Genomic DNA, 576,716 nt, shown 5'->3' with positions numbered 1-576,716 from the left:
CTGCTGCTTGCTAATACCCACCAATGTTTGGGGGATGGAGGTCAATGACTTGGGAACAGAAATGACATGATTATTCAGTATTCACACCACACAACTCATACTCCCCTTCTGAATTTGTTTACTGAAAATTATCAAGTTCTAATTTCTGGATATCTTTTCCTCTAGAACATGTAAATATAGTTCCTAAATATATGAGTAGCACAAGTTTTCGTTAAGGTTTTAGAAGAAGTGAAATTAAAATAAAATTTTGTTGAAGTGAAAAAGAAGCCATTAAAATAAACTTCAATTATTGTATTTTTTCAAATTTTAAGACACAAAAGAAAAATATTTATAAGTACACATTTGCTAAGAAACGATATTCCTCAATAACATGATTACTATTCTCTTTTATACTTAGTTCTTTAAACACAGAAACAATTTTTTCATTTGAAAGTACTGCCATCCATTCCAATTAATAAGATATGATACTTGATATTGCTGTCTCATAGATGTTCTTCAAATTAGTAAGCTATAACTTAAAAGTCCTTCAAACATAAATTTAATGTTCATGTTTTATGTAAAATTTAAATTTCATTTCACATATCTATTATGTATGTAACATATTACATATATCTAATGTATATACTTACACACCCACATGCATACATATGTACATACAAACAGATTCAGACAAAAAGCGAAATTATTTAAAGTGAATACTACCACTTAACGTAAAGCCACTTAACACTAAAATATTAAAATCAACAGGATTTAAGGTAAAACAGCCTTTGATAAAAAAGAAATAAATATGAGGGGATGTACCTTCATTTGAATTGAATAAGCGTAGTGAACAATGTTAACAAGTTACTCATCAACTCCTCCTCAAATGCAGGGAGAGAGATTAACACAGGACTTTAAAAATCTCTCAAGTAAGCTAAGGCAGAAAGCAAGCTATTCTTCAAGGATTAATTGAATGATGAATGTGCAGATTTCTATTTTTGCAACCACATTCCAAATGCTGATGTGTGTCAACAAACAAGTAAAACAGATGTTATCCACGTCCCCTAAAGAGACAAGAACAGATGGGCTGGATGTGTTGCATTAGAGCAAAAATGCACCTGGGCTATGTCTCACTGAGTAGATCCCATTGACCAAACCTCTTTTGCAGTAGTACAAAAATTATTTTTAAAAAAGGAAGTTTGGAGCTGATGAGGCTGTATAGCTGTGGTCAACAATAAAGAACTGACACGTTTCATAAAATCTATAGTGATAGAAAAATAAAAGCACACACATGGGAGTTCAGGTGTGGTGGGTCACACCTGTAATCCCAGCATTTTGGGAGGCCGAGGTGGGTGGATCACTTGAGGTCAGGAGTTTGAGACCAGCCTGGTCAACATGGTGAAACTCCATCTCTACTAAAAATACAAAAATTAGTCGAGTGTGGTGGCACACGCCTGTAATCCCAGCTACTTGGGAGGCTGAGTCAGGAGAGTCGCTTGAACCTGGGAGGCGGAGGTTGCAGTGAGCCAGGATCGTGCCACAGCACTCCAAGTCTGGGTGACAGAGTGAGACTCCGTCTCAAAAAAACAAAGCAAACAAACAAAAAAGCATACAAATGGGACTATATATGAAATCAATATTAAGTATATGTAAAAGGTTGAATCAATGATTATCTGTTGTTCATTATTAAATAATTCATTTTCACAATCTAGTAAAAAATGAATTGTAATATCTGAACTCCCATTTTATATGTCTCAACCTATGTGATGCCCTCAAGCTAACTTATGCTTTATAAAAAACTTTGAAATGTTGTACCTTTTCAAAAATTATGCACATACACACCTATATTGAGATATTTTTTCTTCAGAAACAAACCTAGCAGCATACAATTTGAAAACATAGTATCATTTATTTTCAGCATTTTCACAGAGCAAAATACAAATAAATTGGGAATCAAAGGAAGAATATAGTGTTTTTGTTTTTGTCTATATTATTTATCTTTGACATAATCAATTGCTCTTTACCAGAGATGTCCATATCACCACTGTTCCATGGGGTCACAGTCGTATATTCTATGGTCATCTCCATGCTGTTGTTAGGGTTCAGGACACACCATGCCAAAATATGACCATAGTAGGCCAGAATGTGACACCCCAAAGTATATTTCTTTGGCATATTTTGAGTTGGTTATTCTCAGAAACTGCAGAAACAGGAGTAGCTCTGTAAAGGTGTCATTTTGTAAAGGAAACGTACATCTCTAAAGGCAATCTACATTAGTAGAATATCTGTAATCAGTAAGAGGGCTGCTTTGTGATCATTTCTATAACCTGAGATAAATTTATCAGCGTAGCAGGAGAGCCTTTGTTCAGATTGCATTTACTCCTTTTACCCTCCCGTGGTTTATTGCCACCTCCCATTAATCTGCTGTAGGCCCCAGTCGCCTATTCCTTTCTGTAGCCCAAGCTAATAGATAAGCTTCTAGATCTCACTGGCTTATGGGGAATATTCACTTTTTTTTCCTGTGCTACCAAATACACATAATAAATGTGTATTCCTTTTCTCTTGTTAACCTGCCTACTGTCAGTTTATTTCACAGACTCAATTATTGAACCCCCAAAGGCCAGAGAGAGTCTTTTCTCTGTTGTATACTGTTTTCTGCTTCCAGTGAGGCAAGCTCTGTCTCAGGGTAGAATAACTCAAGAAGCTCTCTATGAGTGTTTGCCAGAATATCTTTGAACATTGAGACTTCTTTTTTATTGAGAACTGCAAGATTGAAGAGTTGATCTCCAGCTAAACAATCTGGGCATCATCTACTTTCCTTCTATGAAACTTTTAAAAACAACAATTCCATCCGTGTTTCAACCCCACCCGTCACTCCCACCCACCCCAGGCATCAAGCTTTCCAGGTTATTCTCTCCCATCCTTATTTCTATAATGCCCTAAAAATATACTGAAAATATCTCACATCATTTCTTATTGTCACAGTCTCAAATAAGTGTCCTCTGGAGATTAAAATTTGTCACTAATATACTCCCTGTATCTTAATTCTGACTTCTCAGTGACATAGTTACTTTCTTGCTCTAGTGGAAACGTGTGGGTCTGCTTCTAGTATATACAAGTAAGCTCCCACTCAACCCCAAATCCCTCTTCTCACAGATGGGAAAAATACAACAAAATCATTCAACTTAAATCAGTGGAGACAAGAAAAAACGTGGACAAAATTCTAGGAGACAGAGTGGAAACGAGTGAAAAAGAACAGCACTACGTGAGTTACTCATTTTTTAAAGGCTTTCGCCCAAAGGTAGAATGAAATCCTACTGATAAGGCTGATTAAAAATAAATAAATAAACTGATAGAAAACCCAAAGTATCGCCCCAGATGAACAAGGAGAGTAACATAGAAACAACCACAGACCCTGGAATGTGAGAAAAGAATCCCAAAGAGAAAAACTATAAGGGTGTGAGGCCCGGAGTCTATGTACAAACTCCACCCATTTCCCTGGCTGACCCCAGAACCATGCACTCAAATGGCACAAGGAAATTTGATGAACTAAACTCAGAAAATGTAGGGAAGATGTATTGCTGGTGGATGGAGTCCAGGTTTTTGGTGCCTTGAACAAAGAATTGGACAAAATGCACAAACAAAGCAAGGAAGGAATGAAGGGGTTTATTGAAAATGAAAGTAGATGCTACAGTGCGGGAGCAGGCTGAGCATAGGGGCTCAAGGGTCCCGTTACAGAATTTTTGGGAGTTTAAATGCCTTCTAGAGGATTCCATTGGTTGCTCTGTGTATGCCCTATGTAAATAGAGAGGATGAAGTAAAGTTACAAAGTCATTTACTCAGCATACCCCCTACGGAGAGGATATTTCCTGTCATAGCCAAAATGTGAATCAGCCTCATGTTCCCTGTCTTCAGATCCTATATTCTTGCCTCAGAAGGAGAAAATATATTCAAGTACAAATAATGGTTGGGATTGAGAATTGTATGTAAATTACACAAATCTAACTTTTTTCAAATATATTGTCAATGAACAAGCAATATGGAATGGGCACATACTTATTTTCTATTCATATTTGCATGTAGTGCCTCTCATTAATAAGCTTTGAAGTATTTATATGTGATTAATAAATTTATGTAGTGCATTTGCCAGTTGAGTTTTAAACTTTAGTCCATAAATCATAAACTATGTTCAGAATATGTCTATGTACTTTGAAATAATAAAAAAATAACTCCCACAAGATGGATACCTCTCATTGGGCAATTAAGACACACATTTATGGAGAAAACTAACAATTAACAGCTGAATAAACAGGCAAAAATGATATAAATAGAAAGAGAGATTTAAAACAACATTGTACACGGTTATGAAAAAAATTTGAAAGCATCCCAAATTTGGGGGCATATGAGAGAAATACGAGATTGATACAGCTGATTTGATATTAAGGACTTGTATCATCTTCTGAAACGATCTTTAAAAATATGTTACATGAGCTAACAATGTGGTCATTCAATGCTTTATAGGTACATCTGGAATTGCATAACAAGGAAGATACACGATACACATACAGGCTATGCACGAACATAAACTTTGCATATACACACACCCAACATTTTGCAAATTTCTGACTTCACAAAAACCTGCTAAATAGTTAAAACAAGTGTTACTGTATACATCTTATTTCTAATTAGTCCATATTGCAAGTTTTGTACATTCAATTTTTTTAGGATAAGGGTTTGTAATCCCTCCAAGAATTGGTGTTACTCTATAAATCCACTCAGAGGACCTTCACTTACTTTTTTCTTTTTTCTTTTTTGAGATGAAGTATTTCTCTGTCACCCAGGCTGGAGTGCAATGGCGCAATCTCAGCTCACTGCAACTCTACCTTCCAGGTTCAAGCAATTCTCAGCCTCTCGAGCAGCTGGGACTACAGGAGCGTGCCAACATGTCCTGCTAATTTTTGTATTTTTAGTAGAGATGGGGTTTCACCATGTTGGTCAGGCTGGTCTTGAACTCCCGACCTCAGGTGATGATGTCTATATAACAGTTTGATTTTATCTGTTACACATTACACAAACTTTTGTCTGTTAGGAAAGGAAGAAATGAATGAAGAAAGACAAAAGGAACGAGAGAGGAAAGAAGAAGGAAAAGAAGGTAGATTGGGAGGAGAGAAGAAAGCAGAGAGGAAAAGGAAGGTAGAAAGTGAAGAATGAATATCGGTATTTGTATGTATTATGAACATTATATTTGTTAAATGTGTATTTAAATAGAATTTCTTTCTTTGCTCATTTACTTCCTAATAATAGTTTTTATTCATTAAAAAATCATGTTGCCTTTCCTGTGTATTTTAAGAGAGAATGTATTGTAGATACAGAGTAAAGCTAGAACAAAAATCACACAGCAAGCCAGTTCATCACCATTTGTTTCTTTTGATTTCACAATTAGTTTGAATGGCTGAGAAAGCAGGCAATTGTTTCCGTCAGCCAGATTTGAGCTGGAGAGATTATAGAGTCTCCTTACCCTCCGAAACAGCATCAGGTTTGGTTCCCTAAGGTTTTCAATGAGCTGAATGTAAGTTAAGCCAAAGTTGAATACAATTTAAATGACAGTTGAAAGTACAAGTTACAAGCAGCATGTTGCCTAAATAAATCAGTAACCTTATAATCAGGCACTACTTGCACTTTTCAAAGGCCAGACATCATCACTTCACAATTGGTATGATTTTCATCTCAAGTAAAATTTACGATTTCCTTCAAGTGCATACTTGTAAGAGCACTTAAAAAGACAATGTTCAAGGCTATTTTTCAATATATAATCTTCCTGATTGTGAGTTACCTTTGGCTCTTTCAAGCTGTTCATCTTAAGGGATTTAGTCATTAGAAAAGTGTTAAAAGCTTTTAAAATGTAATTTGTCAAGAACACATACTGATGGCTTTTTATCATACAATGCCCTCATGATTTTTAAAATGGGACAGAAAATTCTACCTTTAATATAGGCAATGAGTATCATGACCTTGTTAGCCTATTGGTTTCAGCCATTCCATCTCCAGCTGTAAAAGAAAGTTAGATGGGAGGTAAAGAAAACACCAACTTCTGACAGTCATTTTTATATATTTTATTTAATTCCCTTAAAGTTTCTCCAAGGTATTTGTTCTACCCATTTCATCCCTTATTATCCTATTAGTGTAGATTGGGATTGAAACTAATATCTGTCCAATTTCCAAGTCCAAATGATTTGCATCATGCCAAGCTTTGTGCAAATGAAGGAATGGCACTGTTAGAATTTCTTTTGTTTTCTTGTTTTTTATTGGAGTAAACTCAGTTTATATATATTGAGAACACTACGTATCAATAAATAAATTATATCAATTTAATGCTCCTGAAATAAAGCATGCCAAAATATATAGAGAAAATATGACAGGATAGTGATCAACTCTACGTCATTACAAAAAATTTACTGTAGAATTACAAAAGCAAAACTTTTGCAACTAAAAATGAAACAAGCCATTTAGATTAGTAGCACCTGACACCCTAAAATATTTACTTATATTTCTTTTTTATTATATAAAGTGGCATATTCCAACTAAACTGTGTTTACAAATTTAGAATACTTGATTGTTCTAGGGTGAAGTGCTAAATAAGCACAAGAAAATAATTATTAAAAGTATAATTCAAAGTTCATCATTCACTTTTCTTAAGAAAAGTATTTTGCTAGATTAAAATGGATATTGTTTATTAAACAAATACACTAGAAATTCAATTTATTACAGACTATGAATGTTTACAAATCATCATTTATTCCAAAAAAGTTATAGCAATGGAACATGATTCTAAATTTATTTTTCAGCTGTACTTGAACTTCCAATTGAAGATTAATATATTCATTTTTACTTGTATTCATTCAAACAATCCAAGCCTGATACTGAGCCAGAAACAGCTGCAAGCATTAGAGATGCAAGAGGAAAGTAATCTACTCTCAAGGAGAGTGCAACTGATGGAAAGCAATACAATTTTTTAAAAATATAGCACCCCAAAGTGAAGGTTTCTATGAGGAAAAAAAAAAAGAATTATAAATGTATCTCAGTAGAAACCTGAGAATTTTTAACTTCTGTGTTAAACTCACAATTATTTCAAAATTTCTCATATATATATTGTTTGGTAATGTGTTATCTTACTCCAGATGTCCAGAGGTTGCCAGAGGACCTGCTAAATTTTGAGGCTGAGCATTAAATAACACAAAACCACAGATAATTTAGATATGTATCTGTTTAATAAAAGGATACTTGAATATTTTTGTTGAGAGTATATGAACCAATGCTGTCAACATAAATGCTGAACATATTTGGAGTCAATTAAGAAAAAATATATTCTATTTTATTTCAAGATCCAAGTCATTAAATATTTAGCAACAATAATTGTTTCCATTACTGAGTACCTGGCACAGGTCTATGTGTCAGGCATTCTGCTAGGATTCGTATTACAAGCACACACATACACACACATAAATACGTGAAATCACATAAACACAGATATATGAGGAAATACTAATTACAGCAAAAATAAAAATTAGACATTATTATCCCTATTTCTGTGTTGAAGATTTGACATTTGGAAAGACTGAGTTATCTGCCTAAGGTAACACAGCTCTTAAGAGGATAAGCTGGTATTTGAGGGAAATGAAAATTAAAACTGCAATGAGCTATCACCTCACCCCTGTTAGAATGACTGTTACCAAAGGACAAGAGTTAACAAGTGTTGGCAATGATATGGAGAAAAGGGAACTCTTGTGCCGGGGAATGTAAGTAAGCACAGCCATTATGGAAAACCATTCTGTCTCAGCTATTAAAAGAAGAAAGTTAGATGGAAGCTGAAAAAAATGACAACTTCTGACAATCATCTTGCTCACTAGATGCTCCTCCAAAATTAAAAATAGAATTACCTTAGAATCTATCAATCTCACTTCCCGGGAAAATATCCAAAGGAAAATAATGAGTGTACATATTCGCTAGAATACTATTCAGCCTTAAAAAAAGAAAGAAATTCTGTCATTTGTTACCACATGAATGAACCTGGAGGACATTATATTAAGTGAAATAAGCCATGTGGAGAAAGATAAATATTGCATTACCTCACTAATACATAGAATCTAAAAGTGCAGCAAATAGAATCATAGAGTAGAATGGTGGTGTTCAGGGTCTGAAGTTGGGGGAAGGGAGTGAGTGATAGAGTGTGATTTCAGGAGAATAGAAAATACCAGGCAGCAATTTCACATGACTAGCAAAAGGAAACTATTGAAATAGTTGCAGAGGCTATGCGCTGATAAGACCCTGAAAAACAAGATGTGGACCAAGTTGTAACTGCCCAGTGGGTTCACCCTGCCCACTGCCTAGACTGTGCCGATTTTTCAAGACAGGGCAATCGCAATAGAGAAAGAGTCATGCACACAGATCTGACTGTGCATGCAGGGGACAGGAGTTTCTATTATTATTTAAATCAGTCTCCCCATGCATTCAGGGATCAGAGTGTTTAAGGATAATTTGGTGGGGTTGGCGGGGGCAGTGAGTTGAGAATACTGATGAGTTGGTTCAGAGATGAAATCATAGGGAGTTGAAGCTGTCCTCTTGTACTGAGTCACTTTCGGGTTGGGGGCCACAAGATCAGATGAGCCAGTTTATGGATCTGGGTGTTGCCAGCTGGTTCATCAAGTGCAGGGTCTACAGAATATCTCAAGCAGTGACCTTAGGTTTTACAAAAGTGATGTTATCCCCAGGAGCAATATGGGGAGGATCAGAATCTTGTAGCCTCCAGCTGTATGACTCCTAAACCATAATTTCTCATCTTTTGGCTAATTTGTTAGTCCTACAAAGGAAGTCTAGTCCTCAGGCAAGAAGGGGGCTTGTTTTGGGAAAGCTCTGTTATTGTCTTTGTTTCAACTATAAACTATTCACATAAACTAAGTTCCTCCCGAAGTTAGTTTGACTTACACCTGGGAATAGACAAGGACAGCATGGAAGTGTTACTAGCAAGATGGAGTCAGTTAGGTCAGATGTCTTTCACTGTAATAATTTTCTCAGTTACGATTTTTGCAAAGGCAGTTTCAAAGCCTGCTTAGACAACTTTGGTGCTGGATTTGACCTACGTTTTGCCTAGGACCTTATTATATGCTCATTAGCATATTAAATCACACACCTAGCAGCACCATGACAGTTCCAGGAACAATCATATTTGTTGTAAAAATGGGTGGTACCACAGTTCTGAGAAACCACCTTTTTCCAGAAATTTTCATGAATATTTCACTCCTTGGTTAAAGAAACCCAATAAGGCCCCAAAATCCCTTGGCCATGACTCTGTTTTTAGTAGGCTTGCACTGCCTTTCTTGAGTGTGTGGTTTTCACTGCAATAAGTCTCCATAATTTCGCTATTTTCTGACTCATCCTGACTTCCTTCTCATGATGGTGTCAAGAGTCTGGACACCAGTTGGGGTTGAGGTCCCACTGGTATTTGGAGACCTCCCCCAGCCCACTGGTATCAGAAGTTGCTGGCCAAAGGGTACAAAGTTTCAATTAGAAAGGAGAAAAATTTCTGGAGATCTACTGCACAGCATGGGGACAGACTATTAATAATAATAACATAGTATATAATTAAAGATTCTTAAGAGGGTAGATCTTAAATTTTCTCACCACACACACAAATTGATAGTGATATTAAATCCCCGGAAGGTATACTAATGAGTTTCAATAAAATTAAATGTTCTGGATTGGGGAAACATGTATAAAATAATTGTAATATTGAGAAAAATAAAAAGGTAAATTTTTCCTCCATTAATCTGGGTGGTAAAAGAAGGGTGCTAAGAATTTTAAAGAGAAGAAATTCCCTCTAGGTTTAGTGTAGTTGAGTGTTACTGATTGAATTATGTTTACCCATAGTTTATATATTGAAGCCTTAAGCTGCAATGTAATTGTCTTTGGACATAAGGCCTATAAGGAGGTAATAAAGAGTACGCGAGGTCATAAGGGTGAAGCCTTAGTTTCATAGGACTGCTGGCCTCATGACAATGGGAAGAGACAAAAGAGACCTCTGTTTCTCTTCATGCATGCATTGAAGAAAGAAGAAAGAGAGAAGGCAGCTATATGCAAGCCAAAATAGAGCCCTGAAGAACTGAATCTGGCCGGGTGTGGTGGTTCACGCCTGGAATCCCAGCACTTTGGGAGGCCAAGGCGGGCGGATCACGAGGTCAGGAGATTGAGACCATCCTGGCTAACACAGTGAAACCCCGTCTCTACTAAAAATACAAAAAATTAGCCGGCCGCGGTGGCCGGCGGCTGTAGTCTAGCTGCTCAGGAGGCTGAGGCAGGAGAATGGCATGAACTCAGGAGGCGGAGCTTGCAGTGAGCCAAGACTGCGCCACGGTACTCCAACCCGGGTGACAGAGCAAGACTCCATCTCAAAAAATAATAATAAAAAAAAAACAAATAAATAAAAAAGAACTGAATCTACTGGCAAATGGATCTGGTATTGATAGCCTACAGAATTGTGAGAAATAATGTGTGTTGTTTAAACCATCCAGCTTGTGGTGTAATATTTTGTTATGGCATCTTGAGCTGACTAGCACAACAGGGTAACAGTGATAAAGCCAATGATGTCAATGACTTTTATTTCCTTTTTTTTTTTTTTTTTTTTTTTTTTTTTTGAGACGGAGTCTCACTGTGGCCCAGGCTGGAGTGGGACGGTGTGATCTCGGCTCATTGCAAGCTCCGCCTCCCGGGTTCAAGCAATTCTCTGCCTCAGCTACTCACACCCGCTACCATGCCTGGCTAGTATTTTTGTATTTTTAGTAGAGACAGGGTTCCACCATGTTAGCCAGGATGGTCTCGATCTGACCTTGTGATCCGCATGCCTCGGCCTCCCAAAGTGCTGGGATTACATGTGTGAGCCACCGTGCCTGGCCCATCAATGACTTTTCTTATTAGAGAGTGTCATTGTATAATAATGAGAGTATTTAATTAGCGAGTATTATAAAATTGGTGAAGAAAAAACTCATGGACCCTCACCTGTTATTCCTAAATCACAGGGGTGAGAGAGCATTCTCAAATAATCAAACATTTCAAAGAAAATGTCAGGGTAGCTAGACATATTTTCTAAAGATAGACAAAGCAAGGCAAGAGTAATTGTAAAATATTCTCAAAAATAAGATGCAGAAAAAGAAAAATTCATCTAATCCATGAAAATATGCTGGAGGACAAGAAATGCTTCTGAAAAACAAATATTGCAAGAATGTGGAAAAATTTGTTCAATATCTAGCATGGGTTTTTAACAATAGCTGAGGGGATATTGTATCTATAGATCTAGAGAAAGAAAAATTAAAGGGAAATTATTTGACTTTACTTATTTAAGATGAATCTGACAATTGTCTATAACAAATTAGAATGGAACAGGATACTGAAAACTTCAGGTACGCTCCAAGAATTAATGTGAGAAAGGTACAAGATAAAGCAAATAAAAACATTAACAACAACAAAAAAACCTTACAAACAGATACAGAAGATCTCATTTTGTATAGAATTAGATTCAATAAAGCAATCCTACGATTAATGAAAAGACAAAATAGTACAGACTTCACATGCCAAAAAAAAAATCAACTTTTTAGTAGCAGGAAACAATTGATAAAAATATTTTGATACCTATGTATAGTACAGCGTTTTTATTTAAAAAATTATAAATTAAAATTTCCCAAATCTCCAGGCAAGAAAAATATACACAACAGAAAATGAATAAAATATCACTCTGACAGTACAATTGTTACAACATAGTATGCCACAATTAAAATAAGACTAATACGATCTTACAATAATGTAACTATTCAGGTAGCTATAAAAATCTAACAGCCACTGCCAAGTCATTTTTAGAGTATTGGAAACCAAACAAACAAACAAACAAAACAACAACAACAAAAACAAACAAACAAAAAAACTCTTTCTGAATGAAAGTTAAAAAAATTTCAATCCTGTGGCCTAGATATAAAGCAAAGCAAAACAAAAACAAAAACAAAACACATAAAAAGTATCATAGAAGATTTCCTTAAATCAAGTTTAGCCTAAAGCTTCCTCCTTATGTATTTGAAGTTCAGCCTAAAGATTTTTCCCCACGTTGTGAACTATAGCAAGTGAAAGTGTAAACAGACCAGACATTAGCCTACACTTGCGCCAATCACAGAGTTTTGGCCAATCAAATGTAGCCAACTATTCCAACCATGTTCAAATAAGGCAAAGGTGGAGCTGTAGGCAATCCAGCTGTTTCTGTACCTCATTTCCATTTTCTACCCCTCACTTTCCTTTTCCTTTCTATAAATCTTCCACCATGAGGCTGTGCTGGAATCTCCAAACTTTCTCTGGCTGGGAATGCTGCCTGACTCGCGAATTGTTCATTGCTCAATTATGTGCCTTTAAATTTAATTTGGCTGAAGTTTTTCTTTCATCAATTTTTATCATGAAATATTTTGAAAAGTGATGTATAATGTAGCCAGTTTAAACGTGGTTAACCGTCATCATTATCATCATCACCATCAGACTCACCATCACCACCAACAACCCCTTAATTGTATCAATAAAATGCCAAGTAAGGTGAAGAAGCAAAAATGTGCGAAACTTTTAACTCATAAGGTCTGATTGAATATATTTTACTTTTACCTTGACAATAACTAGGAAAATAATATAAAAATAGTTATTAAATTAAAGACAATTACTAGTAGAATAAGACATGCCTTCAAATCACTGAAAGGAAAAAAAAAGGAAATTCTAGATTATAGAGAAGAAGAAATGTGGTTTAAAAAAAACTTAGGTGGGCCGGGCGTGGTGGCTCACGCTTGTAATCCCAGCACTTTGGGAGGCCAAGGCGGGCAGATCATGAGGTCAGGAGATCAAGACCACGGTGAAACCCCATCTCTACTAAAAAATACAAAGAATTAGCTGGGTGTGGTGGCGGGCACCTGTAGTCCCAGCTACTCGGAGAGGCTGAGGCAGGAGAATGGCGTGAACCCAGGAGGCGGAGCTTGCAGTGAGCCGAGATTGCGCCACTGCACTCCAGCCTGGGAGACAGAGCGAGACTCCGTCTCAAAAAAAAAAAAAAAAAAAACACTTAGGTGACATAATTAAGACCTATGTAACATAATACCAATGAATCCACAGCACACTCATTAAATGCAATTATTAAAGTGCTTATTACTTCATTCATATAAAATAGTCACTTATGTTTGTAGGTGACTAAAGGAAAAAATATTTACATGCAATATAATTTAACATTTTTTAAAAAAATCAGTCACTTTTATAACAATGACAAGGATAATAGTAGTCCTGATTTACGGAGTTATATAATTAATTTTCAAGACATTGTTATGAGAAAATATCTGTGGCAATGACTTAAAAAATAAACACAAGAGAGTTTCTAAAATTTTACAATTTTTGCATTAAAAGACAGCTTTAGGGCACAATTCTAAATTATGACTATTTGTATCCAAAGCCTGAGTTTGTATTACGATATTGGTATTAGCAAATAACAAGTAACTACAATGTTGACAATGTTTACTCTAAAGGAGACTCTATTGGAGATTAACTTTTAACTTTCTCAGTCAATATTTACACTATTATAAGAAATGTATCTGGGAAATATATATGGCATAAACTCTCAAATATCTATTAAAACTATATACACACACACACACACACACACACACACACATATTTAACCTGGGTAGCTAATGTTGTATAACATTCCATATAATAATAATGCTGTTTTAATAATATCTTGTCTGTTAACATTTTTTAGTCTTCAGAGAATGCTTAAGACTACATTAGTGATGAGAAAGTTGTTGGAAGTGTTAAGCTACATTCATTCAAGAGCAATTGGAGTAGGGAGTGGGAACAACTCAGAAGCATTTCAGAAAACAAAGGGGGACAGTTTCAATGACACTAGGGGCTTACTCAAAACCTCTGCCAGCTATAGGCTGAGCAATAAGCTACTGTGAACCAGGGGTAAGTCCTAGGAAGACAGTCATAAAATATAATTTCACACATTCCTGGCAATCTGAAAGACTATGTCCAAGTCTAAGGATTTATACTCTCAGGAGGAATCAGAGAGAAGAAAAACAATCTAAGCTACTGGTCCTTGGGTGACAGTAAGAAAAAATAACTCTTTAAACTCTAATAGCAACCTCCAACAGCTAAAATGGAAAGAGTAAAATCTTACCAGTAGGCTTCAACATAACGTTTGACAAATATAACTTATGCTGGTCTAAAATAGCAAAGACATTGATTAAAAAACAATCTGAGAAGAAACAGCAGAGGATGTATACTGCATAAAAATGAAATGCATGGCTGGGCAAGGTAGCTCACGCCTGTAATCCCAGCACTTTGGGAGGCTGAGGTGGGAGGATCACGAGGTCAGGAGATCAAGACCATCCTGGCTAACATGGTGAAACCCTGTCCCTACTAAAATACAAAAAATTAGCCAGGTGTGGTGGTGCACAACTGTAGTCCCAGCTACTCGGGAGGCTGAAGCAGGGGAATCCCTTGAACCCAAGAGGCAGAGATTGCAGTGAGCCAATATCGTACCACTGCACTCCAGCCTGGCAACAGAGCAAGACTCTGTCACAAGAAAAAAAAAAAAAAAAGAAAATGAACTACATATTATCAGTTCAGTCAAGTCATTAAACAAGTAAATAAATGACTAAGAAAAAAAACAAAAACAAAACATAATTTCCAAGTTTGAGTTGTTAAGAGGTTGAACATCCAGAGTATCTATCTATCTACATATATGTAGATCTAAAATGTCCAGTTTTCAACAAAAAATATATCCAAATATATAGGAAAAAAAAGTAAGATAATAAATCTGTTCTTAAAGGAGACCTGATATTACAGTTGGCTAACAAAGAGTTCCGAGTAGCTCTTTTAAATATGTTAAAACAAACAAATAAACAAAAAAACTAGGGAACATGTCATCTAAAGGATGTAAAGAAGATACAATGAAAATGTCTCATAAAACAGAGTATACCAGTTAAGAGATTGAAATTATAAAGCAAACCAAATGACAATTCTGGAGTTGAAAAGCATAATAATGAAATGAAAAATTCACATGAGAATTTCAAAGTAGACTTGAGCTATAAGAAAATTCAGCAAACTTGATGACAGATGATTATGTAAGCTAAGAATAAACAGAGAAAAAAGAGGACAAAGAAAAATTAAGAGACTCAGAGAAATATTGGATAACTTCAAATAAGATAGTTACAAAGATTTTTAAAAAGCTGCATAGCCCCCTCACAATTTGCCCACAAGGAATTCCTTATGGGCATCAAGATCTTTACCCTAAAACTGTTGAATTTCACCCTGGCAATATAAATTGATAGCTTATCTTCACAGGTGCAGGACAGGAAGTCACCCCTCTGCTCACCTGAGAAAAATGCCTATCTCCTTGCTTCCTCTGCCCTATTGTTTATATAAAAATGCAGATTCACTAAGCCAGACTAAGGCATAAATCACTATTCCTGTATCCTGCTGTCACACATAAATTGTGTATTCAGTGAAAGGCTGATCAAAGACTCAAAAGAATGCAACCATTTGTCCCTTATCTATCTGTGACCTAGAAGCCACCTGCCCCCTGCTTCCAGTTGTCCTCTCTTCCTGAACTGAACCAAACCATGTACATCTTACACATACTAGTTGTTGTCTCATGCCTCCCTAAAATGTATGAAAGCAAGCTGTACCCCAACCCCCTTGGGCACATATCAGGACCTCCTCAGGCTGTGCATGTGCAAGTCCTTAACCTTGGAAAAATAAACTTTCCAAACTGGTTGAGACCTGTCTCAGATAATTTGAGTTCACAGTATTCACCCAAGAAGCTCAAAACTTCCAAATAGGATAAATACTCTCAGATACATCAGAGTCAAAACGTTGACGGCCAAAAACAACAACAACAATAACAAAACATTACATATGAGGGAACTGCAATAAAATTAAGTATTGTGGACTTTTCATAAGGAAAATTAGGGGCTAGAAGGCACTGGAAATACACATTCAAAGTGCCAAAAGTAAAAATACATAAGTAATAATTATTACTATTATTGAGTTTATAAATATATAAAGAATAGCACAAAGAAGAGGGATAAAAAACTGTAAAAGACTAGGTTTCTTTATTTCTAGAATTGTTTGCTTATATCTAAATGTATTTGATGAGTTAAGGTATTAAAATAAGCTCTGAAGCAACCTGTGATAAAATAATTCTAAGAATATTATTAAAAGAAATAAAAGAATTAATAAGTTACACTAGCAAATACCCATTTAATAAAAAGAAATACTTATAAACAGGCAGATCAAGGAATAAAACAGACATGAGACAAGTAGCAAAATACAACATGGCAGGAATCTAGGTACCAATTCTACCACTTCAATAACGACAATACAGGTGAATGTATTATACAATCCAAACAAAATGTAGATACTAGTCTTATTATTTTCTAAAAACACAATTAAATGTTGACTCTAGGAGACACAATTTAGATTCAAAGAAGTGAAAGTTTGAAAGTAAAATGATGGAAGATATATTTACCATGAAAATATCAAATTTAAGACAATTGGAGTGGCTATATAAAAATAAGCCAAACTAGACCCCTAATAAAACATATTACCAGAGATAGAGAGACATTTTATGATAACAAAGGCCATAAAGCAACCCTTAGTAAATATGAAGGGATTGAGATCATAAAAAGTATGTTGTTTGATGATTTTGGAATGAAATTAAAAATTAATTCAATTTCCTTCAATGGAATGAAATTAAAAATTAGAAGGAAATTTAGAAATTTTACAAATATATGAAAATTAACATATTTCTGAATTACCAATGGATCAATTCAGAAGTCACAAAGAAAATTAAAAAATCAGAAAAAAAATTACTTGTAAAACATATGGTATGCAGCCAACAGTTATGAGAGTGAAATGTACAGTTTTTATGCCTATAATAACAAACAAGATCTCAAATCAATAACATAACATCTGCCTTAAAAGATTTAAAAATGTACAGCAAATTAATTCCTAAATATTTAGAAGAAAGAAATGATAATAAAGTAGAAATAAGAAGTTTATTATAATATATATTACTTTTAATACATAAAGCCAACAAAAGCAAAAGTTGACTCTGAACAGCAACAAAACTGACAAACCTTTAGCTATATAAGTCAATAAAATAATGAATTCTTACTAAAATCAGAAACGAACAAGGAGATATTACTTACAGATAAAGACAATAATTAAAAGAGAATATTTTGAACAACCGTATGCTAAAAGAGTGGATAATATTTAAAAACGAAAAAGTTTCTAGTAAAATGTAAACTATCAAAATAATTAAAGAAGAAATAAAATTTTGAATAGAACTCTAGCAAGTAAAACTATTCAACTAGTTAATCTTAAAATTCCCACAAAGCAAAGCATAGGACTGGACTGACTTGACTGGAGAATGAAACCATTTAAAGAAGAATTAATATAAATCCTCAAAAACTCTTCCAAAAATAGAAAATGGAATACTTCTCATATTTTCTGGCATCAGTATTGTTCTAATGCTAAAACTAGGAAAATACACCACAAGAAAAGAAACTATAGATCAATATCTCTTCTAAATATTGATTCAAATCTCCTCAACAATAGATTATTAAATTTAAAAATACTGCAACACATAATAGGAATCATATGCCATGATCCAGTGAGTTTCATCCAAGGAATACAAGATTGGTTTAGCATGAAAATCAATGAATGTAACATACCATTTCCATAGAATAAAGGGCAATAGCCACAGAATTATATCATTAAAATAAAATAACATTTGACAAAATCCAACACCCTTTTTCGATAAAAGCACTGGACTAACTGGCAATAGAAGAGAATTCCTAAAACTGATAAAGAACATTCATGAAAAAGGTACAGCTAACATCATGCTTAATGATGAAAACCGAATGCTTTCTTACTAAAATCAGAAGGACAGTAAGAATGCCCTTTCTTTCATTCTTACTGCTTCCACTCAACATTGTATTGAAAATTCTATCTGGGGAAATTAAGCAAGAAAAATAAACCAAAGATATTCAGATTGAAAAGGGGGATATAAACATTTCCGTATTTGCAGATAACTTAATATTATATATTCTAAAATTTCCATAGAGAGAGGGAAGATATTAGGACTAATAAACAAGTTTAACAAGATTACACAATATAAAATCAACATACAAAACCATTTTAATTTTCATACACTATCAATGAACAATCCTAAAACAAAATTAAGGAAACAATCTACTTATAGGATCAACCAAATAATAAAACACTAGAATAAATGTAGCAAAGGAGTATAAGACATCCATACTATAAACTACAAATCATTTTTGAAAGAAGTTAAAGAAGACTTAAGCAATTGGAAAAACATTTCATGTTAGTGGGCCAGAAGACTGACTCTTCATTGTTGAGATGGCTATATTCCTCAAATTTACACGTTCAGTGCAATCGCTGGCAACATCACAGGTTCCCTTTTTGCAGAAATTGACATGCTGATGCTAAGATTCAAATGGAAATGGGAGAGATGCAGAACACTCAAAATAATATTGGAAAAAAAGAATGATGTTGGGTGACACATACTTCCCAATTTCAAAATGTACTGCCAAATGAGAGCAACATGACTGTGTGGTACTGGCACAAGAATAGGCATTTAGAGAAATGGAATAGAATTGTGAGTCCAGGAAAAAAAAATACGACAACAAAAAACTAACACTTACAGTCAATTGATTTTTGGCAGGGTTGCCAGTAAGAGTGAAGAAATAATAGACTCTTCAAAAAATGGTACTGGGAAAAATATACATTTATATGCAAAGGAATGAGTTGGGTCCTTATTTACACCATAGGGGGATATGAACTCTGGACCATAGATGTCAATGTAAAAGCTAAAACTACAGAAACTTCAAAAGGATACATACAATAAATTTTTGTGATCTTGGTTTAGGCAATTGTATTTTAGATATGACACCAAAAGCACATATGTTGAAAGGAAAATCATTATGTTGGAATATCTCAAAATTAAAAATGTTGTACTGCAAATAATACCATTAAGAAAGTGAAAGACAATCATAGATATATTTGCAAATCTAATCATCATATATTTGCTGACAAATAAATATTAAAAATATCTGAGAATATTTACAACTCAATAATAAAAAAGACAGGTAACCCAATTAATAATGACACTGGAGCTTCATTTCAAGTCAGCAACAGGTATTAAAAATAAAAATGATAAAATAATGGCACAGTATTTATATGGAGGTTTTCTCAAAGATAATACACAAATGATAATTTTCCACATTGTTTGTCACTAGAAAAATGCAAATTAACATGACGGTAAGATACCACTTTGGACTCAGTAGGATGACTATCTTCAGAAACACAGATAGCAACTGTTGCCAAGAATGTAGAACAATTGTAACCCTTATATTCCTGATGGGGATGTAAAATAGTGCTGGCTTTTGGAAAACTCTCTGTTCCTCAGAAGGTTAAATGCTGAGTTACCTTATAACCCAGGAAATCTGCTCCTACGTTTCTATTCTAGAGAAACAAAAACATATCCACACAAAACTTGTTCATAATGTTCATAACATCATTATTCATAATAGTCAAAAAGTGGAAACAACACAAATGTCCATCAACTAAAAAATGGATAATAAGTCATGGCATATTCACACAATGGAATATTAGTCCACATTAATACATAATGAAATACCGGTACATTCAACAACATGTATGAAACTTGAAATCATTATGATATAAAGAACCAGTCACAAAAGATCACCTAGTATATGATGTCATTATTATGAAAATTAAACAAACACAGTTGTGTAGGGATGAAATAAAGATTAGCATTTGTATAAGTAAGGGAGGGAAGTAAAGGGTGGTTGCTAATCGGAAGATTTTTTTTTCCTGGAATGATGATGAAAATATTTTAAATTTATACTGTGGTGATTGTTTTACAAGTGTTTTAGGATATGCTAAAAACATTGAATTGTACACTTTAAATGCTTGCATTTTATGGCATTTTATGGTACATGGATTACATCTTAATGTAGATGCTGAAAATTATATGTAATTATACTAGTTATTAAAATGTAACTTTCACATTAAATAAACTAATATGCTCTAAGTAATATATGTAACACAACTTGTTAAGTAGTATTTTTATGAAGTGAAACTAATGGAAATGACTTCATAAATATTTCATCTCTCTCCTCTCTCATTCTCTATCATTTTAATTCTGATAGCATTCAACGTAGTGATAAAATTAATTTCAAAAATAGCTTAGTTCTTAGTCATGCCCTTTTTTGTTAGAAATTTGGAAATTACAATAATACATTTCATTTTTATATTTAAAAAAATTAAGTTAAATTTATTATTTGAGAATGTATGTGATATTATTCAATACTATATTAGTCCATCTTCACGCTGCTGATAAAGGCATACCTGAGACTGGGCAATTTACAAAAGAAAGGGGTTTAATGGACTTACAGGTTCCACATGGCTGGTGAGGCCTCACAATCGTGGTGCAAGGCAAGGAGGAGCAAGTCACATCTTAGGTGGGTGGCAGCAGGCAAAGAGAGAGCTTGTGCAGAGAAACTCCTGTTTTTAAACCGTCCTATCTTGTGAGACCCATTCACTATCATGAGAACAGCACGGGAAAGACTAGCCCCCATGGGTCCCTTCCACAACACGTGGGAATTCTGGGAGCTAAACTGGATCCCTCTCACAACACATGGGAATTATGGGAGATACAAGATGAGATTTGGGTGGGGACACAGAGCCAAACGATATCAAATACTAATGTAATTTTAAAAGTAATGTAGATCTAAATAATATAAAATTTACCTAATAAATATATCAGAGATTATCAACTCACTAATTGAATTTAACTTAACCCTAAACTATCATATCTTTTAAAGGAAGTAAATTATATGCCTTAGATATTTCTCATTTGTTTTCCAAAAGCTCTAATATGTAGAATAAGAAAATAATACTTCAATTAACATTTCTTTTATATTCACTCTACTGCTCTATTCAAAAATATGAAATGAGAGTGAAAACAGTGTTGGGAGAGGGAACTAAGATGCTCTCCCACACATTTCGCTTTTCATGCCGAGACTGGTTCATTTATCTGTTGTCTGAGAGCCTTAATCATCTCTAATGAATTCTGGTGGTATTTTGGGTTAATAGACTTTCTTCGTTTCATTAAGCTTTTATGAATTTTATGGGTTTTCAAAATAACTGGTTTAAATTTATTCACACATATGCTCAACTAATGATTTATTTTACTTTGCTCATGTATGACAGTAAGAGGAAAGCGATTTTAAATTACTCTATTTTCTGACCTTTTTACAGTACTCCACACATTAGTATTTCCCAGTTGCTCAATGAAACACGACCAGGTTCATCACATTTTGACTCGAAACCAAAGACCATACTAAATAGGAAACTAGTCTGATCTTTCTGAGTGCAACTTCCCACCTTGAAAAAATGACAGAGAAGAAAAAGAGAAGATGAAAGACAAGGGGGAGGAAACAGAGCAGGAGAGACAAAAAAAAACAGAGAAAGAAAGGGACACACAGATTTAGACAGAGATGCAGAGAGCCAAAAAGAAACAAAGACAGATACACAAAGACAGTGATCATAATTCCAAAAGGATTTAAATATTAATTTCAATAGATATACTGTGGCTATTACTGATTTTATAAGGAGGGGGAAGATTATTCTACTTTAATCAACTAGGAGCTTATTTTATTAAAACTATGCTTCAACGGAAATTTAAAGCCATTAAGACAATTACAAAAATTAGATTTTTAAGATAAAACTTACCCAGAGGTATTTGTGTAAAATTGTTTCTTTAAGCCTGTAATGGTTGGTCATTAAGGGTAAACACCAAGAAAGCATTTTCACACATAGCACATCTTCACTGACCTTCTTTCTAACTTAGTTTACCTTCCTCGGAGAAAGTAATTATATTACCGTACTTCAATATGTTCTTTTAATTTTGATTTTTTTTTTATCTTCACAGAACTATATATCTCCACCACTTTTTACAGTAGCTGATTATTTAATTTTATAAATAAGAAAGAGATGGAATAAACAAAACCAACTGTGCATGTTTGCCACAAAATTAAATAGTATGGAATTATGAGTGACATCTTCATTGAGCTATGAATGAGAAGGAGGAACATCTGCAGTAAGCCACATTCACAGTTCAGAACTGAACATCAATGTGCTTATAAGTAATTTTAGTGAAGATACTTATAACTAAGTCAAGTAAGATTATAAAAAAAGTTTGATTTGTGTCACATAACTGTGAATAGTTATTAAATAATTTTGGTCATAGTTTATCATTTCTGAAGCAATTTACTTTAAATTTTACTCAAAGAGAGTGCATATTTATACTAACTTGCACACACACAAAAATGATGATGGGAAAACGTTTCTTGTATTACGTTTTTATTTTAAGAGCTATGTGTATTATTAGCTTGAAAACAAATATCAAAGTCATACGGAACAAGAAGATCCATTAAACCATACAGAAATTTTGAATAAACTTGCAGCTTCAAAAGACTAATCAAGAAATAAAATAGCCACTGCTAAAATTTTCTCTACGTAATATTGAAACTATAAAAACACTTGCTTGATAAAGGGACATGAACACAGGAAGAAATATCCTGAAATTCCTTGTCAAAAGCTACAGTAACTGAACGAGTGTCAGGGACAATTCACTCAATGGACATTCACTCAATTACTGTAAAAGGTAGTCTAATTGTCTGTGCCTTTTCCTCCTTCCACAGATTAATATCTTTGATGACTCCCCACATTAGTTCTAGGATTACCATTTGATTTCCATAGCCAAGTGGACACAAGCTTCTGTTCAGCTTTATTTTCTCCATAAAATAATCAGGTGATATGTGACTAGCCTGACCTTGTTTAATGACCATCACCTATATCAAAACTATTCTGGTTCTCAAGTACCATTGATTTAATGCCTCAAAGTTTTATGCTGGAGTTAGCAACTTGAATTTTGTTCTTGAAGGAGGCACAGAAACAAAATGTAGAAAGAGACACAATGAATTAAGCATATGGATAAATTAAAATTAACGGCTGGGGAAAACAAGCAAGCAACAATAATAATTTTTATATAGTGATTGAACTTAAATGATAAAAGAGCTACAAAACAACTTAGAAAATGTAATAGCCTTTAATAAATACAAGAAAACAATTATTATTTTCGGAAAAGGAAAATGAGACTTGGAACATTTGATTGAGTTATCCATCGTTACAAAGTGATAGTGTGATAAGAAAAGGATCTAGCTCTAGATCATTTGACATCACTTTGTTAGTTTCCAAAATATATTTTGAGAGCAAAAAAAAACTATTCCTTCTTAGGAAGGTAAGTTTTCATAATACTTTATGTTCTCTTTGGCATATCATAATTTTGTCTTCTTTTCTGAGAACATTCTGTTTCTCTTCCATTTATGTTTCTTATTTCAATTAATTCTTGTTTCATTTCTTCTATTCTGTAAAAATCCATTATCAGTTTTAAAATTTATCTTTCATATTTTGTTTGTTGAGAAGTGTGCTCACAAACAGGTATTTCCTTTTAGAGTGTGCTACTTTGTAGCTGCTTCAGTTTTGTGAGGTTTCTTTAAGAAAAATATTATCATCTGGCATATTAATTTTCATTTTTTGTTTTGTTATAGTTGCTTTGCATGCTTTGCATAAATGATTAAATCTTTTGCCTACTTATGAATGAGATTCATGTTCATCTTCTTTTGTTAGTCTGGCAAAGAAGTTTTGCAGTTTTATCTATGGTTTCTTTTCTTTCATTCTTTTCTTTCTTTCCGTGTTCATTTTTTTTTTAATTTTTGGTAAGTGTTTCCTACATCCTTTGATAGTTAGCCTCTTTTGTCTTAAAGGTTCTTCAATATTCCTCTCATTATTATTATTTTATTCATGATTTAGTCTCCAAAATGTCTTACTCCCTTTTCTTCCCCAGTAGTAACGGGTTTCAAAGATTGCCTAAAGCTCCCATACTTTAAAATAATTTTTCTATATCTCTTTGCTCTACCAAGACTTCTTTCTTGTATTTTCACAGTAATGAGCATTTTTGCTTCTTGAGAGCTATTTTAGCTGAACTTATACTCTTTGTTTCCCATTTCAAGCTTTCAAGTAATTTTAAGTAATATTTCATGTGCTTCATTCTGTATTGTTGTAAACCAATAATTCAGAAATTCATAATTATTTGCTTCATCATTTTCTCTATGATACTTCTTTTTGTGAAATACATTATTGCTGTTGTTACTGTTTGTTATTTTAGACAGCATATTTTGTATTCGTGATTTAGACTAGCATTTCTATAGAGTTAAGGTATAAAACCTATACCTTGTATTATAGAAAGACCGTCATATAACTGAGTAATACATGCTGGTCTTCTGTTTTATTCTAGAAAAATGTTAAACTTTTGGGAAATCAAATATGAATGCTATAGCATTAGTCAACAAATCATACAGCCCCAGTGCAGCAATATCAATTTCATTTGAAGAGTAAAAAGAAGTTCAGATATTCCATTTGCTACTGACTTGCAATATACACAGGTAAGAAATTTTTATTCTAATTTACAAATGACAGAATAGGAATCCACCTTTATGTAGAAAGATAACTGACATGAATATCAGTGAAAAACACATTTTTTATAACTTGCTCTGAAATTTTATGCTTTGATATCTTACAAAAATAAGTGATTAAAGATAGACTAAAAATGCAGGAGATGGAAAATAAATTTATGTATCAGTGAAAAACCTTTAATCTTATGCAAAATAAAACTTATCATCAGCACACTGAAGAATTTTCAACACAAGGAAAATGTGGCATTACTGAAGACTCAACATAACCAGAGGTTACAATTTTAGTATTTATTTATTTATGATTGCTTTGTTTAAATGAAACACATAGATTATCTTTTTCTAAACTCATTTTAAATCCTGCAATTGCCTCTAGCTAATAATCATTAAAAAAAAAGGCCATGCCATTAAAATGTAGCAAGGTAAACTATCATCATTATAAAAGTTCATTATCTTTAGCATTGTCCTAATGCTGAGGACTTGACCAATTTTAAGAAATATAATGTATTTTTCTTCTTTGGACGCCATTTTCCTTTACTGAATTTGAAAAATTCAGGCTGGGCATGGTGGCTCCCAGAACTTTGGGAGGCCGAGGCAGGCAGATTGCTTGGGACCAACATGGGCAACATGGCGAAACCCTGTCTCTAGAAAAAATACAAAATTCCCACCTACTCAGGAGGCTGACATGGGAGGATAGATTGGCCTGGGAGGTTTAGCCTGGAGTGAGCCATGATCCTTCAGCCACTGCAGACAGAGTGAGACTGTGTCAGAAAAAAATAAAAAGAAAAATTCTTACTTATTCATAGACAAAAATTGTAAACATTGAATTTTCAATTGATACTAGAATGAAATTACCATTTCTAGTTTGATCAGGCCATAAATACACAGTCTCAATGCTCCCTGCAATTTGCTTTGACTATTGTGTACGGTAATTTATCAGTTTGCAGAGTTACTGTACTGAGGTCTCATGACATGACTGTGCCTATGAAGAGTGCCACCTGGCATGGAACTGCTGGCAACCTCTATGAGCTGAATGTAACCCCTATAACAGTAAGAAAGAAAGCAGAATCACAAGCAAATGAATTATGTGGTGTAACTGTGAATTCTGTGTCACTCTTCTCAAAGCCTGGGATCATAGCCTCTTCTCCTTAACAAAAATGAGAGGATTTGACCAGGCACAGTGGCTCACGCCTGTAGTTCCAGCACTTTGGGAGATCAAGGCGGGTGGATCACGAGGTCAAGAGATCAAGATCATCCTGGCCAACAGGGTGAAACCCCGTCTCTACTAAAATACAAAAATTAACTGGGCGTGATGGTGGTGTCCTGTAGTCCCAGCTACTCAGGAGGCTGAGGCAGGAGAATTGCTTGAACCTGGGAGGTGGCGATTGCAGTTTGCAGTGAGCTGAGATCATGCCTCTGCACTCCAGCCTGGCAACAGAGCGAGACTCCATCTCAAAAAAAAAAAAAAGAGAGAGAGAGAGAAAGAAGGTTTGTAGCTGTGTTGCTCAATTCCCTTTAAGCAAGAAAATGAAAAAGTTTCAAAGATGGTGATATGGACAGGAGGCAGGGAAATACTGGGTAGAAGTGGTTCCCTGGCAAATGCACCACCCTCAAGCCTGAAAACCCACAGCCCTAAATGGAAACAGGCATTCCTGTTTTCATGACCAAATGTTGCCTTTTGACATGCCACATCCACCGACCCTGCACCCCATCTAAACTCCAAACCCCAGACTCCACAAGCAGAAGAGCAGCAGAGCAGCAGAGTGCCGCAGCAGAGGAGAGAAAAGAAGGATCATCTGAACATCGAGAGGACTTCAGCTGGGGAGGGTCAGTGAGGAGATCAGCCATGGGGCAAATGAACTCCAGGGGAAGATCATCTTCCTACTCCATCCCCTTTCTAGCTCTCCATCCAAACAGCTGAGAACCACCTTCACCACTCAGTAAAATCCCTACATTCACAATCGTTCAAGTCCATGTGATCTTATTCTTCCTGGATGCTGGACAAGGACCCAGGTACCAAGACGACAGAGCGTAAAAGGCTGTCACTGTCAATTTCCCCTGAGCTGGTCTAATACTTGGTCATCCACAGATAGCAACTGCTGTAACAGTATTAATTGTAACACACCCCTAGATGTTACCATGGGGCCAGAGCCCAAAAGCACTCACTCCAGCTCCTGCACCTGCCAGTCTGCATGCTCACCCTCCTGTAAGGGTTTTGAGTGTGCAGCAACAGAGCAAACAAGCCATACTCCTGCCACAAATCTTGCAAGGGGGTCAGGGAACTCTCCCATTTCATTGGTAATGTTTACTTTTAAGCCAAGTGTGTGTATATGACTGTTCATTGATATTATTTTTGTTGAATTTGTACACTCATATATTCTGTTAGATAAGTCACAATAAAATTATTCTTTGTTAAGAATAAATAAAATTTGTTAAGAATATAAATGCCTAAAATTTAGATTTACTTATAAGTACTACCAAATTGTACTACAGGGTAAGTTTACTAAGAACCAAAATTTTTGTTCACTGCCTGATCCCCAGTGCCCACAAAAGTGCCTTGCCTGCAGTAGGTGCTTAGTGCATATTGATGACTGAATAGAGTTAATATATAATAATCTAAACAAAATCAAAGAGAAAAAGTATTTTGGAATTTCACTGTATTATTATCACACCTACATTTTCTAAATATACAGAGTTGAATTCACAGAATTACTTGTTGGTCCAGCTATCTTCTTTGACCCTTTTTTCCATAATTTTCCTTGAACTGTCAATTCTTTGCTAATATAGCTTAGAGGTGCCTCCTCTTTTTGTATCCAGCCAACATTACCTTTTGCAATACTTCCAATCTTGCACTTAAATTCCTGATTTTTTCTCAGGTACGAATTATTGTATTCAAAAGATACTCTTCAGCTATCTGCAAAAAGTTAGCAAAACAAACTCCCTACAAAAGAAAGGTGACAGATAACCTACACATAAAGGAATGAGAGGGAAATTAATTACATAAATCTTTTTTTAATCACAAGGACATTTCTAAAAGGGACAAAACTAATTTTAAAATTGTTGTTTGTAATATATATTATCTCAATATGGAAAATATAAATTCCATGACAAACAAGTAATACAAATATATAAGTACTTAATATTCATTTTGTGTCAAATATTGAGCAAGTTACTCGTGATACAAAAATTAAGAAATAATACATGGTCCCTACCTTCAAATAGCTTGCAGTCTAGTTAAAGAAATAGATAACTGTAGTATATTTTTAAGTGCTACAAATAAGTATTCACAAGTTTATGTGGAATCCAAGTGAACAATGTATCCTAAATAAGCAAGTCAAGAAATGTAATTCCAAGTAGTTATTGAAACCTACAAGTTTTCCAGGTGAAGAATAAAAAAAGAAGGGAGGGGAGATAGATTAAGCACTCCAGGAAGATGATACAGAGCTGTCGAAGCATATGAAAAATCCGAGGAATACAACCCAATGAAGCTGAATCATGGGTGTAATTGAGGCAGTGTTGAGAATCCACTGATTAAAAAAATTCAAATTTAAATTCAGAACGAAATTTAAAGTGCCCTGCATGCATATTAAACCATGTGATAAAGGACATAACTCTTATTTTGTTTCTTTGAGATTTGTCTCTTGGTGATTGATAGAATAAAAAGATAGATGTTTTACAGTTATTCTGTAGACCTTCTTCCAGGAAGGAACACCTTGTGTATATATCAAATATGAAATTTGGATTTGCTATAAAGTCACAAAATCAGTATTGAAGAAGGGAAATACATCTTAACTGTCTACTTTGTGTGTCTTTAAGAAAATAGTTATTTTAAGCTTGACTATTCAGAGACATTCTTGAGTTCCATAATACCCCAAAAGAATATATTTTATTAATTTCATCTTCTAGAGATTTTCCCTGTCCGTAGTTTCCAATAGGCCCATTTGTGAAAGGTGAACACTCGAAATATTGTTTTCATTTTTTTTAGTACTACAGAAAACTAGATTTTCTGCTACATTAAAATAAGCAGAAAGCTTCATGGCATTGGTTTTGGCAATGCTTTCTTGGATATGATACCAAAACCACAGGAAACAGAAGCAGAAATAGGCAAGTGGTACTCTGTCAAACTGAAAAGCTTTTGCACTGCAAAAACAAACAAAAAACAAAAAACAAAACAAAAAAAACAGTCAACAGAGTGAAAAGGCAACCTACAGAATGGGAGAAAAATGTGTGCAAACCATATGTATGAGAAGGAGTTAATATCCAAAGAATCTCTTACAAATCAATTGCAAAACAAAGCAAAACAAAACAAATGTCCCCATTTTAAAATATTGGCAAAGGACTTGAACAGACTTTTTTTCAAAGAATAAATACAAATGTCTAACAAGTATATTAAAGATGTTCAACATCACTATGAGGGTAGTACAAATTAAAACCACAATGAGACATAACCTCATACCTGTTAGTATGACCATTATTAAACAAAGGAAACCATAATAAGTGTTGGCAAGGATGTGGAGAAAAGAGAATTCTTATATACTGTTGGCGGAAATGTGAAAAGATGCATAATGTAAAAAGCAATATGGGGATTCCTCAAAAAATTAAAAATAGAACTACCATAGGCTCCTGCAATCAAACTTCTCAGTATTTATCCAAAAGAACTGAAATTATAATCTCAAAGAGGTGTTTTTACTACTGTGTTTACTGTAGCATTATTCACAAAAGACAACATGTAGGGGCAACCTAAATGTCCACAGATGAAAGAATTAACTTAAAAAATGTGTGATATATACATACCATGGAATATTTTGCTGCTAAAAAGATTAGGAAGATCCTGCGATATGTGACAACATAGATGAAACTTGATTACATTATGCTAAATGAAAAAAGCCACAGAAGGACAAATACCGTGTAATTATACTTATGTGCAGTATCTAAATAGTCAAAATCTTAGAAGAGGAAACTGGAATGTTGGTTTTGGGGGCTGGAGGGTAGGGAAGACAGGGAGTTGCTCTTTAACCTGTATAAAGTTTCAGTTTTGGGAGCTAGTCACTTCTAGAATTCTGTTGTGCTCATAGTTCTGCTCATAGTTCACAGTACTGTACACTTTCAAATTGTTTAAGAAGGTAGATTTCATGTGTTCTTACCAAAACAAAACCCTTTTCAAAATACCTGCTATAGGACCTTCTAGACATTGCTCTGCATTTTCTGGCTATCTTCTGCATATATATTTTCCCATCTCCTTATCTGTTCTGAGTTCTAGAACTCAGTTTTTTGATGTACACTTCTATTGTCTCCTTTCTTACGCATGTGTGTGTGTAAATGAAACTCCCATACCCACATACCAATTTCCCCATGAGCACATTTTCTAGTTGGTACCTTGACAAGCAAATCAACTTGGATAGCTATATGTTCATTGTTTCAAAGGGAAACCTAACTTTGCTCCCAATTCAGAATGGTTTATTCTTATATCACTTTTGGGGTCTCCTGGTTTTCTGTTCTATTGTCATCCAGTTTGATCAATTGTTCCACCAACCAATCTTTATGAAATATTGAGCTATTGCTTTGTTTTAGACACTAGAGTCAAGTAGGAAAAAAGTTCCCTATGTCAAAACTCAAAACTTCCTTTTACTTCCCCACCTTCATTTTTTAATATCTCTGCTGCCTTTCGCTGCCATATTTTAAGATTTGAAAGAATAAGAATGCAGATACTTACTTGACTGACTACTATATTCTTTGATAGATTAAGGTTATTTGTGGCTTGGAAATAACCCCCATCCAATGTTCCTAATTCTCAAAAATGTAGGACAACTGGCAAAAGTTTGCATTATCTAGGTCAAAAGAATATCTTGATCATTCTCACTGCTGGAGCATCAGGATCTGCCGACATCTATACTTAATCAGATTCTGATTTGTACACTAATACAGACTTGATTCTAGTCATTAGACATGTTCTTACTACTCAGTTCTCTCTTAAGACCTTGTTTGTAGTTCATCCTATGGTTCCAAACTTACAGTAAATATTTTCGCTTTCCAGACATAACATTATATAAGCCTTCCTGGCATTTCATTCCTATTAACTTCACCCTCCTGAAATATACTACTTTCTTCAATACTTACTGATTTTTATTTAAGTTACCATCTCTAAAACCAGCAGAGGACTTGTCTCTGACAGTTTCCAGAGGCAGTGATACTAGTTTCTCACAACTAGAAGAGTAGTAGGAACTCAATTAAACTGGAGGGAAAAGGTCAGAATATTACTGAACATAGAACTGACAATTCTAAATTGCTGAGTTTTAAACTAGAAACTCCTGCATTCTCTTAGTTCTGAGATAGGATTAGTGTTACATTAGTATTAGAAAAGGGAAGCAAATGTCTCTTAGCCATAGGAGTTAGAATAATGTAGAAGCAGGAGCTTAGCAGAATCTTAAACAAAAATATATTTTCCATAGGTTTGATTTACATCCCATCCTGCTGGTGCATACCCGACAAGAGTGTGAGGACACCTCTGTTCCTGTGAAAAAAGCAGGCAGAGGCGTGATTGTCTCCATTTGACTCACGAGGAGGCAGAGAACAAAGTTGTCTGCCTTGAGTCAATGCTGATGCTTTTAAGAGCAGCTATTTATATCCCTTACATCATAGACAGATATACAAATACTTTTATTACAGTCAGTCACTGAAGAATTGAATTATCTTATAAACTTGCAAACTTTCTAAATATTAGTAAAAGATTTGTTACCAGTGTTCATTTGAAGTCGTCTAAAAAGACAATTCAGCTTTTTCCCCAAAACATCTAAGATCAGTAAATCAGATACCCTGTAATGTCTTCGGTGGATATGATTGATTTGTCAATTTTTAAATATTCTAATATTTTTTAAAAACTTCATTAGTTCTCTAAACCCAAGTTTTTACTTAAATTAGCTTATTGCCTTTTATCGAAGCTATACAAATTGGTTTTTACTATTGGGTATCCTCTTTACATAAAACAGTAGAGGAGAAGGAGAGGGGAAGGAAGAGAAGAAAATTGAGCATTTAGTGTAAGTTATAATAATAACTGATCATCTGCTATTATAAAAATGTCTTTTGCTCCAGACTTCGTGTCTTATTTGATGATATCTTGAGTCTTGACATATTTTCATGTTGGTGGAAAATTATTTCTAACTACTTTAATTTAACACTAGAGTATTTTGGAATGGCATTTCCAAGTACATATGGTACTAAAACTTTACTTTTATTGGTTTTTAAAATTTATTATTCTAGTTTTGTTAGTATGGGAATATTTATTATTGTAATATTTATATAAGTTGATATATCTATATATAGTCTGTCTTGAGATTTAAATCTTAGCTTTTTTTTTTCTTTTTTTTTTATTATACTTTAGGTTTTAGGGTACATGTGCACAATGTGCAGGTTTGTTACATATGTATCCATGTGCCATGTTGATTTCCTGCACCCATTAACTTGGTATATATAAAATCCCAAGTAAGAATAAATATTATCATAATATAAAAAGCTAAGATTTACCCATTTAGTTAATGGGTAAATCTTAGCTTTTTATATTATGATAATATTTATTCTTACTTGGGATTTTATATATACCAATCAATAAATTTTAATTGTGAGAAGTAACTATGTGCTGAGTTTTTTTGTTAAAGTATATTTCCTTTCTATACTTAGGAAATCATGTAACTAAACTCATGGATATAAGAAATGTTCATATTAGTTCCAGTTTTTAATGTTAGTGCTCAAATAGTTCAGTGACTACGTCCTAGTCTTGGGATTTGGTACATGGAAAAGTTTTGAAACTAGTCTAAATCCTAGTGCTGTTTAGACACATAAACATTTAGATGTCTAGCATTCTTAGGCCTTTGGTCTTCTTATTTTTCTTAAGATAATATCATTTCAAAAGAGTTAACAAAGATAGAAGCAAGTGTGTTATTTGATTGATTGACTTCATACAAAAACATAATGGTTATGTTTTATTATAGAAAAACATGGATAAATTTGATTTTTTCCTTTTTTTCTAATATTCGAACTGTTTTACTTCATAAAAACAAAGTTCTGTCTGCAAAGATCAAAGAAGTTAATTTTGATTCCAAGGAAATAGCTTTAATTTGCATTGATTTTCTGTGAGGTTGGTTAGCCTAATGCTTGAGACCCCCACTTGCTGATACCTTGTACAAAATATATGAATATTTTAGAATAGCAATGCAAGAACATGGCAGAGTAAAAGTGATGCTATTAAGTCTTAATGACTAACATTCTCTTACTAAGTTCTAATCTGGTCTAAGTGTCCTGTTCAGAATGAAAAAACAGCCCTAAATGTTAACTCAGAACAATATAACTCTAAGTAGTAATTTAGGAAAATTCAAACACTTTCATAATGTTTTAGGTTTAACATGATAAAGACACACATTTCATTTATATTGAATTTCATTTATGCATAGTGATGTGGTTTGAATTTTTTGTCTTCAGAAATGTGTGCTTTATTATGATAAAAGCAGTATGATCAACTGATTACAGGTATCATTCCCTGCAATGGCCCTTAGTGACATAAAATAATAATTTCTTAAGTGAAGCTTTTTACTTTGATTCACATATTTGATACCTGTTGGACAGTTATTCATAGCATGAGTAACTTAAATACTGTTAAGTAAACAAAAAATGCATGTGAAAAGAATTATAAACAAAACTATATTTTAAAAAGTATATAAAAAAATAAACTCATATAAAAAAGCATAAACTGTCATAACTGTAATATAAGAGCATAGTTCTCAATGCAAAAGTTCCATAGCTAAAAGTTATTCCTATTTCAATTAATTTATTAATACAGTAATTTTGATTCTAAATTATACCTTTTCTACCAATATCTTAAAATATATCTGTCACTACATTGAAGTCTGGCATGAAAAATTGAACAGTCAATTAACTTGATCCACCCAGAAATCTTCAAAAACTCATTATAATGTTCTTTACTTCAAACGAAGTAAACCCGGCATCACACAATGAAATGAAATATAGACAGACTAGATCCAGATATTCGGTCATCAAGATGCAAGATGGTTGATCTGCAGGAAAGATACGTGATTTATGTGCTTTGACTGAGAAAGCTTTAGAATGGTTAGAATTGGATCAAGTGAGCCAGGAGAATTGTCAATATGAACAATACACTGAGTTACTTTTTCCCAGTCAATACCCGCAGCATTCTGTGGGTAGTACAGCAATCAAATGAACCAATGGAACTGTCATTAGTGGCTTTGCACTCATGCCCTACTAATGGAAATTGGCAAAAAGACAGATAGTATGCAAAGAGGGCATAAAGGTTTGAAATCTAAATTGGACAAATTAGTAGAGAAAGTTAATAATCTGGAAACACCAATCTATAGCCCAAAGGAACAAACTGCAAGCATTGACTGAGTCATTACTTGGAACTCAAAGGAAGCGATACACTCTAAAAATTTTGCAGCAGTAGGAGAGAAAGGAAGGTAAAGTTTTGTGATTTTAACTAGAAAGCACTGATAACTATACATGCTCCATAAACATTAAATTTACCTCAGGGGATATAGGAAAACCAACCAGGTAGTCTACTGGAAAAACGATGACTCCAAAGTCTAAATTGAACACAGGATGCAGTTAGCTAATTCCCCAGGAAAGAAAGCAGCAGAAAATATCTATAGTCTGTTTTTTCGTGTTTGTTTGTTTGTTTTGCCTGGTTTTCAGGCAAAGTCCATATATTTTTAAGTTGACAGTTGTACAACAAACTGAAGTAGTTCCAATTTACTTTGCAGAAATATTAGTCCAAAGCATTTCCTCTCTTGTATGATTTTCATGATAAAATAAAACTTCAAGAGAACTAGTACAATGAGAAAAGGACAAATTAAAATGAAGACACCTTTGCAAATAAACTATTATTTTTTAAACCTGCCTATTCCAGATATATTATTCATTATCATTTAAATTAATTCCTGATTCTAGACTTAAATAATGCCCCCAAAGTCCCCACATTTCACAGGCACCGTGCAAAGATGTTTGAATTAATTAAGATTTATTTAGAAGTTAACATTGGGAAATGGGCTTTGCCAAAATACTTTTTATTTTTTGCACTATATTTTAAAGTCACGCAAAAAATCTTCTATTTATTTGGTCCTTCCTCAGAACATTCTTTGCTCTACACAGTTCTTCCTCAATTTGGCAACACTGTTCAATACCTTCAGTTGCCTAGTACTAACCCATCTGTGTCCTATAATATGTGATAGGATTTGGGTTCTTGGAACAGAGGTCTGACACAACCCGCCACATGTCAGAATCCACTGACAGCTTGGAAATTCTAATATACTAAGAAAAATACTAAGGATGTATCAGAAGAGTCCAGCAAAATCTAGTAATCCATAAGTTAGATACATCTAAAACTTTTTGTTCTACATTCATTTTACATCTGAAGGGCCATATTGAATCAATATTTTAACAGAGGAGCAACATGAAAGGCCAGGACATTACTCTAACTTGTAAGATCAGAGTACACAAGATGAGGTATTAAATGGTACCTGGGCAGACTGACCCTAATGGACTGTTCTGGGGCTCACTAAAGAAAAAAAGGAATTACAGTAAAAATGTGGAATCATGAGAATATTCACTAACAAATATTGAGGTGATTTTCACACATATTCTTTGATTTTATCAATCAATGTTTTAGCTTTGAACAATGATCTCTCTGACATTGCCTAAGTCACTGCCTCCAGATAATGGATTTAGTTTGTTAGAAGCTTTTGGCTTTGGCAATAGAAAAGCTAAGGAATTTGGAGTTGTTCTATCTCTTATTCAATACATTAAAGTTTATATTTATATATAAAAATATATAGAGAAATACATAGACAGCAAAAAATAAATTGATGTGTGTATATATATATATATATTTCTTCCTCTCATAAACTCTTATTTTTCTGTTTTAATAAAGCAGATCAAAATATTTGTCCAAAATTCACTAAATAGAAACCCGCTATAACTAATCCTGTGCATTCACTAGTGAAAATGTTTACATAGTTACAACTTCATAGGAGGGAAAATGACTTGCATTACACTTGCAGTCCATCCATTCTCCTAATAAGATATTGTCTCATGCATCCATTGTTTCAACAGATATTTTTGTATCATTTGCCTTCCCACCTTTACAAGCACTCTCAATTCAAACCACTGCCTAACAGCAAGTTACTATAGCTTTCTACTTCCTCTCTTGAACACCAAAACTTATTCATTTTCTCACTTCTCAAATTGATCACAGAAGCCATTTTTAATCTCCTTTTTGTTTTATGTATGTGAATGTTATTTTATTTTGTAACTGTATCATTCCATTTCTAATTATTATTTGAGCATATTTGTGAAGTTGGATAAAACAATTATTAATATCGTATTGATAAAGTGATACATGCACACATAAACACACATGCTAATTAAGAGTTAATTAAACAACTCATTCTAGGAATGCTATATAATTTGAGGAAATCCTTAGTGGTAAGTTATACAGAAATTTAAAATGGTTTTAATGCTTTGGGGAGAAATTGATTTAAGCTTTTAAACGAACTAGAGATTTGTTATTATTTTACAACTTAATATAATGGAATACAAGTTTCTATTCTCTGAAAATTTACTATTACTATCTAATATGTTTCAAGAACTGATTAGATTCAAATGATGAATGCGAAGTCATAGTATATATGTTATTTTATATTATAAACAATATTATACTCCATGTTGCCCTATAGAATTTTCCCTTGTCCACATTGATTTAGAGAATAGAAATACTACCTATATTTTAAAATACATATTCTTTTAAAATTTTCTATTAAAATTACAAATACAGAACATTTAAAACCTTTGTTCAGCATTTTAGGTATGTTTAGCTTCATTACTGGAAGGCTGTAAAAAGCAATGCTAGCAGCGTAGCACCTCAATAATTTGCAACCTAAAACATCCTATAACATTTTGAATGCTGAAATTCCTCCCGAACAGTGATGACAAATAGATAGTATAGATAAAGCAACATGAATAAAAAATATCACTTTTTTATTTGCACTGCCTAATGTCATGTCAGCGGGAGAGAGGCAAGTGTCTGCATTATCCAAGAAGCTTCAGAGCTCACAATCTTGTTCAATGAATTTGATATGCAATACAATGCTATTCACTTAAAATTCCACCTTGTCCATTGCAGAAACATATTTTAAATATTTTATCATATTTCATTAAAGAGAAACATATTAAATTATGTCAATCTACTACTAATTTTTGTAGTAAAATGAGGTGAGGTGACTTCTCATTCTCACAGGAGAGGATGTCATGGGATTGTTTGAAAAATTCTGCTAGCCATCAAGGAAGTGAAGCCCACAATTCAAAGATAAGTAGGTATTGTGTCTGATCACTATGATGAAGAGGATTTTTAGCTAGGGAACCTTATCTGCAAGAGCAAAATGTGAAGAGAAACTTGCATTTAAGAAGCTCCTAGTTTTCTCCAGATGAAAGGTACATGTACTAACTGACATGTACTAATTGATTTCAGGCCTCGTACCACATTACACCAATAATCAAAGAACTCTTTGCTTTAAATATAAAAGTTTATTATCAGTTGTATTAAGCAATGAACACAGAATTACTAATGTTTAATGTGTCTGAAAATAATAGACTTTTGATTGTAACCAATTTTTTTTGTAGAATTTACTTAGGTTTTTCCACTGCTGTTTTTTCTTTTTCAAAGTTTATTTTTAAACTTGCATTTAAATTTAAATGAAAAAAATGTAATTACTATACAAATATTTTAATTAAATCACAGTAATTTAATTTAATTTAATTATATTTAGTATATAAATTATATTTAGTATATATATTAATAATTTTTATCCCACTTCACAAATATGCTCAAATAATAATTAGCAATGGAATGATACATTACAGTTACAAAATAAAATAGCATTTACATACATAAAGTATGTATATTTAGTATATATATATTTACTATATATAGTAAATACTATATGTAGTAACTATATATATTTACTCTATATAGTATATATAGTAACTTTTAATTACTATACAATTATTTTTGATAATTTTAAATTATTTTAATTACTTTAATTAAATCATATGTACTGTTAACACTTAATTCTATTTTTTAACTTAAATAATTATCTTTTCTCTGATTTTTTTTTTTTTAATGAAGACACATAAGATATCTACTATTTTTGCAGCTGTCTATTTAAGGGCATGATACATAAGTCCTTAGAAAAGTGATGTTTTATTTGAATCATAGTAATTGTTACACATATGTTAAATATTATACTACTGAATGTGTCATAAAATCTTTTGAGAAATGTTTCTTTAAGTAATAAATTAAGAAAACACTTAATTTATTAAATCACTTTTATTTTACCAAAAATTTTTATAAAATATCTACCTGCCCAAAAGAGAGTATATCTTTTATATTTCTTTCTTATTTTAAAAAAACTATGCAATAATGATATGTTCATTTATTTTTAGCTTTTTTTAAACTCATTTATAATTTTATTTTTATATTTACATCTCAAATCAATCTGACAGTTATTTTGGAGGAATATATAGGATTGTGCTTCAATAATTTTTTTCCAAATTTTGAGGGCAACAATTCTTAGTTTGTTTTTTCTAAATGTTGGAAGTAAATGCTCAGTGAAGCCAAGTGAAAATAACACTCGGGCAAAAGTTTTCTCAGCAAGGGAATTTACTTCTATAGAAGGATGCACCTTGTGCATGGAAAAATGGCGAGAGCACACCGGGCAAGGGAGGGAAAGGGAGTCTTTTTTATTTTTTTTTTTATTTTTATTTTATTTTTTGAGACAGAGTCTCGCTCTGTACCCAGGCTGAAGTGCAGTGGTGCGATCTCAGCTCACTGCAAGCTCCACCTCCTGGGTTCACGCCATTCTCCTGCCTCAGCCTCCCGCGTAGCTGGGACTACAGGCATGGGAAGGGTGTCTTATTCCTAAGGCAGCTAGTCCCTACTGCTGTGTCTTTCCCCTATTGGCCAGGGTTGGACCACACAGTAGAAGCTAATTCTAATTGGCTATTTTAAAGAGAGCAAGGGTATGAGCTGGAGTGGCGGGGTGAGTAATTTTGGCAGGAAGGACGGTTTACAGATAGGTAACTAAGGATGACTAAGGCCCGAAAAAGTGATTAAGGATGACTAAGGACAGAATAGGTGATAGAGGCTTGGAGGGGGTTGTTTACTGAAACTGGGTGCAAAGAGACATAGAGAACGAGGAAGTTAAACTTTAAAATGGAGAACAAAGAACAGAGAAATTGAGGATACTGACATATTGGTTCTTTGAAGAGGAACTCAGAACTCATTATACTTAACAATTTTTCTCCCTCTTGAATTTTAACGGAAGTTAACAGGCTAAACTTTGAAGAGGAATTTACTGTATCCTACACAAATATATTAGAAATACTATTTTCATCTATTAGTTAAAATGGGTGCATACAATGGTGTAAAAACTTCCTAAAAATTTTTAATGAATAGTCAACAAAGTGAGTAAGGTTCCTAGACTTTTTAAATTTTAATTCTATTGGAGGAAGAAAAAAGTGCACTAATAAAATAATTCAAGATAATGTTAGGTTATATGAAAATATAAAACAGAAAATAGAAATGTTTTCATAGAGAGAGGATGAGTTAAATAACAAAGTCCAATTAAGACTCTCCCTTTCGAGACTTAACCCCATGTATTTCCTAGATATGTTTTTTATATAACAGTGCAAATCTGCTCCCTCATTTTACATCCTGAATATATACAATTGAAAACATGATTAGAGATTATTTGCAGGAAATCTAAAGATGACTGAATTTGGTTATTTATTGGAAGTTGACTTCAGATCTCTGGTAGGTGACCCTTCTGCTGTACTTCTTTTTTAAACAATGGATTGAAATCAAAATAAGGTAAAGAAAAATATCTATTTAATTTCAATTGCCTTTGCTAATGAGTAAAAATATAATTACCAAATTTCTTAAACATATTTAATCTGCAGCCCATGTAAAATTCAGTTGTGTGTGTGTGTTTGTGTGTATACATTTGTATTCACTTTTTAGTTTTGACCAGAAAAAAACAAAATACTAAACAATTGAAATTTCACTAGCAAAATATCATTTCATTTACCAACTCTAAAGCTTTTCTAATCAAGCTCCGTATGAGATTAGACTTTAAACACTAAAGCTGTGCCAAAAATAATAACTGTGCAAATATCCCCATTACATCCATTTTCTTAGAAATGTTCCATCTGAAGAAGATTCAATGAACAGTTGTATCAATCAGGGTCTCTAAGAACAAGTCGCTCACTCAATCTGCATAACTGGAAGTAATTTTTAAACATTAATTGTTTATAAAGGAATTTTGAAACAGTGGCAAGAAATGGTGTCATTAAAATCTAGACTGAAGGGCAAAAGGAGGGAAGCATCAAGATAACTCAGCAAGTGCAGAGGGTCACCTGATAGGGGTTGTGGCTTTTGCTAGAGAAACACACCAACCTGCGATATTTGAACAAAGAGTATGCTGAAGGAATAAACACACTAATATCTTATTTCTCCTGTCTTTTAATTTTGGTTGGCCAAAATGCAACTCAATGAGGAAAAGATAACTTGTTAGCACAGTCTTAGTGGTCAATCCCTGGGGCAGTAAACTGCAGAATGACAAATAGTGGATTTGGAAGCTAAATGAAAAATATCCAGCACAATTAGCTACAGATGCAGAGAAGCAAAACTTGTTTTGGTAAGCTGACAATATAGGAGTGAATTTTAAATCATAGTGCACATAAATTTGTCCACTTGTAAACTGTATTCCACAAAATGGTCAGGGCAGCAACCAATCAAATCACATTACCTTTTTATCATTTAGGGAAGAAAAATTGGAAAAAAAGTGATCAGAATTAAAGAAACTATTAAAGAGACAAGAGAATATGAGTGCATAAGATTTGTGTCATTAATAATGTAATACATTTTCATAAATAATACCGGGGCTGCTGGGAAGTAGAGATAAGAGGGATTTCCCCCAGTTCAGTGAACCTGGTATGCCAAAGGGCAGCCAGACGCTTCTTTAAGCAGGTCCCTGTCCCCATGCCTCCTGCCTGGGTGGGACCTCCCAACAGAAGTCGCCAGACACCTCATACAGGAGAGTTCTGGCCAGTATCAGGTCAGTGCCCCTCTGGGACAGAGCTGCCAGAGGAAGGAGCAGGCAGTCATCCATGCTGTTATGCAACCTCCTCTGGTGATACCTCCAGGTGTGGGTAGTTGGGGGACAGGTAAACAGGGTCTAGAGTGGACTCCTGGCAAACTGCAGCAACTTGCAGAAAAGGGGCCTGTTAAAAGAAAAAGAAACAAATAGAAAACAACAACAACAACATCAACAAAAAAAGACCCCACAAAAAACCCATCCAAAGGTCAGCAGCCTCAAAGATTGAAGATAGATAAACCAAAAAGATGAGAAAAAATCAATGCAAAAAGGGAGAAAATTCAAAAATCTAGAGTGCCTCTTCTCCTCCAAATAATCGCAACACCTCTCCAGCAAAGGCACAGAACTGGGCAGAGGCTGAGACAGACGAATTGACAGAAGTAGGTTTTAGAAGATGAGTAATAATGAACTTTGCTGAGCTAAAGGAGTATGTTCTAACCCAATGCAAAGAGGCCAAGAACCATGATAAAATATTATAGGAGCTGTTAACCAGAATAACCAGTTTAGAAAGGAACATAAATGATCTGATGGAGCTGAAAAACACAACACAAGAACTTTACAGTGCAACCATAAATATCAATAGCCAAATAGATGAAGCAGAAGAGACAACCCCAGAGCCGGAATACTGTCTTGCGGAAATAAGACAGGCAGACAAGATTAGAAAAAAAGAAGAATGAAAACAAGCAAACAAACCTCTGCGAACTATGGGATTATGTAAGAAGACCAAACCTATGACTAATTGGGGTACCTGAAAGAGTCAGGAAGAATGGAACCACCCTGGAAAACATATTTCAGGATATCATCGAGGAGAACTTCCCACACCTTACAAGACAGGCCAACATTCAAGTTGAGGAAATCCAGACAACCCCAGTAAAACATTCCATGAGAAGATCAACTCCAAGACACATAATCGTCATGTTTTCCAAGGTTGAAGTGAAGAAAAAAATGTTAAGGGAAGCCAAAGGGAAAGTCCAGGTCACCTACAAAATGAAGCCCATCAAACTAACAGAGGCCCTCTCAGCAGAAAGCCCCTATAAGCCAGAAGAGATTGGAGGCCAATATTCAACATTAAAAAAAAAAATTTCCAATCCAGAATTTTATATCTGGCCACACTAAGCTTCATAAGCTAAAGAGAAATCAGATCCTTTCCAGACAAGCAAATGCTGAGGGAATTCATCACTACCAGGCCTGCCTTGCAAGGGCTCCTGAAGGAATCACTAAATATGGAAAGGAAAAAGCATTACCAGCCACTACAAAAACACACTGAAAGACAAAGATAAATGACATAGGAAGCAACTACGTTAACAAGTTTGCAAAATCACTAGCCAGCATCATGATGACAGGATCAAATTCACACATAACAATATTAACCTTAAATGTAAATGGGCTAAATGCCCCAATTAAAAAACACAAAATGGTAAGCTGAAGAAAACATAAAGACCTATCGGTATACTGTATTTGAGAGCCCCATCTCACATGCAAAGACACACATAGGCTCAAAATAAAGGAATGGAGGAAGATTTACAAAGCAAATGGAAAGCAGAAAAAAAGCAGGGGTTGCAATCCTAGTTTTGAACAAAACAGACTTTAAATCAACAAAGATTAAAAAAAAAGAAAGACATTACATAATGGTAAAAGTTATATTCAATAAAAAGACATAACTATCCTGGATATAAATGTACCCAATACAAGAGTAGCCAGATTCATAAAACAAGTTCTTAGAGACTTAGAAAGAGGCTTAGACTCCCACACTATAATAGTGGGAGAATTTTAATACCCCACTGTCAATATTAGATGGATCACTGAAACAGAAAATTAACAAAGAGATTCAGGACTTGAACTTAGCTCTGGATCAAGCGGGCCCAATAGATACCTGCAGAACTCTTCACCAAAAAACAACAGCATATACTTTTGTCAGAGTGCCACATGGCAGTTACTCTAAAATTGATCACATAATTGGAAGTAAAACACTCCTCATCAATTGCAAAGAAACTGAAATAATAACAATGGTCTATCAGACCACAGTGCAATTAAATTAGAGCTAAAGATTAAGAAACTCACTCAAATCCACACAACTACATAGACATTGAACAACCTGCTCCTGAATGACTCCTGAGTAAATAATGAAGTTAAGGCAGAAAACAAAAAGTTCTTTGAAACTAATGAGAACAAAGAGACAATGTGTCAGAATCTCTGGGATACAGCTAAAACAGTGTTAAGAGGGAAATTTATAGCACAAAATGCCCTCATCAAAAAGCTAGAAAGATCTAAAATTGACGTCACATCTAAAAGAACTAGAGAACCAAGACCAAATAAACCCAAAAGCCAGTAGAAGACAAGAAATAATCAAGATGAGAGTGTAACTGAAGGAGATAGAGACACAAAAACTCTCCAAATAATCAACAAATCCAGGAGCTGGATTTTTGAAAAAATTAATAAAATTGATAGACCACTAGCTAGATTAATAAAGAATAAGAGAGAGAAGAATCTAATAGACACAATAAAAAGTGATAAAGGGGATATTACCACTGATCCCACAGAAATACAAACAACCATCAGAGAATACTATAAACACCTCTATGCAAATAAACTAGAAAATCTAGAAGAAATGGATACATTTCTGGACTAATACACCCTCCCAAGACTGAACCAGGAAGAAGTTGAATCCCTGAATAGACCAATAAGGAGTTCTAAAATTGAGGCAACAATAAATAACCTACCCACCAGAAAAAGCCCGGGACCAGACGAATTTACAGTTGAATTCTACCAGAGATACAAAGAGGAGTTGGTATCATTTCTTCTGAAACTATTCCAAACAATTGAAAAGTAGTAACTCCTTCCTAACTCATTTTATGAGGCCAGTATCACCCTGAAACAAAAACCTGACAGAGATACAACTAAAAAGAAAACTTCAGGCCAATATCCCTGAAGAACATCATTGTGAAAATTCTCAATAAAGTACTGGTAAACTGAATCCAGCAGGATATCAAAAAGCTTATCCACCATGATCAAGTTGGCTTCATCCCCAGGATACAAAGCTGTTTCAACATACGCAAATCAATAAATGTAATCCATCACATAAACAAAACCAATGACAGAAACCACATAATTATCTCAATGGATGCAGAAAAGGCCTTTGATAAAATTCAACATCCCTTCACATTAAAAACGCCAAATAAACTAAGTATTGAAAAAACATAACTCAAAATAATAAGAGCCATTTGTGACAAACACACAGACAATATCATACGGAATGGGTAAAAGCTAGAAGCATTCCCCTTGAAAACTGGCAAAAGACAAGGATGCCCTCTTTCACCACTCTTATTCAATATAGTATTGGGAGTTCTGGACAGGGCAGTCAGACAAAAGAAAGAAATAAAGGGTATTTAAATAGGAAGTGAGGAAGTCAAATTGTCTTTGCTTGCAGATGGCATGATTCTATATCTAGAAAACCTCATCGTCTCAATCCAAAAGCTTATTAAGCTGATAAGCAACTTCAGCAAAGTCTCAGGATGCAAAGTCAATGTGCAAAACCAGAAGCATTCCTATACATCAACAACAGACAAGCAAAGAGCCACAACGAATGAACTGTCATTCACAATTGCTACGATGAGAACAAAATACCTTGGAATACAACTAACAAGGGAAATGAAGGGCTTCTTCAAGAAGAACTACAAACCACTGCTCAAGGAAATTAGAGAGGACACAAACAAATGGGAAAACATTCCATGCTCATGATTAGTAAGAATCAATATTGTGAAAGTGGCCATGCTGCCCAAAGTAATTTATACATTTAATGCTATTTCCATCAAACTACCATTTACATTCTTAACAGAATTAGAAAAAAAAAAACTATTTAAACATGTATATGAAACAAAAAAGAGCCCTTATAGACAAGACAATCCTAAGCAAAAAGAACAAAGTTGGAGTCAACACACTTCATGACTTTGAACTATACTGAAAGGCAATAGTAACCAAAACAGCATGGTACTCACTGGTCCAAAAACAGTCACATAGGCCAATGGATCAGACTAGAGAACCCAGAAATAAGATAGTAATCTACAAACATCTGATCTTTGACAAACCAAACAAAAACAAGCAATGGGGAAAGAATTTCCTATTTAATAAATGGCACTGAGAAAACTGGCTAGCCATATGCAGAAAACTGAAACTGGACCTCTTCTTTACGCCTCATACAAAATTTAACTCAAGATGGATTAAAGACTTAAATGTAAAACCCCAAACTATAAAAACCCTAGAAGAAAATCTAGGTAATACCATTCAAGACATAGGCATGGGCAAACATTTCTTGACAAAAATGTCAAAAGCAATTGCAAAAACAAAAGCAAAAAGTGACAAATGGGATCTAATTAAACCAAAAAGATTCTGCCCAGCAAAAGAAACTATCATTAGAGTGAACAGACAACCTTCAGAACGGAAGAAAATTTTTGCACCCTACCCATCTGACAAGTCTAATATCCAGAGACTACAAGGAACTTAAACACATTTACAAGAAAAAAGCAAACAACCCCATGAAAAAGTGGGCAAAGGACATGAACAGACACTTCTCAAAAGGAGACATTTATGGGGGCAAATGAACATATAAAAAAAGCTCAACATCACTAATCATTAGAGAAATGCAAATCAAAATCACAATGAGATACCATCTCACGCCAGTCAGAATGGTGATTATTAAAAAGACAGCAGATATTGGCGAGGCTGTGGAGAGATAGGAATGCTTGTATACTGTTGGTGGGAATGTAAATTAGTTCAACCATTGTGGAAAACAGTGTGGCAATACCTCAAACACCTAAAACCAGAAGTGCTATTTGACCCAGCAATGCCATTACTGGGTATATACCCAAAGGAATATACATTATTCTATTATAAAGACACATGAACTTGTATGTTCATTGCAGCACTATAGCAAAGCCATGGAATCTCAAATAACCATCAGTGGTAGACTGGATAAAGAAAATGTGGTACATACTTAGCATGGTATTATATGTAGCCATAAAAAAGAACATAGTCATGTATTTTGCAAGGACATGGATGAAGCTGGAAGCCATTATCATCAGCAAACTAACCCAGGAACATAAACCAAACGACACATGTTGTCAATCCTAAGTGGGAGCTGAACAATGAGAACACATGGACACAGGAAGGGCAAGGGAAACTACACACACTGGGGCCTGTCAGAGGCGGCGAGGGGAGGGAGAGTAACAGAAAAAATAGCTAATGCATGCTGGGCATAATACTTAGGTGAAGGGTTCATAGGTGCATCAGAGCACCATGGCACACGTTTACTTATGTAACAAATCTGCACATCCTGCACATGTACCACAGAACTTAAAGAAAAATAAATAAATAAATACATAAATAAATAAATAAAAGAAAAAATTATACCAGGGCTGTATCTACAATGTACAGTATATATGGGATTTTAGAAAGCAAAATTGCATTAATTTATTAATATCTGAACCATTACCTAAGTATTTGCTTTTAATTAATGATAATTCAGAATTCATATCTAAATACGAGAAGTCAAAGGTTTAGGAGGTAAAGAGAATAATGAAGTGTGGTACAGTTTAATAAGGTCAGTCAGAGCGATGCTTTCAAGTCCTCATTTCACAATAGTTTGAGAAGAGCAGCATATGTTTAAATGCTGGGTTACTGATATAATTATAATTACTGTTTTATTATGCTGACTTAAAATGAGCATGACAGGTTCATTTATTTTCAATTAGTTATAAAAAATTGTACAAGATATTGGTATCCTTATGAAAGAGACCAGATACATATAGTCTAAAGAAATGACCTTTCTATAAACATATGAAACACAACTCCTCTGGGAATATATGCTCATCCATTTAGGCAAGGAGAAGCATGGCTTAAACTGACAGTGATTTGTTTCATAGATTACACTAATAAATTACAAATTATTTATAATTACCAATTACTAATAAATTACTAGTAATTAGAAATTAAATGTATAAACATAATTATTGGGCAAGAAAATTCACAATGTAAAATCAGCCCCCAAAAATGTGTCATAACTCTATTTAGAAACAAATTTTTACACTAGGAAAAAGTGACTAAGGAAATTACAGTGATTAATTGATCATTTATATTTGGTAACACTTTGTCAAATTTTTACTTTTATAACAGATTCTTAAAAGTAAACAAATATTTAAACTCTTTTGCTATCAGTGATTTATTTCATCATGATTATGCCACTTATATTAATATTAATTATTCTTAGATGTCTTTGGAAGTAAAAATACACTTCACAGTGCGCATGGCTTGAAACAAAGGGAATGATGTGAACCTACAGCCAAACCAGATGCGAAAACGCTCAACTACTGTTCTGCTTCATCTTTTCCACCAAAAGAAGCAATTTTTACTTGAAAATAGGAAGGCAAAGGGGTTAAACCTTTAGATCGTTAAGATATTTAGAGATTAAATCTACAATTAACAAACCATGATTCATTTTAATGTGGGGTACAAAGTGAAATTTTAGATGACATGGCTGAACCATCTTGAGTATTTAAAATAAAAGCTATGTTTCTGTCCGAGTAGATAATATAAATAACTGCCATCTGGATAAATTGACAAATTCAGTTTTATATTAAGTCAGTTTTCATTTTCATAATTATTAGTTAACCAAAGCTGATTGTGAAAACTGTATTTAATTAATTGAAGATGGTTATTTTATTCATTGTCACAAAAAACACATACATTTTAGATTCAAAGAGGGCAGCATGTTACTAAAATCACATGGAAGTTTTCTAAACCTTTCTATACCTTACAACAGCACAATATTGCCATAAGGGTCAGACAATTAGTACAGGAATGATACATAATTTCTTTCTAACAATTACAATATCTTTAGTTGATCATAGCACTACAAATTGGCTTCTCATTTAAAGAAATAGTTTTACTTTAGCATGTAATGTGCTTTTTTAATACTCAGTGTAATTTCAAAAACTGAGAAAATTATACCCAGAGGGTAAGCTTGTAAAGCACTTAGAAACAAATAACTTTGTAGAACTACATTATTAATGTTATCTCTTCTTACCTGCCCGTAGCCCCTAGTTTGCTTTTCTGTAAAATAAAAGGAAATTTTTTTATGCATATTAACAAAGGAAAATCTCCAAAAGGAAACATAATTGATGAGCTATTTCCCTATGAAATGGTGTATGAGAAAAATGCCATATGGTTTACTGATGGGATCTGAGTTAGAAGGCTTCAAATTCTTTTGAAAGAAAACACATTTCCTGGAGTAAGTGCATACAACAATAATTGTTTAGTTTGACTTGCAAATACATTAAGAGCTTCGATTTTTACTGCTTGTAAAGTAGAAACATTTGACATGTTAAATCAAACATAAACAGACTTTATATTTTCTTTGTCCTCCTAAGTATTTTTAACACAAACATCAAGAAATGAATATTAAACTATATATTTTTTTCATTTTTTGATGCATTACAAGCTGCTGGCATTATTGTCAAATTTTATTTTTTAACACATAAAAATTTGCTTTGCAGAAATCTGTTCTGTGCATGTATGTATAAATAAGGAATTTTTTCAAGAGAGAAAAGAAAGAGAAATAATGTGTGGTCTTGTTTTTCCAACTGCCTGATATTCGAAATTGTTTTACCAAGTTATATTAAAAAAAATCATTGAAAATTAGGTCAACCTATCATTTAAATCTACCTCTTAATAGTTGAACAGGGTCAACAATGTTACTGTCCCTCTTAATAAATATAATGAATACTAAACTTAAGAAAAAAATTTTTGCTAGAGATGTGTGTGTGTGTGTGTGTGTGTGTGTTTGTGACAGAGAGAGTATGTGTATGTGTGTGTGAGAGAGAGAGAGAAACACATTAGAAATCAATAAAACAAACATTTGTAAAATTGTCTCCAGGTAGAAGGTAAACCTGCCTATTGATTTAGAAGTGTAAACCTCATTTTAGAAGAAGATTCAGGTATAAAGTGTTCTGACAACTTGGAAGATATGATTGAAGTTTACAATATAAATACATGGAATCAAGATGCCAAGAAATTTGGTAATTTAAAAGGTCATGATATTCTGAGTGAATCTCTCATTTTTAAGGCACAATCCAGAAAAAAAGCCTAGATATGTGTAGAACTGCAGTCCTGAGTCTCAGAAAAATAATTTTCCACAAGGGATGAATGCTGATTGAAATATTATAGGGATACGTAGTTTAAAATTTAAGATCTCTGAACACAGATTGAGGCAGATACAAGTGATATAATGCCACCTGTCCTCCTCTGGATTTTTTAAGCCAGGATACAGGGAACCCATGTAGCTCAAAAACTGCTCTCAGAAGAACCCTTTACAGTATATCCTCCAGATATATCCTCAAAAAAATACTAATCCTGTGTGAACCCAGAAAATCTGAGACACGCCTCAGTTAATCTAGAAAGTTTATTTTGCCAAGGCCATGACACAGCCTGAGGAGGTCCTGATGACATGTGCCCAAGGTGGTCGGGGCACAGCTTGGTTTTATACATTTTAGGAAGACATGAGACAACAATCAATATATGTAAGAAGTACATTAGTTCCGTTTAGAAAGGCAGAGAAAAGTAAAAGCAAACCACTCATCACCCCCCAACCAGGGGCTTCCAGGTCACAGGGAGGTGAGAGACAGATGGTTGCATTCTTTTGAATTTCCGATAAGTCTTTCCAAAGGAGGAAGTCAGAATATGCATCTGTCTCTGTGAGCAGAAGGATGACTTTGAATAGAATGGGAAGCAGATTTGCCCTGAGGGGTTTTCAGCTTCAAGGGGCCCAAGATATTTTCTTTTTACATTTCCTCCCTTTTCTTTTTAAAAATCTTTTGGAGAAACCACCTTACAAGAAAATGAGTGTCTGGTCTCAGGTTTCATATGATCTCTCATGGCTAGGACAGTTTATTTCTAGAGGGGTATGTCCTGAAAGCTCATTTTTTAACAAGTTGTGAAGCCTCATGTCCAGGGAAGGGAAAATAAGGGGGAAGAAGGGAGGAAAACAATAACAAACAAAAGAGCAATCCTGAAAAAAATCAATATAGGCCACATTACTCTACAGTCCACACATTACTCTGAAGTCCATACCAGCAGGTATGAAAGTGGCTTATGTATGTAAATAGGTTACTGTTACTTTCTTCTGAAGTTTAAATTGTCTAGCTTCAGTTTGCAGGGCTTTAAGAAAATACAGCTTAGTTTTCAGTGACTGCCAAGTAGGAAAAAATGGAAAACAAAAGAAGAAAAAGAAAAAATAATTAAAAACATTGTTTTGAAGACTTGTAGCCAAGAAAAAAATATAATTTAGCCCTAACTGTGAAGAATAATAAAATTGGAAAAAAAATTAGGCAATACTAGAATCTAACAATGTGTGTACTATCATTTTGAAGCATATTTTTTTCTCTCTCCAGTTTCCCTTTTCACTAAAGACAAATCATGAGGCCAGGTTTTCCAAAGGCTTTATTGGCTTCGTAAGTCAATTTTGATTCCTTAAAGGAAGGCACACTATTCCAGTCAAAGCCTTGGTAAAATAATCAATTTCTCCAACTGTGTCCAGTTACAAATGAAAACAGATTCTTTTTGCACATATGCAAATAACTGTACTGCCATAAGTTAAGAATACTCACAAATAGCTTCCAAATTCTGGAGCAATCAGGCAGAGAGAAACAAATATGCTCCAAATTTTATTCATAGGAGTATACTAAATTTTGAAAACCTGTCAATAGCCTAAAAGAAAAGTTTTATGAGTGAAAAACAAAACAAAGGATCAGCAAATATTTTAAGTAAAAAGTTAAAAAGGCTGGTTCAGTCCACGGAGTTAATTTCTGTTCTACTTGATACTCATGAATATTTTTACCTCTCCATGAGTCCTGAAAGTTTTCCCTCTGTTGTGGTATCACAATCTCCAAAGTTATTGGAAATCTGAATTTAAGAGCACCTGTTGGAGTTTTATAGCTGATTATAAACCACCTTCTAAAGAGGACCAAAACAAGACAATTGTCCATTGATGAAAAAACAGTTTTAAGGCAGCCATAGTCAAAAGACAATTGACAAGGAAATTTGTTATCTCTGTGGCACCCAATAATTTTAACTTAACAATTTTGATTGGAAAGTTTGTCAAATTCTAATATAACCTAGAATTACTGGAGTTTCCCATAATTTTGGAACATATACCAATAACATATTTATATAAATAGATCCCAAAGCAAACCAAACACCATTTCATATTTGACAATGCTTCCTGTGTAATTTTTATATCAAATAAGCCTAATTATGTCATTTTTGGACTTTAGGGGAACCTAATATATTAAAGTATTAATTAGGTTAGGAAAAGACATAACTTATAATTTGATTTTGGAAAGTTTGTCAAATATAAAAGGTTTAAAACACTTAACATTACAAAATAGGATTACAGGTCATTATAAAGTCATTTATTTAACCAAAGTGATAATTCAAGGACTTCAAAAAAAAGCAAAAACCTTCATCCTTTGAGAGAGGAGACTTAATTTTCTAAACAAGAAGCCATAAAAAAAAGAAGCCAATTATATTTGTTTTTCAAAATTTTCAACCTATAAAATTTAAATTAATTATAAAATATAACTTCCATAAGCCTTTTATAACCTTTATTAAAGAGTTAGCTAATGCTTCAAGAAAACCTTGTTATTCTGACACAGGGGTCCATATACTGGTTTTGCATTAGTGTGCCATTGGCATTAATGATTAATTTATAGAGAAACTGAACTTAGTCTAATAGTGTTTCAAAATCAGCCCTTTGAATTTGACGCACCCAACTCTTCGGTGATAGTCCCTGGGCCTTGAGGAGTTGAATAGCTTTAATTTCTTGCCCTGTGTCTCAGGAATGAAGTTTGTTTTGACTGGTGTCTTCTATGGGGGCCTGAAGATGATGCTTTAATTGCTGTCAGGGTTCAAGATTTAGCAGGACTTGGTGTCCCTTTTAGATCCAGGAGTTAAAGCCCTCTAACTCAATGTTACAAGGACTTTAAACGCACATACAGGAAAAGGCTTGGATGTAATACCCTTAGTTAAAAAAAATTTTCTCAGTTTTTTTCTAAGTAAACCAAAATTTAATAATAATATGATTTTCTGGTTTGTTCTGAACATCCCTTCTTTTTAAAGAAAGAGTTATTTTATTTTAGGACTAAATTTACTGTAAAAGATTCTTTCTTATATAAAATTATTTTTCTTTAAGCTTTTTTAACTCAAAAAATCCTTCTTATTTTTATACCTTTATTTACATCTTGTTTTAGTCCTGCTTCCTTTTACCTTATTTTATATGTAACCTTTAAATAAGCTTTGAATTAGACAAAACTTCTTCACCTTTTAAAGAAAAAAAAAAAGAAAGAACACACTTTTTTGGTAGCAAGAATGTTTTTCTACAATATACATTTGTTGAAAAATATCCAAATAATAAAATATCATTTAATTCATATAACTTTATATTTTAAATTATGACCAGTTTGTCTAGAAGTATTTATCCCATTACATTTGCCTAATTACACAATTTTAATTGTTTACCTAGATTATTTATTACTATTATTATTTATTATTATTATTATCACAGAAAACTGTGATAGTCATGATTTGAAGTTATGAAACCACCATTGCAGAATTATAACTGAGACAGTAAAAAACGATTTGACCTCACTGACGCCATCTTGCTGTTAAACTCCAAGCTGTCCTTGATAATTCCTGGGCTTAGGCTGAACTAACTTTGGGAGGAACTTAGTTTACAGTTGAGTTCTGAATCAAAAACAGTAACTGTCCTTTCCCAAAAAATCTCCTTATTATTTGTGGACCAGACTGCCTAAAGCCACAGGATTAGAAGTTATGGTAATCTTACTTAATTCAAGATGCAGCTATTTTTATTAAACCTACAGCAGTGTCTTATTTATTAAAAATTACAAAAGCAAATATCATCCTGTTTTGGGCTGGGTTATAGTTTTCTAGCCCTATGTCAAATTTTGACACCTTATAATATTTGTCAGGGATAAGTATGAAATTTGCTTGATTAATAATTGCAAACAAAGATGTATGCTGCCAATTTTTAAGACATTTCTAATATTACTTTACCAAAAATTTAAAAATCAGTTTATTTACTCAAGATTTTACTTAAGTTACATAAAATTGAAAAAGCATTTGACTAGTCTTTTTTTTTAAGTATCTGACTTAAGCACTTTTTTAAAGCCAATTAATTAGAGCTTTAGAGCTTTTTTATATATTTTTAGTAGTGACATATTTTGTACAGAACACATAAACACATACAAAGACATGTTAGGCATGCCAATGGAACTACATTTCAGAGATCAGTAAAGACCCCCCGGCCAGGCACGGTGGTTCACGCCTGTAATCCCAGCACTTTGGGAGGCCAAGGGGGGTAGATCACCTGAGGTTAGGAGTTCAAGACCAGCCTGGCCAACATGGTGAAAACCCATCTCTACTAAAAATAGAAAAAATTAGCCAGGCATGGTGGCGGGTGCCTATAATCACAGCTACTCGGGAGGCTAAGGCAGGAGAATCGCTCGAAACCAGGAGGTGGAGGTCGCGTTAAGCTGAAATCACGTCATTGCACTCCAGCGTGGGCAACAAGAGCAAAACTTCATCTCAAAATAAAATAAAACAAAATATAAATATAAATAAAGACTCCCCCTTTTTTGTTGTTTTTTCCTATCTTAGACTTTCAGATTCTTGATAACCTGTTTCACAACCCTAAGCAGTTGTCAGCTAAATATTCTTAAATTTGCACATTAAAGGAAACAACTTAGGTGAAAATCAAATAGCAAAATTTACCTCATAAGATACAGAGAGAAAATGTCTGGTGGTGTTAGAGAGAGACACTTTTACAGTCCATTTAAAATTTTTTTAAACAAAGACATTTCTGAGTGTCTAAACTACATTCTTCTTTAAAAACCAAAAGTAGACTTTGTTGCAAAAATTATTTTAGTCAGAAGATTGGGTGAAAACAGAACTCAGTCAACTGAGAAAAAGAAATTTGCTCAAAAAAAAGACAAGGTCTTAGGACAGAAAAACAAGCAACCCCCCCCCCCAAAAAAAAAAAACATAAAGGCTTTTTTAATACAAACATACACATATACACACACCTCGGATGTTAACCTTTTGATTAAGCTGACTTTTAACCATTGAGCTCTTTAAAAAAAAAAATCTTTAAATCTCATTACCATATTTCAGCTAGGAGAAAATGCTGCTATTTCAGAAGTTCAGCCATTGCTCTTTCAGTTTGGTGTGGCTGGCAAAAGGTGGCCTTATTATGTAAATAAAGCCCTTTTAGTAGTTACAATTAAATTTTTTTTTTCCTCTTGCTGGCCATTTTCCTTTCACTTCAGAGACCTTGTTCCCCATGAGTTAGGGTTTCCCTTAGGATTTGACCAAGACAGAAACAAACAATAAAACAGTTAAGCAAAATGAACTATGATCACACAGATTATATGATATCTGAGTGCTCTAAGTGTGAGCAGAAATTAACAGCAGCTGGTTGTTAAATGCTAACTTTAGTCACTTAAAAAGAATTTGCAAGACAGAATCCCAAACCAATTTCTTACCTAGTGTTGGGTCTCAGGTTGTAGACTGTTTTCTACCATTGTAGAAGGAGGAAAAAGGAAAAAAAAATTCATCTTCCCTGTTGGAAGCAAGCTCAAACTCCATAAAGGAGTTACCTGCCTTCCATCATCACGGAAGCAGGAAAACTTGCCTTCCTGTTGAAAGCAAGTAAAACTCCAAAAAAAAAAAAAAGGAAGAGTTGCACAGCAAAATAAACTTTAGATCTCGACCAAATTTTGGGAGATCAGGGACTCTCTGGAGGGAATGCTCTCAGGCCTCAGCAAATTGTCCCATTGGTTTGAGCCATAAAGTTAGCTCATGCTGGTACAAGCACCTAAAGGAGATTTGTCAAAGGTCAAGGGCATCTCCACTCAGAATCCTTTGGTGGTTACCAAAAAGTGAACCCGTAAAATCTGAGACAGGTCTCAGTTTATTTAGAAAGTTTATTTTGCCGAAGTTGAGGACTGTGACACAGCTTGAGGAAGTCCTGATGATGCATGCCCAAGGTGGCCTGGGCACAGCTTAGTTTTATACATTTTAGGGAGACATGAGACATCAATCAATATAGGTAAGAGGCACATCAGTTCTGTCCAGAAAAGTGGAGACAACTCAAAGCAAGGGGGCTTCCAGGTCACAGGTAGGTGAGAAACAGATAGTTGCATCCTTTTGAGTTTCTGATAGGTTTTTACAAAGAAGGCAATCAGAATATGTATCTATTCCTGTGAGCAGAGAGATGACTTTGAATAGAATGGGAGGCACATTTGCCCTGAGTTGTTCCCAAGTTGAAGGGACCCAAGATACTTTCCTTTCACACCTATCATAGCCTTCTGGCCTGGAACAAGAGCTGAATCATCAGAACTGCACAATTCATGACATTTCAATCTGTTAGTTTTACACTCTGAATAAATGGATTTTGTTTTGTTTTGTTTTGTTTTTAAGAGGCCAGTAGAAGAGTGTTCTTAATTCAATTTTTCTCTACAAGTGACTAAAACAGTTTTTTTGTTTGTTTGTTTGTTTGACACAGAGTCTCGCTCTGTTGCCAGGCTGGAGTGCAGAGGCATGATCTTGGCTCACTGCAAACTGCAATCTCCACCTCCTGAGTTCAAGCAATTCTCCTGCCTCAGCCTCCTGAATAGCTGGGATTACAGGCGCATGCCACCACACACAGCTGATTTTTGTATTTTTAGTAGAGATGGGTTTCATCATGTTGGCCAGGATGGTTTGGATCTCTTGACTTTGTGATCCACCCCCCTCAGACTCCCAAAGTGCTCCTGGCCTTCTCCTCGCCATGATTGAATTTTAGACAGGTCTTTCCCTGTCTTGGCTCCTGACCTTCCTTTTTCTTAGAGCATTCACTTTAGAAAACGTACAGTTGTACATTATTTCCACGTACTTTTTAAAAACTCTCTTGCCAGTTTTACAGCCCAATAATGTCTGTCTCGAGGACCTTGAAGCCATTCATTTGAATAAATGTAACCATCATGAAGATAGGGCCTCTATCTCCCAGCCCATGTGAGAGGTTAGGAGCCTAATTTAATGAGCACCAATTAGCAAACACAGACGGCCTAATCACAGAGAAAAACATTGGCAAGTTCAGAAATAATTCAACATTCTGGAACACATTCCAGTGGCCAACTTCAGAAGTAGGCAAGGAGAGCTCTCAGGCAGGAAGGCTAGTGTGAGACCTGTAAAAGGATAAAAAAGTAGAAACAAATGATTATATAGAGAAAATAACATATTTCCGCACTCTTTTGAGAAAGAGGCCTACTAAGACACAGAAACTTAGAAAGGTTACAGAGCATACCCTTCCAATACATTACTACTATACCAATACAATATTGATATCAATATAATGACATCATAATTACAAAAGATTTCAACTGAAAGAGTTTCAAGTAACAGACTCTTTTTGAGAAGAAGCACATAAGGAAGCCACAAAGTTAAGAGAGGAGACAAAAAATAGGGATATTAGAGGAACTTGAAGCCTCTGGTATATTTAACTATAACAAACATTAAACCCAGTCCAAACACTAGACAGATTAATATAAAACCTCATTTTGAAAGGCCTATTCAATATAATTCCTATACTGGTTAAAACATATCTAGCATAAAACAAAAAATAAATGATGAACTATAGAAAAAGCTTTTAAAAAAATCACATAAAACATTAAATTAAAACAAAATAATGCAGAAACAGAGGATGAAAAGAAACAAAAAGTGCCAAAATCAGAAAGTAGTGACAAACATGTTAGGCATTAACCTAATTGTAGCAACAACTCTAAATGTGAATGGTCTAAACACATCAAAACAACATACCAATTAAAACACAGAGAGGGTTAGTGTTGAAACAACAACAACAAAAAAGACCCAATTGTATGTTTTATTTAAAAAACCCAATTTAAAAGATTCAGAAAGGTTAAAAATAAAGGGATGAAGAGAGATAGTGCAATAACACTAAAACAAAACAAATGAAAACTAAAGTAACTATGTCAAGGATACTACCTAAAGACAAAGCACTCCTAAAAGTGTAAGACTGTAACAGTTCAATGTCAACATACCTGAGGCAAAAACTGAGAATTGAAAGGAGGAATAAATCCACCAGTATGGTCAATAATAAATTAAGGAGGCAGTGATTAAAGAAAGGTACAGATGACCTAAACAGTACCATCAATCAATTGACTTAATTGACATTTGTAGAATACCCATCAACAGCAGTAGAATACACATTCAACTCAATTTTGCATACAGCATTCACCAAGATGGAACACATTCTGTGGCATAAAAGACACCGTTCATATTTAAAGGAATAGAAGCCTCAGAATGCAGTAAAATTAAACTACAAGTCAGTAACACAAGGAAAACTAAAAAATTCCAAAATATTTTGAAATTATTCCAAATAACATACCAAATAACCTGTGAGACAAAAAAAAAAATAAGTCATGAAAGCCAAAATGTGATTCTTTAAAAAGACTAAGAAAATTAATAAACTAAAAAGCAGAATAAGAAAATAAAAGAGGAAGAATAAGCCATCAATATAAAAAATGAATGAGTCATTCCTAATAATATCATAGACATTTTAAAAAGTTAATACTATAAGTAACTCTATGCTTAAAAAATTAATAGCAAAGATAAAATTGATCAGTTCCTTGGAACACACAAACTATTAAAATTTACATTAAGAGAAATAGCTAATCTCTTTGTAATATAATTTTAATATAATATAAACTTCTCCAAAGACAAAAAACAACACAAAACCTTACCAGGATCAAAGGTTTTACATGTGCAGTCTACTAAACATTTGGAGAAAAAATAATTGCAGTTCTCCCTCATCTCTTCAAAAAAAAAAAAAAAAAAGAAAAAGTAACACTTTTTACTCATTTTATGGGGCCAACATTATAATACTATCACCATAAAATACATCATAACAAGAAAACAACAGCCCATTCTTTCTCATGAACATAGATGTGAAAATATTCAATAAAATATTAACAAATATTAGCAATATATAAAAAGAATAATATCTCAAAACCAAATTGAGTTTATTCCACAAATGCAACACTGGGTCAATATTTGTGAGCAATCATTGTGAGCATCATATTATCAGACTGAATAAGAAAAAGTACGTACTATCCATAGATGCACAAAAATTATTTGACAAGTTAAAACACATTTTTATGAAATAACTCCAAAACTAGGACTAACAGGAAAGTTTCTCAACCTAATAAAGGGAATATACAAAAAAACAAAACAAAATCCAAGCTTACTTTATAGTAAATGGTGAGAAATAAACACTTCTCTTTTAAAAATGGGGAACAAAGCCAGGATGTCTTCTTTCCACACAGCTTTTAAGCAAAATATAAAAAGTCTTGGCTAATACAGTAAGACAAAAGTCAGTCTTTGATAAATAAGACAATAGTCAGAGCTATTCATTGATGACAAGATTTCTTAAGTAGAAACCCGAAATAATCTAAAAAAGAAATAACAGACAAAAAAGAGCTAACTAATGAATTTACAAGATCACCAGATATAAAGTCAATATACAGGAGCCTGTGACTTGCTCTAAAAATGTTGGAGGCTGAACTGCATCGTATTCGGTGAACTTAATGTCAATAATTTAAATGTAAATTTGCATCACCCATTAATGTAGATTTAGAGCCTTTCAACAAAGAAATACATTTAGTGACAAAAGTTTTAAAGTATTGTGCAAGAGTCTATACTAAACAATAACTCCTGGAATTTTAATGAACCATTTAACCAAATGTCCTAAAAATGATGAGTACTTTCTAAAGTAAAAAGTACATAAAATTTAACATTATTATTAAGAAATATTTTAACTTTATGTAAACCTATATTGAAACTGCAAGTTTGTTGATTGCTAAAGCCAATATACAAAAACTCATTTTTTTTATAGCAAACAATAAAAAATAGATTTGAAAATTTTTAAAAGTACCATTTACAATGTCACTAAAAAAAGAGAGAGAGATACTTAGGTAAGATTAACAAAATATCACAGATTGTTTTTTTGTAAAAAAAAAAATAAAAAGCACTGAAGAAACAAATAAAAGATTTAAAGAAATGAAGCATTATTCATTGTCCATGGTTTGGAAGAAGCATTATTTCTTTCCCAGGGATTGGAAAATCCAATATTGTTGAGATATCATTTCTCAACCTGATCTATATAATCTATGCAACCCCAAACAATATCCATTGAGCTACTTTGTAGATACTCAAAAGCTGATTTTAAGATTAATATCAAAACATAAAACACTTAGAATAGTTAACACAATATTGAAGAAGAACAAAATTTGAGAACTCACAGTACCTGATTTCAATACTTATTATGATACTTAATGTACTACTACAACAATAAGAACAACATAATGTTGGTGAAAGTATATACGAAATTTGGATATAGATCATTGGGACAGAATGGAGAGTCCAGAAACAGACCCACACAAATATGGCCAACTGATATTTGACAACAGAGCAAAAGCAATGCAATGAAGAGCAGACAGTCTTTCAAAAACAGTGTCAGTACAGTTGGACATTTCTAAGAAAAAAAACAAGAATATAGAAACAGACCTTAGACCTTATACATTAAATAAAAGTTATTTCACATAGATTGAAGACACCATGTTAAAGGCAAAGATACAGAATATCTAGAGTAAAAACTAGGATAAATTCTACATGACCCTGGCCTTAATGATATTTTAAGATAAAACACCAAGAGTATAATCCACAAAAAAGAAAAAAAAGATATATTGTGTTGGAATTATTAATATTAAAAACTTTTGCTCTACAAAATACAGTTAAAAATATGGACAAGTCATAAGATAGGAGAAAATTTTTGCAATTTATATATCTGAGATATTACTTGAATCCAAAATATACAGACTTCTTAAATATCAACAATAAAGGAATAATAAATCCAATTTAATTGACAAAAGATCTCAACATACACCATACCAGAAAAAAAAAAAGAAATGTAGGTGGCAACCAAGCATATAAAAATACGTTCATTATTATTTTTCCTTATGAAAATGTGTATTGAAATAATAAGACACCACTTTTGAAAATACACATAGCTGAAAATTCCAATTATTGAAAGAACATGAAACACACAAACTTTCAATTATTGCTTGTATGAATACAAATTAGTACAGTAATTTTGAAAAGCAGTTTTTCAGTATCTTAAGCAATAATTGAAGTCTTACCATAAGAGCCAACAATCATATTCTTAAGTTCTTTGATTTAAAATTTATGTTGTCACAAAAATCTGCATGTGAAAGCTATAACCCTTTATTCACAATAGCCAAAAACTGGAAACAACTATGATGTCTTTCAGTAGGTGGGCTGATACATTGCACTACATACATAAAATGAAATAATATTCAGCAATATAAAGGAATGACCTATTAAGTTACACAAAACAATAAATTTTAATACATATTGTTAGGTGAAGGCCAGTCTGAAAGTCTACTGCATAATACTATGTAATTCCTTTTACATGGCATTCTAGAATAACAAAGTTATAGAGATGGTAAAAGATCAGTGATTGTCAGGGATTGGGAGGAGGAAGGTTGAAGATGTCAAGCACATGGGATTTTTTAAACTGATGAAATTATTTTAATCATGTTGTGGTGGAGATATAACACTATGCATTTGTCAAAACCCATAGAACTTTACAACACAAAGTATGAACTTATTGCATGCAAATTAAAAATAAATCACTTTAGGAACCAGAAGGATCCAAGAATAGAATACAGAATATGACAAGTCAATCTGATGCTATTACAAACATATGAAACAACTATGCTAAAGGGAGCTGGATAAATGGTGCTTTGCATATTAGTGGAATCTGTAAGTCTAAAGGCAACATTTGTCCTGTCTTCAAGTGGAAAATGTTGTTTCCCACAAAGAAAAGGATTATCAATTTTGAAACCACTATATGTAATTAAATTAATAATATAGTAATTGGATATTTAGTAAATAGTTTGCTAATGTTGGGAAGCAGATTTATTACTGTTGGAGTCTGAGGTTACATACACCCAGGGAAAGAATGTAAGAATGATAGATATGGTACTAAATTGGAGGTGGAGACATCAAAATAACTCATATTTAGACTAATTTAGACACAAATAAATATATAGTGTAATACTTACAGATATCTATATATTTAGATGGATTAGCATACACATTTTTTTCACATCTGTCAGCTGAATTGGCCTAGCAGCAAAGACACTTCACTATTGATAGCACATAGAGCCCTTAGATCTTGGTTTTCAACACCATTCTTCAATCAAAGAAATGAAGGCATCTTAGAGAAATGGCTGATTTTAGCACTGATCTTGGGAATATACAAATGAGCCTGAAGCATCTCACAGTATCAGAAGGTAAGAAAATACTGAACAAATATGCATGCACATGCACATGCACATACACACACACACACACACACACACAAAATGAAAGAGATAGGTCCAAGTGACACAAGAGCTAAAGAACTTCCAACATCTAAAGCTGAAGTGATTTGAGCAACAAAATAAATAACTTAGTATTGCATTAAAACTCAAAGAATACCACAAATACCCACAAGTTAACACTTATAAATAATTGTTAATAATTGCAAAATAGGAGAAAATAGAAAAAAAAACTGCCAGTGATGAATTTCAAATTATTTTTGTAGACACTTGGCCCTTATGATGAAACCTAACTCCCCATTCCTTAACTGCGGGCAATGCATAGTAACACCCTCCAAAGATTACAGAATAAAGTGATGACAGACGAAAACTCCACAGTGAAGAAACCTCACAAAGACTGCTTCAGCTAGGCAATATAGCTAAAATTAACAGTAATTATGATGTTAATATATGTGATTTTTATATGGTATAATGAAAATGTCAGTTTACTCCTTTGGTCTTTCTCTCCAAACCCACAACCTTAGTCTAATCAGAGAAAAACATCAGAAAAATTCTAGATAAGGGCCATTTTACAAAATACTTGACTAGTACACATGAAATTTATTGGCGCAGTGATTCTCTATTATGATGATCATCAAAAACATTCACTGTGATCCCTTATTCTGATAAAGATAATCAAAACATTGAATGTAACAACATGTTAGGGAAATAAACTTGATTAAACTGTACAAGAGGTAGCAAATGACAGTCTCAGGGGTGGGTCCAAGATGGCCAACTAGAAGCAGTGGTGGTCAGAGGCTCCCATTGGAAAAAACCGTAATAGTATGCAAATCCTGCCCTGCCAACCGAGGTATCTAGGTGGCCACAAGGCTCTCATAAGAACTGACTAGATGGCTGGTGTGACCCAAGAAGAGGAAGGAAGGCCAGTGTGGTGTGGTGGCCCACCTGAGAGCCACAGGGGGCAGGCGAGACCCACCACGCAGCCAAGGAAGGCAATGAGTGAGCATGCTTCCTAGCCTGGGAAAATGTGCTTTTTCCACACAACTGTGCAATCCATGGTTCGGAAGATCCCACTTGGGAGCCCATGCCACCGAGGCCTAGGGTCTCAACTACAGAGCTGTGCAGATTCTCAACAGTCATTAAGCTAGAATCCGCTTAAGCCTGTGGAGCTCCCGGGGGCAGGGGTAACCAGCACCACAGCTGCCACTGCCTGCTGTCTAAGCTGTTTGAGTTCCTTGCAGAAGGGACCACAGCCAACACTGGGACTGATAGCTGCCTAAAGTACTAAGCTCCCAGGGCAAGAGAAAGGCAGCATCCATCTTTATAGCTCCAGGCTGTGCTTTTCCCCTGCTGGATCCAGGCAAGCTGGACTGCTTGGTCCTAAGAGGTATCCCCCTCACAGCCCAACACACTGGCTGTGACAGACTACAGACACAGCGCCTCTTCAGGCCTGACCCTGACCCATCCCTTCTCACTGGGTGGCGCCTCCCTGCAGGAACTCCAAGAACTCCAGCCAGGGGCTCAGAGACAGAACTCTGATCTCCTTGAGCCTGAGCCCCTAGGGTCAGGCGTGGTCACGGGCTCCACAGACCAGCAGACTTAGTCATTCCTCCTGCTAGTTCTGAGGAATCCAGGCAGCACAAATGAGTGAGTTTTTCCCCCCACCAAAGCATACCCCCGCCACCAAGGGACAGTCAAAATACATCATTAAATGTGTCCTACTCCCCGTGCCACCCAACTGGGTGAGACCCTCCAACAAGTTGTCAGACAGCCTATACAGGAGCAATTTTAGTGGCATCAGGTGGGTGCTTCTTGAGGTCAGAGATCCCAGAGGAAGGAGCAGGCACCCGTCTTTTCTGTTCTGCATCCTCCTCATGTGACATCTCCAGGCACAGGAGTGAATCAGATGAATAGGGCCTGGATCGAACCCCAGAAAACCACAGCACCCCTACAGGAGAGGGACCTGACCATTGCAAGAAAAACAAATAAACAGAAACAACAACATCAACAACAAAAATAATTCCCCAGAAAAACCCCATCAAAGGGTCAGCACCTCAAGGTTATCGATCCTTGACAAGGGACAAGAGACAAACTCATGAAGATGAGAAAGAATCAATGAAAAACCCTGGAAACTTAAAAGGCCAGAGTGCCTCTTCTCCTGCAAATGATCACAATACTTCTTCAGCAAGTGCACAGAACTGGACATAAGATGAGATGGATGATTTGACAGAAGTAGGCTTCAGAAGGTGGGTAATAACCAACTCTGCTGAGCTAAAGGAGCATGTTCTAACCCAATGCAAAACAGCTAAGAACCTTGATGAAAGGTTACAGGAGCTGCTAAATAGAATAAACAGTTTGGAGGGGAACATAAACGACCTGATGTAGATGAAAAACACAGCACAAAAACTTTGTGAACCATACACAAGTATCAATAGCCAAATCGACCAAGCAGAGGAAAGGATATCAGAGATTGAAGACCATATTGCTGAATTAAGGCATGCAGACAAGATTAGAGAAAAAAGAATGAAAAGGAACAAACAAAGCCTACGAGAAACACGGGACTATATAAAAAGACGGAACCTACTCTTGGTTAGAATACCTGAAAAAGTAGCCGGGCGTGGTGACAGACTCCTGTAGTCCCAGCTACTTGGAGAGGCTCAGGCAGGAGAATGGAGTGAACCCAGGAGGCGGAGCTTGCAGTGAGCCCAGATCGCGCCACTGCACTCCAGCCTGGGTGACAGAGTGAGACTCTGTCTCAAAAAAAAAAAAAAAAAAAAGAATACCTGAAAAAGATGGAGAGAATGGAATCAAGTAGAAAAACACACTTCAGGATATTATCCAGGAGAACTTCCCCAACCTAGCAAGACAGCCCAACATACAAATTAAGTAAATACAGAGAACATCACTAAGATACTGCATGAGAAGATCAACTCCCAAACACAGAATCATCAGATTCTCCATAGTTGACATGAAAAAAAAAAAAAAGTGTTAAGGGCAGCCAGAGAGAAAGGCCAGGTCACCTATGAAGGGAAGCCCATCAGACTTACAGCAGACCTCTCAGCAGAAACCCTGCAAGCCAGAGGAGAGTTGGGGGCCAATATTCAACATTCTTGAAGGAAAGAATTTTCAACCCAGAATTTCATATCCAGCCAAACTCAGCTTCATGAGCAAAGGAGAAAATAAAATCCTTTCCAGACAAGCAAATGCTGAGGGATTTCATCACTACCAGGCCTGTCTTACAAGGGCTCCTGAAGGAAGCACTAAATATGGAAAGAAAAAGCTGGTACCAGCCACTGCAAAAACACACCAAAACATAAAGACCAATGACACTATGAAGAAACTGCACCAACTAGTGTGTAAAATAACCAGGTAACATCATGATGACAGGATCAAATTCACACACAAAAATATTAATCTTAAATGTAAATGGGCTAAACAGCCCTATTTAAAGACACAGATGGGAAAACTGGATGAAGAGTCAAGACCCATTAGTGTGCTGTATCTGATGGGTCTCACATGCAAAGATACACATAGGCTCAAAATAAAAGGATGGAGGAATATTTACCAAGCAAATGAAAAGAAAAAAAAAAAGGAGAAGTTGCAATCCTAGTCTCTGACAAAACAGACTTCAACAAACCAAACAAAAACAAGCAATGGGGAAAGGATTCCCTATTTAATAAATGGTGCTGGGAAAACTGTCTAGACATATGCAGAAAACTGAAACTGGACCCCTTCCTTACAAAAATTAACTCAAGTTGGATTAAAGACTTAAATGTAAAATCCAAAACCATAAAAACCTTAGAAGAAAACCTAGGCAGTACCATTCAGGACATAGGCATGGGCAAACACTTGTAACAAAAACGCAAAAAGCAATTTCAACAAAAGCCAGAATTGACAAATGACATCTAATAAACTAATGAGCTTCTGCACAGCAAAAGGAACTATCATCAGAGTCAACAGGCAACCTATAGAATGGGGGAAAATTTTTGCAATCTACCCATTTGACGAAGGTCTATTATCCAGAATCTACAAGAAATTTAAATGAATTTAAGAAAAAAAAACTATCAAAAAGTGGGCGAAGGATACGAACAGACACTTCTCAAAAGAAGACATTTATGTCGCCAACAAACATGAAAAAAAAACCCTCATCGTCACTGATCATCAGAGAAATGCAAATCAAAACCACAATGATATATCATCTCACACCAGTTAGTATGGTGATTATTAAAAAGTCAAGAAACAATAGATGCTGGTGAGGCTGTGGAGAAATAGGACTGCTTTTACATTGTTGGTGGAAATGTAAATTAGTTCAGCCATTGTGGAAAACAGTGTGGTGATTCCTCAAGGATCTAGAACTGGAAATACCATTTGACCCAGCAATCTTGTTACTGGGTTTATACCCAAAGGAATATAAATCATTCTACTATAAAGACACATGCACACGTATGTTTATTGCAGCACAATAAACACGTATGTTCATTGCAGCACAATAGCAAAGGCACGGAACCAACCCAAATGTCCATTGATGATAAACTGGATAAAGAAAATGTGGTACATATACACCATGGAGTACTATGCAGCCATAAAATGGAATGAGTTCTTGTTATTTACAGTGACATGGATGAAGCTGGAAGCCATCATCCTTAGCAAACTAACACAGGAACAGAAAACTAAACACCACATATTCTCATTCATAAGTGGGAGCGAAACAGTGAGAACACATGGCCACGGGGAGGGGAACAACACACACCAGGGCAAGTCAGGTCGTGGAGAGCGAGAGGAGGAAGAGCATCAGGACAAATAGCTAATGCATATGGGGCTTAAAACCTAGGTGACGGATTGATAAGTGCAGCAAACTACCACGGCACACGTATACCTAAGTAACCAACCTACACATTCAGTACTTGTGTCCTGGAACTTGAAGTAATATAAATAAACTAAAAAAAAAAAAGAATCTTGCAAAGTGGCCACTTCTCATAAAAAAATCTAACCTGGTCCTTGCAGATTCCAGAAGAAACTGATGACTTTTTTTATTCATCTTTGGCCTTTTGCTTTTGGAAGGGAATATTTATTCTGTTGAAAATAGAAGTCTTGATTTAAAAAATGCCACTATCAAATATTTTATTTACATTTAGAAAAGAGAACCCATGTTTATTTAATTATGCATTATTGAATTATTAAATTATTATTATTATTGGGAGCTCTTTAGATATTTTTTAGTTTTTTTATTTTAAATATTATTATTTTTATTTTAGATATTATTTAGATATTAAAATCTGAAAGATATACATTAAACATGAAAATTTAATTAGAGGATAATTTAAATGCCATTTATAGAATACTAGATGTGAATTGTATCAAAAACCACATATTTTTACTTTATATTCAAATTGTTTGCAATTCATAATAATAGGGGATCAAGTATCCACATTAGAAATGTGATTTTTCTAAGAATTTCTAAAGATTTATTAAATTTTGTTTGAATTAGACAAAATATTTTGCTAAATAATTTAACCTATACAATTGGATTTTAAAAATTGGGGTATGCCAACTTTTAAAAGAAAGAAAACGAGGTAATACTTGCAAATAAACAGAAGACATAGCTCAAGGTCCAGTCACTGGAGAGGTGGAAAAGTGCCATTTGATGAAGTCAATATTATAAATGAGACAGAAGGACTGTCTACTGAATTTAGAGAAGAAAACCCTCCAGTGATACGTAGAAAAATCAAGTTGGATAACTGCCACATACCATATATACATTTTAGGTAGATTATAAAATAAAATACGAATATTAAAGCTAATATAAGAAAATGTAGGAGTGTCATGGCCATGGTCTCATGACCATAACGTAGATAAAATTTGTTAAACAAAGCTCAAACACTTCAAACTGTAGGGAAAAATATCAATACATTTTAATACATAAAATTAAGAATTTCATTTGAAAACCACAGAAAACTATGACAGATGAAAAACTGGGAGATGATATCTTCCACATTTAAAACGGACATAGGAGTAATCTCTGGAATGTCAAGATATTACTACAAACTAGTAATAACATAAAAACTTGAGTTTCAATATTAAAACTTGTGACAAGAATATGAAAAGTAAGTTTATGCAAAGAAAAATGTAATTGGCCAACAAACACAAAGAAAAAAATGCTGAAATTCACTAGTGAAAGAGAAATGCAGATTAAAATTACAGTACAACATGCTTACAAATTTAATATTAATAAATGTTTAATAGACAATTTCAAGCATTGGTTATGAGAGACAATAGTAAATATTTTTTAAGTCCATTGGTTTCTCAGTGTAAATAATATTTTCCTGTAAGTATCAAGATGATTCAGGTTTGAAGAAGAATTTTAGATCTAATTTATCTGTAAATATAAAATTGAACCGAATTGAAAATAGGAATAAAATACAAACTGTCAGGAAATTAAAAACATAAATACATAGGACAGTCATACAATAATCAGCACACATTTTTCACTATGTGCTCTGATCCTATTTGGTTGTTGTATTCTAGGTGGCTCTTTATAACTAAAAGGGTCAGATGCATTTTTCCCAAGGTAACTACTTCATTTACTACATTTATTACTATTTACTTTCTGTTCTTGACTCCATACAGAGGTGACATTGAATACAAATAGAAACTGCTTAACACAATTTGAGAGTATTTTAAAATAAGAAATCAGCCACATGAATGGAATATAACCTTCAATTTGGTCACTTTTTAGGCAAGTAGAATTTAAAATGTTTTAAAGAAAAAAATGAAACAGCATAAGCACCTTTGACTCTCATCAGCTATAATTGATTACTTCATTGCAAATTCTGTTGGAATAGCTTAGTGTTTTTCTATATATTTTTAGTATACAATCATTTATTGTCCATTCTGTACACGACCCCATGCAAGATGCTGCAGCTGAAATAACTGAAAGGTGAGTTGTATTTTACTTATGTGGTTGGAGAAACAAAACTCAGTCATATATTCGCCAAAAAATATGACAAAGCAAGAATATCTGGCATTGAGAACAGAAGTGTAAAACTTAGTGGGCAAGATTTGATGTACCCATATATGTAATTTTATATCAATTTATTGGATATAAAATGAATCCAAGAAATGAATGAAAGTGTGGGTGAAAAATACAAGCAATAACAAATGAGGAAATTCTTCTAAAGTGTTTAAGAAAGGTAGAATTATTACTGAAAATAAATACACCTGGAAAGGTGAACCAGAATGCAAGAGAAAAATGAGTTAAGCTAGAGAGAAACAAAATAAAAGTATTGTCCTGAATCTCAATTTTGTGTCGATATATATGATTTTGGGGGGGAAAACAATTATAAGCATTAAGATATCATTTGTAGTAATATAGATATGGATTTACAAGAGTGTTGAACAACAGGACGGTGGCAATGGAGGGGAAGAAAAACATCTGGAGGAAAAAGTTTGAGAATGTAGAATGTGTGAATAGGAAGAAGAAATAGAGAAGAAAAGGTTGATAAAATGTAGATGTTGACTCTGAGTGAATACTAAAATATTAACACTGGAGAAAAATACTGGAAAGGAGACTAATCTGAGGAAAAAATTACACAAAGTTTTTTTTCCAGGTACATTTGGAGTTGGTTATTGAAAATACAGGATGGTGGCACAAAGTATCAGAGCCTTCACAGACAGAACACCTGTTTACAGGGAGAGGGAGAGGTGTAAAGTCATAAGCGGTGGCCCTAAAACCTTAGAGCATGTTGGAGCCCGAGAGGGATGGAGTAGGCATCCATACTGGCGTATGGAAGTAGCACTAAACTGCTGAAAGACGTCACAGCCTGAGCCAGTGAAAGAGGCATTTGTTAGGGAAGTGGGTGGATATATTCAATCTAAAATGAAGGGCTAGGCATCAAGGAATGTGAGACGTATGTCCACAGTGGGGAAAAGCTAGAGAAGAGGGTGTCATGAGCAACAAGAAATTGGTTACATACACACAATCTGTCAAGCAAGTGTATTTAGTGAGCATAATGAGAGGGTGTGTGTGTGTGTGTGTATGTATGTTTTTGTGTCTCTGTGTCTGTGTATTTGTTTTTAACTATTAGAGGAAGATAGTACAATCAGGGATAAAGACTAGAATGAATCCTATGATACTGGGTTAGAATGAGAGATACAAATGTACATGCGTGGTTTTCGACATTGTTATTACGAATGTGAAACCCCAAAATTAATGTTGGAACCTAATTCCCATTATGGTGGTATTAAGTGATAGGATTGCTTAGGAAATAATTACATCATGAGAGTTGTGTCTTTATTAATGGGATTTAGTGCCATTGCAAAACAGGTTGAAGTGAGCTCCCTTGCCCTTCTGCGGTCTGAGGAAAACAGCAACAAGGCACCATCTTTGAAGCAGAGAGTGCTCACCAGACACTGAATCTACTGGTGCCTTAATCTTGAACTTTCCAGGCTCCAGAAAGTTGAGAAAAACATTTCTGTTGTTTATAAATTGCCCAATCTAAGATGTTATGTTGTAGCAGCCCAAACAAAGTCAAGTTTATATAGATAGATATATATGTATAATAAATACATAGATGCATAGTTAACACGTATAACATAAATATATATTATATCTTATCTCTGATCACTGAGAGCCTGGGGAAAATGACACTCAAAAGCAACAATGAGCAAACATAGTTCCCAGATCTTTGTTTCTAAATACCAATGTCCTCCAAGAGGAACCAAGAAAAATTTCCAGGACTTCAGCAGAAAAATACAAGATGAGTCTCAGGTATCTTATTATTCATAAATAAGTGTTCAAAGAATGATTTTCTGGGTGTAAAGAATATGGAAGCCAGTTTGAAAGGGCTCCCATTGGACAAATAGCAGCAAATATAAGCATGATAAATAATGACAGTAACAAATTATAACTCATGAAATAAAAGATGAATCCATGAGTCTATACTGATAAAGACACAAGAATAGACGAAGAAATGGACAGAAGTAAAAGCTTTTTCTTTACAGCAGAATGCTAAGAACTATGTAAGGTATTGGATTAGAAAATCATCACTCAGTAAGCATCATAGTATGAATGAATTCACGCATTAATTACCAGCAAGTCCTTAAAACTGTGAGGGAAAGTTTTATGAACAATAGGATATTTACAAGTCTTAAAGTACTTTCCCACAAAAGACTACATCTTGTATGAGTCCATTTATATAAAATGTCTAGAAAGGCAAAACTTTAGGAGAAAAAATGATGCCTGGTTACCTCAGGCTGGGAGTGAAAATAGAAATTGACTCTGAATAACAATATAGATCTGTTAAAGGAGTGAAGGAAATACTTTCAAAGTGGACTGTGGTGATGGTTTTAAAATCCTGTAAATTTCTTTAAAATCACTGAATTATACATTTAAAATAGGTAAATTTTATAGTATGTATGTAAATTATACCTCAATCAAAATATTAAAAGTTATTTTCTGACAAAGAGCAGAAAATAAGCTGTTTAATAAAGTTATCAAGCAGTATCTGAATTAAGGTGAGTAAATTTAGCATCATCAATAATGAACCAAATGAAAATCATGTATCACCTGACCAGAAGCAATGAGAAGAATGCAGCAGTGCTTCTGACATATTTCTGGTAAATATGCATAAACTGAATCTAATAAAAATATTAAATGAACCAAAATCAAGGCACATTCTATAAAATAATAGGCCTTCAATCTTCAAAAGCATTGCAGTCATAAACATCAAAAAGAACGACTGGGTTACTGTAACAGATTGAAGGAAAAGAAGGATGTATACAACAAAATAGAATGTATGATCCTGAGTTACATCCTATAGATGTTAAAAAATATTTTCAAAAGTTGAAGAAATTTGTGTAGGTTCTGAAGATCACATGGTAGCGTGTATTACTGTTAATTTTCTTATTTTAATGGTTGCCTTATAGATACAGATAAGAATATATTCCTGTGTAGGAAAATCATATGAAAGTATTCATGGGAGATGAAACATCATATCAGAAGCAGTCCCAAATGGTTGAAGAAAAAATAGTGCTATATTTTCAGCTTTAACGAAAGTTTAAAATTATTTCAGAGTAAAAAAATTACAACTTTTGAGTTTCAGTAGAAATATTCTCAGGAATCAACACATTGTTTTATCATATTTAAAATGCCAATGCCAATGGTGAGACTAATATTGTCTTTCAGGGATCTTATTTGTAGGAAGAACAGCAAGGATTAAGTTAACAAACATTCATTAAGCACTTAGTATACGCATTCCATCAGAATAATTTCCAGAAATTCTAAAATACATACCTAAAGAAAGGCATTGCTTCTTCTTTAAATGAACTGCTTATATTAAATGTTGCCTATTGATCTCTTCCCTAGGACATTTTGAAATTTTATCATGTCATATTCTTTATGGTGTATACTAGTATATATTTGTATCTTCTCCATAAGTGACTCTCTCCTGTTTGTCTAGATAACTTCAGCAAATGCAACAGTAACAGATACATACTAAACACTGAGAAAGTTTCATGAAATGAATCTAATTTGGGATATTAAAAAGTCAGCCATTCAAAGAAAGTAATCAACAAATAATTCCAAGGTTCTTAGAAAAATAAGACAATGTACAGGTCTAGGATCATTTACAAACAACGTGGAACTCAATGACTAAACTAGCTTCATGTCACTTTTCTCATAGCTTTTGTCACCCTTATTAGTCCAACAGTTAGATTTCCTGATACATGCTGTACTTCACATTTCATACGTTGTTGAAGCAGGTCCTCTGGAATGAAAGCAGTTTTGAATTACCATTAAATTTACTATTGGCAAGGAATTTCAAATGGCATATTCTGCATTTTAAATCTAGCTCTACATAAGTCACTCAGACTCCTCAACTTTTAAAATGATAACCAAATCAAAATAGCTTGTTAAAATAGCAAAAACATTATTTAATGATGAAATAAAAATCAGACATTTGATGGTGATGCTGGATTCTGACATTTTTATGTTATGACATAAGGGAATCTGTATTCTAATAATTGTTGACTCGCATAAGAAAATGTTATAACAGTCTAGGTTTTCCTCATTATGAAATAAATTCCTATTCAATGTTTATCATGGATGGATATATACAACTAAGGACTTTAAACACATATTGCAATTATAAGAGATAGTTGTCTGATTCTTCCATTAACTCATATAGGAACCTGAGTAAAGCATGGGTCACTGGGAAAGTAGAATAAAAGAGTGACTCATTTATTTCAGGTTGAGTTATTAAGTCATCCTTGTCTTACTTTTCACTGTTTATTATAGGCACAAAATACATATTTAATTGTCCAATGTACCACCACTGCATGCAGTGTGTGCCAAGGTTTCATTAACCCAAATTGTATTTTTCTTTATGATTTATGATGTTACATAAGCAATTAATTTGGTCAAATCTCCTCAGATGTTCACTTTCACTGAAAGCCATTGTTATTAAATTTTAAAAAATTTTAAAAATAATTATTTTACATTTAAGATCATTTGTGAAGCATACAATGGTACAGAGAAATAACTCAAAACATATTCATTAACATATTTAGTGCAATCCTTAATCTTCTACTTTAATGACATTTATTAAAATATTTTTCAAAAGTACTAATTTGTCTATTATGTTTTACTTAATATGAATATTGAAATTCTTAATATTTACAGTAATATGAAATAATATTTTGATGTTAAACAGTAGAAGACAAAACTGGTAATGCTTCAGATAAATTTAGAAATGACAGTGAAGGCTGGAAGGTACAGCGTGGTATTACACAAAAAGCACGAAAGATGAACTTGGGAAAATAGATGTTAATCCCAGGACTATTTGCTGTGTGTGTGACTTTAGGCAAGTCATATCACCTCATTTGGTGTTAATCACCACCTCCCTTGAGTAAGAGTTTTGGTGTGACCTCTAAAATCCCCTCCTGTTTTAATTATCTTATACATATACTCCATGTGATAATTTCTAAAATTAAAGTTCTGTATTAATTATGCCTCATTTTGAATACAACTCTCAGGAAAAATAAATATTTGACTTTTGGTGTGTAAGTTAGTTTTATAACATGTAAAACTTCTTAAATAAAACCTAGTAGTAGCACTCCTGTGATATAGTATTATAATATGTCATCAAGGTATCTTCAAGAGAATTATGGCAAATATTATATAGATCATCATATAGAAACATGGAAGAATAAAGATGCTGTAGGTGACTCTTTCAAATTATATAATCAGTTATTTTTACAAAGTTTTTCTTTCCTCCAGTATGTAGAGCAAGTTACTACCTGAACATGAAGTTCCTATGAAAGATAAACTCACATTACATGTATGAAATAATGATTATATAATTCAGACAGAGTTCATTCATTGCATCTGTAGGAAATATGTCTGCTAGTTGCTAATTGCTAGAGACTAAACGCTGTGTTTCGGATGAAGAGGGAGTCATTTAATATTTCAATAATAAAAGCATTATGTGAATAAAGTTGATGGTGTCTAATGTGCCTTGAAATGTGCCCTGAAGTAGATTTCTATCAGTCCAGCTATGGACTTGAAGGAAAACCGATCTTAGTTTTAAGTAAATTAGAAATCCCATACCACTTCAATTCATTAGCAAGATAATAATAATAATAATAATAATGTGGCTTCTAAGATGAAGAGGACAAAGATTTCCAATGTGAAGCAAAATGCATTTTAATGGCCTCAGATTGGTGTCAACTATGTTAATTGTGGTACTAGTGACTCTTGACAAACAAGACCCATGACAAGTGAAAACAAAAACATACTCAAACTTTCAATTAGGTGAATATTTAAAAGTCAAACTGATATTGTTAACTCCTTAAAATGTTGAAACAAAAATTATGAAAAAATTATTCTAATTTTAGAGGATTGAAAAATTACAAAATAAAGCTGTGGTAAAAGTGGCCATTCTAGCTCACAGGATAATAACAAATTATGTATTTTAATTTGGGGCACCAAAGGTAACTCACTAGTCATGATGGAAATTTAGCTTTCCAAGATATTGACCTTTAAGTGATTGGTTAGTAGTGATAAACTTGTTTGCAGTTACCACCACCAAATCCTTTATGGCTATAGTTCTTGAGATATATTCAGAATCCAAGGACGTCTCATTGTGTTCATTTGTCCCTACCCTCTTGCAAGCTGCTGTCTTTTCTTGTGCAATGAATGTAATATATCCTAAAGGCTTCTCTTATTCAAACTTTGTCTATATGCCTCCTACACATTGACCCCACATTCAACATAGAAGCTAGAGTTATTCTTTTAAAATATGTTAGATATTGTCACTCTTCTGAACCCTGCAGGTTCTCTCCATTCCATTCAATATGAAAAAGTCAGAATCCTTCTATAGCCTCCAGAAGATGACCTTATCTGACCCCATTACCTCTCTGATCTTATCTCCTACTACCCTGCTTCACAGCTCACTCTGCTCCTGTCACAGCAGCTTACCTGTTCCTTATATGCATGGCTAACTACCTCACAAGTTTTATTGTTTTTGTTTGATGATGCCTAACCTATTTAGTGCTGCAAACTGCTCTCCTATCACACTCACAAACTCACCACCATTCTCTCTTTTTTGTTTGCCATAACTCTTACTGCCTTCTAACATACAATATGATATACTTGCTTATTCTTCATATTGTTTGTTGCATCTTTCTGTGCTAGAAAAGGGATATTTGAAATGGTGGGCTGGCAAATTGGCTAAAAAAGGAAGCCACGCTTTGTATTGTTTGCACAATTTCCATGTTGTAGAATATTCCCATCGTGGCTGATTTTAAGCTAACAATGGCGATGTTTCAAAAACCAAATCAAAACATGCTAAATATTTAACAATCTCTTCTAGTAAACTGTGGTTTCCCAACTCTAGCCTACCACTGAATATCTACGTGATTTATTCACTAATACATCCCAAGTGACTATAAAAATGCCTGGCAGACATAGGTGCTCAATAAATTGAATGAATTCATGGCTAAATTAACGAAGTTGTTTCCTCAAAGTATTTCTTTTAATTTATATCTCCCTAATTAGAAAGACTATTAATTTTGATATGCAATATATTTCTCTTCAATTATTATTGTATTCAAGTTTAAATGATTACTATCTTCCAGAATCACAAGTGGCAGATTTACACATAAGTTTATAAATCTGCTTAGCACATATATCTCTTTTTGTCTGTATCTTAAAACTAAGTGTAACATAAACCAGGAATTCTATCCACTTATATCAGAATTACTGCATTCATTTGTAATTAGATTTTTATGAGAGTAGTAAAATAATGAAAATTATCTTTAGTCCTTAAATTGTTAAATACTTTTGTATATTTCTTAACTTTATAAATAATCAGCATTCTATATATTGTATTTTTACATGGGATGTGTCTACAGTTATGTTTTACAGTCTAATACACTTCTTTGCAAACTTCAGTACACATCTAAGCCTTATTTTCAAAGTATTTGTTATTAAAATCACTTCAAATTTTTGTCTTTTATAAATTTAGTAATAAACAATTAACATCATACCTATCTTTCATAATTTTCAAAGCAATGATTAAATCTCATTTCAGATTCTGGGTCCACATAATGAAAATTCCTTTTTAATTGTTTTTTAACCTACATTATACTCTGAAATTTGTTTTTGGTTTCTTGACATAATTTAATCCTTTTTACATAGTCAAATTTGAAGGCCAAAAGTTGGCATTGTGTATATGCATATATAAGAAATTAAGTTAAATGGGATGTCTAATTATTATCACTACTTAAAATAATTAATGGTTTTTGTCTGAAGAAAATACCACATAAATAAGCAACAAGCCAAAAAAGAAACCTGACATTTTAGAGAAAATAATATATTTTATATTTTAAAATTAAATAACTGAAAAGCCACAATAACATCAGTTTTATATACAAAAATTAAAAATTTTATAAATGGAACGTAAGTTAAAAATGCAACTTTCTAAGGTGCTATACTTTTAATGTGATAAGTAGTTCCAAATAAAAAGGCTTTAATTTGGAAGACTTTCAGATATACAAAGCAGAAAAATGACTAACAGTTGTTGGAAGCATGAAAGAAATGAATTTCCAGAAATGAAAGCACGAGTTTCCAGATGTTGTGTTAGAGAATTGCCTCACAACAAGTCTAACTTCAATCTCAAGTGGTACTGAACAGCCCTGGGTCTAAGTGGTTCTTTCTTGTTTATTTATTTAAATAACTTGCTATCACCTTGAAAATTACTTTATATTCTACTTTCATAACAGATAAGAAATCTCTTTAATGTATTTATGACCTGGAAATTATCTAAAAATTAACTAAACTTTTTCATATACCATCAGAAATGTAAGACAGGACAGCCTTTATGTCAAAACCAATATTGTGATTTTTGCAGAATACACTAAATTATTCCATCAAGCAGATCAACATATGGAGAAGATTGGCAAAACATATAGCCACTGCCTTTTCCTGGAAGGTCCATCAGTTTGTAAAAAATCTGATATGCCTTTAGAATAATCAAGAGTTTCTGATATATGAGTTAACAATCAGATAAAATTATACTTGGTTATGAACAGAAAACCTGGTTCTCTCTCTATATATATATATGTTTTCTTGTTGTATCATCATTTTAACCTCCTTTTATATTCCATAAAACCATACATTGAACTATTACAATTTTATAATGTACTTAATATCTGATAGATGCATATCCCCTTCACTTTTTTTTTTCTTTTTGAGACGGAGCCTCTTTCTGTCTCCCAGGCTGGAGTGCAGTGGTGCTATCTCGGCTCACTGCCATCTCTGCCTCCCGGGTTTAAGTGATTCTCCTGCCTCAGCCTCCTGAGTAACTGGGATTACAGGCATGCACCACCACGCCTGGCTAATTTTTGTATTTTTAATAGAGATGGGATTTTATTATTTACAAGTGACCGTGTTAATGTCCAGTATTGTTAAATAAATAGCTCTTCATTGCTAAATTAATAAATTACTAGTGCTCTCTAACCTGTGGCATGCTCATATTTGAAGCCATTACTTTGTTTTCCGATTTCATTTTAATGTCTGATGTATGTTTCCCAATGAAGTGTGATATAGACCTCTCACTATAGATTATTTTCTGCTTTTCTGATAGATGATTTTCTGTCTCTTTGAAGTTTACCCAAAGGTCCCTAAAGTGATTTTATAACCCACATAGTCTAAGTCATTAATCATATTATCCGAATCCCATAGCCCATATTTTATGGATTTACGCTCTGGTATTTGGATAGTCTATAAAACGATTGACTATTTTTTAGTGTTCCTTATGAGAACAGCCTACATAGATATACATAATAACAGACAAACCAAGTGACAAAAACATGGAGACATGTATTGTGCAATGTACAAAGGCTCAGGAGTTAGATAATTTCAAATATCTGACTTTGAGTGTTTTCTTAACAATGGGAAGATTTCGCTAAGCTTCAACATCTAGCTCAGTAACTGTGTGAATGCTAACACATGTAACAAACCTGCACATTGTGCACATGTACCCTAGAACTTAAAGTATAATAAAAATAATAAATAAATTTCTTTATTTATCAAGTAAAACTTTTTAAATAGGTAGAGAATATATTTCTTTTTTTTTTCCAATGTAACACAGTAGGTTGGTTCAATGATGACTAAATGAAATATACCAAGTATGTGGGAGTAGAGAGAGAATGCTTATTAAAATGACAAGATCTAAAATGAAATACTCAAGTTAAAATGAAAGAAAGAAATTTTAAATGAAAAGCAATTTTATTTAAGCTACCAAATACTTAAACTAATCTAAATCAGCATAGTATCTTATGTGTTTTACTGTACATATTATTCAGAGAAGCATGCTAAGTTCTTATATATGCTGCCCTATTTATACTTATCTACAAATATATACGTATATATTTACATATAAACTAAAGAAATACATAAAGTCTATTAAAGAAATGCATTGTATTCAAACTTTGTTGAAGAAATATATATTATTGAACATATTTTCACATTTCTGTAAAATAAGTTGGGAGTATGTGTAAAAATTTCTTATATGCAAAACTTTAAAAATTAATTTAAGGTTTTATAATTATGATTATAAATAGATTAAATAAAAAGGAAAATGTTAAAACAAATACAACAAAGAAGTGTATCAAAAATGCCAATAAATTATGACAATTTACAGAAAAATAACAATTTTCTTGACAAACATAGATACAAAAATCTGACAAAAAATAGAAAACCTGAATTTTTCTATACCTTACAACCTACTAAAAAATGACCTCATTCATCAATTCTTCCAAATTTTAAATAAAACATAATATACAATTTACATAAACCCTTTCAGAATATAAAAAGCAAACATTTTCCAACACATTTATGGCCCTAGGACTTTAAGAACCAAATCTAAAAAAAACCTTCAAATAAAGAAAATTACAGACCAATATTTGTAAGGAAAATCCGTGCAAAAATCCTGAATAATATTAACAAATAAAATAGAGCTATAAATAAAAATGTTATTTATGAAGATATTTGAATATTTAACAATGAAGGTTTCCACATTATCTGAATAAGTTAAAAAAAGATCATCTTAACAAATGATAAACCACAATTGATAACATTTAAAAACCAATCATCATAAATAAACACAAATAATTAAGAGTAGAAAGAAATTTCCTCAGGTTGAGGTGCTTAGAAAACTATTTTAAGCTAATATGCTACTGAATGATAGGGTATTGAACACTTTGTATCCTAAGTTGAAAAATATGAACAATCAAATATTAGCAGTATTCTCAACATTTGTTATAGCTTGTAGCAAGCGCAGAAACCTAAAACATTGACAAATTTTTACAGGGAAGAGATAAATTGTCGTTTGTGTATAGATGACTGTTTATATAAGAAAATTAAAGAAATCTACAGATACTTATTAAAAATTGTTGAATTTTGTAACATCAAAGGTCAACATACAACATCAACTGTACTTATATATGTTATTGAAAATTTGACTATATGAATTTAAAAAAATTATAACAGCATTAAAGTCAAGTATTAAAGAATACATTTTTGGAAAAATATGCAAGACCTCTAGGATCAAGACTACCAAACATTGATTTCTCCTTATATTTAATTGTATTTTTCTGTTTCTTTGTATGCTGGTAATTTTTTTCTTCAATGTTAGACATTGTGATTTTAGTTTATTGGTTGCTGGACAGCATTTTTATGCTTTAAAAAATATTCCTAAGATTTTTTTTCTGTGAAATAGTTGAGTTTCTTGGGAAAAGTTTGATGCTTTTGAGGCTTCTTTTTATGCTTTATTAGGTAAGAAAATAGAAGCCTTTAAGTGTAAGACTACTTTTCACCCACTACTCAGACAATGCCCTTCTGAGTACTGTAACTCATGTCTTATATATTATCATGCTGTTTCACTGGTAGGAGCAAATCTATTACCAGTCCTGGTGAATTCTTAAGGATTTTTCCACCCATTCCTGTCTAGTGGCTCTTTCCCTACCTCTGGTAGTATTCTTATGTAAATTCACTTATAAGTACTTAGCTAAAGTCTCAAGAGTAATCTTTGTGAGGTGCTTTCCCTATGTGTGCAACTTTCTCTTCTCTGTGCTAATATCTCATTTTCAGTATTTTGTCCCATAAATTATAGCTTCTATTGAAAGAAGCAAGAAATATTATAGTACAAACGTTTCTGAAGGAAGGACATTTTTGGCATTATATATTGAGTCTTTAAACATGTTTAGAGCCTTCTTAATAAGCATATTTTGAGAAATGTAACTTTAGGAAATAAAACTGTGCATGAAGACTTATGAATAAGAAAGTACATTAAAATTCTATTTATAAAAATAAAAATTAAAGGTATCTGATGTGTTCCAAAATAAAAAACTATAAAGCAGAGTACCTCCTTTTGTCCAAATAGTAGTCTACAATTAAAGCCATGTTTTGAATGCTGTTTAGTTCTATTGGAAAATGTGCTGGTATAGTATTAAATAATGAAAAAATACAGTTTCCTGGGAATATGAAGGTTTAGATAGTCTGATAGCCTTTTTAAAAAAAAATTTACTGAATACTTAAATATAAAATGTGCTTTCAAAAATCCATTGAGTCTCAAAAAGATTTCTGTGGTTAAGAATAGGGGATAAAAAAGAACAAAAAGTATATCAAGTGTTAAATCTATTAATAATATAGAAAATATAGAATAGTATAAACTTAGCCCTGGAGTCTGCTACACACATGGAGTTATTTCAAAAACAAATCTATGAAGAAACAGACAACAAAAACATTATCTTGAAACTAGGTAGTTGCTTTAAGAATGCACCTGGTACTCAGTCTGATGGTACACCTGTAATCTCTGCTACTGCAGAGGCTGAGGCAGGAGGGTTACCTTAGGGCAGGAGTTCAACGCTGCATTGCTCTATGCTGTATGATCATGACAGTTAATAGCCACTGCATGCCAGCCTGGACAACATTGCAAGACCCCATCTCCAAAAAAAAAATTAATAAAATATAATACACCCAGAAACCTGGAGAATTCATGAACACTGAACGAAGGTTTCTGAGTCTACCATTACTGTGCTTCACTATAAATGAAGCAATATATTAAAAATGGACCTTGAGCTATTATGTTCTAGATTCCTGGTAGAAGTAATTGCTGCCTCCTCCACAGCTGCTCCACATTCAATAAGCCTGTCTGCACAGCAAAATATGGAGTGCAGCTGTTGCCAACACCTCATTGTTTGGAACCCACTTACCCAATTGCATTGCCACCAAAATTTGTCATTTGCCCTTCTACTGTGTTTTACAACTTCATTTGAATTGCAGATCAAAAATCCGACCTAGAAACTGAGCTTCAAGAGAAACTGGAAACACGTTTTGTAAAAAATATTTTTTATTTTTCCAATCTCTCAAAATGGCACAAAGATTAAATGGTGGTTGAAAGATCCAATACAAGGGTTGTGTATTTTTTACATCTTCTTATGTAATCTCTGTATTCTCATTAGCCTAAAATTATTTATATTGTTCACGTTATCTTTTAAAATGTTTGCTATACGTGAAACAGATACAAAATATTTAAGTATGTGTAATTACCAACAATTAGAATTAAATATTCATGTTCTCACCACGCAGTTTAATGACCGAATTTTGCAGTCTCTTTAATATCCCTTGTTCCCTCGGCAGCTGCAGCACTTTCTGTCCTTGTTGGACTTCCTGTCTCCCACAAAACTACAAACTTGATATTGTGTTTGTCATTTTATTGGTTTTTCATTAGTTTTACAACAAATTTATTTGGTTAAAATACAGATTTTTATGTGTTGAATATTGAATCTTTTAATAAATGGCAACTTTGTATTCCATTCAATTTTTAGAATCTTGGAATACATTCATGTGAGTGCATGCAGTTGCAATTCACCAATTTTTTTATTGTTATATACGTTTTTGTTATAAGAATAAAAAACACCATTTCATATGTATTAACCTATTATTGGACAATAGCTGCTCCCAGCACACAGGATTATGCTATCAGAACATTGCTGTTATGAGTTTTCACAGATGCAATAATCTCTAAAATATTTTTTAAGATTTATGTTGTGATCAATTTATGGATTATTAAGTCAGTTTAATGGTCATAAGAATCATTTAAAAGAATAACATAGAAGAGTGGAAATGAAGAACAATAAGAAAATACGAGGATTCCCGGGCAAGATGGCTGAATAGGAACAGCTCCAGTCTGCAGCTCCCAGCGGGACCAAAGCAGAAGGTGGGTGATTTCTGCATTTCCAACTGAGGTTACCTGGCTCATCTCATTGAGACTGGTTAGACAGTGGGTGCAGCCCACCAGAGGGTGAGCCAAAGCAGAGTGGGGCGTTACCTCACCAGGGAAGCACAAAGGATAGGGGGACTCCCTCCTAGGAGGGGGACTTCCTCCAAGGAAAGGCGTGAGGGACCTGCCATGAGGGACAGTGCTATCCAGCCCAGATACTATGGTTTTCCCATGGTCTTCTCATCCACAGACCAGGAGGTTCCCTAGAGTGCCTACACCACCAGGGCCCTGTGTTTCACGCAGTAAACTGGGCGGCCCTTTGGGCAGACATCCAGCTACCTGAAGGACTTTTTTGTACCCCAGTAGTGCCTGGAATGCCAGGGTGACAGAACCGTTCACTCCCCTGGAAAGGGGGCTGAAGCCAGGGAGCTAAGTGGTCTTGCTCAGTGGATCCCACCCCCACAGAGTCCAGCAAGCTAAGATCCACTGGCTTGAAATTCTTGCTGCCAGCACAGCAGTCTGAAGTCGACCTGGGATTCTGGAGCTTGGTGGGTGGAGGGGCATTCACCATTACTGAGGCTTGAGTAGGTGGTTTTCCCCTCACAGTGTAAACAAGGCCACTGGGAAGTTCGAACTGGTTGGAGCCCACCGCAGCTCTGCAAAGCTGCTGTAGCCAGACTCCTCTCTAAATTCCTCCTCTCTGGGCATGGCATCTCTGAAAGAAAGGCAGCAGCCCCAGTCAGGAGCTTATAGATAAAACCCCCACCTTTCTGGGACAGAGCACCTGGGGGAAAGAGTGGCTGTGAGTGCAGCTCCAGCAGACTTAAACATTCTTGCCTGCTGACTCTGAAGAGAGCAGCGGATCTCCTAGCACTGTGCTTGAGCTCTGCTAAGGGACAGACTGCCTCCTCAAGTGGGTCCCTGACCACCATGCCTTCTGACGGGAAGATACTGCCCAGCAGGGGTCGACAGACACCTCATACAGCAGAGCTTCTGCTGGCATCTGGCGGGTGGGCCTCTGGGACAAAGCTTCCAAAGGAAGGATCAGGCAGCAATCTTTGCTGTTTTGCAGCCTCCGCTGGTGATACTCAGGCAAACAGGGTCTGAAATGGACCCCAGCAAACTCCAGAAGACGTGCAGAAGAGGGGCCTGACTGTTAGAAGGAAAACTAACAAACAGAAAGCAATAGCATTAACATCAACAAAAAAGACGACAACGCAAAAACTTCATCCTGAAGTCACCAACAGCAAAGATCAAAAAGAGATAAATCCATGAAGATGAGGAACAACCAGCACAAAAAGACTGAAAATTCCCAAAACCAGAATGCCTCTTTTCCAAACGATCACAACTCCTCTCCAGCAAGGGAACAAAACTGGATGGAGAATGAGTTTGACCAACTGACAGAAGTAGGCTTCAGAATGTGGGTAATAACAAACTCCTCCGAGCTAAAGTAGCATGTTCTAACTCAAAGCAAGGAAGTTAAGAATGTTGATAAAAGGTTAGAGCAATTGCTAACTGGAATAACCAGTTTAGAGAAGAACATAAATGATTTGATGGAACTGAAAAACAAAGCATGAGAACTTAATGAAGCATACACAAGTATCAATAGCCGAATCAATCATGCAGAAGAAAGGATATTAGAGATTGAAGATCAACTTAATGAAATAAAGTGTGAAGACAAGATTAGAGAAGAAAGAATGAAAAGGAACGAACAAAGCCTCCAGGAAATATGGGATTATGTGAAAAGACCAAACCTACATTTGATTGGTGTACGTGAAAGTGACGGAGAGAATGAAACTAAGTTGGAAAACACATTTCAGGATATTATCCAGAACTTCACCAACTTAGCAAGCAGGCTAACATTCAAATTCAGGAAATACAGAGAACACCACAAAGATACTCCTCGAGAAGAGCAACCCCTAGACACATAATCGTCAGATTCACCAAGGTTGAAATGAAGGAAAAAATGTTAATGTCAGCCAGAGAGAAAGGCCATGTCACCTACAAAGGGAAGCCCGTCAGAATAACAGTGGATTTCTCTGCAGAAACCCTACAAACCAGAAGAGAGTGAGGGCCAATATTCAACCTTCTTAAAGAAAAGAATTTTCAACCCAGAATTTCATATCCAGCCAAACTAAGCTTCATAAGCAAAGGAGAAATAAATTTTTTTACAGAAAAGCAAATGCTGAGAGATTTTGTCACCACCAGGCCTGACTTACAAGAGTTCATGAAGGAAGCACTAAATATGGAAAGGAAAAACCCATACCAGCCGCTGCAAAAACAAACCCAAATGTAAAGACCATCGATGCTATGAAAAAACTACAACAACTACTGGGCAAAAAACCAGCTAGCATCATAATGATAGGATCAAATTCACGCATAACAATATTAACCTTATATATAAATGGGCTAAATGCTCCAATTATAAGGCTCAGAGTGGCAAATTGGATAAAAAGTCAGGACCCTTTGGCATGCTGTATTCAGGAGACCCATCTCACATGCAAAGACACACATAGGCTCAAAATAAATGGATGGAAGAAGATTTACCAAGCAAATGGAAAGAAAAAAAAAAAAAGCAGGGGTTGCAATTCTAGTCTCTGGGCCTGACCACATGAAACCCCGTCTCTACTAAAAATACAAAAATTAGCTGGGCATGGTGGAGCATTCCTGTAATCCCAGCTACTTGGGAGGCTGAGGCAGGAGAATTGCTTGAACTAGGACGCTGGAGGTGGAGGTTGCAGTGAGCCCAGATCACTCCGCTGCACTCCAGCCTGGGATACTGAGCGATACTCTGTCTACAAACAAACAAACAAACAGACTTTAAGCCAACAAAGATTAAAAAGACAAAGATGGGCATTACATAATGGCAAAGGGATTAATGCAACAAGAAGAGCTAACTATCCTAAATATATATGCACCCAGTACAGGAGCACCCAGATTCACAAAGCAAGTTCTCAGAGACCTACAAAGAGACTTAAACTCCCACAAAATAATAGTGGGAAACTGTAACACTCCACTGTCAATATTAGACAGATCAATGAGCAGAAAATTAACAAGAATATTCAGGACTTTAACTTGGCTCTGGGCAAAGTGGACATAGTAGACATCTACAAAACACTCCAGCCCAAATCAACAGAATATACATTCTTCTCAGTGGCACATAGCACTTATTCTAAAATCGACCACATAATTGGAAGTAAAACACCATCAGCAAATGCAAAAGAATGGTAATCATAACAACCAGTCTCTCAGACAAAATAAACAGACCGCTAGCCAGACTAACAAAAAAGAAAAGAGAGAAGAATCAAATAGACACAATAAACTATGATAAAGGAGAGATCACCACTGACCCCAAAGAAATACAAACTACTATCAGAGGATATTATAAACACCTCTACACAAATAAACTAGAAAATCTAGAAGAAATGGATAACTTCCTGGACACAGACACCTTCTCAAGATTAAGCCAGGAAAAAGTCGAATCCCTGAATAGATCAATAACAAGTTCTGAAATTGAGGCAGTAATGAATAGCCTAACAATAAAAAAAAAAGCCCAAGACCAGACGGATTCACAGCCGAGTTCTTCCAAAGGTACAAAGAGGAGCTGGTACCATTCCTTCTGAAACTATTCCAAATAGAAAAAGAGGGACTCCTCTCTAACTCATTTGATGAGGCCAACATCATCCTGATACCAAAACCTTGCAGAGACACAACAAAAACAAAAATTTCAGGCCAATATCCCCGATGAACATCATGTGAAAATTTTCAGTAAAATACTGGCAAACCAAATCCAGCAGCACATCAAAAAGCTTATCCACCATGATCGAGTCGGCTTCATTCCTGGGATGCAAGACTGGTTTAACACACACACATCAATAAATGTAATCCATCACATAAACAGAACCAATGACAAAAACCACATGATGATCTCAATAAATTCAGAAAAGGCCTTCAATACAATTCAATACCTCTTCATGCTAAAAACACTCAAAAAACTAGGTATTGATGAAATATACCTCAAAATAATAAGAGCTATTTATGACAAACCCACAGCCAATATCATACTGAATGGGCAAAAACTGGAAGCATTCCTTTTGAAAACCAGCACAAGGCAAAGATGCCCTCTCTCACCACTGCTATTCAACATAGTATTGGAAGTTCTGGCCAGATCAATCAGGCAAGAGAAAGAAATAAAGAGTATTCAAATAGGAAGAGGGAAGTCAAATTTTCTCTGTTTGCAGATAACATGATTGTATATTTAGAATAACCCATCATCTCAGCCCCAAATCTCCTTAAGCTGATAAGCAACTTCAGCAAAGTTTCAGGATACAAAATCAATGTGTAAAAAATCACAAGCATTCCTATACACCAATAATAAACAAACAGAGAGCCAAATCATGAGTGAACTCTCATTCACAATGGCTACTAAGAGAATAAAATACCTACAAATACGATTTGCAAGGAAAGTGAAGGACATCTTTAATGAGAACTACAAAACACTGCTCAAGGAAATAAGAGAGGACACAAACAAATGGAAAAACAGTCTATGCTCATGGATATGAAGAACCAATAACATGAAAATGCCCATACTGCCCAAAGTAACTTATAGATTCAATGCTATCCCCATCAAGCTACCAATGACTTTCTTCACAGAATTAGAAAAATCTACTTTAAATTTCATATAGAACAAAAAAGAGCCTGTATATCCAAGACAATCCTAAGCAAAAAGAACAAAGCTGGAGGCATCATGCCACCTGACCACAAACTATACTACAAGGCTACAGTAACCAAAACATCATGGTACTGGTACCAAAACAGATATATAGATCAATGGAACAGAGCAGAGGCCTCAGAAATAACATCTCACATCTACAACCCTATGATCTTTGACAAACCTGACAAAAACAAGCAATTGGGAAAGGATTCCCTACTTAATAAATGATGTTGGGAAAACAGGCTAGCCATATGCAGAAAACTGAAACTGGACCCCTTCCTTATGCCTTATACAAAAATTAATTCAAGATAGATTAAAGACTTAAATGTAAAACCCCAAACCATAAAAACCCTAGAAGAAAACTTAGGCAATACCATTCAGGACACAGGCATGGGCAAAGACTTCTTGACAAAAGCTCCAAAAGCAATGGCAACAAAAGCTTGACAAATGGGATCTAATTAAACTGAAGAACTTCTGCCCAGCAAAGAAAACTATCATCAGAGGGAACAGGCAACCTACAGAATGGGACAAAAATTTTGCACTGTATCCGTCTGACAAAGGGCTAATATCCAGAATCTACAAGGAACTTAAACAAATTTACAAGAAAAAAAAAAAACCATCAAAAAGTGATTGAAGGATATGAATAGACACTTCTCAAAAGAAGACATTTATGTGGCCAAAAAACATATGAAAAAAAAACCCTCGCATCACTGATCATTAGAGAAATGCAAATCAAAACCACAATGCTATACCATCTCATGCCAGTTAGAATGGCAATCATTAAAATGTCAGGAAACTACAGATGCTGGAGAGGGTGTGGAGAAATAGGAAAGCTTTTACACTGTTGGTGGGAGTGTAAATTAGTTCAACCATTGTGGAAGACAATGTAGCGATTCCTCAAAGATCTAGAACTAGAAATACCATTTGACCCAGCAATCCCATTACTGGGTATATACCCAGAGGATGATAAATCATTCTATTATAAAGACACATGAACACATATGTTTACTGCAGCACTATTCACAATAGCAAAGACTTGGAACCAACCCAAATGTGCATCAATGGTAGACTGGATAAAGAAAATGTGGCACATGGAATACGATGCAGTGTTAAAAAAAATGAGTTTATGTCCTTTGCAGGGACATGGATGAAGCTGGAAACCATCATTCTCATCAAACTAACACACAGGAACAGAAAACCAAACACCACTGTGTTCTCACTCACAAGTGGGAGTTTAACAATGAGAACATATGGGCACAGGGAGGGTAACATCACACATTGGGGCCTGTCGGGGTGTGGGGTGGCTGGGTGAGGGATAATATCAGGAGAAATACCTAATGTAGATGTTGGGTTGATGGGTGCAGCAAACCACCAGGGCACATGTATACCTATGTAACAAACCTGCACGTTCTGGACATGTATCTCAGAACTTAAAATATAATAAAAAAATAAAGAAAATATGAGAATGTAACTTCAGTTGTAATGTTTACTCTCTTTTAATTAAACTCTATTTTAATCGTGTGTATGGATGCATGTATGTGTTGTGTGTGTGTATATGTGTGTGTGTTATCTGAGATAGATATTTATTTCTCTTTCTTTGAGTCAATAGTCCAACAATTTAATTATCACTGATAAGGTCTAAGAGTAGCTTGGCTGGATTGTAAGTTTGGAGCATCTTCAACTGTACTATATTTTGTAATATGTGTACAAATTTGCTATCTCATTAAAAAATAAGAATTATGATTACTCATTTTTTCCCAATCACTTACTATTGAGGAGTTTTTATTGCTACCTTGATAAGTCTAAGTATTACTTCATTGTGGTTTCAATTTGTGTCACATTATTAAGGAGGCAGAGCCTATATTTATGTTTATTTGCCACTTATATTTTCTTTCTTGTAAAATGCACTTTATGTATTTAGACATATATATTAGATTGCTTTACGTTTTCTCTTTGTTTTTCACTTTTAGGAGTTCTTTAAGTACTTACGACTCTATTAACAGCTTCTAATCAATTATATATTTTGTAAATAAATTTCCCAATATCTTATTTCTCTTTCACTTTCTTCATAATGTCATAAGATGAACATATACAACTAGTTAAATATATTAAATATAGTTGAATTCAACAGAAATTCCCTATGGTCAGTGAAATTTTCATATTTTTAAAGAAATACTCTAATGATAAAATATTTTTTAAAATATATTTTTCCTGTCTTTCTACATGCTTAATCTTTTTCCGCTTACATTTAATTTTCAATTCATCCTGGATTTATTTTTATATATGGTACAATTTAAGCCTAATATTTTCCCGCTTTTTTAAAATTTTATTATTATTATACTTTAAGGTTTAGGGTACATGTGCACAACGTGCAGGTTTGTTACATATGTATACATGTGCCATGTTGGTGTGTTGCACCCATTAACTCGTCATTTAGCATTAGGTATATCTCCTAATATACCCACTTTTTCCAATTACTCCGTGGTAGTTAAAAAAAAATTTCTCTTTATTCAGGTTGTAATTCATGCTCTGCAGTAATGATTTTTCTTATATGGATCTGTTTAGTAGTTTAATATATACTTCTTGCATTTGTCTATTTACCTATTTCTTTGTCACTCTCTTAATTACTTTAGCTATATTTAAAGTTCTAATATCTAAGTACTTAACCTGATGGAAATTTTAGTTCACTTTAGTTTTATATTTTTCTTCTTATTTATTTTCTTTTAAATTATTTTGTACTTAAAGTGCACGGCTTCTATGATATCTATTTATATAAAGTATTTGATTTTGCTTTATGGCAAAGTGTGTGAAATATTTTACAATATATTTTTACCATTTTATTTTATGTGTCACAACAGAAGGATAGGTATCCTAAAATAGTTTGTTTTATAATTCTTATAAGTTTTGGTTAAATGATAAAGAAACTTCCTTTAAATGCTAACTTGCTATATTCTGGCACTTAAAGGAAATAATTTTTGGGTTTTTTTTGTTTATTTGTTTTTCATGTCTTCATACAAAACTTCAATGAATAAAGGTTATAATCTCATTAGGTTCCTTTATTATTTAAGTTAGCTTATGCTCGTCTGATGCCCAGTCTCCTATATTAGCAGAATTGGTCATATTTTGATTAACAACAATCTCACAGTCTGCATTCTGTTTCACCCAGCACCAAGTTCTCTTAGCTTTGGGAGTTATTCTGTACTGACTACATGGTCACTACATATGATGCTGAGTTGTGAAACATCTTCAGAAGCAGTCAGCTCTGGGGTTGACTTCAACTGTCACCTCAGGTGTATGCATCTAGCCAAGCATGCAACCCCTTTGCAGTACGATACTAGATCTCATTTTCCAGTGCTTCTCAGTAATACCAGTTCATCATCCCCGAATCTCCAGGAGACATAGGTGTTTGGTCTAATATACAAATCTTGGCCAGATTATTAATGATGTTGGATTTAGTATAAATAAATTTTTAATAATTTCTTGAGTTACTGTTTCAAAGAGGGTCTATATCTTAGATATCATCTTTGTGGTTGCAGGACAACTGGACCATCTGTTAACCATTTTCTCCCCACATTGAATTTTTAACCAGTGTTTGTTAAAACCCACAAGTGAGAAGACCTAAATCTAAATTTCCTGTATTAAATCAAGAACGCAGAAGACAACTCAGTTGATTAGGATAACTTGGTTCCTATTTATGTTTCAAACCTATTTGGAGTAAAGATTTTGCAGTTTAGAACGTTGGAATGCTCACAAATAAGATTCAACACAATAAACAGAAAAACAAGCCACTCTCAGTGAAAGTCAGAAAAAAATACAGAGAATATTTAGATTAAGGATTTTATATATTTGAGGTTCGAATTAATAATATGAAATAAGTATGTTTAATACGTTAAAAGAAGAAATGTAACTAAAGGAGTATAATAGATCATTAAAAATAAGAATGATTTGAATACCAACATAATATATTTAGAAATGAATAATATAGACAAGAAAAGTAAAATTGTAATTGGTGGGTTTAACATAAGAGTACACCAGCTGATGAGAGAATCACACATTATATATAATGCACCATAGAGAGATAAAGAGGTAGAATACACTAAAGAGAGGTCAAAAGGCAGGGAGGGGAGAAGAGAAGGCCCAGAATACATCAAACAAATGTGAAAATCAGAATCTAAAGCTTTTATAAAAATAAGGGTATCTTTATGACCACAGAGTTAGAGAAGTTTTTCTTAAGACACAAAAAGCTAACTGTAAAAAATACTCTTCTTCAAAGGACATCAAAAAGAAAATGAAAAGACAAACCACATAATGAGAAAAATTCTTTGAAATAGATGTATTTCTATGGTATTATATCTTGAGAATTTAATAAACTGAAAAAAGTAATGAATTGAAAACATAACTGGAAAATTTGACCGTCATTTTAACAAGTATTTCACAAAATACAAACTAAGTAAGAAATTAAAACAAATTATTTAATCTTATTGTCAGGATGATACACACCAAAACTATAGTAAGATACCCATTTAAGTCTGTTAAATTGGCGCATCAGTAAATCTACACAATGCCACAACTAGGCAAATATATGATAAATGAGTATTTTTAATACACCTGCAATTCGAATTAGTATAATCAATTCTAAAAACAATTTAGCTCCATTGCCTAAAGTAGAAAATGCAGATGCTCCTAAGTAATTGCATTTTTAATGAATGAACTATTAAAGAAAAAATTATTCAATGGTATTTATTAAAGCATTTCATTCAAAGCTATTGCAATAAACATAGGGACCACTGCAATGCAGTCTTGCAGTGGGGAATAGAGATTGGGCTGAACTTCAAATATAGCATGAGCAAGTGGAAATTTATACCCAAGGAGTAGGATGGAAGTCACTGGATGCCAAGGTAAGGGGCATTCTAGATGAACAGACTTAGTAGATTCTTTCTGAATATATGCCAGTGTGAGCCAATATCACCTATGAAGTAGTGGCGGATGAAGAATTGGATCAGATATTGAAGGTCATCAGATATGGAGCGTTGTAGATTTGTGCTAAACTGACTGAGCTGGGTTCTTTGCTAAAACTGGATTTATGAGAAGGTGTGCAGAGAGGCCTAAGAGAAGGTTCAGGAACTCGACTAAAGTCCTGCCAAGTAAAAGTACTTTGTCAATAAGGTAGGAAAATGCTTGTAAATGTACATTAAAAAGACTTTCTAAAGAATGCACCTGGCCATCTTGCTTATAGCAGCAAAATACCAAAGAGAAAACAAAACAAAACAAAACAACAGCAAAAAAGGAAAATAAAAATAACAGCAAACCTAATGTTTATCAGCACAATTAATTAATAGGGAATCAAAGGTTTGCAGAATCCCTTGAAAGATGGGTAAGCCAAGGGCAGAGAATATTATTTTAAAAATTATGCTGTAGTCATAAAATGGGATATTTTGCAACACTAAATAAAAATGTCCACATATATGTAAAATACCATAGATAAATAATAGGCATATAGTGTTGGTGAAAAAGCAAGTCACATAGGACAATTTTGAGTTTAATATCCTTTTCTGAAGCTCAAAAAAAAAACAACACAAATGTATTTGGGAATTCATACATGCATTGTCCTTGAGGTTCAGACAAGAACACAGATATTTTCCTATGTACAGGAGGCAGAAACAGTAATTGACAGGGAATTCAAGGCTTACAGAATCCCTTGAAGAATGGGGAAGCCAAAGGTGGAGAACATTGTACTGACTTCTAAATATCAGGATGCTGCAGAAATATCAGAAAATAACCTCATGATCTCATTGGCTAGTAGTAGCATCAAATAGATGACGTGCATGAAGATGCCTACATGCTGATCAAAATCATTCTATTCTCTTTGGAGGCTGATGGTATTTCCTTCTCTTCTGCCTTCCAAATATTACATGCTTCTTAATATGGAAATCTAACCCGAAATGCTGTTGGCAGTTGTGTCGAAGAAATATAGCTCTAGGCTTCACTCCTATGAGACAGGCAAAATATAAGAGAGGGTGAAGCTGATGCTGAGTTGAAAAGAGATAATCGGGCACAATAGTAAATATATTCTTTTAAAATTAAGGCAGTGATAAATACAAAATTCAAGATATTTGTTACCCTTATATAACAAAGGGAGGATTGGGAAACCACACATGTAATAGTCATGGGCATTGGTAATGTTCTGCTATTCAAGTTGGTTCATGGGAGTTTATTTTTATTCTTCAGAACTTTCACAATACATCTTATATCCATTTTAATGTGTGAAATGCTACATTATAAAATTTGAAAGATTGAAAGTATTTGATTTAAATATTCAAAATCTACACTGTACCGCTCTGCTGTTAGTGCATAAATTTAACTTACTCCAGGGAAAAATTTTATACATAGCATCAGCACACATTTTAACAACACAAATGGTTCTGATGTATTATATGAGTAAATTGTGTGTTGTTTACAAAAATAGCCCATTTGAATGCAAAGATGCAGAAACAAGTCACATCATTTTTCTACTTTCTTAAAACATTAAGAATTATGTTTTCTTTATCTGCACTTTTTTTCTGAACAACATTGATTGTTCTAGGAATAAAGAAAAATTGCTACTGGAGAAATTCCAGAAGAAAATAGTCATCAAATTCAATGCACAGGTTCAGGCACTAATTAACTTTTTTCATGATAATGTTATTTGTTAACAGTACAAATATTAGGTTTTCTTTTAGCCTAAGTAAGATGCCAACATATGGCCTTCAAACCACTAGTTTATTTTTTCCATGTTTTTATTTAAAAATGCTGCGTATTAAAAACACATTATATTCCCCTAAACTAGATAATATATCTGTTTTATAAAATGATAATTATAGAATACACATATATAAGAAAATCCAAAGAGATAAAACAAGGCTTATTTAAGCTCCTTGAAAACCAATTGAAACAAAAAAATATAGTAAGGAATTATCTTAATAATTAAACATCTAGTTATATTAATAAAGATTATTATTTTAATAAACACAAAGGGGAAAAAAGCAAACATAACCATTTTGGGACAATAACACACTAACAGACAAATTGACATTGTTTTTAATGGAAAGAAACTTTATTTCACACTCAAAACATCAGCCCTGATTCTCTCTACTTACATAAACTGTTAGGATTTTTTTGTGTGTTTGTGTATATGTGCAAGTATGATATACAATAAAGTATATCAATGTAATTTTAAAGAAATCCATATCAGGTCTTTATGCTAGAAAACGATGTTACCTAACAAAGGCTTCATTCTCTTTGAAAATACATGTAAAAGTATTTTTCCCATGCATTTATTTATTTATTTTTAATTTTTAAAATAACAAATTAAATTTTACATATTTATTGTATAAAACATGTTATTTTGAACCGTGTATACATTTGTAGAATGGCTTAACGGGGCAAATTAACATTGACAATGGCATTTAAAAAATGACTTTTGCTAGCCAAGAAAACCTCAAACAATGCTTTCTGTTTCAGATCTCTAAATTCAGTTCATACGTTTTAAAGGATGCTTACTGAATACATATAGTTTATTTCCCTGGAAAAGGTAACACGCCATTTTCTCTGTCAAAAAAAAAGGGGGACAAATGTTACAGTGGAAAAGAAACAAGAGAATAAATGAATTGGTAGAACCACAGCGACCGCACAGCTATTTTTCTCTTGATTTCTCATACGGAGTCCTTTTTATTTGCTGAACAAATAGCCAATTGTTGGTGAAGTGAGTAGAGCTGTTCAACTGTGCCAGCTACTACCACCTGCTGCAACTAATTAAGTGTGATTATAGTGAAGAGGTGGCAACATTATCATAACCACCTGAAATTCTTGGTTTGAAAGAATGCCCAGAATCTCAGGGCACTGAACCAACAAAGACAAATCATTCAACTCACACAGAAGATCTCTGAAGTTATTTAGCCCAGTGTTTCTTTGGCTACTTATAGCATCAGGTCAACAAGTGAATTAAATATATTTAATCTGCCATCAGATAATACAAATCAGCATGGAAGTCAAACCAACTGCTACAATACAGCTTACTTGATTTATTTTTTTTATGAAAAGGTTTCACTTTCCCTAAAAGATAAAACATATTACATTTGAAGTAGCAATTTTCCTACCAGAGTGATTTATTAACAGACAAAGCCTACAGACTTATTTCTTCTTGAATACACCCACGATATGACTATAGCAGCCAGTAGTTTCACTGTGCTGGCATTAGACATGAGGGCCCAAGAAGTGGCTCAGCCCTCTACAGGCTGGAATCTTCTTTAGTTGCTGCAGGTCTTCATGCAGCTCATTGTCCAAACCAGTGGTCAGGATTTGGGTATATTTTCCATCCTTTCCATCCTCTATCTGTTCACAAACGAGTCTGGGATCTTGTGCTAGTGTAGATACTGCATAATGGTGATAACACGTTCCACCTCTTCCTCAGTGAATTCTCCTGTGCTCTCGGTGAGGTCAATGTCTGCTTTCCTCAACACCACATGAGCGTACCTTTGACCTACATCCTTAAAAATAGCGATGGCAAAGGCTGTTTTCCACCACCATTGATGTTGGTATTGAGTACTCACAAAATATGCTGGAACTTCTCAGAGATGACTAGAGACATGATGGCAGCACTGGTGGTAGGCATGTAGGCCTCCTGTGGAAAAGCCCAAAGGAATTTACATTATAAAACTTTATCAAAAATTTTAATGCCTTACAAAAAACTTGTAATGAGCAGAGATACCAGCAAATCTCAACCATTAAGAAGAAAATTGTTGATTCTCTGAATGTAAAGCCAAGTTCTTTGAAACCAACAACATCAATTACTTTGTCAACATTATTCCCTGTAAATTATTGAAACTAGGAATAGTGTCCCCAAAGCAAAAACGGAGATACTACAGAAATGGCAATCACATTTGAAGTCTTTCAGGCCCTTTCCTTCTCTTTATGGAACTACAGTTTATAATTCTACCGGCTCAGTTTGGGATTGCCAATACAACCTAAAGAATATAAATTGATAAACATATAAGAGAATTAGGGGAATTATCTGATGAATTCAGGGAAAACAAGAAAAACACTTCTAATTAAAACATTTTAAAAAGTTGGAAGAAGGGGGAGGTGGAAGTTGCAGTGAGCTGAAAGCCCACTGCACTGTAGCCTGGGTGAGAGAACAAGACTCCATCTTAAAAAAAATAAATAAATAACTGAGAAGAAGGAGTTCTTTTAAACCTAGATCTCCCAAGTAATTGTCCTGCTTCTTTGTGGGCAATGACATATATTGAGAAGGTGTGCATGTTAAAGGAGAAATAGTTATGCTACGGGAGATACAAATGATTAGCACAGATATATGGAGATGATTTCAGGTAATTACCCCATTACATAGCCATTTAAGAAAGATTAAATTTATGAACATATTACGTAGTTAATCCTTGTGACTCTCAAAATAAGTTCTTGAAAGTAGTTTCAAAATGCAGCAGACAAAAGAAGATATCAGACAAAAATACCTAGGCTATATATTTAATGGGATATAGGATTCATTTGCAAGGAAGGAAAGAAGGAAGGCAGTAAATCAGAAAAGAAGACAGGAAAGGAGAGTGGATGGGAGGGATGAAGAGGGAGAAAAGAAAGGGTGGAAGGTAGGGTTAAGATGTCTTTATTTGAATATTCGATCTATAATAAAAACTAGGATGCCTGCTACATTTCTGATGAAATGACTATAAGAATGAGGCCTACCTCCTAAAAGTATTGTTCATAAGGAATATATATATATATATTTCTAAATATATATATATATTTAGAAAACTACTGATGTATGCGGATTTCATGTACATTATTTTTCTATGTGATTTTATGAGACATAATACTAAGGGTTTAGGGAGAGTAATTTAATAAGATATCTAATACAATTGAAGCTACACTTTTCAGATTCCCAGAAATGCGTATGAGTAGACAGGAAAATGGAATTTAAAAGACATGAAAAGATGGAATAAAACTTTGCTTTTTACTCAGACATCCCAAAAATTGAGTATACAAAAGCAGTTCTGCAGACAAATTTGCCTTTCAAAGCTTTGGTTATTTTTCATTAAGTAAATGTATTGGTTTTCCTATTAGAGTAATAAAGTAAAACAGTTATATGCATTTGAAAAGTGAAAAGAAATAAAAAGCAGCAAATGAGAAGAAACTATACACATGACACCTCAATCAATCAACCTCTCAACCCTCCAATCTCCTTCTCCTTGCCTCTCTTTTCCCCACACACATACACATATTCATTTGTGGAACGGGAATTATGTATAAAATTTCAATGAGATTTTTATTCTACATGTGCAAATTGACTTTGCAGTATGGTTTCCTAGGCTATTTTTTTTTCCAAAATAAAACTTCATTTTGGTATTTTCCTAACCCTTTAGTATTCCATATTTGGTTGTGCCTCTGTTTACATGTAGTTGGACACATATTTTTATGTTTGAACTAAAAATAGTACCTTCACCAAGGACTAGATTAACTGCTTGTTGGAACCCAGTAAGGGAGTAACAGTAGAGAGCATTTGCTGAAGGTTATACCTGGTAACTCTTTGGGAGATGTTTCTCCAGAACCCTCAATGCTGGCAGTCCTTCAATATCTCATGGTACCCAGGAAGCAGAGCAACTGCAAGTCTGGCAGGAAGCCTTCCTTTCCCAGTGGGGAAAGCAAACCCTAGATATTTATTGGAAGGTCAGGTCCATTACCATAATTAAAGAATACATTTTTATAGTGTTGGTTACAATGTCATTACTTATACACATGAGCACATGAGTAACAAAATCATAGCAGAAACACTTGCTTACAAAAGCGTACTTTTACCACCCACTTCAAATATATATATATATATGAATGATATATATATATATATGAATATATATATATGCACGTGTATGCATATATTTTCTGACTTGATATGTTTTCTTTTTCTGTTGTTTGAGACAAAAACCTTTTTTGGTTGTCCTCCTTAAGAGTAAAGAAATCCTTCAAAATTCTTTACAACTTTTCTCAGCACTTCAGGTTTTGAATTTCAACAGGAACTGAGATAAAAGGTTTTCTCCTGAATAATAGAAGGCTCTCATCTTTAATATCCCATAATCCAATCAGAAGAAAGGCAGCAGCTGCCAAGGGTATTTCTCCCTTTCTCAGAAATATCCCTTCAGATGGTTGGATTTCCAAAGTCTTTGGAAAACTCTTCATGGTACAGAAGGCTTATCCAGCCCATTGATGCCCGATGTGTGTACTTTAGAAAAAAGTATTAGAACTAAACCCTTTTAATCTGTATGCCCTTTAGTATGTATATTGTGCTTCAGCAAAAAGTCGTATTTAATAAAAATGGTCACCGAAGGTGCTGATTGACCCCACTCTGAATATAAACTGAAAGCCTGGTGAAAGTTTGGCATTGCTGCCCCTTGGGTTGTCCTTCCTGGCACTCAAACCCAGATGAAGAAATACTGTGTTACCAGCACTCAGAAACTCAGAAGGCACCCATGTGGCCTGATGAAACTTTTTTTGGTGAGGGGATGGAGTTTCGCTCTTTGTTGCCCAGGTTGGAGTGCAATGGGGTGATCTCGGCTCACCAAAATCTCTGCCTACCAGGTTCAAGCGATTCTCCTGCCTCAGCCTCCCGAGTAGCTGGGATTATAGGCGTGCACCACCACGCCCGGCTAATTTTGTATTTTTAGTAGAGATTGAGTTTCTCCATGTTGGTCAGGGTGTTCTCGAACTCCCGACCTCAGGTCATCCGCCTGTCCTGGCCTTCCAAAGTGCTGGGATTATAGGCATGAGCCACCACGCCTGGCCCGGCCTGGCCTAATGAAACTTATCTAAGTAGCTTTAGTTCTTTCTAAAGTATCCTCTAACCTGACTTCAAGAGTATAGATTAATTTGCCTGTTCTCGAATTGTATAAATAGAGTTATATAGTGGTAGGTGTTGTGTCTGGCTTCCTTCAGTCAACATTATATCTGTGATATTTAACCTGCTGTTACATGTGGCAACCATTTGATCTTTCTTTTCTGTTGTACTGTCTTCCACAGCATGTATTTTCCAATTATATTTGTCTATTCAACAAAGGATGAAAGTCTGGGTTTAGGGATATTATTTATGATTTGTGTTAGTTTTCTAGGGCAGCCATAACAAAATACCAGATTAGGTGGCTTAAACAGCAGAAATTTATTTCTCACATTCTCGGGGCTGGAAGTCCAATATCAAGGTGCTTGCAAGTTTGGTTTCTCCTTTTTGAGGAAGAGTCCTCCCTTCTTGGCTTGTAGACAGCCCCGTCTCTCGATGTCCTGATATGACCTGTTCCCTGTGTGCATACATACCTGGTGTCATGCTCTCTTTCTATAAGGATGCTAGTCATACTGAATTAGGACTTCATCTTTACAACTTCATTTAACCTTAATTACCTCTGTGAAGATACTGTTTCCCAGTACATACAAATTACAGTTTAGGGCTTTGACTTATGTATTTTGATGGGACACAATTCAGTTCATAACATCATCTCTCACAGTAGATTAATTTTTACTATCTAGAATTTTATATAAATGCCATCATAATATTTATTTTTCATCTAGCTCCTTTTACATTGCATATTTGTTTCGAAATTTGTTCATGTTGTACCATATATCAATAATGTATTTATGTTTACTGATAAGAGGTATTCTATTGTATGGATATGTCACAGTTTATTTATACACCTGTTACTGGACATTTGGGTCATTTCTAGTTTCAGCTCTTATAAATAAAGCTCCTATGAATTTTAATACACATTTTTTAAAGAATATATGTTTTTAATTCTCTTGTGATAATATGTAAGAGTGAAAATGGCTGAGTTGAATAGTAAACGTATTTTAATATTTTAAGAAATCACCAAGATGTTTTCCTAAGTGATTCTATCATTTTGCATTCCTACCAGCAATATATGATTATTTCAGATTCCCCACATTCTTGCAAACAGTTGATATAGTCAGAATACTTAAATTTAGCCATTCCAGTAAGTACATGGTACTTATCATGGTGTCAATTTGAATTGTCTTAATGACTATTATGGTGAGCATTGATTTATATAAATATTTGCTATTAATATATGTTGTTTGGTAAATTATCTGCACAAAGCTGTTGTCCTTCTTAAAAATAATTGTTTGACAATCCTTACAAATTCCAGGTACAAGTCCTATATTAGATATATGCCTTGCAAATTGTTTTCATGCTCTGTGATTTTTTTTTTTTTAAGTTCTCTTTTCGGTTCTGATCTTGGTCAACTCTAAATTGTTCTTTCATACTCGCAACACCACATCTTGTGAGTCATACCTCAGAAATATTCGTCAAGCCAAAGGTCACAAATTACTTATAGAAGTTTTATAGTTTTAAATGTTATATTAGGTCTGTGATGTATTTTGAGTTAATTTTTGTGTATATGGTAGCTATATATCAAAGTTCCTTTTTTACCAACTGATAGCCGATCTTTCCAGCTCCATTTGTTGAAAAGTTTATACTTTCTCTACTTAGCTTTTTTTGCATGTTTGTCACAATTAGTTTTCATGTATCTATGTGTATATTCCTGGACTCTGTTCTGCTCCATTTTCTATATGTCTGTTTTTGTGCCAGTTCTCCACCTTCATGGCTACTGTAGTTCTAGAATAAGTCTTTAAATTAGGTAGTGTTAAGTCTTCCAATTTTATCCTTTATCGAAGAAGTTTTAGCTAATTTAGATGCTTTGGATTTACACATACAAAAAAAAAACCCTACAATTGGTGTCAATTTTTATAAAACCCTGCATAGATTGGAATTGGAATTTTGTTGAATCTATACATCGATTTGAGGAGAATATAGACTATATAGAATCTGCTGACCCATGAATGCTTTAAAGCACTCCATTAATTTAGATTTTAATTTCTCATTGCAACATTTTATTGTTTACAGTGTACAGGGCTTGCATATTTTTTGTGTAATTTATCACTAAGTCTTATTTTAAGGGTTATTGCAATGAAAAATTGCATAAAAGTAATTATTTATGAATTTTAATTTCTAATTGTTCATTACAATATATAAATCGATGTTTTATTGAGTAAATTTCTTAAACTTGCTGATTAGATTTTTGTCATAGTCATTAGATTTTCTACATAATGGATCATGTTTTCTTTGAATAAAAACATGTTTACTTCTTTCTTTCCATACTGAATGATTTTTTTAATCTTATTGCATTACAAAGAGCCTTCAGTATAATGTAGCTTCAACTTCCTCTTTTAACCTTGATTTTAGACAGAAAGTAATCTAGCTTTCACAGTTCAGTGTGATATTAGCTACAGCTTTTTATACATGGGGAAATTCTATTATATTATTAATTTGCTGAGAGTTTTCACCAGGAATTATTGTTGAATTCTATAAAATGTTTATTCTGCATCTATTGAGATGACTGTGTATATTTTGTCCTTTTTAAGTTTATTAATATGGTAAATTACATTATTGATTATAAATTTTAAACTCACCTTTAATTTTAGCTAAAGCAATGTTGAGAATTGTTGCATGTTTAGAAATAAGGGATATTAATCTGCAGAAAAATTTTCTTCTCATTTTTATGTCTAGTTTTTGTATTAGGATAATATTGCTTCATAGAATTACAAAATTATTATTCTGTTTACAATTTTCTAGGACAGTTTTGAATAGAATTTGCTTTTGAATTATTTGCAAAATTTACCAAAGAATCCATCTGAACCTTGATGGTTTTATTTTTTCATGAAGGTTTTTAAACTACATTTTCAAGATTTCTAAAAGATATAGAGGTAGGCATGTTTTCAATAACTTTGAGTGAGCTTTGGTAATTTGTGTCTTTTAAAGAATATGTTTTTCCTCTCTGTTTCTAATATATTGACTTTAGAATTTTGCAATATATACCCTTATTATTATCTTACATCTAGAAAATATATGATGAGACTATTTCTCATCATCTGTCATTCCTGAAACTGGCAAATTTTACCTTCTCTTTTATCTGAATGAGTCAGACAAGAGTGTTATCAATTATACTGATATTTTCAAAGGCCCAGCTTTATTTTATGTGTTATTTTTATGTTTCCTGTTATATTAATTTCCACTCTTTTCTTTATTATTTTCTTTATTGTAATTACTTGCTGTTTAATTTGAAATTATTAGGTTTTTAAAACAGAAGCTGTTTATTTATTTTTGATTGTTCTTCTTTTATAAGAATTTACTGCTATAAATTTCCCCATAAGTACTACTTTATCCATATCTTTATATACATTTCACAAATTTTCGTTCTGTTTTTATTTTGATTCAATTCAAAATATGTTCTAATTTCTTTATTTTAATAACAGTTTTATTGATGTATAACTCACATACTATACAATTTACCTATGTAAATTATGCAATTCAATTATTTTAAATAGGTTCACAGAGCTATGCAGTCATCACCATAATCAAGTTTCCAACATTTTTGTCACCTTATGATCCCCTCTTACAATAACCCCTTATTTATTAGTAGTCATTCTCCCTTCCGATCCAGCCTTGGGCAACCATGATGCTAAGTTATGTTTTTTGTAGATTTTTCTATTCTGGACATTACATACAGATTGAATTATACAATATGTGATATTAAGTGGTTGGCTTCTTTTTCTTAGCATAATGTTTTCAAGGTTCATCTAGGTTGAGTCATTTATTGCTGAATAATATTTTATTGTATGGTGTGGTAAGCAGAATAATTACCACTTAAGGATTCCATATCCTAATCCCAGAATTTGTTACTAGATGAATTTATATGGCAAAAATAACTGTGCAGATGTGATTAAGAATTTTGAGATGTGATTGAGTTAAGGATCTAGGGGACATTATCCTACAGTATCCAGGTGGGCCAAATGCAATAATAAGGGATCCTAAAAGATGGAATATGAAGGTGAGTTAGAGTCAGGAACAAGATGTGATGAAGGAAGCAGAGGTCAGAGTGATGCAAATACTTTTCTGAAGATACAGGATAAGCCCTCGAGTCAAGGAATAAAAGCAGCTTCTAGAAGCTGGAAAGGATAAAGGTACATCCATTCCCCTAAAGCCTCCAGAGGAAACACAGCTCCGATAGTACAGTTATTATAGTTCTTTGACACCCATTTCAGATGTCTAATCCACTAAATTGTAGTATTTTTACAGCATCTATAGAAAACTAATATTTATAACACATTTCAGTTGCTCTTTTTTCAGTTTTGGATTTTTGGATTTGTTCTACTTTTGACTATTGTAAATAAAGCTTTCCTTATCATTTGTTTATAGATTTTTATGTAAACACGTATTTTTGATTCCTTAAGGTGTACATCTAGGAGTGGAGATTTTGGGTCATATGGTAACTCTAGGTTTAACTTTTTGGAGAATCGCCAGACTGTTTTTCAAAAAGCTCCACCATTTTATGTTCCTACCAGTAGCATAAAAGGGTGCAAATTTCCCCATACACTCACCAAAAATTGTTCTTTATCTTTATAATTTCAGCCATTCTTGGGGCTGCAAATGGTATGTCATTGTGGTTTTGACTAGCAGTACCTGATGGTTAATCAAGTTGAGCATCTTATAATATGCTTAGAAGCCAATTTTACATCTTTTTGAAGAAACACCTATTAAGATTGTTGACCTGTTTTTAATTTGGATGTTTCTCTTTTTATTATTAAATTGTAAGTGGATACTCACAATTTGTATGTATTTTTAGATAAATGTACTTTATCAAATACATGATTTGCAAAAATGTTCTTTCACTCTGTGAATGTCCGGACTTTATCAATAAGAAGCTTGCAAAAATGAGAGGAATAGCATATGTTCAAATGAAACAATTAAGAATAACATAAATCTGTATGTATTTATGCTAAGGTGTTTAAAGAAATTGTTGCAAAACTGGTGTAGAGTAAGAACAGCTCAATTACAAAATAAAGAGTGCATCCTGTCCAGCAATTCTAGGTACAATGGAGAGAATACCATTGTTGGGTTAATTCTTTGTTCTTTTCTGTATCAGTTCTTATGGCTCTAAGCTATCCTGGCTACTCAAGTCTTCTAATTATGTTCACAGGAGGAAAGAAGCTAAAATGCTAATTTATGACGGTGTGAAACTTTTTCAAAAGTCTAACAGTAATAGTGTATGGAAAATGAAAATGAAGTTTCCTTTGCTTAATGTTGAAATTCTTGTTCGTATGATCTGACATTAAAGAATGAAAGTAAAACCTTTTGGCAGAAGGAATTAATTACATACTTCTTTCTACGTATTTCCTGTCAGATATCTTCCTATCATGTATATTATTAGAATTCTTAGGCATTTTATGAAAAATCTGCTATCATTTCATTATTCTGATGAGATGATTTCGGGCTAATATGTTTAATTCATAAACACTCTAGACTTCCATGCTTGGCACTTCCAGGACAACTTAGAGCCCTGAATCCATTGGAGCTGAATAAAATAGGGAAATATTTTTGAAGGCATCTGTATTAGTTCGTTCTCACACTGCTATAAATAATTGCCTGATATTGGGTAATTCATAAAAAGAAGAGGTTTAATTGACTCACAGTTCTGTATGGCTGGGGAGGCCTCAGAAAACTTAAAATCATGGCAGAAGGGGCAGCAAAAATATCCTTCTTCACATGGTAGCAGGAGAGAGAAGAGTCAAGCAAAAGCGGAAAAGCCCCCAATAAAACCATCAGATCGTGTGAGAACTTACTATCCCAAGAACAGCATGCATGTAACAGCCCCCATGATTCAATTACCTCCCAACAGGTCCCTCCCATGACACATGGGGATTGTGGGAACTGCAATTCAAGATGAGATTTGGGTGGGGACACAGACAAACCATATCATTCTGCCCCTGGCCTCTCCAAAATCTTATGTCCTCACATTTTAAAACACAATCATGCCTTTCCAACAGTCCCTCCAATGTCTTAACTAATTCCAGCATTAACTAAAAAGTCCAAGTCCAAAGTCTCGTCTGAGACAAGGCAAGAAGCAAAGAAGCTGGGCTTGGATGCAGCCAAGACTTAAAGCATCAAGATTCTAGAAAATTGAAGGTACAGAGATTTAAGGCCAATTCTGTGCACTAGTTTTCTTTACAAGAATTTTTTTTTTTTTTTTTTTTGAGACGGAGTCTCGCTCTGTCACCCGGGCTGGAGTGCAGTGGCGCGATCTCGGCTCACTGCAAGCTCCGCCTCCCGGGTTCACGCCATTCTCCTGCCTCAGCCTCTCCGAGTAGCTGGGACTACAGGCGCCCGCCACCACGCCCAGCTAATTTTTTTTGTCTTTTTTTTTTTTTCTTTTTTTAGTAGAGACAGGGTTTCACTGTGGTCTCGATCTCCTGACCTCGTGATCCGCCCGCCTCGGCCTCCCAAAGTGCTGGGATTACAAGCGTGAGCCACCGCACCCGGCCCTTTACAAGAATTTTTTATTACTAAGCTGTTAATGATGAGAGAACAACAGAAAGTAACAGAAAATCTGAGAGGAGAATTTGCCATTCTTGTAGTGTGGTAGAAAAAAATGGTCAAGCAGAGAATGGACCCTTGTAAAATTCACAGTTGCTCAACTGGGACCCCTCAAGATACATACTCTAAAATCAGGCTGAAAGCAAAGGTTTCCTTATGAAGTCTGACACTCAATCAGAATAAGCTTTATGAAGTCTGGCACTTAGTCTCAAGTCATCTCCATTCCTGAATGTATTGAGAGGATTCCTTACTATGGCAGCTGCCTGACAGTAGTGGGTAGGGTAAGAAAACACAGACACACACACACACACAGAGAGACACACATATAAAATACATATACATAGATACTTCTTTGTCTATACACATATACTTTACTTATTTATTTAAGTTTTCTTTTAATTATTTTTGAGCTCTTTTGTTAATTATATTATTTTTGAGCTCTTTTGTTAATAATTATTTTGTTGTCTAGGTTTCATTGCTGTGGCACCATCTTGGCTCACTGCAACCTCTGCCTCCTGGCTTCAAGCAGTTCTCCTGCCTCAGCCTCCCAAGTAGCTGGGATAACAAGTGCCTGCCACCATGCCCTGCTAATTTTTCTGTTTTTGGTAGAGACAGGGTTTCACCATGTTGGCCAGGCTGGTCTCAAACTCCTGAACTCAAGTGATCCGTCTGCCTCAGCCTCCCAAAATGTTTGGATTACAGGAATGTGCCAGCACATTCAGCCTACATTTACTTCATATATATATATAGATAGATATGTGTGTGTGTGTGTTCTGTGATCTCGCATACAAAATGTTTAGCATTCAATTAAAACTTACCAGGGACACTAAGGAAAAGAAGCATACAGTTATAAAACAAGAGGACTAGAACCATGGAAAGATAAAAATATTGGAAATATTAACATTGGCTTTAACATTTCTAAATGGCAGTGGCATATGTTGGTTACTTTTAGATCATACATAAGATTAAATGAAAGTAAACACACTGTATACCAAAAACCAAGAAACTGGACCTCTACATTTGGTACGTGAAGGCCAAAAGGTAAAAGCATAATTGGCAATAATGGGTAATCTCATTTTTACATTCTTTTCCCCAAAAAAATCTCATAATCAGCTTACTTCACTTTACAACAAGTAAAACTGCATATAAATGGGAAGTGATGATAATGAGTCCTCTGAAAATAAGACATGTCTTCAAAGGGCTTGCATTTTTGATGCCTTGGCTTGTTGTAATCAGGGTTTTAGCTGGAACTCAGAGAATTCGCCTGGCATATTGTTCAATGCAACACTTGCAGCATATTGTAATCGGTACTCATGATTGTTGCTCTCACCCAGTTTCTTTGTACCAGAACTTGTATAGCTTCTACAGGTTTCCATGGTTTTCACATTAGCAATTAGAGTTTTTCTGGTATCACCTTATTTATTTTGAAAACTCCTTTAGGGATTATAATTATTATTGTTTCTGGTGTTCTCTCTTATCCATTGAGGCAACTAAAATATATCACAGTGTATGTTTTATTTATTTATTTTATCTGTCCCACCCTCTATTGGAATAAGCAGATATTTTTGACAATGTAGTTACTGCTTTATTCCCAATATGGGGAACACACAATGGAAGGGACAGAGTATTTGTTAAATATACACTGCAAGGCCAGATGTGGTAGCTCTCACCTATAATACCAGCACTTTGAGAGGCCAAGGGGTGGATCACTTGAACCCAGAAGTTCGAGACCAGCCTGAGCAACCTGGCTAAACCCTGTCTTTACAAAAATACAAAAAAATAGCTGGATATGGTGGGTTACACCTGTATTCCCAGCTACTTAGAGGCTAATGTGGGAGGATGGCTTAAACCTGCAAGGTTGAGGCTACAGTGAGCCATATCAAGCCACTGCACTCCAGCATAGGTAACAGATCAAGACCCTGTCTCAAAAAAAACAAGAAATATATATGTATATATTTATATTACACAATCAATACATCAATTAATCATTCAATCTTTTCTTTAGTCTATACATCATACTAATGAATACGAACTTATCTTTGTTACTGGATACCATTTTTTAGAAAACTAAAACTACTTAACATATGAAGACTTACATGTCAATATAAATATTTTTTTCCCATGCCCATGTCCTGAATGGTATTGTCTAGGTTTTCTTCTGGGCTTTTTATGGTTTTAGTTCTTACATTTAAAAGCAATGGCAACAAAAGCCAAAATTGAAAAATGGGATCTAATTAAACTAAAGAGTTTCTGCACAGCAAAAGAAACTATCATCAGAGTGAACAGGCATCCTACAGAATGGGGGAAAATTTTGCAATCTACCCATCTGACAAAGGGCTAATATCCAGAATCTACAAGGAAGTTAAACAGATTTACAAACAACCCCATCAAAAAGTGGGCAAAGGATATGAACAGACACTTCTCAAAAGATGACATTTATGTGGCCAAGAAACATATGTAAAAAAGCTCATCATCACCGATTATTACAGAAATGCAAATCAAAACCACAATGAGATACCATCTCATGCCAGTTAGAATGGCAATTATTAAAAAGTCAAGAAACAACAGATGCTGGAGAGGATGTGGAGAAATAGGAACGCTTTTGCACTGATGGTGAGAGTGCAAATTAGTTTAACCATTGTGGAAGACAGTGTGGCGATTCCTCAAGTATGTAGAAATAGAAATATCATTTGACCCAGCAATCCCATTACTGGGTATATACCCAAAGGACTATACATCATTCGACTATAAAGACATATGCACATATATGTTTATTGCAGCACTATTCACAATAGCAAAGACTTGAAACAAACCCAAACGCCCATCAATGATAGACTGGATAAAGAAAATGTGGCACATATACACCATGGAATACTATGCAGCCATAAAAAAGGATGAGATCACATCCTTTGCAGGGACATGGATGAAGATGGAAACCATCATTCTCAGCAAACTAACACAGGAACAGAAAACCAAACACCACATGTTCTCCCTCATAAGTGGGAGTTGAACAGTGATAACACATGGACACAGGAGGGGAATATCACACACTCAGACCTGTCAGGGGGTGGGGGGATAGGGGAGGATAGCATTAGGAGAAATACCTAATGTAGATGACATGTTGAGGGGTGCAGCAAACCATCATGGCAAGTGTGTACCTATGTAACAAACCTGCACATTCTGCTCATGTATCCCGGAACTTAAACTATAATTTAAAAAAAAAAAGAAAGAAAGAAAAAATTATGAGTTGGGTGCAGTAGCTCATGCCTGTAATCCCAGCACTTTGGGAGGCCAGGCAGGCTTGAGTCTAGGGGTTTGGGACCAGCTTGGGCAACATGGCAAAACCCCGTCTCTACAAAAAAATACAAAAATTAGCTAGGTGTGGTGGCCCAGGCCTGTAGTCCCAGCTACTTGGGAGGCTGAGGTTGGAGGATCATCTGAGTCTCAGAGGTGCAGGTTGCAGTGAGGCATGATCTTGCCTCTGCACTCCAGTATGGGCAAGAGACCATGACCCTGTCTCAAAGAAAAAAAAGTTCCCAATTTATTAATAAAATAACATAATTTTTTTAAAAAAAGAGAGAAAGTGCCATACTGTTTCCAAAGTGCCATACTGTTTTCCACTTACCAGCATTACATGAAAGTTCCAGTTACTTTGCATCCTCATCAGCACTTAGTATTGTCAGTTTCTTAAAAAAATAAGTCACTCTAGTAGGTGTGTAGGGGTGTCTCATTTGCATTTTCCTAATGATTAATGATTGAGCATCTTTTCATGTGCTTGTCACCAGTATCTCATATTTGGTGAAATCTATTCAAATTATTTGCTCATTTAAAAAACTGGAATATTTGGCATCTTGTTACTGAGTTTTAAGGGTTCTTTATATATTCTGGATACAAGTCCTCTGTGAGTGTATGAATTAAAAGTGTATCCCCCCCAAAAAATATTTTTTCTTCAATTTGAATGGTAGAGAAACATGAATACATTGGACAAAAATGTTATAATACTCAAGTAGATTGTTTTACCTATCTTAAATATAAAAACTGGCCTAATAATCATCTACAAAAAATAAATATGCCATTATGCTCTAAGATTCCTAACTTACGGACTAATTTTCAAACCTAGAATTAGGTATCTTTAATTATTATATCATAAAGAGATTTGAGAAAATAACAAAATTAAGTTTTGTGTTTTTTTAACCAATCAAACCCAAAGTACTTTTCTGGTTTTTTTTTTTTTTTTTTTTTTTTGAGACGGAGTCTCGCTCTGTTGCCCAGGCTGGAGTGCAGTGGCGCAATCTCGGCTCACTGCAAGCTCCGCCTCCCGGGTTCATGCCATTCTCCTGCCTCAGCCTCTCCGAGGAGCTGGGACTACAGGCGCCCACCACCACGCCTGGCTAATTTTTTGTATTTTTAGTAGAGACGGGGTTTCACCATGGTCTCGATCTCCTGACCTCGTGATCCGCCCGCCTCGGCCTCCCAAAGTGCTGGGATTACAAGCGTGAGCCACCGCGCCCGGCCCCAAAGTACTTTTCTTTAGACAGATGATACAGTTTGGCTTTGTGTCCCCAACCAAATTTCATGTGAATTTTTATCCTTAATGTTTGAGGAGGGACCTTGTGCGAGGTGATTGGGTCATAAGGTTGTATTTCTCCCTTGCTATTCTCATGATACTGAGTTCTCACAGGATCTAGTTGTTTGAAAGCATGTAACACTGTCCCTTTTACTCTCTCTCTCTCTCTCTCTCGCTCCACTATGTGAAGATTCTGCCTGCTTCCCTTTTGTCTTTCATCATGATTTTAAGTTTCCTGAGGACTCATCAGCCATGCCTCTTGTACAGTCTGCAGAACTGTGAGTCAATTACACTTTTTTCTCCATAAATTACCCAGTCTCAGGTATGTTTTAATAGCAGTGTGAGAATGGACTAATACAGAAAATTGGTATCAGAGAAGTGGGCCATTGCTATAAAGATACTTGAAAATGTGGAAGCAACTTTGGAACTGGGTAATGGGCAGAGGTTGGAACAGTTTGTAAAGGTAAGAAGATGACAGAAAGATGAGAGAAAGTTTGGAACTTCCTAGAGATGTGTTGAATGGTTTTGACCAAAATACTGATAGTGATATGGAAAGTGAAGTCCAAGCTGAGGAGGTCTCAGATGCAGATAGGAACTTACTGGGAACTGAAACAAAGGTGACTCTTGCCATACTTAAGCAAAGAATCTGGCAGCATTGTGCCCCTGCATTAGAGATCTGTGGAACTTTGAACTGGAGAGAGATGATTTAGGGTATCTGTCGGAAGAAATTAGTAAGCATCAAAGCATTCAGAAGTGACCTGGAGGCTTCTAAAAGTGTACGCTCATATGCATTCACAAAGAGATGGACTGAAGTTGAAACATATTTAAAAGGGAAGGAGAGCATAAAAGTTTGGAAAATTTGCAGCCTGATTAGGTGATAGAAAATAAAATCCTATTTTCTGTGAAGGAATTCAAGGGGGCTGCAGACATTTGCATAAGTAAAGAGGAGCCAAATATTAATAGCGAAGACAATGGGGAAAATCCCTTCAAGTCATTTTAGAGAACTTTGTGGCAGTGACTTCCATCACAGATCTGGAGGCCTAGGAGGGAAAAAAGACTTCAAGGGCTGGGCCCAGGGCCCTGCTGTTCTGTGTAGCCTTGAGACATGGTGCCCTGCATTAAGGCCACTCCAGCCATGGCTAAAAGGGGCCACAGTATATCTCAGATCATTGATTCAGAGGGACTTCAGAAGCCTTGGTGTCTTCCACATGGTGTTGGGCCTGCAAGTGCACAGAGGGCGAGAGTTGAGGCTTGACAGCCTCCATCTAGATTTCAGAGGATGTATGAAAACACCTGGATATCCAGGTGGATGTCTGCTTCAAAGGTAGAGCCCTCATGGAGCACCTCTTCTAGGGCAGTGCCAAGGGAAAATGTGGGGTTGGAATCCCCACACAGAGTCCCTACTGGAGCACTGCCTAGCAGAGCTGCGAGGAGGTGGCCACCATCCTCCAGACTCTAGAAAGATAGATCCACTGACAGTTTATACCTTGCACCTGGAAAATCCACAGGCAGTCAAAACTAGCCTGTGAAAGCAGCTGAAGGGGCTGTAACCTGCAGAGCTGCCCAAGGCCTTGCGATCTCACCTCTTGCATCAGTGTGGCCTGGGTGTGAGACATGGAGTTAAAGGAGATTATTTCGGAGCTTTAAGATTTAATGACTTCTCTGTTGTGTTTCAGACTTGCATGGGGCCTGTAGTGCCTTTGTTTTGTTCAATTTCTCCCTTTTTGAACAGGAGCATTTTCCTAATGCCTGTACTCCCCTTGTGTGTTGGAAGTAGCTAACTTGCTTTTAGTTTTACAGGCTCATAGGCAGAGGGACTTGTCTTGTTTCAGATTAGATTTTAAAATTGGACTTTTGGGTTAATGCTGGAATGAGTTAAGATTTGGGGAACTGTTAGGAAGGCATGATCGTGTTTTAAAATGTGTGAAGGATATGCAATTTGAGAGGGGCCACAGGTAGGATTATATGGTTTGGCTCTGTGTCCCCAGCCAAATCTCATGTTGAATTCTAATACCCAATGTTAGGAAAGGACTTGGTGGGAAGTGATTAGAGCATAGGGGGGAATTTCTCCCTTTCTCTTCTCATGACAGTGAGTTCTCACAAGATTTGGTTGTTTCAAAGTGTGTAGCAGTTCCCCACTTTGTTCTCCCTCTCTCCTGCTCTGCCACGTGAAGACCGTGCCTGCTTCCTTTTCACCTTCCACCATGATTTTAAGTTTCCTGAGGACTCCCCAGGCATGCCTCTTGTACAGCCCGCAGAACTGTGAGTCAATTAAACCTATTTTCTTCATAAATCACCTAGTCTCATGTATGTCTTTATAGCAATGTGAGAACAGAATAATACAGGGAATTTCACATTTTTCCTGTGTGCAGGAGTTAAATTATTGTTACATTGAATATTTTACATAATCTTCAAAATGTTTTAAGTTGCCAGTAGATTTGCTTAGCACCATTTTATAAATAAATAAAGTAATTAAACAAAGAAACATAAGTGCTATTTCTAATGTCAGATGGATAGTAAAGTTTAGATTTGTAAACCATGTAGTTACTTCATAGTTACATGTTAAAAGGAAAACTTTGGATGAATTAAATTTAGCAGGGTTTATTTGCTCAAGAAATGATTCATGAATTGGGCAACACTCCAAACCAGGACAGGTTTTTAAAGTTCCACCCAACAATGTGGACAGGCAGTATTTATAGACAGAAAAAAGAAGTGATGTACAGAAGCAGCATGATTGTTGACAGGTTGGCATTTGCCTTATTTAGGCATGGTATGATGAGGCATTTCCTTTATATGGACATGGCCTGAACAGTTGGTAGCCTGTGATTGACTGAAACTCAGCTATTTCTTACAGGAATATACTCTTAAGTTAGGTTGCAGTGCACAGTATATGCACTTGATATGGAGGCAGCTTTAGGGCAAATTAAATTTAATTTAACTTAACACAATGAGCTACATGTAATGCACTATTTTATCGTTTCAGTTTTTCAACAAAAGAGAGTAGTTGTCTGGTGTTTTGAGAAACACAGTATATGTCTAGTACTCTAATACTTTGTTCCGTGGCAATGGATTTCTTGAAATTTCTTGGTGTATATGTGTGTTTGTGTGTGTGTGTGTGTGTGTCTTCACGTGTTTTTTGTTTACTCTTTGTGACTCGCACGGATTCAAATTTATAATTTTTTAAAAAATTTAGTGCTTTTTGTTCTTTCTAAAAATTGTTTGCCAATCTCAAGGTCATAATGGATTACTCATACGTTTTCCTCTAATTTGTTTCATAGCTTTGGTTTTCCTGTTTAGGTCTAACATCCCTTTCAGTTATTTTTATGTGTACGATCTTTAAATTTTGCTTGCCTTCTATTTTCTAGAGTGTTGTCTTTATGTGCCCTAGCTTCACTACAAAGTAGTTGTTTAAGTTTGAACTGATAAGCCTGCTTGCTTTTTCTAACATTAAATTTACTAGTAGCAGAAATAAACTCCAGTGCCATTCTGATGACCCCAGGTCCATGTATATCACAAATTGTCAGCATCATCTGTAAATGCATATCACAGATAGATAATGCCAAAAATGAAGACCAAGTGAGAAACACAATACTTTTTTTTTTGCAAATAAAAAGTATTACAAATAAGGCTATATCTCTTTCCCACAATTCTATCCCTTCAGTGTTTTCACAGTTGCAGATGAATCTACTTGCTATAAGGTTAGAACCAGGGGAAATGAAAACAAGAATCACATAATGTACAAATTTAAAAGTTACAATTTCTCAGTTTCCTTTGCAACTGTGAAGCAGTACTTAGATAGTATCCCCTTGGGGTACATTAAACTCTATTAGAAAATCCTGAATGCAATTATAACACATTAGTAGAGATTTTTAAAAGTAAATTTAAACTGACCTTTTCAGAATGCTGACTACAGGTGGTATTAACCGTATGGATCCACAGACTTTAATTAGACAATTAAAAATATAAAGGTTAATGAAATGTTTTACAATATGATATTTATTTAGTAAGGAAAAATCTGTGTTGTAGAACATTGAATAAAGAGAATAAAAGCTTTGGTTTAGGTGAGTGAGGTGTATTTTTGAAATCAGAATGGAATCATCTGCAAAATAGCTTTTCTATGTATATTCCAGCCTAAAAATTTATTATTCTGAAAATATTACTGTTAAAATTCTCGGGGCATGGACCACATTGGAAGTCCTCTGAGATCAATGCTAAGAATACTACTGCTCACTTTAAAACCATAATACTGATAATTTTTCCTTGCTCACCATATTTATATCTTTCAAGTATCTGATTTACTTGTACTAATCACCAACATGTTATAAAATCGTAACCACAAGTATTATGGACATTTTGCCAAATTCCTTCAAAGTAACTAACATAAAATGTATACTGTGAAAAAATAATAATCTTTATTATGTTATCTGGCATTATACATAGAAAAAGAAAATTTAAAAATGTTAATTAGGTATTTGATTTGATATCCATCAAATGATGGGATTATTTAAATTAAACATGTAATTGCACACTTTTCCTGAACATATTAACCATATTAATCAATTATATAACTACCCTTTTGCTTTATTAAAGGCAAAACTAAGAGTTTTATTTTCTGAATCTAAAGGTCTAACATCGTCTTTTATGAGTTTAGCCTTCTGGAAGATTAAAGTTATTTCCTGTAGAGCTTCCAGTTAAGGAAACACAAGTCTGGATAATTTACATTTTGCAGTAATTTATTTTATTCTGCTCATATACATACTTCAGCCTTATTTCTTGCTCACATAATTTATTGTCCTAATTTGCATAAGAAATAAGATTTAGTGCATTTTTCTGCTTTGTCTACTTATTACTAAATCAAATTTTCGTGTTTTGCTAATATTTAAATTTGATACTCCAAAATACTCCCTAGCATATACAATAGAAAAGTTATTAAAATAACCATTAATCATCAGAATTACATATAAAATTTGTAAAACTAATATTACTATAAAACTTAATAATACTTTCCATTTATTTAAATACCCATAGCATGCCTAGAATTTTGTTAATTGCTTTACATATTATATCTCATTTAATATTTACAAAAGCTCTTTAAGATAGGTATTTTCCTCATTTTAGAAAGAAGTTTCAAATATCTTCAAAAAGTTAAATAAATTTTTCAAGGTTATACAGATATTTAGTTTATAATTCAGACCTCTTTTTAATAAAGAAAAATCCCTTTTTATTGAATACTTTTACTTTATTTTATATTAATTCTACAACTACAGAAAACTATATTTGTGATTTACTTAAGTACAGAAATACAAACATAAATATTACTTCCTTCAAGTTAATAAGGATAAAATCAGTCATCTTTATTATCTTCGTGTTGGAATTGGAAATTTTTAACAGAATGAGAAAAATTAGAATTTTACCTAAAAAAGGTGTTAAACTACAATTGTAAATAATAGTACATATTTAATATGAAAATACAAAAGGTATATTCTCTGACAACTGTGAAATTCTGTTCCCAGTATTTAAGAGGAATAATCAGGTTTGACTACAAAGGAAAAATTTTATGCTGCATATTTTATAGGCTCTTGACAATCGTTTGCATAGTCGACCAGCTCAATTATTCCAGAGGTTTCTAAACAAAAACACAGAAGAACAATATTTATCCCATCATGAGTTATAAGAGAAAGAAACACATTTGTACCAATCTGTTCACAAGATAACATTAGATTTCAAGCTGTAGTATCCTTTATATGAGGTTTGTTATACAACACATTTCAAAATACTCTTGTAAGAAAGTGGCTAATCTCTTAACACAGAGCAGCCGTGCTGGGATGTAAATGCTGAGAGAAACTTACGTAGGGCACATCAGTCTTAGGAAGAACTATCAGCATGCATCAAATACTTCTCATGTAACTGACATCATTGTTTATAGCACTTAGCAAGCCTAAAAGATATGGAACACATCTGCAATGAGACTTACAGTATTTGGCCAGTAGCCTCTTTCAACAGTGACCAAAACAAAGAACATTTTTATTTCCACAGATTCAAAGCAAACACACAAAGACAAAGAGTGAACAGAAGAGAAAAAAATCACAGCATTATAAAATTGTTTGACAAAGTTAAAATTGCAATATTTACTCTTCTGAGAAGAAATAAGTGATAACAGCACAACATTAAAGAAAATATCTTTATGAAAGTATTGTAAGTATTTGGTGTCTACACTTACGTATAGTCACACAATTTTCACATTTTATATTGCTTTAAATTTAATTTATGGACATTATTACAAGATGTTGTAGAAGGCTGTGTAAGCAAGTAGATTTCCAAATGACTGGTTACCACAAGATCTTTTGAGATACTAGTTCAATTTATGTGACAATCAAATCCTTGGAGAATAATTCAATTTTAAAAATCCAGAAGAAAATAAATGTTTTTAGTATAATACATTCAATTAATTAAAAATGTATGTTATTTGTCTTATTCAGAGGTAGTCCCAAAAAGCTTGCTATTAACATATTTTGCCTGGATTTCAACTGAAATTTAAGTTCAGATTAATTGTCTCTCTAATCTATTTCTTATTTTAAATACATTTATTCTTGAAGATGCATAATCTTTATCTAGGCTACATTTCATTTTCCCAGAGCTTAAATTCCTCCTCTCCCATTATGTTATCTCTGTGTTTTTCTAGAATCAGATCATTAAATTCCTATCCAACTCAGGGATATCATCTGTATTTCAGCTCATGTCTTCAAAAGCATAGGTATCATATCACTTGTATCTTAATCCTTTCCTCCCCAAGTTTATAACAAAGTATCACTCACAAAGTATCACTATTATATTATCAATTTCAACTCTAAAATATGATAAGAACTTTATATAAATTATAATAGATGCTTAAGCTTTTACTTTTTTGTAATTAGTACCCATCAAGTGCTGAAAGCAATATCATATTTTTAAAAACATACTCTCAGATTAGAGATGCAAGTGTGGACATATGTTTTTATATTCATACTCTTGAAGCTGCACTAAATTATCATAAAGAGATAAAGGATTTTAAACTACAAAAGAAGTAAGAATACATTTAAAATAAAAATATCAACTACATTTTGGAAGTGGAAAGCTGATAAAAACATATAAAGTTTTGAGGAATGATCCAAAGTGAAATTCCAGCCATTCAAGAAAGCATAGAAGCAGATTGATTGTATCTCAGAGCCTCAGAAAAGCATAGCCATTAGCCTCTTCATTGAAAGGTAATTGTGGGGCTGGCTAGAAAAGTGGGATCTGAGTACTCTGTATCTTCTTCCACTACATGGTAATTACCAGCTCTGGCTCGTGCAGAATATTTCACATTTCATTTATTGCAACGGTGAAACAGAGACAGTGAACTCAGGACTCAAGCTTGCTGTGAGTTGGAGGAATGTCCTAAAAATAGTGAGATTAAATGAAAGGCTGTATACTGAACACTGAAATTCCCAGAAGTTTTACCCTTTAAATTCTGCCAAAAGGACCACTAGCCATATATCAGTCAGAATTCAGAGAGGTTGTTCATTCAATTATATCTAGCAATTCAATTTCCCCTCCAAATCCATTGCCCATCTTTTGGCACCTGTCTCTCCCAGTGGCTCACTTGTAATGGGTTCATCAGTGAGTTCCATATTTTTCATTCTAGGTTAGGTTGGACCAATAAGCATCCCAGGTAGGAGATCCAGAAGAAAATAAACATTTTTTGTTTGTTTTGTTTTGGTTTTATAGAAGGAAGAGAGTGAGGCTGAGCTTCACATTTCCTCAGCTCCCTCCAGGTAGAAACTATTGGATAGCTGTGGATAGCTTACCCACACAAATCTTTCTGAAATGATTTTTCTTTGCTACTACTCTCTCCTGTTCTAAGTTTGGGCCAAGGATGGTGCCACAGCTTGCCAGTTTGTAAGGCTGAGGTTAGTGCAGCATCCTTTGTGTGGTACAGCTACACACAACAACAATAAACCCTCATCAAAGTAATAAATATCAACTGTGTGATCTGTTTTCTAATCTGTTTCACTGATAAACTGTTGCTTTTCCTCCGCTCCTTAACAAGTTTATTAAGCTGAACATAGTTAATTTATTCTTATGATTTGTGTTTCTTAATAACAAAATTATTTAAAGCTCTGATTTTATCTCTGAAAATATCCCTTTGCATTTATCATAGGTTTTGATGTTTAGTACTTGAAGATTTTTCTAAATAGTCAGAAATTTTGTTTGATTTATTACTCTTCACAAGTCCTTTATGACTATTTTGTACAAGCAAACAATTTTTTAAAGCCTCAAAAGTATAAAAGTTACTTTTAGTATTGTTTTCTTGCATTGTAGTCAGATAAGGCAACATATGAAATCTCAGTCACTTTTTTGAGGGCTTCATTTTGGCTTTATATGAACAGTTTATGTGAATAATCCATGGATATTTAAATACTAGAGGTATGTTACCTTTAAAGCATAACATTTAGCAATTTACAGGAAAAGAAAACAGAGATAAGGCATAAATAGACAATAAAAGAAAGAGAGAATAAGGCAGAGAGAGGGAGAGAATAGAGAGTTGATGAGGGGGCTGAGACAGAGACAAGGAGTAAACCTGTGTACAGACATAAAGGTGATGGGGTTGAGAGAGGAGAGTAATGAGGTGTCAAGTAGCCCAGAATCAAATTTCAAATTCTGACTCTGATACTTATTAGCTATGTTAGCCAGTTAACTGTGTTATGTTTTAGTTTGGAAATCTGAAAAACGGGGATATTAACTGTTGCATCTCACAGAATTACTATAAAATAATCCATGCAAAATGCCTGGAAGAGAATCTAGCACTGAGTACAAACCAAATAAATGTTTTTTAACAGTATATTTTAGTAGAAGATTTTATGGTCATTTTAATATATATTTATCCATGAGATACTAAATGTAGTATTTTGAATTTTGCACTAAATTTTATTTTTAATAATTCTATTAATTTTTAGGGCTGCCATAACAATTTACTACAAACTGAGTGGCTTAAACCCACAGAAATGTATTCTCTTACCAGTCTAAAGGACAGAAGTCTGAAATTAAGGTGTTGGCAGAGCCTCCTATGAGGTCTGTAGGAGTGGATTCTCCTTCGCCTCTCTCAGCTCCGATGGCCCCAGGTATTCCTTGGTTTGTGGCAGCGTAACTTTAATCTCTTACTGCATCTTCACAAGGCAGTCTTTTCTCTGTGTGTCTATGTGTCGGTGATGGTTAATTTTAAGTTTCAACTTGACTGAATTAAGGAATACTTAGAGAATTGGTAAAGCATTATTTCTGGGTGTGTCTGTGAGGAGGTTTCCAGAAAAGAATGGCATATGAGTCAGTGGATTGAGTAGGGAAGATTTCCCCTCAATGTGGGCTAGCACCATTCAAACTCTGAGTTCCTGGATAGAAAGAAGTCAAAGAAAAGGCGAATTCTTTCTCTCTCTCTATCCTGGAGCTGGGGCATCTTATTTCTCCTTCCCTTGGACATCAGAACTCCAGGACCTCTGGCCTTTGGACTTGCACCAGTGTCCCCTAACCCCCAAGATTCTCCATACTTTGTCCTCAGACTGAGAGTTTTTACATCAGCTTCCCAGATTCTAAGGCTTTCAGACTTGGGCTGAAACACACTACCAGCAGCCCTGGGTCTCCAGCTTGCAGACAGCGCATCCTCGGACTTCTCATCCTTCAGAATCACATGAGTCACTTTCCTTCATAAATCCCCTCTTAGACATCTATATCTTTATCTCTCTCTCTATGTGTAACTGTTTCTTCTGTTTCTCTGAAGAACCCTTACTAATACAATAACTGTGCTTCTTCCTCTTGTGAGGACACCAGCTATTATTAGAGGCCATCCTAATTCAGTGTGACTTCACTTTAACTTGATTACATCTGCAAAGATTCCCAAATAAGGTCACATTCACATGTATGAGGTTTAAGACTATCTTTCTGCTAGAGACAATTTAACCCATTACAGGGTTGTTATTATGTTATGTAGGTCATTTTCCATTTTTAACACATTTCATCCTATATATATTTTGATGCTCTCTTAATTAAGGTACATTATGTTTCTCAAGGATCTTATCTATATATACCGTAATTAATTTTGAACTAATTCTCGTATTTCATACTGAGGTTAACTACCTGATAGAACACGTATGTGCATGTCCAACATACACAAGATAATCTGAATCATCTTATGGAATCAGAAAGTAGAAAAGTGCTAAAAACAAATAAGCTAAACAAAAACACAGGAATAATGAGAATTTGTCAAAGGGACACAGAGACCAACTGAAAGGGCTCCCGATGGCCAAAGCTTAAACAATTTACATAAAAATAATAAAAAAGTAGTATTGAATTAAAACACAAAATATAAAATACATAAAGTGAATTCATACAAATATACATAAATGATTCAATAAATTGATAAGGCAGAAAAGACTAAACTTCTCTGGAGAAAAATGGAAGAAATCCGAATAAAGTATAAACTTTAACAAATTGTCCTATATCAACATCAGTTCATTAATGTGGGGTATATGAAAATTCTCTAGATGATTGTGACGGTCAACATTCTATAAATCTAAAACTATTCTAAAATAAGTAGTTAATTATAAATACCTAACATTATACCACACTAACGATATCTGAATATTATCAAAAACCAAAATGTCAACCTGTAGAATAAACATTATTTCTACTTAGAAGACATGCACATGTAACAGTGACTAAAGAGAGGAGAGGATATTTGAAATGGCTTCCATAGATTTTCAGAACACGTTTTGCCTACTCAAAAATTTGGCCTCATCACTGTTTTTGTAAAGATGCCACGAAATAGTTCTAAGGAAGAATATGTTCAAAATTAATTGTTACATATAATATCAGCTAGTTTTAATATATTTCACTCTCATTTTGCTTCTTGATCTTTAATACTGCATCCATTAGTTAATAAATACTAGAAAGAAATTACCCTTCTTGTGAAACATTTCTTGTGAAATGTTGAAATATTCCCATGGTCAGAGATATGCTTACATTTCACTTTTATTTCCATTCCCAAAAGAAATCAGAAAATACCTGAGTCTTGCTATATCTCTCTTTCCTCTCATTTTTTTTTTTCTGTTTTTCTCTTTCTCTGTTGCAGGGGGAGAAAGTCTGGGATCACTCTTAATGAGAATGCAAACAAATTTATATCCTAAGAAGTTTTAACTTAAGCACTATAAATTGTGGCACTTATTTTGATTTACTTCTTTGTTGAAGTCACAATTTTGAGGCACTTGTCTGTGAATAAAATAGCTCATCAATACAATGCTCTCCATTAACAAGAAAAATAAACTAGAGGCAAGTGAAATGGCAAAGAAGCAAAAACACTCACCATGAAAATGTTTTTTAAAAGTGAAAACCAAGAAAAATTGGGTGTATCAGGTGTCTGTTCAGCTTTTTCAGTTATAAATTTAGGTAACGACAGGAAGAAGAACATGAATATCTCTTTTTCTTTTAAGTAAAACACATGCAAAATTTACACTCACCCTACAGTACAACAGCTATGAGGGACAGCACTTTCTCTCAACCTTTACAACTAATGAATTCATCAAGGTTCTTTCTGTGCATTTGAAATTCCTTTTTAATTCTAAGGCAACATGCCTTTTCCTCTTGAGTGTCTATGATCATTCGTTTATAAAAATTATATTTTAGGGCACTTCAAGGAGAGCTTATATGATTTTCTAGAGGCTAAGGGCTTGATATGAACCTCAGTATAAAAGGATTGCACAGTCTAATTTGGAAAGGATGAATGCTTTAGTCATTTGGAACATTTGTTCAATAATTTGCCAGGACACATTTCAACTTGCTTTCAAACAGTGATCAACACATAGCTAATTGACTAGTGCTGTGAAGCTGAAAATTCCAGTGAGCATTCCATTGGCTTTTTTTGAGGTTGTAATTTTTAATCAACCATGTTAGATGAAAAGGAGCACTGAGATTACTGTGAAATAAACTAAGACACTACCTGTGTTGCCCAGAGGATTTTTTCATCATTGTGTTTTCTAAACTGATATTATTGATTCAATCACAGGAATATTCATGTAAAATGATGCATTATTTCACATATTATATCAAGACATTATTGTATATTAAGGAATAATTTAATATCTTTAGTAAGTTTTATATTTAATATGTACAATATTTCTCATATATTGTCACAATTTTGGTATAATGTCTATAAAAAGAAAAGAATAATTCATTATTTAAATGTACATTTTTTTGGCTTAGACAATTATAATCTGTGAGTGGCTTTAAATTAGTTATCTTTAATGTAAAAGTAAGGACCCTATGATTTTTGACTTTTACAAAAAAATTGTGTACAATTTTATTTTACATGAAAAGCCCTAGCATCAATCAATATTGCCATAGACTGATTATTGTGGTGGAATCAAAACTTATGAGTGACTTGTATCCACAAATATTATGTCCACAAGAATGCCCTTTAGTACAGCTGCCAATAATTTTGAATAATTAAGAGCTTTTGCAGGAATTTGGTTTAAAATTAGTCCTCAAAATGAGATAAACCTAATTTAGTTACCATGGTGTGCTGTTACAGAAACTCTTTAAAAAAATCTATTGTGTAGCCTAAGATTATGAATCCTGCAGTATTTTACATGGAGAAAGTTAACAGGAAGCTTGTTCCATTTTATTCCTAGGATTAATTTGTGCAGTAGGATCCCAGAAAAGTGAGGGAAGCTGGTTGATAGAGCTTTAAGGGCTTTGGTATCTATTGTTTATGTAAGAATTTGGAATTAATATTTTAAACACCTGATGATGACAGTTTTATATTTAAAAAAAGCACAAAATAAGCCCCTTACCCTCTGGCACTCAATGGGATGAGTTCAACTGTACAATGATTGACTTGGATTCTGCGTACCCTGAAGAAGCTTGAGGAAATCTTCTGTGGTGTACTCTCACCTCTACTTTCACTACTGCTCCAACCAGTCATCTAGATGAAATGTGTCAGCAACGCTCTTGCAATTCAGCAGGTTTAGGTATGAATGTTGTCTATGCACTTACTGTTCGCAGTAATGCAATTAATTCCCTTAACATTACTGACTTCCGTTTTTCTTTCTTTTTTTCTTGGCTATGCTTCTTTATTTGTAAATAATGATTTATAACCTTTAACTCTTATGGTTGTCATGAAGACTAAATATAGTCATACAAGCACTTCCCATTGTGCATGCCAATAGTTTAAAAGTGCTCATTAGAAATATTAGAGAAAAATTTAATCTTAACGTTAATGCATTAAGTTTACTCCAATTATGCATAATTTCAAATAATTGAATTAGTCCAAATTTTTTATGCCATTTTATCATCTCAAAATAAGTTGTGTGCTAGGATTTATAAAATAGATCTCTTCAAAAGACACTTTTACTTTTTTGTACACCCGTCCCTAATGAATAGCTATAGTGGAGGGATATTGTTGTCTGCATGCCCCTTTCCATCAACAAGTGGGGTGTAAAAAGTATCAATTGCTTTCTGATCTTACAGATGAAGTTTGAATTTTTGTCCAGATGGTAAATTACAGTGATATAACTTTAGACCACATCAACTTATAACCTGATTTAACTAAACAAAATATTTCAGGCTGTTACTTTATGTAAAGGGCACTTTGTGAGAACCAATGACTTTTTGTTATTAAATTATCATTAATGCAGGCAAAACAAAATATTTCATGTAGCTGTCCATATATTTTTGTGACTATATTAATTGTTTAATTCAGTACTTTTAGTTCAACATAAATCAAGTATGCCTTAAAATAGCCATTTAAATACAAATTAAAAAATAAAACCCTTCTACGTGGCTCCAAAGTTGTCATCATTGCACTAATAGACAAAATATGTATACTTATATATAAATACAAACTTTTTATGTCAGTATAAGTTAATCTCATAAAAAATGGGTGAAGTTACAGATGAAGTGGTATGATACCTTTCTTTCATCCAGCACTCTTAATAAAGTGTGTAGAAAAAACAGCTTGTAAGACTTAAGTGATATGACAATCATCTCCAAACATGACAACCCATGGTAATTTACCACAGTTGTTTTTAGTAGTTATCCTTCTGTAAAATTTACTTGCAATCAGGTTCTCAAATATAAGTGAAACTAAAAAAATCCTCTACATGATTTTTCCCTCCCTCAGCATATGTTAGAATTGAGTGGCAAAGGCATTTTTCCAAGTGATAAATTAAAACACTTTTTTTTCCTAAATATGTGGGTACTCCTCACCTATCACATATTTGTGGATAAAATATGCTGTTTACTAAGTTATTATTTATAATTTTATTTTTCCTATTTGTCTGACATATAAAGTGCTTATTATTTAGACTTATTCCAATACCTCACTGGTATTTTATTGTTTTTTGAAATGTTTCTTTCTCTATATATGTTTTTTTAACCTAATTGGATTAGTTATAAACTCTATGTCCATAAAACTCTGTAAAATATAATACCTACTTCATTTTATAAAGCTGAAGTACGCTATTTACTAAGACAAACTCAGAAGTTATCAATCAATAGAAATTCCAAACTGAAGATGGCTTCCTTCTTGGGATTTAATCATTTTCACTGACATACTGTGTGACATAATAGGAAGTGATTATCATTTAGAAAGTTTTAAGTTATTCAGAGCAAAGAAAAATATATACAACAGCATTTAAATGTTTTCAGGAAAAATGATTCAGTAGTGTAAGTATACAGGGAATGGAATTAACTTATATTGGAGGTTAAAGAAAAACTATTAGGTAATAAACTTCTATTATTTATTTTAATTCTTACACCACCACTAAAATAGTTAAATGTTTATTTTACACATGAGATAAAAATGGCAGATAATTTAGGTGAGTTACTCAAGATAACACAAAACATGTTGGCATTTTAAAAACTCTGATTCTAGAGACCAACTTGCTACATCTACATTTTTCTTTTTCTACTCTGACCTACTGCCTTTCTACTACTGAAAAATAATAAGAAATAGCATGTTATCTAAATAAATTAAATAAATTAGTTTCATTTTTGAGCAAACAAAACAAAATGCATACTCATACATTTACGTGTATACTGTATCTGTATGTATATTCACACACGTTTGCATATACACATACATACATTTACAGGATATATATATATATATATATATATATATATATATATATGACACAAAGTCTGAACATAAAGCAGCAGTTTCCATCCACACAGACAATAGAACGATGTCTCACTCTCCTGTGGTAAGCAGCATTGTGTGAAATGAATAGGACCCACAGATGATGAAAGAAACTATCTTCCATGGTTCTTTTGTGTTTGTTTGTCTTTAATGTGCATTAACAGAATGCTGATACCTGAAAACTGTGCTATTCTACTGTTATCTCACAGAAAGTTAAGAACAGAGTTTTTTTTTTTTCTTTCAATCACATATTGTGAACTATCTCCAGATAAACCATTGGAAACTGCGTGAAATATTGTTTTGTGAAGAAACCACTGAAGTCCTTACTCCGCTACTACAAACGTTGTATATTTGTAGCACTTAAAGAGATTCCAACATTAATATAAATCTAGGCATTTGCTTATTTGAGTCTTGTTTATTTTGTAGTCATTCTTTAGATTATACATAATAGTTCGGTGTGGAGGCTCTGGAGCCAGACTGCCTGGGTTTGAACACAGCCTTAATCACTTACTAGAGGTGTTAATACCAGGAAGTTGACTTAGCCTCACTGAACTGCAGCTTCTGCACTGGTAGCATGGGCATAACAGAGGGAACTACTTCATTCAATTTTTATACAGATGTAAGGAGTTATATAAAAACATTTAGAACAGAACATGGAAAATAAATCCAAGAATATTAGGCTATCTGTAGAATATCTGTAGAATGTAATGACAAATTATAAAAGAAACACACCTGTGTCTACCACACAGGTTAATAAATTAATTGTAAACTATGTCTTGGCAAACTTGCATGCTCTTGCCCCAAATCTCAATCACTTTCTTTATTTGAAAAGCTAATAACTATTCTGAATATTGTGTATATCATTTGATTGTTTTTCCCTATACTTTTACCACACATATGTATCCATCATGTGGAATACATAGACAATATATAGTATAATTGAACATACTTTTGAAATTTTATACATGGACTCATACAGTATGTGCAGGGTAAATCTACCTGTTTTTGGAAAGCTCAGTTATCTATCTATCTATCTATCTATCTATCTATCTATCTATATATATACATGAGAGAGAGAAAGAGAGATAGAGATTATTTTTTAAAATTGGCTCATGCAATTATATATGCTAAGAAGTACCAAGATATGCAGTTGACAAGCTGAAAACTCAGGAGAGCCAATAGTATAAGTTCTAGTTCAAGTATGAATCAGGGTCCAAAAGTAGGGGAAGAATGATGGTCCACACTCAAAGACAGTCAGGCAGAGAAAGATAATTTTCTCTTTGCCTTTTCATTCTATTTTGGCCTTAAACAGTTTGGATGAGGTCCACTATAATGGGGAGGGCAATCTGCTTTACTTATTTTACTGAATCAAATGTTAATCTCATCTAGAAAAACCTCCCAAGCACTCCCAGAATAATGTTATCCAAATATCCGCGCACCTCTTGCCCGAGTCATGTTGACACGTAAAACTAACAATCACAATAGCTTTCACACTGGCTTCTTTCATTTTAGCCATATGAATTTATAGTTTCTCCATGTTCTTTCATAGCTTGATAAGTCCATTTCTATAGTTGAATAATATTTGATTGAATGGATATGTCACACTTGTTGATCTATTCATCTATTGAAAGACACCTTGTTTGCTTTCTTTTTTGTGAATTATGAATCAAGCTGCTGAAACTTGTGTGTGCAGGTTTTTGGGTCGATATAAATTTTCAACTCCTTTGAGTAAATATCAAAGAGCATAACTGCTGTGTCATATTATAAGCCTATGTTTAGCTTTGTAAGAAACTGCTGAACTTTCTTCTAAAGTAACTGTACCACTTTGTGTTTCTTCCAGCAATAAGTGAAAGCTCAAGTTGTTCCACATCTTCATCAGCATTTGATGTTTTTAAAGCTTTGGATTTTAGCCATTTTAATAGCTGTGTAGTAGTATCTGTTTTAATTTACAATGTTCTAATGACATAACATTAAGCATATTTTTATATACTTATTTTCCATCGGCATATTTTCTCTGGCAGCCTGTCAACTTTCCTTCATTTAAAAAATGTATTCAATCATTTGCTATATTACTATGCACTTATGAATATTTATTGTGTACTTTGAGTTATAATCCAATACTAATTGACCTATTTTGTTGCTCAAATTATTGTATCTTTGACCACTGATAACTCTTTCATAATCTTGAAAAGTAGCTACCAATAAACATAAGTGAATTTAGCAAAGTTTTAAGAATACAGTAACAATATAAAAAATCCAAACCATTCCTTTCTGCTAACAATAAATAATCCAAAAAGGTAATTTGAAAAAAATAAAAAACAATAATGTCAAAAAATTTAAAAACAATTTGTGATGAATCTAAAAATGTTTTTTTCAAAACTTACTCACTGAGAAAAACATTGCTGACAAATTAAAGAAAGCTGAAATATATAGAGATATCATGTTCAAAGACCGGAGAAGAAAAATTGTTATCATGGCACTTTCATTTAAATTCATTTGCAGATCCGGTGTAATTCCAACAAAAATCTTAGCAGGTTTTTTTTTTTTTTTGGGTGTGGATTTTGAAAAGGTAGTTGTAAAATGTATATGAACTTGAAAAAGCTGAAATATCCAAGACAATTTTAGAAATAGCGTAAAAGGAGCATTAACTTTATCTAATTTAAGGGTTATCAAAAATTTATAGAAACCAAGACATTATTTTAATTGCATGAAGATAGACATTGGTACAGCAATAGAACAGAATTGAGACTCTAGAGAAAAACCCACACTTAATGGTAAAGACTTTTTAACAAAGTAATACCATTGCTAAAGGATATTTTTCCCCAGAAATCGTGGTGACATTAAAGAATATTTATATAAAAAAACATGTACATTGACTTTTCTTCAACAATCCACAACATTTACATCTAGATAAGAAATCTATAGGTAATATAAAACGTTGCAGAACTTTTAGAAGAAATCATAGGAAGGCTGGGCACAGAGGCTCAAGTCTTTAATCTCAACACTTCGGGAGGCCAAGGCAGGAGGATCACCTGGGGTCAGGAGTTTGAGACCAGCCTGGCCAACATGGCAAAACCCCATCTCTACTAAAAATACAAAAAGTAGCTGGACATGGTTGTGCATGCCTGTAATCCCAGATACTTGGGAGGCTGAGGCAGGAGAATCACTTGAAGCAGGGAGACAGAGGTTGCCCCGAGCTGAGATCACACCACTGCACTCTAGCAGCCTGGGTGACAGAGTGAGACTTCATCTCAAAAAAAACAAGAAATAAAAAAAACTTAAAAAAAGAAAACATAGGAACCTTTTGGTACTTTTGGATATATAAGAATTTATTAGAACAAGAATTCAAAAATTATAAAAGTAAATATTGGTAAAATGGGGTTCGTCACTATTATAATCTTCCTTAATCAAGAGATACCATAAATAAAACAAAAGAGAAAGCCATATGTTAGAAGATATATTTGCAAATTATTTATCATTGATAAAGGCATTTTATGCAGAACTAAAGAGTCCCTTAACAGATTTCTAACAAGAAAATCAGTAATCCAATAAAAAGAGCACAAGTATTTGAAAGTAATTTCACAGAAGAAGTGACTAATAAGCACATAAAAATATGTAACTGTCATTTGTTACTAGAAAACTGCAAGTTAAATCTACCTTGGCGTATCAGTACACACTCAACAGAACAGCTATATTTGAAAAGACAAACAAGGATAAGGTTTACAATGTAGACTCTTATGCATTGCCAACAGCAAAGTAAAACAGTGCTGTCAAATTGAAAAGAGTTTGAGAGTTTTTCCTAAAGTTAAATATATCCTTAACATATGACCTAAGTTACATTTCTAGGCTTCTACTCTAAAGTAAAAATGTATCTACAAACCCTCTGGTATTTAGATGCTCATAGTAGTATATAATAGCCATATACTATTTGTGTTTGCACTTGAATGATTATATGTATTTGAATGTTTACAGTAGCATAAAGTAGTATACAATAGCCAAAAACAAAAAAGAACTCAAAAGCTAATCCTCCTCACTCTCAACCCTGATCCCAGTTAAACATAGATCTGCTTTTTTTTCCTATAATTTCATGCCTTCAGGATATTTTCTATAAATGCAATCATGCAATCTTTTAAATCTGATTTCTACCAGTTACTTACCACGATGATTTTTGAGATTGATGGACATCTGTGTGTATCAGCAATTTGTTCTTTCTTTGTATGTGAGAGGATGCTGGGTGGTATTCCACTCTATAGGTATAGGGAATATTGTTTATTCACCTAATGAGTGCTGAGAGGAAAAGGCAAAACACTTAAGGCTAATATTGCAAAATAAAAAAGTTTTCAAATTAATATTCAAATTTTCTACCATAAGAACAAAAAAGAACTAATTAAACTTCAAAATAAACAAAAAGATGAAAGTAATAAATATTAGCAATCAATACAATATTTAAAAATAAAGCATAAATCAATAAACTCATGTTCCAGCTTTTTAAATATACATATATATTTATTATACTTTAAGTTCTAAGGTACATGTGCACAACGTACTAGTTTGTTACGTATGTATACATGTGCCATGTTGGTGTGCTGCGCCCATTAACTCTTCATTTACATTAGGTGTATCTCCTAATGCTACCCCTCCCCCCTCTCCCCACCCCACAACAGGCCCCAGCGTGTGATGTTCCCCTTCCTGTGTCCAAGTGTTCTTATTGTTCAATTCCCACCTATGAGTGAGAACATGCGGTGTTTGGTTTTTTGTCCTTGCCATAGTTTGCTGAGAATGATGGTTTCCAGCTTCATCCATGTCCCTACAAAGGACATGAACAAATCATTTTTTATGGCTGCATAGTATTCCATGGTGTATATGTGCCACATTTTCTTAATCCATTCTTTAAAGAATAATGAAATTGATGATCTGCTATCCATATTAATTAGAAAAAATATATAAATTACTCATATCAGAAATAAGGAAGATTTATCACTTTAAAACCCACAGATATTAAAATGATAATAAGAGAATATTATAAATTATTTTATTCAAGTTTTTCCAAAAGCTTCAACTAAATGCACAATTTAAAATACCCATAGCTAATAATATCCCCACAAAGTAAATTCCTGGCCCAGAAGCCTTTAATTCTAAATTCCACTAAACATTTTAGGAAGATATAAAATAATTCTACATAAACTCTTTAGGAAATTAGAAGAGATGGGAACACTTCTTAAAGAGCTGAATTACCTCAATATTTTAAACAGGCAAACATATGAAAAATACTATGAAGTATGTTCTTCAAGAATATGTGTGAACATTTTTTTTAAACATTAAAAAATCAAATCCATCAACATATATATATAAAAAGAAGATACAATACAACATGACCCAGTGGTGTTTTTCTCAAGAATGCAACGTTAATTTAGCAATTAAAAAAGTAATTTATTTGAACGTATTAGTAAAAAGAAAAAACATGATCATGAAAAAGCAACTCAATCTATAGGGACAGAGGAAGATCAAGGATTGCCTTGGGAGGGGAAGCACATTAATGACGTGATGAAGAAATTGGAGAGGGGATGAATATGTTCATTTTCTTGATTATGATGATGATTTCATAGGTATATTCATATGTCAATTTAAATTATGCAGTTTATTATGCTAATTATAATTCAAGAATATCGAAAAAAAAAACAACTAAAAAGACAAGAAATCACAAGCCAGAGACTGGGAAGAATATTGTTAAAACATTGACTTAAAAAGTAATCTGTATATATAGACTATGAAAGACACTTATCACTCATCAATAAGAAGATAATCCAACATAATTGAACAAGGGTGTTGAACACACATTTTGTCAAAGACCTTAAGGACGCCTTGCAGTTTTGCTTTTGAAGACAGGGGCAGTCAGTTGCCATGTAAATAGGTGACTACCCAGAAACACTGTTCTGCCTGTACAAGCTCAAACTCACCACAGGGAGAGGCTCCTTGAAGGAGAACTGAGGCTCTTGTTTCAGCCTCAGATGACAGCACTAATTTGCTAGACTTCTGAGTAAGGCTCTTTTGAAGTGGATCCTTCAGTTCCAAATTAACAATCCTAGGTGATTCAACGTGGAACAAAGATGAATTTCTCCCACTAGTCTTTATCTAAATTTTAGAATTGTGAGCCAACTACTAAGGCTGTTGTTTTAAGCCACTAATGTGAAGTTGTTTTTAACCTAGCCATTGAAATTAGAAACCAAGCCAAAAACGGAAAAATCCCAAGCCACATGGAAAGGCCAAGTGGAGAAAAAAATAAGCCTCTCTGGCTAATATTGCTCCCTGACCTCCCAGGTGATAACCAGCACTAACTGCCCGTCAGAAATGGCATGCCAGTCCATTTTGGACCATTCGGACACTGCTACTCCCAAGTCAATAATATATGAAGTAGAGAAACCAAGTTAATCCTCAGAATTGTGAAAAATAATGAGTGTCTTTGTCCAAGCTACTAAGTTTGTTATGCTTTATGATTCAGGAGTAGGTAGCTAAAACACGATTCTGTAGCTTTCACATCTTGTTTGTCACAATGTCTTTAGAGAAGAATCATTTTCAGTTTTTGTGATTCTAAACCTCTATCTTGTCTCCTAATATTAACTCTTTAGAATTGATGTTTTCCGTAATCCACACTCTTACCATGTTCAAACAAGAATAGAATGCAGTGAAACATTTAAAGCATTGAAAGGAAAAATGTCAACATTGAGAGCTTTATACAGGAAAATTATCCTTCAAAATGGAGAAATAACAGTAAAAATGTGTTGGATTTGGATTATAGTATATGGACAAGTAAAATGAATTATAACAATGTAGTAAGGAATAGGAGGGAATATTTGGGAATGCTCTTGTCAATTGAGGAATCACAACGTTTATAGAATTGGAAAGGAGAGCTTTATTTCTCTCAAAGAATTGTACCCTGCAAGCTAGACATTCTGCAAACTGGGAAGTATAGCCTCTAGTAGAAGTCCAGAGCAAGCACTTCCAGGGCAGAAAAGAGAAAACAGGATTTTATGCTGAGTGGGACAGCCAAATATACGTATTTAATAAGCTCTGAGAGGAGTCATGAATATTTATGAAAGAAGGGACATGCACATGCACAATTGAGTTTCATGCCTCTTCATGGGTCACATGGTCAACAAACTGCAGCTACAGCATGATCCTAGGGTGCAGCTTCAGCCCTCCTATATCAAAGGTGAAGCATAGGACACACAAACCCTCACTGCAAATCTTCCTCTTTGAGTTGGCCAAAACTAGTCTCAAGGTGATGCTCAGTTTTTATTAATAGCAAGGAATGCACTGTGAAACTAATGAGCCATCACATTGGAACTGCAGAGAGGGAGTCTAGTCGCAACCTCAGAAGATTGGCTAAAGGTAATAAAGAAATGAGGCCTTCATTTTTTTTTGTTTTTGTTTTCCAGAGCTGGTTTCTGCTTACTCTTTAGGAAAGAATTCTGGTTAAAGGTTAGTAAGTAATGAACATAATGAAGCATGTCCAACTTTTATCCTGTCATTGCCAGGAACTCAGTCTTTAAGATTTCTCTGGGGCCCCGCCGGCCAAGAGAGGTTCTGTTCAGTCAGTTGTGGGGCTTGACAGGCTTAGGATTTTATTTTTATTTCTCACTGTAAGGTATTTGCACTATACATGAATGGTACAGTGTTATTTATGGGTTGCCTAAGATTATTTAAAAATAAATATTGTAAACTATAGTCAACTGCTAAAAGATATAGATAGATAGATAGGTAGATGATAGATGAAATCACATAAAATGCTCAAATAAGAAAAGGCAGAAAAAGTGAGCTTAAAAAGAAACAAAGAACAAATCCAACAAATAGGAGACAATTGCAGGTATAGCAGGTATAAATTCAGTTATATAAATAATCATTATACATGCAGATAGTCTAAGCACACCACTTAAAATACAGAGATTGTTAAACTGAATTTAAAAAAAGAGCCTAACTGTATGTTTTCTATCAGAAACTAATTTTAAATACAAAGACTCAAATAGGTTCAGAGGAAAGGATGGAGTATGTCAACACTACTTAACAGAAAGCTCGAGTAGCTATATTAATTTCAAAATGTATTTAAGAAGAAGAAAAATTATCAGGTAAAAAGAGAAGTATTACATAACCCAGTTTGTGAAATGATGTAATCCTTAAGCATATGCACCTAACAGAGCATCACATTTTGAAGATGTTGAAACTAACTTTTTCCAGAACTATCAGTTTTGACATAGATTAAATTTGGCTCAAATATGATGAATGGAATGGAATCTAATAAATGAGATTACTTACATTCTCTCTAGAATGTAATGATTTAAAAACACAAATCAAAAATAAAATATTCATATGTAGAAACCTAGATACATTCTTCCTCTAGTTAAGTCACATGCAACCAAACCATTCACTGCTGTTTGTCAAAAACAACATAGTTTTTCATAATCTCCTGTCTAGATTCCACATTTATCATCTAGGCAAAGTTGAAGTTAGATACATTATTTATAGAGGTATCCTTATTGTTATACTTGGAAAGAAGACATCAGAGATAATGACATCATCTTTTATTTTTTTTAACTTGTTTCTCAATTCAGGATAATTATATTGAACATCGCAATCAAAAGAGACAAAGAATAATTTCTATCTCCCTAAAGCAATGACAATCAACTAGTGAGTGAACAGTTTGCCTAATGAGACAGTTATGACACTCGATGATTCTCTAAAATCAAGGTTAGTTGAGCTTCTGAAAAGTACTTCACAGTCTCTTCATGCAATAGGGGGGTGGGGCCATAAAGCATTACAAAAATTTAATATAATCTCATTATTTTCTTTAAAATATTTTAAAACACATATTAGTAATGATTGTTTGGGTTTTCATAAGCAACAAATACTTTCCTAACTTAAAAATTTGTTTTAAATGAAGAAAGCTCTTCCAGTTTAGGAACAAGTATCTTTGGTTTAATTTTTATATTTGAATGGTACTTCGATTTGTGCTGGAGGTAAGCATGAAACAACTGTTCCATCAAATAGTTACGTTTATTTAGAGTTCTCCTACTCACAATAATCATCATATTATATGCATAATTAATAATAATCATAGAGAAGTGGGTCTGTTAGCACTATCTGGGAGAGAGGCCTATTAAAAGCACACCAACTTAGACATTTTGTTAGGTAAGTCCGTGGTGGGAGCTTATTCTTTTGTACTCTGGAAAACATCACATAAAATTTCTATTGCTACCCAACTATAAATAAAACACATAAAAGAATTTGGGAGATTGTATAAGTAGCAAGATTATATAAATTATGTAAAAAAGCAGATGGCTGATGGATAGCAGTTACTAAATAGGTGTAACCAAATATTATACTCATAGGAGTTCAGAAGATGACAGAAATAATAAACAGATCTTAAACATAAAGTTATGTAGAAATGAGAGAAGTGATCCACACAGTAGAGACAGCTAGACAAGGAAATTGACTAAAAGGCCTCAGTGGCCTCAATATTTCAGGGTAAGATCAAGTAGAGAAGTTATTCCTGCTTTCAACTTTCTTTAAAATTCTAGATTGAAATTTAAAAAGCTAGTCTAAATATGCAAATCAACTTGTCTAAAGCAAAAGTCATTATTTCTGGCCAAATGTGCTTTTCCTACTTACCATTCTTTTCCTGATAATGGTAGTTTAGACATTAGTTTCAGAATCTCACAATAACCTTTGTCTTCTCAGTTTTATTTGCCCAACATTTACTAAAGTAATCATCCAGTCTTAGCAAAAAGCCTTTTTTGTGGGTTTAGCTAATCATCTATTTGGGAGAAAAAAAAATGCTTTGCCCTTTGGTTCTAATCCTAATGTCTTGGGACCTAAGAGGTGGTCAAAAATACTAGTTTATGACTTTAAAAAAATGAGGTTCCTTTGGTATCATATGCTTGAATCTTACCCACCATTTCTTTTACACCATCACTACATGCTCTTTGTTACCTGGAATCTGTGGTATTACTATAGCCTTCCAATCAACCCGCTTCATCTCTCATCAAAACCTCTAACTGCTAACAGATTAAGCTTTACAAGTACACCATACTCTTTTTCTCTTCCTTCTCCTATTTCTTCCTCCCTTTTTCCTCCTCCTCCTCCTTCTCCTTCTACTTCCTACCATAAGTTACCCTCCACAGCCTAATAAATAACATTTGCATTTCTCTGTCAATCAAGTTGTCTATTTTATTATAAAATACTTTTTAAAAATAATTCTAACTTTTATTTTAGATTTGAGGGTACATGTGCAGGTTTGTTAACTGAGTATATTGCATGACAGTGAGGTTTGGGGTGCTATCGATCCTGTCACCCAGTTAGTGAGCATAGTATCCAATAGTGAGTTTTTCAAACCTTGCTCCACTCTCTTCTCCCTCTAGTAGTCCCAGTGTCAATTGTTGCCATCTTTATGTCCATGAGTACCAATATTTGGTTCCCATTTATAAGTGAGAACATGCTGTATTTGGGTTTCTGTTGCTGCATTAATTTGCTTAGGACGATGGCCTCCAACTGCATCCATGTTACCACAAAGGCCATAAAGAACATGTTTTTGTTTCTTTTTTATGGCTGAGTAGTATTCCATTCCATATATATATATATATATATAAAATTTGCTTTATTCAATCCACCATTGGTGAGCACCTAGGTTGATTCCATGTCTTTACTACTGTGAATAGTGCCACAATGAACATATGAGTGCATGTGTATTTTTAGTAGAACATTTTGTTTTATATATACCTGGTAATGGGATTGCTGGGTTGAGTAGTAATTTCATCTTAAATTCTTTGAGTAATGTTCATAATGCTTTCCACAGTGGCTGAACTAATTTACATTCATGTCAACAGTGTGGGAATGTAAGCATTCCTTTTTCTCTGCAGCTTCTGCATCATCTGTTGCTTTTGACTTTTTAATAATAGCCATTCTAACTGGTGTGAGATGGTATTTTATTGTGGTTGAAATTTGCATTGTTCTGGTGGTTAGTGATGGAGAGCATTTTTTCACGTTTGTTGGTCACTTGTATGTCCTCTTTTGAGAAGTGTCTTTTGCCCAATTCTAGTGGGGTTTTTATTTTTTGCTTGTCCAATTGTTTAAGTCCCTTATAGACTCTGGATGTTAGATCTTTGCTGAAAGTGTAGTTTATAAACATTTTATCCCATTTTGTAAGTTATCTGATTATTCTGTTGATAGTTTCTTTTGCTGTGCAGAAACTCCTTAGTTTAATTACACAATGCTTGTCCATTTTTGGGTTTGCTGCAATTGCTTTTGAGGACTAAGTCATAAATTCTTTCTCAAGGCTGATGTCTAGAATGACATTCATAGATTTATGTCTAGGATTCTTTGAGGTTTCACATTTAAATATTTAATCTATATCAAGGTAATTTTTGTATATAGTGAAAGGTAGGGGTCATTTCATTTTTCTGCTTATGGCTGACCAGCTATCCAAGCACTTTTTATTGAATAGGCAGTCCTTTCCCCATTGCTTAGTTTTGTTGACTTTGTCGAAGACTAGATGTCTGTGGGTGTGCAGCTTTATTACTAGGCTCTCTATTCTGCTCCATTGGTGTATGTGCCTGTTATCATATCAGCACTGTGCCGTTTCAGTTACTGTAGCATTATAGTATAGTTTGATGTTGGGTAATGTGATGCCTAGGGTTTTATTCTTTTTGCTTAGGGTTTTGGCTCCTTTTGATTCTATATGAAATTTTATTCTTTTTGCTTAGGCTTGTTTTGGCTATTTTGGCTCCTTTTGATTCCACATGAAATTTGGAATAGTTTTTTCTAGTTATAAAAAATGGCATTGGTAGTTTGATTGCAATAGCGTTGAACCTGTAGATCACTTTTGGCAGTATGGCCATTTTAATGATATTGATTCTTCTAATCCCTGAGCATGGAATGTTTTTCCATGTGGTTGTGTCTGTGATTTCTTTCAGCATTGTTTTGTAGTTCTTCTTGCAGAGATGTTTCACTTCCTTGGTTAGATGTATTCCTTGGTATTTTAATTTTTTGTGTGGCTATTGTAGGTAGGATTGAATTCTTGATTTGACTCTCAGCTTGAAAGGATAGAAATGCTACCGTTTTTGAAAATTGATTTTTTTTTTTTTTTAGATGGAGTCTCACTCTTGTTGCCCAGACTGGAGTGCAGTGGTGCAATCTCGGCTCATTGCAACTTCTGCCTCCCGGGTTCAAGTAATTCTCCTGCCTCAGCCTCCTGAGTAGCTGGGACTACCGGTGCTTGCCACTACGCCCAGCTCATTTTTTTATTTTTAGTAAAGACAGGGTTTTAACATGTTGGCTATGCTGGTCTTGAACTCCAGACCTCAGGTAATCCGCCAGCCTCGGCCTCCCAAAGTGCCAGTATTACAGGTGTGAGCCAGTGCACCTGGCCTGAACATTAATTTTTGTATCCTGAAACTTATAAAATATGTTTCATTCATATCAATAATCACACTAATGTGTGATTAATTTTGTATAATCAAAATGAATTATTGTTTTTTCATACCTGGTACATATTCACTTGTGCTTTTGCTCAAAATGTCTTTGCTACTCCCTATGCCATCTTTTTAACCTATCAAAAACCTATCCCTAGTCATAGACACAAGGGAAATCCCAACTACTTTCCTAATCTATCCGTCAGGATTCCCCCCACAACACCACAACTAGCAAAAACATGACGACCTCCTCTTTGAAATAAGAAATATATGTGTAACTTATATTCCACATGATAGTGCTGCTATTCATAAACTTATATTTGCCCCAACCCATTTGTGTTTCTTTGTATTTCCTATGGCTTTGGGCATTATTTCCAAAAGTAGGTACTGATTAACTTTTTATATGTGTAATTAAATTTTAAGTCAAACTTTCTTTCAAAACAGGATGTTGGCAAGATTAGTTTATTAACTTGTAAATAATAAATTAATTAAACAAAAGAAAAAATAAACAACAAAATGCTTTGCTGACCAATAATATCAATTTATCAGAAAAATTCCATACATGAGCATCTACCAGACAGCTCTTGTGAAGGTTGTATTTAAGCTGAATTTCCCTCCTGATCAAATAAGCCTGTTATTTAGTTGTTGAAATGATCCAAGTATGTTTATAATCTGTGTAATACAAAAAAAAATTTATACAATGCACATTTCAACAATAAAACTTATCAACTTTTTAGTTGAAACTTCTATTTAATTGATTCCATTTAACACTTAGCTGAACACCAAGTAAACACAGAGGCTGACACACAGTATGAAAGTAAGATAGCAACTGATGGAAATTAGTTGTAAGCCTTATTTTCCATAAGGAACAAAAACACAATTTCTGAGACTGCAACCCATTCCAATTAATAATTACATTATTGAAATCATTAAAAATAAAAAGACTACCTAAATAAATGTAAAACCCTGTTCTGATTGCACTGAAGTTTAAAAACTTTATTGTAGTTGTTAGGGAAATTAAAAAATATGTCCAGAACAAAATGCTTGAGATATATACAATGATTATATATTACTCACAATATGCAATTGTAGCAAAAGTATAATCTGAAACTGATTATTTAAAAATAAAGGCAATTATGTTCACTTATAAGTGAACCTGAACAATGAGAACACATGGACACAGGGAGGGGAACAACACACACTGGGGCCTGTTGGGGGAGGGCAGGGGCCAGAGAGCATTAGGAAAAAGAGCTAATGCATGCTGGGCTTCATACCTATGTGATGGGTTGATAGGTGCAGCAAACCACCATGGCATGCATTTACCTATGTAACAAACCTGCACATCCTGCACATGCACCCAGAACTTGAAAAAAATATAAAAAAGAAACTGCCTCACAGCTCTTGGATGTTTTATTTTGTGGGGTTTTTTTTGTGTTTGGTATTATTATTCTTTTTTTTCTTTTTATATTTCAGTTTTGGAAGTTTCCATTGACCTATTTTTAATCTCATTGACTCTTCCTTGGTCATGTCCAGTTGCCCGATGCCCACTTTGAAGGCTTTCTTCATTGCTGTAACAAGATTTTTTATTTCTATCATTTCCTTTTGATTTTTTTCTTAGAGTTCTATTTCTCTGCTTACATTATTTGTCTGTTCCTGACACATTACCATGTTATTCATGGCTATAGTAGATTATTTGATAATTCCAACATTAGTGTCATGTCTGAGTGTGGTCCTGATATTCGCCTCTGCCTCTTGCATTTTCCTTGCCTTTTAGCATGTCTTATATATTTTTTGTTGTTGAAATCAAGACATGATTTATTAGGTAATAGGAGTTAATTTCAAGATACTGTTTTTAACTATTTTTTAAAATCTATCTATTTGGAACTTTAACATACTATGTCAGCTTATATTCAAGTTTTTTTTTTTTAATTTCTTAGGAATGTTTATTTCTGTACTTGTTTTCTGTCTCTATCTTCGACACTTATAAAAGAGCTTTTCATTATATCTACTTGTTTCTTAAATGTTATCATTTATTTAATGTTTCTCATAACTTTACCAGTTGTTGGCTCCTTCTGGTAAAATTTTGTATTTGTTGGCTATTCTATTTATCCAATCTCTTGAATTCTTTAATTTTCATGTAGTTTAATCACATTATTCCCATTTGATTCAGAAGAACTCCTATTATCTTTTGTTTCTTTGAGAGGAAAGACAGCCCTTAGTTTTATCCTTCTTGGTTACACTAGAAAGAAAGAGGAGTTGGCTGGGTGCAGTGGCTCACGTGCCTGTAATCCCAGCTACTGGGGAGGTCGAGGTTGGAGAATCACCTGAACTCGGGAGGCAGAGGTTGCAGTGAGCCGAAATAGCACCACTGCACTCCAGCCTGGGCGACAGAGTGAGACTCCATCTCAAATAAAAAAGAAAGAAAGAAATAGGAGTTGAATGAACTACAAGGTAGAGTATTTCTGTATCAGTTCCAATGAGATCAATTGCCTCTTTGAAACCACCAGCCAAATTCATTTGGCCGTTATTATTTATCCTCTGAATAATTATGGAGAACTCAGTGGAAGCCACATTTCTTCCATATGTGGACAACTCTATGAAGTCCTCCTCTAAAACATTCTCAATTATAGATCACACCTTTTCCACACTGGCTGTAATTTCCCCCCTATAGGGATAGAATTCTCCTCTCTTTCAGCAGTTCCTTATCTCAATTAAGTATCACCTTTTCAGACTCATATACCTCTATCTTACTTCTGTTCGTAGCCATTTTTGTGTAGCCTGACCTAATTTTTCATCTTTCTGGGTAACCAGATAATTTAACCACTGATTCCTTATAAATCTACTTGCATAATTTTTACATTCAAATTGAAAGCAATTCACAAAGCAGATGATAAAATCTTATAATAATATTTAAAATATTCAAATACAAAAATGAGTCCTTCAACTTGAAGGGAAAAAAGTTTAGTACACAATATATTTTTAACTGATAGAAAAATCTCGGCTATAAGATTAAAAACATATTCATATATTCTAAGTAAAACACCAAATATTAAGCAGAAATTTTAAAAAATCAAATTTGGAATGTCCCTATTGCTTAAGACATTGCTATTTAAAATTTCTGAAAAATCTTCCTAGCTATTATATTATCAACACAATCAATTTTAAATGAAATAAAAAATAGTAGCATAGTTGGAAGAGGATTAGATGTGTTTAAAAGCAATGATGTTCTTTTTATGATTTTATTTCAGGTAATTTTATCTTCTCAGATTGTGACTGTATTAAAGCATAATATGTCAGTTTCACACAAATTTTGTCAGTGAGCCACAGTAAAACATGACTGTGACGCACAACAGATGGTAATATAATGGCTTGTTTAATTATTTCCATTGAGTACAACTTTTTAAAATGTAAAATAGTCACAGAGAAGAATAAAAATCAAACAAAACTATTTCAGAAAGAAAACTGATATTATTAGGTAAGTCAATTTAGCTTTTAAATATGGGCAAAATTATTAATTATTAATTGCTTCAATCTGAGGAAAATAAGTAATCAAAAAGAGTAATGTAAAATCCACTTTAGTGCAGATATTACCTTCCATCGGAAGTTGGGGAAAATACAGTTAGAAAATCATTGAATACACAAAGTTACATAAATAATTCTCAAATAATTTGAATATGTAATTTTTTAACAAATCTCCATTAGCAGATTATTTTGATAGGCATATTAAAGACTGAATTTATAATTGAGAGTAACACAAACGTTTAATTGGTATAGCTTCTGGTGAATATAGAACACAGAAATCTAGAATTATTTTAAATTGATTATTGTAGTAAGTTTCTGCAAAATACAATAAAAAATAAAAATTTTGCCCTCTATTTAAATATATACAAATATTTTCCAATATTATTTAATTACATTGACATAGCTCTATTTTTTTACATTCTCATATATTCTTTAATTTTTTAACTTTTAATGTTTTAATTGCAAATTGAAAAATTATAGTTTTATATATTTAGATGGTACAAAGTGATGTTTTTATTTATGAATATAAATTGGAATAATTAAATCTAGATAATTGACATATCCATCAGTTACAATTATTTTTATTCATGATTTTCTGTCCATGTGTTATAAGTTTTAGAAAACATATACTATTTCAGAGAATGAAAACATAGATGGGCACCATATTTTGGTCTCTTGCATGAACATTAAAGGCATTAAAGAAGGGCAGAAAATTGCACATTTGAATGAGGACGCAGTTTAACCTAAGTATGACAGGCATATTACTAAGCACTTTTCATACGCAAACTCATTTAATCTTCATTACCTGATTTAGAAATATATCTTATTTTCTTCTTACAGAGACAGCACTAAGACTCAGATGGACTGAATATTTCACTTTATGCAAATGGCAGAAAAATTTGATAATCAGAATTTATGATAAATGATTCAGTCAACAGGTTTTTACAAGAAGACATTCTAGAGAAATGAGTGAGTCTGTTGAAGCTGGGGAAATATTCAAATAGAAAAAAAGCGTTTGATTTAGAGATTGTTTTGTGAAGTCAAATTTCTGTAAATTTTTTTTATAAGATCCCTGCTTCTCTGAATCCACACTTTGAAAACAATATACGTGAAATCATGAATCTTTATTATTGACTTCTTACAAATCTCCCCTTTAAAAATAAACAATAAAGGATTTCTTATTCTTCATCTTTCTGCTGGAAAATATATAAAATTTAAATATTGAACAAATATATGTTAAAAAATGGTAATTCAAATATCTTCCAAAGCAAGTGCTTTAGCACTTGGTTATCCACATAGGGGAGTACATGTAGGACACTAATTTCCCACCTCATAAATAATCAAAATAAGAGGGCATTAATCGTGATCCCAGCTCCCCTTGAATTTTAATAAATTCTATAATATTTTTATAAGATAAATTTGCTTAATAGAGCAATAGGCTAAATTATCAGAAGGCCTTTTTTTTAAGGTGACAGTAATAAAAATGTAACTTGAAATCTTGACCTTTGAATTTTAGTTGATTTGTCACAATGTTAGTCACAGATGCTGACTGAAGAACCAATTTGGAATGTAAACTTCATGAACCTAGAAGTTTTACCTTTTGAAAAAGGATTATAAGGAATAAAAGGTGCAAAATTATCATAGTGAAGCATACAAAAATATATTGTCTATTTAGTGTAACATAATGAGTAGTCAATACATTTTTATTCTTTTTATATTTTTATTATTGTAATATAGGTGGTATACTATACAAACAATCTCACAAAACTGAAGCTTGGGTTACCATGATGTGGGTAAACCATTTACTTTTTCTAAATCGAATTGAATATTAACAGTGAGGTCAACCTAGAACTCAATGCACTGAATATCTATAATGAAGCAATAAGTAAACCAAAAGGCAGAGAGTACTAGGTTTAGGAGAATTGATTGGCTTTTGCTACTTACAATCAGAGTAGACTCAGTCTAGTGATATAATTTTTCTCAAATTTAATATGAATGGAAATAACTTTTTAACAGTGTTGTTGAAAAGATTACGTATCATGTGCTTGCTAAAATCTATGGCACACAGTATGTAGTCAGTAAAAAGTAACTGCAATGGTGCACTGTGTAATGACGCTTTGGTCAATAATAGACCACATACGAACACATAGCTTAAAAGGTAAGAGAAAAGGAAACTGCACGAAAAGAAAAAGAAGAACCCCCAAGAAAATTCACAGTGAAGAGTTTAGCAGAAGCTTTTGCAGACCTCAATAAGCACCTTAAAAATTGAATATATGGGCCCAACACTGAAAAATGTTCATTAATAGAGAGGAGCATTCAGGGCACATTATCTGCTTACAAGCTAATCTATGATAAAAAAAAAAAAAAAAAGAATTAAACCAAGAAAAACAGTAGGAACATATTTCTGAAGAGTACATCTTTTATCTTTTAACTTTCATTTTTGGAATGGGATACATGAGAAGGTTTGTAAACTTGTGTCTCAGGCATTTGTTGTACATATTATTACACCACTCAGGCATTAAGCCCAGTACTCAATATTTATCTTTTCTGCTCCTTTCCCTCTTCCTGTCCTCCACTCTCAAGCAGACCCCATTGTTTGCTGTTCTCATCTTTGTGTTCATGAGTTCTCATCATTTAGCTCCAACTTATAAGTGAAAACATGTGCTATTTGGTTTTCTGTTCCTGTATTAGTTTGCTAAGGATAACAGCCTCTAGCTCCATCCTTGTTTCCACAAAATACATGACCTTGTTCTTTTTATGACTGCATAGTGCTCCATGGTGTACATGTACCACATTTTCTTTATCCAGTCTGTCACTGATGGACATTTAGGTTGATGCCATGTCTTTGCTATTGTGAATAGTGTTGCAATGAACATTCACATTGATCATTCCACCATAAAGCCACACCTTCTTAAGAAGAGTTTTAGGTAGGTCTTTCAGGAGGTTTTTCAAAAGGAAGCATTGCTATGAGCAGAAATGACTGCTCCATGCATGTTACTGCCTCTGAAGACCTTCCTGTGGAACAAGATGTGGAGGCGGAAGACAGCGATATTGATGATTTTGACCCTGTGTATGTCTAGGCTGATTTGTGTGCCTGTGTCTTAGTTTTTAACAAAATACTTAAAAAATTAAAAAAAAGAAAAATAGGAAAAAAATTATAAATTAAGCATATAAAAATGAAACTATAATTGTAAAACTATACAGTGTTTGCATTTTAATCAAATTTTTTAACTATTTAAAAATTTTTTAACTATTTAAAAATTTATAAAGTATAAAAGCGACAGTGGACTAAAGTTAATTTATTATTGAAATAAAAATTTTAAATAAATTTAGAGTGTCCTAAGTGTGCAGTGTTTATAAAATATACAGGAGTATACAGGAATGTCCTTGGCCTTCACATTTACTCACTGACACATCCAGAGCAACTTACAACAAATAGACCCCTGCAAGACCCATTTATGGTAAGTGTTCTACACAGGTGTACCATTTATTATGTTTTATGCTAATTTTGAGAAAATGTCTCGCTCTGTTGCCCAGGCTGGAGTGGCATGATCATAGCTCACTATAACCTTGAACTCCTGTGCTCAAAACAGTCTTCCCACCTCAGCCTCCCAAGTAGCTGAGATTATAGGTGCATGCCATTATGCCCAGCTATTTATTTTGTAGAGACAAAATCTTGCTATGTTGTCAAGGCTGGTCTTGAACTCCAGGCCTCAAGCAATCCTTTCACCTTGGCTTCCCAAAGTGCTGGGATTGCAGGCATGAGTTACTGCACCTGGCTTTCTACTCTATTCTTACTGTACCTTTTCTATGTGGAGATATGTTTAGATAGACAACAATTACCATTAGTCCATTTTCATGCTGATGATAAAGACATACCCGAGACTGGGTAATTTACAATGAAAAAGAGGTTTAATGGACTTACAGTTCCACTTGGCTGGGGCGGTCTCACAATCATGGAGGAAGAGCAAGGGACATCTTACATGGCAGCAGGCAAAAGAGAATGAGAGCCACGTGAAAGGGGAAACCCCTAATAAAACCAACAGATCTCATGAGACTTATTCACTACAGTAACAGAATGGGGAAAACTGCCCCCATGATTCAGTTAACTCCCACCGGGTCCATCCCACAACACGTGGGAATTATGGAAGCTACAATTCAAGATAAGATTTGAGTGTGGACACAGCCAAACCATATCAAGGCTATACCACATTACCTACATATGTATTAGTCTATACCATCTAAATTTGTATAAGTCCACTCTATGATGTTAGCACAACAACAAAATCACATAATGACACATTTCTCAGAACACATCCCCATGGTTAAGTGACATATGACTGTATCATAATTACACACACAGGTTAAAAATGCATGTGAGCATATAATTCTGTTAGGAATATAACTAGGAGTGTGATTACTGGGCTACCAAATATAAGTAATTTCAGATATTAAGTGAATAAATCTTTTTATAAGTATTTGGATAAATTTTTTTTCAAGATATTGTACCAATTTATAGTCCAATTTGCAGGGTATGGGAGTGCCTGTTGTGCTAATCCTTGCCAATACTAAGTATCAAGTGTTGATTTTAGCTTTTCTGAAGAAAAAGAAAAGAAAGAAAATTAATATCACCATTAAAAGATATGCAGAGATACCTTTTTGACATTTTAAAATTTATATTTCCAAATTTACTAATAAATTTGGATATTATTTTACATGCTAATTGGTTAAGTTGTACTTGATCATAAATCAAGTGATCATATATGCATTGATCTACTTGTCTATCTTTGTCCAATAGCACACTATCTTTATTTCCGAAAGTGGATAAAAGGGCTTGATACGCAAAAGAACAAGTTCTTCCATCTTTATTTTTGTAAAAAGTATCATGCCAGGCCAGGTGCGGTGGCTCACGCCTGTAATCCCAGCACTTTGGGAGGCTGAGGCAGGTGGATCACCTGAGATCAGGAGTTCGAGACCAGACTGGCCAACATGGTAAAACCTGGCCTCTACTAAAAATACAAAAATTAGCCAGGCATGGTGACAGTGCCTGTAAATCCCAACTACTTGGGAAGCTGAGGTAGGAGAATTGCTTGAACATAAAAGGCAGAGGCTGCAGCGAGCCGTATCACACTATTGCACTCCAGCCTGGGCAACAGAGCAAGACTCCATCTCAAAAAAAAAAAAAAAGTGTCACACTTACAGTTGGCCTTTGCATTTCTTTACAAACTAGAATCACTTTGTCAATTTCTACAAAAGAAAACAATATATACAGTTATTAAAAATGAAAATAAATATTGGGATTGTCAATGAAATTGCATTGAAACAAATCATAAATAAATTTTCAACGAATTGTCATTTTTACAATGACAACTTTTCCAAAAAGTGTTTATGCTATATATGAATATTTATTTAGATCTTTCTAAAATTTTCTCATTTTGTTGTTTCATTGCTTTCCACATAGAGATATTAAGACAGTTTTTCTTTGAATTATTCCTAAGTATTTGATGTGTTATGTTATATTAAATCGTGTTTTAGCTATTATTTTCTAACGGTTTTATCTCTAGTTATCTTCCTACCTATGTCACATATTTTGTCTATATATCTATATAGAAAAGCAGAATTACATATTAATTTTTAAAATCCATGAGATATTTAAAAAATGTATATACAATCATATAATTTTGCAAAATGTAATATTTGCTTTTTTTAATTTCCCACTGAATTATTATTACTTTTTTCCAAATGCCATTGATAGGATCTATGAGACAGTGTTAAACTGAATTGTTAATAGTGGGGCTATTATTGGTTTTTAAAACCTCATTTAAAAAGGAACCCTTTCAGCATTTCACTATTAAATCATGTTTTGTATAGGTTTTTGTAGACACTCTTTACTCAGCTATGACTTTTCTTCAAATAATTTCCAGTTTTCTAAAAGCTTTTACCTTTAAATGGTATTTTAATTCTATTTTATCATTTTGTCAATTTTTCTGCATCTGTTGTGTCATATTTTATTTCTAGTTAAATCTAATAATGTGCTAAACAGTTTCGTAGAATAAAATCAGTTTGACTTGTATTTTCATCATTATATATGGCAGATTTGGTCTGTTACTCTTTTGTGTGTATACAATTTAATGTGTAGATTTGGAATTAAGTTTATCCTGACATGGGAAAAAAGATGTAATATACACTTTCATTTTATATTCTATAAAAAATGTATCTTTGGCCGGGTGTGGTGACTCACGCCTGTAATTCCAGCACTTTGGAAAGCCGAGGTGGGTGGATCACCTGAGGTCAGGAGTTCGAGACTAGCCTGTCCAACATGGTGAAATCCCGTGTCTACTACAAACACAAAAATTAGCCGGGAATGGTGACATGCACCTGTCATCCCAGTTACTCGGGAGGCTGAGGCAGGAGAATCTCTTGAACCCGGGAGGCAGAGGTTGCAGTGAGCAGAGATCATGCCATTGCATTCCAGTCTGGGCAAAAAGAGTGAAACTCGGTCTCAAAAAAAAAAAAAAAAAAGCATCTCTAAGAGTAGAATTATTTAGATTTTGAATAGTTAGTAAACTCTTCTGGTTCAGTCATGGGCCTGGAAATTTATTTCTGAAAAAAGATTTACTTTAAAAAGAACAAGTCCTTCCATTTTTATTTTTTTCATTCTTCTTATAATATTCTTATATTTTATTTTTCATTCTTCTTGTAAGATTTTACATGTGATATTAAAAAGGACAAGCAAACAGATGCATCTTTAATCTGCTATTTTAAACCCAAAAGTCCAAAGTACAATTTTGATAGTACTGAAAATTTAAGAGCCTTATCTTTCACTTCCTCAATAATTTTTTTAGAAAAGATGTACTCCTATGCAAATATAAAATGGGCATATATCAAATGCTTTATGTAATTCTTAAAAAGTGAATTCAAAGAGAATTATTTGAATGAACACAAATAGGTAGTCATGAAAGGTGAAACAAATTTTCAATAGATACAAAATATTCTCTATCCACAGACCAATAATCAGTTGCATTTAACTGGACAAAATTCACTTACATTTTTATTAAGAAGAATAACTTGCATTATTATCAATTTTCTATAATTACAATCTTGTAAAATAGTTCAAAGACAATGAACAGTGGAGAGAAAGCAGAACAGCACTAGGCAGAACAACCAAGAATCTCCTTTGTCTATTTCAGTATTTTTCAATTTTTCCTAAAACATCTGGGTGTGGAAATGAGTTAAGCTTTTTGATTGCCATTCCAGAATTTCAATTTTAACACTTGGGCTGTTCACAGCATGTAAATTTGTTATGTTCCTCAACCTCTACATGTTCAAAGTTGTTTCTGGCACTCTGCCAAGACTCCAATCACTTGATAGTTACCACTTACGACTTTCCCCCAAGGGATGGGTCCCAAATATGTCTCAATAATTTTCACTGAATAGTTCCTCCTAAGAGAAAATCTGAATACTCTTTTAGTCTTCTCATTTAAACAGAATACGTATTCAATTTCTAGTGTTATTTTATGTCATTATAACTGTCTTTTGGGACATTAATTCTTCACTGTGCACAGTGAGGCCATTTCTAGGTACTAAGTGACAGAGGCTCTCTATGAGACTTAACTTTGAACATGTTACCACTGCTGGATTCACTCCACATGAAATAAATACCCTTAAATATATTAACCTCAATATATGGTAATTCATAAAGAATAGTTTTATTATTTTACACAAATATTAAGTGAACAGCTGGACAAGTTTTTACAGGTGTATACATTTGTGTAACTATAATCCAGGTCAAATGAGAAACATTTACTGCATCTTAGAAAGTTCCCATACGGCCTTTTCCAGTCACCTGATCAAGCAGTATTAATTGAAAAGAGACATCAGAGTATAAATCTAAAGGAATTAAATCAGAATGTCAAAGAGATATCTGTATTCCTATGTTCATTGCAGTATTATTCACAATAGCCAAGATATGGAAGCAACCTAAGTGTCCAATAATGGATGAATGGACAAAAAAATGTGGTACATACACATGGAATACAAAACAGCTCTAATAAAAGAGGAAAATACTGCCCTTTGCAACAACATGGATGAACCTGGAGGATAATATTGTAGATGAAATTAGCCAGGAACATAAAGACAAGAAGCGCATGATCTTACGTGTATGTAAGAAAAAAAGTTCAATGTGAACGAGCTGAAAGCATATTGGTGGTTACCAATGGATCGGGAAAGGCGGTTGGGACACGCCAAGTGGAGACCACTTGGCTCGAAGGATACAAAGTTCCAGTTACACAGGAGAAATACATTCTAGTGTTCTATTGCACAGCAAGGTGACCATAGTTAATAATAATGTATTGTGTATTTCATAATAGCTAAAAGAGTAGATTTTAAATGTTCTCTCACCACAAAAACAAAAAGACAAGCAAGTGAGCTGATAGAAATGTCAATTAAATCAATTTAATATTTTTACAATGTACATATATATCAAAATATCACATTCTATCCTATAAATATATAAATATTATTTATTGATTAAAAACTTTAAAAAAGAAAAGATGAAGATGATCCTTCTTCCCATTACACTGTCTAAATCAGATGACAATAAATATATAGCCAGTTTCTATATTACTGTTTCACTGCTCTATTTGTTTATACTTGTACCATGCAATTTTAATTAATATAGATTTTTCTAAGATTTATGTTTATAGTATAATCCTCCAGATCTGTTCATTTTAGTATGAGATTGTCTTTTCTATTTTTGGCTATTTGGGGAATTTTTATTGGGCTTGCCTTGTGTCTTTGGGGAAATTGATATTTTTACAGCATTATTCCTTCTAATCAATAAACATGGAGTTTCTCTCCACTTATTTAGGACACAATAAAAATTTTCTCAATCATGTTTTCTAGTTTTCCATGTAGAAGTCTTACATATCTTTTATTAAATATGTCTCCAATAATTTACAATAACAGCTAATATCATTTAATACTATTTCTATATGTTTTCTATACATCCAGTATTTGGTACATATAAATTGGGGATTGTTACACATTCCTGTGGATGCATTCTACTATGTGATGTTAACATCGTCAGTTTTCTGTGTTTGGTGTGTTTATATGGTATATCTTTTTCATTCCTTTGTCTTTAAACTTTTTTATCTTTAAGAATATTTAAGTATATTTTAAACAAACACCGTAAGTTTGGATTTCGGACTGTTTTGTTTGTCTTTTTATCTGATTATTTTTCCAGTGTGAGAATCTTCATCTGATGGTGGACTATGTGATATCCTGGGGTTTATAAACCAACTTGCTCTGTGTTATTTATGGAACCAGTTTAATTTTTTCTTTTATTTATTTCTTTCTCTTGCATCAACCAGGTATTTATATATCATTTTATATCTCTCCTCTATTATGTTGTGGGTTCACAATCGCTAGTTATTCCTTTAATTGTTACTCTAGAGATTACAACATTTGTTATCAATTTTTGAGCAATAAAATATCTTGTAACAATTTAACTTCTTTGACTCTTCCCACTTTTTGTACTACTATTATTATCTAGAAGAGAATTACAGCAGGCCTGAGGCTGAGATCTTTGCAAGGATCTACTTACAAAATTGGCCCTTAGCTAGTGTCTGGAATGTTAGCTCCTGAAATATTTCCTAACTGATAAATTGTTTCTTTATGTCTATAATATGATTTATGGTGAACAACTCCTTCTCTTCTTAGAGTCTGGGCTATTGGAAGTTCCTTAGAATATGTCCACATGACCAGCTCCCAATAAAAAACCCTACACTCTCAGTCACAAATAGGATTACCTAGGCAGAAACACTGCATATGTGGTGTATTTTTCCTGCTGTAAAGACAGTACACTCTGTGTGATCCCTCATGGGAAGAATAGAGTATAGGAAATCTGCATATATATTACTTGAGACTCATATTGTGTCTTTTTCCCTAACTGAACAAACTGAGTATCCATCCCATGTTACCTGTAAAAATTTGAAATATGGAAGAAACTATATGCTGAGCTTGTGAGTCCTGGTAAATTACTGAAGATGCCGGTGGTCTGGTGGACTCCTGAAACAGCTGTCATGTATTTTATTTCAACACATAATTTAAACTCAGTGCTGAGACATTATCTTCATTAGCTTGGTAAGTTATTCTACTTCATTCTTTATTTGCCCTTCTTTCATTTATGTATTTTTATGGCTGCATCTGGGATATTTTTCTTCTGTCAAAAGAATTCATTTTAAAAATAGTCTCAACATATATTTATTATCTTAATTTTTGATAATCATGAATTTTTTCTGAAAATTATTTCATATTTATATTTAAAAAGCATATTGCTAAGTATAGAATTACAGGCTAGCTGATTATTTTCCAACCCTATTAAAACTAATGATTATTGTTCTTTAACAGCTTTTAAGCTTTTCTTTTTTAATTTATCAGCAGTTTGACTATGTTGGGCCTATGTGTGGTTTCCTTTAATTTTGTCCTGTTTGGGGTTCAAGTAATTTATTGAATATGTGGTTTGCTGTATTTCATTAGCATTTGAAATTCCTCACTTAGTATTTTTATGAATATTTATTTTGTCTCATTGTTTCTCTGTTTTCTTTCTGAGACTCCAATTTCACATACATGAGAACTTTTTCCCATACCTCACACGTCATATTAGTTGTTAGACGGACAAGGCTATCTATGGACCCATTTGAGTTTCTTGTTTTCATCTCCCATGTTTTTCCTTCCCTGCCAAAATGTGACTCTTTATTTTAACTGTATTTTTTTAGGTCTTATTGTTTTATTCTCATATACTTTATTTTAAAATAAATCTCCCCCTGTAGAGATAATTTCCCCTAATTTTCCTTAATAGATTATAATTAATTGTGCAGAAATATAAACTTGGCTTTTGGAATGCCTATGAATAATTCTTTATAAACATTTCTAAATATTTTATACTTTCATCTTCTTTAGGTTGGAAAATATTAATTGTGTATTAAAAATACATAAGTAATTGTTTTCAACTTGCTGTAATGCTAAAAAAGTATCACATATTTATTTTAATTATCAGAGTTTTACAGAATCAAATGGATTTATACAACCATCTGCAATGCTGTCTTCTGAATTAGAAAATTAATGTTGCACATTAGTTAACTGAGATAAGAGTTGGCAATACTCGTCAGAAATACCCACATAGTCCAAAAAATTATTTGAGATAATACACATTGGTTACTAAACATTAGCCTTTTAAAACAGTTATATAGTTTCTGTTCTTTATCTGTACAGAAAGAAGTAATTTTATAGATAGCATTCTAGAAATATGATGACTTTGGTCACCTGATTATTCCTAGTTCACAATATTCAGGACTATCTAAATTTAAATTATAAAAATTTAAAATATCTTAAAAATTAAAACCCATAATTATGATTTATTTCCTACATATGTTAACATTTTATTTATCTTATGTTATTTATCTTAACATTTTATTGAGTTGAAAAATATTCAAGGCATTACACGTTTTCAATCATATGAAACTTGTATCACAGAAATATATGATGTACACTTTTTAAAATAAAATGCAAAATCTTTCCTTACAAATGAGTTAATCAAAAACAGTTAGATTATAAAGCACATAAAAATATACAATCTACTTTGTAAATATGGTAAGTACCTAATTTTTGATTTACCAAAATCTCTATCCCAAAGCAAGTTGAATCTAAAGAAACAAAAGTTAAAAAACTATCAAATTTAAAAACAAGGAGACTCAAATCTACTCAGATTGGATGTGATTTGAACCTTATTATAAAATAAACAACAACGTTAACATCCCATGTAAGCTATTGCTCTGCGGACACACCTTCCTTACTTCACTTGAACTCTTATATCTCATTCCAGGGGTTAAGTTTCTGCACTTCGCTCTCTCTCTGACTCCTTGCAGCAGTGCACCCCCTATCATGTGGATGCCATCCTCAGCCAAGTCTGCCTCTGAAACTTGCAATGGCCTATCTCTCACCCCTATCTTTTTTGTGTGGGCATTACCTGCCCTGTTTAACCTCACCATGCTAAGCTGGGCCATCCTGTCATGCAAAAGACTTTTGCTTTTCTGGTTTCAATTTAATTTTTAGATTCAAGAGGTACATAGGCATGTTTATTACATGGGTATACTGTATACTGCTGGGGACATGGCTTTTAGTGCCCCCATTACCCAGATAGTGAACATTGTACCTGATAGGTTCTTTTTCAACCCTTACCTGCCTCATTCCCTCGCCAATTTTGCAGTCCCCAGGGTCTATTATTTTCATCTTTGTGTGCATGTATACCCATTGTGTAGCTCCCACTTATAAGTGACAACACATGATATTTGAGTATCTGATTTTCTGTTTCCGAATTAGTTCACTTAGGATAATGCCCTGCAGCTTTATCCATGTTGCTACAAAGGATATGAGCTTATTCTTTTTTATGGCTTACTCCGCATAATCATTGACTTCATATGCCAAGCTGCCTCTTCCATTGGGCACAAACTTATTCACTCTGCTTGGGGTTTTCTGTCCTTTATCAGGCACTGTTACCACTTGTACATCTCTTTCTCAGCCTTCTCAGGTTTTGCCACTGCAATGAGACACCACATCTCCCTCAAACTCAGCATAATTAGTAACCTTGTGTGGCCTTATCTAATGTCTTTAGGACTGAATTATTGAGTGGATGATGTATCAATACGAATATCCTGATCTTGATGGTTGTGTCATAAATACAACCAAAATTGTCTTCATTTATAGGAAATAAATACTGAAGTGTTTGAGGATGGTGGACACTATCTTTACAGTGAAACCAAGTGGTCCAAGGAAATTAAGAGAAAATAAGAGAGGAATTTGCTGTAAGAGTCAATAAACAAAAAGGTTATTGTCATAATTAAAATGATAATTTTGCAGAACAAAAAAATGCATATTTCTTAATTTTCAGAGGATTTTCTGCCTGCCATTTAACTCTGTTTAACTTAAATATTTAGATCAGTAAATGTGTTGAAAGAAAAATCTAACTATTTAGGCCTCACAAACCACTGATTTTATTTCTCCATCCCCATGTAACCATGACAAATTCTACTATTCTATCCTTCCCAATGGCAACAATCGAACTGGACAAAATTTGAGTTTCTAGACTCTGGTAGTGTGTATTCAAATTTGGACAATGACTTTCTTGCCGTTTTTAATGTAATTGAGGCAAATTAGGGACCCCACTTAGGAGCCTACTGGGTTCCCCTACCCTGCCCTGGCATGGATAAAAAAGGAAAAAAAAAAAAAAACACTTTGAGGCCCTTCAAAGGAAATTGCAGGCAGCTAGCTAGTCTTGTGACCAGCAATTAGGGAAGTAAATTAATAACCTGCTAAGCAAGAAGATAATTTTAGCTTAAATAATAGTCACCCAAGTAAATCAGCCATAAGATGCTCAGTGCTCTATAGAAACTAAAGATAACATCTTGACATATGGCCCTGAGTAGTTTTTCAGAAACTAGGACCCCCACCTGATAGAAAGTGCCAACTGCTGTCATACAGACTTCTGCCAGCCTGTAACCAGAAAATGGATGAAGTTCCAGAAATTTCCCAGCCCTTAACTCACTTTGAAGATCCCCTCACCTCTGTCTTGAAAAACCCTTGCTTGTAAGCCATCATTAAGTTTGAGTCTTAAATATAAGCTCTTCATTCTTCTTGTTTGGAACCCTGCAATAAATGCCTTACTTTCTCTTGCTGTAAATCCTGGTGTCAGTATGTGGCTTTTCTGTGTGACAGGCAAGCAGATCCAGGTTCAGTTCAGTAACAAACCCAGGGATAAACCAGCTGCAAAACTTCAGCTCATGCCTCCATATTTCTCCCTGCTCCAGAATTGCCTGTCTGTTTCTCATAGCTTTAGTAGTTTTCTGATGTCTTTAAGCAAATGCATTTTGTGAATAAATGGTGGCTTCTTAAGCTGTTTTTAGGGGGAATGGTGTTTTTCTTCCGTTTCTTCATACAACCTAAACGTTAGTCTCATTTTCTAGATGTTTTAACTCATTTTTATTTCACATAAACTTGACTTCTTGGGCCTCCAACACAACATGGCTTTATGCATCATGATATAAATCAAGTGTCTCCAATATCCTGCCTTTCAGATTGATAAGAAATTTTATTAGTAAAAAGTAGCCAGATTCAATATTTTTTTTATGATAAGATACTAAAGCATCTTTTCTTTTTTTTTTTTTTTTTTGCCAGAGGGGCGTATTTGGCATTGCTTGCATGAAATATATATGTTCAGAATAATATAGAAAAAAGTTGGTATGCGCATAAACATCTTATTTACATTGTATTAAAATCAGTGTTTTCTTGTTTGCTTTTCATAATCTTTATTGGTGTGCATAGATATTTTATCTCATCTGTCAGATTTGGTAAACAATAAATACATAGATAGATGCATAATGGACACGCAGTCAATTTTGGATTTCAGATTGGAAAAATAATTTTTTTCAGTTCAAAATACAGTTTTTAAAATATAATTGTCCCAATTACTGCCTAGAACATACAAATATAAATATACACCTATAGAGATATATTTTAAAAATGTATTGCATTGAAATTCAAATCCAACTAAGTGTCCTATATTTTATCCAGCAATCCATTTTCTCCTTAAAGTCAAGACTCTATGTAGGTCAGGGAAACATAAGCAGAAAAAGTCAGAAAATACTGATGCTTTATTAACCAAATGATATTGATGAAAAGGACAGTAGAATTGCTATTGTGCAGAAGATAGTGAGACTTACAAAATATCAAGGTCCAATGACTTTTCAAGAAAACCTTAAGAATAAAAGCTTAGTGTATATAATGAAACACATAAGCATTGCATTGATTTCTTCACTTTAGTGTTGCTTAAGTATACTTTAGTAAAAACGGAAACAAGTTCCAAAGCATAATCTAATTTGACACTCATAGACAAATAAATAAGAACATAACTGAAATGATGATGAATGGGTAGAAGTGAAAGCAATTTCTGTAAGGTTGCAGGATGTTAATTACCTGAAATACTGGCATGAAATACAGTCAAATAAGTTGATGGGCATTTTAAGTGATTTGTTTTTCATTATCCATGCTAAGTTAAAAGTTGTGATTTCCTTTAGTCTGTTATATACAGGCATTTTGTAACAAATAACTTTGTACTGGGGACAAATTTAGGTTAATCCATCATTAGTTTCTATTTATAATACCACATTTGCAGGAGGAGACTTTAAAATCAACATGCATATAATATCCCGATTTTGAACTCTAATTTTAGGCTTTTTGGCAAGGATTTTTTTTCTATATTTTCAGTGATAGCCAAATTCTTAAACACTTTACCTGCTTCCTAGTTTCTTTGTAATTCATTTATTTTAACTTCTTTTTGAAATTTACTTTTGAACTTGAACATATAAAGTTTGTATTTTTCAATTTGCTACTATCTCATTAGTACCTTGAAAAGTGCTCAGCATAAAATTGCTCAGTAAAGATTTGTTAAATGAATGAATGCTTTCAATCAGAGGGGAGATTAGAAGGCATTAAGAAAAAAATTCAAACGAATGAAAACAAAATTATGATCCATTTAAAATTATAAAAAATGAATCACAATTAGTTAAGCTTGAATACCGCTTTAAATTATAAGAGTGGCCAAGGTTTAATCATGCCCTATTTACCCCATTAATAGGAGAGAGTTTCCTGCCCTTGGATTATGGGGATGGCCAAACACACAACGCTTGATGCAAGAAAAATGAGATTGGCAGTGGTTTATTGGTTACGTATGCTCATAGCCTGTGAGAGAAGGGCGCCCCATACCACACAAACCCACACAGAGGTTGCACTGGGGATTACAGTGAACTGCCAGAGGCAGGGGGATGCAGGCTTTGTATTATCCAAAAGGTGAAGTGCTCCCTGGTTCCCAAGGAAGAATACCATCGCCTTATTTAAATAACTCAATGGGCTGTCAGGGAACTGAAACCCACTCCTCAGGAGTAAGCAGAAACTCTGACAATTCTTTGATAAAAAGGGCTGTTTGGCTGGTGAACATTAACTGCAGAAGCAGTGTGGAAGATAATTTGCTATTAGGTAATTCCAGTCTCTCAATTTTACCAGATATCAAGGCAGTATATAGCATTGAACCTTAACTTTAGGCCTCAAACCACAAGCCAACACAGTAAACATTTATGTTTTTGCATATATTATGTGCTTTACCTTCAGAGGAAGGGAAGTTCAAGGGTAAGATGAAAGATAAGACTTAGTGTTCTCTTCTGGGATGTCATCAACAATGGATTCTTCATGACCAGCAACCCACACTGGACTTGTCACAATTACCTGCTATTAACCTAGACCTGAGGGTGAGAAAGGAAGGAGGGAAGAAATAAAGAAACTTGGCATGTAAAGATTTTTTTTAGTCTATAACTTTTCTCATAAAGAAAAAATAAATGTATGTTAGGTTGGTGCAAAAGTAATCGCTAGTTTTGCCATTAAAATTAAAGTTGTTTTGCCATTAAAAGTAATGGCAAAACCCATGATTACTTTTGCACCAACATAATATTTTTATCTCGACCAAAAAAAATTAAATTGTCCTCAGAGACCTTTCAGTGTCCTCTTCAACAATAATGCTAGAAAGAGATGAAGAGACAACGTTTGAAATTTTAGAGTTGAAAAATTGTCTCACCAACACATATTAAAAATCAAAAGATTTATTTATTTGTTTATTTCTGATGAAGACATTACACATATATTACACAGTTTTAGAAAATATATCACTTTGTCTTTCTAAAGCAACCACTTGAAAATAGAATTCTGCTGAAATATTGATCAAAATAACCAGCTCAACAATATTTGCAAGCTCTGCATCTGACAGGGAATTAATATCCAGAATTTAGAAGAAATTCAAGCAACTAACACCACCACCACCACCATCAAAAACAAATCTTCCATTAAAAAGTAGGCTAAGGGCTTGATTAGACATTTTTCAAAAGAAGACATACAAATGGCCCATGAGCATATGAAAAAATATTCAACATCACAAATCATCAGAGAAATGAAAATTGAAACAGCAATGAGATATCATCTTGCACCAGTCAGAATAGCTATTATTAAAAAGACAAAAAATAACACATATGGGCACAGATGCAGAAAAACAGGGAACACTTATAAACTTATAAAAAAGGAAACAACTTATAAATGGTTGGTGAGAATATACATGAATACAATCTTAATGGAAAACAGTATAGATATTTCTCAAAGAACTAAAAATAGAACTACCATTTGATTCAGCATACTGAGTATCTATCCAGAGGAAAAGAAATCATTATATCAAAAGGACACTTTTACTTGTATATTTATCACAGCACTACTCACAATAGCAAAGATATGAAATCAGCCTAAGTGTCCATCAATGGATGATTGAATAAAGAAAATGAAATACTATCCAGTCACACAAGAGAATAAAATCATGTCTTTTGCAGCAACATAGATGGAACTGGAAACCATTATCTTAAGTGAAACAGCTCAGACACAGAAAGCAAAGTATTGCGTGTTTTTACTTATGAGGGGGAGCTAAAGAATGTCTACGCAGAGAAATAGAGTATGGAATAATAGAAAACGGAAACTTGAAATGGAGGTGAAGTGGGAGGAAGGTGGATGATGAGAAATTACTTAATGGGTATAATGTGTGTTATTCAGGTGATGGATGCTCTAAAAGCTCTTACTTTACCACTACTCAATCTATGAATGTAGCAAAATTGCACTTGAACCCCATAAATTTATACAAATAAAAATTTTAAAAAGGGATGGGAGGAAATGTGTTATTAAATGACAGGTACTGGATAATGAAATGAGTTAGAATAGTAACTATAATTACAATACAATGGAAATATTTTATAAAAGATGTTAGTATTTCTCATTAGATGACTTGAAGAAGAAAAGAACACTGAATTTACTAAATAAAGCATTTTACCTGGGATACAGTCAATATAGATATGTAAAAGCAAATTTAAGTGTATATATAATGTACACACTTAGGGACATATTCAGTTATCAATGATTACATATGGTCATTTATATGTATACAAAATATGAGCTTATAGAGATAATACATTCATGAAATAAATACTTCTCAATATTTAGACAATATCACCTGATACAGGATTATGGGTCATTTAATTTTCATCCTTTTAGTACTCTGCTCTTTTGTATTGCCACAAGAAATATTTTAATTTTATAGGCAGAAAAATCACTTTATTTAAGTTTTTTAAAAAAACTTGCAAATGTTTTTTAAAGCAAATTTCATCTTTCTTCATGTGCTCCTTCAAGTTTTTTTCCAGTCCCTCTGCATGAGTTCTTAAATCTTTCAGAGAGAGCTTATTTATTACATTTCTGATGGAAATGTTCTTGGTATAAGGTCAATTCTCTTCTCTTCATCATTCTGTGGCTCTTTGTATTGCTGTATCCCAAAGAACATTCACTCTAGATCTCCACCCCACAATCCCCCCCACTCCCGCCCCCACACAATATACACACACACACACACACACACACACACACACACATTTAAAAATCTGTTTTCAAAGTTACAGGACTTATTGTTGTTACTTAATAGCAGCCGAGGGAACTTTAGGATAACAAAAGATTAAGAGTAGGGAATATTTGTAGCTGACACTGAATCACCAGGGAATACTGTTTTTTGAAAGATTTCTCTTTCTCCCTCTTATGTTTGCTTGTGTGACTTAGTGCTTAGCTCACAGATGCCTATTTTAATGAAATGTGTTATTTTCACAGTTTGTACATTGTGAGAAGTGCTTCTCACCATAAGAACTTCACTGCAATGATGTGCTTGGATTTTTTTTTAATTTTAAGAAAAATATGACTCAAATATTCTTGCTCTTTTTTATTTTTACATTTAATTAAAAACACTGTGATCATCATAGGGTTGGCATATCTATAAAACAGCATAAAATCAATATACTGTTTTAGCCAATAATTAATTTACTTGCAATCCTATGATCCTCTTTATACAAAGTATAAACGAACGTTCTTTGGCATTATTTACTTCATAATTTATTTGCTGTCAACCTAATAATAAATGAAAGAAGCCAGTATATCTCCATTCAATTTCAGGTTAGACAGTTGAATTGCCCATGTAATAGGGCCGAAAAGCAGCCAGACACAAAGTAAGAAAAGAGAGGTGGAGTTGCTGATGTAGAAATTAGTATTTTTTTGCCGGGCGCGGTGGCTCACGCCTGTAATCCCAGCACTTTGGGAGGCCGAGGCGGGCGGATCACGAGGTCAGGAGATCGAGACCATCCTGGCTAACACGGTGAAACCCCGTCTCTACCAAAAATACAAAAAAAAAAAAAATTGGCCGGGCGAGGTGGCAGGCGCCTGTAGTCCCAGCTACAAGGGAGGCTGAGGCAGGAGAATGGCGTGAACCCCGGGGGGCGGAGCCTGCAGTGAGCCGAGATCGCGCCACTGCACTCCAGCCTGGGTCAAAGAGCAAGACTCCGTCTCAAAAAAAAAAAAAAAAAAAAAAAAGAAATTAGTATTTTTTTGAGAAACGATTTATTCTATTTCTAGTATTTATCAACATCATTTGTTAGGTTGACATATGACAATTCTAAAGATGACCTCTGAGTCATCTAGATTCTCTGATTCTCCCAGGAACTTTCTAAAGTTTCTAACTCAAATTTGACCAAAAACCTGATATTCTTTATACAATTCAATAAAATAAAAGTCAGAATTATTAGCAGGGAGAGGGTAAAAAGACATCTCACACAAAACCACTGTTTACCATATTAAGGTATTTATCTCCATTTGAAAGGAAAAACGCAATTATATCCATAACCCATAGTGTTTAGGCCAATATCCTCTTGCCTAAGGACATACATAAATACACATGTAAAATGAAATTTACCATCTTTCACATCCTCTTTTTAATCTTTGTCAATGTGAGAATGAAAAATCTCTGTTTACCCATTAGATTCTAAACTCTCATTTCCTTCTGTCCAATTTACGATCTTAGCTGATTAAAGTCTTCTCCCCTCCCTAACTCCTTTTCCCATTTTGTTCTCTGGAATGCCTAGTCATCAGGTTCCATATATTCTAAAACTATTTTCTGAATTTCCCCTTTACATCTGTTTTTTGGATGAAATATTTTTTTTCTCTTAATATACCATTTTCTTCAGTCTTTAAGGTGGAAAGGCTTTATTTTCTTTTCATGTGCCACATATCTTAAATTTGAGAGCAGTGTTTGTATCCTTCTTACTTTCCAAATATACACTTAGTCTCAGTTTTTGGAATTCTCAACAATTAACTGTATACCTTCTCTATAATTTTTCTTAGTGGTCCTCAATCAAAGTTTCAGGCATTATTCTTTTAGACACAGACATTACTAGCTATCCCATATTCCTTAATCTTCCATTCTATTCCTCTCTTTGATATTTAAATTCTCTTTGTATATCTCGTCTTACTCTTCAAGCTCCTTATATATTAAGCTCCAGAAATGTTCTTTTCCTTTATCCTATCATGTTGACACTGTGTATGTTTTCATTATCAAAAGTGAACCATCTCTTAAATAGCTCATTAAAACTTCCTATTATAAGATTTTTTTTAACATCAGTAAGAAGTCAAATATACTGATCTTGCATGTCTTGCTATATGGCCTTAAGCAAGTTATTTAAATTCTTTGTGTCTTTGTTTCATCTGTTAGATGAACACAATGTACTAGTTTTTTAATAGAATTAATGTAAGGAATAAATGAATTAATACATATAAAATGCTTAACACAATCCTTGGAACACAGCAAATATGTATTAAATAGTAGCAATCACTATTATTGTTATTTGACTTTATAATTTTACTATCACCTTATTATTCTTTCTTTTCTTATTTTACCTTGTGATCACTATCCTCAAATAGATACTCTCTTCACCATCCATATTTTTGATTGACAACTATAACCTTCCAATGACACAAAGTTAATTTCACTCTATGACATACAGCAATATATGTAAATAATTATGAATGATGATCAAGTGAGATTTATCTAAAGAATGCAAGGTTGGTTTCACATTCAAAAATCAACTAAAGTAATACATTGTATTCCTAGAATAAAAATGGAAAAAAATTACAAGAGCATCTCAATATATACACCGAAAGCATTTGACAAAATCTGATACCCTTTCATGATGTTTCTTTCAACAAACTAGTCATAGAAGAGAAATTCTCCAACTTAACGTATGTGAAAAGCTCATAGGTAACATTATACTTAATGCCAAAAGACAGGATGCTTTCCTCTAATATCAGGTGGAAGAAAAGAATATCCACTTTCACCACTTCTATTCAACATTGTAATTGAGGTTCTAAACAGGGCAATTAGTAAGAGAAAGAAATACAAGGTAACAGGATTAGAAAGGAGGAAGTCAAACTATCTCTTTTTGAAATGACATGATCTTTTATATGAAAATTTTAAGTAACCCCTTAAAAAACTACCAGATGAATTCAGCAAGTCTACAGAATGCAAGATCAGTATAAAAAAGTAAGTAGTATATTTCCATATTTGCAATACAAATATAAAAGTCAATTTATTTTGGGGGATTGTGGGGTGGAGGTGTGGAGTGAATCTTCTTTGGGAGAAATTTAAAATCCATTTTAAAAATTTCATTTATATTGGAATCCCAAAGAATAAAACAGGAATGTATTTGCAAAGGAAGTGAAAACTTACACTTTATAAACTATAAAATACTGTGGAAAGAAATTAAAGAAGATCAAAAGAAGTATAAAACATCAGATGTTCATTTATTAGAACACAACAATAAAATATACTCTTAAAGCTGATCTGAAGATGCATTGCAATTCATATCCGAGTATCAGCTAACTGTTTTGTAGAAATTGACAAATTTATGCTAAACTTTACTGCTGGGTATGATGACTCAATCCTATAATATATATAATACATAAACTTTACTGCTGTGTATGATGACCTCCACAAGATGAGATGGCAGGATCCATTGAGTCCAGGAGTTCAAGGCTGCAGTGAGCTATGATGACACCGATGTACTGCAGCCTCGGCAACATAGTAAGACCTCACCTCAAAAAATAAATAAATAAATAAATAAAAGTGAAAACACCAACTCACAAAATGGGAAAAATACTTGAAAATTATATATCTCATAAAGGGCTTCTATTTTTCCAGACTACATAAAAAATTTTCATAAATCAAAATAAAAAAAGTTTTTTTTTTAAATGGGCAAGGGATTTAATAGATATTTCTCCAAGGAAAACATACAAATAGATAATAAGCACATGAAAAGATACTTCATTAGTTATCAGGGAAATGCAATTCAAAGCAACAAATCATTTCACATTCACTAGATGGCTAGACTAAAAAAGTGAGATAATAAAAAGTATCATCAGGAACGTGGAGAAATCAAACACTGCTGGTGAGAGTGTAAAATGGTGCACTCTTTTAAAAGCAGTCAGCTAGTCTCTCGGATGAGTAAACACAGAGTTACTGTATGACCTAGATTTCGCTCTGAAGTATGTACCTAAGAGAAATAAAAAACTGATGTCTCCACAAAACTTTTTGCATGAATGTTATAACAAAATTACCCAAATAGCCAAAAGGAGAAAACAACCCAAATGCCTATCAATGAATTAATAGATATATAAAATGTGGTTTATATGTACTATAAAATATTATTCTGACACCAACAGGAAAGAAGAATTGATACATAATGTAACATGGTTGAATCTTGAAAACATTATGCTAAATGAAATAAACCAGTCGCAAAAAAACCACATATGATTCCATTCATGTGAAATGTTGAGAATATTTATAGAGACATGGTGTAAATTTATAGAGACATGGTGTAGAGTAGTTCTTGCCTAAGGCTGAGTGGGTAGTAAGTTGGAGAGATAAGGTTCGGTAATTAATGTATATGAAGTTCCTTTTGGGGTGGTAATTTAATTGAGTTTTCCATTTTATATTCTCTTTTCTGTCTTGAAAATTAACCAAGTTTTTGAGCATATTTTTACATTTGAAAATACTTTGCAATGTCTACTCCATTAATTAATATTTAGAAGGAGTTAAAATATTTGGACTTAGAATTTATCTATTTAGAATTTATTCACACATCCTCCAAAAAGTAGGGGCCAGGGAGAGAGGAGGAAGGAAAACAGAAAGGAAGGGAATAATAAGAAGGAGCAGGAGGAAGAGAAAAAAAAAAAGAGTTTAACAAAATACTAATTTATAAATGTACATACAGGAGATAAGATAAATGGAGGTTTATTGTACTATACTTTCAATTCCATAGTGAATTTGAACTATTTCAAACTAAAAGCTGGAAGAAATGAATTTCTACTCCCATAACCTCCAAGGCTTTAAGCTTCCATGGAACAGGACAATGTCTAGTTTACATAAAGCTATCAGAATAATGTCTGGCTTTGAATAGGTCTTAAAAGTACTTGCTGAATAAATGAATGCACATTGTTCAATTCTATTATTTAGAGATAGATATAAGTCAATTTTCACAAAATTTAGAACCAGGAGGTTTTTGTCCCTCTTGAATTAATGGTATGTTTCCTTCAGTCAGGCATTATAAACCAAATTTGGCATCTTGACTTCTTTTTGTCTTATCAATTAGGAGGTTTAAAATTAAATCCAATTGTTAGAATCTGTATTAAATCAAATTCACAATCAAATAATCTGCTCATTATTTACTTTAATTGGATTTATATATATATATAATCATTATTATTTTGATGTGGAACAGAGTTTGATTTTTATGCTCATGTAAACAGATATGACTCCAAAAAATGTTGTTCCAATTATTCTTGCTGAAAAACAAATTATCTCAAAACTCAATGCCTTAAAACAACCACATTTTTAGGTCAAAATTTTAGAGACCAGAATTTGGTAAAAGTTGGGCAGCAAAGTTCATACTTGAGTTCCCTCATCAGCCTGTAGTCAGATTCTACTAGGTCTGCCGTCTGAAGGTTTGGTGTGGTTGAATATTCAAGATGATTTACTCCAAACTGGTTGCTTCATAGGGGTGTTGATCAATATGCCTTTATGTGGCCTCTCCTGCCTGACAATTTGGGGTTTTCTATCTTCTTATATACTAGCTTACTTCTTTTAGATGCAGCTTCCCAAGAGGCTCCTAACGTTCACTGGCATTTTACAACTGGATTCAAGGGGAAAAGTAACTTAAGACAGTATTCCTCCAACTTCAGTCCTAATATTAAACTTTCTCCTTCCTTCTTTATATTCAAATGGAAGAGGACATGTGGAGGTCAGACATGTGGAGATCAATCCTTTGAGCTTTAGCAGTATACCTTAGGCTTTTTGTCAGAAACTGTTCGGCTGAGAGTTATGCATCAACTTCCTTTGCACGTTCCAAGGCCGCCTTCTTAGCCTCCCATTGAAGGTGTCTTACAAGAGGCAACCACAAGACTCCAGTCTCCCACCAGCATCCCCAGTAATCTTTTTCACATCGTCTTGAATACTTGTCATGCACCTAACCTCAACAATACATTGAAAAGCATATTTTGTTTGGCAAAATATGGGGAAAGATTTTGTGGCAGGGGACATTAAGGAAGTTTTCAAAGTCAGAGTTTCTCTCATTGCTGTCAGTGGAACACCAGGGGTTCCCAAATCCAAACATGTTTCCTTGTGTTTGGCAAAGAAAAGTAACTGGGAAGAGGATAAAGGTGAGGAGGTCTTTCAAATACTGCCTCACTTAATCATTTTACTGAGGGTGTTTCATAGGAATTGTTTCAAGAAATTTTCTGCTACTGATTTTTTAAAATAACTAACATATATTCCAATAAATCAATTCATTTTTAAAGACAACGTGAATGTTACTTGTCCAGATGTAAACAACACTGAGGAAGGAGTTCACATTTTGTCATTATTATTTTCAACATGTTTAGATATTTTTATGTTAGCTGTGCATCTGGTGATGCATTAGTTTAGTGATTAAATGAAAGGGAAATGTCGCTGAGTTACACTGTTTAGTGAAGTCATTTAACCCAACATTTCAGGTTGGCATTTTGCACAGTAACTTTAAAGCTGGCATTTCACAAAAATAATTAAAAAATAAATGTCCTCTACATTATATACTTTTTGTAAAGGTTAAGTGCACAGTGTTTCACTTTTGAGGTGATTCTCAAATTGACAACAAAGTTACTCCCTTTTTTCAAGATGTCAGCCCTAATACATGGTTCATTAAAAAATGACCCATGGTCTTTCTTACTCTTAATGCCTTTCTTTCAGTATTTTAAATAAAAAGCTATACTTGACTCCCTCACCTGGAAAATTTATTTCCATTAACTTTTCTGTGTAGCAATCAAGCATTGTAATTCACCTCTGTACTCTATCTAAAATGATTTATTTTTCTTTAAAAAATTACGGCAAAAAATTAAGTCAATGGTTGAGGTTTAGATATGTATGCTTCTAAATGTCCCCCTTGACTAAGCACAAAAAAATGAGTCACTGAAGAGTATATAGTGCTATTCACTTTACCGTAATATAAAAATATGAATGCTAGCTAATTGCTTATAGTTTAGATGACATTAGAATTTACTATAAGTGATGGTTTTATTTATTTTGTATAGTACAACCAAATGGAATGCCATGTGAATAGTATAAAGATTTACTATGAAGAATCAGCAAGCAAAAGTATCTCAAATGACACAGAAAATTCAGACAGACAGACACACACACACATACATACACACATCAGGTTAAATAAATGACTGAGAACTTTGGAGCTCAATCTTAATATGCAAATAATATATTGAGCACAGAGTTTCTCAATAATTCTGGCTTTGTGACAAATTTTGTCTCCTTTTAAGTTGTGGAAATGAATGCTACAATGCATTTTCTAAAGCAAAAAACACATCTCTTTTTTGGATGTGACATTGATGTGAATTGTATGTGTATGTGTCTGTGTGAGAGAGATCTCTTTTTGATCACTGATTGACTCAACTGTTTTAATTTGGATTTGTGCCACTGTGAAACAAGGGTAGATAACAGGACTGATGATTTACACACTGTTTTTGTCATTACTTAAGACATTAGTGTAAATTTTGCTTAGTGTAAGACTTCTAACATATAGTTTTTTATCAATAAAAATATCAGTGCAAATTACATATTGTTATGTGTGAGCATAAGAAAGTAAGCAGGCTTCCATCAATAGTTCTCTTGCCAATTGTTTATCCTTCCCAACGCCTGCCTTCTCTCCTCCAATCAAAATAGTTCATACTGCAAGCGTTCTCCCATTTTCCCATGTCTGAATTTTCTGAGTAATATAATTTCTTCTCTAAAATATTTTATATTTTAAGGTGTTGATTGAAAATAAGTATGTATCATTTTTGGGGTTCTGAACAAAAAGTCTGGTTAAAATCAGCATTTGGCACAGTGTAGACAGTTATTCTATTACCTTTAAGCTTTTCTTATACCCAGCCACGTCCTCCCTGCTCAAAACTATAAGATTCTCGCCAAACTCCAAGTGCAGGTTTAAGGCTAACTGATTGTATACTTTGTATTCTTTTACATAAAACATATGCCTAGTAACATGCAATTCTGAAAAAGTAAGACTAGAAAGGACACTATGTTTAATTTTTAATAATGTTGGTAGTCTTTGTTTTATCATCATATAAAAGAACGGGAAAGAGACTACTACTGTGGTTTTCACATATACTTTTAAACAAATTTTATGTTGTTTTTTTATTGAGGTAAAAGATACACATAAAATTTGCCATTTTACTATTTTTAAGTATACAGTTCAATGGTAATAAACATATTTTTATTCTTTTTTCCCTTCATCTGCCACTCCCTGCTACTCTTCCAGGCTTCTGGAAAGCACCATTCTATTCTCTGTCTTCGTGGGTTCCACTTTTTGATCTCCCACATATCAGTGAGAACGTGTAATATTTGTCTTCTAAGCTTGGCTTATTTCACTTAACATAATGGCCTCCAATTCCATCTGTGTTTCTGCACATGATAGGGTTTCATTCTTTTAGGGCTGAATAATACTCCATTATGTATATACACCACATTTTCTTTACCCATTCATCCACTGATGGGCTCTTAGATTGATTCCATATTTTGGCTATTGTGAATAGTGTGGAAATAAATAGGAGAGTACACATATCCTTTCACTATATTAATTCCCTCTTTTGGATATATATCCAGTAGTGGAATTACTGGATCTTGTGGAGTTTTTTGAGGAACCTCCATACTGCTCTTTATGGTGGGTATACTAATTTACATTCCTAGCAACCGTGTATATGAGTTCCCCTTTCTCCACATCCTTGCCAGAATCTGTTACTGTCTGTCTTTTTGATATAAACCATTGTAACTAGAGTGAGACAATATCTCATGTGGTTTTGATTTGCACTTTTCTGATTAGTGGTTTTGAGCATTTTTAGCCTCTAGCCAGCCTTCCCACAGTGCCATAATAATACCTTTTGGAACTCTTCCATGTATGCTCTTCAAATGGACAATATACATTGGAAATAACCTCTTAATTACATCAGCCAAAGCAAGCTCCATGAAGAACTCTGGCTCTTTGTTTGACTGATTTTGAAGCAGTTCTGACAAACCTTTTTAACCAAACAGCTAGAATTTTATGCTTTTTCCCTTTTCTGAAGTGACTGTCACAACATATCTTATCTCATTCTAGTGATCAAACTGAGATTTTATGTTTTATTTTTCCATTAAGAAAACTTAAAAATCTTCACATTGTAAACTTGACTTGAAATGTGAAATTTGCTCATTTAGTTTACTCATTTTATCCATTTTGTAAACTTGATAACAATAAGCAATAAAATTAGATAAATATTTTATAAGGAATAAACACCAGTGTGACTACTAAATAACATTAATCGGCCAATAATGTTTCTAAGAAAAATATGTGCATATTTGAAATAAATGCACTTATGGAAAAAAATGAGAATTTAAAAAGTATTTAGAGAAATACGTGAACTTCCTCAGAAAACCTGCTTCAGATCACATCAGTCTTTGTAATTTCTCTGTCCAAGTGTTGCAGCTCTTTGAATATAATGAACCTCAGAAAAGAAGATCTGGGGCAAGACAAATTTTAGACTAATTTACAGATATCAGAAAAACAACATAGTATTGAAAAGTTAAGGAAATCACCAGATATTCACCAGATATTTTGAATTATTAGTTGCTGGTTAAACATCTGCGTATGTAACCAAACTTTTGGTATCTACGTGGAGGTTCAATAAAATAACAATGCTAAACTAAGAGATAGAAAAGTCAGATTCCACCACCAATTGATTTAAACATGGCAATGCTGGGCTCACTTTCTTCTTATTATTATAAACCTTCAATATCTCAGCTTCTGTTAAATTCTTTATTTATATATTATTTACATAAATATAGCCAGAGGAATGAACAAATGTTAAAAGTACATTTGATTTGGTGATGAGTTATTACTTTTTGTGTATAAATACTTATTAACATAGAATCATTTCTTATCACTTAGTATTCTTTGTATACAAAAGTGAACAAGAACCAGTACACCAATCAAGGACTCTGAAAAAATTACACTAGTTTTGATTTCTAATTTTAGTTTTTTGTAGAACTGAAAATGGTGATATCAAGTGCATTAGTTAAATATTAAACCATAGTTAACAGACAAGTTTTCTAGATTATTTCTGTTATATTTCTTCATAAAGTGGATTTTTCCCAAATTTTTGGAGTAAAAAATCATGTAAAGTACATAATACTTGTCTCAGTGTTTGTTATAATAAAGAAAATATTTAGTTTTCCTATTAGAGAATGATTTTAAAAATTACGGTGTTTTCATGTCATGGAATAATTTGTAGGGATTACTATAATGTTTCTGAATATTTAATAATGTGGGAAATGTTGACAATATACTATTAAGGAGATAAGGAATACATACTTCTTAGGGAGCATGATACAAGTTATCTATGAGTGTGTATACATGTGAATACAATGGACTTTGTGACATCACTGCGATTTCCTTACAGTATTCCTAAACTCTATCAATAGTGCTTAAGCTCAGAATATGCTGGACATTAGGGAATTAGGTTGGTGCAAAATGCAGAGTTATGGTTTGATAGATGGTGTCCCCTCCAAAGTTCATATTGAAACTTAATCCCCAATACAACATGATTAAGAGATGTGGCCCTAGGGAGGTGATGAAGTCACGAGGGCTGTACCCTCATTAATGGGTTTAGCACCCTTGTAAAAAGGGCTAGAAGTTCAAGGGAGCATTCTCTGGCCCTTCTATCCCTTTTGTCATGTGAGAACATAGTGTTCCCCCGCTCCTGAGGATGCAATGACAAAGTGTCATCTTGGAAGCAGAGAGCAGCCCTTACCAGAAGGTGCCAGACCAGACACTAATTCTAGTAGCACCTTGATCTTGGACTTAGCCTTCAGAACTCAGAGAAATAAATTTATATTATTTATGAATGACCCAGTATCAGATATTTTGTTATAGCAGCACAAACAGACTAAGACATACACAAAACAACTTAGTTACAAAAAGGAAAGAGGTGAAGTGAGAAATATGGAGCATTGGTTCTTAGAAAAATATAACAAGGAGGAAACTATGTCAGATTTCTATCACTTGTGAACAATTTATTAAGGAAATAAATGATGCTAAAGAAGAGTGAAATAAAAACGGAAAATTCTGCAGTTAGTCAATTTGGAGGCTTGGATAGTGTTTGTTACATGTTATTCAAAGGGTGAGCCCTGAAAGCTGGAGAACCTGGACTCATGTGCATTGTGTAAAAAATATAGGCTAACATTCTTTGGCTGCAGGCTACCCCAAAAGCAAATTTCTTGAAACATAACATTGTATCTTATTCATTGCCTCATTATAGTAATCTAATTTTGAACGATAGAATGTTACGTTATTTCAATTCATGGTCTTCATTTATTTTCTACTGACCATATGACAAAACTTTTTGTCCCTAAATCATGATCAATAACTATATAAACTCGGTTTTTCCCAGATTTTACTAGTTGTTTCTATGTTTTAAAAAGTGGCAGAAATCAAATAAGCAGACATGATCTAATCCTGGTCTATAGTTTTTCTATTTGTCTGAATAAATTTATGAGACAAAAGTGTAATTTTGTTACATGAACATATGGTGTAGTGGTGAAGTCAGGGCTTTTAGTGTATCCATCACCCGAATAACACACAATGTACCCATTAAGTAACTTCTCATCATCCCCCTGGCCTACATTTAATATATTTAAAGCAAAGCTGATATGAGAAATGCATTACAATATTTGTGATGACTAGCTTTAAAGGTTGCCAGATTCAGTGAGGTCACCATAGACAAGAATATACATATCACCAAAGTCAAGAACCTTACTAATTCTTCCATTTAGTGGTGCCAGATTATAGAGAATGTGTTCATGCTACCAAAAGTTAGATAACATTGAATTATGTTTAATGGCAAATGTATATAAAGACCCAGGTCAAGAGTTATTCAGGAGCTAATAGCATTCTATTGAGTTAGCTGTATTCAGAAAATCCATTCACATTATAAGATGACAGCTTCAAATATAGTGAAATTGAGTAAACACACTTGCAGGCTGTCAAAACAAACCAAAACAAAAACACTGTAATAGTCATATATCATTAGGAAAACTTAGTCCTTGGATTTTGCTGCATAAAGAATAAACCATTCGTATTCTACTTCTTATAAAATCAGTGAGCTTCCTACCTTCAGAATTAAAATTTGCAACACATTATTTCTTCGATTCCTAATTTCTACATTCCTGAGTATATTATCTGTCATAATTGCTTTAGTTTACGTTGTATGAAAACAGATGTTAGAGATAAGCATCTACTGAAAGAACCACCTGCACCACATATGACAATAATATATTCTCTTTTATTAAGAATAAAGGTTCTGAAATAATAGTATATACAGTTGCTATGAATTCATATGGTCTTTTAATAATATTAAGGTGTTAATATTCATTGACTGATACTTGTTTTCACTTTTCTTATTGATTCCCTTTTTTGCTTGTGCTAAGCCATCTGTTATAAACCTAGATTTATTTATAAAAATACCTTCCGCTTAGTTAGAGACAACCAGAATTTAGGCTGTAATGACATTTCATACCTTTTTTTGATCCCTGTGGAGAAGGAAGTCTCAAGTTGACCTTCATGTACCTATTTAAGGAAAGCTATTATTGAACTGCTGTACTTGATAAGGAGATCTAATTCCACAGGAATAGTAAAACTCAAGAAGAGTATAATCATATTTGAAAAAGGGTAGGCTTATTCATTCAACAGAAAATAGAGAAGAGCAAAGCAATATTAGGGATGATGTTCTCATTTAGTACAAGGTGAAAGGAGGCTTAAAAAGGGACACTGGTTCAAAATCCTCCAAGAACAAATTTTAAAATATTAATTCACACGTGTAAACAAAGACAAAGTTTTACCATTTCTACACTACATTCTTTGTGGTAAACAACTTGTCATTATTGAGCTAGTGACTTGTTTATACTATTTAAAGATTTCTATTAGAATACACAGGCATCTATTGTTCATTTATTGTATTTAAACTATAAGTATAAAATATACATCAATTGGGGTTAGATTGAGTTAAAATGACAAATGATAATGTTGATTTAAGAAACAAAAGGGAAATTAAGTAACTGTATTTCATTCCCTAAGCATCGCTTAATTACATGCCTTTGATTTCCAGAATGCTAAGACCAGAAGAAAAGAAACACTAGGTAAAACAAAGCAAACTAGGGAAGCTTCACAGGTTTTAAAAAAACCCAAAAGCTAGTTAGTTCAATGTAGGGTGTTCCAATCTTCTCAAGAAACTGTTTTCTTCATAGACATGACCAAAAATCACTCATTGAAATATTTTTCCTTTCACTTGTCTCTTTAATTACTCCTATTCATTTAAGGACCGCCTGGTAGGTAAAAATGTTCTGGTGGATTCTGTGAATAAAAATGGGTAATTCATATTTCCTTACTTTCAGGAAATATCCTACGAAACAATTACAAAGCAGTAAAAGGCAAGTACTCTTACGTCCTCATGAAGGTAAGTACAATATATTATAGGAGCAAAGTAGGTAAATCAGTTAAGAATAGATTTTTATTTAGTTTTGATGAAGTTTTGCAATTAATTAATTGATGGCAACTTTCCCAGAGAAATATTACTGAATTGAACCTAAACTTCGATTGTGGTATCACAATAAGTGGATGAAAATTGAGATAATTAAGACATTAAATGAAAGTTGAGGCAACAGCTCTTGAATGGAATGATGAATTAATTGGTAGAAATCTAAAAATATTAAAGGGGTAAAGATTCCTCACTACAATTCTAAGACAAGTAGTATAGAATATCACTTTTCTACACATTTTCATTCAATTCAAGAGTTAAATTGAAAGTCTTTATTGTTGTTACTAATATATATTTATTAAATGCACAAATAAACTAATTTCAGAAGTTTTTATTTAAATGTAATTTGTATTTAGCTATCGCAAGTAGATTATAACATAGTGAATTATGTTGTTGATTATTACAAGTTCTGAATATTCCTAGACTTCTTTCAGCTTACAGTAAATCTGCAGTCCCTTTAATCGTCAGAACCATAATAATACACAGGCCTATAAAAAAGTAAGTGGGCAAGCTCTTAGTCATCACTTTATCCTACCTTCAAAGTATCCACTAATAAGACATATTCAAAACTTAGAAATAAAGGAGAAAAGGGATTGCATGTTATTTCAATGTCATATTAGAACATTGCCTAATAAAATCTCCTTAGGGTTAATGAACTAGCAGAATCCAGTTTTTTTGACTTGCTATTTACTATTGTTTAGAAAGCAAACTCTATATTAGTGGTTAATTTGTAGAAAATTGATAATGTGAAAATGATTCTTCGTCTGGTAGAGAAAGTATCTCTGAAGGTTATGGTTTAATTACCTTCTAGGAGACTAGCCAGTTTTGCATTTTATTGACCATCGTCTCATTCTAGCATTGTTTGTTCTTTGTTTATATCCTCGTTTAAATTAGTTGTTTCGTTTTTGTTTTTTGTCCTGCTGATTCCAGTATTAACAAATTAAGTTAAATTCAGCCATATATAACTAAATATATGAGTCATATTTTTAATATTTTGAGAATTAAGTCTTGCCATACCTCGAGGAGATCCAAGGGGATACTCCACATGTGATATTACTTTCAGATAGGTCATATGGTCACAGCTTATTACTATTGTAGTTTAATCACCATTTTCATTAGTTTCCTGTTGCTATACAAAATTTATCACTATCTTGGTAGCTTAAAACGATACAAATTTTTTAATCTTATAGATTCCATGAGTCAGGAGTCTGGCATTTCATGACTGGATTCTGTGCTCAGGGTCTTACATAGTTGAAATTGTGGTGTCATCTAGGGCTATGTTTTCACCTGAAGCTCAGGATTCTCTTCCAAGCTCATAGAGTTGGTTTGTAAAATTCAGTTTCCTACAGCTGGGACTGATATCCCCATTTTATTGCTGGTATGAACCAGGGACTCTTTTTGCCTCTTAGTGGATGTACACCATTTCTGCCGCACGGCCCTCTCCATGATGTGGTATTTGTGCCTTCAAAGCCAGCAGGGGAATGCTTTGTTATTTCTAATCTTTGACTTCTCCATCTCTGATCTGCTGACCAATATTTAAGGGCTCATATGATTAGTTCAAACTCCACCTAATTATCCCCTTTTTGATTAACCTAAAGTCAACTGATAAATAACCTTAGCCACATCTGCAAAAAATTCATTTAAATATAAAAAGAGTTTCATAGGAATGATGTCTCACAGTCCTGTTCACATTCAGGGAGCAATTTTGCAAGGGCCAGAGTTGTCAGGAATTATTCTACCTACCTGAGTTCTCCTTCCATCTTAATGAATTCTGTCTTCTAAATCCTGGAAGTATCCCTTTGCAATTAAAAGTCAGTTGAATCTTTCCATCACTTTCTCTAAACATGCTAACATATACCTATAGATTGGGGTGGAGACTGTTCAGACTCTTTCAATATGCACTTGGCCATCATGGAAAGTAGAAAAACAGGATTTGGAGTGGTGGCAGGGAAATGGTAAACAATAGTTCTGACCAAAAAAGAACACTGTTATAACGTCCCTCCAGTAAAACTCTTGCAGAAATTCATGTACTGATTAAAATGAAGTGGATTTGCAGATCTCTCAAGCTGTGAGTGACAACCTTGCTTGTCACTTCAATAATAGAATCTAAGCAATGGGGAATCACATAAGCTTCCCTTTAGAAAATAACTGCCCTCTCTGGATGTTGACTCCGACATAGGTTCCATTAGGGAGGAATGCAGCTGTGAAAGACAGCATCTTTGCAGATTTAAAACATTAGCAGAGCACAGTGGGTAGAGTACAAGTTCTGGACTCAGGAAATATGTGTGTGTCTGTGTTTGTGTGTGTGCATGTGTGTGTGTGTGTGTGTGTGTACAATTTGTGACAGATGCAACACCTGTGTAACTGTCACTGCAATAAAGATAATGAATATAATCTTCATACCCTATTTCCCCATACCCTTTCATAATCCTTCCCTGCTATCCCCTCAGTTACCCTCACCACACTCTGACAATGATTGATTTGCTTTCTGGAGTTATACAGTATGTATTTCTTCACTTAACATAATTATTTTGAGACCCATGTTGTAGCATGTATCAATAATTCTTGCATTTTTTCATTGCTAAATGTTTCTGAATCCCAAAATTCATGTGTTAAAATCCTGACCCCCCAAGGCGATGGTTTTAGGAGGTACAGCCTTTGAAGTAATGATTAAGTCATGAGAGTGTGGCCCTCATGAATTGATTTTGTGCCCTCAGAAAAGAGAACCCAGAGAGCTAGCTGGTCTAATCCATGTAAGGACACTGCAAGAAGGTGCCACTCCATGAATCAGAGAGTGGAGCCTTACCAGACACCAGATCTGCTGACACCTGAATCTTGAACTTCCCAGACTCCAGAACTGTGAGAAATAAATTTCTGTTGTTTATAAGTCACCCAATTTATGGCATTTTGTTATAATAGTCCAAGTGTGCAGAGGCACTGATTAATATTCTGTGGAATAGATAAAGCACACTATAATTATTTATTTTGATAAACATTTATTTGTATCCAGATTTTAGCTATTACAAATAAAACTCTAATGCACCTTCATATATAAGCATATATAGACATTTTCTTTTATTTCTCCTGAGTAAATACCTAATACTGGAATAACTAGAACATATGTTACATATATATTGAAATTTTTAAAAAACAGCCAGGCTTTGTCCAAAGTGATTGTACCATTTTATATCCCCACTAGCAGTATATGAAGATTCTACATCTTTCACATCTTTGCCAACACCTAGTGTGATTTGTCTCTTTAATGACTCTGGTAAGAGTGTGTAGTATCTCTTTGTGGCGTTATGCTACATTTCCTTAAGAAGTGACAGTAGTGAACACTATTGTGTTTATTTTCCCTGTGCATATTTTATTTGATCAAGTGTCTCTTTCAAATATTTGCCTTATTTTTAAATTAAAGTTTGAAACTTACTGCTATATTCTGTCCTTTTGTGGGACATACAATTTGTAAATACTTTCACCTAATGAATAGTTTGTCTTTTCATATTTGTGTGTTTTATAGAGCAAACTATTTTAATTTTGGCAAAACACTATTATTTTTGTGCATTACTAAGGAAATATTTGCCTAGCTGGGGTCATGGTTTTCTTATATGTTTTATTTTATAACTTTTATAGTTTTCAATTTTATGATTCATTATCTATTTTTAATAAAATATCTATGTATGATGCAAAGTAATGATTGAAGTATACCTGTTTTATATAAACAACAGTTGGTCTAGTGCCTTTTGTAAAAAGACAACCCTTCATCCACTGAGTTTCTTTTTAACCTTTGTCAAAAATTGGTTGTATATTTATATGTGGGTTGTAGGTGCCAAGGGAAACCTTCCCTTTCATCCTTGGAAGGTTTACTGAAAAAAATCAACTGACAAAAGGCAGATTAATAGGATGTGTTAAACAAATTTATTATTGTGCATGAGGGAGAATCAAATAGTGACTGCCTCGCCACACAATGGGGTATAAATGGTTTTAAGTCCTACATTTTAGGGGAAAACATGATAGGTAAGTGTGGATAATTTTAAGGGGTTAATAAATAATTTTTAGGGAAATTCAGTGGGCTTGAATAACATACAGTGGCCTGGGACAAAATCTGTTGGGCCCACAGAGCACAGAATGGTTTGTGACAAAAGTCTGTCCATGTGCATTGACAGATTTCATCTTTCTTCCCGCTCTATGAGTTCATTCAGTTAATGAAAACTCAGGGAAGAGACCAGAGGTCATTGTTTTGTTCTTTGATGGGTCTAGATGTTATGTACCTAAGGAACTTTAGAGAATAACTTCATCCTGTGCTTACAGAATGATAGAGGATTGAAAGACAGGGGTAGGGGAGAGTTCTTGGAGGCCTTGAGACTTCAGTTCAGCATGTGAAAGTGTCATATTTTAGAGTATCGGTTTCTGGGCCCTAACAGTGTATATTTCTGGACTCTGTTCTATTCCAGTGACCACTTTGTCTATCTTTAAACTACATTGTCTTGGTAACTTTTGCTATAAGTTTTGAAACAAGGTAATCTGAGTTCTATAACTTTGTTAGGTATACCACATATATTTTTGGCTCCTGAAGTGGTCTCATGGGTTCATCAATGCTTGCTTGCTTTCTTTTCTTTTCTTTTTTTTTTTTTTTTTGTTGCTTTTCTGTTTGTGTTTCTTTTGTGTCATTTCTATTATGATGGATGCTTGTTCACCAACCTCTGCTTTTCCATTTTTGCTTTTCTTTGATTTGCTATTTTTGGTCCTTTGCTTTTTCATATTAAATTTATAATAGGTTTAGTTTTTACAAATAAAAAAGCCGTTGAGATTTTGATTGGGATAGCATCAAATCTGTAGATTAACTTGGAAGAATTTACATCTCAACAAGATTTATTCTTTTAACTCATAAATATTATGTCTCTCCATTTATATGTATTTAGGCTTATTTAATATCTCCCATCAATATTTTACAATTTTCAGCACACAGGATTTTCACATTGTTGTCAGATGTTTGTATGTTGGTGATTATTTCACATGTTCTGCTTCAGAAAAAAAATTTATTTATCTTTGAAAGGTATTTCTATTAAACTAGAATTCTTGGATGACAGGTTTTTATTTTTTTCTTTTACTGTTTCCTTCAACACATAATTTCTTTTTTTTTTTTTTTTTTTTTTTTTTTTTTTGAGATGGAGTCTCACTCTGTCACCCAGGCTGGAGTGCAGTGGCACGATCTCGGCTCACTGCAAGCTCTGCCTCCTGGGTTCACGCCATTCTCCTGTCTCAGCCTCCCAAGTAGCTGGGACTACAGGAACCGGCTACCATGCCCGGCTAATTTTTGTATGTTTAGTGGAGACGGGGTTTTACCGTGTTAGCCAGGATGGTCTCGATCTCCTGACCTCGTGATCCGCCCGACTCTACCTCCCAAAGTGCTGGGATTACAGGAGTGAGCCACCACACCCGGCCCTTGAACACACAGTTTCTAACCAGGAATCTATTGCATTCTTACTTTTACTTCTCTATGAAACATGTATTTTCTTCTTTAGTTACTTTTAAGATTTTTTTTATGGATCACTGGCTTGTTTAATCAGTTTTGTTAGGATGTGTGTTGGTGTAGATTCCTTCTACTACCTTGTGCTTGAAGTTCATTGAGCTTCTTGGGCTTGTGGGCTTATAGATTTCTTCAAATTAAAAAAAAATGATCAACCATCATTTTTTCATGTTTTCTGTTCTGCCTTTTCTTATCTCTCCTCCAGAGAATACAAGTACATTAATTTTGTGACTCTTGATGTACTATAACTCACTAACGCTTTCTTTCTTTCTTTTTCGTGTTTTTGTTTTCTTTTCTCCTTGTATTTCACCTGGTTAATTTCTATTATATGTCTTCAAGTTCACCTACCTATGCGAGGTTTAATTTTTTCATAAGTTTTGTGTTTCTACTTTACTTTTTAATATATGAAATATAGATTTAATATTCAACCGTCTTTGTCTGCTAATTCTAATATGTGTGTCAGTTTTCAGCTGATTTTTTTTTTTATCACATAAAGATTGTATATTGCTGTTTCTTGTCTGGCTTAATAACCCACTTAACTGAATACTAGACATTCTCAGTTTTACCTGTTGATTGCAGGATACTTTTATATTCTTATATTTTTTAGCTTTGTTTTGATATGTAGTTAACTTACTTGCAAACAGAGTGATGCTTTTGGGTCTTGCTTTTAGAATTTGTTTGACCTCATCCAAGCAGTGCTCATTCTAGAACTAATTATTTCATATCACTAAGACATGACTCTTCCATGAATCATCCCATATTTCCTGTGATTTTTGTTTGTTTTCCAATCTTACTTGAGCAAACAGGCATGATTCCTGGCTCTTTGTGCATGCCAGGTACCCTTAACTCTTATCATTTCACATGGTTCTATGCTGGGTCTCTAGCATTTTCCTCACATGCATGAGCAGATCAATACTTAGTTGAATACACTTAGAATGTCAACTGAAGATTTTTCTACTTCTCTATCTATGCAGCTCTTGCTTTTCTTGTACTCTGTCCTGCAAACTCTTGCTTTGTCTCTCTGGACCATCATCTCCTTAGCTCAGGGAGTCTACCGTGCTCCATGTGAGTTTCTTCTTCCTGCAGTGCAGCCTGGAAACTCTCTCAAGTCAGCATGCTGGGACAGTCATGGGACTTATGTCATTTGTTTCTTTCAGGGGTATCTGACTTTCATTTCCTGATGCCTACCGTCTTGTCAGCTGTTGTTCCATATATTTGTCTATTTGTTGGTTGCTTTAATTGGGAAGATAAATCCTGTCTCTGTTACTCCATTTTTCTGCTTCAGATTCCTGAATCTCTCTACTTTCCTATTTCTTGCTGTTTCCACATTACTTTCACTACCATGTCTGACAGCAGCCTCTGCCATGGTTTTGAATTCTGGTATGCCCATTGACCTCTAGGTGTTTCCGTTTCAAATCTATAAAATAGGAATAATAACAGTATCTAACAGGTTTAAGGGTGACAAAAATTGAGATAGTAAGCTTAAAGTTCTTATTGTTCCTATCTTGGATTCTTCCTCCATTTATCTAAGATTCTATCGACCTAAGAAGATTAAATATTTCACAGTTATGTGAGCTGCTTCAATCCCAGGGATATGAAGTGTACTACTTTAGGTCAGACATAGTTACTAAATGGATAAACACATTTTAAAGTTTTCTAATTATTTTTATCACAATGTTTAGAGAAAAAATTAACATAGAGACAAAAGGAAATCAGAAATTTAAATCTGATAGCCTGTGATGGTATATCTGCAAGATAATCGTATTTTACAGTATAAATTCAGATAAGCAACTTAGATATTTAAAAATATTCCTATTAAAACATTTTGGATAGAAAACCTATAGGACTTTGTGTATGTTAGAAAACAGCAAGATAGAAAGAAATGAAAATTATCAACTCATAAGAAGAAGCACCATTATAAAATGGGGAGGAAGAATAAAGATTGAGATGAATTGGGAAGATACACATCAAGTGATGAAATTTTAAGTTTAGTTAGAAATTCAAGTGTATATGTCGAGTAATCAAAATGTATGAGTCTGCATCAAAGCATATAGATATGAGCTGGAAAAGACAGCATTATTTAGTATATAGATAATATTTAAATTCATGATGTGATAGAAGGTGAATTATTAAATAGTCATACAAATCATTGTGCTTAAACAACAGAAAACATACATAATAATCCAAACGGTACAGATCAATATACTGTATTTTTGAAATAACTTGAATCTTTCATAAATGATTTCAGGAAAAAAATTATTCTCACTTTACTATTTATTTGGGATTTGGATTAATTGGACAAAATTCTGAACAATGAATACAGAAGCATTCTCAAAAGAAGCCATTTGCTTTTGGGACTTCTCTGTTTTCATCTTATTACCTGGGACATTGGACAGCAACATGAATGCCATACTACCCTGTGGCGTCTTGTCATAGTTTAGGCTATCCATAGTGTTCCCCAAAATGAACCAAGTTAACCTTAGTCACTAGCCTTACTTACTAACTACAGATCTTTGACAATACCAGAGTCCATGCTGTCTTTCCTGAGTCATGGTACAAGCCCTCTATCAGAACTACTAATAGGTTTTTTTGTTTTTGTTTTTGATTTTGACAGAGTCTCACTCTGTCGCCAGGCTGCAGTGCAGTGGCGCAATCTTGGCTCACTACAACCTCCACCTCCCGGGTTCAAGTGATTCTGTTGCCTCAAACTTCCAAGCAGCTGGGACTACAGGTGCGTGCCACCATGCCGAGCTAATTTTTGTATTTTTAGTAGAGATGGGGTTTCACCATGTTGGTCAGGATGGTCTCAATCCCTTGACCTCGTTATCTGCCCACCTCGGCCTCCCAAAGTGCTGGGATTACAGGCATGAGCCACCACACCCAGCTAGGTTTGGTTTTTCATCAGTTTGGTGGCAAGCCTAGCCAACACACAGGTTATATTTTATCTTTCCTATCTGACTGATAGCTGATGCGATTCTCCTGGAATAGTGCATCTATTAGATCCCTAAAAACATGATTAAAATAGACAACTAAAATTCTAACATCACAGCTAGTTTGACATGTTCAGTTCTAATCAAGTCACTACATAAGTTCTTGTCACAGGATATTTGTAGCATAAAACAGGATGGGTACAACATAGCATGCAGATAAAATATGTAGCCCTCTAAACTGTCCATTGGGCTGTCTTGTCCTAAACACAGCTTGGTATGAGTGGTCATGAATAGCATGTCTGCATCTCAAAAGGAGAGTTATTTGTGATATTTGGCCACAGTATCAATCCAAAGTCCCCATCACTTGAGGCTGCTCAGCTACCATACCAGTTTTTTGAAAGGCATTTAATCTTCATTCACTTTTAGTATATTCAAAGGAGCAAGTCAAGCGCTGACCTTCCAGGAAGGTGGCATAAATTGGCTTCTGATCATCCCTTGGCAGCAGTCTTAATTTGTCAGGTTGTTTCAAATCCACACCTTGGACAGAAGCTAAGCAACATGATCCACATGCAATATTTATCTCAAGATACATTTCGATAAAAACAAAATAGTAAAGAGTCTACAAATCATGAATCCAATGTTAGCTCCAATTGATGGAATCAGAGGACAGTGCAACACATTTTTTCTCTATATTCTGCAGATTGAGTATTTAGGCAGAACCTATAAATCAGCAAGTCAATTTCCATTCTTTGTGCAAGTGGCTATTTTTACAGATCAAGTGGCTTTTCCCATACATGCCATTAGTTAACACCAGATCTTAATCATAGTTAAGACTATTTTTCTCTTGCTCTGAGATACTGTTATGCGATTAAAGTTGCTGCATTCATCCCTGGGATTACAACTGGCATACAGTTCCTTTCCCATTTGCCATGAACTCTTCTTTCTTTATTACTTAACTGACATTCTTCCTTTTTTGAAGGGGTGCTCTGGCTTGGACATAATGCTTTACTCATAGACAGAAACATCAGTGATAATTGCCTCACATATCCTGTTGTTATCTCATTTCTAGGAAGAAGTTTTGGGACTTGATAGGTAAAAACTTGTAAGACTGTTTCTGCCACTTAGTAATCAGGACACAGTCATAGTTATACCTAAATTAGCTAGAAGGGCTAAAATTTTGTCTGACCCTAAAGTTTATTTAGGACTATTCCCTGACAAAGCAAGCTAATAGATATTACATCTTATGCATCAAATTTTTCTCTGCCCTGGCACATGTAAATGCAGCCCTTGCCATAGGGCAACAAAATCAGGCAAATCCAAAGAACACATTTTTAAAACTGGACAGATACAAAGTTGTATTATTGCATTATTGCTCAAGACCTCATTCTCATCTCCTCATTGTAGTAATTGTTCTGATGAAGTTCTTCCTTTATGTCTATCATATTCTGTCAGGACATGTTCATTTAATTGATTCGGCCAGCCTCTCAAATTTTTGTACCACCCATTTTATTATAAGTGTACGTTATTCAAAATTGAAGATTCAGTGAAACTACTCTGAGGATATTAAAATGTAATATATATCTTTAAAAGTATATTTTCTTGCTTGCTTGCTGTACATTTGTAAGAGTAATGTGTGTAGGTTAGTTAGAATAAATATATTTTGGTGAGCCAAATTAACAACCTGTTTGCTATTCCAAACCTTAATTGTATTTTTCACAGTTGCTTCTGAAGCTGAATAAAAGAAGCAGAGAGTAAAAATGCTAGAAATTCTAAAGAACACCCATCAGTAGCCCCCACTTGGGCTACTGGCAGTAGTTCAAGTACTCCAGCAAGGTGCTGGCCCCTGAGCATTAAGAATTCCACCTAGAGCCATCTTAAGGAGATTGGTTTCCTATTGGCACAAGCAGAGTTTCTTACCACATTAGTGGTTTCAACTGATTTGAGGACCAACTGTGTGTGCACAGTCTGAGCATATTATGCCTACTCATTTCATGAACTTGGGAAGCTAACTATAAGTACCTGACTCAGGTAGTCTCTGTAGCATTCCAGTTCCTTAGCTGCCCGCTTGACCTTTTTGGAGGACATCTACATGAATGACCTGATTGTTTCTGTAAATTCCCACAAAGACTTCCATAACTGAGTAACTCGAACTGAAGTCGTGTTTGTCACACAGTCAGCTAGGATCTCCCTGTCTCAATATACTGTAAGGACAATGGCTACAGCACAAGGGTTACTTCATGTCCAAACACTATTCTCAGAGTGGGAGCCTCACTCCTTATGTGCCTGTTATTTAAACTGCTCTCAGCTTTCCCTAGTGTAAAAATGTGGATTTTCCTCTTCCCCTCGGGTTTTACACTATCCACCAAGTATATTGAAATCAATTTCCAAAACAGCCATTCAGCTCTCAGTTCTAGACATTAATTGTGGCCCAACCAGCATGATTTGCTTTGCTGAAAAGAAAACATAGGGCTTAGAACATACTGGGTAGGGGTCAGGGAGATCCCTCAAGAGCTCTATCCTCAGTTGTGCAGGCAAGGGAGAAATCTGGTCCAGTATGTGGGAATGCATAATGAAAGTTCTCTGATATATGGTTTTGAATATCATCTCCACTTTCTCAGTGAGAATTATTATGCTGCTCTCTCTCTTTGGGACTCTTTCTCCAATATTACCGAAGACATTGTAGATATTACTAGTCTCAAAATTATCTGATATCCTTAAGTAGCAGGAAAAGTCTCTTTCAATGCCCAATTGCAAATTAGAAATTGTCTTCCAATAGGCTCTACAAGTGGCTGCATCCAGCAGTTTTAGAGCGCAAAGCACAAGAGATTTTGGATGAAAATAGTGGTATTTACTGTCTGCCAGAGGGTTCAGTCTGCATAAGTTCTAGTTGGAAGCACATTTAAAATCTTATGATCCATAAAGTTATAATATACCAGTGAGAGTACCTGAACAACTGCCTTTAGTTAATATTTTAATATTTCTGCCCCAAACCAATTTCCAATTTTGATTTAATTTTGGTGACTTTATGGATAGAAGCCAGCAAAATTCCTACATGGGAATTTGGGTTCATAAGAACCCAATTAGTACCATCAGTCTTTTGGAATACTTTTAAGTGGCGGAATTAGAAAATTATAATTGATTCTCATAGTTTCAGGAGTATCTCTGATTTTATTAGAATACATGATTTCTCTAAATCTCACACATTGGGCTAGACCTCGACATTTAGCTGGATTCAAGCAGCCTTTTATATCTCACATGGGTCACTGCAGTTTTTAACTCCTTATTTACATAAGGAGTCCACAAACTGGCATCACCAATACAGCGCACTCTCATACTTAATGGTTTTCAGATCCAGGTACTTACAATACCATATTAAGACCATTCTGGTGAATTCAAATATCTTGGGTCAGGACCATAAAGGTAATGAATGCGGGTCATGCATATACTTTTAGTGATGATGTCTTTCTCTGGCTCTAGCCTCAACTGCAGACTTTCTTAATCCTTTCATGAGCATTTCATTCAGATATTACTAAGCAAAAAAATGATGTTAAGACACAAAGTTAAGAGATTGGTATCTATTTCAACTATTTAAAAAAAGGGGTGAAAAGTAATTGTCATTTAGTTAATTTGGTCAAGAATTAAACTAAATAAATGTAACAATTGAGACAGTCTGTGGTAAAGAAAAAAATATAGTTTTTGGAGTTGGACACAGATGGGTTTCTATCTGACCTATATCACTTAGAAACTATGTAATATCAAGAAACCAAACTGAACTATATTTATCTGCAAACTATATTCATCACTGTTTTTTTATTAAAAATTGAGGGTGATAATGTATCATACCTTGTAAGGATGTTCAAAGAATTAGAGAGAATTTCTGAAAAAAAAGTGTGCTTTAATAGAGCAGATGATCCAAAAAAGTTGGTGTTATTAATTTCAATCAACTGAGATAATACACAGGATAAAATAGTATAGAATATTTAGAAGGAATTAAGGAATTACTTGGTAGATTAAGTTAAATAATCAGTCAATTCTACTGATACAAAGATACTAAAAAAGACGGGACAGAGTTAAATACTGCAATCTTGTTGCTTATATTTTAGGCCAAGTAGATGAATTTTCTCCAATGACTTAAACTTTCTTTGGTATCTAAATTGGTTATAAAATTGTGGCATTTTTATATTTCATTATGACCTCATATATTAGAAAATTTTGAAAATTATGACAAAAATTAAAAATTGTATTTCTACAGATTCATCATTTCTGGTTTTATTCCTAAAGTTCAGAAAATTGAAGAATTTTGGAATGAGGCCATATAACAGCTGTATAACTCTCCTGATATTATTTTTAATAATTAATTAATGTGTAAAAGAATCATAATGATTCCACAAAAGAGAATCTTTTCAAGAACAATAATTCCACGAATTTCTACCTGTTTTTAAGTTACATACAAAATTTCATTTACATAATTAGTTCCAAGAGAAGGGGCTCACTATGGCAAGTCTGTTTCTTGATCTCCTTCCTCCCACATAAACATGTTTCCTTACATCTACCCGGACAGGCATCAGAGATAACAGTGGTATACCCAAGAATGCTCATACAAGGAATTTTATCTAGTTATATGTGAAATATTGTACAACATAGACATTTTCTGATTAACAATAGGGATTAAGAATAATATTTTGTCGATACCCCATTTCCTCTGGGAACTGGCATTCTTTGCTGACACTCCAGTAAACTTTTGACTTGCTAGTTGCAAACTTTGACCTTCTTGTTTCTGCAGATTACTTTGAACCCAAGAGTCAATGATGTAAAATATTTTACTTTCCTTTTGTACCAGGGTTATTGTTTCTCTTGATTCTTCTGAGCATCTTCTGCCGGCCTAAGTTAACTCATTATGGTAGGGAATCTGTTCTTCACTCCTGATTTAGTATGTTTTGATGAAAGCATGCTAGTAGCAGATGTTTCTGAGAATTCCTTAATGATAGAAATAAGGTTTATTTTCAAGACTGTTTTAAAATTATTTTATGAGTAGTAGCAGGAAAATTTTTACTCAAATTTGCGTTACAATTTTCAACTGTTAATGGATTTATTTTGCTCTACTTGTAAAGCATAGCAATGCATTATGTATACATAATGAAATATCTAATGTCACTAAAAGTTATCTTTTTTTTTTTTTTTTTTGAGACGGAGTCTCACTCTGTCGCCCAGGCTGGAGTGCGGTGGCGCGATCTCGGCTCACTAAAAGTTATCTTAAAACGAAAATAAAATAACAGGATTATCTCTAAACATAGTAGTATTTTTTAAAAGAGAAATTGGTGTTTGTATCACATTATGACTAAGTTTTTAAAAATCGAGAATTAAATATGATTATTTGAAAAGAGAAATTAATGCACTTAACACTTTAATTTTTCTTTTTCACAAAACTAGTAATTATATAGGATTGAAAAATAAAGAAAAACAAAGGGGAAAATAAAGAAAAAAGATTTGAGAGACACATGATGAATCATTTAAATCAAATTAAAAAAAACTACTGGGTAACAGAAACAAAAGAGAAAATATGAATTTATATCACGGAGACTCAGGCCATTATAGCAACTTATTACAGAATAATCCTACTCTGAGGAAGGAGAAAACACCAGGTAATACCACAAACTGCAACATCCGCACTAACCAGAGGTCCATGTGACAATTTCACTACTAGCATAATCAGCGTTCAAGAAAGCCAGCACACTAAACATCTACAACCAAAGATTCTCACAGAGTCTCTTCTCTCCCCTGCTACCCCCACCAGAGCAGGTTCTGGTATCCATGGCTGGGACACCTGAAGACAGATCACATTACTAGATTCTTTGCAGACATTCCCCAGAACCAGCCCAGAGCTGGTAGCCCTGCTGGGTGACTATTCTGAGAAAAGCAATAATAATCACTACAGCACAGCTGTCAAGAAGCCCATCCCTAGGGTAAGAGGAAGAGCACCACATCAAAGGATCACCCTGTACAACAAAAGAATCTGAACAGCAGGCCTTGAGTACCAGATCTTTCCATTAGTGCGTGGTTTATTATAGCAGAGACACAACTGCAGCGCTGGGTGCATTAGGCGAAGTCTGCAAATATACCCCAACAGGCAGGCAGCCTCTGTGAACATTAAGGGCTTTGGAGAAGGGGTCCTTGTTCCCCTCTGGTACTACACTGCAGACACAGGTGGGGCTTCCCCCAGAGCAGTGCAGCATGAAGGCACAATCCAGGGTGAGAGCAGTTCCAGCCTTTCTGGAAAAAATCCAGAGTGAACGCAGTTCCACAGGAGGAGCACACCCCAGATTCAGGCCTGCATGAGAGGCAGAGTCATAATTCCTCCCTACCTGGGGCATCAACACTCCTATAGATGAAAAGAAATGCCTATCTGATCTGAATAGCTAAAATGCTACAACGAGAGTGAGGCTGCAAGGTGAATAGATTTCCTGCTGACCCGGCAGGGGAGCTGAGATAGTTCCCATTCATAACACTGATAAAACCTCAGCACATCTAACTGAGATCTCCCCCAGCCATCCTCATCAAGGCTGGGACCTCAGCCCACTGTTGGTTATTACATCAATCTGCCTGCCTTAGCCACAACCAGTGTTTACCCAAGGTTACCTCCCCAATTGTCCTGAACCCTGAATCATCAACTGAGTAAATAAAACACTGGAAAAAATTAAATAAATAAATAAAATGTATACCACAAGAGAACGAAATAAGATTCAAGAGATTCCTGCTATTCCAACACAATAGGAGACAGTGAAGTAGCTTGCATACCAAGAATATAAACCCTACAACCAGCTTCAGGGAAAGCCAGCACACAAAGACATTCTATGACTAAGGAATTCATACAGAATCTTCACCCCTACAAATACAAAAAACCAAATTAAGCTAAGATAAACATTAGTCTGTTCCTTAAGAGGGAGGATAAACAGTCCAATTAAAAATATATTAAAGTACAATTTGAAGAAATAGTCTACTCAAGTGGGAAGGAACTAGAAAAGTAATTCTGGTATTATGACAAAACAAGGTTCTATAACACCCCGAAAACATCACACTATCTTCCTAGCAATAGATCCAAACTAAAAAGAAATCTCTGAATTCTCAGATAAAGAATTCACAAGGTAGACTATTAAACTACTCAAAGAGATACCGGAGAAAGGTGAAAAACAACTTAAGAAATTTTAAAAAATAGAGGATATGGATGAAAAATTCTCCAGAGAAATCGATATTATAAAGAAAAAACAATCACAAATTCTGCAAATGAAAGACACATGTAGAGAAATGCAAAATGCATGGAAAGTTTAAACAATAGACTAGAACAAATAGACACTGAGATTACTGAGAAAGAATATTAATCTAAAAGTTTGTAAAACATATTTAAGGAAATAATCAAGGAAAGCTTCCCCAGCCTTGCTAGAGATCTAGACATCCAAATAAAAGAAGTTCAAAGAATACCTGGGAAATTAATCACAAAAAGATCATCACCTAGGCAAATAGTTATCAGGCTAATCTAAAGTCAAGATGAAGGAAAGAATCTTAAGAGCTGTGAAGCAAAAGCATCATGTAACATACACAGGAAAACCTATTTGATTACAGCAGATTTCTCAGCAGAATCCCTACAAACTAGAACGGATTGGGGTCCTATTTTTAGCCTCCTTCAAGAAAACAAAATTGAGTCAGTATTTTTGTATCCAGCAAAACTAAGTTTCATAAATGAAGTAAAGATACGGTCTTTTCCAGAGAAACAAATACTGAGAGAATTTTTCCCTACCAAGCCAGCCCTGTAAGAATTACTAATAGGAGTTCTAAATGCACCAACATAGAACCTCCTTAAAGCATATATCTCACAGGATCTATAAAGGATAACACAATGAAAAAAAAAGCCTCAAAAAGTATTCAGGCAACAACTAGCATGATCAATAGAATTGTACTTCACATCTCACTGCTAACATTGAATGTGAATGGCATAAATGCTTCACTTAAAAGACACAGAATGGGAGAATGTATAAGCATTCACTAACCAAGTATCTGCTGTCTTCAAGAGACTCACCTAACACTTAAAAACTCACATAAACTTAAGGTAAAGAGGTGGAAAAATATATTCCATACAAATGGACAATGAAAACAAGCAGGAGTAGGTATTCTTATGTCAGATGAAACAGACTTTAAAGCAACAACCATTAAAAAAGACAAAGCGGTACATTATATAATGATTAAAGGACTAGTCCAACAGGAAAATATCACAATCCTAAATATATAAGCATCTAATACTGGAGCCCCCAAATTTATAAAACAATTACTACTAGACCTAAGAAATGAGATAGATGGCAGCACAATAACAGTGGGGGACTTCAGTACTCCACCAACCACACTAGATAGGTCATCAAGACAGAAAGACAACAAAAAACAACTGATTTAAACCCTAGAAAAAATGGACTTAGCAGATATTTACAGAACATTCTATCCAACAACTGCAGAATATACATTTTTTTCATCAGCACATGGAACTTTCTCCAAGGTAAACCATATTACAGGCCACAAAGCAAGTCTCAATAAATTTCAGAAAATCAAAATCATATTAAGTATCTTCTCAGATGACAATGCAGTGAAACTAGAAATTAACTCCAGAAGGAGCCCTTAAAACTATACAAATTCAGGAAAATAAAATACTCTGCTCTTGATTGATCTTTGATTCAACAATGAAATCAAGATGGAAATTAAAAAGTTCTTTGCACTTAACAATAATAGTGACACAACTTATCAAAACTTATAAAATTCAGTAAAAGCAGTGCTAAGAGGAAAGTTTATACCATTAATTGCCTACATCAAAAAGCCTGAAAGAGCATGAATAGACCATCTACAGTCACACCTCGAGGAACTAGAGAAACAAGAACAAACCAAATCCAAATCCAGCAGAAGAAAAGAAATATCAAAAATCAGAGCAGAACTAAATGAAATCGAAACAAACAAAAATACAAAATATAAATTAAACAAAAATCTATTTATTTGAAAAGATAAGCAAAATTGTTAGACCACATGTGAGAATAACCAAGAAAAGAAGAGAGAGGATCCAAATAAGCTCAGTTAGAAATGAGATGGGAGATACTACAACCAATACCACAGAAATATGAAAGATCATTCAGGGTTACTATGAACACATTTACACATACAAATTAGAAAATCTAGACGAGCTAGATAAATTCCTAGAAATATACAGCCCTTCTAGAATAAATCAGAAATAATTGTAAACTCTGAACAGACTAATAACAAGTACTAAAATTGAAACCATAATTTAAAAAAATTGCCAACAAAAAGAAGTCCAGGACCAGATAAATTCAGAGCTGAATTCTAACAGACATTCAAAGAAGAATTGGTACCAATCCTGCTGCAACTATTCCAAAAGATACAGAAGGAGAGAATCCTCCCTAAATAATTCTATGAAGCCATTATCACCCTAATACCAAAACCAGGGAAAGGACATAACAACAACAAAAAGCTACAGACCAATATCCCCGATGAACATAGATACAAAAATCCTCAAAAATACTAGCTAATGGAATACAACAACATGTCAGAAAGATAATACATCATAATCCAGTGGGTTCCATACCAGGGATGCAGGGATGGTTTAACATACACAAGTCAGTAAATGTGATACATCATATAAACAGAATTAAAAACAAAAATCATATGATCATTTGGATATGCGTAAGCAGAAAAAACTTTTGATAGAATCCACATCCCTGTATAATAAAAACCCTCAGCAAAATGGTCATGAAAGAGACATACCTCAAAGTAATAAAAGTCATACATGACAAATCCACTGCCAACATTATACTGAAAAGTGAAAAGTTGAAAGCATTCCCCCGATAACCAGAACAAGACAAGGATGCCAACTTTCACCATTTCTATGCAACATATTACTAGAAGTCCTAGCCAGAGCAATCAGACGAGAGAAAGAAATATAGGGCATCTGAATCGATAAAAAGGAAGTCAAGCTGTGGCTGTTCAATGATGATATGATAGTGTACCTAGAAAACCATAGAGTCAACCAAAAAGCTTGTAGAACTGATAAATGAATTCAGCAAAGATTCAAATCAATGTATACAAATCAGTGGCACTTTTCTACACCACCACTAACCACATTGAGAATCAAATTGACAACTTAATCCCTTTACAACAGCTGCAAATAGAATAAAATGAAAATAAAATAAAATACTTAGGAATATACCTAACCAAGGAGATGAAATATCTCTATAAGGAAAACTAAAATCTTGCTGAAAGAAATCATAGATGACACAGACAAATGGGAATACATACAATGCTTATGAATGGGTAGAATCAACATAGTGAAAATTACCATACTGCCAAAAGCAAGAGACAAATTCTCATCAAAATACCATCATCTTTCTTCACAGAAATAGTAAAAAACAATCCTAAAATTCACATGGATCTCAAAAAGAGCCCCTATAGCTAAAGCAAGACTAAGCAAAAAGTACAAACCTGACTTCAAACCGTATTAGAAGGCTACAGTTACCAAAACAGCACGGCACTGATATAAAAATAGGCACACAGATGAATGCAACAGAATAGAGAACCCAGAAATAAAGCCAAATACTTACAGCCAACTGATCTTTGACAAAGCAAAAATAAATAAATAAATAAATATAAAAATAAAGGGGAGAAAGGACACCCTATTCAACAAATGGTGCTGGGATAACTGGCAAGCCACATGGAGAAGAATAAAGCTAGAGCCTCATCTCTCCCCTTATACAAAAATCAACTAAAGATGGATCAAATACTTAAATCTAAGACCTAAAGCTATAAAAAATTCAAGAAGTTAACATTGGAAAAACTCTTCTATACATTTCTTAGGCAAATACTTCATAACCACGAACCCAAAAGCAAATGCAACAAAAACAAAAATAAACAGGTAGGACCTAATGAAAATAAAATGCTTCTGCACAGCAAAATAAATGATCAGCAGAGTAAACACAACCTGCAGAGTGGGAGAAAATATTCACAAACTATGTATCTGGCAAAGAACTAATATCCAGAATCTACATGGAACTCAAACAAATCAGCAAGGAAAAAACAAATAATTTCATCAAAAAATAGCCAAAGGACATAATTACACAATTTTGAGAAGAAGATATACAAATGGCCAGCAAACAAATAAAAATATATTAATTACATTAGTAAATATATTAAAATATGTATGTATTTTAAAAATGCCCAACGTCACCAATTATCAGGGAAATGCAAATTAAAACCACAATGAGATACCACTTTACTCCTGCAAGAATGGCCACAATTAAAAAATAAAATAATAGATGTTGATGTGGATGTGGTGAAAAGAGAACACTTTTACACTGCTGGTGGGAATGTAAACTAGTTCAACTACAATGGGAAACAGTATGGAGATTTCTTAAAGAACTAAAAGTAAATCTATCATTTGATCCACCAATCCTACTCCCGGGTATCTATCTACCCAAAGAAAAATAAGTCATTATATGAAAAAGACACTTGCATGTGTATGTTTATAGCAGCACAATTTGCAGTTGCAAAAATATGGAACCAGCCTAAATGCCCATCAACCAACAAGTGGACAAAGAAAATGTGAGATATATATATACATATCACATTTCCATATATATATTCTATATATATAGATATATCTATATCTATCTATCTGTATAGATATATCTATCTATCTATCTATCTATATAGAACCAGCCTAAATGCCCATCAACCAAGTGGACAAAGAAAATGTGAGAGAGATATATATATCACATTTCTATATATATTCTACATATATATATACATTCTATATATATATACATTCTATATATATTCTATATATTATCTATGTATCTATATATCATATATTTATATAGATATAGAATTATATAGAGTGTATTATATATCTCTATATATCTGTATATGTATATATATTCTCTCTATATATCTATATGTATATATATTCTCTCTATATTCTACATATATATACACATATGCACACACACACACCATGGAATACTACTCAGTCATGAAAAGGAACAAATAACGTTATTTGCAGCAACCTGGATAGAGTTAGACACTATTTTTCTACGTGAAGTAACTCAGGAATGGAAAATCAAACATCATATGTTCTCACTTATAAATGGGAGCTAAGCTATGATAAGGCAAAGGCATAAGAATATAATAGACTTTGTGGACTATAGGAGAAGTGTGGGAGTGGGGTAAGGGATAAAAGACTACATATTGGGTACAGTGTACACTACTTTGGTGACAAGTTCACCAAAATCTCAGAAATCACCACTAAAGAACTTACCCATGTAACAAAAAACCACCTGTTCCCCCAAAACTATTGAATAAAATAAAATATAATAAAATTTAAAAAAATAAATGAATAAAATAACATTGGAAGAAAATAGATTTTATGAAAAGTATAATCCAATAACTAGTTTGTTCTGTTTATTTTTATTAAGGTTTTATTAGGTGAAATTGCCCCCTAATTAAGATTAAAAGCCTTTGGTTTCAATCTTAACCAACTTTTTTTTTAAAAAAAGAGTATATTCTACTGATTTCATTTCTCTCTGTTTCTACTATTTTCAACTATTAAATCTAATAAAATATATGTTCTGTTAATGTAATTAGTCTAATGTAGTATACAGCTTGAATGATTGCAACACATATACTTATCCTTAAAATTTGTAACCATCCTTCGTTAGAGAAGTAATTGTTACTGGTCAACATAAAAATGTTTTTTTATTTGGATATCACCATTTAATTCAGGAAAATGATTGCACAGATGCCTAGTTAAGTAAACTTTCCAGTAAAATCCGACACAAAATGTGTGTAGCTGATACCAAAAGGTTGTTTTTTCTCATTTTTCTATGTAGAACAAAAAAGAATCTCATTCAAAAGTCTTACCATCAATAAAATGCAACAATTGAAATAGATTCAGATTCACTTTATAGAGATTTAAAAATAAAATGTAGTTTGGCATATATCTGCAGAACAAATCTATTTAAACTCCACAGGGCACTTATCTCTTTTTTTTCCCTGAGGCAATCCTGTCTGATGCTGAATAGAGTAGCATATAGTAATTACCATCATATTAAAATGACAAAATTTAGCTTCTAAAAGGGTTAGAGGACTAGGATGAAACAAAAAAGGATTAAAAAACACAAAGACACACAAAGCAAAGCCATTAAGCATTCATTCCAGAACACAGGAGAATTTAAAGATGCATTAAAGAATTTGGGTGTAGGTTTTACCATCATTTATGGCAGGTATTTAGGGAAATGATGAGATTCTGATTTCAATTTAACCTTGACATGAGTAATAAGATTTTCAAATAAAAAATATATTTATGAAATGTAACCATTTACTAAAGGCTTAAAACATTGTTGATATATTTTATTTTTAAACAGTTTCAGACTTACAGAATGCCATGGTCTGGATATTTGTGTCCCTCCAAAATTCATGTTGACACCCTAAGCTCCAAGGTGATGTTATAGGGAAGTTAAGCCAATTTTTGTTGTCTCTATAGTTTTGCCTTTTCCAGAATGTCATATAATTGGAAAGATGCAGTAGGTAGACTTTCAGACTGGCTTTTAAAACTTAGAAATAGGAACTTTGAATCACCTATGTATCTTAATGGCTTAATAATTCATATTTTTATTGCTGAATATTATTCTCTTGCATTGGACGTACCATATTTTATTTCTTCATTCTCCTATCAAAGAGAATCCTGATGACTTTTAATATTTGGCGATTTCAAATAAAGCTTCTACAAACATTCTTGTATACATTCTGTGTAGACATAGTTTTCAAATGATTTAAGTAAATGCCTAGGAACACGATTGCAGGACTATATGGTAAAACTTGGTTTACATTTGAAAAAACTACCAAACTGTCTTCCACAGTGGTTGGGCCATTTTGTATTCCCACAGTAAATGAGAGTTTTCAATGCTCCATATGCTCCCCAGGAATTGATGTTGTCAGAATTATTGTCCTTCAGCCTATGTCCAATAAGGCTCTTACAGTGTTTACATTAGAGGGCAAGCCTTTGTTATGGACAACATATGGGTTTATTTCATTGTGGTTACTGTTTTCATTCCTCTGCTTCTGATTTTACGTGGTTTAAGAACTTCATGGGTTTCCTGAAAGTGAACTCATGAAAGTAAATGTATTCAAAGACTGTGGTCCCCAGAAATTTCTTACTCTCATACTAGTTTATAGTCCTCAGAATTCATGAAAAGAATCATACAAGTGTTCCAGATAGTGTAGGACTCCAGTGGCTTCTGGTCCAAATAAGCCGATTTTGACTGTGATTTTATGTATTCTCTTGTCTCTATAGATCCAAGGGTGGTGGTTTGCCCAGAGTCCTCAATTCTCCAGTGAGTAAGAAAATGTCTTTGATTTTTTTGTTTGCTCAGCTTTTGTCTTGCTGTTAAGGATGCAATTGATGTTTTCAATCTTGTTACATGTAGAAACTGAAACTTAAAAGTCAGCTTCAATTAATATTTTCATTGTTAATTTAGAATATATTTACTGGTATTGTGTAGTCACTGTAGTCCACTGAATCTTTTCTTATCTCTCAAAATATTTCTCTTATCTACTACCAATTGTTCACCTTTTCAACCCATATAGTCATGAATCTTCTCATGCATCCAAATTCATCTTCAGTGTAAAATGCATTGAGTTATGCACTGTGATTCACTTAATATCCTTGTGTCTCAGTTTCTAAGTATCTCAAATGAAAGTTAGAATGTGGAATACTATTCAGGATTATCTGTAAGTTATTTTTTTCATGGCTAATATTCTATATACAGTTGCATGTAAAGCAACATTTTAAAAAAAGAATCACAGTTTGAATGTTTTAAAGCAGTGGTATTCAAAATGCAGTTATTGAACTAGCAGCTTCAACCTTATCTAGGAACTTTTTAGAAATGCAAGTTTTTGAGCCCTACACCTGAAATAAAGATACAGAAACTCTGAAGGTGGGATGCAGAATCTGGTTTTAACAGACCCTGCAGGTGACTCAGAGTCAAGCTGTAATTGAGAACCACTGATTTAGAACAGTGCATTCATTGTTTTATATAATCTTTCTCTAAATTGTTATTAAATTACATAATCATAATTTAGTGTACATTTATTATTCCTTTCTATTTGGACTTTCATAGATTGGTTTTTAAAACATGCTTATATATTTACTTATAAATATGGTCATTTGTATGAGTATCTTAATAGTGTAACTTAGTTCTGTAGGTATGTGGGACTGTAAGCAGGTGGATCATTCAGTATGCCTATAGATTCAGTTGAAAGCAAGTGTCAATACAAATGGAAAGGAGTCTATAATGATATGAGGCTTCATGAGCATGGATTTTTTAATGAATTTGTAGTACATGTTTAGAATTTGAACTTCCACATTGATACATGTAAACAAAACTAGGATCAAATTACCAGGTATGATTATTTTAATTTATAGATGTGAACATAATTGGAACTTTTTTTTCTAATAGGCTTAACAGCCTTTTCCTGTTATTGAGTAAACATTTGTGTGATATTGTGCTTTACCACAGACAAATAATCCCATATTTTCTCTGTATCTATACCTACTTGTTTTCAATATGCCTAATATCTGGCATAGATCAACATTTATGTCAAAGAACACATTATTTTCTCAGGTGACAAAACTTTAAAAAGATAACCTTAGAGGTTTTCCACAGATAATCACTGCAGGTGAGGTTCAGGATAAGATAACTGATTGGTAATTTGTGAGCAAACAATTTTTTGACAAGGTTAGAAAAGTTTGTTATAAATTGAGGTGGATGTTGAGAAAGATGAAGTCAAGATTTTCTATAACATATACTATTGTGATTCCTTTATAAAGCAACTATTTATATATCTCACATCAAATCCATCTCCTCCATTGTGTCTGCACCAATCATTTTCTATGTAAAATTGGTTAGCACGTAAAGCATTAAATATTATATAACAAGTTATTAATATTTTAAAATACTGATTCACCTCTTTAGAGATATAATATAGTAGGGAACATTTCTATTAAAACAATTTAAAATAATAATAAATATAATCACCTCACTTTAGACTATCAGATGAGAATGAACCTAATTTGAAAAGCAGTAACTTATCAAAAGAAATTATAGCTTTTCAATCCTTTCTATTATTTTCCTTGTGTCCTGAGAAAAAAATAAGACTTACTGGTTTCATGATATTTTAATATTCTGCATTAATGATGGGTTTCATGTGGTGACAGTAGCTTAGACTGAGAGGCATTGTTCACTTTTAGAACCACATTGATTTTTTTTCACATCTGTTTTATGAATCACAAAAGCTAAAGCAATAATGTGTTAGCAATAGGGTCCTGGTATAATTTACCGTAAAACAATGTTGACCTGAAAAGAAAAAGCTGGTGGTATTTATATCAATATGTAGAGTAATTCTTGAACTATATTAGCAGTTCAATAAATAGTATTGAATAAAAAATAATACAATTAAATGTGTAACCAGTTGCTTAACAGAATAGGTACATGGGATAGATTAGGAATGTAAATAATAATAAGACCTAAAATTAATTAAGAAACATATTATTTACAATAATTTCTAAACAAAATCAGAAAAAATATTAAAATATTAAAATATTTCATGTTTTTAAATCTATACCTTGACAAAGTAACAGCTCATCTGGGCCTGGTGTGGTGGCTCACACCTGTAATACCAGCACTTTTGGAGACCGAGGTGGGCAGGTCACCTGAGGTCAGGAGTTTGAGACCAGCCTGACCAACATGGTGAAACCCTGTCTCTATTAAAAATACAAAAAAAAAAAAAAAATAGCCAAGCATGGTGGCACCCATTTGTAGTCCCTGCTACTCGGGAGGCTGAGAAGGAGAGTCTCTTGAACAGAGGAGGTGGAGGTTGCAGTGAGCCAAGATCACTCCACTGCACTATAGCCTGGGCAACAGAAAGAGATTCCATCTCAAAAAAAAAAAAAAAAAAAAAAAAAAAAAGTCATAGCTCATCTGATTTTACTCAGAGAATAAAAAAATACAAATAAATCTTAAGGGGTCCCATGACCTTCTGACCTTGTTTTCTCTTGGGAGGATGGTCATATTTTCCATTGGCCATTGATTTAATAACTAATTTTAGGAAGTTACTCTCCTGAAAAGGTGCTACCATGGGCTGTAGTCCTCTTAGTGCCCACTCTTTCTCTTTGGATAAGAAGTTAATAAGTTTGGAAGAATATATTAAGCATGGAACCCCTTGCTCTGTATTAATAAAATCCTATGCCCACAGAGAGGGAAATTTGTTTCTTTCTTCTCCAGGGACAGGTCTGTCTGTGACAGAGACGTACCCACATTCAGGGAATATAAATATGTATGTTAAATTCTGGGCTTTCTATTAGAAAGTACAGTTTTCCATAAATAGCAGCAATACAATCTAACCTACAGATAATCAATAATTACACCTCACTCCCTTTTATGAAATACTTTTTGTACTTGGCTTCCAAGGGACTACTTTTGACTCTCTCTTTTTCTGTCATGAAAATTTTATGCGAAATGTGATATGTACAAATGTGAAAAATATATACAAAATTGCATAAACATATAAATGTAGCTTTATAGTGCAAAAACTCGATGTATCTACAATCATGTCAAAAAATAAAACATCACTACATACCAGAAACTTCTATTTGTCCTTTATTAATGAGAACTCTCTCTTTGCCCACATAGGTAACTGTAATATTATTTTCATGGTATTCATTTCCTTACTACTCTGTTTCTTTTCACATATAGGTAACTGTAATATTATTTTTGTGGTATTCACTTCCTTACTACTCTGTTTCTTTCACACATCCATCAACATATATACCTATAAAATATTACCTTGAGTTTTTGATTTTGAATATATAGAGCTATATATATATCTATATGTACACATATATAGAATATGTATGTAGATATATATATGTATTATCTATATATACACATGCATATATAGATATAAATGATATCTATATATAGATATATAGTATATATACACGCATATATATAGAGATAGATATACATGAATATCTATCTATCTATCTATCTATCTAGGCATAACGTGGAGATAAGTTTGGTTCCAAGTCACACAAATATTTTGTTTTCCCAGTGCATATAAAAGTTACGTTTACACTATAGTCTATTGCTATGTAAGTGTGCAACAGCATTAGGTTTAATAAAAAAATAGAAATCTAAATTAAAAACACTTTATTGCTAAAAAATACTAACAATTATCTGAGTCTTCAACAAGTCATAATCTTTTTGCTAGCGGAGAGTCTTGCCTCAGTGTTCATTGTTGTTGAGTGATCAGGGTGGTGGTTACTTAAGGCTGGGGTGGCTGTGACTATTTCCTAAAATGAGAAAATAAAGTTTACTGCATGAACTGACTTTTCCTTTCAAGAAATATTTCTATGTGGCATGCAATGTCGTTTGATAGCATTTTACCCACAGGAGAACTCCCTTCAAAACCAGAGTCAATCCTCTCAAATTTTACCACTGCTACATCAATGACATTGATGTAATATTCTAAGTCCTTCATTGTCATTTTAACAAGGTTCACAGTATCTTCACCAGAAGTAGATTCCATCTCAAGAAACCACTTTCTTTGCTTATCCATAAGAAGCGACTACTCATCCAATTCAAGTTGTATTCATAGGATTGCAGCAACTCAGTCACCTCTTTGGGCTCTACTTCTAATTCTAGTTATCTCTATATTTCTTTGCAGTTACTTCTCTACTGAAACCTTTATCCCCTCAAAATCTCAAAATCATCTATTGGGTTCAGGATTAATTTCTCCCAAATTCCTGTTAATGTTAATACTTCGATCTACTCCCATAAAACGTGGATGTTCTTAATGGCCTCTAGAATCATAAATCCTTCCCGGAAGGTTTTCAATTGAATTTTCCCAGATCCATCAAAGGAAGAACTATCTATGACAGCTATAGTCTTATAAAATGTATTTCCTAACTAACAAGACTTCAAAGTTGAAATTATTCTTGATTCATGGGCTGCAGAATTAATGTTGTGTTAGCAGGCATAAAAATAAATGCACTGGACACCAGAGCACCCAGATTCACCAAACAAATACTACTAGGCCTAAGAAACACATGGATCACAATGCAAGAATAGTGGGGACTAGACATACTAGATCTGATATTATTATATAGGTCATCGAGGCAGAAAATTAACCAAGAAACTCTGGACTTAAGCTGGACTATAGACCGAATGGACCTAACAGACATTTACAGAACAGTCTACTCACCAACCATAGAAATAACTTCCTTATCTTCTGCACAAGGAACATTCTCCAAAATCAACCATGTGCTTGGCAAAAAGCATATGGTTTCAATGAAATAAGAATCCAAATCATTATCATGTATCTTCCTGGACCACAGTGGAACAAAATTAAAAATCAATACCAAGAATAATGCTCAAAACTACACAAGAATATGGAAAGTAAGTAACTTGCTCCTGAATTACTATTGGATAAGTAATAAAATTAAGACAGAAATCAGCCGAGTGCAGTGGCTCATGCCTGTAATCCCAGCACTTTGGGAGGCTGAGGTGGGCGGATCGCTAGGTCAGGAGAACGAGACCATCCTGGCTAACACGGTGAAACTCCGTCTCTACTAAAAATACAAAAAAATTAGCCGGGCGTACTGGTGGGCACCTGTAGTCTCAGCTACTCAGGGGGCTGAGGCAGGAGAATGGCGTGAACTCAGGAAGTGGAGTTTGCAGTGAGCTGGGAACGCGCCACTGCACTCCAGCCTGAGTAACGGAGCAAGACTCCGTCTCAAAAAAAAAAAAAAAAAAAAATTAAGGCAGAAATCAAAACAATTTTTCAAAACCAAAAAAATACAGACACAATGTACTCAAATCTCTGAGATACAGCAAAAGTAGTGCTAAGAAGAAAGTTTATAGTGCTAAATGCCTACATCAAAAAATATAGGAAGATCTCAAATTAACAACTTCATGTTGCAACTGTAGGAACTAGAAAAACAAGAACAAACAACACCCAAATCTAACAGGAAAAAAGAAATAACAAAGAACAGAGCAGAACTAAGTACAAGTGAGACCAACAAAAATGATACAAAGGATCAACAAAGTGAAAAGTTGGTTATTTGAAAGGATAAACAAAATTGACTGACCACTAGCTAGATTAACCAAGATAAAAAGATTAAGTACAACAGAAATGATAAAAGAGACATTACAACTGATACCACAGATACACGAAAGACCATCAGAAACTACCATAAACACCTTTATGCACACAATCTCGGAAACCTAGAGGAAAAGGGTAAATTCCTGGAAACATACAACATCCCAAGAATTGAACCAGGAAATAATAGAAATCCTAAACAAGCCCATAATGAGTAACTAAACTGAATTCCTAATGAATAATCTTTGAACAAAAAAATCTCAGGATGAGACAGATTCACAGCTGAATTCTACCAGACATACAAAGAAGAGATTGTACCAATATTACTGAAACTATTCCAAAAAATCAGTTAAGAGGGATTCCTCTCTAACTCATTCTACAAATACAATATCATCCTGAAGTCCAAATCAGGCAAAGACACAACACAAAAAGAAAACTGCGGGTCAATATTCCTGATAAACATAAATGCAAAGATCCTCAAAAAAATACTAGCAAACCAAATTCAACAGTGCATCAAAAAGATAATTCATCACAATCAAGTGGGTTTTATTCCAGGAATGCAAGAGTACTTCAAAATAGGCAAATCAATAAATGTGACTCACCATATAAACAGAAGTAAAAACAAACCACATGGTCATCTCAAAAGACGCAGAAGAAAGCACTGAATAAAATCTAACATTCCTTTTGATAAAAACCTTCAACAAACTAGGCGTTGAACTTCAAAATAATAAGAGCCATCTATGAAAAACATATAGCCAACATCATACTGAATGGGGAAAAGTTAGAAGCATTTCCCCTAAGACCTGGAACAAGCAAGGATGTTCACTCTCACCATATCTACTCAACATAGTACTGAAAGTCCTAACTAGAGCAATCAGATAAGAGAAAAAAATAAAAGGCATCCAAGTTGGAAAAGAGGAAGTCAAATTATTTCTTTGCTGATGACATAATTTTATACCTAGAAAACCCTAAAGATTCCTATAAAAGATACTTGGACCTGATAAATACCTTCAGTAAAGTTTCAGGATACAAAAACAAAGTAAAAATATCAGTAGTAACATTGGATATCAAATTTTGTAACCAATTTTTTTGTATATTCTTAAGATATATATATATACATAATATATATGTCTTTTAAAAAGGAAAGTAAATACAATGGAATAATTGAACAGATACTACCTCTATTTAACAAAAAATAACAATAAGTTTATTTTTGACTCATGATATAGTAAGACATTTTACTCTTTGTTTTTCTTTTCCAAAAACACTCCTCTGAACTGTATCAAGCCTTTAGGACATCCATCTTTTTCTTGATGTATTGGGAAAACTGAATAGGGTCAAAAGTAAAATTCAATCTGACTTGCAGCTTTGCCCTTATGAATCCTACATTACACTGACTTCTATTGTCAGTGTAATATGAAGACATTAGTTGAATCTCTGAACAAAAGTGTTTGAACATGGACTACCTAGACTTTTAATTACTGGCAAATGCAGGTTTTTAGACTGGTATGAATTCATTTCTAGCTCTCCAAAAATGTCCATCCATTTAAACATAAAGGCTTTTTTTGCAGTACAGCTGTTTCTGAATAAGGTTGTTTGCATCTATGAATTCATCAAATAGGCTATCTATGTCTAAAATATCCTCATTTTAAAATATTCTGAAGCACATTGGATGTCATCACAATTAAAACATCTATTCTCAGAGAAAATAGTTTTAAATCATAGAGATAATTTGAATTTGTGAAATCAAAGTTGGATTCCAAATTAGCAACAGTTTTAGCAAAAAAATAAGTGAGAAATTCCTTTAACATTGTGGGTAATTTTTTTGAATTCTGAAGTTGTAATGCTTCAAGAAATGAGTCATTTTATTCACACATGGGTTTTTGTGAAAACATACCAAGAACGCAGAAAACATAGCTGTAGTCAGTTCAAATTTTCTAGGCTCCCTGTGGCCTTTTCAAAGATCATCGAACAATTTTAGATCACAGGTCTTACAAAAACAAGTGGTGGATCCTATTTGACCCAACCCTTATTCTAGGCGATGAATATAAATAAAGATATGGTATTCAAAATCTCATCTTAGTGGAACTAAAAGAATTCCAGGTTTTGAGTAACAGAAGGATATATCATAGAAGACTAAGAAGTGTTATGTAAGATGAGAAAAGATTAGAAGTGGATATTTTAGACATGGATAGCCTATTTGATGAATTCATAGATGCAAACAACCTGATTCAGAAACAGCTGTACTGCAAAAAAGCCTTTATGTTTAAATGGATGGACATTTTTGGACAGCTAGAAATGAATTCATACCAGTCTAAAAACCTGCAGTTGCCAGTAATTAAAAGTCTAGGTAGTCCACGTTCAAACACTTTTGTTCAGAGATTTAACTAATGTCTTCATATTACGCTGACAATAGAAGTCAGTGTAATGTAGGATTCATAAGGGCAAAGCTGCAAGTCAGATTGAATTTTACTTTTAACCATATTCAGTTTTCCCGATACATAAAGAAAAAGATGGATGTCCTAAAGGCTTGATACAGTTCAGAGGAGTGTTTTTGGAAAAGAAAAACAAAGAGTAAAATGTCTTACTATTTCATGAGGCAAAAATAAACTTATTGTTATTTTTCATTAAGTAGAGATAATATCTGTTTAATTATTTCATTGTATTTACATTCCTTTTGAAAAGACACATACACATATACATATGTATCTTAAGAATATACGAAAATATGGGTTACAAAATTTGATATTCAATATTGCTACTAATATTTTTACTTTGATGTTGTATCCTGAAACTTTACTGAAGCTATTTATCAAGTCCAAGTATCTTTTATAGGAATCTTTAGGGTTTTCTAGTTATAAAATTATGTCATCAGCAAAGAGATAATTTGACTTCCTCTAGCTTGTTTAGAAACGGGGACAAAGTACACATGTGATCACATAGTATAATTCCAAACATTCAAAATACAAAAATCAAAATAACAGTTACATAAAAGGTGACATATCCACCTATTATGAAAAATATGAATCCATATTGACAAAATTAAAAGAAAAACGAGTAAAGCTATGATTTATCTATTGGTAAGCGAAATATAAAAGCAGCATTAATTATTATACTACATGTCTGTGATGATTTGTTCATGTTATTGAATAAGCAAATAAATAAATATACTGCATTTAACAAGGCATTATGCATTCCAAAAAATGTTTTTCTCTTCATTTTAACAAAATCAATAATTATGTAGTAGTAATTTTTCACATTTAGATTAATTTGATAATAATATAAATATCTATACATAAAACTTACTTGTATTTGACTACATAAATTTTCAGTAAATTTTAACTAAAAATAATTATCAACTATTTGTATTAACTGTTTTTATACAAATACTTCTCAACTTACAATGAAATTATATTCTGATAAATCCATAAGTTGAAAATATTGTAAGTCAAAAATGCATTTAATAAACCTAACTTATCAAACATCACAGCTTACCCTAGCCTATCTTAAACATTCTCAGAACACTTACATATTGGGGAAAACTAACACTAACTCTATTTTATAACAAAGTTTTGAATATCTCATGTAATTTAATGATTACTATACTAAAAGAAGTGAAAAAGAGAATGGCTTGTGGCCACTGCCGAGCAGTGTGAAATAGTATCATATTGCATTATCAGTAGCCTAGTAAAAGATCCAAATTCAAAGTGTGGTTTCTACTGGATAGGTATTCTGCAGTTGTATGATACAATTTTTGATGTATTGCATTAAAGCATATTATTTCCAGAACTAGTACCATTGATTGAAACATAGAAGAAGCAATAAATAAATAAATAAGTAAATAAATAAATAAATAAGTGACCTCACACTATTGAAAAATAATGCTAAGTTATAGAGGGCTTTCAGGTACATGAGAGAAAGACTTTGATAAATTCATAAATTTGTAATTCTGTAATTTTTTTTATTACTCTTTAAGTTTTAGGGTACACGTGCACAACGTGCAGGTTTGTTACATATGTATACATGTGCCATGTTGGGGTGCTGCACCCATTAACTCTTCATTTAACATTAGGTATATCTCCTAATGCTATCCCTCCCCCCTCCCCCCACCACACAACAGGCCCCAGTGTGTCATGTTCCACTTCCTGTGTCCATGTGTTCTCATTGTTCAATTCCTACCTATGAGTGAGAGCATGCGGTGTTTGGTTTTTTGTCCTTGCGATAGTTCACTGAGAATGATGGTTTCCAGCTTCATCCATGTCCCTACAAAGGACATGAACTCATCATTTTTTATGGCTGCATAGTATTCCATGGTGTATATGTGCTACATTTTCTTAATCCAGTCTATCATTGTTGGACATTTGGGTTGGTTCCAAGTCTTTGCTATTGTGAACAGTGCCGCAATAAACATACGTGTGCATGTGTCTTTATAGCAGCATGTTTTATAATCCATTGGGTATATACCCAGCAATGGGATGGCTGGGTCAAATGGTATTTCTAGTTCTAGATCCCTGAGGAATCGCCACACTGACTTCCACAATGGTTGAACTAGTTTACAGTCCCACCAACAGTGTAAAACTGTTCCTATTTCTCCACATCCTCTCCAGCACCTGTTGTTTCCTGACTTTTTAATGATTGCCATTCTAACTGGTGTGAGATGGTATCTCATTGTGGTTTTGATTTGCATTTCTCTGATGGCCGGTGATGATGAGCATTTTTTCATGTGTCTGTTGGCTGCATAAATGTCTTCTTTTGAGAAATGTCTGCTCATATCCTTTGCCCATTTGTTGATGGGGTTGTTTGTTTTTTTCTTGTAAATTTGTTTGAGTTCCTTGTAGATTCTGGATATTAGCCCTTTGTCAGATGAGTAGATTGCAAAAATGTTCTCCCATTCTGTAGGTTGCCTGTTCACTCTGATGGTAGTTTCTTTTGCTGTGCAGAAGCTCTTTAGTTTAATTAGATCCCATTTATCAATTTTGGCTTTTGTTGCCATTCCTTTTGGTGTTTTAGACATGAAGTCCTTGCCCATACCTACGTCCTGAATGGTATTGCCTAGGTTTTCTTCTAGGGTTTTTATGGTTTTAGGTCTAACATTTAAGTCTTTAATCCATCTTGAACTAATTTTCGTACAAGGTGTAAGGAAGGGATCCAGTTTCAGCTTTCTACATACAAGCAAATGCTGAGAGATTTTGTCACCACCAGGGCTGCCCTAAAAGAGCTTCTGAAGGAAGCACTAAACATGGAAAGGAACAACCAGTACCAGCTACTGCAAAAACATGCCAAAATATAAAAACATGCCATATAAAAAAACATGCCAAAATGGTTATAAAAATTGTAACCATCGAGGCTAGGAAGAAACTGCATCAACTATCGAGCAAAATAACCAGCTAACATCATAATGACAGGGTCAAATTCACACATAACAATATTAACCTTAAATGTAAATGGGCTAAAAGCTCCAATTAAAAGACACAAACTGGCAAATTGGATAAAGAGTCAAGACCCATCAGTGTGCTGTATTCATGAAATCCATCTCATGTGCAGAGACACACATAGGCTCAAAACAAAGGGATGGAGGAAGATCTACCAAGCAAATGGAAAACAAAAAACAGCAGGGGTTGCAATCCTAGTCTCTGATAAAACAGACTTTAAACCAACAAAGATCAAAAGAGACAAAGAAGGACATTACATAATGGTAAAGGGATCAATTCAACAAGAAGAGCTAACTATCCTAAATATATATGCACCCAATACAGGAGCACCCAGATTCATAAAGCAAGTCCTTAGAGACCTACAAAGAGACTTAGACTTCCACACAATAATAATGGGAGATTTTAACACCTCACTGTCAACGTTAGACAGATCAACGAGACAGAAAGTTAACAAGGGTATCCAGGAACTGAACTCAGCTCTGCACCAAGCGGACCTAACCGACATCTACAGAACTCTCCACCCCAAATCAACAGAATATACATTTTTTTCAGCACCACACCACACCTACTCCAAAATTGACCACATAGTTGGAAGTAAAGCACTCCTCAGCAAATGTAAAATAACAGAAATTATAACAAACTGTCTCTCAGACCACAGTGCAACCAAACTAGAACTCAGGATTAAGAAACTCACTCAAAACCACTCAACTACATGGAAACTGAACAACCTGCTCCTGAATGACTACTGGGTACATAACGAAATGAAGGCAGAAATAAAGATGTTCTTTGAAACCAACGAGAACAAAGACACAACATACCAGAATCTCTGGGACACCTTCAAAGCAGTGTGTAGAGGGAAATTTATAGCACTAAATGCCCACAAGAGGAATCAGGAAAGATCTAAAATTGACACCATAACATCACAATTAAAAGAACTAGAGAAGCAAGAGCAAACAAATTCAAAAGCTAGCAGAAGGCAAGAAATAACTAAGATCAGAGCAGAACTGAAGGAGATAGAGACACAAAAAACCCTTAAAAAAATCAATGAATCCAGGAGCTGGTTTTTTGAAAAGATGAACAAAATTGATAGACCGCTAGCAAGACTAATAAAGAAGAAAAGAGAGAAGAATCAAATAGATGCAATAAAAAATGACAAAGGGGATATCACCACCGATCCCACAGAAATACAAACTACCATCAGAGAATACTATAAACACCTCTATGCAAATAAACTAGAATATCTAGAAGAAATGGATAATTTTTCCTCAATACATACACCCTCCCAAGACCAAACCAGGAAGAAGTTGAATCTCTTAATAGACCACTAACAGGCTCTGAAATTGAGGCAATAATTAATAGCTTACCAACCAAAAAAAGTCCAGGATCAGATGGATTCACAGCCGAATTCTACCAGAGGTACAAGGAGGAACTGGTACCATTCTTTCTGAAACTATTCCAATCAACAGAAAAAGAGAGAATTCTCCCTAATTCATTTTATGAGGCCAGCATCATCCTGATACCAAAGCCTGGCAGAGACAAAACCAAAAAAGAGAATTTCAGACCAATATCCCTGATGAACATTGATGCAAAAATCTTCAATATAATACTGGCAAACTGAATCCAGCAGCACATTAAAAAGCTTTTATCCACCATGATCAAGTGGGCTTCATCCTTGGGTGAAGGATTTGCTGGTTCAACATACGCAAATCAATAAACATAATCCAGCATATAAACAGAACCAACGACAAAAACCACATGATTATCTCAATAGATGCAGAAAAGGCCTTTGACAAAATTCAGCAGCCCTTCATGCTAAAAACTCTCAATAAATTTGGTATTGATGGGACGTATCTCAAAATAATAAGAGCTATCTATGACAAACCCACAGCCAATATACTGAATGGGCAAAAACTGGAAGCATTCTCTTTGAAAATTGACAAGACAGGGATGCCCTCTCTCACCACTCCTATTCAACATAGTGTTGGAAGTTCTGGCCAGGGCAATTAGGCAGGAGAAGGAAATAAAGGGTATTCAATTAGGAAAAGAGGAAGTCAAATTGTCTCTGTTTGCAGATGACATGATTGTATATCTAGAAAACCCCATCGTCTCAGCCCAAAATCTCCTTAAGCTGATAAACAACTTCAGCAAATTCTCAGGATACAAAATCAATGTGCAAAAATCACAAGCATTCTTATACACCAATAACAGACAAACAGAGAGCCAAATCATGCGTGAACTCCCATTCACAATCGCTTCAAAAAGAATAAAATACCTAGGAATCCAACTTACAAGGGATGTGAAGGACCTCTTCAAGGAGAACTACAAACCACTGCTCAATGAAATAAAAGGATACAAACAAATGGAAGAACATTCCATGCTAATGGATAGAAAGAATCAATAACATGAAAATGGCCATACTGCCCAAGGTGATTTATAGATTCAATACCATCCCCATCAAGCTACCAATGACTTTCTTCACAGAATTGGAAACAACTACTTCAAAGTTCATATGGAACCAAAAAACAGCCCGTATTGCCAAGTCAATCCTAAGCCAAAAGAATAAAGCTGGACGCATCACGCTATCTGACTTCAAACTATACTACAAGGCTACAGTCACCAAAACAGCATGGTACTGGTACCAAAACAGAGATATAGACCAATGGAACAGAACAGAGCCCTCAGAAATAATGCTGCATATCTGCAACTATCTGATCTTTGACAAACCTGACAAAAACAAGAAATGGGGAAAGGATTCCCTATTTCATAAATGGTGTTCTAATTCTGTAATTTAAAAGATTCTGCTGTTCAAATCCTCCTTGTAACTTGAAGTATTGTTTGTCTCTACTACTAGTGGCAGCATTACCCACATTTCAAGATATTTGCATGTAATTAACTTTCTTTTCAAATATAAAGCAAGTGATGTGGAGAAGATTTTTCCTGGAGCCCTAAGTGCTGTTTGTCACCAGAAAGCATATTAAGATAAAACTCTTCATTAGATTTAGCATTACTATGATGCTTAAATAGATTTTTATATATTTATATATTTTAACAAATTTAACATGAAATTTGGTTTATCATTAATGTTTCTTCTTTGATTTGGTGAAAAGGAATACGTTGTATTTTTTAGGGTTGTTGACAAATAATCTCCCTTACTTCAACATACATCCTTGAGTTAGTCAAGACCATGTAACTCGCTTTGGACAATGGAATAACTGCAGAATTTCTATGTAATTTGCAAGTACAAATATTTCAGCATCCATGGAGAACTCATCAGATCCTTTTCCCTTGCCAAGGTGACTGTTATTCCAAATGGTAGAAGTCACATCCCATTGCATTTAGATAGAATTAAAACAGAGGCCCCAGACAATTCATAATGAACACACAATATAAATAATAAATAAATCTTGTTTTTTTAAGGAACTTCGGCATAACATAGCCTATTCTGATTGAAACAGGAAATTTTATAATAATCAAATTACTTGAACTCCATGTCAATGAAAAATTTCTATGAATATGTGAAATGTAATTATTTATTTATTGTCATTATTGATTGATGATCCTGACAAGTAAAACAAATTGTTTCATATTTGTAAATATTTCTGTCAATAGTTTTCAAGATAGAGTTTTATTAAAGCTGTGTAAAGATGCCCCATGTGTCCTTTTCTTATAAGTCCAGGTTATTCTTAGTTTTTTCACGTGTTTGTGTGCATATGTTGTGTTTCTGTAAACATAAATATATGTATTTACATGAGAAACATTAAGCCATGATCATTTTCTCATATGTCAAAATACTTTTTTAAGAAATTTTAATTATTTAAATTATGACCTCTCAACATACTAATGATAGCCAGGATAAGGAGTGAAAAAACATGGAAAGAACTGTATGCCAGAGTCTAAATTGATTATTTCAGGTTACTATATCTACTCCAAAACATAGAATGAGAATCCCCATGGGTTCCTATGCCTAGAGAAATTTATGCATGGATTTTTAATAATATCAACCAAGGATGTTTTTCTTCTAGATCTTATTTATTAATTTTACTATGAGATATTCCACAAATTGACTATTTCTTATCTGCCTCTGTTTTTAGAATATTCTGTTTACATAGTTGGGGAAAGCAATACAGTGTAGTGACAAAGAGAATTTTGTGCTACACAGGTAAGGATTTAAACCCATGCTCCTCCACCATACTTACTGTGCAGACTGGAACACATAAGGTAACTTCTTTGTGCCTCAGTTTTTAATCGGAAAATTGAAATTGAAATGTAATATTTATATACTCTAATGGTTTATACACTTAAAATGAATATCAAAGAGATAACACCCATAAGATGCTTAGTATCTTCACTGAATAAGTATATTCATTATGTTTTATTATTTTCTATATTTTATGATGTTTTGACATCTCTTGGGGGCCTTCCAGACTCGGGGAATGACTAGCTCTCCTAGCTAATTCTTGGGGGTTGTAGACAACTTGCCTGGAGCATGCCTTTTATGATCAAACTAGCTAATCCAAGGCCAGGCCCCTACCTGGCTCTTTATCCCCTCAACTCCTTATCTATCACACAACAAACCACTATCTTCTCTGCAGTAAATCAATTCAGTACCAGGTACCAAACCACTCTTACATAGAAAATCACTCTCATAGAGACCACTCTCATAGCCCAAAGCCTACCAGAATTATTCGAAGTGGCCAATCCTAAACTGTGTATTCCTGCAGAAACCCCACTAAAGGCTCTGGCTTAAGCCTTTCCCCTGACTCCTGCTTCTGTTTCCTGACCAAAATCTGATGCTTCCCTTGTGATCTTGCATGGTGTGTTGCACCTCGAGATTCTGGGGGGAATGTGAGTAACGTTAAACTTTCATGGCATAGATCTCTCCCAGTTGACATTCAGTCACCTTCATAAATTAAAACCTAGGCACAGAATAGGAAGCAATATATATTTGCTAATATTAGTTCTAGTAATTGTAGTACATACAAAGTAGTACTTGTTGATGGTGATGCAACCACAAATATGAGAAACAATTTTTTGTTATTTGAAGAAATAAATAAAAATAATATATAATTGTTCAAAAAACACTTAAATGACTTATAGGAAAGAGAGTATGTCTCCAATCATTTATCTGAGATGTTTTCTGTATTCATGGACATTTAGAAAATCATTTAGCTCCAAAGTGTTTAAAAATGACGTGGTAAATAACGAAGTTATGAAACTGCTAACAAAACAGTCTTAGAAGTTATTACAAAAATTTTATATTCTCCGTGATCAGAAATAAATAAATATATTTCACTTCTAGATGTTGGTTTCTTTTCTTTCAATTGGCCAAATAAAAAACAAAACAAAGCAAAAAGTTATAGAGTCAGTTTTCCAATGTCCAAGTTGGTAGTGAGACAAATATTTAAATCTATATGGTGACATTTTTTCATGGCAGTACCGTTTCATAAATTTAAGTTTCCTGTTTGCAAGGAATGTGATTACATTTATAATCAAATATTTAAGGAGAACTTACTCTTTTCCTAGAGTTTTTCAATGTATTATCTTTTAGCAATCAAATTAAAATTTTCATTTTTATTTTTCTTCTTCAGCTTAAAGAAGAAATAATCATCAATGTCCAAGAGACTAGATGCAACATGGGCTTGAACTGACACATCTTTGTAGTGAACTATTCTTAATGTCAAAATAAGTACTTTTCCCAAATAAATCACCTTGCATTAAAAAATTAATTCTTTTATATCAAAAAAATTACGTGGAATATTATTTCATACATCTGGAACTCTTCTGGGGTTGATATTTTGAGAAAAAATAAATGCTTCCAAAGCATTGACAAAGATTCCACAAATTCAAAAGTAAATGAATATTAGCTGGCTCCTTAAAATTTTGTTTTTCAGAACTTCCATTTGGACCTTGCTTATATACTTACATAATGTTTGCATGTGTGTTTGTGCATGGCTGTGTGCACACACACGTGTGTGTGTAGGAGAACAAAATACTTTAATAAACACTTGTAATCTAAAAAATAACCTAAGTTAACTGTAATATTTTTAATGAATGCCTCAGTTCCACAAAATTTGGGGTTAGCATCTCAACCTAATTGACAATATCTAAAAACGTATTTTTGTAAAATCTATTATTAACATATAATTTGTTTTCTGGGATAATATAAAATGCTTAAAACACAAAAAAGTTTATAGTAAACAAATATATTTTAATGACAATTATTTTGAAATTAAATTAAATTGTATTAGCAATTACTAAAATGAATTTTTATACTTTGTATATTCTCAAAAGTTACTTTATTCAATAATTCATGAGCTATTTAGGTTGCTCTCATCTAATTGATATAAACTGAAATTATTTTCTGAAGTTTATGATCCTACAAGTAGTTGTATTCTATTCCCTGATAACTAAATAATCCATTTAAGAAATATTTTCTTTCATAGTTCCTACATAACTTATTAAAGTCACATTGTGTAGTGAAAAGCATAATGATATTCTAAAGTGCAAGATCACCTTTGCTGGGTGCTGAGTGCAGCATCACACAGTACAAAGGTCAAACATACTTACCAGGTAATTGGCATTCACCTTACGGGTATGTGCTTTTCTCGTTGCCTCCTATGACCTCCTGATCTCTGGACCCTTGCGTATACACTTACGCTGAATGTTTCCTGATTTTTCTGCATGACTGAAAAACTTCTTTGGAATTGACTTTCTACTTTTATAGATGTAAATTGATATACTGAAAATTTAACTTCCCTATGATACTTGAGGTTAGGTAATTTCATAAGTTTGTCAAAAATCTAAATCTTAGATCTTTTTATACTACCATTCCCCATTCTGTAAATTGTACATGACCCAGCGGACTTTTTCGACTACAAAAACTAGTGAAAGTCCTTGTTAGAATTCTAGTGCTGCCCACCCAGTGCTCCAGTGTAATACGATCCCATGGAAAAGAAAAGGCACATCTAAGTCCTTTGGATATATTAGGACACAAAAAAGTAAGCACCTCCAGCACGACTAAAATTAATTCCACTTCTGTGTAATCCCTTATGTTAGTTGATAGCTTCATTATAACCCCAAGCTAAAAACTTAAGAATTATACTTGGCAATGTATCCGCTTTGCACCCACATAGAATCAGTTAACAACCTCAGCAGTTTCCTAGAATTGCCCTGCTCCTTTTCAACCCCATTGCCATTTCCTTGCTCAGACCTTACCTATCTCTTATCTATAGTGTTTATCTATTCTCTCTGTCCTCCTTACCATCAAGGAAATCAGCATTTTCACCCATATTTTCCTTCGATACCAGAATTATTTTTGCAAAGGGAAAATACAATTTATCAACTTTTTGCAATATATTTTAAAATGTTATTTTGCAGATAACAAACTGAGTCATAGTTTGCTATCTATGAAACAAAATAAAAAATTTAACATTGATGAAAAGTACTATCTACTAGTGAAATGCACACTTACATTCAGTTTTATCTTCTTTTCTGTCTATATGTCCCTATACTCTATTCCCTTTAATCTTGCTGCTCCTAAAACATCTTCTAAAGCTGTTGGGCATTTCCTTGGGAATAACTTCTTTAATTTGGTTAAATCCTGGTGATCCTTCAAAAGCTAGTTTGAATATTAATCTCCAAACTCTGCCTTCTCCTTTGTAAATTCACAATATTCTACCGTTATCTCATCATATTTTAGTACTTTGTTTTCACCACTGTATCTTCCACTAGATCATGATCACATCAAGGAAAGAGATCATGTTGTATTAGTCCATATCCTTGGCTCATAAGTAATTGTAAAAGAAAGGATATATTGTTTGCTTAGTTATGGTTCCATGTAATAGAAAATTCTGATTATAAATAATATGCCCTGATCTTCCAGTGATATACATTTATGTATTTATTTTTATAAACAGGGTCTTACTATGTTGCCCAGGCCAGAGGGCAATGGCTATTCACAGGTGTGATCATTGTGCATTACAATCCAGGACTCCTGGGCTCAATTGATCCTCCTGCTTCACCCTTCTTGAGTAGCTGGGACAATAGGTGTGCATTACCATGCCCAGTTCTATGACATACATTTACTATAAATTCATATAATCTAGTTTGGGTCCAAAAATGAAGTCAACATAATCATATTAATTTTAGAGCTAACATTTAAATGTTGAGATTTATGATTCAGGGGTAAGTGTAAGCTCATGAGGTCTGATAGAGTTCCACGCCTATTCTCACACGTTTTCCCATCACAACTAATTTAAATGCAATAAAAATGCCTACTTAGTTGTTTACAAGCAAGGAAGGGCTTAAATTCCTTCATCCAGGACCACCAGAGACTCTGGATGAAGTACTAGAATAAACAATTTAATGAATAAATAATTAACACACAATTAAAAAGTTATTAAAACAGTCTGGCATTAGCCATCTGTGTATTGAAAGTCTCATAGGTCTTCTGTAAATTAGCATTTAATACTTTTATCTCTATTATTAATCTTGGTTAATGGCAATTTTACTCTTAAGTAAGAGAATTTTTGTATTATTATTTCTCCTAAGATTAAAAGGTATATAATGCCATATAACTGAATGCTTAATTTTAGTGTAGATTTTAGAGCAATATAGCTGAATTATTATTGTGTTTTACTTTAAAAAATGTTTCTAAATAAAATGCTACCAATTATTCCAGTCATGACAAGTACAGTCTTCTCATTAAAAATAAATCCTTCAGTTGGCCTTTCAGCTGTAATGAGCTTATTGTCCCAGAAACTCTGGAAAATAGTGAGCAAATCAGGTTATTCCCAATGCCAAACACTTTAATTTCTTGAGTAACTCCTATTAAAATAGTTTCTAGGGGCTTCTTTTCTGTATTACTTCTATGCTACAGGGACAAACTTAGGGATAATTCAAGTTCTTTTCCAAATTCTAACGTTTGTTTCTTTGATAATTAAAACACTTTCCTTATAATAAGTTTTAGACCTCTCAAGGCCCTAATAGAAGTTACTTGGACATAATTATTTGAATTATCTGTGCCTTCAATCACTTAAAATCTTACCATGATTCAAGAAATAATTCTGAAATGCTGTATCAATTATTGCATGTCCCCCCAAAAATGTTATAGTTATTCTTATGTAACTAATCCAGTTTTAACTCCTTGGGGTCAAATTGCTTGGGGATTTTACTATTTTATTTTCTAAATCAAATGTTTGTATTTTTTATTAAAAAAGGAGTATAACACCTGTAAATGCACATATGCACACTCATGCATGCACACATGAAGTAAAATGCTGTAACACGACTGGGAAAGGCTTGCAATTGTGAAACACACCAACTGCTTTATTGTGTCATGCTCACTAAGTATAAAGTAACAGCATGTAGACTATCAAAGCTGCTCTGGCACTTTGACATCATTTCTTCAATTTTTATATTATTTTAGGCTATAGCATAAAGGTAAGTGTGAATGTAAATCACTCATAGGTTTTAAGAAAATCCTTTAGAATATTGATAAATAATTGTATTACCAATTTGTTGGGATTCACACAGGTCAAATATCCCTTATCTGACATGCTTGGAACCAGAAGTTTGGATTTCTGATTTTTCCAGTGTTTGGAATATTTGTATATACATAATGAAATATCTGGGGGATGGAACTCAAGACTAAACATAAAATTCATTATTGTTTTATATACACTTTATACCCACAGATCAAAGGTAATTTTACATAAAGTTTGTCATGATTTTGTGCATAAAAGAAAGTTTGTGTTAAGTACTTATGTGTTGCAAAATTTGGAGCATTTTGGATTTTAGATTTTGAGGTTAGGGATGCTCAGTCTGCAGCAGTAAATCCAAATCATTTCTTTTTTTTTTACACTTAATTATATTTCAGGAATTGACTAAGTCCCCTTATAAAATATTAATAATCTATGATGTCAACTATATTATATTCTATGAGTATTAAAAAGAGTTATTTAGGCTTAATTTTCACTGATATTACTGTTTCATTGCTATCAACTATTTTTATTGTATTAGTACCTGTCTACCTAGTAGAGTGAAGAAAAAAATATATATGAGGTGCAAAATTTCAGATATATTTTAATTGTTATGTAGCACTGCTTTGGAAGCATTAGAGTTCATATTTACTTTTTGTTGTTGATTTTAACTTATATTGACAGTTAAATTTGAACTTTTATATTAAAAATATACATATAATAACACAAAGAAGTACATATTCTCTTAGCAGTTTGTATGACATATTTTTACTTGAATTATTAAGATAACTTGCTTTTGTTAGGCCTCTTAGGACACGTACCTAACTTTATAGGGAACAAAGGTAATTACTAAATGATATGGTTTGGCTCTGTGTACCCACCCAAATCTCACTTTGAATTATAATAATCCCCATGTATCATGGAGGGACCTGGAGGGAGGTAATTGAATCATGGGAGCAAATTTTTCCCAAGTTGTTCTGGTGATAGTGAATAAGTCTCATGAGATCTGATGGTTCTATAAAGAGCAGTTTCCCTGCATATGCTCTCTCTTCCCTGCCACCATGTAAGATGTGCCTTCCTCCTCCATTGCCTTCTGCCATGATTGTGAGACCTCCCCAGCCATGTGGAGCTGTGAGTCCGTTAAATCTCTTTTCTTTATAAATTACTCAATCTCCAGTAAGTCTTTATTAGCAGCGTGAAAATGAATTAATCCACTAAAAGAAGAAAAACGTTGGAAAACTGTAGTAGATATTGAACATAGGCTAAAAGTTGCAGGAATGGGAGAGGCAGGAGAAGAGAGCAAGAAAGAAGATGGGGCCATGAGAGAATAGAAGAGAGGGGAGAGAAAAAATGGAGGCATTGTGAAAAAACAGAAAAACACAGATATTTTCAGAAACAAATATCACAATTGGTGTTTTGTTTTGTTTTGCTGGTATGTGTGGACACTAGACACTGTCTTCCTTCCTTTGTTTCCATTCTAGTAAATTAGGTATCTATGCATCAGTCATACACATATGTGACTTGGAGTTCAGAGGGAAGGAGAAAAGCAGAAAAGCATTTTCTGTTATATCCTGCCCACTGCACTTGTAAGAATTTTGGATGTATAATTACAATATGTAGTGTGCTATTAGGAGATGGTAAGACGTAGTGATCAAAAAGTATTATGCTTAGGGAAAGAAAATAGTTTCTGGAGTAAAATAATTAGGTTGAAATTCCAGCACTGTTAGATCTTGGGAAATCAATAAACTTGTTCTATCTTAAATTTAGTTGTGTAGAAAGGAGAAATAATAGAATATAACTCAAAGGGCTTTGATGAAGATTAAATGAAATCTTACAAGGTCACCAGAATAATGCCTGATGTATAGTTTTTGATCTGTAGACATATATTCGTTTCTTATTTCACAAAGTGGAGAAAAAAGTCAATTTTTGTTAATTTTTTGAAAATATTTCCAGATGTTCAGATAACATTTTTATACAATTCTATAAAAATTATCTACTAGTTCAAATTGGTTCATTAAACTGTGAAAAAGGTGGTCCTTACAACTGCTTGGTGCAAATTCACAGCTACTCTCTTCGTTGTATAAATTTTTATCACTAGAAAGACCTATATAATTTGTATTGCTTCTGTTATAAAATTTTGTTTTTGCAAAAGTTGATTTTTTAAAAAAAGTCATTCTACACTAAGTTATGCTAGTTTGGAGAGAACTAGGTAGTTATACAGTATAAAAGGAACAAATGTGCCCATTCATATCCCAGTAGGTTAGCTCTGTAGATATGCAAAGCATTAACGCTGATGTAAACAAGTAGGAAATTTTACAGATGCTTCTGGCTTACAGTGGGATTGGTCTGGATAAACTCATCATGAGTTGAAAATATTATAAGTCAAAAGTGTATTTAATACACCTGACCTATCGAACATCATAGCTTAACCTAGTCTACCTTAAATGTGCTCAGAACACTTACATTAGCCTGCAATCTGGCAAAATCATTTAAGACAAAGCCTATTTTATAATAAGGTGTTGAATATTTCACGGTTTATTAAATACTGTACTGAAAGTGAAAAATGGAATGGTTGTATGGGCACTGAATGAGTTTAGCTTTTGTATGATCACAGTCAAAAAAGCATATGGCAGGCTGGGTGCAGTGGCTCACGCCTGTAATCCCAGCACTTTGGGAGGCTGAGGCAGGCAGATCACGAGGTCAGGGGTTCAAGATCAGCCTGACCAACATGGTGAAACCCCATCTCCACTAAAAATACAAAAATTAGCTAGATGTGGTGGTGCATGCCTGTAATCCCAGCTACTCGGGAGGCTGAGGCAGGAGAATTGCTCGAGCCTGGGAGGCGGAGGTTGCAGTCAGCCATGATCATGCCACCGCACTCTAGCCTGGGTGACAGAGCAAGACTCCATAAAAAGTTTAAAAAAAAGTATGTCAGACCACTGTAAGTCGGGGACTATCTATATTCAGTTCCACTGGCTTACCTAAATAGAGAAAGTAAAAACACCAACCTCTTTTTTACCTTACTATTTCTACCCTTACTGTTTTTATTTGATTAAAGATATTGCCTCGGCTCGATTAGGAAAACCAGCCAAGTGAGTCCTTTGATGAAACCAGCTTTCTGCCTTAAAACATTTACTAGAGACTTGTGTAGGGATGCCTGACCACAGTGACTTTGCTGAGATTAGAAGACAGGAATCAAAATTCAGAGAGTCAAAGGCAGCTGGAATTGCAGAGCAGAATACCAAAGACTAGGATGTTATACAGAGACAGACATCTAGAAATCTGTTTTGGTGTGCTATCAATTTGGGTTTTATAAGATATATGTCAAAGTAAGACTCAGTTAGACCAAGGAAGAAACAAATACTGTAGAACTCTTAGCTGAAAACCTCCTGAACTTGTATAAGCTTAGGAGATGGTTATATTAGAAAGAATCAGAAACAATAGATTACACAGGGCACCCAACATTTAATGAAGATCCCCTGTCATGCTTTAGGACTGTAACTAAACTGGCCCTGAAATCTAGTCTAGTCTCACATTCTAAGATGAAAAAATCAAGCTGAGACAAAATTTATTACTAACTAGAACAAAACTAAACATTCTAGAAGCAAACGAAAAGATACAGAAATTCAACTATGAAATTTACATCATCTAGCATCTAATAAAAATGTTTGAGACAGGAAAATATCACCCATGACCAGGAAAAAAAATTAGTACACATATCAGAAAATTAATATAATGTAAGTATCAAAAAGGTCTTAAAAACAACTATAGTAAATATGTATAGAGATTTACAGAAAACCACAAAAATTGAATTTACACATTAGAAAACGCTATTCTGAAATTGAAAAAAAATACTACAAAGGCAAAATTGCAGATTAGGTTATATAAACAAAAAATATCAAGAACTTGAAGACACGTTAATAGAAACTATTCAAAATGAAACAGCTGGTACAAAATCTAAAAATAAATAGAACTTCATTAATCTGAAGCAACATTAGCAATTTTACAAGTGTATAATTGGGTCTCAGGGCAAGGTGAGGAGAAAAATATTTGAAGAAATAATGAGCAAATATTTTCCATTTTTAGATAAATCTACAGATCAATGAAACTCAGCAAAATTAGAGTAGAATACAACTAAGGATAATCACTTCAAAATGTCATATTAAAATTCAAATGTCACATTAATAATTCAAAGAAAATCTTAACAGCAGCAAAGAAAAAAGGTGTATACAGGGAAGCAAATATAAAAATAAAAGCTTACTTCTCATTAAAGACAGTCCAAGCCACTATAGCTATTATGGAAATCAGTATGCAATTCCTCAAAAAATTAATAAAGAACTACCATGTGATCTGGCAAACCCAATACTAAGGACATATCCAAAGGAAATAAAATCATTAAGCCAAAGAGATATCTGCACTCCCATGTTTACTACAGCACTAATCACAAATGCCACCATATAAAATCAACACAAGTGTTCATCAGAGGATGAATGGATAAAGAAAATAATACATATATACAATTATACATATATACATGTATGTGTATATATATAACCTTTGGTTATTCAAACCAAAGGTGAAATAAGACATTCTCAGACAAAAGTTGAAAAAATTCACAACGTAAGATATTGGGTATACCCAATGAAATATCATAAGATAAGATATCACAACATAAGCTATTGGGTATAACCAATGAAATATCATTCAGCCATAAAAAAGAATAAATCCTGCCATTAGCGACACATGGGTGAACCTGGAGGACATTATGTTAAATGAAATTAGCTAGGCCAAGAAAGACAAATACCACATGATTTCATCAATATGTGGAAGCTAAAACAGTTGATCTCTTAGAAGTAGAGGGTACAACGGTGATTACCAGAGGCTGGGTAGGTTAGGCAGAAGGAAGGTAGAAATAGGGAGATGTTGGTCAAAGGGTACATAATTACAGTTAGGAAGAATGAACTTTAAAATCTCTATTGTTTAGTAAAACTACGACTATTAATAATAATACATTGTGTTGTTGAAAAATGTAAAGAGAGTAGATGTTATATGCTGCTGCCACAAAAACAATAACCATAACTATGTGAGGAATTACATTTGTTAATTAGCTAGAGTTAACCATTCCACAATGTGTATGTATGCATATATGTATGTATACTTCAAAGCATCATGTTCTACATGTTAGAAACATACAATGTTATCTGTCAGTTTTTAAACAATTGAAAAATCAGATGAATTCGTATACAAAATATGATATATATACACAATGGAATATTATTCAGTCTTTTAAAAAGAATGAAATTCTGATAAATGCTATAATATGAATGAACCTTGAAGACATGCTGTGTGAAATAGGCCAGACACAAAAAACAAAATCTATGATTCAATTCATATGAGGTACCTAGAATTGTCAAATTCATAAAGATAGAAAGTAGATAGCAAATGCTGGAGCTGGGACAAAAGTAAAATGGGGAGCTATAGTGTAATGGGTAGAGTTTCTGTTGGGATGATGAAAAAGTTGTGGAAGGAAATGGTAGTGATGGTTATATAATAATAGGAATGTACTTAATGCCACTGAATTGTACATTTAAAAAAGAGTTACTGTCATAAATTTTATACTATATATATTTTACCATAATAAAAAACGTTCCTTTGCAACAACAACAACAACAAAAAAGCGTAAGTCAAAAGACAGTAGAAGAAATTATCTACAGATCTGAAGAAAAATTTTTAAAACCCCCAACTTGGAAGTTTTATATTTAAAAAATAATTTATTCAAATCAAAGGTGAAATAAGACATTTTCAGACAAAAGCTGAAAAAAGTCACAACATAAGAAATATTAAGGAATATTATATATTCTAAAAAAATTATAGATAGAAACTAAAATTTTTACAAAGAAATAGTGTTGCTAATGATAGGAATGTAAATAACATGAAAGATATTTACACTTTAAAAATAAAACTTCCTTCCAAACATATTTGACCCTTTAGCGCAGAAACTATACAAACATACTATGAGATTTATAACATAAGTAAAAATAAACCACATGACCACAATAGGATAAAGGACAGGAAAAGACACATAAAAATATATTTTATGATTTTTTTTACATTTTAGGTAAAGTAGTATAGTGTTATTTGAAGGTGCAGTGTGATAAATTAAAGTTACATATTATAAATCCTGGATGAAACCTAAAAATAGAAAATACTAAATAGAAATATATCCAAACAAGTGAATAGAGGATGAAAATGGAATACTAAAACACAATTCAACAGAATACAAAACAATAAAATGAAAACTTTCATTCTAAATTAAAATCCCGGCAAGGTTATTTTAATATCATTATTGTGATTATAATTTTAGAAATTAGCAAAATTATTCAAAAATTTTTGGGAAATAAAAAGATCAAGAAAATACACACACGTATACACACACACACACACACACATGACAAAAGAAATTGAAAGAGCAAAATTGGAAGAAAGTTTACTACCTATTTTAAGATGTACCATAAAGCTATGCTGGTCGTAGAATGCAAAATAATAGTCTCTCAAAGATGTCCATATCCTAATCCTTGGAACCTGGGAATATGTTAGGTTATGTGAAAAGATAAACCTGTTTAAACTAATCTGTTATCTCTGATAGAGATCAGATCAGTATTGCCTGGAGTGGGAGCTTGAGGTGGTTTGACTTGACCAGTGATTGAAGGAACTTTTTAGAGTTATAGAAATTTTCTGGAGTTGGATTGGGATAGTAGTTTCATAAGTACATATATTTATCAAAACTTTTTGAACTGTAACCTGGAAATAGCTATTTAATTGTATGAAAATAATGTAAATATAGTTTATATACAAAAAGACATCATCAAGCTTCTGTTAGCCATTTGTTATGTCACCAATATCACATAATGTGTGATAAACATAAGATATAAAGTCTCTGGGTTGTGCCTTATAACAGAAATATTGAATAATTACTGTATGTAATTATTATTTTTTATAATTATTGTAATACATATTATATATCACAGATAAGCTTCATCTGTAAAACTTTTCTGCTGTGAAGACATCATGTTGTAATGCAAAGTTCATGATCTGTACTTAAACAGATCTGGGTCCAAACATTGCCTTTCTGACTGCTTGAATAAATAAACACTAACATTGCATAAGCCTCAGTTTTGTCATCTATACATTTAAGCAAGACTGCTTACTTTGTAGGGTTGTTTTGACTAAGGAGGTTACCTCTTACTCTTATCTGTTGCACCTCAAATTTCTGACATTGGTAAGTTCTTGGCTGCACCAAGTCACATTGCATGACATCAAAAACACCAAATTTGGTCCCATTTGAAAACACAATGAAACAAAATTCTACCCATTCCGTTTTAATAACCTTCCAATAATGTCAATCATTTTCCAAAAAAGTAGGATGGAATAAAGATTAAATGTTTATATATCTAAGATTCATAAAGAGTTCAAGTCTCATTTCTGCCTTTGAAGAGAACAGAAAAGTGATGCTCAGAGCTCCTGTATTTATTTCTGTTTTTCCAATATTAAAAATTAAAAATAAAAGACAAGTAATGTGTTGGTACCTTCCACTTTGGAAGGCAAGGGCAGCCAGGATGAGACTCAAGAAAATGGGCAATCATTGGAACTTGCCTCTTAGACTTGGCTGGAATTTAGGCTTTCAGGCAGATGAGCAAAAAAGAAAGAAAGAATGCATAGTTCTTTTGTTTGCCAGTATAAAAAGCAAATATGAAATGTGGAAAAAAGACCAGCCAGAAATCAAGACTGCACGTTTCACCGGGAGATCTAATCAGGAATCTGAGTGCTTTGGTAGAGAGATGTGAAGAGTCATTACATCAGAAAAGAAATGATTAATAACATGTGAAGACCTACACAGTGCCTAATTATCCATATAGTAGACATTTTTTCCTTCTCTCCCCATTCTACTTGTGCTTAATCATCACTCTGCAACTACCAAGAACCTATAACAGAGTGAGGGCCACCTAGGATAGGAGGAAAAATCATTACTGCTTCTCATGTGTGTGAGCTAGGAGGAACCCAACATCACGTGCTGGGTAATATAGTGTTTTAGCTGCTCATTTGTGCTTTGGAGCAGTGTTGTCAGACTAGGAAGTCGGTAACTGAAGCCCGTAGTTTGCAAACATGGGAAAAATAAAAACACTGCTATATATCAAGACTTGAAAAACAGAGCTCAGAGAGGAACCTTTTCTTTCATGGCAGATCTCCAAAAGGTCTCAGTTAATAATAAATCACTGACACAGCTCAGGAAGCCTTGCTGAAATCTCAAACTCCTAAATTATTCCAGTTCAATTCAGTTTTTGGTAGAAATGATCTAGAGGTCACACATCTTCAAAATGGTTGAAAACATGTTGATCAAATAGTCTGCACTTTGAACCATGGGAAATTTTTGTTTTTTTCTTTACTATGTTTATCTGTTACTAAAACGCAAACAAATAAAGATTCAAGCATGTCATGTAAACTTTTCTCCTTTTTTAAGAACCTGGATATTGTGACTATCAGGAAAAAAAGAATTCTACATTTTCATTGCTAAATCAATAACTTTAAAAAGATTGTGGTGTCACTTTCAAAACTACAGTGCAACATAAATAATATCCTGCTGGTTGCACCTCATTTGTGTAATGCAGCATACAGAGCGCATTGGACAAATGATGTAATAGTTCCATAAATATGTTGACATTACCTAAAGTACACAGCTGTTCTGTTCCAAGGAAAAAATGTTTACCCATTATCCAAAATTTCATTTAAAACTAATTATTCTAGGGTGCGTGTAGAAAATTATTTTGCTTTTGAAACTTTATAGTTAAGTACAGGTACCAAAAAGTGACTTAAACAATAGTCTTTATAAAAATTGTCTTTAAATATAGTTCGTATGTTAAGGATTGCTTATTACAGGGAAGCGATTATGTTATTTTACCGTAGCGAATATTTTTTCCCTATGCTTTCTGATGGCCTTATACTTTGTTAACAAGCCCTAGTTAGAGATGCTAATTAGTAAAAATGGCATTAAAGTGTTGTTATGAATATAAATAAAGGTGATGCCATTAAATTTGATTATTTCTTAACCCAATTTCATTATAGCTATATTATTTACTTAATTAATATATAAATTATCCTGGATTACTAATCCATTTGACTATAAATAATTTATATAATACTAAATAATATTTTTATTTTGTCTATATGATTTGTTAAATTGAATGATTTTATGTGGAAACATTAATTTTAAGTACATCATTCAGAAGAAAAGAAACGAATGTCTTAAAGTATAGTGTATACATGAAATATTACAGATAGTATTAAATATTCTGGATGAGCTGAGAATTTAAATTTTTATATTTAATACATTATTAGAATTTACAGTCTCCTTAGCCATAGTAGTACCTACATGAGCAAAATGAAGTATCTGAATTTTTTCAATAAGATTCAATTTTTCAGATGCTGCCTTGTTAATTGACAAAATGAAAAAGAAATTTGAGCAAGGTCCTTACTATATGGGGGTTAGCTATCTTAAGAACGAAATTAGATTTCAGCTACATTAAAGGGCATACCTCAGAGACATTTCCCAAATATAAATATCTGCAACAAGTTTTAGTGGAATGAAATTCAAATAAGATAGATAATATTAGACGACAATTTAAAAAAATTATTTGCAAGACATTAGTGCTTAGAAACACAGTGTAGGCAGAGTGTGATGTACAGAACTAAGGCCTGGAATAAAGTTATTTCCATAGCTTTTGCTAACTTTTTTTTGCCATCTGACAGTGTAAATAATTACTTATCAATAACTAAATCAACTACACTGCCTTGAATCAATGGTAAGAGTTGCTTAGCAGAATAGACCACTGCCTGGCAGGCAAAGTTGAGAAAAGTTTGGGAGAGAAGATGAACAAGAAGCAGGGGAATGAGTAGTATAAAAAGGAAAGAGGGATGGTGGAGAAAGGAACATTGGAGGATTACATTTTAAGGAAAGTGCACTTAGGCTATAGCACGTTAGATATATATGTTCAGAATGTTTAATGAATGATTAATATGTAGCCAATAGTTATGTTTTCACAGCATTCTTGTTAATATATTCACCTTTTCTCTTCTATTTTTAAGATCTAGATAGAAAAAGCAAAATAATGGAAACTACTAAAAATTCAGATTCATTTTCTTTTTTAGGTTTTACGAATGGTTTATTAAAATTTAGCTGACATAAGATGAGCTATATATTTTTAAAGGATACAATTGGATAAGTTTTGACATCCATATGCATCTTTGAAACCATCACCACATTCAAGGTGATGAAGCATGCCCCAAAGTTTCCTCATGCCCCCTGTAGTACTGAATTCTCATCTCTCTCTCCCCTCAGACCCGACCCCAGGCAACGACTGATCTGCTTTCTGTATCTACATGTTAGTTCTCACTTTCTAGAATTTTATAAAAAAGCAATCATATAGTATGTACTCTTTTTTTGACTGTTTTTCTTTACTCAGCATAATTACATTGAGATTCGTTCATGATGTAGTGGGTATCACTTACTACTGAATGTAGTAGGTTTATTTATCTTCATTAAAGAGAATTCCACTGTGCAGATATACTAGTTTGTATATTTATTCACCTGTTCATGGTCAGCCAGGTTGTTTTCAGCCTTTGGCTATCATACATTAATTTGCTAAGGACACTCATTTACAAGCATTTATGTAGACATGTGCTTTATTTTCTCTTAGTAAAATACCTAGGAATGGATCATATGGTAGGTGTTTCTTTAACTCTTTAAGAAACTATCATCAAATTGCTTTTCAGAGTGACTATACCATTTTACATTCCTACCAGCAATATATAATTCTTTGTAAATTCTTCATAAGTTTTAAAGTCTACAAGTCCCTTATGGAATTCACAATTTGTGATTTTTCCCCTAATATGTGGCTTGTTTCATTCCCTTAAGTGTTTTTTGAAGAGCTAAAGTGTGTAACTTTAAGAAAGTCCACTTAATTCTTTTATGGCTTGTGTTTTTGATGTGATATCTAAAAACTCTTTACCTAATCTAAGATCATAAAAGTTTTCTCCTGCATTTACTTCTAAAAGTTTTATGAATCCATTCTGAATTATTTTTTGTATATTTGTATGTGGTGTGAAGTATATGAAAGTTATTTTCTCTGTGTGGGGTGTGTGTGTGTGTGTGTGTGTGTGTGTGTGTGTGTGTGAATGAACATCCAATATTCCCAGCATCATTTGTCGAAAAGACCATCCTTTCTCCACTGACTTGTTTTAGCATCTTTGTGAAAAATCTGTTGCTTTTATATGAGTGAGTCTTCCTGTGTTTTTCATTCTGTTCCACTGATGTATTTGCCTTTATATCAGTACCACTGTTTTGATTATTGTAGTTTTATAATAAGTTTTGAAATCAGGTCATGTTAATTCTCCAATTTTGTTCTTTTAGGAAGTTGTTTTAGCTCCTCTGGGTCCTTTGTGTTTCCATATGAATTTTAGGATTAATTTTTCAGTTTCTACATTGCTTGGATTTTATTGGGATCATATTTGATCTATAAACAATTTGGGAGGAATAACATTTAGTCTTTCGACACATAAATTCAATATAGATTTTGTTTATTTAGGTCTTCCTTAATTTCTCTCAGTAATGTTTAAAGTTTTTAGTGTAGAGTTGTTTTATATTTTTGGAAGATCCATCACTGATTATTTAATATACTTTATGATATATAAGTAAAACAGAGGCCTCAGAAATAACACCACACATCTACAACCATCTGATCTTTGAAAAACCGGATAAAAACAAGCAATGGGGAAAGGATTCCCTATTTAATAAATGCTGTTGGGAAAACTGGCTAGCCATATGCAGAAAACTGAAACTGGACCCCTTCCTTACACCTTATACAAAAATTACCTCAAGATACATTAAATTTTTAAATGTAAGACCTAAAGCCATAAAAATCCTAGAAGAAAACCTAGGCAATACCATTCAGGACATAGGCATGGACAAAGACTTCATGACTAAAACACCAAAAGCAATGACAACAAAAGCCAAAATTGACAAATGGGATCTAATTAAACCAAAAGGCTTATGCACGGCAAAAGAAACTATCATCAGAGTGAACAGGCAACCTACAGAATGGGAGAACATTTTTGCCATCTACACCTCTGACTAAGGGTTAATATCCAGAATCTACAAGGAACTTAAACAAATTTACAAGAAAAAAACAAACAACCCCATCAAAAAGTGGGCAATGGATATGAACAGGCACTTCTTAAAAGAAAACATTTATGTGGCCAAGAAACATATGAAAAGAAGTTCAACATTACTGACCCTCAGAGAACTGCAAATCAAAAGAACGATGAGATACCATCTCACATCAGTTAGAATAGCAATCATTAAAAAGTCAGGAGACAACAGATGCTGGAGAGGATGTGGAGAAACAGGAACGCTTTTACATTGTTGGTGGGAGTGTAAATAGTTCAACCACTGTGGAAGACAGTGTGGCGATTCCTCAAGGATCTAGAACTAGAAATACCATTTGACCTAGCAATCCCATTACTTAATATATACCCAAAGGATCATAAATAATTCTACTATAAAGACACATGCACATGTATGTTTATTGCAGCACTACTCTCAATAGCAAAGACTAGGAACAAACCCAAATGCCCATCAATGTTAGACTGGATAAAGAAAATGTGGCATACATACACCATGGAATACTATGAAGCCATAAAAAATAATGAGTTCATGTCCTTTGTAGGGACATGGATAAAGCTGGAAACCATCATTCTCAGCAAACTAACACAAGAACATAAAACCAAATACCGCATGTTCTCACTTATAAGTGGGAGTTGAACAATAAGAACATATGGGCACAGAGAGGGTAACATCAACCACCTGTTTGAGGGGTGGGGGGCAAGGGGAGGGATAGCATTAGGAGAAATACCTAATGTAGACAAAGGGTTGATGGGTCCAGCAAACCACCATGGCACACATATACCTATGTAACAAACCTGCACTTTCTGCATGTGTACCCCAGAACTTAAAGTATAATTTAAAAAAAAGAAAAAAAGAAAATAAAAATACTTTTTATTTCTGTATCTGATTTTTCACTGCTAGCATGTAGAAAAGCAATGGAGTTTTGCTTGTTGACACTTTGCAAAATTCACTTACTAATTCTAATAATTTTTAATAGGTTCCACCAGATTTTTTACAAGGATTATCATCTCTGTTTTTCATTTTTATTTTTATTTTTATTTTTATTTTATTCTGGGGATATATGCGCAGGATTGTTACATGAGTATATTGAGCAATACTGACATTTGGGATAGGGAGGGTGCATTCACCCAGGTGGTGAGCATAGTACCCAATAGATAGTTGTTCAATCCATAATTGTCTCCCTTCTTTCACCTTCTAGTAGTCCCCAGTGTCTGTTGTTCCCATCTTTATGTCATTTTGTACTTCAAGTTTAGGCTTTGAGATTAAAATTCTTCATAAACAATGCCATTCATATAGAAATGAATTTTTTTCCATAAATTTCTACATACACTACTGATACCATGGGGTCCAAAAGAGAATCAGGATATCACTATATACTTTCGAACAGCCCTTTGAGTTCTACACTTTTATTATTATAGTTTGATTTTTAGTTAGAATTTCCATATAGAATCTAAAAAGACCCACTGCTTCCTAAAACAGGGATGAGAATAAATTTATTCTATATTATTTTTATGGAACACTGTATATACTTAAAATAATGTGTGCTTCACAAAAAAGCCTGCAGTAGTGAATATTTAAGAGTTAACAAAAGAATATAAAGTTAAACTTATTGTTCTAGAGAGTAGATCTAGGATCAAGATGTGGAAAATAGAGTTAATAAATTTCTACTCAACATAAGGGAGAACTTTTAGCAATGAAAGCTAGCCAAGCATAGAAAAGGCTGCATCTCAAGTAGTCAGTTCCCTGTCATTGGAATTATTCAAGCAGAAGCCAGATATATGACTATCATTTGGGGATGGCGTGCATGAAGTGGGAAGTAAGATTATATGACCTTTAAGGTCCCTTCAAACTATGATATGATTATAAGTAGATGTCTGATTAAAAATAGTTTACCACGCACATGGTGATGCTAAAATACCAAGCATAGTCAAATTCAACCACAGCAAGAATAAATTAAATATAACGTGTTTGAGAGAAAACAAGTATATTTTCTAAAATGTAGTAGCAATAAGTTGCAGTGCAAGACACTGCAATGAATCAGTGCTTGGCATGAAGGAGACACAATGATTTAGTGCTTCAGCCTCAGTCCATATGGAGTTACTTATCAAACGGCAGCAATTGCTGTAAAGCATACTAGAATGAATCTGCTGCCCACTATGCAAACACCATGTAATGTCACTGTCAATTGTAGAGTGCTTGCTTCTACATGTAACAAAAAACCAATGACACAGTGATTCCCTACCCTCATTACAATCTTGATTATAGGATCCACCTACACTTCCACTTTCAGTTATAAAACAAAAGAAAGCTTGACACTAGGATAAAAACATATTAAAAATAAAATTTTAAATAGAAGTATTCTTTAACTTTTATCAAAAAGTATAAACAATGTTGTAGGATTGATATGAAATTAAGCTGGCTGGACTTTCAGCTCTACAGTACATCCTTGTCCACCCAGGTTTGTGCTCTGAGACTGCTCTGTGTGGATACATCAATGGGCTTTCTTGCTTCTGGCTTCTGGTTATAATCTGACAATGAAGAGACTGGCAGGAGTGTGGAGGGGGGAAGTTTAAGCCGTATTAATTACTCTAGCTTCCCCTCTTTGAGGGTGGTTTCATTTGATTGAATACATGACCCACTCTTCCAGCATATATAAAGTGATCCCCTCTCCTTAGCCTCTTTGTCTCTGGGTTCCAAGGAACTGCTTCCTCTCCTCTCCATATAGGTCAAGGAAAGGAAAGATCTTGGCTACTGGGTACTGGATACCTTAAAGCTCCACTACACCTTGTGCTCATCTTTTAAAATAATTCATTTATTAAACCCTCTGCAAATAACTCACATGGAGCTTCTTCTCTGTTTCCTTCCAGGTTCCCAACTGATGCTCTTGGTGATCTGTTTCCTGTATCACAAGTCCTATTTCACCACTCAGGCTTTCATAAATGTTTTAGGTAAATTCTTGCTTCTCATTCTCCATGAGAATGGAATGAAGACTGTTAAGAATATGTACTGTATCACATTATTTGTAACTAATATATTTTAGCTACATGTTTTAATTTTTAACAAGTGTTAAAAAGATAAGTATTGGAAATGTTCAAATTACAAATGATACAGTTTGGGATACAGCCCCACAACCCCAGAACACTAAGTTGATTGATAACTCTATAATAATGATATAGTCACATAAATGGGTATATGTGTATATTAATTAGAGTTTGGGCCAATAGTGACCAATTCGGTTATTTTGCTTTAGACTAACAGTATAATTTTCTCCCATAGCATTTAATAAACTGTCTAAACACTTTATCCATGCCATTAAAAAAGTATAAAATAAATATTTAAATAATTTAATAAATTCAAATCCTTCCTGAAAACTCAGAATGCAACTTTATTTGAAAATAAGATCTTAAGAAATGGAATTAATTAGGTTAGGAGAAGGACATACTAAAGTAGAGCAAGTCCTAAATCCAGTCTGACCGGCGTCCTATAACAACAGGGAGAGAGATCAAAGACACAAAGAAGGGAAGTCAATCTGAAGTCAGAGACAAAGATCAGAGTGATATATTGACCAGCCTATGAATGCTAAGCATGACCAGAAACTATGGAGCTGGAAAGGGGCAGGAAAATAGCCTCCCCTAGATTCTTCAGAGAAAAAATTATTCAACTCTGTCGACACCTCAATTTCAAATCTCCAGCTTCCAAAACTGTGAAAGAATAAATTTCTGTTCTTTTATGCCACTCAGTTTGTTGTACTTACTTATGGCAGTCCTAGAAAACTAATGCATGTACCTGTCTAATATAAAATGTTATCCTACTTTCTTCTTAAAAAAACTCTTATTTAAAATAAATCTGTAATTTTGAACTTAACTCAAGGTTAAATTTTATTTTTGACCTGATGTATTTAATGTAAAATGTTTGGTTAGCATGCAAAAAGAAGACACAATTATTTTACATAAATTACTAATTTTATTATTCGGATTACTAATCATGTTTCACTTTCAGTCTGGTCAAATACGTCATATTTATATGTCTTCAGACAATCTCACATTTAGAAATATATGCATTTATTTCTAAAAATAGCACATTCTTATCATATACACACAAAAAAAGCCTGAAAATAAGTTATTATGAAGAAAAATAGGTTATATTATACTTTGTATAGAAAACCATGTCATTATTCTATCTATTTCAAAATGAAGGATGATACTTAAATAAAATTTAAATCGTGAAAATAAAATGCAAGATTTTTAAAGTTTAGTCAAATTTTATTTACTTCAACATCTTAAATTTATTCCATCATTTCAGTGAACAATAACAGACTATTGAAAACCCATCAATTTGCATTGTTTAAGTAAAAGGGCTTCAATTCAATTGAAAAAAAATTCTTAAAAATAATTAAGATGCTCATTCATTTCCATTATTAATTCCTACTGAAGCAATAGGCATCCGACATTATTGTTATGATAACAATATTATTGTGTGGCTAATTTCCCTTCCCTATAAGTAGTATAGAAATGACTAACAACAGGCCAGTCGCGGTGGCTCACGCCTGGAATCCTAGCACTTTGGCAGGCCAAGGCAGGCAGATTGCCCGAGCTCAGGAGTTCGAGACCAGCCTGGGCGACACGGTGAAATTTTGTCTCTACTAAAATGCAAATAATTAGCCAGGTGTGGCTACGTGTGCCTGTAGTCCCATCTACTCGGGAGGCTGAGGCAGAAGAAGTGCTTGAACCCGGGAGGTGGAGATTGCAGTGAGCCAAGATAGCGTCACTGCATTCCAGCCTGGGTGACAGAATGAGATTCCGTCTCCAAAAAAATAAAAATAAATAAATAAATAAACAAATAAATAAACGACTAACAACAATAATAGAAAAATTTTATTTGAGGGCATAACATAGCAGAGAGTAACCACAGCTTCTTAATTAAGTCTGTGTGAGGTATAAAAAGGGAAGCAAATAGACATGTAGTAATACCAAAATATGTTTACTGATTTCGGAATATAACTACCAATTTTATAATTTATCTGGCCAGTAATCTCATTTGGTGAGTATGTGATCCTAATAAAATCAAAGTATTTCTGTCAGTTAATCTCTCCCTTACCATTTGTCTTCCAGTACATGCATTTGGTTTTAAAAGGACAAGCAAATAAAGCCTTTTTTTTTTTTTAAGTACAAGAAAGGAAACTCATTACAACTCCTGGAAAACTCTGTACAGTGTTATTCATTAAATTTATCAATTCATATAATAATTATTTATTGTATATCACACTTATTCCAGGTAGCATTTAAAATACACAGTGTGGCAGGCAAGGTGTGTGCACACATCCCCTTTCTTGCACCTACACAGGGGATATCGCTGCTCATTCAAATTTGCTACAGCATTCACTCCAAAGTCACCGGAGACTTCCAGAAAATTGCATTGAGATCTGAACCTATTCTTTCCTAATTCTGCTTACTTTTTCCACTTTCCTTTCACAAGTGTCAGACCTGTGTCATGGTCTAAAGGCACTGTCATATTCTCTTGCCTTCACCTGCTTTATTCTTCATAGGTATTCCTCCCCAGTAAATCTCTTGTATGTCTAATCCTATTTGGGGGCTCTGCTTCCTAGAGGACCAAAAATAACCCCCAAGGACAGTGAAAAATTGTTAAACCGTGAGAAGTAAAAGACATGCAAATAGGTGAATATAAAGCAAGTATTTAAGTACCATAAAAATTATATGGCCAGATTGCTCAAGCAACAAAGAGATGTCATCCTGGGGAGCCAAGGAACAATTACCATTTGAACTTGCTCTTCGTAAGTGCCTAAGGATGGATCAAATTAAATGCTGAACATGGCGGGCTCAATTTGCTCTGTACCATCTTCAGATTCCTTGTCTAACTCACATATCAGGTATGACTGGTTAATGCCAGTGAAGGAGATGTCAGACAGAGAACTGGATAGAGCCTAAAGTAGGAAATCCAATGAAAGCACTCCAGATACAAGAAACAGCATCTTCAAAAGTGAGGAAGTAAGAAAGAGCGAGTGTTGTGGAGTACAGTGAGATGTTCAGAGTGCAAGAAATGTTGACTTTATTCTGTTGTATTTTTTACCTACTTGGTGGTTCATTTACAACTCTGAGACTTGTCTTCATGATCAGCCTGGCACCTGTGACTGTAATGACCAGGTATATGGTGAGGATTTGCAAATCTACACTGTCAGTTCAAATCTCTCCCTGAGCTCCAGATACCTCTGTACTGCCCTGCTATTGTACAATATATAAGAATAACCTTAAATTATGCCATAAACAATTGTCTACCCCAAACTCTTTCTCCCCTCATCTCACCAACATATTTAAACATTTCCCTTCATTATCTAAATGAGCTTCTCTGCCCAGATGCACAGGCCAGAGGCTGTGCCATCATTCTTCACGTTGTCCCTTTTCCTGACGTTCTGCTCCCCCTCCTGTATATTAATTTCCCAAGTGTTATTAATTCTCTACTTAAATTCCTTCAAATCCTTCTTTTCTTCTTACCTTCATTGCTACAACATCAGTACAGAGTCAAGATATCTCACGATTGTTACACGAATAGCATATTTGGTCTTTCTGCCATTTCTTTCCTCCTTCCATATTTATACAACTAAACACTCTAAAACAGACATTTGATTGCATATACCCTGTTAAAAATTTCTTAGTAGGTTTCATATAAAATATAAACAATTTTTCCTTATTGAAGATATTTCTTTTTTGCGTGTTTGTTAATTTTTACATCTTTATTATTTTTACAACTCTCAAACTCATTTCCAAAATATAAACAGGAACACACACCCACAAACACACACACACTTGCTCACACATGCAACTCCAATCATGCATGACTCTATTTATTCCCAGATCAGTTTTTCCTTTGTTCTCTCTCTGTAATTTAAATCATAGTTCCCACTGCCTGCACTGTTCTTTACATTCTTTTTTCAAGCAGATTCTTTAACTGTCTTTGGCAGAGCCTGGCATTCTTATCTGAAGGTGGAAGCATCCTTCAGAATGTAAAATCATCTCCCAGAACTCAGAATCCTTCAGTTTAACAGAAAATTGTCATCTAATAGATATTTGTGAATATGTGTGTGATCCTCTGGCTGTGACCAGAAATGCCTACACAAATAACCAGTCCCCTAGAGACCATTCTCATTCCCCTAAGGCTTCCTGGAGCATCAGGAAGTAGTCATCATAAAATGTCATTCCAATAAGCTGGGTGGTAACTGGTATAAATAAATAAACGTAATGAACAAGTCAACCCTGATTTGTATTTCTATCCACAGCAAGAATCCTATGCATAGATGTGTTTTTAAATATGTGCCACCATCAAAAATCTAGACCCTTTTTAGACTTATATTTATGATAAAAAACTAAAGCCTTTAGATATCAATAAATAGTTAAATGGGTGGTCAAAAATATACTGGGCTATTTTGTAGTTCAGACACCAGCTGTAAAAATAACAATTTGAGTCACTGTTGAGGCGGCAAATATAATGTAACAGCAGAGACAAGATGACAGTTTGATGTGAAAATATCCATCAACCCACATGGTTTGTGTGACACTGATTCTATAGAGTGGCTCTAACCTATCCATCCAGCGGATGTTTTATGAACTCAGACAACCAGTGCTTTCAACTTTATGGATAGAATGGTAGAAAAGAAAAAAAGTCATTTAGATTTGTTCAATGATACATCAATTTTCTCAACTTCTATGATTTATTAATGTAATGAGAAAGTACAATCAAATTTCATATAATGTTGATGCTATTCTGAGGTGAAAAATAAGCTTCAGTGGATGTTCAAATCAACAGAGGAGCTAGAATATGAGAAACATGCAACTGTCATCTACTTTTCCTGAGACACATCTGCTGTGAAAGGTTAGACAGCCCTCTATAGTTCAAATGGCTAAAATGTATTTCCATTTGATTTCTCACTCATTTATTCAAAAACAATGTGAGGACTGTACTATTTGCAAGACATTGTGCTCCATATTAAAAACGTAAAATGAAAAAGAATTCTAATCTGAGGAACCAATTGCTTATTGTGAGTACCAACAACTGAAGTGCAATGCATGACTGAAAGACAACTAGCACAGACCCTAAAAACACGACTTGTGAAGACAGAATGTTTGTTTAATGCAGACACACCCACCTAATAACTATGTTGCTTTATACAATTACTCAAACTCTATATGCTTTTCACAATTATAAAATGAAGAATAATAATAGTATCAATCTCATAGGGTGTTATGAGGATTAAATAAGTTGATACTAATAAATTGCTGAAAACAGGGCTTAGCATACAAGAATAAGGTGGTTAACAATTATTAGCTACAATTAACATTTGTGTAAAAAGAGTTACAACAGCAATTCAGAGAGGGAACACAAATGCAAGGTTGCCTGATGCTCTTTAGTGAAAAATAATTTGAAAATGATTTCCAGGGAAATTGCTTCTCCTAGAGCTTTAAAAAAATGAGTAGCAATTTCCCAGAATGATAGGTGGGCAGGCATTTCAGCAGAGAGGGCAACATGTGAAAAGGTAAATAGATGAGAGTTTGGAACATTATGATAATTATAGCAGACATTTATAGGAAAATCCATCCAATCCATTTATTCACATTAACTGATAACCTTCTCACTGTAAAAAAGATGCTGAGGAGTACTCACAGCATGTTAAATGCTCACGACTAGCTAAATCACGCTTTTCTCCCATCAGGTCCATTTGTATATATACTTTCTTTTTCATTTTAAGTTGTATCATCAAAAGCAGTTGGTCTTCTTTCTAATCCTATTTATGCCACTTACAATTACTACGATAATTATGTAGTTAATTTGAATATTACATACATCAACTAAATGAGTTCCAAATAGTTTTTATGATAAATAAATTACTTGTAATTACTTGACAAAGGTGAGCCATTTAAAATTTTATAGTCAAATTATGTGTGAAAAGAGAATAGTCTTACATTCGAAAGTTAGTCATCGGTATCTAGAATAAATCTGGAAAAACTGTCTTCAGAATGTTTGTTTTTCTTTAGAGAAACCACAACTGGAAAATCTAGCTTATGATGAAAATTTAGAAGTAATACAGTATTAAACTGCATCAGCAATACCATACACAAAGAAAAATGACCCTACAACAAAAGTTTGACAAATGAATATCTATGTATGTGGTTCATGTTAATGCAATGTTTATAATACCTAAGTATAATTTTCAATTTACTGCTTTACCAAGTATTTTTAATTAAATACTACTACAGATTGGTTAAGATACGATAGTTTCAGTTGCAACCTGGTTTGGTCAAAATGAAATGTGCCTATTGAAAATTGGTGGGAAATTAACCTGGACAGTTAAGCTAGGTCAGATTATAAAGTATCAGTAACAACCAGAACTTTATAAATACTAAGATTCATTTGTTGATCATAAGAGATTTTTGTGGAATTGGAAATACTTTCATTTATATGGCAAAATAGCCCTTTAATTTATATAACTTTGAAGGACAAATGTACTTATTCACAGTTTCTAAAGGTTGAAATAAAGTTTAGAGAATGTCTGAAGTAAAATAGGTTTTGTTTATGGTATCTTTTCATAAGTACTTGCTCGCTTCTCGCAATCCTACACATTTTAAAAATTCTGCTTAATCATCATTCACTGTGTGACATCTTCCATGATGTCTCCTGAGTTAGTTGGTTATATTTCCATTTCCCCGTAATATTGTTAAAATGTCTCTGTTAAGTCACATTGTTAGATAATTCTCAGCTTTGTTTAAACATGCAACATATTCCTAGATCATGAGCTATTCAAAGACACTTCAGTATCTTGCACAATATTTCAAGACGATATCCCCAGTAAATGTTTGGCTTGGCTGGCCAGAAAGCTAGATAAAACACTTCTAAAACACAAGTTTTATTACATTACTCTTCTGCTCAAACATGTCATAACTTTGTCATTGTCTAAAGAGGATAAAAACTAATTCTATTTTCTTGAATTCTAATTTAATATAAAATCTCCTCACTTGGTTCATTAGGCACGTTTCTTGCTGTAACCCCAACTGAAAGCTTTCATTTGAACAGGTTCATATCCTCACTAAATTCTTAATGTCTCTTAGGATCCCTGAGCCTCAGTTGATGCCTTTTGTTCTTGACCTATGTATACGTATAATTTATATGCTACTCTCCTCCCCGCTTCCTGCATTTTCCCTGACTTCTAGGCTACACAGGTATTTTTCATGTGTACTCTTCTCTGTGTCAGAAGCTCAGCTAAACTCGAAAGAGAACCTAGCTTCTGGATGTCAGAGTAGCTGCTTAAGACAAACAGGCAAAATGGAAGTAGCATTTAAGCCTTTCAGTACTTACTATTGATGGGATAAAGTGGAGAAAGTGCTACTTGCCCCACGTTCCGGTTTTCTCCATGGAATAGCACCAGTTCAAGATAGGTGGATCAGCATAGACAGAAAAGACATAAGGGTAATCCCACTGCAGAGGGAGCCTAAAACAAAAGGATCCCGTAGTTTTATGGGCCTGGATGGTGTGGGGGACACGGAGAAGGGCACAGGGAAAGCAACAAAGGGCTAACAGTGGAAAAAAACTGAGTAAGAGTAGAGTAAAAATGTCAAGTTTCCCTGCCTTTTCTTTTACCCATAAGCTCTCAATAGAGGCGACCGAGGAAGTCCTCAATAAAGACACCACCAAATGAAGGCACTTGGGCTAAAAATGCAGCTATGACTAAGGACATAGCCAGGCAGAGAGAGCTGAGTCCTGGACTGCAACTCCTTCGGAGACTGAAATGTGCTGGCTGTGTACCAGCACATTTCACCGTAAGGGGAAGATTTCCCTGCTAAGATCTGCGAAGTAAAGCTTTTGTAACTGCCTATGTTTGGGCCGGAAATATTGCGCATGGCATTTCGATCTGAAGTTGGACTCCCCACCCTGTAGCACTTAATCTAACATTGCCTAGTTTTATTATTTGCTTCTTGAGGGCAGGAGATCTATTTTTATGTTTTCCACTTCTCACACTAATATTTTTGATTGACTATAGAAAGCTCACAGATACTATTCCTTATAATTCAATTGTGGAGTTGGAAGGAAAACTCCTTTCCTGGAACATACGTATACATGGGATGGTGGTGAGTGCTCTATGAACACAATTTGTAAATACCTTGAATACAGTAAGTGTTTGATAACTTAGTAGTCATGACAGTTTCCTAGAAAATACATGTTTTAAATATTAGAGAGTAAGATAATTTAGTAGACTAAGGAAGATAATAGAAGAGGAATAAAAATCACAGAAATCTATTTTACTTAAGTAGCAAGAGCACTGGTGCCTATTGAAATTTTCATGTTCAATATCTTGAGACAAAAATGATTAGAATTAGTTTTCACTGAATAACTGTTAAGTGTAAAAACATGCCTAATATCAAACACCATTACATCAAAATTTCTGAAAAAGGTAATATTTTTCCGATGCACGTAGGAAGACAGTGCAAGAAAACAAGAGTATCCTACTTTGGCAAACTGAAATATGTTCAGTACTCTCAAGTAAACTGTCATAGATGAAATGTCTGCCCCAAAACAGTGGAAGTTACCAAACAGAACCTATACTGGCTTACAATGACCAAATGTTAATTTCCAAAATGCTCCCCAGGTATTTTGCTGTAACCAGTAAAAATAATGACACTGTCTTATATTTGGTCTTGACATTGTTTTACTATATTTACATAAGTATTTTATCAACCTGTATGTCTCATGTCTGCTTATCTCCAATCGGGTAAATTGTAAAGAGGCATTAAGGCAACAGAAAAAGGTACTTTGCTTGCATGTATGAGACACCACATTAATCAGATGAAAAATTAAAAAGTGACTATGACTAAATATATTATTTTGTTATTTGGGGATTACCAGGCAGATACCACAAAAAATAACCAGAAAGGTTCCTTAAATCACTGAACTGTATTTTCTTTTTACTAAGTTGACCAAGCTGACATTATTTGGGGCATTAATAACATAATATATTTGATTTATTTAATTTTTAATGAATATTTTTGTTGTATATGTGGATAATTTTTCTTTTGTTTTATTCTTTATTCAGTAGTGTCAGAAATATCTAAATGAAGAACTTCGGATTAGTTCTTTTTTGGTCACACTCTTAGATTTAGGTATCATTGCAGCACCCCAAAATGCCTTAAAAAAAAAAGTGAAGCTTTTTAGACTTACAGATGTGTTTTAAAAATTGGTTTACTAGTTCTTGATTTAATTTTGTTTTTAATGAAATCCAAACAAAACTTCAGAAATCATTTTTCATATGAAATATGCTTCACAGTCATTTATTGCAAGCAAAATCTTATCTGTGTAAACTTGATTGGGAGAATTTTGTGAGCATTCATTCTTTTGTTATAATCTCAACAGCATCTATCACAATAATTTGAATATGGCAGCTATTTCATAACTTCTGGTTTGTTTATTTAATAGAATGTATATTTCTCGTCTGCCTAAAAACATCCCCTTATGATACCCTGCTTTTCTGAAGCAACAATATCAAAAATTTAGATTTATAATTGGTATCAGCTAGAATTATAAGAATGCAAGATCTAGTTTTATCTACTGGAAATTAAAGCATTATTCATTCCCAAAGAAATTGAATTTATAATTAAGCATTTATTTCTTCAAATAGCCTGAGCATTTCAGAGAAAAACTTAAAAATCCCTTTAATTCTTAAAAAAACAAAACTGGAAAAATAGTCTTGTCAACTTACCAAGATTCTTTTAGAAGATCCTTTTAAGAGCTGAACTACTGCAAGCTGATTTTATGATGGATATAACAGTCATATCAAATGAAGTAAATCCCTTTTTCCCCTTTGACAGAAATTTCTTTTAAGTTTTTATGTGGTGAACAGAAGCTCACTAAACACAAAGTAGATCTACCAATTCCGTTTTCTGAAAAACTAAACCTAAGGTACTTAGAAACATAATTCTAAAGATCAGAGATATGTAAGACCAGATTCCAAGAGAACCTCTGTTTGGTTTGGCAATGAAAGACAATTGAGTTACTGGTAATATCACTTCTTTAAATAGCTGAAAGGGATTTGAATTTCCCACTCTCATCTGTGACAAAAGAGAAAGCTAGTCCTAATGTACAGCAAGTATTAATCAATAGAAGCTGCCCAGGCCTGTAAAGGTGCTTTGGTTTGGTAAGTGTTCATGCTGAACTGGTTTTTAAAAAATACATTTGATTAATGGAAAAATACATTTGATGAATGGAAGAACATTCCACACTCATGGATAGGAAGAATCAACATTGTGAAAATGGCCATACTGCCCAAGAATCAACATTGTGAAAATGGCCATACTGCCCATTGAATTTATAGATTCAATGCCATCCCCATCAAGCTACCAATGACTTTCTTCACAGAATTGGAAAAAACTACTTTAAAGTTCATATGGAACCAAAAAAGAGCCTGCATTGCTAAGACCATCCTAAGTCAAAAGAACAAAGCTGGAGGCATCACACTACCTGACTTCAAACTATAGTAGAAGGCTACAGTAACCAAAACAGTAAGGTACTGGTACCAAAACAGAGATATAGACCAATGGAACAGAACAGAGCCCTCAGAAATAATGCCACACGTCTACAACCATCTGATATTTGACAAACCTGACAAAACCAAGAAATGGGGAAAGGATTTCCTATTGAATAAATGGTGCTGGGAAAACTGGCTAGCCATATGTAGAAAGCTGAAACTGGATGGCTTCCTTATACCTTATACAAAAATTAATTCACGATGGATTAAAGACTTAAATGTTAGACCTAAAACCATAAAAACCATAGAAGAAAACCTAGGCAGTACCATTCAGGACATAGGCATGGGCAAGGACTTCATGACTAAAACACCAAAAGGAATGGCAACAAAAGCCAAAATTGACAAATGGGATCTAATTAAACTCAAGAGCTTCTGCACAGCAAAAGAAACTACCATCAGAGTGAACAGGCAACCTACAGAATCGGAGAAAATTTTTACAATCTACCCATCTGACAAAGGGCTAATATCCAGTATCTACAAATAAACAAATTTACAAGAAAAAAATCAAACAACCCCATCAAAAAGTGGGCAATGGATATGAACAGACACTTCTCAAAAGAAGACATTTAGGCAGCCAACAGACACATGAAAAAATGCTCATCACTGGCCATCAGAGAAATGCAAATCAAAACCACAATGAGATACCATCTCACACCAGTTAGAATGACGATCATTAAAAAGTCAGGAAACAACAAGTGCTGGAGAGGATGTGGAGAAATAGGAACGCTTTTACACTGTTGGTGGGACTGTAAACTAGTTCAACCATTGTGGAAGACAGTGTGGCGATTCCTCAACGATCTAGAACTAGAAATACCATTTGACCCAGCCATCCCATTACTGGGTATATACCGAAAGGATTATAAATCATGCTGCTATAAAGACACATGCACACGTATGTTTACTGCAGCACTACTCACAATAGCAATGACTTGGAACCAACCCAAATGTCCATCAATAATAGAATAGATTAAGAAAATGTGGCACATATACACCATGGAATACTATGCAGCCATAAAAAAGGATGAGTTCATGTCCTTTTTAGGGACATGGATGAAGCTAGATACCACCATTATGAGCAAACTATCGCCAAGGACAGAAAAGCAAACACCACATGTTCTCACTCATAGGTGGGAATTGAACAATGAGAACACTTGGACACAGGGTGGGGAACATCACACTGTTGTGGAGTGGGGGAAAGGGGAAGGGATAGCATTTGGAGACATACCTAATGTAAATGACGAGTTAATGGGTGCAGCACACCAGCATGGCACATGTATACATGTGTAACAAACCTGCACGTTGTGTATATGTACCCTAGAACTTAAGGTATAATAACAAAAAATAAATTAAAAAATATATATACATTTGATGTTACCCTACTCTAGTGAAAACTCCAATTAAAGCATATTTACTAGATTTTTCTGCACTTGTTTAGGGAATATTCTCTTGTTATTATAATGAGTTATTATATAAGAGTTTTAATCTCTTTGATATTAAAACTTCTAGTGTCAAGATTTCCAAATTGTTTTGTTAACTTACTTCTTTGGAAAAGCAATTTTCCAAAACCACAGTTAGTCATCAAAAATATTGAGAATTCTTTTCTAAACTGCAATGAGACAATGAAGGTAAAGTCATACTCAAATTAGTTATAATTATGTCTTTTCTACCTACCCAAGAACCATATGGCAACTTAAGTATTCTCAGAGCCATATTTGAAAGTGTAGAGAATTTGTGTGGATCAATCTTTAGGTCATGTTGCATTCTTTGCTAATCTATATAAAGCCCTGGTGTTACCTTCAGTTCATAACTTGAGCTTCTTCTCTAAGATACTTAGAAAAGCCAACACGATACTGAAGAAGAAGAGTTGGAAGGTCCATACTGTCCAAATCTGAAGACTTACTATAAAGCTACAATAATCATGGCAGCATAATATTTATGAAAGAATCTACACATAAATCAAAAGAACAGAATATACAGCCCAAAATAGATTTACACAAAAATAGTCAACTTGTCTTTGGCAATGGCTGAAAGGCAACTCAAGAGAGAAAGGATAATCTTTTCATCAAGTGATGCTAAAACAATTGAACATCAGTACCCCCCATCCCTCAAAAAATAACTTAAATACATATTATATATATTTTTCACAAAATTAATTCAAATGACTTATAGGCCTTAATATAAAGCACAAAATTAAAATTTTTAGAAGGAAGCAACAGAATATTTAGGTGGCCTGACTTTTAGTGATTAGTTTTTAGATACAAATCCAAAAGCACAATTCATTAAAAAATTTAATATATTAGGCATTATTAAAATAAAAATTTTCTGCTGTGAGAAATACACTGTTACAAAATGAAATAACAACTGATAGTATAAGAGAAAGTATTTGCAAAACAAATTTCTTATAAAGTACTTATATTCAAAATATAGAAAGAATGCTTAAAGGTCAGCAGTTTAAAATATCAACAACAAGAAAACAATTCAATTTAAAAATCTGAACAGATATTTTACCAAATAAGATATGAAAATGCAAATAAACATAAGAAAATGATTAATTAGTTATTATTAAGCAATTCCAAATAAAACAATGAGATGCCATTACATATCTATTAGAATGGTTAAAGTATAAAAATAGAAATAGAAAGTAAGGATATCAGTGGATGGTGATTGCACAGTGCAGGAAGAAGTACCCTTCATTGACAGTGGAAATTCAAAGTGGTAAACCACTTTTGAAAACAGTTTGGAAGTTATTACAAAGGTAAACACGGTCTTACCATACAATCCAACTAAGTATTTATGCAATTGAATTGAAAACCTATGTCCACACAAAAACCTGTCCACAAATGTTTATAGTATCATTACTTTTAATCACCATAAACTACAAGTAACCAGGATGTCCTTCCATAGATGAATGGATAAACAAACTGTGGCACCTACAATGAAAATAATATTATTCAAGGATAAACAGAAATCAGTTATCAAGGCATGAAAATATATGGTTGAATGTTTAATGCCTACAGCTAAGTGAAAAAAAGCCTAAAAAAGATGCATAATGTATTATTCCAATTATATTATATTTTTGTAAAGGTAAAACTATAGATATAATTTAAAAAATCAGTGGTTATCAAGGGTTTGGTTGTAGGAGAGTAAATACTGAAAAGGTAGAGAACGGGAATTTTTAGGATTGAAAATTGTGCTCTATGACACTGTAATGTTGGATATATGACATTATGTGTTTGTCAAAAGCCATTAACATTATACAAATTGTAAACTGTATTGTATGAAAATTTTAATAAAAATAATTTGAGAGTCTGGGGAATCCATCGATGGAATGCAGAATGTAACAATGCAATCTAACTATATTAAAAATGCCTGAAACAACCTCACTAATGGTGATGTGTTGGGAGAGAGGTGTTGACCTAAGTAACTTCAGAAATATGAATTTCTAAAACATCCATAAAACTAAAAGAAACTACACCTAAGTACTATGCTGTAGTTAAAGTGAATGTCTTGTGGGTATGAATTAACAATTCTGAAACTGACATACATGAATAGTAAAATTAAACAATTCAGCAAGTGGATGACAGACGTTAAAAGCCAAGTTCTCATTGTCAGACTGGGAGTTTACAGATAAGTAAGGAGAGGAGGCTAGAATGAACCATATGGTAACAGATTATTGTTAGAGACGTCTGTATGAACTCATGTTTAGCTTAATACAGATGCAGACGTTTATATATAGGAATAGTTATTGATATGTGTACACAAAGTTTAATATATGTGCTTGTATTTCTTAACCATGTCAGCTTGAGAGGGTCTAGAAAAAATGGTACACCAGTAACAAACCTACTTCACAGAGCTTGGTTTCTGTTACCATTCTCGATACTTCAAATACATGTCAAAAATACGTATTATTTGACTTAAGATTTCAGATATTCCAGTTATCTAATTAGTGTTTAATTGCTTTTAAAAATGTATTTTTAAAAATTAGCAATAATGGTGTGGCAGCTAATTTTTTAAAAAACTAAAATCGTTATAAACATATGCTCTAAAATATTATAGATCAAATGATATGACAATAATTGTTGAAAAGTTGATGTTAAGTACATGTGGACCCATTCTACTATTGTTTGTATTTTACAAATGTGTGCAATATTTCAAAATTATAATTTAAAAAAAATTAATGAACAAAGTGCAAGTCCTTGGGAAACTTTTTAACATTTTATAAATAAATTATTTACTACTAACTACCACAGTGTAACTGATCCTGACTATAATAGAAAAAGACCTGTGTGAATTAATTAGTAAAAATAGTTTAATGTATTTATAAACATATTTTACACACACAGACACAAAAGCATATACACAAAAGGGGTTTAAAGAAGAAAATGTATGCTATTTTTCTTGATTTTCTTTGACAAATCAACAAAGACCCTAGAAAAATCACACAAAAACCTTACAATTCACTGATACTTCTCTAAATATTTGCTTGTGTTCTTTTTATTATTCTCCTCCCTTGGTGTCAACTTATCAAGCTGTTACCTAGAATAAAATATGAATGATCTTTTCTTAACATTTTTTCCCTTCTACCAGTCTATTTCACGCCTTTTCAGATTTCATTCCCAAATCTATATCAGCAGAACAAGTGTTGTTCCTGATCTCTAGATGCCCCTAAACAGCATCACTACGTAAGATGCCCCTAAACAGCATCACTACGTAAGATGCCCCTGGAAGCTACCAAACTTTTTTTGTTACCTTATCACTCAATTTATGGAAAACCCCAAAAGGAATAGGTTCTTCTATACCAAATAAATACTATATTTACTTGTAGCCATGCAGTAAAACTTATCATCTAAAATAAAGATTTTCCTAAATGTTCTGGGTAGATGCATAATTAATAACATCCATTAAATTGTACACTGGTGAAATAATTTTGGTATTACATAGTAAATTGCCTCTCTATTCTTTACAGTAATCGGCAACATAGGAAAATCTCAGAGATCTTGTAATACAGTTAATAGTTTAGTTTTGTTTAACTCAGCCTTTTCCAATTTCAGTGACATAATATTTTCCAATGATGTAATACATATTCAAGTCTAAATCTGTAAATAAGATTTTATGGTACATACTCTAGGAAATGCTTGAATTAAAGTCTTCTTTGGAAAGACCTCCAAAGAGAAGCTGATTTACCTGTACCATTTCTGTCGTCTTTTAATTGTCAGTGAAAGACACAAATAAAATATTTGATGTTTCAACTGGAAAATGGCTGGGGCCCAGTTGGAAAGCAATGAGGTTCTTCTTTTGTTTAACTGAAGACAAACGGATTCTACTTCTACGAATTCTTATGATAAAATACTTTCCTGTTTCATGAAACAAAATAAGATAATAAGATAAAAATGTAACTGTACTTTTAAATGTCAAGAAATGAAAAAAGCTGCAAGTGAAATGTGGAAAAATAAATGATCTACCTGTTTTAACTCACTGTAAATATTTTTAAATTTCTCTAAGGTACTGAATTAAATTAGGTCTTTTTTAGATTTGCTTTTGTTTTATTTTATTTGTTGCTTTTTCATGGGAACTTAAACTTATCAAATATGAATGTATATGTCTTCCTCCTACAGATGACAGCTGCTTTTTCTCTGAATTTTAAGTGAAGAAGTAAAAAATGAAAGCAATAATTATGTTTTTAAAAGATGACTCATGTCATGGATATAGTGTAATCTTATTTTGTTTTGATTTCTAGTAACATTTTACTTTTTAGATATGGATATTTGCACATTAGATAAGGAATGTTAGAAGAGAATAAGTTTTTTTTCCTAAAACAATTTACTTCTTCCCATTACTGCTATATCAACACTACATTGTCCCAAGGAAAATTCATTCTAAGGTTTTCCTCAATTGTTTGCTCTGCATTTAACTAAAATTTTTCAAATTCTTAACAGAGAATTGAATGAAAGCAAATTATCAAAATTACTGAGATCAACATGGCTAATTATATATATACACATACACACATATACATGGGCACATGTACATATATATAGGAGTACCTTGAAACTATATTTTTACTGTGAGGTTTAATTCTAGGAGAGTTTTTACTCTATGTATATAACACATATGTATGTATATATGTGTATATACATATATATGTATATTTATACATACATTGTATTAGTCCATTTTCACATTGCTATAAAGAACTACCTGAGACTGAGTAATTTATGAAGAAAAGAGGTTTAATTTACTCACAGTTCTGCAGGCTGTACAGGAAACATGGCTGGGGAGGCCTCAGAAAACTTACATTCATGGTAGAAGGTGCAGGGGAAGCAAGCACCTTCTTCACATGGTGGAGCAGGAGGAAGAGGGAATGAAGGCAGAAGTGCTACATACTTTTATACAAATAGATCTTGTGAGAACTCACTCACTATCAAAAGAACAGCAAGGGGGAAATCTGCCCCCATGATCCAATCACCTCCAATCAGGTCCCTCCTCCAACACTGAGGATGATAATTCAACATAAGATTGGGGTGGGGACACAGAGCCAAACCATATCATACATATATGTATGTATCACAAATGAGATATAAGTTAAAACATAGAAATAGTTCTATGCAAATAGTTTCATACAGAAGCTAGACCAAATGACACGCAGTTGCATGCATAAGCAAAACCCAATTTCAAATCTTATATTAAAAAATGTTGTAATGTTCCTGTTAAAGGGGGAGATATCCATATCTGTGATGAGGTAAAACTCTCCCAGAATTAAACCTCACAGTAAAAATATTGTTTCAAGGTGATCCTAGGAAATTTTTCACGACTCTTTTCCCCTTTAGATTTCCCACAGAAACTTGAAGGTAATGTGATGAAAAGGAACAAAATAGAGTAAAACTAGAAAGACGACATTTATAATATATGGTATATGCTTTAGGCAGATATGGTAGCAGCATCTAAATATTCTTTGATGACACTGTGTCTTAGTCCAATTTTTTAGTGTGTATTTATTATTCTTTCTCTTACCTTTTATTTTTAGCTGAGCGGTGCATGTCCAGGATGTGCTGGTTAGTTACAGCTAAATGTGTGTCATGGGAGTTTGTTGTACAGACTATTGCATCCCCCAGGCATTAAGCCTAGTATCCATCAGTTATTTTTCATGATCCCCTTCTTCCTTTTACTCTTCACCCTCTGATAGGCCTCAGTGTGTGTTGTTCCTCTCTATGTGTTCATGTGTTCTGATCATTTAACTCCCACTTACAAGTGAGAATATGTGGTATTTGGTTTTCTATTCATGTGTTAGTTTGCTTAGTCCACTTGATGTTGCTATGACATAATACCTGAGACTGGGTGAAAAGGTTTATTTAGCTCTTGTTTCTGCAGACTGAGAGGTTCAAGGGCATGGCTCTGGCTTCCAACTAGGACATTAGTGCTGCATTGCAACTTAGCAAAGAAGGTGAAAGGGGAAGCAGACACATGCAAAGAGAGAGAAACCTGTGGGGTGTCCTGGGTTAAATATGTCCCTCTCAAGAGAACTAACCCAGTCTGAGGAGAAGTAAACTAGTCTTGTGAGAGCAAGAACTCACTACTGCAGGAACAGCACCAAACCCTTCATGAAGGATCCACCCCATAGATCAAACACTTCCCACCAGGCCCAGGCAGTACCTCCCCAAACCACATTATTGGGAAGCAAAATTCAACGTGAGTTTTGGTGGGGACAAAAAAACCATACCAAAACCATAGCACACCTTAAGACTGAGAATACTCATAGCCTCCAGATGGATCTTATTTAGCAAGTAATACCTTATGGTTTCTAATTTGAATAACTTTTAAAATGTAAAACAAGACAGGTGGTTAAATAGAAACAGCAATAAAATTGAATTTTCTGTCACCGAATAGGGCATATTTCCAGAGTAACAATATTTGTTTAACTTTATGTAAAATAATTATAACTTGTTAATAACAAATGACTGTTTATTTGCATTATTCAGGTTTGGGCCATACTGTATTATACATAATTAGAAAATAAGTGAAATAAATATCATACCAATCATTTTTTTTATTTCAAAGCTCCTTTTTCCCTACCAGACTTCTCATCATCTAGCATTTAAATCTCATCACTTATCACCTTCAAGATCCAACTTCTGTGCCAAAGTGGAACAGCAACAACTCCTGTCTATATTTATTTCCACACAAACCTTGTCATGAAGATCATAAACCTTATGCTGAACAGAGAAGACCGCTGTTTAAATTCAGTGATGTCAGAGAAAGAGTCTTGACCATCAGAACACTTAAGTTTACCTGTTTTTTATTAAATACTGGCAAATTATAGTTGTATACATTTGTATGGTACGAAGTGATGCTATATTTATTATTTTTATGGAATCAGTAAATCAAGCTGAATAACCTATCCATGCCCTCAAATGTTTAATTTTTTCCTGATGAGAATGTTCTAAGATTTCCTCTCTTAGCAGTATTGAAATGTACAATATTCAATTATTAGCTATAAGGCCAGACATGGTGGCTCATGCCTGTAATCCCAACACTTTGGGAGGCTGAGGCGAATGGATCACTTGAGGTTGGGAGTTCGAGACCAGCCTGACCAACATGGTGAAACTCCCTCTCTACTAAAAAAAAAACAAAAAACAAAATTAGCCGGGTGTGATGGTGAGCACCAGTAATCCCAGCTACTTGGGAGGGTGAAGCAGGAGAATTGCTTGAACCTGGGAGGCGAAGGTTGCAGTGAGCCGAGATCATGCCATTGCACTCCAGCCTAGGCAACAAGAGTGAAACTCAGTCTCAAAAAAAAAATTATTATTATCAGCCATATTCACCACAGTGTGAGATAGACTGCGAAAAAACCCTCAAACTTATTCCTTCTAATAACTGAGACTTTGTACCCTTTGATTACCATCTCCCCATTCCCCCAACCCAGCCTCTGGTAACCACCATTTAACTCTTCGCTTCTGTGAGTTCAACTGTTTTATATTCCACATGTAAGTAAGAATATGCATCTATTTTTCAGTGTTTGGTTTATTTCACATAGCATAATGCTCTCCAATTCCATTCATATTGTTGTAAATGAGTTTCTTCCTTTTTAAGGCTGAACAGTATTATATTATGTATATATACCACTTTTTAACTGGTATTTGATTCATCGATGCACTGAGGTTGATTTCATAACTTGGCTACTGTAAATAGTGCTGCAATCAACATGGGCATGCAAGTACGTCTTCAGCAAATGAATTTCAAGTCTTTTGCGTGTCTACAAGTGAGATTGCTACAAGTTAATATTGCTAATGGTCTGTCCATTTTATTTATCTTCTCAAAGAACCAGCTTTTTGTGTCATTTATCTTTTGTATTTATTTTTTGGTTCAATTTCATTTCATTTAGCTCTGCTCTGATCTTGGTTATTTCCTTTCTTCTGCTGGGTGGGTTTGGGTTTGGTTTGTTCTTATTTCTCTATATCCTTGAGATATGACCTTAGAATGTCAGTTTGTGCTCTTTCAGACTTTTTGATTCAGCATTTGGGGCTATGAACTTTCCTCGTAGAAAGATGCCTTTGCTGTATCCCAGAGGTTTTAATAGGTTAATAGGTTGATAGGTTGTGTCATTACTGTCATTCAGTTTGAAGGATTTTTTAATTTCCATCTTGATTTTGTTTTTGACCCAATGCTCATTCAGGAGCAGATTATTTAATTTCCATGTATTTGCATGGTTTTGAAGTTTCCTTTTGGAGTTGATTTCCAGTTTTATTCCACTGTTGTCTGAGAGAGTGTTTGATATAATTTCAATTTTCTTAAATTTATTGAGGATCATTTTATGGCCTATCATGTGGTCTGTCTTAGAGAAAGTTCCATGCACTGTTGAATACAATGTGTATTCTGCGGTTGTTGGATGAAATGTTCTGTATATATCTGTTAAGTCCATTTGTTGCAAAGTATAGTTTAAATCCATTGTTTTCTGTGATGACTTTCTGTTTTGATTGGCTGTTAGTGCTACCAGTGGAGTATTGAAGTCCCCCACTATTATTGTGTTGCTGTTTATCTAATTTTGTAGATCTATCAGTAATTGTTTTATAAATTTGGGAGTTCCAGTGTTAGGTGCATATATGTTTAGGATTGTGATAGTTTCCTGTTGGACAATGCCTTTTACCATTATATAATGTCCCTTTTTGTCTTTTTTAACTGCTGTTGCTTTAAAGTCTGTTTTGTCTGATATAAGAATAGCTACCCCTGCTTGCTTTTGACATCCATTTGCATGAAATCCATCCCTTTACTTTAAGTTTATGTGAGTCCTTATGTGTTAGGTCAGTCTCCTGAAGGCAATGGATAGTTGGTTGGTGAATTCGTAGCCATTCTGCAGTTAAGTGGAGTATTTAGGCCATTTACATTCAATGTTAGTATTGAGCTGTGAGGTACAGTTTAACTCATTGTGTTATTTGTTGCCTGTGTGCTTTGTTTCTGTTTTTTGTTTTTGCTTAACTTGTATTTTCTTTATACAGGTTCTGTGTGATTTACACATTAAAGAGATTCTGTTTTGATGTGTTTCCGGGATTTGTTTCAAGATTTAGAGCTCCTTTTAGTAGTTCCCATAGTCTTGGCTAGGTAATGGCAAATTCTCTCAGCATTTGTTTGTCTGAATAAGACTATCTTTCCCCAATATATGATGCTTAGTTTGCTGGATACAAAATTCTTGGCTGATAATTGTTTTGGTTGAGGAGGCTGAAGATAGGGATCCAATCCTTTCTAGCTTATAGGGTTTCTGCTGAGAAATCTGCTGTTAATCTGATAGGTTTTCCTTTATAGGTTACCTGGTGCTTTTGCCTCACAGCTCTTAAGATTCTTTCCTTCATCTTAACTTCGGATAACCTGATTACAGTGTGCCTAGGCAATGATCTTTTTGTGATGATTTTCTCGGGTGTTTTTTGTGCTTCTTATATTTGGATTTCTAAGTCTTCGACAAGGCCAGGGAAGTTTTCCTGGATTATTCCCCCAAATATGTTTTCCAAGCTTTTAGAATTCTCTTCTTCCTCAGGAACACCAATTATTCTTACGTTTGGTCATTTAACATAATCTTAGACTTCTTGGAGTCTTTGTTTATATTTTCTTATTCTTTTTTTCTTTGTCTTTGTTGGATTGGGTTAGTTCAAAGATCTTGTCTTTGAGCTCTGAATTTCTTTCTTCTACTTACTCAATTCTATTACTGAGAACTTTCCATAGCATTTTGCATTTCTATAAGTGTGTCCAATGTTTCCTGAATTTTTTATTGTTTTTTTTTTCTTTAAGCTATCTATTTCCTTGAATATTTCTCCCTTTGCTTCTTGTGTTATTTTTTGGATTTCCTGGCGTTGGGCTTTGCCTTTCTCTGGTGCCTCCCTGATTAGCTTCACAACTAACCTCCTGAATTGTTTTCAGATAAATCAGAGATCTCTTCTTGGTTTGGATACATTGCTGGTGAGCTAGTGTGATTTTGGGGGTGTTAATGAGCCTTGTTTTGTCATATTACCAGAGTTGGTTTTCTGGTTCCTTCTCATTTAGGTAGGCTCTGTCAGAGAGAAGGTTTAGGGCTGAAGGCTGTTGTTTAGATTCTTTTGTCCCACAGGGTCTTTCCTTGATGTACCCCCTTTTCCTATGGATGTAGCTTCCTGTGAGCAAAGCTGCAGTGATTGTTATCTCTCTTCTGTGTCTAGCCACCAAGCAAGTCTACTTGCCTCCACGCTGGTACTGGGGGTTGTCTGCAGAGTCCTGTGATGTGAGCCCTCTATGGGTCTCTCAGCTGTGGATACCAGCACCTGTTCACGTGGAAGTGATGGGGGGGGGGGGGTTAATAGACTCCATGAGAGTTCTTAGCTTTGGTGGTTTAATGCTCTATTTTTGTGCTGGTTGGCATTCTGCTGGGAGGTGGCACTTTCCAGAAAGCATCAGCTGTGGTAGTATGGAGAGGAACCAGTGTTGGGTGGGGCCCTAGAACTCTCAAGATTATATGCCCTTTGTCTTCCACTACCAGGATGGGTAGGGAAGGACCATCAGGAGGGAACAGGGCTCAGTGTGTCTGACCTCAGACTCTCCTTGGGCAGGTATTGCTGCGACTTCTTCAGTTTCTCCAGTGGGTGTGTGTGTTCGGGAGAGGAGGCTCCCCCTTACCCACTTCCACCGTTGGGGCACTCACAGTATTTGTGGTGTCTCCCGAGTCCTGCAGGAGCAGTTCCCCTCCTTCAGAGGGTCTGTGGGTCCTCTTAGGATTGATGATTTTCATAAATTGACATTTTAGAATACTGCCTCCACAGACAAAGGGTGATCTGGGTGGCTCCGCCCCCTGTCACACCTGCCACCACCAGATGAAAGTATCTTTACATGCAACTGAAAAACCGTAAGTGATTGAATATTTGATATTTTAGGCAGAAAAGAAATGAATTGTGATGGCAAAGTTTAGAGTAAAAAATAGAACCTTAGACAACCAGTTGAGATAAATAAAAAAAGAAACATATTGAGAAAGAAAGAAGAATAAAAATTCAATTAATTTTACAACAATAAACACCAAGCTAGGCATTCTGTTGAGGGTATCAACACATCATATATGGGTTACTAGTCCTCCAGATCTTAGATATATTAGGGAAGTTGTTCGATAAACAAATCTTGTTCATGCATTGTAAGCTCAAATGAAGATGTCTGAGCAGGAAGATAAGAAAACCTAAAAATACATACACACAGTTATGCCTATTAGTTTAGAGAAAGTTCTGAGAGCAGAGATCCTCTCAGTTATGCCTTGACATAGATGCTTGGAATGCTTAATGAAATTTGCCTTCTTTAGGTTTTTCTAGTACTTATCAAATACACTCTCTAATATTTTATTTTATTTCATTATTTTCTTTTAACCTACTTTTCTAGTAAGCTTTATGGGGCCATGGCTCCTTGGAGTAAAGAAGCATCACTTTGTTCAGGAACACCAGGTATTCTCTGCTTTTTCACTCCTGGACAAGGAATTACCCTTGCAGCATTCCTGTACATGAAAGTATCTAGATTTTTAGAGCAGATTATTTCCAATGGTTAATACAAACTTCTCTGTAAAAGGGCTGTGGCTTAGTGAAATTTTGGCTTCTTTCTTGATTTTATTAGGGATATGTGCATCACTATCGACAGCATAACACTCCAAACCATTTGACAGTTCTTTCCTCCATAGGCACTTGACTTCACTTAAGTTCCATATATTTAATTAAACATGTTTTCAGTTATCTGTGTGTGCTATAGTTTGGATGTTTGTCCCTCCAAATTTCATGCTGAAATTTAATCTTAAATGTTAGCGGTACGGCCTAGAGGGAAGTGTTTGGATTACAAGGTGGAGACCTCATGAATGTGTTGGTGCTGTTCTCACAGTAATGAATGAGTTCTCACTCTACTATCTCCCAAGAGAGCTCGTTGTTCAAAAGAGCCTGGCACTTCCTCTCTCTCTCTTACTTCCTCTCTCACCATGTGATCTCTGCATGCATGGATTCCCCTTCCCATTTCATCATGAGTGGAAACAGCTTGAGGCACTCACCCAATGTACACACCAGCACCATGCTTCTTGTACAGCCTGCAGAACTGTGAGCTGAATACATCTCTTTTCTTTGTAAATTACCAAGCCTTAAATATTTATTTACAACAACACAATGGAGTAATATAATGTGTATATGGAGAAGGGAAGTCCCTTCCCCGAATTTTTAAGCTTAATCTACAATCCAAAATTTCATGAATTTTAAACCTTTATCCACTAATCCACATCCATTTATATAGCAAAGGTTGAGTGGAGGATTACAATGCTCCTAAAATTATCTTGGGTGATAAGGAATCAGCAAAGCACACTCAATGTATGCTACCCGGGCTGAGTGAACAAATACTATACCACAGGAAGAAGATGAGCAAATATTAAAGAGTATGATATTTATAACACTGGAAGTGCAGTGTTATTGTAGTACTTAGAATGGCTTCTAAAGTAAGGAATGGATTCATAAATGAAGTGATATCTAGACTAGTATCTGAAATAAAATTAAAAAATTATGAGTTAAACAAAAAATATTGTGGGGGAATAGAAAATTATCTTCTAGATTAAGAAAATGACTGTGCCAAGGCCAGGAGTGAAAGAACATAAGATATTAGAATAACTACAAGATGTCTGGTGAAAATGGAGATAGAATTCAAGTGGTGGATATTAAAAAGAGGAGTGGAAAATAAGTTAAATAGTATAAAATATCCTCAAAGCCTTGGAAGCCACATTCATAAACTGGAATCCATATTTCAGTAATGTGAAATCACTCAAATGTTAAATGTTGTAATTATTAAAGGTATGCTATAATCATTTTTAAATTTTATAACCACAACTCTTACCATAGTGGAGATAATTATTTTCTGGGAAGAACAATTTGGCTAGGGATCCAAGTGACATTTGCTGATGACCTAACTATGGGAACGTTATTGCAATGGAATGAAAAATATTTATTTATAGTTATCATTTACTTCATGTCATTTATTGTTATCTGAATTTACATATTTGAGGAGAATACCTATTATGTTCCAGATATAGTAAACATTCTTAACAGCCTTAAATAACAGAAAATTTGTTCATGTTCTTTTTCTTACCTATAAATACGATTACTACTTCCAACAATAATGTAAATAGTACTTATTTTGCTGTTAAAACATCCTCTATAGTATCCTCATATTTAAATATTTTCTTAAAGAATATTAGAACATAGACAAGAATAAGTCCTTTTTTTGGTAGAAGAAAACATGTCAGCTAAAAACAATATGCAAGCATTGGCTATAAAATGGCCACTACAATCTAGGAATTATAAATAAAATTATTGGGACACAGATTAGAAAGATAAATTTAGGTCAGTTTGTAGATAAATCTCTGTATCAGTCAGAAAATTTTCACTTAATTTTGTGGAATATTAGTAACCAGTGGATTTTTTTTAGAAGAGCCTATGGTGTGCTTAGTGTAGAAGAAATGAAATTTTAGCATAAGTTATTTTAAATATTAGAAGTAGACTGGTTCTATCTAAAATATTTAGTGTTGTTTCAATCTAAGGATAGTTGAAGAGAAATAGATGAAATATTCATAAGTGGGGAAGAAGTCAATGTATATCAAACATACTTTAAAATGATCAATTCTTCTGTTGATGTAAACAAAGGAAAGACAGAGACCGGGATGGAGACTTGAATTTTGTGCTAAAGATTTTTTAGAAGTTCAGCAACTATCCTGGACAGTAGTAGATGAGAGTGCTCAGGGTGTGTTTAAATAAATGATGTGTAAACTTTGAAAGAAGACAGGTTGTTGAGACATGGTGATTTAACAATGGTTTATGAAACACATGTAGAAGTAATAATTTTGCTGAATTTTCCTTGTTATTCCATAAGAAAGAGAAACTGGAATAATAATTATGATCTTTGGAACAACTAAAGTCATATATATTGTTATTCACCAGGAAATTTCTATGGGTCTGTGTCAAAGCCTAAGTACACCAGATGGAAAATACTTAAAAAAAAAAAATTCTGAGCGCCATCAATGTTATGTGGGATGTCAGATACAAAAAAAAAATGCAATAGATTAAGACAAGTTCTAAGTATGCCTAAAAATTGTGATAAACTAAATAATTCCACTCCTAACTTATTTCAAATGAAGATGAAGGAAATATACAAGTTATAATCAGTGGAGCGAAGTCTAGAAATTAAGTGTAAGTTGGATCCTTTGGGAGTTTCATAAATGTGCATACTGTATAGAATATTTTTAATTTGACGGTGATCAGGGAGTTATTTCAATGACTGAAATCAATAAAACTATTTCAATATGATAAATTTGATTTAACTTGAATAAAACATGAAATGAAATCATTGTTAACTAATCTTGTTTTTAGCTAACTCAATATGTCTGATACCCCATGAGTCAATCATTCCACTAATATGTTCAGTTTTTCCCATCATGAAATGGTCTTTATTCCTGATGCACTAAAGCAGCAACATAAATAACACTATACTTATTTTATAAATCTAGGATTGAACAGAAAACACTGGATTATATGATTGAGCAGAAAACACTGCATCCTCAGATTACAGATACTATTTTACACTTTTAAATGTATTCCATTCTTCAGTATAATTTTTCTAATTATAAAAACTAATTTTTAACAGTACAAAGTATGAGGCTTAATGAGTGGAAATTCTGTGATTATGTGTCACGTGAGAAAAACTTGATATATAAAATTTTTTAAAACAAGAAAAAGCTGTGTACCTGCAAAAAAGAAAAGAATCACAACAATTCAGCAGACATGTTTGATTTGAGTATTTTTTAAAGATTTTGCTGAATACGTGATATTTGAGTTTTCATGTAAAATAGGTTAGATGCTTGTTCTCTAAAAACAGTGTTCTTTTAAAAACAACAGCAACAAAACCTATCAAAATATTGTGAGGTCAGCTTGACCAACTTTATCTCTCCGTTGGATATTAATAAAAGCACAAATACGGTATTGCTGTTTTTGTTGTCTCCAGTAAGAGTGAAAATAGCCAAAGGGGAGAGAAAAATTTACAAGCACCAAAGTTAAAACATAAACCAGTCCCAAATTTGTGATGGCTTGGTAGTGAAACCGTTACCGGGATCCCAGAAGAGATGCCCATGCAATCACTTACAAATCCAAGTACCTCCATATGCAGCTCATTCAGTAAATGGGAGATAAAAAGGAAGGGGGAGTTGTTTTCTCAGGGTTCATTTGGCACTGTTTCTTAAATGTTTTGTGCATAGTATTACCTGAAAAACTTGTTAAATGTTCCATGCCCCTATACATTATATTAGACTTGGAATTGATGTTGCCCAAGATATTCATTTTTAACAAGATCCCTAGATGATTCTGATGTGATACTAGATCAGAGTTGAGACACTACTAAAAACTATACAAATAATCAGAACTGCAACCTTCTTGGAATCCAGATGCTGTTTCCCAATCTTTTCTCCAGAGAAACTGGGTCTTCTCTCAGACTTATCTTAATGTTTACAGGGACAAAATAATAACAGCTGGAATGTATTAAATTGTCTGCATCCTGACACTGTGCCAGGAACTTTATGTGCATTTTCTCTTTTAATTCCTATAGCCATTTTAGTATGCAGGTCGTATTATTACCATATCCACTTACTAGATAAGTGGCAAGTAAGGTAGCTGAAATAGGTCATTAGGGCTCACACACTAGTAAGTGGCAGAGCAAGAATTCTGGTGCAACTGATCTGGAACATAAGCTTTAGTCATGATGCTGTTTTGAGAGAAGCAAGTAAAGTCGGAAAGGAGAGAAGATGAATTGGCTGGTAATTTTCTTTTTCTATCTTATGTCAGTTCTCTGCCTCTGCATTTTCTAGATTCCCCTCCCCTTTGTCTTCCTGTAAGCTTTTGCTCAGGAATATTACAGAGGAGGAGAAGAGAAAATGCAGAGAGCATCCCTACCCATTTAGACAGCTTCTCCAAAATAATTGTGTCATCGCTATGGTCCAGCTCCAATCTGGCATCCCTACGATGGATCAAGCCTATAATAGGTGGCACCATCTTCTGGTCTCTGGTAATAACACCTCGTAATTTTATTCTTCCTGTCTTAGGTTGCAGCTTCCTACAGTTACTAATACTGTTTCCTCAATTTCCCCAGTTTGAACTTTCAGTTTTTCTACCTGTAATTCGTTCGTTGTATTTCTTTATGAAACTATCTGATGTAAACTTTGTTTTCCTAATTGGAAACAGATGGACTCTAGAAGGAAATATGGTATAACAGAAGTAAAGGTAAAATAAATCTTTAGAAAATGCTGATCCAGAAGCAAACATTCTTCTGTTTTTTATTGTATTTACTCACGACCCTTGTCTATCTTGTCTTAGAAACCAGCAGTCAAGCCTGTATGAACTACCTCAACAGGCAGTCTTGATATCTGGATTGACCAACGGGTGGGTGGGGAGGGGGGACCTGTTGGAGGCTAGAAGCTAGAAGGAAAGGGAGATAAGTATATTTTTGTCCTAGCTTAATCCCATTGCTTGGCTTAGGATGATAGCATCCTTTTACTAAACACTCAGCTACTATAAAGTAAACATCTCCACATTCTTAGTACAAGTAATACTTTCTTTTTCTTAACTGGCAGGCCTAGACCTTCTTTTATGGTGGAAACAGCAATGCTTCACTCAGATTGCCCTTCAACAAAGAATGCATTACCCACCTCCACCTCCTCTGGGGCAGCATAACTCAAGCAACTCTGAGTTTAGCTACTGAGCTACTACCACATGGTTAGCTGTGGTTGCCTTGAGCTCACATTGTGCTGGAATTTTATCTCTATCCAATGCTGCTTTTTTCCTTTTTTTTTTTTTTTTTTTCACAGCTGTTGGTCCTGGATCTGAGAGCACTCCTTAGTAAACATCCTGCATGCTAAACTCAGTCTCAGAATCTACTTCTCTAAAAAAATTCCACCTACAAAACCCAGAAGACTGTACTTTCTTTTTTCCTTTTTCTTTCTTTATTTTATTTATTTATTTATTTTGTGACAGCGTCTTGCTCTGTCACCCAGGCTGGAGTGCAGTGGTGCGATCTTGGCTCACTGCAACGTCAGCCTCCCAGGTTCAAGCAATTCTCTGCCTCGGCCTCCCCAGTAGCTGGGATTACAGGTGCCTGCCACCACACCCGGGTAGTTTTTTTGTATTTTTAGTAGAGATGGGGTTTCACCATCCTGGCCAGGCTGGTATTAAACTCCTGACCTCGTGATCCACCCACCTCAGCCTCCCAAAGTGCTGGGATTACAGGTGTGAGCCACTGCGACTGGCCAAGACCACTTTCTGCTGTATTGGTCTCCATAAACACTAACCAGACCTCTGTAAATAGATTTAATTATCCAGTTTGAATAGGCCATCTGTTGCCACTAGGAAATGAACTGATACAGCCTTGTTAGACATTTTATTTCCTCTGAGTGTGATGAAAGCTACTAAAGATTTTTGGACAGAGGCGTGATATGATGAGATTTAAATCAGATAGACTGCTGTATGAAGAATACAGTATAGGAAGACAAGGGCAGAAGGAGTGAGATAGGTGAGAAAGTTATTGCAGTAATACAGATATGAATGATGGCAGCTTAGGCCAGGGTTGTAGTGGCAGTGAAAATCACTCTGATTTGGAATACATTTTAAAGTGGGCCTACAATATTTACTAAGAGGTGATGTGAAAGAAAGAGACCAGCCCACTGTAATTCCACATTTTTTATTTCTATCAATTAGAATATTTGAGTTACATTTTCTGAGATGGATATGGTGGCAAAAATTGCAATATAAGACATGAAAATAAAAAGTTAACTTTTGAATGCTGGTTCTTGGGTGCTTTTGTATACCTGACTGAAAATGTCAACTTGACAATTTATATACCAGTCCGTACATGAGGGATAACATCAGGGCTGGATAAGTATAGTAGAAAGTCTTAAAACTTTAGGACAACACTTAAAGCAATGTAAATAAGAAACAGTGAGTGACACTAGAAAAGAGAAGGAGTTCATAGGTTGAAACTTGGGTACTGTAAAGTAAACAAGTTAGAAGAGAACAGCAAAGAAGACAGAAAAACAGCAACTAATGATATAGGAAATGAACAAAGGAAGATGTGCAAAAGTGTTTGAAGAATGAGGAAGTGGGCAACTGTAACAAATTCTATTGATAGAAGTAATAAAAGACTAAGAATGAAACATGTGGTGTATCAAAGTGAAGATCATTGCTGATTTTGCAAAGACTGTTTTGTTGTACTGGTAGAGATGAAAGCTTAATTGTAGTTTGAGTTACAAAATTCACGGAAATACATTAAAGAGATTATACACCGTAATCAAGTGTGATTTATCCCAAGGAGCAAGGATTGTTCAAAAGACAGTCAATAAATGTGCTACATCATTTTAACAACATGAAGGATAAAAACTACACAGTCATCCACAGATGTAGAAAAAGCATTCAACATTTTACACCTTTTCATGATAAAAACGCTTGACGAACTGGGTATACAAGAAATGTACCACAACATCATAAAGGCCATATATAAGAAGTCCACAGCTAACATTATACTCAATTGTGAAAAATAAAAGCTGTTCTGTTGTGGGAAGTCAGGGACCTTATAAAATCAGCAACAACATGAAAATGCTCAGTCTTACTACTTCCATTCAACTCAGTACTAGAAATCTTAGCTACAGCAGTTAGGCAATAAAACGCACCCATGTTGGAAAAGAAGACTTAAAAATGTCTCTGTTTGCAGATGACATGATCTCGTATATAGAAAACCCTAAAGACTAAAAAACATAAAAATAAAAAACAAAAACAAAACATTATTAAACACTGATGAAAGAAATTAAACACAAATAAAAGGAAAAACATCCCACATTGATTGATCGGAAGAATATTATTAAAATATCTGTACTACTTAAGTGATCTACAGATTTAATATAATCCTATTAAATTCCAATGTCATTTTTCACAGAAATAGGAAAAACCAATTTTAAAATTCATATGGAACCACAAAAGACTCCAAATAACCAAAGTAGTCTTGGGAAAGAAGAAAAAGCTGGAGGCATTGAACTTAACTTATTTTAAAATATCTTACAAAGCTACAGTAATTTAAATAGTATGATACTGGTATAAAGACAAAAATATAAATCAGTGTAGCAAAATAGAGACCCTAGAAATAAATGGATGTAAATACTTTCAGTTGATCAACAAGGGTGCCAATAATACATGGGAAAAGTTATAGTCTCTTAAACAAATAATGCTAGGGAAACTGAATTTCCACATGCAAAAGGATGAAATTGGACCCCTATCTTACACGATATATGAAAATCAACTCAAAATGTATTAAAGACAAATGTAAGATCTGAAACTGAAAAACTTCTCAAAGAAAACACAAGGGAAAAATTTCTTGACATTTGTCTGGGCAATTATTTCTTGAATTTGACACCAATAACACAGACAACAAAACCCCTCAAAATAAATGGAACTACTTCATATTGAAAAGCTTCTGTACAGCAACGAAAATGATCAAGAATGAAAAAGACATCATATGAAATGGGAGAAACTATTTGCACACCATCTATCTCATGGTTTGGTTAATATTCAAACTATATGAGCAGAATGTGTAAGGATCTCCTACAACTCAATAGCAAAAGAAAAAAAAAGAAAAAGAAAAAGAAAAGAAAACCTTACTTAAAAATGAGCAAAGGGCTTAAATAGACATTTCTCCAAAGAAAACATACAAATGTCCAACAGTTATATGAAAAGATACTCAATACCATTAATCATCAGAAAAATGCAAATAAACCACAATGAGTTATCACCTCGCATCTGTTATGATGATTATTATCAAAAAAAAACAAAAGATAACAAGTGTCAGTGAGGATGTGGAGAAATTAGAACCCTTATACAAGACTGATAGGAATATAGAATGGCACACTCACTATGGAACACAGTATGCAGTTTCCTCAAAAATGCGATAATATTTAAGCCCTTTGCTCATTTTTAAATAAAGTTTTCTTTTCTTTTTCTTTAATCATGAGCCTGATGAGTTAAAAATATACACAGGAAAAGCAGAACTGCAGCATAAACTTGTTATCTCTATTCTAATTTTAGCTCCTTCTCTAGTACTCAGAGTTTACTGACTATGGTAGAGATTTGTAAGAGATAAATGCAGGTATAAATAGTTAATGCAAAAAATTCAAAATAATTCCATTACATTTGTTTTATGCATGAACTACCTGTATACAGGGTATTTTTAAAAATACATTAGCTTTCTTTCACTTATTTTCAATTGTCCAAATTGTTATTCAAAATGTGAATACTTTTTATAAAATTATTTTATTTGCTAGATATCTAAATAACTCCATAGACAAGTCCTGTATATGTTTCCCAACCATGAAATTCTAAGTAGCTGTGTTATAATTAGATTTTTGTGTGTGATTCTAAGAAACTAATATGGTTATAATGAAATGAGATTCCATTTCAGTACTGCAGAGGATTATACAGCATGATGATGATTAAAAATACTTCAAAAGATTCTTATTCAGAGACAAAGCTTTAAGAAAATCCCATATTATTAAAAAAGATACTAAATCATTCAAGTATTATATAAATTTCTTAATAGCAAAGTATTTGTGATTTACAATATAAACTGTTACTTAGTATTCTATTTAAGCTGTCTCAAAAAATGGCATATAAAACTAAATGTACATTTATAATATTATTTGATAGCATAGAAGTCAGGAAATTGTTATAGCTTCCTTTCACAGTAAAAGCACTTCATTCTCCATATGACCACATAATATTTAAATTCTTTTCTCAAAAACACTTATACAATATCTGAAGGTCGTAAATGAATTTTGGTCAAGAAATAAAAGATATATTTAATGCATATATCAAAAATTATCAATATTATTTTGAATTTCTACTCATAAATGGAAACAGAATTGGCTCATTTAAAGGAATTTATCTATTTTAAACCTCTAAGATTTCAAAACATTCAATCTAGTGTTCATTTAGTACTACAATTTGTCATTGATTTAAATTTAATCCTATGATTACATTTTTTCTATTAAGGAAGAATTTTCTATTACTCTTTACTTACTTGTAAAATGACAAGGATTATTAGAAGTTTTCCAGTACATATCATAGATTATTTTGAAAACAGCTGAAAGTATTCCCCTTTTTTAGAAACCTTTTGCAATTTGACTTTGAAGTTCTTCTCATCAAGTGGTAGTTTATGTATTTTGTATTTTGGTTCAGTTCTTGGCTTCATAAAGGAATATTGTAGCATCAGTAACTGCTAATTATAATTAGAAGAAAACAAGCTCTGAATAGAAGATAGTTCCCAAGTCAAACAACTTTTGATCAAGTATAATTTCAAGATACATGTGTATTGAATGAGAATATTCTGAAAAAATATCAAAAATCTTACTCCTTCTTTATTACTAAAATGCATACTATGAAACCCATGATTATAGAAATGATATAGCCCATTCCTCAACTTCTATTTTAATAACTGAGAACTCTGGAGAGCAAGTCATTATTCAGAACGATACGTTACAGCACTGAGAAATTTGACATGAACTGTGATTAACGTGACTCTGATCAAACACTGTGAAATGCTGAGATTTCAATTTGAGTTTTTAAATTAGCTTCTTTCTTACCATGCTAAAATCAAACATCCACTGATTAAATGAAAATAAATTATAAAGCAAAAGGATAAATTTTGAATCAGAAATTATATTTTTATCAATTGACTTTTAACTTATTAAAATATATATATATTTTCTATTTGACCTACAGAGAGGCAAGTGAGAGAATTAAAAATAAAATTGAAGAAAGCACAGCATGACTCCTCAGGACAAACTTTTTAAAGGAAACATTGGCAAATCATCATAAAAATGTTTTAAGAAAAGTCAAACACATAGATTCTACTATTCTATTGTAGGGACCAAATACAAATTTAAAATTAGAGGCTTAATTCTCTGTTAAAAATAAGGGAAAAGATTTTCCTTTCTCCCTTTTTCTTTGTGCATTTACTTTAAAACTTGTAAGTACATACTTTCTGTTTTTTGAAATGTATATAAATCCTTTCGAAGACTAGATTGGCCTTTTGTCAACTTTATGACCCAATAATGTCTTTCTCAAAGACCTGAAACATCTCTCTGACATGTAAACATCAAGAGAGATAGCACTCATATCTCCCAGTTCCTTCAGAGGATAGGAACCTAATGTCAGTGGATGCCAAGCTTTAAGTTGTAAAATTACCTTCTGCCATGAAAACCTGATAAGTCTGTTTTTCCTCCAGATAAAGTCAACAAGCTAACACAGATGGTCACAATTGCCAGGTAAAGTTAGGATGAACTACATGTGATAAATAGTACTATCAAGTTCTGTTACTTAAAGACTATTTTTTATCTTGAAAGCATATATGTAATGGGTTATATCTACTTGGCTATGTACAAGAGTGAGATTTACAATCTTTTAGCCGATTGCCTGTGATGTTCGTTATACTCTCATTTAATAGAGCTGTGTTTGCTCAACGATGGAGACACATTTGAGAATGTGTCCTTAGGCAATTTTGTAATTGTACAAACATCGTAGAGTGTACTTACACAAACCTAGCTGGTATGGCCTACTATACACCCAAACTATCTGGTATAGCCTATTGCTCATAGGCTGCAATCTTGTACAGCATGCTACTAGAGACCACTGTAACACAACGGTATTTGTGTATCTAAACATATCTGAAAGTAGAAAATGTACAGTAAAAATAAAATGTTACAATCTGCAGCGCCACTGGCATATATGCAGTTCATGACTGTACTTATCCAATGGTAAAGATATTATCTTTCTCCACTATTACTGTGGAGTTTTCCAGATTGGAAAATTTTTGTTTTTAATTATAATTACTCACACTATCTTAAATCAAATTAATTAAATTAAAAACTTTAGCAACACTGCAAATCACTTAATGAACCAAGGTAGGAGAGAGGTGGAGCCCAGAGAGTGTATAGACAGGTGCTATGGTCTGAATGTTTGTACCCCACAAAATATTCACATGTTGAAATTCTAACCCTCAAAGTTATAGTATAAGAAGCAGGGCATCTGGGGTGGTGATTAGGAGCAAGAAGGTGCCAACTATGAGAAAGAAAGTCTTTACCAGACATCAAATCTGCCAGAGCCTTCATCTTGGACTTCTCAGTTCTCAGAACTGTGAGAAATAAATTTCTATAGTTTATAAGCCACCCATTCTGTGGGATTTTATTATAGCAGCCCGAATGGATAAACTAAGGGAACAGTTATTTTAAGAAAAAAAAAAAAAAAAAAGAAGGAGCCTCATAGAAACTATGCTTGGGATACTTGGAAAAAAATTATCTGTAGAAGAAACACCAGAAAAATAAAAATAAAGATGCCTAACACATAGAGTACTTTAAAGAATACTTAAATTATAATGCATATGTTAAAATATTTTACAGCATTATAATTATAATATTACACTTTTTTACCATACATGGCCTTAACATTTGTAGGAGAAAAATAATCTCCAAAAATTGCATTTAACAATGGCATTTACTAAAGATAGAGTTTTATATGTTGAAAATTTATTGCTTTATTTCTTTCCCTCTCTTAATTTATTTAAATTTCCACCCCCTAAAAATAAATCTCATTTTATAAATATGCAATAAGCATATTGTAGGAGTCTTAAGATACAATAAGCTTTCTTCCTATGTTTAAATTCATTTAAAATATTTTATTTCAGATTTTTGTAGGTTTGTCAAAACACTCTTCATTTGTCTTAGTGCATGAGTTTAAGTGTTCATTATATAAGCAAATGATTGCAGAGTATAACAGGTAAATACATGTGTAGCTAAGTTCAGTCTAGAAAAATAAATCGTAGTGATTACTAATTCTGTCTCTTTTTATACTCTAGGTCCTTTTACAACTGAATAGCTAAGAGAGCTGCATTTTTTTCTTGAATTAATTATATTTTTACTACAAACAAATATTTAAGATATTTCTAAATTATCATTGCCATGAAGAAGCTGATTACATTGTAGGTCATATAAAAGTGCATGATTTTCTCATAATTTTTAGAATTTCCAAATTCCTATTTTAAAAGATCCTGATCTTGACTGGTGGCTCACACTCTGCAGCATGCAAAAAAGGTAATCAACCTCAAGCTACAGACTATTCTCTTTACCTTCTTTGGATCTTGAGAGTATCAAGAGTTTGGTTTGCTAACTACCATGTAAAATGAAACCGGCTGGGCCGGGTGGCTCATGCCTGTAACCCCAGAACTTTGGGAGGCCGAGGCGGGTGGATCACCTAAGGTCAGGAGTTCAAGACCAGCCTGGCCCAAGTGGAGAAACACCGTCTCTACAAAATATACAAAGAATTAGCTGGGCGTGGTGGCAGGCACCTGTAATCCCAGCTACTCGAGAGGCTGAGGCAGTGAATCGCTTGAACCTGGGAGGCAGAGGTTACAGTGAGCCGAGATCACGCCATTGCACTCAAGCCTGGGAAACAAAGAGTGAAACTCTGTCTCAAAAAAAAAAAAAAAAAGAAAGAAAGAAAGAAAGAAACAATTGTCCTAAGGCGTTAAAAATCTTCTTGTTATTGTTGTTAGATCTGAAATAAGCTGAGCAATGTATTTGTCCTTTGATTCTGTTTAGGGCTACTGCAAATTACAAAGATATAAGGATTAGTTTTTCGTATTGGTTAGAAAGATAAAAGGTCATATTTAAACAAATCAATACAAAGTAATTTTTCACTGAAAACAATCAACAGTCATGATGGTCATTATGATCCGAAACAAACCAGCTACAGATATTAGTGAAGGAATTGAAGCACTGTGTGGCAAAATGTAGAAGGCAGGAATTAATTGAGTGTTGTCCTTTTATTTGATTGCATCTATTTAAAGTTTGCTTCCACACCCTCAACCTCATGCCATAAATCAAGTGCATAATATTTACATAGAATGTCCCAGTCAATGTATTTGTCCTTACTTCAAGATCACATCTGAGTTTTTTTTCAAATCTTTATTTTAACTTAGAAATCATAATAGAATGTTCTGTGTCCTTTAAATTATGTGGTCTGGTTAGTTTTTAAAAGATAAACTAATTTTAAGTAATGTACTATGTAATGAAAATTACGATAACAAGGGTGCAACAAAATATTTGTGGCAAATAAACATCTAAACATGATGGGGCTATAAAATAATATCTGTATACATTTTATGGTGTTGCATCATAGTATTAATGCTATTAACAACGCATATGAATACCAGAGATTACTATTTAAAGATAATACCAGAGACTACTATTGAAAACATAGGACTAAACATTCTCTACCCATTTTGTCGACTACTCTTGTCTACCCATTTTGTCGACTACTCTTGTCTACCCATTTTGTCGAATGTCTCTCCATAAGCAGTAGCTCTAATTGTGGAGGATAATCAGGAATCAAGGAGAGTATTTTATTCATCCAACAATTTTAATTATAGAAAACCGACATCTAAATCTCAAACCAATGGTGTGTGTGTGTGTGTGTGTGGGGGGGGGTTATATGCAATTCAAAACATGACTATTTATTTTAACCACTCACCTCTAGAATTTCAAGTTCCTCATAATGAGGCAGCTTGTTTTCTTAATTTTTCTCATTTCAGATACCGTCTCTATTACTTCAGAACAAGAATATTTATTGCATTTGGTGAATTAAAATATGAAGGACTGAAATTTAACCTTTCAGTGAAAGTTTTTAGAAGATTGAAATGGTTTTGAAAAATTTAAGTTTGCATTCATACCAATAAAATCAAAACAATGGGCCAGGTGCAGTGGCTCATGCCTTTAATCCCAGCACTTTGGGAGGCCAACGCGGATGGATCACCTGATGTCAGGAATTTGAGACTATCCTGGCCAACATGGTGAAACCCTGGCTCTACTAAAAATACAAAAGTTAACTGGGCATAGTGGCAGGCACCTGTAATCCCAGCTACTTGGGAGGCTGAGGCAGGAGAATCACTTGAATCCAGGAGGCAGAGTTTGCAGTGAGCCGAGATAGTGCCACCGCCCTTCAGCCTGGGCTACAAGAGCAAAACCCCACCTCAAAACAAACAAAAAAAAATGAAATTATTTAACTCTGCATTTACAAAGAAAATGAAGTTAAAAGTTATAGAATGTATGTATATATACACACCTATATATACATATAAATACATATATATTCCTCCATATATATGCCCGTGTGCCTATATACATGCACACACACACACACACACACACACAGAGGAGGATGCATATATGTGTGCATACACACACACACACACACACACACACGGTGAGAGAAACAGTATGGTCCAGAAAAGGCCACTGATAAAGCTGCAGAAAACTGTATCTTAAACTATTTGTTAGGAAAATATACCACAACAAATAGACAAATAGCCTCTAAAGATCATTAACAAATACTTTACATTTAAACACATAAGAGGGTTTGGGAGGTATAATCAGCACGGTAAAGCCATTAGAATATTATATTTGGGTTGAAATGAGGTGTGACTTTGAAGCAATAGTTTTTTTTTTTTTCTCTATAGATGTAGTTTTGAAAAAGCATGATAAAAATGAATTTATTTTCCCCAAACTAAATAAATAAATATTTCAGTTATTGTAATATAATTATTTACACTTGACTTTGTCACTTCTTGTGTTAAAATTTAAGAACTTATTTTATATTCTTGAATCTTATTTCCTTGGCAGTAAAGATTATTAGACTAAATATTGGTGTTTTCGAATAATAACGCCTAGTGGTAATACTGTTTTAAGAAAAAAAAAGAAAAAGCAAGGGAGGAAGGGAGGAAAGAAGGAAAGAAGGGAAGGGAGGAAAGGAAGAAGGAAGGGAGGAAAGGAAGAAGGAAGGGAGAAAGGAAAGAAGGGGAAACAAAGGAGAAGAAAGAAAGGAAAAAGTGATAGAAAGGGAGGAAAAAAGAGTCATGTTATCTAAAGGTGCAAAACCTGAATGATTAGAAAACAAAAACATATTCAATAACTTACTTTCTAAAAATAGTACCTCAGCACATTTATTTATTATTTTAAAATACGTGTCTATTCATATATGTATATAAACCGATTAGATAAAAACTTTCAATTTGTCTAAGATTCAGGTTGATTGGTTGATACTGCCAAAAAAAAGGAAAAACATGTCTTTTTAGAGCAGTAAATCTCTCCGACAAATAGATTAAATGACAAGAATTTTGAAATTGAATTGTTTTCCAGGCTGCATACAACATCTGATGCTTGATTCATTTTTTTCGTAAATAGATGTCTCCACGTACAAATAAGTGTAAAATTTGATATATTTTGTAGGCATTGATATATTTGTACAAATGGAGCTCCATTTACCTGCCTTTTCCAGCACAAAGTATTGGTGGTTAACTTTAACAGGTCTTGCCTTTGATTTTATTTAATTGCACAGTATATTTAAGCTTTATGTTATACTATTGCTATCATGTGTCTATAGAAAAAGTCCAAAATGTTTGGAATCTTTCCTCTTTACTCTGCTTTTTTCTTTCCTTTTATTTACTGATTCACAGTTTTTCTTTTCCTGTGATTTACTTGTAGTTACAGCAGACTTGAATGCCTCTCATCTTGCCAGGAATGGGGACTTTCCATCACATTAACTCTGTATTTAGAGAATTCCACTAGGTCTCAATAAAGCAGAGAATTGATTTTTAAGATCTTGATGTTAACTCTCCGGATTTACACAACATCAATCTATGAGTTCTTCTTTGCTTTATTTATTTTTCCTTTTTTTCTTCCTTGCCAAAATGACTTCATGACTTAGCCTCTGAAGAGCCTTTTCCTGCATTAAGCTGTATTTTCTGTGGTGTTATAAGATCCTGGGACAAAAGCATTAGTAGCATTATTTCTTCTTTTTACTTAATTGCATTTTAAACATAGTACCAAACAAGGTACTTTCTGTTTACCCCCATTTGGACATATCCTGTCCCCTTTGGAAGCAGCAAGTGTCGGCGAGGGCAATCAATAAAGCAAGCAGCCATAATTGCCAAGCAGAAAAGCTGGCTTGCAAAAAGTCACTACACCAATAGAATGAGCCTAATTTTATCCCAATTTTCTAATTCTTTCTATAAAGCAGTGTCCAATATATAGAATATGTGAACGGATATGGATGAATAACCATGTAGCTTATTTGTAATAGCTAACCAGTTTTGTAAGAGATACAAGTATGCAGGAATTAAAACAACTCAGTATTCTAGGTTTTATTTATTAATGCCAAGAAAGCCATTTTCCACTGTAAAAGCAATTTCATTCTTTGTTACCCCACCCTTCATTTCAACCTTTGAGTTTTTCCTCAGGACCCCTTCACAGATGAACTTAGCTATAATTCCTACTTAATATTTGCTTCTCTTTAAATATGACATTTCTAGTTTTCACTTAATTATGGAAGGAAATGTATTATCAGTAATTAGAAACAGATCATAAATGGTTTTGTCTTTGTTTCTTTGTCATTTGGTGAAGAACCAAATATTCTTAGTTTTTCACATTTTTATGATGATAAAAAGTAAATATTACCCTTATCCCCTCTTCCTTTTTTGAGGACCAGGAAAATTTCAGTATAGCACAAATAAATATGTATTATTCTAAGTATTTTTCTGCACTTTTCCTGCTTAAAACAATAATTGTATTATTCTACACTAAATTTGCTACCTAGTACATGGGACGACATTAATTATTGAACTGTCAAATCAGACTAATACAAATCAAATATCTTGCTTAACATCAAGCTTTACTAATAATTTGAAGAGTGCCATCAATCAGTAGGCTCAGATGAAGCAGACAGGGACCTGGAACCTCAAGAGCAGCTCCCCAAGTCCTGTTTTCCCACAACAGAAATGTGTCCTTCGCTACAGAGTAATAGATGAGGTCTCCAAGGGAGCTAACAGCAGAAAGAGTGTGTGAGTTTTCAAACATTTCTGTTTTGTATAACAGAGTGTTGTACAGCTTGCATTAACTACTCCAGGGAGCCATGCTTCATAAATCCGTAGATACTCTTTATTATAGGCAATCCTTAACCAAGGACATTCTGCTAAAGGCACTTCAAAGATAAAGTTTCTTCTTCCTAGCAAATATCTCTTGTATTTCAACCTAGAAGTCCAGATGACACAGTTATTAGACCTGGTAAACCGCCTCTTTTCTTCCCTTGGGAGGTGACCCAAGTAAAGAAAATGAGTGTTCATCAGGTTAGCTTCTGTATGTATCTATGTATCTCCTCCTTTGCCCGAGCTATAATTTTGATATGAACACAATAGATTTTCCACAATTTGTGTGACCCGATCATATACAGAGTAAACATCAAGTTAGAATTATGACTTGTCCTTCCTCATGTTGATCTAGTCTCTGCATCTCTGTTTAGTTGTATCTCCTGCCATATTCCTCCTCATACTGTGTCCTACTACATACCTGAGTTGTTTTTTCTCAGCCAATTTGAGGTTTCTCCACAAACAATGATGTTACATGCTTCCTTGCCTTTGTCCTTGCTCCTTTCTCTGGCAGGACCACCTTCAACCTGTCTTCCCTGCCACATTGATGCCAGTTTCTCCTTATAGATTCAATATAGGCATCGCCTACTTCAGGAAGTCTTCTATCTCACTCCAGTATGAGACATGATGACCTTTTCTTTGCACCTTGCATCCCATACCTGTCTTTTTTTAATGTTACTAAATTTATTGGCTTTGACTTTAATTCCACCCCCCTTTTTTCCCACAGAATTCAATTTGAGGACACCATATTTATGTCTCCTACATATTTATTTCCACAAGTTCTGGTTTATTGAATTACAAATACTGATACAATCTTTATTCAATACATTATTCCTTATAAGGATGGGATAAATTGGAACAGTAGGGATTTATACACTATTAAATTATTTGTTGTATATTAATCCAGGGGTCCCAATGATATTGTGAAATTTAGTATAGTTTTTATCTTTTCAAATCTGTCAAGTGAATATAGTTCAATCACTTTAAAAAATGTTTTAGATGTTTTAAATAATTTCAACTTTTATTTTAGATTCAACGGGTACATGTTCAGGTTTGTAACATGGATATATTGTGTGATGCTGAAGCCTGCACAAATGATCATGTCACCCAGGTATTAAGCATAGTGCCAAACATTAGTTTTTCAACCCTTCCCCCTCCCTCTCTTTCACCTCCATAGCTCCCAGTATCCATCGTTGCCACTTTTATGTCCATGAGTACCCAATGTTTAGTTCCCATCTATAAGTCAGAATATGTGGTTTTTGGTTTTTTGTTTCTGCATTAATTTGCTTAGGATAGTGGCCTCCAGCTGCATCCATGTTGCTGCAAAGGACACGATTTTCTTCTGTTTCATGCCCATGCCTATTTTAATGTTCAAACTGTATTAACAATTTCTCATATATGTCATGATAGGTAGAAATCTTGTTTTATTGCCACATTCCCAAAATTGAATCCATATTCCCAATATAAATATTCAACTTCCATAAATAATGGGCATTTTTAAATTACTAAATAAACACCTACTTAATGAACTAAGCTTCTCTTAAGACAATCTCATTCTTTCCATTAAAAAAAAAAAACTGTGCAAGTTGCCATAGATATGGCAGTAGGTAAGATAGCCAGAACCCTGCTCTCACCTGACGGCATAGGGTAGTGCTGCTCAGGAAGTTCTCTACTAGCCACCTACGTCAGGATTTCTTGCATGGACAGAAAGCTAAAATGCGTCTAGGCCAATACATGGCCAAAATGTCAGAACTCTGAGCATAGATTCCAGGCACTTGCATTTTTCTAAGAATTTCCCAGGTTGCTTATCATACACACAAGACTTTTGTGGATCTCTAGCTTACTTGAGACAAAATTCCAAGTATAATTTCATAAATTAAGATTGATTCAATGGTTAAGCTAAGTTTTACTATACAAAAGCGGCCAGGCCATAAAGCATGTGTTTTCTTCATTTCAGCAATTGTAGGATTCCAATAGAGTCACAATAAAAATCATCCGTACTATGATAGGAAACACACACACACATACATTTTACTGCAGGAAGCAAAACTGCTCAAAATGAGACACATTTCTTAATACTTGGTAAACCCTGACAACTTAGAAAATAAAAACGATTCCTGAATACTCCTGAATTTTTTGAGCTTTATAGATATTAATCATATATCACTCATAATCATTACAATATATGCCAATTTGCATCACCATAAATTATATAAGGTTTCTGGAGAATATATATGTATATATATTTTTCCCCTGAGGTGTATTTTTATTTTATATGTGTAGAAAATTTTTTAAATATATGTGCCTTTCACACATATTCATATATGTGCCTTTTCTTCCAAAAAATTGGCTATTACTTGAAATCAGTAACTGAACATCCTTTATTTATAATTCGATTTGTCCATAGCAAAATGAGGGTATCAGAGAACACCAAAGCTAACAGAAAAACAGTTCGAAAGTAAAGTTTCTACTTTAAAAAGCAAAATATAATATACAGATAATAAAAAGTCCAGTTATGATTTGTTCATTTAATTTGTTTAGAAAGAGTACGTTTAGAAATAAAAATAGGGACACTGTTTCTATATTCTTATCATACTTTCTTACACTATTATTGTAAAATTGGAAAACTCCACTTGCAGTGGCTTTAGGGCATGGCAGTTATATTTAGACAAAACTGAACATCAGCCCTAGAATTTTAGGAAAGATGGACCCAGACTATCAAAAAGAGTAAGAGAGTGTTAATCTGAATTTTTTCCCTGAGGTGTAGTTTTATTTTTCAGTAGGACATAAGAAATATGTATCTCCCAACTTAGTACTGTTAAAGAAAAAAAAGACTTAATATTATTTCTTCTCCAAACAGTTTTTGAGGACATTGTAATATCATAATCACACGGTTTCTCTGTAAGCCTTGCTCAAATTTTTTTAAAGAGCCCAGTTTAAATTGCCTTCCACTTGGAAGAATGGGACCTTAGTTGTCTTGTTTTTTTTTTTTTTTTTTTTTTTCAGTCTTATCTAACAATGATTGTTTTTGTCTTACCAGTTAATTCTTAAATTCAAAAACTAAAATTCACACATTATTAAATAGGAATAATACACATAATTTATATTAAGTTAATGTGTATGAAATATTTTAATAAGTATTTGCTGTGACAAAGTCACTCAGACTTTAAAAAGGAGAAAATCAGACTCAAATATATTTTATGTTATTTCACTTTTATTCAGTGCTTGTGTAACCACATACTGAATTTCAGGTCATAAAGAAGGCATGATAGTGATAGAAATATGAATAAGACATATTTTACATATTAAGGAAGCTCACAGCTTACTAAATGAAAGAGAACATGTACTCAAAAAATGTACTAGGAGCTAGAAAGGATTAACACCAAAATAGAAATAAATATAAATTATGTTTTATGACTTTTGATAAGATATTTAACAGCTTTATTTCTTAATTTTCTCATTTGAATATGAGAATAATAATGACAAGATAGAAGAATTGTTTATAAGATTAATGACAACATGTTACAGTATTGTTTCATTCTATTAGTAGGTCCTCAAGAGATTAGAACTAGTATCATTTTTACTTAAGAGACCTTCATGAAAGCAGAGAAGTTTTATCTGGAAGTAAAAGAAAAGAAAGAGAGAGAGACAAGGAGACACATGTGATGTTCCCAGTGGGAGCTGGGAAGCAGGTAAAACATTCCAGGTATATACAAGAAAAGACATTAAAAGAGCATTTTTTTATTCCACAAAGACTAAAAATAAATTCTTAATAGAAAGTATCTCCACTGATTTGATTTAATACATGAATATTAATTAATATTTTTTCACAAATGTTCCAGAAAGGTAGGCCACCTGGATCATGTTGTTGTTTTTTTTTTTTTTTTTGTATAGTAATGCATTATTTTTCCCTCAAAAAAGAAAGCAGAATAGACTAAACAACTCAGTGTAAATTGGTCAGTAAGGTAGGATCTATGTAGATACATAGAATAAAACCATTAAAATTTTAACAATTCAAACATGAACACCACTATCCATGAACGATGATACGACGTGTAGTTTAAAAAATGTGATTGCCATTAGAACATAGCCATATCTTTACAATGAATAATACACGTGTTAGCTTTGAGAGTAAGTGTGAGCATCAGAATGGAGGGAATGCTGCTATTTTCAGAAAGAAGAGAGTAGCACACATTTATCACTGCTCCACAACGTGCATGCACATCAAATAGTTATTATTCAGTCTGGGAATGCTGATGCACTTGAGACAACTCATACTAAAACTCCTCAAAAAAAATAAAAAGAATTCGTTCTTTGATAACCCTTTATCATTGTAAAACAATGTCTTATAATATTTCCTCCTACTTTGTTTAAACAAAAACAAAATTATATGAAAATAAATTTTGGTAGAATTCTGATGCTTAGAGATAATTCCAAGCTTTTATTGGCAGAAACTTTTTACTATTAACTGTGCCAAGAGAAACAGCAGGTATTTCTCTTGCCTGTCTTTTGGGGTGGAACTAAGTTCTCTAGTCATTTTATATTTTATCAAAGCTGCCAATGTTACCATATTTGAATGTTCAATGGACAGAACTAGCGTATTTCTTGCTGTTCATGCTACATATTTTTTCCTAAGAATTATTCTCTCATTACTAGATTGTTTTGCTTTTTTTATCTCTTCAGGGTAACATTAATAGGTTTTGCTGCCAGATCTTCAAATGAAGTTAGGAAATTTGCCATTTATCTAAGTTGTTGAATGTTGCTGAAAAATCAAAATTTCATTCTGTAAGATTTTTGCTTAAGCCCATGCTTGTATTAGAGTTCTCCAGAAAACAAGATAAGCAACAGGATGTGGGTGTGTGGGTGTGTCTGTATGTGTGTGTGTGTGTATACACACAACACACACAAAGAGACTTATGGGGAATTGGTTTACATGATTTTGGAGGCAGACAAATCCCAAGATCTGCTGTTGGCAGGAGTGAGATGCATGAAGGAGTGAATGTCTCATTTCAAGTCCAGAGGCAAGGAAAAACTAACGTTCAGCACAAAAGCATTCAGGCAGGAGGAATTTTTCTCCTACAGTGGAGGGCCAGGCTTTTTGTTCTATTCAAACCTTCAACTGATTGAATGTGGCCCACTCATGTTATGGAGGGTAATCTGTTTTATTCAGTCTGTCAGTTTAAATATTAACTCATCAAAACACACCCTCACAGAAACACCCAGAATAACGCTTGACTAAATATGTGGACACCCATGGTTAAGTCAAGTTAGACACACAATTTAACCATCACAGTACCTGACTTCACATTAAAAAAATGCAAATAAAAAGATGCAAATTTTTAATAGCACTAGAAAGTAGGTATGTTGATTAATGTTATGACAGGCTCTAGAATAAATGTTCATTACTTATATCAGGAAGAGATCTTGAGAAATATCAGTGGAGGGTGAGAACTATAGAGAAGAATACTATACACTTTTTAAATTGAATCTATAGATTTCCTTTAGGGGAATAGAATCTTAATTGATTCTTACTAAATCTATGTGACTTCTTAGGGCATATTCACAGTATTTCTATTAGGACTTCTCTATCTATTTTAAGATTACATTTCCCAATATTGTGCAAATAGTGTTAGACAATACACATGCTATTACTGCCTTTTGAGATAGTAGTAAGACCAAAAAATTAGGAAAAGCCACAGGAGCAATATACTGTGGACACAATATTGCTTTATACTTTTATGCTAACTACGGAAAACCTCTAGTTCTCCAAAAGCAAAGTACTTTCCATATAGCCAGATCTAAATATGCAACTAAATAAGTGTTTTATATTATAGCAGAGCCAGTTTAAGTAAATAACTTCCAGATAAAGAAGTTAGTTACAGCCTATGAATGATACTGAGATACTGAAATCATTTACCCGGTGAATGAGAGATACTGAGATGATCCAGCAGTCAAGACTCACTAAATTACACACACACACACACACCCCACATACACAAATATTCAAAAACTATTGCTTTGGAAACACAGAAAAAAGTTATATCTTTAAAGTTTTAAAATGAATAGCTGAATGTTTTTAATTTATTTTCTTATGTTAATAACTAATAAAAACAATTTTTGATGTTGTAAAAAAATGGAAAATAAATGAACCCACAGATTCAAGAAGTTCAAAGTCAAGCATGGAAACACAACAGAACACTTTAGTTAAACTGCTTAAAACCAGTGATAATGTCTTAAAAATAGCCAGAGGAAAAAGACACATCATGCACAGATTAAACTGGACAGCAGATTTCTCATTTGAAACAATTCAAGTGAGAAAATTGTGAAGCAATTTCTTGGAAGTAATAAAAGAAAAAAGGAATATTTTTCAAATACAAAGACCAAATCAAGACATTCTCAGCCATGCAAAAGCTGAAAAAAATCTTACAAATTCAGACGTAGGAAAGCTGAAGCAATCCAGCAGATCTGTACTACAAGAAAGTCAATCTTGCTTGTCAAACCACATCATCTCAGCCAATTCCTTAGCCTGACTAAGAGAAAGAAATGTCAAAATTAGTCCCTCAGGAAGAAAAATGATGCCAGATGTAACTATGAATTCCCACAAAAATGCAAGAAATAAGCAGAAATGGTAAGTGCATAAGTATAACAATCTTTTATCACATTATTTAAATACATTTAAAAGATAATTGTGTTTAAAAAAGACAATAATTAATATGAGACTTACAGCCTATGTAAAATTAAAAATGTATGGTATCAATAGAGCAAGTATCAGCGGAGCAGAACTGCACACATACCAACATCTGAAATTAAAATAGTCAATTCTGTTTTTTGTTTTTTTTTAATTTATTTTTAGAAGAAGTCTCACTCTGTTGCCTAGACTGGAGTGTAGCATTGGGATCTCGGCTCACTGCAACCTCTGCCTCCCAGGTTCAAGCAGTTCTCATGTCTCAGCCTCTTGAGTAGCTGGGCCTACAGGTGTGCACCAACACACCTGGCTAATTTTTTTGTTGTTAAAATAATCAATTCTTTAAATAAAATCCACTCTTTTCAAACAACTTTTTCTAAAACACTTAGTCCAATGGACTTCAAACTAATCTGAAATTACAATCCACTAAACCTACCACCTCTTTATTCTCTTTTTACCCTTATTATAGTCTATGGCCACCATTATCTTGATTAAACCTATGGTTCACTTAAGCCTGCCCCCTTTGTTATATTCTTCTGGAAAATGTTTGGTTTAATCTGTCTATAGCTTACTACAAACTAACAGAATCTCATTCCTGTATAGTACTTTTTATTTTTCTTGCCTTTAATCCAGGTAACTAATGAAGATTTTCTGAAAATCTGAAAGGGTTTTGGTACCAATTTGAGTTGACTCTAAGGGCCCTTAGTTGAAATAAAAGAAACTAACTTCCGCTAATTGAGTTTGCAGTGTCAGTAACAATGTCCCAAATCACTGCTCAAAACAGGTGAGAAAACCATGACCATCTCCACTGTAATCTAGATGTGGTTCTAGTGACACCAATAGCACTAGATCAGTAATTGGCATGAAGCACATGCCACCTCAGAGTCCATCTTGCTGCAATTAGCCTGAACAAGAGAAAGAGATACTTATTGTCTCCAAATGGTTTAACCTTTTACTCTTAATTCAAAGTCTAGGGTAGTGCATCTGATAGATGTAGCTTAAATCACATGCCCCAACTCTGGCAAGAAGAATGGCTGAGAAAACGATTATATACATTTCAACCTCCTTAGGCCTTGCCTTCCACTAACACTGATGGAATATTTATTATATATCACATCATAGGTGATAATGATAATATTTCAAGTTCCTGAAACTTAAAAAGATTGTTAAGATATGGGTGTTCAATACTGGCTCAGGCTCCCAGCCTTCATCTTTCTTCAGTGCTGGATGCCATTGAACATTGGACTTCAAGTTTGTCAACTTTGAGTCACAACTGGTTTCCTTGCTCCTCAGCTTGCAGACGGCCTATTGTGGGACCTTGTGATCATTGTGTGAATCTTTCACCAGCAACCAAGGTATTCAGGTTCTCTCATCAAAACTGACTAAGAGGTTGGCATGAGCCATGAGAGGAAGGAAGAAAAGTGTAGTGTGGTAGCCCACCTGAGACCCACACCGGGCAGGTGAGACCCCTCCCCCTAGCTAAGGGAGGCAGTAAGTGAGTGTGCTACCCAGCCGGGGAAACCATGCTTTCTCCACGGAACTGTGCAACCCACAGATCAGAAGATCCCACTCGCAAACCCGTGCCACCGGAGCCTAGTGTCCCAACCCTGGAATGCAAAGATTCTCAACAGCCTCTCAGCTGGAATCTGCTGAAGCCTGAGGAACTCCAGGGGGGAGGGGAGACCAGCACCAGCTGCCACTGCCTGCTAAGCCAATTGAGCTCCTAGAGGGAGGGGCAGCAGCCAGCACTGAGACTCTCAACTGCCTAATACACTAAGCTCCCTGGGTGGGGGAAGGGTGGCATCCATCTCAATAGCTCCAGGCTGGGCTTTTCCCCTGCTGCAGCCAAGGAGACTGGACAGCTTGGTCCTCCACAGCCCAACAAACCGGCTGTGGCCATCTGTGTGTTGACCCTGACCCATCCTTCCTCACTGGGCAGGGCTTCCTTGCAAGAACTCCAGTAACTCCGGCCAGAGGCTCAGGGATAGAACCCGGATCTCCCTGGGAATGAGCCCCTGGGGGAGAGGTGGCCATAGTCTCCGGACCAGCAGACTTAGCCTTTCCTCCTGGTAGTTCTGAGGAATCAGAGCAGCCCAGATGAGCGGGTTTCCCCCAGGCAAAGCACACCCTCTCCACCAAGGACAAAGTGCTTCATTAAATACATCCTCTTCTCCATGTCACCCAACTGTGTGAGATCCTCCAAGAGGGGTTGTCAGATACCCTATACAAAAGCAATCCTATTGGCATCAGATTGGAGCCCCTCGAGGTCAGAGGTCCCAGAAGAAGGGGCAGACACCCATCTTTCCTGTTCTGCAGCCTCCTTGAGTGACATCTCCAGGCGTGGGAGTGAATCAGATGAATAGAACCTGAAGTGAACCCCTAACAAACTGTAGCAGCCCTACAGAAGAGGAACCTGACCATGAAAGCAAAACAAACAAACAGAAGCAACAACAACAAATAAAGCCCCCAAAAAAACCCATCCAAGGGTCAGCAGCCTCAAAAATTGAATCTAGACAAACTCACACAGATGAAAAAGAATCAATGAAAGAATGCTGAAAACCCAAAAGGCCAGAGTGCCTCTTCTCCAAATGATCGCAACATTATTTCCATCAAGGACACAGAACTGGACGGAAGATCAGATGGACAAATTGACAGAAGTAAGCTTCAGAAGATGGGCAACAAGAAACTACGCTGAGCTAAAGGAGCCTGTTCTAACCCAATACAAAGATGCGCAGAAACTTGATAAAAGGTTAAAGGGGTTGCTAACTAGAATAACCAGTTTGGAGAGGAACATAAATGACCTGATGGAGCTGAAAAACAGCATGAGAACTTCGTGAAGCATACACAAGTACCAATAACCGAATCAACCAAGCAGAAGAAAGGATATCAGAGGTTGAAGACCACCTTGCTGAAATAAGACATTCAGACAACACTAGAAAAAAAAAAAGAATGAAAAGGAATGAACAACGCCTGCAAGAAATATGGGACCTCATAAAAAGACCAAACCTACGATTGATTGGAGTACCGAAGGAGACGGGGAGAATGGAAACAAACTGGAAAACACATTTCAGGATATTATCCAGGAGAAATTCCCCAACCTGGCAAGACAGGCCAACATGCAAATTCTGGAAATACAGAGAACACTACAAAGATACTTCATGAGAAGATCAACCCCAAGACACATAATCATCAGATTCTCCAAGGTCGAAATGAAGGAAAAACTGTTAAGGGCAGCCACAGAAAAAGGCCAGGTCGCCTACGAAGCGAAGCCCATCAGACTAACAGCAGATCTCTCTGTAGAAACCCTACAAGCCAGAAGAGGGTGATGGCCAATATTCAACATTCTTAAAGAAAAGAATTTTCAACCCAGAATTTCATATCCAGCCAAACTAAGCTTCATAAGTGAAGGAGAAATAAATTCCTTTCCAGACAAGCAAATATTGAGGGATTTCATCACCACCAGGCCTGCCCTCCAAACGTTCCTGAAGGAAGCACTAAATATGGAAAGGAAAAACCTGTACTAGCCACTGCAAAACACAACAAAATACAAAGACTAATGACACTACAAAGAAACTGCATCAACTAGTGTGCAAAATAACCAGATAACATCATGATAACAGGATCAAATTTACACGTAACAATACTAACTTTAAATATAAATGAGCTAAATGTCCCAGTTAAAAGACACAAACTGGCAAATTGGATAAAGTGTCAAGACCCATTGGGGTGCTGTATTCAGGAGACCCATCTTATGTGCAAAGACATACATAGGCTCAAAATAAAGGGATGGAGGCAAATTTACCAAGCAAATGGAAAGCAAAAAAAAAGCAGAGATTGTAATCCTAGTCTCTGACAAAACAGACTTCAAACCAACAACGATCAAAAAAGACAAAGAAGGGCATTACATAATGGTAAAGGGAACAATTCAACAGAAAGAGCTAAATATTTTAAATATATATGCACCTAATAGAAGAGCACCCAGATTCATAAAACAAGTTCTTAGAGAAGTACAAAGAGACTTAGACTTCCACACAATAATAGTGCAAGACTATAACACCCCACTGTCAGTATTAGACAAGTCAATAAGACAGAAAATTAACAAGGATATTCAGGACTTGAACTCAGCTCTGGATCAAGTGGACCTAGTAGATTTCTACAGAACACTATATCCCAAATCACCAGAATATACATTCTTCTTAGTGCCACCTGGCACTTACTCTAAAATTGACCACATAATTGGAAGTAAAACACTCCCCAACTAATGCAAAATAACTGAAATCATAACAAACAGTCTCTCAGACCACAGTGCAGTCAAATTAGAACTCAGTATTATGAAATTCACTCTAAACGACATAGCTACATGGAAACTGAGCAACCTGCTCCTACATGACTCCCAGGTAAATAATGAAATTAAGGCATAAATCAAGAAGTTCTTTGAAAACAATGAGAACAAAGAGACAATGTACCAGAATTTCTGGGACACAGCTAAGGCATTGTTAAGAGGGAAATTTATAGCACTAAATACCCACATCAGAAAGCTAGAAAGTTCTTAAATTGACACCCTAACATCACAAGTAAAAGGGCTAGAGGGAAAACAAATCCAAAAGCTAGCAGAACACAAGAAACAACTAAGATCAGAGAAGAACTGAAGGAAATAGAGACATGAAAATCCCTCCAAAAAAAAAAAAAAAAAAAAATCAATGAGTCAATTAACAAAATAGACCACTAGCTAGACCAATAAAGAAGAAAAGAGAGAAGAATCAGACTCAATAAAAAAATGATAGAGGGTATCACTACTGACCCCACAGAAAAACAAACTACTATCACAGAATACTATAAATAGCTCCATGCAAATAAACTAGAAAATCAAGAAGAAAGAGATAAATTCCTGGACACATACACCCTCACAAGGCTAAAGCAGGAAAAAGTCAAATCCTTAAATAGATCAATAGCAAGTTCTGAAATTGGAGCAGTAATTAATAGCCTACCAAACAAAAAAACCTCAGGACCAGACAGATTCACCACTGAATTTGATCAGTGGTACAAAGAGGAGCTCATATCATTCCTTCTGAAACTATTCCAAAAAATTGAAAAGTGGGGACTCTTCACTGACTCATTTTATGAGGCCAGCATCATCCTGATACCAAAACCAGGAAGAGATACAACAAAAAATGAAGAGTTCAGGCCAATATCCCTGATGAACATCGATGTGAAAATCCTCAATAAAATACTGGCAAACAGAATCCAGCAGCACAACAAAAAACTTACCCACCACGATCAAGTTGGCTGCATCCCTGGGATGCAAGACTGGTTCAACATATGCAAATCAATAAATGTAATCCATCACATAAACAGAACCAATGACAAAAACCACATGATTATCTCAATAGATGCAGAAAAGGCCTTTGATAAAATTCAACATCCCTTCATGTTAAAAAACTCTCAATAAACTAGGTATTGATGGAACATATCTCAAAATAATAAGAGCTATTTATGACTAACTCGCAGCCAATATCATATTGAATGGGCAAAAGCTGGAAGCATTCCCTTTGAAAACCAGTACCAAATAAGGATGCCCTCTCTCACCAATTCTATTCAACATAGTATTGTAAGTTCTGGCCAAGGCAATGAGGCAAGAGAAAGAAGTAAAGGGCATTCAAATAGAAAGACAGGAAATCAAATTGTCTCTGTTTGCAGATGACATGATTCTATATTTAGAAAACCCCATCGTCTCAGCCCAAAACTCCTTAAGCTGATAAGTAACTTCAGCAAAGTCTCAGGATACAAAATCAATGTGCAAAAGTCATAAGCATTCTTTTACACCAACCGTAGACAAGCAGAGAGCCAAATCATAAAGGAACTCCCATTCATAATCGTTACAAAGAGAATAAAATTCCTAGGAATACAGGTAACAAGAGATGTCAAGGACCTCTTCAAGGATAACTACAAACCACTGCCCAAGGAATAAGAGAGGACACAAACAAATGGAAAAACATCCCATCCTCATGGATAGGAAGAATCAATACCTGAAAATGGCCACACTGTCCAAAGTAATTTAAAGATTCAATGCTATTCCCATTGAACTACCATTGACATTCTTCACAGAAATAGGAAAAACTATTCTAAATTTCATATGGAATTAAAGAAGACCCAGTATAGCCAAAATAATCCTAAGCAAAAAGAACAAAGCTGGAGGCATCACACTACATGACTTCAAACTATACTACAAGACTATGGTAACCAAAACAGCATGGTACTGGTACCAAAAAAGACATATAGACCAATGGAACAGAACAGAGACCTCAGAAATACCACATATCTACAGCCATCTGAACTTCAAAAAACCTGAAAAAAACATGCAATGGGGAAAGGATCTCCTATTCAGTAAATGGTGCTGGGAAAACTAGCTAGAAAAATGCAGAAAATTGAAACTGGACCACTGCATTATATCTTATACAAAAATTAACTCAAGATAGATTAAAGACTTAGATGTAAAACCCAAGACCATTAAAGACCCTAGAAGAAAACCTAGGCAATACCATTCAGGATGTAGGCATGGGCAAAGACTTCATGACAAAAATGCCAAAAGCAATTGCAACAAAAGCCAAAATTGACAAATGGGATCCAATTAAACTAAAGAGCTTCTACACAGCAAAAGAAACTACCATCAGAGTGAGCAGGCAACCTACAGAATGGGATAAAATTTTTGCAATCTACCCCCATCTGACAAGCGTCTAGTATCCAGAATTTACAAGGAACTTAAACAAATTTACAAGAAAAGAAAACAACCTCATCAAAAAGTGGGCACAGGATATGAACAAACACTTCTCAAAAGAAGACATTTATGTGGCCAACAGAGATATGAAAAGAAGCTCAACAGAGAATTGCAAATCAAAACCACAATGAGATACGATCTCACGCCAGTCAGAATGGTGATTATTAAAATGTTGGGAAACAATAGATGTTGGCGAGGCTGTGGAGAAATAGGAACGCTTTTACACTGTTGGTGGGAATGTAAATTAGTTCAACCATTGTGGGAGACAGTATAGCAATTCCTCAAGGATCTAGAACCAGAACCATTTGACCCAGCAATCCCATTCTTGGTATATACCCAAAGGATTATAAATCATTCTACTATAAAGACACATGCACACGTTTGTTTATTGCAGCACTACTTACAATAGCAAAGAAATGGAACCAACTCAAATGCCCATCAGTGATAAACTGGATAAAGAAAAATGTGGTACCTATACACCGTGGAATACTATGCAGCCATAAAAAGGATTAGATCACGTTCTTTGTAAGGACACGGATGAAGCTAGATGCCACCATCCTCTGCAAACTAACATAGGAACAGAAAACCAAACACAGCATGTTCTCACTCATAATTGGGAGTTGAACAGTGAGAACACATGGACACAGAGAGGGAAACAAAAGACACTAGGGCCTGTTGGGGTGTGAGGAGAGAGGGGAGGGAACTTAGAGGATGGGTCAATAGGTGCAGCAAACCACCATGGCATACCGTATACCTATGTAATGACCCTGCATATTCTGTATATATATCCCATTTTGGTTTTTTTTAGAATAAAGAAAAACAAAAATAATTTTTAAAAAGATAGGGGTATTCAAAGAGAAGGGCTTATATGCAGCACAACATCTAAAATAAAACATGCTGGCTTGCCACTTTTATTTTTGGTTGCTCTTTTTCCTTCTTTAGTCATTTAAAATTTCTAATTTCTGGCATGTATCTTAATGTGACTTATTTTTTAAACAGTGTCTTTACTCTTTTCACAACAACACACCTTGAATATAAAAAGGAATAAATATTCTTTACTTCTACTAAGAACAGCGCTTACTACCATTTATCTAAAGTGTACAGACCACTAGTCTTTTTTTCATATTTTAATAGACACATGAAGAAAAATCTTTCTCCTAAATTTACAATTAAATAATCCAAGCTCCCAGAAAAGCTAACAAACATCTCAATCTGGCAGATAATAAGAGAAATAAGGACTATGGCAAAGGAATGTACACAGTCTAAAGAGAGCGGAGCTCCAGCAATTTATTTCCATAGCAAATTGTTGGCCTGGTATTTTCCCATATTTCACTTTTCTAAGCGAAGTTGAAAATCCAGATTTTTATGTGAAGGGCCATGAATTTTACAGGTTAACATTATTATGCTATAGGTTAATATATTGTAAGCCAAAACATCACACACACACACACACACACACACACTATATTTGGTGTGTGCACACATAATAAAAGCACATTCACACATAGAAAAGCATGCACATGCACAATGCACAAGCATTCATACACATGCATCCTCCCATCAACACACACAAACAACTGCAGGGTATATTAGGTACATGGGTCTTTATTTTTTTAAAAAAAAGAACATTATTTTTGTCTAACTCAAACATTAGGCTTTTATGCTTTGAAGCATAAATATTATACTAAGAATGTATTTTCCAAATATAGATGATAGATATAGATAGATAGAGAGATAGATAGATAGATGATTGATAGATAGATACATACATAGATAGATACATAGATAGATTAATAGTGTTACCAGAAATAAAGGTAATAGGAAAAAACATTTTTTGATAGTGTTACCACCATAGGAAGTTAACATGAGTTGATGGCCACTTAATGAAACTAATTTAGCACAGGAATTTTTTTTTCACTTCTCTAGATTTGTTAATTTTGGGGGTTACAACTCTTGATTTGATCTGGCTTTCCAGCGTTGTCGTTGTTGTTTTTAAATCTACTTTTTTGAAAAGATTTTTGGAATTTACTTTCTCTTTGTTGCCTGTAACTGGACCTGTATCATAGACTCGCAATGAAGCTTTCTGCCTCACTGAATCACTTTTACAGACTCTGTATTAAAACCGAGTTGGGCTCTTTCTTTCCTTCTTCCTTTCCTTTACTCTTTCCACTTGAGGACAAAGAACTCCTTTGAAGGAAGCCTACAGGGCTCAACATCTCATGAAAGAGGATCGATTATGTTTTTTTTTTTTTTTTTCTCCACAAATCCCATAAGGCATGAAGTCGCCAGACCAATATCATTATTTTGGGTCAGCTAGGTACAAATTTGAAATTGAGGTTGGTCAGAGTATGACTTCAAATATAGTAACTATACAGATTACTTGTGCTTAAAAGAAAAATGGTATCTTAGATTTGAAATTCTCAATAATACGTGTCCACTGCTTCTCTTAATTTTAAATTGCTCTCGGATAGCAAAAATAAATAGTAAGTTTAATAAAATATCAATAAATGCTGTAGTTTGAAATAATGGTTTTCACATTCAAAGTTTTTGGTTACGGTAAAGGTGTGTTACAAACATATACAATTATATCACACTTGATCGTAGTTTACAATTCTCAGGTAAGGGTAAAATCTACATCTACTAAGGGAATACAAATGTTGGTTTAGTGCTTATCTTGATGTAGTAGACTTCTAGAAAATACCATGAAAGATTAGCTTACTTAATTTTTATTAAATATTTAAATCACTAAACCAGATACTAATGCACTCTTCTCTCATTAAAGATATGTAGATGATAGATATTTATATTCGCATATATAATATTAATGTAAATTGCATTTATATTTTCTGTATATATTGTTATAAATATAAAATATCAATATCTAGATATTGATCTATAAAGAGTTAAATAAAATCTATAAAAAGTTAAATAAAAATTCTAGAATTGGAAACACATAATTAAGGTGTATTAGTGACTCGGTAGACATCACCAAAAAGCAGAGAATAAATAAACTGGAAAATGAGACAGAAAAAAATACCCAAATTGAAGCACAGAAAGATGAAAAGTGTAAAAGACATACCGCAAAGATCCAATATGATTATGGTAACGGAAATCCTAGAAGCGAAGAAGAGAAAAAAAAAGACTTCGCCAAGTCAAATACACAAAAATCTCTGTGAAATCTAGGACAAATGATTTCTAATAATTTTCAATTCACACAGACATATCATAGGAAGACTTCAGAAAACCAAGAACAAAAAAATTCTACCTGAATGAGCAAGATGCATTACCTTCAAAACAGCAATAATGAGAGATGAATTTCAACAGAAAATACATTAAAAAATTAAAAATCCTAAGATTTGCATTAGGGAAAAAAAATCCCTTCGGATCCTGAGTTTCATATTCAATGAAAATATTTATCCCTACCTGTTTCCCGGCGTGCGCCCGCTGAGGCTCCTAGCCCTCGACTTCTGCCCGTTGCCTCAAGATGGCGGACGCGATGCGGTGGCGCTGCGTCGGTTGCCCCTGAGGTGGCTGTGACGACTAACGGTTGGCGAGGCTCCACAGTTGAGGCGGAAGACAGTCGTCCAAGCAGGGGGAAGAAGAGGAGGCGGCCCCACTGCCCGCCGACTTCTCGCTAGCCACCGGCTCAACACCGCCGCCACCAGGGGTTGGCCCCTCAGCAGCCCGCCCGCTGCCAGTCCCGGCTGCCTTCCCCAGCCGCCGCCATGAAGCTAACCGACAGCGTGTTGCGGAGCTTCCGCGTCGCCAGGGTGTTCTGCGAAAACTCGGACAAGATTAACTGCTTCGATTTCAGCCCCAACGGCCAGACGGTCATCTCAAGCAGCAACGACGACTCCATCGTGCTCTATGACTGCCAGGAGGGCAAACCAAAGAGAACCCTGTACAGTAAGAAATACGGCGTGGACCTCATCAGATACACTCATGAGGCAAACACAGCTGTTTACAGCTCTAACAAAATAGACGATACTATTCGTTACTTGTCCTTGCATGACAACAAATACATCAGATACTTTCCTGGACATAGCAAAAGGGTGGTGGCCTTGTCCATGTCACCTGTGGATGACATTTTCATTTCTGGGTCTCTTGATAAGACCATTCGACTCTGGGATCTCCGGGCTCCTAACTGCCAGGGCCTCGTGCATCTACAGGGGAAGCCAGTTTGTTCTTTTGATCCAGAAGGGTTAATTTTGGCTGCAGGTGTCAACTCTGAGATGGTCAAACTTTACGACCTTCGTTCTTTTGATAAGGGGCCATTTACTACCTTTAAGATGCAGTGTAATCGAACTTGTGAGTGGACAGGACTTAAATTCAGCAACGATGGCAAGGTCATCCTCATTTCCACCAACGGCAGCTTCATTTCTCTCATTGATGCGTTCAAAGGAGTGGTGATGCACACGTTTGAGGGTTATGCCAACAGCAAAGCTGTCACACTGGAGGCTTCATTTACTCCAGACTCTCAGTTTATTATGATTGGTTCAGAAGATGGCAAGATCCATGTCTGGAATGGAGAGAGTGGTATAAAAGTAGCTGTGTTGGATGGTAAACACACCGGCCCGATTACCTGTTTGCAGTTCAACCCCAAGTTCATGACTTTTGCCAGTGCGTGTTCCAACATGGTCTTCTGGCTGCCCACCATTGATGAGTCACCCTGATGCTGCTAGGCTATTTCTGTACAGTGAGGGCGGCCATAGGAAGAATCTCAGAGGGGGTCTGAGATAGTAGTGGGATTGGATCGTTTGACTGGGCTGGAGAGCATCCTTTACATGGCCTTCTCATGGATGTGCTGTACATCTGCTCAAAAGAAAATAATTACTTTGCCGAGCATCTTCAAAAGGACTCTGGCGCAACAGACTCAACTGGAACTCAGCTTTAATAGCTGTCACTGCACCAAGCTCTGCTGGAGGAGTGACCAGACTCACGATTTGTGTATAGTGGGACTCTCAAGACATCTTCAATTTGAATGTACCTGCTGCTGAGGAGCCAGTGAAGTCATCAGCTCTGCACATCCCTTCTCCTACCCCCCTAAATGTATGGAAAGCTACAGTCCTGGTTTTGAAATGCTAGAGCAGCTCAGTGCCTCTTGCCCTCACCTTGCATGTCTTGTTACTGGGTCTCCCTGTGTACTTGTGACATTATCCACAACCATCATGTTTATTAGGTGCCAAACATTTACAGAAATGTTTCCATATTGGGGTCAGAGAAAGAGACAGATACAGAAGGACCTTGCTTGCAGGAAGCCACGAAGTTAGTCACCGCAATTAGTCATGTGAAGCTAGGTGGTTTGGCAGGCCTCAGGCTCTAGGTGTTGGATGGGAAAAAGCCCAAGGGCCTAAAAGGGAGGGTAAGGGGATGGTAGGTGAGTTCCTAGGGCTGGAAGGTTTAGCAGCAGCGCGGTGTAGTGCCCTGTCATCAAGACAAACCCAAGGTCCTCCTGGGTGCCTGCCAAGCTTGGTTTGTACAAAAGCAAGGTTGGAGTCTATTTATGTACATGATATAACATCACACTTTCCTGTGGGCCAGTATTGAGAAGTGAGTCTGAGTTCTTTACACTGATGCCTTCCCTGCCCACCACTAATTGTGTACATAGTCTTCCCTGCCCACCACAAATTGTGTACCTTTCCCCAGCTCCCAACCAGGAGCTACTTCTAGGCCTGTGTTATATTTAGCCTTTTAATATATGACCTTTGATTTCTGTTGTTTGTATTTTAGCCAGTGTATGCACCTTCATTTAAATACATCTGTGTGCATACAGATATGTGTATATGTGTGTGCGTATGCATATATGTCTCTCATCTGTAATTTCTGAGAGTTCAGCTGAAGCAGATGGAGTCCTACAGCCCAGGAGACACATTGCATCCTTGCTAATAGTGTTCACCACAAGTGTTAGTGAGTCTTCCCTATTAACGTTTCATTTCGGAAGACTGAATGAAGCAAAGCTTATAGTGTTTGCTGTTTCCATGGCAGCTAAGTGAAGGTCTTGGGATGACTCCCTGTGTTCCTCAAGCTGTACTTTGGGGCCCTCTCTGCAGTATTAACCCCTTTTTGCTTGGTGGTACTCTGTACCTGTGTGTGATAGTCACTTTTGCGTGGCTTCTGTGTCTGGCTTGTGGCATTTAGGGATAGGGTGTTATAAAGTATATCAAACTCTTTATATGCTAAATTCTAAGGGAAATTTATCATATGACTTCTTACATAGGACACAATGAATGATATTATGGCCACTGCTTTGTTTCATTTGAAATTAATAAACCTAACACAAGATTAAAGGGATACTTTATATCCATGAGTTCATTTATTTTTACACAACATTACATTTGTCTTTTCATAATGTTCACTTATAAACACATATATGCACATATCATTTTTCAATTAGAATGGAAATATTTTCATTGACAATACCTGATAGTGAGGAAGTATTAAAAGATAATTTCAGAACACTACTCCTTATTATTTTAAATTTAAAAATTATAACCTGGCCGTGCGCGGTGGCTCAGGCCTGTAATCCCAGCACTTTGGGAGGCCGAGGCTGGTGGATCACAAGGTCAGGAGTTCGAGACCAGTATTGCCAATATGGTGAAACCCCGTCTCTACTAAAAATACAGAAAAATTAGCTGAGCATGGTGGCGCATCCCTGTAATCCCAGCTACTCAGGAGGCTGAGGCAGGAGAATTGCTTGAACCCGGGTGGCGGAGGTTGCAGTGAGCCGAGATCACACCACTGCACTCCAGCCTGGGCGATAGGGCGAGACTCCATCTCAAAAAAATAAAAATAAATAAAAAAATAATAATAGCAATCATGTTCAATTAACTATTGAAAAATATCACATTTAAAAGAATCACACAAGGGACATTTAGTCATTTTCAGAACTTGAGTTACAAAAAGTATATATTATATTTATAAAGTTAATTTCTGAAGTGGGACTAATTATTTTAGCCAAGTCACCATGCCTGTAGTGGATAGACCAAATGGAACACTTGGAGGGATGGTTTCTCAACCTGAGCTTCACATGATTCTCCTGGGGCACCTTTTAAAAATGGCAAGAGAAATCCCAAATAATAGTGACTTGAACAAGATTGAGGTTTATTTTTTTCAAGTAACAACAAGAATGAAAGCAGGCAGTCCTAAAGTAGCAACCCAAAGATCTCTGGGCTGATGTCACTGTAAGTCTGTGTCCTTTCCGTTAAGGTCAGTTTTAAGATGGTAACTGTAGCTTCAGTTGGGAATTCTGTAATTTAACCAGGAAGGAAAAAAAAAAAAGGAAGTACCACCTAGCTGAATCTGTCCTCTTCTGAAGCTTTCTGGAAGGCTCAGATACAGACTTTCATTCACACCTTTTTGGACCACACTTTTCTTCAATTAGTCCAACAGAATACAGGATTTTAACAGAGTACTTGTCATCTCCAACAAATTTAGATTCTGTTAAAAAAGACAAATATTTGTAGATTACTAGATAACAATCTTTACTACTCCTGTGATGTTCTATGAAGTCCATCACTTCACTGTTCTGAAGTTACACTTAAAATATAAAACAATAACATGAATAGGAAAGAGGTAATGTAAAATTATATCACCTCCACACTAAATATAATTAGAAGCTATTATGATAAAGACAAATTATAAATGAAAATATACAAATTTTGTACAAACTTTATTTTCCATGAAGTAACCATGTCTCCACATTAAAAAATGTAAAAAAAGCAGCTGAGAACAATATTTTTACAGAAGGCCACTACAAAAATTACTATTGTTAAAAGGTTAGGAGGATCTAAATTTGGACTACATTGTCTTTAGTCCAAACCTCTTAGTGGATTCATTAACTCCACCAAAATAAATTTTTGAAGTGAAACAACCCTTGTTCTCAACATGTGATACTACATTTGATATAAAAGTTTAAGCAAATTTTTTAGAACTCAGGACAATAATGACCTGACCCTTGAATAAAAGTATGGTCTTTTTGTTTTATTAGTTATGCTGACCATAGTCCAATTTTGAATAGTGTGCTTTATAAAGTAAAATTTTCTGTGTCAGCATACCTTAAAAGTTAGAAACTTTTGTAATTATTTCCCAACAGCGATGAATTAATTCACAGCAAACTTCTCAAAGCTGCTAATGACTGCATGATCAGGTAATTTTATTGTTTTAGCAAACAATGATAAAATGCATTTAAATTTCACTCAACTTTTCTTTGCTTAATGTATATCTAATAGAAAAAGATATCTTCACTCATTTGCAAGGTTATTAGTTTTTATTTCGTTTGGTAGAATCTTAGTATGATAGGTTTTTTTCTAAATTTTGAACTACATTGTCTTTAGCCCTTGCTCTTAGACATTTTTCAAGGCTGTCTTTAAGCTTGCAACTTTACTATTACTTTAAAGATGTGATTAAAGAACAGTATTATTTTGAAAAGTTGACCATGGACAATGACAAAATAACTAAAATGAAATAGGGAATGAATCATCACATTTCAACAAAATTTTTCTTAATCATAAGGGCTAGAATAACTGAATTTTATTTCTAGTTCCTCTTCCCTAAAGTGCCTGGATTAAATTACACTTTTTAAGAGATGACAATACAGTAGAGACCATCCACCGTCTAATGACAATCTACTCCAGGGTTATGATCTGAGCACATTCATTCATCTCCTTTCCTATGATATCATAAAAGTGCAGTAAAGAGTTAAAAGACCAACTCGCAGCAATAAAAAGTGTTTAGATGATATAAATCAGGTGAGAAGTGGAGCCTGATGAATCAAAGACAAAGTGACAAAATAAAATCTGCAATGAGAAAGTCTTCTGACCTGCAGAACCCTGATGAAGGCAAGAGCCCCAAACAAAGCAAGTTCAAGTGAGAAGCTAGCTGAAACAATGAACAGATTGAACGCCCATATAGACCAGCCGCAAGTTTCTCTTCCTCAAGCACCACTCTAGGCAGATAGATTGGCACTTTATCATCAAACAGTAATCAATAAATCAATCAGTAACTTGACTGAAGAATTCTCTTTAAAAAGTCCACAAGTCATGCCTCAATACACAGTAATTGAGTCCAGATTTTGTGTTGCCATAATAATAAAAATAAACGGATATCCAAGAGCCTCCAATATCTTATGAGGTTGCAGTATCAAAGAGAAAAACTGAGATAGTCAACTTAAACTCATATACTAAAATCATGAAGAGTAAGGAACTTTAGCAAACAGATAAGCACACAAATCATAAATTCTAATTTGTTTTATCAACAATATTTGAAAAACACAGCATCTAAACTTTGGAAGATTAAAAAAAAGTCCAAGAACAAGGACTAAAGTCAAATATTCAGTAAAAGAGCTGAAAAGTTTTTTAAAAGAATATTTAGAAGAAAAAAAGAACAAGAAATGAAGCATATGAGAATAAAACAGTAAGACCTTGATTTTATCTGATTTTTAAAAGTTACAGCCATAACATAAGAAAAGTAGATTACTTGGATAGTAATAAAGATGAATTTATTAAATAAAAATTACAGGAAAATTTTCCAGAGTTTAAGGTCTTTCTGTTGAAAGGGCTCACACTGACACATTACAAACAAACAAACAAAACCCTTACTTAGGGCACTATGTTCTGAATAACAGATGATTCTTGGCCAAATAGAAATACAATTTGAGCTGCATATGTAATTTTAAATTTTTCAATAGTCACTTCTGAAAAGCAAAAAGAAATAGGTTAAAAATAATTTTATTGATACGTTGTTCAAGCCAGCTATGCCCAAAATATCATAACTTCGCTTTTAATCAATGTTGAATTATTGAGATATTTGGAGTTCATTTTTGTATGTCTTCAAAATTCACTATTTATTGTTATAGCACATTTCATTTGGATGCTAAATTTTTACAAAGTATTTAATCTATATTTAGATTTTATAAAATCTACAGCTCGAAAAAATAGATTTACATGAACAAGTTTTTCTAAATATTTTTAAAAGTTTTTAATAACTGGATAAAGTATCCAAAACAAATTTAAACTCTTTAAAATAAAATGTAAAGACATTTGCATCAGTTGCATTAGACAAACTTCACGTACTCAATACCAATAAATGTCTAGTGGCTATCATATGGGTTAGCGCTGTTCTAGATCACCTTGATTAAAATCAAATTCTAGAGCTTTTATAATGAATGTAAGAATAGGGCAAGCAGGGAAATGAGTACACAAATATTTTACAAAAGAACAGAAATATGTCTAGCATCTTAACACCCATGAACAAAATTCTTTGGTGTAATAAACAGAAAGAAGACCTACAAGGAGATGTTTGTTAAAGGGTACACTGTTTCATTTAGGATAAATACATTCTGGAGATCTATTGTACAGTATGGTGACTATAGTAAACAATAATGTGTTGCACACTTGAAAATTGCGAAGACAGTAAAGCTTAAATGTTCTCACCACAAAAAATGACAATATGTGAGGTGACAGATATGTTAATTCGCTTGATTTAGCCATTTCATAATGTCTACATACATAAAAATATATTCTACCCACTGTGAATACATAAAATTTTTATTTGTATTACGTATTAGAAAAATTGGGGGAAAAAGGAAAAAGGACCTAATTTCTGAGAGACAAACTATTTTCAGTGTAGAATAATGTATCTACGTAAAATATAATTCAAGTGGAAGGGCAAAACAAAAGTATTTCAGGAATAAAGAAATTTTTAGTGTTCAGAACTATTATTTCCATGTATATTTCTTAGAAATTATTTAAAGATTCACTCTATCAAAGTTACTGTAGAGAAAGATGTGCTATCAAGAAAAGTGTATATTTCAGGATCAAAGATCAGCAGGTCCGTAAAATGGTAATAACAAATTTGACAAGATGACAGAGCCTTCAAGAGGAGATTGGAGAGGGGATCTCTGGAGTTGGGAGAGGGCAATTCAAATATTCACATAGTAAAGTGCCTATGAAGAAAATGAAAATACTGCAATGGCAGAGTAAAAAATAGAACATATCAGAACATGATTAAAGGATCATTGTCCCATGAATGGAAAAGGAAACCACAAAACATAGTTATAGAAAAAATTATGGATTGTATTGACCTTAAAAATATAAAAGTAAATTAACAAACAAAAGAGATGGAATATTAAAAGGAGATGGAAAAGAGAGGAAAGGAGGAATATTTTATAATCATTAAAAAGAGAAAATAAAGTTATATTGTATATGGTTGATAAAAAGTGAATATATAATACTGTTTTGTTTGAAAGCTGAAGTGACTAGTAGAGGCTCTGAAAATACTGATATAAACATGTCAAGAGATAACAGGAAGCGGAGGCATCACATTGTTTGAGTAAGCTAGGATTTCATCTGTCACAATGGGAACACACAAAAAAGTGTACATAATTGATGAATAATGAAAAAGTGTCTTGGCATAGCATTTAGAAAATTGAGGTAATCATAAGATGTACTCAAAACAGAAAGGTGGTAAAGGTAACTGCCTGAAAGAAGAGAGATAAGACAAAAAATATTATTTTGCATCATAAAATATTCATTGATTTTATCTGTCATGTTTTGTTTTGTTTTTAACCATATATATAATATATATGATATATAATATATTGTAAATTATATATAATATATAATAGATACATATTTATAAATATATATAAATATATTTATAGTTATATATTATATAATATATATTTATAAATATATATAAATATATTTATAGTTATATATTATATAATATATATTTATAAATATATATAAATATATTTATAGTTATATATTATATATTATATATCTATAATACAAGGTGATTTTAATTTTTAAATTAAACAAACAAAAATTGGGAAGCCAAAACAATATGAATGCTTGGTTCAATCAATAAATGTTTAATGAGCATATGCTATTTTCCAGGCACTGTGTTCAGAACTGGAAATGGAATGGTGAATAAGACATTTGACCTCCCATCAATTTGCTTCCAATTTAATTAGGATTAAGCAAGAAATATGCAAATAAAGACCAAAATACCATATGACATGTGCTATGTTGCTTTTATTCAGGGTGTTCTGGGGACACTAGGGATATCAAACTTAGCCTTAGGAGTTCATTAAAAACAAAGTAAGAAAATCTGACCTGAATAGTTTTATATTTTAGAAAAAAATTTCAGATTGCAGTGAGGAAAGGACAAACTTTTTAGGAGACTGTTGTATAAAATGCAAACAAGAGATAATAGTAGATCTGGACTAAAAACAAATCGGGGGAGTGCATGAATTTAAGAGCTATTTAAGGAGAGAATAATAGCACTGATGAATATACAGAAAAAATTTAAATATCCCCAATTCTTCTCTTTGGCAACTGTTTGAATTAGCATCGTTTACTGGGATGAAAAAGAGAGAGAGGGAGAAGTAAATACAGGAAAGTCAGTAAATTTAGTTTTTAATACTATTCATTCAAAATACTGATTTTACAATGCACCCATGGAAAGAAGCCTACACAATCATATACATTTTATTTTAAATGCTTAAGAGGAGTTTACAAGTTTTAAGGAAAAATGTCACTATTTTCATTTTTTGTCCTTTCCAGCAATATAGCCAGCTTCTCACTTTTGTTGTTAACTAAAAAAAAAAAAATTCAAGGTCACATTATATTTTTTAAAAACACCGAGGGGCTTTTTGTTTAAAATTTGAACTAAGATTGAAAGCAAAAGTCTTAAAGGATAATTCACCATCAATACAATGTATTTTTATGAAATTTCTCAAATAGAAATCATATTTTTTTGCCAAAGACCACTCACAGTCACATGAAATTCATGTTTTAGAATAAATTTTGAAAGTACTATCAAATGTTCAGTATTAACTGCAAAAAGAACATTTGAAATTTAAAAACATTTACTGATTATAATACTTAGAGCTGAAGTTCTACCTTCACATTCTGAAGAGAAATACGTATTCAGCATGAGAAATAGTTGTCAAAGTGAATATATTTTTACACTTCCAAAATTGTAACTCAAACTAGCAACTACTGTTTTTTTAATGTTTGCCTTCCTGTACAACCTTGCACAAACTACTGAATTCATCTGATGAATTCCAAAACGAAATATCTTTTGACACCTTTATTAGTCTCTTAGAATGAAAAAGACATATTTTGCTCCCTTAAAGAGAGATAGGCATGTTGAAAAAAATCTCTGTCTGTTTACCTATCTATATCTATCTATCTATCTATCTGTCTACCTATATTTATATGTTAAGTATTATACTCAAAATGTGAAATGAAAATACAGAGAAAGGAGAATTTTTGGTGTAATATTAAATGTATATTTGATCTGAATATTATTCTACTCAATTATTCAAAATAAATTCCAAATGCCTATTATTGAAAAAATAATTTAGTTCAAAGTTTAAACAAAAAGTCCCTCAGTGATTTTAAAAATTATGTCACCTTGAAATGTTTTTTTAGTTAACAACAAAAGTGAGAAAAATTGAAGAAGACAAAATAATTTGACAGAAACATGTTGTACAGCACAGATCTAAAATCTAGTACTATGGACAAATTCAGAAGTTCATCACAAAATTTTTACATGTGAAATAATGCTTTCACAATTGATTTGCCACAGTACTGGGGCATTGATTCTTATGATGAAAAAGTATCTTTGAGACAGCCATTCTTGCTATAATTATTGTTGATATGACTGATGATTTTGAAAAGATCTTGTATCAGTTTGCTGTGACCACAAACTATTGCAAAACAAACAACCACACACCTCAGTGACATACTACAATATATGCTGATTACTCACAAGTCTAGGTTTCTGCTAGAAGTTATCTGATCTCAACCAAGGCTGTTCTTGCGTCGGAGAGGGATCTGACTCATTCTAGTCTAGGACATTTCTACTCTATTTTACATTATCTCTTACCCTTCTAAGACCAGAAGACTAACTTAAGTATGCTATTCCCTTTGTAATGATAAAAGGACACAAGACACAAAACCCTATCGCACAAATCCTTTTCAACACTCTCATTGGGCAAAATACGGCTGACCCCAGGGACTGAGAATTATATATAATAGCAAAAAGAAGATCAAGACAAATTCACAAGGCAAAGGTCAAGGGCATGGGGGTTAGTGGAGATTTTGGTCCAGTGCTAAAATCTACCACACATCTAAATGGAGGTTGTTGTTTTGAAAAAAAAATCAATGTATGATAAAGGGATTCACCAACAATTCAAACAGATATTATCCTTTTAAAAAAGTACAAAATTTCCTAAACAAGCATGGAAGCTACTGGTATTATTTTTATTATGGCTGTTATTCTGACCATTTGGAGTAGACGTGCCTCTTGTTTACAGTGAGTAAAAGAAGTATGGTGATGCATGAAAGATCAAAAAAAAAAAAAAAACAATAGCTCAAGTAACACAAGCTGAAGCATGAAAATAAAAGGAGAAAGTAATTAATAAAAAATTTTCTTGGCTGGGCATGGTGGCTCATGCCTGAAATCCCAGCACTTTGGGAGGCCCAGGCAGGTAGATCACTTTAGATCAGGAGTTTGAGACCAGACCGGCCAATATGGTGAGACCCGATTTCTATAAAAATACAGAAATTAGCAGCTGAAGTAGGAGAATCGCTTGAGCTTGAGAGATGGAGATTGCAGTGACTAAAATCGTGCCACTGCACTCCAGCCTGGGTGACAGAGGGAGACTCTGTCAAAAAAAAAAGACAAAAACGATTATTTTACTACAGAAGAAAACAAGTTTTATTATTTTCTTATTTGAAAAATACATGAATTTCAAGCCATAATACATATTTGTAACAATGGAATTCAATTATAGTGAGATAAGAGTGACCTGAATTTGAATTTTATCTTTAAAACATCTGACTACCACACATTTGTCAAATTTTCACATTTTAGACATGATAAAGAGTGATCAGTAGGAGAATATTTTTAAGATGTTACTTTAGCAACCAACAATGAGGTAAGACCCTCCACCAGAAAAAGAGATTATAATTTGCTGAAGGCTGTGGTGATCATTAGCGTTTTCTAGCATTAAAGTATTTTTAAATTAAAGTAGGTACGGCAGGGCGCGGTGGCTCACGCCTGTAATCGCAGCACTTTGGGAGGCCGAGGCGGGCGGATCACGAGGTCAGGCGATCGAGACCATCCTGGCTAACACAGTGAAACCCCGTCTCTACTGAATACATAAAAAAATTAGCCGGGCGTGGTGGCGGGCGCCTGTAGTCCCAGCTACTCTGGAGGCTGAGGCAGGAGAATGGCGTCAACCCGGGAGGCGGAGCTTGCAGTGAGCGGAGACCGAGCCACTGCACTTCAGCCTGGGCAACAGAGTGAGACTCCATCTCAAAAAAAAAAATAAAATAAATTAAGGTAGGTACATTTTAATTTATTTATTTATTATACTTTAAGTTCTAGGGTACATGTGCACAACGTGCAGGTTTGTTACATATGTATACATGTACCATGTTGGTGTGTTGCACTCATTAACTGGTCATTTACATTAGATATATCTCCGGAGTTTCGCTCTTATTGTTCAGGCTGGAGTGTGCTGGGGCCATCTTGGCTTGCTGCAAACTCCGCTTCCCGGGCTTGAGCGATTCTCCTGCCTTGGCCTCCTGAGTGGCTGGGACTGCAAGTGCCCGCCACCATGCCTGGCTAATTTTTTGTGTTTTTGGTAGAGATTGGGTTTCACCATGTTGGCCAGGCTGGTCTTGAGCTCCAGATCTCGGGTGATCCGCCCACCTCGGCTTCTCAGAGTGCTGAGATTACAGGCGGGAGCCAGTACACCCAGCCGGTACATCATTTTTTATGACATAATGTAACTGCACACTTAATGGACTACAGTATAGGGTAAATAGAGCTTTTATGTGCACTGGGAAACAAAAAACTCACGAGTCAATTTATTGCAATGTTTGCTTTATTGCGGTGGTCTGGAGCCAAGCCCGCAAGAGCCCCCTGGTATCCTTGTAACACTATACTGCTCTGTGAGGAGTGCAAGTATCTTATAATTACAAAACATTTCTAATTCCTCCCTCCCATCCCTTGTATCATGGCTGTCATTCCTTTCATTTGCACATAAGCACATTGTTGCTATTACTATTTTGAACAAACTGTTCAGACACATTGTTGCTGTTGCTATTACTATTTTGAACAAACTGCCTACTGTCAGACCAATTAAAAATGAGAAAAATGAAAGTTTTTATTTTGCCTTAAAAAAAGACATTAATTTAACTGGAGTCATCAAGTGATTTCTACTTGGATGCTTATAGATGTACTAAATTGTTTCTAATTTTCTTCTGAATTATTGATTTAATGAATTAAAATATTTGCCACATATTCAAGATTGCCTACCAAAGTTAATGAGTTAATTCTCTTTTTTTCTGCCAATTTTGAAAAGCTCTATAGAAACAAACCAATATACATATTTTAGAGCTAAACATACATTGTTAAAGTTTTAAAATTTTTAAATGCAATATCAAATATAAAATTATTTTTCAAAATGTTCAATTTATTGGAATTTATTCAATTTATAGGAATTTTATTTTATTTACAATAAGTGAATCATGTGTGTTCCATAAGAAAAAACTTTATATAAATCTTTCATCATATTTTATTTTAGCAAAATTAGCTGTAATTTTCTTAATTATTCCAAATTTCATGAAATAAATTAGGAATCTGAGAAGCATATGAAAATACATTTCATAAATTTTCCCAAGTTTGATTAATGAAGCAAGAATATTATTCACTATTCAGAAAATGAAGTTTTCAATGTATCAGACAGAGGTTGTTGAAATATAGGAGAAAAGTTCACACAGGTTTTTTATAACAATATGTGTGTACATTGATAAATAGATATAGACTATAGATGATATAGAGATATAAATCTGATATATGATATGGAGATAAAATTCTATGTAGCCGTACCTACTAAATGATGAAAAGCTTTTTATAAACAATATTTATAAAAGTATCCAAAGTCTTTTGTGTGAGAAATTATTTCTGATGATATTTAAAATGAAATGGGAATTAAGAGAGAGAAAATGTGTCATGAAAACTAGCCTTGCAAATATACCAAAATTATTGTCTTAAGATAAATGTAAATGTCCTAAAGACTTAATAAACTGTTTTTCTCCGAAATCCATACATGAATTAAAAATAAAATAGCAGAAATTTAGATCCAAATTGGAGCCTGGGGAAGATTTAATCTAATTATTTAATGAGAAAGTAAATCTGTATCAAGTTATAGAGATAGGGTTACAGCTATTGCATCTGTTATACTTAGCTATTACAGTAGACCAAGGCCAGAACCCAGGTTTCTTGTTTCCCACCCTGATGCCCTTTCAGCAATTCCATACTAACTCTGAGAGGAAAGGATCCTTGTAGCAATATAATGCATTATTCTGTTGCTGACTCTTTGGACTTTGAATCTGGAGCAATGTGAGGGAAAATTGAAGTCACAGCTGAGCAGACAAATCTGACAAAATATACGCCACTGTTTTCTTCAGTGAGCCACCTACAAAGAATTTCTGATACTAACAAGTATAGCTTGAATGTCAGAATGTGGCAGGCACCCAGGGTTGTCACTCCCCCAAAATAGCAGAGCTGTCAACACATCTTGATTTCCTCTATAATTAGAGAGATTTAGTCTATTAACCACTTGAATGCCCGATGGACGAATAGTATATTCATAAGGCAGCACCTGTAGCAAGAAATGAATTCTGAAAAAATTGCTTTTTAAAAACAAAATAAACTAGGTTTAATAGGCAGAAGGTTTCTTTCGAAAGCACTTCTAAGAGACTGCCTAGATGATAGTAGAAAAAAATTGTGAATCAATTTAAGTGAATCAAGCATCAGTCAGTTCTGGAGAAAATAAGACACATGATTGAACTGATTACATGTTTGTCTAACTTGATGGTTATGAACGCAACCTATTCTGTTATTCATTTCATAAGATTTTTCCCATAATTTGAATATATCTTGGTTGCATGTTTTTCTGCAAAATTTATATACATTTATATCAAAATATGCAAAAGATAGAAATAATCAAATAATCACAAAAATAAGAATCATTTGTCATATTCATTATCAACAGTTGATATAGATGCCGCAAAGCTTTTTTCTTACATATATCCAAGAGCTACACTTTACATATCTTTTTGTAGTCTAAACATTTTGCTATTTAAATTATCTTTCTTCCATTAATTTTCCAAAAACAAGTTTAATATCTCCATATTATGAATGAATAAAAATAAATGAACCACCTTTTTATCTTTGTAATATAGATTTTTTCAGATAAATGACTAACTTAAGAAAAAAAACACTTGACATGTATAACCCATCCAACTGTGGTAATTCAGTATCCTGATTGTCTAAAAAAAAGGAGTAAATGAGAACACTGAACTTGATTAATTTTAGTACGAATATTTTAATCATGAATTTCAAATAAATAACAGGATATTGGTTGAAAGGCTTTTCAATTGTGAAACAAAAGTATCCTATGCTCTTAAATCTTCTAGACTTTTTCCATGAAAGAGAGTTTAGTACTTTTGTGAAAATTAAACCAATAGTGTATGATTAGAAATAACAGACAGAGGTACAAAGATAATGAAAATAGTGTCACTGAGAGAGATTTTAGTGTCTGTGTCTTCAGGCAGATGTGTTTTTATGTGAGATTAAAATATATGTAACATTTATGTGACAGAAACTTTAAAGCAATTTCATTTAACTATTGTGTTAACCTGATAGACAATTATACATTATCATTACTGTAATACAGATTAGAAAGAAACAGATCTATAATATTAAATAAACTTCATGACAGCTGGGATCCAAATTATTGCATCTGCCTATCACTCATATAGTAAGTGGAAATCAAGACAGTTTTACTTTCTCTTCTCTCTAGTGTTAGTGGAAAATATTAGTGTTATGAAGAGTTTTCATAGGGATCCCCCAAATAAGGCCTATATTGGAGACCATTCTACATATACTTAAAAATTATATGTATTGTGGTGCTGTTGAATAGAGTATTCTACAATTAACAATTAGGTCATGTTGGTTGTTAGAATTTGCTTAAGTCTACTAACCTACTAATATTTTGTCTACTTCTTATATCAACTACTGAGAGTGAGGTGTTGAAATCACTAATATAATTATAGTTTGTTTATTTATCCTTCTAGTCCTATAAGGTTTTTACTTCATTATAATTTATTTATTTCTCCTTCCAGTCCTTTCAGGTTTTTGCTTCACGTATTTCTTCTTCTAGTCCTGTGAGGTTTTTCTTCATGTATTTGCTATTAAATGCATAAATGTTTAAGATTATGCCTCTTTGATGAATTTACCTCTTTATCATTTATGAAATGATTCTCTTTATTCCTGGTAATATTATTTGATCTGAAATCTACTTTTATCTGACGTTAACAAAGCCAGCCCATCTTTAGCAGTTTAGCCTGATACAATTTTTGCCCTTCTCTTTTTCAACCTATTTGTATCTAGATATTTAAAATTGTTTTTTGTAAGCAACATATAGTAGGGCCTTGCTTTTTCATTTTGAAAATCTATGCTTTTTAATTAGGTTGTTTAGATCATCTACAATTAATATATTTAATTTATATAATCAGATTTAAACCAACTATATTGCAATTAATTTTCTGTTGTTTCTTATTTTGTTTGTTTGTTTGTTGTTTGAGGCAGTCTCCTGCTTTGTTGCCCAGGCTGCAGTACAGTGGTGCGATCATAGGTCACTGCAACCTCAACCTCTTGGGCTCAAGCAATCCTCCCACTTCAGACTCCTAAGTAGCTAGGACAACAGACACGCACCACCATGCCGAGATAATTTTTAAATTTTATATAGAGACAGAGTCTTTCTATGTTGCCCAGGCTGGGCTTGAACTCCTGACCTCAAGCAATCCTCCTGACTCAGCCTCCCAAAATACTGGAATCATAGGCATGCGCCACTGATTCTGGTCTCTGTCTTTTCTTGATGCTTTGTCTTTTTTCTGCTTTCCTTTGTGTTGAGCAGTTTTTATGATTCATTTTTTTCTCCCCTGCTATCTAATTAACAACTTGTCTGCTGTTTTGATTGCTTTAGGGTTTATAGCATATATCTTTAACTTAACACAGCCTACCTTTAACTGATAGTCCTTAATGAATTCTATAATAACTTTACAGCTGAATGCTTCTCTTTCTCCTTCTTGGCCCTTTGCCTTGACTCTCATATATTTTACTTCCGTATATACCACAAACCACTTTAGTAGCCTCTAAGGATTTCTTTTAATTTTCAAATCTTAGCAATGGACTTTTTAAAATGTTATATTTTCTCTAGATATTTCTAGAAATTTTGTAATAGGTATTTTTATAGTATGTCTATTGTACTTCTACAAACACAAGTAAAAGAATTTTAAGTATATCAAAAAATAAGAAAATATGATACTCTAATCAATCCCAGTAGTCCTTGCTAAAAACACATACACAAAACAGAATTGCTAAGAGGTTTTTGATGGGCAAATCTAGCTCCAATGTTCAGAAACAGTAATATGAAGTCATACATTAGATTGAGAACATACTATTTCAACAAGAAAAATTCATACAAATGTGTTAATTTTAAAAAAACAGAACTATAGTCTTATTTATTAAACAGATAATTTAAGGAATTCCTGTATGACAGTTAAACAAGCTAATAACACAGCTTGTCCCCCCCCACCAAAAAAATAAACAAGTGAAGAAAGTAAAATCTAGGAATGAACATATATCTGTAGCACTCAAGTAACAAATAAAGAAGTAGAAAAATAGCCTTAAAACATGACCATTGAAAATTGCCATGTTAGTTATATATCAAATGTTCTAGAAATTAGTGCAATAGCTACTCCCACCAACATTCCCTTTTCCTTCGTCACAAAAACAAGGGTACAAAATTGAAAAGAACAACTTATGAGTAATTTCACTGTTTAAAGAGAGACAGAATGTGGAACAGAGAAGAGTATAGATCAAGATAAGATGAAAGAATGACTCATATAAAGAAAGTCTTTACCCACTACTGTAATTGCCTACTAAAACTGGTAACACTTCCAACCTTCCATTTGCACCAACCTAATATTACGGATACAATTGGTTACCCAAAGAGAAGAGGCACATGGCAATCCACATTTAATAGACTCTTTCCTGGGAATCAATAGAGTCATATTCAAATGTCAAGTTTTTGTCTATCTTTACCTTCATTTGATTGGGGTGGAAGTGAAAATAGATAATAAGGAGATGTAAGTTGAGACTGAAGAAATATGTGTGCCATTTTTGTTTCTACCAGAAGTAATCCTTGAAATTTTCTTTTTCTGAATAGTTGTAGCAGTCTAAAACCAGACATTACCTCTGTCAACGCAGCTGTACATCAAAAGCACCCAAACATGATGAATGGCACTACTTTAAATTCATGAATATTAATTTATTGAGCATTCCCTTAAGGGTGCCTGCAATAATGCCATATTGGTTTAGTTCTCTCAATTTCCACTTTCCTAGGTAACTACCTACATGTTCGTCTCTACTCTGAACTGTGCAACGTCTCATCTCATTTTCGCTCTTGGCTTATGACTTTTATTTTAATCTTATTTCACTGAGCAAATAGAAACAATTAGAAGACAACTTCTATATTTGCACACCATAATCCCTGTCAACATAGCAGTGATGGCATCCTTACGTGCTGCTTCTCCTGTTATTGCTATGGATAAACTGTACTTTCTCTGATCTAAGGCAACCCTTCCATTTGATTACTAAATTCTGTCTCTGTGCATATCTTAGTCTCTTTTACTGCAATAAAAAAATACCTGAGACCGAGTAATTTGTAAACAACAGAATTTATTTCTCACAGTTCTGGAGGCTGGGAAATCCAAGATAAAAGTTTTGCCATTGGTGTCAGATGGGGGTTGCTCTCTCCTCTTCCAAGATGGTGCCTTGATGCTATGTCCTCGTGAGGTCACCAATGCTGTGTCCTCAAATGGTGGAAGGCAGAAAGGAAAAAAGGACAAATAGTTCCCATGTACTTTTCTTAAAAGATTATTAATCCCTTTCATTAGGGCTCTGCCATCATGACTAAATCACATATTCAAGGCTCTACCCCTTAATACCGTTGCATTGGGGATTCAGTTTCAACATAAATGTTGGAAGAGGCACAAATATTCAAGACATAGCAGTGCCTAATAAAAAATATTGCTTCAATTACTATCCATTCTCTTTTCAGAATCATCTATTTTTTTCCCCTACTACACTCAAGAAGTGTTATGCCTTAGAGCTGATCTAACTTGGCTTAAATTCTGGCTCTGCAACTTATTAGCTGTGTGCAATTGAACAAGTTAATTTGTTTCTCAGTTTTACCCATCTAGCTAAAGGGGAAGAGAATAATAGTGTCTACCTCATAAGTTTGTTGTCAGGACTAAATTGATTCATTCACAAATTCATAGGTCCTGGCACATTTTAAGTGCTACATATCTATTACTAGTATTTCATTAATATACAAGTTTTTGTGGTATTTTCTATACAAAATATACATATCCACATTTTTTCACTTCTTTTAAAGAAAAAAAAACTTCTTAAAAAATAGTCCATTAATGTGACCCTCCCATCTTATTACATTCTGTCCTCAACTTTTTAATTGTAAAGAAGAAAACTCTTACAGCCATTGTTAAATCTTTTCCTTTTTCCACACCCATATTTCACTCATAAAGAATTACTTTGGGCTATATATTCAATACTCACTTCTTCAATTCCTCCCACTCTATTTCTCTTGAATCCATTCTAGTTGACTTTTTCTGGTACTATTCCACAAAAACCTATTTTTAAAGTTGATAAGAACTGTATGTTGATAAATCTTATCATGAAGTCTGAATTATCGTCTTATTTGACCTAACAGAAGCATTTAACAGGGTTGCCCACACTTTCTTTTTGAAGCTCTTCTCTTAACTTGCGATTTATCACTCCTGATTTTCTTTATTCTTCTTTAAACTAATCTATTATTTTTGCTTTCAGGCTGTTTTCTCAAATTTGTAATTTCTAAATATTGGAGTTACTAGGACTCACCTCTTGAACCCCTTTTATACCTATGTTATCCATTCTCCTAGCTTTAATACTATCTATAGTGCTTACAACTTTCTATCTTCAGTTCAGGCTGAAGACCTGAACTCTTGACTCATTTACTCAACTGCTTCTCTCAAATCTTCTTGGGTATTTAAGAGATGTATTAAACATAACATTTATAAAACCCAAGTCATGACACTTCCTCCCACCTTCATTCCCCAAACCTGTTCCTGTCACAGTCCTCTTAAAGCTACCACTGAATGTCTCTTTTATACCAAATATTGGATCTTCTAGCAAATCTTGTAGGCTTAGAATCACTCACACTTTCTCCTGCTGCTATAGCTAACATTGCTGTTCATCATAGTAATATTTCTCTTGTGGATTATTGCAGTGACCTCCTTTCTGATATCTTTGCTTCTCTCAATGCTCATTTGCAGACTATTCTCAATACAGCAGTCAGTGTACATTTTTAAAAACAGAATAAATCATGGCCTTCGGTTCAACACCCTCTGCTCAAGGATTAAAATTTTACTCAGAATAAAAGGTAAACTTCTTACAAGAACCTGGTAAGGCTGGGCATGTTGGCACATGCCTGCAGTTCCAGCACTTTTGGGGGCCGAGGCAGGTGGATCACTTGAGGTCAGGAGTTCAAGACCAGCCTGGCCAGCATGACCAAACCCCATCTCTACTAAAAATACAAAAATTAGCCAGCTGTGGTGGCATGGTGTAGTTCCAGCTACTTGGAAGGCTGAGGCAGGAGGATCACTTGAATCTGGGAGGCAGAGACTGCAGTGAACCGAGACTGTGCTGCTGCACAACAGCCTGGACAAACAAACAAACAAACCCCAGGAGTAATCCAACAAAGACCTGTGATATAGTCCTCAACTCTATCTTCAACCTACTTCTCACAATTCTGCTGCTTGTTCCACCTTTCCTTCCCTTTAGGTTTCTTTAATTTGTCAAGCACATTTCAGTTGCATCTTAGTATTTGGAGTTCCTTCTGCCTCCAATAGTTGTCAGATATCTTCATGTCTCACTTCTTCAATTTTTTTACATTTTTGTTTAAATGTCCCCTAATTAAATATAACATCTCCACAAAACAGCAATCTTTCCCCTCTGCCCTGCATTCCCAATTTCCCTCTCCTCTCTATTTTTCTTCATAGAATTAATGACCTCTGGCATACTATGCATGATTTGCTTATTTTCTACACACTCGCTGAAATGTAGACTCCAAAGAAACAATTTTCTTTTTACATTTTGTTTAATGTTATAATTCCGTTATCTACAATAGGATACAGGTAGGTGCTCAAAAATATTAGTATGATTAAAGATTAATAAGTGAATAATGTTCTCATTTTCTATCCCTTAAACTCAATAAATAAAGACTAAGCATAATTAACAAATAGAATATTATTGATGTTTAAAAGAGCCTAATAATAAAAATGTAAATGTTGTAACTTAGGAGACAAGAAAGAAAGATCAAAGATAGGAGCCGAATAATGTTTCTACAACACCAAGATCGCAATGTCCTAATTCCACAATCTATGAATGTGACCTTACGTGGTAAAAGGAAATTCACAAATGTGATTACATGATTCCCTAAATGTGGAGAACTTTTTCTAGCAAAGGTCAAAAGAAGATATACCAATGGAAAAAGGGTCAGAGTTTCTGGCTTTGATGATGGAGGAAAGAGTTACTGCTCAAGGAATATGGGAAGTCTCTAGAAACTGGAAAGCAGCAAAATGGGTTCTCCTTTTAAAGTTAAAAAGTGACACAACCCTGTAGATACTTTTACTTTAGCCCCAAGAGACCCATCTCAGACTTCTGATCTGCAGAATGACTGATAATAGATTTTCGTTGTTTAAATCTGTGTTAATTTGTTATAGCCACAGTAAATACCAATAAAATAGGATGAGATAAATTAATAAAGTAATAAACAGAAAAAAGCAAAAATAAACATAAATTACAATGAGAAAGAAAACATAACAAATTTCATGTTAAACAATATATTGACATAACCACAAACACAGCAAAAGTTCATAGAATAATATTATTAGAATACTTTTGAAACCTTATGAAAATCCATCTATAATTTATTACTTCCTACTAACTGTATAATTTTAATAGTGTTGTTGATATAGGCAGAAAATTTAAATAACCATATAAGTGTGGAAACTTTTTGAAATTATTCAAGTGTTTCCATAATCTGCCCCACACCAACACAGAAAACATCAAGCCTGGAGGCTTCAGTCATAAAGAAGATGTAGTATTCAAAGATTAGATAAATTTACTATTATTTAAACCATTCCAACCCACAGAAAAGGCTTAAAACTTATTTCAACCACAATAAAAGCAAAAATCTAAAACAAAATATTTGTCATGTTAATAAAAAAAGAAGAAAAAATATGCAATGTTAGCTGCAAAGTTATTTTTCCAAAATTTTAACCTTCTTCTTTAAGAAAGAAGAAACTTTTAAAATCTGAATAATGTAAAATTCCTTTGAAAAGGCAAAAAATCCAAAACAAATGTAAATGTGAAAAGCTATTACTTTACAAACCGTGATACACTATATGGCTTTTCTTTAAAGTCAGATAGAAGAGATCAGTGACAAATATTGTACTATTCATTATTGATATTAAAGTATTAGGCAATACAAGTAAAATAGAAAATATGCAATTTAAAAGTTGAAAAAAATTCAAATGTTCATTATTTATATATGGTAAGATTTCATAGTTGAAAGACCACCAAATCAGTTGAATAATGATTGCAAAAAATAATATGTCTAGTCACAATAATAATTTATTTAATCAGTGGCTTGTCTACGTAGAAGCAGCTGCAAGTTAGAAAGCATATTGGATAAGTAGATTGCATTTTAGGCATAAATTGAAGTGATAAATATACCTATATATAACTTTCATAAAAATGGGCTGGAAATATGTGGAGAAAAAGGTAAAATTTGTCTTAGGTATGTAAAGAAGGTTTCTTTAGTGTAGGTAATTAGATATTGTTGTTCTCTTAATTTACATGATTATTCCTAAAGCAAATCCTTTCCCAGAAGAACATCAGGTAAAAGCTTACTTTAATCATGGACTCCAAATCTCCAAGACCTGAAAATGGTTTATTTGAGGATGAAAAAGCTTCCGAAGGTGTTTGTGACTAAAGGATTCGAGCGTTACCTTGCATTAAATGTAATAGGGGATTAGCCCTTGATGCCTTTCTCAGCATACATTGTTGACAATAGCCAGTCATGCCCAGGAAAGTAAGCTCTCATAAAACTGTAGTTGACCTGGCAATTTTGAGGATAACCCTCACTCAGGAAGAAGACAGGCATTGCTCTCCTGCAGAGCAATTCTGTCCTAAGTAAAACATTCAGGATACACATAACTGTTGTAACTCTTGAGAAGGCTTGTGATCTCTGTGTGCTAAAAATGAAATAAAATTATAGACTCTCTTTTAATGCTAGTATTGAGAAGACAGCTAGTAAAGGTCACTGATATATTGAATAAAAGTCACAATATCCAGGAAACACAAATTCATGCAATGTTCTAAGAATTTGAAAAAATAAAGAAACTTTCAGGGTAACCTTAAAGAATTCTAATCAAAGATACTGGAGAACATGAAATGGAAAAGAACATGAGAGACCACAAAGATTAATGACTATAAAAACAAGGTAGTTATATAATGCTACCACTTAGTGGGACTGCATTTTATTAAAAATATGTAGGTAATTTCTTTTCAATGGGAAAAAAGGAAAAAAATTACCACAATTATTTCATCGTGTCTGGCACAAATCCATGTTTCTTTAATGAGATGTGTGCTTTTCTATGATTTTGTATAGAAAGGCTATACGAAATTGAGAAATGTTTTAGTTGAATTCAGCATTGTCTTAACTGGGTAAATATGTTGAATAAATATGAATTTGTTACGAGCTGAGAACAAAAATGGACAACAGAGAAAAAAATATGTATTTTGTATTTGTGAGAGGGTAAATTTTGATTCGTACAAGCGATTAAGTGAGAGTGATCTCACATTTCTACTAAGCAGAGAACTCTAGATAGACTATATCTGAGGGAAAATATATAACATACCTAAACTTAAAAAAAGAGGTTTTATTTTATTATAAATAAGGGAGAAGTAATTCTGTACCTGCATATCAATCTAAAATAGAAACTCCTGTCTCCCCCAACAACAACAAAAAATAGGTACAGATGTGGTAAAAACCAGTAAGACTTTTAGGGGATCCAACTCTTGAGCTCTGTGATAATGAGCTTTGAACCTTAGATACTACTTAAGCATGCTAAATACATAAATACCAATATGATGTAGTGGCAATAATTGAAATAATTGAGCAGAAATGTTAATAAAGTTTTCCCACAGTGCCCTAAAGAGAAAGCGCTTGTTGTGCATTTTGGGCGTTATTCCAATCTCAGGTCAGACATTGGAAAGATTTTGATATAAGGTTGATTGTCTTGATTTTTTTAATGTATATCTTTCTTCTCAGAGAATCCATAGCTTATTACATAAAAGACTTTGTAAAAATTCTCTACATTTACATGGATTTTGTTCTATAGTTCAACCTCTATAAACTCTCTGTTTACTTCCTAAGATTTGAAAACTTTCGATTTCTAAAACCTCAGTTACCTTTTCTCATCTTGGCAATTTTTGCAAATACTAATCAGCTACCATAGTAAATTCAGTTAATGATTTTGTCTACCAAACAATACAAGTGGATCACATTTTTTCTTACATTTTAGCAAGTAAAACACAACAAAAGCAGCCAATGCTGCTTCTAGAGCAATTTCAGAGGCATTTTCTGTACCTAGGTGTTTATGAGAAACACTTTCCATTTAGTCAGCTTTTTTAAAAAAATTTTGCTTGCAGATATAATTGTCACAGGTATTAGTCAACTAAACTCTGTTGATACTCCACACAGTCTGCTCTTTTTTTTTTTTTTTTTGACAGTCTTGCTCTGTCGCCCATCCTGGAGTGCAGTGAGATGATCTCGGCTCACTGCAAGCTCCGCCTCCCGGGTTCACGCCAATCTCCTGCCTCAGCCTCAGCTGGAACTACAGGCGCCCGGCACCACGCCTGGCTAAATTTTTGTATTTTTAGTAGAGACGGGGTTTCACCATGTTAGCCGGGATGGTCTCGATCTCCTGACCTTGTGATCCGCCTGCCTCGGCCTCCCAAAGTGCTGGGATTACAGGCGTGAGCCACCGCGCCCAGCCCACACAGTCTATTCTTTATGGCACATCCAGAAATAATCCCCAGCCTTGTTGAGTTCCAGTTTTAGTAACAGGATCTTCAATGAGCTACTTTCCCTCTTTTTCAATGTTTTCTAAATACAAGGATCTTTATTGTATAAATACATTGATTGATTTCTGCCCATCTAGAATTACAAAATTCTATGTAATGTCCATTAAAGTTGCTTTTATATTTTTGCATCTCCTCAGAGTAGTATTTCTTTTATTGAATGCCTGAGATGATGTTTCTACATAAAACATATGTATATTATGGCAATATTGTTCTCAACTAGACAAGAGTGTCTTCTTAAAAATATTTGAATGATTTCAGTGTTTGGAAGTTATAATAACAAGCTTTGCTTTAAACTATAGATGGCAATTGAAATAAATATCAATGAATCAAAAGCATCAATAAAAAACGAGAGAGGCAGGTATCTTCCAAATGAAGAGTAATTCAGTCCACTCAAGGGTGTTTATGTTTGAATAAGGCAATAAAGCCCTTTCAACATGGCTTGTATATTAATATCATTGTTATCAGATGTAGGAATTAAATTTAAAAGTATTGATTAATGTGTAGAGAATAAGCATAATGTGTTTTAATATATTTTATATCCTAATAACATAGCATAAACATTATTTTCAAGTATCTGTAAATGGCCTAGTTTATGTTCGCCATGAGCCTCATCAATTATAGACATAACACCAAATCTTTTAGCAAAAACCCACTGCCAGGATTCCAAACGTGTGGGAAGAAGGAGCTCCAAACAAAAGAAGAGTAATAATATGCTAATAAATCTTTAGCAGCCAGCTCCTTAAAACAAAACCAAGCAAAACAACCAAACAAAACAACCACCAAAAATATGTAGCATTAACAGGTTTCCATTGTGTAAATATTTTCTTTGTGGCCAATTACAAGCTGCCATTGGTATATCATTAAAAACGAAACTGATAAGAGAAATGCATCATTGAATTGTATGAGGTGGCTTCAAAACAACACTGGAAAGCTTAAACAGTGAGCAGAGAATCCATAAAAAAAGTCTACAATTAGTAGACTCCATGACGGCAGGGGAATTGACTGTCCTGACCATAGCAAGCTGCTTCTCATATGTATGTGCTCAATAAATAGCTACTAAATAAATGTATGTCTCAAATGAGCAACAGTAATGCTTGAGCTAGTGAAATCACATTTAGTATACTTTATTCACTTCTGGATTTTACAATTTGATAGGGATATAGACAAATAAGAAAATGCATCAGAGGATAGTGATTAAAACGTGGATACGTAGTAATAGTATATCACAAAGGGAATATCTGAAACAAATAAGATTTTGCCTATATAAATTGAAACTTTGAATTTATAGGACGACTATATTCAAATATTTGAAGTATCATTTTGAGAGACATTTGATTTTCCAATGATATGACTTTAAAAAATAGAAATAAGTAAAAGGAGATTATACATAGATATTATTTAGCTGACTATGAAGATGATTTTTTCAACAATTTGAAATTTTCAAAGGCATAGTAAAACTCTATAACACTTTTATTAAAACGTGAGGACAACTTCCTTCCAAAAATATATTCCATTCCCTGTTCAGTCCATGTTTCTTTGCACCGCCAGCCTTTCTATCAGTTCTGCTGATACTACTTTGTCAAGAAAACTGCTATATGTCGGTGCATCTCCAATTTCTGTTTCAGGACTTCTACTCTAACACATCCCAACACACCCTCAGGTCATCTCCTCCTTCTCATAACTTCAGTTATGAGGTGAGAAATTGGATCTCTAAGCCATACTTTCCTGTCTACATCTTCTTTTCAATCTCTCACGTAGTCAAAGATTTCACGAAACATCATGTTCTTCCCCACAAAGTGCTCATCTTCATTTCTTTTTTTTTTTTTGAGACTGAGTCTCACTCTGTCGCCCAAGCTGGAGCACAGAGTCACGATCTCGGCTCACTGCAACCTCCACCTCCCAGGTTCAAGAGATTCTCCTGCCTCAGTCTCCTGAGTAGCTGGGACTACAGGCGTGCACCACCACACCAGGCTAATTTTTGTATTTTTAGTAGAGACGGGGTTTCACCTTGTTGGCCACTCTGGTCTCGAACTCCTGACCTAAAGTTATCCCCCTGCCTCAGCCTCCCAAAGTGTTGGGATCACAGGAGTGAGGCACCATACCCAGACGATTTCTTTTTTATATCAGAAAAGAGTGCACCCATGTAATTAATATACATCAAGGTGTAAGGGCAATATTCTTATCTTTTCTCAAATCCTCAACCTTGTATATCCCCAATCTACTTTCAAAGTAGATATTGTTTTCATGTTTAGTGCCCTCTATCTCCGCAGACCACCCATGAGTCCAGGCCACAGTGTTCTTTGAGTGCTGTAGAATCCTCCAGGTGTGTATCATGGTCAGACTAATCAGTCTCTTACTGCTCTCACACCTACTGTTCTGTCTGCAAAAAAAGTACTTAAAAAATACTTCTACCTCACTTCTGCTTAATTCAACATTCTAGTATTTGTGCTTCCAGTTTCAGCTTTCCCGAGCCATGCCACTTCCAAAACTATAATTATTTTGACTTTAGCATTCTTCACTTTTACTTTGAAGCACTTAAAAAACTTGTAATTTTTTAATTTAATGAATATATTTTCCCTAAAGTCTATCTGAATCTAAAACATCCTATAAGAGTTGTGCTGTTTTAAAGTCGATAGATAATCATTTCTATATAAACATGCTGCCTTATACATATCATATATTATAATTGTAATGTTTCTAGAGACCAAGGGAAAATTTCCTCTTTGCCCTCTGAAAGTTTGCTGAAAATTACTGAGAAGAAGCAGATTAATAGGAGAAAAGGCATGCCAATTTATATATCACCATTTTACATTACATGAAATCCTTCTGAATAAGGACCTTAAGACACAGGAAAAAAAAATGTTCATTTGAACATTTGAACCTAGATGCTTAGGTTCAAAAAGTATGAACAGCCAAGTAGAAAGACAATTGGACAAAAAGGTTATGATTTAATGCTAAAAGACGTTGGAATCTGCCTGGCCTGTCCAGATTCTTCTTGGCTTCTCTGTGAAGCATTCGTTCTTTTTTGGTGTGCAACATCTATCTCTGGAATGTGGGTCTTCTGACATACTGTCAAAAAAGGTAGGTCAGATCATTTCTTTATGGCAGTTTTTAAACAAAAAGGAGTGGGAAAAGTTAGAGTAATTTTAAACATTTAATCCTGGCTTCTTGGAAAAGGGGTTCCGGTTTCTCTGACCCACTTTGGTTAAGAGAAATTCTAGTTTCTATGGCTATCCTCAAGGGAAACTGCGAGGCCAGAGATAGCAGGGCAGGAGAAAGTCAGAGAGAGTTGCTTCTGAGGCCTTCATTCTGGCGTATCATTTTCTGAGATCCTTCATATCATATGTATATTATTTACATATATAATTAGCATGTTTATTTTTATCTCTTAAAAGTATATGAGAATCATTCTATTAGAACACATGCAAAAATATTTAGATTTGTTCTGTATACTGCAAGTGACTTGAATGATGAGAGAGAGAGAGATACGAAGTGGGGGACCAGGGAGGGAGGTAGTAAGAAGGAAAGGAGAGCGTCTTTGCAATTTTTAATTTTCAGAAAAAAATAACAGTGGTAAAAATGAAAATTTTATATGTCAGAGCACTGCTGTGATGATACATGCTGAAGTGTTAGTTTTACTTGTTAGAACAGTTTAAATCAGTCTCACAGCAATAATGGTTAAAACATAGTTGCTTGTAACAGCCTCCTAGCAGAAATTCACATGTGAGATGACACATTATCTTCCCCAGAAATTTGTCTTCAACCCAACAAATTTCAGCTGTTCAATGAATGATATTTAATATATATTGATCCAAAATGGACATCTCAGAGAATAATGGAGTGAAGAAATAGCGCAATAATAATAGATGACTCAAAACCAAGAAACACTTTTTAACTGAAATATTGAATGATAGAGATAAGGTTTTTTTATTCACTAAAACTAGCCAGAAGTTATTAATTCTTAATTCCCTTGGAAATAGAAAGGGCTAGATATTCATCCACAGAGAAAAATATTTGTGGATTTGGTACCTGAATTAGCTGTTTGAAACCTAATACATGATGGGCACACTAGACATTTCTTAGTACCTTTTGGCCTTAAGTAATTAATATACCTTTCAGAAATCTTAAGTATGCTCTTAAAGAATAGGCTTTTTTTAGTCTAACATTTGCAAAAGAAATATTAAAAACATAATTTCTAGCTTCTAGAAATTTTAAATTTGAATATAGCCATATGTGTAATATCTTCTCACATTTTTTTTCTCTTTTTTAATTTGTAATTTTTCTTTAAAATACCTATGGGCAAATTGAAAGCCAAAAGAGAGAAAAGTGGAAGATGGAAGGTAAGGTGGCTTGTAGTGAATGAATCTTATTAATCATATCTACCAGATTATATCTCTTTTAGCATGAGTATTTACATGGCAATGAACTATACCATGGGGTTCATTCTAGGATCCTTTGCTTGGTATTTGACATAAAGCTGTTAGGGAGATAGAAATGAGAAGAGATGACAAAAGTTTTCTATAACATTACATATATCGTCAACTTGGAACTAAGAATTTTACAGGGGAATAATATCTCAGAACTCCAGTGCTAAATCATTTTGAATTAGAGTGTAATTTTGCCATACAAACAAATATAACTTCAGCATCAAATCTCCATGCACATAGGTCTTATGCAGCTATATAGAAATCCAATACAAATTTGGCCGGGCACGGTGGCTCACGCCTGTAATCCCAACACTCTGGGAGGCCGAGGCGGGCGGATCACAAGGTCAGGAGATTGAGACCATCCTGGCTAACACGGTGAAACCCCGTCTCTACTAAAAATACAAAAAATTAGCCAGGCGAGGCAGCGTGCGCCTGTAGTCCCAGCTACTCAGGAGGCTGAGGCAGGATGATAGCTTGAACCCGGGAGGCAGAGCTTGCAGTGAGCGGAGATCTCGCCACTGCACTCCAGACTGGGAGACAAAGCCAGACTCTGTCTCAAAAAAAGAAAAAAAAAAAAAAGAAAAAAAAAAGAAATCCAATACAAATTTAAAATTTAAAATTATATAATTTTAGTGAAAATCAGATGAATAATTCAATTATAACAAGATAGATGATGCTGTTTTGGTAAAGCTAACTTGCACCTCAAAATGTGAATAATATTCAGACAACCACTACAGTATGTGTACCTATCTGTACACAACCAGTTTTGCTGTAATGATGGTTATAAAATTGCAGATTTATTCCAAAGTGAATGATTTATTAGGGAACGACTTAAGCATAACACAAATACAGTGCTTGCTTATGAGTGATATCTTCCATGAGAAAGTACACAAATGCGGAAAACTGCAACTGAGTGAACTGAGTTCAGCAGGAATACACAAAACACACACACTTCAAACATCTCCCAGCCTCCTCAGTCCACCTCATTTGATGTGAGCCACACCCATTCATATCTAGCGTGACAACTTTTCACGGGATTTCAGATAACCCTCTTTTCGCCACTTTTCAATAACTCACAAGCTGCAATCCTCTGATGTCTACGTCCCAAGGAAACTTCAAGGTAAAATGTCTTATTTATTCAGTGTTTGTGCTATGTTTTTTATTAGGTTTCCTTTTTTTTTTTTTTTTTTGAGACTGAGTCTCACTCTGTCGCCCAGGCTGGAGTGCAGTGGCACGATCTCAGCTCACTGCAACCTCTGTCTCCCAGGTTCAAGCGATTCTCCTGTCTCAGTCTCCCAAGTAGATGGGACTATTGGCACGCCCAGCTAATTTTTGTATTTTTAGTAAAGACGGGGTTTCACCATGTTGGCTAGGCTGACCTCAAAATGCTGACCCCAGGTGGTCCACCCACCTTGACCTCCTGACGTGCTGGGATTACAGGTGTGAGCCACCGCACCTGGCCCTTAGGTTCCTATTTTTTTATGTCACTGAGAAACACTTTTAGCACTGTGTACCTAATTCCAATTTTTCCATAAGCCCCATGTTTTTTATGGGGTGATTTTGCATAGAGTAGTGATTTTTAAGAACACATATGATGTGTTATAACTGGCCATATCATGTACCTGTGATGATTCAATGCTCCTATAACAGTTCTATATGTTATATAGAAAGCCTCTCAGAAAACTTTACAAGTTTAGGGAATTATGATTTATGCTCTTCACTAGGAATAAAGGCAGAGTTTATGTATTTAGTACACTTTCATCTTCTGACTCCAACTAAATTCACAAATACAACTGTGACTCCAGTGAGTACTTGACTAAAAAATAATTAACAAAATGATTAAAATCACTTAATCACTACCTTAGTTATTAATTATTTTAGATTGTGTTCCAAACTTAAAAGCAATAGAAAATTCCCCAAATTCTCAAATTTGACAAGCCATTGTCTTGCAGACACTGAAGTGGCCTGGATTTCAGAAACACTCCATTGCATTTCCAAAGCATGACTTAGTACCAAAAGAAGCAAACCATCTATATGATTCTAACTGCATTTTCAGATTAACCATGTACACAGAGCTAAAAATGACATCTCCTTCTCCAAATCTCCTCCTTGTCAGCCCCACAATTAAAAACATCACTAACTTCCTAAGTCTTAGATAGATTCATTTTATCTGGCTCATCTAAGTCCTTTATTTGAGCTGTGGTCATTATATCTTTTTTAAAAAAATTCTTCTTTATAAGCCCTCCATTCTTCTACTTATGAATCTGATAAGTAGCAATATGCCTCAGGGGTTTGGACACTTCTGTAGTGTGTGGTGCTGTATATAATCCGGACTCCTGTGATTGAGCAGGTTTATAAACTCAAAAGTTCCTCAACGCTTTCAGGCAAAAATACTTATAGCTTGAAAGTAATTGGTGCAATTTTGTTTACCTCAAGTAGCCCAGAGGTACTTGGTGCTTATGAGAATAGTTTATGTTTTACCAGAAGATAACCTGTCCAGGGAGGAGTGACACAATCAGAACAGAAGGAAATTGTTTGTTTTTTCAATGATAATTTGAACTGATTGGGAAAAAGCCCAATGCAATAGTCTGAGAAAAGTATTTCCTTAGGAATCAAGAAATAAGATCACCAGGTTAAAAGTTTAGATCATAAAACGAGATGGAAAGCAGCATCTCGTGTTGTTTCGAGCCGTGTAGCACAATGGCTGCAATGGAGATTAAAAGTATAAAGACATATTTTCAATAATACTGTCAATATGCTGCAAGAAATTCTCCCAATAACAGTTGTTTAAAAGTCCCTAATATTCCCATGTGCAAATGCAGTTGTTTCTAAGATGATTTAACTGGCATTAGGTACTAAACCTATAAATCAATGTTACTCAGGGTAGAAGAGGTAAATAAACATCTATTTTAAAACATAGCTTTCAAGCCAGATAATTACTTAAAATATTTCTGTAAACAGAGATTAATCAAAGAAAAAAAAGTTCCGTAAAAATCTATTCCTGAAACAGGGGTTTGATATCTAATTTTAGGTTCCTTTTCAGTGTTCTTTACTACGAAAAATTCAATCTTATATATAACAAAATGATGCAATGTTTAAATAATTATAACAGAAAACTAGAAATTTTTATTTTTAATTCCTAAAATAAATTGTACAATGTCCAAATAAATTATTTGTGACAATAATATAAAAAGCAATTGTGATGGAAATTATTAAATAGTAATGAATGGTACCTAAGCATGGCAATAATAGCACTCATCACAGGTCACTACTATAGCAAATTCTCAGAAAGAGACTTAAATAGGACCAGACATCTAAATCAGTCAATTTACCACCCATCAGCCTGTAGCAGGAAGATTTTCATCACAAATTCCTATGAAGTAAGCCAACCATAACTTATTTTTCTTTGGCCCATACAGATACGCGTCAAAGTATACTATAATATTGTTTCATGAAGCCTCATAACATAGGCCTGGGACAAATAAACTCTAAAATACAAATATTAAGATATTTCGCCCATCAGAAAACATACATATATTTTCATTTCGAAAAGATATTGGGGCTGGGTGCAATGGCTCACTCCTGTAATCTCAGTGCTTTGGGATGCCAAGGTGGGTGGATCATCTGAGGCCAGGAGTTCAAGACCAGCCTGGTCAACATGGTGAAACTCCATCTCTACTAAAAATATAAAAACTAGTCGGGCATAGGGAATCATGCCTGTAGTCCCAGCTACTCAGGAGGGTGAAGCAAGTGAATCGCTTGAACCTGGGAGACAGAGGTTGCAGTGAGCCAAGATCATGCCACTGCACTCCAGCCTGGGCAACAGAGAAAGACTCCATTACTATGGACTTTTTCAAAGCAAAAGATAAAAGAAGGTTAAAGGGTGAGAAGTACTTTTTGTTTTACCAAAATAATATATGCATGTGTGCGTATACGATTGCATGTCTTCCTTGATCTGCACAGCAATAACTGTGACAGAGCCGGGTCTCACCTGTGTTTATATTCACATTCCCTTGTCTCTCTTATTAATCATTTTTCTTCTTTCTTCTCATGTTAAGTAATAATGATTTAAATATCTATTTAAAAAGGTAACTGTGTGCATGCATGTGCAGGTGTGTGTGCACGTGTGTGTGTGTGTGTTTTAGAGACAGGGTCTTGCTCTGTTACCCAGGCTGGAGTGCAGTGTAACTATGTTTTATACATTATTTTAAAAACTGTTTTCTTCCAAGTGTAATGTTTTCAACCACGGAAAGCCAATCCTATATTTTGTGTTGTTTTAGATTGTTATAGTTCAGTACGTAAGGAAGCCTCAATCAAGGAGTTTAATTAATGTATCACTAGTTACAGTGAAGACTGTGGTGCTGATTAGGAGTTCACAACTAGTATTAGGTAAAAGGTGAATTCAGGTTGAATCAGAGGAGACTCCACAAAGAATTAGAATGCTGGGGAAAAGAGGGAACATGATTCTTTATGCTGTTCATTACTCTCAGTATATCCCAGCACTGAAGCTGTGCTGGCGGCTTCAGTGATCAGAAAATGTTAAACTTATTAGAAGTCAAGCAGAAGCAATAGCACAGCTTTAGTCAAAATGCCTAGTTTGCATGGGATCTGGCAGTAAATTTCAACAGTTATCAAACTGTTGAATAGTTGAACAGTTATCAGACTGTGTATACGCACACATGCATATATTATTTTGGTAAAACAAAAAGTACTTCTCACCCTTTAACCTTCTTTTATCTTTTGTTTTGAAAAAGTCCATAGTAATGGAGTCTTTCTCTGTTGCCCAGGCTGGAGTGCAGTGGCACGATCTTGGCTCACTGCAACCTCTGTCTCCCAGGTTCAAGCGATTCACCTGCTTCACCCTCCTGAGTAGCTGGGACTACAGGCATGATTCCCTATGCCCGACTAGTTTTTATATTTTTAGTAGAGATGGAGTTTCACCATGTTGACCAGGCTAGTCTTGAATTCCTGATCTCAGTTATTCAACACTTATCCAACGTGTTGTCACTGTCAAATTATTCTGCAGCCACCTCATATTCACTTCAGCTTTTCTTGGAAGCAGAGTACCATGGATTCCAGTAAAACCAGCCTAGGCCTCTTGTTCAGAATGACTGTCAAGGTGAGCTGGGAAGGTAAAAATAATTCTCTCTCACACACACACACACACACACACACACACACACACACACACACGCACACAGCCGAGGGCCTCCTCCTGGTTTGAAGTAGTCATAGTAACATGTCAGGCAATTCACAGTGTCCATGTGTAGATAGAGAAGAAAAAAAATCACACTGTGAAATAGAAAGTGAGACAGGTCATCGAGTTTTTGAGGGTGATGTATAATACAACAACAAAAACAAACAAACAAAACAGAGCCTTGTAGTTAAATGGGATCCTGGACATTATCTGAGTTTACTTTATTATTTTATGGAAATAAATTTAAGCCTCGGGAAGGTTAGATGACTTCTGTAATGTCACAGAGGCACCAAGAGTTGTTTTAATTTCTAATAATTCTCAGTAGGTGACTCAATGAAAGGAAGTCTTATGTTCAAACTTTTAAACAGTTTGATCTGATACCTATATAATAACACTAAGGAGGTTTTGTAACAAGCTTCTTGTCATTAACAAACATACTAGTGCTTCCTGTTAAATTTCATTAATGTATTAGAAAACAAAACAAATTTCAGTTCTTCCCACGTGGAGGCATGTAGAATTCGTTTTTGAAGAAATGTTTAATTTAAAGAAAATTTTAAAGTTAATTGGAGCCCAAGTTAAAAAGAATAAGAAAAATGTGTAATCTTTATAAGTTTAATTTTCAACACAATCTTTTCAAATGTAACATAGATTACCTGAAGTCTGACTACTTAAAATATTGGAAAATACAGATATCTTTTTTTTTTTTAAAAAAGAAGTAATTGCTAATTTGTATTTGAAGCTGAATGGATACTGCAGTTTTTTTTATTTAACTTATCTTTGTATTTTGATTTCTAGACATTTTAATGAAATTTCTAATAGAAAGAATGTAACCAGAACTAAATTATGTTTTTTTAAATGACATATTGTATGCCTATCATTTTCTCATTCAGATGTCAAATTTATTTATTTTACATTGCCTTCTATTTATGTTGTTAAAATTCTAGTTTTGACCAACTACAATTGTGATTTTTTACTCAGATTCTTTTTACTTTTATATTATTTACAATTATATCCAAAATAATGTCATGTGCAAACCTAATGGTAACCTTGTCATTATTAGTTACTTTTGTATTTGCCACTATTTAGCTCCTTATTTGAAGCGATAGCAGTAATCGTATTCCTTGTATACGGTGATGCAATAAATATGGTACACACCGACGTCTAAATCATAATTGATATGGAGCATTGATTCTTAAAGAACAAGACAAAGTTTAACAAAAAGTCAGTTCCGCAGATAACTGTAACTAAGAAAAGAAAGAATAAAAATATTTTGCACAAAGTGGCACAAACAGTAGTAAAATTACAAATACAAAGGATCAGGAGAAAATAGAATCATGAATTCCCAGGGAAGGAATTAGGGGTAAAGTATCATAAGTGGAGAAATCAGACAATAGATAAATCACCTAAGTTGTGGTTGCAGAGAGACATTCATACTGGATGTAGAAAAGATAATTTGTAATACCAGTCAGAATAATTTGAGAGAAAAGGAAAGATGGAAATTGTATTGTAAAGAATGCCAAAAAGAATCAAAGTCAAAAATGAATACATATGTGTATGTGAGTGCATGTATATGTAAATATTTTAAAATCTACATCTAGAATTTTCAGCCATTTTATCAACACTACCTTCTCTACTTCCTCCAAATTTATTGAGACTCAATGTCTTATTGAAACTGATCAGTTAACTGATGGTGGCAGTAACTTCGCTCTTGGAGTGATTACATTTACTGTTTCATTAAAGTTGAAATGTGAAACATAGTCTCACATTTTTCATAAGGTGATCACCTTATGGCTACTCTTTTAATGCTCTGCTTTCCCTTCCGTTTGCTTCTTACTAGTAATGGTGCTTTTAGGAGGTAAATGTAGACTATTGGCATAGCTTCAGAGTTCCTGAACCACACAAGCTCTGTCTCCTATTATCAGGTAGATAATAGAAGTTACCTGGTACCATCACCTGCACCAAGTCAGGTCCCCATCCACATCACCACACACAACATATGTCCTGTTAGAACTAATCATCTCTGACAGATGTTTAAAGAAAATTAATTTAATCCAGAAACTTATATTTTGGTTAAATCAATCACTTTTAACTTTTTTAACCCTTCTGGGAAAGGGGTTTTATAGCAAAGAAACTGTCAGGCCTTGTTAACCCACAATTAGTCCCTCTGCATACCTCCAAGTCTGGCTCTAAAAGGTCCTTAAATGCAAAGTATTAGAAAACAGTGCATATGAATTTAATATTTCACTTAAAGTTCAAAATTAGCTTAGTTGAATATTTACAAACATATCAATGTAGAACTGTAAGTTTTCCTTAATATGTATAGCAAAAACAAATAAATATCTGGATGTTCGTTGAGTGTCACTATGAAAAACTGGCAGCAAACAAAAATTTTTGAGACATTAGATAGCCAAAAGATTAGATGTAAAAAGATTGTTTAAAAAAATGTGAAATGATGCTGTCAAGGCTGTCTCCCCAGATTCTTTTTTATCAAATTTATTTTGTTACAGACAGCACAAAAAAGGCATATTTCTAGTCTCTCTGAATCAGGACTGTGTGTTTAGTTGGATCATATGTTAGCTGTCAAAATACAAACCTGTTCAATTGTGATCTAAAGCTTCACATAGAAATTCTATCAAGGAGTCATCTAATAACACAGTCTTCATTTGAAACAGGCTTTCAGGACCTGGCCTCAAACTAACTCAGTTACAAATATACAGAAGCCTGTTTCTGCCGTGAAAATCAAGTCCATTGTTGTTGTTCAGTAACTTCTAAATCCCTTCACTGAACCTCCACCACCAGTTTTTAATACAAAATTTATCTGTCTTCTTTTGAATCCATGAATTATTTCAGATTCAATGCACAGTAAACAATCCACAAATGAAACCAGCTTTTTATATTTAAGCCATAGTTCCAGTTACTTGTGTGAAATCTTTCAGAATTATTTTATGAAGAGGGCTCAAAAATATTTGTATTTTCTGTTTCTAAATGGTCTAAGAGTCACTCATTTTAACCATACAAAGGCAAAGAATATTTGATTTCCATGTCCTTTTTAATGACTGTAGTTTTCTATTTTTTTCTACAAATTTGTACATGTATAGCATTGTTCTCAGTGCTATTCTAAATGCTTAATATTTAAATCTATTACAGTTTCATTATAACATATTTTCATTTGAACCAAATTCTTTGTGAAGATATGGGAAATTCAAAATCCTTTAAGAAGCAAGCTCGTTATCACCTGAACCAAATTTCTTGTGAAGATATGGGAAATTCAAAAACCTTTAACTAAGAAGGAAGCTTGTTACCACTTGAATTCTTGTAGGGCTGTGATCAATGCTGGTCATTATAGAACTAATGATGATGGATCAATTGATGGTAGCATTTCTGAGAAAACACAAACCTTGGCAATAGAATGTATTATGGGCAGTCACTTTTTCACTCACCCAGGCAATGTAGTGTAAAGACAGTATAAAACTCATGGGGAATAAAAGACAGATGCTACCCAGGTCTACAGAGAGGAGCTTCTAGATTAGAAAACTTGCACTCAGAAAATACTATCTGACTTAATCTGGTTTGGTTACAGAATGTGATAACAATTATATTGAAACATTAAAAAATCTAATTTAATTGAGAATTATTTTATTTAATTATTTACATAGACCATAAAATATACTAAGTATGTTTTTTTCACTATTGTGTATGAGAATTAAAAGGCTAAAAAGATGTTATGCAATTTGTATAAAATTATAGAATTAATAAGGGGTATAGTTGTGATTTGAACCCAGATTTATGTGGCCTTAGAGTAAATTGTTTTCCAGCTACGACAATGGAATAGCCTCATATAGTTAGTTAAACAGAATACTTGGGTAATGAAATGTTTCTGCAGTGTATATAATGGCAAATCAATAATTGGAAAGGCTCAGAAAATTGCTAAAAATATGTTCAAATCACATGCACAAGCCCTAGTGAATAGATGAGAATTGCATAAACAGTATATGCATTTATTGTTTGAACTCATAAAATAGGCTTATAAGAAAAACCTTTTAGATAATCAATTCAATTTGTGAATTCACGTAACCAAAACACTATTCTTGACCTCTAACAGAATGAAGACTTATAAATCTGATTAGTCATTTTCAGCAGGTAAAAATCTTACACTCATGGGGCACCTAGATTCCAAAGGCCAAACATCAAAATGGCACTAGGTATATAATAAGTTCAATACAAAAAAATATTAATTTAAGGGCTTTTTTAAACTATATTACTTTATACTTAAGTCCATTCTTAATATAGAGTTTGAAGAGAATATGCTAACAACATCACAACAATTTAGTCTGCTTTTTAAAAAAAATTTACTTTAATCTATGTATCTTGCTATATTAGTAGGACAATTACACATAAATTATTTTGGTCCTGATTCTACTACTTACTCTTTCATTTTTTTCTGGTTTTTATTTAATTATGATAGAAAATAGATAAGCTTTTGAAATGGAAAAAAAAAAAAAGATGTCTGACACCTTTTCCTAAAAATATGTTTGTCGCTGCACTGGCTTTTCATCTCAGCAGACAGACAAAGTAAGCATGTGGGTCAGTGAATGCCTTGAATGCTATGGCACGAATACAGCAAAACCAAATGCAAAATAAATAGCTCCTGCCAAAATGCAAAAGACTCTCTTTTTTTAATGAATCTAATTTTTCAGTAGTAAGTATTGAGTACATCCACTCCTTGCCATCTATCGCAGATTGCCAATCATACACGAGCTTTCCTCTTATCTCCAAAGTTTCCAGAATCTAGACTTTAAATCCTTCTCAGGCTCAACTTCTTTAAAATAGTTTCCCAAAGGCAGGAGAGAGAGTAGGAGAAACTGTGAGAATTAGGGAAGGATAAAGAAAAGATAAAAACTGTAAGGCTAAAAGCTACAAGCTATAGGACCTAGGGATGTTGACAAAGGAGTAGACAACATCAACTGATCTATGCCAAAAACATTCAATAAGAAACCCCAAACACTCTGTCCTCTCACTGTGTAAAACTGATATATTTTCAGATGGATGTGTTTCGGAATTAGCCTAAATAATTAAGGCTAAAATGACCAACTATTCCTGTACAATTGATTTTTAAAAGCTGGTACTGGTAAATGCTAAGAAAAAAGCAGTGAACAAGCAAAGAGGAAGTTAGTTCAATTTAGAGGGATCCTTATATTCTCATCATTAATCATGATCTTAAGACTTGTTATTTTTATTTCCTCTGAGAGAATTTGAATATTCCAGGTAAGCTTGAAAACTTTTCTTGGCTTTGCCAATAAGTGACAGGAAATCACTTTGAATCCTCTTTGAAACAGGACACAATATAAACATGTAAATAAATAGTAATTAGCTCAGGATTTATCTATTTAAATAAAAAAATATAGATTGGCAATCTTACTGATGTTAAATATGAAAATCCACCAATTGTTTTAAGGCTTGTCTAATGTTTAAGGCTCTGGAAGGGGCTTGCTATTTATTCAGTAGAAAAAATAGTGTTAGGGAAATTATCCAAGTAAAATTAGAGACATATATAAATAGCCACACAGTATCACTAGTTCCCATGGTGATTTTTATGTTAATTTATATAAACTGCTGTGATGATCAGGCTTTAAAATTGGGCAAGAAGAATAAAAAACATCAACAACCTTTATTACCCATAAAAAAGATCCCTATATTTACATTCTAGAATCATGTAAGACAGTGTGAAAATACATTCTGGTTTCCCTAGAACATACAAAAGTTGATTAATTTTCTTCCTGTTTTTCCAGCAGTGGAATGATCAGATACTAAACTGCTTAATTTTATAAATTCACTGAAATTATCATTTGCTTTTAAGATCTTGATAATTAGTTCTAATATTTAACAAGTCTGTGATTTCTTGGTCATTTTTTCTGAATATTTTATACTATATTTATAATGACTTTTTAATGACATTCTACAATGAGGATTCCTGTGATACAAAATATTGTTTATAAATACTTTAATAAAATATTGTTTATAAATACTTTAAGAAAAAATAAAACTACTTACATATGGGTAAGCTGATATTGTGTTCTGTGTTCTAATCCTAAAGTTACTATTCCTACAGTTACACTTATAATCCATAAATATTATGTTTCCAATCTTAGAATATAAACAGAAAAAGCTCATATTTTTTCTTCTTAAAATTTAATGTTACACTAATCTTTAATCGTGAATAACAGAATGTGAGTGAAACTTTTGTCAAAAACTAAGAGAAAATCAATATCTAAACTTGAATCAAAAGGTACTAAAAATGTCATGTTCTTTTACTCAGCAAATTGCTTTCTGAAAATACATCATAAGTAATTATTCATTTACATGAACAGGCCACTTTTAATAATAAAAACATTCAGTACAGAATTATTTATATCAGTAAAAAAATGAAGATTAAATATATAATTAGTGGAAAATGATTTAGTAAATTATAGAATAGCCATCAGAGAGAAATTTAGGTTTGTTAAGTTTTTGTTAAAAACAATACGAATGATGTTTAATATCACTAAATAATAAAAAATGTATACATATGAACAAACACTAACAAAAATATTAAAAGAATAATTTTTCAAGAGAGGTGGGATGGCACTAATCTTCAGCACATAAATATGAATTTATTACTCTATATGGTTTTGAGAATGAAAACTGATAAAGCTGTACTTTAGTACTATTTAAGTGGTAGATATCATTGTTAGCATGTTATATATAATGTAAATAACTCATCATCTGTATGCCAAATAACAAATTTACAATTATGCATTCACTTTGGAGTTGGGTTAAGTCCTTGTCAGACCAGAATGTAATTATTTTAATCCATTATCTTCTTAAGAGATAATTAACATTTTCATGAAAATTACATATTCGACAAACTTCTGCCTTCCAGTTTTGATTTTGCAACTCCAGTTTCATAAATTTCAACGTTTTATGTCAAATCAATAATACTAGAGAAGAACATGCACTGCACATCTTACAAATGCTCAACTGTTTCTGCTTCTGCATCTTTTCTGTATACAGCAAAGCTATATCACAGGTTATATAATTATAGAAGTGGCGTTTATAACTGCAGGCTTTCAGTGTTGTGTAATCATATCATGCAGTGTGGTATACTAAATGTAAGGTTAGAATAGGGAGACAGGCTATACTTAAAGTCAAATAGGCCATCAACCCAGAAGAAAAAAACAGTGACTATAGCATGAATTTTGACACATCAGACTGTGTGAGGTATGTTCTTTCAACCACAACCATTAATAGCTTGTGAAACTACCATTAAAGGAATCATATCAAAATGGTAATATTTATCAAGTGCAGGCAGATTTATATGGTGTTTGTCCAATTTGGAACAATGCTACGGGAATTTCACCGACTATTGTGAACCATAAAGGCTTTAGCCACACTTCTTCCCATAACCGCTTTTTTAATATGTTACTTCACTATTTTGTCAAGATGAGTGCAGAATATTATTAAGAACCCCGAATTCTAAGTCACATTTGGGTCCTACTTTGCCATGTAAACTTGAACATGACCTTTAACCTATCAAGACTTCAATTTTTTCATCTAAGAAACAAATTTTTAAAAGATAGTTATAGCATCTTTTAATACATCCTTTTTATTATTATTATTATTATTTGAGACGGAATCTTGCCCTGTTGCCCAGGCTGGAGTGCAGTGGCGCCATCTCGGCTCACTGCAAACTCCGCCTCCCAGGTTCACACCATTCTCCTGCCTCAGCCTCCCGAGTAGCTGGGACTACAGGCGCCTGCCACCACGCCTGGCTAATTTTTTCTATTTTTTAGTAGAGATGGGGTTTCACTGTGTTAGCCAGGATGGTCTCGATCTCCTGACCTCGTGATCTGCCTGCCTTGGCCTCCCAAAGTGCTGGGATTACAGGCGTGAGCCACCGTGCACAGCCAATAGGTCATTTTTAAACTAAGATACCTCTTGGTTTTCACAGCTTGTAGCAGCATTCCCCTAACTTAATTTTTTTGTGGTTGTTTTCCTTTTTTGGAAAACAAAAGGGAAACACTTATATTTGTTTCCCTTTTGTTAACAACTATCCCCAAAATAAAAATAAAGAGAGGAAGAAATATCAGAAGTGTTGTGTATGGGACTCACATGAATCTTTAAGGTATGGTAAGAACAAAAGTAAAGGGGCAAAAATAAAATGATATGGCAATTGAGACTTAGGAATTTTACACTGTCTATGAGAATTCAAGTTCCTAGGAATTCTAGTCACATCCCAAATCATAAAAGAATTATGAAAAATGAACACTAATATGCTGCAAAGTAAACAATAATTGCCCTGCATTCAGCAGAGCCAATACCATTGTGTTAACTGTGTAATAAATTCAGACCTTCTAGATTAAAACTAGTCATTCTTTACCTATCAAATGAAGATAACCTAATTTATCAATCTTTCCAGGAGGAAGAAAATTATTCCCATTTTGTACAACAATAAGCACACCTCTCACTTCTACTCCCAGCACTGTTTGTTTGAAAAGGATTAGTTCCCTGAAGAAAACCGAGGATTTCTTCAGACAGGAAGTATCCACCTAGTGTTGGGGATAGCTGAGAAGGTAGCAGGAAGAATAATGATCTCCCTCAAAAATGTCAACGCCCAAAAGCTCCAGATCCTGTGCGTATGTTAGGTTACGTGACAAGGGACAATTAAGAATTTAAAAGGTTTCAGATTTAATTGTTTGCTAATTAACTAGCCTTAAAATAAAATAGATTACTCTGGATCATCCAGATGGATACAATCCAATCACAATGGTTCCTTAAATGCAAAATAGGGAAGCAGAAGAGAGTCAGAGTGTGGGACGTGAAGAAAACTTGGTTGGCTATTTCCATCCAGAAAGACATGTAGCCCTGCTGATATCTTGATTTTAGTTGATTCACACCAGTTTTGGACTTCTGATCTTCAGAACTGTACAATAATAAATACCTATTGCTTTAAGCCACTATGCTTGTGTTAATTTGTTGCAGCAGGTATGAGAAATTGATACAAAAGACTTAAAGCCTCTAGGAAAAAAACCTGCTTATGTAGTACAAATTCACAGAAGCAACTGTTTCCCCTATGTATTTCTTAAGCAAAGACATCCTGCTGAAGCTAAACTTTTCCCTGCAGTTGGTCAGATTGATAAACTAAAGATTGACACAGATACAGATGTGACTAACTTTTTCTAATTAGACACCTAATGTTGATTATCATAATTAAAATTCTATTTGCAAAGAACTAGTCCTATGTATAAACTAAATTGGAACTATAATATTCTACAACTCTTTTCCAATATATGCACTCGATGGATTTTATTGAAGTCTCACCTATTCCCTGACTCTGATACATGTGAATAATAATAGAACTTAAAATGAAATTGGAATTAAAATGAGGTTAAGCATTTATTTTTCCGTGATATGCACTGTTGCATCCTTAGAAATTAGGACGCTGTTATCCTTTTAATGCATGGCATAAAGGAAGGCAGGTCAAATGTAGGGCATGTAAAAGACAATGTTTCTGTTTTTACTGCATGTAAGTATATGTAAAAAGAGTTAGGAATAAGAATTAAAACAACTGTGAATATTTGATTGTAATATAAAGGAAGAAAAGTTATCGACTCTAGTAAGCCTTAATTTTTATATGTGTGTGTGTGAGAGAGAGAGACACAGGGAGAGAGAGCGAGAGAGAGATAGTATTTAATTGCTCTTGGAAAATACTATGTACAATAATATGCATTATTCTTATTTTTCAATTGAGCCTCCACTTTTAAGCCTGTAAAAGCCTTGAAGAAAGATAAGCTGTGACAAGACATAACTAAATTCTTAAGCACAAAGACTCTAACAGATGCTATGTAAATACGAAGACTAAGAAAGTACACAGACAACTATAATGAAATACACAGTAGAGAAAATTCTGTAGGAAAACTACAGGCAAACTAAATTCAAAGAAATGAAATAATGAAAACCATTGTAAGTTGTTTTATAGAATCTGATTCTCCCATCTTATAGTGTTTTATAAATATTTTTAGATGGAAAGAAGGAATGAAAGAAGTTATCATTTTACAGGTGAATAACTTGCCCAAGGTAGTATAGTCAAATTAACCTTAAATAACAAGATGCAGAAAATATAATTAAGGCCGGGAGCGATGGCTCAAGCCTGTAATCCCAGCCTTTGGGAGGCCGAGGAGGGTGCATCACCTGGGTCGGGAGTTCAAGACCAGCCTGGCCAACATGGCAAAACACCAACTCTACTAAAAATTCAAAAATTAGCTGGACGTGATGGCCAGTGTCTGTAATCCCAGCTACTCAGGAGGCTGAGGCACGAAAATCCCTTGAACCCAGGAGGCAGAGATTGCAGTGAGCCGAGATCACACCACTGCACTCCAGCCAGGGCGACAGAGCGAGACTCCGTCTCAAAAAAAAAGAAAGAAAAGAAAGGAAATATAAAAATATAATTAAGTATAGAGCTTATTTGCCCACAAAGCTTGAGGACAGCTATCTGGAAGACAGCAGCTCCAAATCAATGGGGTCAGTGCCCTGAAGTGAAAACATTAAAGTTTCACTTTTACCGGCAGAAATACAGAAGTTATAGTAGTATCGCAGCATTTTCCATACAAGACAAGTGCGCATATTACAGTGATTTGATTGGTTACAGATTGCTACATTCTGAGGAAGATGATCACTCTATTAAAAGGTGTAATGACCTAAAGGAGTCTTATCTCTGGAAATACTTGGTCTTCTTAACTATTTACAGAAAAAAAAAAAGGCAGAAGCTGCAGCTGCATGCCACAGGACTCAGACCACATAGCCACATTCCTCTGAAGGCTTAGAGTAATTTAAGGTTTTGAGAGCTTTGAGTTTCAGTTGTTTAACTTCATATTTCTCCTTTTTCATCAAGATCTTTCAAAGAAACCATCATAGATGAACTCAAATGATTTTGACTCATTTTATGTTCAAGAGTTTCGTCCGCTATCACCAGGAAGGCTTATTCCTAGCGTATGATGTGCCACAGCAGAGATACATTTTAAGGCTATAAAGCTGATGGGCTATAGCCAAATTTAAAGCAACATGAAGGAAATGATTTTGTGGTTTCAGTCAGGCTACGTGGCTTCATCTTCAATTAATACAATTTTTGAGCAGCCATTACTTTAGTTTTGTTTTCGGTTGTGTATTGACTCCATTGCAAACAAATATCACAGCAGCACTAAAGACAAAAACAGGACAAGACACAAGTGATTTCTCCAGTGAGTGCCAGTGTCTACCACTAAGTCCCCCAAGATTCAAACCAGCTGCCTAGCCATTCGTTTAGAGAGGAGATAGGATCTGAAAATTTAGTTATTTGGGTTTTCATATTAGCTATTAATAAACTGATGTTTTCTGATTCATCTGGGATATAGAAACAACACTCAGCTTTTATTATACTGCAGGTCCTCACTTGGGCTGCAGTGAGAATGTCTAAAGCCACGCAGTTTTGTAATACTGCATTTCTCATAACAGCAACTTCATTGCTTAAGAACTAGATATTCACGGAGATATCATTTAAGGCCTTTTTTGTATGTAATTCATTATGGCTTCTACATGCCAAATGACTTCTTCCATCCTTAGCTGTGGCAGAAAGATGGAAGCTAAATCATCACACCAATACAATACAGAACTAACCCAACGAGATTGTGAATGAGGAAAATATGCAGGCTTTGAGAGGGTATGAACTATTTGACTTTGTGCTCAGTCATAACCCAAAGAACACGGGTCTAGTCTAGTGGTAAACATGACCATAGACAAGACATTCAATTCAGAGCTAGCCAATAAATATCAGGTTGCAGTGACCATTGATTGGCATGCCAATTATTATGTGGATACACTATTCCTCGGATATCCAACCCATATTTCTAGTGCTCTTGGTGCATGTATCTCTTGTGTGATTGTTTTGTTTCCAACATAAAAATGCAAGCTGATGGCCGGGCGCGGTGGCTCACGCTTGTAATCCCAGCACTTTGGGAGGCCAAGGTGGGCAGATAATGAGGTCAGGAGATTGAGACCACAGTGAAACTCCGTCTCTACTAAAAATACAAAAAATTAGCCGGGCGTGGTGGCGGGCGCCTGTAGTCCCAGCTACTCGGAGAGGCTGAGGCAGGAGAATGGCGTGAACCCGGGAGGCGGAGCTTGCAGTGAGCCGAGATTACGCCACTGCACTCCAGCCTGGGCGACAGAGCGAGGCTCCGTCTCAAAAAAAAAAAAAAAAAAAAAAAAAAAAAAAAAAAAAATGCAAGCTGACTAAGCTAAACAAAAGAAGAAGTAAACCAGATAAAAACCATTCCAAATTTATGCCATATATCCTGTAATTGAGTTGTCTTATCTTTCACTTGGGGCGGTGCCAGCATTAAGGCTAAAATGTTTATTTCATTTACCAAAAAGTAGTTCTTTTCATGTCCTTTACTTTGTAAAGTTTTATTAATAGGCCAGTAATGTACATTATACTTGGTCTTACTAGTATTAAGCACTAGTGATTGTTCTTGAAAACACAAATATATATATTTCCTTTCTAAGGACAAGATTTTGTCCTTGGAAAGATCATTGGAAAGAGCATGAGACCACATACACAACAAGTGTTTTTCTAGTATCTATTAGCGTAGTCCTGAGCTCATTGCAAGAAGATGTTTTCTTCATGGTCAGCAGCTAATGATAGTAGCAACAAAACAAAAGAACTAGGGATGAAAAAAAATTAGTGGTAACTTGCAAAGGAAGACATTTTCCATCTATGAATGATTACCAATATTCACTAGTAATCAATGGACTGGTCTGGTATCTTGGGAAAGCTATCACAGATGTCTTTTTCTCATTCTTGCTGGTTTTGACGAATTTCAATTTTAGATCACTGGTATGAGATGAAGTCCAAATTGGCAAAGCAGTGGTCTTTAAATTGGTGATATGAATCTAGAAATTGATTTTTTTCTTTCCTTTTTTTTTTTTTTTTTTTTTTTTGCTTAGAGCACGGGGGTTGGTTAGGAACACCTGATAAGGTCTTTTCTACCTTGATTGAAGAGAATCTTTTAAAAATTATCATTTCTAATAGACAAAACCACCTGGTTGAATTCTGTGGTCCTTGAGATTTCATATCATGGGCACTCACCATGGAAAGAGTCTTCTGAAATACAGTTTTGTGTTAGCTGCCTCATAAGGCTGCTGCAATAATACAACATATTCCCTTTTAATATCAGATTAACAATTTTCTGGAGACAGTTTTATAGGTGTGCTTGTTAGGATTTCAAATGAAAACAGTTGGTATTTACAAAAATGGGTTGATCTTAGGTCAAATGAAACAAATGGAAGAGCTTGCGGCCAAGGAATTTTTAAAATCTCAGTTAATTTTGCCAATTAAGTTTTGATGATTCTGTTTGTGCATTCCACTAACAGAATGATAGTGACTGGGCATGGCAGGCACACTGGAAATGTTGGAGAATAGGCCAAATTTTACATACTGACTGCATTATTTGTCCAGTAAAATGAATGCCTCTGTCACTATGAAGTACTAAGGGAACTCCACAAGTTGCAATAATTTTTCTAAGAGAATTTTACTTACTGCTAAGGCTGTTTCTCTTCTACATAGAAATGCTTCTACTCAATGAGAAAGCATACAAGTCACCATTAGAATGTACTTGTATTCTTGTGATAGTGGTAGCCAAATAAAATCTAATTGTCAGTTGTCATCCCTTGAAAGAGCCTTCTGGTAAAGAAAAATTACCTTGAGAACTGTATAAAGTTTATCTTGGATTATGTTTTAGGGAGATATAGCAACCCCTTATGAACAACCACTGGAGAATGTTCCTATTAATATCGTTTTCCCCCAACAAACCATCTTTTTGGGGCCCCACTGGGTTTAATCATGGAAATATATAACTTAAGAAAGATGACTGTGATTTGGTTGGAAGTGTAATAAACCATTTGGTCCATACCATATCTCAGTTGTGGAGGAATACATCCGCCTTTTTGTTTCCCAATTTTCTTGTTCTGTTTTTGGAACTTTTGATTGTGTTAATTGTTGGAATTTTTGAAATTATTGTATCAAAATCAGGTGCTTTCTAAAAACATAAGATGGGTTGATTTTCTTGTTCTAACACATTAAGGGCACTCTTTTTGCTGTACTATCTGCTAATTAATTTCCCTTGCTTTTTGGAGTGTCTGACTCTGAACGGCTTGGGATCCTGATAATGTCTAATGATTTGGTTAATAGTATGGCTTCCAATAATTCTGGTAGTTCTGCAACAATGTATTCATTTTTATGGACTGACTACAATAAGTTAAAAATTCTATTTATTTCCAAAGCATTTCAGAGTCATGAACTACCCCAAAACCGTATCTGCTATGTGTATAAATATTAGAAATTATTCTTTTTAAAAATTTGCAGGCTCGTTGAGTTCAGATCAATCCTGAAAGATAAGAATGTTCTATTTCTTCAGTCAAGGATGCTGTAGCATAACCTGCATGATAAATTTCACATTCGTCCTTTAAGTAAAATACATCTATATACCAAGTAACGTCAGAATTAGCAAGGGAGGCTTCTTACAGGTTTATTCTAGGAGAGAGAAGCTGGTTGGTTAAGATTATACAATTATATGGCATTTCTTCTGAAGGCAGGGACAGAAGAGTGGCAGAATTTAGATGATTTCATCTGGAGATAGTAAAATGGGGAGCAGAAGAAAGAACATCATAAGAAACTAGTTTACTAGCTGAATAATTTTGAGTGTGGTACAAGTTTAGAAGCACTTCCACAGAATGCAGACTGAAATAGTAATGAGAGATCCTATCATTTGGTTGCTCTTATTAACAGGGAAGTAGCAGTTATTGCTGTTACAAAAGGTGACAGTCCTTTAGACACAAGATCCGAGTGTTCATTATAGTACCCTACAGGTCTATTTTGATCTGAATGTTTTTGATTCAAAATGTCCAAGGCATTTCCCTGAATTCCATGAACAATCAATGAAAATGAAACATGATTTCAATGTTGTATTAGTCAGCGTTCTCTGAAGGGACAGAACTAATTGGATCTACACATATAAAGGGGAGTTTATTAGGTAGTATCAACTCACATGATCACAAGATCCCACAATAGGCTGTCTGCAAGCTGAGGGGCAAGGAAACCAGTCCAAGTCCCAAAGCAGAAGAAACTGGAGTCCAATGTTCAAGGGCAGGAAGCATCCAAAGTGGGAGAAATATGTAGGCTCAGAGGCTAAGCCAGTCTAGCCTTTTCACATTTTTCTGCATGCTTTTATATTCTAGCTACAGTGTGGCAGCTAACTAGATGGTTCCTACCCAGGTTAAGATTGGTTTACCTTTCCGAGCCCACTGACTCAAAGGTTAATCTCCTTTGGCAACACCTTCCCATACACACCCAGGATCAATACTTTACATGCTTCAATCCAATCAAGTTGACACTCAGTATTAACCATCACAAGTCCTTGTCAACTTGAACCCATACACCTCTCCGGAGATCATGCATAACCTTCAAATAAAAACAGCAATAAGGTCATAATTACACCTAACATAATACAACTATCCTTCGTACAACCAGAAATGCACCAATCCCCAAAACAAATGCTATTACATAAAGTCAACATACTTAAATGCTGATATGAAGTCAATAAATCTTATGTCACATAATAAAAGAAAAAGGAAATAAAATGAAGATCTTTTCTTAGTGAAAACGTATACATATACAGACATTTTTTTTTTAACAGAAGAAGGAGAAAATACTGATGACAATTACAGTCTTCTTTTCTGTAACTGGTCACATAGCTGGTATTGATGACTAACTTCTTCTACTACGCATTCTGTATTTCCTTTGCTTTCAGCAAGCACCTCAGCAGGTCGTGGTTTCTTTCCTGGTGCAGTGACCCAAACCTTCATTTCCGAAGGGTCTGGAACACTTGTAGTCCTACTTGGATTGGACTGTTGTAGTTTCCCACTGACCTTAATCAGAGGGCATGGTAATACTAAGAGATGCCCTAATGGATCTCCTGTATACCATGCAAACTCTCCCTTACCTCTGTTGTGGAGTCGTAGACTGATTTCCTCTTGATAGTCTGGGTAAATCACCCCAGCCAACACTTTAACTTGCTTCTTAACATATTGACTAATAATAATTCAAATTAGTGCTTTGTCCATTTGACCTGAAAGTTTTCTGCTTATATAAATTAAGTAGGAATGCAGTAGGCTTCCTATTAATTTCCCTTCTAGGAACAGCATGATTAATTAGCCAATGCCAGAGATCCACATGACTCAGACTATTCTGATTGCTGCTTTTCCTCTGCTGTCCATTACGGTAGCTTTGATCACCTTGCCTTTGATGGTTGAGTGCTGCCACTTCAGGGTCCAGTGATTCCCCTTGTATTTAAATTTTGTAATTGAGTGACTGTGGTTCCCACTGTTAGATCTGACATACAGAGAAGAGCAATTACAAGGTTCTTCAAGGATGCAGGTGCTGCCCCCACAAATCTATTTTGCAAGCGTTGCTCAATGGTATATGTTCTGGACCCTCCCAGCTGTGATATGCAGGTCTAAAGTGATGAATGCACTCCACCATCTCAATCTCCCTAAGCCTGTGGATCCCTTCCTCTACATTGGTGGATCCATTCCTCCCAAGGAGGATCAGGCATTTTTAGCTTCCTCACAGTGGGCCATCTTTTAATCCATATTTCAGCTAACCAAGCAAATTAACTATTAGAATTTTTAAAACTCCCTGAGCTGCAACATTAAATGCAGAATCCCTACTTAATGGGACCAAATCAATGTTCTTTCCACCATTATCCACCCTCAATATCCATTTCCATGCCGGTTCTCCAGATTTCTGCTTATAAAAATCATAAAACTCAAGCAGTTCTTTTTGAGTGTAGTGTACCTCCTCATGGGTCACACTCTCAAACTCACCTCTAGGGACCCGCCAGAACTTGCGTCTAGTTATAGGCCTAGAAGCAAACAGGGTATTGGGAGTGGCTCCTGAGGAGAAGCAACATTATCTTGCCTGGCAACTGCATTAGGGGAGGCCATCACTGTTGCCTCAAGCAGCACAGGGTTTATTTCCTCAGACAGAGGTGAAAAGGGTGATGGCATTGTGGGTCATGGAGGGAATGTTGCCACTACTGGGGATAGGGAAGCTCTTTTTACTAACAAAAAAGATTTATCAGAGTTTACAAGCTCAGTGTCCCCAGCTCAATCATAGTCCTCCCAAATGTCCCCAATCCAAGTTGCAGAGTCCTACTCTTTTCCAATCAGTGCCCTCACTTTTCAGTAGACATCTGGCAAGGCTGTACATGCACCTTTCATTGCAGGTCAGCCACTTGCATAAGAGCTTGTATCTGTTTTTCCAGAATTTCAGCCCTTTCTCTACAGGAGATAAGACTGACCCAGGGCATTCTTAGAAGATTTGAGGCGCAGTGTCTGCTTCTGATTCCAGGAGGAGTTAATGACCTTTATTTCATCACTTTCTTTCATAACTTTGTCCACTGAACTTAGGAGTAACCAACTACTTTCATTATTTTCTTTGGTTCTCCACATGTAGTCAAAGGTATTATGTATAGAGTCACTAAAGTCTGTGCCTCTTATGAGTGGTGAATCAGGAGTGTTATATGCACTCATTTTGCATAACTCTCTAGACAGTTTATTTTAAGGACTATCAGTGTTCTCCATACTGCTAGAAGTAGAGTCCTTACCATTTTTGATAAACCAAGTCAGGTTCTCCTCTACCAGACACAGGATTTTACCCAAATGGACCTGGATTAGCAGAAAAAGGCAGATGAAGAGGAGAAAGAAGGAGATAAGTCCGGAAAAGAACAGTCTGACAAAAGAGAAAGAAGAGCTGAAGAAGGAGGAGAAATTACAGCAGTCTTTTTCAATTCAGAAATTGTTTTAGATAATCTTTTGTTTCCCTTTTGCAAATAAATGACTTTATCAGAATCCTTTTAGAGGTTTCTATGCACTACTTAAAATAGCTCTCCCAGGAATTTCATTTTATTTTAGAGCCAGTTTTTTTTTTTTTTTGATTGAGCACGCAGATAAACTTCTTTAGGTTTATTTCAAAGGTACTCCATTTTGACCATTGTAATTTGGGGCCATCATAAGTTATGTGATACCATTTTAAAAAATATTTTCATGTAGAGGGACTATGGTGTTAAACATGAATCCTGTTGGTGTTTCTAGTGGTATATCTCTCCTTAAGCAGGAAGACTCAGTTTTAGAAGTATGATTGGCCATAGTTTAGACTTTTCTTTTGAATGACCAAAATGAACTAATGGGAGGTGCTTTGGATTGTGTGTATCGCTTGTGGAAATAGCTTCTCAAGGTGTCACCCTTGAGTCCGTTCTTCTCTTTTAACATGTCTTGTTGGTCCCAAGAGACTGGGTACCTAAGGCACTAGGTGATCAACCTTTATGTGTGCCCACCAAGTTAAGCAAGATTCCTTGTAAGTTCTTCTTAAGATATTCTTTGTGAGATTGTTTCATATCACAAGTGATAAACTTTAACACACCTATAAGATCTTAGTTGTCTGAGGTGCCTTTTGGCCAGGAGACATGGTATCTCTTATCTTCTAGATTTATCTCATACTTATAGAGAGCCTTTTACAAATTTGTTCACTTAGGAAGAAGCATTAGATTTGTCAATTGAACCAAGCTTCAGAATCTGTCTAGTTTTAAAGATTACAGATTTTTAACTTAAGCAACGAAGATTTACTTCCTTGTTTCAAAGATAAATTGTTTTTTTCTCCTGACCAAACTTTCAAATGAGAGAAAAGACTGAAAACTCTAAGGAGTAATTTTAAACAAAACCTTAACCTCATAGAAAAGCAAAAATCACAAATCCACAATTATCAAAATCTCTAAAGAATAACAAATGAAATTCCTACCTTGCAGTACAGCTTAAATTCCAACCTCATTGAGTTTCAGATGTGTGCTGCTTGAATAAAATCTGTGTCTCAACCAAAGCCGGAGATTTGAACCTGAGAGGGGTCTTACCAGAGATCCCCACTGACTCTAGCAAGGTCAGATGAACAAAGTCATTCATGCTGGTACCAGAGCTTCTATTGTCAGCAAAGTGATGAAGATCACTGGAGGTCCATTTCCAGTCTTTTAGTGGTTGCCAAAATGTCCATCTTAAATGACATGCAGAAAATATGATTTAGTATAGCATTTATTTGAGCACTTAAAGATAGCCACCTGGGAAACAACTCTAAATAAATGAGGTCAGCATTCTGAAGGAGAAAAGTTAAGGTTTCACTTACGTAGGCAGAAACAAAGAAGTTTTAGCAGGATTACAACATTTTTCATACGGAGACCAGTGCATATTTTACAGTGATTTGATTGGTTACAGATTGCTACATTCCAAAGATTATTACTTTATTACTCCATAAGGAGGAACAGTGATAGGGAGGGTGTGTCTTATATCTGGTCCTGCTTGGTATTCCTGATTATTTACAGAAAAAAAAAAAAAAAAAAAACAAGGCAGGAGTTGCAGCAGCATGCCATGTGACAGATAGCCACATTCATTTCAAGGCTCAGAATAATTTAAAGTTCCAATAATTTTAAGTTTGAGTTATTTAATTGCATAGTAACAAGGTATAAATCAGAGATCTGGTCCCAGTCTTTTGATACCAAGCCAAGTTAATTTTCTGATGCACTGTATACAGTGATGACTAGAACTATTAGTGGGAGACTGTATTTGGCAATCTTATATGCGTTTAGGAAAATTAATTACTTGGAAATTCTGGACTTCCAAGTACAAATAAAATTGGAACTCTTTATTCATATTAAGCAGTTCTGAAGTTTTTTCCATCCAAGCAGGATTTAGGCATATAGAAAAACATGTACTCTTTCTTTACATACTGAAAAGTACATCCAAATAAATTGTAGCATACTCTTTTGAATCAGCTAATTATAGCAAAAAAAAATTCTTCTCTTCGTGTCCCATTTCATTTGTTCATAAATTTAAGTAGTAAGATGCTCTTTCTTTTCTTTTTGTTCAGATGGGTTCTCACTGTTTCATCCAGGCTGGAGTGCAGTGGTGTGATCACAGATCATGGCAACCTCGACCTCCCTGGGCTGAAAAGATCTTCCCACCTCAGCCTCCCCAGTAGCTGGACTACAGGTGTGTGCCACCATGCCCAGCTAATTTTTGCATGTTTTATAGAGACAGGGTTTTACCATGTTGCCCATGCTGGTCTTGAACTCCTCAGCTCCTCTGATCCACCCACCTCAGCCTCCTAAACTGCTAGAATTATAGGCATGAGCCACTGTACCTGGCCAAGATGAATTTTCTTACATCTAAATCTTTGCCTTTTTTTGCTTGGTCACTTTTGGATATTCAGAATGTCTGCTCAGTGCTCTTTATTAAGTAAAGGATCCTTTGACCTTTTCAATTTAGATTGATTAAGATGGTCTTATTGCCTAAATACCTTACTTAACGATTATATTTTTGACTCTAGTTATTTGGACTACTTGAAGAAGTACTTTCTCTTCAAGTAATCTCTTCTAAATCACAATAATGTTTTGGACATTTTTAACATGATTCAGAAGAGTGATTTCTATTTTCAAATCCAGAGAGATATAGCGCTACTAAGTAAAATTTTTTTCTCACTAAGTTATAAAGAAAAAAAAATTCAATTTAGCAATACTCTGCCAAATAAGTTTGCTTTAATAATAATGATAATTCTGTTTTGTAGTACTGTGAAATTAAAATATCCCCAGTCGGCTAAATTAAAAAAAAAACTTGAAGAACAACTCTTATAAATTAGAACATAATTTATATGTCTATATTATCTCCTAAATTTGGAATCTTAAAGAAAGTTCATCGTATTCTCTGAGATGCTTCATTTGAAATGTTCTTGTGTTTTTGTTGACTCAGATTTAGAATTTTAGACAAACATGGGGAAAATACCAAATCTCCTGAGAATTTGGTATTTATCTTGCTCTTTTATTGTTTCACTTGAATTCTCCTCTGTTTAACCCTATTTGGTTGAATGATTTTTAGCTTTCTGGTTTTCAAACAATTACTTTACTCAAGATTTTCTCTAAAATGCTTGGGTTGTAGCTGAACTCAGGTTTGGCTGCCAGCTGCTCAAAAAGCCAGGCATGAGAAACTAGAGTTGGTGGAAAGAAAGCAGATTTTTTTAAGTATCAGCAGCTGGAAGACTCAAGTCTCAAAAAACAAAAAAAAAAATCTCAGACTTTCAGGCTGGCTACAGGAATTTAAGGGAGAAGGTGGCATGGAAGCTACATGCAAAGTGGCATGGAAGCTACATACAGGAGTAGTGTGCAGGGTGCAGGTCTGCTTGTCATTTTCCAGTGGTTATCTTGAATAGTGGACCATCTGGAGGTCTGTTCAGCATCATTCAGGTGGGGTCAGGTTGTGGATTAACCATGCACTGATTTCTTCTCAAACAAGAGAAAATTGTAATCACCATCTCTACTTCATGCTTGGATTGTTTAAAGACTAGCCTTTGGAATTTCTAAGGAAAGAGGTATTTAGATATATGTGTAACAAGAAACAAAGCAAGGGATGTGTGACTTTTTTTAAAAAAAGCAGGCTAGATGACTGGCTGTACTGATTCCAGACTCCCCTCTGTCAATGTCCATTCCATTTCTATGGGATATGGGGGCATAGACTTCATTCAGACTGCTTTCTGCTGACAGAGGGCCTAGTTAGGGAACTAAAGAATGCAATTTATTTACCTGGCGTTGGAAATAATCATGAGGTCTTGGACCCATAGAAGCAATGTGTTGAATCATTGCACGAGGATCTAAGAGTCTCTGAGAAAAGCAGTCTTGCAACTCATGCATATTGTACAGCAAGAGTATAATCCAGAGCAAAGAAGAATGCCTATTCTTATAGTCATAGCAAGGGTTACTGATAATTTTCTCCACCAGGAGGGTTCTGGCCCAAACCAGGAAGATAACCATTGGCATAGTGACATCATAAGGTTGGACATTAATTCACTTATGCATGTCTTGGAGGGCTAGGGAAACATTTTGTGAATTAGCTAGAATATACATGTGCAAGAGTGGTGTAGAGTGCAGATCTGCTTGTTACTCTTCAAAGCCTATCTTGAGTAATGGACCATCTGGAGGTTTAGTTGGTGTGATTCTGGCAGGATCAGGTTATGAATTAACTGCACATCAATTTCTTCCTAGAAGAAAGAAAATTGTAACCACTATTTCACTTCATGCCTGGATTGTTTCAAGATTAGCCTTTAGAATTCCTAAGAAGACAGGTAGTTAGATGTATGTGTAAGAAGAAATAAAGCAATGGGTACTTACTTTGTTCTTAAGGTAAGCTAACAAGCTGGCTCTACCAGTTACAGGATTACTATTATAAATCTAGGTTTGGCCTTTATTTCTTTGTAATAAAATCTTGCTTCCTTGTATCCTCTGAACATAAACCTAGAAAATTTAACTCTTTATACTAAAAGAATATAAAGAAAAAATAGGACTATTTCATTCCATTTGACTTTAAGATCTTTCAAATCAATGCAACAATTAGGTATATCTTCTATCCTATTGTAGGAGCCGAGGAAAAACATTCCCTTTGACCTCTGAAGGTTTGCTGAAAATAAACTGATGAAAGAAAGATGAATAGGAGAAGTGGCATACAAATTTACTAACGTGCATGGGAGTCTTTACAAAGATTTAAAAGAAATGGCTGTAGGAGTTGATGATTTTATAATATCTTCAGGTTACAGAATTGAATGGGGGCTTGGAGAATGGACAAAAACACATTACTGTAGTAAATTAGGTTATAGTGGCATGGCAGGTTAGGAGAAGGAGAGAAGTGGAGGCCTGGGGAGCAAAGGCGGTCTTGCTATACAGATGAAACCTCACAAGTAGAAGCCCACAGAGAGAATGGATGGTAAGTGTTTCTTTGATACCTTAAAGGTGTCAATTTCTCAATTTATCTTTTCTAGACCAGAACAAGGAAAGGCCCACAGAGAAAGCTGAGCTGCATCAAGGCAAATTTTCTCTACAAAGGCAAATCTCCTCCACAAAAGATAGCTTTTTAGATATTCTAACATTTCCAGCTTTTCTGAATAACCATTTTGAAATATGTCGAAGAAGTATGTTTCGGGGTGAAAGAATTTGTTTTCCTTCAATATATCAAAACCATCTCTAAAATTATATCCACATGAGGACCATAATTTAATCAACGGGGCAATAGACTCAGCAGTTACACAAAAAAATAGAAGGAAATTTGCCTTTTTAAAAAAAGATAAACTTGCTTGAACATGTATAAGATTTTTGAAGGAAAGCGCTATCTGACTCTCATTTTTACTAAAGAGAAATGTTCACCAGTCGTTTGCTGGTGAACTGTTTTTACAACTTTTAAATATATCTAGTTGCTTAATGTTCATTTTGTTTAAAAATAAATGTAAGGTGGCTTTTTATACTTAATCATGTATACAGAGGAATAACAAAAAAGTAAATTATTTTTGCTTGATTTAATAGCTCCTAGTTAGCTTACCTTTAGTTGAAATAAACTGTCCTTTGAGCTTTTATAACTAGCAGCTGCATTTTGACTAGCAAGTGCCTCCAGTCTCTATTCTAATGTGGAAAGCTAATATGTGCCCTTAATAAAGCCACAGAATTTGATTTCAGCAAAGGAATCTTACAAGTGAACTGAGCCAGTTTAAGATTTAGTTGATTATAGTTGTGAAAAGGTATAGTTCATGAAGAGACAAATTATTCTTCTTGATTTTATCTCTGAAGGAATAGTCCATATCTTCAAATATGCCAGTGGGTCTTTCTCCCTTATGGAACTTAAATGTACTGACTCAGAAGGCCTTAATATCTCTCTCAGCTTGACTAAACTTTAGACAGGCTTCTTCCTTCTCCAGGTCCATACTTTCTTTTTCTTAAAGAATTTATTTTAGATTGTAATTTTTTCTCTATCTCTTTGAGATGTAAATTTTTAAAAAATTTCTTGCCAGTTTTACAACCAATAAATGTCTTTCTCAAGGCCCTAGAGACCATCTCATTTAAATATGATCAGAAGGAAAATAGTGCCAGTATCTCTCAGTTGTTATGGGAAGATAGAAGCCTGACTCCAATGAGAAAACACGGAAAACCGAATCACAGAGAAAAACATTTCCAAAGTCAGGAGTAACTCAAGGTGCTCCACACATGGCAAGGATCAGCTTCCTCTCTGAAGTCCTCCAGTATTCTTCGGCTAACTCAGCCCAGCACTGAAAACTTCTCCAGTCCTTTATTTCAACAGATTGAGTTCAGACTCAACTATGGCCTATCTTCCCTATCACAGAAGCCTTGAAAAAGCTCTTGGTTGCCTGTTAAAGTTTGTCCAGTGCAGTTTTGCTTTGATGTTATCTAAAACTTCTATTTGATGTGTTCAGTTTCCTGATGTTGCAATCATTTTTTAAGTGACATTTTTGTTGGGAGTTAACAAAGCTTTTTTAGTTCTCATTCCAACAAAGATACACCCTGAGAGAGGCATGAAATTAAAGAAACTTGTATATTTTAATAGCACTTTGAACCCCTCAGAGAGATTTCACTTATATTCAGAAGAATACCTTCAAGTGACCAAAAAAAAAAAAAGAAAAGAAATTAAAATCCCCCCTAACCTACTTATACAGCTTCAGAACTGGGCAAAGCTACAGATCTGGACCCATGGAGAATTGAAAAATGGACTATGTGTTAAAAGCAGGGGTCAATTCCAATCTTTACTGAAAGCCTAGAGTTACCCATGGATCCAAAGATTTTAAGTTTATTTCAGAAATAAGAAATTGACCTATAAAATATTCTCATGGGAATAAAAAAAAATTCTAATACTTCTTTGGGGTCAGTTTATTCTGTTTTATCATTCAATTTACCTCCAGGTATAAACAACTTTCTGGGTTAGTAAAGGGAACAGTATACAAAATTGCTATTTAAAAAAAAAATTAAGGAAAAGTGACTGCCTCTCAGTATCTCTTGTCAACCCTAATATATCCAATTAGCAAAAAGTTTGTGTCAAGAGGAAAATTCAGAACAAAAATTGAATATAAAAGGATTTATAGATGAAATGTAAGATGAACTTAATGGGGGAATTGGGCAGTGAGTAGTAAGAATAATTAGGAAAGCATCATCATTATGATTAAGACTCTGATGACTAATTTTTGACCCCTTTCAAAATCTTTGCAGATTTTTTTATTTCTCCAAGTTTTTGAAAAACTTTTCTCATCCAGATTCTTCATGCTTTATCCTAACAGTAGTGACTTAAGAAATCAGTTACCAAATTCTTCCTGCTGAAAATATCTTGTCTGAATTATTTGATCAATACAACTGAAGGCAGCAGTGGCCCATGTGGAGCAGCTGCTGCAAGAACTCCAGCTGCAGCATAGGAGGTGTGGCCAGAGCTGAGCACTCTCTGGAGCCAGCAGGAGCCACAAACAAGTGGGAGCCCTGCCCCCTTCTGAGTTGGTGAGGTAGGAGCCCTGCCCTCCTGGTTGCAGCTGCAGCTGCCCAGCTGGGGCTGTGGACCCGGTCATCCCTGCACTCCTGGGGGCTCAGAAAGTCTCCCTGCCCCAGCAGGCTCAGAAGTTCCTGCCCCTGTTGCCTGGCCTCTCCCTGCTTCCAGCACCCGCTGGGAATTCACAGCAAAGTTGAGGCTGAGCCACAGTGCTGTCTCAACCTAGCCGGGTGTGCAGTGCTCAGGGTGGCGCTGACACACCTGCCCCGTCACCTTGGCATCTTCCAGACTTTGGGCACTGACAAGCATGGGAGGGGGCTGAGGAGGTATTGAGGGTGGTTCATGTTGGGCCTTCAGGTGCCTTTCAGCAGGAATAGCTTGTGTGCCATCAATGGCATGATTGGCAGGAGTCAGACAGGCTACTAGGTGAAAAGAGGTGGGTCCCCAGTGGGCCCCACCTTCCAGCCAAGAATGTCCTGAAGCATGGGGGCTGGACTGTCAGTTCTGAGTGGATTCTGCAGCCTGGAGTGAGAATTTATGGTTCTTTATCTGGGCCCACCCATGGCTGCCCATGGACCAATCAGCACACACTTCCTCCCTTGTGTGCCCAGTAACACCTCTGCCACCCACCACTCAGCCAGGCTCAAACAGATTTCCGGATGACCTGCTTGCAGAAAGGAGCTACCAACTGCAGGTCTCCTCCCTGCTGAGAGCTGGACACTCTTTGGGACAGCTTGCCTTCAGAAAGGAGCTACCCCCTGAAGGTCTTCTCTCCACTGAGAGCTGGACACTCACTGGGATGACCTGTCTGCAGAAAGGAGATACCCACTGCAGATCTCCTGAGAGCTGTTGTGTAGCTCAGTGAAGCTCCTCTCTACCTTGCTCACCCTCCAATTGTCCACATGCCTAATTCTTCTTGGACACAGGACAAGAACTCGGGACCCATCTAATGGCAGGACTGAAAAAGCAGTAACATAAACAGGGCTGAAACACCCCTCCCCCACCAACCACCACTACTTGCTCTGTTGTAGGCAACGAGGAGAGAAGTGCTGCAGCCCTTTGAGGAGCCAAGACCTAGGGGCTCCCCAAGCTAGGGGTGTGACACCCTGTTGGAGTCTCTGCAGTTCCTGGCATCTCCAAGCTTCTGGGAATGTTGCTCGATTCTATTAAAATGGTGCTTATTATAAAACAGATACTTTATTCATAATGCTATACTATGAATTTAATGACATATTTTAAAATTGAAAATAATTAGTTTTTGCTATTTCTATGCATACCGGGTATTTTAAAATATTGCATATGACTACTCTCCATGTCCTCTCACAAAAATGAAAATTCAAAATATTTTTATTTGCCTCTGTCCTCCAACCAATACTCAGTACCACTGTCATTTGGATAATAAACTTTAACAGATAAAACGTTTATAAAAGACATAATAAATGACTCAATATCCAACACTCATAATTTAAAATTATAGATCATTTTCTGGTAGTATGACATTACAGAATGAGAATGAGTCAGTTCCAGAAAATTAAATGGCATGTCATTGATTATGTTTAATTTAAAAGCAAACTCTCATTTCCATTCATCCTTAATGCTTGCTCAGTCTTAGAATGGGATGAACGTCTCAGCCACTACTAACTCTTCACTTTCTTGAAGTGGATGGAGTGAGATTTGAAGGCCCACAGGAGCACATTCTAAGGGACACTTGGTATTCTATTTTGGGCAATGTAACTGAAGGCTGCAATGTGAATTGTTTCCTTAGATCGACTGTTATTACATAGCAGATTCTTGAGTGAATAGGGCTAAAGAGCCCTTAAAAGACTTTAAACAAGGCATACATCTTCATCATGACCTGGACATTAAAACAAAAATGGCAAGTGGCCTGCGAATTTAGTTCAATCAGTCAACAGTTTTACAAATGAGTTACGGACTTTTTTGACATGATCAATCCTCTTAGCAATAGCAGTAGGTGTGACAATATAGACTTAAAGAGAGTAAATTAAATATACAGATGTCTTTGAACAAATATCCTGCTGACTTTATGCGCTAACTACTAGCCACATCAATTCATTACTCATTGAACGTTTGATATTACTAAATTATTTCTACTGGCCTAGGAATTGAAAAAAGTATAGCTGTAGGCCAAGCTCTGCATATGAGTTACTATATATAACCATGAATATGTAGTATAACTCTTACAGGATTCAGTTTTCTTCATCTGTAAAACAAGAGCCATGATTGGATAATCATTATGACCTTTTCAGATTTAACATGAAAGTAGAATGTAAGCATGTTACATTTAATAAAAGGCTAAAAAAATCTAAGGCAATAGTGATTACAAAAAATTACACATGGCAAAGACCTTAATGAATTCATTTATAATTCATACTTGCTGTGAACCAGAAACCTACACTTAAATATAGGGCTAACAAAAAAAAATTGCCATAATCTTTTCTTAAAAAAATATTTTATAGTATAAATAACAAATTTAATATCAATGTAGTGAGAAAAAAACTCAAAACTTCTAACTAGTCTTATAAATATGTATTCACTATATTCACTATAGTTCAAAATTGCTAGGCACTAAAATGACTGTTATAGGTTTGTACATTCATTAGACTGGGTAATGAATATGAATTTTAGTTATTCAAGGCTTTTGTAAGAGGGACTAGAGGTCAGATCTCAAGTCTGCGCTCAACTATACTGAAACAAAGAGCTAGACAGTTTTTAGGAATTAGAATGAGAATATCATAGGCCATCTGTGTCCACTAATTTACTCAAGATTCTCTCATCTTCATGATACCAGATAGTGTTATAGGTAGCAAGGCACCAGTAAAGTTAGGCTCCTGGAGGTCCACAGAAAATGAGATATAGGGCCCTATCTTCTATGATGATTACATGTCAAAGAGATGTTTCCCAAATTTTTAGAAAAATGTTCTTGGGTTGTAAGCATTGGCAGAAATGTTTTTTAAAGATCTATTATTTCAAAGGGGCATAGACAGAATTTATAAATACAAGTTTTTTGAAGTAAATGCTCTAAGAAAAGGGCTAGAGTTGGGAAGAATCTTGCCTAAATTTAGTCAACATGAAGGAAAGTTAAGGACATCGTGGTCAGGTGGCACTGATTTGGGAAAAAATTAGTACTTCATAATACATCAAGATAGAGTGTCAGATTCTTACTACACATAGCTATTTTAATCTGAAAATAGCATTTGATTTGAGTCATCCAAAATTATTTTTAAATGATATTAGCTGCATGTTCCACATTTTGTACTTTTAATGTATTTGCTTTCCCTGTATGTATACTCTCTTACCACTGTTTAATATCCTTATAACAGCTAAGAAGGGCTAAGTAGGATAGAAAACATTAACCTCATTCATGTATAGATTATAGTATTTGAGTAAAAAAAAAAAGTAAATCCACTTATTTATGCTACACATTTGTAACAGGATGAACTATATGCCATGACTTTACTATTTCAGTATAAAGTGTTCCCCAGCATGGCCCACTGCTTCAATGAGTCACATGCGGTGTGTGATTGTGTGGGTGTGCTGTGTGTATAAGCAATAGGTGAAAATAATATATATTTATATATGATAAGAAACTAAACATTTGCCCAGGAGTTATAGCAACAGAAAACTTAAAGACAAAATAACTTAATTTGACTACTTATTTTGTAAAGGCTAGTATTTTTTTACTTAGACTTTTCAAGATCACTATAAAATAAAATGGATCTTTCAAAAAAGAGATAAAATAAGTTCTTTAAAAATACTATTATAGCCTGGGCACGGTGGCTCACGTCTGTAATTCCAGCATTTTGGGAGGCCAAGGCAGGCGAATCAGGGGGTCAGGAGATCAAGACCATCCTGGCTAACACGGTGAAACCCCGTCTCTACTAAAAACACAAAAATATTAGCCAGGTGTGGTGGCGGATGCCTGTAGTCCCAGCTACTCGGGAGGCTGAGGCAGGGGAATGGCATGAACCCGTGAGGCAGAGCTTGCCGTAAGACGAGGTCACGCCACTGCACTCCAGCCTGGGTGACAGGGCAAGACTCCATCTCAAAAAAAAACAAAAACAAAAACAAAAAACAAACAAAAAAACTATTATAGGTCCATAATATGATGGGGAATTACTATTGGATGTTTGATTGAAAAGAGAAGGTTCATATTCATCCAGCTAATTAATATAGCCCAGACGGTTCTTATAGTTGAAGATAGGTTTTGGGTCTTGTTTCCGTGAATTAACATGCATAAGCAACAGTGAAGAGCTTGATTGCAGCTTATTTGTAAAAGGTTTAAATCTTCTTTTAAAATAATTCACTTTAATCAATTAAAAATTTTGAGCCATTTAACTACCTTGACTGCTAAACCCTTTCTTCTGTTACCAATGCTGTCAATATTTGGGATGGCTCAGCAAAGAAATAATGATAAAGTTATATATGACTGAGATATAAAGAAAAGGCATAGGGAACACCTTCATATTCTACCTCATAACAGGATTGTAAATTTTAGACTCCCCTAAAGAGAAATGCTATTCGTGCTAGAGAAGACCTGTCAACATAATAGACAGGAGTTCTCTAAACTTCCTGGTCACTGGCAGTTTAACTTGCTCCAGCTCTGAAAAGCACTAGCTCCAAAGACAGCTCTGTCTCTCTTTGAAGAGAAATCAAAGTCATGAAATGTGAACAAACAACTAACTACATAAAATTTATTTTACTTGTACTCAATATATTTATAGGTAATATGTGCTATGAACATTCGATCTACAAATAATGGAGCTATCACGAAACTATAGAAAAATAAAAACCAAAATAGGTTTATTATAGGAAAGAAAGTTCACCAGAAGTGAAATGTTTGTATAGATTTTTTTTTGTTTACAATAAAGCTTGAGTTAATATATCTATTTTAGAGGGCTTTTTAATAAGAAAGGAATAATATAGAAGTTTAATTATATTATCTTCATATAGGCTTTCTGAATCTCATTCAACTTAGTATGAAGGCATCTATAAACAACAACAAAAGGTTTATTTGGCATTTAAGCCTAGCCTTTCACTGGGTAAGTTAAGAAATTGGTTTATATTATAATTTGTGGGATTATATTTGTATATTTGTAAAATGAGTGTTTTAGATGTAATCTTATATATTTCTCCAGCATAGGAAAAAATTGCACAGTTTAGATAACAAAAAGCAGGGTCAATTAACATTAGCCTGTGACTCATGCAGCCTGAACTGATTTCCTGCTGATAAACCCATTCTTCCAAATAACAACAGAATTTGGGAAGGGCAGTCTACACACACTTTTTGTGTCAATTTGAAATACATGCAATAGTTTCTTAATAGGAATCAATAGAAAAGCTTAAAATAGATGAAAGGCTTTCAACAATTACACAATTCAAATAAGATTTTATAAATCACCTTAGTTTCTGAATAATAAAATAGAAGTTCGGTGAGGGAAGAGAATACTTATCCAAAAAATCCTGCTTACTTCTCTTGTTACTAAACAGCAGCTTATTCAAAAGTTGCACAATACCACATTTTTATTCATCTGGGATTTGATATTTTCCAAACGCTTACTTTGATACAGGAAAACTTACTTTCTTTTTTTTTTGAAAACTTACTTTCTAAATATATTTTCAGACTTATATTCAAAACACTTTTATTCCATATATAATTTTATAAGGTTTCCCAAGTTCTAAATGGCCTATAATTGGTTAAGCAGTACTCTTTTCTGCTGAAGATAAAGAAGTTAAAAGTATGATTATTGCACTAGTTTTTTGAAATTCATTTTTCTTTGAGTTACAAGCAATAGCATCTAACCAGCATATTTTGATTATTTTAAATGGTGACTTTATATATTTATAGTTTTGCTTAGTCCAAATACTTTTTTCCTTAAAACTAGTGTAGAAAAATTATATTATCTAATATATTTTATTATAAAATGTTTATTTTAATTTTACTTTAAACATATATTACATATTTACTCAGGAAACAAGAATCATTCGTTTTTCTCCTCAATGACACTTATACATAGTCTACAAGGACTCTATCATCACTCGTGAAAACTTGCATACATTATAATGAACACATTCTGGATAAGCTGCTTCTGTTATGTAAGCAAGTTATGAACTACTTGGAAGAAGTATATTTGGAAAAAAGACCATAGAAGACAAACTTTTAGATTTTGTAAACAATAATTTTTATAAAGTTTTATATATCTTATTCAACTATGACAACTATATTCTCATATATGACCCAGAGAAACTTTTAATGAAGAACGTCAGATTGTATTTGAATATGATTTAAAATGTTTGGTATGTTATTGATAATTTTATGTTACTAATAACTCCTTTTTTCAAAAAATTTCACAAGCATAATAAAATATATTTTTAAAAGTTAAATGATTTTATTTATTAATCCCAATTTAATTATTTAGTCAATTTCTATTATGCTCCAAAATTTCTACTTATTTTTGTGGGCTAATTGGAATAGGCAGAGTTCCAAGAATTTAGGGACATTCCAAGGATAACAACATATTCAAAGAGAATAGGACAGAAAAATTAAGAATGAAAGCAATAGTGTTATTGGTTGGATTTTGGAGGGAAGTTGATTAGAAGAAGGAAACAATGTCAGTCAGTTTTTGAGAGAGGATGCTGCTGAAGGGGCCTTCTCACAGTTGGCTTTAAAATACTATTAAACATCCATTCATGTTAAAAACTCTCAATAAACTAGATATTGAAAGAAAAATCTCAAAATAACAAGAGCCATATATGACAAACCCACAGCCAACATCACACTGAATGGGAAAAAGCTGAAACACTCCCTTTGAAAACTGGCATAAGACAAGGATGCTCTCTTTCACCACTCCTATTGAACATATTATTGGAAGTCCTGGCCAGGGCAGTCAGACAAGAGAAATAAATAAAGAGCATCCAAAGAGGAAGATAAAGAGTTAAACTATCCCTGTTTGCAGATGACATGATTCTATATCTAGAAAACGCCATAGTCCCAGCCCAAAAAATTATTAAAATGATAAATAACTTCAGTAAAGTCTCAGGATACAAAAATCAATGTGTAAAAATCACTAGCATCCTATACATCAACAACAGTCAAGCTGAGAGCCAAATCAGGAATGAACTCCCAGTCATAATTGCCACAAAAAGAATAAAATACCTAGAATACAGCCAACTAGAGAAGGGAAAAATCTCTACAAGGGGAACTACAAAGCACTGCTGAAAGAAATCAGAGATGACACAAACACATTAAAAAGCATTCTGTGTTCATGAATAGGAAGAATCAATGTCATAAAAATGGCCATATTCCCCAAAGCAATTTGTAGATTCAATGCTATTCCCATTAAACTATCATTGACACTCTTCCCAGAACTAGAAAAAACTATTTAAAATTTTTGTGGAAACAAAAAAGAGCCCAATAGCCAAGGCAACCCTAAGCAAAAAGAACAAAGCTGAGGGCATTATGCTACTCAACTTCAAACTATACTACAGGGCTACAGTAACCTCAACAGCATGGTACTGGTACAAAAACAAATACATAAACCGATGTAATAAAATAAGGAACCCAGAGATAAGACTGCACACATGCAACTATCTGATCTTCAACAAACCAGACAAAAACAAGCAATGGAGGAAAGATTCCCTATTCAATAAAGGGTACTGAAGATTGAAACTGGACCCCTTCCTTATACCATATATAAAAATCAACTCAGGATGAATTATATACTTAAATGTAAAACTCAAAACTATAAAAACCTTGGAAGACAACTTATGCAATACCATTCAGGATGAAGGCACTGGCAAAGATTTCATAATGAAGAAGCCAAAAGCAATTGCAACAGAAGCAAAAATGTACAAAAAGGGATCCAAATAAACTTAAGAATGCATAGCAAAATAAACTACCAACAGAGTAAACAAACAGCCTACAGAACGGGCGAATATTTTTGAAAACTATCCATCTAAGAAAGGCCTAATATCCAGCATCTATTAGGATTATAAACAAATTCACACACACACCCACACACACACACACACACACACGCACACACAAAACAATCTTACTAAAAAGTGGACCAAGGACTTGAACAGACACTTTTTGAGAAAAGACATACCTATGGCCAACAATCATATGGAACAAAGCTCAATATCAGTGTTCATTAGAGAAATGCAAATCAAAATCACAATGAGATACCATCTCACACCAGTCAGAATGCCTATTATTAAAAAGTCAAAAAGTAACAGATGCTGGCAAGGTTGTGGAGAAAAAGAAACACCTACACACTATTGGTGGTACTGTAAATTAGTTCAACCATTGTGAAAGACAGAGTGGCATTTCTCAAAGACTTAAAGACAGAATTATCATTCAAACCAGCAATTACATTACTGGGTATATACTCAAAGGGATATAAATCATCCTATTACAAAGATACATGCACACATATGTTCATTGCAGCACTATTCACAATAGCTAAGACATGGAATCAACCTAAGTGTCCATCAATAATAGACTGGATAATAAGAATGTGATACAGACACACCATGGATTACTACATAGCCATAAAAAGGACGTGACTTTTACAGGGACATGGATGGAACTGGAGGCCATTATCCTCAGCAAACTAACACTGGAATAGAAAACCAAATACCACATGTCCTCACTTATAAGTAGGAGCTAAATAATAAAAACACATGGAAACATAGACAGGAACAACATCCACTGGGGCCTATCAGAGGGTGGAGGGTGGAAGGAGGGAGAAGATAAGGAAAAATAACTAGTGGTTGCTAAGTTTAATACCTGGGTGATAAAATAATCTGTACAACAAACCCCCATGAGACAAGTTCACCTATGTAACAAACCTGCACTTGTAGCCTTGAGCTTAAAAGATAAAAAAAAAAAAAAAAAAAAAAAGAAAGAAAAACTACCTACTTGTTAAGTAGGAGAGACAAATGAGCATGTTTTACTTTCAGAATAATTATCCTGGCAGTGACATAGTGAATGGATTTATGTAAGCAATAAGAAATTTTGGAAGCTTTTCTAATTCAGGAGAAATATAGTGGTGGTCTAATATGTTGCCTGAAAGTAGATATATAAGAAACATATATAGAAATAGGATAAACAGTACCTAGTAGGAGATTATATGTACTCACTGAGAAAGGAACCAAGAATTATATTAACATTTTATCATTCACTGAGATTTGAGAGTACAGAAATTGGTTTAGATTTGGAGGAAAATGATAACATCAGAAGGGGAACTACTGTCATCCTATGGACTTCTTAAAATCAGCAGTTATACATGGATTACGAGCATAGAAAATCTGGAATTAAAATAAAAGTATTGAAACAATCACCATATGGCTACTAAAAAAATGAATGAATTGTCAGGGAAACTATATGGAAAATAGTGGAAGTCAAAATTGAATTCTTAGAAAGCTAAAGATTTAATGCTGTGGGAAATAAACTTGTCAAAGACAAAGTAGAGCCAATCTAAGAGGGTGTGGGAAACATGCACATTATAGAAAACAATGTTTTAAAAATAGGTTTAACCCCAAATCCCAAGAAGGAAAAGGTGGGTAACCAGCCCCTGTGATGGCATTTGGCTGATAAAAGTGAGTGAAGTCACCAGATGAGAGAGAGGCAGTGTCTATCTCTGTGACTTACATTTCCAGTGGGGATTCATGCAACCAAGACCAAGGGAAAGCACTTGGTTTCTCCCAAGCCTTAGAGCTAGCTTGGGAAGAGACTTGGAGACACTAAGAAGGAATGACACTGGGAAAAACTGCAGGCATTTTCCCAGACTTGGGATGGAGAGCAGGCTGCCATTTTTAATTCAGGTTCATACAAAGTCAGTTATTCTTTGGTGATCTGGCAGTGTGGCTCTGCAGGCATTTTAGTCCAGAGATTGCTGTACTCACTCTGGAGTCAGGTAGAGACCTCTGCAGTCAGAATTGAGTGGCAAGTGTGACACTGGAACTGTACTTTCCTCTGTGGCAGGTCTGAAGTGGGAGGAGAGCTGCTGCAACCATAGTTTTTCCAGGGTGATAAAACTTGAAGCCACAGGCAGTTTGGAGAACTGGAACTGGTCTATGTGTGACATTGTTGGGGATCCCAGTCTGCTCCACTGAGATCTTGGCACAGCAGGGCCCTTGCTTCTCCAGTCTACTCCCAGGTAGATCTTTAGGCATCCGGAGTGCCCACTCACATGAGTTAGCAGCCTGAGTCACTCCATCCTCCTTGTGCATAGATCATGGTGCAGAGGCACCCTCTCCACTTCCCCTCAGGCTGATCTTCAGACAGTCAGAGCACATCCTTATCTGGATCAGTAGCCTGAGCCCACCCTTCTGGTGCAGATTATGGTGATTAGGGCCCCCTACACTTCATTCCCCGGCAGATCTCAGGGATTTGTAGCACCTACTATCTTGGATTAGGAGTTTCAGTGGCCTCCCTGCACCATGCAGAGAACTTGGGCCTGAGGAGGTTCCCCAAATCCATGCCTAGGCACATCACTAGGGGCTTGGTGGCCACCCACCAGACACCCCTCAGTGCTGTTTTTTGTGACTGCTGTTGGGTGACTTGCAGGTAGGATTATCTGGTCCAGCCCTGTTGTGGGAAGTCAGGGATCCTGAATGGAGGGACTGGCTGAAGCCACAGCAGAGGAACATAAATTGTGAAGATTTCATGGACACTTATCAGTTCCCAAATAATGCTTTTATAATTTCTTATGCCTGTCTTACTTTAATCTCTTAATCCTGTTATCTTTGTAAGCTGAGGATGTACATCACCTCAGGACCACTGTGATAATTCTGTTAACTGTACAAACTGTTTGTAAAACATGTGTTTGAACAATATGAAATCAGTGCACCTTGAAAAAGAACAGAATAACGATTTTTAGGGAACAAGAGAAGACAGCCATAAGATCTGACTACCTGCAGGGTCGGGCAAAAAGAGCTATATTTTTCTGTTTGCAGAGAGCCTATAAATGGACGTGCAAGTAGGAGAGATATCACTAAATTCTTTTCCTAGCAAGGAATATTAATATCAATACCCTGGGAAAAGAATGCATCCCTGGAGGGAAGTCTATAAATGACCTCTCTGGGAATGTCTGTCTTACGCGGTTGAGATAAGGACTGAGATACGCCTGGTCTCCTGAGGTACCCTCAGACTTATTAGGGTGGGGAAAAACTCTGCCCTGGTAAATTTGTGGTAAGACCCGTTCTCTACTCTCGAACCCTGTTTTCTGTTGTTTAAGATGTTTATCAAGACAATAAGGGCACCGCTGAATGTAGACCCTTATCAGTAGTTCTGCTTTTGCCCTTTGCCATGTGATCTTTGTTGGACCCTTGTCAGTAGTTCTCCTTTTTGCCCTTTGAAGCATGTGATCTACTCCCTGTTCTTATGCCCCCTCCCCTTTTGAAACCCTTAATAAAAAACTGCTGGTTTGAGGCTCAGGTGGGCATCATGGTCCTACTGATATGTGATGTCATCCCCAGCGGCCCAGCTGTAAAATTCCGCTCTTTGTACTCTTTCTCTTTATTTCTCAGATGGCTGACACTTATGGAAAATAGAAAGAACCTATGTTGAAATATTGGTGGCAGGTTCCCCCGATACAGCCCCACCCATCTTGCCCCCGACCACCCCCCACCACTCAGGGTTGAGCAGAGAGCTAAGACTATGCAATGCATTGGATCGGCCCATTGAGTGTGGCGACAGAGACCTCCCAGTAAACAAGGATGAACTATATACCCATCCACATTGGAAGCAGCTGGACTTTATCATTGCCATCTACTGGCCTGTAGGTTGAACTGCACAGGCCAATAAAAAGCCTGCTGACAGAAATGAATAGAGCTGTAGAAGCAAAACCAAAATACCCTAGCCAGCATTCTCTAATAGCATACACAGGGATGAAGGGGAAGAAAATAATAATAATAATAGTAATATATAATAATTAATAATATTAAAACTGGGAAAGAAAAGAAAGAAAACAATTCTATCTGCATGAAAATAATCACAAAAATTAGAAGTTTTAGCATCTCCAGATAAGAAGGAACCAGCACAAATATTTTGACCATTAAAAATCTGAATGTTTTGAAATCACCACAGGATTACACTAGCTCTTCAAAGCATGGGTTGCAAGAAAACTCAACAGGATCCAGGACAGTGTGTAAAATAACACATAGAAACTTCTAAGACAATCTAGGAAATGAAGGAGGAGAAAATCATTTTAAAAATAAATCATTTAGAGCTTCTGAAATTAAAAAATTCACTTAAGGAATTCCAAAATACAATTGAAAGCCTTAACAATAGAACAAACAAAGCAGACAAAAGAATTTCAAAGCTTGAAGACAAGTCTTTTGAACTAACCCAGCCAGACAAAAATGTACACAAAATTTTATTTTTAATTAACAAGGTCTTCTAGAAATATTGGACATATAAAGAGATCAAGTCTACAAATTATTTGCATTCCTGAGATAGGAGAAAAAGTAAACAATCTGGAAAACATATTTGAAAGAATAATTTAAGAAAATTTTTCTGGTCTTGTTAGAGAGGTAGACATCCAGGTACAAGAAATCCAGAGAGTACCTGTGAGATATTTTTTAAAAGATGAAAATCACCAAGGCATACAGTCACCAGACTGTCCAATGTCAACATTAAATAAAAAATCTTAATGGTAGACAGAGAAAAAAGTCAGACCACATACAAAGGGAACCAATCAGGCTAACAGCAGGCTTCTCAGTAGAAACCTTGCAATCCAGAAAAGGGTGGGGTCCTATTTTTGGCATTCTGAAGGAAAAGAATTTCCAACCTAGAATTATATATTCTGCCAATCTTAGCTTCATAAGAAAGGAGAAATAAAACATTTTCCAGACAAATAATTGCTAAGGGAATTTGTTACCACTAGACCAGCCTTACAAGAGGCCTTCAAGAAAGTTCTAAACATGAAAACTAAAGAAAGTTACCTGTTACAACAAAAACATACTTAAATTCACAGGCTACAGTCCTTATAAAGTGACTATACAATAGAAACTGCAAAGCAATCAGCTAACAACTCCACAATAGGATCAAAACCACACTTGTCAATATAAACCTTGAATGTAAAAATGTAAATGGTCTAAATGCCCCACCTAAAAGGCACAGAGTGGCAAGTTGAAAAAAAAAGCTCATCAATCCACTGATTTTAAGAGACCTGTCTCATATGTAATGGCACTAATAGACTCAAAGTAAAAGAGTGGAGAAATATTTATCATGAAAATGCAAAACAAAGAAAAAAGAGCAGGATTACTGTTCTTATAACAGATAAACAAACAACAGTCAAAAAGGACAAAGAAGGGCATCACATAATAATAAAGGAGTCAATTAAACAAGAAGATGTAACTATCCTAAATATATATGCACCCAACATTAGAGCACCCAGATTCAGAAAACAGGTACTTCTAGATCTATGATAAGACTTAGACAGCCCCACAATAATTGTGGGAGACTTCAACAGCCCACTGACAGTATTAGATAATTGAAGCAGAAAATGAACCAAAAAAATTTGGACTAAAATTTAACACTTAACCAATCGAACCTACTAGACATCTAAAGACTACTCCACTCATCAATCACAGAGTATACATTCTTCTCATCTGCATACGGGACATACTCAAGGATTGCCCACATGTTTGGCCATAAAGCAAGTCTCAATAAATTAAAAAATTTGAAGTCATACTATTGGGGGAACCAGCCCCCAATATTTCAATGTAGGTTCTTTCTATTTTCCCTAAGTGTCAGCCAGCCTGAGAAATAAAGAGAAAGAGTACAAAGAGAGGAATTTTACAGCTGGGCTTCCTGTGGGAACATCACATATCGGTAGGTCTGTGATGTCCCTCGAGCCACAAAACCAGTAAGTTTTTATTAGGGATTTTAAAAGGGGAGGAGGTGTACAAAAAGGGAGTAGGTCACAAAGATCACATACTTCAAAGGGCAATAAAGATCACAAGACAAGGCAAAATTAGAATTACTAATGAGGGTCTATGTCCCACTGTGCACATATTGTCTTGCTAAACATCTTAACAGAAAAAAGAGGGTTTGAGAGCAGAGAACAGTCTGACCAAAATTTACCTGGGTGGAATTTCCTAATCTTAGTAAGCCTGAGAGGACTGCAGGAGACCAGAGCATATCTCAGTACTTATCTCAACCACATAAGACAGACACTCCCAGAGCGGACGTTTATAGACCTTCCCCCAGGAATGCATTCCTTCCCCCAGGGTATTCCTTGCTGGGAAAAGAATTCAGCAATATCTCTCTTACTTGCACATCCGTTTGTAGGCTCTCTGTCAGAAGAAAAATATGGCTCTATTCTGCCTGACCCCTCAGGCAATCAGACCTTATGGTTATCTTCCCTTGTTCCCTGAAAATCACTGTTATTCTGTTCTTTTTCAAGATGCACTGATTTCATATTGTTCAAACACACATGTTTTACAATCAATTTGTACAATAGTGGTCCTTAGGTGACGTACATTCTCAGCTTACAAAGACAACAGGGTTAAGAGATTAAAGTAAAGACAGGCATAAGAAATTATAAAAGTATTATTAGGGAAGTGATAAATGTCCATGAAATCTTCACAATTTATGTTCAGCGATTGCAGTAAAGACAGGTGTAAGAAATTATAAAAGTACTAATTTTGGGAACGGATAAATGTCCATGAAATCTTCACAATTTATGTTCTTCTGCCGTGGTTCCAGCTGGTCCCTCTGTTTGGGGTCCCTGACTTCCTGCAACATCATACCAACAGTATTCTCAGACCACTGTGGAATAAAAATAGAAATCAATACAAAGAAAATCTCTCAAAACCAAATAATTATGTGAAAATTAGACAACTTGTTTTTGAATTACTAAGTAAAAAAATAAATTAAAGCAGATTTTTTAATGGAAATAAATAAAAACAGAAACAACATACCAAAATCTCTAGGATGCAGCAAAAACAGTGTTAAGAGGAAAGTTTATAGCTGTAAATGCCTATATCCAGAGGTTAGAAAGATCTTAAATTTACAATCTAACATCACACCTAGAGGAATCAAAACTAGCAGAAGAAAAAAATAACTAAAAATCGGACAGATTTCTATCTAGATTAACAAAGAAAAAAATAATAAGCAGAGATGTCAAGGGAGATGTTACATCTAATCCCACAGATACAAAAGATTCTCAGAGACTATTATGAACATTTCTATGAATACAAACTAGAAAATCTAGAGGAAATGATAAATCTTGGAAACACGCAACTTCCCAAGATTGAATCAGGAAGAAACTGAAACTCTGAACATACCAATATTGAATTCTGAAATTGAATCTGTCGTAAAAACCTACAAACTGAAAAAAACCCTAGACCAGATGGATTAACAGCTGAATACTATCAGATGTACAGAGAAGAGATGGTGCTATATCTACTGATACTATTTCAAAAACTCGAGGAGGATGGACTCCTCCTTAACTCATTCTGTGAAGTGAGCATCACTCTGTTACCAAAATCTGGCAAAAAAATAAACAACAACAACAAAAATAGGAAACTGCAGGTCAATATTTCTAATAAACAGATCAAAATATTATCAACAAAATATTAGCAAACTGAATCCAGCAGCACATCAAAAGTTAACTCACCATGATGAGGTAGGCTATATTCCTGGAATGTAAGTTTGGTTCTACATGTGCAAATCAATAAATAGAGAAAGTTTTTGTTGAAATTCAACATCCCTTCATGATAAAACCCTGAACAATCTAGATATTGAAGGAACATGTCTGGAAATAATGTCATTCATGACAAACCCACAGCCAACATCATACTGAATGGGCAAAAACTGGAAGCATTCCCTTTAAGAAAAGGAACAAGATAAGTGTGTCCACTCTCACTACTCTTGTTCAACACAGTACTGGAAGTCCGAGCCAGAACAATCAGGCAATAGAAAGAAATAAAAGGTACTTAAATAGAAAAATAAGTCAAATTATTTCTGTATGCTGACAATATGATTATATATCTAGAAAACAATAAAGACTCCACCAAAAAGCTCCCATATCTGATAAATGACTTCAGTAAAACTTCAAGAAACAAATTAAATGTTCAAAAATCAGCAGCATTTCTATACAACAGTAATGTTTAAGCTGAGTGCCAAGCCAAGAATACAGTACTATTTACAATAGCTACAAACACACAAAAATAAAACACTTAGGAATACATCTAACATAGGAAGTGAAAGATCTCTATAAGGAGAACTACAAAAATCTGCTGAAAAAAATCATCGATGACACAAACAAATGGAAAAACTTTCCATGCTCATGAACTGCAAGAATCAATATTGTTAAAGTAGCCATACTGCCCAAAGCAGTCTACAGTTCTTACCAAACTACCAATGTCATTTTTCACTGAATTAGAAAAGTTATTCTAAAATTCATATGGAACCAAAAAACAGCCCAAATACCCAACACAATCGTAAGCAAAAATAGGAAAGCTGGAAGTATCACATTATACATATACCCAATATCATAAGGCTACAATAACCAAAACAGCATGGTACTAGTAGAAAAACAGACATACACCAATAGGACAGAATGGAGAACCCAGAAATAAAGTTGCACACTGACAACCATCTGATCTTTGACAAAGCTGATAAAAACAATCAAAAGGGAAAGGACTTTCTATTCAATAATTGGTTCTGAGACAACTGGCTAGCTGTATACATAAGAATAAAACTGGACCCCTACTTTTCACCACACAAAAAAATTAACTGAAGATGGGGTAAAGGTTTAAATGTAAAATCTCTAACTAAAAATCCTATAAGAAAACCTAGAAAATACCATTCTGTTCATTGGCTTTGGCAAATAATTTATGACTAAGTCCTCAAAAGTAATTGCAACAAAAACAAAAATTAATAAGTGGAACCTAATTAAACTAAAGAGCATCTGCACAGCAAAAGAAACTAAAGAACTTTAGCACAAAAGAATAAACTATCAACAGATTAAACAGACAGTGTATGGAATGGGTAAAAATATTTGCCAACTATGCATTTGACAAATGTCTAATATCCAGAATCTATAAGTAACTTAATCAACTCAAAAAGCAAAAAATGAATAACACTATTAAAAAAATGGGCAAAGGACAAAAAGAAACAAGGGGAAAAGACTCCATATTCAATAAATGGTGCTGGGATAAAGGGCTAGCTATAGGCTGAAGATTGAAGCTGGACCCTTTCCTTATACAAACTCAAGATGGATTAAAGACTTAAATGTAAAATCCAAAAGTATAGAAACCCTGGAAGATGACAAAGGCAACACCATCCTGGACATAGGAATGAGCAAACATTTAATGACAAGCACACCAAAATCAATCCCCCAAAAGCAAAAATTGACAAGTGGGACCTAATTAAACTTAAGAGCTTCTGCACAGCAAAATAAACTATCAAAAGGGTAAACAGACCATGTACAGAATGGGAAAAATTTTACAAATTACGCATCTGGTGAAGGTCTACTAGCCAGCATCTATAAGGAACTTAAAAAATTAACTAGATAAAAAACAAGTAACACCACTAAAAAGTGGGCAAAGGACATGAACAGACAATTTTCAAAAGAAGACATACATGCAGCCAACAGGCATACAAAAAAAGCTCAATATCACTGATCATTAGACAAATGCAAATCAAAATCACAATGAGATATCATCTCACACCAATCAGAATGGCTATTAAAAAGTGAATAAATAACAGATACTGATAAAGTTGTGGAGAAAAGGGAACAAGCACACTGTTGATGGGTATGTAAATTAGTTCAACCATCGTTGAAAGCATTATGGTGATGCCTCAAAGACTTCAAGACAGAACTACCATTCAACCCACCAATCTCATTATGGAGTATATATCCAGAGAAACATAAATCATTCTACAATGAAAACACATGCACATGTATGTTCATTGCAGCCCTATTCATAATAGCAAATACATGGAATCAACCTAAATGCCCATCAATGACAGGTCATATAAATAAAATGTGGTACATACACACCATGGAATACTATGAAGCTATAAAAAAGAATGAGATCATGTCTTTCGTGGGAACATGGATGTAGCTGGAGGCTGTTTTCCTTAGAATACTAACACAGGAAAAGAAAATCAAATATTACATGTTCTCACTTATAAGTGAGAGCTAAATGATAAGAACTTATGAATGCAAAGAAGGAAACAGACACTGTGGTCTACTTGAGGGTGGAGACTGGGAAGAGGAAGTGGAGCAGAAAAGATAACTATTGAGTACTGGGTTTAATACCAGGGTGATGAAATAATATGTACAACAAACCCCTGTAACACATGTTTATCTGTGCAACAAAACTTCACATGAAACCCTAAACCTAAAATAAAAGTTAAAAAAAAAGTGGGAAAGAATACAAATAGAAACTTTTCAAAAGAAGACATACAAGTGACCCACAAACACGGAAAAAAAAATGCTCAATATCACTAATCATCAGAGGAAGGCAAATCTAAACCATAAATCAACACCATCTCATACCAGTCAGAATGATATTACTAAAAAGGCAAAAAAAAAACAAACAAAAAAAACAGATGCTGAAGAGGCTGTGGAGAAAAGGGAATGCTTATACATTTTTGATAGGAATGTAAATTAGTTCAACAACTGTGAAAAGCAGTTTGGATATTTTTCAAATAACTTAAAACAGAACTATCATTAGACACAGAAATTCGTTAATGGGTATATACCCAAAGGAAAATAAATTATTCTACAAAAAAAACGTATGCACTGTTATGTACATCATGGCCCTGTTTACGAAAGCAAACACATGAAGTCAACTTAGATGCCCATCAACAGTGGATTGGTAAAGAAAATGTGGTACATATATATTATGGAATACTACACAAGCAGAAAAAAGAGTGAAATCATATTCTTTGCAGCAACATGGATGTTGCGATTTTTTTTTCAGCTCTGTGGTTTGCCTTTTTACTTCATTGACAGTGTTTTTTTTTTTACAATTTTTAAAAAGCTTTTATGATGTCCAATTTGTCTATTTTTCCTGTGTTGCCTTTGCTTCTGGTGTCATATCCAATATGCCATTGCCAAATCCAATGCTGTGAAGATTTTGTGCTGTATTTTCTTTTAATAGTTTTATAGTTTTAGTTCCTACATTTAGGTTATGAATACATTTTGAGTTAATTTTTGTATACAATGTTAGGTAAAATTCCAACTTCATTCTTTTGCATGTGAATATCCAGTTTTCCCAGCACCACATACTATAAAAGATTATCTTTTCCCTATTGAGTGGTCTTTGTATTGTTATTGAAAATCATTTGACCACATATGTGAAGGTTTATTTCTTTCTTTTTTTTTTTTTTTTTCTTGAGACAGAGTCTTGCTCTGTCGCCCAGGCTGGAGTGCAGTGGCGCAATCTCGGCTCACTGCAAGCTCTGCCTCCCGGGTTCATGCCATTCTCCTGCCTCAGCCTCTCCGAGTAGCTGGGACTACAGGCGCCCGCCACCACGCCCGGCTAATTTTTTTGTATTTTTAGTAGAGACGGGGTTTCACCATGGTCTCGATCTCCTGACCTCGTGATCCGCCTGCCTCGGCCTCCCAAAGTGCTGGGATTACAAGCATGAGCCACCGCGCCCGGCGTGAAGGTTTATTTCTTAACTGTTTGTTCTATTCTATTGGTCAATACATCTGTCTTTATGCCAGTACTTCACTGTTTTGCTTACTACAGCTTTGTGGTAAGTCTTTTTATATTATTATACTTTAAGTTCTACGGTACATAAGTCTTAAAACCTAGAAGTGTGAGTCCTTCAGCTTTGCTATTCCTTTTTCAAAATTGTTTTGAATTTGAGGGTGGATTTTCTATTTTTCCAAAAAGGTCTTTGGGATTTTCATAATATTGAATTAAAACTATAGATTAAGTAGCATTTACATCTTAATAACTATAGATTGCTTTGAGTAGTATTTATATCTTAATAATATTGTCTTCCACTCCATAAGCATGAGGTGTCTTTCTGGTTTTGTGCGTTTTTAAATTTCTTTTAGAAATATTTTGAAATTTTTATTTCATGAGTCTTTTACTTCCTTGGTTAATTCCTAGTATCTTATTCTTTTTGATTCTAGTGTAAATGAAATTGTTTTCTTAAATTACTTTTTAGATTTCTGTTAGCATATAAAAATGCAGCTGACTTTTGTGTGTTTTGTTTTTATCCTGCTATTTTGCTGTATTTATTGATTAGTTCTAACAGCTTTTGTGTATGTGTATTTTTTAGATTTCCCTTATATAAGATCATCATGTGAAAACGGATAATTTTACTTTTTTATTTCTGATTTAGATGTCTTTCATATCTTTTTTTCTTGCTGAACTGCTCTTAGACTATGTTGAATAAAAACACGTAACAAGGGTTATCATTTTCTTGCTTTATTTATTTATCTATTTATTTATTTGAGATGAAGTTTTGCTCTTGTTGTCCAGGCTGGAGTGCAATGGCGTGATCTTGGCTCACCTCAGCCTCTTCTGTCTCCTGAGTTAAAGTGATTTTCCTGCCTCCGCCTCCCCAGTAGCTGGGATTACAGGCATGCTCCACCATGCCCAGCTTATTTTGTATTTTCAGTAGAGACAGGGTTTCTCCATGTTGGTCAGGCTGATCTCTAACTCCCAAACTCAGGTGATCCACTCTCTTTGGCCTCCCAAAGTTTTGGGATTACAGGCATGAGCCACCACGCCTGGCTTATTTTCTTGTTCTTTTTCTTATTAAGTTTTTAGTCTTTTACTATTGAGTATGATGTTTACTGTGGAGTTTACATATATGAGTTTTATTATGTCAAAATTGTTTCTTTCCATTTCTAGTAGGTTGAGTGTTTGCATGCTGAAATAGTGTTTGTTTTTGTTAAATGCTTTTTGTGTGTCAATGGAGATTGCTATAAATTTTCTTTTCCTTCATTTGATTAATGTGGTATATTATGTTGATCTAATTTTATATGTTGAACCATATTTACCTTCCAGAAATAAATATCACTTGGTAATAGCATATAATTCTTTTACTATGCTGCATGAATTTGGCTTACTAGTAATTTTTGAGGATTTTTGCTTCAATATCTGTAAGAAATATTAGTCTTCAGTTTTCTCATAGTATCTTGCTTGTCTTACTTTGCTATTAGGGTAATGTTCATAGATTGAGATAGGAAGTGTTCTCTTTGCCTCAATTTTTTTGGAAAAGCTGGAGAAGCACTGGAGTTAGCTATTCTTCAAATATTTGGTAGAAATCACCAGTGAACCCATTAGGTCAAGGGCTTTTTTTTATTGTCAAGAGATTATTTTATTACTGATTCAACTCTATTAATAACTTTATAGTAAACTCTAAGTGCTTATTATTTTTCAAATATGTATAATTGTTCAATTTTCTTGCTGTATAAAACATTTAATTAATATATAATATACTACTTTGTCTCTTGTAAACTTTTGTGATTTTGTCTAATATTGATATAGCCACCCCAAGGCTGTTTTGCTCATTTTTGCAATAAATACTTCATTCCATCACTTCACTTTTAATCCATGTGTGTCTTTTGATATCTTTTGATCTAAAGTGAGTTTCTTCTAGATAGCCTTTAGTTGGATCATGTGTTTTTAATCTATTATGCCAATTTCTGTCTTTAGATTGAAGAGGTTAATCCATTTATATTTGTATTAATTTACTCAGGATGCTATAACCAAATATCATAGATCAGGTAGCTAAATAACAGAAATGTATTTCTGATAGTTCTGGAGGCTGGAAATTCAAGACTTAAGATGCTGGTTGACTCAGTTTCTGATGAGGGCCCTCCTCTTGGTTTGAAATTGACTAACTTCTTATTGTGTCTTCACAGGACAGAGAGAGAGAGAGTGAAAACATTCTGGTTTCTTCTTATAAGAGAACTAATCCAATAATTAGGACCTTAGATTCAATGTCTCACTTCAACTTAATTACCTACCAAAGCCCCGGCCCCCAAATATTATCACACTGGGGCTTAGGGCTTCCGAATACAAATGTTGGAGAAACACATTCAGAATATAACACATTTAAAGTAATGACTGATAAGGAGGGACTACTTCTGTCATTTTGCTATTTGTTTTCAATAGGCTTTTTGACTTTTTTTGTCATAGTTTCCTATATGACTATCTTCTTTTGTGTTTAGTTGACTTTTTGCAGTGAAATGTTGAATTCTTTTCTAATTTCCTCTTGTGTGTATTCTTTACTTTCTTTGCGATTGCAATGGAGATTACATATCTCAAAGTTAGAATACATTAATTTAAATTTATATTAGTTTAATTTCAATTATGTAAAAAATTCTGCTCTTTTGACAGCTTCATCTTACCATTTTTAGTAGTTTGTGTCATAAAATTACTTATTTACACACTGTGTAAAATGCATAATTTTAATGCATTAGTTTATTAAGTTATGTAGAAAATAAAATGTGGAGTCACATACCAAATTTACAATAATACTAGCTTTTGTAATTCCCAGTGTATTTGTCTTTGCTGATAGCTTTATATTTTTATATGGCTTTCAGTTACTGTGTAGCATCCTTTAATGTCACCTGAAAGATTCACTTAAAGATTTCTTGCAAGGAAGCTCTGCACACCCTCAGCTTGTGTTTATTTGAGAATGTCATAATTTCTTCCTCCCTATTAAAGAAGAGTTTTGCCAAATAAAGAATTCTTGGTTGCTAGCTTTTTTTTTTCTTTTAGCACTTTGAATATATCAGCCAATTACTTCTTGGCCTACAAAATTTCTGTTGAGAAATCTGCTGATATTCCTATTGAGGATCCCTTGTATGTGACAGATTACTTTTCTTTTGCTGCTTTCAAAGTATTATCTGTGTCTTTGGTGTTCTACAGTTTGATTTTAATGTGTCATAGTATATGTCTTTTTCAGTTAATCATACTTGGAATTTTTTGAGCCTGCTGGATGTTTATGTTTATGTCTTTCATCACATTTGGGCATACATCCCATGACTATAATTTTTCATGAATATGCAGTTGTTTTTGAATACGCTGGTCTTCAATGTCTAATGCCCAAAAGAGAAAAAATGAAGGGAGAGAAAAACTGCTGGGCTTTTAAATGCACTGGAAGTCACTTCAACCAGAGGAATTTTCCATATTGCCTGGATGTGAAAAATTTGTCTACACCTGTGTGCACCAGAAGCTGCAATTAGCAATCACAGCACTGATTGTCAACATTTGGAGAAAAAGATCATTTTAGATCACACTGGCTCTCAGAAGCTGTGTGTAAGCTACTTCTAAAAAGCATGCACAGCTTGCTGCCATAGGAATGGGGGTGGTGGCTGAGTATCTGTAACTGTGCTGAGTTAAAATTGACCCAAATTCACAATTTATTACCTAAGATTTCTGCAGAAAGTTGCAAGCCTTCAATCGACTTCCTAGTTCCAAAATAGTTACATGAGATTGATTCTGCTAGTGCAATTTTTATCTAAGAGAGAAGACATATTTCTTGTGTTTCTTACTCTGCCATCTAGTATCACTTCTTTATAAACAATTTTTAGAATTATTTTTCCATGTGATATTCTTGGTTGGTAGTTTCTTTTTTTTATTTTAGTATTTTGACTATATCATCTCACTCCCTTCTGGCCTGTACAGTTTCCACTGAAAAATCTGCTGATTGTCTCAAAGAAGTTCCCTTGTATGTGACAAATCACTTTTTCTGCTTTCATCTTTGTCTTTGATATTTGACAAATTGATTATAATTAGGGAGAAAACATGAATTGGGTGCCTTCTCCAGATTGTGCCAATTTATGATAGCCTCTGTTTTCAGCTCCACAAGCCATCTGGTGCTGTAGCAAGCCACTCTTAATCCCTGATTTTCAGAGTTCCTCAGGTATCCAAACTATGCTGATTCCATTAATGCTCAGAATTAGACAAGGCAGAAACCAGTCCTTTGGATATCCCTCCCAAAAGCTGGAACATTGGATGCATGTTCCACTTAAAAAAAAAAATTCCTCCAAGGGAAAAGCTGCCAGCTGAGCTGAGCTGTGCTGGCTTGGGGAAGGGGCAAAGAGATAATAAAACAGCTCTTTTTACATATTTCAATATGGCTGTTTTTAACTTTGTGCTCACCTGTTGTACTGAAATTTTTTAACTAATTTCTTAAATTCTCACACAAGTGTTTTAGCCCATGTATTATTATTACTTTGGTGTCTCTGTAAGATAATGAGGACTGGGACTGGTTATTTCACCATCTTGCAACTCCACACCCCATCCTAACATTTAGGTAAAACAAAGTGTCTAAAACTTTTTAAAGTTTAAAAATCATAAAACAAAATTTTAGAATAACTGTATAACTTCTATTAAATTTTTATTGGTGTATATACCAAGAATTTAATATTGAATAACCTTTTACTAAAATTCAAAAAATAAAAGAGGGAATATAAAGATCTAGAGAAACGTGTTAGTTTTCTATTGCTGTGTAACAAATTTCTGCAAACTGAGGGGCTTGAAATAGCACCCATTTTTAATCTTAGCTTGCATAAGTCAGAAATCTAGGCATATATTAGCTATATCCTCTGCTCATGGTTTCACCAAGCTATAATTCAAGTATTTAACTGTGTGTCTTACCAGAGGCTTAACTGAAGAAATCCTCTGCTTCCAAGCTCCCTCAGGAAGTTTGTAAAATTTATTTCTTTGTGGTTGTAGAAATCAGGTGCATGTTTTCTTCCTGGAAGTCAGCTGGTCAGCTGTTCCTCAGTATTAAAGAACAGTTTTGCCAAATAAAGAATTCTTGGTTGCTAGCTTTTTACCTTTTTAGCACTCTGAATATATCAGCCCACTCTTTCATGGCCTACAAAGTTTCTGATGAGAAATCTGCTGATATTCTTATTCTTATTCTTCTAGAAGCTGCTGGAGTTCCTTGTCATGTGACCCTTTCCATAGGGACCTTCTATAAAACACGGTAGTTTGTTCCTTCAAGACCAGCAAGATACACTTTCTCCCCAGTCTCCTAAAAAATTTTATTTAGCAAAATATAATAATGAGACTTATATCTCATCCCCTTTGATGTATAATATAAAGTAATCTAGAGAGTGGCATCTCATCATTTTTGCCATATTGTATTGGTTAGAAGCAAGTCACAGGATCTGCCCACACTCACTAGGAGATTACAAAAAGATAGAAATCATCATTGGCAACGTTAGGGTGTGTCTACCACAAGACAGATAGCTTAATTTTCAAATATACCAATAATTTGTATTCACGACCAGAAAATATTTTGAAGTGTGATTTTAATTATTCCTGTCAAATTTTTGTAAAAGTTTAAATGTACCTCTGTCCTTTCTAGAACAAGCACATGGAACATAAAAATAAACAAAAAGACAATTTAAAGACAAGCATGCATACATGAGTATTCTAGGTTGAAAAAAACTATTAGAAATCAGCAGTAGAGGCCAGGCGCGGTGGCTCACGCTTGTAATCCCAGCACTTTGGGAGGCCGAGGCAGGCGGATCATGAGGTCAGGAGATCGAGATCACGATGAAACCCCGTCTCTACTAAAAATACAAAAAATTAGCCAGGTGTGGTGGTGGGCGCCTGTAGTCCCAGCTACTTGGAGAGGCTAAGGCAGGAGAATGGCCTGAACCCAGGAGGTGGAGCTTGCCGTGAGCCGAGATTGCGCCACTGCACTCCAGCCTGGGCGACAGAGCCAGACTCTGTCTCAAAAAAAAAAAAAAGGAAATCAGCAGTAGAAATGACTACATTACACTTAAACTAAATTTGATTAGATATCAATTTATAAATCATGTTAGTTTTTATATTAAAATGGTCATTCTAACACATCTGTGCCATAGGTAATGAAATTTGGGAGCTGTCCTGTTTTTATAAGTTTTTAAGTCAGCAGAAAATAACTTGCTGAGCTGAGGATTTTGATGAGTCTGAATGCTTTATGGTTTATTGTTCTCTGATTTTTCTACTAGGTCATTAATAAAGCTTTTTTCCTGCTTGAGGTAGAGGTTCACTAATTTAGGTCTTGCAGTGAAAGATTACAAAAATATGTATATATATTTGAAAAACTTTTATGATGAAAATTATTTTTCTTTCCTCCTTTTTCCAATATAAATGATAGCTACACATATTAACATAAAAAATACAAGAAATCTGAATGATTTAGTTTACATTTACTCATCAATAAACTATAGTAATTTATGAGATTGTAAGCTTAATTTTTTATGAAAGTAAATCAACACAGTCATTTCCATCTTTTTTTATATCATCATAATATATGATGATGCCAAATCAATAATATACAGAGGGATATGACCATTAAATGTCACAACTGAGCTGTGTGTACATAAAACTGAAATAACCATTTAAACATGAAAAGTTGTACAGAAAACTGGTCACTGTAGACTTCTCACCAAAAAACAGATTTGACTTTTTAAATAAATGTGTTCAGTTGTTACATAGGAACAAACTAAATGGTAAATAGACAGTTTCATATTTATCCACTTTAAATCTCATGTCAAAATGTAATCCCCAATGTTTGAGGCAGGATCTACTAGGAGGTGTTTGGGTCTTGGAGGCCAATCCCTCATGAATGGCATGGTGCTGTCTCTGTGGCAATGAGTGAGTTCTCTCTGTTGGTTTATATGAGAGCTGGTTGTTTAAAAGAACCTAGCATCTCCCTTTCTCTCTCCCTCATCATGTGGCATGCCTCCCCACTCTTCACCTTCCACCATGAATATAAGCTTCCTAAGGTCTCACCAGAAGGCAAGCAAGTGCTGCTGCCACGCTTGCACAGCATGCAGAACCATGAGTCCAATAAACTTCTTTTCTATTTAGGTTACCCAGTCTCACTGATATGGTTTGTATATGTGTCCTCACCCAAATCTCATGTTGAAATGTAATCCCCAATGCTGGAGGTGGGGCCTGGTGGGAAGTAATTGAATCATGCGGGCAGTTTCTTTTAAACAGTTTAGCACCATCACTTTGGTGCTGTTCTCATGGTAGTGAGCAAGTTCTTATGAGATCTGGTTGTTTGAAGGAGTGTGGCAGCCCTCCCTCTCTCTCTCTTGTTCATGCTCTGGCCATGTGAAGTGCCATCTCTTTCTTTATAAATTACTTAGCCTCAGGTATTTCTTAATAGCAGTGTGAAAATGAACTAAAACACACAGGTATTCCTTTATAGCAATGCAAAATGGATTAACACGTGAATTTAATCATAATTCTTGCTTTAATAAGATAGAAATATTACATTTTCTATTGATTTGAGGAATATTTCTCACTGAAAAAAGTTAAAAATTAAAAATCATACATTATTACTTTGAGCTATTTAGTGCTTGCTATTCAAATGACCCTAAATTTTGGTTAATTTTAAAATGTGCTATGTAGTCAATACAGACTTAACTTGAATTTTGAAATAACTTTTTTTAAATGTGGTATATTCCCTTGCTATTTACCATAAATGCCTTTTTATTATGTAATTACCACAGAATCTCTCTCTCCATCTATCTCTCTTTCTTTCTCTCTTTTTCTTTATGTCATTGATAGATTTGAAAAATTCACTTAACGTGTTTACAGAGATACTCTGTGGCTATTGATATATATTAGATATTTTACACAATACAGTATTAATTAGATTCTACTGGGATATTAAATCAAAGTTTTACCTTTCCTTTTTCTTTTGTCTTTTTAACTACGCCTTTTAACAAGTGTCTTCATTGGAATAACATTTATTTAGAAACATCATTATTTAGAAACATTTGTTTCCCTCTTTCATTCTTCTCATTAAGATTGAATGCCCAATTTTCTGTAGATATCAACCACTTCCCACCACAGCCCATGCAACAAGCATGGCTGCTTCAGCTTTCAGCTCCTGCAGTTAGCCTGTGTCTTAGGATCAAGCCAATCCTCTTGATGATAGTTCAGGTTTGGGCGTGTGACACAATTCAGACTGATAAGAAAGATTGTTGGTTAGCCATAGCTGGAAAATTTATTCTTTTTTCCTCTGAGAAACCATCTGGAATCATCTCACTTTTTCTACTTCTGGTATTGTCATGCAAGTTGTAAGGCTTAGAAGCCCTGCAGTCATCTTGGTTCCAGACTTGCCCTAAAGAGATCATCAGGAGAAGAGATCTTTGCCAAAAAGTAGAACTTTCTGTATTGATCCCTAATCTTAGACCTCTAGTTACTGAAGCAAGAAAAATGTGTTATCATTGAAGCTTATTCAGGTATTTATTAATCTTTTGTTTTGTTTTGTTATTTTACGTTCAGGGGTACATATGAAGGTTTGCTACGTGTGTAAACTTGTGTCATGGAGGTTTGTTGTACAGATTATTTCATCATCCAGGTAGTAAGGCTACTACCCAATAGCTAATTTTTCTGCTCCTCTACCTCCTTCCATCCTCCACCCTCACATAGACCCCATTGTCTGTTGTTCCATTCTTTGGGTTCATGAGTTGTTATCATTTAACTCCCATCTGTAAGAACATGTGGCATTTATTTTTCTATTCCTGTGTTAGTTTGCAAAGGATAATGGCCTCCAGCTCCAACCACGTTCCAGCAAAAGACATTATCTCATTCTGTTTTGTAGCTTCATAGTATTCCATGGTATATCTGTACCACATTTTCTTTATCCAATCTGTCATTGATAGGTATTTAGGTAGATTCCATGTCTTTGCTATTGTGAATACTGCTGCAATGAACCTAACAAATGCATGTATTTTTATCATAGAAAGATTTATATTTGTCTGAGTATACAACCAGGAATAGGATTGCTGGATCAAATGGTAGTTCTGCTTTTAGCTCTTTGAGGAATCACCATACTACTTTCCACAGTGATTGAACTAATTTAAGCTCCCACCAACAGTGTATAAGTGTTCCCTTTTCTCTGCAACCCCACTGGCATCTGTTATTTTTTTTTTTACTTTTTAGTAATAGCTATTCTGACTGGTGTGAGATAATGTCTCATTGTGGTTTTGATTTGCATTCCTCTAATAATCAATGATACAGAGCTTTTTTTCATGTGTTTGTTGGCCACGTGTATGTTTTCTTTTGAAAAGTGTCTGTTCATCTGTTTTGCCCACATTTTAATGGGGTTGTTTGTTTTTCTCTTGTAAAGTTAGGTTCCTTATCGATACTGGATATTAGGCCTTGGTCAGATGTATAGTTTGCAAAAATATTCTCCCATTTTATAGGTTGTCTGTTTACTCTGTTGATAGTTTTCATTTGCTGTGCAGAAGCTCTTAAGTTTAATTAGATTTTGTCAATTTTTGCTTGTGTTCGGATTGCTTTTGGTGTGTTTGTCATGAAATTTTTGCCTGTTCCTATGTCCAGGATGTTATTTCCTGGGTTGTCTTCCAGGGTTTTTATAGTTTTGGGTTTTACATTTAAGTCTTTAATTCATCTTGAGTTTATTTTTGTATATGATGTCAGGAAGGTGTCCAACTTAAATCTTTAGCATATGGCTAGCCAGTTATCCCAGCACCATTTGAATAGGAAGTATTTTCCCCATTACTTGTTTTTGTCAGCTTTGTCAAAGATGAGATGGTCATAGATGTGTGACCTTATTTCTGTACTCTCTATTCTGTTCCATAGATCTATATTCCTGGTTTTGTACCACTGCCATGCCATTTTGCTTACTGTAGCCCTGTGTTATACAGTTTGACGTTGGGTAATGTGATGCCTCCAGTTTTTTTTATTTTGCTGAGATTTGCCTCTGCTATTGGGGCTCTTCTTTGATTCTATATATACTTAAAAATAGTTTTTTTTTTTCTAGTACTGTGAAGAACATCATAGGTGGTTTGATAGCATTGAGTCTGTGAATTGCTTTCGGCAGTATGGCCATTTTATTGATATTGATTCTTCCTATTCCTGAGCATGGAATGTTTTTCCATTTGTTTGTGTCATCTCTGATTTGCAAGTGTTTTGCAATTCTCATTGTAGAGATCGTTCACCTCCCTGGTTAGCTTTATTCCTAGGTATTTTTTTTTTTCTTTTCTGGTGGTTGTGAATGGGATTGGCTTGCTGACTTGGCTCTCAGCATGGCTGTTGGTGTATAGGAATGCTAGTGATTTTTGTGGGTTGATTTTGTATTGTGAAACATTGCTGAAGTTTTTTATCAGCTGAAAGAGCTTTTGAGCCAAGATTATGGGTTTTTCTAGATATAGAATCATGTATTCCTCTAACAGAGATAGCTTGACTTTCTCTCTTCCTCTTTGGATGCCCTTTATTTCTTTCTCTTGTCAGATTGCTCTGGCTAGGACTTTCTGTTTTGTGTTTTTCTGAATGTTTATAGCTACAAGGATCTTTTATGTGTATTTTCCCTTCTAATTTTCTCCCTCTCAGTGTTAACATGTTAATGTTAATATTTTAACATTATAATGTGAATTAGCCACATTCTCAGCACAAATAAAAGCAAATATTAATATTTGATGATGCATATAACATACACACATACACACACACACACACATTTTTTATTGCTTTTTCTTATTGTGAATTGTAGCACCAGTATACAAGGCAACTTTTTTACATAGTAATTGTGGATAGAAGGAAAAGAAAAGAAAAATATTGCTTACGTAAAAGATGCTAATTCAACAAACAAGACACCATAAAGGAATATGAAGAAGACAGGAAATACAGCACAATCTATATAGTTTACAATTTTGTTTCTTACACCATATAAGCGAATAACATCTCTCTCAGACAAATGGTAAAATTTGAAACTAAGATATTTGAATAATTTAACTTGAAAAATATTACTTGTAATATCTAACTTAACAAAAGTGTAGATTTTTGATGTTATTTTATCCTAATTTTCTAATTATGACCTTCTTTTACTATCTTCACATGAGAATTGGTTTAATTAAGATGCTCACACAACCACATAAAAATCTTTGGTAAAATCATTGTAATAGGTGCATAATGGATTCCAAATATGTTCATGCTCTAATAATAAGAACTTGTGAATATTACCTTAAATGGCAAAAGGGACTTTGTAGATGTGGTTTATTTAAGGATCTTGTGATAAAAGATCTTTAGATGAACACATTATTAAATTATGGAGGAGGGTTCCAAGTGCAATCACAGTGTTCTTAAAAGAGGGAGGCAGAGAAAAATTTGACTACAAAACAACAAGTAGGGGATGTGGTAAAGAAAGCAAGAGTTTGGAGTTATATGAGGAAGACGTCACGAGCCAGGGAATGCAGATGACTTCCAGACACAAGATTCTTCCCCAGAACCTCCAAAAAAAAAAAAAAAAAAATCAGCACTGCCTGGCTTTGGTCCAGTAAAACAGATATCTGACTTCTGGCCTCCAGAACTGTATGAAAATAAGATTGTATTTTCTTAAGCTGCCAAATTTGTGGTCAGTTTCAAGTTTGAGGCATTAAAGAAAGATTAGTAAGTGGTCTACTACTTTGTTTTATTCTTATATTCTTGCAGAATCCATCATCTTAACCCCAAAGATGTGCTCTTATCTCTTAAAACCTTCCTTTCATAGCCTCTTCTTCTCCCAGTCTTGAGAATTTCTGCAGATTTCACACGTTTGAAACTATTAACCCTAATCTACCTGCTAATTATTGAACATAATCTGAAAGACTTGACCTTCATTGATTTTAGTGGAATATATAAGTTTTGCTTGGCTGTCTTAGCCATTTTTATTTCTTCCCATTACAGAAAATTAGGATGGAACTTACAAACCTCTCAGATATTACAAATATATAATTTTAAAACATGGCCCAAGAACTCTTAACTCTGTAGGTGAAGCACCAAATCACTCTGTAGAGACACTCTCCTCTTCATATTCCTCCTCCCACCATTTAAACAAAACTGCACTTTAAATTGTTGTATTTATTAGGTTTGATACATGCCATTTAATTTTTGTAAAGAGTTCCTTGGCACATAAAATTTGAAAATAATATATGTTAAGTTGACGCCAACAGTCTCCTATTTATTATCTAGAAAAAAACCTATGTATTGTTTATATGTATTATGTAGGCATGAATTCTTAACTTTTTAAAAACTTACCATTGTGAAAAATGTTTTGTCTTGCATTTACTGCATGGAACGCACTCAATGTCTTTTAGCTTCAAGAAAAACCAGCCTAGATCCAGCTTCTACTAAACATGGAGGGGGAAAAAAGCAAATTTCTTCTTCCTCTGAATAGATTTTCATATCCTATCCTAAAACCAAATTTACATTCATTTCAAGCAACTTATTAGGAACATCACTATCTTAGAGTTTTTTGCCCCTTAACTACTGTGCTCTCCCCATGTTTGGTGACTCACATCTTTCAGGAATGTAAACAAAATTGTACATAGTATGGTTTGAGGCACTATGGGATCGTTCTTAGAAGATGTTGGCTTTTGACAAAACTGGATTTTATTTCAAGTGTTTGACCTTGGGCAATTTTTAAAAATCTTTGTGATGATAATACTGAGTTTCAACATGATTGGATTGAAGGATACAAAGTTTAGACACTGGGTGTGTCTGCGTGGGTGCTGCCAAAGGAGATTAACATTTGAGTCAGTGGGCTGGGAAAGCTAAACCCACCCTTAATCTGGGTGGGCACAAACTAACCAGTTACCAGCACAGCTAGAATATAAGCAGGCAGAATAATATGAAAAGAGAGACTACCCTAGCCTCCCAGCCTACATCTTTCTCCCATGCTGGATGCTTCTTGCCCTCAAACATTGGACTCCAAGTTGATCCGTTTTGGAACTCTGACTGGCTATCCTTGCTTCTCAGCCTGTAGATGGCGTATTGTGGGACCTTGTGATCATGTGAATTAATACTTAATAAACTCCCCAGATAGATAGATAGATAGATAGATAGATAGATAGATAGATAGATAGATGATAGATAGATAGATAGATAATAGATTTTTGATATATATTCCATAGTTCTGTCCCTCTAGAGAACACTGACTAATACACTATTTATGTTTCAATTTCCAAATCTGTAAAACAGGAAAAATAGTTCCTATATTTCCAGATTGTGGGTATAGTAACGGTTTATTGCCAAGTAGGTGTTGCGTACATTTTAGCTGCTTTAACAATAAATATTCAGCTGTTTTGTTTGTATTGGGTTTAGAAATAACAAACGTGTTCATTTTTTTTTCCAACAAATTGGTCATTTTTTTCAAAACATGCATAGTATTTTTGAGGAAATACATGGGAGACTAGGATTGTTTTAAAAATATCTTTTTTTAAATGGCCTGAAGCAAATGCACTTTTGAATATGATGAAAGTGGAGGAAGGAAGAAACCAGCCATGCAGGCAGTTAGGGTGAGTCCTCAGTAAAACTTCTTCAAACCAAGAACACATTGAAAAACAAGCTTCAGGCGGCAGTTAAGAAAATACCTGCATCCTTGAATGAACATGCCTACTCTGTGAACCCAGATGAATAATTTCCACTCCTTTTTTGAACACATTTCCCTCTCCTTGGTGCACCTTTGTCTCATTTTATGCACGGCCTCTGGATTGGTCCTTACCTTTTACTATTTTATATATACCTATCTTTCTGTGATTAACTATAGGTTGAATCTTCATTTGCATAAAGTATAACATCACTCTAGCCCTGATTGGTCACAGTCCAAGCCTTCACTTCAGCCCCTAATTGGTTCTTTACATTATCATGTCTGTTTCTGAATGGTGCTTTTCCCAAGCTTACCCATAAACCAATCAGCCTGCATTTCCTCGTTCTAAGCCCATAAAAACCCCAGACTCAGCCTCGCATTTAGCAACTCTCTTTTGGGTCCCCTCTCCTTTCTGTTACTTAGTAAATCTGACTCTGCTCACTCTCTGGTGTCTGCATGTCTTACCCTTCTTGATTATGGGACAAGAACCTGAAGCTCACCGGCAGTGGGAGTAAAAGAGCTTTACCACTCCCTCTCACTCCCCTAAACAACAGGAGTGAAGAAGATGCAACAATGTCCTGAGTATTTTAGAATGAATCCTACTACTAACATTTAATCAATTTTCTACTTTTGTAACAAAATCTAAAGCCAAATGAAAAGGACAATAATAAGTGCCAGATACACAGTTTTTATGAAAATGTTGAGAATATGATCAAAATTGCCTTAAACATTAATGTATTTTTGATGTTGGAATGGGGAAGTTTTGTGCTAAATCAAAATGCAATCATCATATTAATTGGCAGCTTCAGGTAGAAAAGAAAGCTGTAACTTATTCTATTTTCTTTGGATACATTAAAAAGTGAATTTAAAAATCACTTAGGCCAGGCCCAATGGCTCATGCCTGTGATCTCAGCACTTTGGGAGGCTGAGTGGGGCAGATCACCAGATGTCAGGAGTTGGAGACCAGCCTGACCAAACCAGGCTGAAATCCCATTTCTACTCAAAATACCAAAAATAGCCAGGCATTGTGGTGCATGCCTGTAATCCCAGCTACTTGGGAGGCTGAGACAGGACAATCTCTTGAACCCCAGAGGCGGAGGTTGTAGTGAGCTGAGACCATGCTACTGTCCTCCAGCCTGGGCAACAGAGTGAGACTTCTTCTCAAAAAAACAAAAAATATCACTTAAAGTAGCATCATCAGTGAATGATTTTATTAGCAAATCTATCCTCTCTTGTTTGACTATCTTACTAAAGTCTAGTTTAGTGATCTTACATCCTTCCTTCCAAATAGTAACTGCTCCATAATGGGTTATTAATTTTAATTTAACAAAGGGGGCTAAATTTTGTTAATAACTTATTCTGAAATTCTACAGTAATCACAGATAATTTTACAAGAATATGTAAGTTTTAAATTTTGTTCTTTGCCATTAGAAGGATTATATTAACAATTTTATCATAAAAAAAGTAATGGGCAAAATATTTTGGTTTCAGTTCAGATGTAGCATTTAGTTTGTAATAATATTTCTGATCCAGATTTCCTACCTAAAAATTGAATTGAATACTACAAAATTTTTATAACCAAAAATACGTTGTTTGGTTCTGCATTTAACACACTGCCTGGGCAAAATGGCCTTATTAATTTAGAATAAGACTTTCTTTGATTTTGCTTTTATGTATACATAAATATACAGAATATTTATTAAGTTCCAAATACTAGATACAAACATGTAAATGACACAGTTTCTTGCCATTAAGGATCTCAGAACCAAGTGAAAATTATTCAGTAAAAGAAAAAACTATACTATAAGTAGACCATCTGTGTGGCATATTTTTAGGGCCCTAAAAAAGGAAAAATCCTATGTACAAACCATAATATCTCACAGATTTTAAGTTAGTACCCAGAAATTCTACCACAAAGATTGTTTTCTAAGACGATGGAGTCATAAAATTTTTATACTTCTAGAAATTTGCTAAAATGTTAACTAAGATATTAATTTTTAAAATATTAACCAATATTTCAGTCATCAATATTTAAGGAAGAACCAGTTTATCAGACCATTTCTCAAATGACTTGTAGATTAAAGCAAGCCTACTGAGAAAGACCCCACAGATGAATAAATAAGGGTCTGATAACTTCAAAGGGAAACATCATCAGCTCAAATTTATACTGTAATGGCCTAGAGATGAATACTCCTAATAAACTTCTTCCAGTTAATTCACAAGAAACATCTCTTTTAAAAGGAGTAAAAAAGAAAAAGAACCCAAGGAAGCTGCATTTTGAAGTAAATCTAGTCAGAAAATAACCAGGCATGCAGAAGTACTTTTAAGATATTCTAATCATAATGAAATTATACTATATATTAGACATTAAAACGTAAGTATACCTAGTTTCATTGTGCTTCACTTTATTGCACTGTGCACATACAGTGTTTTTCACAAGTTGCAGGTGCATGCAACCTTACCTTGAATATCTCCATCAGTGACACCTTTTCAACAGCATGTACTCTTTTCATGTCTCTGTGTCAAAGTTTGGTAATTGAAATTTTTCATTATTACTACATCTGTTACAGTGATCTTTGTTTTTATGATTTTTGCTGTTTTCAAGTGTCACAAACCATGTCAACACTTAATTGGTAAATGTTATGTGTGCTCTGACTGTTTAGCCAACTGTTTTTTTTTTCTGTCTCTCTCCTTTTCCTCAGACCCTACTATTCCCTGAGACACAACAATATGAAAACTAGGCCGATTAATAACTCTACAGTGGCCTCTAAGTGTTCAAGTGAAAGAAGGAATCATACATCTCCCTCTTTAAATCCAAAGCTAGAAGCGATTAAGTTCAGTGAAGAAAGCATGTAAAAGCCAAGTTAGGCCAAAAGCTAGGCCTCTGGTGTCAAACAATTTGCCAAGCTGTGAATGTTCTCGAAGGATATTAAAAGTGCTATTCCAGTAAAAACATGACTAATAAAGTAAAACAGCATTGCTGCTGATATGGAGAAAGTTTTAGTGGTCTGGATAGAAGGTCAAACCAGCCACAACATTCTCTTAAACCAAAGCCTAATCCAGAGCAAAGTTCTAATTCTCTTCAATTCTGTGAAAACCAAGACAGGAAATAAAACTACAAGAAAAAGATGGACTCTAACAAAGGTTCATTCATGAGGTTTAAGGAAAGAAGCTGACTCCATAACTTTAAAGTGCTAGGTGGAACAGCAAGTGTTAATGTAGAAGCTGTAGCAAGTCATCCAGAAGAAGTAGCTAAGATAACTGATGAAAGTGGCTACACTAAACAGATTTTCAATATAGGCAAAATTGTCTTATGTAAACAGACATCTAGGAGTATCATCAATGCCTGGCTTCAAATCTTCAAAGGACAGGCTGACTGTCTTGTGATGGGCTAATACAGCTAGTGACTTTAAGTTGAAGCCAATGTTTATCTACCATTCTGAAAATCTGAGGGCTTCTATGAATTACACTAAATCCACTCTTCTTGTGCTTTATAAACCAAACAACAAAGTCTGGATGACAGCACATCTGTGTATAGCATGGTTTACTCAATATTTTAAGATCACTGTTGAGACCTACTACTGCTCAGAAGAAAAAAAAATTCTTTTAAAACATTACTGATTATCAAGAAGGAACCTAGTCACCCAAGAGTTCTAAAGAAGATACACAAGCAGATTAATGTTGGTTTTATGCCTGCTAGCACAACATCCATTCTGCAGCTTATAGGTTAAAGATTAATTTAGACTTTCAAATAAAATAAATAATAAGACTTTCAAGTCTTACTATTTATGAAATACATTTTGTAAGTCTATGCCTTTCATAGATAGTGATTCCTCTGATGGATCTGGGCAAAGTAAATTGAAAATGTGTTGAAAACCTTTTGAAAAGGATTAATTATTCTAGATGACATTAACATTCATGCTTCATGAGAGAAAGTCAAAATATCAACGTTTACAAGAGTTGCTAAAAAACTGATTCCTATTATAAGGAGCTCTAAACTTCAGTGGAGGAAGTAACGACAGATGCAGAAATAATTTCAGTGGAGAAAATAGCAAGAGAACTAGAATTAGCAGTGGGACCTAAACATGTGACTGAATGGCTGCAATCTTATGATAAAACTTGAACAGTAAGGAGTTGCTTCTTATAAATGAGCAAAATGAAAAGGTGATTTCTTGAGATGGATGCTGTGGATATTGTTGAAATGACTACAAAGGATTTAGAACATTACATAAACCTAGATGATAAAGCAGTGGCAGGGTTTCAGAGGATTGACTCCAATTTTGAAAGAAATATTTATGCAGATAAAACACTATCAAACAACATCGTATGCTACAAAGAAATTTTTTGTGAAAGGAAAAGTCAATAGATAAAGCAAACTTCATTGGGTTCTTAAGAAATTGAAAAAGTCACCTCAACTTTCAGCCACCATCACCCTGATTAATAAACAGCCATCAACATTGAGGTCATATCCTCCACTATCAAAAAATTGTGATTTGCTGAAAGCTCATATGGTCAATAGCACTTTTTAGCTACACAGTATTTTTAATTAAGCTATGTTTATTTCTTTTAGATATAATGCTACTGTACACTTAACAGTATAAACATAATTTTATATGCACTGGGAAACCAAAAAAATTCATATGACTTGCTTTATTGGAAAATTTGCTTCATTGTTGTTGCCTAGAACCAACCTGCACTATCATTGAGGTATTCCTGTGCATCACCTATATTAAGACAAGAATGATCAAGGTCCTCAGGATATTGTTCAAATGAATACCAACTCTGTAAAGACACATTATTCACTCAGGATTTTCTAAAGAAAGGACTGCTTCTGTACAATGTGAAATTAATCTCACCTATGAACCAGAACACTTGGGAGCAAGATAGGCAGAGATTGGCTGACTCAACATATAGAGTATTTACCAAGTTGTGAGACGTGAACCCATGTACTAATTCAGCTGCAGGGGGTTATAATTATTGTATTTGCTCTACTCTTTGAATTTGAGCAAATGAAATCCTTATAAGCAAAATGTTTTTATTCTCTTAGTAAGATTTCCAGTTATGATCAGTTACTTATAAGCTGAATTTAATTACTCTTGTGCAAATTATAGCTATTTGTATGTGTTCGGAAAAAAATATTCCTCTTGTTGTTCACAAAAACAGTTTGTGGATGCTCTTCATTATTGATGCAGATAACAAAGGTTATACGTGTGAGCCCAAAAGAAAAAAAGACTTTAAGAATATTAACTATGCCAGAATGTCCTAAATTTAAAGGTTTCTATTGTCTTGATTATCAACGGTATGTTGTCCAGAGGAAGGGCAGGAACCTATAAATGAAAGTAGTATTCTAATAGCATAATACCACAAAATACCCCCAAAGCCTATAAAGAAAGTGAGTATTTCCATCAAATATTCATATACTTTGTCTCCAAAGCTCCATACGTCAGCCCTATGTAGTAAGATGTATGTCTGTGGATAAATTTTAGAGGATATGTTTAAAGAACAAAATTTGCATGGAAAAACTTCACGTAAGTCAGAGCCACATAGCTCTCCCTGTATTTTGTATGATTTATGCAGACTACAAAAACTTCTTGTTTCTTTTACCCAAAAAGATATATTTTTAAAACTAGTTTTATATATTAGTCAAGGGAGGATTCAATGCTTAAGCCAGATCTCCTTATTTATAGTGTTAGTGGCATATCTCTGCAGTCCTGAAACCTGTGTAACTCACGAAGATGCAAACACAATGAACTATAATGCTTTAGGATAGAGCATCAGTTTTATTTTATTGTTCAGTGTTCACTAAGAAAATGTGGTTTTGTTTGCTCGATACACTTTGCCTTTCCAACATGGATTTCCATTGAACTATTTAAATCACTGGTTGGGAAACTGTTGATCCACTCCCTGTTCTTTCTGATGATTACTTAGTTGGAAAGGGACATATTGTATTAGGTCCTGTGTTCCAACTGCCTAAAAGTCACTAATACAATAAATTAGATAGTTAATCAAACACTGAAATTTTCAGCTTATATGACTCAAAGCACTAAAATCAAATTCATTCTAAAAATGATATCCTCCTCTTGCTGGTTATTTTAAATTCAGATACTTGAAGCATTTTTCACAGCAATCATCAAAACACTCTCACCTCCCCCACTGTCTTCTCCTTATAACCTGTTAAAATAACACTGTCTACTATTATAGCATCATTTGTTATGCATGATATAATAGACTGCAAATATAAAGACGTAGTATCATTACTTTTGTCCTTTGTTCTTTCAGGCTAGAATATTGCATACTTCTTTACTTTGACATTTATTGCTTTTAGATTGGTAATAGAATGGTTTGTGTTGCTCATTATCTTGAATGATGATAATATTAGAGGTTGGGGAGTTCGTGTTCCCTGTTAAGTAAAGTAAAGGCTTTGTATAATTTAGCAAAGGCTATTACTGGACAATTACCCAGAATACAGTTCAAGTCTAATAAAGTTTAGTCCTATCCAGTCTTAAATAGAATATTTACTATGGTTTTTTATGAAATTGGATCTGGTAGTATTCGTATATACTTTTTTCTGTTATGTTTCACAAGTCTACTGTGACTGTTTTATAGGTAAAAATTACAGTAAAATAATTTAGCCATAATAGTGGATAAAAAAATGAACACTTATTCGGCTTTGAATTATGAAGTTTTATTTTATTTAGTAAAATATGTAAATGTTAATAAATTTTAGTCTGTTACAGCTTTAGGAACCAATGTGAAATATTCTATCCTGACACATTGCATTGATTTGCTAATTGTTCTCTATGATCATTTCCAAGTTCTTCATAGCTATAAGCAAACATTCCACAAAGTTCAAATGAAAATGAAAACTTCAACAAGGAAGAAAGATTATTTTCCACAGGGAGTCCAGCTGGTAATGTCTGAAAAAAAAGTATGTTTCCCCACAGCACTGGTAAATAATACATGGAGACAAATAAGAAGGGCTAAATCTCTAACACTTGAGGAAAACAATGACTTCAATATTAGGAATTCAAGAGCAATACAAATTGAAAAGTGATGCATACTAAAACATGTTGGCCAAGAGCTTGATACGGGGCCAGTTACTCCTCAGCCAAATTTTTTTTTCACGGGGCACACCATTTTCATAGATTTGAATCCTAATATTATTTGTTTAGTAAGTGAGAAAATAATTTAGAGGTGAATTATATTTTAGTAGAGAAGTTAGAAGAACTGGTAGAAAACCCCAATCTCGAACTTATGGAAGTGAGGAAGGGATACATGTTTTCACTGAAAATACTAGGGCTCTTGGGCTGAAGTTGTTTTGTCAATATAACCAAATACAAATAAGAAATACATTTAAATTTACAATAATCAGTAACCATTAAGAAATTAAGATTTCTAAACATTTATAAGCTCATAAATCTTATATTTATAATTCTATGTTTCATTAGGACATTATTATTTTAGTATAATACTGTGTTAGTATTTTAGTTCACTAGTGAAATATTTCCTTCTCAACATTGTACTAAAATATAATATTATATACGTTGGCATTGTTGAAATAGAAATGTTTCTTCTATTAAGATAATTTGTTAATAGCTCAGTGAAGTGGCTTATTCTTTCAGGAGGAAAAATTATTGAAAAAAGAATATGTGAAAGAAGACAATGTGTTTGAATTCAGCAGATATATCCATAATGTGATAAAAGAGTGTGCTAAATGTTATAGCTAAATGAAACGTGCTAAATGCTGTAGCTACTGCTGAATATCATTTTCCATCAAAATATCGAACGTCTTAAATCAAGAATGTCAAAATTTTAAACTGCAATTCAAATTTTATGTGCAATAATTTTATCAAAGTCATTTATTGTGTTTGCCCAGCAAATATTAAAGAACTAAGCTTGTGATTTTATTTCTGTAAGCAATGTCTTATAAAAATTGAGATTTAATGTATCTATTAACCTTATGTGCATAACCTATGTGTGCAACCTATGTGCATGGGAGATTTTTTAAAATAGTAGATGAACTTAATTACTATTGAGCAAAAATATTTAAGACACACTGAACAAAATTGTATATTAATTCAAGTTAAGTTGCAAGCCATCTGGCTCACCATGTCTTGTTCACTGTGAATGCAATCAGCGTAAGTAATAAACACTTTTCATGGCATGTCTCCATACCAGACGTCTTGTGAAACATCATGCTAATGAAAAATGCTTTGGAAATTGAACTATATGATATATCTAAGGGTAATTTAGGTTTTTCAGGGGAAGGTAGACTAAGCCAATATCAGAACAACCATTTAGGCATAATAAATCAAATAAATATTAATAGAACAAAAAAATTGACCTAGACAAAAATAGATATTAGGTAGATTACGCACTTTAGTTGTTTATAGATTTGTAAGGTAGGTAAAATAAATATACATGATAAATGGTATTATCACAAGAGTACACATTTAAAGAACTTGTTTAACTATTACTGGATAATAACTTATCCTAAAATTTCACTTAAAACAATATATTTTTATTATCTCACAGTTTCTGCGAGTCAGAAATCTGGGTACACTATAGCTTGGCACTCTGCTTCATGGTCTTTCAATGGACTGCAGTCCCGATGCCCACCAGGGCTGAAGTTTCTCCTGAAGGATCAGGAGGGGAATGATCTTCCGATCTCAGCCTCTGTGGTCACTGGTTGAATTTGATTCCTCTACAGCTCTTGGACTGAGGGCTCCAGTTACTGGCTGTTGGCTGGATATTTCTCTGAGTTTTGTGCCACATAAAAACCTCCAACATGGCAGAGAAAACTTGCAAGATAAAAATAACCATATCTTTGTAACTTAATCATGATAATTTGATACCCTCAATTTTGCCATATTACTTTGCTGAGAAGCAAGTTACATAAGGGGAGGGGCTTAGACAAGGCTGTTGATATCAGGGAGTGAAGATCATTGGGTCTATTTTACGGGCGACCTGCCACAGGAGCTTAGAGGAGTTCGTAATTAAGAGATTTTTTTTTTTTTCATGATGATGAATTCTAGTTGTAATACTTCTTGGAAAGAATTTCTACACTTCTTAATGATAACTTTTGTATCAATCACTGAACTAAAAACGTGGTTGAACTTTTCTAATTTATTCTTCCAGGACAATGTAATGTGTGTATTATTGTCCCATATTATAGATGAGAAAGATTAAAGCAAACTTATTTATTCATTTGCTGAAGTATATAGCCCATAAATAACACATTCAATATTTAAGCCCAGATAATGATTACACAAGCAATGTCATTAATGTTATATTATACAATTTTATAAAAAAGCTTGCATTCATACTGTGACTTCACACTTTGTGTAAGCAGAAAAAGGAGGATAGAAGACAATCAAATAAGGAACATAAAAAAAGAGGAAGAGGATTTTCTTCAAAGAAAAATAATTAGATCCCCAATTGGGATATTAATGTGAGTTGGATAAGACGCAACAAGTATGAAAATGTAAAAAAGGAAGGTTAGAATGGTCAATATTTCTGAATGGAGTCAAAAAAACTTTTTTTTCTTTTTTTTCTTATTTCTTCTAAAACAAAAACAACTTTTTTTCTTATTTCTTCTAAAATAAGAAAACTTTTTTTCTTATTTCTTCTAAAATAAGAAAACTTTTTTTTCTTATTTCTTCTAAAATAAGAAAACTTTTTTTTCTTATTTCTTCTAAAATAAGAAAACTTTTTTTTCTTATTTCTTCTAAAATAAGAAAACTTTTTTTTCTTATTTCTTCTAAAATAAGAAAACTTTTTTTTCTTATTTCTTCTAAAATAAGAAAACTTTTTTTTCTTATTTCTTCTAAAATAAGAAAACTTTTTTTTCTTATTTCTTCTAAAATAAGAAAACTTTTTTTTCTTATTTCTTCTAAAATAAGAAAACTTTTTTTTCTTATTTCTTCTAAAATAAGAAAACTTTTTTTTCTTATTTCTTCTAAAAAAAATAAAAGGAACTGGGATACATGAGTAGAATATGCAGGTTTGTTACATAGGTATACGTGTGCCTTGGTGGTTTGCTGCACTTGTTGATCAGTCCTCTAAGTTCCCTCCCCTCACCCTCCGACCCCCAATAGGCCCTGGATGTGTTGTTTCTCTCTCTGTGTCCATCTGTTCTCAATGTTCAACTCCCACTTAAGAGTGAGAACATGTGGTGGTTGGTTTTCTGTTCCTGTGTTAGTTTGCTGAGGATGATGGCTTCCAGCTTCATCCATGTCCCTGCAATGGACATGATCTCATTCATTTTCATGGCTGCATAGTATTCTGTGGTGTATATGTACCATGTTTTCTTTATCCAGTCTGTCATTGATTGGCATTTGGGTTGGTTCCATGACTTTGCAATTGTAAATAGTGCTGCAGTAAACATACATGTGCATGTCAGGGATTTTTTTCTATAGTTCTTTGGTTGCTTGGCTCCTTTTTAGCTGTACTACCTTTAGTAAGTTACATAATCATCCTAAACTTCAGTTTCTTCAACTGAAAAACATACATAGTAATAAAGTCTAACCCACAGAATTGCTCTATTGCTTTGAGCTAAAGTATACCAACTTTTTCTGACACAATCTTTTGTAAATAGTTTGTATCAAAAAAATTTCCTGGTAATATTATTGTTATTTTTCCCATCAGAATTTGGGAAGATGGTAAATGCAAAAAAAAAATAAATAAATAAAACAAAGAAAAATCAAGGACTATTGACATGAAGAGATAAATCCCAAATGAGAAATAAAAATATACAGCAAATGTAATAATCAAATACTTACAAATTAACACAACCATATAATATCATTTTTAACAATTATATTGGTGAAAATTAAATAATTAAGTAGTTCATTCTAGGGAGGGTATCTTGAGACAAATATTCTCATGTAATATTTTTAGAATAATTTTTTTACAGGATATAGAGCCAGTGCTCTGTATTCACAAGTGTAGCATCCACAGATTCACCCAAACACATAGAGAAAATATTTGAATGGGTAAATAAATGAGTAGCACAATAATAAAAATAATACAAATAAAACCCATTACAGTATAATAACTATTTACACAACATTTACAATAATATTAAGTATTAGAAGTAATTCAGAGATGATTTAAAGAAAACACGAGGAGGTGCATAGGCTATATGCAAATAGAACACCATTTTATCTGAGGTACTTGAGCATCCATAGGTTTTTATATTGGTGGTGGCTTCTAGAACCAAATCCCCAAGGACACTGAGGGATAATTGTAATAAATTTTATTTATATTACATTTTATTATGAAAAATGTCAAACATTTGCAGTAGTAGAGAGAATGGATGATGAACTGAATATAGTCTCACTCAGCTTCAACGATTACAGATTTATGATCAAATTGTTAAATATTTACCCCTAACATATACTGTTATTTCGAAGCAAATTGCAGACATAATATTGGTCCGTATACATTTTTAATGTTTCTCATTATCAGACCTAAAATAATTAAAAGTAATTTACTCATATTATCAAATATCAAGGCTGTAATTAGATTTTCCCAGTATCTTCATAATTACTCTCTCTATGTGTATAGTATATATATGTACATATACACGTCTATATACATAGACATATATACTATATATGTGTATATATAGATATATACTATATATACACATATATACACACATATATATACACATATATACATATGTGTATGTATATGTATATATATATATATATTTTGAGACAGAGTCTTGCTCTGTTGCCCTGGCTGGAGTGCAGCGGAGTGATCTTGGCTCACTGCAACCTCTGCCTCCTGAATTCAAGCAATTCTCCTGCCTCATCCTTCTGAGTAGCTGGGATTGCAGGTGCACACCACCATATCCAGCTACTTTTGTATTTTTAGCAGAGACGAGGTTTTGCCATGTTGGCTAGGCTGGTCTTGAACTCCTGACCTCAGGTAATCCACCCGCCTCAGACTCCCAAAGTGTTGGGATTACAGGCGTGAGCCACTGTGCCTGGCCCCAACTTTATATTGTTGAAGAGTGATCCATGTTATGGTATACCAGAATTTGTTGAAGGGCTTGCTAGTCAATGAACATTTGTATTTTTCCAACTTGGGGGCATAAAATAAGTAAAGTGACTATGAACCTTCAGGTATAAGCCCCTTTTTGATACATACATTTCATTTTTCTTGAGTAAATACCTCACACTGGGATTGTTGGGCAAATGTATGTTTAACTTTAAATGAAACTGCCAAACTGTTTTCCAACATTTGGATCATATTGCTTTCCTGTCAGCAATATCTGAGGGTTCCAGTTGCTCTACATTTTCTCCAACAGTTGGTATTGCCAGTCATAGTTTCAGCATTCCAGTGAGTATGCAAGGGTATCTCATTGTAGTTGTTAATTTATATTTTCTTAATGATTAATCATGTTGAGCATGTTTTCATGTGATTATGTATACTCCTATAACTTCTTTCTTAAAGTATTTGTATAATTTTAATAAATTTTAATAGATTCTTTAGTGGTTTTTAATTTTTGTTTTATTATGTTGAGTTGTAAGAATTCTGTATACATTCTGGATGCAGGTCTATGATCAAATACGTGTTTTAAAATTGTTTTCTCTCAGTTTTTCCTTTCCTTTTTTATTCCTTAATGGCATCCTATAGAGAGCAAAATTTTTAAATTTTCGTTGCTAAACTCACTTATTAGTTAAAATGAGAACAAGATTTTGGTAGATTTTCTTGGGATTTTGCATAGAAATTGTGTATGACATTTATTTCTTTTTCTTACATCTTTTCACAGGCCAGGATTCTCAATACAAAATTGATTGGAAGTGGTAAGATTAGACATCTTTGCCTTGTTCCTGGTATTGTGGACGGAAGTATTCAATCCTTTATCAATAGATGAGATGTTAGCTGGAGGTATTTGCAGGTCTGTTTGGTGAGGAGAATCTAAAAAATGAGAATGCTGCCTTCTGTTCTTTTTGTGCTGAGTGTAATTATTATCTTTTTTAATTCTAAGTTGTTGAATTTTGCAATACTCATTTTGTACCTTTTGAGGTAATTACGTTTTTTCCCTTTATTTTATTAATATCATGATTACAATGTTTTTTTAGATATTATACCAAACTTTTATTCCTCGAATAAACCATACATGATCATATGTATTAACCTTTTATATATTACTTGATTTTATTTGCCAACATTATATTAAATATTTTTATGTACATATTAATAAGGGATATTATTTTGTAGCAATATTTTGTTTTATGCCTTTTTCTGGCTTTTGTATGAGGATAATGCTGGTCTCTTAAATCTATTAAGAAGTGTTTCCTTATCTTCTGCTTTTGGAAGAGTTTTTGGAGAATTCACCAGTGAAGCTATCTATGCATGAAATTCTTTTAGTGGAAAGGTGTTTGTCTACAGATTTAATTTCTATAGTAGACATAAGGCTATTTACATTCTCCAATATTTTCTTGAGTGAGTTTTGACACGGTATATTTTCGAGGAATTTGTCCACTTCAAATTATTGAAGATAATAATAAATACTATTAGTTAATATTCACAATATATTCTTGAATTCCAGTTGTTGAGTTGATTAGCACAACAATATTTCTTACCATCCTTTTAGTGGCTGGAAGATTTGTAGTGATGCCCCCTTTATGTTTCTGATACTAATAAATTGTGTCTTCTCTTTTTGTCTCCTTGATCATTTGGTTAGATTGTTGCCAACTTTATTGATTTCTTTCAATGTAAAAGAGTGGAAAGTGGGTGTGATATTGGTGGTAGTAACTGAGAACTAAGACTAAGTAAATGTACCTGAGGACAAAATTCTTGGGAGGATAACGTGACAAAACACACACACACACACACAATCTAGAGATTAAATTTAAAAGTCCATACCCAGTTACAGAGAGATACGAGGAATAGATTGTCTTTTCCTGGATGTCATTTGTTTCCAATGTTGAGATGCTTGACTATTTTTCTTATTGCTCTCTGGTGATAACGTTTTATTTCAACTTTGCTCAGCAGCAGAAGTGAAGCCTTTCTCTGCTTTGAGATCCTGCTTTACTCTGTTTAAACTATTTTTTATTTTAAATTAACAGAAATCAAGATACTTCATTCTCAGAGGTGAGGTGGTCTGAAAGGAAAGGTACCACTGAAAAGTGTCTGGGCAGAGATAAAACCTATATACTGATAAGAATGAGGGAGATGATTTCTCAATATATATCATTTTGATTACTTCTTTTGTATTTAGTTCTGGACATAACCATTGACAAGATATATATTTGAAATGGATCAAATTAGATTAAATGAGAAGTTTAGTGAAATAATTTAGAAACTTCATGACGTATAATTTATCACCAAGATTTATCTAGAAGAAAGAAACACTGGAGCACTTGAGGCAGCTGAGGGCAGGAGACTTAGAGCAAGAAGTGCCAGCCACTCAAAGAAGAGTTTGCAGAATCACATATTTAAGAGGTATACTAAGGCCAATGGAAAAAAATGGCAAATACTAGTAAAAAGAAGTCATGTACAAAATAAGAAATTGTAAGAAGATGAGACAATTATGAGATGTGAAATGGGTTGAGACAAAGAACACACAAATGCGGGAAGCAGAATACGTTGACCTCATTGAGCCTTTTGGTAGCCATGACATGCTTATCCAAAGTGGCCTTATTCTCTTGTTTCTACTAGATACATGAAGAAAGGCTGGAAAACTTTGTGTGTATGTGTGTGTGTGTGTTCATTGTCTGCATATGTGTGTGTTTCTGTATTTTTTGTGTATATGTGTATATATACAGTCTCACATAGAATATTGTATTTCTTATTCTTCCAATGGGAAGTTGCTTCCCATTGCTTCCAGTGGGAAGATATTCAAAATATCACACTGAATATGTCAGTGGTATTGGAAATTATAGAATTTAAAAGAATAAGCACGGACTCTGCATAAGATATGATCAGAAACATATTATCTTACATTTCTTACGTGTTCTGTGTGGGCTGCCATGATTATGGGAGGCAGAAAGAATTCATAAGAGATTGTAGTGATGGCTTTCAAAATCTTGTGAGATATTTTCTTTTTGTTAGTTTTGGAATAAGATATTATTTGACTTTTACAGAATGATGAAATTCACTAACTCATTGCAATCACTCATGACTTTTTAGCTGGAATATCTTTATTTTAATCTAAGTTACCCCAAGATTTCTTCTGAATTATTATTTTTTGAAGCTAACATTACATCTTGGTATCTACAGTGCCCTGACAGTATCTATGTTTTCCAGGGTTCTTATCTTGGACCACTGATCTCACATTACATTCATACTTTGCTAGGGAAAATCTCATCCCCTCTCACATATTAAGCAGCCTTTGTGTGTTGAATCACCTAAATGTATCACCTCTAGTTTCCTTCTTTTGCCTGGCCTTCAAATACATCTATCAAACCACTTGCTAGATTTTTCTATATGTGTAAGTTACGGACTTATCAAACTCGAAGTGCTCAAATCTGAATATATCATCCCCTTTCAACTTGCTTCTAGTGTATTTTGCACCTCCTTGTTTTCATCTTCCACCCAGGCACTGAAGTTAGGTGCCTGAAACTTAATCTTGGCTTCAGCTATCTTCCCTCATACATACCTAGTTAATCTTAAAAGTCTATATATCTTCTAAATTATTTTAATTTATTTGTTTTTTAGTCCTACTACCACCATGATCATTTATTTCCTCATGGGTGTTTCTAGGACATCTGCAAAATCCTCTTTATCTCTGCTTCCCAGTTTGTCTTCCTCAAATTCATTCTCCATGTAGCTTTCAAAGTGAATCTTTCTAATTTCAAATCAGCCTGTATCATTTCTGTGTCTAATTTATCCAAAGACTCCTTCTCACCTAACGGCAAACAATTTCACATGATTTTCAAGGATTCTTCTTGCATCTGAACTCTATTTCTTGCTATTCGCCACTTCACACCACCTACTCCAAGCACATTTTATTGTTTTATTCCATGCCTTTGTATCCCCCTCTTCCTAGAAAGCATTTTCTTCTTCCCAACTATGTTTGGTGTAACAAACTCTTGTTTATTCTTTATGACTCAGATCAAATACCACGTCCTAGGAAAAGACTTTCTTGATGTCCTGTCCCCACCATGTTTTCAGGCTTGATTATGTATTCTTTTTCACATTCCCCTTAATACCTATTCCACACTGACTAGTGCATTGCCCTGACAGCACTAAATTTATCTGTTAATTTGCCTTTCACAAATAAACTCTGAATTCTTTGAAGATAAGAGTTTATGGCATTAAATTTTTCATCCAAACAGTTCTTAGCACAGTACCTGGTGCATATAATTGTTCGATAATTAAATAATGAGTAAATGAAAGAATATCTCAATGAATAAATGGTAAGAGTAGAAGTGATAATATATATCACTTTGAATGCTTGAATAGACTAGAATCATAGACTGAAAACATCTAAAATGAGCTCCATGACTCTAATTAAGATTGTATCTATAACCATAATATATTTTATAACTTCCCTTTTTAAAGTAATTCAAAGTAGCTGATTTTGTGTTTGTGTGTATGGGCATGCCAACAATTCAAATAGAGTAATGTATCTTCTGTGATATATGATAACTTCCATTTAAATTAATTTTCAGAAAATAAAATAAATTCTACATTTTATTTTCACTGTCTCTCAATCTCCAGTTTAATGTAGGGATTAAATATTCGTATTTCAATCCACATTCCTTTGATTAAAAACCTGGCTTTCCCACCTAAAAATTGTGTGTTCTTGACAATTTACTAAAGCTTTATTTATATTAGTTTCCTCAACTATAAATAGGAATGTTAATAAGCCCTCACAAAATAGTTGTTACTATGGTTGAAGACTACCGAAGCCTAAATCCCTGTGTTCTTTTAAATACTGCAGAATTTCTAATGCAAATAGCATTCAGAACAGTACCTGGCATCTTGTTATCAGTCAATAAATGTTAACTAGTATTATTATTTTTGTACAGACTAAATGGATTGAATGATTTAAACATATTTGTCATTCAAATTTATTACTATGCTGTGTTGAATTAAGTGATGTCTTAGGGACCTTGAAGGCCTGAAGAACTGCAAACTCCTTATCTCATTTCTCCTGGAGTCTCTCATCATTTATTTTTAGTTAATATATTTGTATTCTCTTCTTTTTAGTCTTTCAGCTCTCATTTCTTGCTATTTCAGTATCCTAAATTCTAATATTATTTCCTGTCAATGAGTTTATTAGGGTATGCACATAGTTAAATTATATAGTTTGAGGGTATGGCTGCTCCACCAAAGGAGAAAATAACCACGGAAGAAACTGATGAAGGCAAAGTGTTCTGCACCATTTGTGAGATGGCTGTTTACTTCAACTAGTCAAGAAATAGTCTGATAACACTTGATGTAGAAACCATCTGAAATTTAAAAGGCTGTAATAAAGGCAAGTTTCTTAAATTTAATTTTAATTTTAATTTTAATTTCAGGGGTACAAGTGCAGGTTTGTTACATAGATAAACTTGTGTCCTGGGGGGTTTGTTGTACAGATGATTTCGTCATCCAGGTATTAAACCTGGTACATGTTAGTTATTTTTCCTGATCCTTTCCCTTCTCCAATCTATGTTGCATTGAATTTATTTATTATTTACACATATTATATATTATATACACACACTTCTATATATATAAATGTGTATATATGTGTGTTTGTGTATCGTGGGTTTATTACAACTCTCTTTTTACTACCTAATCTCATGTTTAACAGTTTCCAGTAGAAATTTTTACAAAAAAATAAAGTCCGCTTCCTTTTTCTCAAGTTTTGACTTTTCCCAGGAATTCATCTATCTATTTCTGGAAATTATATTGTGTCACCTGTGTTTTTATTCCTTTCCGAACTGGAAAGGATGTCAAAGCAGCAGCTTTGTAGTGTTCTATACCTGAGAACTCTCCCTAGTAGCCAGCTACCATGGGAGCCTGTTTGGCAGGTGCAATCTAACGTCACAGTAATTTGATCTCGCTTCTTCCTACTTTTGTCAACCTTTGACTGTTAACAGGCATTTCAATAGTGAAAGAAAGGAAGCAGAAAAAAAAAGGAAAAGGAAATTTTACTTATTGGCTTATTAGTCTTATAAATAAGTGTTTTTTTGGTAAAATCACTAGAATTTATAATTAATCCTAATTTATAATCTTAACTAGGACTTTGGTTATCAACATTATCTGATGCACCAACACAAATTCAACAATTTAAATGTTAAAATACATTGGATAAATCTTATTTTCTGTTTCATCTACATCAGAAAACATCAGTTAGATAGTTTAATATATTTACTTTTAAATGAATCTTTTTTTAGAAAAAGTATGCACACAATCTTTATAAAAACAAAGAGAAAGAAAAACTAATATTTTCTAACAATGTTGATTTTTTAATTTTTTACAATGTCTTAGATTAGTTCTCATTATATTACTTCTCTTAATGAGATCTGAAATGTTTAGGAAATTCCAATTAGAGCTTAATTTATTCCATAATATTTTGAGAGCTGCCCCTTTTGAGACAGGTTTAGGAGAGAAGTTCTGAAAAATGAACTTTCTTTCTATAAGTTATGCTCTCTCTTCTTTTTATTTATTTCTCACTTTTTAAAGCTTAATTTGTGCCTATACATTTCTATGACACAGCAATCAATAAATGGAGAAGAAGATATGATTAACTGGATCATATTTTCTTGAACTACATGCGGCCAAGCACTGACTTTTATGGATTTTTTTAAATTGTGCCAACTCATTCTTATGGTGGAAGAGTGAGGTCCACCATGAGAATTAACTCATGAGTTAATAAGTTAATTTAAAATAATGAATATGTATGTACCGGCAGGAATTATGCTTTTCTGTTATGCTTTTATATTTCTCCCAGTTGGCTATGTGTAGTCTCCATAAGCTTGAAATACTTTCTAAAATGAACTCTTCATCAATTTGGGGGAGCAAATTCACATGAGGGATTTTATTTTTTCCTATATCGTTCTCTGAAAGGGCTGAGATATAAAGTTTTTGATTTGCAAATCATCACGAAGTTTTGTATTTTGTTTATCTCTAATGAGAAACATACGTGAGAATATGATTTTAAAGAAGTAAGTAAGCTTTAAAGGAAGTGGCTGAAATTATTTTGACCGATTGGAGAGGCATTTGTGACCATTTTATGAAGTCTGAATGCTAGTAGTTATGAAGAAGAAGATGGAGACAGAGTGATATTTAAATAATAAAAAATAATGCACCTACAAACTGGAAAGACTTGTAAATTATGAACACTAACTAAGGCAGTTCATGCGACTTAAATATTAAGCATGTGTTATAAGAATCCATAAAATTTTTTTAAATTAAAAATGTCTCACTAATGTAACCTTGGAAAATATGCAACATTCCATGTCATATAAACAAATATAAATACAATCTGAATACAGCACCTTACCATTTTGACTTACGCATTAAGAGACATTGTGTTAAATTTAAATTTAAATCTAAATGTGAATAAAATAAACTATTTCTTTAATATTCAAATTTGTTTTCTCATTGTGTCATTATTAATCTATAGTTTCTCAGCTCCATGCCAGCTCTGCTGTGCTTTGCTTTCTTGTGCTAAAGCTACACAAACATCAGCTCTTTGCCAGTTGGTTTTCTGTTATTTTCTGCCAATAAGGGACATCAAAGGGAGATTGGAAGGCAGGGGAAGAGAAGAAGAAACTTCTGTATTTCTGTTTGCTGACTGCAATTCTAACTTTACCAGAAATTCAGCAGTTCCTACAGTTTCCAGGTTCTACTAACACACATAGAATCAGACTCATTGTGCTTGTAAGGTGCCAGTTGTCGCCCCACTAATCAGTCCGAATTCTAGCTTCTTTGTTCCCCAACCCTATGGATGGAAGCTGCTTTCTGTAGTTAATAATTCTGCATACAGTAAAAACCCAGAAAGCGAGAGTCTCGTTGCCATTTCACTTCTCCATCATTTGTGGAAAGAATTCCCTACATTAAACTCCCTTGATTCAAAATAATTTCACATATCAATTCTGTTTTTCTGACTAGTTACTGTCCTACATAAGAATCAGGCTTTTGTGATTCTGACTCACATATGTTATTTTTAATTGTATTTTTCATTTATTTATTATACATAATATAACCAGAATTTGATTAAATATAATTCTATATATATTTTTTCATTTATTCACCCATTGTCTATTTGTATTTAGTTAATTTTTAAATTCCATTATTTTCAACAATGTAATTAGCACTTATAACTCACCATTCAAAACAAAAAATAGTACTGTGCAGTAGCTGAATGATTGTCCTTTTCCACAAATACTGCCAGGCCAGCTGGATATTGATAAGAGAAAAAGTTTACCTCTTACTCCACACTATACTCAATGACAGACGTAGGTCTAAAGTAAAAGGTAGTATTTCTTAGCTTTGTAAAAAAAAAAGCTTTATTTTTAATTGACATAATTGGACATTTTTATGGGGCACAATGTGATGTTTCAATGCATGTATAGAAGGTATAATGATCAAATCAGAGTAATTACCATATCTATCACCTTAAACATTTATCATTTCTTTGTGGTAACAACAGTCAAAGTTTTCTCTTCTTGCTATCTTGAAATATACATTATATGTTATTTGCTATGGGCATCCCACTGTGTGATAGAGCACCAAAACTTATTCTCCCTGTATAACTGTAACTTTGTACTTATTGACCAGTCTCTCCAAATCCCTCTCATCCCTCTGTTCCTCAGCCTCTGGTTACCACTATTTAACTCTCTTCTTCTAGGAAATTAACTTTTTTAGATTCCAGACATAAGTGCTATCACATATTTGTTGCTCTGCGCCTGGCTTATTTCACTTACCATTGTGTTCTCTATAATGTCTTTCAGGTCTATCCACATTGCTGCAAATAACAGAATTTTATTCTGTTTTAGGGTATACCGTGTGTCTGTGTGTCTGTGTGTGTGTGTGTATATATATCATATCTTTTTCCATTTACATAGATGGGCATTTAGGTTGATACTATATTTTGGATAGCATCACAATAAACATGCAGATACATCTTCAACATATGATTTCATTTCCTTTGGATATACATCCAGTAGTGATATTGGTAGATCGTATACTTATATTCTAAAGAAAATAATAGCAAATAAACAGGTGACTTTAAAAGAGAAAGATATTTCTTAAACAAGAAAGAGAGATATATAACCATAAAAGAAAATTTTGCAACTTGGACTATGTTAAGGATAAATTTTTTGATTGCTAAAAGTACCATTAATAGTGTGAATAGACAACATAGAGGGAAAGTATTTGTGATAGATACACATATTAATATATATGTACATATAGATGTATCATGTATATACACATACATATATATTTACATATATATGACATAGGATTTGTATCTGGTTACAGAAAGACAAATAAACAAGAAAAAGATAGAAACTCAAGAGAAAAATGGGCAAACGATTTGCACATGCAATTCACAAAAGAGTCTATCAAATGGACAATAAAAGTTACATGCAATTTAATTTCATCAGTATTAAAGGGAATGCAAATTAAACCATATAATGGTACCCATTAGATACCAATGAGAACGGCTAAATGCAAATGCAATAAAAAAGTGGAAAATAACAAATTGGGCAAAGATATGAAGCAAGATAGTGGAGTGTAATAATGTAAATTAAAACTGGCAAGATCCACTAAAGTTGATTATAAGCAAATCCTATGGCCCAGCAATTGCTCTTATACACATATACCTAACACAAATGTGGACACATATTTACCAAAAGGCAAGCACAGCCTTGTTTATACTGGCATTATTTGTAATATTCTAAATTTGAAGCTATGTAAAGGCACAATCAGAGTAGATCAGTTAAATAAATTGTGATATAGTCACACAATGAAACTATACAGCAGGAACAATTAACCCTTTATAACTACACCTTGAAAATATAGATTAATCTCACAAACTTGGTGCTGAGTAAAAGAAACTGGACACTAGAATACATACTATATAAATTCAATTATATAAATTTAAAACACAGGAAAAAACTATCTACAATGTTAGGAGGAGGAGAAGTGGTTACCCTTGACAAGAGTGGAGATAATGACTAAAAAAGTAAAACAAAACAAAAACAAAAACAAAAAGGGATTCCTAGGCTACTCTTCAGGTTCTGTTTCTTGATGTGAATATTGGTTATAAGAGTGTGTTCAGTTTGTGAAAACTCACTGGCCTAGACATTTGTGTAGAGTGTACTTTTCTTTAAATATTTCCAGTCTATATTTTTGCCTCTCACTAGCTGAGGTATTTGTCATCTAGAACCTATTTCATCATTCTTTTTTATGTAGTTTTATTGCATTTCTATATATTCCTAAAGAGTAATTTTAGAAATACATAGACTTATTAGCTTTAATTTTATAAAAAGATACTATGCTGTACATAAAGGCTATTGTAATTCATTTTTTTCTGCTTATTAACATTCAGAGTTAAATACACCACACTCAGCTCTACAGTATGCACGTTTGCATGTGTGCACAAGCTTGTATGTGCTTATCTAACTCACGAGTTTCTCCAAATATTTAGACTATTTCTGAGTAAATTTTCATCACTGTACTTTGCTGTCAATTTCTTATGTGTATTTTTCAATGGCATTATTTTAAAAACAGGTTGTTCACAAAGCAAATGTGTATACCTTCTTTCTAACTTTTGTTCGCATTTTGCTATGTATTGTTAGTATCAATAAAAGAAATGAAGTCTTTTTTAATTAAAAAACCTGTAGTTACTTTTTTATTTTAACTAGCATTACTTTTGCATCATATACACAGACAGAATAAACATTCATTTAATCGGACAGAGTATACATCAAGGGACATAATTTGACATGATTTATCTAAGCAATGACAAGAATAGTTAATTGACTTTTAGTATTTAACTTGATTTTTAAATTAATTTTAGCAACAATACAGTTGTGTTTTGCTACAGTAAGCACATACTGATATGTTCTGAGGATGATTTTTGAATGATAATTGCAGCATTCATTTTATTACCTTTTTAGTCACATAAGGATAATAATAGGCTATAATCATCATTGAAATAAAATATCTCTGTCTTTGAGGAGAAAAGAAAGAGTTACCACAAGGACTGAAATACTAAACTCACAGATGGGATAAATAAAATATTTTAATCTGCTTTTGACATGATGAGTCCTGAACAAGGGCCCAGAATCATAGCAAAGTATTTTATTCCTAAGGGTAACATTTCTAGGCTGGTTAGAGATGGAAATATTTTCATTTGTTAGGAAATAGTGCTTCTTGGAAGATTTTTTTCACACCTGAAGAAGACGAAATACATTTACCCCATGGGAGTTTGTCTAAAATAATATAGTTCATGAAAAATGCCTCAATGAAACATATTTTATTTCACAGACTTTCATTTTTATATTGAATTTGAACTGGAAAAAAAGCTCTTCATAATTAAACATGTATCTGCTATTACTTTGTCAATTCAACCTTTCTACTTCCTTGTGAACAACAACAAAAAACCCTCTAATTGGTACAAAGGAAATGTTTTCTTCTTTCCTTAAACTTGTCCAAACACGCATTAACAAGCAAGACTCCTATTTGTGTGTGCTTTCAGGGAATACCTATTAAACCCTTCCTAAAAATTTGTATCAAATAGTTTACTTAGGAGTGAAAGTACATTTTACTAGGTTTGGTACAGGTTTTTCCAAGCAGCTTTCCTTCCTCTGTTTTTGTATCCCGTTGATAATTGATTCTTTTAAGGGGAGAAACTATTAAAATATGCTTCGTTGAATTATAGTTCAATTTTCTTCCAATGAATATGCAGAGATTATTCCAATAAATGTAATTTGAAGTGTAGCCACAGACTTGTTTTCCGGCTAATGTGTTCGGGTTGTCCAAGAGTCCTTAATATTTTCTTTATTGGAGTCAAGTTTTACAGCCCTTTTCTGGGGGCTAATGCATTAATAACCATTTTATATTTCATGGTACCATGTGGTCAATTTATATAATTATGTAACTAAGATGGCAGTTCTCAAGATGACATGCATCCTGGAAGGAAGCTTCATTTAAAATGGTGATGTGACACACTGATCCAATTGGCAAATCAAATTTACAAGAATCGGAGATCTTACCCGGCATTAAACATTACTACTAATACTTCAATGATACAAACTGATCATAGGTTCTAGATAAAGCAGGGAGAGGTCTGGAACCTTTCTTGCCTCATCAGGATGCACTCTGGCTCAAATTGACATCAGAAAACTCTTCATAATGTATGTGGCTATATTTTTACACAAAATGAAGTCATTTTAGTATGAAAAGTCTTTATTTTATGCTCAATTCCATAGCTTAGGTGACATTTTTAAGGAAATAATGGCCCATACATTCAGTGGTTCCATGTTTGTTTAAAATATGCAACCATGACATACTAAGTCCATCCTGCTAAAAAGATTACATAGTTAGAGATTTCGGGGTTAACAAATACCACTAGTTAATTTTCAAATAAGTCTGTCTTTAGTAAGTTTACAAAGGAGATTAAAGAGTCCCCTTCTTTCTTTCTTTGCTGAGAGTGTCTCCCCTGTAAAAGAATAAAATTCATTGAATGCACATTGCTCATCATTTTTTCCAAAACATTACTGGGATGGGCAAGAAAGCCAGTTGAAGTAATGGGAGCTGGTGGTGAGACAAGAAATAATTTGCCTAAGAGATAAAATGCCAAACTGAGGGATAAAGGTTTGGGAAAGAAAAGGGAAAGCATTGAGGAAAGTATTTGCCCCTTCCTCAAATCTATCTATATGTACTCCAGTATTTGTATTTTTTTCAACAAATATGCAGAGATTATTCCAATAAATGTGATTTGAGCATACCTAAGATCCTGTCTCTCACAGTGAAGAGCTTTTCAATGGCATGGTTTGGCTTCATTATTGCAATTGCTCTAATTTGCTGTGTTGCTTTTCTGATGAATATGTCATACACCAGGGTATTAAAAAATGTAATGGAAATGCTGTGCAAAATAAATAAATTTTATTATATTTTGCCAGCTTAGCAATTAGTGAATACTGAAACAATATGAAACTACTGGAGACATTCTGCTCCCTTGAGAAATAAATGTGTCAATTTAAATTCTTTTAAAAATAATGCAAAACAATTAACACAAAATAATGCAAGTATAAAATTAAAATTATACTTAAAATCATAAAGTTTAACATACTTTGTGTGGTGTCCTACACGGTATTAAAATCTTGTCATGGTAAAACTAAAGCAGTGAAGTATAATATGACTCAAACTTCCCTTAAGAACAAAAGTATGGTATTTGAAACAAAAAATACAGTCTTTATAGGAGTGGTCTGTATATACACACCATTTAAATAAACTTTCACCATGCCCCAAATGCTTGTGTGAAGTAGTTGCCAAATATAATCTCTTATTTTTCTCAAGAACATATTAGAAGCATATAATTGAACGCCAAGACATTGGGGGAAATTGCTACTGGAGATCTTTTGAAAATCAGAAACCAGGTGAACTACTTGTTTGTAACTGTCCCAGAACATAGTAATGTGTGTTTTCTCTATTCAACAAATGATTGTTAAGTTAATGAATGTCTCACTATTTCTCATTTAAGAGTTAGTATGGTCCTATGTTTGTGTTAGGCATTCTATTGGGTTTCATTGTGAAGAAATTGAAAGATTTGTAAGACTATAACCACAAACCTCCTCAACTCTTCCATCTAGCGTGTACTCGATTTTACATGTATGTGTGATATAAAGCACTTATAAATCTTTCCTTCCATGATATTCCATCAGATTGCATGTGCCCACATAGTCTTTCTTGATTCTGTGATATTGCATAAACTAGATAGCCACTCAAAAATAAGATGATTTTATTTGCAATTCAGGTGTATAAAATCCATGGATCGTTCTCAAATGCCAAATGCTAAAACACAAGGTCACCAAACAAGATGAGAGCTCATCATTTGTGAAAGGATCTGAAAAATAATGACAGAAATAAAGCATGCAGCTAAGATCTAAAATATCATTATTTCCACTGAGTGAAAGTAAAGCATGGGTAATATCCTTACCTTAATCATATTTTTGAATAAGACCATTGGATAATAATACTTTGAACAAGTAATTAAATATGCCTCAATAATTGACACTGATTAATAATAATAGTGAAGAAGAAAATAAAGCATAAGCAGTAATCCACTTCAAAATACATATGTAGAGTTAATAATGAGTTTATAATGGTGATAAGACAGGATTTTTTATAAAGTCCTTCTCCAGTTAAAAATAAATAAGTGCTACCAAAAATGAATATCACTAATTTTACTAATTACCACTGCTGTTACTAACAGTCAACTGCTCTATAAGTAATATTTTAATACCCTTATGTTAGCTCAGACATAGACTTTATGGAAATTTGCATATGGAATGGTTTATTGGGGGAAGGAATAAACACCTGTGAGAGAGTGAGATAAACAGAACTGGGTACAGGGAGTAGTTAAACTGCAAAGTATTTTCAACAAAGACTTCAATTAATACCCTAAGCAGCTTTGAAGCTAGGACATGCCCTCTAAGTTGTCTAACCCTCCACCCATTGAAGCCAGGGTAGCACTATTTTTTTTTGGTACCACCATTTTGATCAGTTTTTGGATACAAATTGCCCTGAGGAGAAGGCTTAACCTTGGGGGAAACAGCTCCCTTAAGTCTAAGGCAACTTCCGGGGAGAGACAGCTATTAGCTGCCAAGAGGCAATACTTCTATCAGCTGGAGCAACTGATGCCTTGGCCCTGAAGGCAGGAGCAGATGCAGGAAATGGCATTCACTGAGTCTCCATGTAGATAAATAATACAAACAAAAGTCCTTCAGAAAACACTAGTTATTTATAACCATGCATTCTATTTCACAACAGCTATTCATGTGGACACTTTATAGGGAAACTTTCATACTTCAATTATATAACGGAGATTTTTCGAGTATTTGTAAATGTGTTTCCTTATTACTGTATTTTAGTGTTGATTTTGGGTTCCAACTTAAGACTCAAGGAAATAGAATACATACTTTGTGTGATAGTTAATTTTTTATGATGACTCAGAGGGTGTTTTAGAATGAGATGAACATTTATGTCAGTAAACTCTGGGTAAAGCAGCTTGTCCTTCATAATGTGGATGGGCCTTACCCAGTGACTCAAAGAAGTTAATAAAACAAAAAGTACTGACTTCACGTGCAAGAGGAAATTCTCCAGAAGACTACTTTTGGACTTTATCGACACTATTGGTTCTCCTGTGTCTCTACCTGCCAGCCTTCATACTGGAACTGCACTACTGATTCTCTGGGTCCCCAGCCTTCCTGGCCCACATAGAAGATTTGGAGTTGACAGCCTTCATAATCATGTGAACCAATTACTTATAAATCTTCATCTACCTATCTCTCTCTCTCTCTCTCTCTCTCTATATATATATATATATAAGCATATGTATATATATACACACACACATACACAACCACAAATATACATCCCATTGGTTCTGTTTCTCTGGCAAACCCTGACTTAAAACACCTACATTAATATGGAACTATTATTAGTCTGTGGATAAAAGTAAAGATTTTGTCACAGTGATTTTCATGTAATTATCTCTTATCTTATTTCTGTTTCATTTTGGCAGTAATGTTATATTCCAAATAGATATTCCTGCAGAGCTAAATGAGGATTTAGTACAAGGATATTTTAACCTTCTTTGATTTTCTCATGGAACAGATCCTCAATAAAATTATACCCAAAATACATGCCTTTGACTAGAGTTAAATAAAAGAGGACAATGTCAGACAGGGGTTTAAAAATATTTCAGATATTATTTTTATCCTGTTCCCTGATTGTCTTTTCCAAAAACTGGAGAATAAGTCTGTCAATGAAATTATTAAAGCTGTTAACTCAACTGAAAACATAGAGGCATAACTTTTTTTATTGTACTTCCATTTTGTGTTTCACAGATATTGCACTTTTTACAAATTGAAGGCTTTTGGCAACCTTGGATTTAACAAGTCTCTTGATGTCATTTTTTCTGGTGGTATGAGCTCGCTTCTTGTCCCCGTGTCATATTTTGGTAAGTCTTGCAACATTTAAAATGTTTTCAATATTATTACAACTGTTATGGTGATCTGTAATCAGTGATCTCTGTTGCTGCTATAGTAATTGCTGTGGTGCATCATGAACCCCACTCATATACGATAGTGAACTTAATTGATAAGTACACATGTCTGACTGCTCCACCAACCAGCTGTTCTACAATCTCTCTCTCTCTGTCTCTCTCTCTCTCTCTCTCTCCTCGAGCCTCACTATCCTCTAAGACAAAAATTTTGAAATTAGGCCAATTAATAACTTTACAATATCCTCTGTGTGTTTAAGTAAAAGGAAGAGTCACATCTCTCATTTCAAGTCAAAAGCTACAAATGATTAAGCTTAGTGAGGAAGGCATGTTGAAAGCCAAGGTGAGCCAAAAGCTAGGCCTCTTATGCAAAACAGTCAAGTTGTAAATGCAATGGAAAAGTTCTTGAGGAAACTAAAAGTGCTACTCCTGCGAAAACATAAAAAGAAAGTGAAACAACCTTACTGACATTATGGAGAAAGTTTGAGTGATTTGGATAGCAGAGCCAACCAGCCACAAATTTTCCTTAAGCCGAAGCCTAATCCAGAGCAAAGTCCTACCTCTCTTCATGTTCTATGAAGGGTGAGAAAGGTGAGGAAGCTGCAGAAAAAAAAGTTGGAATCTGGTAGAGGTTAGTCAATGAGGTTTAAGGAAAGAAGCCATATCTATAACATAAAAGTACAAGATAAAGCAGCAAGTGCCAATGTAGAAGCTGCAGCAAGTTATCCAGAAGATCTAGCTAAGAAATTTATGAAGGTGGCTACACTAAAGAACAGATTTTCAATGTAGGTAAAATAGCCTTCTATTGGAGAAAGATGCCATCTAGGACTTTCATAGCTAGAGAAGAGAAGTCAATGCCTGGTTTCAAAACTTTAAAAAGGCAGCTCAGCTCTCTTGATAAAAGAACTAATGCAACTGGTGACTTTAAGTAGAAGCCAATGCTCATTTGATGTTCAAAAAATCCTAGAGCTATTAAGAATTGTGCTAAAGTTACTCTTCCTGTTGAATTGAACAACAATGTCTGGATGACAGCACATCTGTTTATAACATAATTTACTGAATATTTTAAGCCTACTGTTAAAACCTACTTTTCAGAAGAAAAAAAAAACTTCTTCTAAAATATTACTGCTCACCCAAGAGCACTGATAGAGATGTACAAAAATATTAGTGTTGTTTTTATGTCTACTAACACAACATCCATTCTATAGCCCATGGATCAAGGAGTAACTTTCAAGTTTAGATTATTTAGATATTATGTAAATTTCAAGTCTTATTATCTAAAAAACACATTTTGCAAGGCTATAGTCTTCAGAGGTGGAGATTCCCCTGATGGATCTGGGCAAAGTAAATTGAAAATCATCTTAAAGGATTCATAATTCTAAATGTTATTAAGAACATTCATAATTCATGGGAGAAGATCAAAATATTCATATTAACAGAAGTTGGAAAGAAGCTGGTTCTAACCTTCATGAATGACTTTTAGGAGTTTAAGACTGGAGTGGAGTTATGGTGGAAATAGCAAGATAATAAGAATTAGAAGTGGAGCCTAAACATGTGACTGAAAGGCTGCCCTCATCCTAAAACCTGAGTGGATGAGGAGTTCTTTCTCACAGATGAGCAAAGAATATGGTTTCTTCAGATGAAACGTACTTCTGGTGAAGATGCTATGCACATTGTTGAAATGACAACAAATAATTTAGAATACTACATTAATTTAGTTGATAAAGCAGCAGCAGGATTTGAGAGATTTGACTACAATTTTGAAAGAAGGTCTGCAGTGGATAACGTGCTATCGAACAGCACTGCATGCTACAGATAAATCTTCTGGAAAGGATCAACCAACATGGCAAACTTTATTGTTGCCTTCTTTTAAGAATTGACACAACCAGCCCAACCTTCAGCAACCACCACCCTGATCAGTCAGCAGCCATCAACATGGAAGCAAGAAACTCCATCAGCAGAATGACTATGACTCACTGACTCACTGAAGTCTCGGATGACTGTTAGCATTTTATAGCAATAAAGTATATTTAAACTAAGGTATATACATTTCTACACATAATGCTGTTGCACACTTAGACTACAGAATAGTGTAAACACAACTTTTATATGCACTCAGAAACCAAAAAACTTGTGTGACTAACTTTATTATGATATTTGCCTTATTGTTGTGGTTTGGAACTGAACTGGAATATCTTCAAGATGTGACTGTATATATTTAAGGTCTGTAATGTATGGTACACATGGTTTAACTAGTTCATTTTAATAAATATATATTATACATCTATGATTTTTAAGGTTAACTAAAACTTGTCTTTTTGATTTCGTGGAACATTTGTTGAGGTGAACTCCAGCGTGGAGAGTGCTTCACTTTGATTCTTAGTAAAGTCTAGCCCAGGTGCAGTGGCTCACACTGTATTTGCAATGTTTTGGGAGACCAATGCATGAGGATAGCTTGAGCCCAGGAGTTCAAGACCAACCTGGCCAACATGGTGAGACCCTGTCTATACCAAAAAAAAAAAAAAATGTAAAATTATTAGCCAGGCATGGTGGCATGTGCCAGTAGTCCTGGCTATTTGAGAAGTTGAAGCAGGAGGGTCACTTGGGCCCAGGAGTTTGAGGCTGCGGTGAGTGAGCTATGAAGGTGCCACTGCATTCCAGTTTGAGTGAGAGAAGGAGATCCTATCTTCAAGGAAAAAATTTAAAAGTCTAATTTTAAACTAAATTTCTTTGACTTCATCATTAATCTCATTATAAAATAAACCTGAAATTGAATCTGATTAAGTCACACATAACCAGGGACTGGTCCTCGATGATTGCTTTTGAAGGCAATTAAAAATAATTAAATGAAATTAATTACTTAAATAAAACATAATTTTAAAAGTGTAACTTCCGTTTGCCTTATAAGTAAAACTAGTATATCAAAATAGTATTTCAGGAACTTTAACTAACACATATGTGTGCTGGCAAATTCAAACTGTTCAGAAACTATTTATTTTTTACTTTTGTGTGTGTGACAGGGTCTTACTCTGTTGCCCAGGCCAGAGTGCAATGGCGGGATCATGGCTCATTGTAACCTCAAACTCCCAGGCTGAGGCAATCCCCCACCTCAGCCTCCTGAGTAGCTGGGACTTCAGGTGTGCATCACCATGCCTGGCTAAGTTTTTGTATTTTTTGTAGAGACATGTTTTCTCTACGTTGCCCAGGCTGTTCTGGAACTCCTGGGCTCAAGTGATCAGCCTGCCTATGCCTCCCAAAGTGCTGGGATTACCCGCATGAACCACTGCACCTGGCCCAGAAACTCTGGATGTGGTGCTCAGCAATTTCTGTTTGTATAAGCTCTCCAGGTGATACATGATGAAATTTAAAAACATTGGCTAGTGCAACTGCTAAAAAGTGAACTGTGCTATCTAAATAGTGATGACTGAAGGTGAAAATAGAGTCACAAAAATAATCAATTCATCTACAAGAAGGCAGGAAAAGTTTTAAAAAAGGAACAGGAACAGATGGCACAAATACAAACGAGATAATCAAGTGAGATTTAAACAGGACCATATCAATAGTTAACTCAAAGTAAATTGTCTAAACACTCCAATTATAAGATAGAGTTTGTAAATTAGATAAAATAACAAAATTAAATGCTTTATGGAAGAAAACTACTTTGAAGATAAATACAGCATGTATAAAAATTTCTTAGAAATATGATACATAATATAAATATATAAATACAAAATGTAAATACATAATATAAATATATAAATACAAAATGTAAATACATTTTCAGTAGGTTAAAAGAAATACAGGATGAAGGAAGAGATCTACTGTGAAACATTTAAAAGAAAGCTGTTACAGTAGGCAGCTAGTCAGACATGAACAGGGCAGAAGAGGGCCTCCCCATACCAAGAATGCTAGCAACCACTAGGAGATGGTCAGGCACTTGTTAAGCTGCCTCTCTAAAACATAATTGGATGAAGCTGGCACCAGGGAAAGGCAGTCTCCCAATAGATAGAAAAAACCTAAAATTGAGATTATCTTCTCAATAAGATCTCAGGAGTTGGGCAAGTGGGCTCATGCATGTGCATTAAGAGGCAAAAAGGTGGCATTTAACTGGTATATAATTTTGCAGGGACATTTTTCCTGGTAAGGGAAGAATGCCCCAAGTGAGTGTATATACAACTCCAGTAAATACATTGCACACGCTCACCTCCCCAGTGTTAGCAGGCCACTGCCCATGTGGATGCCCACCTCAAGGGAAGAATCAAGGGAGAAGAGATCTAAGACCCTGTAAGTACGCCAATGTATAAAACCCCACATCAATAGGTCAAACCAGGCACTTGTCTTTCAAGTCTCCCACTTGACCTTCTTCTAAGTGTACTTTCCTTCCTTTTGTTTCTGTCTAAAGCCTTTTAATAAACTTTCACTCTAGCTCTAAAACTTGCCTCAGTCTCTCACTCTGCCTTATGCCCCTTGGTTGAATTCTTTCTTCTGAAGAGGCAAGAATTGAGGTTGTTGCAGACCTATACGGATTTGCCACCAGTAGCAAAGCTGTAGTTACTAAATTAATATCAAGTAAAGAAACCTTCAGAATAGCGTATATTACCATGAGTAAAGAGGGACATTACAATGATAAAAATGTCAATTCATTAAGAAAACATAACAATTCTAAATGTATATGCACTTAGTAACAGAACTTCAAAATACTTGAAGCAATAATTGATATAATTGAATGAATACAGAGCCACAGTATTTAATAAAATAGACGACTTTACCTTTTTTTTTTTTTTTTTTTGAGACAGAGTCTTAGTCTGTCACCCAGGCTGGAGTGCAGTGGCGCAATCTTGGCTCACTGCAACTTTTGATTCCTGAGTTCAAGCAATTCTCCTGCCTCCCAAGTAGCTGGGATTACAAGCATGCACCACCATGCCCAGCTGAATTTTGTATTTTTAGTAGAGACAGTGTTTCACCATGCTGGCCAGGCTGGTCTCGAACCCCTGACCTCAGATGATACCCCAACCTCAGCCTCCCAAAGTGTTAGGATTACAGGCGTGAGCCACCGAGCCTGGCCAACCACTCTACTGTCAATATTGAATATGTAGAGAGGAAATCCGAAAGCATGTAAAATGCCCGAACAATGCTACCAAGCAATGTGACCTAATCTATACTTGACTTAAATGACTATGCAAGAGTGAAATACACATCTCTTTCAGATGCACATAAAACATCAACTGAGTTAGGATACTGAGCCATAAAAATATTCTAATTATATTTAAAAGGATTAGTATCATGCAAAGTATATTACCTGATTACAATAACTTGAAAATTATAACAGGAAAATATCTGGAAAATTCCTCAAATACTTGGAGATGAAACAATGCACTTCTTCCAACATTTCCAAGACTGACAAATATTTTGAAATATTTTATATTTTATTATTAAACCAAATATTATATTTTAAAATGCACTTTGAAATATAAGTAGGCTGCAATGTATACCAATGAATCATGTTAGGTATACTTCAAACTAAAAAAGTATATCTTTTGTTAATCTCATGCAACTGCTAGACCATATCTCTGGGACCATTCACTTGCACAAACAAGATCTGACCCAGGGAAAGACTTCACATTTAACCCTACATAATTTTACCTTTTTAGATTCAGCCCTTTGCTGCAGCCTTTGTCATCATGGTGAATCCTAATTCTGACAGTGTGTTAGGGCTGCTGGAATAAGTCCCACAACTGGTATCTTAAACAACCAGAGTTTATTATCTCACAGTTTTAGATGCTAGAAGTTTGAGATCAAGATGTTGGCAGGATTGGTTCCTTCTGAGTGAGGGCTGTGACAGAATATGTTTCAGGCTCTCTCCTAGCTTCTGGTGGTTTGCTGGAAATTTGTGTTTTCTTCTGCATCAATCTCTATCTTCATCTTCATATGGTTTTCTCCCTGTGTGTATATATGTGTCTATGTCCACAATTCTCATTTTATAAAGACACCAGACATACGGTACTAGGGGCCCACACCGCTCCAGTACAACTTTCTCTTAACTAATTAAATCTGTAATGACCTTCTTTCCAAACAAGGTCACATTCTGAATACCAGGCGTTAGAGCTTCAGCATATATACTTTGGGGGTAAACAATTCAACCCATAACAAACACCAAATGTATTTTCTGTTTCTCATGGTTTTTTTTTTTACTTTATTATATAATAATATTGGCTCTCCATTACAATTTAAGATCCAAAATATCAGCATATTCAACAAAATCCTCTATCCTATAGCTCCAGACTCTTTTAATACCACTCTGCTCTTTTTGTTCCATTTATACTTCTCTTTTTTAGTTTTTTCTCTAACATAATGAACTCAGCCTCAGAATACCTTCACACTCATTGTTTCTTCTTCCTAGAGTACTTTCCACTTCAATCATCTCCTGAATCATTTAGCTAAAACTACTTATCCTTTAGATACAGTGTAAATCACAACCTCATGTGGGCCTTTTCTATGCCTAAACCCTAAGTTTAGTTGGCACTTTCATTTGTATGGTCCTGTGGATACTTCTGTAAATATTAAGATGTACTTGAAATTGTTATTTACTTTTTGTCTTCCACAAGATTGTAAGCTGTATGAAAGGAGAAAACATGTTTTCTGCTTTTTCATATTTTCAATGTGTGGTAGTACCTCATTTGGCATTTTTTAAATCATTATTATACTTTAAGTTCTAGGGTACATGTGCACAACGTGCAGGTTTGTTACATATGTATACATGTGCCGTGTTGGTGTGCTGCACCCATTAACTCATCATTTACATTAGGAATATCTCCAAATGCTATCCCTACCCCCTCCTCCCACCCGACGACAGGCCCCAGTGTGTGATGTTCCCCTTCCTGTGTCCAAGTGTTCTCACTGTTCAATTCCCACCTATGAGTGAGAACATGCAGTGTTTGGTTTTCTGTCCTTGAGATAGTTTGCTGAGAATGATGGTTTCCAGCTTCATCCATGTCCCTGCAAAGGATATGAACTCATCCTTTTTTAAGGCTGCATATTATTCCATGGTATATATGTGCCACATTTTCTTAATCCAGTCTATCATGATGGGCATTTTTGCTCCAAAATTAATTGCATGATCATAACGGGAGTTATATAAGCTAATAGATATCCTACAATAAAGTTATTCAACCAGTTGATAATCCACACAATGATATTATTGCTGTAACCATAATAGGTCTGTTACCTGATGCACAGGTCAAGTCAATACAAGTCAATATACCACGGCATTCGGATGCAGCAGAACAAGAGGTTTAATCATAGGAGGAGATGGAAAGGAACTTCAAGTCCACCTCTCTGAGGAGTTTGGGACTAGGATTTTCAAGGTTTTGAAGTGGATGGAAGCGTGGAGATTGTTGATTGGTTGAAGAGTGCAGGATGACATCATGGAAAAGGGAGAAGCTGTACTCTCACGCTGATCCCATTCCCCTATGGGAGTCTTCAGCTAACATTGCTAAAACTCAAAGTCTGAAAAACGTCTTAAGTGGTCCCTAAACAAAAGCTTTATGATTCTAATGTCAGAGATTTTGTCTATAGAACAATGGGGATGCAATCCAATTCTCAAACGGTCTTATGATCCTAATGTCAGAAATCCTACCTACAAGAAAAGGGGTAATGCAAATGACGGGTAGGGGGTATCTAGTGCTATGTGACTTTTAGAAACAAGGAAGTGCAGCCTGATTAATGCTTAATTATACAGTAACTATATTTCTGTCTACAACTCAGCATCTCAGCATGCCATTCTTGTCAATCTTGTGGGGATGGTTTCACAATACTCACATTCATGTTTCTCGCTTGTGTTCAGTATATTGCTCTCGTTCAAATAACACTGATGAATATCAATGCCTAACACATTTCTTTAGTCTGCCAGAATAACAATCCTTAAATAGACAAATAAAAGCAACAACAACAACAAAAACACAGAAAAAAAGAAAAGGTCAAACACAGTTTGTTTTAAGTGAACCAATATTGACTCCTGGTGATGATTGTTTTCAGTTTAAATGCTTCTAAAGAAGAGGAAAAATAAATAGTTTGATAAATGTGTGTCTCATATATGTTAAATTTGCCATTCTTCATTTTATAGAATATAATTAGGTCTAATTTGAAAACTGTATCTGTGCATTTCAAATCATTTTGTAAAATGTTTCAAGTATAACAAAAAGCACTTTGAAGGTAATTATAAGTTAACACTGTTCCTGCAAAGTCAGGATATTTTAACTAATTTTAGGACAATTAGTTGTTATAAAATCCATACTACACAATTAATTTAAGTATATTAAGCATTATGTTGTTCTCTATGTAAATTAGTCTTATGGCCCTTTCAGAATAAAAGCTCTATGAGAATAGAAACTACAGCTTATATTTCTATGTTCCCTGCAAGATAGATGCAGGCCGAGTGTATAGAAGGCTCTGAATAATGCGTCTCAGGTCTCGCATCTTATGACCTTTCCTCTCTCTGCTCCAGGCACATTGACCTTTCTGCTAACCCTTACTTATGAAAAGCATGATCTTTTTCAGAGCCACTGACCTTACTCTTCCTTCTGCCTAGCACAATCTTCCTCCAAATAGCCAGATGGTTTGTAGGAGCTACTGAAACACCACATTAACAGAGAAGCCTTCCCAATGACCCTCCTTAAATTGCTTAATATCTCTTACCTTGTTTTTATTCATAACAGTTTTCATCATGTAGTACATGGTATGTTTATTATCTGTTAGTTCTGTGCTTCTCCCAATCAAAATAAAAACTCTAAGAAGGCAGAAACCATTTCTGTTTGGTTTTTGTTCTATCTTCAGTACCCAGAACAGTGACCAGCATGCCACAGTAGGCACTCACTGAACATTTGTTAAATGAATGAATGAAAGATAAATGAATAAACAAATGAATAAATTGAATGCTTCTAAGTTTCCATCAAGCTATCCCAAATCAATGAAGTTGCTAAGTTAAATAATCTTAACTGCTGATAGACAAAATAATATAGGATTTGTAGTCTAGCAAAAATGAAAAATGTGTTTTATTGCTTTTAATTCTTTTGTCATTATTATTTGTATATTGTTAATGAAAATAACTGTGACACTATGATGCAAAACATGACATAGGACTGGTGATTCTTCACCAGAATTCTATGTCTGTCTCAGTCGAGTGGCTGATTATTTCCTGGGTCAGCTCAGGATGGCATACCATTATTTTTCAAAGTAACTTAGACTAACTCTCTTTCAGGAAACCACTGGATCCTGATACTAATAGTAATTCACTCGCATCTTTCACAGAAGCCAGTTTAGTATTATGAATATAACGTTTAGCAAGAACACAATTGAATTTGTTTTGCCCTCTTAGCATGGCTTCAGAAAATTGGAGAAAATGGTAGAATTGCGCGTGGTCAAATCAAAATGGATTTATTTGGGAGGCTTAAAAATTACTGTAATTCTAACTCTCACATGGGTTTTATATTATATACACAGAGCCTTCAATAATATTGAACATCTATTTGCCATTATATGAATGCAAAATCTAGTCATATTTTACATGGGCATTTTCTTTTTAAAATGATTTTAATAACATTACATAGAAATAGCCAAAATCAAGTAAAAACATTTCCTCATTTCCGTTTCTCTTTTGTTTTCTTAATAAGTAAGACTCATAATATATCAAGAAAATATGGTCTTATGATATAGAGACAAAAATACTATGAAAATGTCACTATAGCTTTAATGCATTAAAAACATTTAGTGAACATAAAAACTTGATGGCTAAGTGTAAATGAATCAGAACAGCTGGAATTAGACTTTTTTCCTTATGTTTAGGAACAAAGAGATGCAATAACAGATAAAATACTTACTCATGATTTGAGTAGGTATTCCATTGCAAATGAAAACATAAATATACATTTTAAAGTCTGTTTTTCAGCAGAAGATAGAAGATCAAGTAAGTCCTTTTCTTTGTGTATTTCTATTTTCAGGATCTAAAGTCATATATTCTAAAAAGTTTGTGGGAAAACATCAGCTGGTTTGAAATGAGAGGCAGGGCATCCGCTTCATAAGATAGCACTTTTCATAAGTAGTTCAGTTGGCCTCAGACTCTTCCTTATTACTTTATTAAAAGTCTATATTATCTAAATGTCTTTCGAATATAATTATGCCTCAAACAAGAAAATGAATTTGACAGGTAGCTAGTGGACTCCAACTTCAGGTAATATTTTACATGAAAATGTTTACCTCCACTCACTACAGAGGAAGGTCTAATTCACAGCAAATATTAATATGCTAATATTAATTGCTTTGTATGCATTTCATCTTCCTATTGAAAATTGTCAGCAATAATTGTATTGGGGTAGTAATTAATATTTTAGGATATATATCCTCTCCAGTCATTTACTTTATAAAAATACATTTTCACTTTGTCTACTTCTTGTTATGGTTGAACATAGCACTGAAAATTTTGCTGTATGTAGTCAGGAAAAATGTGCATTGGACAGTCAGAATTCAGATAGCACTATTTTTTTATTTTCTCCTGTCCCAGGAGCATATTTCGTATTTCCCACTAATTTACTGCAGAGCTGTTTAATCAGCTGCTCTGATGTTTGTGCACTCAATATTACATTGATATTTATGACAAATTGTAAGGAGATTAAAAATAGAATCTTTCAATGAAATATAATTCAAATATAATTAGAATGTTGTTAATCATTGGAGTTCCAGAGTCTTGGAAGTTATAAAGCACATGTCTTGTGAGAGCTAAATTATTATTTCCATTTGTATGTGTGGCTCTCCTTCCTCATAGCCTTATAAACTTGGTATGCATAGTGTTGCGGAAAAAATTAAGTAGAGATTCAGTGATACAAATTTCCTACTTTTTTCCTTTACCTTTTAAGTTGTTCAGCTACTACCAGTGCTTTCATTTGGAATAGATGGATGGAATTCCATGTCTGTCTGTTAGTTACCAATAAAATCTTGAACTCCAGCTGAAAAATGTCTCAAATGTGATATCCAAAAATACCCTGTCCCCCTTCCTGCTCCTTATTTGTTTTCCTGGAATATTCAACACCATTAGGGAAGACACCAGTTTCTAGTTGTCGTTTCCTTAAACCTTGATTTTTTTTTCTAGTCTAAGCCTTTGGAACATGATAAAAAGCCATGGAAAACTGGAAGGTTTTTTTTTTTTTTAAATAAAAAAAAGTATTGCTAGCCAAAATGGGAAACAGCACCATCTAGAGAAACAATGACTAATTTTGATTCAAGAACCAATTATTAAATTGATATTTGCTATTCTACCTCTAGAATTACAAAATTTTAAATGGCTACAATGTAAGGCTTTCTGAAGTTTTTTACTTTGACCTCTTTATTTTTCTAAGTGAAGAAACTGAGGATGTCTTTTGTTTATTTTCTCATAGATGTCATTTAAAAATCATTGATTAAATCCATATTACACAGTCCTAGGGACACAGTACAAAATGTATGTCATCATACATTTGAGAGAAATGTGAGAAAGCAATTAGTATAATTTAGCAGAAAGCTGTCATGACTTGCTTCTGAGTTAAAAAAAAATTGAAGTAGTAAAAACTTGTGTACTCAGACTCTGCACATTAAAAAAAAAAATCAGCTGCCTTAAGCATAAGCTATACTGTACTTCTGTTTAGATCTAATTACAGATTCCTTTTTCTATTGTCATTGGCCTTCATTCTTAGGTGCTCTTTGCCCTTCAGATCCAAGATTAAAATCTGACTCTAGGTGCCTTGCTCAGATATCAGTTCTTCTTACCACAAAGTCAGTATTCCTTCCAGAATCTCCTTGGTTTTCTTCAGAGCTAATTAGATCAGACTCCAGGCAAGGAGAATAGCTGGAAGGCTGCTTCAATAACCAAGATGATAAATTATGGAGAGTTGAATTAAGACAGTGATGAGGGTCAAAGAAGAGGTGTCAAATTCTGGAAACACTAAGATAAAATATGTATTATTCTTGGCCAACACTCTCCTCCCCTGCACACACATAGACATACACAAGACACTACTGAGTCGTTCGGGGATTCAGCTTCATCAGCTGAGTGGCTACACAGGCCAGAAATTGAAAAAACAAAAAACAAAAACAAAAAAAAAAAAACATGCCATCCGTTTGCTGGCCCACTGTTTGCTCAGTAAACTGATAACCGTTGGAGCCAGTAATCTGGAGTTGCTACTAGTGGTAATAAAACTTGTAGTCAAGGTTCTGCCTTAAAACCAAGTGAATAAGTCTTTTAATAATAGCTGAAAGTTTCCAGGTAACACATTATTTTTTTTTTCTTTTTCTGTCACAATTGATGGGACACTACTCAGAAAATCTGCAATAAATATATTTGAAAATGAATAATAAATTCCCATAATAAAGGAGTTTGGGATTGGAGTGGATTGTGATGTTGTAATTATAACTGGCTTGCAGCATAATCAAGTGCTTACAATGTGACACAAAGAAGACACTGTCCCAGGGATCTAAATGGACAGCTATTCAAAAATATGTGAATTAGCGATGATTCCAGTCTTGTCTCCTCACTGCAGATGGTATGAAATGCCTGTGCAGTACTTCAGAAGAGTGCAGTAAGGTAGAAGTCTTTAAACAAATATCAGTGTGTGAGTGGGTGCTAGACAGACACGCTTTTACAAGTAAAATAAATCTGTCTACCACTTATTTGATACCATTTTCAGGGATATCAAGAATGATACCATTATCCCACAGATGACTTGTTCTGGGCATTGTATCATTTATGTAAAAGAGATGGCATTTCTCCCTTAACGGCACGTCTGGTAGGTGTGGATAGCTTTCAGCCGACAAAAAGTTTTACAATAAATTTCAGAGAGTCTGCATGAAAACGAGTTTTGCCTCTTGGCAGCTGTAATAGAGGCATCTGCTGCTTTGTTTAAGTCTGCATTTGCTTTTCCTTGCTGTTTTTTTTTTTTGGATTCATCAAGGGAAGTCTCAATTAACCAATTACATAAATATTATTATTGTTATGGACATGATTATAATTATGAGCACCTAAAAATTGTCCCTCTGGTCTGTACATTGGTGACTTTATTTGAATCTGTATTTGTATGGTAAATCTCAGCCATCACTCACAGAGCCAAACATAGTTCAGTATAGCCCAAGCAGCATCTTTAATTAATCAGGGAAAGACTTATGAAGAACTTACAATGTACTTTATCTTACAAGGAAACTTTGGAGTTTTATCCCCTTATTATTATACATAATGTTTGTGCTTAAATATTTAAAAAGTAACTCTTTGCACAATATCTTTCTTCCAAATGGGTCAATGACTTGTCACAGGATTTTGGATTTGGTATTGTACTATCCAGTGTTCAAAATAGTAGATATGTCAATTAAATGCAGATTGCACAAAATTGGTGAATAGGAAATATACTATGCAATATATTTAAGATACAGAAACATAGACATTGTTTGGAATGGTGAGTCTTTCCATGAAAACTCAAAATAAATGAAAAGTATATTTGAGAAATAAAATTTAAATTGCATTATATTTCAGTCATAACTAAGAATTAGGATAAATGGCAAATTCTCAATAGTAGTACAATGTATTTATCAAAAAACTAATGTGATTTAGACTGCATTTAGAAAAGGGAAGGAGAATAATTATGATTTTCCTGGGTGCAATAATAATTGCTAACATTTATGTAGTACTTTCCAAGTTACAAACACTATGCTAAATTATTTACATATGATAATTTATTTAAAACTTACAATTAAGAATGTAGCTACTCCAACAGCTCCTTTTATCATTAAGGAAACTGAGGTAATTAGTGGTTGAATAAATTACTTAAAATCATTACTAATCCAAATATTGCATTTAGTTTGAGAACAACAATTTTAAAAGAATATAATAAAAGCTGCATGTATTTAGAGAAGTGGTATGAGGATAGTGAAAACTTGGGGAAAATAAGTCTTATATTACTTGTTTATTTGTGTATGATCAGCCCCCTCCACTAGATGGTGAGTTCACGAGCACAGACCAACATCTGTCAAGTTAGAGATTGTATCTCAAATGCCTAGCACAATACCTGACATAGAGTAGGTACTCAACATATTTTCTTACAGAATTAATAAAATTAAATTTCCTTGCATAGACAATACTTTGGGATCCAAGTAGCTGTCTTAAAAGAATTTCAGAGCTGTTCCATGGGAAAAGATTAGATTTATTTTGTATGCCAGTGGTTGGAACAAAACAGACTTTTAATACAGTTTAAAGAAAAGTAATTATAATAGTCATTGCCGTCATAGAGTAGGTGGAGTGATAAGCTGTTATTTCAGTGTCATTGGATATCCCAGAATAATCTGGGTATAAATTTTCAAAGGTAGTAAAATGTCTTTCTTTTTCATGATAAATTTTCACAAATTTACTCTCTAAATGGTGATAGATATCCTAGGCATTGAAGTTGTTTACAGACCGAAATCCCTTGGTTCTAGTTTTCATTCCAGAAACGAAGATTGAAAGAAAATGTCTAAAAGATTATCATATTTTGTAGGAATAATTTGATTATATTTTGAACTTCAGTTAGAACGACTTTTATTTATAAATATTACCTTACTAGTGAAAAATTATTTTACCAATGTTATTCAGTAACAAAGCAAATAAAGTAGAATAAGTCTTATACAGTAGCATAAGTAATTTATTTATTTATATAGTAATTTAAAGGAATAGTTAAGGAACTATAAGACAAACATTTCTGTTTGTGCTGCAAAATTGTTAACTGCATTGAATTAATGACTGAAGCTATAAATGTGAGTCTATTTGATTTTTATATAGAGCATACAAAAGCTAAGCGAAATAAATACTCTTTTTCCTCTCTATAGATTATACTAAAACACAGACACATATAAGTCATTAGCGTCAACTAGTAAATTTTAGCCTATTACTTAGCTTAGATATCACAAGTTGAACATTTAGATATCACAAGTTGAACATTTACATTTCCATAAAGTCAGAAGAGACTAAAAACTAAAATGAAGATGTACATTGCTGCATGGTAACATTTCTTTATAGGCAGAGTTCATCTGTAGCAAAATAAGGTGTAAGATATGCTTTTCAAAACATTGTGGAAAATTTTTGCTGCAAAGTTTTTAAAAATAAAAGCAGTAAGCATTATAGTTGTTGAGGATTCCAAAATGTAACTAGTAATGTAAAGGATTGGAAAACTGTTAATGAGGCTTGGAGAGTCAATTCTCATAAATAATAAAAGAGGTAGACAAAATTATCTGATTATTTTTGTGCAGTTGAAGTGGTAGGATAATTTGTAAAAATAAAAACAATGCCAATAACAAAACCTAAATAAACAAAACAAAATAATATTATAAAAACTATAGCATTATGTTTACTGCAGAGGTTATTACATTTCCATAGGTCAGAGACTACATTTAACATAAGATGTGCATTTTCTATACTCCTAAGGCAATATCGTATAGATAATTCATACCTCCAAATTGTTGAACCTTTGAATGGGTATTTCAACAGAAGATATAGTGATTCAATAAAAATCACCAAAAATTCCAGTTTCTTTGACTATATTTTCACTGACTAAGGGACATTTTTTTTAAACAAATGCTTATTAAGCTCTTAGTAACTATCAGTCCTTTTGTAAATGCTGAGGATACATGAGTGAATATAAGGCAAAGCCCTGAATTTAAAGACTTCAAAGATTTCAAAGACTTCTGGGTACTAGGACAGGCTGTTTAAAAAGGATATAGCAAATATAACTACCATAATGGAAGCTGGGACCAGTACTTTAAGAGATCCATAGAAAGAATGACTTTCAATGGCTGGTAGGGAATGGAGCAGAGTTGTTTAGAAACACCAAACGAGTTGTTTGAGTCTGATTTTTAAAAATAAGCAGGGATTTGCATGAGAGATAAATATAAAAGCATGAAAGTGCATAGTTCGTTCAAAAAACACTAGGAACACAAATTTCCAAAAAGTATAGGAAACCTGGGACTCTGTAATAGTATAAAGGTGTTTAGAGCCAAATTGTAAATACACTCACATACGATGATGACTGTGGATTTTAATCCATGGAATACTCAATGTAGGAATCAAAAAACTTTTATTTAGAAGAACTCTCATAATTTGATCAATTATTTTGAAAGTTGATGCTAGTTGTTCTAGATATAGCCTATAGTGGAGGGACAGTGAAAACAAGCAGGCCAGAAGGCAGGACTTCAATACAGTTTTGGATTGATTGTAATAGGCTTTAATTACAGCTGTGGCTCTATTTTTCATGTCAAATACAGTGTGGTGGTTTCAAATCAGTTTAATTAAATAGAAATAATGTTTTTCAAAATTCCTTACCCTGTGTTGTTCCAGATTAGGTTGGCCATAGAGAAATTTATACGATATTCAAAAGCAACAAGCATTATGATTTAAGGTCAGAGTAAGGCACAGAAAGCTGTTTCTGTTTATGAATGTTGTCATTAGCTACCTCCTCATCCACCTAGCTTATATCCTTTACCTTGTCCCCAAGCCAATACCCCGTATTTTGGCTTTCTGTTAAGGTAGTTTTGGAATCAAATCATATTCTGACATTCTAATGGTGAAAAACAAGTTACCTGTTATATAGACCGAATGTTTGTGTTCCTCTCCAAATCTTGAAATCCTAAGCCCCTTACATGATGATATTAGGAGATGAGGCCTTTGGAGGAATTATTGAGGTGGAGCCCTCATGAATGAGATTAAGTGCCCTTAAAAAAGAGATACCGGCCAGGCATGGTGGCTCACACTTGTAATCCCAGCACTTTGGGAGGCCGAGGCGGGCGGATCACGAGGTCAGGAGATCGAGACCACGGTGAAACCCCGTCTCTACCAAAAAAAATACACAAAAAAAAATTAGCCGGGGGTGGTGGCGGGCGCCTGTAGTCCCAGCTACGTGGAGAGGCTGAGGCAGGAGAATTGCTTGAACCCGGGAGGTGGAGCTTGCAGTGAGCCGAGATTGCGCCACTGCACTCCAGCCTGGGCCACAGAGCGAGACTCTGTCTCAAAAAAAAAAAAAAAAAAAAGAGATACCAGAGAGATCTTTGCTGTCTGCTATGTGAGGTTGCATTGAGGAGGCAGCCATCTATAAGCCAAGAAATACTCCTTCACCGGACACTTGATCTGTTGGTGACTTGATCTTGGACTGAAGTTAATGCACAGAGATCAAACACCAGCTACATACATGTTTCAGTTGCAAACGCCTTCACAATGCTCTTATTTATAAGACATAGAATAAGAGAAAATGCAAGATTAGCTTGATGAGAACAATTACGATATTACTTAATATATGAAATGAAAATAATTTAACCTAAATTTTACTATGGATATTGTTATTTTATTTTGGATTTTATTATGGATATTATTATGGATAACTTGGATATGCATAATATGGATATTACTATGGGTAACTCCTATTGTTGTTGTTTCTTTTTAATACAGAGTTGGAGTCTTACTATGTTGGCCAGGCTGGTCTTGAACTCCTGGGTTCATGTGATCCTCCCACCTCAGCCTCACAAAGTTCTGGGATTACAGGCATGAGGCACAAAACCCAGCCCTAATGACTCCTTTTGGAGTTATGGCCAGTCTTTCTGCTGGGATTATTTCTGCGTGGAGAGAGGCTACAGATTCCAGCCACGTAGGTATGAAAAATACATAACCAAATGGATGTTGGAAGGCTGAGAGTATCAGTATTATGTGGAAAAGTAAGAAACTATTTGTGTCTCTTTGCTTGAACTTTGGAAGTGGTGGCGGGCATTAGAGGGAACGGGGATGCTTCTGATGAAGCAGTTCCCTTGGATTTGCCAGTTCCTGATAGCTACTTCAGTTATAAAAATAAATAAATAAAATAGGATCACATAGTTAGTATAATCTACTTGAAACAAAGAATGCAAAGAATTTTGTTAAAGTTGAGAGGGAATAAAGAAAAGGAACCCACTGTTGGAAAGAACAGGTGGAGAATCAGAAGAAATTCAGGTCCTAGTCCTTTATTGCTTTTCTCATTCTTATCGTCATCCTCTGTGAAATAAAAGAACCAACCAGTATTCTTTAATATTTCTTCTAATTCTGAAAGTCCATAGATGACTTAAAGAAATATTAGAGGTTAATTTTTTTTTTTGAGACAGAGCTTTGCTCTTGTTGCCCAAGCTGGAGTGCAATGGCACGATCTCGGCTCACCACAACCTCCACCTCCCGGGTTCAAGTGATTCTCCTGCCTCAGCCTCCCGAGTAGCTGGGATTACAGGCATGTGCCACCATGCCTGGCTAATTTTGTATTTTTAGTAGAGATGAGTTTTCTCCATATTGGTCAGGCTGGTCTCAAACTCCCTACCTAGGTGACCCACCTGCCTCGGCCTCCCAAAGTGCTGAAATTACAGACATGAGCCACCGCGCCCAGCTGAGGTTAATTTTTAAATGAATTTTTAATTAGTTATGATCAAATATGAGCATACTGAAAATACAACATATGTCATGAATCTACATAATTTCCTAAGTTATCTGGATTATGTTCACCCTTTTTAATTTAAAGCAACCATAAACCTTGGATTTTCAGGAGTAACTTTATCTTAAAATTTCTAATTATGCCTTCCTATTATTCAGACCCCGTATCTGAGCATTAATTGTAAATTTTGGTCACCACATGTAGACACATTCTGACCAAGTCTTCATACTCAAGAAGACAAGGTTTCAAGATAAGGAACATTTCTACTCATGAAAAGTATATGAGAAGTTCTGCTGTCTATTGCCAAAATAAAATAATATATATTAATATAGGAAACCAAGGAATCAGAAAAAAGTGGCTATTAAACGCTAAGTATAAAAATGGCTCCCTACTAATAAATGACTATGAAAATATATTTCAATTTACCAACACTAGTGATGCGGTGTATTTTACTTTTTGCAATGTGTGTGAGAAGTACTACTTTGGCTTTTTGAAAATGTTACAGGACGAGATACTCCCTGGTTCACAGCATGCTGACAGTTTTTCTGGTTTTTTTTCCCCCTAAAACGTTGAATTATTTCCTAAAAATTTACATAATGGGAGTGTTTAGCTCAATATCAACACATGTTTTATATGAGTTTTATTAAAAGAAGTAAATATTATCAACTTCAAGATAGAAAAAAAAACAAGCAAGAGAGAGACTGCGTAATTTTCCCAATATCACCAATAAAGAATACTTGATGAGTAATATATCATTTTTTATAAATGTTGACAAAACTGTTTCTAAACAGTTTTGATTATATATTGTAGTCAAATGTTATTTCTTAGCTGATGAAAATGGGAATACAAATCCTGCTGAATCCATGCTAAATTTTGCCCATATATAAGTCCTGCAGCTGGCTTTCATAAAGGTTGAAAAAGGAATGGTTTAGAAATAGTTCTGCTGCCAACAGAGTAGCTAAAACGAGATTCATCTTTTCCTGTTTAACAATCTAGGCACTTGATTCCAGTATAGTTTATATTAAAGTAGACAAAAGGATGATCAGGAGAGGGAAAAAGAAAATATAATATCCACTGACTTTATGAAATGTATCCCAAGGTTTAGTATGAGACCTTCAGAAGCGAATGATAAATGTATACTTTTGTCAAGTTGTTACGGATTATAGTCAAGGTCTCTTTGGTCATTTCTTTAAAAGTCAGGTCTCTTTTCAGAGTGAGAGGCTGAAGAAATAACTTCCTCTTTAGGGAATTTTAAGAAAGACTAATTTTAGGGACAGTTGTAGCCACAGTTTTTTCTGTACCTAAGAAAATGAGCTACACAAATTCCCAAAGTCTCGCATAGTGATGTTACATGTAATTACACACGGATTGGAAAATTTTGTAATGAGTAAAATTAATAGATAATAGGATCTTATAAATCTTATAAATTCTAAGACATAATTATAAAAATTACAAAAGCAAATGGAGAAATAATAATATAATTCTATCAATAAAGTTATGTCTCTAGAAAAACTAATCAGATAATCATCCAAATAAGTCAAGAAAAAGAATAATCCTTGTAATGAAAATAAAATCTATTCTTTGAATTAATTGAATCATTATCTCCCAATCAAATATTTTGTTGCTAAACTGAAATAGATTTATTTTTTCTAATATTTGAGGTAAGGATGAAAGAACCAGAAAAAAAGGAGGAAAATAAAGTATTTAAAAATTAAGACTTTATGCCTGACTAAAATTTTTCTGATGGCGGCATAAAATCCAGGACCATTTTCACCGTTGTTCCATTTTTCTGTGTCAAAGCTTTCTCAGGTATAACTTTTTCTTTCTTTTTTTATTGAAAATGAATACTGACTTTGTGGAATCACTGCTAAGATTGGGACCGATGACTGAAATGAAAAATCCCTGTTTTGAGAGTGAGAAAAAGAATGTTCTCAGAGGTCTGAAATAAATTACTTGCTGGGACTGTGTGTACATGGGCACAATAGTCTTTTCAGCAGCAGACAGAAAGGCTTGCCAGGCTCATAAATCTGAAGAAACAAAAGGGGAACAAATACCTCAGGATAACCAGCCCCCACCAAGTCAAAGAATGAATAATCTCTCTTATTTATATCAGAAATGTAATGAATAACAGTAATATCACATGCAAAAAGTGCATATAAGCCTACTGTTAGCTTAGAGAATTAGATTCAACTACAGACATTTTTGTTCATGTATTTTACTGTCTTTGAGACAGCTGTAAAAATTGTAGTGACTCTAGACAACACTTTTAAAAGGCTTCAAATAGCCAAGATTAATTGACTCCATATTAAAAATGTTCATATTCTATAAATGAATAAAATATCTACCTTGTAAATGTTGTCTTTGTGCCTTCCAGCCAAAGACTCTGAGAATGTCATGCATCAGGCCATCCTCCATTTGTGGCTACACCTATCTCTTCCAAAGGACTTTTAGATTATTGCTTCACAATGCCACAGGGACCTCTGAATAACATATTTTTATCTCCAATAGGTGCAGTGGTGTAGTGCTCATCCAAGTCAGAGAACAGACAGTCATTTCTTGTATGACTGTAACTGTCTTTTTTGGTCGATCTAAAGGCCCCCTCTCTATCTTTTCCAGTAGTGGTAGTGTGTAGAAGGCAGCTATGCAATCAACATTGAAAGAGATCACATTCTAGAAATACAGTGATTTTTTTGCCTAAAGAGTTCCAGATGAGACATGGTTGAAAGATGTGCCATTGTGCTTTCCAAATAGTAACTCTTAAATGATCCGAAAATGAATCATCTTTCACACTATCCTGCACACTGGATAATTCTTGCATTTGTGGTCATCATCAGTAAAGCAGAATAAGAATCTCTGAGAAAAATCATTGAAAGCTGGTAGTCTTGGGCAGCATGATGGATGACGCAATGTCTTGAGCAATGATGCAACCAGCATTAAATAAATGTTATTAGGGACCTGCAGAGGCAAGAGGATATATATGGCTTAAATACAAAGCAGCTCCAAAAATTCATGGCATTGTGAGTAATAACAGCATTGCTATCTCTTTTTTTAATTTATTTTTATTTTTTATTATTATACTTTAGGTTTTAGGGTACATGTGCACAATGTGCAGGTTTGTTACATATGTATCCATGTGCCATGTTGTTTTGCTGCACCCATTAACTCGTCATTTAGCATTAGGTATATCTCCTAATGCTGTCCCTCCCCCCTCCCCCAACCCCACAACAGTCTCCGGAGTGTGATGTTCCCCTTCCTGTGTCCATGAGTTCTCGTTATTCAATTCCCACCTATGAGTGAGAACATGCGGTGTTTGGTTTTTTGTCCTTGCGATAGTTTACTGAGGATGATGTTTTCCAGTTTCATCCATGTCCCTACAAAGGACTTTGCTATCTTTTTCTCACAGTGGGAAATAAGATATTAGCCAGAAATGGTATGTTTGATAATAAGAAACCCAGAGAAATTCTTTCACCTGAATAGGAAGACATGGTTAATGGATGGTGTGGAGAACCTTTTCACGTATTGGATGATAAATCAATACATAAGTAAGTGTTCCCAATTAAATTTTCACTGCTAATTCCAAATTTCACTGACTATAACTCACTGAGTGCATAACTTCTGTTATACATTTTTGATCAAATTTCTTAAACAGTTGAGGGACCTACAAAATATATTTTCTGGGATCCCCACACACACCAAGAGTGACTGTAGCTAAACCTCATTCACATGGATATTCCTAATTAGAAGGGAGAATGGAAAATGTATTTAGCTATAAATCAAGCAAGAATAGGAAATGTGTGTGTGCACAGCTAGCACTGTCTCTGAGAGTTGGGCAATAAATATAAATGCATTAAGTTATCCAATATATGAATGTATAAAATGTGTTATGGAGAAAAAGAAAGCTGAGAAGAGAGATGGGAATGTCTAATCATTGTTAGACTCAACACTGATGAGCAAAATTCTATTCACCATATTGCTAGTTTTGACCTTGGTTTTGTGCATAGGGACTACTTTTCTTTAATCTCCATACATACTTGTGCCTACAGTAAATTCCTCTCTTCTTTGCCTACCTAAATTTAATTCATTATTAAAAATTCACATTATTTAACATTTATTCCATCAAGCTCTTCCTTCTCTTCATCAGACCCCACTCTAGTTTTCCTGAACATTTTGTTTATGCTTTAACTGCACTAGATTATTCTGTACTATGTTACAGTGAATATTGTATATTTCTTGAAGGCATACTTCACCATTCGTTTTTGAATCTCACACTTACCATTGACTTAATTTTAATAAGTTCTCTATAAATGTTTGTGGAAGTGACTTTTTGGCCTATTCACAAGATTTGGAGCTTAAAAAGGTAGCAAAGACTCAGCTCTTCATAAACAATTATGTCTTTTTTTTTTTTTTTTTTTTTGAGACAGAATCTCGCTCTGTAGCCCAGGCTGGAGTGCAGTGGCGCAATCTTGGCTCACTGCAAGCTCCGCCTCCCGGGTTCACGCCATTCTCCTGCCTCAGCCTCTCCGAGTAGCTGGGACTACAGGCGCCCACCACCACGCCCAGCTAATTTTTTGTATTTTTAGTAGAGACGGGGTTTCACCGTGGTCTCGATCTCCTGACCTCGTGATCCGCCTGCCTCGGCCTCCCAAAGTGCTGGGATTACAAGCGTGAGCCACCGCGCCCGGCCCATAAACAATTATGTCTTAAGAAAGTTAATACAACTGAGTTTGGGATGTTTTGTTGATGCATGTCGATTTATTTATGGTGAATTTATTTGACATATTTCATAATTGTAAGCTACCATGAAAATTAGCCGAGAAAAAATTTATTTACCCTTTATTTTTCATAGATTTGTATTTAGAATTACATGGAATGAAAAGAAGATAAGCAATAATGAAACAATATAGCAATAATTAAAACAGATCTTTTCTGATCATCAGTACTTAAAGATATATTATCAGCCAAACCCGTTAGTCACTAAATATATGCGGAGCAGTCCTCCAGGTGGCCTTGGACTGACCCAGCTATCTCCACTTTCTTGCCTGTGGTTCTCAAGAATAACTAGAATATGCCCAGAATGCAATGCCTCAGATAGGGAGGAGCTGCCTCAAACAGTTGGGACCTTGTTCCTATTAATCTTAGGAAATGTAACATCTTGAGTTAGGGAGCAACTGCCTGAGACAGCTTAAGCTTTGTTCCTCTCTCCCCTGGAAGAGGGATATCCTTCAAGGCTTTGCCAGTGAGTCCCGGTGCCCGTGATGTATATAACCCTGGCAGGCTGCCTGTGGGGCTCCCTCATTTCTGGTGCAAATTGGGTCACATGCAGTGTAGACTCTATCTGCCCCAGGCACATTTCTTGAGCTTTGAGGAACTGGATCCTGATGAATTTGATGCTTCTTTTGTCCCTCACTGCCAATCTGTAAATAATAAATCCACTTCATGTAATGTGTTATGTATGAGTATGCTCTACATTATTAGACTCAGGCAAGGTGATAACCAATGCACAGTGAATCTGCTTCATAATATCCATTTACATTTAAATAAAAAACAAATTCTTCCTGTCTAACTACAAATAATCTTGCTGGGAGACTTATACAAGCACTCTGACCTACTTCAGAAATAGTGATTTCAAATTGCCAAAAAAGTTACAATTCTTATTAAAATCTTTGGAGATACAGGGATGGGGATGGGAGACCACATTTTGAAAAAAGAAGAAATATAAGATAAAACTGGAAAGTTCATTTTCAAATCTCTTTGTTTGGACAAAATACAGCAGCTGTGGCAGAGGCTTGAAGACCAGAGGACAGGCAGGAATTCTGATCCTTTCATTTTTCCTTGTCTTTCCCCATGAGCTCTAAACTGGTGACTGGAAAAGATAATCAGCACATAATCTGTTGCTCTGGATGTTGTGGTATGTGTGCACAACAGCTGACCCAGAAGGTGATGTTTCCCAAGAAAACAGCTGACCCAGAAGGTGATGTTTCCCAAGAAAACAGCTGACCCAGAAGGTGATGTTTCCCAAGAAAACAGCTGACCCAGAAGGTGATGTTTCCCAAGAAAACAGCTGACCCAGAAGGTGATGTTTCCCAAGAAAGCAGCTGACCCAGAAGGTGATGTTTCCCAAGACAACAGCTGACCCAGAAGGTGATGTTTTCCAAGACTGGGCTTCCAGCTTCCAAGCTAGAAGCACACTGCTCCACACTTTAGTCGCTGAGCGTTCCTTAGTTGTAGCAGTTTGCACTGTATCTGAAGGTACTTAAGGGTTTTCTTACAGCAAAATGAACAATTCCTTTAATTCTAGATAAGAGCTTCTCTGAAACGTTTTACAGACTATCTGTCCTTCAACACAGAGGACCAAATGCCAGTAGTGTTTTGGTTCTTTGGCCATCTTAGATCACCTTTAATAGAAACACTATATTTTCTTTTGACTACCTTGGGCAGTTACTATATTTTGCACCATTTTTAATTATATTATTAGTTATTTAACCTTATGAGGTAGGGAGAAGAGCTAAAATATTACCACTCATTTCTTTCTTTGATGGAGACTACAAAATGCATTTTTTTCTTATTTCATCTCCTCCTTAAATTGTTGACCATACGCAGCCACAATGAGGGCACTGATGCCAAACTTCTTTATTACTTGAGAATCATATAATGCTCTATACTCATTAGGATGCCTGATATTCCAAATAGCAGTCAGGGCTACGTTTCAACGCTAACCTCTAAGCTCAGCTCCTTCATTGTCTCTGCTTACCATTTGGTTTCTCAGCTTGGTGCTGTGTATCTGGCATTTGTTTCTTTCCCTTTATAGCTGTGTGAGTTTCATATGCATACCCAGAGACCTGTTAGCAACAGACCTATTTTGAAAGAACAATAGTGTAAATAAACTCACTCTGAGTTCTTTATATCACACTCAGTGTGTGGGCTTAACATTGATGCAGGAGCAAAATCACAGAGAGGCATCCCTTTTGAATTTCATGTGTATGAAAAATGAAGCCTGTGGCATAGTGGGTGCGGGGTGGTAAATTATGTGGAGAGACAGAAGACTGAGAAAGGAGAAGGTTATTTAAGGAGATAGGCCTAGGATGGATTTGGAGATGATCCTGACCTGCTGTAGTACAGGGCTGAATAAGAGAAGTGGTGTGGCTTTCAGGGCACTGGAGGATGAAAGAAAAGGGCAAATTTACCCAACAAATGCCTACAGTTGCATGCCAACTAGCAAGGAAATATAATCCTTAAAACTACACTTCTTGTTCTAAGGAAAACAGAACAGAGTCAAAAAATTGTTCAGTGTTAGATATTCTCACTTTCGTTAGTGGCAACAAGATCAATATGTTACAATGACCAAAAATATTTACAATAAATTTCAATAACTTTAGCTACAGGGATTTTAGATGCATATTTGCATATACATAGATGAACAAAGTTCAGAATGGTAGCCTCAGCCAGGTGAATTGTTTTTATCAGAACTTTGTTACATGCTTTTACACACAAATGTCTTTTTTGTGTTATTGTTACTCTGAGCTGGGCCTAGAAGTTCCAGTTCGATATCACTTAATATATGATAAAATTCTACTCCTCACTATATGGTTTTTACAATAATATTTTGGTGGGAAAGTGTATCCACAAGTGCATTTATGAGAGAGATGGTTAATACAACAGCATCACTTTCAATCTGTGGCCCTTTCTATCTGAAAACTCTTTAAAAGTAATAAGTTTCGATGTTGTTCGTTGTATTTTAAAATTTATGTTAATAGTTAAAATAAAGTATATTGTTGACTTTGCATGTCCATTTTGTGGTCTTAATGTAAATCTGTTATTCTTCTCTATATTCTATTAAATGCATACTTTTGTATGTATTCCAAACAAAAAGCATTATAACACTTAACTTAGGTTGGTACAAAAATAATTGTGGTTTCAGACAATGAATGGTAAATAATTATAACTAGGCTCAAACACATCTTTATTAACCAAAATAGGAACAATTACAGTCAACATATTTTGCCAATGAGAAACATTTATTTCTGTAGCATAAAAATTCATGCTTTGGGACTCCATGAACTCTTGGAAAACATTGTCCGTAACCTGCTGGTTGTGGAAGCAGTTTCCTTGCAAAAAGTTGTTGAGATACTTGAAGAAGTGGTAGTCGGTTGGCGAGAGGTCAGTTGAATATGGCAGATGAGGCAAAACTTGGTGGCCCAATTCATTCAACTTTTGAAGCATTGGTTGTGTGACATGTGGTCAAGAATTGTCGTGGAAAAGAATTGTGCCCCTTCTGTTGACCAATGTCAGCTGCAGGCGTTGCAATTTTTGGTGCATCTCATTGAATTGCTGATCATACTTTTCAGATGTAATGGTTTCACCAGAATTCAGAAAGCTGTAGCAGATCAAACAGGCAGCAGGCCACCAAACAGTGTCTATGACATTTTTCTGATGCAAGTTTGGCTTTGGGAAGTGCTTTACAGCTTCTTCTTGTTCCAACCACTGAGTTGGTCATTGCCAGTTCTCGTACAAAATCCTCTTGTCATCACACATCACTGTCTGATACAGAAATGGTTCATTGTTGTTGCACAGAATAAGAGAAGACAACACTTCAAAATGACAATTATTTTGATTTTTGCTCAGCTCATGAGGCACCCACTTTTTGAGCCTTTTCATCCCTCCAATTTGCTTCAAATGCCTAATGACCCGTAGAATGGTCAATGTTGAGTTCTTCGACATCTTCTCATGTAGTTGTAAAAGGATCAGCTTTGATGATTGCTCCCAATTGGTTGTTGTCAATTTTCAATGGCCAGCCGCTATGTTCCTCATGTTTAAGGCTCTGGTCTCCATTGCAAAACTTTCTGAACCATTACTGCACTGTACATTCATTGGCAGTTCCTGGGCCAAATGCATTGTTGATGTTGCAAGTTGTCTCTGCTGCTTTCTGACACATTTTGAACTTGAATCAGAAAATCGCTGGAATTCGCTTTTTGTCTAGCATCATTTCCAGTCTAAAATAAATATAAAATAAAGAGCAAACCAATAAGTTACTAAAAAAAAAGAAATGCACATTAAAATGATGTATAACATAACCACATTTATTTAAGAATGTATTCCAATAGCAAATAGCAAATTTCAACAATGCAAAAACCAAAATTACTTTTGCACCAACCTACCTAAATTCACACAATTTTATTGGCTCGATGTTTATAAAAATGTGTATATATATACAGACACACACATTTATATGTAACTGTATACACACCTTGGTGTTTTAAATATCAGTTAACTATTCACTTAAAATAATATATATAATTTTATAATTGGTTTCAATAATTTCTCTAATTTCAATAAACACTGAGGCATATCAGATTTTAGAAACTTCAGTATGCTACATGAAGAGAGCACCAAACCAGAATTGGAAAATTCATTTATAGTTTAGTTACTGTAATTTCCGGTTTCATAGTCCAATACAAGTTTCAATTTCCTCTGTTAAATAAATAGAACCATTCCTATCTTGTTGAATTTCTGTGATTTGTATGAGGATTAAAACAGGAAAATTATGTGAGAGCATTTAGGGGCAGACTTTACTTTTTAGAGTAGTTTTAGGTCTACTCTAAAAAATTGAGGGAAAGGTACAGAGATATTTCCCATATTCTCTCTTTCTCTACACACGCACAATTTCTTTCACCACCAAAATTCCTCACCAGAGTGGTACATTTGTTGAAATAGACAACCCCACATTGATGCATCATCACCAGAAGCCCATACTTTACATTCGAGTTCACTCTTCATTGTACATTTTAAAGGGTTTGATAAATGTGTAATGACATATATCCACCACTATAATATCATACAGAATAGGCTCCTTACCCTAAAAATCCTGTGCCCTACCTATTCACCCGTTCTTCCCCTGAACCCTTGGCAACCACTGATCTTTATACTGTATTCATACTTTTGCTTTTTCCAGGATTTTACATTGTTGGAATCATATAGTACATAGCCATTCAGATTGGCCTCTTTCATGAAATAATATGTATTTAGTATTCCTCCGTGTCTTTTTATGATTTTATAGCTCATTTATTTTAGCTTTGAATAACATTTCATTGTCTGGTTGTACCATAGTTTATCTAGCCACTCACCTAGTAAAAGACATCTGGGTTGCTTCCAAGTTTTGGCAATTATGAATAAAGCTGCTACAAACATCTGTTTGCAGGATTTTGTGTAGACATAAGATTTTGACTCATTTGGATAAATGCTAAGGAGCATAACTGCTTGGTCATATGGTAAGAGTATGTTTAGTTTTGTAAGAAAGCACCAAACTGTCTTCCAATGTGGCTGTACCATTTTGCATTCCCACCAGCAATGAATGAGAGATCTCATTGCTCTATATCCTAGCCAACATGTCGAGTTGTTACTGTTTTGGATCTTGGCCATTCTAATAGGTGTGTAATGGTATCTCATTGCTGTTTTGATTTGCAATTATTTAATGACATATGTTGTTGCATATCTTTTCACATGATTATTTGCAATCTATATAGCTTCTTTACTGAGGTCTTATACTTAATTTTTGAATTGGGTTTTTCATTTTTTTGTTGTCAAAGTTTAATAGTACTTTTTATATTCTGGATAATCTTTTATCAATTACATATATAACAAATATTTTCTCTCAGTCTGTGGCTTGTCTTCTAATTTTCTGTACAATGTCTTTCATAGAGTAGAAGTTGATAATGAAGTCCAGATTTTCCATTTTCTTCTTTAATAGATTGTGCTTTTGGTGTTGTATTTAAAAAGTCATCACCGTACTGACATCATCAAGGTTTTCTCCTATGTTATCATCTAAGATTTTATAATTTTGCACTTTACATTTAGGTCTATGATTCAATTTTGTGTTAATTGGTGAAGGGTATAAAATCTACTTCTAGTTTTATTTGTTTTGTATGTGAACATCCAGTTGTTACACTATTTGCTGAAAAACTTCATTCAATTGTATTTCTTTAGCTTTTTTTTGTCAAGGATCAGTTGACTATATTTATGTTGATCTATATCTTGGGTCCCTTTTTCTTTGTTCCATTGATCTATTTGTCTGTTATATTGCTAGTGCCACAATATCTTGATTACTATGGCTATACAGTAATTTTTGAAACTAAAATATAACTATTACCAAAATATTTCAAAGTTCTAGATTTGTTCTTCAAGCTATATGTTATTTAGGAGTGTGTTGTTCAATCTCCAGTGTTATTTTAGAATGCGTTGTTTAATCTCCAGTTGTCTTTCTTCAATTGCATTTTGGTTTATTCTTTTGTGTTCTGATAGCAGACATATTGATGCTCTATTGTCAGGCATTTACACATTATAGATTATTAAGCATTTATGGATAATCGACATATTTATCATTAAGTAATGTCCCATTTTGTTCCTGAGAATTTTCCTTGCTCCAAAGTCAGCTCTGCACGGAATTAATATAGCTAGCTCTGCTTTCTTTTGATTGGAGTTAGCATGGTATGTCTTCATATCTTTCTCTATCCATCCTTTATGTGCCTTATATTTAAGTGGGTTTCTTGTAGACAACATATAGTTTGATCTTGTTGTTTGATCAACCCTGACAATCTCTCTTTTTTAATTGCTATTTTTAGACCATTGAGGTTTAAAGTGACCATCTAAATAACTGGATGATATCTACTATTTTGTCTTCCATGTTTTTGTCTTTTGTGGTTTTAATTGAGCATTTTATATTATTTTATTTCCTGTTTCTTAGCCTATCAGTTGTAGTTTTATTTACTTTATACTATTCTTAGATGGTTGTTTTATAGTTTGTAATATATACTTACAATTAATCCAATTTCATTTTAGGCTCCACTTTCTAACAACATTATACTATATCCTGGGTAGTGTGAGTACCATGTAATAAAAATTATTTCTAATTCCTCCCTCTGAATGTTTCCCTTATCATTGCTATTATGCATTATACATATGTTTATGTATACATAAGCATATATTATATATACACATATATATGCATACATATATATGAATATATTTTGGCTATTATTTTGAACAAATTATCTGTTATATCAATTGAAAATAAGAAAAATAAGCATTTTTATTTTACCTTCACTTATTTATTTTCCAATGTTCTTCTTTCCTTTATGTAAGTTCTCACCTGTATAATGTTTTCTCTTTTTTGAAGAACTTATTTTTAAATTTCTTACAAGGCATTTCTATTGGTAAAAAATTCTCAGCATTCGTTTGTATGAGAAAATCTTCGTTTCCCTTTTACTTTTAAAGGGTCATTTTGCAGGATATAGAATTCCAGGTTCTTGGAATTTTTTTCTTTGTTTTGCTTTCTCTCTCTCTCTCTCTCTCTCAACTTTTTAAATATTTCACCCCTTTCTCTTTTTATTGTATGGGTTCTGGAGATAAGTAAGATGTAATTTTTGTCTTTTCTCCTCTAAGGTCCCCCAAGCCCCCTGACTTCGCTTAAGACTTTTTATTTATTTTTTATTTTCTTCAGTTTGACTGCAGAAGATGCCTAGGTGTAGGATTTTTTAAAATGTATCCTGCTTTGTGTTCTCTGAGCTTTCTATATCTGTGATTTTTTATCTGACATTAGTTTGGAGAAATTCTCAGGCATCATTAATTCAAGTATTATTTTCTTCCTTTCCCCATTTTTTTCGCATTATCCTCATTATACGTATATAACACATTTTGTAAATATCTTGCACTTCTTGGGTATCCTGTGGGAGCTTTTTTTTCACTCTTTCTTCTCTTTGATTTTCTAATTCGGAAGTTTTAATTGAGATATTCTCAAGCCCAGATTTCTTTTCTTCTTAGTGTGTCCAGTCTACTGATTTGTTCATCAAGTGTATTCTCTTTTTTGTTATAGTCCCTTTGGTCTTTAGCATTTAAAAAATATTTCTTAGAATTTCTATCTCTGTGTTCATTTTTTCTTTACATGCTGTCTACACATTCAAGCATATTAATAGTAGTTGTTTTAGATGCTTGATCTGATAATTTCAACACCACTGCCATATCTGAGTCTGCTTCTGATGCTTGTTCCATCTCTACAAACTGTGTTGGCTTTTTTGCTTGTTTTGTTTGCCTTTTAGAATGACTTGTAATTTTTTTTTTTTAAGATAGGGTCTTGCTGTTGCTAGGCTGGAGTGCCGTGGCATGATTATTGTTCACTGCAGCCTCGAACTCTGGGGCATAAGTGATCCTCCTTCCTCAGCCTGCCGAGTAGCTGGGACTACAAGTGCATGCTGCTACAACTGCCCTTTTTCTTTTGTGTGTGTGTATGCCTTGTAATTTCTTCTTCATAGCTGAACATTATGTACTGAGTCAGAGGATTTGTATTAAATAGGCTTTAGTAATGTGGTGGTAAAGGGTAAGGAAAGGGAAGCATTCTATGGTTCCATGATTAGATCTTGGTTTTTTAGTGAGCCTGTACCTCCGAGCTGTGTACTTCACAAGTGTTACTCAATCCTCCCGTCCTACTTTAGACGGAATAGGCTGGTAGAATGGCCTGGAGTCAGATATTTCTCTTCCTCCACATTGATTGGACTCTGAAACAAAAATTCCAATAGTTTAGATTCTGTTAAAAGAAAACGTCTTGAAGACAGGCCTCGTTAAGAAGAGTAGAATGCCCTGGAAAATTTCAAAATGATTCTTTTTCCCCACTCTCTACTGGAAGTGTAAGGAAATTTCTCTAAATATTTACTGTGAGAATCTGGTGAAGCTTCTGGAGGTAAAACACAAAAGTAGGGGACCCCTCTGATTTGATTGTCCGGCCATATTTGGTTCTCAGAGTTGTCCACAATGAGCCTTCAACGATTTGTCAATTCCAGTTCAGGTTTTCCTGCTCCAGTACTGGTTCTCACAAAGTTTTCATTTGCTGGATTTCTTCTCTAATAAGTTGTGATTCTCTGTTTTTTCCCATCTCTTCAATTTTGAGGCAGTTGTTTTTCTTGCGGCTTCACTTCTCTAGTTCAGAGAAGCTGTTAAATTTTTAGTTGTTGAGTTTTTCACTTGTTAGGACAGAGTGGTGACTTCCCAGCTTCTTACATGCTAAACAGAAAACCACTGTGAAAACATTTTTAATGTGTGAATGCTGTGTACTTGAAAGCTATTATCATTTAGCTTATTAAGGAAAACTTTTTTCTCTGTGTTTGCTCTCTTTCACTGCTTGAAAAGGTTCAGTTTTAGGGAAGCTCTTGTAATTATTGAGGCCACTATTAAATTCAATCAATATTGTTCTCTGTCTCTTATACCTTGCAACATTTCTATGTATAAAAACACACCATGGTCAAAATATGATAAAGAAATTGGAAATTTTGTCCCTTTCTTTAGTTCCATAAAATGAAAACAAGATTAACATTGTATTAGGGTGTTCAGAATAGTCCTTAATCCCTTTTTATCAACAAGTGTTTATATTTTTTATTCAATGAAACTTAGAGTCAGAGTTAGAAAATTAGAGTCAGAAAATTATTTTCTTAGAGTCTCCCTTTCTCAGGTACCCCATGGAAAGGAAACAGCAAAACATCCTTCCCCATAGATAAGCATTGATCTTTAAAATAATAAAAGTAATGATTAAAAAGAATTGGTTTGTTTTTCTCACATGCTTCATGTCATTCATTAAATTACATATTTGATAACCATAAAATGTTGTCTTCACAGTTTACACTGATTAGCTAAATAATAAAATCACTACTACAAAAACTTAATTTTTTTCTTATGTAACAACACAGAGATGTTTTTATGACACAAAATAATTCCCTTTTGACTGTTTGTGTTTATTCCTTGAAATATTTTTGTAGCCTTCTGTTGGCAGTATGCTGAAGAAATATCTGGGTTATAGGTTTAGATTTTGAGGTTGACAGTGACATCTTTGAAAATAGTTTACAAAACTATTGGTCATTATTTCTTCCTTAGCTATGAAACCATTCCAGGACAAAAGCCAGATAAATCAGGGACCCACAGGGAGAAAATCAATAGTAATGACATTAGAAAGAGTACTTTTGGGAAGAAACATAAAAACAATAAACACTGATTAATTGGAAAAATTTCTACAAATAGGCTTTTAAGGACAGTAAGTCCTTCCTGACAATTTCTGTGTTACATCAGCCTTATAATAATTATGCCACAATTTTAGATCATTGTACATTTCACAAGGCCTAAGAAGTGATAATAATCATCATTATTCTCTCTCTCTTTCTCTCTCTCTCTCACACACACACACACACACACGCACATAAATTATATATACAGATTTCTGTGTACACCACTTTTGTACCCCTTAGAGGAAACCATTGGCTGTCTTAATAAAACCAAACCTAAAGCCTCTAAGTTTGAATAGTTGTGCAAGGACAGAGCTCTGTATCTAACATATCAGCACTGTCCAATTGAATGTTCTGTGATGATGGAAATATGAGATAACTAAGTTGTTCAATACTATAGTCACTAGCTCCATGTGCCTGCTGAGTATGCAGAATGTGACCAGAATGATTAAGTAGTACAATTTTAAATTCTGTTTAATTACATTCATTTAAATTAAAATTTATGTAGACACATGTGATGACTAGCCACTATATTGTCAGAATAGAATTTAGACTCTAGACTTCTGTTCCTTACAATTTCTCCAAGAAAGAATTCCTGCCTTATTGCTGTATCACAGTGGTACTTAACGCTGGATGCATATTATATTAGTCTGGGGAGTGTTAAAAATATCAACTTTTTGGCAAGAACAAACCAGCAATCCCAAGAGGATCCACAGACCCTCTGAAGGAAACAAACTGCTCTTTCAGGACATGGGAGACACCCCAAATACTGTGAGTTCCCCAACTGCAGAAGTGGGGAAGAGAGATCCTCCTCTCCCAAACACACAGCTCGACTAGAGAAACTGAAGGGAGAAGTTTCCCACCTTACCTGGAGCTGAGTCAACTCAGAGAGCCGAGTGAAATACAGGGGTAGAGGAAGCAGCAGGAAAGGCCCTGGGAGCTCACTGGGACCCCAGGCAGGCCATTCCTGCCTAGCACCACAGGGATGCATTGGGAGGACAGCCAGAGGAGCAGGGGAAAACACCATAGGGAGAAGGTAGTCTCCAGTTGAATTTAGTTAACAATTTGAACTGGGCAAGAAGCCTCCTGGCCAGAACTCAAGGGAGGGCGTAAATCTGGTGTGCAGACTCCACAGGCAGGGGAAAAACCAAGCACTTTTTTTTTTGCAAATAGGAGGCCGGTAGCCTGGGGCAAGTTCTCAAGCCCTGCTCACCCACTGCCTGGAAACAGACTTAGGGCTGTTAGTGGAGCATGGTGGGAGTGAGACCGGCCCTTCAATTTGCACAGGGTGAGGCCTGTGACTGTTTGTTTTCCCCCACTTCCCTGACAACCTGCATGAATCAGCAGAGGAAGCCATAATCCTCCTAGGTACACAATTCCATTGACCTGGGAGCATCACCCCCATACCCCACAGCAGCCACAGCAAGACCTGCCCAAGGAGGGTCTGAGCATGGACATGCCTAGCCCTGCCCCAACTGATAGGCCTTTCATATTCACACTGGTAGCTGAAAACAGAAGGCATGTAATCTTGGGAGTTTTAGTGGTGGGCCCTGCCCACCACTAGTCCCTCTCTATACTACTGTAGCTGATGCTCTCTGGAGAGTGCCACCTCCCAGCAGGATGCCAACCAGCACAAAAATAGAGCATTAAACCCCCAAAACTAAGAACCTTCACAGAGTCCATTTCACCTCCTTACCACCTCTGCCAGAACAGGTGCTGGTATCCATGGCTGAGAGACTCATAGATGGTTCACATCACAGGACTCTGTACAGACAATCCCCAGTACTAGCCTGGAGCCTAGTAGACTTGCTAGGCTGCTAGACCCAGAAAAGGGACAACAGTCACTGCAGCTCAGCTAACAGGAAGCTACATCTATAGGAAAATGGGGAGAGTACTACATCAAGGGAACACTCCATGGGACAAAAGGATCTGAACAACAAACTTCAACCCTAGACCTTCCCTCTGGAAGCCTACCCAAATGAGAAGAAACCAGGAAACCAACTCTGGTAATATGACAAAACAAGACTCTTTAACACCCCCCAAAAAAATCACACTAGTTAACCAGCAATGGATCCAAACCAAGAAGAAATCCCTGATTTACCTGAAAAAGAATTCAGAATGTTAGTTATTAAGCTAATCAGGGAGGCACTACAGAAAGGTGAAGCCCAATGCAAGGAAATCCAAAAAATAATACAAGAAGTGAAGGGAGAAATATTCAAGGAAATAGATAGCATAGATAAAAAACAATCAAAACTTCAGGATACAATGGACCCACTTACAGAAATGCAAAATGATCTGCAAAGTCTCAGTAATACAATTAAACAAGTAGAAGAAATAAATTCAGAGCTCGAAGACAAGGTCTTCGAATCAACCCAATTCAACAAAGACAAAGAAATATAAACAAAGTCGTCAAGAAGTCTGGGATTGTGTTAACAACCAAATCTAAGAATAATCGACGCTCCTGAGGAAGAAGAGAAAGCTAAAAGTTTGGAAAACATATTTGAGGAAATAATTAAGGAAAACTTCCCTGGCCTTGCTAGAGACCTAGATATCCATATACAAGAAGCACAAAGAACACCTGGAAACTTCATCACAAATAGATCATCACATAGGCACATTGTTATCAGGTTTTCTAAAGTTACGATAAAGGAAAGAATCTTAAGAGCTATGGGAAAAAAGTACCAGATAAACTATAAAGGAAAACTTATCAGATTAACAACAGATTTCTCAGCAGAAACCCTAAAAGCTAGAAAGAATTGGGGCCCTATCTTCAGCCTCCTCAAACAAAACCATTATTAGCCAAGAATGTTGAATCCAGCAAACTACGCATCACATATGAAAGAAAGATACAGTCTTTTTCAGACAAGCAAATACTGAGAGAATTCACTACTACCAAGCCACCACTAAAAGAACTGCTAAAAGGAGCTCTAAATCTTGATACAAATCCTGGAAACACATCAAAACAGAACCTCTTTAAAGAATATATCACATAGGACCTATAAAGCAAAAATACGAGTTAAAAAGCAAAAACGAAAAATTCCTGGAAAAACACAACCCTCCTAGATTAGATCAGGAAGAATTAGACACCCTGAACAGACCAATAACAAGCAGTGAGATTGAAATGGCAGTTAAAAAATTACCAACAAAAAAAAGTCCAGGACTAGTCGGATTCACAGCAGAATTCTACCAGACAGTCAAAGAATTGGTACCAATCCTTTTGGCAGTATTCCAGAAGATAAAGACAGAACCCTCCCTAATTCATTCTATGAAGCTAGCATCAGTCTAATACCAAAACCAGGAAAGGACATAACCAAAAAAGAAAACTACAGACCAATATCCTTGATGACCATAGATGTCAAAATCCTTAACCAAACACTATCTAACTGAATCCAACAACATATCAAAAAGATAATCCACTATGATCAAGTGGATTTCATACCAGGGATGGAGGGATGGTTTATCATACACATGCCAATAAATGTGATACACCACATAAACAGAATCAAACAAAATCAAAAACAAAAATCACATGATCAGCCGGGCGCGGTGGCTCACGCCTGTAATCCCAGCACTTTGGGAGGCTGAGGCGGGTGGATCACGAGGTCAGGAGATCGAGACCACGGTGAAACCCCGTCTCTACTAAAAATACAAAAAAAAATTAGCCGGGCGTGGTGGTGGGCGCCTGTAGTCCCAGCTACTCAGAGAGGCTGAGGCAGGAGAATGGCGTGAACCCGGGAGGCGGAGCTTGCAGTGAGCCGAGATTGCGCCACTGCACTCCAGCCTGGGTGACAGAGCAAGACTCCGTCTCAAAAAAAAAAAAAAAAAAAAAAAAAAAAAAAAAAAAAAAAAAAAAAAAATCACATGATCATCTCAATAGATGCAGAAAAAGCATTCGACAAAATCCAGCATCCCTTTGTGATTAAAACTCTCAGCAAATCACCATACAAGGGACATACCTCAACGTAATAAAAGCCATCTATGACAAACCCACAGCCAAAATAATACTAAATGGGGAAAAGTTGAAAACATTCCCTCTGAGAACTGAAACAAGACAAGGATGCCCACTCTCACCACTCCTCTTCAACATAGTACTGGAAATCCTAGCCAGAGCAATGAGACAAGAGAAAGAAATAAAGAGCATACAAATCAGTAAAGAGGAAGTCAAACTGTCACTCTTTTCTGACAATATGATTGTTCACCTTGAAAATCCTAAAGATTCCTCCAGAAAGCTCCTAGAACTGATAAAAGAATTCAGCAAAGTTTCTGGATACAAGATTAATGTACACAAATCAGTAGCTCTTCTATACACAAATAGCAACCAAGCAGATAATCAAATCAAGAATTCACCCTCTTTTATAATAGCTGCAAAATACAATACAATACAATACAATACAATACAATACAATACAATACAATACAATAGTTGGGAATATACTTAACCAATGAGGCAAAAGACTTGTACAAGGAAAACTACAAAACATTGCTGAAAGAAATCCTAGATGACAGAAAGAAATTGAAACACATTCCATGCTCACAGATGGGTAGAATCAATATTGTGAAAATGACCATACTGCCAAAGGCAATCTACAAATTCAATGCAATATCCATCAAAATATCACCATCACTTTTCACAGAATTAGAGAAAACAATTCTAAAATTAATATGGAACCAAAAAAGAGCTTGCATAGCCAAAGCAAGACTAAGTAAAAAGAACAAATCTGGAGGCATCACACTACCTGATTTCAAAATATACTATAAGATCATAGTCACCAAAACAGTGTGGTACTGATACAAAAATAGGCACATAGGCCAATGGAACAGAATAAAGAACCCAGAAGTAAACCCAAATACCTACCACCAAGTGATCTTTGACAAAGCAAACAAAAACATAAAGTGGGGAAAGGACACTCTTTTCAACAAATGATGCTGGGATAATTGGCTAAACCACATGTAGGAGACTAAACCTGGATCCTCATCTCTCACTTTACACAAAAATCAACTCGAGATGGATTAAAGACTTAAATCTAAGACCTGAAACTGTGAAAATTTAGAAGGTAACATTGGAAAAACCCTTCTAGACTTTGGCTTAGGCAAGTATTTCATGACCAAGAACCCAAAAGCAAACACAATAAAAACAAAGATAAATAGTTGGGACTTAATTAAAATAAAAAGCTTTTGCACTACAAAAGGAGCAATCAGCAGAGTAAACGGACAACCCACAGAGTGGGAGAAAATCTTCAGAATCTATACATCTGACAAAGGGCTAATATCCAGAATCTACAATGAACTCAAACAAATCAGCAAGAAAAAAATAAACATCCCATCTAAAAGTGGGACAAGGACAGGAACAGAAAATTCTCAAAAGAAGATATACAAATGGCCAACAAACATGAAAAAATGCTCAACATCACTAATGACCAAGGAATTGCAAATCTAAACCACAATATGATGCCACTTTACTCCTGCAAGAATGGCCATAATCAAAAAATCAAAAAACAGTAGATATTGACGTGGATGCGGTGAGCAGGGAACTCTTCTACACTGCTGGTGGCATGTAAACTAGTACAGCCACTATGAAAAACAGTGTAGAGATTCCTTAAATAACTAAAAGTAGAACTACCATTTGATCCAGCAATCCCACTACCAGGTATCTACACAGAGGAAAAAAGGTCATTATACGAAAAAGATACTTGCACAAATATGTTTATAGCATCACAATTTATGATTTCAAAATCGTGGAACCAATCCAAATGTGCATTAGTTGATGGTTAGATAAAGAACTGTGATATATATGTGATATATGATATATATGATATAGACTACTACTCCACCATAAAAAGGAATGAATTAACAGCATTTCTAGTGACCTGGATGAGATTGGAGATTATTATGCTAAATGAAGTAACTCAGGAATAGAAAATCAAACACCGTATGTTCTCACTGATACGTGGGAGCTAAGCTATGAGGACTCAAAGGCATAAGAGTAATACAATAGACTTTGGGGACTTAGGGGAAAGGGTGGTAGGGGAGCGAGGATAAAAGACTGAAATAGGATGCAGTGTATACTGCTCAGGTGATGGGTGCACTAAATCTCACAAATCACCACTAAAGAACTTACTTATATAACCAAATGCCATCTGTATCCTAGTAAATTATGGAAAAATTAAAAATTAAAAGAGGATACATTGATAAAAGCAAAAATAAATAAAAATATCAACTTTTTAACATATTTTGATGATTTTATTTTGAATCCAAGTTTAAGAATAATTGCTACAGCATAAGTATGGACTCACAAATCTTTCCTTGTCTCTCTTTGTACAGACATAACCATTTAAACTGGGAGTTATGCATGGCTGCATCATAACAGGATGAGAATAGGTCCAGAGGACACACACCTTGAGGCTCAGGAAACAAAACCCCAAAGCACGGCCCTTTGGCATCCTGAGGACCTTGACTTAAAGAAAATTAAAAGGCCTTAGAAGCTGCCTCAAAATGAAGGTCTCTCATCTTCCCTTGTTTCTCCCCTGTCCCATCCATAGGGAGGGACTTTTTCTGAAGTTCCCTTATTTGACTGAGGAAAGTTTTTCCAAAAGAAACACAGTTGCCTTCAATAACCTGTCTAAAGTCGTATTAACCATGGGGAACAATAACCAAAGAAGAAACTAAGCGTGGTCACCACACCCACGTGGGCAGACTTTTCATCTATTATTTTGTGCTCTTTTACCTGAGAGATAGTTCATAATAAAACAACGTTATCCCCAGTAGAGTTTTGCCTCTTGCTTTACCAAAATTTGTTGCTACCTCACTCAGAGACCAGAGGAACTTTGTCCCAGGCTACTGTGGGTTCTGTGAGTCCATTTACTTCTCCTGAAAATCATTTACTCTTCCTCAAAAATTGCCTACATCTCCCATTTCCCATTCGTTTATGAAGAGATATTTAAGCTTCAATCATTTGACCCTTCTTTGAGTTTCATACTTTGTATGCCACCTGTGAGCTTGCATGTTATTCAGTTTTTATGCTTTTTCTTCTATTAATCCGTCTAGTGCTGGTTTGGTTTTTGGACTGAAATTATTGAACCTTCACAGGGGGAACTGAAACTTCCCTACACATCTATCTGAGTCAGTACTTTCAAAATGTGTTCGGTGGGACATTAGATCCAGAGGATGCTAGTAGAAGTTTTGTAATCCAGTTAGCCTAGAGAATTGGGGGTAAGTGAAATAAGTTTCTTTATTGGAGGATTTCTCAAAGAGTTTAAATGTCAATGTATTGAGAATTTCTAAGCAGGATAAGTTGTATCACAGTTGTTTTCCTCACAACTTACTTGGCCATGACTTACTGAGGCACATTCTTCTAATTTAGTATATTGCCAATTATACTTTAAAGAACAAAGATATTAATAATGTGGCTTATGAGGGGAATAAGTTATCCTGCTGTCAACTTGGGAAGACAAGAATTTGATCTTACTAAGGGAAGCAGCAAGGTTCCTCATTATATTTGTCCTAGTTTATTTTTAGCTGACTCCCTGAGTAGACATTGTTTAATATTCAGATTCTTTTGTTTCAAGTGAGAGCTACTGAATCAGAGTGTCCTAACTAATATTACTTCTTCCATTTTAAAAAATGATGAAGGATATGAAATTTTACCCTGTATGCAGGCTAACAAGTTAGCCTATCACAGTGTCATAGATGTTACTAAAAATTTGTGAGTCAGAAACAGAGGATTTTAAGCATAGCATAGAAGACATCATGAGCCTCATGTTTGTGTCAGTTCCTCTTGACCTCAAGTTGCATGGGTGCCAGGCAGAAAGGCTCAGTGGATGCTGCGTGCACAGCGGGTTTGTGGTACAGTCAAGGAACCCTGAGCTTAGGTAGCCCTCTATTTTTGAAGGGTTGTTGATAAATATGCCCAACCTTTGCCCTGTAGAGAGACATTATCTTTATTACTGTAGCCTGAAAATAAATCTGCCCTCTGCCTTGAAAGAAGATGATTTTTTTTATTTTATTTTCCAAGGCTGTTTGTGATACCCATATCCTTGAATAGAAAGTCTGGAGCAAAAATTATCAATGTCTCTACACAAGATGTGCAGAAATGCAGAAGATATTTTGTTCCCCAACATCATTTACCAGTTTGCTTTGTTCTCTAAGTTTCAATGGAAATCACAATTGAAATAAAAATTATATCTACCTTAAAGCATTTCTTAGTGTATTAAATAAAATGTTACAGGGATAAAAAATAAACCTGTTTGGCAAAAAATAAATAAATTTCTGTATAATTTTGTAGAAATGCTAAGCTCTCAGTTCTCATTTTACTCAATGGTTTTAATATTTGTCATCAAAAGTAAAGTGTCAAGTTTCTCTTGTATAAAATCTCCATTAATTCAGAAGTCTTCCTCTCTGCCCCTTTTTATCCTTATTCTATCCCAGATATGATTCAGACCCTAAGATCTTACAGGTAGCTCTGGCATCAGAAAGATGTGTCTGGCCTAGAGTTTCCAATACTCATTCACTGTGGGCTTTACTAATATGTAAAATCTCCACTTATTCTTGTACCCAAACCTACTGTGCACAGATCCATGATGAGGCACTGGCATGTCCTTTCTAAACATAACATGCACACAAGTCAGTCCTCCATCTTCCTTTTCCTGAATATGAACTATGCACTTTCATCCTTTTGTTTTTGTTGTTGTTGTTTTTGATTAGATACTACCACAAACCGAATTCCATCTTTGGCCAAACTACCTAGCTCCCTTAGTCCGTCACTACTGCAGAGGCATTCAGGTATAATCATACACCTGGAGATTCTTTGCAATCACTCCCTGCTACAGTCTTTCAGTGAACCAAATATTCCATCTACTCTCATATTTTTCCCACCTTACTTATTTTGAGCTTTCTTATTTGATAACTTCCTGAGTCCTGACTCAGGAAAGACTAGACAAAACATTTATTATGTTTCTGTAATCCTTTTTTCTCTCACAACATATTGGATAATATTTACACAAACAAGTAGAAAAACTTTTTCTTGTGACATTTTATACTCTTCAATGATCGTTATTATTTTTCATCTTTTGAATACTTTCAATTTAGTTCCTGATATTAAAAGTGAATATTTTACAAATAAAGACAAGAAAAAAGCTTTCTTTCTCAAACACCTTATTCACCTTACTCAAAGCATGTTCAAGAACATTTATTGGAACTGAAACCCAAAGTTTTAACATAAAATTGTTTCATTACCCTATCTATAAGAGAGTGTAGTAGCTACCTAATGAGACCTGAAAGGAACTGGTCATAAAAAGGTCATCAGTAATATATCTGAAGTATTATTTCAAGATGTTTTTTGTTACACATGTAAAGGATCTCGAGATTGGGAGATTATCCCAGGTGATCTCAGTGGACTCAATGTAATCACAAAGTCCTGATAAGGGAAAGGCAGGAGTCTCAGTGCCGCAAAAGATAATGTAAGTGCAGAAGCAGAGAGAGATCGGAAGACACTCTGCTGCTGACTTTGACATGCAAGATGGAGCCATAAACCAAAGAATCTGCATGGCCCCTGGAAATGAAGAAAGGCAGGGAAATGGATTCTCTCCTAGAGTTTCTAGAAGGCGTACAGCCCTGCTGCCACTTTGATTTCAGGACTTCTGACTTTTAGAACTATAAGATAATCAACTGATGTTATTTTAAGATGCGAAGTTTGTACTAATTTGTTACTGCAGAAATAGAAAACTAATATAATATTTACTTTATAAGCCCTTGGCTGGAGACATATTGCCATGGTAGCTGGCCTTTGAAATGGAAAAGAAAAAAGTTCTCCAACTCCATCTCCTTTTTTTATCTCATGTTCTATGTTTTGTAGAGAAAAAGATAAAGAAACCAATAATTCAGATATTTTGTCTTAAAACTCTGTTGTGACAGAGAGGAAGATGGGCCACTCAGACAGGACTTGATATAGAATGGTAAGGGATGTCTCTTGGCACAGGTGGCAGTTCAGCTGTTCAGACATTCACTGGTTGTATGCTGGGGTGGCCGAATGGAGCTGATGGAGGAGGTGAGGACTACACTTGTCAGTGTCAGGTGTTTGAAATCTACAAGGCAAAAAATAGATATAAGGGCAAAGAAATTAGATGTCATTATCTACCTTACAAGTGGATAATATAAAGTTTACAGCAATTAAGAATTAGAAACTTAGTGTGAGAATCTGAGTCTCTGGAAACAAAGAAGGATCATCTCGTGCAGTAGTAGGTAAGCAGAAAAAAAAATGGAAAATCAGCAAAAGATTTAATAGTCAGAGGAGCTGAACTTCAAAGATCATTAAATGCCCAGCTAAGGCAGGTCTGTCATGCCAAATTCAAGATCCTAGTTGGGAAAGCATGATACCCGAACATGTGATTTGAGGACCTATGTGTATATGTTTCAAAAGATCTTGATGCCTCACATTTGTCTGAACCACTTGATCTTAAAGATGAATTCCATGTTTTCCAACTCTCATTAAGAATTAATAGTCCCCCAAAGAAGAAAATACAGAGAGCTTTCCTCACTAGGCTATGGTAACTACCATCAGGAGATGTTTCCACCTTCTCTCCAGGCCTGCTGCATAATCTAGTCATGCCATATTGAGACTAACTGGAGAGCAAAGACATTATCCCTGAAACAATTGCTGGAAAAAGGAAGTATTTATCACTAGGAACAGTGAGATAGGAATCTGAGGATGCTTGGTAAAAAAAAAAAAAAACACACACACACACAAGCCTAGTTAAAGGACAGTATATAGACATAGTGCACTACTTCAGTATACAGGATTTAAAATCCTGGCAAGGTCCCCAGAGAATGGTACAAACTTGCTGCTAGGACTGGACCTAGAAACTTAAAAAAGTTTGAATGAGATTAAACTCAAATGATAGTTTGGAATAGCCCATGGTGAGTGAGATTAAAATGCCCAAATTACCTGAATAGTCAGTAGAGGGATTAAACACTAAAGAAAGTGAGAACACTGGAATGTCTCACCATAAATCTCCAGGAAAAGTACTTTAAGTAAAGGACAAGTGTAAGGGGCCCCATGACTAAAGTTTATATTTACCACCATGATGGAAGCCTGATTGATAGGGCAATAGAAATACGTGACATAAGTATAGCTAAAGCATCACCTCAGAATTAATCCTGTGTGAATTAGGTAAAGAATTATAAATTAATGAACAAGTGCAGCAACTCTGATCTGAAATAGTTATGGTTATCAAGCACTCAGAATCATAAGGAATGAGGGTGTGGTTCATACCATGAGGTAAGTCATCAAGATTAGCAGATGTGATACAAGAAGTTAAAAGAAATTTGTTGTGTACCAGTGCTGTGTACCAGCTGAGCCCCAAGACCAGCTACAGTGAGGTCTGAGATCTCTCTCTCCTGTTTCCCCTCAGGAAGAGAAGCTTCATCTATGCCTTGAAGAAGCTTCTTTCTCAGAACCTGTAAGATGAAGTAAAGCTACATGGCCCAAAGGGGTAGACTGTGACAGACACAGAGATGAGCTTCTCAGATCCCCGCTCAAGAGAGGACTATCTGCCCACTTCTGATGAGTGTGGTTAGCTGACCTTCTAGCTGTTAACTCATTAAGAGTCACCTTAGATTCCAAGGCAAAGTCCTTTCCTTTCCTTTCCAAGGTGGCTTTTGACCAATGGCTTTGCAAGGTGGTGTGCAGGGACCTAACCACCTCTCCCCACACAGGGCTCCTTAATGAGCAATCTTTACTCCGTTGCTCAAAGTCAAAAAGACTTTATAGAGTCAGCATCAAGGTCTGACAACTCCTCCTAACCAATTCCACTTCCATCCTTCTCTTTCCATGGATGTTAACAATAAACCTTTCACACACCTAACTTCTTACTATCTGCTTTCCAGAAAACATGGCCTGCCTCAGCCAGTCAAACTCTATGCATCATCTTATTTAATTAAGGAAAGATTTTCCAGAAGATTACAGTAATATATTATTTTATAACTAGATATTTAAACATGCAGTTATCTAATTTTAATATAGAAATGATATGTGTGTATATACACAGAAACACACATATCAATAATAGGTATGATAAAGTAAGATATTTTCATTAGTCTCATGATAGATTACAATATTGTCAACAAAGAATAAAAAGTATCAAAAGGAAGATTTATGACTGAATAGTAAGGCTATTCGTTTCCAACTTGCCTAGTAAAAAAGTCATAATTGCTTCACCTTCTGTCAACAGCTATCTTCTAGTAAAATAGATTTTTAAAAAAGGAAAAAGTGTTTATAATTAACACCTACGAATCAACAGATGTACAAACTTGGAAGCCCAACAATGACAGAAAGAAGATGAAATATATTCTGATCTTGAGCACAATTGCATGAATTGTTCCAAATGGGAATTTATAATTTCCAATTAATTGAAATACAAATCAATTTTAAAAACTATTTTCATAACATAATAAAAGAGTTCTTAATGCTGAGTATTAGAGAATACAAAATGTATTGAAATGTGCTCTGACAAAGTGCTTATTCTTCATGGAAAAAGAAAATATAATCCTCCCATAATTATGATGGTAATATAATTTATTATGCTCTTTCCAGCACATGCTCACAGAAATTATGCCCTTTATAATTTTGTTGGGCATTTTATTATCATGTCTTCAGTGATATTTATCATTTCATGAACAATTGGCAGTTAAATAGGTTCAAACATTAACATTTTAATTCATCTGCAGATTTATTTCAGAAATAAGCTGCACACAATGTGGATTCTCTATTATACCTTCCCTTGAGCAACTATAAACTTAAAAATGTAACTATCTTTTATGATTTTAACTCTTCTTGAGAATGGGCATTTGAAATTTTAATATTCCAATAAAGAGAGATTTCTTGAAAAATTATAGTTCTAAATGTTGACATTATCAAAAAAGTGAATTAAATTCGGTTTTGAACACAAGTTTAGTAAAATTATTTCTCGGATAGTTAAGAATTTTGCCCTGTGGCATTACAAAATGAACTAAACCATTGTGGGTACAAAGCTGCAAGGGTCTATATAAAAAAGTAACTTTACCTGTGTGTTCTATAACATAGAGTTTTATAACTTTCTAGAGTTTGACAACTTCTACATTGAAATGTAAATTTTAAAAGACAATCATCCTAAGGATGAACAATTTTTGTCCATCACTGCCTATTGATTCATTGTAGCTTGTATTGAGGCCATTTAATCAGAGCCAAAAAAAATCAAATCAGTGATTTACTTATTAATTCTAGTAGAGAATGATTATTTAAGGAGGCTCTGATCAAAGCACTCTTCACAGAAGACAAGTATGAATAATACAGGCTAATTTGCAGGACTCAGAAAGAAACTAAACCCTAGAATAGGCTAGTAAGAAAACTGGCAGAATCTGTCTCTTCAGAAATAATTAAGACTACAGTAGACATTTTCCATTGAGTATCTTTTAGCTTTACAACTCTTTGATTCTGGGATGTCTGTGATATTTATTTCTTGAAGATCATGTCAGCAGTTTTCATCTAATGCATTTGACAAAAAATGTGTCATGTGAGGTACTTTTTATAATAATTCATAGGCTGTTTTTCAAAGCAGTTTTAGGTTGACAGAAAAACTGAGTGGAAAGTACAGAGTTTCCATTTACCTCTTCTCTGAACCATTCTCTGCACAATTTCTCCTATGATTGACATGCTACATTAGTGTGGTACATTTGTTACTATTGGTAAATCAATATTGATAAATTACCATTAACTGATGCCCATAGTTTCATTAGGGATCACTCTTTGTGTTGTACAATCCAACGGGTTCTGATAAAGCATAATGTCCTGTGTCCACCATTAGAGTTTCCGGTGGAATAGCTTCACTGACTTAAAAATCTCCTGTGTCCCACCTATTCATCCCTCTCTGCAACCACTGATCTTTTTACCATATCTATAGGTTTTCCTTTTCCAGGATATCACATAGAGTAGGAATCACACTATATGTAACATTTTCACACTGGTGCTATCTTTTCAGTGCTGGATCCTCCATCCCAGCTTTATTTATCAGTGTACCTCTCAAAATACAAAGTCAAGGATCTCAGAAAGCATGTGCTTTATAATATGTGATACTTAAATTTAAGAACCTACTTCCATAGGTTTGATTCTGAAGTATAATGACAATGGTGATAATAAATAACATCAAGTTTTATCACCAAGGTCAAATAAAAGTTTATTTTAATTTCAACTTACATTAAGGTATGCCTTTTCTATCCTAGTGCATATTTTTTTGGTCCTTATTTTACTCCTTCTTCTTCAGGGAAATATTCACTTTGAGGAGAATTAAGCTAGGGCTGGGCAGAAGGGAAAATGGAGAGCAGAAATTAGTGCTTGGAGTGGAGGAGTTCTGAGAGTACCCTGCCCTGGACCATGGCGGATGATCTGGTGGCTATGCTGGGTGCCTGTTGGATACCTAAAATAGAGCCTCGGTCTTAGAAATGGCTTCCATTTCTTAGGAAGGCTTTTCTAAGGTATAAAGGGTTCCTGAAGGTGTGACACAGCAAAGTCAATGGACCACACATTAAGAGCTCTGACCTAGAGATAATTGGTGAAATATTTCTGTGCCCAGCCTTAGTGTTGAAAGAGAAAGCTGCTCTTCAGGCTCCAACAGTCACAACACTTTCCTAACTAGATTGGAAAGTAGGGAGTATCTGGATGTTTTGGTCTATCTAAAATAACCAAGACTCTTGTATAATATTAGAGAGGTGGAGAAAGCTCATCTCCCACAGCAAATTACTAACAGCGAATTATTAGTCAGCCAGATATGTATATGCAGGCTTAGAGTTGAGGGATCTGATATTGCAAACTAAAAAGATGTGGCCGGGCGCCGTGGCTCATACCTGTAATCCTAGCACTTTGGGAGGCCAAGGTGGGTGGATCACCTGAGGTCAGGAGTTGGAGACCCGCCTGGCCAACATGTCAAAACCCCATCTACACTAAAAATGTATATACGAATGTCCAACAATGATAGACTGGATTAAGAAAATGTGGCACATATACACCATGGAATACTATGCGGCCATAAAAAATGATGAGTTCATGTCCTTTGTAGGGACATGGATGAAACTGGAAAACGTCATTCTCAGTAAACTATCGCAAGGACAAAAAACCAAACACCGCATGTTCTCACTCACAGGTGGGAATTGAACAATGAGAACTCATGGACACAGGAAGGGGAACATCACACTCCGGGGACTGTTGTGGGGTGGGGGGAGGGGGGAGGGACAGCATTAGGAGATATACCTAATGCTAAATGACGAGTTAATGGGTGCAGGAAATCAACATGGCACATGGATACATATGTAACAAACCTGCACATTGTGCACATGTACCCTAAAATCTAAAGTATAATAATAATAATAAAAACAAATATATACATTTTCCTCCTCAAGCCCATTCCCAAAACTGTTTTTCCCTTATGGATATTTGGGACTAAAAATGAAAGCTCTTTTGAACAGAAAATCTTGTAAAGTTCATACCTATAACGAATAAAGCCAAGCACTGCTTGGCACACAGATGGTGAAAAAAAAAAAAAGAAATGGAAAAAAAACAGAGAGAGAAACAAAGAAGAAAAAAAAGAAAAATATGAGCAAATTTGAATACCCGAACAGGCAGATGTAGAAAATAACACCTAGTTGAAAGCGTTATTTTCAACTTGAAAGTTATAATTTTTTTAGAAAATATTAGAAACATTTAATATGAAGTTCTCCCAAGAGATGGTTGCAGCTGGTCCAATGTACTCTCCTGTCTTGTTAGAGAACTAGTAAGCAGATTATCTTTACTACTAGAGTAGGTAGAGTGTTTACTTCATAGATAGAAACATAAGAAGTAGTCAAGTCAATAGAAGTAAGAAGTAGTCAGGTCAATATTTTCTAACAGAATGAAGAATAAAAATTAGTCAATCATTTCTACCATTGCTAGTTATCATGTTTTAGCACTGTTGTATATGTCTACATATCTTCTTTTTCATCCTCACATAAACTCTATAAAACTGGCCCCAGTATTATATCCATTTTATTTTGTTATCTTTTTTTTTTTTTTAGAGATGAGGTCTGTTGCCCAGGCTGCTCTGTTGCCCACGCTGAAGTGTAGTGGCATGATTGTAGCTCACTGCAGCCTCATTTTTAGTCTCAAATGAACTCCTAGCCTCCAGCTATCCTCCTGCCTCAGCCTACCTGGTAGCAGGGACTACAGTCACGCACCACCATGCCCAGCTATTTTTTATTTTATGTTTTGTACAGATGGGGGTCTCGTTTTGTTGCCCAGGCTTAAAACTATTTTATAGATGGGAAAACTGAAGCACAATTGCTTTACATATTGCAGTGACAGCCAGACAGGGGAAAAACGACATTCAGGCTAAGACAATAGTAGGACAGAAAATACACACTTAGGCTCTACATGTCACCTGTCTGCTTTTTCATCGACTTACTTTCTTCATTAAATAGATAAATGTATTACAGAAAAATATACTTAAAACCAACATGGATCTTTCATAACAACGTCATATATGTTATTACATATTTACTTTCAAAGCAGATGAGGTAAACTGATGTGGTCAAAAGATTAATAAATCCTTTTAGAATGCAGGACTTCTTCCTTAGAGGATCAATAAAACTTCCATTTTGCTCCTCATAAATTCATTCCTTATTTTTAAAAGCATTAGTCATATTATGTTAGTCACACAACTCAAATGGTTGCATGTGTTGTTAAACTACCTGCCTATCTTCAAGGTAGTAATTTATAAAAATCTATTTAATTTTTATTTGTACGAGGATTAAAAAAATAATAAGACATGAGCCTGAGAGGGTTCTTGACATCTTAAACTGGATTCTTATCAGAATGTCTTTTTCTCCTTTTTTAAAATCTTTTCTGCAGAATGCACTATTCTCCCTCTTTTCTTCACTGGATCTCACAAGTTTTAGGAAGCTATACAAACTATCTACACAAACTTTCAAAGATACGAGTGTTCACAGATTCACAGGTATGAGTGTTTGCGATGTACTGTGCCAATACTGAGGAAGATATAGAGATCTGCGGTCTGCTTCTTGCCCTCAATGAGTTTATCATTCATTTACTAAGACAACGTATATATTAAACGGAAGTGACGACAAAAGGCACATATGAAAAATAAGCCTTTATTCATAGGTGGGCTCTTCAAATTTTTTCTGTTAAAGGTCTGGATACTAAACATTTTGGGGTTTATTGGCCTTATTTTAGTCAGTATTCTACTTCTTATAACAGAATACCTGAAACTGGGTAATTTATAAAGAAATTTATTTCTTACGGTCACAGAGGCTGAGAAGTCCAAGGCCAAGGGGACACATTTGTTGAGGGCCTTCTTGCTGGTTGGGACTCTGCAAAGTTTAAGTGTGGAAAAAGGCACCACATGGTGGGGTGGGAGAGGAGGGGTTGCAGGCTAACATGCTAGCTCAGGTCTTTCCTTCTCTCTTATAAAACCACTGATTCTCCTCCCATGATAACCCATTAATTAATTAAACCAATAACCCATCAGCCTATGATTGGATTAATTCCTGGTGGCAGAGCCCTCATCATACAATTACCCCTTAAAGGTCCATCTCTCAATACTGTCACATTGGGGATTACATTTCAACATGACTTTTGCAGGGAGACAAATATTCAAACCGTAGTAGGTCCCAGATGCTCTCTTTCTCATGCTCTATTTTTTTCTTTTTAACAATCTTTTAACATGTAAAAACTGTCTTTAGCTCTCAGGGTATAAAAATAAGCAGTAGAACAAATTTGGCCTGTGGGTCGTAGTTCACCAAGGTCTGATATACCAATATGAGTGTAATTCTACTATTAACAACGGAGTTAGAGACAACAAATTGACCAATAATTTTTTTATTTATTTACAACCCATGACATTCACATATTTAAAATAAAATCTTTCCAATCTAGAGTTAGGTAGCAGTCAGTCTAAGCTCTCTGGTATACACCCATGAAATAAAGTTAGTGAATAAAGTCCCTGACTGTGCAGAGACACGCACTTGAAACCTGTCACAAAACCTCAAAACTACAACCTCCTCTTTATTCCATAGAAAACACTCCTTGAACCTTCCTTGTAAGTTTTTCACCAACTAGTATACCTCCTTCGAGATTTTGTTCTCTGCTTTATCCATCTATCCCCTATTGCAAGGAATAAACTAGAAATTATGGAAAGTCTCTAATAAATAGTCCCCTTACACTAGCCACAGAAGAGTAGACTAAAAACAGAAAAATAAATAAGTTAATAAAAGTATCACAAATGTAAATAAAACTATGCTATATATTACAGTGAGGTCAAATAGTGCTCATATTGGTGAATTTAATAGCCTCTTTTGAAAAGATAAGAAGTGTCATAACTTTTAGAAAGACTTTCATTACAATTATGATATGTGAAGTTGTAAAAAATCTAGAACTAATCGTTGAATCCTTAATTTTCTACATTTATTTAGTCAAATGCCTCATCAATGTCTTTCCAAATATGTATCTTCAAAACCATCTTCTCCTCCCCATTTCTACCACCATATTCTAGATTCTCTCTTGTTGGAACAGTGATAACTGTTTGCTACTTGTTTTCTAAGGCTCGAGTCTTTCTCTGACTCAAATGTATCCTCCTCTTCTCTATCAGAATTAAATTTCTAAAGCAAAAATCTGATCATGCTGCTTTTTAAATGGCTCTGCATTGTCTACAGGGTCCAGTCCAATCTTTCTAGTACTGTTTTCTACATCTAGTGGAATCCATCTCTCAGCTTGGCTGCCTGCTAACCTCTCATAGTCTGTGCTCTAGCCAGCTTCAGTTCTTCTCAAGCACACCTCCATGCTTTCCTTTGTCTGCTCAGTTCCACTCCTTACTTTACTGTCTGTACTTCATCTACAGTCATCTTTCGATACACAGCTAATTGTGCCTTTATATGTATTTTTTTGAACAAATTATTTGTGTGTTGATTTTTGAGTAAAAGTAAAAACTATTTCTTTGTATATTACTACCAACTTTCACACTGCTTAAAAGTGTACTGAGAACCTTAAAAAATGTACATTTTTCTATAAATGCTTTAAAATGGTTCATACTGTTCTTTCTTTTTTTTTTTTTTTTGCGACGGAGTCTCGCTCTGTCGCCCAGGCTGTGGTGCTGTGGCGCAATCTCGGCTCACTGCAAGCTCCTCCTTCTGGTTCACGCCATTCTCCTGCCTCAGCCTTCTGAGTAGCTGGAACTACACAGGCTGGAACTACAGCCTCCCAGTAGCTGGAACACCCACACCCAGCTAATTTTTTGTATTTTTAGTGGAGACAGGGTTTCACCATGTTAGCCAGGATAGTCTCAATCTCCTGATCTCATGATCCGCCTGCCTCGGCTTCCCAAAGTGCTGGGATTACACGCGTGAACCACTGCGCCCTGCTGATACTGTTTTTTCATTCCTACCTTAGTTGAGATACATTATCTCTTGTCACTTCTCCTGTCTTTTACTCCGCTTCATTCACACTGATCTTGTTATTTTCCTCACAACTCCAAGCATGCAACAACTTCAAGGCCTTTGCACTTGTGTCCTGTGTGGAATGTTCTCTTACTCCATTTAGGTCTTTGCTTAAATGTTGCTCCACCATAGAATTCTTTCCTGTCCATTTATTTTTTCCTCAACTTTTATTTTAGGTTCATGGGGTACATGTTCAAGTGTGTTACATGGGTGAATTCCGTGTCACCGAGGTCTGGTGTACTGATGATCTTGTCACCCAGGTAATAAGCATAGTACTTGATAGATAGTTTTTCATCCCACACTCGCCTCCCACTATACCCCTTCAAATGTCCTCATTTGCTATTATTCCCGTCTTTGTGTCCATGTGTATTTGGTGTTTAGCTTTTGCTCACAAGTGAGAACATGAGGTATTTGGTTTTCTGTTTCTGCTTTAGTCTGCTTAGGATAATGACCTCCAGTTGCGTCCACGTTGCTGCAAAGGACATAATTTTGTCCCACTGTAATCCTATGTTATGGCTGCATAGTATTCCATGGTGTAGATGTACCACATTTCTTTTTATCCAGTCCATTCTTGATTGGCATCTAGGTTGATTCCTGTCTTTGCTATTGTGAATAGTGCTGTGATGAACATACAAATGCATGTTTTTTTGATAGAATGATTTATTTTCCTTCGGTTTTATACTCAGTAGTGGATTGCTGGGTCAAATGGTAGCTGTGTTTGAAGTTCTTTGAGGAATCTCCACACTGCTTTCCATAGTGGCTGAACTAAATAACATTCTCATCAGCATGTACCGGTGTTCCCTTTTATCTGTAACCTCCCCAACATCTGTTGTTTTTTGACTTTTTAAAAATAGCCAATCTAACTGACATGAGATGATATCTCAGTGAGGTTTTGATTGGCACTTCCCTAAAAGCAGTTGCAACCAGCACAAAAATTGACAAGGGGATAGAATTAAGTTAAACAACTCCTGTACAGTAAAAGAAACTATAAACAGTGTAAACAAGCAACCTACACAATAGGAGAAAATATTTACAAACTATGCAACTGACAAAGGCCCAATATTCAGAACCTATAAGGAACTTAAACAATTCAACAAACAAAAACTAAATAATCCCATTAAAAAATAGGTAAACACATGAACAGACACTTCTCAAAAGAAGACATACATGCAGTCAACAAATATATGAAAAACTGCTAATCATCACTAATTATTAGAGAAATGCAAATTATTTTATATTTTTGAAAATGTCTTTGACAACATTAGATTAAAATAATGATTCCCTCCTTGCTACTCCTAAAATAGTTTGTTAATACATTTAGCTTTGCGCTTGTCAATTGTGTTTCATTTATTTGTGTGTATATATATATCCCCCTGGCTAGACTGTTAAGTCGTTTATGAGATTATCTGCTTTTATATTAAGACATTTGCACAGTCCTGGCACAAGGTGGGCACTTAATTGAATTAAATCAATTGGCATGGGGAAGCAGCAATGTCTGGGTGCTTATAATCAGGACAAATTGCGTGTCTACACAGAAAAGAAAACAGATTATGTGCTAGGCATATGAACCAAGAGAAAGATTATTACTCAAAATAATTATTCCCTGCTAATAAAGTGAAGTTGAAAGTATATTTATATTGAGTGTTTAATCATTTTAGGTTAAAAACATTTTTCCTCACTGAATTACAAACCCCTCTGAAAGTAGAGCCAAATGTTATGCTGTTAGTAGGAGTTTAGTCCTCAGAGTCATAGATCTGGGGGCAGTTTTGAGGTGAAAGTTAAGAAACAAGATTGAAAGGGCTCTAGGCTCCTTTATAAGGTGTGATGGTTAATTTGGTGTGTCAACTTGGCTAGGCCACAGTACCCAGATATTTGATCAAACACCAGTCTAGATGTTTCTATGAAGGTATATTTTAGATGGCTGAACATTGAAATCAGTAGACTGAGAAAAGCAGATTACCCTCCATAATGTGGGGGTACCTCAATCAATTAGTTGAAGGGTTTAAGAGAAAAAAGACTGAGGTGCCCTGAAGAAGAGGTAATGCTGTCTCCAGACTGGCTTTAGACTCCAGCTGGGACATCAACTCTTCCCTCATTCTCCAGCCCATGGCTCTACCCTGCAGATTTGGGACTTTCCAGCATCCATAATGACATGAGCCAATTACTTAAAGTAAATCTCTCTGTCTTTATGTCTATTTACCTCTCTCTCTGTAAGAATATGTCCAATAACTTGTACAGAGACTTCCACTAAAATAATTAGAATTATGGCATTTGAAATTATAATAAACCCAGGATTAATATTTGTATCCCAATATCGCTACATTTATTTAGTCAAATTTTCTGATAATTTTCTTCCAAGTATATATTTTCATATCCACCTTCTCTTCTCCACTTTCACTACCATACACACACACACACACACACACACACACACACACACACACACATATTCTATCAGTGCTGTTTCTCTGAAGAACTTTGACTAATACATAAGACAAATAAAGAGGGAGGGAGTAGGTTACTGGATATTCAAAATACTTTTTAAAGCAATTTACGACTGTAACTGGCCATGTGCAGCTGACCTGATTTCCATCATAGAGCTTTTAAAAGCAAATGTGGAATTTCAAAATAAAACAACTGTCAAGTATCATAATATAAATTTCAGATAGCACACTTTACTTTGTTTTACTATTTCTCTTCTCAGCAATTAGCCTGTATGTGTTATCTCATTTTTCTTACAAGTGAAATTTCTGATGTTGTTATGTGGTCAATTTGCAATACCTAAGGGAAAATTACACATTTTATAGTTTGTGTTCTCAAAGTGGCTAGGCAGCATCCTGTTGCTAATATAATCTACATTTATTATTTTCTTCCTAATATGTTACAAACCTCTTGGGTTTCAATGTTGTTTATGTTTCTTATAACTGTTTTGGTAGAAATCAGTTTCTAAATACTTTTTTTTTCAAATCCCAATCATCTAAAATGAGATGCTTTCTCAGAACCAGTATTTCCAGGGTATGTATTTTTATTATAGAATAAGAATTGCTTTATATACATATATGTATATATGTGTGTACATATATATATACATTTTTTTTTTTGAGCCAGAGTTTTTCTCTTGTTGCCCTGGCTGAAGTGCTATGGCATAATGTCGGCTCACTGCAACCTCCGCCTCCCAGGTTCAAGGGATTCTCCTTCCTCAGCCTCCTGAGTAGCTGGGATTATAGGCATGTGCCTCCACACCCAGCTGATTTTGTATTTTTAGTAGAGACGAGATTTCTGCATGTTGGTCATGCTGGTCTCAAACTCCTGACCTCAGGTGATCCGCCCGCCTTGGCCTCCCAAAGTGCTAGGATTACAGGTGTAAGCCACCACGCCTGGCCAAGAATTGCTTTATATTTTAATAAGAGCATCAAATTAGTTTTACCTGCAAAAGCAAACCAAACATTAGTTCTAACCAGAGGAACATGATATTTTTCCTATTTTTTTTTAGTAGTTACTTCTAGAAGACATGTGCTTTCCATATATTATATAATTCTCTATAGACTCATTAGAGTAAACATAGTTTCTTACTAAAATCATGTAGTTTCCTTTTCAGTGTATTTTTATTGTTTATACAATCTTAGAATCAAAGGATCACATACCATCATCCAGCTCTTCCTCCAAATTCCTACCCTCTGGCCATGCAATCACCCAAGATTTTGACAACTATTCTCGTTTTAGAGTCATCCAAGAGCAAGATTTCCTAAGCTACGTGAGATTCTATACAATCAATCTAATAGCCCTATTGATTTCTAGAGCATAACATGACACGTATTTGTGTAGATATGTATGCATATAAACATAGGCATTTTAAACCTATTCACTTACTACAAATTCAACATGCTTAAATGAAAGCATTCATTAATCAGTTTTTGTTGTTTTGCCATTTTTAATCAAGAGTGTAACCCCTTTATCATGTAGCTATTCTTTCAACAATGTCCTTTACCAATATCAGGTACAAAATGCTTGGATACTTCTAAGGATCTCTTTGCCTCACAGGGAAGTCAGGAAATGCTGGACATTATGGGTTACAGAGTTTTATAAAGTTTTGTATATCAAGTATAGAAATTTAATCCCAATACCACTCCCAACCACTGGACTCCCCAAAATTACATCTACCACCACTGTAGTTTCCTTTAATTAATTCACCAAACCCGCATAGGCTCATATGGAAATAATTTAAAATTCCAAAGTACATCATTTTGGAATATTCAAATTAGTCTTAGATTTTTATTCCATAATTCAGAACATTCGTCTATTTATATAATATTAACAATTGAATCCCCAAGTCTTCAATTTTTGTCTTCTACCACCAACTGATCTATCAGATTTTGTATCAGGTATTGAACAGTTTATTTTAAGCCCTGGATTTGTAGCATTCTGCCATGGCAGGTATATTCATTAGGATTCAGTTTCAGGAAACAGAATACACTCTAGGTATTTTAAATTAAAAGGAGTTTAATACAGAGTAGCAGATACTTACCAAATTGTTGGAAGAGTTAGAGTGTAAAGTTTCAGGCACATGATAGTCTCTGTATCAGGTCCAGATGTGGTGAATTTTGATCCACAGATTCATCAACTAAAAAGATTGTGTGTCTAACATCCAATTTATAGAAGTGGAATGGACACTTTGATTGTGAGAGGAGGAGAATGGGAGATACATGGAAGACACTGGTCTGCAGCAATTCAGAATTACCAGTGAACTTTCTACTGGGGGTGGAGAGTATCTTTCTTTATGCCCTTTTACTGTTCGTAAGGAGCAACTTTTCTCTCTGATTCTGGGGTCCCTGGAAAATTCTTCCTTTGACATCTTTTTCCTTGGCTACATCAGAACTGGGAATTGGAGAAATATGCTTTCTGTGAGGCTGGCAGCTTTCTTAGCCCAATTCCTGCTTGTACAAGTTTGTGAATCACTTTAAATCTCCAGTTGGAGACGACTTTTAGTTTACTATTTGCATCTTTTGGTAGAAAACATCTTCAAGAATTTGGTAGACTATTTTTCAATGTGATGTCAATGAGTAAAGTGCCAATATCCAAAGCCATATTTCCTCTCAGGACATTGAAAATTTTCAATAATTACTTAGTGTCTCTTTAACCACCATCTCTCTTTTGATTTATCATTCTATGTGTTGTGGTATCTCTGAAATTGACATATATTTTAATCTCTTTTCTATGAGACATTTTAACTAATTAAAAGATTTACTCTACCAGGCCACACTCATAATTGGATCTTAAGTCCAAGACACTTTAATCCATTCAGAGATTATAATGACAATTGAGATGGTCATTCCCTTAATTTGATTCTTGTCACTCACAACCTTTCTTAGTTTTTCAATGTCTAGTGAAAAACTGAGAAATATTGCCTTTTCCAACCCCAGAAATCTCCACGTCTCTGTATAATTCTCTTTCTTTTTATTTCTTTCCTTTAACTGTCCAATTCTTTTTTTGAACTCATTTCTTTCACATAATACATTCCAACCATAGACAAAAGTAATCAATACACACTACCCTTGTTCATTTTGCTATATTCTTCCTCTATCCCTACAAATTCATTAAGTTTATGATCAGCTTTCCATGTTCTCTTAGAATTCCTTTTGTGAATTACTTTGTAATAAATAGTAAGGACTATTAATTTTTAGACTCAAATACTAGTTTTTGTATCACTTCTGCCAAAGCCAATGTCACATATTTTAGGCTTTGCTCTTGTGACATTCCAAATCTGTTATCAATGTTTGTAGTATTAGGATTAGTCTAGGTCATGCTAAAGTAACAATATCTGAATCTTGGTGACTTAAAACAAAATGCAAAACAGAACGATGGAATATTTTTTCCTCACACAAGATCTATTGCATATCTGGAAGACTCTCCGGGGTAGCTGTCATGTACATGATGGTTCAGCATTGCAACTTCTTTTCAGTGCATAATTCCACTTTAGCTGTGGCTAAGGGAAGAGAAAATTAAAGAATTACATATCAGAACTTAGATGCTTGTACTTGGAAGTGATACATATAACTTTCTTCACATTCCATTGATCAAAGCAACCATATCCCCACTTATTTCAAGAAGTTGAAGAAATGCAATCCTACCACATGTTTGGAAGAAGAATGTCCAAAATATTGGTGTGCAGTACTAATGAGTAACACAACTATGACACAGGAGTCAGGAAGCTACTCCTGCTTTCTCTGCAGCTGTCCTTTAACTGCCATAGGCCTTGTGATTGGACACAGAAATTTTTAGCCTAACTGCTACTGGCAACCCATTGGTTTCTAGGCACTTGTAACTTTAAGGAATAAACAACAACAAAAATCTAATATTTCCAGCAGGAAGGTGGCTATCACTTCAAATTTGCCTTCAAAATTTTACAAGAACAACATTATTTGATTGAATCTAATTTGTATTCAGAACCATATGGGGAACAGGATCTAAAAAAAGTGAGTTTTCACTTTTCAGAGTCTTCAATATGGGACAACATACTAGCAAAACCTTGGACTGGAAGCTGACTGTCAATCTACCATGTGAATACATCATGGTTTATGTTCTCTGTCCTCTGGATTCTACAGTTTCATAGCTTGATCTAATCTTATTTCTGCTTGATAGAGATTAGTATCTGACTAGTCTTATTTCTTTTCTGTAATAACTCTTCAAGTATTTTGGCCCTTCAAGTTTCCTTTTGCTCATAGCTAAATATATTCAATTTCTTTCACAGATTCTCATTTCACATTTCTTTGACCTTTTGTTTATCAAAATTTCAATCCTTATAGCTTATCAGTAATGTCTATCTTAAAAGGTAAAGAGCCAAGACCCAAATATTATCTAATGAAATAATTAGCAAGCAAATCAAATATTACCTCATGGAATAATCTGTAAAAAGAGAGTGTTATATACTCATTTTCTAAGTTCTCTAACTTATATTATTACTTATGGAAACAAAATGAGTCCTCAGTTAAATACCCTTGTTTATATTCTTTTACCTTCTTCTACCTAAAAGTGTCAAAATCTTTTCTTGGTATGTTTTATTGTATGGTTTTGCTTATATCTGACAATATATGTAAATATATTGGTAGGAAAATTGAAATTCTTGGCAAATATGCAAGATATATTTTATATAATACTTTGAAAAATTAGAACCAATCAGCAATTTTTGGTGAGAAAATTAACAAAATTGCATTTTTAAGAAAAAGATTATCTGTCAATTAAGAAAGAGATGGCTTTGGAAAAATTAAAAAATATGTATGCAACATTACCTACTTCAGGATTATTCTACAAATTTCTAAAATAAGGTAAAGATTGCTGTATTAGGTTTTCATATAACTACAATGAAAAATCATAATAATGATAAGAAGCAATTGATTAGATAATAGACACAGGGTTTTGCCAAATACTAATATGATTTTCCAGGCCACATTTTCACTCTTCATCTGCTTTCAACACAGCTGGACATTTCCTCCTTGAAAAGCTTTTTAATTTTAATTTCCATAAAATGCTCATTCAGTTGTTTTTTGTTGCTGTTGTTTCCTACTTCTTTGACTACTTTTTTTTTTGATTTCCTATTTACCTACTACTTTTCTATTTGGCTTCTAAATTTTTGCCAGAAATTTGTCCTGTCTATTTGTGGCCTCCCATTGGTGACTCATAAAGTCCCAAAGCTATAAATTTTATCCATGGTCTCATAGTTCTCTACTTAATCTCTCAATCATGACTCATCTCCATATTCCAAAACAAACATTCTACTTGAAATCATCATTTTTATATCAAATTAAGTGTTTCACGGGAACACTTTGCCCACTGCTATGGCAACAGAGAAGCTGGATGTAGTGTTTTGGCCACTAAATCATGAAAGCTGAGAGCCTCTGCCAATGTGGAGATGACAAAAACTGCCAGCAGGACCTTTCAGCTGACCCTCAAGAGCAGCCCACCACTGTGGTGAAGGCTGTCAGGACCTCTGCATTATAAATTCCCCTGCTGTTTCACAGAAGAAGAGAACAGCCCATCCTCCCTTCACACTCTGCAGTGTACCTCTGGAATTGGCTGTTGTCAGTCTAATATCAAACCAGCTGGCAAAGGGGAGATGCATCTCTCACCTATTCTTTCTTATTAATGTGCTCTACCATTTACCCATTGTCTCAGGTAAACAATTGGAAATAACTTTACTTTTTTGTTTGTTTGTTTGTTTGGGACAGAGTCTCGCTCTGTCACCCAGGCTGGAGTGCAGTGGCACAATTTCGGCTCACTGCAACCTCTGCCTCCTGGATTCAAGCAGTTCTCTGCCTCAGCCTCCCAAGTAGCTGGGATTACAGGCCCCTGACACCACGCCTGGCTAGTTGTTTTGGTATTTTTAGTAGAGACGGGGTTTCACCATCTTGGCCAGGCTGGTCTTGAACTCCTAACCTCGTGATCCACCTGCCTCGGCCTCTTAAAGTGCTGAGATTACAGGTGTGAGCCAGCACGCCCGGCCTTTTCTTTACTTTTTTTACACTCCAATAAATGCTGTTAGTTTTATCTCTACAATATATTTTGAATACCTACAATTTTCTCCATATTGCCTCTACTTTTCTTCACTGCTATTATCTTAAATTTTCATTTTGACATCAACAGCAGTATCTATTCCCCAGGTTACTAATTATTATTCTTAACTATTGTTCTAATTTTTTTTACACTTCCTTTTGCTTTTCTTTTTACAATCCACCTTCCACACAATAGCCACAAATATATTTTTTATAATTTTAAACTAAGTATTGTTGATTTTCACCTTAAATCAGAACAATGAGAACTCATGGACACAGGAAGGGGAACATCACACTCCGGGGACTGTTGTGGGGTGGGGGGAGGGGGAGGGACAGCATTAGGAGATATACCTAATGCTAAATGATGAGTTAATGGGTGCAGCAAAACAACATGGCACATGGATACATATGTAACAAACCTGCACATTGTGCACATGTACCCTAAAACCTAAAGTATAATAATAATAATAAAAAAATCCTTCCAGTGGATTCTCACCTGTTAGGATTAAAGACAATCTCTTTGTACAACGTGATGACTCCACTCCCGGAGGAGGTTATATTCCACAAACAGTCACTCAATAATAAACAAACAGATGGAACCAAACTAAAAATGTTACTAATTTAAAAACTTTTTTTCCTTTTAATGCTACATATCCATCATACATCAGTGAATTATGTGAAAGTGGAGCCTTTGGGAGGTAATTCGGTCATGAGGACAGAACCGCCATGAATAATAAGATTAGTTCCCTTATAAGAAGAGGCTACTAAAGTGCCCCATTGTGAATAATAGGATTAGTACCCTTATAAGAAGGGGCTACTAAAGCTAGCTGACTTTCTTTCTGCCATGTGAGGAGACAAGAAGTCAGTGCTTTGCAGCCTGGCAGAAACCCTCACCAGAACCCAGTCATTCTGGCACCCTGACCATGGACCTCTCTCCTATGAGGCTGTGAGAAAAAAAAAAAAAATCTATTTTTTTTTATATTGCACCCCATCTATGGTGTTCCATCTTAACATCTCAAACTAAGTCATTAAACTTTATGAAAGTTAGACATTTTTCCCTCTCTTTTCAGTACTTTATCCTTAGCATCTGTAAAGGGGCTGAGTCTAAAATCGTTTTTGCATGAATGCAGTTGGGATTAGTTTGGCATGAGTTGTTCCCTGGAAATAAAAGTAAATATCCTGAACAACTGTATGACTGGTATTTTGAATAAACAGGATTCACATGATGTGAAATCGAACACAAGTTTATTTATCTCCCCTAATACTCATTCAAATCCGTTCTGTGGAAATAGCTATTTTTCTTTCTCTTTTTGAAATCTGAGGTACATTTTCTATCAGTTCTCAGTCACTATTAGATAATAAAACGTTCTCTGGTTACTTCAAGCCATGTGGTCTTATTTTAGTAATCAAAATATCCAAACATGTATGATAATTCAAAATTTACATAATGTTTAACATTCTTTCTTTCCTTGGTTCCTGATAGCATCAGGCTTGGAAGTCTGCAGTGGGAGGAGGAATGTGATGGGTTGTAGGATTCAACTTTAGCTCCCTCTTTCTCCTTTATTTCATGATTAGTAGGCTATCTTTTTGGTTTGCTAGAGTTGAAGAAAAATTGTATAAGAAAAAAAAAAGTCAGTGTTAAGAGAAGTCATATTTGTCTGATACTAAATTTTCTCTGGCCAGGCTGTTGTTTATACCCGATTTTCCCTGAGCTTTCTGGATATTCACAGCTGATAATCTGCTTTCATGACCACAGAGAATATACTCTTCTACTATCCAGGGATCTCTTCCCTACAATCCTTTGATTCAGACATTTACTTTAACTGAAAACGTGTAGTACCTTCCTCAGCCCTGGCTGCCTGCTGTCTTCACCATAAGGCTCTCTCTATTGGGATTCTGGTGCTCTTCTAATTGGCCTCTTGGTCAAAGCTACTTTAATACAACTCAAAGCTGATTATTTTCCCAAATTACCCATATCTGAATTGTGAGAAAGACTTTCACTTTCATAAAAAAATTCAGAGAGGGCAGAGCATTCACAACATTTTTCTCTTTACACGATCCATCAGCTGAGCAGTCCATTTTTCACCTTTATGCTTTTCCAAATGTAGGTTTCAGACTAGTATTTGACCTACAAAGACTCCAAGAGTTATAGGTAAAATTCTCCAGCAGGATTACTTTTCTGATCCTACCACTGTGCTTACATGAGAAATAAGAACAAGCAGAACCAGAAGATAAAACAAGAGATTCATCTGTGGATGAGACAGAGGCTTTATCCTCAAAGAGTTTGGAGTTGACATCCCAATGCCTAGTAGGCTTATTTGGATTTTGGAGGCAACACATTCCCCATTTGGGTATGTTACTCTGGCCAATTTATCAAGTGACCCAAAATGCTGCAAGCTATGATTAGGGTCCAGAACAGGAGAAGGCCCTGCAACAGGTCCAGGCTGCTGTGCAAGCTACTCTGCCACTTGGGCCATATGATCCAGCAAATCCAATGGTGCTTGAAGTGTCAGTGGCAGATAGGGATGCTGTTAGGAACCTTTGGCAGGCCCCCATAGGTGAATCACAGTAGAGGCCTCTAGGATTTTGGAGCAAGTCCCTGCCATCTTCTGCAGATAACTACTCTCCTTTTAAGAGACAGCTCTTGGCCTGTTACTGGGCTTTGGTGGAAACTGAACGTTTGACTATGGGTCATCAAGTCATGATACAACCCGGGTTGCCTTTCATGAACTGGGTGCTTTCTGACCGATCTAACCATAAAGTGGGTTGTGCACACCAGCATTCCATCATCAAATGGAAGTGGTATATACATGATCAGGCTCACATAGGTCCTGAAGGCACAAGTAAGTTACATGAGAAAGTAGCTCAAATGCCCATGGTCTCCACTCCTGCCACCCTGCCTTCTCTCCCACAGCCTGCACCGATGGCCTCCTGGGGAGTTCCCTATGGTTAGGTGACAGAGAAAGAGAAGACTGGGGCCTGGTTCACAGATGATTCTGCACAATATGCAGACACTACTCTAAAGTGGACAGGTGCAGCACTACAGCCCCTATCAAGGACATCCCTGAAGGACAGTGGTGGATGGAAATCTTCCCAGTGGGCAAAGCTTTAAGCAGCTCACCTGGTTGTGCACATTGAATGGAAAGAGAAATGGCCAGATGTGAGATTATATACTTTTAATGGGCTGTATCCAGTGGTTTGTCTGGATGGTCAGGGACTTGGAAGAAGGATGATTGGAAAATTGGTGACAAAAAATTTTGGGGAAGAGGTATGTGAATGAATCTCTCCGAGTGGTCAAAAACTGAAGATATTTGTATCTCATGTGTGTGCTTACCAACAGGTGACCTCAATAGATGAGGATTTTAATAATGAAGCGGATAGGATGACCCATTCTCGGATACCACTCAGCCACCTCTTTCCCCAGCCACCCCTATGATCGCCCAGTGGGCCCATGAACAATGTGGCCATGGTGGCAGAGATGGAGGTTACACATGGGCTCAGCAACGTGAATTTCCACTCACCAAGGCTGACCTGGCTACAGCCACTGCTGAGTGTCCAATTTGCCAGCAGCAGAGACCAACACTGAGCCCTCGATATGACACCACTTCTCAGGGTGATCAGCCTGCTACCTGGTGTCAGGTTAATTATATTGGACCACTTTTGTCATGGAAAGGGAAGAGGTTTTTCCTCACTGGAATAGACACTTACTCTGGATATGGGTTTGCCTATCCTGAACGCAATGCTTCTAGCAAGAATACCATCTGTGGACTCACTGAATGCCTTATCCACCGTCATGGTATTCCACACAGCATTGCATCTGACCAAGGCACTCACTTTACAGTTAAAGAAATGCAGCAATGGGCTCAAGCACATGGAATTCACTGGTCTTACCATGTTCCCCATCATACTGAAGCAGCTGGATTGATAGAATGGTGGAATGGCCTTTTGAAGTCACGATTACAATGCCAACTAGGTGAAATATTTGCAGGGCTGTGGCAAAGTTCTCCAGAAGGCCATGTATGCTTTGAATCAGCATCCAATATATGGTACTGTTTCTCCCATAGCCAAGATTCATGGTCCCAGGAATCAAGGGGTGGAAGTGGAAGTGACACCACTCACCATCACTCCTAGTGATCTGATAGCAAAATTTTTGCCTCCTTTTCCCATGACATTACGTTCTACCGTCCTAAAGGTCTTAGTTCCAGAGGAAGGCACACTGCCACCAAGAGACACAACAATTCCATTAAACTGGAAGTTAAGATTGCGACCTGGAAACTTTGGGTTCCTCCTACCTTTAAATCAGTGGGTTGAGATGGGAGTTACAATATTGGCTGGAGAGACTGACCCAAACTATCAAGATGAAATTAGTCTACTACTCCAGAACGGAGGTAAGAAAGAGTATGCATGGAATACAGGAAATCCATTATGGCACCTCTTAGTATCATCATGCCCTGTGATTAAAGTCAATGGAAAACTACAACAGCCTGATCCAGGCAGGACTACAAATGGCCCAGACCCTTCAGGAATGAAGGTCTGGGTCACTCCACCAGGGGAAAAAAACATTACCTGCTTAGGTGCTTGCTGAAGGCAAAGGGAATACAGAATAGGTAGTAGAAGAAAGTAGTCATCAATACCAGCTACACCCATGTGACTAGCTGTAGAAATAAGGACTGTATTTGTCATAAGTATGTCTTTCTTCTTTTATTAAAAACCTGTTTGTGCATGTATAACTTGTATTAAGAAAGTATCTTTAATTTCCTTTTCCTTTATCATGTGACATAAAATTTATTGACTTTATATTAGCTTTTAAGTATTGTTATTTTTATGTAATAGTATTTCAGTTGGGGATTGGTGTGCTTCCGGTTGCACAAAAGGTGGTTGTACTATGTTTGATGTAGTTATGACCTTATTATTGTCTTTATTTGAAGATTATGTATGATCTCAGGAGATGTGCGTGGGCTCAAGTTGACAAAGAATGGACTTGTGATGGTTAATACTGAGTGCCAACTTGATTGGATTAAAGTATGCAAAGTATCATAGGTGTGTCTGTGAGGGTGTTGCCAGAGGAGATTAACATTTGAGTCAGTGGACTGGGAAAGGCAGACTCACCCTTAACCTGGGAGGGCACCATCTAATCAGCTTCTAGCACAGCTAGAATATAAAGCAGACAGAAAAAAATTGTGAAAAGACTAGACTGGCCTAGCCTCCCAGCCTATATCTTTCTCCTGTGCTGGACCCTTACTGCCTTCGAACATTGGACTCCACCTTCTTCAGTTTTGGGATGCAGACTGGCTTTCCTTTTTCCTCAGCTTGTAGATGGCCTATTGTAGGACCTTGTGATTGTGTGAGTTAAATATATACTATTAGTTCTGTCCTTCTAGAGAACCCTGAGTTATATGCAGGTAAACATAGGATAGTTGAAGCTCACCTCTGCATTATTCTAATATCTGTGAAAATATTTATCATCTAGGAATATTTTTATATTTTTAATATAACCAGCTTGAATACTAGGGCTACTCAAAATGACAGCAGATAATAAAATAAGGATTCTGTGCCAGAATATAATTGAATTTCCTGCTTTATTTATTGATAAATTCTTGTCATGAAAAACAAATATCAGCCAACCTAAACGGCGGGCTTAACAACTTAGGTGATTTTCATACTGGCATGAGTTTCTTTTCGTGAGACAGGGTTTCACTTTCTCACCCAGGCTGGAATGCAGTGGTGTGATCACAGCTCACTGCATCCTCAGTCTCCTGGGCTCAAGCAATCCTCCTGCCTCAGCCTCCTGAGTAGCTGGAACTACAGGTGCATGCCACCACGCCAAGGTAATTTTTGAGACCAGGAGTTCGAGACCAGCCTCGGTCTCCCTATGTTGGCCAAGCTGGTCTTGAACTCCTGGCCTCAAGTGATCCTCCTGCCTGGCCCTCCTAAAGTGCTGGGATTACAGGTGTGAACCACTACGCCAGGCCCTGGCATGAGTTGCTATTTCACTGTGCACAAGTCACAAATATGGATTGGTTTCTGTGCCAGATTACACATAAGAAGCACTTGTCTAAAGAGGAGATTCATTGTTCAACAACACCTCAATTTGATTTTCTTTTAACCTCACTCACAAGGTAAAATTTAATGGATTCCTAGAAGCAAACTTAAAATTCACATAGAATTATTAATATGTTCCAAATATCTTAGGCCGTTTTTTACAGGGATTTCAAGAATCTTTAGTGCACCGTATACTAATGTATATAGTCACAACACCTGCTTCATCTTAGATCTGTAGCCATTCTGAGGATCACACACAAAAACAAATTTAGACAGTTAATGAAGATCTTCAATGTCTCAAGGAATGGTTATGCTAATACAATAAAAATAAACTTTTATAGAGATCAAGACATCTTTTGCTTTGAAGTAATTCCTACCTGTCCTTATTAAAATAAAGTAAATTTAAAGGAAAAAAAGAACAAAGTACAAGTAAATTTAGTTTTACACAGGAAGCTATGTTTTCGTTTCCAATAACAATTTTATAAAAAGCTTAGATATGTAGTTAATGGGCTAAAAATGAATCAAAACATTTAAATCAGACATCAAAATTTATATTCCAAGTATCTTATGACTAAAAGAAGTATTAGTTATCTCAAATTATTCTGACTTGAAAAGCATTTAAATAGCAGCAAAGGAAACAACAATCAGTCACCCAATTCTTGGAAAAATTTAGTTATTTAAACTTAAACATGCCATGCTGTTTTGAGAAAACAGATGTAAACAAATCTCATGAGAATATTGTTCAGATTTTCTTTTGTAATGTTTATGTTACTGTCTTTCTAAAACTCTGATTCCAGCCACAGTCTCAGCTCCCTCTGACTTTGATTATGTGGAGGCTGACCTGGGTCTAACCCTATCAGCCTTAGCTCTGAGCCAAACTTTGGGATTATGGGGCTGTGATCTGGTACACTTCCGTATTAGTCTGTTTTCACACTGCTATAACAAATTGCTGAGACTGGATAATTCATGAAGGAAAGAGATTTAATTGACTCACAGTTCAGCATGGCTGGGGAAGCCTCAGGAAATTTACAGTCATGGAAGGAGGCAAAGGGAATCTTCTTTACAAGGCAGCAGGAAGGAGAAGTGCCAGCAAAGAGGGAAAGAGCCCCATATAAAACCATCATATCTTGTGAGAATCAGCATCATGAGAACAGCACTGGGGAAACTGCCCCCATGATTCAATTACCTCCACCTGCTTTTTCCCTTGACATGTGGGGATTATGGGGATTACAATTCAAGATGAGATTTGGGTGGGGACAGAAAGCCTAACTATATCAACTTCTTAGAGAAAACATTTAACTAAGGAATATTTTCTCAGACAACTGATAAAGCTCTACTTTTTCAGGTTACGCCAAAGACCAAGGTGTGGTTAAAATTAATTGGGAATGAGGACACAATATGAATTAAAGATGAGAACACAATATGAGGTAAGGAGACAAGTTAAGTAGAAGAGTGTATGTAAAAAAGCAAAGAAGAAGAAACAGGACATGGATGGCCTGGAAGCAATCACTTCCTAGTTTTATAAAGCCTGGAGCCTAGGAGAGTAATTAGCATCAAGGCCAGATCAATTTTCCTCATCACAGTATTTTATTTGATTGCTACATGACAGCGTGCTAATTAAAAATGACTGGTCTAATTAGAATCCCATTTATAAAAAGAAAGGCAATGGAAGATACACTGCCATATCCACAATGTGTTGACTCATCAAATGCTCTGACATTCAAACAGTTGTGACTATAGTTGCCCTTTTGATCAGTTTTTACTTTAAGAAAGGAAAAGTACAAACATGGGTGGAAGGGGTAAGAGAGGGGAAACTCCATAGGACTCTGGTAGTAAGGACCTAAAAAAAAACAAAAACAATTTTCAAAGATCAAACACTAGAGAAAAGCTCAATAAATTGTAATTTTTAGGACTCAAACTAAAATAAAAACATGAATTCTTTAGAGATGTATAGAACAATAATGCTTTCTAAATGTAATTCTGAAATACGTTTGTTGACTTAATTTCTTACCTACATACCATGGTGAAAGACAAAAGAGGAAATTAGAGTGGTTTGGGGCTTTTCATAATTATAATAATATAATCATAGTTCTGCATAGATTATATCAGATTCTAATGCTAAAAATTATTCTATTTCTGTTGTTTTATAACATTTAGACACTCCTCCCCTGCCTCCCAAAGAAAACACAAATATTTTTACATGCTAAGGCATATCTATCAAAAGAAAATATTTATTTGTTTTTGAGTATATACTTTTTGAATATCTTCCATGTGCCAAACACTATTCTAGGTGACAGAGATAATAGTCTGTCCAATTTATTTTTCATAGAAAGAGCAACAATGAAGGAAAAGCAGTGACCAACCAAGACGACTGTCTATACATAAGCCCTTATTCTTGACTCCACTTCAGCAGTCCCCAAGGAGCTCTTAGGTGTCCTCATGCTCTGGTACTCCCCGACCACACATTTCTATCTTTCAGTCTATCATGTGTACTGTGTTAGTCTGTTCTCACATTGCTAATAAAGACATACCTGAAACTGGATAATTTATAAAGAAATGAAGTTCAATTGACTCACAGTTCCACATGGCTGGGGAGTACTCACAATCATTTCGGAAGGTAAAATGAGAAGCAAAGTCACACCTTCTATGGTGGCAGGCAAGAGAACATGCAGGGGAACTCTCCTTTATAAAACCATCATATCTTGTGAGACATTCACTTATTCATGGGAAAAACCTGCCCCCATGATTCGATTACTTCCCACCATGTTCCTCCCATGACACATAGGGATTATTACAATTCAAGGTGAGATTTGGGTGGGGACACAGAGCCCAACTATATAATGTACTATCATTGTTTGGATGTAGATCTGGGCTATTCTCCAGGTTTCAGGCATTTCCACAACTCTACTGAGTTGTAGCCTTCCACATTTTCCTAGGACTCACTAGGCTACTTCCTGGCCAATCTCACTCTTGTTTCTTAAGTACCTAGAATTCCTGGGCACTAGAATTTTAGAGAAATCCTGATTTCAACAATGGCCACATAATAGATTCGGTGTACGTAATATACATTGTCTCTGTGCTCCTTTAACCTTGATTCAGAAAGAATTCCTTTCTATAAAGTACTCTGAGTTCTAATTCCTCATTGAATATGCCAGATCATCATAAGAATTTCAAAAGTTCAGCCTACAAGTTTTCTGGGTTTTTTTTTTCCTTTTTTTTCATGATTAGACTGGGGTTTTAGTAATGGAGGAGTGGGGATATATTAAGTTTTCTCCTACATCCTGATACACCATTTGTTCCCAGTAAATTTCTCTCCACTAGGCTTGGTCTCTTTACTTTTCCAGCTGATAAATATAATATGGGCTTTTTAATCAATTTCTTGGAATAAATCTTCACATAATACTATAACTTTGGGTCCTAAATGTTTAAGGCAGTCCCAAATTCAATATATTATTTATCTCTCTCTCTCTGTCTGTCTGTGTGTGTGTTTAACATGATTTTTAATCAAGTAAAAAACAGCCTCCAAATACCAATGGCTTGACACAGCAAAGGTTTATTTGTTTCTCATCTCACATTCCAGTCTGAGCTGAGTCGTGGAGAAGAGGAAAAGAGTGCTCTACTCAAATTCATTCCGTATTGTGATAACACCTTCTCAACTCCAACCCTGGACCTCAAACTTTGGAAATACGCAGGAAATCATATCTGGCAGATTTATAAGTGTCTGGCTTGGAGACAGTATACATCATTTCTTTCCATATTCCATTGACCAGAACTCAGGCATATTGCTCCAGCCTAACTAAAGGGAAGCCAAGAAGTATCCTTATGTGTCTTAAAAGGAGAGGGAAAATAATAGCAGGTACTAGCTTTCAATGCTGCATTCTATCACTCTCATCACTAAATATTTTTGATTATTTCTGCATATTATTCTGTCTTTATCCCCAGAAAGGAGGCAACTTCAAATTTAATCTCATCTTTGCATCAGCTGAAAGACCAGGAATTTTAAATGTTGTGCCACTCAGTCATATATTTTGGAGATCAGATGTGGCTGCTCCTACTCCAGCAATTTAAGGCCTAAAAAGTTAGTTATCTGTTCACACTCTTCAACCCCACACTAAAAATTCAGGGTAAGTCAGGAATAAGATAGCCTTGAACAGATTTGAAAAGTGGACTGAAGAGCCTACCTTGTTTGTGGAGCTGTACAAATTTTTATAACTAATTTCTACTGGAGCAAGTCTGGAGTTCTGAAAGCTCTTTTATAGCTACAACATGTAAAGGCATTTTAAATCTGATATCAGAGAATGTTGTTCAATATGTTTCTTCGAATCTCCACATACTTTTGAGCTATTTGGTTTTGGCCATTTGATGACCAGCAATATACCCAAAGTCCTTTTTAGACAAAAGTCTTAAATCTTCATATTTGCGTCCTGGCCTCTATGCTTCTTCCTCTCACCTTACTGGAGGCAGCAATGTGGTTTTCAAGTGTGAACAAGAGAAAGGCACCTTTCATCTGATCTTTGACTGAATCCTGGGTCTTAATAGACCTTCAGTGTCAAAAAGAGTAATTCGTCCTAATTCCTACTCTATGATCTATGGAAGCAGGTGAGTTTTCAAACCATTAGGCCATGAATTTATGAATTCTATTCCCTTTTCTTTTATTTATACTTTCAAACTATTTAATTCCTAATTATCTTTATATTCATCCTTTGTTGAAATACTGTGCTAGATATAGTCAATATCAATATATGCTAACACTTTTTTTTCCAGCAAACTTCTCCTAAAGATACTGTCTCAATAGGTTTAAAAGTTCAGATTTAATGTAGGCAAAATTTTTACCAAGGGTTCTTGTATTATATATCATATATCACCATATTTCTCCTCTCCAATATCTATGTTTGTGGCTTATTTTTAGGCAATTATGCCAATAGTCTATATTTTATTTACTTTACAGTGATACCTGACTTCAAGTTTCCAATTTCAGTAGTTTTTAAGGATATGCTACTATAAGAAGAAACCCCAAAATCTCTGTAACTAGACTCATCAATGATTTACCTGTTGCTCAGGCTCAGATCTTTCTTTTGTTACTTTATTTCCACACATAGAATGTCCTTTCTAAATGAGACAACACCAAGTTTCATCTAGTCTTTACATCCAGCTGAAAGAAGAGAAATCTCAGATGTTGTGTATTTAGTCATATTTGTTGGGTCCAGATGTAGACCCTCTTGATACAACAACTTCCCAAAAAAGTCAGTTATTTAGAGAAGGAATGCCATGTTCCACAGAGTAACTTAGGAACCATGGTGTTTTTGCCATTTACACTACAATTTTCCAGATGTTGTCTCCACCATTGCCATGCAATGGAAAAAGAAAGTGGAAGTTTACACATAGGATTTGTATGGTCTAGGCTTTGAAGTGGTCTATATTGCTTTTGTGCACCATTCCCTTGTCTAGAATGTGGTATTATATACTTGACATAAGTGTAAAAGATCTTTGAAACAGTACTGAACATGGAAAATGGAAATGGAAACCAATATGTTGCTGAGCATTCTTTGTCCTATTATCCACAGAAACACAAGCTTTTATATCATTACACATGACAATACGTTTTAAAATGTTTACTTTTTGAGAAAAAAAAGGAAGAAAATTTGGAGAAAATTATAATTGAATTAAGGAGTCAGTTTATCACTGAACCATAGCAAGGATTTTCTGTCTCCAACGTTTTGACTATTCTTTTAGTGAAAGTAGCATAAAAATACTGAGTGTTATCATCAGAGTGATTCTAAGACCAAAAAAAAAAGAATTCATTTGTTTTTACTATTTCAAGATAAGTATCACTGTTTAGTTAGTTTCAAGACAAGCATTAGTGAAAATACTCAAAATGGAAAAAGTCATGCCATAAGGCTGTATGGGTTTGTTTCCTGAAGGAGCCACGGCAGCTGTCATTGGAGAAAGTATATGAGAAACAGCTGAATCCAGAAATCTATCTTGGGTAAACCCCAGTAATATAAAGCAGACGCTTATGATATATGATTGAAATTATGGTCAAAATTTGCCAGAATAAACATTTGTGGTGAAATGGAAGGATCCAGTACGTGGTTCAAGTTAAATCCTGGTTCATGATCCAATGGTGAAGTCCTAGAGGACTTATGAAATGTGTTTAGGTCTCCATGGACTATTCATAAAGTATATTGAAATAACAGGAGAACAGAGTTTTTCTGATACCTGGGAGGGCTCAGATCTTTATTCTTCACTTCCATACTAACCGTTTCCTTCATAAATCTCATACCTATCAGCAGATACATATTCATATGTTCATGGCTATCTTACTTAGGCTTTGAAGTTATATGATCTCGTAGGAGAATGGAGTACAGACATATGTTTGTTGAAATCTCAGAAATCATTTCCTCGAGCTGATCATCTAGAAGTTCATTCTTTTCTGGGGTCAAGGCTAGAGAAGGCCATATTCTCAATGTGAGGGTTACCAACATGGCCTCTAATAGTGACTCGGTTATTACATTCCTAAATTTCCAGGATATCAGTGTATCATTGTAATATAATTTTGTCATGATAAGAAGCTATAACAAACTTCAAATAACTTAAAATCTGGAAATTACTTAAGTTACTTGAATTCCTTATCTGTAATATTCTGGTCCACTTCCTTAACTACTATGTAAAAACATACTCACATCCATGAGTTTATGTATTCTTCTTCAGCTCAGGAAATCATTATGTTTAATGGAGATAAATGGACCTTCTCAGGGCAGATATGTTTCATTCAAGCTAATAATATCTCTCTCAATTTTGCTTATCCTGTCTTCTCAAGGTCAGACAGCTAAATTCAGGCTTTAAATTTGATAATTCCATATATAGATGGTAAATAAAACTGAAAGCTAAGCACAAAAGTTTTATATGACAATCAGACAAGATTTTTAGCAGAAATTCCAGGTGCCCTTGTGAAATAACTGCCAAGAGTTGTTTGTTCAAATGAGTTTGAATATTTCTACATAATTCTTCCAAGACTAAGTAAGCATGATATGTATCTAATATTTATATAAATAAAAAAATTTTAATTGCCCTTATGCTTTATTTTTTTCTTTATTCTTGAATGCTCTTAGTCATAGAAAATGTTTAGTTTAAATTTTAGTTCTTATCACTAATTCACATAAGTTCACTTGATAAATCCTGGTCTATCATTAGAAAATATGACATAATATTTATATAAAAGGAATACATAAAGTTCATTTGTAAAGGATGGAACATAAGAAAAATATAATAATTTAAAAATTAATCATAAAATGAATAATTTTAAGATTTTTTAAAACTCTATCAATATATTTCTCATTCCACTTAACATCTTCAGCATTATGTTATACATAGCAAAGGCTATGTTTTATATCCTCTAAACCTTCCATTATTTAAATACACAGCAACTTGGACTTATTTACCTTCGTACCTTTTGACATGCCTGTTGTGATACTCAGAATATGGTAAATATTCAGTTAAATAAAATATCATGGAAAGGAAAATAAAGAAGTAAAATGGGAAGAGGAAAGAGAAGTTGAAAGACTTGAAGAAAATAAGAAAATGAAGAAAAGCTTCTAAAATAGAATTGTATTAACATTTTTATTAATATTTACTTTATTTTTACCACATAATTAGTTATTTCTGAACCCCACAAGTATTACTTTACACTAAACATCTGGGACTAGTTTTTAAAAAAGGAAGATATGGGTACTAGCATATTTTGTAGATGCTCAATTTGTCAGAAAGAAAATTCTTAAAAATCAATTGAACAATAACTTTATAAGCTTTCCAAATACCACTTTTCTGCCATGTGATTCTTGAAAACACCACACCTAATTTTAAATAATTTTTACTGCCAAATTTTTCAACATAACAACCACAAATGCTAAAGAAATAAGAGTATCATGGTTTGGTAAGTAAAACATAACTTTTTTAAATTTAATAGGCACCCCAAACTTACATTTTAAAATTAAACTGTAAATCTTCCCCTAAATATTTGCATTATTCTGAATATCCAAAATGACAATGATCACAACCTTATCCTCCTCAAATTTTGGAAATACTTAAAATTCTCACTTTTCTTCTGGCCTACATTTAATATGTCTGGAAATCTGGTGAGCTCTACTGAAGAATGCCCAGGATCAGAGCATTTGTCACCAATTTCCACTGCAACCATCACCCTACAATAAGCCATTACCATTTTTTTCTTGAATTAGTTGCAAAAGATTTTTAGCTTGTCTCCCAATCTATTCTCAATCTAGTTTTAATCTTTAAAAAACAAGGATTATGTCACCTTTTTCTTTAACAGTCTTCAGAGGCGCCTATCTCACTGAGAGTAAAAACCAAAGGTCTTCCAAAGGACTCCAAAGCCGTACTCAACCTACAAGCACTGTATCCACCATCTCACCCTTCTTCTCTCTTCCTATCAGCTCCCAGCCATGTGCTATCCTAGCAATACTGGCCTCAACATTACCCCTGAAAAATTCTAAACATTCTCTCACTGTGGGGATTCTATTTAGGGACTCCTGAAGAGTTCAAAAGTGATTCAACTGTGTGTAGTATGTGGGAAATAATGGAACGATTAAATATTTGGTGGACATATGAATAAATGAACAAATGAATGAACTCAATGTCAGATATGTTCACATTACTTTTGAATCAATCTAACCTGAGTATCTTTGCATTCTAAATAATAGCATATGTTATATTGTACATTTCATCTTTTGTTAAAGAGTTTTTAATTTTTAGATAATGACATTAGTTATGCTTCAATAGTGTATTCAAAACAGGAATATAAACTACTTTTAAATTAATGTCAATATTGGTCTCATTCACACAGTTCTCATCGATGCCTTAGACACATAATCTTCCCACACCTTGATCAAAACTTCAGTATCTGTGTCATTTCTTTCTTTCTAATTTGGATTGAGGTCTCTCTTTTCCAAAATAGCCACTTTCTTGGATAACCATGACCTAGGGGAAATTTAAATTCAGGTGTGTGTATCATGTGTGACACAATGAAGAAAGGAAATCAAAATGGATGAAACAAAAGATATTTATTACTCGCAGGTCCAGAGAGGTTAGAGGTGCAGATAGGAGGCTGACAGAAAGTTTAGAGGCAGCAAGGAGCTCAGCCAGTGGGTGGAGTGTGAGACACAGACAACCTGTGGGTACGTGAGCATTATCCCTAAGGCTTTCTGAAGCAGGTTGTAGACTGGCTAGTTTAAAAGATGTGTGGCAGGGGAGTAATTACTGTTTTACATGGCTCCCATGTTAAACACTAGGCTTTATTGTGGTCAGTAGCTGTAAGGTGTGTTGGGTTTTGGGTCAGTGAGTTGAGTGGGCTATATCAAAAATCACCGAGGATGGAGAAGTGTTAACATGGCCAAAGGTAATGGGATATAATTCTATTTCAAATAGCTTATGGCTAGGCTAAAATGCATGTGAAGGCAGCAAGCATATAAATTTATGCAAGCCGTTATGGTAAATTTTCACTATTTGACACTGTCTATGTACAACTATTTGAGTACTAACACAATTCACTTTCACCTATTTTATTAAGGTCTTCAAAGTTTATTTTCACATAATATAAACTCTCATTCTTTGAAAAAGAATGTTCTATGATTTAGCCATAAAAACTGCTTCCCTATATATATTAATTATTCCATTCTTCTTGTCTAAAAATTTTCCCCTTATTTTCCCTTGCCCATTTATTTCAGTGCAACTTAGACTTGAAATCTCAAATACCTCTTCTTCCATATGGCCGTCACCATCTCTTTCTCCAGGAAACTTCCTTTCTTCTGAAATCTTCCTCTATTAATTTTAGTCAAGTTTCTACCTCCAGAGATACTTAGTGTATCATGTTTTGTAGATAATTTATATTTTATAAATATAGTTTTTTCCAGTAGATAAAGCATCTAAGATCAAGTACCTAGTTGAATTTGCTGTTTCCAAATATCCAACAGATATTAATCTTCGGCATTTAAGAACAAAATGGGAATTCCTAGGAATTCTTAGGAACTCCTGAAATCTTGAATTTTTCTGCATTTTGCAGTGTTTATAAATAGAACGATAGTACCTAGTATGTTGGTACTATTTATAGTAGTATTATTTCTTACTATTTTAGTAGGATTTAACTGTATTTACTAACAATTATAACCTATAGCAAAAATTCAAATACAGGAAATTATCAGTGACCATTACTGGGAAGTCTTTGAATAACATAAAGTTCTGATCTCCTAGCAAAGTAACAAACAGCAAGATACAAAATCATGTGCCCAAATCGCCAATTTAAGTACTTATTTAGGATCCTAAACTTATTATTTCTTAGAATACCACTCCTATGATTTGTACAAGTGCAATATATATGTGTATATATGTATTATAGATAGATAGCGACAGACATGAGTGTACAATTTGCAAGAATGACTTACCATTATCAACACAGAATCTCACAAATTTACACTTATAACATGGTAACAGCTACAAGTAACTTGTACAAGATCCTTCCCTACATGTTTCTGTTCCAGTTCCTGGAAATCTTGACCTTCATCTTCAATGGATGTCAGTATTTTCTGCTCTTGCTATTCACTTGCTATTAGCTAATTCCTTCAATTCAGTAAAGTCTCTACATTTATACTTATGCCTTAGTTCTCACATGAGAATTACTGATAATTTTTCTTATTTTCTCAATTTGTCAACTGTTATCAAGATTTGGAATTTAGAAGAACATATACATTTTTTAAGAAAAGCCAGGAAGATGTTCCTGCACAAACATTCTAGTTGGATTGATATATTCATTCACCTACAAATATTATTTAAGCGTCTAATATGTATCATTCAGTAGGAATGATATTGGAGATGAAAGAATGGGCAAGATAGGCATTGCATAGTCCCGTATGGAGCCTATGTTCCAGCTTAAAAGACTAGCAGTTAATATAGTGTAGTGAGTTATGAAAGGAATATAACTGGAGAGGTGCTGAATGTTGTAAGAACACACATATTAGGAGTTCAGTATTTCTTTGTATTCAAATAAAATATAAGCAAGGGCTAGTTACGTAGGCCGATGATAATATTAGGCATTTACATGAGTAAATATAGAAAATTTGAATTAAGAGCTAGTACAGGAGACATACACATTTGCATTATCATACTATTAACTATTTCTCAAACAGCATGTCTTTCATTCTTCTGTGAGATCCAAATAAAACGGTTTGTGGTACATTATTTCATTTTAAAATAATGCTATTCACAGGTGATTTACTTACAGTTCATTACTAGATACCTATCCAGTAAGAGAGCTAAGTGAATTTCTCATAAATAGAGCATGGGAATGGTGCTCAGTCAGGGCAATCAAAATCAATATTCAGTCTCTTAAAAAAACCCACCAGAAACTTTTAAGTTACTCTGATTTAGGAAGTAGTAACACATCTTTAGAGTAAAAACAATATTCAAATTTATCAATGTGAATGATTTAGAGTTTAATGAATTATGTATTTAACTTTCACTGAAGTATATAGCATACAACTAAAAAAGTACAAAACTATGAGTTCAACTCAAACACTTTGTACTAAGTGAGCATACCCAGCAAAATAGCATCCACATCAAATGTAACATTACAGGTAACTAAATCTCCCTTGTATTAGCTTCCAATCACTATTTCTCATGCAATATTAACCAATATCATTAATTCTATTAGTAATAGATGGTTTTGCCTATCAAAAGAAATTATTTATGCCTCACCTCTTTCAGTAAAATTTTTGTATTATTCTTCTACATTCCTGTTATAGCAGTCATTCATTCATTCTCATTGCTATTTAGTGTTTTGTTTTATTAACTATGACATAATTTATTTATCCATTACACTGTTGATGGACTCCTGGGTTTTCTCCAGTTCTGGACATTATGAATGGTGTTCTCATGGATATATTTTATGGATTAATAAGCACATTTCTGTTTGTATGTGTCTTTTAGATTAAAATATTTGGTAGTGAACTAAGATGGTTACAGTCAGTTCTCTCAGACAACAGTGAAACATACTGAAGGCCTTTATTACTGATTCAACCCTATATTCCATTTTCAAAACTTTCTGAGGTTTTTGAGTATACACAGCTTGAGTATGACCCCAGGCCAAATAGCAGCGTTTCCAAATCCTGGCAGAAGTCTGGATTTGAACCAGGACCAGAATCACCTCCAGGTGGCAGGGCATTAAAGGCAACATTTAATAAGCCTTCTTCCTCAGTTGTTTGACATTTTGTCAGAAATCAGAGTCCAGGAAGCATCATAGAGAATATAAAAGGCAAAAATCAAAGAAATGTTGTGTTTTTTAACTTTAGAAAAAGAAAATCAAATAAGGTACTAAATCACTTGAGCCCTCAGGCCAAGCTCAGGATAGAAACTTGAAAAGGTTAATGCATTTTCTTCACAATTGTTAAAGGTACGTTGATTGATGATTAATCTGTCAGAATCAACGTAATTACTTTATGACTAGACAACTGTCACTGGGGCAGAGCTTCGTATATTTCCTAAAAAGAAGTCAAAAGAGAGTCTAAGGAATTCAACTTCTGAAAATTACTACACTTTTCCCTTTTGACTACACACACAGAGACACAAACATACACAAAGAAATAGTTTGAAATACTAAAGAAAATTACTTGGACTTTTTTAGATTTTGAATGGTAACCAAGGTCTCGTTCAGTTTCATTAGTGTTTGCAGAATCCAAACCAGGAAAACAGACAGAAAAAGAAAAAAAAAATACTGTTTAAAATAATCAACTGGCAGAAAACATGAGAAATTTTGTAGGGGAGATTTTTTCTTTGTAGGTAAACCAGTATCTGAAGCTCCTGTCTATATTTTGGGGACTTGGTAAGTCTGCATAGGGGATAAAGCTTATCTCAATGGTAGAGATGAAAATTTCCAAATATTCACTATCCCAGTATCTTTCACACATTGCATATGCATGTATGACCCAGATCTTACCAATAAGATCCAAATGCCCACCCTATATATGAATTAGGAAAAATGATGAATACTTCCTAGAGTTCAGGGAGGTGAAAGCAGCAAGAAGTTTACAAAGGAAGCACTGGTTACTCTGCTGTCAGAGCACCCAGGGTCCAATGTGGTGGTGGAAGTACTTGGAGGTTTGGGTGCCTGGTCCTGAGAGTCAAGGGATGCCCTTATCGAACGAGATCTGCAGTATAGTTTTGGACATAATCAGGCTGTTATAGTTTCTTAAATCTTAGCAATTATTTGGGCTACCTAATATCCTTTAGATAAATTCATTTTTTAGTAAATATTGCCAAAGTTATTTCTGTAGTTTGCAAGTTGGAACCATGGGTCATGGGGTAAAGGTGATTGACAATTAAATTCAATTTTTTTAAATGTGAAAAATTATTTGGGAAATAAATCTTAATTTTATAATTCAAGATAATTTGTTTTTATTTTTTAGAGCATTACATGCTGCATTATTTTTACCTGCTCTACCCCATCATCAAACGGTCAATATAAATTGATGATAAACTTAATATGACTGCTGACTGGAAGTTCCATTATAGGCTTGGTAATAAAAAAAAATCACTGCTATAGATAAAATGAAGGTTCATTATACCTGGGGATTTGATCTTGCATGTCTTTATTTTCTTCATTAGCTTAAAAAAACAGGCAGTTATTTCTAATATAAAATCCAAATAATTGTAATAGCAATGTTTTCATTATATAACATAACAGATATTTTTCTGTTTCCATGTAGCTACGTTGTATGTACTTATAAAAGCCTACCTGGGGAGGTACACTGTTTTATAAAGAAATGTAAAGAAGACACTTGATCACATATGAAGAAAAGCACCTTAATGGAGAATGAACAGGTAATCATCCACAAAAGAAAAATGGTTTCTCACAAATGAAAATGACGTTTTTGACAGCTGAGGCTGTGCAATTAGTAAATTTTTTAAAAAGGCTACATTCAGATAGATTCTCTCCTTGCCCCATGGCAAGCTCTGTGGCAGCCGGGAAATAAGACTTTCTCCATTTCAAATTTCTTCTAAAATTATTTTTGCCTTAGAACTATACCTTTCAATTAATAAATAATGGATAGAGTGAGGTCCTAAACATATCTTAATGCATTTTTAAAAGGTCAAGAGAGGTCAGGGAATGCGAGTATCTGAAAATATCACCTAGTTATAATATCATTATTTCTCAGACAACAGACCCTCACAGCTCCATCAGTTATATGTGACTGCTCTGGTACCAAAGGAGAACTGTGTGTTAATAAGTTTATGTTTATGAAGTAAATAATGGTTCTGTAAAAGTATATTCTCTGATGAAAGTAAGAAATGCCAGGAACAAATATCTTCTTCCTGAGGCAAGGTAATTCCCCTGAGTAAATAAATATACCTACAGCAGTGAAGACAAATTATGATGACATTTTATAACACAGAGAAGGAGCTTCCTTTAAAATGTAAGATTTGCACAAATCCTTTAGAAAAGCCATTGAAAAGGTCAACTTGTTGTAATCCACTGGTTTTTTGGCAACAGTGCAGTGACAAATTGGTGTATTGTAATCAGTCATGAGGATGTGTTACAGGTAATTTGTTATAAACAATATTTAAGGTATTGCAGTGTGGGAATGATTCACTTTTTATGAATTACAGTCTGGTCAAGGTTATTCCTGTAAATAACATTACTCTCACATCTCAAACACCATCTAGAGAAGGACTGTGTCTTTCATGGGAATTTTATTCTTCATATGTGGTATTTGGGAAGAAATGTTGAGAACTGAAGAATTTTAGCTTCATTTAATAAATAAAGGATGTTAAGGAAGTAAATAATCTAGCTTAAATATTTTACTCTAGAAGTATTGAAAATAAAATTTTAAATAAATTTTAGTAAAGAAAAAAATGTAGTGTCATGTAACAAAAAGAGAATTATTTATGCTAAATTCTAAATCAGAAATGGCTAATGTGGAAAAAATTAACGCGTTACAAAGTAGAATTAGTTTAGTTTTGTTAAGACTGGCCATGGAGAATACTAAACAATTACATGATATGATGAAATCTGATGAATTATTAGATTAATTATAAGCAAAAGATAAAATAAAAAATGTAGCGAAGTTCAAAATTAATCAAAATTCTCATAAAACACGATTGTGTTTTTTCTTATATTGCAAAATTTATTAACTTTACAGCTATAATTATCTATAATTATGTCAACAACTTCTTCAACTCTTCTACCTAGTAATTTGAAAATGCTATTCTTGCCCCTACATCAAAAATTAACAACTGGATTATGGAATGAGTCAATGACGGCATAGTTATTTAATATTTCATAATCCACAGTAAACAAACAATAATAAAACAAAACAACAGAGAGAGAAACCAGATACCAAAAATTAGTAGACAACATCTACAACAAAAGTTGGCCATAAAGTATAATAATGAATCCTAAAATATAACCAAGTGGGGACAAATATCACCACTACTCCAAGACCAGTACAGTTTCATTATCTGTGTAGGAGGAATCTGAGAACACAATGGAACATCTGACAGAAGTGAAAATAGAAGAACTCCCCAGCAGCCACAGGTTGAATAACTGAAACACAATACACAACAGAAGAAGAATGGTAGCCTTTCTCCAGCCCCAAATCTAGTAAGCGTTGGGTAAATATCTTATGTTTAAGTGAAAGGCCTGGAGCAGTGTAACTCCTTTAAACTCCTAAAATCCTTCGCAGACAGGGACCCAAACCAAGAGGAAACTGCTGGGCATGAAATAAAATTGATCAAGACAGGGACAATAGACAAAAGGAAGGAAAGGTTCATATAAAGATGAGGAATGGGAATAGAGCCAGAAAATTCAGAGAGCAAGCTACTTTTGAACAGCGTATGAAATGAAAAAAGACAGAATTCTGTGAAGTTGCAAAAGTTAGCATGAACTACACTTTCTTCTAAAAGTTTAGAAAAATAAAATTCATAGAACAATTAAAAATAGAACATCCTGCATATGTATCCTAGAACTTAAAATGGAAATAAAAATTTAAAAACTCTAAAATATTCTTAATATTCTAAAGCCTAAATTACATAGGAATAAAAGAGAAAATAATACCCCTACATATAGTAATAGCATACAGAGTGACATACAAAAACCCACAAATCATATCAAAACTACAATCTCCCATTTTAAACACATTAAATGACATCTAAAAATAGAATAAGAAATGAAAAAACTTCAGAGTTGGAAGAAATTAAGTGACAGAACTCAAGAAAGAATTGGAAATAGAACAAAAACTCATTTTAGAAACAAAATCGAAACTAGAGGGAACACAAGAGTAAATAAGAAATAATGCCTTAAAAGAAATAAAAGATGAAATAGATGAGTTTTAAAAATCAAAAAAGATAGAAAAATGAGCATTCACACAAAAGCCTGTACCAATGTTCATAGCACAACTATCCATAATATTCAAAAGGTAGGAGAAACCTAAATATTCCTCAAGAGATGAATGAATAAGGTAAATGTGGTATATCTACACAATGCAGTATTATGTGGGATGGGAATGGATTACTGGTTCATGCCACAACTTGGATGAACCTTGAAGACATTTGCTAAGTCAAATAAGATAGTCATAAAAGCCCACATATTATATAATTCACTCATAATAAAGTCCCGAATAAGTGAATCTTTAGGGATAGAAGGTGGATTAGTGTTTGCTTAGGACCAAGGGATAGACAACAGTAGAGTAATAGCTCAAGGATACAGGGTTTCCTCTTAAGGAGATTAAAATATTCTAAAATGGAGTATAGTGATGGTTTCACATATATGTAAATATGCTATAATCCATTAGTCTGCATACTTTAAATAGGTGAAATGTGTGATATGCAAATTATTTCTCAACAAAGCTGGTTTTTGGGAAAAAAAGGAAAGGATAAAAAGACAAGCAGATGAAAAAAATGACTAACGATTGAAGAAGATTCAAGATACATATAATATCAATCTCTGAGGGAAAAAAAAGCAAGATAACCAAACAAATATAAACTTGCGTAATTCAGGAAAAGTTTACTAAAAGAAAAAAAATGGAAAAAGCCTCTAAAGTACATACTGAAAAAGCATAACACTTTTCTGAATATATTCACAAAGTAAGTATTTAATGGTTATCAGAGCAAGAAAATGGAAGAAACATTCAAAGAAGTTGAGAATGTTAGAGATTTTGTTGACAGACCATGAGTTTCAAAGAGCACAGTGAAAGAGAATCAGAGGTTGAGGAAGGGTGTGAAACAGGGTCATATAGGACATATACAGAGATTTAAGGGAGTACAGCAATCTCAAAGCATAGCCCTTGGACTGGAAGCCTCAGCATTATCTCCTGAATCAGGATTTCTGGGGGTTGATCTCAGGAATAAATGTTTTAACAAGTCTCCAGGTGATGCTTATACATGATCACATTTTAGAAGTACTAGATTAGAACAAGAGAAATAGTGACCTGGAAATCTTGGCTTTTGTGTGGTAATTGACATTGACAGAAATTAACGGCACAATGCGATTAGTGCTAGTTGTAGAGAATCATACAGAGGTGATGATACGGTAAAATTTAAGACAAAGAAGAGTAAGTTGTCCTTCTCAGAATGTGCTTGATCTGCTGTGATCTCTCATGTGGACAGAAGGCTTGTTCCGTGCAGAGAAAAGATATATTTACAATATGACAAAATTATGTCAAATGGAAAATATGTACAATTTTATATGAACACAGGAGGGTTATAGCGTAAAAGGGAGGTAATTTTAAACTTGTAAATTATCTTAACTTTACTGTTTTCAGAGTTGAAGTTATGTGCATATTGCCTAAAAATCCTTAGAACAGGTTAAAAATGCTCTGTCTGGACAACTGAAGAGCTACATTTTTTCAAAATAATTGTTTTTATTAGTGATTCATTCAGGAAAATGAAAGTACTATTTGTTAGTCATCTCCAACTTATTTGGCTTAAATTCAATGCATATAACAGCTTAATTTAATGGAATTTTTCAATTTTATAATATTTTTGTTTAGTTATAAAATTGATTCTAATTCAATTATACTTATCCTCCAAGTCCAAACTAAGCATATTTTAAGACAACTCTTCTACATTGCCTAGCCAGTTAAATTCAGATTTCAGTTTGTGTAAGACTGTGGAGTAAGTCTTATGATCGGAAAACTAGCTTTTCTTGAAGAAAAGAATTTGTTATTCTGATAATTATAAATATAGAAACCTGAAGCTAATTTTAATATCCCTATGTAATGTATCACTCTTACCTCCAAGTGGATCACCCTGCAACTAGAATATATTAGCCTACTTCTTTTAAATGATATAGATTTTTAAATCTAAAGTTTTGGAAGGTCAGTAATGCTCTTTGTAACTGAAACTTTGTATGTAGAAGAATTGAATTCAACATTAATATATTCATATTGCTATTGCATATGCAAAATGAAAATGATTGTGTGATTATTTGCTGAATGTGCCTGATATTAAGCTGTCTTTAAATACAGAAAGAGAAATCACTCATATATTTAAACAATAGTGAATTTTTATATTGTTTTAATGGAGAAGTAGGGGAAGGATGATTAAAGTTGAGCTCTATTATTGCACCTTTTTTTGTTGTCTTTGTAAACTTCTGAGAGATATGTAGACCATTTGTGACATATTTGACACCACACTTAATTTGTTGTAGCTTCTTTAAGCCCAGTTTCTAGTTCTAATTTCTATGGTTGTTGTTCCCCACTAGGAATATGAACAGTATCTTTTCTATGTTAGTTGAGGAAGAAGTTTAAGGTTTCCATTTGCCTCTTCACTCCTTCGTATTCTTTCATTACACTACCATCATTTTCTCCTCCAAACAGATATCCCTGTGAAAATGGAGGTATGTTTCTTCCTTTCTCCATTCTCAAAGTTAGGAGATAACAACAACAAAAGTTTGGTGGAATTTAGACATGATTCTGTCTTGAAAGCATATGCAAAGAAGTCAGAAAAAAGAAAAAAAATCAGGGCTTAGATAAGAAAAACCTAAGATAAGCAACTCTCTGCCCCTGGTAATTTGGCAATCAGACCAACAACTAGGAGATCATCAAGTTAATAAGCAATGTTCAAAAAATAGTAATAGAGGCAGAATAAATTGTTACCATGGAGTAGAAGATGCAGATGCCTCCATGGACCAGAAAGTATTATAATATAACTGGGTGGGTCAGGCTAAGTAGGGTGGTCTAGAAAGCATGTCCCTTCCAAGGGAGGCAATTGTTGTCAGTTACAGCCAATTGTTTGCATGTGGGAACCTCAGCACGTGACAACTGCTGTCTTCATACTGCTGATGATTTATGGTTAACCTTTCACCAGGAAATTTTTAAAAGATCACTTTCTGGATAAATCATGCATGCAAAAAAACACATCTATGGACAGAATCAGCTCACAGATCATCAGTTTGAGAACTCTGTCCTTTTCTCACTTTTTCTTTATTATTTGACAAATAGTTCAAGCTAAATAGGGCTCTGATACAAGAGCTATTGCAAATAAAAGTCACACCTACTTTTGAGGTTTATAGTTTGATGGGCTCACACATCTGTCTTAATATAGCTACTTGCTGAGTTCAATCAATAGATGAGACACACTGTATTAATGGTGTTCTGTTTGCTAAGAAAATTGCCAGCATTGCAATTGACCACATGTGTACAGAATGAAATATATTTATTTTTTTCCCAGGTTACAACTTTAAAATCTTGTAAAATCAGGCTCTAAGTAATGCGTATTGACTGTAGGAAACACATTAAAATATAATCTGAGGAAATATATGGTTAATATTGCACATCTTTTAAAATATTTCTTTAGAGTGATTTTATTAAGCTTAAAACAATTGCCAGATACCAGTTTGTGTTCACACTTCAGAAACTACAAATGGAAAATCATCTAGTTTTCTATTATAAGTAAGCATGAATAAGCCCTGTTATTGAACCAAATGCTAACTCTCTAAAATGCAATATTAGGAATAATTTTTACATTACTGCACCATGATTTTAAATGAAATTTAAGAAATTTTGTGATATGAAGGATGGTTTAATAAAGCCACCATTAAAATTTTGAAATCTTTAATTTGTACAGTATATCTCAAAAGATACAAATTGAAATTAGGTTACTAATGAGAGTCTGCATGTTTGGATACCAACTGTTTAAGAGGGTTTTCACCTCAGTGGGATTTACTGATATCATTTTTCCCATTTAAAATTACTCTCCAAATATATACAACAGGAGTTTTGTTTGGGTAAAAAATGTTATAAAAAGAAGATATTGTATCATTCTTCTTTAGTAAGTATTAATAGGATTTAAAATCAAGAACAGACATTACACGAAAATAAAATGCATGCATTTTGTATGTGAAAATATTCTTAATTTCAGGACCACGTATTATATCTGATAGAGTCGATTATGTCAGCTTGCTTTTTTAGACAGTACTACTTCCCCCAAAAAGCAAGAACATGTATAGCAACTGTAAACTATATTGAACAGTTTCTCATTAGGCATTTTGCTTTTGCAAAGAAACCAAACATTCTGTATTCTCAAAATTTTCTAAACCCTTCAAGTTAGAATACAAATTTGAACATGTGGATAGGATAGTATATTGTGCTAGCCTTTAAGATTCCTTCTCTACTTTGTAGATTCACAGGTGTGTGAATTGTCTAGAACTTTGTATATCAGAGACACAGATTGATTACGTTTTACAAAAAAGGGTGAAGGAAACCCCAAAAGTTTGAGTAAATTGCTCAAGGTCACACAGGAACTAAGCCAGTAAAATCAGTGTAAGCTCCAACCATTTTCCATATCACTAACTAATGCTTCTAGTGAAAAGTTCTAGCAGATGACCAAGCAATTAGTTTTACAACTTTCCAGTGAAGTATAAGATGTTTCCATATTTTAAGTAATTCTGCAGTATTCTGCAGGAAGCCTTAAGGCTAAAAGAAAAATTTTTCATATCTCTGATTGCTAAAAGAAATAATAGAGAAAAAGTGGTATTACTTCACATTTTCAATATATCTCTTTTTAAGAGTTACAGGTTATTTAAATAATTGGCAAAAAATTGTGCTATTATCCTAAGGCATTAAAATTTATTTAAATAGTGTCTGTTACAAGCATGATGGTAAGTTTATAAAAATTCTCAGGCATATTCTACATGCTTCATTCATAATTTAAGACCAGTTCCCAATTCTCATATGTAAGTATATATACTGTTCCTTTAAGCTTCTTTTAAGTCTCAGAGTTCATATATAAATTAAGATAAATATTATACAATTTTTTGTGCTCCAGAATGTCAGGTTCTGTGTCTATGATGGATTTAATGTTGAGCTCTCAATCAAGAACATAATCTACATTTAAATAAATACAGTGCAATACACACCACAAGGATCTACTTTCTATTTGTTGTTGTTACTTTTTTCCTGTTTCCAAGTAATATTTGGCAGCAAGCGAGAGACTGCCTGGGCTTTATAAAATGAATTCAGATTCAAATTACACTATATAGTAATTTTAACTCTATTGTAAGAAGTTAGAGAAATCCTGCAGTATTGCAACAAGGCTAGAGAATGAATAGCCTAAGGTATACTTTCTTTCATACAATAGACGAGTGTGTGTGTGTGTGTGTGTATGTATGTATGTGCACGTTTGTGTGTGTTAACAATGGTCAGTTGCGATTAAGTTTATGAGTGATTTGTGAAGTTATTTTGTGTCTTGTGTTTTCTTGTATTATAAGAAAATATTTAATAAATGTACATCAATTTTATATTCAGAAATCTTTTTAAATATAGATAAATTTTATTTTCTAAGCACTAATTTAATTCTATATTCATTCAAGATGATTTCTGTAATTGAGAGCTCCAAGGTAAACTAAATAGAAGTAAGATTTTTTTTCTGGATTCAAACCCCAGATGTTCTATTTTTATTTTATTCTCTCTTTTTTAAAAAAGAAATTTCAATAACTTTAGGGATACAAGTGGTTTTTGGTTACATGGATGAATTACATAGTGGTGAAGCCTGGACTACTGTGTACCTCTCACTTGAATTGGGTACATTGTACCCAATAGATGATTCCTATATCCCTTGTACTCTCCCACTCTCCTTCCTTCTGAGTCTCCAAAGTTCATTATACCACTCTGTATGCCTTTGTGTACCCATAATTTAGCTCCCACTTACAAATCAGAACACATGGTGTTTTGTTTTCTATTCCTGAGTTACTTCTCTTAGGATAATGGCCTCCAGTTCCATCCAAGTAGAAGCAAGACTTTTTAAAGCAATTTCTATTTATAATTTTGACCAAGATGATATCAGCTATCACATTTTCCATAACTTTCTTTCTCTTCTAAGCCTTAATGGTCACTAAGCGGTATTCAATTAGTTCTCAGTAGGATAATGTAGATTTACATTACAAGAATCTGTAAGAAATTATCTCAACAGTGGATATGATTATCCTACTCTTCTCCTTGGTGTCTGGATAGTAACAATAATATTTGCTTTGCTGACAGCAAACTTTAAATGGAAAAATGACAAACTTATCGTGTCTAGAGGAGAGCAATAAAAAAGCCAAACGATCTGTTCCCCCCTGGAAATACAACTGAGGGAACAAAGGGTATTTAATGTGGATATGTGAAAAGAACTCATGATATTAGTCTTCAAAGCCAGGAAAGACTGTCACACCGGAATAGCTTTTAAACTGTAAACCCAGAGGAAAAAGAAAGGAGGCAGGTTTCAGCAGAAATAAGCTGCTCTTGCTGGGCATGGTGGCTCACACCTGTCATCTCAGCACTTTGAGAGGCCAAGGTGGGCAGATCTCTTGAGCCCAGGAGTTCTAGATCAGCCTGGGCAACATGGCAAAACCCCTTCTCTACAAAAATACAAAAATTCTCCAGGCTTGGTGGCATGCACCTGTAGTTCCAGCTACTCAGGAGGCTGAGGTAGGAGGATCTCTTCAGCCCAAGAGGTGGAGGTTGCAGTAGCTGAGATCACACCACTGCACTCCAACCTGAGCAGCAGAGCCAGACCTTGACTCAAACAAAAACAAACAAACAAACAAACCAAAAAAGAAATGAGCTGCCTTATTACTAAAGTCTCTGGAACCAAGACTTTCAAAAAGAACACAAATTTGCCTTCAAATTCAACCGGTATACTTAGCTAACATTTTGAGGGACTATGTTGTTTAAATCACCAAGTAAATCATTCTACTAGTATCATTTAGGACAAAAGCTGTGGTGACAGATTCATTCATTCACCAGATAAGACTAAGACTAGATGAGTTCTCTACTTTTTATCTGATGATTAGATTTTGTAATCTTATTTTATACTACTAAATGTGGGAGTAATTAATGCACACTGTTTATTGAGAGTGACCTAATTTGAAAATACTCATATACAAATGTATCTCAAATAATCACATACAATATTACCTAACAAAGTAACTATTTTTTTTTCTTTTTGAGACAGAGTCTTACTCTGTCACCAGGCTGCAGTGCAGTGGCGTGATCTCAGCTCACTGCAACTTCTACCTACCAGGTCCAAGAGATTCTCCTGCCTCAGCCTCCCTAGTAGCTGGGACTACAGGGGTGCACTACCATGCCCAGTTAATTTTTTGTATTTTTAGTAAAGATGGGGTTTCACCATGTTGGCCAGGATGGTCTTGATCTCTTGACCTCATGATCCACCATCCTCAGCTTCCCAAAGTGCTGGGATTACAGAGGTGAGCCACCACAACCGGCCTGTTGATGCAGACTTCTAAAAAATCTATCAAAAACAATTTGCACAAATACTCCCACAAAATAGATTAGTGTTAGAAAATGTAGAATTTATAAAACATAATATATCCAGCTTGTACAATAATGTAAATACACTTAACACTACTGAACTGTATACTTAGAAATAGTTAAGATGATACATTTTATGTTAGGTGTTTTATACTAAAAACTTTTACAAATGTTGCATTTTGAGTTTTATTTTAATATATAATACAGCTCAAAATAAAAAATATATTAAAAGAAAATGTTTTCCATAATATAAATATGTTAAATTTTTTTTTTTAAAAAAAAGCATTTGTTATTTTAAAAACAAACACTACAAAAAGTAAATTCTATCCTGGAAAAGTGATAAAGGCCACAGCAGTGATTAAAAAGAATAATAATTAAAGTCTTCCAGTACCTTATTTTTTGTGTGAATTAAGTGGTTCCTGTCTGAGAGCTAATGAAAAAAAGGAATTGTTTTTGAGGTTAATGCATTCTACTGGTATGTACTGAAATAGTCAGGACTGCATGTTGATCAGAAATTACCAACAGGATGCCAGTGAATCATTTACCCGGTCATCAAGTAAACCATGGGCAGCAGCAAACAGCATGCCCTAATGAGAGCCCAATTCTGATTGTCTGAATGTCACAGGTGTCATCCATTCTCCTAAGTTGCAGAAACTACATGAATAGACCGCCTGCCTTGTTCTGAAAAACTGAGAACACAAAATGATGTCCTATTACTTCTCATGAGTTCAAATGAGAGTCTAATATATAACTGCTTCCTGGGAGGAAGAATTGTGATACAATATTTAGTTGTCTGGAAATAATCTCTTTACTTTTTGCCAGGTTTAATATGTATTTGCTTGATTTTAAAGTCATGCTGAGCTTCCATTACTATCTCCTTGCATCAATCAATCAAACTATGCTTGTTACACTTAAAAGAGCATTTGAGAATGAAGCTGTGCTTGCATTTCTGTGTTACTTCATCTGTATTATATTATTGTATTGGGCGGAATTTTGTCCTTGAAAAAGATATGTGGAAGTCCTAACCTCTAATATCTCAGAATGTGACCTTGTTTAGAAATAGGGTAGGCCAGGTGCAGTGGTTCACGCCTGTAATCCCAGCACTTTGGGAGGCCGAGGCAGGCAAATCACGAGGTCAGGAGATCGAGACCATCCTGGCTAACACAGTGAAACCCCATCTCTACTAAAAATACAAAAAAGTAGCTAGGTGTGGTGGCACGTGCTTGTAGTCCCAGCTACTCGGGAGGCTGAGGCAGGAGAATAGCTTGAACCTGGGAGGCGGAGGTTGCAGTGAGCCGAGATCGTTCCACTGAACTCCAGCCTGGGGAACAGAGTGAGACTGTCTCAAAAAAAAAAAAAAAAGAAAAAGAAAAACAAAACAAAACAAACAAACAAAAAGAACTAGGGTAATTGTAGATGTAACAGCTGAAGTAAGATGAGGTCATACTGATGTATGGTGGATCCTTAATGCAATTTGAATGGTGTCTTTATAAGAAAAAGGAAAAAAAATAGACACATAAGGAAAAAAATACATTATGACAGAGATCAGAGTGATGCAACTGCAAGCCAAAGAATGTCAAAGATTGATGGCCACCATGAGACCTTGGAAGGGGCAATGTAAGATTCTTCCCTATGGATGTCAAAGGGAGCCTGACCCTGCCAGCACCTCGATTTTGGACATCTAGCCTTCAGAATTGTGAAACAATCAATTTTTCTTGTTTTAAGTGACCAGTTTATGGTACTTTGTTATAGCAGTCCTAGGAAACTCGTACAATCATACACATCAAAAACAGAAAATAACCAAGTTCTAGGGAAAAAGAGAGAGAACACTTGCATTTAATTCTGGAATTCTTTAAAAATGGTCGGTCACACTTATCTTGAAAATATTTCTGAAGCTCATTTAAAAATGGTGATTAAAAGGTCTCTATTTTATTTGCCACCTGAATTACTATATGTCTTTTATTTAATCACAGTTACATTAATACTAAGGTAATATAATATAATGCAAAAACTAAGTGGATCACAGAAAGCCCTAGTAAAGGAACTCAAGCTCCTGTGTGAATATTACTTGATTACAGAAAATGGTCAACACCGCAATTTTAGGTATGCTCAGGTAATTTTTCAAACTCTTTTGCATTTAACTTTTGGCTCTAAATTGCTTTACAGAACTATGTGAAAACTGATAAGGACTCTAGGAGTCACCCCATTTGGCAGATGAGTCCATTGACACTTTGTCTTGGTCAAATAGTTGACCTAGGAAAGTCCTGGGACTTGAACTTGCTCCCTCAACTCCTAGGACAGTATTTTTTTTTGGTCTTCTACATTGCCTTTTACTGCCTTCTTGAAGCAATAATGATCATCATAATAAAAATGATGCATTTTTATGGCTAGTAAGACTCACCTGATCTTAGCCTAAAGGTGAGTCTATATGGCTAGTAAGACTCACCTGATCTTAGCCAAAAGGTCAAGAAGCAATAGGATTCTTAGATGCAAATTCATATATGGAAAAAAATTGTTCTATCTTTCCATAACAAAAACTCATGTTTTCAACTTAAAGTTCACATTTGCTGGATGACAGAAATTTCTTGATCCTAATAAAGTTATGCCAATATATTTAAGATTCACATCACAGACACAAATCTACCAAAAATGCACAATCTAGGAGATGCATTACAAAACCTTCCAGAAGCACATAAGTTCTGTTTTACAGAAACCATTGCAGAGAGAAAAAGAGAAAATAATTTTATGAGGCTAATATGATCTTACATCAGGAAAATAAGAGAAAAGGAAAATAAAATTTTAAAATGATCTTATTTACAAACTTATAAGCAATCATAACTATAACACAGGCAAATGGAATCTAGCACTATGCATATATCATAAACACCATGATCAGTATGTTTTATTACTTAAATGTGGGTATCATTGTTTTGTTCACCAGTGTATTCCAAGGACTGTCTTAAGCACTGGATGGCAAAGAATAGGTCCAAATAAATATTTGATGGGTAAGTTGAATAACAAGTATGAATTAACACATTAGAATATCTGACAATACAAACACCCACATTAACATACTTAACATATATATCTGTTATATTAGCATATTTAGCTATTATATATAATAAACATTTAGCTATTATATGGTAAATATTAAAAATATGAAATTTTAATTTGTATTATAATTTACACATATAGGTATATTTATATTATATGTATGAAACATACATGCAGAAAACTCAATGAGTGCAGAAAAAAACATTAGCTATTAAGTGCAGAAAAACCATTAGTTATTAAACATTCATATTTGATTTTATTATTATTATTATTATACTTAAAGTTTTAAGGTACATGTGCACAATGTGCAGGTTTCTTACCTATGTATCCATGTGCCATGTTGGTGTGCTGCACCCATTAACTTGTCATTTAACATTAGGTATATCTCCTAATGCTGTCCCTCCCCCATCCCCCAACCCCACAACAGTCCCCAGAGTGTGATGTTTCCCTTCTTGTGTCCATGTGTTCTCATTGTTCAGTTCCCACCTATGAGTGAGAACATGCCGTGTTTGGTTTTTTCTCCTTGCGATAGTTTACTGAGAATGATGGTTTCCAGTTTCATCCAGGTCCCTACAAAGGACATGAACTCATCGTTTTTTATGGCTGCATAGTATTCCATGGTGTATATGTGCCACATTTTCTTAATCCAGTCTATCGTTGTTGGACATTTGGGTTGGTTCCAAGTCTTTGCTGTTGTGAATAGTGCTGCAATAAACATACGTGTGCATGTGTCTTTATAGCAGCAGGATTTATACTCCTTTGGGTATATACCCAGTAATGGGATGGCTGGGTCAAATGGTATTTCTAGTTCTAGATCCCTGAGGAATCGCCACACTGACTTCCACAATGGTTGAACTAGTTTACAGTCCCACCAACAGTGTAAAGGTGTTCCTATTTCTCCACATCCTCTCCAGCACCTGTTGTTTCCTGACTGTTTAATGATGGCCATTCCAACTGGCGTGGGATGATATCTCACTGTGGTTTTGATTTGCATTTCTCTGATGGCCAGTGATGATGAGCATTTTTGCATGTGTTTTTTGGCTGCATAAATGTCTTCTTTTGAGAAGTGTCTGTTCATATCCTTTGCCCACTTTTTGATGGGGTTGTTTGTTTTTTTCTAGTAAATTTGTTTGAGTTCATTGTAGATTCTGGTTATTAGCCCTTTGTCAGATGAGTAGGTTGAGAAAATTTTCTCCCATTTTGTAGGTTGCCTGTTCACTCTGATGGTGGTTTCTTTTGCTGTGCAGAAGCTCTTTAGTTTAATTAGATCCCATTTGTCAGTTATGGCTTTTGTTGCCATTGCTTTTCGTGTTTTAGTCATGAAGTCCTTGCCCATGCCTATGTCCTGAATGATATTGGCTAGGTTTTCTTCTAGGGTTTTTATGGTTTTAGGTCTAACCTGTAAATCTTTAATCCATCTTGAATTAATTTTTGTATAAGGTGTAAGGAAGGGATCCAGTTTCAGCTTTCTACATATGGCTAGCCAGTTTTCCCAGCACCATTTATTAAATAGGGAATCCTTTGCCCATTGCTTGTTTTTGTCAGGTTTGTCAAAGATCAGATGGTTGTAGATATGTGGCATTTTTTCTGAGGGCTCTGTTCTGTTCCATTAATCTATGTCTCTGTTGTGGTACCAGTACCATGCTGTTTTGGTTACTGTAGCCTTGTAGTATAGTTTGAAGTCAGGTAGTGTGATGCCTCCAGCTTTGTTCTTTTGGCTTAGGATTGACTTGGTGATGCAGGCTCTTTTTTGGTTCCATATGAACTTTAAAGTAGATTTTCCAATTCTGTGAAGAGAGTCATTGGTAGTTTGATGGGGATGGCATTGAATGTATAAATTACCTTGGGCAGTATGGCCATTTTCACAATATTGATTCTTCCCACCCATGAGCATGGAATGTTCTTCCATTTGTTTGTAACCTCTTTTATTTCATTGAGCAGTGGTTTGTGGTTCACCTTGAAGAGGTCCTTCGTGTCCCTTGTAAGTTGGATTCCTAGGCATTTTATTCTCTTTGAAGCAATTGTGAATGGGCGTTCACTCATGATTTGGCTCTCTGCTTGTCTGTTATTTGTGTACAAGAATGCTTGTGATTTTTGTATGTTGATTTTGTATCCTGAGACTTTGCTGAAGTTGCTTATCAGCTTAAGGAGATTTTGGGCTGAGACAATGGGGTTTTCTAGATATACAATCATGTCATCTGCAAACAGGGACAATTTGACTTCCTCTTTTCATAATTGAATACCCTTTTTTTCCTTCTCCTGCCTGATTGCCCTGGCCAGAACTTCCAACACAATGTTGAATAGAAGCGATGAGAGAGGGCATCCCTGTCTTGTGCCGGTTTTCAAAGGGAATGCTTCCAGTTTTTGACCATTCAGTATGATATTGGCTGTGGGTTTGTCATAGATAGCTCTTATTATTTTGAGATACATCCCATCAATATCGAATTTATTGAGAGTTTTTAGCATGAAGTGTTGTTGAATTTTGTCAAAGGCCTTTTCTGCATCTCTTGAGATAATCATGTGGTTTTTGTCTTTGGTTCTGTTTATATGCTGGATTATATTTATTGATTTGCATATGTTGAACCGGTCTTGCCTCCCAGGAATGAAGCCCACTTGATCATGGTGTATAAGCTTTTTGATGTGCTGCTGGATTTGGTTTGCCAGTATTTTATTGAGGATTTTTGCATCAATGTTCATCAAGGATATTGGTCTGAAATTCTCTTTTTTGGTTGTGTCTCTGCCAGGCTTTGGTATCAGGATGATGCTGGGCTCATAAAATGTGTTAGGGAGGATTCCCTCTTTTTCTATCGATTGGAATAGTTTCAGAAGGAATGGTACCAGTTCCTCCTTGTACCTCTGGTAGAATTCGGCTGTGAATCCATCAGGTCCTGGACTCTTTTTGGTTGGTAAGCTATTGACTATTGCCACAATTTCAGAGCCTGTTATTGGTCTATTCAGAGACTCAACTTCTTCCTGGTTTCATCTTGGGAGGGTGTATTTGTCGAGGAATTTATCCATTTCTTCTAGATTTTCTAGTTTATTTGCGTAGAGGTGTTTCTAGTATTCTCTGATGGTAGATTGTATTTCTGTGGGATCGGTGGTGATATCCCCTTTATCATTTTTTATTGCGTCTATTTGATTCTTCTCTCTTTTCTTTATTAGTCTTGCTAGCGGTCTGTCAATTTTGTTGATCTTTCAAAAAAACAGCTCCTGGATTCATTAATTTTTTGAAGGGTTTTTTGTGTCTCTATTTCCTTCAGTTCTGCTCTGATTTTAGTTATTTCTTGTCTTCTGCTAGCTTTTGAATGTGTTTGCTCTTGCTTTTCTAGTTCTTTAATTGTGATGTTAGGGTGTCAATTTTGGATCTTTCTTGCTTTCTCTTGTGGGCATTTAGTGCTACAAATTTCCCTCCACACACTGCTATGAATGTGTCCCAGAGATTCTGGTATGTTGTGTCTTTGTTCTCGTTGGTTTCAAAGAACATCTTTATTTCTGCCTTCATTTCGTTATGTACCCAGTAGTCATTCAGAAGCAGGTTGTTCAGTTTCCACGTAGTTGAGCGGTTTTGAGTGAGTTTCTTAATCCTGAGTTCTAGTTTGATTGCACTGTGGTCTGAGAGACAGTTTGTTATAATTTCTGTTCTTTTACATTGGCTGAGGAGAGCTTTACTTCCAACTATGTGGTCAATTTTGGAATGGGTGTGGTGTGGTGCTGAAAAAAGTGTTTATTCTGTTGATTTGGGGTGGAGAGTTCTGTAGATGCCTATTAGGTCCACTTTGTGCAGAGCTGAGTTCAATTCCTGGATATCCTTGTTATCTTTCTGTCTTGTTGATCTGTGTAATGTTGACAGTGGGGTGTTAAAATCTCCCATTATTATTGTGTGGGAGTCTAAGTCTCTTTGTAGTTCACTTAGGGCTTGCTTTATGAATCTGGGTGCTCCTGTATTGGGTGTATATATATTTAGGATAGTTAGCTCTTCTTGTTGAATTGATCCCTTTACCATTATGTAATGGCCTTCTTTGTCTCTTCTGATCTTTGTTGGTTTAAAGTCTATTTTATCAGAGACTAGGATTGCAACCCCTGCCTTTTTTTGTTTTCCATTTGCTTGGTAGATCTTCCTCCATCTCTTTATTTTGAGTCTATGTGTGTCTCTGCACGTGAGATGGGTTTCCTGAATACAGCGTACTGATGGGTCTTGACTCCTTATCCAATTTGCCAGTCTGTGTCTTTCAATTGGAGCATTTAGCCCATTTACATTTAAAGTTAATATTGTATATTGTTATGTGTGAATTTGATCCTGTCATTATGATATTAGCTGGTTATTTTGCTCATTAGTTGATGCAGTTTCTTCCTAGCTTCAATGGTCTTTACAATATGGCATGTTTTTGCAGTGGCTGGTACCGGTTTTTCCTTTTCATGTTTAGTGCTTCCTTCAGGAGCTCTTTTACGGCAGGCCTGCTGGTGACAAAATCTCTCAGCATTTGCTTGTCTGTAAAGTATTTTATTTTTCCTTCACTTCTGAAGCTTAGTTTGGCTGGATATATGAAACTCTGGGTTGAAAATTCGTTTCTTTAAGAATGTTGAATATTGGCCCCCACTCTCTTCTGGCTTGTAGAGTTTCTGCCGAGAGATCAGCTGTTAGTCTGATGGGCTTCCCTTTATGGGTAACCCGACCTTTCTCTCTGGCTGCCCTTAACATGTTTTCCTTCATTTCAACTTTGGTGAATCTGACAATTATGTGTCTTGGAGTTGCTCTTCTCGTGGACTATCTTTATGGTGTTCTCTGTATTTCCTGAATCTGAATGTTGGCCTGCCTTGCTAGATTGGGGAAGTTCTCCTGGATAATATCTTGCAGGGTGTTTTCCAACTTGGTTCCATTCTCCCCGTCACTTTCAGGTACACCAATTAGACCTAGGTTTGGTCTTTTCAAATAGTCCCATATTTCTTGGAGGCTTTGTTTATTTCTTTTTATTCTTTTTTCTCTAAACTTCCCTTCTCACTTCATTTCATTCATTTCATCTTCCATCACTGATACCCTTTCTTCCAGTTGATCGCAACAGCTACTGAGGCTTCTGCATTCTTCACGTAGTTCTCAAAACTTGGCTTTCAGCTCCATCAGCTCCTTCAAGCACTTCTCTGCATTGGTTATTTTAGTTAAACATTCGTCTAACTTTTTTTCAAAGTTTTTAACTTCTTTGCCATTGGTTTGAATTTCCTCCCATTGCTCAGAGTAGTTTGATCGTCTGAAGCCTTCTTCTCTCAGCTCGTCAAAGTCATTCTCCGTCCAGCTTTGTTCAGTTGCTGGTGAGGAACGGCATTCCTTTGGTGGAGGAGAGGTGCTCTGCTTTTCAGAGTTTCCAGTTTTTCTGCTCTGTTTTCTCCCCATCTTTGTAGTTTTTTCTACTTTTTATCTTTGATGATGGTGATGTACAGATGAGTTTTTGGTGTGGGTGTCCTTTCTGTTTGTTAGTTTTCCTTCTAACAGATTGGACCCTCAGCTGCAGGTCTGTTGGAGTTTACTAGAGGTCCACTCCAGACCCTGTTTGGCTGGGTGTTAACAGCGGTGGCTGCAGAACAGCAGATTTTCATGAATTGCAAATTCAGCTGTCTGATCGTTCCTCTGGAAGTTTTGTCTCAGAGGAGTACCCAGCCGAGTGAGGTGTCAGTCTGTCCCTACTGGGGGGTGCCTCCCAGTTAGGCTGCTTGGGGGTCAGGGACCCACTTTAGGAGGCAGTCTGTCCGTTCTCAGATCTCCAGCTGCGTGCTGGGAGAACCACTACTTTCTTCAAAGCTGTCAGACAGGGACATTTAAGTCTATAGAGGTTACTGCTGACTTTTTGTTTGTCTGTGCCCTGCCCCCAGAGGTGGAGCCTATAGAGGCAGGCAGGCCTTCTTGAGCTGTGGTGGGCTCCACCCAGTTCGAGCTTCCTGGCTGCTTTGTAAGACTTGAATAAAGTGTTTCATCTTGAGAGAAATTATCTACCAAAACCTCAAGTAAATATACTTCTTATGATCATTCCCATTAAGATCAGAAGCAAGGGAAGTATGGCTTTTATCGCTGCTACAGTTTACCATAATGCAAAGACATAGAGCCAATGCAATAATATAGAATAAGAAATCAGTTTAAGACTAAGAAAGACAGATGAAAAAGTAATTATAGATGTATGAGTGGGCCAAAATAAATAAATAAAATAAAACTGTTCCACAAAAAATATTTGGAGGATCAGCATGGTTGGGCATTCAATATTATTCAACATTGTAAAGTTATCATTTCTCCCCCAAATACTTTATAAATGTAGGGCCTTTCCAAACAAAACATCTTTTGTAAAATGAAGTTAAACAAACTGATTTTAAAAATAAGTATGAGAGAAAACACTTTTAACGACAGCCCAATAATCATCTAATAATGGAATTTTTCAGAAAAAGAATAAGAATAAGGGATTTGCCCTTCCAGTTATCAAGGCATATTTTAGAGCTATATATATAATAAAACAGTGTTATTTTATATCTAAAGCTGATAAATAAATTAAAAAAAGAACAGACCCACAATATAGCACAAAAGCATTTAAGTGAGAAAGAAACGTCAAATATTAGTAACTGATATCAAACCTATTATGGCCTTTAAAATACAGAAATAGCACCACGCTGATTTAATAATAAAATAGGGACAACAGTGAAGAAAGGGACTTTAAAGCTGTTAGATAAAATATAAGCTATCTTTATTTTATTTTTGAAATAAGAAAGCTTTAATTATTTGGACACTAACACAAAATAAATTAAGGGAAAATCTGTATATTTGACATCATCAAATTTAAAAGTATCTTACACCAAGAAAACTATAAAAAAAAGTAAAAACAGAGACACAAGCTGGAAAACGATATTTGCCACATTTCTAACAAAGGGATTATATCAAAATATAAAGAACTCAAGTGTATATTTCCAAAATAAAAATAATAGGTCCTCTCTTTTTATATTCAAGATTATGAGCTGGAAGACTTGGGAAGAAGTTTTAAAGTTAAGTAAAAATGTAAGGTATTGTGTAATCATATAAATAAATTACTTTTATGATAAAAATGAGAATCTAATTACTATCTATTATACTATTTATACTATTAATACCTACATACTATTTATATTTTAGTTTATGGCTTTTCTAGAACTTCCATACACCACTCAAAATTATAAAGTAAAAAAATAAAAAATTATTAAAAGTGATCACTCTTATTATCTTGGATGTGAATTATAGTGGAAACTAGTAGTGAATATAAATGTTTATGCTGGTTAACCTATTGATATTTTTTACTACCCAATAAAGCTTATTCACCTTTTTAGAATTTCAGAATGGCCAAATTCTGAGTCTTTAGGCAAGACCCTGGATTCTTTGAACAGGAATTCACTCTGTTAATAAGAACAGTATTTTTGTGATTCATATTTGTGATAATTACTAATGCCTTATTCTTTATAACCGGAAAGTGCTGAAAGCGAGAGAAAAAATAGGTAACTTTCAAAAAACAAACTTTTAGTTTTGGAGTAATTTTATGTACAGAAGAACATGAAGATAGTATAGAGTTCCCATATATCCCAAACCCAGTTTTCTGTATTGCTAACATCTTACACTAGTATGACATATTTTTCATAATTAATGAGCGAATATTAACACATTATTATTAAGTTCACACTTTATTCAGATTTTCTCTAGCTTTTTTTTTCCTTCCAGGCTCCAATTTAGGATATCACATTACATTTAGTTAGTCATTGTTTCTCTTTAGATTTTTCTAGTTTGTGACACGTTTTTGCTGACTTTGTTTTTGATGTTCTTGATGGTTTTCAGGAATACTGAATAGGTATTACAAAGAAATTCTCACAGTTGGTTTTTTCTGGATCTTTTTATTATGATTATACTGAGATTACGGATTTGGGGAGGAAGACTACAGAGGTTAAGTGCCAATCTCATCACATCATATCAAGGGTTCAGGCCATCGATACGATTTAGCACTATTGATGTTGTCCTTGATCACCAGAATGAGGTAGCATTTTCAGGTTTCTCCATTATAAAGTTACTTTTCCCTCCCTTCCATCTTGTACTCTGAACAAAAGCCTTTATATGCATTCCACAGGTAGGTAGTGCAAAGTTACATTTCACCATCTCGAAACAGGGGTGGATATTACATACACCAGAGTTTTTTGGTTCAAGAGATTTATCTATTCTTCCTATTTATTTATTCATTCAGTCATTTATTTGTATCAGAACTGACTTGTGAATATTTATTTTGTTTTATTTATAAATCTAATACTTGTTTATTTATACTGCTGCTCAGATTGTTCTAACTTTGGCCAATAGGTGATCTTTCACCCAGTTCCTGACATACCCCATTATGGTGTTTCTTTTATTTATTTATTTATTTTTCAGCAGCACTTAATTTTCTGGCCCTGCAAGATCCTAAAACAAAAGTTTATATGCAGTCATCCCTCAGTATCCAAGGGGGATTGATTCCAGAATCCACCACAAAGACTGAAATCCACAAATGCTCAAGTCCGTTATACAAAACGGTGTTGCATTTGCATATTACCCATGCACATCCTTCTATATACTTAAATCGTCTCTAGGCTACTTTTAATACCTAATACAATGTAAGTGCTATGTAAATAGTTGTTGCATTGTTCAGGGAGTAATGACTAGAAAAAAAATGTCTGTACATGTTCAGTACAAATAGAACCAATCATTTTAAAAAATAGTTTTGATCTTCGGTTGGTTTAATCCACAGATGTAGAAGCCATGGATATGGAGTGCTGACTGTATTTTTCACCTCTATCCCAGAATCAACCATTTCTCCAATGATTTCCCATTCGAATAACACTGTATCACTTTACGTGTAGTGATGGTGCCTTGTAACAGAGCATTCCCAGTTCCCTTTTGTATATTACGATATTGTTGTCACTCACTTTAGTTATTCATGTTATAATCCCTCTATACATTGTTATTATTATTGCTCTAAAGATCTAAGAATAAGAAAAATAAAAGATATTATGCTACCTTCATTTATTCCTTTTTCTAACATTCTTCCTGCCTTTATGTAGATCCATTTCTCACATTACTATTCTACCACTTGAAGAAATTATTTTAATATTTATTACAGAACTAATCAAGAAATTTCTTCTTTAATTTTTTTTTTTTCTGAGAAAGTCTTTACTTTTCCTTCATTTTTGGACAATACTTTTTCTATATGTATAATTCTAACTTGGTAGCTTTTTCTTTAAATATTTTACTCCATTTTCTACTTGTTTACATAGTTTTTGACAAGCATCATGCTTAATTCTTATCTTTATTCTTCCACAGACAAAGCCTTTCTTTTTTGTTTTTTGTTTTGTTTGTTTTTTCTTCTTGCTTACTTCAGAATATGGCTCCATGGACTTCTCTTCCAGGTAAACATATCTCGGTTGCTCTATCTTTCAGCCTTTCTAGATTTTGGCATAGTAGCTTGTTCTGACATCAGTTCTCTGATGAGTCCAAAAAAAGTGATTGATTTTCAGCATGTCGAGCTTTTCCTTTCTGTGAAGATAAAGGCGACTGCCTACGTGCTCTTTACTTGTCAAGCTGAAACAAGTCTTGTGGCTTTTATCATTTTGGATGAAGAAAAAAGATAATTTGAGAATGACTAAACAAATTTTTATAGGTTTATAGACACATTCAAGACGAAAGTGTAAGGAAAAAACAGTTTGACAACCCTTCAATAAAATATAAAAATGACAGAAAACAAATAAAATGTGGAAGATTCAAAATAAAGCAAGCACTACCATTTTGAAAACGTCACAATTAAATATTTCATAATAAACAATCTTTACCTCATAAACTAATCTCTGCTGGTTTGTATTTTTTTATTTATTCAACATATAATTATTAAATGTATTCACTGTACTAAGCACTGTTCCAGTTGCCAAAGATGTGCAGGGAATAAAGGAAAACAGTCATTTGCTATTCAAACCTGTGGTATTTTCAAAATTGATGGCAATGTCAACTATGAACATGGACTCTTAACACCCAACAAGTTAGAAAACAAAGAGTTTTTTTTTTTACCAAAAAACACAGATTTGATTATTTTTCATTAATCTAAAAGAGATATTAAAGAAATTAATGCATATCAGACCATAAAAGCAGTTATCTAAATTGTTATACTTAACATTTTTTTCTATTAAAGTAAATGTAATACTTTTTTATTATAAATATCCTAAATTGTATTCATTCTTTTTTTTGTTTTGTTTTGTTTTGTTTTTGTTTTTTAGACGGTGTCTTGCTCTGTAGCCCAGGCTGGAGTGCAGTGGCACGATCTCAGCTCACTGCAAGCTCCGCCTCCTGGGATCACACCATTCTCCTGCCTCAGCCTCCCAAGTAGCTGGGACTACAGGCACCCGACCCCACACCCAGCTAATTTTTTGTATTTTTAGTAGAGACGAGGTTTCACCGTGTTAGCCAGGATGGTCTCGATCTCCTGACCTCGTGATCCACCCACCCAGGCCTCCCAAAGTGCTGGGATTACAGGCGCCAGCCACCACGCCTGGCCTATTCATTCTTATAAAAGTCTCCCTCCTACTCCTTGTGTCCACATACCCCACACTAATATTCTTATGATTTAGAAGAGTGAAATGATGGTCACCAAATGTAACCAATGTTTGTTTTGGAATGGCAGTATAGTGGCTGTTTTAATGCACTCCATTTGTGTGTGCTTTTCAGAACATATTTATTAAAAACTACAACATACTCATACATGAAATGAATATGTATATATTCAGTGCACAAATGTATTGCTTTATGTAGCTTATTAATTGATTTGTTAAATGACAATTGTGTGCTAAAGACAAAAAGCGAAAAAATGATTTTGAGAAATAACCATAAATGTGCTTTCAGGTTGGTAAAAGGCTTTAAAACGAAAACTGTACTTTTGTTATCCTGATAAAAGCATTAGGACTCCATCATATTTTTTGTGGCTTTATGAACGTTTGTAATTCTAAGATAAGAAAGAGAAGATAGCTTTAGCTTGACCTGAAACATTATAGAACATTTTATATATGCCCTGATGTTTGCTACTTAATGGGAACGAGGCTATGGAATCTCTCACACAGTTTAAAGAACTACTTTTTTACTAAAACACATAAAAGTCACACACACACGGACACACACACTTTTCTCCCATTTCAGCATTTTGCTGCCTTAATCCAATTTCCATTATCCTCCAAATACTATAATAAGAAACATGCTAAGTCAAGCAGAAAAAAATATTAGCAAGAGATATGGAAGAAATCAGCCTACAAATACGATATTCTCTCCTAATTAGAGGTGACTGTTCTCAAAACTCTCATCTTCTATTGTGAGTTCTTGGCATCTTATCTATTGAACATGAAAACTGAAATGTTTCCAAATAGTTCAGGCCTTTACTTGGCATTTTAACACTGAAAATATCTCACGTGTGTTCTCTAATTTCCAAAATCAATAAGTTGAATCAATAGCAAAATTACGCTAATTTTCTGCATCATCTTGGAAAAAAAGTAAAAGTGAAGCATTCTAAGCAAAAGGAGAAGACAGGTAATCACCCCGATCATTATTAAAAAGTGGGAATAATTGAGTATTTTTATAATCCCAAACGCTGGAAAGTGAAAAGAGAAAGGAAATACAGGTAGCTTTGGTTACAAAAAAAATGTATTTTTAGTGTATACTCCAACATCACTCCCTGTGGCTGACATTGTTGTCTTCAGTCCAGATTCCTTTCTATCTTTTATTTTTTTTTTTTTTACTCTTACAGTGTGTCCCTCTCCTTTTTGTGTGTGCCATTGCCTTTTCTGGCCCACATCATCGATTTTCTTTGGTGTATGGTACAAAGTTTGCTGGATCTGCTTATCCTCATAGCGAAAAGCAAGAAGCCTGGAAGTTTATGCTCCCGTTAACCAAGGACTGCAGGATGTGAAACTTCGAAAGTCTAGTTCCATCATCTGTAGCATAATTTACCCAAAGTTATCCCCCAGGATCAGGAGGAACTACCTGAATCACACTCTGTGGAACTTTGTCTGAATCACACTCTTGCTGGGATTATTTTTCGTCCTTGTCCTGCTTTCTAAACTTTCTCGCTGGTTTCTCTTGGAAACAGTTCCTTAATAATTGTGGGGAAAGTTTGAGTATTTCAAAGACAGAACAACTGAAACCTTTACAAGAGCCTACACCATACCCAGAAATTTTAAAAGGCAATAGAAATGAAAGAAATATAAAATATCAACAGTAAAGTTTATTCTTCATCTTTGAGCTTATCAGTGTTTTAAAACACGACTAGTTAGGAAGAACCCATGCAGCCAAGGTTTTGGTGGACCACCCAGGTCTCCCTCAGAATCCAGGAACTCATCTCTCCAGATGCTGAGAGTTGTTTGCTGATGTCTCACAGCAAAATGATTTGTTCAAGGGTAAAGCTCTCTTTAGGGGCAGCTTCTGACAATCGGTTGATTCAAGGTACAAAGACCAAAGCTTTTGCTTCAATTTGTGCTATCTCTGGAAAGCCATTTAAGCCTCAGAGTTCCCTGAGAGATTAACTGAGGTTACTGTTGTAACATCATCACAGTTTAACTCTTTTCCCTGACCAATCTTACTTTGTTCATCTTTTACAGATATTGTTTCTGAGAGTACATCCCAATAAGTGACATGCATGACAGTGCCTTTTTCCAGCACAGAATAGGCCACTTGGATTCCTACTGGGACACGATATAGAAGGAGGGCCTGATTAGGGGACATATCGTGACTACACAGCCAGAACAATTCTTTATAATTTGGGTTTATGTCAGATACACAAAATCATAAACTTGTGCAGGCCCAACAGCAATCCATCATAAGATGGAAATGGAACATCTGGGATCTGACAAGAACAGGGTCAAGGGGCACAAGTAAGATGCATGAGCAGATGGCCCAGAGGGCATGCCATTATCACTTCCACATTTATTCTTTGGCTCCTGCTTATTGCTACATGTCAGGAAGAAGGATATCCCTTATGGCCAACTGATGTAGGATAAAAAAAAAAAAAAAAAGACTGGCCTTGTTCACAGAACAATCTGCGCAGATATGAGTACAACAGGAAACTTCTCCAAAACTACAGCCCCTTAAAGGCAGCAGTGAGTAAAATCTTCCCAAATGCTAGAGCTTTGTGAGATGCATATTGTCATTTACTTTGTGTCTAAAAATGTGGCAGGAGGCAAATGTATACAGCAATTAATGGCAAGTGGCAAACATCTTTACTGATTGGTCAATGATGTCAAAGAAAATAAAATTGGAAAGTTTCAAACAAGGAATTCATGGGAAAAGAGATGTAAGTAGATCCATTCAGAGACACAGTATGAAGATCTTTTTATCATATATTAACAGGTTTAAAGGGTATCCACCACTGAAGATTCCTCAAATAGCCAAGTAGACAGATTAACAAGCAGTTGATACCAGCCAAACACTGTCATGACCCACCAAAATACTAATACAGTAGCCAATAGCAGAAGGAATGGAACCTATAAATAGGTTCAACAGCATAAATTCTATCTCATCAAAGCCAATTGAGTTACTGCTACTGCCAAATAACTAAAATTTTCAACAATAAAGACCAACAATGGCACCATTCCTTACGAAGACCAACTAGTCATTTGGTGATGGACTGATTACACTGAGCTCATCTATCCTGGGGTAAAAAGCAAATTATCTTGGTAGAAATCAACCCATATTTATAGTATATATTCATTTATTCTCCCCACATGGGCTCAGCATCACCACACAAAGGCTTGCAGAGTGTTTGATTGAGCAACATAGAGTCCTACATTATATTTCATTCAAGAGAGTGATATGATTTACAGCAAAGGAAGTTCAACAGTGGTTATGTAACTGTAAAATCCATTAGCTCCATCACATATTATGCTCAGAAGCTGCCAGTTGACAAAATGAAATAGGCTTTTGCAACCTTGGAGTTCAGACCCTGAGAGTATAGGAAGCCATCCTACAAGATACAATGTATACCTTCCCTAAACTTTCTTAAATCGATGAACATTATATGTTATTGTATTTCTAATAGGTTGAGCACATGAGTTCAAGAACCACATGGTACAACAAACCCCCATGACATGAGTCTGCCTATATAACAAGACTGCACATATACACCTGAACCTAAAAATAACAGTTTAAAAAAATACATAGATACAAATTATTTTTAAAAAGAACCACAGAGAGGAAGTTGGAGTGCCTTATTTCCTTATCATTCCTAGTGAAATTACTGGGAGAATTTGTGTTTCTTTCTCCTACAACTCCCGGTTCTTTGGTTCTATGTCTTACACTCCATAGTACGGATGGTTCTACCAATGGCCACAGCAAGAATCCTAGTAACAAAATATGATATATCCATACAATGGAATAGCAAAATGGTAAATAAAAAGCAAAAACGGAACTGATACATGATACAACATGAATAAAACTTGAAAACATTCTGCTAAGTGAAAAAACCAATGATGAAAAATCACATATTTTATGACTTTGTTTAACAATTGTGTTACACACTGGGCTCTAAGTTTCTTGAGGAAGGAGACTATTTGCCTATTTACTCCTGTAATCTTTAGTTTCTTACACAGTACCTAATGCAAAGAGAATATAAAATAAGCACACGTTCAATTAAATATATATTTTAAAAGCCCCTGAAAATTGGTATATACACCCTGCATCTAATAGAAAACTCTTCAGTCAAGAAGACAAGACATTTATGTCTTTAATAAGCTACCGCTTTGCTTTTTGACATAATTTTATGAACTTTCAAATTTATATGGATATCTACGTACTGGTTATAAAGAAAATTCAAGTTATGTAACTTGTGGCTTAAAGCTATAAATTAAATTTTAATTAAAACTGTCTTCAGGAGCCGGGTGCAGTGGCTCACACCTGTAATCCCAGCACTTTGAGAGGCCTAGACGGGCAAATCACTTGAGGACAGGAGTTCAAGACAAGCCTGGCCAACGTGGTGAAACCCTGTCTCTACTAAAAATACAAAAATTAGCTGGGTGTGGTGGCTGGCACCTGTAATCCCAGCTACTCAGGAGGCTGAGGCAGGAGAATCACCTGAACACAAAAGGCAGAGGTTGCAGTGACCCAAGATCTCAACACTGTACTCCAGCCTGAGCAACAAAGTGAGACTGTGTCTCAGGGAAAAAAAAAAAATTCTGTCTTCAGTGAAGTTAGAAGTTTTGCACAATATAGTTTTGATAGTCTTCAAATCAATGCAGTGTGTCCATCTGTTCTGTAGATTTTAAACTTAAATACTGTGTGAAATGTCCGACAAGAATGCATTGCTAGTAAAGACACGATTAGAGTCAGGCCTTCAGGGACATAACAAACTTTGCTATTCTGCATCAGGGGAATAGTATCTATTCATATAAATAAATCTGTACCTATACAAACATAAATTGTACTGCAAACATTGAAATCTAACATATTTTGTCTAAGGAAATAACTGTTTCCCAACACAGCAAATCAATAGAATCTTACAGTAAGATTATAAAAGTAAAAATGAGCAACATCTACTCTCGTGATATTATATTCATTAAGTAAAAGGAGAAAATAAAGAAATCAAATAATCTGTTTTTTAAACTTGTTAATTTCCATAAATCTCTTGAAAATTATTTTATTTACTCAATAAAAATATCTAAGAATGAACACTAGGTGTTTATACCTCTACAAAACTTCCTATATGATCTTGAACTTCATACTGTTTTAAATCTAATATCTAAGTAACTTTTTTCTTATTCTCAACAGCGTTTCTTTTAATTAATTTGTTAATCCATTATTTACTTTGTATATGTGTCAGGAAAGTCAAGTGCAAAGTATAGTATGCTCTCTGGCTCTTTGGGAATATAAAGCAGGCTGCCTCTGATAATAAAACAATAATTTTAGTGTATTTAAAGAAATAATATGTCAAACAGAAATGATTTAATTAATAACTAAAACATAAAGTATTTTTGACAGATAAAATCACAGAATTAAACTTTCTTTAGGCCTTTCTAAATATTATTGAGAAAATAAAGCACTTTCACCAGTGATCTGGCATGTTGGAGATTCACTGTTGAGTGTCCCTATGGTCAGATAAATGCATCAGACTATTTTACTAGATGTCTTTAATATCCATTTATTTCATTGACCTGTTTACTGTCTGCTATGATCTGAATGTTTGTGTCTCCTCCAAGTTCATATTTTGAAACCTAATCACCAATGTGATGATATCAGAAGGTGAGGACCTTTAGGAGTTGATTAGTTTCTAAGGGTGGAGCCCTCGTGAATGGGATTAGTTCTCTTATCATAAAAGGCTCCAGAGAGCTCCTTTGCTCCTTCCACCATGAAAGGACACAGTTAAAATTTGAAGGTACCATCTATGAACCAGAGGGTGGGTCCTCACCAGAAACTAAATCTACTAGTGCCTTGATATTGAAATTCCTCACCTCCAGAACTGCAACAAATATGTTCCTGTTACTTATAAACTACCCAGTTCATGGTATGTTGTTATAGCAACCCAAATGGACTAACAAACTGTCCAATCTCTAGATTCCTGATCATGATATGAATTATCATGGGAGGTCAATTATCATTGATTACTATAGAGGAAACATGTGTTTCTCATGCTGACTTCAAGTTATCCACCTCATAGGGCCATTAAAGCTATCGTTGTAGAATTAGAAATCAATACTAAGAGGACTTCTTTCCTCACTCAGCAATATTTTAAGAGCCTTTTACGTTGTCCAAAATTATGCTAGATGATAAGAAAAAAAAGTAAGAAATACTGCCATCATCCCCATCCTTCTTGTGTTTACACTCTATTGAGGAACACAGACAATTAGAGAAGCACTTGCAATAAAGTGTGATGACTGTTATGCAAGAGAGCTAAGGATCTTATGGGGGAAATTATGTCAGGGACATAACATATCTACATATTTAAAATGGAATCAGGGAGTACTTCTTCAAAGAAATTTCATTAAGCTAAAATGAAAAGATAGTTATCCCAGTGAAGGGGAAGGAGTGTGGAAAGTCACTCATCTAAGAGGGTGTAAGAACATATGCAAAGATCCTGAGTTGAGAAAGAGCACAACACATTCAATAAAATAAAAGAAAATTAATATTTCTTAAAAATTGTTGATGCATAATATTTGTGCATATTTATGGTGTACATGCAGCATTTTTTTACATGCATAGGATATGCAGTGATTAAGTCAGGCTGTTTAGGATATCAGTCACCTTGAGCATTTATCATTTTTATGTGTTGGGAACATTTCAAGGCCTTTCATCTACATATTTTGAATAGACAATACATGTTAGCAAGGTATTTTACAAAAATAAATTTTATCAGTAAAACAAAGTATAGTCACCCTACTCTGCTATTGACCATTAGAATTCCTTTCTTCTAATTGTATATTTGTATCCATTAACCAACTTCCCTTCACTCCCCGTGCCTGACCAACATCCTTCCCAGTCTCTGTTAATTATTATTCTATTCTCCATCTCCATGAGATTAACGTTTTTAGCTCCCACACATGAATGAGAACTTCGGCTATTTGACTTTGGGGTCCTGGCTTCTTTTGCATCACATAATGACTTCTAGTTCCATTCATGTTGCTGCGCACTACATAATTTTATTATTTTTGTGGTAAAATAGTATTTTATTGTGTATCTATACAACATTTTTTTAAAAAATAAATTTATCTGTTGATGCATACTTAGGTTGATTTTACATTCCGGCTATTATGCATAGTGCTGCAATAGACATGGGAGTAAAGATATTATTTTGATATACTAATTTTCTTTCTTTTAGATAAATAACCAGTAATGAGATTGCTGGATCATAGTTTGATTTTCAGTATTTCTGATAAATCTCCACACTTTTTTTCCAAATGACTGTACAAATTTACATTCTCACCAACAGTATATAAAATTTTCTTTTCTCCACACCTTCATCAGCATTCATTATATTCTGCCTTTTAGTAATAGCCATTCACACTGGCATAAGATAATATTTGATTATGTTTTCAATTTCATTTCTCTGATTAGTGATGTTGAACATTTTGTCATATTTCTGTTGGCCATTTATATGACTTCTTTTGAAAAATATCTGTTTATGTCCTTTGCCAACATTTTAATGGGATTATTATTATTATTTGCTGTTGAGTTGTTTGCATTTCTTGTATATTCTGGATATTAGTCTCTTATCTAATGAATAGTTTGCAAATATTTTCTCCCACTTCAACAGGTTCTCTTTTCATTCTGTTGATTGTTTCCTTTGATTAAGAAGCTCTTTAGCTTGATATAATCCCGTTGGTCTATTTTTGCTTTGATCTCCTTTTCTTTTCAGGTCTTAGTCACAAAATCTTAGTCTAGTGCAATGTCCTGGAGTGTTTTCCCAATATTTTCTTCTAGTAGATATATGGTTTTGGATCTTAGATTTAAGTCTTTACTCCATTTTGAGTTGATTTTAACACATAGAAAGAGACAGGGGTAGAGTTTCATGCTTCTGCATATGGATATCCAGTTTTCCCAGAACCATTTTTTGAAGAGGCTGTCTTTTCTCCAGTGTATCTTTTTGGCACCTTTGTAAAAAATGAGTTCACTGTAGGCATGTTCTTTTATTTCTGGGTTCTCTATTCTATTCCATTTGTCTATACATCTATTTTTATACTAACACCATGCTGTTTGGGTTACTATAGCCCTGTAATATATTTTAAAGTCAGGTAGTGTGATGCTTCTAGCTTTGCTATATTTGCTCAGGATTGCTTTGACTGTATGGGGTTCTTTTATGGTCAATTTATGCAAAATTTAGAATAGTCTTTTATAATTTCTGTGAAAATGTTGATATTTTGATAGCGATTGCATTGAATCTGTAGATTGCTTTGAGTAATATGGTCATCTTAATGATATTAATTCTTCTGATCCGTGAGCATGGAATGTTTTTCCATTCCTTTGTGTCCTCTTCCATTTCTTTTATTAGTGTTTTGTAGTTTTCTTTATAGAGGTCTTTTACTCCATGATTAAATTTATTCTGTTTTTCTTAAGCTATTGCAAATAGGATTGTCTTTCATTTATTTTTCTGCTAATTCATTATTGGAATATAGAAATGATACTGATTTTTCTATGTTCATTTTGTATCCTGAAACTTTACTGAATTTATCAGATATTCAGAGTTTTTTGGTGAAGTCTTTAGGTTTTTCTAAATATAAGATCATGTCATCTACAAAGAGAGACAATTTGACTTTCTCTTTTCTGACTGAACACTTTTTATTTCTTTCTCTTGCCTGACTATTCTGGCTTGGACTTCTAGTACTATGTTAAATAGGAGTGTTGAAATAAGTGTCCTTGTCTTTTTCCAGTTCTGAGAGAAAATGTCTTCAGCTTTTCCTCATTCAGTATGATATTAGCTGTGGGTGTGTCCTAGACTACCTTTATTATATTGAGGTATGGTTCTTGTATGCCTAGTTTGTTGAGACTTTTTATCATGAAGGAATGTTGAATTTTGTCAAATGCTTTCTGTGCCTATTGAGATGATTATATGGTTTTTGTTCTTTGTTCTGTTGATGTGATGCATCATATTTATTGATTTGCATGTGTTGAACCATCCTTGCATCCCTGGGATAAATACCACCTGATTATAATTTATTATGTTTTTGATATGCTGTTGCATTCAGTTAGCTAGTAGTTTGTTGAGGAAATTACCTCTATTCTCATCAGAGACATTGGCCTGTAGTTTTCTTTTTTTGGTTGTCTCCTTATCCGGATTTGGTATCAGGCTAATGCTGGCCTCATGGAATGAGTTAGAAATAAATCCTTTCTCTTTATTTTTTAATAGATTGGGGATAATTGGTATTAGTTCCTCTTTATAAGTTTGATAGAATTTTGCAGTAAAACCATCAGTGTTTTGAAGTACAGAGTGTCAAGGTGGTAAGGACTTATGAAGAATAAGGCTAGGGAGGGAGGCAGGTAGAAACCAAATCATTCTGGTATTTTAAAAACTAAGTTAAGATATATAGACATTATTGTTATTACAGTATAAATATATTAAAGGTTTCTAATCATGAGAGTTATATGATAAAATTTCAATTTAGAAATCTGTCAAAAACAAGGACCCAAGGATGCAAATGTAAAAGTTGTACTAAGGGGCAGTGATGGTGACCTGCTAGATTACAGTGTTTACATTAGGGACAGACAAAAGTTGAAAGATATAAGGGATGTTTAGCGTCTATACTCAATTAAAATTGACCAACTAAATGTAAAGAGTTATTTTAGTTCATTTAGTGCTGCTGTAACAGAATACCAAGACTGGTTAATTTATAATGAATAAAAATTTGTCTCACAGTTCTGGAAGTTGAGAAGTCCAAGAGCATAGCATCAGCATTTGTGGTGAGAACCTTGGAGCTGTGTTATTCCATAGTGAAAGGTAAAAATAAAGAGAGGTACACACACGAGACAGACGGTGAGAGAAATGACGGTGGGGGGAGAGAGAGATAGAGAGAGATGAAAGGAGCCAAACTCATACTTTTTTTGGTAGGTTATATTTATATTATTTTGAGGTGGAGAAAACCATCCTCAATATGGCCCAAATGTAGAAGCAGTTTCTTTTTATTTTAATATTTTATTTTTTTGCTCTTTTTTAATTTTTGTTTAAATAGCTTTTGCAGTTTGAGTGGTTTTGGGTTACATGGATGAACCATATAGTGGTGAATTCTGAGATTTTAGTGTATGCATCACCTGAGTAGTGTAAACTGTACCCAATATGTAGTTTTTTTATCCCACACACCCTTCCCACTCTCCCCCTTCTGAGTTTCAAAAGCCCATTATGTTACTCTATATGCCTTTGTATACTCATAGTTTAGCTCCCACTGAGAAGTGAGAACAAGCAGTACTTGGTTTTTCATTCCTGAGTTACTTCACTTAGAATAATGGCCTCCAGCTCCATTGTAGTTGCTGCAAAAGATATTATTTTGTTTTGTTTTATGGCTAAGTAGTATTCTATGGTATACACACACACACACACAACCCCCCCCCACATATATGTGATATCATATATGCTATATATATATAACATTTTATTTATCCATTCATTGGTTGATGGGCACTTAGGTTGGTTCCATATCTTTGCAACTGTGAATTGTGCTGCAATAAACATACCTGTGCATGTGTCTTTTTATATAATGACTTATTTTCCTTTGAGTAGATACCCAGTTGAATCAACTGGCAGATCTACTTTTAATTCTTTAGGAAATCTCCATAATCTTTTTCATAGTGGTTGTACTAATTTACATTCTAGCAGTGTGTAAGCATTCCCCTTTCATCACATCCATTCCAACATCCACTGTTTTTTGACTTTTTAACAAAAGCCATTCTTGTAGGAGTAAGGTGGTATCTCATTGTGTTTTTAGTTTTCATTTCCCTAATGATTATTGCTGTTGAGCATTTATTCATATGTTTGTTGCTCATTTGTATATCTTCTTTTGAGAAATGTCTATTAATGTCATTTGCTCACTTTTTGATAGGATTTATTTTTTATTTTTTATTTTTTTGGCTGATTTGTCTGAGTTCCTTGTAGAGTCTGGATACCAGTCCTTTGTCAGATGCATACTTTGCAAATATTTTCTTCTATTCTGTGAGTTGTCTTTTTACTCTGCTGATTATTTCTTTTGCTGTGCAGAAGCCTTTTAGTTTAATCAGGCTTTATTTATTTATTCTTGTTTTAGTTGCCTTTGCTTTTGGGGTTTTAGTTATAAATTCTTTGCCTAGGACAAAGTCCAGAAGAGTTTTCCAAGGTTGTCTTTTAGAATTTTTATGATTTCGGGTCTTAGATTTAAGTATTTGATCCATCTTGAGTTGATTTTTGTATAAGGTGAGAGACAGAGATCCAGTTTCATTATTCTACATGTGACTAGTGAGTTTTCTCTGCAAAATTTATTAAATAGGGTGTCTTTTCCCCAATTTATGTTTTTGTTTGCTTAGTCAGGGAACAGTTGGCTGTAAGTATTTGGCTTTATTTCTGGGTTCTCTGTTTTGTTCTGTTGATCTACATGTTTTTTATACTGGTACCATGCTGTTTTGGTAATTACAGCCTTGTAATATAGATTGAAGTCTGGTAATGTGATGCCACCGGGTTTACTCTTTTTGCTTAGTCTTCCTTTGGCTATGCAGGCTCTGTTTTTTGTTGTTGTTCCATATAAATTTTAGGATTGTGTTTTCTAATTTCAGGCACCCAATTTCATAATACTTAATCCACTCCCTAATAACGTTATTAATCTATGCATGAAGGCAGAGTTTTCATGACCCAATTATCCCTTAATGATTCTATCTCTCAACACTGTTTCATTGGGGATTAAGTTTCCAACATAAGAATTTTGGGGCATACATGCAAACCATAGCAGAAGTATATACTAACTTGGACATTTCTATTGCTATGTGGTAATACATCTTATTTTAGGAGATAAATTATTATTCCTATTTTATATTATAATCTTATGATCTTTGAAAATACGGGTATGTTCCTGGCTGAATGATAAGTTAACTATTGGTATACTGAATTAGTGAAATTTCTTAGTGTGTAAGCTGAACTCTTGGTTTGATAAATTCACCAAGGGACAGAAGGGATTTGTTAAACCCCTTAGTAGGAGTGTGCCTACCTTGTTCCAAGCAGGTACACACACACACACACATGCACACACACACACACACAATTATCAGAATAAAGGTCTAAAGAGCTTAAGTTAAAGAAAATATACTGTGACTAAATTGGTTAAATGCAAATAAATAAAGAATATTTAATAGTAGAGATACAGGCAAAATAACTTTCACATAGTACAGTGTTTCATGCCTGTAATCCCAGCACTTTGGCAGGCCAAGGTGGGCAAATCACAAGGTCAGGAGATTGAGACCATCCTGGCTAACGTGGTGAAACCCCGTCTCTACTAAAAATACAAAAAATTAGCCGGGCATGGTGGCAGGTGACTGTAGTCCCAGCTACTTGGAAGGCTGAGGCAGGAGAGTGGTGTGAATCTGGGAGGCACAGGTTGCAGTGAGCCTAGATCGCGCCACTGCACTCCAGCGTGGGTGACAGAGCAAGAGTTCATCTCAAAAAAAAAAAAAAATTTTTAATTTTGCATTGTCGCTTTATTTTTGTATGTTTACATTTTTAACATAATATTTTAAATTAAAAATATTGTTTGAAAATTATAAGCAGGTTAACATGAAATAAACAGTATCCATTCCCATTTTGTACCACCTGCACAGGCCAACTTCTGACCTCCACTTACCATTCTTCAGTATAGCCACTGTTCTAGTGACATATGTACCCTTGTAGGATTCTCTTAAACATGGGTAAGGAAATAGTAACATAGATTCTTATTATATTTCCTAGTAATACAAATCCAGTATATATGCTTTGAAATCTTTCCATATCAAAGTGGCATCACATTATGTGACCTGGTGGCATCACATTACCTGACATCAAACTATATTACAAACTATATTATCATAACCAAAACAGCATGATAGCAGTATAAAAAATCATATGTAGATCAGTAGAACAGAATAGAAAACCCAGAAATAAAGCCAAATACTTACAGTGAACTAATGTTTAACAAAGCAAACAAAAACATAAATTGGGGAAAAGACACCCTATTTCCATTCAACTCTATAGAGTTAAATGATTATGCTGTAATCCACATAATCCATTAGAGCAATCTATATTGATGAACACTTGAGGGATTTTCAATCTTTTGCTATTACAGTGTTTTGAAGACTAGCATTCTACATATATCATTTTTGTCTGTTCAAGTAGATACATATAATAAGTTCTTGGAAATAGAAATTAGAGTAGATATTGCCAAATATCCCTCTACAGGGCTTACAAAATTTAGAATAACAACAATAATGTTTGAGAATTTGTGTTACTACACAACCTTGCCAAAATAATTTTAAAAATGACAGTTTTTATTTTCTTATTGTGGTATTGCCTATTTTTCTGTATGTTTAAGAGTCCCTTTTCTATAAACTATTAATACAGTTTGTCCCTTTTGGTCATTTTATTAATTTATGTTGTTGTATTATAGCATTTGGTTTATTCTTTCCTATATAAATTTTAAATATTTCTCCAGATTTTTATTTTACCTTGACTTTACTTACGTTGTCTTTTTTCCTTTTTCTCTCCTTCTTTTTTGTCCTCCTCCTTCTATGCCCCTCTTCCTCCTCCTCTTTATTTTTCTGTTCATTCTATTTCTTCTTTTTTGGAAAAACTATCAAGCATATATTTTACAGGCACAGTATTTTGAGCCAAAACTAGAAAACGTATCTCATCCCCAAATCTATAGAGAATATGTGTTCTTACAAGAATTTTTATAATTTTATTTTACATATAATATCCATTTTGTATTTATGCTCATGCAAAGTATAAGATATGGATCTAAGTTACACAAACTTTATTTTTTTAATTTAAAAGTTTTGAAAATACAGTAGGGAGTATGATTTTTAAATTTTCTTTTCTTTTTTAATTTTTATTTTTAATTCTGGGGTACATGTGCAGAATGTGCAGGTTTGTTACATAGTTAAATGTGTGCCATAATGGTTTACTGCACTTATCAAACCATCATCTAGGTATTAAGCCCAGCATGTATTATTTATTTTTCCTACTACTCTCCCTCCCACCACTCCACCCTCTGATAGGCCCCAGTGTGTTTTGTTCCCCTCCCTGTGTTGATGTGTTCTCATTGATCAGGTCCTACTTATAAGCAAGAACATGCAGTGTTTGGTTTTCTGTTCCTGCATTAGTTTGCTGAGGATAATGGCTTCCAGCTTCCTCCATGTCCCTGCAAGGGACATAATCTCATTCCTTTTTATGGCTGTATAGTATTCCATGGGGTGTATGTACCACATTTTCTTTATCCAGTCTATCAATGATGGGCATTTAGGTTGATTCATATCTTTGCAATTGTGAATAGTGCTGCAATAAACATACATGTGCATGTATCTTTGTAATAGAATTATTTCTATTCCTGTAGGTATATACCCAGTAATGGGATGGCTGCATCAAATGCTGTTTCTGGTTCTAGATCTTTGACAAATTGCCACATCATCTTCCACAATGGTTGAACTAATTTACATTCCCACCAACAGTGTAAAAGCATTCCTATTTCTCTGTAACATCACCAGCATCTGTTGTTTCTTAACTTTTTAATAATGGTCATTCTAACTGGCATGAGATGGTATTTCATTGTGGTTTTGATTTGCTTTTCCCTAATGATCAGTGATGTTGAGCTTTTTTTCATATGTTTGTTGGCTCCATGAATGTCTTCTTTTAAAAAATGCCTGTTTGTGTCCTTTGTCCACTTTTTAATGGTTTTTTTCTTGTAAATTTGTTTGAGTTCCTTGTAGATTCTGGATATTAGACTTTTGTCAGATGGATAGATTGCAAAAATTTTCTCCAACTCTGTAGGTTGCCTGTTCACTCTGATGATAATTTCTTTTGCTCTGCAGAAGGTCTTTAGTTTAATTAGATTGCATTTGTCAATTTTGCCTTTTGTTGAAATTGCTTTTGGCAATTTTATCATGAAATCTTTGCCCATGCCAATGGCCTGAATGGTATTGACTAGATTTCCTTCTAGAGTTTTTATAATTTTGGATTTTACATTTAAGTCTTTAACCCATATTGACTTAATTTTTGTATAAGGTGTGAAGAAGTGGTCCAGTTTCAATTTTCTGCAAATGGAAAGCCATTTATCCCAGCACCATTTATTAAATAGGGAATCCTTTCCCCATTGCTTGTTTTTGTCAGGTTTATAAAAGATCAGATAGTTATAGATGTGTGATACTACTTCTGAGTTCTCTATTCTGTCTCTACTGTGTCTGTTTTTGTGCCAGTACCATGCTGTTTTAGTTACTGTAGCCTTATAGTATAGTTTGAAGTCTGGTACTGTGATGCCTACAGCTTTGTTCTCTTTGATTAGAATTGTCTTGGCTATACTGGCTCTTTTTGATTCTGTATGAATTTTAAAACTTTCTTTTTCTAATTCTGTGAAGAATCCCAATGGTAGTTTATGGGATTAGGATTGAATCTATAAATTACTTTGGGCAGTATAGCCATTTTTATAATATTGATTCTTTCTATCCATGAACATGGAATACTTTTCAATTTGTTTGTGCCCTCTTTGGTTTCCGTGAACAGCAGTTTGTAGTTCTCCTTGAAGAGGCCCTTCACTTGCCTTGTTAGCTCTATTCCCGGATATTTTATTCTCTCTGAGCAATTCGAATGAGAGTTCATTCATGATTTGGCCTTCTGCTTGCCTGTTGTTGGTGTATAGGAATGCTTGTGACTTCTGCACATTGATTTTGTATCCTGAGACTTGGCTGAAGTTGCTTATCAGCTCAAAGAGCTTTTGGGGTGAGATGATTGGGTTTTCTAAATATACAATCATGTCATCTGCAAAGACAATTTGACTTCCTCCCATCCTATTTGAATACTGTTTATTTCTTTCTCTTGCCAGATTGCCCTGGCCAGAACTTCCAATAGGAGTGGTGAGAGAGGGCATCCCTGTCTTGTCCCAGTTTTCAAGTGAATGCTTTAATATAATATTGGCCATGTGTTTGTCCTAAGTGGCTCTTATTATGTTGAGTTATGTTCCTTAATAACTAGTTTATTGAGAGTTTTTGACATGAAGGATTGTTGGATTTTATCAAAGGCCTTTTTTGTGTTGTATTGAGAATTTTTGTATCAATGTTCATCAGGGATATTGGCCTGGCATTTTTGTTGTTGTTGTTGTTGTTGTTGTTGTTGTTGTTGTTGTTGTATCTATGCCAGGTTTTGGTATCAGGATGATGCTGGCCTCATAGAATGAGTTAGGGAGGAGTCCCTCCTTTTCAATTACTTGGAATAGTTTAAGAAGAAATAGTATTAGCCCCTCTTTGTATTTTTCGTAGAATTCAGCTGTAAACCCATCTGGCCCTGAGCTTTTTTCAGTTGGTGTGCTCTTACTGTCTCAATTTTGGAACTTGTTATTGGTCTATTGAGGGATTCACCTTCTTCCTGGTTCAGTCTTGAGGAGGTGTATCTGTCCAGAAATCTATAAATTTCTTCTAGATTTTCTAGTTTATTTGCATAGAGCTGGTGATAGTATTCTCTGATAGCTATTTGTATTTCTGTGGGGTCAGTGGTGATATCCCCTTTGTCATTTTTTATCGTGTCTATTTGATTCTTCTCTCTTTTCATCTTTATTTGTCTAGCTAGTGGTCTATTTTATTAATTTTTTTCAAAAAACCTGTTCCTGGATTCATTGATTTTTTTTAAAAGATTTTTGTCTCTATCTCCTTCAGTTCTGCTCTAATCTTGGTTATTTCTTGTCTTCTGCTGGCTTTGGGGTTAGTTTGCTCTTGGTTCTCTTGTTCTCTTTGTTGTGATGCTAGGGTGTCAATTTGACATCATTTTAGATTTTTGATGTGGGCATTCAGTGCTATAAATTTCCCTCTTAACATTGCTTTAGCTGTGTATTAGTTTGTCTTCATACTGCTGATAAAGACAAACCCAAGACCGGGAATAAAAAGAGGTTTAATTGGACTTATTGGACCCAGTTTCACATGGCTGGGGAAACCTCAGGAGAGAAAGGCACTTCTTACATTGCAGCAGCAAGAGAAAATGAGGAAGATGCAAAAGCAGAAACCCATTATAAACTCATCAGATCTCATAAGACTTATTCACTATCATGAGAATAACACTGGGAAAGATGGGCCCCCATGATTCAATTACCTCTCCCTGGGTCCCTCCCACAACACATGGGATGTCTGGAAGATACAATTCAAGTTGAGATTTGATGGGGACACAACCAAACCATATCCAGCTGCATCTCAGAGATTCTGGTACATTCTCTCTTTGTTTTCATTGGTTTCAAATAACTTCTTGATTTCTGTGTTAATTTCATTATTTACCCAGGAGTCATTCAGGAGCAGGTTGTTCAATTTTCATGTAGTTCTGTGGTTTTGAGTGAGTTTCTTACTCTTGGGTTCTAATTTGATTGCACTGTGTTCTGAGAGACTATTTTGATTTCAGTTATTTTGCATTTGCTGAGCAGAGATTTACTTCTAATTATGTGATCAATTTTAGAGTAAGTGCTATGTGGCACCAAGAAGAATGTATATTCTGTTGTTTTGGGCTGGAAAGATCTGTAGATAAATATCAGTTTCACTTGATCCAAAGATGAGCTAAAGTCCTGAATATCTTTGTTAATTTTCTGTCTCAATTATCTGTCTAATATTGACAGTGGTGTGTTAAGGTCTGTCACTATTATTGTGTCTCTTTGTAGGCCTCTAAGAACTTGTTTTATGAATTTGGATGCTCCTGTATTGGGTGCATATATATTTAGGGTAGTTAACTCTTCTTGTTGAATCGATCGCTTTACCAATATGTAATGCCCTTCTATGCCTTTTTTTTTTTTTTAATCTCTGTTGGTTTAAAGTCTGTTTCATCAGAAACTGGGATTGCAACCCCTGCTTTATTCTGTTTTCTATTTGCTTGGTAAATTTTCCTCTATCCTTTTATTTTAAGTCTACATTTGTCTTTGCATGTGAGATGGGTCTCTTGAATACAACACACCAGTGGATTTTGACTCTTTAAAAAAAAAAGCTTGCCAATCTCAGTTTTCTAATTGGGACATTTAGCTCATTTACATTAAAGGTTAATATTGTTATGTGTAAATTTGCTCCTGGCATCGTGATGCTAGTTGGTTATTTTTCAGACTTGTGTATATATTGCTTTATAGTGTCACTGGTTTGTGTATTTCAGTGTGTTTTTTGTAGTGGCTGATAATGGTTCTTCCTTTCCCTATTTAGTGCTTCTTTCAGGAGCTCTTGCAAGGCAGGCCTGGTGGTGACAAATTCTCTCAGCATTTGCTTGTGTGATAAAAATTTTATTTCTCCTTCACTTATGAAGCTTAGTTTGGCTGGATATGAAATTCTGGGTTGAAAATAATTTTCTTTAAGAATATTGAAAATTGGCCCCCAGTCTCTTCTGGCTTGTAGGTTTTCTGCTGAGAGGCCTGCTGTTAGTCTGATGGGCTTCCCTTTATAGGTGATCTGTCCCTTCTTTCTGGCTGCCTTTAACATTTTTTTCCTTCATTTCAACCTTGGAGAATCTGATGATTATGTGTCTTGGGCTTGATCTTCTTGTGTATTTTACTGGGGTTTTCTGGATTTCCTGAATTTGAATGTTGGCCTGTCTTACTAGTTTGGGGAAGTTCTCCTGGATGATATTCTGAAGTGTGTTTTTCAACTTGGTTCCATTCTCCTCATTTCTTTCAAGAACCCCTGTCAGTCATAGGTTTAGTCTTCTAACATAATTCCATAGTTCTCAAAGGTTTTGTTCATTCTTTCTTACTCTTTTTTCTCTAATCTTGTCTGCCTGCCTTATTTCAGCAAGATAGACTTCAAGCTCTGATATCCTTTCTTCCACTTGGTCTATTCAGCCATTCAAACTTGTGTTTGCATTATGAAGTTCTTGTGTTGTGTTTTTCAGCTCATCAAATCATTTATGTTCCACTTTAAACTGGTTATTCTGGTTAACAGCTCCTGTAATGTTTTCTCATGATTCTCAGTTTCTTTGCAGTGAGTTAGAACATAATCCTTTAGCTTACAAAGTTCATCATTACCCATCTTCAGAAGCCTATTTATTTCTGTCAATTCACCCATTTCAGCCTCAGCCTAGTTCTGTGCCCTTGATAGAGACATGTTGCAATCTTTTTTTTTTTTTTTCTGAGACAGAGTCTTGCTCTGTCGCCCAGGCTGGAGTGCAGTGGCATGATCTCGGCTCACTGCAAGCTCCACCTCCTGGGTTCACACCATTCTCCTGCCTCAGCCTCCTGAGTAGCTGGGACTACAGTTGCCCACCACCATGCCCAGCTAATTTTTTGTATTTTTTTAGTAGAGATGGGGGTTCACCATGTTAGCCGGGATGGTCTCGATCTCCTGACCTCGTGATCCACCCGCCTCGGCCTCCCAAAGTCCTGGGATTACAGGCATGAGCCACCACGCCCAGCCGACATGTTGCAATCTTTTGGAGAAAAGACACTGTGGCTTTTTGAGTTTTCAGCATTTGTGCATTGATGCTTTCTCATCTTCATGGGTTTATGTATCTTTGATCTTTGAGGCTGCTAACTTTTGGATGGGGTTTTTGTGGTGTCATTTTCATTGATGTTGTTGCATTCAATTTGTTTTTCTTTTAGAAGTCAGGCCCCTTTTCTGTAGGACTGCTGAGGTTTGCTTGGGGTCCACTCTAGCCCCTATTCACCTGGGTCCCTCCCATCCCTGGAGACATAGCCAGGGAAGGTTGCAGACCAGCAAAGATGGCAGCCTGCTCCTTCTTCTGGGAGCTCTGTTCCAGAGGGGCACTGGCTTTATGCCAGCCGGAATGCTCCGGTATGACGTGTCTGCAGACTCTTGTTAGGAGGTCTCACTCTGTCAAGAGGAGCTGGATCAGAGATTCGCTTAAATAAGCAGTCTGTGTGCCTTTGGGCAGGGCAGTTGTGCTGCACTGGGGGGAATCCCCCTGGTCTGGGCTGCCCTAACTCTCCAGAGCCAGCAGGCAGAAAAGAGTAAGATCTCTGATTCAGGATACCGCAGCCACCCCTCCTCCTAGGGGCTCCTCTTAGGGTTATCAGTGTTCTGTCCATAAACCCTTGGCCGGGGATGCTGAGATTCCTATAGGGAGGTCCCACCCAGTGAGGAAGAGTGGATGCGGGTCTCACCCCATCTCGCCGGCACCGGTGACAAGGGAAAGCAGTGGAATGCACCTACAGTGATGGTGCTGTCCCTCCTCTCCAGGAACTCACTCTTCTTAGACAGTTTATGGCCGGCTGTGCTGGCGGGTGGTGATGCCAAGCCAGTGGATATTAGCTTTTGGAGTTCCATGGGAGCATGGCTGCTCAGTTACCTGACTTCAGCCCCCTTCCCGCAAGATGGAGGAATCAGATCTCCTGCCTCAAGGGAGTTGGCAGAGCTGGAGTATGCAAATACTCCTGTGTCTCAGTGCCTGCTGAAAGCAGCTGCCGATCTGAGCAGCTGCTGTGATTCTCCACAGCTTTGTGCTTGGGACCCAAGGCTCTGGTAGCATGGGCCCAGGAGGGGACCTCCTAACCCACAGGTTGCAAGGATCTGTGGGAAAAGCCTGGTTTTCAGTGAGGGGAAGCACAGTCCTTCACCCTCTCCCTTGGCTGTGGGAAGTAGTTCCTTTGCTGCCTGCAGCTCCCCGGTGGGGGTCTTGCTCCACCCTGTTTTTGCTCACTCTCAGTGGGTCATGCCAATCACCTAGTCAGTCCCAGTAAGAGAACTTTGGTACCTAAATTGAAGATTCAGAAAGCACTTGCAGTTTTTGTCCTTCTCAGTGGGAGCCCTAGAGAGGAGCTGTCTTTTTTCAACCATCTTGGCTCCACTTCCAGGTCTATGCTTTTTTAAAACTCAAATTAATGTCTGGTGAAAGACACAATCCCTTATCTAAAACTTACCTTCTCAGGCTGGCCGCTCAGAAAAGGAGTTGGTCTATTGCAAATCCCTGTGGAAACTTGTCATAACCTTGGGCTTAATTTAATCAATCCTGATCAGTTTTCAAGACTGGACCCCAGTCTAATGATTTGACTAAAAAGATAGACGGATACATCTCCAACCATGAAAATTTTTGTTCTGAAATATGCCACTAACTTGTTACATCATACAGTCTCAAGAGTGAGAGTTGACCCCAGACCCTGATCATGCCAAGGAAGAGGATATACTTTCCTACTCATGCAGTTTAAAAGCCTCACTGCCCAGTGGGAAGTGAGTGACCTTTAAGCTTGCTACTGGTTCTAACTTTGTGAGTTATTTCCAATGAATGGTATCCCAACAGGTCTTATGTATGTATTCTCTAACATTTGTATGCATCTTAGAAAGTAATCTCAAATCAATTTGCTTTAGGTAAATTTTCTTGAGGTATTACAAATAATTAAATTATTGAAAATATAGCCAAATATCTATAGCATGAACACATTTCTTTTAAAAAAAAAATGCCAAGAATGCCAAAAATGATTTTTTTTTTATTTCTTTTGAGACAGAGTCTTACTCTGTCCCCCAGGCTGGAGTGCAGTGGTGCGATCTCAGCTCACTGCAACTCCACCTCCCGGAGTCAAGCAATTCTCCTGCCTCAGCCTCCCGTGTAGCTGGGATTACAGGCACCCACCACCACGTCCAGCTAATTTTAAAAATATTTTTAGTAGAAACAGGGTTTCACCATGTTGGCCAGGTTGGTCTCACACCAGGCCTCAAGTGATCCACATGCCTCGGCCTCCCAAAGTGCTGGGATTACAGACGTGAGCCACCACGCCCGCCCAGATTTTTATACTGATTAAAACTGGAACATATACCACTAAATCATGATAAATATGACTAACCTGGACTGTAACATCTAGTGTCTACTAAATGGATATAAGTATTTAAGACGAGAGCACAAATTTGTGATATCATCTACCTTATACTTAAAATGTTCAAATATGTAAAAATATTCAAAAAGTATATTTTTACAAGTTTTTGAAAATTAACATTTTCCCAAAAACTTGTTCCTAGCCAATTCCCTCTAGCAATCTTTCCCCATGCTTTCATATTTTCTGGTATGATATAACTCTAGTATGACCCTCAGGGGGTCTTGAGTTTGACATTTGTGCAAAGGAAAATAATTAAAGATTTTTAACTGAGTTCCATGCAAAAGAAACAGTTAAAGATTTTTAACTGAGAAATTGTAAGTTATTAGTGAACATAAAATTTAAAGGTTAGTCTAGCAAGCATATACACAATGTTTAGAGCAAAAGAACAGAGATAGCTGAAAGACAGCTGAAAAATACAAGCATGTGAGACTTGAGAAGTGATAGTGTCAGTGGAAAAGAACAAGTCACAGCTAAATGTCAGAAATTACAATGATTTGATGGGACTTGGAAATAAGTGTTGAAAAAATGAGCTAAAAATTATTTTACTCTATGTTAAAGTCAAATATCCATGAAAATGTCTGTGCTTTTGTATGAATTGGGTTCATCGTATGGGGTAGAGAGGGACAATCTGTTCATTTTCATAAACCTTTTGGTTCATAGCAAAATGTTCAAAGCCCACTTGGCAAGTAAAAATATAAAATAGAGCCAGGAGCTTAAGGCTTCTGGATAAATCACCCCTCCTTGCAGAGATTAATAAGAATTTCAGATGATGTAAAACTATGTAGAGATAGTTCTTTTTAGTAGAGTAAAACTATGGGCTATTAAAATTTATTTAAAGATTATCATTAGCAAATGAATAAAAGAAATAATTTTGATAGGGGAAACTTCACCAAATAACTGAACACGAGCCCAACAGTTTTTATTTTAAAGCAGACACTAGAATCTCATCCAATCTTGTCCTCTCTCCAGCCACATTCTCATTATTACTTTCAAGGGTGGGGCTGGACGCATTGCCCTAAGCCCCTAGTATCTTATTCTGTCAACATTTTCTTTTCATAACCTTAGCCTCCTCTGATTAAGTGTAAGATTCTAAGGTAATCAAAATCAAATTTTTGCAGAAGAAAGCTTCAAACTTTTTAATCCAAAAGGCAGGAAGTTTATAATATAAAATGAAGAACTTCCTCTACAAAATGTAGAATGAAAGACTAGGATACACTTTGGTTCCTCTAGTACATGAACCAAAAATTCTCAAGGAGAAAAGTTAAAATATGGTTGTGATTATATTTTAGAAGGTGGAAAGCTGGCTCAGACTAAGTATGGGCAACATAATGCTCCTCTATGAAAAGCAAATATGCAATCTTGTCTTAATAGGGAAAAAAATTGAGACATTTAGCTGTTAACACATATAAAAGCCTCAGTTTAAGAACAACAAAAACAAAAAGTATCAAATACTCAAAAACTGAATAATTTTTCCAAGTAAATTTTGGCATACTATATATGTGCTATGTTCTTTTTTTCTATCCCTTATAACTGTAACATGTTTGACCTTGATGTTCTTGATTAAAAACTGTAATTCTCTTTTGATGAGAATGTCTTTCTGAGATGCACCACTCTGTGAGGAGGGTAATATGTCCATTTCACAGACAGCCCCCTCTTATTCTGTCCAGTAGAAAGACAAAACTATTTCTGCTACTGATCAAGCCTGGAGAAAACTCTCTTTCAAAGACAAAGGCAATATCAACCCAATGAAACTTGTGGCAGCCATTATGAGCTTCAAGCTGTGTCTTATATTCAGCTGCTAAATCAACACTGCACTAAAGCATTAGGAAGCTTTGTGGTTGACAGATGCCACCTCATCTATCAGCCATTACAAGAATAACATTGGAGTGTCCGTTTAGTTTCCCAGATGAATGTTTAAACCCGTTTTAGTTCTGATCTGCTTGAAAAAAGGCAGTTTGGGAATTGTTTTAGAACAGCGACACTGAAAAAACAATACACAATGATACAGTTCTTTCTTTTTCCTAGCGAATCACACCTATATGGAGATGGGCAGTTTTAGTGTTCCAAGGTCTTTCCGCGACATTGCACATGCTTTTTGGCAATTATAGCTTTATTTGGAGAGAGAGAGATTGCAAGCTGTTAGTATTTGTTTCTGCTGTTGAGATGCATGCTAAAGAGAGAATAAAAACTCAGAGAAGTCAATATTTTTAAAGAGCAAGAAAGGGGATAAAATTCAGCAAATAATTCAAGGTTGAGCTCTATCACAGTTTAGATTACAAATGCCAACTTCTCAGTCATTAAGTATATATGTTAATATTGTGTTTCTGTCTAATTTTTGGAGGATTAAATATTTAATATATTTTATTTCATTTTGATTTGCTGTTTGTTGTAGGATTACTTTCATCATTTAAATGCTTGATTGCAGATAATACTAGAAGTATATGGAGGCATTTTACTTGTAAATAGGAAAATTTGTACCATAAGTTGTTGGGAAGTTTAAACTCTTCTGTCACCCACCTATACCAGTAAAGCTCCAGTACCAGCAAATGTTTTTTAAAATGTCTCTTGAGAAGTGAGGAATAAACAGCTTTCCAACAGAGAACAGGTTTTCTCTGCACAAAGAGTAAATAGGAGAATTTACTTTTGTAAATAAAATATAAATAAAAACAATTGTACCTGGAAGAGGATTTTGGACCCAAGCTTAGTTTCCACAACCATATATATATATATCCAATCTTGTCCTCTCTCCAGCCACATTCTCATTATTACTTTCAAGGGTGGGGCTGGACGCATTGCCCTACGCCCCTAGTATCTTATTCTGTCAACATTTTCTTTTCATAACCTTAGCCTCCTAAGGCTATGTTATATATATGTTATGTGTATTACATATGTTATATATATTATATGTGTTATATATATGGGTGTGTTATATATGTTATATATATAACACATATCTATTTGTATATATATCTGTCTCAAAAATGTAGATATATATTATCTATATACATAATATAAATATTTATATATACATATAGATAATATATATAAATATATATAATATATACAGATAAATTATATATATATATATATATATTTGTTTTTGTTTTTGTTTTTTTAAGGCAGAGTCTCTCTGTCACCCAGGCTGAAGTATAGTAGTGTGATCTCGGCTCACTTCAACCTCCACCTCTCAGGTTCAAGTGATTCTCCTCCCTCAGCCTCTGCAGTAGCTGGTATTACAGGCACCTGCCACTATGTCCTGCTAATTTTGGTATTTTTTAGTACAGACGGGGTTTCACCATGTTAGCCAGGCTGGTCTCGAAATCCTGACCTCAAGTGATCAACCCACCTCAGCCTCCCGAAGTCCTGAGATTACAGGCATGAGCCACCATGCCCCGCCCACAGCTATATTTTTACATGAACCCCAACTAATCTTGGGCAGTAAATTATTCAACAAACTTTCATTTATTCATTTGGTCACTCTTAAAATTAATCCAAACCCAGTTTGTGTCTTGTACATATTTTCTACATAGACAATCATGTCATCTGCAAACAAGGACAGTTTCAATTTTTTCATTTCAATCTGAGTAGCTTTTCTTTTCTTGTTTTACTGCATTAACTAAGACTTCCAGCATGATGTTGAGAAGAAATGATGAGTCATCCTTGCCTTGTTCTTGACTTTAGTAGAAATTCCTTCATATTTTTAATTTGTTCTCTAACAATCATTCCTGCTCTGTAGTATTTATTAGAGAAATATGAGAACAACTAATTATTTGACAGTGAAAAACTGGCTGTAAATTATGGTAGGCTATACAGTAGTTACTGCAATATGAAAAATGTTTAAAAAATAAACAACAAATTGGACATTTTCATTTCGAATATTTTTAAAACTACAAAAATATTGCCAGTAGGATCAGAAATAAGTGCTGAAAAATGATGCCGAAAACCCTCAAAAAATTCAAATTCCTTCTTTTACTTCATTATTCTTAATTATTTGTATTTATTAAAAGCAAAATTTTAATTTATCATAGAAAATATAAATAAATCAGAAAAGCTAGCAAAATGTCCAAAGAATCACCTATCAACCCAAAGACAACAATTTCTCTTTTAGTATCCTATTTCATTTTAATTTAGAATTTTCTAAGAGAAAAATTTTCTTTTTGCATGAAAAATATTTGATGCAAATCTTTTTTAAAATTATAATATGCATATTATTTTGTAACCAAAAGTTGTATTCAACCAATCCGCTATTATTAACCACTAAAGTTCTCCACAGTTTTTAACATTTTATAATATTTATGTTGTTTTCAAATTTTCAATTATGTACAGAGGCAAACAAAACTAATTGACTTGGAGAACAATTTCAGAAAGACAAAAACACTTAGGTCATATAAAAAACATAAAAACTGTCTCAAAAGAAATGCAATGGGTATGATATTTATGTATAACACTTGAAAAAAGAAAGGTCTAAAAAACTTTAACTGAATTTTAGTTTCAATAAAATATGCGATCAATTAACTTGTTTTTACCAGTGATTGACCAAGTTCTTTGTGTCAAATTATCTGAGCAAAGGCATTGAGCGTGATCACAGTAACGCCATATTCACATTTTTTTTAAAGCTTACTCCATCAATCATTTGGAAAATTGATTACAGGGAAATAAAATTACTGGGTCTGGAATACAAATCTGGATGCCCCATTGTTCTTACCAAAGTAAAAATGAAGACATGAATTCAAAGTTTGAGAAGAAACATGAAAGAAAGGTAAAAATTTGTAACACAATGAAACTATTAGATTTTTAGGGTAAAAAAGAGGGAGTTAAAGGACAATGCTTGAGTGTCTAAAATGAGAAATAATGCAAATTTTATGGAGATAATTTGAGACGAAAGATTATGAGTTCAAGTATGGATACTGAACTTGAATTGCTTATCAGACATCCTGCGAAAACTCTAATAGATGGTTTAATATACGGGTTTTAGACCCTGAAAAGAGATCTGAACTAGAGACATCTATTCTAAATCAACATTACAAAAGTGGAAAACAAATTGACAGATATATAGGAAATGACCCAAGTTCAGCCTATACCATGTTTTACTCCATATGTGTTACTATACAGTAATACCTAAGATTGGGTAATTTATAAAGAGAAGAGATTTATTTGGCTCATGGTTCCACAGATTGTATGAGAAACATGGCATCAGCATCTGTTTCTGGTGAGGGCTTCAGGAAGCTTCTAGTCATGGCAAGAGGTGAAGGAGCCAACATGTGCAGAGATTACATAACAGGAGAAGAAGCAAGAAAGACAGAGTGGAGGTGCCTTCTTTTTTTCAACAACCAGCTTTCATGGAAAATAATAGGGCAAGAAGTTATTCATTACCAGGAGGATGGCAACAAAGCATTTATGAGAGATCTGCTATGAACAAACACCTCCCATTAAGCCCCATCTTCAACAATGGGGATCAAATATCAACATAGGTTTGGAGGGGCAAGTATTCAAATTATGGCAGCATATAAAGAGAAAATGAAGAATAGAATCTTAAAGAAAAACTCATTTTAAAAGTTAAATTAAAAATAAAAACCATGAAGGAGTTTGATAAGAAACAATAAAAGATATATGCTAGCAATTAGAATTAAATGGCCATCACCAAGGCTAAGGAAGAAGTTCAATGGTAAGCATATAATAATTGTGTCAAATATAAAAAGAGACCAAGTAGGAAAAGTGCAACAGAGGAATCTCCTTTATTTCTGGGCTCATAATCCATGTAAAGAAATCGTTCTTAAAGTAACTTTTCTGGCTGCTCTTTACCCACAGAGTGACAAATCAGAAGGGTGAGTTGGAAGAAGGAGCCTGAAGATACAATGCCTTCCCTTCTATCCCCTGCTATGGCAAAGGGTCTTGCCTATAGCTTGGCTGGTACATTTCATTCATGGGAGGGTAAGAAAACCTATTTAGCCACACAGAGAATCCATGTCCTTTGACTTATATATTATAAGTGATATGCTGACATTTTAATCTCCATTTCCACTGACCTGTGTCCTATTTCTCAACTGTTTCAGAACTCAGTCATGAAGGAGAGAGTTGTTATGTATTGAGTAGTTCAAGCATCAGTAATAAGAACTGAATAATATTCCTTCATCTAATGTAGTGAGAACGTTGCTAAATAACCATGTAACCATAGTTACAGCAGTTTTATTGGACTTGTAGTAAATGAAGTCAGACCAGAATGTGTTAGACAATACATGTATTCAAATTAGAGATTAAAAGAACAGATTATTTTTATAAAATATTTGGCTTTGAAATGAAATAAATCCTGTGTTTATTAATGAGGACTTAGGGCTAGGGGAGGTCTGAGGCTTGGCTGTAGTTGCTTTTAAATATGAACAGAGCACAGTGTGTTTAAAGCTTTAAGGTACAACCAGCTGAGAAATGCATGAGACAGGGCATACTTAATGGAGGGTGGTCCTTGAAGTGGTGTGAAAGCATACATTTCAGAACACAGGTGGGCAGGATTAAGCTTATGACTAAAATGAGAGTGAGGCAGGTAAGGACAGGTTTACAAGTGCTAAGCACTAGAAATGCAAATAAATAAATAAGATATGATCATTCCTTTTAAGGAGCTCCTTCTGGTCATTGAGGGGAAGACAAAAATTAATCAAGCTACCATAATACAAGTTATAGGTTACTAAGATTTAAAAATTCAGCTGCTCCCCAGTAAAGTGATTCTTCTCTAATCTCAGAGTGCTCATTTATTTCTTGTGGGAAATAAATAAAACTGGAGAATAGGTTTCTGATTCAGTCTCTATGTGATGGTAGTTTAATACTTAAGACAAGTGCTATCATCCAAGCCATTGTTTTGTAAATGTATGTCGGTGTTTTAAGGCTTCTCCAATATCTTAGCATTAATATCTTGCATGGGAACTCGAAAAGTAGTCTATTACTGTTAAAGAGTGTGTTCATTTAGCCTTGAGAATTTATGGGATGGGAGGATTTAATATGTTTGGAAGACTTCTTCCCAATGCATATATGATACGAAAAGAAATTTGTTTTTGAAATGGTCTGATTTTAAAGCATCCTCACGAAAACTACAATATATATAATCAAGAAATTTGTCTGCCAAAGCAGGAGTGTTAATTTCAGCTAGCACATAACTGTGCATAAGACAGCTGTGATGTAGAGAAGGAAATAAATAAGTGAATAGAACTTAGCACTAAACTTAAATATAAGACTGGTTTGAGTTCAGCTTCACTTCTTAATGTGGTTGGTTTCTTTTTTCTTTTAGTTCCTTTACTTGTACACTGGGCAGGAAAGGAAGAGAGAAGAGCAGCTTTCATTGACCGCTAACTTTTTTTTTACTGTGTTCTGCTGGAATGTTTATGTACTACAAAGCAGTAAACATAATGGTGAAGAATATGGAGTCAGGCTTCCTAAATTTGAAATTTGGTTCTCCCACTCAATAGCCATGTGACCTTGGGTTAGTTTCTTACCCTCTTCATGCCACTGTTGACATCATAACATTTCAATAATAATGAAAGTATATGATTCATTTTCAATATCTTGTGATTATTAAGTGATTGAACATATGGAAGCACTTAGGACCGCACCCAGACAATGCAAAGCAGAACATAAATAAGAGCTATTATCATAATTTGCCTCATAGGGCGTTGCGACAATCTAATGAAGTAATAGACATTGTGAAAGGAAAATGTCTTGGGTCCGTTCAAGCTGGGAACTGCTTGGGGCAAATCTGCCTCCCATTCTATTCAAAGTCATCCCTCTGTTCACTGAGATAGATGCATATTCTGACTGCCTCCTTTGGAAAGGCTTATCAGAAACTCAAAAGAATGCAACCGTTTGTCTCTCACCTACCTGTGACCTGGAAGCCCCCTACCTGCTTGGAGATGTCGCCACCTTTCCTGGACAGAACCAATGCACTTCTTACATATATTGATCGATGTCTCATGTCTCCCTAAGATGTATAAAACTAAGCTGTGCCCCAATCACCTTGAGCACATGTCATCAGGACTTCTTGAGGTTATGTTATGGCATGCATCCTCAACCTTGGCAAAATGAACGTTCTAAATTAACTGAGACCTTTCTCAAATTTTGGGGGTTCACAACATAAAACACCTCTTAGCACAGTGACTGACATCTAAAATATTCATGATAAATGGCAAGTATTATTATGTTTTCTAATAAAATTAGGTTAATAGTCTTGTAATTTATTGATGCTTATTCCCCTTTTCAAAAAAGTGAAACAATAAAATTTCAAGAAACATTGAAATTTTGAGGTAAAATCTGAACTTCTATTCAAAATAAATTTTAATTTATAATTTTTTATTAGTTTCTGTATAAATAATGATTATTAAAATTTAATACTGTCTATTTCACAGTTATTATAAGGATTAAATAGGTGAATATTTATGAAATGCCTTGTGAACTTTAGGAGCTGAATTAATCTAAGATGTTATTACATCCCGTGAGGAAGTTATACATTCTCAAGTCCTACCTACAATCTCATTCCAAGAGAAAAGGTAGTTGATAGAGAGAAAAACCTTTTCTCTACGCTCTTAGGTTAAGTCCTGGAGGCCTGCAAATTAAACTGACAACAGATTAACAGAAGACAAAAAAATGTATTTCTATGCATACAGGTGTTTACAAAAGAAGTAGCTTAATAAATGGTTAAAGTTATAGGCTTATATACTAACTTAGTAGGGAAAAGGGAGTGGGACTCTTTGGGAAGGACAAGGAAGTTTATAGAAGAACAAACAGGAGATAAGAAAGTTTGTGATATTGCTTGTTCATTCAGGTGCAAGTAGTTTTTCTGTCTTCTTCATGGCCATAAAACTCCCTAAGAGAAGGGATTTATAATAGGCTTATTCTTGGTCTCCTTCCTGGTAGTAAAAGCTGCTCTAAGAAAAGGAATTTATGGCAACCTCATTTCTCAGAAGTTTCTGCTTTTAGTCAGATAAGGGAAGCTATGAGAAGGCTTCTTTCTGCGTCTGTTGAATCCCAAAAATCTTCAGTATAAAGTAATCTTCATATCAACTCTGGGGTTCTAGTGGGGGTTCCTACATAGTTAAGGGGTTGACCACAATTTATGGTGTCACAGTTGTGAATATCTCAAAGACTCTCCTAATTTGGAGTGGAGTTCACAGGAACAATCAAATTAGGTGGCTCACTTGGACTTACTTCATGAACAGTAAAAGCCTCAGAGGCACCAGAATTGACATAACACAGTATCATGGCTTCTACGCAAGGCAGACAGATAATTTTTCCCCCAAAATAAAACAGGTTTATTTCTTTAAATAAATTACAATGTATTAATGTGTGTGGAAAAAAATAGAAGCTAAAAGAGATTTATACCAAGATGTAAAAAGTATCTGAAAAATCAACAGTGATCCTGTTGGGAAAATTGACACTAAAATCTGGAGTAAGGCAAAAGGATCATATTATGTTAAAGAATATATTCCTACATAAATTGACACTTAGACCAGGTGCAGTGGCTCACGCCTGTAATCCCAGTGCTTTGGGAGGCCAAGATGGGTGGGTTACTTGAGGCCAGGAGTTTGAGACCAGATAGGCAACATAATGAGACCCTGTCACTGCCAAAATAATAATAATCACAAAAAACCCAACTAATTGTGAATGTGCCTAATTTATTAACAAGTTAAAAGGAATTCATTTTAGCTAGCTTATAATACAAGCTTGAAAAGACATGAGTTCTTAATTTTAATGGATATTTTATTTTCCATAGATATTGTAATGAATATTTCTATAATATTAACAATAACCAAAAAATAATATCTAGTTATACCAGTAAATAAAAAATTATTAAGTACAAATTAACTACTTAGGATTTTTAATTGATGTAATTAGTTTTTAATTAATAATCCAGTTGGCCTTTTATAAAGTAGATGATGTCTTCTTATTGCTGAATGACACTAGAGAGAATTAAGAGCTATTCTTCAATATTTGTACCAGGTGGAAAATAGCCTGAATGATTAGTTGCCACATTTAGTTTGCTTATAAAGTGAACATTTTCCTCAATCAGTATTATTATAAGAACTTGAAATGTATTTATGAAAATAAGTAACTAATGTTTTTTTAAGCAATCCTAAACCATTTTAAAAATTATAAAATCATGACATTTAAATGACTAAAATAATTGTTGTAAAAAATAAGAACATCTCAATGACTAATAAATTCAGAGTTTATCAATATTTAAGAAATAAACCATATATATTTTGTGGCCTCCAAATAATTAGATGTTCAGCATTCAAATGGAGTTTGCTATAGTTGTGGATTCCCCCTAAAATACAGTATGAAACTTGCTAAGAGCCTATCTTATTATTTTAAGTAATTCTCTTTACTATCTGTCTTAGAACTCATAAGCATTTATAATAGTCCATTCTCTAGGAAACCATGTGTAAGACGTAAGTAGTTACAACTAATGTCATCCCAGAAGCATACAACCTCAGGCTTAAAGATAACATGAGTTCCCTGATCAAATCTTACTTTCTGTCTCCTCCAGAAGACATCATCATTTTCTAGCATGAATTACTTTAAAACGATATATAGAAAACTTTTACAATTGTTTCTATTTGTCTACCCATCTAAATGCAATTATAGAATAAATTTAATTATTTATTTCCTCTAATTTAAAGGTCTTAATGTCTCAGCAAGATCTACTCCCAAATTATTCAATCGGGTGCTTAACTCTCCTTTCTAATAATAAATGTCAGTATGAACCAAACGTATTTTCTGTGGCTTACGACAAAAAGATTACTACCATGTAACATGACATTACATATTTGAATTTAATGATACAGCACTAACTTTCTAACATTGTGGTATGTGAAAAACATTGCGCTGCTCAGGAAAAACAAATATTTTAGTCCAAATTATGTAATATAAAAAACCTGGTTAATCTTTTGGGACATTTATTACCCAGAGAAATAGTTGTTTTCAGTTTGGCCTCTGCCAAATTTATTTTTCATGCCCCCCAAAAGTCTTTCTTGTCTTACTTTGGATATTTTGAGAAATATTATGCAAACTGTGGCATGAGCTAAAACAGCTATGCTATTTATGTATTCTGGAGGTTGAAGTTTTTCAATTACCTTTTCTGAAAAAAATAATTTATATAATTATATATTATACAACAGGTTATATATTTATATATAATATATTAGCATTATATAGTATGTAATTATATACTATAAAGTGTTATCTATACTTCATATTATTAAAAATATAGCTTCTTATATTAAAATGGCCAATTCCAGTTATTAGGATATATCTCTCTATTCTATTAAATCCACACAGAAAAATAAACTGCAAAGTACAAAAACAAAAAATGTTCTGAATTGGCCTTCCCAATTTCTTCCAGGCCTTCACAGTGGGAAGCAATGAACTCCTGAAAAAGTGATGAAAACAGAATCTTTTAGTTTAATAGTTGGTATAAGAATTCATCTTAGACAGGGAACTATATTCGTTTGGGAAAATACTTTGACCAACTTCTTAATGTAAAAATCTAAATCCAGGCCGGGCGCGGTGGCTCACGCCTGTAATCCCAGCACTTTAGGAGGCCGAGACGGGTGGATCACGAGGTCAGGAGATCGAGACCATCCTGGCTAACACGGTGAAACCCCGAGGTCGCGCCAATGCACTCCAGCCTGGATGACAGAGCGAGACTCCGTCTCAAAAAAAAAAAAAAGAAAATTTAAATCCAAGAAGGGCAAGGGCCTTACAAAGGCTTTAGGCCAAATGCGCTGTTTAAGACAGAGAACATGTCTCTATTGTTATAAAGAGAGAGGAGCAAAATGAAAGATCATAGCAGTAAGAAAGAAAAATAAATTGAGATGATTCTGGACACAAAAAAGAATAAGTGGTGTATATAAATAAAGTGCAAGGTCAAAAACTCAACAATGAGAAAAGAACAGAAAGCAGAGACTCAAAATAAGTCTGTACACAAATGTTGAAAGCAGCATTGTTCACAATAGCCAACAGGTGAAAGCAACCCAAAAGTCTATTAACGGATGAATGGCTAAACAAATATATATATTTTATATATGTGTGTGTGTGTGTGTGTGTGTGTATATATATATATATATATATATACACAGTGGACTATTATTCATCCTTAAAAAGAAATGGCAGCCAGACGTGATGGCTCATGCCTGTAATCCCAGCACTTTGGGAGGCCGAGGCGGGTAGATCACCTGAGGTCAGGAGTTCGAGACCAGCCTGATCAACATGGCAAAACCCCATCTATACTAAAAATACAAAAATTAGCTGGGTGTGGTGGCAGGCACCTGTAATCCCAGCCACTTGTGAGGCTGAGGCAGGAGAATCGCTTGAACCCAGGAGGCAGAGGTTGCAGTGAGCTGAGATCATGTCAAAAAACTCCAACCTGGGGAACAGAGTGAGATTCTGTCTCCAAAAAAAAAAAAAAAAAAAAAGAAGAAGAAAAGGCATTCTGACACATGCTAAAACATGGATGAACTGGATGAACTTTGAAGAAATTAAATGAAATAAGCTGGACAAAAATGTTTCATTCCACTTAAATGAAATATCTAAAATAGTCAAATTGGTATCTTCAGGAAAATCTACTCTTTTGATGTTGTGGAGTCTTTCAAGGTTAATATTGGTAGCAGAACAGCATATGTGGACTCGGAAACCCCAGAGGTAGAGAAGGCTATGAATACATAAGACCCCTGGGAACTTGCATCAATCCTAGACAGATTATTGGGCTTTCTCATAAATTATATTAAGAGGCTCAAGGTAATTTTCATCTCCAAGGAGCAGAGGAGGGTCTCCAATTGATATGTGTATTACCCTCCCAAAGAAAGTTAAAAGAGATTGAGGCTACACTTAAACTTTATCAAGAAATAATAGATTCCTAAGAAAGTTTCCTGCCTAATGAGGAGGTGTTTCAGAGATCACTTCTTTCTCTGTTCAAGTGGAAACATAAAACTAAAAAAATAGTGAACACAAAGTATATGCTTAAAAACTACCTCTCAAAGGACTATAAATCATGCTGCTATAAAGACACATGCACACGTATGTTTATTGCGGCACTATTCACAATAGCAAAGAGTTGGAACCAACCCAAATGTCCAACAACGATAGACTGGATTAAGAAAATGTGGCACATATACACCACGGAATACTATGCAGCCATAAAAAATGATGAGTTCATGTCCTTTGTAGGGACATGGATGAAACTGGAAACCATCATTCTCAGTAAACTATCGCAAGGACAAAAATCCAAACACTGCATGTTCTCACTCATAGGTGGGAATTGAACAGTGAGAACTCATGGACACAGGGAGGGGAATATCACACTCCGGGGACTGTTGTGGGGTTGGGGTAGTGGGGAGGGACAGCATTAGGAGATATACCTAATGCTAAATGACGAGTTAATGGGTGCAGGAAATCAACATGGCACATGGATACATATGTAACAAACCTGCACATTGTGCACATGTACCCTAAAACCTAAAGTATAATAATAAAAATAAAAATAAAAATAAATAAAAAAAACTACCTCTCATGCTGCACCCCCACAATATCATAGCTACTCCAAAGATATTGTATATTCTGAGTTTTATTTCTCATCTTAATTAAAATAATAATAGAGAATATTATTCATATATAATTAAAATAATACTTGAAATATTTATTCTTCAGACTTCTAAGTTTTCTTTGAAATATCACTTTTGTTAAAAATAAATATGTGACCCATAAGTTAATATTCTATGTAGGGAGTTAACTGTTCAGTAGCAGGAATCCTGAGAAAAAGTAGAGTGAATGAGTTCAGAAAACTCAGCCATGAATTCAGACGAAACTAGACAAATAATAATTGTGTGGTCTTGGGCAAATTGTTTAAATTTTTTTTTGCTTACAATATGGCTATGGGTATCAAAGGTGTTTAAAAATACTGAGTCTCACTTCTAACATTTTACATATTAATCTCATATCTTCTTATGTTTCACAACAAACTGTTGTATTATCGTTCATACTCTGATACAAGTATGTTTTAAAGCATGCTGCACAATTAGATGATCAATACATACTTGTTGATAATCTATTGATTGTATTAGTTTTTTATTGCTGCTGTAGTAAGTTAGCACAAATTTAGTAGCTTAAACCAAAACAAATTTCCTATCTTACGGTTTGGTAAGTTAGAAGTCCAACCCAAGTGGGTCTCATTGGATAAAAATTATGTTGCTGACAGAGCAATATTTTTTTCTGGAGGCTTCAGGAAATCATCCATTTTTTTTACTTCTCCAGCTTCTAGAAGCTTCCTGCTTTCCTTGGCTCATGGCCACCACCTCCATCTTCAGAATCAGCAACCAGCAACGTGGCAACTCTCTGCGCCTTCTTTCTCAGTCACATCTTCTGACTCTGAACTCATCCAAGAAAGGGCCATCAATTTTAAGAACCCATGTGATTAAACTGAACCCACTTGAATAATTTAGGATAATCTTCTCTTCACAAGGACCAAACCCTCATCACCTCTGCAGAGTCTTTTTGCCATGTTAGGTAACATATTCACAGATTCTGTGGGTTCGGGCATGCACACATTCGGGGGACCATTATTCTGCCTTCTACATTGGTGTTAAAGAAATAAAAGCTGAGATGATTTTAAACTGTATATTTTCTTTCCACAAAGTTCCCAAAACATTTCATGATAGTTTTAAATCACTGTTCTGTATATTGATCATGTCTTATGTGGTTTACCTATTTTAGAGAGTATGATGAAACGTAATCACCTGGCTAGGTAGAAAATCATTTATTTTCGGTATCTTTAATATGGCTTAATCAGAAAAGCACCGAAATTAGCCAGTTTCCTGCTGGGCATAATCCTGGGTGACTCTCAATATATTTCAGACTCATTATTCGATCTATAACATGTACTTCTTCATCTGTTGCTTTTATCCATAAGTCTCAATAACCTTTTCAAACACCAAAGAAGTGTCAGTATCCGTAGCCTCCAAAATGCTAATATCATTATGCCCAATCGTCATGTGAAAAACATTTGATCCTCCCAAACAAGCAAAGTATGGTTTCAGCCCAAAATGAGTGTATCCCTAGAAACTGAAGAGAAGTAATTTAATTTAGAACAACATAGAAGGACTAAGTATCTTAGTGTGTTAATTTCTAGAGCTGCTGTAACAATATATCACAAACTGGGTGACTTAGAAAACTAGAAATGCACAGTCTCGCAGTTCTGGAAGTCTGAGAGCAAGTTGTCAGCAGGATTGGTTCCTGTGACGGTATACGTTCTGTGTGTTCCTCCTAGATTCCCAGCTTCTGGTGGTTTCCTTAGCAACCTTTGGTGTAGAAACCATCACCTCAATCTCTGTCTTCATCTTCACATGGCATTATTCTTCTATATGTGACTGTCTCCAAATTTCCCATTTTTTGTAGGGACACTAGTTATCTTAGAGTCCATCCTAATAATTTTAATTTTATTACCTCTGTAAATCCCGTTTCTAAATCAAATTACATTCAAAGGTATTGGAGGTTAGAATATCAACATGTGAATGTTGGGGGGACACATTTCAACCCATAGCACTTGATATTATATCTTGTGTTTCATATATCTTCAGATACCTCCTGGCATCTTTACTTGGTCTGGCACAATGTCTGAGCTATAGCAATAAAACTTAGTTGTGTGAGTTGAAACCCTCATATAGCAAAATGGGTAAGAAAAAGACAACTTAGCAAAAATGATATTATGAAGCCACAATTCTTCAGGCCCAGAGTTCTGTTTTGTAAGTGGTATTAGTAGTCAATCGCTTGAAAACTGGAAAATTCCTGTTAAGAATTCTGCTGTAGGTCACTTCTGTTGTTTCACTTGGAACTGGTGAAAAGCTATTGCTGCCTGCCCAGTGCAGTGAAAACAAGATCTAAATACACAGTTCAAAGTGCAGCTTAATTCATGACAGCAGTCAGCACCAACTAAATCATATTTTTCATGTCACAAACAATAAAGCACAAATCAAATAGCAGTGAAACTAAGAAGTACTAATTTTTAAGTTATGGACAACAAAACTTCCTATCACTTTCCTGCCAAAGTTGGAGAACAAAGCAGATACTCAAAGAACTTAGACTATATCCATCCTGAAATGATAAGAATGGCTTTGGGTCAGATCCTTATTAACACAAGTCTTTTGTCTCTGTTAAGGAGCAGTTCAAAATCCTAGTCACCTGTCAGCTACTAAATAAACCTCAAAATGATCTAAGGGCATTTATTTTTAATTCATTATTGAGTTATCCAATTATTCAGATATTACTGAGAATTTACCACACACCAGTCATTCTGCGAAGTTCCATAAGGCATCTAATGATAAAGCATAATACGTACTGGCAAAAAGCATAATATATATTGGCAAAAAGTTTAGTCTTTTTAATTATTCTATATTAAATTACTTCTTTCCAGCTTCTAGGAATAGAGTCCTACCAACAGACCAGAAGTTACTTTTTTGTGCTTAATAATTTTTTAGCATATTTCTTATATTCTAAAATTTAATTCTTTAGGTAACTATTCAAAAACATTTCTTTTTTATTACTTACATCTTAGTTTTTAAATTGAGTCATTATATATGCAGATTTAAATATTAATATATTTATAGACAGAATATATTCTATAGAACATGGTTTTTAAAGTACAGTTAATGGACTCCTATGTCAATATTAGTATATTTATTGAGCTAATATTTTCCAAATTACCAATGTATGATAAAAATTCTTGCATAGGTAAAAGTTCATCCGTAATGCCATAAAGACCAATAAATTTCAATGTAACAGTATAACTTTATTGTTATGGTTTCTTTTTCTATTTGTTTTAGATAAAGTCTTGCACTCTGTTGCCCAGGCTGGAGCACAGTGGTATGATCATAGCTCCCTACAGCCTCCAACCCCTGTGCTCAAGTGGCCCTCCTGTCTTGGAGTAGCTGGGAGGATAGGCATCCACCAACATGCCTGGTTGCTAACTTTCAAATTAAACATTGCAAATTTTGTTTGTAAAACTACCACTTGTCAAGTTTTTGTGTAGTATTAAAATCCACACTAACTGAAAAAGTTTTAAAAATACTCCTTTTTGTATCTGTGCCAGGCCAGATATTCTTCATATACTTCAACCAGAACAACATGTTGCAACAGACAGAATGTAAAAAGGACACGAAACCTCTGTCTTCTATTTATTCAAATATAAAAGAGATTTGCAAAAAATGCAAAACAATGTTTGTGTACTTGAAAATGATAGTTTGTTATAATAATTGTTATTTATGTTCCCATACAATAGGTTTATTGTCATTTATTTTAAATAAATAAATACATGAAACATCTCCCATTTTTAATTTTCAATAAAACAAATATTGGTACATATAACCCATATAAAACAAAAACTCTTTGGGGCCCACAATGAACATAATGGAGTCCCGAGACTAAAAAGTTTAGGAACCACTGCATGAATAAACGTTCCTCAGCACAGGGCAGTCAACAATGCCAGTAAAGATGCAAACATCACCTGCTTGGGATCCTCCAAGCTCTGCCCAGAGGGGAGATGTTCTTTTCAGTGCGATGGAAATAGCTTGTGAGTGTTGCAGCTTCCAGCATTACATATTAGAGTCTTACATACTTCATTTTTGTTTCCTTCTGCACCAAGCAAATTTCCGATGATATGATTTTCTAGCTTCGCTGCAGAAAATAATTTTACGGTTGTTTTGAGAATTTTATTTATTTAGAAATTATATTTCTGATTATAAATGAATACACTGGGATTCTGATTGTAACCAGTGTAGCCATTTCAACCACTCATGATGTGACTTTGATCACTTCTGCACAAACACTAGGCTCTTCAATCCTTTCCCATCAGTGGAACATGGTCAGGGCCATTCAAGTTTACTTAAACAGATTTTCCTAATTTCACACGATAGTATTATTGTTATGTGATGGTCAGTCAGGTGTATGCACAAGAGGAGACGGAGGAGAAATTCAAGAGAAAATAAAAACAAGGTTTGCTATACTTACAGGTTTTAAAGACAGGAGGCAAGCCATACCACACAGGTCCACATGAAAAGACAGCAGGGTGGTTAAGAAGAAGAAGACAGGAGTAAGGGGAAGGTTTAGGTCACTGTCTTTATTGGGGTTTCCAAGGGAAAGTCAAGACAGTGCAGGATGAACAGTTTAGAATTGGCTAGTTTGAATAATTTCCGTGAGTTTTGAGCTCTGGGAGTGGTTCCCAGTTGCCTAGAACCTAGTCCTGGAATGGTTAAGGCCAAGAAGTACTGCCTTGTGCGGTGCATGGGCTGGTAGAGAAAGTGTGGTTCTGGGTTGGTTAGTTTGCAAATCAAAGGCATGCTCTAGGCTAGGCTAAGATGCCCACACATCATAATATACAGAAAACTGAAAAATATTAAAATACACATTGTATTAGCCCTGCCTGTCCCAAAAAGAATGAAGTTCCTTTGCAAATCTGTCTTCTCCACTTCCAAGACTGAATTACAAGGGGTCTCAGAAAAAGGCAGCCATCGTACAAGACCAGGAGCTTGTTACACTCATGCCCCAGAAATATGAAAGCTCTTACCTTTAAAAAAATAAATAAAAAAAAAACTATTTCAAGGGAAATTTGTATCTCTAGCTGTAAATAATACAAATTGAATTCTTTATTTGTGAGGGGAAAGAATTAACTACTGTCTTGACAGTTATCCTATATGTGTTTTTACTATTTTTATGCATATTTTAATTATTTAACTGGATTTGACTAAATTCAGATATGCTTACTCACAAACGAGAAGGAACAAGAATTTTAGGGCATACAAATTCACCAAAATGACACCAAATTGTGAAGACCTCTTAATTTTTAAAAAAAGTACAATCTTTGTAGAAACTTGTGAATTCACCAAGATATATTAGATTGTTTTATTAAAAACTCTGATGTCTTTCAATGAAAAAAGTGGTAATAAGTCTTAATGAATATGGCCATAAAAGTTTCTATTTCCTGATATCTTCAGGAATGCTCTTTTCCTGCCTTCTACTCTGTTCTCTAAAATTCTATCCTGTAGTGCCATAATACTCAACAAGAAATCTACTTTGAGATTGCAACTTTATCAAAACTTCAGAAAATCCTTAGTTTTGTTAATGTATTTGAAAAATAATTTATATTATTACAATTTTATAACTCTACTGTTAAACTGAAAAACACTGGTACTCTCTCCTTGTTAGCAAGGAATGGTTGAGTGATGTTGCAGTTCTTTCTGTAATCTAAGTGTTTTGCCTTTGGTTATATCTGCTTTTTCACCAATTGAATAAAAATAGGTACACCAGAGTATCTCTTCCAGTATCTTTAACTAACCCTATTTCTCAGGTTGCATTGAGAAAGTGTTCAATTTTAAGAATTTTATTATTAATATTTATCTTCATAGACCACTGTATTCATTGTGTCCAACTTCTTGAATTTCATGATTTATGGGTTCTCTGCACCATTCATTCTTTCATTCAATATATCCAGTGGTGTGATGAATTCTGAGAATACAAAGATGAGAAAGCATTATGTTTGTTCACTCAAAATCTTAACTTCTAACAGAAGAGTGACTAACTGTATTCAGCAAATTCATATAAAATTATAATGTATATCTTATATAAAGAGTTGTGAGAGCACTGAGAAAGAACAATTAATTATGCCTAGAAAGTAATAAAGGAACTCTTCATAGCAGAGAAAGTAATTAATCTGTATATGGAAAGAATAACACGTTGACCTTCACCAAGGAAATTGGGGAAAGGTGAGATAAATGTGAGGTACACAAAGTCACACAACAGTCCGGTGTATGTATACTTGAGGAATTAACAGAAATACAAGTTGCCTTCAGGGTTATATGCATCATAGAAATTAGAGGTGTGATGAAGTGAAATGCCAGGCTAAGCAATTTGTTTTTTGGCATACAGAAAATATTAGCTAGACATTCAGTTTTGTGTTTTAGAAATGTGAGTCTAAGAGGAATATGTAGACTAGATAATAGTGGAAAGAATATATGTCAGGATGATGAGGCAATGCAAATATAGCATTACAGGAAAAAAATTAGAAAGAAAACTATTCTGAATTGTTTTATTTTCCAAAGGAAATTGGGAATGTGGATTAAAGAGTGATGCAGATAAATTTTTCCATGCGATATTTTTTCTACTGCCTATCTAGTACATCATAGAATGATTATTATATTAGTTGGTGTTTCCCAGGGACACAGAACCAGTAAGATTAAGTAGATGATGATAAATGATAGATAGATAGATAGATAGATAGATAGATAGATAGATAGATAGATGATAGATGATAGATGACAGATAGATAGATGATAGATAGATAGATGACAGATAGACAGATGATAGATAGATGATAGATAGATAGATAGATGATAGATAGATAGATAGATAGATAGATAGATAGATAGATAGATGATAGATAGATGATAGATAGATAGATGATAGATAGATAGATGATAGATAGATGATAGATAGATAGATAGTTAGATAGATAGATGATAGATGATAGATGATAGATAGATAGATAGATGATAGATAGATAGATGATAGATATAGATGATAGATGATAGATAGATAGATAGATATAGATAGATAGATAGATAGATAGATAGATAGATAGATAGATAGAAAGAGAGAGAGAGAGAGTATTGGCTTACATGCATATGAAAGTTGAGAAGTCCCACAATCTGCAATAGGCAACCTGGAAACTCAGAAAAGCTGGTGGTATAGTTAGGGGTCCTAGGATCTGGAGAACCAATAGTATAGATTCCAGCTGCAGTCTAAAGGCCTGAGAACCAGGAATGCCGAGGGCAGGAGAAGACTATGTTCCAGCTCAAGCAGCCAGGCATTGAAAGGGAAAACCCAGCCCTCATCCACCTTTTTGTTCTATTCAGTCCTTCAATGAATTGGATGATGCCCAGCATACTGGGGCAGGCTAATCCTGCACCAGCAACCAAGTTATCCAGCTTCTCTCATCAGAACTGATTAGGTGGCTGGAGTGATCCACGGAGAGCAAGGAAGAGCAGCGTGATGTGGTGGCCCATCTGAGAGCCACACAGAGCAGGGGAGCCCCGACCCTGTCAGCCAAAGGATGCAGTGAGTGAGCATGCTACCCCGCCAGGGAAACTGTGCTTTTTCCATGAAATAGTGCAACCCAAGAATCGGGAGATCCCACTCCCGAACCCATGCCACTGGGGTGTAGGGTTCCAACCCCAGAGCTGCGCAGATTCTCAATAGCCTCTTAACTAGAATCTGCTTAAGCCTGCTGAGTTCCTGGGGGGAATAAGTGACCAGCACCACAGTTGTAGCTGCCTGCAGTCTAAGCCATTTGAGCTCCTTGGGAAAAGGGCAGCAGCCAGCACTAAGTCTCATAACTGCCTAATACTCTAAGCTCCCTAGGTGGGGGAAGGGAGGTATCCATCTCTAAGCTCCAAGCCACGTTTCTCCCCTGTGGGAACCAGGGAATCTAGATGGCTTGGTCCCAAGAGGTACGTCCCACAGCCAAACACACTGGCTATGGTAGACTATGGCCAGAGCACCTCTTCAGACATGACCCTGACCCATCTTTCTTCACTGGGTGGGGGTCTTTCTCCTGGTAGTTCTGAAAAATTCAGGCAGCCTAGATGAGTGGGTTTCCACCCAGCAGAGCACATCCCCTCCACTAAGAAACAGTCAAACTGCTTTGTTAAATGGGTCCTGTTTCCCGTGCCACCTATCTGGGTGAGATATTCCAACAGAGGTTGTCAGACACCCTATATAGGAGTAATCCTACAGTCATAAGGTTGGTGCCCTTGGAGGTCAGAGATCCCAGAAGAAAGAACAGGCACCCATCTTTGCTGTTCTCCAGACTCCTTGAGTAAACATCTCCAGCCATGGGAGTGAACTAGATGAATAGGGCCTGAAGTGAACACCCAGCAAACCACAGCAGGCCTACAGAAGAGGGATCTGACCATTGAAAGAAAAACAAATAAACAGAAAGCAACAACAGCAGCATCACTGAAAACAAAATGTCCCCACAAAAATCCCATCCAAGGGTCAGCAACCTCAAAGACTGAAAGTAGACAAACTCATGAAGATGAGAAAGAATCAATGAAAACACACTGAAAACCCAAAAGGCCAGAGTACCCCTTCTCCCCCAAATGATCGCAATGTCTCTCCAGCAAGGGCACAGAACTGGGTGGAGGATGAGATGGATGAATTGACAGAAGTAGGCTTCAGAAGATGGGTAATAACAAAAAAATCCACTGTGCTAATGGAGCATGTTCTAACCCAATGCAAAGAAGATAAGAACCTTAATAAAAGGTTAGAGGAGCTGCTAACTAGAATAACCAGTTCAGAGAGGAAAGCAACTGACATGATGGAGTTGAAAAACACACCACGAGAACTTCGTGAAGCATACACAAGTATCAACAGCCAAATCGACCAAGCGGAAGAAAGGATATCAGAGTTTGAAGACCACCTTGCTGAAATAAGGCATGCATACAAGATTAGAGATAAAAGAATACAAAAGAACAAACAAAGCCTCTGAGAAATATGGGACTACGTGAAAAGAACCTACAATTGATTGGATTACCTGAAGGAATCAGGGAGAATGGAAACAAGCTGGAAAACACACTTCAGGATATTATCCAGGAGAATTCCCCCAACCCTGCAAGAGAGGCCAACATGCAAATTCAGGAAGTAGAGAACACCATTAAGATACTCCACAAGGAGGTCAACTCCAAGACACATAATTATCAGATTCTCTGTATTAGTCTGTTTTCATGGTACTGATAAAGAAATACCTGAGACTGGGAAGAAAAAGAGATTTAATTGGACTTAGAGCTCCACACGGCTGGGGAGGCCTCAGAATCATGGTGGGAGTTGAAAGGCACTTCTTACGTGGTGGAGGTAAGAGAAAAATGAGGAAGATGCAAAAGCAGAAACCCTTGATAAAACCATCAGATCTCATGAGATTTATTCATTACCCTGAGAACAGTATGAGAGAAATTGCCCCAGTGATTCAAATTATCTCCCACTGGGTCCCTCTCACAACATGTGGGAATTATGAGCATGTAATTCAAGATGAGATTTGGGTGGGGACACAGAGCCAAACTATATCATCCTGTTTCTGGCTCCTCCAATTCTCACACCCTCACATTTCAAATCCAACCATGCCTTCCCAACAGTCCCCCAAAGTCTTAACTCATTTCAGCATTAACTCAAAAGTCCACAGTCCAAAGTCTCATTTGAGACAAGGCAGAAAGGACTTCCCTTCTGCCTTAGGAGCCTGTAAAATCAAAAGCAAGCGAGTTACTTCCTGGATGCAATGCTGGTACAGGTATTGGGTAAATACAGCCATTCCAAATGAGAGAAATAGGCCAAAGCAAAGGGGTTACAGCCCCATGAAAGTCTGAAATCCAACAGAGCGTTCAAATCTTAAAACTCCAAAATGACCTCCTTTGACTCCATGTCTCACAAGCAGGTCATGCTGAAGCAAGTGGTGGGTACCCATGGTCTTGGGCAGCTCCTCCCCTGTGGCTTTGCAGGGTACAGCCTCCCTCCCACCTGTTTTTATGGGCTGGCATTGAGTGTCTGTGACTTTTCCAGGCACATGATATGAGCCATCAGTGGATCTACCATTTTGGGGTATGGAGGACAGTGGCAATCTTATAGCATCACCAGGTGGTGCCCCAGTAGGGACTCTGTGTGGGGGGGTACAACTCCATATTTCCCTTCCACATTGCCCTAGCAGAGGTTCTCCATGAGACCCCAATCCCTGCAGCAAATTTCTGCCTGGACATCCAGGCATTTCCATACATCTGAAATCTAGCTGGAGTTTCCCAAACCTCAATTCTTGACTTCTCTACACTCGCAGGCTCAATGCCACATGGAAGGTGCCAAGTCTTGGGGATTGCACCCTCAGAAGCCATGGCCCAGGCTCTTTGGCTCCTTTCAGACAGGGCTGGAATGGCTGGGATGCAGGGCAACGTCACTAGGCTGCACACGTTATGGAGAACCTGGGCACAGCCACAAAACCATGTTTTCTTAGGACTGTGGGTCTGTGATTGAATGGGCTGCTATGAAGATCTCTGACATGCGCTGGGGACATTTTCCCCATTGTCTTGGGGATTAATATAACATCAGAGTAGAATTGAAGGAGATAGAGATACAAAAAGCCCTCCAAAAAATCAATGAATCCGGGAGCTGTTTTTTGAAAAAATTAACAAAATAGATAGACTGCTAGCTAGACAAATAAAGAAGAAAAGAGAGAAGAATCAAATAGACATATTAAAAAATGATAAAGGGAATATCACCACTGATGCCACAGAAAAACAACCGACCATCAAAGAATACTATAAACACCTCTATGAAAATAAACTAGAGCATCTGGAAGAAATGGATAAATTCCTGGGCACATACACCCGCCCAAGACTAAACCAGGAAGAAGTCAAATCCCTGAATAGGCCAATAACAAGTTGGGAAATGGATCATCTACAGAACCAGGCATCCAAATACTATCATTAACAGACCTGATAGGTGCGTCCATCCATGTCATGGCTCGAATAAGATAAGGAAAAGGAATATAGGCCCAATATGTATAGTTTTTAACAGTCTGTGGGGTGACAGAGGGTAGAAGGATCAGTGTCATCAGGAGGAGGCAGAGGTTGAGCCAGACCTGGATCTCTGGAGACAAGTTGTTCAGGATGGCTGACTGGATTGTCTGTTGTAAAGGGCTTAGCATGGTCACTTTCTTCTTTTTGATGATTGGATGTGTTAGTTGTTTCTTGCTGTGGCGCTTTTTCAGCAAATTTCTCTGTCTTGTTGTATGCATTTTCAGGACACAATTTCAAGTGTCTAGCAGGCATCCAAACAGGAGATTGATGTTCACCTGGGGAAATACAAGCATATTTTAACATCTTCCCCACGTTAAAATAGAACCTTTTGACCATATATTAGATTGAACATCTTTCCATCATACTTCCCTTCCTTGGTTTACCCTGGGGCAGTTACCAGAGAAAAGTTTTTCTGGCATTAGTATGAGTTAGTTGATGAAATTGTTTTGCATCTGTAATGGCTACAGAAACTAAAGTATGAACTTTATGATTACCACTGGATAAAGATTCAGGCAAGTTAGTATGAGAATGAATGTGAGTGATGAAAAAAGGGTGGTTTCAGTTTCTGACAGTTTTTTGTAATAAAGAGAACAAGGAAAACAGATTAGTGTCAGCAATATTTTTGATGGCAGCTGTTTCTATTGCCTTAGTGGCATGGACTACATAAGCTGAGTCAGAGACAATATTAAGAGGCTGATCAAAATCCTGTAATGCAGAGATAACAGCAAACAACTCGGCTTTTTGAGCAGAAATGTATGGAGTAGAAATGACTTTATCTTTTGGTCCTGCATACCCTGCCTTTCCATTACTGGATCCATCTGTAAAAATGGTAATGGCTGTCTCTAGTGGTGATGAAGGAGTAAGTTTTGGTAGAATCAGGAAGTATTTCTTAGAAATTGAAAGAATTTTGACTTAGGTAAATGATTATCAATAGTGCCAACGAAGTCAGCCAGATTAGTCTGCCAGCACAAAGATGTAGAAAAGGCATGTTTAACTTCATTTTTTGACAAAGGGACCACAATAATGTTTGGATCAAAGCCAGAAATTTTAGTGATACATTGACATCCTAACCCAATCAAAGTGGCTATTTGATCAATATGTATTGAAAGAGTTTTAGAGGCTGAATTAGGAAGAAATACCCATTCAACTAGAGAGTCATTTTGTACTATAAGTCCCATAGGAGAGAGGATGGAAGGAAAAACTAAAAATTGTGAAGGTAAATTTGTGTCAATATGAGAGACTTGTGCCTCTCTCACTCGTTGTTCTACAAAAGACAACTCTTGTTTTGCTGGCTCAGATACAGAGCAAGGACTGTTTAAATCTGTATCTCCTGATAAAATGGCAAATAGATGAGATAATACATAAGTAGGGATGCCTAGGGTTGGTCTGAGATAATTGATGTAACCTAGTAATTTTTGAAAATCATTTAAGGTGTTTAAATTGTCAGTGCGAAGTTGGACTTTTTGCAGCTTAATGGAGTGAGCTTCTAGCTGCATTCCTAAGTACAGAAAAGGAGTGGCTTGTTGAATTTTATCAGGAGCAATGTGGAGACCTGCTTTGGCAACAGCTAATTTTAAAATGGTAAAACATTGAATTAACTCATCTTTAGTGGGGGCAGAAATCAGTATATCATCCATATAATGAAGAATGTAATTATTTTTAAAAGTCTGTCAGATAGGTTGTAACACAGTACCGACAAACAACTGACAAATAGTAGGACTGTTAATCATTCCTTGAGGTAAAACTTTCCATTGATACCTAGCTGCGGGAGCTGAATTGTTAATGGAAGGTACAGTAAAAGCAAATATTTCACAGTCTGACTTGTCTAAAGGAATATGAAAAAAGCAGTCCTTAAGGTCAATGATAATTAAAGGTCATTCCTTAGGAATCATGGAAGGTGAGAGCATACTGGGTTGTAACACCCCCATAGGTATAATAACTGCATTAACAGCTCTCAAGTCTGTTACCATCCTCCATTTTCCTGACCTTTTTTGTACAACAAACACAGGCGAGTTCCATGGAGACTAGGAGGGCTCAATAGTGTTTGCTTGTAGTAAATCATTAACAATTTCAATTAAAGCCTCCAACTTGTGTTTGGAAAGCGGCCACTATTCTACCCAAACAGGTGACTCACACATCTGTTGTGAAGGGGCAGAGGAAAAGAGGGAAAGAGAGTGAGCATGCTGGGATGTGGACTGGGGGGAAGCAGGATTCCAAACCTCTGAAATAAGGGATCCTGGAGTGTCAAAAGAAACAGTAGGCTTAGAAGAGGGGAGAGGTCCAAAAGGATGAAAGGAACTAGAAACAGGCCATTCAGATGAATGTCACACATCCTCCTCTGGCAGAGGGGGCAACGGCTTTGTAGAAGAAGAGTTAACATATACAGGTTCCAAGATAGGAGGTGGAGGGAGGGGATTATCACCAGGTTCCTCCTCTTGGGGAGAAAACAAGGAGAGATCGAATTCTTCTTCAGCATCAGAAGGATGACTAGTAGGGGGGTCAGCTACCCAAGGTAAAGGGAGTGGTTCACCAACCATGTTAACTTCTGGCAGTTGAAGAGGATCACCAGACTGAAAAGGAAGTAAAGCAACATGAATAAGAGCCCAGGCAGTCCAAACAGAAATAGGAAGTAAAACACCATCTCTCATGAGTTGGCAGAGAGTGGTACCAACTCTATCCCAGTCTAACAGGCCCATAGAACCTTTGTCAGGGAACAAAGGACAATGTTTTTCAATAGTCTGAAATAAGAGAATAAAGTTATTGGAATCAGCTGTGATTCCACCCTGTTTAAGAAGAAGTTTAATAAAAGACAGATAAGCCTGGTGTTTAAACTGTGATTGTCCCATAATAACCCTGGAATATTACCAGTCAACAAACCTGAAAAGAGGGGAGAGTCAGAAAAAGTGTACCCAGAGACCTTACCATCCAGACTGAAGACTAGTCATCACGAACATGCACTCAGAGTGCACTGAGCCCAGGAACAAAGAAGGCCACGTTGGGTGCCAAATATTGCAGGATCTGGCCAGCAGCCCTCAATGCAGTGGGGCTCTCTCTTTGTTCCTAGGTGGGTCAGCAGGTTGAGAAACAATAGACACACACAAGACAGTAAAAACTGGGTCCAGGGGATGTCACTGCCTTCTGGTCCCACAGTGCCAACAATGCACTGGATATACCAGCATTTATTATTAAGTTTAGTGAGGGCGGGGTTAGGTTAGGGAGGGATTTAGGGTCATTTGATTATGAGGTGAGATGGTCATATGGGGATGAAGTAATTCTTTAACATAACATCTGTATGCAGAAGTGCAGTATACAGGGATAAGAATTTACAATATAGTGTGTGTATCAGTAATTTCTAACAGAACCTTAAGACAGAAACACAGTCTTTCCATAACCTATGATTAGCAAGATATTAATCAGCAGTAGCATTTGCAGCAAAAGCTGGTTACAAACAATTCATAGAAAGAGGACTTGAAGCTAGACAACCGGTTAGACCAGAAATTCTCAGAAGGGAGTATGCCTTAACCCTAAAGAGGCCTAGAAGAGCCATGGCAAGATGAGGGCATTTATAGTCCTATCTTATCCATATGGACAGGTGCCCCCTCATGCGCCCATTTATAGGCTCTCCACAAGGGTGGCCTTCCATTCCCAGAGCTATGAACATCTGCTTTTCTGGGATAGGAATCTTGGTGATGTGAAATCCCCCTGACTGAACATCCATTCATAGGCTCTCTGCAGGGGGAAGCACATCATGCACTATTGGCTCATTCTGGAAGTCCAACCTGGCATTGTCTTTACACAGTCCTGCATGCAATTTTGTATTTACAATAATCAGGAGCATTTCATCTTTTATTCTGTAGCAATAGTTTCAGGGGGTCTCCCTACAAAAGATAAAGATCTCAAATGCATAAGAAAGACAGACAACCAACAAAGGAACAACTATTAAGCCAAAAGTGTGATTACAAAAAAAAAAAAAACAGAAAATAATAGATGATAGATGATAGAATGTATTCAGTGCTTAAAATATGTAAGGCATGTAACAAGTAGAAACGTTAATTCTGTTAATCCTATGAAACAGGTATTATTAATACAATACTAATTTTACAAATGAAGAGAGTAAATGATGAAAAGCTTAGGTAATTTACCCAACATTCCTCAGATACTAAAACATAAGTCTAGATTTGTGTCAATGAAGTTAAGCACCAATGTCCAGACTCTAAATTATTATTCTCTCCTCTTTCTCATGGAGATCAAAATGAAAGCTGATTGAAAATAATTGCCATCCCAACTGTCTAAACAGTGTTTCAAGAACAAAGTAAATAAAACACGTTTTTGTGGCCAAAAAAAAGAAAAAAATACCGAAGAAACCTGAGTGTCGATAAATGCTCAGAAAAGAAAGAGCTAAGAAACAATTTTAAGAAAATTAATCTAGTAGAAATATATTTCTTACAAAGTTAATTAATAAAATATTGAATACTAGTATATTTACACATTATTTACACAAAGTAATAATAATAAAAATATTTGATTTAATGGAGTTCAAAATGGGAGCCAAATGCTAGATAGTAGTAGCCCCTCATCTTGGAATGATAAGGAGAGAAAGATTGTTGTGATCTGAGTTAATACCTTTCAGAAACCTTATGTTGATTAGAATATAAGATACTGATTAACTTTTTATTGCATAAAGTTAAATAATCTTGGTAAAGCAGAAATAGAGGATTTATCTTGAATAGCTGTATAGAGAAAATAAAATTAAAAATAACATTTAATTACACAAAAAATAGAATAAATGAGAAATAATAAAGCTCAATATGTGCAAAACTCAAAATATGATATTGAAAAATATATCTATCAGTACCTGTTGTAGGCCAACAAGTTTGTATGCCCATTGCATAATAACACGCCAATGCCCCAAGACAGCAGGTTTTGTAGCAGAGAAAAATCCTCAAATATGTTGCTCCAGATAGCCTAGGACTCGGGATTTTTAAGCAGATCATGGAGGGCGAGGAACTGTAAAATTTGGGTTATTGATTGTTCAAGGTAAAGGGTATTAAATCATCAGAATGTGGAGACTGCTGCATCGTTTGATGAGACAGCTTCTAATGGGGTCTTGCAGAACCCACTGACATACAGGGTCAGTCCTGTGTTTCACTGACACACAGGACCTGAGGAATATCTCAAAGGGGAAACTCAATGTTGTATAATGTTTAAGTTGTTATCTAAAGAGCAGATAAGGGGAACTATAATCTAGGGACTACGTGATTCTAAAACAATAGGCACCAAACAACTATGAAAAAGCAAGTAAGAGAACAAGCTGACCTAATGATTAACAACGAATGTGCTGGAAATATGGTTTATTCTTGTTTCTCCTTCACCCTCCTTTCTTGAACACTTTTATAAAGTTTATTGGGACAGTTTTGTAATTACAATAAACAGAAGTAGTTCGTGTTGAATGAAATTTGACTCAGATTTTTTGCTAACTCTACCCATCAAGAGAGAAAATTTACTTCTCTATTTTTTGAATCTGGCTGACCTTGGTACTTGCAGCTGAAGTGACATTGTGTTATTTCTCAGCAAGGAATCAAGAGGTCTTGCAGTTTCCATTCTCACTCTCTTGCTGCCCTGGGATCTCCCTGTGAAGATTTTCTAGTGACCCAACTTGATGACGAAAGACCACAAAGACAGAGAGGACCATTTTAATGGATAAAGGAAATCACCAAATCATGACTGAAAAAAAAAATTCTATGGGAAGTTATCACAATTCTAAACACATATGAAACTAATAAGTTGAATATAGTCTTGGAATACAAAGAATTCTTGTAAAATAATTCTTAATAGCAGGAGCTTTAACACATCACTTTTCAAATATCAATCAGACAATAGACAAAATATTACTTATCAAGGATGACCATTTTCTGGTGTTCACCAGTACAGCTGCACCACTTTATCATAGCCTGTATCTATTCAAATGATTCATATATTCCATAATGTTTATGAATTATTTGATATCACTTCCATTAGGAAAGTGGTAAATGTTTTTTAATAATACACTAACAATCTTTATTAAATGAAAATATAAAACCCTGGACCCTAAATATAGATAATGCATTTTTCTTAAGCATAAATAGAACATTTTAATAAAAATTGCTCATGTATTTGTCACAAAGCAAATCTCAACAAGCTAAAAGATTGCTGCCATATAGATTATACTTGCTAATTACAATGAAATTAAGTTAAATATCTATAGTAGAAACATAACGAGGCAATGAAACAAACAGTGGATATTTAAAAACTTTAGAAATGAAGGATCCAAAGAAGAAACATTAGGGACAATTTTAATATTGTTAGATGAAAAAATTCTAAATATGTTGGAGAAATTTTATTGAAATCTAAATAATAATGTCTATTACTTTTTTGAAAAAAATACAAATATATTTATACCTTACATTTATAAGAATGAATTCTAAGTAGAATAAAGTACTATATGTAAAAACATAACTGTGACACAATTAGTAGAAAATACTTGTGACTTCAGATAAAAAAAGTATTCCTTAAAGTACTGGCATTCAGAAAATATTTTTTGATAGATGTCGCTATGGTGGATGGGTGGCAGAACTAGATTGCAGCTCCAGACAGAGCAGTGTGTAGAGGCTCGCATTGTGAATTTTAGCTCCAGATCGACTACAAAAACAAATGAGCAATCCCAAGAGGATCCACAAACACTCTGAAGGAAATGGACTGCTCCTTCAGGACCCAGGAGACACCCCAAATGCTGTAGTGTTCCAACTATGGAAGTGGGAAAGGGAGACCCTCCTCTCCTGAACACACACCCTCACTGGAGAAACCGAAGGCCTGTTTGCAGTAGAAGTTTTTGACTTTACCTGGAGCTGAGTCAATTTAGACAGCTGAGCAAAATACAAGGGTAGAGGAGGCAGTAGAAAGGCCCTTGGGGTAAAACTGAACAGGGAGAAGGAAATCTCTCGCTGAACTTTGTAACAATTCAAAAGGTGCAAGAATCCTCCTGACCAGAACTCCAGGGAGGGCACAATTCCAATGTGCAGATTCCACAGGTGGGGGAAGAACCAAGCCCTTTTCTTTTGCAGCTGGGAGGCTGATAGCCTGGAGCAAGTTTTCAAGCCCATCTTGCCCTCCTCCTGGAGACAAACTCAGAGTTGTGGTGCAGGGCACAGTGGGAATGAGACCAACCCTTTGATTTGCGTGGGAGATGGATGAGGCATGTGACACTTACCCTCACTTCCCTGACAACCTGTATGATTCAGCAGAGGCAGCCATAAACCTCCTAAGTACACAATTCTAGTGACCTGGGAACATCACCCCCACTCCCAACAGCAGCCACAGCAAGACCCCCTCTAAGGAGAGCCTGAGCTTGGACATACCTAGACCTGCCCTTACCTGATGGGCCTTCCAATTCACCCTAGTAGCTGAAGACAAAGGGCATACATTCTTGCGTGTTTTAGAGCCTGGCCCACCACTGGTTCCTCTCCATACTACCACAGCTGAAGCTCTCTGGAAAGCAGCACCTCCTGGCAGGAGGCCAACCAGCACAAAAATAGAATATTAAACCACCAAAGCTAAGAACCCTCACAGAGTCCATTTCACCCCCCTGCCACCTCCACCAGAAGACTCTGGTATCCACAGCTGAGAGATCCATAGACAGTTCATATCACAGGACACTGTGCAGAGAATCCCCAATACCAATCCAGAGCTGGGTAGATTTGCTGAGTGGCTAGACCCAGAAGAGAGACAACAATCACTGCAGTTTGGCTCACAGGAAGCCACCTCCATAGGAAAAGGGGGAAAGCACTACTTCAAGGGAACACCCCATGGGACAAAAGAATCTGAAGAACAGCCTTCAGCCCTAGACCTTGTCTCTGACAGAGCCTACCCAAATGAGAAGAAACCAGAAAACCAACTCTGGTAATATGACAAAACAAGACTCTTTAACACCCACAAAAAATCACACTAGTTCACCAGCAATGGATCCAAACCAAGAAGAAATCCCTGATATACCTAAAAAAGAATTCAGGAGGTTAAGTATTAAGCTAATCAGAGAGGCACCACAGAAAGGTGAAGCCCAATATAAGTAAATCCAAAAAATAATACAAGAAGTGAAGGGAGAAATATTCAAGGAAATAGACAGCATAAAGAAAAAACAGTTGAAACTTCAGGAAACATCGGACACACTTACAAAAATGCAAAATGCTCTGGAAAGTCTCAGCAATAGAATTTAACAAGTATAATAAAGAAATACGCAGCTTAAAGACAAGGTCTTCGAATTAACCCAATTCAACAAAGACAAAAAATATGAACAAAGCCTTCAAAAAGTCTGGGATTGTGTTAAACAACCAAATCTAAGAATTATTGGCATTCTTGAGGAAGAAAATTCTAAAAGCTTGAAAAACATATTTGGTGGAATAATCCAGGAAAACTTCCCTGGCCTTGCTAGAGACCTAGACATCCAAATACAAGGATCAGAAAGAACACTTGGGAAATTTATTGCCAAAAGAACATCACCTAGACATTGTCATCAGGTTATCTAAAGGTAAGATGAAGGAAAGAATCTTAAGAGCTGTGAGACAGAAGGACCAGGTAACCTATAAAGGAAAACCTATCAGATTAACAGCAGATTTCTCAGCAGAAACCTTACAATCTAGAAGGGATTGGGGCCCTATCTTCAGCCTCCTCAAACAAAACAATTATCAGCCAAGAATTTTGTATCCAGTGAAACTAAGCATCATATATGAAGGAAAATTACATTCCTTTTCCGACAAAAAAAAAAAAAAAAAAAAAAAAAAAAAAAAAAAAAAAAACGCTGAGAGAATTCGCCATTACCAAGCCACCACTACAAGAACTGTTAAAAGGAACTCTAAATCCTGAAACAAATCCTGAAAAAAACATTAAAACAGAACCGCTTTAAAGCATAAATCGCACAGGAACTATAAAGCAAAAATACAAGTTAAAAAGCAAAAAACAAAACAAAACAAAACAAAACAAAAAAATACACAGGCAACAAAGAGCATGATGTATGCATCGGTACCTCACATTTCAATACTAACGTTGAATGTAATGACTTAAATGCTCTACTTAAAAGATATAGAACCACAAAATGGATAAGAACTTACCAACTAACTATCTGCTACCTTCAGGAGACTCACCTAACACATAAGAACTCACATAAACTAAAAGTAAAGGGATGGAAAAAGGCACTTCATGAAAATAGACACCAAAACCAGGCAGTGGTAGCTATTCTTATATCAGAAAAAAAAAAAAACAACGAAAAAAAAACTAAAGCAACTGCATTGAAAGAGACATTATATGGTGGTAAAAAGCCTTGTTCACCAGGAAAATATCACAATCCTAAACATATATGCACCTAACACTGGAGCTCCCAAATTTATAACAATTACGAATAGACCTAAGAAATGAGATAGACAGCAACACAATAATAGTGGGGGACTTCAATACTCCACTGACAGAACTAGACAGGTCATCAAGACAGAAATTCAACAAAGAAACAATGGATTTAAACTATACCTTTGGAACAAGTGGACTTAACAGATATATACAAAACATTTAATCCAACAGCTGCAGAATACACATTCTATTCAAGAGCACATGGAACTTTCTCCAAGATACCGTGTGATAGATCAAAATGAGCCTCAATAAATTTAAGAAAATTGAAATTATATTAAGCACTCTCTCAGACCACAGTGGAATAAAACCGGAAGTCAACCCCAAAAGGAACCTTCAAAACCATGCAAATAAATGGAAATTAAATAACCTGTCCCTGAATCAGCATTGGGTCAAAAACAAAATCAAGATGGAAATTAAAAAATTCTTTGAACTGAACGACAATTACGACAAAACCTACCCAAACCTCTGGGATATAGCAAAGGCAGGGCTAAGAGGAAAGCTCATAGCCCTAAAAGCCTATATCAAAAAGACTGAAAGAACACAAACTGACATTCTAAGGTCACACTTCACGGAACTAGAGAAACAATAACAAACCGAACCCAAACCCAGCAGAGGAAAGGAAATAACCAAGATCAGAGCAGAACTAAACGAAATTGAATTTAAAATATTACAAAATATAAATGACACAAAATGTTGGTTTCCTGAAAAGATAAATAAAATTGATAGGCATTAACAAGATTAACCAAGAAAAGAAGAGAGAAAATCCAAATAACCTCACTAAGAAATGAAATAGGAGATAATACAATCAACACCACAGAAATACAAAAGATCATTCAAGGCTATTATGAACACCTCTACACACATAAACTAGAAAATCTAGAAGAGATGGGTATATTTCTGGAAATACACAACCCTCTTAGCTTAAATCGGAAGAATTAGTCACCCTGAACAGACCAATAACAAGCAGTGACATTGAAATGGTGATTAAAACACTACCAACAAAAAAGAGTCCAGGACTAGACAGATTCACAGCAGAATTCTACCAGACATTCAAAGAATTTATACCAATCCTTTTGACACTATTCCACAAGATAGATGAGACAGAAGGAGCCCTCCCTAATTCATTCTATGAAGCCAGCATCACCTGAACACCCAAACCAGGAAAGAAGATAACAAAAAAAGATAACTGCAGACTGATATCCTTGATGAATATAGATGCTAAAATCCTTAACAAAATACTAGCTAACCAAATCTAACAAAATATCAAAAAGATAATCCACCATGATCAAGTGGGTTTCATACCAGGGATGCAGGGATGGTTTAACATATCCAAGTCAATAAATGTGATACAACACATAAACAGAATTAAAAACAAAAATCACATGATCATCTCAATAGATGCAGAAAAAGCATTCAACAAAATCCAGCATCATTTTATGATTAAAACGCTCAACAAAATCGGCATGCCAGGGACATACCTTAATGTAATAAAAGCCATCTATGACAAACCCACAGCCAAAATAATACTGAATAGGGAGAAGATGAACGCATTCCCCTGAGAAATGGAAAAAGACAAGGATGTCCACTCTCACCACTCTTCTTCAACACAGTACTGGAAGTCCTAGCCAGAGCAATCAGACAAGAGAAAGAAGTAAAGGGCATCCAAATTGGTAAAGAGGAAGACAAACTGTCACTGCTGATGTTATAATTGTTTATCTTGAATATCCTAAAGACTCCTCCAGAAAGTTCCTATAATGGATAAAATAATTCCACAAACTTTCTGGATATGAGATTAATATATACAAATCAGTAGTAGCTCTTCTATACACCAACAGTGACTAGGAGAAGAATCAAACCAAGAATTCAACTCCTTTTACAATAGCAGCAAAAATAAAATAAAATAAAATACTTAGAAATATACCTAACCAAGAAGTCAAAAGACCTCTACAAGGAAAATTACAAAACGCTGCTGAAAGAAATCATAGATTACACAAACAAATGGAAACATATCCTGTGCTCATGGATTGGTAAAATCAATATTGTGAAAATAAACATACTGCCAAAAGCAATCCACAAATTCAATGCAATCCCCATCAAAATACCACCATCATTCTTCACAGAATTAGAAAAAAAAATTCTAAAATTCATATGGAACCAAAAAATTAATATGTTTATGAAAATAAACATACTGACAAAAGCAATCTAGAAATTCAATGTGATCCCCATCAAAATACCACCATTATTCCTCACAGAATTAGAAAAATAAAACAATTCTAAAATTCATATGGATCCAAAAAAGAGCCTGCATAGCCACAACAATACTAAGCAAAAAGAACAAATCTGGAGACATCACATTACCTGATTTCAAATTATACTATAAGATCATAGTCACCAAAACAGCATGGTACTGGTATAAAAATAGGCACATAGAACAGTGGAACAGAATAGAGAACCCAGAGATAAACCCAAATACTTAAAGCCAACTGATCTTTGACAAAGCAAACAAAATCATGAAGTGGGCAAAGGACACCCTTATCAACAAATGGCGCTGGGGTAATCAGCTAGCCACATGTAGGAGGATGAAACTGAATCCTCATGTCTCACCTTCTACAAAAATCAACTGAAGATGGATTAAAGACTTAAACCTAAGACCAGAAACTGTAAAAATTCTAGAAGATAACTTTGGAAAACCCTTCTAGACATTGGTATAGGCAAGGAGTTTATGACCAAGAACCCAAAAGCAAATGTATTAAAAACAAAGATAAATAGCTGGTACCTAATTAAACTATAGAGCTTTTGCGTGGCAAAAGGAACAGTCAGCAGAGTAAATAGACAACCCACAGAGTGGAGAAAATCTTCACAATCTATACATCTAACAAAGGATTCTATCCAGAATCCACAATGAACTCAAACAGTAAGAAATAAACAAACAATCCCATCAAAAAGCAGGCTACAGACATGAAGAGACAATAATCAAAAGAAGATATACACATGGCCAACAAACACATGAAAAAATGTTCAACATCACTGATGATCAGGGAAATGCAAATCAAAACCACAATGCGATACCACCTTACTTCTGCAAGAATGGCCATAATCAAAAAATCAAAAAATCAAAAAACAGTAGATGTTGGCATGGATGTGGTGATCAGGGAACACTTCACTTCTACGCTGCTGGTGGGAATGTAAACCAGTACAGCCACTATGGGAAACAGTGTGGAGATTCCCTGAAGAACTAAAAGTAAAGCTACCATTTGATCCAGCAATCTCACTACTGGGTATCTACCCAAAGGAAGTATTATTCAAAAAAGATACTTGCACAAGTATTGTGCATCATATATATATACATGTACATATATATATATATATGATGGAATACCTCTTGGTCATAAAAAGGAATAAATTAACAGCACTTGCAGTGACCAGGATGAGATTGGAGACTAAGTGAAGTAAATCAAAAACAGAAAACCAAACATCTTATGTTTTCACTGATATGTGGGATCTAACATATAAGGACACAAAGGCATAATAATGATACAATGGACTTGGGTACTGGGGTGAAGAGTGTGAAGGAAGGTGAGGAATAGAAGACTACAAATATGGTGCAGTGTATGCTACTAATGTGATGGGTGCACTAAAATTTCACAAATTACAACTAAAGAACTTACTCATGTAACCAAATACCACCTGTACCTCAAAACTTATGGGAAAAAAGATTTAAAACAAAAAATAAATGAGGTGAAATAAGTAATAAAAAAAGAAAAAAAATTAAAATTCTTCACATCAATAGGAAGGAACAAATTCCAATACAAAAATAAATAAAATCAGGCCGGGCGCGGTGGCTCACGCTTGTAAT

At 34.7% G+C, this 576,716-nt stretch overlaps 1 protein-coding gene across 1 annotated transcript; it reads left to right on the top strand.

The window, feature by feature from the left end:
* Positions 1 to 290,287: 290,287 nt before the first annotated feature.
* On the top strand, positions 290,288 to 293,098 carry LOC129471394 (WD repeat-containing protein 82-like). The gene has a single exon (XM_055259922.2). The coding sequence runs from the start codon at positions 290,542 to 290,544 to the stop codon at positions 291,487 to 291,489; it is 948 nt and encodes a 315-aa protein (XP_055115897.1). The 5' UTR covers positions 290,288 to 290,541; the 3' UTR covers positions 291,490 to 293,098.
* The last annotated feature ends 283,618 nt before the right edge of the window (positions 293,099 to 576,716 follow it).

Source organism: Symphalangus syndactylus, chromosome 21 (assembly GCF_028878055.3).
Source record: "Symphalangus syndactylus isolate Jambi chromosome 21, NHGRI_mSymSyn1-v2.1_pri, whole genome shotgun sequence".
NCBI classification, from domain to species: Eukaryota; Metazoa; Chordata; class Mammalia; order Primates; family Hylobatidae; genus Symphalangus; species Symphalangus syndactylus.
Note: the sequence above shows the minus strand (reverse complement) of the source record. Positions and strands in the feature narration are given on the sequence as shown.

What these genes read in the sequence shown, in the direction of transcription:
- LOC129471394 (XM_055259922.2), top strand. Translation starts at nt 290,542, where the DNA reads ATGAAGCTAACCGACAGCGTGTTGCGGAGCTTCCGCGTCGCCAGGGTG.